Raw genomic sequence first — 516,411 nt, 5'->3', positions numbered from 1 at the left:
GTGTGGAGGGTCTGAGGGTGCGGGGGCTAAGGAAGGGAGGAAACAGATGCCCCAAGCACGGCCGAGGGGGTGGGGGTAGCGGCCAGAGGGGCGGGGGCCAGCTGGCAGGGTGTGAGGAGGAAGGGGAGGACGATCTGGCCACGGAGGATGTGGTGCCTTGATGAAACATGGCACGGCGGGCTTTTTGCTTCTGGGCATTTGGGGCTGGGGATGGGCATGTTTGACCTGGGGCTCCCGGCCTGCCTGAGCCTCGAACTTTTAAGAGTCATTGCCATAGGGCTGGGCGCGGTGGCTCAGGCCTGTAATCCCAGCACTTTGGGAGGCCAAGGCGGGCGGATGACGAGGTCAGGAGATCGAGACCATCCTGGTTAACACGGTGAAACCCCATCTCTACTAAAAAAATACAAAACAATTAGCCGGGCATGGTGGCGGGCGCCTGTAGTCCCAGCTACTTGGGAGGTGAGATCGCACCACTGCACCCCAGCCTGGGCGAGAGAGTGAGACTCTGTCTCAAAAAAAAAAAAAAAAAAAAAAAAAGTCACTGCCAGGGGGAAGCCAGTGATCCAGAGAAAGGCCATGGGATGTCAGAGGGACCCCATACTGTCCCCTGAGCTCACCAATCATGGCCCACCTCGACACCACCCACCTCATCACCAGTCCTTGCGTTGATAACGCTCCTGGCTCCAGCGTATGTCTGGCAGCCCTAGGAGTGGCCGTGGGAAGATTCCTTGGAGCCACAGGTCTGTGGGGCCAGAGTGAGCTCATCCCCCCACAGCCCCCACGCTGCCCACGCCCTCTTGCAGGGCCCAAAGCAAGACAGCAAGGGTGGGTGGCAAGAACCTGTCGCCTGGGGACAGGTGCTGAGGATGGGGGCCAAGGTCCACCCGGTCCCCACCAGCCAGATCCCCCGTCTGTCTCTGCACCCCTTTTCATCTGCCCGTGTGTTCCTGGCCACTCTCTGGGAAGCAGGAGCCTGAGTGGTGGCAGAGGGGACTAAGGAAGGGTCCTCCCAGAGGCCGCCCATGCCTAGCCCAGCCCAGTCCAGCCCAGTGGGGGCCCAGGTTCCGGAGTGGAGTGAGGCCTTGGAGGCCCCAAAACAGAAGACGGACAGCGCCGACGTGTGTTCCATGGGTTTACTGAGGCTCTGTGGGGAGCAGGGTCGGAGGGAGCCGCGGGCTCAGTTGGCAGCCAGGATCTTCTGCACCCAAGGTATGAGCTTGGTGACACGGGCGTACACGCCAGGGCTGGAGGTGGAGCAGGTGTCGCTGCCCCAGGACACAATGCCCACCAGGGTCCAGGCTCCATCCTTTTGGCAGACCAGGGGGCCGCCAGAGTCGCCCTGTGGGAGAGGGAGAAGGGGGCTTGGATCTGGCAGCCGAGACAGACTGTTCTCAGGGGCCACTGGACATTGTTCCCAGAGTCCAGTCCAGGACCCCACACACAGCAAAGGCTCAGCATGTGCTGTTGCGTGGGTTATGAAAGACCCTAGTAGCTGCTTATGTGGTTCATGCCCCTGGAAGCCTGAGCCAGCCCCGGAATGGGACCCTTTAATGGCAGCTCAGTAAAGCTGGTTTGACCAATAGGAGGAAGAGCATGGTGGGGCTGGCCAAGGGGTCCGTGTGAGGGAGGGGGGGCTGCTGGAGCCCGCTGGCCTGCTGGGATCCACTGTCCAGATTGTGCCCTGCACAACTCCAAGAGCCATTGGCTCTGACATTGGCCATGGAATTTTGCAACAAGGCGACTCTTGACACCCAGGAAGGAGTGGGGTTAGTAAATGAGACCAGAGAGGGGTGGAAAGCCCAGACCTCCCCTGCACCCCGCTCGCCTGGCCAGGGCCTGGGCAGGGCCAGCCTCACCATGCAGGAGGAGACGCCACTGGCCCCGGCACAGATCATCACGTCGGTGATCTTTCTGCCCCAGAACTTCTTGCATTCGGCATTGGACAGGAGGGGCAGGGCTGCCTGCTGCAGCTTGTCAGGGGTCTTGTTGGCTGCAGGACAGGAGGAGGGTCAGGGCCCCTGGGCTCACTCAGCCAAGAGTGGAGGGAGAGACCCGGGGCCGACATGCCTGCCCTCCCCTGCACCATCACCACGATGTTGGGTACGGCCCCGGGAGCCTCAGAAGCGCCTGTGAGACAAGGGGGCCTCGGCACTGCGCGGGTGGGAGCCCCGCGCTGCGACTCCAGGCAGGTCAGCCAGGGCAGGGCTCACCCGGCTGGACGCTGCTCAGAAGCTCCCTGTGCAGGCTCCTCATGATCTGACCTGGATTTTATTTGCATTTGGGGGATTTTAAATTCAGAAGATTTTCAATAACGAACGGGCAGTTAGGAGCGTGTTGGAATTTAGAGCCAAACAAGAAGAGCCAAATGGTCACAGGGGGACTCCACAGCCAGGCAGCCCAGACCCCAGAGGCAGCCCCGCGGCCTCTCACCATTGTACTTGGTCTTGCCCCAGCCTGTGGTGGCACACAGTGTCCCCGCGGGGAAGTCGTCGTCCGCACTGGGCAGGCACACGGCGGACACTGTCTGGGAGAAGCGGGCAGGTGTGGCCAGCTTCAGCAGGGTGATGTCATTGTTCACGGTCAGAATGCTGAACTTGGGGTTCTTGAAGACCTGGGGGTGGGGGCCAGAGTGCCGGGGTGAGGCCCTGGGAGGAGGCAGGACCTGCAGCCTTCGAGGACAGACTCCTTCCCTGGTGCCCGTTAAGGAGCAGTCCATCCCCAGGGCCAGAATGGGAATCACGAGGCCTGCCCGGCCCCACTGGGCGCCTGTCCCTGAAGCAGCCGAGGGGTCTCCCCCCGTGCCCACGGCCCTGCCCTCTGCTTCACGGGGCCTGGGTACCTTGGCGATCTTCAGGACCTGGATGTTCTCCTCGTCAGAGCCCTGGTCAAACTCCCCAGCCACGACCACGTCGGAGGTCCTGGGCAGAGCGTTGTGGGTGAGAGAACATGCCCTGCTCCCCTCCCACCCGACCGGGGCTGGAAGCGGAGCCCGGGGCTGCCCGGTCCTCACCTGACCCCGCAGTGGGCAGCGGTGACCACCCAGTCCTCGCTGATGAGGGAGCCCCCGCAGAAGTGGAAGCCGGTTTTGTCCTGGGAGCAAGATGGGGAGGGTCAGCACCTCCCACCCGGGGGCACCCCCAGCCTGGCCCCTACCCAGGGTGCCCCCCACCTTGCAGAACCCCCTCACCTGCAGGGACACCTGCCAGGGCCAGGAGCCGGGGACGGCGTCCTCCCCATTCACGATCCTGGACAGGCCGCTGAGCACAGGGTGGATGGCGGGGACCCCGCAGCCTGGGGGCGGGAGTGGGCTGAGGGGTGGGTACCACCCACCCAGGTCCTAATGCTCCAGCCTCCTCTCACTCCCAACTCTTTTCCAGTCTCTGGGACCTAGACTGGCTCCCACATCCCCTCCTCTGAGAAGTTGGCCCTGGCTCTCCTCTCCGCAGAGCTGGAATCCCCAGGTACAACTGAGTCCAATGAACTGGGCTGTGGGCTGCTAAGGAATGGGGTGTTGGCCCCACCTCAGTTCGGAGAAGTCACACAGGTGGAGCGTGCGGTGGGCGGCAGCCCCGGCGCTCAGTCTGGGAGGCCAGACTCTGTGGGTTTGAACCTGGCTCCCTCCCTGCCCAGCTAAGCCACTCAGTGTCCCCATCAGCAAAGTGGGGATCACGCTGTTTCTGACCTCACAGGTTTGGTAGAGTGAGCAGGCAGAGCGCCAGCTCTGAGCCTGGCACCCGGGAAGTGCTCCGTGAGCAGGAGTTTAAGAGGGTGAGGCTCGAGGTTCTGAAAGGTTTGGACTGAACGGTGCCAAGCCCCAGCTGCCCACACATTCACCACCCAAACCTGTGCTGGGGCCGCTGACTGTTTGGGGGTTTCCTGAAGGCCTCAGGGCAGCCCCCGGACACCTGCCTCCTCCCCCCGCCTCCTCCCCTGAGAGCCTCAGGTCTGCTGGGGGTGAGGAAGGGGAGCGGGACTCCCCATCTCCTGAGCTCAGAGGCGGCAGCTGAGCCTGGGAGGGAGGCGTTGACCTCGCAGCGCCTACAGCAGAGATGGAGCCGGTGACACGCCCAGGCCCACACTGCGGTGCACAGCTGAACTGGGAGCTGGGACCCTGCTGCCTCTTGCTGGCCTCGGGGCTGGGAGTGAGAGGAGACAACCCTTCGGCCTCTGCAGGGCCTGGCACTCACCGAAGGTGGTACCCAGGAGGGCCCAGCAGGAGAGGAGCCAGAGGAAAGCCATGGTGCCGCTGGCAGGGGTGTAGGACGCCTGTCTGCCGGTCCCTGTTATAGCCCTGTGTGCCTGCTGTTATCTGGAGACCCTGGGGCGATAATCCCTTCCCTGGGAGTGGGCAAGATGTGTCGGTGCAGGGCTGGCCAGGAAGCCTGGGATGGCAGCAGCTGTGGCCTTAGCTGAGCCGGGCTAACCCAGGTGGCCTTCGACCATTGCCTTTCTCCTCCAGGCCCAGGCTTGGGCAGGGGCCTCCAGGGGCTGAGTCCAGCATCCCCGGGTTTGAGCCCCAGCTGAGTCTCTTGTGCTCTGCAAAGAATTCACTTGATCTTTTCATGGTTTGAAAACCCCTGGGCAGGCTGGGCACGGTGGCTCACGCCTGTAATCCCAGCACTTTGGGAGGCTGAGGCGGATGGATCACGAGGTCAAGAGATCAAGACCATCCTGGCCAACATGGTGAAACTCCGTCTCTACTAAAAATACAAAAAATTAGCCAGGCGTGGTGGCGGCCACCTATAGTCCCAGTTGCTTGGGAGGCTGAGGCAGGAGAATGGTGTGAACCCGGGAGGCGGAGGTTGCAGTGAGACGAGATTGCGCCACTGCACTCCAGCCTTGTGACAGTGAGACTCTGTCTCAAAAAAGGAAAAAAAGAAAAAAGAAAAAAACCCAATGGGCAATGTGACCAAGTAGAGGAGAGGCTGGGGGAGCAGGCCTGTGCCCCATGGTGTAGCCAGAGGCTGGGGTGCGGGTGCTCCCCGGGTCCCAGGGGATGGCTAAGAAGGCTCAGTGAAGGCCCAGTCGACATCTGTGTTGGTCACTTGGGCTGTGTACAGGGGAGGGGTAGCTACCTGCTGTCCTCACACTGGGCCACCCCTGTACACAGGCGCCAGCACACCTGGGCCCTGGAGCTGAGCAGGTGGCATCAGAGGGCAAGACTGGGCCTAGGGCCCGGCCTGGGGGCCTGGCATCCCCCTGATGAGAACTGATGGAGGCTGAACCTCAGGGCAGAGCATGGGCAGGGAAACCTGGTTCCGGGTGTGGGTGGCAGCATGGGTGGTGGAGCCCTTTCTCAGCAACTGGGAAATGGGGGAGGGAGAAATTTTGGATTGAGGCTGCCAGATGGAGGGCAAGTTCCCCAAAATGCACAGGAAAAGGTGCCTCATGGCTGTTTTCAATTCCACCGCACTGATGCCTGCAGCATGTGTGTTTACAGCACGGGTTTTGGGGTCAGGCAGCTGTGGAGCCGTGGGCAAATGACTTGCCCTCTCTGATCCTCTATGTAATTGAGGATGCTTAGAGTATGGGTCCCATGACAAAAGGAAGAGCCTTCTTGAGCACCAGGACCAGGCCAAGCATGCAATCCACGCTGGCGGGGCCCCTACATTCCTCTTTCTTGAGTGAATCACCTGTTCAGGCCCTTCGCTCATTCTAGAAGATTGTCTGAGGACAGAGGGGTGGGCGGGCACCAGCAGGACGGAGCATGGCCTGGTCGGGATGAGACGCACCCACCTCTGCATGCACGTGGGCTCTTCCTGCCAGCCAGTGCCCACCAGGCCCACGGGAACAGCTGAACAAAACCAACAAATTCCTGCGTGTGGCAGCTGACAGCCGGGAGGAGGCTGGAGAGTTTAGGGAAGAGAGTCAATTTTTAAAATAAGTAAAATATACACACCAGCAGCTAAAGAGTTCTTCTTCTCATTATTATTACTGATACTGAGGCCAGGAGGGCCTCACTCTGAAGGGGACATTTAAGCAAACAGCCTAGGAGTTTGTGGGAGCAGTCCAGAGCATCCTCGGAGGAGAGGAAACGAACCTGGGGTCGCAGGACCCAAAGAGGCCTGCGTCCCTAGGGCAGCGAAGAGCTCAGAAGTCGAGGGGGCGGGCCCAGGAGGGCCCTAAGGAGATGGTACTAGAGCCTCAGGGGCAGCCCCTAGCTATAAGCTGGCTGGGGCAGATGGGGGAAAGGGCGCAAGCCCTCACCTGGCCTGAGTGACCTGTGGCCCCAGCTGTGTGGCCTTAGGAGCTAACCGCTGGCCAGGACATCACCCGCCATGTCCCCAACCCTGCAAAGGCTACAGAGGCTTGTGGGAACCGTGCAGCTGCAGCAGGGGTCGGGGACAGGCACGCACAGGTGTTCCCACTCCACTGCTCCTGGGGAAGGGACCCCGCCCCCACACTGCCCTCCAGTCCCCATGGGATCTGGACCCGAATGGCGAGGAAGGAGCCCAGGGACACTCAGGACAGATGAGTCAGGACACACGCGTGAGCCGGGGCCCTGGTGGGTCGGGGAGGCAGAACCGTGGCCTTGGCCAGAGTGGGAGCGGGAGGGATGAACTGGGGGTCCCCACGTGCTGCAGCCTCCTGGCCACCTCTTCCTTTACTTACCTTGAAATGCCCTCACTTAAAATGTATATAAAGCCAGGTGCAGTAGCTCATGCCTGTGATCCCAGCACTTTGGGAGGCCGAGGCAGGAGGCTCACTTGAGCCCAGGAGTTCAAGACCAGCCTGGGCAACATGGTGAGACCGCATCTGTACAAAAAATAAATTAGTCAGGTGTGATGGCGCAGGCATGGAGTCCCAGATCCAGGCTGGGACTTGGGAATCTGAGATGGGAGGATCACTTGAGCCTAGGAGGTGGAGGCTGCAGTGAGCGGTGATCATGCCACTGGACTCCAGCCTGGGTGACAGGGTGAGAGCCTGTCTCAAAAAAACAAAAACAAACAAACAAACAAACAAACAACGAAGTGGATATAGGTTGATGACTTGTGAGGATCCAGGCACCCCTGTAACCACCACCTGCCTCAAGGCAGAGACCATTTCCTTCACAGCCCCTTGGCAGTCAATCCCCCATCTCCAGAAGCAACCACTGTTCTGATTTCTTTACCCGGAGGTTAGGTTTTGGTTTTGGTTGAAAGAGGCTGGTTCTGATGCCCAGGCTGTAGTGCAGTGGCATGATCATGGCTCACTGCAGCCTTAGCCTCCTCAGCTCAAGCAATCCTCCCACCTCAGCCTCCTAAAGTGCTGGGATTACAGGTGTGAGTCATCGCACCAGGGGATGTTGTTGTTATTGTTAAATTTTAAAAACTGTTAGCAGCCAGGTGCAGTGGCTCATGGTTGTAATCCTTGCACTTTGGGAGGCCAAGGGGAGAGGATCCCTTTAGCTCAGGAGTTCAAGACCAGCCTGGGCAGCATAGTGAGACCCTGTCGCTAAAAAAAAAAAAAAAAAAAAAAAAAAAAAAAAAAGCCAGGCATGGTAGCTGGCACCTGTAATCCCAGGTAGTGGGGATGCTAAGGTAAGAGGATGGCTTGAGCCCGGGAGGAGGAGGTTGCAGTGAGCTGAGATCACGCCACTGCACTCCAGCCTGGGAGACAGAGCCAGACCTTGTCTCACACACACACACAAAAACAACTTTAAATTGTGGTAATACACATAACAAAATTGACCATTGCACCCGTTGTTTGTTTGCTTGTTTGTTTGCTTTTGAGATAGAGTCTCACTCTGTCGCCCAGGCTGGAGTGAAGTGGCATGATCTTGGCTCACTGCAAGCTCCGCCTCCCGGGTTCATGCCATGCTCCTGCCTCAGCCTCCTGAGTAGCTGGGACTATAGGCGCCCACCACCACACCCAGCTAATTTGTTTGTATATTTCAGTATAGATGGCGTTTCACTGTGTTAGCCAGGATGGTCTCGATCTCCTGACCTCGTGATCCGCCCACCTCGGCCTCCCAAAGTGCTGGGATTACAGGCTTGAGCCACCATGCCCGGCCCGCACCTGTTTTTAAGTGTGCCATTCAGCACTAAGCACGTCCACAGTGCCGTGCGGCCACTCATCTCACGGAACTGAAACTCTGAATCCTGCCCATCAGTTAGTTTTCGGGTTCTGGAATTTCATGTGAACAGAACCCAGGTGTTTCTGGAAATCTGGCTGCTTTCACTCAGCATCTTGTCTTTGGAGTTCACCCACGCTATTGCAGATAGCAGCAGTCTCTTCCTTTTTATTGCTGGAATGCACTACAGTTTGTCTATCTGTTCTGTAGTTTTGATCTATTATGAATAAAGCTGCTATAATAAATAAAACATATATTAAAACATCCAAAGGCAAGTCTTTATGCAGATGTGTGTTCATTTCTCTTGGGCAAACACCTAGGAGTAGGCCAGGCACGGTGTCTCACGCCTGCAATCCCAGCACTTTGGGAGGCTGAGGTAGGCAGCTCACTTGGGGTCAAGAGTTCAAGACCAGCCTGGCCAACATAGTGAAACCCTGTCTCTACTAAAAATACAAATAGTAGCCGGGCATGATGATGTGTGCCTGTATTCCCAGCTACTCGGGAAGCTGAGGTGGGAGAATTGCTTGAACCCGGGAGGCGGAGGTTGCGGTGAGTCGACCAAGCCATGGCACTCCAGCCTGGGTGACACAGCAGGACTCTGTCTCAAACAAAAAAACATGAGTAGAACAGCAGGGTCGTAGGCTAGGCCTGTGTTTATGGAAACTGTCAAAGTGTTTTCTCAGTGGCCATCCACTTTTCCTCCATAGCAAAGCAAAGCAGGATCTGAGTCTGCAGCCCCCTCTGAGCATCTGCCCTTCTGAGAGGCACCTTCATAAAATTCCCTTGCCCCCTTCCGAAAGGCAGAGGACTTGGGAGCTGGTACACAGTGGGTTAGGAGGTGAGACCCTTCTCTTTTGTTTTTTTTGAGACAGGGTCTCACTCTGTCACCCAGGCTGGAGTAAAGTGGCACGATCACGGCTCAGCACAGGCTTGACCTCCCAGGTCCAGCCTCCCAGTTAGCTGGGACTACAGGTGTGGGCCACCATGCGTGGCTAATTTTTGTATTTTTTTGTAGAGACAAGATCTCCCTATGTCGCCTAGGCTGATCTCAAACTCCTGGGTTCAAGCAATCTGCCTGCTTTGGCTGCCCAAACTGCTAGGATTACAGGTGTGAGCCACTGTGCCTGGCCAGGACCTTTCTCACCGCACCAGTGGACTTGTCTAAACTTACCAAGTGGAGCGATTTAATGGAATGGTTCTTTGCCTAAACCCTTTCCACTGGGTTTTGTCCCTGACCAAATGAGGCTGGGGGAATGTTTTTTAAGAGGAAGCACAGGGTGCTCCCTGAGCCAACGAGATCCCATGCAGCTTGCTTAGAAAACAATTGTCCCCCTGCTCCATGTTGATGCCTGGCTAGCAATAGTGGGGAGAAGGGCTGGGGGGCGTTTCCTGACCCAGGAGGACAGCGAGTGTGGGTGCCGGATGTCCAGCAGGCGCTCAGCCCTTGTGGAGATCAGTGACATCTGCCCAAATGGGAACCAGCGGGGGCTGCTTATTCAGAGCTTGCCACAGCAAGGGAGTCGGCCTCTGTCACTTGCATTGACTAAGACGCCAAGGCCGGCAGGGTAGAGGGAAAGCTTCACGGAGGGAAGGGGAAGGCTCGCTGTGTCCTGGCTGGTGGCTATTGGTGTGGGGAAGTGGGAGGCAGGCTGCTGTGTGGTCTGCGTGTTTGTCCCACTGACACTTGTATTTAAATGTTATTAGTTTTTTGTGTTTTGTGTGTGTTTTTTTTTTTAAGAGTCAGGGTCTTGCTTTGTTGGTCCAGGCCGGAGTGCAGTGGTGCGATCACAGCTTACTATATAGCCTTGACCTCCTGGGCTCAAGCGACTCTCCCATCTCAGCCTCCCGAGTAGCTGGGACCACAAGTGCACGCCACCACCCTGGCTAATTATTTATTTTTGCAGAGATGAGGTTTCAACATGTTACCCAGGCTCATCTTGAACTCCTGGGCTCAAGTGATCCGCCTGCCTTGACCTCCCAAAGCACTGGAATTACAGGTTCCAGTCACTGCACCTGGCCGCATTGTTTGTATTAACAGGTGGGACCTGTAAGTGGTGATTAGTGTGTGGGGTGGGGGATGGGGCTCTGCTTCCCAGGTGGGATTAATGCCATTATATTAATAAAAGGCAAGCAACCCCCCTCGCGTCTCTCTTTGCCCTTCCACCTTCCACCAGGTGAAGATATGGAGTTCAACACATCAGCCTGTGGCCAGGGTTGCCAACCCTGCCTGTTGACTTTGGACTTGCAGCCTTCAGAACTGTGAGAAAATACATTTCTATCCATTATAAATGACCCAGTCTGAGGTATTCTGTCCCGCAGCACACAGGGCCTCAGGTGCAGGCGCGCTCCGAACTCCGAGTGGGCGTCTTCTGTGACTGTCAGGACGTGTGTGGCTTTTTAGGGCTGGCCAGTGGGGCTGCTGCTGTTTGGAGCCCTGGGCTGGTTGCTGCGCAGTGGGCAGAGTTCTGTTTTTTTAGGCGGTCTGTCCCCTGTTCGCGTGTGTATTCAGTCTCTCCCCTTCCGTGCAGAGTTTTGTGGCACGGGCGTGGGTACCGGGAGCTGCAAAGAGCTGGGGCCATTTCTCAGTTGACGGCAGGATCTACTCTTGCAGGTGGTGGGGATTGGTGGGGTGGGTTCTACGGAGAATTGGCATTCTATTGTGAGGCCACCACCGTGGTTATCACTGAGAGCTCTGATGGAGAAACAGGTCGGCTCCCTCAGCCGCAGTAAGGGGATGCCCATGTGGGCGAGGGAGTCTGGGGGAGATTTGGGTTCAGGGTTTTTTATCCTTGTTCTGTCTGCCTAAAAGCCCTTGCCCTGTGTCTCAGGGTGCCCACGCCTGATGTGTAGTTCCTTAGCTTAGGGAGCATGGTGGGGTTGGGCATAGTGTATTTAACAATTTTTTTTTTTTGAGACAGGGTCTCACTCTGTCGTCCAGGGTGCAGTGTAGTGGCGCGATCTCGGTTCACTGCAACCTCCGCCTCCCGGGTTCAAGCGATTCTCCTGCCTCAGCCTCCTGAGTAGCTGGGATTACAGGCATGTGCACTACACCCAGCTAAGTTTTATGTTTTTCGTAGCAATGGGGTTTTGCCACGTTGGCCAGGCTAGTCTTGAACTTCTGACCTCAGGTGATCTGCCTGCCTGGCCTCCCAAAGTGCTGGGAGTATAGGTGTGAGCCACTGCGTCTGTCCTAACAGGTCTTGCACCTCTAGCTCTGACAGGCCCCTGGCTTGTCCTCAGCCACGTCTGTCCTGTGGCCCCTGGAGATGGGGGCTCCTCCAACGCCTTCTGATTGTCAGCCACGCTCTAGGCTGAATATTCCCTTCCTTCAGCTTCTCCTTTTCCCTGAATTTGCTCTCCATAGCCATTGGAAGAAGACTTCTGACTCCACAATACTTAACAGCTTTACCGAGCTGTTAAGAGCTGTTATGTGTAATTCACATACCATACAATTCGCCCATGTAAAGTGTGCAATTTGATGGATTTTGGTTTATTCCACTGATTTTATTTAATTATGGTAAAATATAGGTAACATAAAATTCGCTGTTTTAACCGTTTTTTTTTTTTAGATGGAGTTTCAGTCTTGTTGCCCAGGCTAGAGTGCAATGGTGCAATCTCGGTTACCGCAACCTCTGCCTCCCAGGTTCAAGCAATTCTCCTGCCTCAGCCTCCTGAGTAGCTGGGATTACAGGTGCGTGCCACCACACCCGGTTGATTTTTGTATTTTTAGCAGAGATGGGGTTTCTCCATGTTGGTCAGGCTGGTCTCGAACTCCTGACCTCAGGTGATCAGCCTGCCTTGGCCTCCCAAAGTGCTGGGATTACAGGTGTGAGCCACCGTGCCCAGCCCATTTTAACCATTTTTAAGTGTACAATTAGTGGCACTAATTACATTCTACAATACTAATTACATTCACAATTTGTGCAAGCATCACCACTATTTACAAAATTCTGTACCCAGTGAACAATAACTCTGCATTCCTCTCTCCCCTCAGTGCCTGTGGGCCTCTAACCTAGTTTTTGTCTTTATGAATTTGCCTGTTAAGAATGTTTCATGGCCGGGTGTGGTGGCTCATGCCTGTAATCCCAGCACTTTGGGAGGCTGAGGCGGGCAGATCACGAGGTCAGGAGATCGAGACCATCTTGGCTAACATGGTGAAACCCTGTCTCTACTAAAAATACAAAAAATTAGCCGGGCGTGGTGGTGGGCGCCTGTAGTCCCAGCTACTTGGGAGGCTGAGGCAGGAGAATGGCGTGAACCTGGGAGGCGGAGCTTGCAGTGAACCGAGATGATGCCACTGCCCTCCAGCCTAGGCGACAGAGCGAGACTCTGTCTCAAAAATAAATAAATAAAAATAAAGTTTCATATATTAGCTGGGTGTGGTGGCGCATGCCTGTAATCCCAGCTACTCAGGTGGCTGAGGCAGGAGAATAACTTGAATCTGGGAGGTGGAGGTTGCAGTTGAGCCGAGATCATGCCACTGCACTCCAGCCTGGGTGACAGAGTGAGACTCTGTTTCAAGAATAAAGTAAATAAAGATGAGACACTCCAAGTCAGCCAGGCGTGGTGGCTCACAAAAAAGTTTTTCAAAAAAAGGTTTCATATAAATGGAATCATGCAATAATTGTCTTTGTATTGCTTATTTCACGTAGCAGACATCATTTTAGATTCGGCCGGGTGTGGTGGCTCACGCCTGTAATCCCAGCATTTTGGGAGGCCGAGGCGGGTGGTTCACAAAGTCAAGAGATTTTGAGACCATCCTGGCCAACATGGTGAAACCCATCTCTACTAAAAATACAAAATGAGGTGGGCGTGGTGGCAGATCCCTGTAATCCCAGCTGCTCCGGAGGCTGACGCAGGAGAATTGTTTGAACCCGGGAGCCGGAGGTTGCAGTGAGCCAAGATTGCACCACTGCGCTCCAGCCTGGGCAACAAGAGCAAAACTCTGTCTCAAAAAAAAAAAAAAAAAAAAAAAAAAAAATCCATCTTTTGGCATATATCAGTACCTGATTCATTTTGTTTTGTTTTTGTGTTTGTGTTTGAGACGGGGTCTCACTCTGTTGCCCAGGCTGGAATGCAGTGGCACAGACACAGCTCACTTCAGCCTTGACCACCTGGGCTCAAGCGATCCTCCTGCCTCAGACTCCCATGTAGCTGGGACCATAGGCACATACCACCACACCCAGCTGATGTAAGAAAAAAATTTTTGTAGAGACAGGGTCTTTGTTGCCAAGGCTGCTCTCAAACTCCTGGCCTCCCACAGTGCAGGGATTACAGGTGTGAGCCCCCACACCAGGCCTGCTTCATTCCTTCTTACGACTGAATAATAGTGGTGTGGAGAGCTCATGTCTTACTCATTCCTCTGCTGATGAACAACAGCGGTGATTTCTGTCTTTTGGCTGTTGGGAATAGTGCTGCTGTGAACACTGGTGTGCGAGTGTCTGCTTAAGTCCTTTTATTTTGGGGGAGTGGAATTGTCGGGTCATGAGGTAATTCTGTTTATTTTGTGGAATTGCCAAACTGTTTTCTTTGCACTTCTTTTTACTCTTTTTTTTGAGACAAGGCCTTGCTCCGCTGCCTAGGCTGGATCTTGGCTCACTGCAGCCTCGATCTCCCAGGCTCAAGTTATCCTCCTACTTCATCTTCTTGAGTAGCCGGGACTATGCCACCACGCCACCATGCCCAGCTAATGTTGTTTTTTTTAAATTTTTTTGTAGAGATGGGGTCTCACTATGTTGCCCAGGCTGGTGTTGGACTCCTTGGCTTAAGTGATCCTCCCATCTTGGCCTCCCACAGTGCCAAGATTCCAGGCGTGAGCCACTGTGCCCAGCCATGCCGAACTGTTTCCACAGCAGCTTCACCATTTTACATTCCCAGCAGCAATGTATGAGGGTTCCAGTTTTTCCACATCCCACACTTGTTATTTTCTGTTTCTTTAAATTGTAGCTATCAGCCTGGTGTGCTGGCTCACGCCTGTAATCCCAGCACTTTCGGAGGCCGAGGTGGCTGGATCGCTTGAGGTCAGGAGTTTGAGATCATCCTGGCCAACATGGCAAAACCCCATCTCTACTAAAAATACAAAAATTAGCTGGGCGTGGTGGCAGACGCCTGTAATCCCAGCTACTTGGGGGGCTGAGGCAGGAGAATCGCTTCAACCTGGGAGGCAAAGGTTGCAGTGAGCTGAGGTCACACCCCTGCACTCCAGCCTAGGCGACAGAGCGAGACTCTGTCTCAAGGGAAAAAGAAAAAAAAAGGGTAACATGGTGATGTGAACTTGTGAAATTTTCTCTTTAGTATATAAGTTTAGTTTTGCTTTATAGTTGTGCGTTCTCCAGCAGCGGTGGGCATGGGGAGGGGATATTGTAAATGCCAAGGTGACCTGGCCCGCTGACCACAGAGCCCAGGGCCTTCGATGGAAACACCATCCACCCACTGCGTCTTACTTTCATACCCTCATCGTCCGGAAATGCAGTGCAGCCTGTCCTGTCCAGCCTTGCCCCAGGTGACTGTGGTCACTACATTACATGCTCATCTGTGTCGTCTGTGTCTGTCATGAGCGTCTCAGGCCCATAAGGGCAGGGATGCTGCGGGCTCTGTCCCCTGAATATCTGCCCACAGGGTGCTGAGGATCCCTTGGCCTTCACTTCCTGCCCAGTCACTGACCTGTCACCCACAGCTGTCTTTCCTCCTTGTTTTGTGACAATGAAAAAAGTTTTTCTGCTTCCTCAAAATTTATTTTCAGACAGGCGCAGTGACTCACGCCAGTAATTTCAGCACTTTGGGAGGCCAAGGCCAGAGGCTCACCTGAGGCCGGGAGCTCGAGAGGAGCCTGGCCAACGTGGTAAAACCCTGTCTCTACTAAAAATACAACAATTGGCCAGGTGCGGTGGCTAACGCCTGTAATCCCAGCACTTTGGGAGGCCGAGGAAGGTGGATCACCTGAGATCAGGAGTTTGGGACCAGCCTGGCCAACATGGTGAAACCCCGTCTCTACTAAAAATATAAAAATTAGCCAGGTTTGGTGCTATGCCTGTAATCCCAGCTACTCAAGAGGCTGAGGTGGGAGAATTGCTTGAAGCTGGGAGGTGGAGGCTGCAGTGAGCGAAGATTGTGCCACTGCACTCCAGCCTAGGCAGCAGAGCAAGACGCCATCTCAAAAAAAAAAAAAAATAGCTGGGTGTGGTGGGCACCTGTAATCCCAGCTACTTGGGAGGCTGAGGCAGGAGAATCACTTGAACTCGGGAAGCGGAGGCTGCAGTGAGCTGAAATTGCGCCACTGCACTCCGGCCTGGGTGACAGAGTGAGACTCCATCTTAAAAAGTTTGTTTTCTGTGTCATTTTATGGTGCGGAATCAAAGTTCCATTTTGTAAGAAACTGAAACTTTATGAAATGATTAGTTCCTTATATCATGAGTCATTGCAGAAAAAGTGAATTCTGTTGGGTGCTGCAGCAGAGGTGGGACACGTGTCAGTGGCTTTGTCCACCTGTTATGGCCACCAGCAGATAGGTCCTTGTCACCCAGACCCTCGCCACACTCAGAAGTGGCTTGGCTTCACTGGTGACGTGCAGTGACACTCTGGAGAATTCACGATGCCCTGAGTCACCCTTTGCTTCTAGGACAGTGTTAGGCGGAAACACCCTTCACTGAGAGCCTGCGTTCCCGGAGACCTGGTTCCATGACAGCAGCTGGGCCTCCACGAGCCCTGGGGTGGAACTGCCTCCACTTCCCCTCTGGGAACAGAAGAGCCTGGTGCCGTCTCCTGGCAGGGATACTGCAGCTCACAGCTGGCTCTGTGGGATCATGTCCCCAAGGCTGACCGGTGATGTCAGCGCAGCTGCCCCTTTCCCAGGGACTGGGGTTGTCTGGTAGAGAGCCAGGCGGGGCTCTGTCTCCACTTATTGCCCAAGGTCTCTGGGTAACAGGGAGGGTGGGCTCAGGCCTCCCTGGCTGGGGGAGAGGGGAGCTGGGCTCCCTGCCCCCCCAGGTGGTAAAAAGGGCCCCGCAGCTGGCAGGCCCCACACCTTCTGAGGCAGCGGCATGGCTTCCCTCTGGCTCCTCTCCTGCTTCTCCCTTGTGGGGGCCGCCTTTGGTGAGTGCTGGGTCCCGAGGGGTCTGTCCTGAGGGAGCCCTGAGCCTGGCTGAGAGGGGGATCTGAGTCCCCTGCTCTGCCCCCTGGGGCCTCATCCCCAGCACAGGTAACCTGAGGGCTCAGGAGAGGGTCCATTCTGGGGCTTTCTGAGCCCACACAACCTGCTCCAGGAGTGGGAAGGACGATGCTGGTCTCTGCCATGGTCTGAGGCTCCAGAAGTGGCTGGGGTGGGGGTGCCTTGTGCAGGGTAAGGTGTGGCCCCAGGAGACCTCCCAAGGCCTCCACCGGGGTTTTTATTGTGCTGGGTACTTGCCAAGCATTTTCTTCCTTTCTTTTTTTTTTTTTTTTTTTTTTCCGAGACAGAATTTCACTCCTATTGCCGAGGCTGGAGTGCAATGGTGCAATCTCCGCTCACTGCAACCTCCATCTCCTGGGTTCAAATGATCTTCCTGCCTCAGCTTCCCGAGTAGCTGGGACTACAGGCGTGGACCACCAACCCTGGCTAATTTTTAGTAGAGACGGGCTTTCACCATGTTGGCTAGGCTGGTCTTGAACTCCTGACCTCAGGTGATGCCCCCACCTCGGCCTCCCAAAGTGCTGGGATTACAGGCATAAGCTACTGTGCTCAGCCGTGTTTTCTGTTTTTTAAAAGAGAAATAGTAAAAGAAAATACAGAAAAGAATATGACATCCTAATATCTACTGTCATAATTCAGCAAATCTTTTTGCAGATTTGCTTCAGACATTTCTAAAACAGATTTTACTCAGGCTTCCCTTTTCTCCCTCCTTCCCTCTCTGGAATGTGAGCTTGATTCTGAACTTGCTATGAATAATTGCAGTGTGAGCTTATACACATGTACTACATATTTATACATCTATACATAAGGTTTCAAAAAGGTTACATCAATGGAACGGTATTCTATCCTGTTTTTGTTTTTGGTTTTGGATTTGGTTTTGAGACAGGGTCTCACTCTGTCACCCAGGCTGGAGTGCAGTGGTGTGAGTTTGCAGCCTCAAACTCCAGGGCTCGAGTGATCCTCCCACTATAGCCTCCCGAGTAGCTGGCGCCACAGGCACGCTGGCTAAGTTTAAAAACTTGTTTTGTTTTGTTTTGTTTTGTAGAGATGGAGGTTTTTTTTGTTATGTTTTTTTTTTTTTCTTTGAGACAGAGTTTCACTCTTGTCACCCAGGCTGGAGTGCAGTGGCGTGATCTTAGCTCACTGCAACCTCCGCCTCCTAACCTCCGGTGATCCGCCCACCTCAGCCTCCCAAAGTGATGGGATTACAGGCGTGAGCCACCGCGCCCGGCCTGGGGTCTTATTATGTTGTCCAGGCTGGTCTCGAAATCCTGTGCTCAAGTGATCTGCTCACCTCAACCTCCCAGGGTGCTGGATTACAGGTGTGAGCCACTGCGCCTGGCTGATGTAACTAATACTCCATTCTACCTGCATTCTACAACAGTGTGCTTTTTCCCTACTCAAATCTTCTCACTTCCTGCATGTTGACATGGAGCTTCAGCTCATTCACCTGCATTTTTATAATGCGTGCTCTGTTGTGTGAGTATGCCACCATCTATTTCTCTTACTTTATTTTTATTTTTTGAGATGGAGTTTCACCCTTGTCGCCCTGACTGGAATGCAGTGGCATGATTTCGGCTCACTGCAACCTCCACCTCCCAGGTTCAAGCATTTCTCCTGCCTCAGCCTCCTGAGTAGCTGGGACTACAGGCATGAGCCACCACCCCCGGCTAATTTTTGTATTTTTAGTAGAGACTGGGTTTCATCATATTGGCCAGGCTGGTCTTGAACTCCTGACCTCGTGATCCACCTGCTTCGGCCTTCCAACGTGCTCTTTCTCATTTTCTTGCTATTACAATACCAGTTTTTGATGCTCTGAAACGTCAGGGAGGCACCTTGCCTGCCTGTGTTCCTGTGGGCAGGAGAGGCAGGGGCTGCCCTGTAAGCAGGCGAATATGACCCCAGAAGGGGACGGCTGGTCTGAGGGACTGGGTGTGCTCAAATGTAAAACCCAGTTTGTTGGGTTGGCCCGCGCACAGGAGTCGAGAATCTGGTCCTGACATAGCAGAGGCATGGTGGGCATGTGTGGAACACCTGACTATTTTCATTGTTCTGTTTTCTGCTTCCGATGTGCCATTTTATGGTGTGGAAGTAAAGTCCAGCTGTGTTTGTTTTGATTTTTTTTTTGAGATGGAGTTTGGCTCTGTCACCCAGGCTGGAGTGCAGTGGCACGATCTCAGCTCACTGCAACCTCTGCCCCCCAGGTTCAAGCGATTCTCCTGCCTCAGCCTCCCAAGTAGCTGGGATTGTAGGCCTTTGCCACCATGCCCGGCTAATTTTTGTATTTTTAGTAGAGATGGGGTTTCACCATGTTGGCCAGGCTGGTCTTAAATTCCCAACCTCAAGTGATCCACGCCGCTTGGCCTCCCAAAGTGTTAGAATTACAGGCGTGAGCCACTGTGCTGGCCAAAGTCCAGTTTTATTAAATAAGAAACCAAGACCGGATATATGGGGGCTCATGCCTGTGATCCCAGCATGTTGGGAGATCAAGGCAATAGGATTGCTTCAGCCCAGGAATTTGAGGTTGCAAGGCCGGGCACGGTGGCTCACACCTGTAATCCCAGCACTTTGGGAGGCCGAGGCGGGCGGATCACAAGGTCAGGAGATCAAGACCATCCTGGCTAACACGGTGAAACCACGTCTCTACTAAAAATACAAAAATTAGCCAGGCGTGGTGGCGGGCACCTGTAGTCCCAGCTACTCGGGAGGCTGAGGCAGGAGAATGGCGTGAACCCAGGAGGCAGAGCTTGCAGTGAGCCGAGATCGCGCCACTGTACTCCAGCCTGGGCGACAGAGCAAGACTGTCTCAAAAAAAGAAAAAAAAAAAAAAAAGGAATTTGAGGTTGCAGTGGGCCATGATCGCACCACTGCACTCCAGCCAGGGTGACAGAGCAAGACCCTAACTGGAAGAAAAAAAAAGAGAAACCTAAACTTTACACAGTGTTTCCTGAAATTGTGGAATTCAACCTGCCCACCCAGAGTCCACGGTGCCATTTCACTCTCCCGTCTGCAAATTGTCAGAACCCCAGATTCCTGGTGGACTTGGGGTTATCAGATTTTCTTCCCACTTCCCCTCTCGCCACCAGTCTAACAAAGGCGCGTGGGCCAGTGGAGCTCACGTGGTTCTGCTGCCCTTTTTATAGCTGAGGACACCAAGGCCTGAGTGCTGCCCTGCCCGGTCTAGGGTCACACGGCAAGGAAAGGGTGGCCTCGAGGCTGAGCCCAGGCAGTCTTACAGCCCGGCCTGTTTTCTGCTTCTTCAGGCTGGACAGGCCCCAGGTAGGAGGAGACATGACGCTCTGCATCCTGGAAGGATGACTGGAGCCAGCAGGCTGAGAGTTGGGAACGTTTGAGCCTAGAGACTTGGGGACCAGGGAGGCGGAGGCGGCATGTGCCAGGGAGGTCCTGAGCTGGCCTCAGTGGACTGGGGTAGAACCGGGAGACCTGCACGCAGGCAGGTGAGGCCCAGGTGGGTTTGGGGCCTCAGCCCTTCTTCACCCCACTCCCCCCCAGGCTGCGGGGTCCCCGCCATCCACCCTGTGCTCAGCGGTCTGTCCAGGATCGTGAATTGGGAGGACGCCGTCCCCGGCTCCTGGCCCTGGCAGGTGTCCCTGCAGGTGAGGGGGTTCTGCAAGGTGGGGGGCACCCTGGGTAGGGGCCAGGCTGGGGGTGCCCCCGGGTGGGAGGTGCTGACCCTCCCCATCTTGCTCCCAGGACAAAACCGGCTTCCACTTCTGCGGGGGCTCCCTCATCAGCGAGGACTGGGTGGTCACCGCTGCCCACTGCGGGGTCAGGTGAGGACCGGGCAGCCCCGGGCTCCGCTTCCAGCCCCGGTCGGGTGGGAGGGGAGCAGGGCATGTTCTCTCACCCACAACGCTCTGCCCAGGACCTCCGACGTGGTCGTGGCTGGGGAGTTTGACCAGGGCTCTGACGAGGAGAACATCCAGGTCCTAAAGATCGCCAAGGTACCCAGGACCCGTGCAGCAGAGGGCAGGGCTGTGGGCACGGGGGGAGACCCCTCGGCTGCTTCAGGGACAGGCGCCCAGTGGGGCCGGGCTGGCCTCGTGATTCCCATTCCGGCCCTGGGGATGGACTGCTCCTTAACGGGCACCAGGGAAGGAGTCTGTCCTCGAAGCCTGCAGGTCCTGCCTCCTCCCAGGGCCTCACCCCGGCACTCTGGCCCCCACCCCCAGGTCTTCAAGAACCCCAAGTTCAGCATTCTGACTGTGCGCAATGACATCACCCTGCTGAAGCTGGCCACACCTGCCCGCTTCTCCCAGACAGTGTCCGCCGTGTGCCTGCCCAGTGCGGACGACGACTTCCCCGCGGGGACACTGTGTGCCACCACAGGCTGGGGCAAGACCAAGTACAATGGTGAGAGGCCGCGGGGCTGCCTCTGGGGTCTGGGCTGCCTGGCTGTGGAGTCCCCCTGTGACCATTTGGCTCTTCTTGTTTGGCTCTAAATTCCAACAAACTCCTAACTGCCCGTTCGTTATTGAAAATCTTCTGAATTTAAAATCCCCCAAATGCAAATAAAATCCAGGTCGGATCATGAGGAGCCTGCACAGGGAGCTTCTGAGCAGCGCCCAGCCGGGTGAGCCCTGCCCTGGCTGACCTGCCTGGAGTCGCAGCATGGGGCTCCCACCCGGGCAGGGCCGAGGCCCCCTTGTCCCACAGGCGCTTCTGAGGCTCCAGGGGCCGTACCCAACATCGTGGTGATGGTGCAGGGGAGGGCAGGCGTGTCGGCCCCGGGTCTCTCCCTCCACTCTTGGCTGAGTGAGCCCAGGGGCCCTGACCCTCCTCCTGTCCTGCAGCCAACAAGACCCCTGACAAGCTGCAGCAGGCAGCCCTGCCCCTCCTGTCCAATGCCGAATGCAAGAAGTCCTGGGGCAGGAGGATCACTGACGTGATGATCTGTGCCGGGGCCAGTGGCGTCTCCTCCTGCAAGGTGAGGCTGGCCCTGCCCAGGCCCTGGCCAGGCGAGCGGGGTGCAGGGGAGGTCTGGGCTTTCCACCCCTCTCTGCTCTCATCTACTAACCCCACACCCTCCTGGGGCCCAGTGAGGGCCAGGACTTGGGGTCACAGACGCCCATGAGGGTTCCTCCAGGCCATGCAGCTGAGGCTGCCCCTGGGGACTTCCTTGCAGCCCTGTGAGCTGGAGAGATGGATGGTGCCCCGGCTTGGAGAGGGAAGCCACCTGCCCCAGCTCCCTCCAAGAGTGCATGGCAGAGTGGGGGCTGCCATGTGAACCCAGATCTCAGGACCCCGGCACAGCCCCTATGCCCATGCTTACCATTTCTCCGCAACCCTCCCTAGACTCCACCAGGTCAGGGTCCCCTAGGCCCTGGCACCCCTTTCAGGCCTAGAGATACTTCCTCTCCTTCCTGCAGGGTGACTCTGGAGGCCCCCTGGTCTGCCAGAAGGATGGAGCCTGGACCCTGGTTGGCATTGTGTCCTGGGGCAGCCGCACCTGCTCTACCACCACGCCCGCTGTGTACGCCCGTGTCACCAAGCTCATACCCTGGGTGCAGAAGATCCTGGCCGCCAACTGAGCCCGCAGCTCCTGCCACCCCTGCCCCAAGATTTCCCATTAAATGCATCTGTTTAGAAGCCCTGACTGCACTGCCTGTGTCTGTGTGGCCCAGGGGAGGTGGGCTTGAATTTGTCCTTGTCACCCACAAAGGGGCAGCACTACCGTTCCCTTTCCAGGCTGCAGTTCATGTTGGCAACCCAGCCTTCTCAGGAAGCTGAGGTCTTCATATCTCTTCCCTGCTCACGGCTCCACCCTGGGTTTAGAATTTAGGCCCTACATGCTGAAGCTAGCTTGACCCGTGGGGCTTTCTGGAAGGCAGCAGTCCTTGGCCAGGCTCTGCAATCCATAGCCCCCTGGGGTTGTCACTGGGACCACTGCTGACCCACACACTCCAGGTGCCTTTCTCTGCCTTTAGTCCCCCATGTCCAGTGCTCAGGAATGTGCATGCAAGCATCACCCCCTCCCCCGTCAGACCCCAGCCCCTTACACCTTCTGCATCCACTGCTGGGAGCTGGCGCCACTGTCCTCTCAGCTCCCACACTCTTCCCCGCCTCCGTCTCTGCATTTTCTGTGACCCCGCAGTTAGACTTTTTTTTTTTTTTGAGACAGAGTCTTGTTCTGCCGCCTAGGCTGGAGTGCAGTGACATCTTGGCTCACGGCAACCTCTGCCTCCTGGGTTCAAGCCATTCTTCTGCCTCAGCCTCTCAAGTAACTGGGATTATAGGCACTCACTACCACGCCCGGCTAATTGTTGTATTTTCAGTAGAGATGGGGTTTCACTATGTTGTTAAGACTGGTCTCAAATTCCTGACCTCAGGTGATCTGCCTGCCTCAGCCTCCCAAAGTGCTGGGATCATAGGCATGAGCCACCGCGCCCAGCCTCTGCAGTTAGATCTTGAGGCTTCCTCATGCTCAGCTTCCATCACTTCGGCCAGGCCATGGAGGGGGCCGGTTCCTTCCCCAGGATGTGTCCGGATTGGCGGTCTCTCTTTCTGGAACCTTTCAGTCCTTCCTTTAATGCAGTGAAAATTTTGTTGGAGAAAATTCTCCTGTCGTTCCACTGTCAAAAGATATTTATTCATTTTGATCTTGTTAAAAGTTGCCTGTCACTCTGAAAAATAATTTTTGTTGCGGCGTGCATGTGTACATGGATATTTGGACTTGGAAGGTGTTTCAGTGTCTTCTGGCTTCTGTTGATTCGTGGAGAAGTCAGTGATTTACTGTTGCTTTTTAAAAAGGTTTAATGGATTTTCTTTGGATGCTTTTAAGATTTTACCTTTGGCCGGGCGCAGTGGCTCACGCCTGTAATCCTAGCACTTTGGGAGGCCGAGACGGGCGGATCACGAGGTCAGGAGATCGAGACCATCTTGGCTAACACGGTGAAACCCCGTTTCTACTAAAATTACAAAAAATTAGCCGGGCGTGTTGGCGGGCGCCTGTAGTCCCAGCTACTTGGGAGGCTGAGGCAGGAGAATGGCGTGAACCCGGGAGGCGGAGCTTGCAGTGAGCCGAGATCGCGCCACTGCACTCCAACCTGGGAGACACAGCGAGACTCCGTCTCAAAAAAAAAAAAAAAAAAAAAAAAAAAGATTTTACCTTTGATTTTCGTTGGTTTACCAAGATGCTTAGTTTCTTAGTTTCCTTTACTCAGCCTGCATGGGGTTCTTAGACAGTCTTTTTTAGGGTCTTGCTTTGTTGCCCAGGCGGGAGTGCAGAGGTGCGCTCTCAGCTCACTGCATCCTCCGTCTCTCAGGTTCAAGTGAGTCTTGTGTCTCGGCCTCCCAAGTAGCTTGGAGTACAGGCCTATGCTACCATGCCCGGCTAACTTATTTTATTATTTTTTTTTTTGAGATGGAGTTTTGCTCTTGTTGCCCAGGCTGGAGTGCAATGGCGCTTTCTCGGCTCACTGCAACCTCCACCTCCTGAGTTCAAGAGATTCTCCTGCTTTAGCCTCTTGAGTAGCTGGGATTGTAGGCATGAGCCCCCGCAACCAGCTAATTTTTGTATTTTTAGTAGAGAGGAGGTTTCACCATGTTGGTCAGGCTGGTCTCAAACTCCTGACCTCAGGTGATGCACCCGCCTCGGCCTCCTAAAGTGCTGGGATTAGGCATGAGCCACCGCGCCCAGCCTCTGAGTGCTTTTTATCATGAAAGGTGTTGGATCTTGTTAAAGGCCTTTTCTGTATCCATTGAGGTAATCGGTGATTTTTTTTTTCCTTTCATTCAATTAATGTATATTACACTGATTTTTTTTTTTTTTTTTTTTGAGACAGTCTCACTCCATCACCCAGGCTGGAGTGCAGTGGCACGATCTCGGCTCACTGCAGCCTCCACCTCCCAGGATTAAACAATTCTCCTGCCTCACCCTCCCAAGTAGCTGGGATTACAGGCGCCCACCACCATGCCCGGCTAATTTTTGTATTTTTAGTAGAGATGGGGTTTTGCCATGTTGGCCAAGCTGGTCTTGAACTCCTGACCTCAGGTGATCCACCCATCTTGGCCTACCAAAGTGCTAGGATTACAGGTGTGAGCCACCGCGCCTGGCTCGTTAATTTCTTTCAGCAGTGTTACATTCTTTTCTGTGTGTAAGTCTTTCACTTCTTTGGTTAAATATATTCCTATGTGTTTGATTGTTTTAGATGCTCTTGTAAATGGAACTGCTTTTTAAATTCCCTTTTCAGATTGCTCATTGCAGGTGCAGCTGTGAAGAAACAAGTGATTTGGGTGTATTGAGCTTGTTCCTTGCAACTTTCCTGAATTTGTTTATTAGTCTGAGTAGCTTTCTTGTGGATCCTTTGGGGTTTTCTATATATAGGATCATATGATCTACAAATAGAGGTAGTTTTACTTTTTCCTTTCCAATTTGGATGGCTTTTACTTCTTGTTTAATGGCTCTATCTAGAACTTCCAGTATGGTGTTGGACAGCAGTGGTAAAAGCAGGTATCCTTGTCTTATTCTTGATCTTAAGAAAAAAGCTTTTTGGCTCTTCACCATTGAAATACGTTATGTGTGGGTTTTTCAAAAATTCCCTTTATTGTGTTAAGGAAGTTCCTTTCTATTCCTATATTTCTCAGTGCTTTTTATCATGAAAGGTGTTGGATCTTGTCAAAGGCCTTTTCTGCATCAATTTAAGTGATCATGTGATTTTCCCCTTTCATTTGATTAATGCATATTACGCTGATGGATTTTCTTGTTATTTCCTATAGCGCTTGGCATGCTGGGATAACTCCCACTTCATCATGCTGTATAATCCTTTTAATATGCTGTTGGGTTCAGTTTGCTAGTACTTTATTGAAGGTTTTTGCATCTATATTCATGAGAGATACTGGTTGGTAATTTTCTTCTGATGTTTTTATCTGGCTTTTGTATCAGGGTAATGCTGGCTTCCCAATCTGTATGTATCCATTTGTGATTTTTTAACATCACAAATTTAGATATTCAGCTCAGTAATTTTCAGTGTCTTCTTTTCTCATAAAAGTATTTCAGGAGGCAAGCTTTCCTCCAAATACTGCTTTCATTGCAGTTTTTTTTTTTTTTTTTGAGATGGAGTCTTGCTCTTATGCTCAGACTAGAATGCAGTGGCATGATTTCTGCTCACTGCAACCTCTCCTGAGTTCAAGTGATTCTCCCTCCTCAGCCTCCCAAATAGCTGGGATTACAGGTGTCCACCACCATGCCTGGCTAATTTTTGTATTTTTATTAAGAACAGGGTTTCACCATGTTGGCCAGGCTGGTCTCGAACTCCTGACCTCAACTGATCCACCTACCTCGGCTTCCTAAAATGCTGAGATTACAGGTGTGAGCCACCACACCTGGCCTTTTTTATTGCAATTTGATACACACTTTATAGTTCTAAGTCTTTTTCATTTCCTCCCCTGCACAGTGCCTCGGCATGACCCACTTTATCCTGAGGGCACCTGCAGGCCGGGGGCAGGCACCCATTGCCCCAAAGCCCTGGAGCTGGGTCGGAAGCAGAGCAGAACCCTGGTGCTCACTTCCTGTTTTTTCCTCGCACAGCCGAGTTCACAGCCTCCTGCCTTGGGCCACAGCCCTAGCCTCCCCACGTAACCACAGGTTCCGATCTTTGCTTCTTCTCCCAGGTCTTCCTGTCTCTTGATGTTTCCCTCTAAAGATCCATCATGGGCTGGATCCTGTAATCCTAGCACTTTTGGGGGCCGAGGAGGGCAGATCATGAGGTCAGGAAATCGAGACCATCCTGGCCAACATGGTGAAACCCCATTGCTATTAAAATACAAAAATTAGCCAGGTGTAGTAGTGGGTGTCTGTAGTCCCAGCTACTTAGGAGGCTGAGGCAGGAGAATCGCTTGAACCCAGGAGGCAGAGGTTGCAGTGAGGCGAGATCTTGCCACTGCACTCCAGCCTGGCGACAGAGTGAGACTCCATCTAAAAAAAATCTATCATGGCTGGTCCTGTGGGGCAGCCAACATTCCACACCAACCCGGCATCTTGGCAGGAATGGAACGGGCTCCCTCCTGCATTTTCTCCTTCCCTGGCTTTCCTAATACCTTTCTCTGCCCGTGCACTGTCAGCTGTTCTGATGATGCGTCTAATAGGTTGGAATTAAGGTTATAGATGCAATTTAATTATGAGGACATGAAGAGAAATTAACTTGGAGAATGGATGTGTGAAGAGGGGAAAAGCAAAATGAGAGAGAGCTTGGGCACAGGAGTGGGACCCAAAGTCGACTATTAAAAATAGTATCAAGCCGGCCGGGCGCAGGGGCTCACACCTGTAATCCCAGCACTTTGGGAGGCAGAGGCAGGCGGATCATCTGAGGTCAGGAGTTCGAGTCCAGCCTGGCCAACATGGTGAAACCCCCATCTCTACCAAAAATACAAAAATTAGCCAGGTGTGGTGGCACATGCCTGTAATCCCAGCTACGCAGGAGGCAGAGGCACAAGAATTGCTTGAACCCAGGAGGCAAGAGGTTGCAATGAGCCAAGATGGTGCCACTGCACTCTAGCCTGGGCAACAGAGTGAGACTGTCTCAAAAAAAAAAAAAAAAAAAAGCAGAGGCGGGTGGATTGTTTGAGGCCAGGAGTTTGAGACTAGCCTGGGCAACATAGACTCCTTTAAAAAAAAGAAAAAGTAGCTGGGTGCAGCGGGTGGCACCTGTAATGTGCTGCTCAGAAGGCTGGGGCATGAGGATCACTTGAGCCCAGGAGTTCGAGGCTGCAGTGAGCTATGATCACACCACTGCACTGCAGCATGGGTGACAGAGCAAGACCCTGTCACCCTGTCTTTCTCTCTGTGTGTGTGTGTATTTTTTTTTCTTTTTTTGAGATGGAGTCTTACTCTGTTGCCCAGGCTGGAGTGCAGTGGTGCAATCTCAGCTCACTGCAACCTCTTCCTACCAGGTTCAAGCAATTCTCCTGCCTCAGCCTCCTGAGTTGCTGGGATTAGAGGTGCATGCCACCATGCCCAGGTAATTTTTGTATTTTTAGTGGAGACAGGGTTTCACCATGTTGGTCAAGCTGGTCTCGAACTCCTGACCTCAGGCGATCCACCCACCTCGGCCTCCCAAAGTGCTGGGATTACAGGTGTGAGCCACCGCGCTGGGTCTCTCTATATATAATTAGAGCCACCGCGCCCAGTCTCTCTCTATATAATTAAGAGCCAGGTTTCTTAAGGAAACTCCCAGCTCAGTGAGGGAGAACTGCTCTTAAACACAGAGGAAATTACATATATTTTATTATGTCAACAACCATCTACATACAAATAAATGTGAGGCGTAAGTAATATAAAAATGGAATAGCAAGCACAAACCTGGCTAAGGGACTTTTCCACTTGCTGGTGAAATCTGCGTCTGTCCCCCGCTCCACCCACCGGCCTCCCAAGAGTCTGAAAACGACCCGGTATAAGGCTGCCACCTGGTGGCCAATTTGAAAACTGCATATAGCTATGCCTTACTGTTCCTAACCCAGCGTTGTTTCAAAGAAATACAAAAGAAATACAAGGCGAGTCAAATGGATGATTTTAAATTTTCTGGTAGCCCTACTGAAAAAGTAAAAAGAGGCCGGGCACGGTGGCTCACGCCTGTAATCCCAGCACCTTTGGGAGGCTGAGGCGGGCGGATCGCTTGAGCCCAGGAGTTCGAGACCAGTCTGGGCAAAATAGTGAGACCCTCTTCTCTACAAAAAAAAAAAATGCAAAAATTAGCTGGGTGTGGTGGTGAGACCCTGTCTCTTTAAAAAAAAAAAAAGAGGGACTGGCGCGGTGGCTCACGCCTGTAATCCCAGCACTTTGGGAGGCCGAGACAGGCGGATCACGAGGTCAGGAGATGAGACCATCCTGGCTAACACGATGAAACCCCGTCTCTACTAAAAATACAAAAAAATTAGCCGGGTGTGGTGGCGGGCACCTGTAGTCCCAGCTACTCAGGAGGCGGAGGCAGGAGAATGGCATGAACCAGGGAGGCGGAGCTTGCAGTGAGCTGAGATCTCGCCACTGCACTCCAGCCTGGGCGACAGAGCAAGACTCTGTCTCAAAAAAAAAAAAAAAAAAAAAAAAAGAATTTTAATAATATATTTTATTTAACCCAATATATCTACATATTTCAACATGTAATCAGTATTTTAAAATTATTAATGATATATTTTACACTCTTTTTCTTATACTCTTTCAAACCTAGTGTGTAATTTCCACTTCCATCACATCTCCACCTGGATGCTACATTTTCATGAGAAATACTCGATCTGCATTTACATCTTGTAAAACTTACAGGTGAAAAGGTAGACTCACACCCAAATTGTCCCAAATATGCTTAAAAGCTTCCAATTGTGTGTTATATTGACAAGTACAGTTAAGTAAAAGGTTCTGAGTTTAATCAGGGGTCGCACTTGATTTAATCTCAGCTTAAAAACAGATTCCTCCTCGGGCAGGGGTTGCCCCACCCTTGGTCTGAGTTAGACCACGTTAAACAGTGCACGCGCCTCTCTCCGCCCATCGGGTGATCTGGCTTTCTACTAACAGAAACGTCTGGAGCAGTCGCAAGAGAATCCTGTCTCGGACCAGCCTGCATCTGTACCTAATCTAGTGGTTGCGTGATGAGCCACCCAGATTCCCTCCAGGACTGCAGGCCGACCTCCCCACGCGCTGCTGTGGCCAGCAGACAGTCCGCAGCTGCCGTCCTCTTTGGGAGTTTCCTCAGCTGAAGAGCATCATCTTGACCTCGGGTCCTGCCTCCTTTCTGGGCAGCTGCATCCAGTGATTGGTCAGTAGGGTTTTTTAAAGGTCCAGTCTTTTCACCCAAACTTGGGACGATGTTGAGGCTCTATCTTCCTCTGCCCAACATTGCTCTTTCCCTACTCCTACGAGTCTTCGGTTCCACAGGTATTGCTCCTGGGGTACCAGTAAACTTCTGTGTGGTCATCTTCATCTCAGAGTCTACTTCCTGTGGGGAGCTCCAGCTATGATCGTGTGTGCCGGGAGTGAGCTGCAAAATGCGGATGCTGAGGTGGGATTCTGGAGCTGGACTGCTGACTACCGGGCTGGCAGTGAGGACCTCTTCATGGTTGGTAGGGGAAGCGCAGATAGGTCGGGCACACGGTAGCAATGAGGTTGTGTAAAGCTTCCACTGCTGATGAAATGCAATGGTATTCTGGGGAACACTATCCACTAGTGGGTTCCCTGTGTCAGGAGTTTGAGGTATGAGGGGAGAGAATACCTATAGAACGTAGGGCCAGGAGCAGCGGCTCACGCCTGGAATCCCAGCACTTTGGGAGGCTGAGGTAAGAGAATTGCTGGAGCCCAAGAGTTCAAGACCAGCTTGGGCGACATAGCAAGACCCACGTCCCCGTAAAAAATCAAAATTAGCTAGGTGTTGTGGTGTAGTCCCTGCTACTTGGGAGGCTGAGGCAGAAGGATCTCTTGAGCCTGGGAGGTCGAGGTTGCAGTGAGCTGTGATTACGCCGCTGCACTTCAGCCTGGGTGACAGAGCAAGACCCTGTCTCACAAACCCAAAAACCACAGTGAAACTAGGCGGTTGCTGCTAAACACAAAGACTTTGGGAAATGAAAAAAGCTGAGAATGATTAACAGGCAATTAAAAGCTAAGGATGAAAGCCACCTTAGGAACACATAAAGAGGTTTTTATCTCTTGCAGCTGCAAGGTAGAGAAAGCTGAGGACTAGACCCAGGATTTAGTTGTAAGATCAGCCAAGCTCCCAAGAAGGTTAAATGCTCTACCTAGACAGGCTGCTGTGTCAGATGCAGGGCCCTGATGCATGAGATGCAGACATCTGGGTTGATGCACTCCCAAAACCTCAAATCCCCAGAGCCCATAAGCCCTGAGTGCAGAGAAGTGGCCCCACTCTTCCCACCGGGGCGAGAGTACCTTCCTCACAGAAGACGGAGGCTTCCCTCCTGCAGGACATTAAGCCCAGCATCTCTCTCCTTTCCAGTCCTGGCCATGATGGCACCAGGCCTGGTAAGAGAGGAAAAGGACCTTGTACCAAGGGAGCTGCAGAATGGAGCCAAAAAGCGCTTGCAGGGACGGGGCACACGTGACGAGAACTGGGTGCTGAGAGAGCTGGACCAAGGGGAAAGCCCATGAAGCTGGAGAAAGGCAGGGGTATCAGTTCGGGAGGACTCTCCCAGGATACAGGACTTAATGCCTTGCTCAGGACCCTAGGGGATGGGCCACCGTGCTGCCGGATGGCTCCTAGAAGCAGGCAGAAGGCAGAGCACACTAAGCAAAGGAGAGGTGCTGGCGCTGCTGTCAGATGGTGGAAAGAGGCGTTAAAAGGCTCAGAGGTGGGTAGTTGTGTGGACGAGCCCTGTGAGGCAGAACGCCCACGGGAAGGCCCGGAAGATTCATTCATCTACGAAAGCAGGAATGTGACCGTGCTGGTGAGAGGGCAGGCACAGCTAAGCTCATGGGGTGCTCCCCTCTAGAAGTCAGGGAGAAGGAGGGAGATGCTGCTATGGAACAGGCTGCTGGGCGGTGAGGGTGCCGGGAGCCTGAGATCATAAGACCAGGCAATGCCGGCAGCTGGGGACCTGCCCTGTGGCCCTATGGAGATGCCTAAGAGTTGGCCACACGGGCAAAACCAATGGCATTGCTCAAACTGTGCAAGCAGAGTCATGATGGGTGACGGGGGGCTGGGTAGCCTCCATGAAACCATCTGGCTTTCTGTGGCACCGGAAGTTTGTCTCGGGCTGCTTTTCCCTTGACCTGAGGCGGGTGCTGCCCCTGTGTGCTCCCACAGGGCACCTGAGCTTCCTCTGTTGGAAACTAATTACTCCCCATTGGACTCACCTGTTCACCCGACAGTCTTCAAGCTCGATGGTGGGCTTCGAGGCAGGAGCTGTTTCTCAGTGTCTCGTGAAGCAATAAGCTTAATCGCCCACAGGGCTTCTCCGAGTGTGAGCTTAATCGCCCACAGGGCTTCTCCGAGTGCGAGCACCTGGGGAACCTTGTTAGCAATGCAGATTCCCAGGCTCCACGCCCGCGTACAGATTCAGAAATGGCAGGGACAGGGCGCGGCCTTTAGTGTATTACACCTTCCAGGTGATTCTGATGCATGCTCAAGTGTAAGAATCTGTTACACAGGAGTTCAGCAGCTGCTGGGAGAATGAGTCCCCGGGGTGGAGGGATGGGAAGGATGTATTTAAAAAGAGGAGGTTAAGAGAAACGTCTCCTCATTTTTGACCAGTAGTGGGGAAGTATTAGCTCAGGGAAGGCAGCACAGCTGTGAAGCTGTGTCACATCTGAAGACTGCTCCCTGGTAGGACTCGGAGTGCTGCCATGGAACATGCCAGAAGGTGGGAAATACAGTGTCCGTTAAAGATCTTAGGTTTTAGGATCTGCAAATCTGTGTCCAAATCCTTTCTCTGCCATGGACCTGTCCCCATTCTACCCATTCCTGCTTCCCAGCCCCAACGAGGTCTGGGCTGTCTTTACCTTGGGCAAATCTTTCATTTTTTTTCCAGAGACAGCGTCTTGCTCTGTTACCCAGGCTGGAGTACAGTGGTGCTATCATAGCTCACTGCAGCCTCAAACTCCTGGGCTCAAGCAATCCTGCCCTCTCAGCCTCCTGAGTAGCTGGAACTCCGTGCACACACCACCATGCCTAGCTAGTTTTTCTGTTAAACTTTTTTTGAAGAGATGGGGTCTGGTGATGTTGCCCAGGCTGGACTAGACCTCCTGGCCCCAAGTAATCCTGCTGCCCAGCCTCCAAAATTGCTGGGATTATAGGTATGAGCCACTGTGCCCAGTCCACCTGTGTCTTTATATTTAAAATGACTCTTGTACTACATATCATTTGGCTTTGCCTTTGAATCTTTTTTTTTTTTTTTTTTTTTTGAGACGGAGTCTCGCTCTGTCGCCCAGGCTGGAGTGCAGTGGCGCGATCTCGGCTCACTGCAAGCTCCGCCTCCCGGGTTCACGCCATTTTCCTGCCTCAGCCTCCTGAGTAGCTGGGACTACAGGCGCCCGCCACCACGCCTGGCTAATTTTTTGTATTTTTAGTAGAGACGTGGTTTCACCGTGTTAGCCAGGATGGTCTCGATCTCCTGACCTCGTGATCCGCCCGACTCGGCCTCCCAAAGTGCTGGGATTACAGGCGTGAGCCAGCGCGCCCGGCCGCCTTTGAATCTTTATCCCTTTGACAATTTCTGCCTTTTATTATGGTGGTTTCAGGTCTACCATTTTACTCTTCACTTTGTTCTCCCACTCCCTCCCCTATTTTGGCTCCTCTTCTTTGTTGCCCTCTTTTGTGTTAAAAATATTTTTTTTGAGAGAAGTCTTGCTCTGTCACCCAGGTTGGAGTGTAGTGGCATGATCTTGGCTCACTGCAACCTCCGCCTCCTAGGTTCAAGCAATTCTCCTGCCTCAGCCTTCTGAGTAGCTGAAATGACAGGCACCCGCCACCACTCCCAGCTAATTTTTGTATTTTTAGTAGAGATGGGGTTTCATGTTGGCCAGGCTGGTCTTGAACTTCTGACCTCAAGTGATCTGCCTGCCTGTCTCGGCCTCCCGAAGTGTTGGGATTACAGGTGTGAGCCACCGCACTGGGCCTAAAAATGCTTGATTTCAGTTTTAATTTACCTACTAGTGTTTTGGATATACTGTTCCTTTTTTTTTTTTTTTTTTCAGTGGTTGCTCTAATACAGCCTTGACTTCTCATATTCTTAGTATTGTAGCACGTCACGCACCTTGAAAATTCCTTAACCTCTCTGAACTTCAGTTACTTCATTTATAAGACGAGAATGGTGACTTTCTCTCATGGGTTATCTGACTTCTGAATGAGAGAACTCAAGCCGCGTACACGGCCAAGGGCAGAACAGCAATGCCTGTTGACTGTCATGGCTGATCCTAGTCCCGTCACTACTGTCAGAATGTGGTTCCAGTCATCAGCACTGGGCCTCCTGAGAACACACGCAGCCACCACTGAGCATCCCCAGCGGCTGACCCACTGCAGGGGCTCATGTGTCTACCTGCTGTGATCACCCATTCTGCTAAATGGCTGCCCCTCAGAGACGCTGGTGTCTCACCAGGGCACCCCTCAGCTGCCCTTTCCTTGCCCAGGCCTGGCCATCCTGTGCCCCTTCTTCAGGCTGCTCCTGGGCCGGTAGACCCAAGCCACCTGACGCAGCCAGGCCCCACACGCCACGGCCTGCTCCCAGTCACAGAAAAACCCTGGCTTGATTTTCACCACTGCAGTCCTCCCTGTGCCCTTCAGATGCCTGGACTCTGCCTGTCCAAACCTCCATCTGCTGCCCATTCTTCTCACTCGCAGTGATGGCTTTAGCAATCTGCAGGGACACAGGCCTCCAGGGACACTGTCTTCTCACACTCAGCATCAGCCCCACAGAGTGGAATTGCCAGCCCTGCCGGGGGCGGCCTGTGCAACCACTCCAAGTGGGTTTTGGGGAATGTGGTTCTGGGCCTTTCTTTTCTTTGTGTGTGTGTGTGTGTGGTGTTGGTTTTTTTTTTTTTAAAGATAGAGTCTCATGTTGTCTCCCAGGCTGGTGTGGAGTGGTAGGAACATGGTTCTCGACCTCCTGGGCTCAAGCAATCCTCCCACCCCAGATTCCTAAATAGCTGGAGGCCAAGTAGGTGAGTCCCAACTTCAGACTTACAAATAAAGACATAACCCAATACGCAGTTCGGTTATGAAAAATATCTATGGAAGTGGAAAAAGAGCTCTAAAATATCAGGATAAAAATGGGCCGTATGGCCAAATACAGTGAGCACGGACTCGGAGTTGAACAGGAAGAAGTCTCAACTGGAAATACACCTCATGAGCTGGGTTTTGTTGTTCTTGGCAATGCTGCTTTTGGCTGGCTGCCTCACCAGTAGGATAAAAACCACTGCCTCCTAGGCTTGTGTGAGGATTAAATGAAGTACAGTTACATCTTGAGATACGCCCAGACTGCAAGAATTTGTCTTTAAGAGGAGCTTCATTTAAAAGCACTGTGGTTTATGAGGATTACAAGGCACTTCAAAAGAGCTCTGATCTTCCGTCGCAGGGTTTCACCATGGCCTGGGGCCCTAAGAAGCACTTGAAGCGTGTTGCAGTGCCGAAGCATTGGATGCTCGACAAACTAAAGGGTATATTTGCACCTCGTCCATCGACAGGTCCCCACAAGCTGAGGGAATGTCTTCCCCTGATCGTCTTCCTCAGGAATAGACTCAAGTATGCATTGACTGGAGATGACATAAAGGAGATACGTATGCAATACTTCATTAAGATTGATGGCAAGTTTCGAGTGGCTATCACATACCCTGCTGGATTCACGGATGTCATCGGCATCAAGACAGGTGAGCATTTCTGCCTGGTCTGTGACCCAACGGCTGTTCTGCTGTTGATCGCGTTACAGTCGAAGAGGCAAAGTACAACCTGTGCAAAGTGAGGAAGGTGACTATGGGGATGAAGGGAATCCAACGCCTGGTGACTCATGATACTGGAACTATCCACTACCCAGATCCTGTCATCAAGGGGAACAATACTGTGCAGATTGATTTAGGGACTGGCAAGATAATCAACTTTATCAAATTCCACACAGGCAATGCGTGTATGGTGATTGGCGGAGCCAGCCTCCGTCATGTTGGTGTGACCAACAGGGAAGGACATCCTGGTTCTTTAAATGTGGGGCATGTGAGGGATGCCAATGGCAACAGCTTTGCCCTGAGGCTTTCCAACATGTTTGTCACTGGCAATGGCAGTAAACCTTGGATTTCCCTGCCCAGGGAAAAGGGCACCCGACTTACTATTGCTGAAAAGAGAGAGAAGAGGCTGGCCACCAAACAGCAGTGGCTAAATTGCAGTAGCAGCGTATCTCTTTTTTTTTTTTTTTTTCTCAAATAGTGAATTCTTGTTTCTAAAAAAAAAAATTCTGATTTGAGGCTAGGCGTGGCGGCTCACTCCGGTAAACCCAGCACTTTGGGACACAGAAGTGGGTGGATCACTTGAGGGTCAGGAGTTACAGACCAGTCTGGCCAACATGGTGAAACCTCGTCTCTACTAAAAACAGCCAGGTGTGGTGGTGCGCTCTTGTAATCCCAGCTACTTTGGGGGCTGAGGCAGGAGAATCTTTTGAACCTGGGAGGTGGAGGTTGCAGTGAGCTGAGATCACGCCACTGCACTCCAGCCTGGGCGACAGAGCGAGACTCCATCTCCAAAAAAAAAAAAAAAGATGTGATCTAGATTTTTAGAGCCTTGGGAACATGCAGCTAATGAGAGTAACCCCTGTGGTCACCTTCCTAGTTGTAGAGTGGGGTGTGTGAAGTTCTCAGCATTTGTAACTTGCTAGCTTGTAGGGACAACCTTGGCACTCCTTCCATTGTTTCCATTGACTTTTCTGCCTCTACTACTTTACCTTTTTGTATAAAGCGTTCTCTTATGTGAACGATGGATGTCAAATATGCTTTCTTTGATAGTATAGTCTCAAGGGTACAATGCAGCTCTGAAAGAGCTGGAGAAGTATAGTGATATAGTTCGATGTTCTTCTCTGTCCAAGTCTCATGCTGAGATGCCATCCCCAATGTTGGAGGTGGGGGCTGGTGGGAGGTGTTTGGGTCTTGAGGGAGGACATCTCATGGCATGGTGCTGTCCTCGATACTTCTTGTGAGAGCTGGTTATTTGAAAGCGTGTGGCACCCCCTCCCCCTGCTCCTAATTTTGTCATGTGATGTGCCTGCTCCCCCTTCACCTTCCGCCATAATTGCTAGTTTCCCGAGGCCTCCCCAGAAGCTGAGCAGGTGTCTGCAGAACCATGAGCTGATTAAATCTCTTTTCTTGGCCAGGTGTGGTGGCTCTCGCCTGTAATCCCAGCAGTTTGGGAGGTCGAGGCAGGTGGACCACCTGACGTCAGGAATTCGAGACCAGCCTGGCCAACATGGTGAAGCCCCTTCTCTACTAAAAATACAAAAATTAGCTGGGCATGGTGGTGGGTGCCTGTAATCCCAGCTACTGTGGAGGCTGAGGCAGGAGAATCACTGGAACCCAGGAGGTGGAGTTTGCAGTGAGCCAAAATCATGCCACTGCACTCCAGCCTGGGTGACAGAGCAAGACTCCATCTTAAAAAAAAAAACAACCAAAAAAAAAAAAAAAACTCTTTTCTTTATAAATTACCCAACCTCAGGTATTTATAACAATGCACAAACAGCTTAATGTATGTAGACAGCCATTTTATAGGGTAATTAAGAGACCTTGCTTGTGTTGTGCTGTGTTAGCTGAGGTCAATTATCTGTGTCCATTTTAATGGGTTTATGGTGTTTTAGGATAAATGAGTGTATTTAGGGACTAAGGTGTGCACACAAATTTTTCCACCGGAAATAATGGCAATTATATTCTCCACTTAGGAGAATTCATCCTAGGAGGGGTTTTTATGTACAAATTACCCCTTTAAAGCAGGAGAATGTAGGTGAGAAATACATCAGACTGCACAACACAAAGTTTTCTTAAATGTTTTTATGTTTTGCTTGTTTTTGAGATGGGGTTCTCACTCTGTTACCCAGGCTGGAGTGCAGTGGCGCAGTCTCTGCCTCCTGGGCTCAAGTGATCGTCCCACCTCAGCCTCTTGAGTAGCTGTGACTACAGGCATGTGCCACCACATCTGGCTAATTTTTATATTTTTTGTAAAGACGGGGGAGTCTCACTATGTTGCCCAGGCTGGTCTTGAGCTCCTGGGCTCCAGCAATCCACCTGCCTTGGTCTCCCAAAGAGCCAGGATTACAGGTGTCAGCCACCATGCCATCATTAAATGTTTAATAACTGGAGATATATCTAGAAATAATGTAAATACATACAAATATACATACTGTCTTGGGTGTGACTGGCTGGGGCCGGTATCACAAACAATAAAGGAATTCAAGACAGTTGCAGGAATAGAAAGGCAGATTTATTAGAGGGAGAGTATGGGCTGGGCACGGTGGCTCATAACTGTAATCCCAGCACTTCAGAAGGCTGAGGCAGGCAGATCACTTGAGCTCAGGAGTTCGAGACTAGCCTGGGCAACATGGCAAAAATCCTCCTCTTCCAAAAATTAAAAAATTAGCCAGGAGTGGTGCCTCGTGCCTGCAGTCCCAGCTACTTGGGAAGCTAAGGTGGGGATCACTTGAACCTGGGAGGCAGAGGTTGCAGTGAGGCGAGGTCGTGCCACTGCACTCCACCCTGGATGACAGAACGAGACCCTTTCTCAAAAGTAGGAAGATATGCTGCAAGAGTACAATGGGCAGCACAGCAGAGATGGGGCTGCTTGCAAAGAGGCAGGGGCTTGAGGGACGTCTTACAGGGTCATGCCGGAGGGGGCTGTGTGCGGAGCAAATGGGATGTTGTGTCCACAGGTTGTCTGATTAGCCTTCTCTTGGAACAGTTGCTCTCCCTCACCTGGGACCCCTTCCCTGTTGCTCCTGGCACAGCTTATCAGGACTCCACATTCCCCCTCTAACTGAACAATGCCCAAGCTCTGGCACTGGGGTGGCAGTTTCATTTTGCAGCTACTTCCTGCTGGCCTGGGGCGTAGAGTTGACCCTACCTATGCCTGTTGGTCTGTCAGGAGACCCTGTGGGTCACTGTCCCGGGTTGTGAGGCCTGGGATGTTGGCTCTTGGTGGACGAGGGACTTGTTGGAGGCGGGGAGCCTATCAAGGTGAAACTGATGTCCAGCTGCATCCAGGGGAGACTCGTAAAGGTAGCCAGCATCCTCGGGGATACCGACATTCCATCCGCAGCATCATTTGAAGGTGAAACTGTTGAATTCGTCCCAGTGCTGTTGGGGATCACCTGGCTTAAGATGTCCGGAGCAGGGTGGCTGGCTGTCTTCACAGGAGAATTTAGCGTGAGAAAGAGGGGGTCCGGGTTCCCCAAAGTGTGTGTAGGTTTGCCCTGGTTGAGCTTCTGCTGCCAATGGCACTACACGTAGGGATTGGAACTTTTTACCAGAAAGGATAGGAGGGGCCTTCCTCCCTTCCCAGCAAGGTAGCCAAACCTGTTTACTCCTTGGCCTCCAGGCTACACAAAGGAGTGGCCCTAGCCAGTGGCATGAATTGTCAGAGGGATACTAGAGTGTTTCCCCGGGAAGACAGAAAAGGAAAGCTGTAAACTGAAAAGGTGCTGTAAACTTTTACTGAATCAGGCAGCGGTGGTCGGTGGTCGGGTGGTCAGGCATCTCTCCACCGGGACCTTCTGGTCCACTAGGGAGTAGACCTGGCTGGGGACCTTCAGTTGTCTCCAGGCTTGGGCGCTGTCCACTGAGAGGCTGGAGTTGGAGAAGAAAGGGAGAGAATAGGGGAGGACTCCCTAAGCAGTCCGCGAGCACTTCCCATACGGGCCATCAAAATGTCACGGGTACAACTGGCTACGGCTGGTGTGGCAGGCGGTAAAGGAATTTACTAAGACAGTCATGGGGGAAAAAAGGCAGATTTATTAGAGGGAAAGCACGAAGATATGTTGCAAAGGTACAATGTGCAGCACAGCAGAGAGGCTGTCTGCAAACAGACAGGGGCTAGAGGGAAGTCTTGGGTTGTGCAGGAACGACATGCTGCTGGGCTACATGGGGAGTGAGGTATTTGGGAACATGCCAGCAGGTTATCTGTGATGAGCCATGTCTTGGAATAATTGTTCTCCCCCAAAGGAGACCCCTTCCTCATTGCTTACTTTCCATATACATGTGTGGAGTCTTTATCTGAAAACTGGGCTAATACGGTACAATATTTTGTACTGATTTATCTTCTAAATATTTATTAGAAAATATATCAATGTAGAAGCCACCATTATAGCTCTACTCTATTTAAAACCATACCAGCTTGGTAGTAAAGATCCTTATCCCAGAGGTAAACGCTGTTACAGCTTGCTCTAAGTCCTTCTAAAGCTACCTTGCAAAAATTAAGAGTGAGAAAATCGTGACAATGAAAGGGATCTAACCTAACGAACTTCATCTTGCTCCTAACCTCCAAGCTGCCCTTGGTCATTCCTGGACATGGGCTGAACTAGCTTTGGGAGGAATTTATTTATTTTTTATTTTTATTTATTTATTTTGAGATGGAGTCTTGCTCTGTCGCCCAGGCTGGAGTGCAGTGACGTGATCTCTGCTCACTGCAAGCTCCGCCTCCTGGGTTCACGCCATTCTCCTGCCTCAGCCTCCCAAGTAGCTGGGACTACAGGTGCCCACCACCACACCCGGCTAATTTTTTTGTATTTTTAGTAGAGATGGGGTTTCACCGTGTTAGCCAGGATGGTCTCAATCTCCTGACCTCATGATCTGCCCCCTTTGGCCTCCCAAAGTACTGGGATTACAGGTGTGAGCCACCGTACCCGGCCTGGAATTTATAGTCTAATTTTGGAACAAAGACAACAGCCCTTTTGCAAAACAAACCCCCTTCTTGCCTGGGGACTAGACAGCCTTTGTGAGATTAACAAATTAGCCATGAGATTAGAAATTACGGTTTAGGATTAGGTTTTGCAATTAGGATTGCAAATCTCCCCATAATATCACTATTGTAAAATATAAAATTGGTGCTCATGTATCTTTCAGACCCTGCATTCTGATGTACCAGCTAGTACCACCCAGAATGGTAATGTGGTCATGTCATTCAATAAGTTCTGTGATCCCACCCAGGAACAGAAGATGGCAAGAACCCACTTTGACCTCTTCTTTATTTATTTTTTGAGATGGAGTTTCACTTTTATTGCCCAGGCTGGAGTTCCACTCTTACTGCCCAGGCTGGAGTTCAGTGGCATGATCCTGGCTCACTGCTCCCTCCACCTCCTGGGTTCAGGCGATTCTCCTGCCTCAGCCTCCTGAGCAGCTGGGATTAAGGTGCAAGCCACCACACCTGGGTAATTTTTGTGTTTTTATAGAGACAGGGTTTTACCATGTTGGCCAGGCTGGTGTCAAACTCCTGACCTCAGGTGATCCACCTGCCTTGGCCTCCCAAAGTGCTGGGATTACAGGCGTGAGCCACCGCCCCCGGCTGACCCCTTATTTCATCTCTAGACCCAACCAATCAGCACACCCCACTCCCTGACCCCCTACCCACCAAATTATCCTTAAAAAACCCAAGTCTCCAAATTTTCAGGGAGACTGATGTGAGTAATAAAACTCCGGTCTTGGTCAGCCAGTTCTGCATGAATTAAACTCTTTCTCTATTACAATTGCCCTGTCTTGATAAATTGGCTGTATCTGGGCAGTGGGCAAGGAGAACATGTCAGGCAGTTATACGTCCTGGTTTTTGTCTAAGTTTATAACATACTTCCATATGTATATACATATTCTATAAAAAATTCTATACATAATATCTTGTAACATTCTTTCAAAATTAGAAAATTAGAATTTTCTATAGAACAGACTGTATAATGAACACCCATACACTCTTCATCTAGATTTGCCAATTGTATGTTGTCAGATTTTCCTTCCTCCATCTCATTTCTCCCCCTCCGTGTGTATGTGTATTTATGTGTACGTGTCCCTTGATAATCCATGAAGAACTGGTTTCAGGACCTCATGCAGATAACCAAGATCCAAAAGCTAAAGTCCCTGATATAAAATGGTATAGTATTTGTGACCTATGCACACCCTCTAGTATACCTTAAATCATCCCTACTGCTTTATAATACCTAATACGATGTAAATGCTCTATAGTCATTATATTTAGGGAATAATGACAAAAGGTCTGTGCGTGTTCAATACACATGCAACCATCCATTTTTTTTCTTCGTTCCCAGAATATTCAACCCAAGGTTGGCTGAATCCTGAGATGCAGAATCCATGGATACAGAAAGCCAACTGTCTGTGTGTGTATACATACATTTTTGGCAACTTGCTTTTAAAACTCTATCAAACATTTTTCCAGGTCAACACAATTAGTCTGACTACATTCACTCTTAGGAGCTCTATGGTATCCACCATATGTAAGGAACCATATGGTATTCAAATATTCCTCATATGACCTCGTGGCAAGGATCAAGAAGGAGCCTCAAGTGCTCCAAGTCAGACCCACCTCCCCAGGCTTCCTCATTTCTATTAGCAGGAGTGAAGAAGGGCCCAGAACTCTGGGTGCTCTTGGCAAGATGCCTACCCTTCCCTCCTCCCAAGACTCCAGCCTCTCCACCATTTTCTGAGACTATCAGGTCTGATCTCATTAAAGCTTTTGTCCTTATTTGCTCAGTTATAAGAGGCTCAGGATTCCTGGGTCACCCCCTGCCTGATCCCACTCTAAACTTCCTCCACTTATATCCCTTTCTGAGTCCATCTCTTGCTTTTCCCCAACTTCTAGAGATCTTCCTCTGTGCCCTCTGGAACTCACCACAGAGGTTAGGGCAGAATTCCCTATGTCTTTTTTTCTTTGAGATGGAGTCTTGGGCTGGGCGTGGTGGCTCACGCCTGTAATCCCAGCACTTTGGGAGGCTGAGGCGGGTGGATCACGAGGTCAGGAGTTCAAGAACAGACTGAACAACATGGTGAAACCCCGTCTCTACTAAAAATACAAAAATTAGCCGGACGTGGTGGTGCATGCCTGTAGTTCCAGCTACTTGGGAGGCTGAGGCAGAAGAATCGCTTGAACCCGGGAGGCGGAGGCTGCAATGAGCCGAAATTGTACCACTGCACTCCAGCCTAGGGGACAGAGCAAGACTCTGTCTAAAAAAAAAAAAGAGAGAGAGATGGAGTCTTGCTCTGTCCCCTAGGCTGGAGTGCAGTGGTGCAATCTCGGCTCATTGCAGCCTCCCCCTCCCAGGTTCTAGTGATTCTCCTGCCTCAGCCTCCCCAGTAGCTGAGGCTATAAGCATGCACCACCACTCCTGACTAATTTTTGTATTTTTTTTTAGTAGAGACAGGGTTTCACTATGTTGGCCAGGCTGGTATCGAACTCCTGACCTCAACTGATCCACCAGCCTCGGCCTTCCAAAGTGTTAGGATTATAGGCGTGGGCCACCGTGCCCGGCCAGAATTTCCTATGTATTAATGAACATTCCCTATACTTTTCTACATCACCCTTACCACTGGTCCTGGGGGTGGGAAGATGTCCTTCTCGCTGCTTCCAGACCATTCTCCTTTCATCTTCTCTGACACCCCACGGCATGGACACTCAGGCCATTAGACCGTACCACCTGATACTTAAAGCAGTCATCTTCTGATCCCTGGATCTCTTAAATTTTAGTTCCCACTCTAACACTACCATCTGAATTGATAATTTTAATGCTTATGTAGATTTAATACTTGGCTTTTCAGTTTCTTCATCTCCACTTTTCCAATGAGCCCGTACTCCTCCCTCCTTCAGCCAGTTATTCTCGGACACATTAATCTTGCTACTAGTAATAGCAACCTGTTTGTAATGTTTCATGCATTCCTCGCTCAACCAGATTTTCTCTAGTACCCTAACAATCCTACCCCATGGAAACTTACAGTCGTTTCAGCCTACCACTTTTCACACTCCTTTATCCCCTCAAGTTCTTTAGATTTGTTTTTCATTAACTTTTAAAAACTGACTTCTAAAATTGTGTTTACTGGGGCCAGCTGTGGTGGCTCATGCCTGTAATCCCAGCACTTTGGAAGGCCAATGTGGGTGGATCACCTGATTGGCCAACAAGGCAAAATTCCATCTCTACTAAAAATACAAAAATTAGCCAAGCATGGTGGAGCACGCTTGTAGTTCCAGCTACTTGGGAGGCCGAGGCAGGAGAATTGCTTGAACCTGGGAGATGGAGGTTGCTGTGAGCCGAGATTGCACCACTGCACACCAGCCAGGGTGACGGGGCAAGACTGTCTTAAAAAAAAAAAAAAAAAAAAAAAGTATGTTTATTGTATCTAACATGATGTTTACAAATGTATACATTGCAGAACGACTAAATGAGACTAATTTACATATGTATTACATGTATTTTTGTGGTGTGAATATTTAAAATCTACTCTCACTGATTTTTCCAGAATATATTACAGTCAGGCACAGTGATACAGCCTGTAGTCCCAGCTACTTAGGAGGCTGAGGTGGGAGAATTGCTTGAGCCCAGGAGTTTGAGACCAGCCTGGGCAACGTAGTGAGACCTCCTCTCTTAATAGATCTCTCTTTTTTTTTTTTTTTTTGAGACAAAGTCTTGCTCTCTCGCCCAGGCTGGAGTGCAGTGGCACAAACATGGCTCACTGCAAGCTCTGCCTCCCGGGTTCACGCCATTCTCCTGCCTCAGCCTCCTGAGTAGCTGGGACTACAGGCGCCCGCCACCACACCTGGCTAATTTTTGTTTTTGTATTTTTAGTAGAGACAGGGTTTCACCGTGTTAGCCAGGATGGTCACAATCTCCTGACCTCGTGATCCGCCCGCCTCGGCCTCCCAAAGTGCTGGGATTACAGGCTTGAGCCACAGCGCCTGGCCAATAGATCTCTTAAATTTGTTCCTCCTATTAAACTGAAATTATGTATCTTTTCACCAACATTTCTCTTATCCCCTCCCACACCCCTAGCCCCTGGTAATCACTATTCTGTTCTCTGCTTCTATGAGTTCAACTTTTTTAGATTCCACACATAAGTGAGATCATGTGGTATTTGTCTTTCCATGCCAGGCTTATTTCACTTAGCATAAAGTCCTCTAGGTTCACCCATGTTGTTGCAAATAAGTTCCTTTATTTTTTGAGACAGGGTCTTGCTCTGTCACTCAGGCTGGAGTATAATGGTGCAATATTGGCTTGCTGCAACCTTTGTATCCAAAGCTCTAATGATCTTGCTGCCTCAGCCTCCCAAGTAGCTAGGACTACAGGCATGTGCCACCATGCCTGGCTAATTTTTGTTTTGTATTTTTAGAGAAAGGGTTTTGTCATGTTGGCCAGGCTGGTCTTGAACTCCTGGACTCCAGCAATCTACCCGACTCAGCCTCCCAAAGTGCTGGGGTTACTGGCATGAGCCACTGCACCTGGCCAGAGCTTCCTTCTTTAAAGCTCAGTAGTATTCCATTGTGTATGTAGACCACATCTTCTTTATCCATTCATCCATTGATAGTTAGGTTGATTTCATATCTTGGCTGTTGTGAATAATGCTGCAATGAACATGAAAGTGCAGATATCTCTTTGACAGACTAATTTCGTTTCCTTTGGATATATACCCAGTAGTGGAATTGCTGGGTCACATGGTAGTTCTATTTAAGTTATTGAGGAGCTTCCATACTATTTTCCATAATGGCTGTACTAATTTACATTCTCATCAACTTTGTGAGACTTCCTTTTTCTCCACATCCTCACACACACTTTTTTTTTTGGAGACGGAGTTTCGCTCTTGTTGTCCAAGCTGGAGTGCGATCCTGTGATCTTGGCTCATTGTAACCTCTGCCTCCCGGGTTCAAGCAATTCTCCTGCCTCAGCCTCCCAAGAGCTGGGATTATAGGAGGTGCCGGGCACCACGCCCGGCTAATGTTTTCTATTTTTAGTGGAAACGGGGTTTCACGATGTTAGCCAGGCTGGTCTCGAATTCCTGACCTCAGGTGATCCACCCGCCTCGGCCTCCCAAAGTACTGGGATTATAGGCGTGAGCCACCGCACTTGGTCCATATTTATTCACCGTTTTGCTAATAGCCATTCTAACAAGGTGTGAGGTGATATCTCATTGTAGTTTTAATCTGCGTTTCCCTGATAATTAATGACACTGAGCATTTTTTCATATACCTGTCAGGCATATGTAAGTCTTTTTGAGAAGTGTCTATTTAGGTCCTTTGCTCTTTACTTGGGTTATTTGTTTTCTTGCTATTGAGTTGTCTGAGTTCCTTATATTTTAGATACCCCTTATCAGACTATGATTTGCAAATAATTCTCCCAATTCCAAAGGTTGTCTTTTTCACTCTGTTGATTGTTTCCTTTTCTGTGCAGGAGCTTTTTAGTTGGATGTAATCTCATTTGTCTGTTGTTGGTTTTGTTGCCTGTGCTTTTGAAGTCAGATAAAAAAAAAAAAAAATTGACCAGATCGATGTCATGGATCCCTGCTTTCTTCTAGTCGTTTTACAGTTTCAGGTCTTACATTTAAGTCTTTAGTTTATTTTTCTGTATTTCGTTATTTTATATGTGAACGTCCAGCATTTACTGAAGAGACTGTCCTTTGCCCATTATGTGTTCTTGGCACCTTTGTCAAAAATCAGTTGACTGTAAATGCGTAGATTTATTTCTGGGAGCTCTATTCTATTTCGTGGGTCTATGTGTCTGTTTTGATACTAATATGCTGTTTGGTTACTATACCTTTGTAGTGTATTTTGAATTCAAGTAGTGATATGGTTTGGATTTGTGTCCCCACCCAAATGTCATGTCGAATTGGAGGAGGGGCCTGGTGGGAGGTGATTGGATCATGGGGGTGGATTTCTCCCTTGCTGCTTTCCTGATAGTGAGTTCTCATGAGATCTAACGGTTTACAAGTGTGTGGCACTTCCCCCTTTGCTAGCATGCTCTCCGGTTACCATGTGAAGAAGCTGCTTGCTTCCCCTTTGCCTTCCACCATGAATATAAGTTTCCTGAGGCCTCCCAGTCATGCTTCTTGTTAAGCTTGTGGAACTGTGAGTCAATTAAACTTTTTTTCATAAATTGCCCAGTGTCAGGTAGTTGGTTATAGCAGTGTGAGAACGCACTAATACAGGTAGTATGAAGCCTCAAGCTTTGTTCTTTTTGTTCAAGACTGCTTTGGGTATTTGGGGTCTTTTGTGGTTACATACAAGTTTTAGGATTGTTTTTTCTATCTCTGTGGAAAATATAATTGGAATTTTGATAGGCATTGCATTGAACCTGTAGATTGCTTTGGATAGTGTGAACATTTTCACGATATTCCTCCAATCCACGAACACAGGATAGTTTTACATTTAATTGTATCTTCAGTTTCTTTTATCAGCGTCTTATAGTTTTTGGTGTACCAGTCTTTCATCTCCTTGGTTAAATTTATTCCTAAGTGTGTAACTTTTTGTAGCCATTGTAAATGGGATTGTCTTACTGATTTCTTGTATAGATAGCTCATTGTTTATATAAAACACTACTGATTTTTGTACGTTGATTTTTGTATCCTGCAACTTCATTCATTCGTTAGTCCTGAAAGTTTTCTGGTGGACTCTTTAAGGTTTTCTATATGAGATCATAGCATCTGCAAACATGGACAATTTACCTTCTTTCTTTCCCGTCTGGAAGCCTCATTTTTTTCTCTTGCCTAACTGTTCTGGCTAGGACTTCCAATACTGTGTTGAATAGAAGTAGCGAGAGTGGACATTCTTGTCTTGTTCCTGATAGTAGATGAAAAGCTTTCTCTTTTTCTTTTTTTTTTTTTTACACAGACTCACTCTGTTGCCCAGGCTGGAGTGCAGTGGCGCAATCTTGGCTCACTGCAACCTCTGCCTCCCAGGTTCAAGCAATTCTCCTGCCTCAGTCTCCCAAGTAGCTGGAATTACAGGGCTGCACCAACACGCCTGGCTAATTTTTGTATTTTTAGTAGAGACAGGGTTCTGCCATGTTGGCCAGGCTGGTCTCGAACTCCTAACCTCAAGTGATCCGCCTGCCTTGGCCTCCCAAGGGACTGGGATTACAGGTGTTAGCCACTGTGCCCAGCCAGATAAAAAGCTTCCAACTGTTCACTATTAAGTATGTTAGCTGTGGGCTTGTCATATATGGCCTGCCTTGTGCTGAGGTACATTCTTTCTATACCTATTTTGAGAGTTTTTATTATGAAAAGATGTTGAGTTTTGTCAAATGTTTTTTCTGCATCTATTAAGCTGATCAGAATAGATTTTGTCCTTCGTACTGTTAATGTGGTAGATCACATTTATAGACTTGTGTATGTTGAAACATCCTTACATCCCTGGGATAGATCCCACTTGATCATAGTGAATTGTCTTTCAATGTGCTGTTGAATTTGGTTTGCTGGTATTCTGTTGAGGGTTTTTGCATCTATGTTCATCAGGGATACTGGCCTGTAATTTTTTTTTTTTCTTGCAGTGCCCTTGTTTGGCTTTGGTATCAGGGTAATGCTGGCTTCATAAAATAAGTTGGAAGGTGTTCGCCCTTGTTCAATTTTTTTGGATGAGTTTGAAAAGAATTGGTATTAGTTCTTTAAATGTTAAGTAGAACTCAGTAGTGACACCATTAAGTCCTGCGCTTTTCTTTGATGGATTTGTAATTCAGCCTCTTATTGAGTTTGTTGTTGATGTTGTTTTTGAAATGGAGTCTCATTCTGTCACCCAGGCTAGAGTGCAATGGCACAGTCTTGGCTCACTGCAACCTCTGCCTCCCGGGTTCAAATGATTCTCCCTGCCTCAGTCTCCCAAGTAGCTGGGATTACAGATGCCCGCCACCATGCCCGGCTAGTTCTTGTATTTTTGGTAGAGACAGGGTTTCGTCATGTTGGCCAGGCTGGTCTTGAACTCCTGACCTCAGGTAATCCGCCTACCTCAGCCTCCCAAAGTGCTGGGATTACAGGCATGAGCCACTGTGCCTGGCCTTTTCCCCACCCACCCCCCTACCCGAGTCTCACTCTATTGCTCAGACTGGAGTGCAGTGTGCGATCTTGGTTCACTGCAACCTCTGCCTCCTGGGTTCAAGCAATTCTCCTGCCTCAGCCTCCAAAGTAGCGGGGATTACAGGTGCCCGCCACCACGCCTGGCTAATTTTTGTATTTTTAGTAGCGATGGGGTTTCACCATCTTGCCCAGGCTGGTCTCAAACTCCTGACCTCAAGTAATCCACCCGCCTCGGCCTCCCAAAGTGCTGGGATTGCAGGCGTGAGTCACCATGCCCAGCCTATTGGTTTTTCTGTTTCTTCATGATTCAGTGTTGGTAGTTTGTATGTGTTTAGGAATTCATCCGTTTCTTCTAGGTTCTCTAATTTGTTGATGTGTAATTGTTCATGGTATTCTAATCCTTCGTATTTCTGTGGTATCAGTTGTAACACTTCCCCTTTCATTTCTGATTTTGAGTTGTCTTTTTTCTTACTCTACCTAAAAGTTTCCCAATTTTATCTTAAAAAATTCTTAAGGTTTTTTTTCCTGTTGTCTTTCTCTAAGAAATGAATGAATAAATCCATGAATAATTTATTTCTGTTCTGATATTTTCTTCTAACTTTGGGCTTTGTTCTTTTTCTAGTTCTTTGAGGTATAGCATTATTTGTTCTCTTTTGATATAGGCATTTATTGCTATAAACATCTCTTAGAACTGCTTTTAGTGAATCCTATAAATTTTTTTTTTTTTTTTTTTTTTTTTTTTTTTGAGATGCAGTCTCCTTCTGTTACCCAGGCTGGAGTGTAGTGGTGCGATCTCAGCTCACTGCATGAATCCCATAAATTTTGGTATGTTGTGTTTCTGTTTTCATTAGTCTCAAGATTTTTTTTTTTTTTTTTTTTTGAGACTGAGTCTCACTCTGTCACCCAGGCTGGAGTGCAGTGGCGCGATGTTGGCTCACTACAACCTCTGCCTCCCATGTTCAAGCAATTCTCCTGTCTCAGCCTCCCAACTAGCTGGGATTACAGGCGTGTGTCAGGCACGCCGGGCAATTTTTTGTACTTTTTTATTTTTTAGTAGAGATGAAGTTTCACCGTGTTAGCCAGGATGTCTCTATCTCCTGACCTCGTGATCCACCCGCCTCAGCCTCCCAAAGTGCTGGGATAACAAGCGTGAGCCACCACGCCCAGCCTGTCTCAAGATGTTTTTAAATTTCTTATCTGACCCACTGATTAGGAGCATGTTGTTTAATTTCCACATATTCGTGCATTTTTCAAAATTCTTCCTATTATTGATTTCTATTTTTATACCATTGTGGTAGGAAAAAAAACTTGATATAATCTTAAATTTAAGATTTGTTTTGTGGCCTAATGTACATCCTATCCTAGAGGAGTTCCTTGTGTGCTTGAGAAGAATGTGTATGCTGCTGCTATTGGATGGAAATTCTGTGTATGTCTCTTAGGTCCATTTGGTCTAAGCTGTAGTTTACATCTCCTTACTGATTCTGTCTGGATGATCTGTCTGTTGCTGAAAGTAGGGTATTGAAGTCTTCTACTGATATTATATTACAGTCTCTCTGTCTCCCTTCAGGTCTATTAATATTTGCTTTATATATTTAGGTGCTCAGATGTTGAATGTATATAAATTTAGAGGTATATCTTCTTGATAAATTGACACGTTTGTCATATAATGACCTTTGTGTCACAATTTTTGACTTAAAATCTAGTTTATCGGATTTAAGTATAGCTATCCCTACTCTTTCGGTTTCCATTTCCATGGAATATTTTTTCCATCCTTTCACTTTCAGTATATATATGACCTTAAAGGTGAAGTGAGTTTCTTATAGGCAGCATATAAATGGGTCTTTAAAAAATTTTACTCAGCCACTCTTTTAACCAAGGAATTTAATCCATTTGTATTTAAGGTAATTACTGATAGCCAAGGGCCCACTACTGCCATTTTGTTAATTGCTTCTTTCCTAGATCCTTTGTTCCTTTCTTTCCCTTTTGCTTTCTTACTTGTAATGACGTGATTTTCTTTTGTGGTATGCTTTGATTTCTTTTTAAAAATCTTTTGTGTATCTACTATAGATTTTTTGCTTTGTGGTTAGCATAAGGCTTACAGAAAATATAGTTATCATAGGCTATTTTAAGTAGATAACAACTTTGATTGTAAACCAAACTACATGTTTACTCTACCCCTTCCACATTTTATGTTTTTAATGTCACAATTTACATCTTTTTATAGTGTGTATCCCTCAACATTTTATAGCTATTATTTGTTGATTAGTTTTTTTGAGACAAAGTTTCTTTCTGTCACCCAGGCTGAAGTGCAGTAGCACAATCTTGGCTCACTGCAACCTCCACCTCCTGGGTTCAAGCAATTCTCCTGTCTCAGCCTCCCAAGTAACTGGGATTACAGGCATGCACCACCATGCACAGCTAATTTTTGTATTTTTAGTAGAGACAGGGTTTCACCATGTTGCCAAGCTGGTCTTGAACTCCTGACCTCAAGTTATCTGCCCGCCTTGGCCTCCTACAAGTGCTGGGATAACAGGCGTGAGCCACTGTGCCCAGTTCCCTTTAGTATTTCTTGAAAGATAGGTCTGGTGGTAATGAACTTCCTCAGCTTTGGTTTGTCTAGCAAAGTTCTTATTGCTCCTTTATTTCAGGACAGATTTGCTGGATACAGTATTCTTGGTCAGCATTTTTTTTTCCTTCAGCAGTTTGAATATGTCATCCCACTCTCTTCATAGCCTGTAAGATTTGTTTGGAAATCCACTGCTAGCCTTATTGAAGCTCCCATAAGTCATTTGCTTTATTTCTCTTGCTGTTTTCAGGATCTTCTCTTTGACAGTTTAACATGTACTCCTGTAGTCTTGTTAGGTCTCCAGTCAGATTCAATCCTTTCACCTTCCTATACCTGGATATTCACATATTTTCCCAGATTTGTACAGTTTATATCTTCCTTTCTCCCTGCCTTCCTCCCCTGCTTCCACCCCCTATTCCCCTTCCTATTCCTCTTTTCCCTTCCCTCCCCACTTCCTCCCTCCTGCGTTGTGTTTTTGAGACAGGGTCTCACTCTGTCACCCAGGCTGGCATACAGTGGCATGATCATGGCTCACTGCATCCTCAACCTCCTGGTTCAAGGGATTCTCCCACTTCAGGCTCCCAAGTAGCTGAGACTACAGGCTCATAACACCACATCAGGCTAATTTTTTGTATTTTTCTACAGATGGGGGTTTCACTATATTTCTCAGACTGGTCTTGAACTCTTAGGATCAAATGATTCTGCCTTGGCCTCCCAAAGTGTTGGGATTACAAGCATGAACCACCCCCACCCTGGCCCTATTATTTAACCTTTCTGCCCTTTTGTCTCTCTTTCCTTCTTGAACTTCTGAGTGTCAAACATTTGTTCTTTTGATGGCATTCCATAAATGCTACAGTCTTTTCATTCATTCTTCTTTCTCCTCTGACTGGATATTTTGAAATAAAATGTCTTTGAGCTCACATTCTTTCTTCTGCTTGATCACTTCTGTTGTTGCTGCTCTCTATTGCATTTTTCGTGTCATTAATTATATTCTTTAACTTCAGAATTTTTTATTTTTATAATTTATGTTAAGTTTCTAATGTTGGTCATTTTCTTTTCTTTTTTTTTTTTTTTGAGACAAGAGTCTTGCTCTGTTGCCCAGGCTGGAATGCAGTGGCATGATCTTGGCTCACTGCAAGCTCCGCCTCTAGGGTTCACACCATTCTCCTGCCTCAGCCTCCCGAGTAGCTGAGACTACAGGCACCTGCCACCAAGCCCAGCTAATTTTTTGTATTTTTAGTAGAGACGCAGTTTCACCGTGTTAGCCAGGATGGTCTCGATCTCCTGACCTTGTGATCCGCCTGCCTCGGCCTCCCAAAGTGCTGGGATTACAGGCGTGAGCCACTGCGCCCGGCGGTCATTTTCTTGATTTAATCAAATTCTCTATTTTCTTAAGAAAATTTAATATGCTGAGCTTCCTTAAAATAATTATTTTGAAATGTCAGGCAGCTCATACATTATCCAAATCTTCTAAATTTCTTTAGGGTCAATTACTGGTGCTTTTTTTGTTGTTCCTTTTTCGGAGGGTCATATTTCCCTGATTGTTCTTGATCCTTCTAGTGTGTTAATATCTGGGCATTTGAAGAAATAGTGAATAAGTATTCCAGTCTGCAGACTGGCATTGTCTGGGAAAGCTCTTCACCAGTCAACCTGTCCAGAGATTCTGGGGAGGCCATCTGGTGTGATCTGCAAGTGAGTTTGCTGCTGGAGTCCTCAGCCAGGATGGCCTGGTACCTGTATCAGCAGATGGGCAGACCTGGTGCTTGAGTCTATAGAACTGGGCCTGAAGCTTGGATCTCCTGGAGTGGACCTGTTGATTGGGTGCATAGGGGTAACCCTGGAACTTGGGTCCTTGAAGGTAAGCCTGGAAACTGTATCCTCTTGGGTTGGCCTGAACTCTTGTTCCATGGGGGCTTACATGGTGCTGGGGTAGGCCCCGGGCTGTGTACAGTGTGCTAGGGTAGACCTGGGCAGGCCTTGGCACCATGTCAGTGCCTGTAGACTGAGGTGAGGCAAGGGCCAGCCTGCAGCCTGAGGCCAGGGGTGCTGACCTGGCTCGGGGCTGGTCTAGAACCCAGGACAGACCTGAAGCCTTGCATCTGCAGGCCTGGAACCCGACTGTGGGACCAGACCTGAAGCTGGGGTGAGCCTGGACCACTGAGGTTGGTCTGGAGGTGAGGTGAGCAGACCAAGTCTGCTGTGCTGGCCTGGGGCTATGGGATTCAACCTCATGGTGGGGTCGGCCTGGAAGTTCTCTGTGGGTAGTGGCCTGGGGTCTAGGGCAGTGGGGGCCTGCCCAGCTCTGAGTTTTACCCAGGTGAGAAGGTGTTTGGGATGGAGGCAAAGTCCAGTGTTCAGTTTCTTCTCTTTCCCCTGTATGGAGGGTGTCTCTGTTGACACTATGGTGCCTGGGGTTGGGGAAGAGGTAATGAAAATAATGTAACACTGTCCTTCCTGCCCTCTTCAATGCATCCTTTTTTTTTTTTTTTTTTTTTTTTGAGATGGAGTCTCGCTCTGTTGCCCAGGCTGGAGTGCAGTGGCACAATCTAAGCTCACTGCAACCTCAGCCTCCCAGGTTCAAGCGATCCTCCTACCTCAGCCCCCCTAGTAGGTGGGATTACAGGCACGCACCACCATGCCCGGCTAATTTTTGTATTTTTAGTAGAGACGGGGTTTTGCCATGTTGGCCAGGCTGGTCTCGAATTCCTGACCTCAGGTGACCCACCCACCTTGGCCTGCCAAAGTGCTGGGATTATAGGCGTGAGCCACTGCGCCCGGCCGCATCCTTTATTTCTATACTATACCCAGGTGCTGTGATCTCTTACTTGGTTTCTTTAGCTCTTGTGAAGGTAATTTTGTGCATGGAAAGCTATTCAAACTGATGTTTCTGCAGGGAGTCAAGTGCTAGAAAGTTCTATTCTGCCATCTTGCTGAAACCACTCCCGCTGATTTCCCTCTCTGAAGTTGTGACTCTTCACCTAATCAGGTTAAGTCCCATGGTTCATGTATTTCATACCAGTCAATCCAGGCTAAATCCAACTCTGCTGAATGTGGCTGGAACAAAACATACAACCCTGACAATTGATGTTATGTTAAACTCATGACCACTAACCTCAAGTGGGCCTTTAGTGTATCGTACATTTCCTTAATTTTTTCACTCTTCCCCATCCCCCAAACGTCTCACACCACCTCTACCATCCTCACTCTCAGCTAATAACCATGTTTTCAGTTTAACAGTGCAAATAAAAGCAATCAGACAAGAACACTCACAAGCTCTAGCATCTTCTCTGCCCACGCTCTGCCTTCCTCCTGGTTGGTGCTCCAGCGTCTGACCTCTTCACTAGTACCCTGGATCCCAGTGTCTTCACCTGCTCAGGCTCTGCTCTAGTCCATTCTCCTCCTCCTCTTCTCCTACAGCGTCAATTTTTCTACTTATCGTTCCCGTGAGTATATAAATTTATCCTAGAATTTCTAATATTTTAAAACACCAAAATCCTCAAAAGCCCCCATCTCTTCAGTTACCCATCCATTTCTCTGTGTTGGGAGACAATTCTCCATGGGTTTCTCACGTTTCTCCCTATCTTACAAGTACATATGGTGATGGCTTTTGTTACAGGCTGTTTTCAGGATGAATAGCCTTAGATAGGTAATCCGTTCTCCAGAGCAACAGTTTGTTTAGCATCCAGTATAATATGTCTTCCTTCTAGACAAAGGTTTGATAGATTTAATTCTAGACCACTGTTTAAGATTCAGGCTCCCTAAACTTGGACCTCCCCTCCTGTAACTACACCCAGCAAATGTGTATTCGAGGTCAGTACAGTATGTCTTCTGCCAGTATCCATGAAACTGGTAGCTTAACTTGTTACCTTGCAAGTAGGACAAAATCTCAGACTTTTCAGTCCTTAACCCTTGGCCCCTTATTCACAGCTCCTGTTTCCAAGTTTATCTTGAATCCTCCTAGATTTACCCTGACCACTCCTTTGTAACTGTTCTTATCAAAATGACCTCACTGATGGTTAATCTCAGCATATATCCAACTTCATACAAATTATTAGTATTTGATAGAGTGGCCACTCTTCTACTTCAAAATAAGTTTTTCAACTGGCTTCAGATACCACCCTCTACTGGTTTTCACCCTAACTCTGGTGGTTCTTAGTTTCATTTGCCAGTTCCTGCCCAGCAAACACTGGGGTGAGTGCTCCGGGCTCAGTCCTTGACATTCTTTATACTTTTTTTTCCTAGGTAATCTCACCTAGCTTTATGGCTTAAAATATTATCCCTGTGACAACTCCCAAATTTTTATTTCCTCTGAAATTGGCCTTCAGAGTCATCTTACCTCTAAACGCATAAGAGGCATGAGACAAACAGCTGCCACTTGGAATGACCATAGGGGAGGAAGGGTCCTTCTGGGAAAGCCTCATTACAGTCGGACTAGCAAGGCTGAAACTGAGATGGGAGATTTGCTGATTGTGCTGTTTCCCCTCCTGGTCCATCCTCCATCTTGCTACCCTGCTTTATCCCAGGAGGACGGCATCACCCGGGCTTCTGATCAGGTTCAGTTGATGGAGGCATCTTCAGGAGACAGCAATAAAGAGCTGAGGCTTTTCCCCCTCTGCTCCCTTTCCTGACAGTTCTGTGTTTCTCACAGTAGCTGCATCTTTGTAGAGCTTCAACATCCACTTAAGAGACACTCTTCCTTTTTATTTTTCTATCTCCTACAGGAAAGAGACCTTCCAACATTTTGGCTCTCACTGGGCTCTGAAACACCATTTCTTCCTTTTGTCCCTAGGGAGACAACAGCTTCTTGGCACCACTGGTCTCTGGATTCCTTACCATCCGTTGTTTGTTCCCTTAATCCTTCTCTCATTCTCCAAGTCATCCTTTCATATGGCGCTAATTCAGTTTACTGCTAAAGCCCTCACTGATAAAGCTGGTGAGGTCCACAGGTTAAAAATGGAAGGAATTCTATTCACCAGGCCCATAAAATCATATACAAAGACACACATATATAAGGGTTTATCTTTATTTTGTAAAAACTGCTACACACACACATACACTCTCTCTCTCCTCTCTTGCTTTCCTCATTTGACCTAGAGAAGTTTGGAGTTTGTTCCCACACATTCTTTTCAAGGAAATACCATTCAGCCATGGTATGTTTTTACCACAATTTATTCATCCATTCCCTTACTGATGGTCTTTTTTCTTTTTTTGTGTTTTTTTTTTTTTTTTTGGTCCTTACCAAAAAATACAATATACATTAGTAAACATATAATCTTAAGTACTGGCACTTTTTATTCCTTAGGGATAGATTCCCAGGAGATTCCTAGGTTGTAAGAGTATATTAATGTTAAAACAGACTCACAATGTTTTCCAAGGAGGCTGTTACAATTTACATTTCTAAAAGCAGCTATGAAAATAACGTTTTCCCCTCCTTTGTGAGTAAGTAAGATGACAACTTAGACAAAAGCTTATTGGGCTATGGATGTTCTGGATAAATTTGTTCAGAAAGTCACTCAAATTAATATATAGTGTGACAGCACATCAATGATATCCAAAAATATTTTTTAAAAGCCAGTTTTTGGTTGCCGTTTATAATTTCCAATACATGATTTGTGATTGATAGGGAAAGGCTGAACTTAAGAATTTGAAATCAAGTCTATAAAAGCAAATCTTTGAGTTACACAACAATTCTTGTTAATATATGGAGAGACCACTGAAAAATCTGACATAAAAGTGTAAACATTTAAAGGAAAAGTAATAACTTATAACTCATGTTCTAAAGGGAAATGTTTTAGGTTGGCAACAGCAAAACTCAAAGAAGTAGAAATGCCTCCTTTAAACAACAAAATAGTGTAAAAATTCACTTCTAAAGGGGGTTATGCACATGAAAAATTTAAAAAGCAATGAAACAGTTGACAGTTATTTAAAATAATTTTTCCTCTAAAGTCTCTGAAATGTAACATTTGTGAACTACAGAAGCATCCTACCATTTTTGCTAGACAATTCATGAAATATTAAGGGAAACAAGGAAAGACAAAAACAGGTGGTTTGTCTGTGTTACACAATATTTTGGTAACAGACATGCATTTGTATGCAAATATCCCATGGGAAAATAAGAGCATGATGAATGGGGATGTTGTCTTTACACGGCAAACTCCTATTCTGTGGTGCATACTGAGTAGTACAGCTCATGTCTGCCTCCTTCATGTTATTGATCAGTTATTTCACATTTGCATATTTGTGTAAATAGTGCTTCTAGAAAATCTTCAGCAAACCAGAAGCAGGGAAAACTTCAACACTGTCTTCTGTTTCCTAAGAGGCAGCTCAAGAACAATGTTCATACCAACTGATATATGCCAGCAAGCAGTAGGGAAAGACGTAGGTTCCATGCTACTTTAAATGTGTTACACATTTCATTTGGAATGCATACTGGATTGCAGAGATACTGAAAAACACATGTGATGTTTAGTATGGAAAATCTTGTTATGTCCTAATTATCACAGAGGACAAGAATTTCAAATTCCCAGTGATTATGCTAAATTCACATGTGCAGATCTAAAGCATACCACTTGTGTTTTGTGGCATATCCACATAAAACCACTAAATTCATAGGATACTGTTTGTATATTTCTTATGCTGCTGTCTAGAATACTCAATTCATTCAAGATTTTAAAAAGCTCATTGTAGTACAACTGGGTATGGCTATTTACAACTGGATATATTCTGATATGTATTCTTTAGCTGGGTATCACATGTAACTTCCAGTATAATGTTCTCATGGGATCCTATTTTTAATACATTTTTGAGTTGAGAGATTGCATCTCAGTATGAATTCCCATGTTCCCTCAATACTGTCATGAGGTTTCTCACCCGCTTGAAGAGTTCTGGCAGGAGTTTTCCACAGTACAACCTGGCTGGAGTTTCAGGGTTTCTCCCCGATGTGAACTCTCTGATGGACACTGAGTCGGGACTTCCTGCTAAAGGCCTTCCCACATTCGGAACACTCATACGGTTTCTCTCCTGTGTGGATTCGCAAGTGTAATCTAAGAGTTGACCTCTGGCTGAAAGTTTTGCCGCACTCAGTACATTCATAGGGTTTCTCGCCTGTATGAGTTCTCATGTGTATGATGAGCTGTGAGTTCTGGATAAAGGATTTTCCACATTCACTGCACTCATAGCGTTTCTCCCCCGTGTGAATCTTCTGATGTATGATAAGGTTTGACTTCTTAAAGAAGGTTTTTGCACATTCGTTACACTCATAGGGTCGCTCTCCTGTATGAATTCTCTGGTGTGTGGTGAGTTCAAACTTTTGGGCAAATGTCTTTCCACATTCACTGCACTCATAGGGCTTCTTCTCCATATGTGCTCTCTGGTGTACAATGAGGTTTGACTGGTGGGTGAAAGCTTTTCCACATTCTGGACACTCGAAAGGTTTCTCCCCAGTGTGAATTCTCTGATGTTTGATGAGGTTGGCCTTATGGGAGAAGGTTTTCTTACATACATTGCATTCATATGGTTTTTCTCCAGTATGTATTCTCTTATGACTAATGAGGAGTGACTTAAAGGAGAAAGCCTTGTCACAGTAAGTACAAATGAAAGGTTGAACCAAGTTTTTTATTTTCTGATGTTTAAAAATGGCTGCTTTATGGCTGAGGGCTTTTCCACTTTTATTGTATTCAGAATATTCTACTCCACTGTGGGTTTTCTCTTGCTTCAGGTAGAGAAGTGCTTTTCCAAATTCATTACACTCATCAGTCTGCTTTCCTGCATAGCTTCTATTACTATTAAGCAAGTCTGAATTATATTTCAAAGTTTTTTCATATAAGTCATATTTATAAGGTACTTGTCTTAAAGAAACAAAGTCTGTGTTCAGATTAAGTGCTTTTCCAAAGAGATCGCCTCTTTCCTCAATTGGGGTTTGGTTCTTAAGAATTAAAAATTGCCTCGCCTGCTCGTCTGGGTTTCTGTGGTCTCTCTCCATCTGGTCATCAGCCTTCCACACTTCTAGGATAGAGAGCACAATGAAAAGAACCTTGTCAATGCCTCTGCTGTAATGTTACCGAATGGGAAGTCTTCACACGTATTCTATCACAGGGCTGACTCTTTAGTTTGGGACCCAGTCTCCCAATATTAAAAAATTCCCAGCGCAAATGTTTCCTTTCAAACTTTGAAAGAGAAAGGTAATAGCTTGCGGTTAAAAAAACAAAACCAAACCAAAATCAATACAAGTAGCATTGCCAGATGACAAAATGACCTTAAAGTGGGCAGAGAGGGTGAAATGAGACAGAAAACAGAACACAATATGAGAAGGCTGGCAATGCCAGGGATGGAGATTCATAGTGTTCTTAAGGACACTGCAGTTAGCACAGAGACCGAGAAATTAAGCAGATGAGGGAATTAAAGGGAAACACCTAAGCAGATCTCGACTAATGGTCTTATTTGCTAAACTCGGACTACTGTGGTAGAACCAGCACCAGTCTGCATAGTTCTAAGCTTTTTCTCCTTTTTTTCTACTGTTCATCTTTACCAAAATGATTTCCAGAGAACAGCACTTCTCACAGGTTTGCAGTGACAACCAGATAGCAGAGCTCCAAATCTCTTAAGTGAGAATCTTGCAAATGGTAAGGTAAAATCCGGAACCTCATTCGCTAAGAGATACACAACCCTTACCACAGGATCACTGACTGCTGCTGGTTTTATTGCTTTTTTTTTTCTACTGAAGTTGCTGGGAGAGTGAACATGTTTTCACTATCATATCCTACTTTTCTTCCATTCCTATTTAGAGATAGGGTCTCCCTCAGTTGCCCAGGCTGGAGTGCAGTGGCACAATCATAGCTCACTGCAGCCTTGACCTACTGGGCTCAAGGGATCCTCTCAACATTCCAGGCATGAGCCACCATGCCCAGCCTACTTCTTTCAATGTGTTCAGCATCTTAAGGATGAAGTTACCCAGGTTCATGAAGTCAAACAACAGATACTGGCAAGGCTAAGATACACTGTTGGTGGGAATTTAAATTAGTTCAGCCACTGTGGAGAACAGTCTGAAGATTTCTCAAATAATTCAGAACTACCCTTTCACCTAGCAATCCCATTAAAAATCATCTGGCCAGGCACAGTGGCTCATGCCTGTAATCCCAGCACTTTGGGAGGCCAAGGCAGGAGGATCACTTGAAGTCAGGAGGTCTTATTTTTGTTTTTTTGAGATGGGGTCGGTCTCTGTTGCCCAGGCTGGAGTATAATGGCGTGATCTCAGCTCACTGCAACCTCCGCCTCCCGAGTAGCTGGGATTACAGGCACATGCCACCATGCCCAGCTTATTTTGTATTTTTAGTAGAGAGGGGTTTTCACCATGTTGTTGGTGCTGGTATTGAACTGACCTCAGGTGATCTGCCCGCCTCAGCCTCCCAAAATGCTAGGATTACAAGCATGAGCCACGGCGCCTGGCCTGAGGTCAGGAGTTCTACAGAGAACTTGTCTCTACAAAAGTAAAAAATAATTAGCAGGACATGGTGGTGTGTATCTGTGGTCCCAGCTACTCCAGGCTGAGGTGGGAAGACTACTTGAGCCCAGGAGGTGGACGCTACAGTGCACCGTGATGTCACCACTGGATTCTAGCCTGGGTGACAGAATGAGACCCTGTCTCAAAGATTCTACCAAAAAGACACATGCCCACTCGTAGGTTCATCACAGCACTATGCATGATAGCAAAGACATGGAATCAACCTAGGTGCCCATTAATGGTGGACTGGAAAAGAATGGTACATGTACAAGACACAATACTACTCAGCCATAAAAAATGAAATCGTGTCCTTTTCAGTAACGTCGAGGCTCACAAATGGGAGCTAAACACTGGGTACTCACGGACATAAGGATGGCAACAGTAGACACACTGGTTGGTGGGAAAGGGAGGCAAGGGTTGAAAAGCTACTGGGTACCATGCTCACGACCTAGGTGTCAGGATCAATCAAACCCAAACCGCAGCATCACAGAATACACCTATGTACCCCTAAATCTAAAAAGCTGAAAACAATTTAAAATTACCCAGCCACAATCTAGACCTTCATCTTACGTTATTGCTGGTTATCTTATTGTGATCCTGCTGCCATTTTGTCCAGGACAACACTGTCACTCTCATACTGAAAAATCTATCATCTTAAGGCCACTACACCGATTCTTATGAGCGAAAATACAAACGTTACCATTCTGGCAAAGTGAGAATGCTAATGAAAGAGCAACTAGTTACAACAGAAGTTTAAGATATGTTAGGAAAGTTTCAGGGCTCAAGTGTGACAGGCAAATATCTATAAGATTAAACAGGAAAAAAGAAAAAGGTAAGCAGGGAGAGACAGATATTTGGAGGTATGCTTCAGAGATTGAGGTACAGGTCATCTGTCCTCAGCTATACTTAAGGGTTAGGGATTTGAAAAACAGATTCCTGAAAAGTATTTCAAAGGTACTGAGCTGCTCATAATCCTCTGGATACTAATTCCACTGGCTTCTGCTTCTCCCTCTCTCCCGTCCTATCTCCCTTAGAACGTTCTGAATTGACAACTCTATGCTACCCAAAACTCTTCTCGTTGCTCCAACTTGAAAATTGCATATGGCTTGACAGCCATTTACTAATGGGACATAGCTCCTAATTGCTTGGACTTCAGAAGCCTTAAAGGAAAGGAGGTAGAGCTTTAAAGGCTGCAAGATCTCTCAGGTTTAACACCTGAAGACTTAGGCCAAAAACATTTAGTAATTCAGAAGCTCATTTCTGGTCACTGAGACAGGACATAAATACCTCTAGGCACATGGTGAGCTGTACCTGAAAACCGTCCTTACCCACTGAAAGTAAGTTGCTATAATTCTCCAGCATCACATCCATGTATAGGATCCTCTGAGAGGGGTCCAGTTGTTCCCATTCCTCCTGGGTAAAGTCCACAGTCACATCCGTGAATGAAACTGATCCCTGAAATGGCATATTGTTATTCATCCTAAGATGATCATTTGGTGATAGAGAAAGGATAGATGAAAACTTTGTCATTCATCATGAAAATCTATATATTACACCAACGATACATCTTGTTCACTGTTTTTGTTCATGTCTTCCAAAATACATTTTTATAAATAGTTGAGATTTATTCAGATTCCCCTATATCTCTGGCACTGTCATATTTGATAGGTGTCTCAGATTAATAAAACACTATTGGCCAGGCACGGTGGCTCACACCTGTAATCCCAGCACTTTGGGAGGGTGGGTGGGCGGGGGAATCACTTGAGGTCAGGAGTTCGAGACCAGCCTGGACAACATGGTGAAATCCCCTCTCTACTAAAAAAAATTTAGTCGGGCATAGTAGCACATGCCTGTACTCCCAGCTACGTGGTGGAGCTGAGGCAGGAGAACTGCTTAAACCCGGGAGGCAGAGGCTGCAGTGAGCCAAGACTGCACCACTATACTCCAGCCTGGGCAACAGAGTAAGACTGTCTCAAAAAATAAACACTGTTTCTGCTCTCAAGATGTGTACTGTGAGACAAGCACATTAGATATTCAGTGTTACCAGTGTGCTAATAAAGCTCACATAGGCATTATTTCTGTGACATCGATATTTAAATAGTCAAAGTTTTAACTCTTTAAGGCAGAAAATGAACTTCCAACTGTAAAATACCAGGTACAAGTAAGGATCTCTGTCCCTCCATCCCCTCATTCAAGCCATAAAAATGGTAGAAATTTTTTTTAAAAAATACATGGTTGAATTTAACAGGCCAGAACAGCTGAAGAAATGATTAGTCAAAAAATGTCAGTAAATATCTAAACTGAAATGCAAAAGGTACATTAAGGAGCCTAAAAGATATGTGGGACAAGCTAAAAAGGTCTAATATACTTGCAGCAGGAGTCCCAGGAGGGGCAAAATGCAGTGGAAACAATATTTGAAGAGATAACAGCTGAGAATTTTCCAACACACCCCACACCAGGCTATAGTTTTAAAACCAGCAACCCCAAGTACAATAAGTACATTAAAAAAAAAAAAAACACTCAGCATATAACAAAACTGATTTAAAACCCCAGAGGTGGCCAGGCTCAGGCCTGTAATCCCAGCACTTTAGGAAGCCGAGGTGGGCAGATCACAGTCAGGCATTCGGGACCAACCTGGCAAAGATGGTGAAGCCCCATCTCTACTAAAAATACAAAAATTAGCCGGGTGTGGTAGAGGGCGCCTGTAATCCCAGCTACTCGGGAAGCTGGGACAGGAGAATTGCTTGAACCTGGGAGGTGGAGGCTGCAGAGAGCCCATACTGCCCCACTGCACTTGAGCCTGGGTGACAGAGCAAGACTCTGTCTCAGAAAAAACCCCAGAGGAAAAAACAGGTATTGCCTTCAGAGGTACAAAAAACCTGACAGCTAATTTCTCAACATAAACAATGGAAGTCAGAAGACAAATCTTCAAAAGGCTGAAAGTATTTAGAATGAGTTGGTTGACAAACTTTTTCTATAAAGGGTCAAGTAACTAGATTTTTCTTTTTCAGGCTACATGTAGTATCTGCTAAAACAAACCGACTTGGCCATCATACCACAAAAACAGGCATAGGCAACACGTCAACAAATAGGCATGGCTGTGTTCCAATAAAACTCGATTCATGGAGGCTGGGCACGATGGTTCATGCCTGTAATCCCAGCACTTTGGGAGGCTGAAGTGGGTGGATCACCTGAGGTCATGAGTTCGAAACCAGCCTGACCAAAATGGAGAAACCCCGTCTCTACTAAAAATACAAAATTAGCCGGGCATAGTAGTGCATGCCTGTAATCCCAGCTACTCAGGAGGCTGCGGCAGGGGAATCGCTTGAACCCAGGAAGTGGAGGTTGCGGTAAGCCGAGATCGTGCCATTGCACTCCATCCTGGGCAACGAGTGAAACTCCGCCTCAAAAAAAAAAAAAATAAACTTATGGAAACTAAAATCTGAGTTTCATATTTTTATTTCAAATCATTTTCACAGCACAAAATATTCTTTTGATATTCCCCCCCACCCAACCATTAAAATTAAAAACCATTCTTAGCTTGTGGGTCACATAAAAACAAGGCAGCAGCCCATCTGGACAACGGGCCAGAGTTTGAGACCCCCGATCTAGAATGATGACTAGTACATAATAGATGTCAAGTATCAGACATTATTACCACTGTTAAAAGATGTACCAAAACCAAAATTAAGCCCAGCAAGAATCAGTTGGATGTGCAAAAAAAGCAATAGCAAACCAGCAAAACATATTAAAAGTATGCAAATATGGAATGGGGAAGCAAGTTTTAAACTAATTTCTGGATGTCATCAACTTAGAAGTTGTGGCAGGAAGAAAGTACCATGTTTGGAAGAAAAATTCTGATTAACTTTTGTTTAAAATAGGAAAGTACTGAAAAAATATAAACCTTTAAAGGGTGGAAATAAGCAGAGAAAGAAAAGCAGATAAAATCAGTAATCAAAATAAAAATGGGATAAATGTCTGTTAAAAGACTAAGACCTTCAGGGTTTAAAAACCTACATACAATTTTTACAAGAGGCAAATTTTAAAAACAACACAAACTTCAATAATCCAGCTAAAATATAAACAAAGTAACAAAGACTGAAAACAAAAGGCACAGGAAGCTGTCCACAGGAACATCAATAAACAGAATTCCAAAAAATGCACATAACATGACCCAAAATTCTATCTAATCCTGTTCATGATATAAAAGTGATTAAACAAAGAGCATGGGTACACCCACACAAAACATACTGGTTAGCTCTATGATTGAGTGAGGTGACATAAACAGTGCTGGTGCTGTGGCTCATGCCTGTAATCCCAGCATTTGGGAGGATGACGCAGGAGGACTGCTTCAGCTCAGGAGTTTGAGACCACCCTGGGCAACATGGCAAGACCCTGTCTCTACAACAACAGAACGCCTAGCTGGACGTGGTGGTGCACACCTGTAGTCCCAGCTACGTGGGAGGTTCAGGTAGGAGGACAGCTTGGGCCTGGGAGGTCAAGGCTGCAGTGAACCGTGATCATGCCACTGCACTTCAGCCCTGGAGACACAGCAAGACCCTGTCTCAAACAAACAAACAAAAAAAGGCTGGGTGCAGTGGCCACACCTGTAATCCTAGCACTTGGGGAGGCCGAGGCAGGTGGATCACCTGACGTCAGGAGTTTGATACCAGCCTGGACAACATGGTGAAACCCCGTCTCTACTAAAAATATAAAAATTAGCCGGGCATGGTGGTGGGCACCTGTAGTCTCAGCTACTCAGGAGGCTGAGGCAGGAGAATTCCTTGAACCCGGGAGGCAAAAGTTGCAGTGAGCGAGATCACGCCACTACACTACTACACTCTAGCCTGGGCAACAGAGCAAGAATGTACTCAAAAAAAAAAAAACCAACAACAATGCATGCTGGGGAGGGCAGATCCTCATATGATAGAGACAGTAAGAGACAAAATTAATGTATGATTTTTGTAATATAAAAAACATTGGCCAGGCACAATGGCTCATGCCTGTAATCCCAACACTTTGGGAGGCCGAGGCAGGCGGATCACGAGGTCAGGAGTTCGAGATCAGCCTGGCCAACACGGTGAACCCCGTCTCTACTAAAAATACAAAAATTAGCCGGGCGTGGTGGCGGGCGCCTGTAATCCCAGCTACTCGGGAGGCTGAGGCAGAAGAATCGCTTGAACCCAGGAGGTGGAGCTTGCAGCGAGCCAAGACTGTGCCACTGCACTCCAGCCTGGGCGACAGAGCGAGACTGTTTCCAAAAAAAACAGAAAAATTACATTTTAATACACTTATAATACAAGTAATATAAATTTTAAAACCACAGCCATATAAAAGAATGAAATCATATCCTTTGCAGCAACATGGATGCAGGTGGAGGGTATTATCCTAACTGAATTACCACAAACAGAAATCCAAATAGCACATATCCTCACTTATAAGTGGGAGCTAAACTCTGGGTACTCACGAACATAAAGATGGGATCTACTGGTAGGGAAGGGAGGGGGCAAAGGCGAAAACTATTGGGTACTATTCTCACTACTTGGTGACAGGATCAATCATACCCCAAACGTCAGCATCATGAAAAATATCTATGTAACAAATCTGCACACGTACCCCCAAATCTCAAATAAGTTGAAATTATATTTTAAAAAATCTTCAACATACACAATACATGCAAACGTCAAAATGTTAAGCACTGACTAGACAGCAAAATAGGTGGATAATTAAGTTGACCTATACTTGGGCTGGACGCAGTGGCTCATGCCTGTAATCCTAGCACTTTGGAGCCAAGGCAGGTGGATCACTTAAGGTCAGGAGTTCAAGACCAGTCTGGGCAACAGGGCGAGACCCCATCTCTAAAAAAAAAATACAAAAAGCCCAGCGTGATGGTGCCTGCCTGTAGTCCCAGCTACATGGGGGGCTGAGGTGGGAGGACTGCTTGAGCCAAGGAGGTCCAGGCTGCAGTGAGCTGAGATTGCACCACCGCACTCCAGCCTGGGTGACAAAGTGAGACCCTGTCTCAAAAGCTGCACCATACTGATGTTACTTTCAACTGTTTTAATACATAAAAATATTTCGGCTGGGCGCGGTGGTTCACGCCTGTGATCCCAGCACTTTGGGAGGCCGAGGTAGGCGGATCACATGATGTCAGGAGTTCGAGACCAGCCTGGCCAACATGGGGAAATCCTGTCTCTACCAAAAATACAAAAATTAGCCGGGCGCGGTAGCGGGCGCCTGTAGTCCCAGCTACCTGGGAGGCTGAGGCAGGGGAATCGCTTGAACCTGGGAGGCGGAGGGTGCAGTGAGCCGAGATCGTGCTACTGCATTCCGGCCTGGATGACAAGTGAGACTCCGTCTCAGAAAAAAAAAAAAAAATATATATATATATATATATATATAAATATGTATATTTCATAAAACTACTATGCTTTATTTGTATTTCTGTGAAATAAAGAAATCTTATAATCTACCATGTATAATGGAAGAAAAAAATTCGAAGGAAATTTCAGAACACTGGCTGCAAAGAGAAAAGCCTGTGAGTTTCAGGAGAGAATAGGTTACAAGTAAGTAGACTGAAAGCCTTCAGACCTCTTGACTACACCAGAAAGCAGTATCTTCAAAATTATCAGACAGGCAAACCATAAAAACTGGACAAAATAAATAATTACTTGCAAGCACAGGAGAGCAATCACTGTAGGGCTACAATTACCAAAAGGCATCTATGAGGAGAGCCACACATTTACAATCATGCTGAACCACGGCACAGAACAACAAAGCCCAAGCAGAAGTGAGTGTTGTTGGCCAGGCGCGGTGGCTCACGCCTGTAATCCCAGCACTTTGAGAGGCCGAGGCGGGGAGATCACTTGCAGCCAGGAGTTCGAGACCAGCCTGGCCAACGTGGAGAAACCCCGTCTCTACTAAAAATACAAAAATTAGCCAGGCGTGGTGGCACACACCTGTAATCCCAGCTACTCGGGAGGCTGAGGCAGGAGAATTGCTTGAACCCGGAAGGCGGAGGTGGCAATGAGCCAAGATGGTGCCACTGCACTACAGCCTGGGCAACAAGAGCAAGACTCCATCTTGAAAATTAATTAAATAAATTAAAAAAAAAACAAACTGGTGTTTGGGTCTGTAAAGCAACTAGGATCTAGGGGCAATGCTATGGTTTGAGTATTTTTGTACTCTCTAAAATTTCATGTTGAAACTTAATCCCCAATTAAGTATTGGGAGGTGTGGCCTTTGAGAGGTGATTGGATCATAGAGGCTCCTCCCCTTGTGAATGGGGTTAGGTGCCCTTCTAACGGGGCTTGATGAAAGGAGTTCATCTCCTTTTTTGCCCTTTTGCTTTCTGCCATGCCAGGACACAGCACTCCTCCCCTCTGAAGGATGCAGCATTTCAAGTGCCATCCTGGAAGAAGAGACCAGGCCTTCACCAGCACCTTGATCTTGGACTCTCAGCTTCTAGAATTGTGAGAAAATAAATTTCTTCCTTTTTTTTTTTTTTTTGAGGCAGTCTCGCTTTGTCACCCGGATTGGAATGCAGTGGCGTGATCTCAGCTCACTGCAGCCTCCACCTTCTGGGTTCAAGTGATTCTTGTGCCTCAGCCACCTAAGTAGCTGGGGTTACAGGCAAGTGCCACCACACTTGGCTAATTTTTGTATTTTTAGTACAGATGGGGTTTAGTACAGATGGGGTTAGCCACCACACTTGGCTAAATTTTGTATTTTTAGTATAGATGGGGTTTAGTACAGATGGGGTTTAGTACAGATGGGTTTAGTACAGATGGGGTTTAGTACAGATGGGTTTAGTACATGTTGGCCAGACTGGTCTCAAACTCCTGCCCTCAAGGGATCCACCCACCTTGGCCTTTCAAAGTGCTGAGATTACAGGCATGGCTACCTTGCCCAGCCAAGAAAATAAACTTCTGTTCTTTATAAATTACCTAGTCTCAAGTATTCTGCCATGGCAGCACAAAATGGAGTAAGACATAGGGTGATGGAGCTAAGGAAGCCATAGAGAAGCCTTAACATTCTGCATAAAGATTCACCTCAGATCTTTGGCTAGTTCCTAATATGTGTAGGTGGAGGGCAAGCCTCCGAGACAACTAGTGGCATCGACTGTGAGACTGAGAGCTGAGTAGAGATTTCAGAGGTTGCACAGTGCTGAGGAGCTGGGACAGTCTGAATCCAGCAAGATAGAGATACTGGCAAACAGTTGAGATGCCACAAAAGCCATGCCCTAGAAGGACGGAGCACACCCTAGGAGAAAGGAGTATGACCAAACCGATAGACCCACACCTGCAAATCTTAAAACATGCCCCAACGGGATCAGAATCATCTGCCAATAATTTAGCTATCTGGCAGACAAAACTTAACATTTTTTAGAAGGAGCTATGTATCATACAACATATCCAGCATACAAACAAAACTGCTAGACATGTGAAAAAGCAAAACCAGGGCCAGGTGTAGTGGCTCATGACTGTAATCCCAGCACTTTGGGAGGCTGAGGCAGGTGGACAAATTGAGCCCAGGAGTTTGAGACCAGCTTGGGCAATATACCAAAACCCTGTCTAAAAAAAGTACAAAAATTAGCTGGGCATAGTGGCACATGTCTGTGGACCCAGCTTCACAAGAGGCTGGTGTGGGAGGGGTGCCTGAGCCCAGGAGGTCACAGCTACAGTGAACTGTGAGCGTTGTCACTGTACCCCAGTCTGGGGGTAACCAAGACTCTGTCAAAAAAAAAAAAAAAAAAGAAAAGTAAGAGAGAGAGAGAAAGGAAGGAAGGAAGGAAGGAAGGAAGGGAGGGAGGGAGGGAGGGAGGGAAGGGAGGGAAGGAAGGGAAGGGAGGGAAGGGAAGGGAAGGGAAGGGAAGGAAGGAAGGAAGGAAGGAGAAATCAAGCAAGCCAAAACAATGAGGCCAGGCATGTGGTGCATACCTGAAATCCCAGCACATTGGGCGGCTAAGGTGGGTGGAATGCTTGAGCCCAGGAGTTCGAGACCAGCCTGGACAACACAACGAAATTCCATGTCTACAAAAATTACAAAAATTAGCTGGGCATAATGGCATGTGCCTGTAGTCCCAGCTATTAAGGAGGCTGAGGTGGGAGGAACACTTGAGCCTGGGAGGCAGAGGTTGCAATGAATGGAGATCAAGCCACTGCACTCTAGCCTGGGCAAGACTCTGTCTCAAAAAAAAAAAAAAAAAAAGACAAGACAAAAACAATCAAGAGATAAACAACCCAAAAGAAGCAGATGTAGACAATACCTATATATTAGTTTTAACCCATAAACACTTCAGACGAACTGTAAAGTAATATGCAAAATATTATAGAGGTGGTCAGTTAAGATTATAAGCTGTAATCTCTACAGCAACCACTTAAAAAAAAGATAAAAGGGAAAATAGGAACACACAGGACAACTAAAAATAAATAGCAAAATGACACACTGAAATTCACCTAAGCCTGTAAAAAAAAAAAAATCACAAATAAAATAATAAACCAATTAAAAGACAGAAATAGGCCAGGCATGGTGGCTCACGCCTATAATCCCAGCCCTTTGGGAGGCAAGATCTCATCACGACAAAAAAATAAAAAAAATTAAAATTAACTGTCACAGGCCTGTAGTCCCAGCTACTCAGGAGGCTGACGTGGGAGAACTGCTTGAGGCTGCAATGAGCCAAGATCACACCACTTCACTCCAGCACTGCAGCCTGGGTGAGAAAGAGAGATCCTGTCTCAAAAAAAAAAAAAAAAAAAAAAAAAAAAGAAATAGACAGAAATAGGCTGGATCAAGAAACTGGAGGCTGCAGTGAGCTGTGTTCATGCCACTAAATTCCACCCTGGGCAACAGAGGAAGACCCTGTCTCAAAAAAAGAAGAAACAGGCTGGATCAAAACCACGACCAAACTACAAGCTATTTAGGGGAAATATACTATAAACATATGAACATAAATAGGTTGAAGCAAAAATAAAATATATACCATAACACTAATCATAAAACAAAGGAGGTATGGGCCAGGCATGGTGGTTCACATTTGTAATCCCAGAACTCTGGGAGGCTGAGGTAGGCAGATCCCGTAAGCCTAGGGGTTTGAGACCAGCCTGGGCAACCTGGCGAGATCCCATCTCTACCAAAAACAAAACTACAAAAATTCCCTGAGCATGGTGGTACGCGCCTGTAGTTCCAAATACTGGGAGGATCACTTGAGCTCAGGAGGCAAAGGCTGCAGTGAGTGAAGATCAAGCCACTGTACTCCAGCCTGGGTAACAGCCAGATCCGGTCTCAAAACAAACCAACCAACCAACCCAGAAGAGATAGGTATGGCTTTATTTTTATCAGAAAAGCAGTATTATCAGGGATAAAGAGGGGCATTTCAAAATGATAAAAGGATAAGTCCATCAGGAAGACAGAATCATATGTGTGCACACATACATAACCATATATTCAATGACTAACATAGCTTCAAATCATATCAAGCCTGACAGAACTAAAGTGAGGAATGGACAAATCCACATTCATACCTAGCTATCAATCAAATACCAGAACAGAATGAAGGCCAGGTGCAGTGGCTCTCACCTGTAATCCTAGCATTTTGGGAGGCTGAGGAGGGCGTATCACTTGAGGCCAGGAGTTCAAGACCAGCCTGGCCAACAGGGTGAAATCCCGTCTCTACTAAAAATACAAAAATTCACCGCGTGTAGTGGCACACACCTGTAATCACAGCTACTTAGGAGGCTGAGGCGGGAGAACTGCTTGAACCCGGTGGTAGAGATTGCAGTGAGCCAAGATCACACCACTGCACCCCAGCCTGGGAGACAGAGTGAGACTGTCTCAAAAAAAAAAAAAAAAAAAAAAGACATTTTCAGAAATTCAGCCTAAAAAACATACCTCTCACAAACCCTTTCTCAAGAAGCTGCTGAAGCATGTACTTCAATAAAACAACAGTAATCCAAAAAAGAGAGGCTGCAAACAAAAGATCAACATGAGAGAGAGGAAGGAAATCCCTAGGAGTGGGAAGGAGACAGCGGTGGGAGATGGCGAAATAGCACTGATTCTCTACTGACACCACGTTACTTGTAGTTACGGACTGGAACACAGTGATTCAAAAGCTGGCATTTTGAGGGTTGTCATCAACAAGATACCTGCGGCCACTGTACCAACTTTTTATTAACCTGAGGGCAGAATGCTTGGGTGAACCTGGCCCAGATTCTTAACTGTACTTAGTTTGGCTTATCTTGAACATGTTCTGATGACATCTGTCTTTCCCCTCCATACCAGACTGCCTTGGATCAGATGAGAACCGTCATTTCATGTCACAGAAGTGTTCTGCTTTAATCTACTCCTGCGTGGTGGCTATTCACCAGTGAACCAAGATGCAGAAAATGCATAGCATCCCACTCCCTCTAATTATATTCGTACCAAAAATTCAATACCTAGTCTACACTCTGACCCTGTCACACGGCCCAACTATGTTGAGCCCTATGCTTCTCATGACCTTGCCAATGACCTCCCCAAACGGGACTTCTGTAAACTCTCAGGAAAGTCAAAGCCAGGCTATACCTGGAAATTCAATTCAGCTCATCTTTTCCTGGGAGGCTTTGTCCAACAGTAGCAAAATTTCTTTTCTTTTCTTTTTTTTTCTGAGATAGAGTCTTACTCTGTTGCCCAGGCTGGAGTGCAGTAGCATGATCTCGGCTCACTGCAGCCTCTACCTCCTGGGTTCAAGCGATTCTCCTGCCTTAGCCTCCGGAGTAGCTGGGATTACAGGCGCATGCTACCACGCCCGGCTAATTTTTTTTGTATTTTTAGTAAAGACAGGGTTTCGCCATGTTGGCCAGGCTGGTCTCGATCTCCTGACCTCAAGTGATCCACCAACCTCGGCCTCCCAAAGTGCTAGGATTACTGGCGTGACCCACCACACCTGGCCCTAACAGTAGCCAAATTTCTAGACACAGCTGCTTTACACTGCTAAATTTGCTTGGTGTTGCCACATTGCTCCCAGTAAGGCTGTATCATTCTATACTATCTCCAGCAATACATGAGTGGTTTCATTTCTTCTTAGCTAACACTAGCTAGTGTAATTTAAAAAATAAATGATAACCTAAGTCTTGGCAAAGGGCCCACGGATGCATCTTTTAGATCTTACATGTCTGAAAGGAAAAAAAAACCTCCACCAATCAGACAAAAGATTATGCAAACCAAGGCAATATTAATTCCAGTTATAGTTTGTTAACTAAATTTTATATTAAGACTATAAGTGATATTAATCCCAGTTATAGTTTATCAACTGAATATTAGATTAAGAATATATCTAAGTGGTAAAGTCTTTAAGGAAAGCAAGGGAACTATTAAGAAAAATGTCAAGATAGTGGCTATCTACTAGGCGGATTCAATCAGAAAATTTGTCATAAAGAACAGATAATGTTCTATTTCTTAACTGTGGTGCCTACATGGGCACCCATTTTATTATTGTTCTTTAATGCATATATATTTGTTATATATGTTGTTATAACACATTTAAAGAGTGTTATGTCTTAATATACTATTCTGTACATGTGTCACACAATTAAAGATTAGGAAAAAAAAGAATGAGCAACCTCTATGCTCTGATATGGAAATACTTCAAAGATATGTTACTGAATGATTTAAAAAACACATAATTGGGCTGAGCACGGTGGCTCACACCTGTAATGCCAGCACTTTAGGAGACTGAGGTGGACATGGATTGCTTGAGCTCAGGAGTTCGAGATGAGCCTGAGCGACAGGGCAAAACTCCATCTCTACAAAAAAATACAAAAAATTAGCTAAGCATGGCGGCATGTGCCTGTAGTCCCAGCTACTTGCGGGGATTTAGGCAGGAGGATTGCTTGAGTCCAGCAAGTCGAGGCTGCAGTAAGCCGTGTTCACATCACTGCACTCCCACTTAGGTGACAGAGCGAGACCCTGTCTCAAAAACAAAACAAAATCAAATCACATAATTAAGAGATTGAAACACAAACCATAACCAGGCACAGTGACTTACGCTTGTAATCCCAGCATTTTGGGAGGCCAAGGTGGGTGGATCACTTGAGCCCAGGAGTTCGAGACCAGCCTGATCAACACGGTGAAACCCCATCTCTACTAAAAATACAAAAATTAGCCAGGCTATGGTGGTGCGCACCTGTAATCCCAGCTACTCGGGAGGCTGAGGCAGGAGAATCACTTGAACCTGGGAAGTGGAGGTTGCACTGAGCCAAGATCGCGCCACTACATTCCAGCCTGTGTGACAGAGCAAGACTCCATCTCAAAAAAAATAAAAATTGAAAACATAAATAAATAAAATGGCTAAAATCCAGAACACTGACAACACAAAATGCTGGTGAGGATGCAGGGCCGTAGAAAGTCTCATTCAGGGGGTTCCCTCTCTCGGCTTTGGAGCCCCCCTCCCTCTGTCTCTGTACAGGGGAGCCTCTTCCTTCGGCCTTCTCTTTTCTTTCTTGCCTATTAAACTTTCCGCTCCTTAAAACCAAAAAAAAAAAAAAAAAAAACTCTCATTCATTGCTGGTGAGAATGTGGGAATGTAAAATGGTACAGCCACATGGAAGGGAGTTTGGCAGTTTCTTACAAAATTAATTATATTCTTAGTGTATGATCCAGGGGCCTTGGTATTTATCCAACTGAGTTGAAAACATGCCCCCAAAAAACCTGCACACAGATGTTTATAACAGCTTTATTTATAATTGCCAAAACTTGGAAGCCACTAAGTTTATCTGTTCCTTCAATATGTGAATGGATAAATAAACCGTGGTACATCACATCATGACATATTCAGTACTAAGAAGAAATGAGTTATCAAGCCAAGAAAAGACTTGGAGGAACCTTCTCTTTTTTTTTTTTTGAGACAGAGTCTCGCTCTGTTGCCCAGGCTGGAGTTCAGTGGCGCGATCTCGGCTCACTGCAAGCTCCGCCTCCTGGGTTCACGCCATTCTCCTGCCTCAGCCTCCCGAGTAGCTGGGACTACAGGCGCCCGCCACCACGCCTGGCTAATTTTTTGTACTTTTTTTTACTAGAGACGGGGTTTCACCGTGTTGGCCAGGATGGTCTTGAACTTGGAGGAACCTTAAATGCATATTTCTAAGTGAAGGAAACCAATCTAAAAAGGCTACCTACTGCATGACTCCAACTATATGACATTCTAGAAAAGACACAACTAGGGAGATGAGACAGTAGAAAGATCAGTGGGTGTTAGGGACTTAGGGAGACAGAGGGAGAGGTGCATAGGCGGAGCACGGGATTTTCAGGGCAGTGAACCTATTCTGTATGATGCCATAGTGACGGATACATGTCATTATATATTGGTCAAAATACACAGAATGTACACAGAGAGTGATCCCTACTGTAAACTATGGTCTTTAAAGTATTAATATTGGCTCATCAACTGTAACAATATACACATTAATGCATATATTAATAATAAAGGAAACTGGGGGTAGGGGTTGGGAATGAGGGGGTATATGGGAACACACTGCATTCCCCATTCAATTTTTCTGTAAACCCAAAACTGCTCTAAAAAAAAATGAAATCTATTAAAACAGAATGCATATAAACAGAACAGTATGATTAACATGCTATCTTACGTTTGTGCTTTTATTTGTACTCGTGTAATTATGTACAAATAAGCTCTGGAAAGCTACACAAGAAAGTAATGACAGTGGTACCTGCTTGGGTGGGGGAATTTAAATACAAACCCACATATCTACTGCATTCTCTGACATTAGGCTAATCTGACTGGAAAAACCAAATACATACAATAATCTTCTGCACTTGCACTGAGGAATGTTATATGAAACAACCACAGATAAAGTGATAACCCTTTCAAAGTTGGTTGTTTCTGGGGGTGCTGTCCAAAACACCATCTATATGAAGGTCCATAAAATTTATTCAGACCTAATGTACAGAACCAAATAATTGGTATTCATAACCAATGCAAGACATTTAATTAACTCAATTTGCTTTTTGGCTGCTGGTATTGATTAGTTATTCTTGCTATGTTTCCTTTGTGTCTTATTCATACTTTTCTATTTCATTTTCTGGATCCTTATAAACTTCCTTAAATGCACTGAAAAGCAAAATGGGGAATAAACAAACAACTCACCTGGGATTTGTTCATTTTCTGCAGTTTTTGGCAAAGGCAGAGAACTATGAAGGCAGAACTGGAATAGAGGAAAAAGGAAGGCATTGTTATTAAAGGTCTGACCTGCCTTACAACTCCTAGAATGACTTGTTTAGAAATCCCTAGAGACCACCTGGGAAAATACCACCTCCTGGGATAGTCCCTTTGCCTCTTCAGAAGGGGCAGAAAAGATCATACTAACAGCACCTATCTTCAATCTAACATTATCAGACACCCATAAAGGCAAGACTAAGATAATCCACTATCAAAAGAGGCAAAACAATCAATAGAACCCTCAACTGCTGAAATTATCAGACAGGGCATTTAACACAACTATGATTCATATACTAAAGGCTTTACTAGAAAAGGTGGACAACATGAATAAACAAATAGGGAATTTCAGCAGAGACGGAAACTGCAAGAAAAAATCAAATGGAAATGCTAAGAAAAGTACAGTAACAGAGTTGATCTTTCAGCAGGTTCATTAGTAGACAAAGGAGCTAAGAAAAGTTTCAGTAAACTTGAAGATAGGTCAAACTGAAACTCAAAGAGAAATGGAAGAAAAACATAAAAGGATAGAGCATCCAAGGGCTGTGAGACAATATCAAATGGTCTAATAAACATGTAATTGAAATTCCAAAAGGAGAAAAGAAGTATTTGAAGGCATAATGGACAAGAATTTTCCAAAAATAATAATATCAAACCACAGGTCCAAGAAACTCAATTTATCCAAACAGGGAAAATATCAAAAACTAAACGCAAACAAAAACACACATGGACACATCGTATCCAAACAACTGAAAACCAAAGTTAAAATCTTCAAAGCAGCCAGAGGAAAAAAGACATATTATATATAGAAAAATCAAGATAATGAATCATAGCCACCTTCTCATCAGAAACTAAGCCAGAAAACAAAGTAGTGACATCCTTAAAGTGCTTTAACAACAACAAAAAAGCAACTAAAGCAAAAAACTATTAACTAAGAATTCTATACTCAGCAAAAATATCTTTCAAAAATGATAATGAAGTAAAACACCTTTTTCAAACAACAAAAACATAGCGAATTCATTATCAGTAGAGCTGCACTAGAAGAAATGTTTAATGAAGTTATTTAAATAGAAGAAATATGACATCAGACAAAAACCTGAATCTACACAAATAAATGAAAATCTCTTGAGAATGGTTAAAATGAGGATCAACACAATAGATACTTTTTCTTGCTTTTAATCACTGTGAAAGATTATCTAAAGCAAAAATAGTAGCAAGGTTTTGTGGGTTTACAGCATATGTCAATATTCTGCAACATGTATGACAACAATAATGCAAAAGATGGGAGGATGAAATTGGGAGTATAATGTTCCAAGTATATTGACATAAAACAGTATGATATCTTTAAAGTTCCACTAAACTTTAGGGTAACAACCAAAAACTCTGTTAAATTTTTACAAATATACAATAAGACAACAGTGGAGATAAAATGTAATTATAAAAAAGACCCACTTAAGCCAAAAGTAGACAGAAAAAAAGGTAAACAGAAACAAAGACCAAATAAGAAAAACAGAAAAAAACCAGCAAGATGGTAGATTTTAACAGAAACAAAACCAAATAAGAAAAACAGAAAAAAACCAGCAAGATGGTAGATTTTAACACAACTATATAAATAATTGGCATAAACACACCAATTAAATAACAGAGGTCAAATTATATAAAAAAAGTAAGACCAAACCATGTGCTGTCTATAAGCAGTTTGTTTTAAATATAAAAACATAGCTACATTCAAAGTAAAAGGATGATCAGTTGTAGGAGTCAGGAAATTTAAAAAAAAAAAGATAAAAGAATGGAAAAAGAGGGTCAGGCACAGTAGCTCATGCCTGTAAACCCAGCACTCTGGGAGGCAAAGGTGGGTGGAATGCTTGAGCCCAGGGGTTTGAGACCAGCCTGGGCAACATGGCAAAACCTCGTCTCTACAAAAAATACAGAAAATTAGCCGAGTGTGGTGGCTCATACCTTGAGTCCTAGCTACTCGGGAGGCTGAGGCAAAAGGATTAGGGCGCACACCTGCAGTCCTAGCTACTCGGGAGGCTGAGGCAAAAGGTTTGAGGTTGCAGACAGCTGTGACAGAACCACTGCACTCCAGCTTGGGCAACAGAGACAGACCCTGTCTCAATCAATCAATCAATCAATCAAGGAAGATTCTACGATCAACAGCACAATATTTATTCAAATACACACGAAACAGTTACCCAGAGAGATCATCATATCCTCGACCTTAAAACAAACTACAACAGGCCTGGCGCAGTGGCTCACGCCTGTAAAGCACTTTGGGAGGCCAAGGTCAGCGGATCACTTGAGACCAGGAGTCTACTAAAACAAAATGAAACAAAAATACAATACAAAAACAAACCACAACAAATTTAAAATAATTGAAATTTGTAACACAGTATTCTGACCAAATCAGAATTAAACTATACATCAATAATATAAAAAGATCTGGGCCGGGTGCGGTGGCTCACGTGTGTGATCCCAGCACTTTGGAAGGCCGAGGCAGGTGGATCACCAGGTCAGGAGATAGAGACCATCCTGGCTAACACGGTGAAACCCCGTCTCTAGTAAAAATACAAAAAAAAAAAAAAAAAAAATTAGCCAGGTGTGGTGGCGGGTGCCTGTAGTCCCAGCTACTCGGGAGGCTGAGGCAGGAGAATGGTGTAAACCTGGGAGGCGGAGCTTGCAGTGAGCCGAGATCTTGCCACTGCACTCCAGACTGTGCGAGACTCTGTCTCAAAAAAAAAAAAAAAAAAAAAAAAATCTGGAAAATCTCCAAAAACTTGGAAATTATGCAATACAATCTAAATAAATAAGGGTAAAAAATGAAGTCACAAGGGAAGTTAAAAAAATTTGAATTGAATGGTAATGAAAACACAATATAAAGGCTGGGTGCAGTGGTTCATGCCTGTAATCCCAGCACTTTGGGAAGCCAAGGCGGGAGAATCACTTGAGGTCAAGAGTTCTAGACCAGCCGGGCCAACATGGTGAAACCCAGTCTCTACTAAAAATAAAAAATCAGCCAGGTGTAGTGGCGGGCGCCTGTAATCCCAGCCAGGAGGACTGCTTGAACCCGGGAGGCAGAGGTTTCAGTGAGCTGAGTGCCACTGCACTCCAGCCTGGGTGACAGAGTGAGACACTGTCTCAAAAACAACAACAAAAAAGAAAATACAAGATATAAAAATTTGAGTGATGTAGTTAAAGTAGTATTTAGAGGAACAGTTACATCAATAAATTGTGTCTGGCCCGGCGCGGTGGCTCACGCCTGTGATCCCAGCTACTCGGGAGGCTGAGGCAGAGCACTACTTGAACCCAGGAGGCGGAGGCTGCAGTGAGCCGAGATCGCGCCACTGCACTCCAGCCTGGACGACAGAGCGAGACTCCGTCTCAAAAAAAAAAAAAAGAAAAAAAAAAAAGAAAAGAAACGGTACAATACAAAAATATAGTATTACAATCACATAGGACCACCATTTAACATGAGGTCCCTCGTTGACAGAAACACTGTTATGCAGAGCGTGACTGTACCAGAATCATGGGAAAACTTTCGTATTTCAAAGTAGTGAAGAATTTTGGGTGCCCCAAACGGAAAAAACAGTAAATTCCACCCGAGAGAAATTTAAAACGTCAAAACGTATACATGGCAAAATCTACCAGCGAGTAAAATCAAAAGATAAATGAAAAAATATCTGCTGCTCACATAAAGTACCACCGGGTTGTGAGACCTTAGGGAAATCACTTTCCCCTTCTGAACCTCCCGTGTTCCTGGGATAGCGACGGAGATGATAACGCTGGAAGTCACGGGGTGGATGCCAGGATCAGGGGGACACCTCACTGAAGACCCTCTGACAAAGGGGTCACGGTTCTCCTTCACCACCGGCAACTGACCAGGCTCCAGTCCTTCCTCCACCCACGAGGCACCGGGCATCGGGGCGTGGCCAGGTGTGTCAGGCCACACCCCCACCACGCCCCGGCGGGGCCTCGTCCCGCGCGCGCGCGCCCGCCGGGGCTCCAGGACTCGCTCCCGCGCGGCCCGAGCCCTTCGCCGCCCGTCGGAGGCGCATCTCCTGACAAAGAGAAGAAGGCGAAGCCTCATAGCCGCCCTTCCCTCCGCCGTCCCCGCCCCCGCACGTTCGGCCAGGCGTGCCCCGCCGGCCCCGTTCAGAGGCGAGCGCCGGGCAACCCCGGACGCCGCCCTGAGGGTCACTGCCGCCTACGAGTAGCCGAAGTTTGGGCTCCCACCCTGCGCGGGCACGAGCCCATCCCTCATCTCCTTCCCCTCGGCCCCAGGCCGCACGGAGCTACCTAGAAGCCTCTCTCGTACCTGGAGGGGCGCAGCCTCCACGCGTGGCCCAGTGCCACAGCGGGTCACGGCGCAGGGAGGCGAAGACGCGCGGAGACGGGGGCTCTGTCACCCACTCGCCGCTGGTGGTGGGGGAAGGGCGGCCACCGGCGCGCTCGCAGCACTGCACATGCGCAGAAACAGGGGCGCGCGCCGTTCCCAGGGTCCTCGGAGGGGTGGTCCATCCACGTTCGGGACTACATTTCCCACAAGCCTCCGGGGCCGCGGCTTTAGGGACTCTCAGGAAAGTCTTCGCCTTGTTAGGCGGTCTGATGAACCCACCAAAATAATCTCCTTAGCCCGCACTGTTTTCTTTTTTCCCCGCACTGTTTTCTTTTTTCCCAGAGTGGGTCGTGAATTACAATTCACCACCTCCCGCTTAAATACAACAACTTGGCTTTTAAACATTACACAAATAATCTATAACTGTATTTAATTAGAATGTATGTACAAAATGAAAGTATCCATAATCTCCCTTTCTAAAGATTAACTGCGTGTAACATTAAGTTCGCACTTTGATTTTTTTGTTGTTGTTACAAAACTGGCCATAAGGTATCATGTGCTGCAACTAGCTTTTTTCCCTTTTTTCCAAGGCCACTTTGTTGAGGTATATATATTTGTTGAGATCTATATATTTAAGATGTACAACTTGACGATATCTACATTTGTGAAATATTCACCATAATCAAGCTAATTAACATGTGCATCACCTCACATAGTTATTTGTCTGATGAGAACACTTAAGATCTATCTTCTTAGCAAATTTGAAGTGTACAATATTGTCAACTATCGTCACATAGCTGTGCATCTCCCCAGAACTACTCATCTTGCATAACTGAGACTTTGTACCCCTTGACCACCATCTTCCCATTTCCCTTCACCCTCAGTTCCTTTCATCCTTTAGAACAGTTTTAGGTTCTCAGCAAAATTTGAGCAGAAAATACATTGAATTCCCATATAACCCATGTCCCCCCAGCACACACAACCTCCCCAAAGTCGATATCCCACCCCAGAACAGTGTATTTGTTAAAATTGGTGAACCTACAGTTAAATATCAGCACCTGGCCAGGCTCAGTGGCTCACACCTGTAATCCTAGCACTTTGGGAGCCTGAGGCAAGCAGATTGCTTGAGCCCAGGAATTTGAAATCAGCCTGGCCAAAATAGTGAAACCTCATCTCTTAAAAAAAAACAAAAAAACAAAAATTAGCCGGGCATGGTGGCACGCACCTGTAGTCCCAGCTACTCGGGAGGCTGAGGTGGGAGGATCACTTGAGCCTGGGAGGCTGAGGTTTCAGTGAGCCAAGATTGTGCCACTGCACTCCAGCTTGGGTGACCCTGTCTCAAAAAGTATAAATTAAAAAACAAAATCATTGGCACCCAAAGTCCGTAGCTTACATTAGTGTTCACTTGATGTTGTACATTCTATGGGTTTTGACAAATGCATGTAACCATTACAGTATCGTACAGAATAGTTTCACTGCCCCCCAAAAAATAATCATCTGTGCTCCATTTATTCATCCATCCCACAACCCCTGGAAATCTCTGATATTTTTACTGTCTCCATAGTTTTGCCTTTTGCAGGTTGTCATATAGTTGGAATCATACATATGTTGCTTTTTCAGATTGGCTTCTTTCATTTAGTAATATGCATTTAAGTTTCCCTCATGTCTTTCCCTGGCTTTTTTTTTTTTTTTTTTTTTTTTTTTTTTTGACACAGGGTCTCACTCTGTCACCCAGGTTGGAGTGCAGTGGTGCGATCATGGCTCACTGCAGCCTCCACTTCCTGGGCTCAAGTGACCCTCCCAGTTCAGCCTCCCAAGTAGCTAAAACTACAGGCGTGCACAGCCATGCCTGGGTTTTTTGTAGAGACGGCATTTTGCCATGTTGCCCAGGCTCGTCTCAAACTCCTGGGATCAAGAAATCCTCCTGCCTTGGCCTCCCGAAGTGCAGGGATTATAGGCATGAGCCACTGTGCCCAGCCTCAATTTGTTTTAGTGCTGCATAATATTCTACTGTCTGCATGTACCAGTGTTTTAAATCCATTCACCTACTGAAGATACATTGGTTGCTTCTAAGTTTTGGCAACTATGAATAAAGGTGCTCTAAACATCTGTGTTCAGGTTTTGTGTGGATATAAGTTTCCAGTTCATTTGGGTAAATAGTATGGTTGCGGCCGGGTGCAGTGGCTCACGCCTGTAATCCCAGCACTTTGGGAGGCCGAGGCGGGCGGATCACGAGGTCAGGAGATCGAGACCATCCTGGCTAACACAGTGAAACCCTGTCTCTAATAAAAATACAAAAAAAAAATTAGCCGGGCGTGGTGGCGGGCACCTGTAGTCTCGGCTACTCGGGAGGCTGAGCCAGGAGAATGGCGTGAACCCGGGAGGCGGAGCTTGCAGTGAGCCGAGATCGCACCATTGAACTCCAGCCTGGGCGACAGAGCGAGATTCCGTCTCCAAAAAAAAAAAAAAAAAAAAAAAAAAAATTAGCATGGTTGCTGGATTGTGTGGTAACAGTATATTAATGAGACAGGAGAGTTCCCTGGACCCCTTCGCGGGACTTGTGGCTAGCTTACTCAGCCACTGTGCTAAAACCCCTTATGGGAGGGGGAGCACACAGGCAAGTGGGTGCCAGGGCCAGGATGAGCACCTTTGGGCTCTGGCCCCATGGTAGCATCTAGGCGTGTGTTACAATTAATGCTCTTCTAGCAGTTGCCATCCATGGATAGCTAAGCGTTAACCAGCTCAGTGGAGAGTGAGGGTGACAGCCTTTTACACCCTGCCCTCTTAATACCCAGGTCCTTGTCTAGCATCCAGAAAGGATCAGGTCACATGGACTTGAAGAATGGTAAATGCAGAGGTTTTATTGAGTGAGGGAGGTGGCTCTCAGCAGGATGGGAAGCTGGAAAGGGGATGGCGTGGGAAGATAATCGTCCCCTGGAGTTCTGCTGTCCCTGGCCAAATTCCTCTCTGACCATCCAGCTACCTCTTCAATGCTCAATTGCTTCTTCTCTTTTCTCCTTCTCCACCACCTTGCTCTGCTGCTCTGCCACTCTGCCCCTCTGCCGCTCTGCCACTCTGCCCCTCTGCCGCTCTTCTGTTTGTGGAGCCTGGGATTTGGGGTTCTTATGGGCACAGGATAGAGAGCAGGGTGGGCCACAATGGTCTTGGAAAAGGCAACGTACAGGCGTGAAAACAGGAATGCCTGTTCTCATTTAGGGCCATGGGTCCAAGCTTGAGGGTAAGAACCCTCACCAGGAATCCCGCCCTCCTGCCTCCTGTCCATATCATTAGTTTTGTAAGAGACTGCCAACACTGTCTTCCAAAGTGGCTGCATCCTTTTGCACCCACCAACGATGAATAAGAATTCCTGTTGCTCCAATTTCTCACCAGCATTTGTTGTCAGTGTCTTGAATTTTGGCCATTCTAATAGGTATGTAGTGGTAGCAGCTTGCTTTTAATTAAAACAATATCCTCAAACAGGTTCATAGAAAGGTGTTTACACCAATGTTCATAGCAGCATTATTCACAATATCCAAAGGTGGAGACAATCCAAGTGTCCATTAGCTGATGAATGGATACAGTGGAATATTATTCAGCCATAACAAAGAATGACGTTCTGGTACATGCTACAACATGATTAAAACTTGAAAATACACTAAGTGAAATAAGCCAAGCTGGAGGTAGTGGCATGTGCCTGTGGCCCCAGCTACTCAGGAGGCTGAGGCAGGAGGATCACTTGAGCCCAGGAGTTCGAGGCTGCAGTGAGCTATGATTGCACGACTGCACTCCAGCCTGGGTAGTAGAATGAGACTCTGTTTCTTAAAAGAAAAGAAAAAAAGAAAGAAGCCAGACACAAAAGGACAAATACTGTATGATTCCATTTATATGACGTACCTAGGATAGGCAAATTTATAAAGACAGAAAGTAAAACAGAGTTACCAGGGACTGGAATAAAAAGGGATGGGGAGTTAGTGCTTAAACGGTATAGCGTTTCTGTTTGGGATAATGAGAAAGTTCTGGAAGGAGAAAGTGGTGATGGATATACAACATTGTGATGTGAGTGTATACATCAAATTTTTCTGAAGATCTTATTATACCAACATTTAAAAATTATAAATTACCATAACCTATAATCTTATGGAAAGATGTATATACAAGAATGTTCCTCACATTGCCATTTATATTTGCAAAACCTTGGGAAGGATCTAAAAATCTTTTAGTAGGTAAACGTAAAATAAATTGTGGTGATATGTAAGGAGAATTTGGGGAAACACTAAAAAGGATAATGTGTACTACCCACGTGGGGGTTATTTCATTGAGAAATTGAAATAATACTGATCACACAAGAATATGTGCAGAGTAATCCTATTTTTGTAAAAAACTATGCATATTTTAAAAAGACTAAACACTGAACTATACGAAGAGAATGGAGAACTCCCCCCACACACGCACATACACACAAGATAAATTCCCCTTACCGCCTTATGTGTAACAGCACTGAGTAAGCACCACGTGTGTGGGCTGTACTTTTCAAGACCTTCTAAAATTCACAACCACATTGTCCTCTATTAATTTTCCCTGAAAAATAAAGAGAAAGTGTAGCGGGTGTTTTTGAGAAACACATTGCTGACCTGGCCAGCTCATGCAGAGGTTCTAAATGTTGACACCTTTTATTATACAGTATCAAACAACTACATTAATATCACCACTGGTGGCCAGTGCGGTGGCTCATGCCTGTAATCCTAGCACTTTGGGAGGCCAAGGCAGGCAGATCCCTTGAGCCCAGGAGTTTGAGACAAGCCTGGGGAACATGGCAAAACCATCTCTACCAAAAAAATAAACAAAAATTAGGTGGGTGCAGTGGCATGCACCTGTAGTCCCAGCTACTCTGGAAGCTGAGGTGGGAGGTTCACTTGAGCCCAGGAGGTTGAGGCTGCAGTGAGCTGTGATCATGCCACTGCATTCGAGCCTGGGCAATAGAGTGAGACTATGTCTCAAAAAAAAAAAAAAAAAAAAAAAGATTCACCTCCTGGATCCCCAGAAAAGGGCTTGGAGACCCCAGGGTCTGTAGATCATACTTTAAATGTAATAACAATATTACACACATAAAAAACTAACAGGGCTGGGCGCAGTGGCTCACGCCTGTAATTCCAGCACTTTGTGGGGCCAAGGCGGGCAGATCATCTGAGGTCAAGAGTTCGAGACCAGCCTGGCCAACATGGTGAAACCCCATCTCTACTAAAAACACACAAAAAAATTAGCTGGGCCTGGTGGCATGCACCTGTAGTCTCAGCAACTTGGGAGGCTGAGGCAGGAGGATTGCTTGAACTCGAGGGGCGGAAGTGGCAGTGAGCCGAGATCACACCATTGCACTCCAGCCTGGGCAACAAGAGTGAGACTCCATCTCAAAAACAAAAACAAAACAAAAAATTCAGGCCCAGTGAATCCACGTACTCAGATGGTTTGATGTCTTCTCATATATACATTTCCCCTCTATATCTTTTTTTTTATTTGCCATTTAGTTGTTGAAAACACTGGGTTATTTATTCTAAGGAATTTCTATATGGTCTGGATTTTCCTAACCATGTTAAATTTTGTATATCAATTGTCAAAGTCAAATAAAATATAGAAATGAATCTCTAAATGTAAAATGTTTTATTTGGGGACTGGGTGCAGTGGCTCAGGCCTGTAATCCCAGCACTTTGGGAGGCCAAGCTAGGCAGATCACTTGAGGTCAAGAGTTCAAGATCAGCCTGGCCAACATGGTGAAACCTCATCTCTACTAAAAATATAAAAATTAGCTGGGTGTGGTGATGGACACCTGTAGTCCCAGATACTTGGGAGGCTGAGGCAGGAGAATCACTTGACCCTGGAGGCCAAGGTTGCAGTGAGCTGAGATCGCACCACTGCACTCCAACATGGGTGACAAAGTGAGACTCTGTCTCAAAAAATAAAAATATAAATAAAATAACAGGTTTTATTTGGGAAGCAAGAATTGCAATATGAGGCATCCACATAGACTGGGTAGTCTTCAGTATGTCAGAAGAATTAAGTGAAGTTTAGGAATTTTATGAGCAAGAGAAATATTATGAATTGTTTTGAAAGAAGCTCACTGGTGCTAGAGACGCTTTTGGGAGCTAGCAAGCTCAGATTGGTGAGTGACAACAGTAGATTAAACTAGTCTTAGAGTCATGGCGGGTCACTTCAGCAGCTACTAGGTCCAACTGGTCTTAGGGTTACAGCAGGAAGTTTCAGCAGCTGGCCTCACAGAAAATTTATTTTTCTTTTCTTTTTTTTTTTTTTTTTTTTTTTTTTACGAAGTCTTGCTCTGTCACCAGGCTGGAGTGCAGTGCTGTGATCTCAGCTCACTGCAACTTCCACCTTCCAGGTTAAAATGATTCTCCTGCCTCAGCCTCCTGAGTAGCTGGGACTACAGGTGTGCACCACCACGCCCAGCTAATTTTTTTTTTTTTTTTTTTTTTTTTGTATTTTTAGTGGAGACGGGGTTTCACCATGTTGGCCAGGATGGTGTCAATCTCTTGACCTTGTGATCCGCCTGCCTCGGCCTCCCAAAGTGCTGGGATTACAGGTATGAGCCACCGCGCCTAGCCTCCTTTTTTTTTTTCTTTGAGATGGAGTCTTGCTCTGTTGTTCAGGCTGGAGTGCAGTGGCGCGATCTCGGCTCCCGGCAATGTCTGCCTCCTGGGTTCAAGCAATTCTCCTGCCTCAGCCTCTCAAGTAGCTGGGATTACAGGCACCCACCATCATCATGCCCAGCTCATTTTTGCATTTTTAATGGAGATGGGATTTCACCATTTTGGCCAGGCTGGTCTTGAACTCCTGACCTCAAATGATCCACTCGCCTCAGTCTCCCAAAGTGCTGGGATTACAGACTTGAGCCACCATGGTGCAGCCTCTTTTTCTCTCTTTTTTTTTTTTTTTAATTAATTTGTTTATTTTGCAGAGACAGGGTCTCCCTATCCTACCCAGGCTGGTCTCAAATTCCTGGTCTCAAGCAATCCTCCCAAACCTTGGCCTCTCAAAGCACTGGGATTATAGGCGTGAGCCACTACACACAGATAATTTATTTCTTGGAGTAAGTGCTATGTGCCCTAAGTGCATTTTTTTCTGACCTCTCAACTCTGATTTAGTTGGATATGACAAGAATGACCCAATTTGGGCTGGGCGCGGTGGTTCATGCCTGTAATCCCAGCACTTTGGGAGGCCGAGGCAGGCGGATCACAAGTTCAGGAGATCGAGACCATCCTGGCTAACATGGTGAAATCCCGTCTCTGCTAAAAAAAATACAAAAAATTAGCCGGGTGTGGTGGTGGGCACCTGTAGTCCCAGCTACTCGGGAGGCTGAGGCAGGAGAATGGCATGAACCCGGGAGGCGGAGCTTGCAGTGAGCCGAGATTGCGCCACTGCACTCCAGCCTGGGCGACAGAGCGAGACTCCGTCTCAAAAAAAAAAAAAAAAAAAAAAAAGAATGATCCAATTTGTATAATCAACTTTTTCACTCGGTTTTCTGTTCCTTCTTCTGCACTGTGAACCAGAGAAAGTCAATGTTTAAGAACAATTTTTGGAGAAAGTCAATGTTTAAGAACAATTTTTGGCCAAATATTAGCAATGATTCTCTTCTCCTTGCCAGGTTTCAAAATGATTATTTTTGTGAGGTTCTGAATGACAAGTTTAGACTTTTCTCCTAAGTGTTGTTTTTTTTTGAGATGGAGTCTTGCTCTGTCGCCCAGGCTAGAGTGCAGTGGTGCGATCTCGGCTCACTGCAAGCTCCGCCTCCCGGATGCATGACATTCTCCTGCCTCAGCCTCCCAAGTAGCTGGGACAACAGGCGCCCAACACCATGCCCGGCTAATTTTTTGTATTTTTAGTAGAGACAGGGTTTCACCGTGTTAGCCAGGATGGTCTCGATCTCCTGACCTCATGATCCGCCCGCCTTGGCCTCCCAAAGTGCTGGGATTACAGGCGTGAGCCACCGTGCCCGGCCTCCCCCAAGTGTTTTTATTTTCTACTCCTTTATTCAGCATTGCTGCAATGCTTGGGTAAGTTTGTCAGCTGCTGGTGGCAGGCGCCATGCCAGATCACGGCTGTGACTAAGACACAAGCTCTCTGTCCTGGTGGAGCTTACACTGTAGTTGGGGGGACAAAAAGAATAAACAATGAGTAAAATATATAGCATGTCAGATGGTGTTCATTGCTAAGGAGGTCATAGCAGGAGTTGAGGGGACAGTGCATTGTTTTTCAATTTTTTTTCTTTTTGTAGAGACAAGATCTCGCTCTGTTGCCCAGGCTGGTCTCGAACTCCTGAGCTCAAGTGGTCCTCCTGTCTCAGTCTCCCAAGGTGCTGGGATTAGAAGCATGAGCCACCACATCTGGCCTCAACTTTTTTTTTTTTTTTTTTTTTTTTTTTTGAGATGGAGTTTCACTCTTGTTGCCCAGGCTGGAGTGCAATGGCGTGATCTCAGCTCACCGCAACGTCTACCTCCCAGGTTCAAGAGATTCTCCTGCCTCAGCCTCCTGAGTAGCTGGGATTGCAGGAGTGCACCACCATGCCCGGCTAGTTTTGTGTTTTTAGTAGAGATGGGGTTTCTCCACGTTGGTCAGGCTGGTCTTGAACTCCCAACTTCAGGTGATCCTCCCACCTTGGCCTCCCAAAATGGGAGGATTACAGGCATGAGCCACTATGCCTGGCCAGCCTCAACTTTTTTTATTGTGGTAAAATACATATGTAATAAAATTTACTATCTTAACCATTTTCAAGTATACAGTTCAGAGGTATTAAATACATCCACAAAAATATCGTGCAACTATCCCCACTATCCATCGCTGGAACTCTTTTCATCTTGTAAAACTGAAACTCTACCCATGAAACACTAACTCCCATTTCTTCCTTCCCCAGCCCTTGGCAACCACCATTCTTCTTCCTGGTTCTATGATTTTTGCTGACTCTAAGTATAAACCACCTGGCTTGTCCAAGGCCTCCATGTAAACAAAGCCACTCTTATCAAGAGGGATCTCCTGGCCAGGTGTAGTAGCTCATGCCTGTAATCCCAGCCTCCACCTCCTGGCCTCAAGCAATCCTCCCACCTCAGTCTCCTGAGTAGCTCGGACCACACGTGTGCACCACCATGCCCAACTTATTTGTTTATTTTTGGTAGAGATGGGGTCTCTCTCTCTGTTGCCCAGGCTGGTCTCAAACTCCTGGGCTCAAGCAATCCTCCTGGTTCAACCTCCTTAAGTGCTGAGATTATAGGCGTGAGCCCCCAGGCCCGACTGGCTCTGACGGGTTTTTTTTTTTTTTTTTGAGAAGCAGTCTCGCTCTGTCGCCCAGGCTGGAGTGCAGTGGCGCAACCTCGGCTCACTGCAAGCTCCGCCTCCCGGGTTCAAGCCATTCTCCTGCCTCAGCCTTCCGAGTAGCTGGGACTACAGGCGCCCGCCACCACACCTGGCTAATTTTTTGTATTTTTAGTAGAGACGGGGTTTCGCCGTGTTAGCGAGGATGGTCTCGATCCCCTGACCTCGTGATCCGCCCACCTCAGCCTCCCAAAGTGCTGGGATTACAGGCCTGAGCCGCCGCGCCGGGCCCAGCTCTGACAGTTTTGAGGGATTACTAGATAGGTATTTTGCAGGATGCTTTTCTATTGAAATGTATCCGATGTTTTTCTCGTGATTAGAATGGAGTTGTGGGTTTTGGGGAGGAAGATCCTAGAGGTAAAGTGCCACTTCCATTACGTCATCATAGCAAGGATCTGGCATTAATTTCCTAGAGCTGTCATCACAAAGGACCACATACTGGGCAGCTGAAAACATCATGCATTTATTTTTTCACAGTTCTGGAGAACGGAAGTCTAAAGGCAAGGTGTCGGCAAGGTCCTGCTGCTGCTGAAAGCCGCAGGGGGTAGCCTGCCATGCTTCTTCCTGCCTTCCAGGGATTTCCCTCGCTGCTGCGGCTGGCTCTGCATCACTTCCCTCATGTAGCGTTCTCCCCTCCGGGGTCCATTTCTCTTCACCTCTTCTTATCAGGACACTAGCCATATTGGATTAAGGGCCCACTCTACTCCAGTGTGACCTCATCTTAGCTAATTACATCTGCAATCACTATTTGCAAATAAGGTCACAGTCCGAGGTTGCAGGGAGGATGTGAGCTTTGGGAGGACATGATTCGACCCAGTAAAGGTACATGCTATCCACATGGCTTATGAGTGTTGATATGGACCTTGATCATCCTGCTGAAGGTGTGTCTCCACTATCAAGTTACTCCTTTTGTTTGTCCTTTTTATTCTGTACTCTTTGGAAGGAAGTCACTCTGCACAGTCCACGTTTAAGAAGTGGGAAGTTGGCTGGGCGCGGTGGCTCACGCCTGTAATCTCAGCACTTTGGGAGGCCAAGGTGGGTGGATCATAAGCTCAAGAGACAGAGACCATCCTGGACAACATGGTGAAACCCCGTCTCTACTAAGAATACAAAAATTAGCCGGGTGTGGTGGCGCACGCCTGTAGTCCCAGCTACTTGAGAGGCTGAGGCAGGAGAATCACTTGAACCCGGGAGGTGGAGGTTGCAGTGAGCCAAGATCACACCACTGCACTCCAGCCTGAAAACAGAGTGAGACTCCGTCTCAAAAAAAAAAAAAAAAGGAAGTGGGAGGTTATGTCACCCTGCCTTTAGGGTGAGGTATCTAAATAATTTATTTGGAATTCTGCAGGTGAGGCTTGTCTCTTTTCCCCATTTACTAATGTATTCAATCATTTATTTATTTATTTGGACACAGAGTCTCACTCTGCCACCTAAGCTTGGAGTACAGTGATGGAATCCTAGCTCCCTGCAACTCCTGGGCTCAAGTGATGCTCCTGCCTAAGCCTCACTGCATGCAGCTCATTAAAGGAATATTTTGGGGCCGGGCGTGTTGGCTCATGCCTGTAATCCCAGCACTTTGGGAAGCCGAGGTGGGCGGATCACGAGGTCAGGAGATCGAGACCATCCTGGCTAACACGGTGAAACCCCGTCTCTACTAAAAATACAAAAAAAAATTAGCCGGACGTGCTGGCGGGCGCCTGTAGTCCCAGCTACTCAGGAGACTGAGGCAAGAGAATGGCGTGAACCCAGGAGGCGGAGCTTGCAGTGAGCCGAGATCGCGCCACTGCACTCCAGCCTGGGACAGAGCGAGACTTGGTCTCAAAAAAAAAAAAAAAGAATTTTTTTTGTAGAGACTGAGTCTCTCTCCCTGTTGACCATACTGGTCTTGAACTTCTGCTCTCAAGTGATCTTCCCACCTAAGCCTCCCAAAGTGCTGAAATTGTAGGTGTGAGCCACTGCACCCAGCCTCAGTTACTTATTAATATATCACTATGGACTCATGAATACTTAACTTTGGGGAATAACCCAATATTATTCTACTTAGTTTGTCAATCAAAGTGTTCTAGCTTTGGCCCTTAGGAGTTCTCTCAGGTGACTCCTGGGCCCCTTTGACATGCCCCATCAGTGTGTGTGTGAACACTCTCTTACTTTCTGACATTACAAGATAATCCAGGGCCATCTCATATATTTCCTTCCCCTTGTCCTAAAATCAGCCCTTTCTCCAAGGACCCCTGGTTCCTTTACTGGAGATTGGCATTAGAAACACAAATGCTGGCCCCGGGTGGGCTCCTTGCTTCTTAGGGTATTATTATTATTTTTAGAACCCCTTGGCTGACAGAGCAAAGAAATATATGTATGCATACTAAGGTGTGCATATACATATATCTACAAACAGGGTCCTTTTTTTTTCCTTTTCTTTTCTTTTTTGAGACAGGGTCTTGCTCTGTTGCCCAGGCTGGAGCACAGTGTCATGACCATAGCTCACTGCAGCCTTGAACTCCTGGACTCAAGAAGTCTTCCTGCCTCAGCCTCCCAAAGTAGCTAGGACTACAAGTGAACACCATCACGGCTGGCTAATTTTTGCATTTTTTTGTGAAGATGGGGTTTCACCATGCTGTCCAGGCTGGTCTTAAACTCCTGGGTTCAAGTGATCCTCCTGCCTCAGCCTCCCAAAGTTCTAAGAATACAAGCTTGAGCCACGATGCCCAGTCTATATCTATAAATAGTTCTATATGTAATTATCTGTATCTGTATTAAGTTAAACATGAGTTGTTACTGATTCTTCAATTGTAATTCATTATCATATGGATCATTCTGGCCTCCTTTCTCACTGAACTGTAAATTTTCAGTCAACCAGTGAGAAGCCTGGCTCCTACCATTCACCACCTATTGACTATTGTTCCAGTATACATGTATAGCCATAGTAGGACTGTCGACGAGTACCCCTGCAAAAAACAACTTCATTGACTTGAGTACAGTACTGACATGTAGTTCCTTTTGCCTTTACTTTTACAAATTCCATTCAGTTCCAAAGTTACTTATGTCAGCACCTTTTTCCCCGACCCTCTTCACTGGGGCTGTTTTATACATTTAGAAAGAAAAAGTTACATTCTCTTGCCACCATCTGCATTTTTTCCTGGGACTCCCCCGACTTCCTAAATGATCTTTTAAAAATTTGCCTTAGCTGGGCGTGGTGGCTCATGCCTATAATCCCAGCACTTTGGGAGACAGAGGTGGGTGGATAACTTGAGGTCAGAAGTTCGAGACCAGCCTGGCCAAAATGGTGAAAACACATCTCTACTAAAAATACAAAAAGTAGCCAGGCATGGTGGCGGGTGCCTGTAATCCCAGTTACTCGGGAGGCTGAGGCAGGAGAATCGCCTGAAACCCAGGAGGTGGAGGTTGCAGTGAGCCAAGATTGGGCCACTGTACTCCAGCCTGGGTGACAAAGTGAGTCTCCATCTCAAAAAATAAATAACCAAATTAATTAATGAATAATAAAGATAAAAACTTGTCTGTATTGTTTCACTCAGTGTGGTAAAGTTCTATAGGTTTTGACAAATGCATAATGTCATGTATGTACCATTATAGTATCATACAGAAGAGTTTCACCACCCTCAACATCCTTTGTTCTTCATTATTTATCCCTCCCACCTTGAACTCCTGGCAATCACTAAATTTCCTCCCCCCCAGACAAGGTCTCACTCTGTTGCCCAGACTCGAGGACAGCTTTGAACTCCTGGGCTTACCAATCCTCTCACCTTGTCCTCCCAAAGTGTTAGAATTGATTACAGGCTGGAGCCACCGTTACCAGCTAATCACTAATCTTTTTACTGTCCCTATGGTTTTGTCTTTTCCAGAATGTCATGTGGATGGAACAATAGAGTATATAGTCTTTTGAGACTGACTTCTATCACTTAGCAATATGCATTTAAGGTTCCTCTATGTTATTTTGTGTTAAGGTTCTTCTTTGTCTTTTTGTGACTTGATAGCTCATTTTTAGAATTGCTGATTAACGTTCCACTGTATAAATGAGTTACAGTTGGTTTATCCATTCACTTTTTGAAGGATCTCTTGGCTGTTTCCAGTGGGTTTTTTTTGTTTGTTTGTTTTTTTTTTTGAGATAAGGTCTCACTCTGTCACCCAGGCTGCAGTGCAGTGTTGTGATCATGGCTCATTGCACGCTCTAACTCCTGGGTTCAAGCAATCCTTCTACGTCAACCTTCTAAGCAGCTGGGATTACAGGCACCAGCTAGTTTATTTTATTTTATTTTTTTTTGAGATGGAGTTTCACTGTTGTTGCCCAGGCTGAAGTGCAATGGCACGATCTCAGCTTATCGCAAACACCGCCTCCTGGGTTCAAGCGACTCTCCTGCCTCAGCCTCCCGAGTAGCTGGGATTACAGGCATGCGCCACCACATCTGGCTTTTGTATTTTTAGTAGAGATGGGGTTTCTCCATGTTGGTCAGGCTGGTCTCGAACTCCAGACCTCAGGTGATCCGCCCGCCTCGGCCTCCCCAAGTGCTGGGATTACAGGCATGAATCACCACGCCCAGCCAGGCCTGGCTAATTTTTTTTTTTTTTGAGGCAGAGTCTTGCTGTGTTGCCCAGGCTGGAGTGCAGTGGCGCGATCTTGGCTCACTGCAAGCTCTGCCTCCCGGTTCACGCCATTCTCCTGCCTCAGCCTCCTGAGTAGCTAGGACTACAGGTGCCCGCCACCACACCAGGCTAATTTTTTGTATTTTTAGTAGAGACGGGGTTTCACCGTGTTAGCCAGGTCTCGATCTCCTGACCTTGTGATCCGCCCACCTCAGCCTCCCAAAGTGCTGGGATTACAGGTGTGAGCCACCGTGCCCAGCCCAGGCCTGGCTAATTTTTTAAAATGTTTTTTGGGGATGGGATCTGGCTATTGATGCCCAGGCTGGTCACAAACTCCTGGGCTCAAGTTCATTATCTTTAATGACCAACTTAATATTACAAAGAAGCCAAATTCCACAAAATTAATAAACTATTGAATTCAATCTCAATCAAAATTTCAATTAGAATTAAAAAAATTTTTTTGAGATAAAATTCATCTAACATAACATTCAGAATTTTTACCATTTTAAAGTGTGTAAGTCAGTAGTTCTTAGTATATTCATAATGTTGCACAACCATCACCGCTATCTAATTCCAGAATATTCTCATCATCTTGAAAGAAATCCTATACCTTTCAATTCCCTCTCCCCCAATCCAGGTGGAATTTTTAAGGCCTAAAACTTATTATTATTATTATTATTTTTGAGACATGGTCTTGCTCTGTCACCCAGGCTGGAGTGCAGTGGCACGATCTTGGCTTACTGCAACCTCCACCTCCTGGGTTCAAGAGATTCTCCTGCCTCAGCCTCCCAAGTAGCTGGGGCTACAGGCATGCACCAGCACGCCTGGCTAATTTTTGTATTTTTATTACAGATGGGGTTTCACCATGTTGGCCAGGCTGGTCTCGAATGCCTGGCCTCAAGTGATCCACCCGCCTCAGCCTCCCAAAGTGCTGGGATTACAGGCGTGAGTTACCATGCCTGGCAGAAGATCTAAAACTTATTCTAAAATGTACATGGACACACAACATCATCTGTGAAGTAGTCTGGCCAAAGAAAGCAGAATCTGAATTCAATCAAGCCTCTGAATATGTGCTGTCCAATATAATAGCCACTCAAAATTAAAATGAATTAAAATAAAACTATGCAGCCATAAAAAAGATCATGTCTTCTGCGGGAACATGGATGGAGATGGAGGCCATCATCCTTAGGAAACTAACACAGGAAGAGAAAACACAGGTTCTCACTTATAAGTGGGAGCTAAATGATGAGAATTTATAAACACAGAGCAGGAAACAACAGATGCTGGGGTCTATCTGAGGGTGAAGGGTGGGAGGAGGGAGAGGAGCAGAAAAGGTAACTATTGAATACTGGGTGTAATTCCTGGGTGATGAAATAATCTATACAGCAAACCCCCATGACATGAGTTTACCTATGTAACAAATCTGTGCATGTACCCCCGAATCTAAAATAAAAGTTAAAGGCCAGGCACGGTGGCTCACACTGTAATCCCAGCACTTTGGGAGGCCAAAGCGGGCAGATCACCGGAGGTCAGGAGTTCGAGACCAGCCTGGCCAACATGGCGAAACCCTGTCTCTACTAAAAATACAAAATTAGCTGGGCGTGGTGGCATGCACCTGTAATCCCAGCTACTTGGGAGGCTGAAGCAGGAGACTCGCTTGAACCCAGCAGGTAGAGGTTGTGGTGAGCCAAGATCGCACCACTGCACTCCAGCCTGGGCAACAGGGCAAGACTCCGTCTTGAAAAAAAAAAAAGTAAAAAAATCTTAAAATGAAATGAGGCTCGGCATGGTGGCTCATGCCTGTAATCAAGCACTTTGGGAGGTTGAGGTGGATGGATCACCTGAGGTCAGGAGTTTGAGACCAGCCTGGCCAACATGGTGAAACCTCATCTCTACTAAAAAAAAAAAAAAAAAACTAGCCATGTGTGGTGGTGAATGCCTGTAATCCCAGCTACACAGGAGGCTGAGGCAAGAGAACCACTTGAACTCAGGAGGCAGAGGTTGCAGCGAGCCGAGATTGGGCCACTGCACTCCAGCCTGGGCAACAGAGTGAGACTCTGTCTCGGGAAAAAAAAAAAAAAAAAAAAAAAAGAAATGAAATGAAATAGACAATTGAGTTACCTTAGCCACATTTTGAATGCTCCATAGCAATGCATGACCACTGGCTACAAAGTGGGAAGCGCAGATCTAGCATGGTTCCATCAGAGCAGAAAGTTGTACTGGCCAGCATCTCACCTAGATATAATAGTTCATAAGACATACAGAGATTAGAGAAATATATTCAATACCACAAGGATGCAATCACCCAAATACAGAATATGGAAATTTCTACAGAACAAATGACCCTGCTTCATTTTTTTTTTTTTGAGACAGGGTCTCACTCTGTTGCTCAGTGGCATGATCTTGTCTCACTGCAAACTCTGCTTCCCAGACTCAAGCGATCCTCCCACTTCAGCCTCCCAAGTAGCTGTGACTACAGGCATATGCCGCCATGCCTGGCTAATTTTTTATATTTTTGGTAGAGATGGGGTTTCGCTATGTTGCCCAGGCTGGTCTCAAACTTCTGACCTCAAGTGATCCCCCCGCCTTGGCTTCCCAAAGCGCTGGGATGACAAGTGTGAGCCACCATGCCTGGCTTACCCAGTTTCTTTAACAAATACATGCCATGAGAAAAGGAAGGGGGAAACTTGCAGATAAAAAGATTTATGAGACGCATCAACCGAATGCATTGTTTGGACCTTCACTGAACTTGATTTGAACTAACCAACTGTAAAACAGACATTTTCTTTTTTTTTTTGAGATGGAATCTCTGTCACTCTGTCGTCCCGGCTGGAGTACAGTGGTGTGATCTTGGCTCACTGTAACCTCCACCTCCTGGGTTCAAGTGATCCTCCTACCTCAGCCTCCCAAGTAGCTGAGATTACAGGTGTCTGCCCCTGCACACGGCTAGTTTTTTGTATTTTTAGTAGAGACAGGGTTGTATCATGTTGGCCAGGCTGGTCTCGAACTCCTGACCTCAGGTGACCCACCCACTTCGGCCTCCCAAAGTGCTGGGATTACAGGCGTGAGCCGCTGTGCCTGGACAAGATAGACATTTTTTGAGACAATCCAGGTAAGCAACGAACCGAGGTGGACGTATAAACTCATTCAAATATGGCAGGGGTGAAGGACCCAGCTAGGATGAGAGGGGAGTGTGTACCCAGCTAGGATGAGAGGGGAGTGTGCACTCCCGATTTGATGGGAAGAAAAACGAGGGTAGGTAGAGCGTTGTTTTGGTGATGTTAGCAACATGATGCTTCTCATTTGCTGTGGGAGGAAAAGGAGCTAGGAATTAGCTTCAAGAACAGCAGCCGCATCACTCCAGCATGGTCCTGAGCTCTGCCCCGGGGAGGGTGAATATGAAAGAGGTGTGAAGTCTTTTCTTTCACCTACCTGGAAAACTGCTGCTCATCCTCAAATTTCCTCTTCCAGGAAGCCTCCCTGGCTTGCCCCACTGCCCAACCCCATTCCATCCTGAAAGCCCTCCCTGAGCTTCCCTCCTCATGCTCCTGAGGGTGGCCCACTCTAAGTGGGACACTGATACCTAGACTTGCAGGGTGACGAAGAACTGGCCAGGTGGAAAGCCTGGAGAATATGCCAGACCGAGGGCACAGCGTGTGTCAAGAGCAAGCCTGGCTAGAGCTTGAGGTCTACAGGGACAGAAAGGAAAGCTGGATCTTAAGAGGTCAATGAGGAGGTTGGGAGGAAGTGGGATATAGAAAAGATGATAAATGGATATCAGGCCCTAAAAGGTGCCAGATCTGTGGGGAGGTCAGCAGGGCACAGCAGGATTTTTAAGGCCACTGCAAGGGCTTTGCATTTGTTTGAGGGGCCACAGGAAGCCACTGAAGCGTTTTAGGCCGTGGAATGGTCTTTATCCCTCAGTTTTGTCAACCAAAAAAAAAAAAAAGAATCAAACTGTAAAATACTTGAAGGGATTTACTCATGTGAGTATTACGGTAGGTAGCTAGGCAGGCATGAACAGGGCAAGAGAAGGCTCCCCCTCCACCCAACAGGAAAGTCAGGCCACCCTCAGGTGATGGTCAGGCAGTTACACTGTTTCTCTAAAATAACAGTTGGTGGCAGCCTGCTCCAGGGAAAGGCAGTTTCCCAATAGATACAAAAACCTGAAACGGATGATCAGCCTCCCAATAAGATCTCAGGAGTTGGGGGACTGAGCTTGAGCATGCGTACTAAGAAGCAAAATGATGGAGTTTAACAGATATATGACCTTCTAGGAACATTCAGCTGGTAAGGGAAGAAAGCCTCAAGTCAGCATGCGTACAAGGCCAGTCAACAAATTGCACGTTTCCCTCCCAAGCGCTAGCAGGCCACTGACCATGTGGACAACCCACCTCAAGAAAAGAATCAGGGGAGAAGGGCTGCAAGACCCCCAGAAGCGTGCCACCATATAAAACTCCAAGTCAGGCTGGACATGGTGGCTCATGTCTGTAATCTCAGCATTTTGGGAGGCTGAGGCAGGCGGCTCACTGGAAGTCAGGAGTTTGAGACCAGTCGGGCCAACATGGTGAAACCCCATCTCTACTAAAAATACAAAACTTAGCCAGGTGTGGTAGTGCATACCTGCAATCCCAGCTAGCTACTGGAGAGGCTGAGGCAGGAGAATTACTTGAACCCAGGAGGTGGAGGTTGCAGTGAGCCGAGCTTGCGCCACTGCACTCCAGCCTGGGCGACAGAGTGGACTCTGTTGGAAAAAAAACAAAAAACAAAAAAACCACAAGTCAAAAGGTCAAACCACACACTTGTCTTTCAAGTTGCCCTCTTGGCCCTCTTCCAAGTGTACTTTCCTTCCTTTTGTTCCCACTCTAAAGCTTTTTAAATAAAATTTCACTCATGCTCTAAAACTTGCCTTGGTCTCTCCTTCTGCCTTATGCCTCTGTGAACCCCAAAAATCTGAGGCAGATCTCAGTTAATTTAGAAAGTTTATTTTGCCAAGGTTGAGGACACACGCCCATGACACAGCCTCAGGAGGTCTTGGCGACATGTGTCCAAGGTGATCACAGCACAGTTTGTTTTTTTACATTTTAGGGAAACATAAGACATCAATCAACATATGTCAGATGAACATTGGTTCTGTCTGGAGAGGCGGGACAACTAGAAGTGGGGAAGGTTTTCCAGGTCATAGGTAGATAAGAGACCAATGGTTGCATTCTTTTGAGGTTCTTATTAGCCTCTCGAAGACAGGCAAAAGGATATGCATTTATCTCAGTGAGCAGAGGGGTGACTTTGAATAGAATGGGAGGCAGGTTTGCCCTAAGCAGTTCCCAGCTTGACTTTTCCCTTTAGCTTAGTGATTTTGAAGACTCAAGATATTTTCCTTCACATTCCCCCTTTTTCTTTTTAAAAATCTTTTAGAGAAAGCATTTTAGAAGAAAATCAGTCTCTGATCTCAGGTTTCATCTGATCTCTCATGTCTAGGATGGTTTATTCCTAGACAGGTAAGTCCCTAGTTGCTAGGAAAGCTCATTTTTAGAAGGTTGTGAAGTCTCATGTCCTCTGAAGAGAAAATAGGGGGAGGAAAGGAGAACAACAACAAACAAAAGAACAATCCTGAAAAATTGATATAGGCCACATTACTCCGAAGTCCATACATCAGTAGACAGATACGAAAGTGGCTGGCCAGGCGCGGTGACTCACATCTGTAATCCCAGCACTTTGGGAGGCTGAGGCAGGCGGATCACCTGAGGTCGGGAGTTTGAGACCAGCCTGACCAACATGGAGAAACCCCGTCTCTACTAAAAATACAAAATTAGCCAGGCATGGTGGTGCACTCCTGTAATCCCAGCTACTTGGGAGGCTGAGGCAGGAGAATTGCTTGAACCCCGGAAGCGGAGGTTGCAATGAGCCAAGATTGTGCCATTGCACTCCAGCCTGGGCAACACAAAGAGCAAAACTCCATCTCAAAAATAAACAAACTACAAAAAAAGTGGCTTATGTATATAAATATAAATAGGTTGCTGTTATTTTCTTCTGAAGTTTAAGTTGTCCAGCTTCAGTTCACAGGGCTTTATGAAAACACAGCTTAGTTTTCAGTGACTCCAGATTAGGCAAAATGGGGAAAAAAAAGAAGGAAAAATTTGAAAACATTATTTTGAAGACACGTTGCCAAGAAAAATTAGAATTTGGTTCAAAATGTAGATAATAATAAAAACTGAAAAATATTAGACAAGACTAGAATCTAACTATGAGTGTTACTATAGTTTTGGAAACATAATTTTCCTCTCTCCAGTTTCCTATTTTTACTAAAGACAAATCATGGTAGGACTGGTTTGCTTTATTGTACTTGGCCTAATTATTTGTATACACTGCAGCAAAAATAATTAATGTTTACACAGGCTTTTAAACTGGTTTTGATGGAACGTTGTCCCAGAGAAGGAATCTCAGATAAGACTTTTTTTTAAAGCCGAGCCCAGCCATGAATTTGTACCATCAAATATTGATGACTTGGGTGAATTCTTCTCCTCTTGAGGTTCCAAGATAAACGTGGGGCTCCTGGGCCCCACAGTGACATTCTTTACTTACCACAGGTCAGGAAACCTTTACAGGGACTGTGTAGACAAAGGTATGAGGCCAGTTTTTCAAGGGGCTTTTATTGGCTCCATAAGTGAAGTTTGATTCCTTAAAGGAAAGCACACCGTTCTGGTCAAAGTCTTGGTAAAAATAACTAGTTTCTCCAATTGTGTCCTGTTACAAATGAAAACAGATTCTTTTTGCACTTATGGAAATAACTGTATTGTCATAAGTTAAGAATACTCACAAATAGTTTCCAAATTCTGTAGAAATCAGGTAGAGAGAAACAAATATGCTCTGAATTTTGTTCTTGAGTATACTTAATTGTTAAAATTTGTAAATAGCTTAAAAGTTTTCTTGACTCTGAAAAGCAAAACAAAGATCAGCAATGTTTTAAGCAAAAAGTTAAAAAGATTACTTCAGACTTCTATTAGTTTAGTCCATGCAGTTAATTCCTGTTCTGCTTGATATTCATGAACATTTCAGCCCTCCCTGAATCCTGAAAGTTTTTCCTTTATGCTGATGTCACAATCTCCAAAGTTATCAGAAACCTGCATTCAAGAGCACCTGTTAGACCAGGCATGGTGACTCATGCCTATAATTCCAGCACTTTGGGAGGCTGAGACCAGCGGATCTCTTGAGGCCAGGAGTTCAAGACCAGCCTGGCCAACACGGCAAAACCCCATCTCTACTAAACATACAAAAATTAGCCAGGCATGGTGGTACATGCCTGCAGTCCCAGCTACTTGGGAGACTGATCTCCTCATGCTTCCCTCTTCATGCTCATGCTTTTTTTCTGAGACAGGGTCTTGCTCTGTCGCCCAGGCCGGAGTTAAGAATCACTTGAGCCAAGAAGCAGAGGTTGCAGTGAGCTGAGATCATGCCACTGCACTCCAGCCTGAGCAACAGAGCGAGACTCTGTCCCTGCCCAAAAAAAGAGTACCTGTTAGAGTTTTAGAGTTTTACAGCTGATGGTAAAACTACCTTCTATAAAATCAGTTTTATAGCTGATTGTAAAACCAAAGAGGACCAAAACAAGACGATTATCCGTGAATGACAAAAAGTTTTAGAGCAGCCATAGTCAAAGATACAATTGACAAGGAAATTTGTTACTTCTGCAGCACACAATAATTTAACATAACAATTATGGTTATTACTGATAATGTACATTAAGTAAGATCAGAATTATAGGAGTTTCTCATAATTTTGGAACACATACCAATAACATATTTATAGGAATACAGCCCAAAGAAAACCAAACACCATTTTATATTTGACAATGCTTCCTGTATAATTTTTAGACGAAATAAGCCAAATATGTCATTTTTGGATTTTAGGGAACCTATTAATAACATTTTAAAGGACTAGTTAGGTCAGAAAAAAACATAATTTATAATTTTATCTTGGAAAATTTGTCAAATATCAAAGGTATAAAACACTTGATATTACAAAATAGGATTACAAGTCATTGTAAAAGAATTCATTTAACCAGCTGGGCGTGCTGGCTCATGCCTGTAACCCCAGCATTTAAGGAGGCCAAGGTGGGTGGATCACCTGAGGTCAGGATTTTGAGACCAGCAGGCCAACATGGTGAAACCCCATCTCTACTAAAAATACAAAAATTAGCCTGGTGTAGTGGCACATGCCTGTAATCCTAGCCACCTGGGAGGCTGAGGCAGGAGAATCACTTGAACCTGGGAGGCAGAGGTTGTAGTAAGCCAAGATCACACAATTGCACTCCAGCCTGGGTGACAGAAGAAGACTCTGTCGAGGCGGGTGGACTTTGCGAAGCTGAGGTGGGCAGATCACGAGGTCAACAGATTGAGGTCATCCTGGCCAACATGGTGAAAACCTGTCTCTACTAAAAATAAAAAAATTACCTGGGCATGGTGATGCATGCCTGTAGTCCCAGCTACTTGGGAGGCTGAGGCAGGAGAATCGCTTGAACCTGGGAGGCGGGGGTTGCAGTGAGCTGAGATCGTGCAAGTGCACTCCAGCCTGGCGACACAGCGAGACTCTGTCTCAAAAAAGTAAATAAATAAATAAATTAATTAATTAAAAGAAGAATTCATTTAACCAAAGTGATAACTCAAGGATTTAAAAAATACAATGAAAACCTTCATTCTTTTTTTTTTTTTTTTTTTTTTGAGATGGAGTTTTGCTCTGTTGCCCAGGCTGGAGTTCAGGGGGTTGATCTCAGCTCACTGCTCACTGCAACCTCTGCCTCCCAGATTCAAGTGATTCTCCTTGCCTCAGCCTCCTGAGTAACTGGGATTACAGGCACCTGCCATCATGCCTGGCTAATTTTTGTATTTTGGTAGAGACGGGGTTTCACCATGTTAGCCAGGCTGGTCCTGAACTCCTAACTTCAGGTGATCTGCCCTCCTCGGCCTGCCAAAGTGCTGGGCTTACAGTCATGAGCCACCGCACCCGGCCTGAAAACCTTCATTCTTTAAGAGAAGAGATTTAATTTTCCAAATGATAAGCCCTAGTAAAAACAACATGAAGCCAATTAAATTTGTTTTCCAAAATTTTATAAACAATTTATAAAATTTTCATCTTGATCATAAAGTACAACTTCCAGCTGGGCACGGTGGCTCAGGCCTGTAATCCCAGCACTTTGGAAGGCCCAGGTGGGTGATCACTTGAGGTCAGGTGTTCAAGACCAGTCTGACAAACATGGTGAAACCCTGTCTCTACTAAAAAAATACAAAATTAGCCAGGTGTGGTGGTGTATGCCTGTAATCCTAGTTACCTGGGTGGGTGAGGCAGGAGAATCTCTTGAACCTAGGAGGTGGAGTTTGCAGTGAGCTGAGATTGTGCCATTGCACACCAGCCTGGGCGACAAGAGCCAAACTCCGTCTCAAAACAACAGACAAACAAACAAAAGTACATACAGGCAGATAGAAGGATGTGATAATTTTAATTAAAAAAAAATTTTTTTTTGAGTTAGAGTCTTGCTCTGTTGTCCCAGCTGGAGTGCAGTGGCATGACCTCAGCTCACTGTAACCACTGCTTCCTGGGTGCAAGCAATTCTCCTGCCTCAGCCTCCCAAATAGCTGGGATTACAGGTGCGTGCCACCATGCCTGGCTAATTTTTGTATTTTTAGTACAGATGGGGTTTCACCATGTTGGCCAGGCTGGTCTCAAACTCCTGACCTTTGATCCACCCACCTTGGCCTCCCAAAGTGTTGGGATTCCAGACCTTAGCCAGTGAGCCTGGCCTATTCCTCTTTCTTAAACTACCAGTCATTTTACTTTAGTACTAAATTTATCATACAAAAGTCTTTCTCATATGAAATTATTTCTCTTTAAGCTTTCTTACCAAAAAAAAAAAAAAAAAAAAAAAAACCTCTTTATTTTTATAACTTTTTTTTACATCTCTTTTATTCCCTGGTTCCTTTTACCTTGCTTTTTTTTTTTTTTTTGAGATGGAGTCTTGCTCTGTTGCCCAGGCTGGAGTGCAGTGGCACCATCTCAGCTCGCCGCAAGCTCCACCTCCCAGGTTCATGCCATTCTCCTGCCTCAGCCTCCCAAGTAGATGGGACTACAGGTGCCTGCCACCACGTCCAGCTAATTTTGTTTTTGTATTTTTAGTAGAGATGCGGTTTCACCGTGTTAGCCAGGATGGTCTCGATCTCCTGACCTCATGATCCACCCGCCTCAGCCTCCTAAAGTGCTGGGACTACAGGCGTGAGCCACCATGCCAGGCCCCTTTTACCTTGTTTTATACATGACCTTTAAATTAGCTTTGAGGCCGGGCGTGGTGGCTCACGCCTGTAATCCCAGCACTTTAAGAGGCTGAGGAGGGCAGATCACCTGAGGTCAGGAGTCCAAGACCAGCCTGGCTAACATGGCAAAACCCTGTCTCTACTAAAAAATATCAGAATTAGCCAGGAGTGGTGGTGGATGCCTGTAATCCCAGCTACTTGGGAGGCTGAGGCAGGAGAATCGCTTGAACCTGGAAGGCAGAGGTTGCAGTGAGCTTTGTACCACTGCACTCCAGCCTGGGCAACAGAGCAAGACTCTTTTCTCAAAAAAAAAAACTTTCAATTAGACAAAAATTGTTCACCTTTTTCAAAAGGACACACTTATTTTTTATTTGTATTTTACTTTTTTTGAGATGGAGTCTCACTTTGTCACCCAGGCTGGAGTGCAGTGGCGCAATCTTGGCTCACTGCAACCTCTGCTTCCTGGGTTCAAATGATTCTCCTGCCTCTGCCTCCTGAGTAGTTGGGACTACAGGTGCGTGCTATCAGGCCCAGCTAATTTTTTTTGTATTTTTAGTAGAGACAGGGTTTCACCGTGTCGGCCAGAATGGTCTTGATTTCCTGACCTTGTGATGCATCCTCCTTGGCCTCCTAAAGTGCTGGGATTACAGGTGTGAGCCACCGCACCTGGCTGGGACACAACTTTTTTTAAGAAAGAATGTTTTTGGCCTGTGTGGTGGCTCACACCTGTAATCCCAGCACTTTGGGAGGCTGAGGTGGACAGATTGCCTGAGCTCAGGAGTTCGAGACCAGCCTGGGCAACATAGTGAAACTCTGTCTCTACTAAAATACAAAAAATTAGCCAGACATGGCGCCATGCATCTGTAGTCCCAGCTACTCGGGAGGCTGAGGCAGGAGAATTGCTTGAACCCTGCACCACTGCACTCCAGCCTGGGTGACAGAGGAAGACTCTTTCTCCAAAAAAAAAGAATGTTTTCCTACATATACATATATATATATATATATATATACACACACACACATACACACGCACACATTCTTATATATATATTTGTAGGAAAACATTCTACAAATATATATACATATATATATATACACATATATATATTTTAGACAGAGTCTCTGTGTCGCCCAGGCTGGAGTGCAGTGGCATGATCTTGGTTCACTGCAACCTCCACCTCCTGGGTTCAAGTGATTCTCCTGCCTCAGCCTCCTGAGTAGCTGGGACTATAGGCATGCACCACTGTGCCCAGCTAATTTTTGCATTTTTAATAGAGATGAGGTTTCACCATGTTGGCCAGGCTGGTCTCAAACTTCTGACCTCATGTGATCCACTCGCCTTGTCCTCCCCAAGTGCTGGGATTACAGGTGTGAGCCACTGCACTTGGCCCAAATATATTTTTATTGGAAAATACCCAAATAATAAAATCTCTATTATTTAACTTTAGATTCAAAATTATGAGTTTGTCTATATTTATCCTATAATATTTACTTATTTTATTTTAATTACTTACCTAGATTATTTATAAAAACTGTGCTTGTCATTATTTAAAATTATGGAACTGCCATTGCAAAATTATCACTGAGACAGTGAAAAAGATTGCACCTAAGTGACTCCATCTTGCTTCTAACCACCAAGCTGTTCTTGTTCATTCCTGGGCATAGGCCAAACTAACTTTGGGAGGAACTTATAGTTTAGCTTTGAAACAAAGATGATAACAGTGCTTCTCCAAAACAAACACTATTGCCTATAGACTGGACTGCCTAAAGCCACAAGATGAGAAGTTATGGTAATCTTACTAAATTTAAGATGTAGCTATCTTTATTAAACCAATATTAATGTCTTATTTATTAAAGATTTGTTAAATATAGTGAACTCCAAGTTTCTCTTCAAAGAATCAGTATGTCAGTATGTTCAGCTCTCTTATTCTTTGATTCTCCATTTTAAAGTTTAGCTTCCTGGTTCTCTTTGCCCCCTAGCTTCTAGTTTCAGTAAACAACTTTCCCGCCAGTCCTAATCAGTACTTCACATCTGTTCCCCTGGTCACCTGCTTTGACCTGAGTCACTCTTGGTCACCTACTCTGTCCTGATTCATCCTGAGCCAACTGTTCTGTAACCGCCCTTCCTGCTAAACTACTCACGCTGCCACTCCGGCTGGTACTCCTGCTCTTTTTTAAATAGTCAATCGTAATTAGCTTAGACTGTGCGGTCCAACCCTATCCAATAGGGGAACGACACAGCAGTAGGGGCTACCTGCATCAGGAATAAGAACTCCTGCCCCTCCCCTGTCCAAGTGTGCTCTCACCATTGTTTCATCTGCGAGGGGCACCTTTTCTGCAGAAAGTGAAAATTGCCTTGCTGAGAAAATTAAATTTATGTTTGAGTGCTATTTCTTTATGGCACTGGGGAATAAGCATTTTGCATTTCTAACAAGGTTACACAAGCAAAGATCATTCTGTTTTGGGCTGGGTATATAGTTTTGTAACCCCTATGACAAATTTTGACACCTTATATTATTTGGCAGGGATAAGTATGAAACTGCTGGATTAATATGCAAACAAAAATGTATGCTGGCAATTCTTAAGACATTTCTAATATTACTTCACCAGTAATTTTAAGGCTAGCTTATTTATTAATAATTTTACTGAGTTACATAAACTTGAAAAAATATTTGACTAGTCTTTTTTCCTGATAAAGCATTTCATTCAAGAACTTTTATTTTCTTAAGCCAGTTAATTAGAACCCTTTTAAGCATTTTCAGTAGTGAAGCATTGTGTACACAACACATAAATACATAGACGTATTAGGCATGCTGATAGAAGTACATCTTATGGATACACTCAGATTATTGATAACCTGTTTCACAACCCTAGGCAGTTGTCAGCTAAATAGCCTTATGTTTGCATATTAAAGGAAACAACTCAGGTGAAAATCAAATAGCAAAATTTACATCATAAGGTACAGAGAGAAAAAGTCTGGTGGTGCCAGAGGGAGATGAAAGATGAATGCCAAATCAAACATAAAATTAAAGAAATTTGCCGGGTGTGGTGGTTCATTCCTGTAATCCCAACACTTTGGGAGGCCGAGGTGGGCGGATCACAAGGTCAGGAGATCGAAACCATCCTGGCTAACACGGTGAAACCCCGTCTCTACTAAAAATACAAAAAATTAGCTGGGCGTGGTGGCGGGCACCTGTAGTCCCAGTTATCTCCGTACTCTCTGGAGTACAGAGATCGCCCCACAGTACTCCAACCTGGGTGACAGAGCGAGACTCTGTCTCAAAAAAAAAAAAAAAAGAAATTTATCATAGGATTGTATAAGGAGACTAGTTTTATTTAGATAAAGGGACTACCTATCTTTTAAGTGGATCTCTGAGCTCTGGGCAGAGCCCACACTGAATCCTGGGTCTCCAAGAAGGGACACTTATTATGAGGTTAGAACACGTGATGCTTTTACAGTGCACTTTTTAAAAAACTTCTTTTAAACAAAGACATTTCTAAGTGTCTAAACCATAGTCTTCCTTAAAAACCCAAGGGTAGGCTGGGTACAGGGGCTTATGCCTGTAATCCCAGCACTTTGGGAGGCTGAGGCGGGCGGATCATGAGGTCAGGAGATCGAGACCATCCTGGCTAACACGGTGAAACCCGTCTCTACTAAAAATACAAAACAAACAAACAAACAAACAAACAAAAAACAAGCTGGGCATGGTGGCGCCTGTAGTCCCAGCTACTTGGGAGGCTGAGGCAGGAGAATGGCGTGAACCCGGGAGGCAGAGCTTGCAGTGAGCCGAGATTGCGCCACTGCACTCCAGCCTGGGCGACAGAGTGAAACTCAGACTCAAAACAAACAAACAAACAATACAAAAAACAAAAAACCCCAAGGGTAACCTCTGTTGCAATAACTATTTTAGTCAAAAAAAACAACAACAAAAAAACACACAAAAAAACCACAAACAGGTAACAACAATACAAAAGTAAGCAGTTTAAGAGACGAGACGAACTTGCCTGTTTACACTCGGGATTGCATAAGAAAAAACAGGTTTCTCCCCTAAAGGGAGCCTGGTGCCTTCTCTGTTCTCTTTAAGGAACCCCAGCTATTATAAACTATTTTAGGTCCCTCATGCAGCAGAGGGTGCAAGAGAAAGGAGATACAGCCGAAGTAAATGAAGAAAACAGAATTCAGTCAACTGAGAAGAAAAAAACTTTCGCTCAAAAGAAGACAAGATTCTTGGAGAAAAACAAAAACAAAAACATGAAGGCCTTTTAAATACAAACACACACACGCACATGCGCACACACACACACACCACACACATGCACATCTTTGATGTTAGCTTTTAATTAAGCTGACTTTTAATCATTGAGCTCCTTTAAAAAAATCTTTTAAAATCTCATTACCATATTTCAGCTAGGACAAATTGCTGCTATTTCAGAAGCACAGCCATTGCTCTTTCAGTTTGGCCTGGCTAGCAAAAAGGTGGCCTCGTTGTGTAACTAAAGCCACTTAGTAGTCAAAATAAAAAATCTTTCCTTTTTTTTTTTTCCTTTTGCTGGCTGTTTTTCACCCCCTATCACATCATCCTTTGTGTATGTGTGTGTGTGTGAATTTAGCCACTTCAGAGGCCTTGTTCCCCATAATTTGGAACTTCCTTTGGATTTGATCAAGTCAGATAGGGTTGATCAAACCCAATGGGAAAAAGACTGAAAGAACAACAAAAAGAGAAATGAACAACAACAAAATAGTTAAGCAAAACAAATGATCACACAATTTATATGATTACTGAGCTTTCTAGTGGTAAGGAGAAATTAAGACCAGCTGGTTGTAATCTTAACTTTAGCCAAAATAAACCCGAATTCAGTTACTTACCTAGGGGTGGGTTTCAGGCTGAAGACTGCTCTCTACCATCCTAGAAGCAGGGAAAAACCCTCATCTTCCCTGTTGGTTGCAAGCTCAAACACCATAAAGGAGTTACCTGCCTTCCATCAACATGGAAGCAGGAAAAATTTGCCTTCCTTGTGTTAGAAGCAAGTAAAACTCCAAAAAAACAAAGGAGTTGTACAACAAAATGAACTTTAGATCTTGACCAGATTTTGAAAGATAAGGTATTCTCTGGAGGGTGTGCTTCCGGGCCTCAGCAAATTGTCCTATTGGTTTGAGCCATAAAGATAGCTCAAGCTCCAAGCACTGATAGCTTTGTCAAAGGTCAGGGGTGCCTCCAGTCAGAATTCTTCTGTGGTTACCAAAATATGAACCCCCCAAATTAACTGAGAAAGGTCTCAGTTAATTTAGAAAGTTTATTTTGCCAATGTTGATGGTGTGACACCGCCTCAGGAGATCCCAATGACATGTCCCCAAGGTGGTCAGAGCACAGTTTAGTTTTATACATTTTGGGGAGACTTGAGACGTCACTCAACATACGTAAGATGAACATTGTTTGGGTCTGGAAAGACAGGGAGGGGGCTTCCCGGTCATAGGTAGGTAAGAGACAAATGTTTGCAATCTTTTGAGTTTCTAATTAGCCTCTCAAAAGGAGGCAGGCAGATATGCATTTAGCTCAGTGATCAGAGGGGTGACTTTGAAAGAATGGGAGGCAGGTTTGCCTTAAGCAGTTCCCAGCTTGACTTTTCCCTTTAGCTTAGTAATTTTGGGGGCTCAAGATATTTCCCTTTCAGACCTCTTCAGTAGAATTCTTTCTTCTGATGAGGCAAGCATTGAGGTTTCTGTAGACCTGTATGGATTTCCCACCACTAACATGAAGACCATGACCTGTGACACATTCCCTGGAGGTCCTGAGAACATGCACCCAAGGCAGTTGAGTTACAACTGGTTTTATACAGTTTAGGGAGGCATCAGACACTAATCAATATAAGCAGGGTATGCGTTGGTTCCTTCTGATTGAGGGAGGAGCTTACAGGTCATAGGTGAATTCAAAGACTTTTCTGATTGGCGCTGGGCACGGTGGCTCACACTTGTAATCCCAGCACTTTGGGGAGCCAAGGCGGGTGGATCACTTGAGGTCAGGAGTTCGAGACCAGCCTGGACCAACATGGTGAAACCCTGTCTCTACTAAAAATAAAAAAATTAGCTGGGCGTGGTGGCACTCCTGTAATCCCAGCTACTTGGGAGGCTGAGGCATGAGAACAGCTTGAACCCAGTAGATGGAGGTTGTAGTGAGCTGAGATCACACCACTGCCTGAGCAACAGAGCGAGACTCCGTCTCAAAAAAAAAAAATTCTGATTTTCAATTGGTTGAAAGAAGTTATTATCCAAAGACTTGGAATCTTGGTATACAACAACAAAAGTTTTTTTAAATAAAAAATTAAAAAAAAGACAACCTGGAATCAATAGAAATAAGCATCTGGGTTAAGATAAGGAGTTGTGGAAACCAAGGTTCTTTTTTTTTTGAGACAGAGTCTCGCTCTGTCGCCAGGCTGGAGTGCCGTGGTGCGATCTCAGCTCACTGCAACCTCCACCTCCTGGGTTCAAGTGATTCTCCTGCCTCAGCCTCCCAAGTAGCTGAGACTACAGGCGTGTACCACCACGCCCAGCTAATTTTTGTATTTTTAGTAGAAACGGGGTTTCACCATGTTGGCCAAGATGGTCTCTATCTCTTGACCTCGTGATCCTCCCACTTTGGCCTCCCAAAGTGCTGGCATTACAGATGTGAGCCGCTGCGCCCGGCCCAAGGTTCTTATTATGTAACATAGATGGTAAATGTCTAAGGCGTTAAAAGGTGCCAGACTCTTAGTTAAATCTCCCTTAGATCAGGATAAAACCTGGAAAGAGGCTGGACGCGGTGGCTCATGCCTGTAATCCCAGCACTTTGGGAGGCCAAGGCAGGTGGATCACGAGGTCAGGAGTTCAAGACCAGCCTGGCCAAGATGGCGAAACCCTGTCTCTACTAAAAATAGAAAAATTATCTGGGCACAGTGGCAGGCACCTGTAATCCCAGCTACATGGGAGGCTGAGGCAGGAGAATCGCTTGAACCCAGGGGGTGGAGGTTGCAGCACGGTACTGCACTCCAGCCTGGGCCACAGAGTGACTCTGTCTCAAAACAAAACAAAACAAAAAACCTGGAAAGGGGAGGGGATTCTCTACAGATTCTAGGTTTTCCCCACAAAAGACAGCTTTCTGGAGCTATTTTAAAAAAAATCAGAGGAATATATTTTGGGGATAAAATACATTGATTTCTTTCAGGGCCTGCTATCTGTCAGGTGATGCTAGAGTCAGGTATCTTATTGCTACAAAGAGTCTGTTTTGTGTCTTAAGATCAGAATGCCTTAAGGTCTCTGTTTTAATGTTAATGCTGGTCAGTTGTGTCTGAATTCTAAAGGAAGGAGGGGGATAATGAGGCTTGTCCTAAACCTCTTCCCATCACAGCCTGAATTAATTTTTCAGGTTTACTTTGGAATGCCCTTGGCTGAGAGGGAGGTCCATTCAGTCGGTTGGGAGGCTTAGAATTTTATTTTTGCCTTACAGTTTCCCAAAACGTCCAGTGAACCTCGCCTCTCCTTTAGAAGTGTCGTCCCTGGAGCCCATGAAAATGTCTGCAAGATCTGCAAGGGCCACCTTAAAGCCCGTGCCACCTTAAGCAGGCCCCACCCCTGGCCTAGCCAATGGGCTGACAGCAGCAGCTGCTGCTGCCACAGTAGCTGACTGGTCACCCTGCCACCCAGTGCTCACACCCTCTGGCCAGTGCCTGGCTATGGCCCGACTGCTCAGGTCTGCAACCTGGGAGCTGTTCCCCTGGAGGGGCTACTGCTCCCAGAAGGCAAAGGTACCGGGAGAGAAGAGAAGTCCCCTGGAGGGATGAGGTGGGGAGCGGGGAGCAGGGGGTTCTGATCCCAAGTTTCCTGGGCTCTGTGATGCCCCAGCACCAAGTGACCTGACCTTGGGCAAAAGGGCACTGGGCTTACCTTGTGGCAAGTGTGGGTGTAGAGTGAGATCAGCTGAGTCCCCACTGCTACCATGAGTGGGGCTGGGGGAGTCAAATGGATGCCCCCGGAATAAAACACACCTGTGGAAGAAGGCCCTGGAGGAAAGGACCTGGGTTCCAGGCCAGGCTCTGTCCTTAACTTGGCCTCCATTTCTCATCTGTAAAATGGGAAGAAACACATCCCCCGCCCCGCCGCGCCCCGCCCCCCACGAAGGGCCCAGAAGCCCCAGGCAACGTAGAGTGGGGAGGGGGCAGTGGAAGCTTTTCCTCCCCGTAATTCCCTTATCAAGCTCTGAGTTCCCTGTAGCTGGGGTGGTGCTTGGTTGGCCCTGGAGAAAGGAGGAAGTGAGGGATCTTTTCGGTTGCTCAGGCTGGGCTGGCTATTGAAGGAACCCTGCTGATAGCCTTTTTGGAGAGTGAATTCTGGTTTTTTATTTGGATGGCTGGGCGCCGTGGCTCACGCCTGTAACCCAGCACTTTGGGAGGCCGAGGCAGGTGGATCGCTTGAGCCCAGGAGTTTGAAACCATCCTGGGCAACATAGTAAGACCCTGTTTTTATTAAAAAAGAAAACATTAAAAAAATTCTGGTGGTGTTTTTTTCTGAGGGGAAACTTTGACCCCCAATGGCTCTGTTTGGAAGAGAGGCATTTCTGGATAGTGGGTTTGTTTAAAGTGGGCCCACCTGGCAAGGATGTTGTCAGCGGGGCGGGCGCAGGGGAGGCTCACTCCAGCCCCCAGCCCTTCCCCCTGACGCTGGGGCAGGGCTGTGGCCCCATGTGTCTTTCGGGGGACCCTGGCAGTGTGTTTCTTCCCTGCAGGGAGAGCTCTGCAGGGACTTCGTAGAGGCTCTGAAGGCCGTGGTGGGCGGCTCCCACGTGTCCACTGCCGCGGTGGTCCGAGAGCAGCACGGGCGCGATGAGTCGGTGCACAGGTATGGGAGGGTTCGCGGGCCCCTCCCCTGTCTTCTGGATTCAACCCCAGCTGAGAGAGAGGGTGCTGGGTTGCCTTCCTCCTCACTCATCTGTTTTGGGGTGCTCTGGCATGTTCTCTGCCCCTCGCTCGCTGTAGCCTCAGGCCCTGCAACACCTCGGGACCAGAGGGTGCCACGCCCCGCTAAATCGCTGAGGGTCTGGTTCTAGGTGCGAACCTCCTGATGCTGTGGTGTGGCCCCAGAACGTGGAGCAGGTCAGCCGGCTGGCAGCCCTGTGCTACCGCCAAGGTGTGCCCATCATCCCATTCGGCACCGGCACCGGGCTTGAGGGTGGCGTCTGTGCTGTGCAGGTACAGTGGGGCTCCCTCGCCCGCCCCGAGGATGGTCCCAGCACACCTTGGCACACCTGTGGCTGCCTCTCCCGCCACACACGGCACCTTGGGTCTGCTCCCGCCCGTGGGCTGCCTGCCTCTGGGGGTCTGGTCTGGCTGCTGGGGGGACACCCGCGGGGTGTGGTCCGGGGACGTGGCCAGGTCAGAGACCCAGGTCTGCAGTGGTCTTAGCACCTGCCCCAACCAGGGCGGCGTCTGCGTTAACCTGACGCATATGGACCGAATCCTGGAGCTGAACCAGGAGGACTTCTCTGTGGTGGTGGAGCCAGGCGTCACCCGCAAAGCCCTCAACGCCCACCTGCGGGACAGCGGCCTCTGGTTTCCCGTGGGTAGGACTCGCGAACCTTTCCTGGGACCCTGAGGGCACCGTGGGAGCAGGGCTGTGTCTGGGGTTCAGGGGACCTTCCTCCCCCGGACCTCCGGTCCCTGAGGCTGCCTTCTGTACGCCGCCCTCCAGACCCAGGCGCGGACGCCTCTCTCTGTGGCATGGCGGCCACCGGGGCGTCGGGGACCAACGCGGTCCGCTATGGCACCATGCGGGACAACGTGCTCAACCTGGAGGTGGTGCTGCCCGACGGGCGGCTGCTGCACACGGCGGGCCGAGGCCGGCATTTCCGGTGAGCGCCCTCTGCGGGGGGCCCGGGCTCTCGCCCTGGGCACTGCTGGCGGGCTGCCCTGCAGAGACCGGCTGTGAAAGGCACCTCCTGGCGGCCCCCTGGTTTGGCAGGCTAGGCTTCCTCAGGCTCTGAAGCCCTGTCAGCTGGGCCAAAGTGGATGGGACCAGGGTTTGCTCTCCCTGCCTGAGGCCGATTGGCTTTGTGGAGCAGAAAGCACTGGGCCAGGGAAACTGGGCCCGAGGGAGGCCGGGCCAGGGAAACTGGGCCCGAGGGAGGCCAGCCCAGACCTCAGTGCCTGGGGTCGGTGTCCTGGGTTCCAGCTTCGGCTTCTGGCCAGAAATCCCTCATCACACAGCCTGGTACTCACCTTGTGTGTCTCTGGGACGTAGGAAGAGTGCAGCCGGCTACAACCTCACGGGGCTCTTCGTGGGCTCCGAGGGGACGCTGGGCCTCATCACAGCCACCACCCTGCGCCTGCACCCTGCCCCTGAGGCCACAGTGGCCGCCACGTGTGCGTTCCCCAGTGTCCAGGCTGCTGTGGACAGTACCGTACACATCCTCCAGGCTGCAGTGCCCGTAGCCCGCATTGGTGAGCTGAGGATGGGGGCAGTCAGGGTGGGCTCCCTGGAAGAGGCCCCCTGGGAAGGCCAGGCCTCACCTGGCCTCCCGTCTCCCTGGATCCAGAGTTCTTGGATGAAGTCATGATGGATGCCTGCAACAGGTACAGCAAGCTGAATTGCTTAGTGGCGCCCACACTCTTCCTGGAGTTCCATGGCTCCCAGCAGGCACTGGAGGAGCAGCTGCAGCGCACAGGTATGCTGGGGTGGAGTGGGGCAGCAGGGTGGGCTGCCTCAGTGGCGGCCCGGTGTCAGCCCCCCTTCCCCAACTGCAGAGGAGATAGTCCAGCAGAACGGAGCCTCTGACTTCTCCTGGGCCAAGGAGGCCGAGGAGCGCAGCCGGCTTTGGACAGCACGGCACAATGCCTGGTACGCAGCCCTGGCCACGCGGCCAGGCTGCAAGGTGAGCTGGGGCTGGGGTACAGATGGGGCCCACAGCTCGGCCCACAAACCCTTTCCTCAACCCACCACTCTACTGCACAGAGCAGCAGGCTGAGCCTCAACAACGGGGCTGGGCCTGGCTGAGCAGGTGCTAGAAACAGGGGCTGCAGACCGCCCCACCCAGCTGTTCAGATACCGTCTACAGGGAAAGCACAGTTGTCTGCTAAGCCCTCAAAAGCCCTTCCTGTGAGCCAGGTCATGGGAACGGTGCGGTGCTCTTGGGAGCTGTACATGGAAGGAAGGCTTCCTGGAGGAAGAGATGATAGAGAGGGGGATGTTAGCCTAACCTGGGGAAGGGAAGTCTGGGCTCCAGGCAGCTGTGCAAAGGCTCAGCAGCCTGGGGCTTGGGGGTGGGAGCCACAGGGGAGTGGGAAGAGCCTCTGCCGGGAGGTGTGGCAAGCACACTTGGGCCATTGGTCTCCTGTGTTGTGTCGGGGGGAGGTGAGGGCTGAGGCCTAGAGAAGAGCAGGATTATTTCCTTGTGTGAGGCCAAGAGCTGAAGCCCAGTGCCCTCCGACCCATCCTCGGCCTTGACCACAGTGACGCCGTACACCCAGGCAGGCAGGGGTAACTCATAGGCTTCCCTCTGACCAGGGCTACTCCACGGATGTGTGTGTGCCCATCTCCCGGCTGCCGGAGATCGTGGTGCAGACCAAGGAGGATCTGAATGCCTCAGGACTCACAGGTTCTGCCCACCCTGCTGCTGGGGAGAGGTGGGGAGGTGTCAGGGCTGATCAGATCCTGGGGCAGCAGGAGGCAAGAGGAGGACTGGGCTGGAGAATAGTTCTGTCCTCTGGGCCCCCAGGAAGCATTGTCGGGCATGTGGGTGATGGTAACTTCCACTGCATCCTGCTGGTCAACCCTGATGACGCCGAGGAACTGGGCAGGGTCAAGGCTTTTGCAGAACAGCTGGGCAGGTAGGAGCAAAGCCAGGGAGGGGAAGAGCTGAGGGCAGAGGAAAGGGAGCCCCCTGAGGATGTCTCCTTCCTGCCCCTAGGCGGGCACTGGCCCTCCACGGAACGTGCACGGGGGAGCATGGCATCGGAATGGGCAAGCGGCAGCTGCTGCGAGAGGAGGTGGGCGCCGTGGGCGTGGAGACCATGCGGCAGCTCAAGGCCGTGCTAGACCCCCAAGGCCTCATGAACCCAGGCAAAGTGCTGTGAAGGGGGTCTGAGCACTTAGCCCACAAGTTCCCTGACTACGGAGCCGGTTCTGGAACTGTTCTTCATGCCACGGCCCCTGCAAGGGAATAGACGCTGAGGCAGTCTTCCTGCCAGCGAGCCCACTGTATCTGGGCCCAAGGCCAGAGGGCCCAGAGAGAAGCCTGAGCACCGTGTTACCTCCCTGGCCCTCTGGCTGGCCCCAGGAGCCTTTGGTTCAGTAAACGACCCAGGGTGGTTCCCAGCAAAGCTGCTTCCTCTCTGCTCCTACGCATCCTGTCCTGGCTGGAAGAGACCGTCTGGGTCCATTCAAGACTCTGATGACACCCCTCCCCGAGGCCTCCCACTGCCGGGGTCCCAGGACCCTTCCCCCTTCACCTGGTGACAGGAACACTCCTTTCCTGGTATGGAACGTGAGCTCCCGTGACATGATGATAGGTCTTCTCCTTGGGGCCTCCCCCAATAAATCTGTAATAAACCTGAAACCCACCTATAGCTACCTGGAAGTCAGCAGGCAGCACTTCCTCCCCTCCCCCTCCAGGGTCTCTGTCCTTTGGTCAGTGACCCCTTCGTTTTGGGGCTGTCCTCTGACTTCTTATAGCCTGGGGAGGAGGTTGGTGCTCAGGGTTCGGAAAGGAACCCAGGTCCCTGTCCCAGCTACTCCGCCTCAGAGCTGAGGAGCTGCCCACGGCACATGTCACTCAGGATGGGCTCCCCAACTGGGCCTGAACCGGGCCTCTGAACACACTGAATGTGTTCCTCAGCAGCTGCCACATCTTTGGAAACAGAGATGAAACTATTTTTGCACCCACCTCTTCATGGGGTGATGTATCGTACCACCAGCTGTTTTGCCCTCAAGGTCTGTCCACCCGAGGGCCTGCCCCTGTCTTGGGCCGGAGCCCCTGTCTTGAGACCTTGGCAGTTGTTCCCCCCTAAGCCCACAGGAGGGCGCCCGAAATCATGAAGCTCAGATACCATGCGGCATCTGCAGCTCAGGACTCTTCTGCCCAGGGCCTGCAGTGCTCAGCCCTGGGCAAACCTCCTCCTAGGGTCAGGTAAGTCCTGGCAGCCTGGAAGCCAAGCTAGTCCTCCATCCCCTGCAGGTCCCAGGAACCTGCAGTGCTGTCTCATCTTCCTTGCCCCTCTAGCCTTCGGTCCCTTTTGGAAAGAGGCATGTCACACCCCACGCCCTCCCTGGCCTCTGCCCCTCTCCTCCTTCCATCAGCTGTCAGTGCTTAGGCAGGCTGCTAGGCCTTAGGCAGAGGCAGCTGCGCTTAGACGCCTCAGTCCAACTTCAGTTCTTGGAACCCCTCCTCCGTGCTAACACTGGGCTCCAGCTGACAGCAGTTACACCAACCTGAGCCTGGAGGCTACTCCTCCGTGACGTTTCTGTCCCGTGCTGCCCTGGTGGGGAGCAGAGACCGTGCCAAGGGCTGACTGGTGACAAATCTCAGCCCTCTCCCCAAACCACCCCAGCACACGTGTGCTCATCACCGAGACAGCCCTCTCGCCCCTCCCCTTCCAGCCAGCCAGCCACCCACTCTTCCAGGCGAGAATCCTGCAGCAGCTGCGCTCTCCCTCCTGGGTAGGACTCTTCTTTGATGCGCCCTCCAGTGCCTGGCAACTAGGAGGCGCTGAGCAAATGACCATTTCCCACAATCTTTTATTAAGAAAAATTCCAAACATACAGAAAAGTTGAAAGAACAAGTACACTGTTCACTGAAATACCAGCCACTGCAGATTCAACAATGAACATTTTGGCCTTATATGCTTTGTGTATTTTGGGGGGAACCATTTGGAATTAAATTACACATTTCTTGAAGGCATTCACCTATATAATCCAGCATCTATCTCCTAAGAATGAGGACATTTTCCCATGAACTTCAGTACCATTAAATGGCTATTAGAGGAATGGTTGGTCTTTGTGAGGGTCTCATGTCCAGGAACCTCATCAAAGTGTGCTAGGCCCTTAGCAGAGAGGGTAGAACCTGCTCGCCGGCTCCCTCACGTTCTCTCCCATCCCAGAAAGGCAGAACAGGGGCAACACAGGATTCTGGAGAGCTGTCCGGATAGAGGATCACAAACATGAGCTCCACCTGGGAAGCACAGACAGCCCCAATCCCACCCCCACAACAAGAGCAGGCAACCTGGGTCCAAATTCAGAGGACACCACAGCCGGCAGAGGGCTGCAGCATGCCAGGTAGGACTGAAGTCGCTGGGGGTGGGGATGAGCACCAGCCCCTAGAGCCTGGAATAGCACCCGGCGTGGGCTACAGCCCTGCCCCACCCAACTCACAGCTGCTCAGCTCACCCATGGCACTGCCAAAGCAGCAGGCTTAAGCCGCCAAGGTGGGCACATGAAGCCTCCATTTCCAGGTCCAGGGGTCAGGCAAGGAGATCTCCTTCAGGGCTGGGCCCTGCCTCGCCAGCTTTGCTGGTGGAATTAAATATAGCACAGGGAGACACAGTTGCCAGGCAGAAGCAGGAGGTGCTGTGAATAGAACAGTGCCCTTTGTGGTGACAAAGCTATGGGGAGCCTGCTGTGCATGTGCCAAGACCTGCAGGGCAGCTCCCCCGGCCCCCACAGGGACCTCTGAGCTGCATGGTTTTGTCCCCGCTTCACATGTGAAATATCTGAAGTTCAGATGAAGTCGTTTCCCCAAGATCATTCTGCCAAGTAGGAGAGCCTGAATGCACAGTCTAGAGCCCACGTTCCTGCCACCGACTCACAACAGCCCCAAGGTCTTCACCCCAGACGGGTCCCACGCTGAGGCCCAGGCTCTGAACCACCGAGTCTTCTTTAGTGTTTCTCCGCTGGCCCTGGCTCACGTTTGCCCACTGGCCTGTTGTGAATGCCCTTGCACAGAGTAGGTGCTTCTGGAAGCATCTGATGGAGGGTGACTGCGGAGCCAGGGGCCGTGGCAGCAGGGGGATGGTCTAGCACATCAGGCGGGCCTGAGAAGGGTCAGAGCAGAGAGGCGGTGGAGTCGTCTCCCTCTAGAGCTTTCCTTCGCTGGCTCTGCAGGAGGCTCTGGAATGCTGCTCCGGGAGCCCGCTGGGCACGGGGACACAGGCCAGGCCTGCACTGCTGCTCCCTGCCCTGAGCTGCCCGCCCAGCCCGCATTTTGCCAACTTTTGTGAGCCTAAGCAGTTGGTTCTGGTTCAAGGGCTCTGAGCTGGCACAGCCCCAAACCAGGGCCTCTTCCTGGGCCTCAATGAAGCATGCCCGTGAGTCAGCACTGAGACGCAAACTGAACAACAGGCAGGGCGAGTGGAACGTGGGATGGGGAGCAAAGGCAGGAGGGGGGCTGGGCCCACACCTGGAAGAACCCACATCCTTGCAGCCTCCGGTGGCTGCAACATCTTGGCCCCTGCAGATCTTTTCAGAGGTCCGGCACAATGACTCCACAGAGGGCTGACTGGTTCCATGATGCTTAAGAGGTTAGGAAGCTTGTAGGAGGCACGCCTGACTTGCCACTCCCTCCACCCAGGCCTGACTATCTGAGGACCAATTCACACACCTGGAGCCCCGAGTAGCAGCCTGAAGGAATGCTAAGGAGGTAGGTGAGGGAGTGGGGGGCAGGCCCTTGCCCCCATTTCTTGATTGTATAACACTTCATTAAAATAAAATCACGCAGTGCCATCTTTTATTAGACATTTTAATACCATATCAAAACACCTTGACTAATGAAGAAAGCTTTTCTCCCAAGCTTTGAACATTTTTTTAAACATTTTATAAGTTTTTTTTTTTTGTATTTTAATATATAAATACAGAAACCTATCTTGCATGGGCTGATGCCACGTGTGAACATCAATGCCTAAAATGTTCTCAAACATAGTGCCTGAAAACAGGGGTAGCTGTACATATTTCTTAGTAAGTCTTTTTTTGTTTAAGTTTTCTGAAAAAAAAAATCCACGAGGGCCTAAGAATAATGTTCAGGCATTTTTGCAGGACACTTGTGATTGTTAAATCCTCTGAACTGACCGGAACCAGGAGGAAAGAAGGGAAAAGAGATGGGATCAGTAGGAAGAAAGTTCTCAATGGATTGTTTTTTGGCAATGAAGTCAAGATATTAGGGTCTCAAGGGGAGAAAAGAGCAAAAAACCAGCCAGAAAAATAGAGGGAAAAAACCAAACAAACCCAAAGTAGAGAAGTTGGTGGTAGAGAGGGCCAGTTGGGGCAGGGGAAGAGACCGTGTGCTCGCCCGCCGTCAGAAGGCTGGCAGCGAGGCCTTAGCTGTGTTCGTCTGTCACTGAGTGGGTTATGGCTGGGCAGCAAACAGCAAGCTGTAAACATCACGAGGGAAAACACCAGTCGACACTAGACTTTTTTTTTATATAATTTTTTTTTTGTAAACACTTTAAAGACAGACCCACAATGCCTTTCAAAGATGAAAAAGAAAATGCCCTTTCCCTCCTGGGCTGAGGGGTGAGGGGAAGGATAGCAGTTGATTCATTCTTCTCTCAAACTTGCTCTCATCCAATTTGGTGTCCTCAGGGAGGAAGGGAGAACCATGATCTGGAAGTCAGTGCAGAAGGGGTGCCCTGTTCCCGCTGGTGTCCCAAGCTCAGCTCTGCCCCAGGGTCCGGTGAGCCTCCTCCCTGGAGCAGGGGCTCTCTGTCCCTGTGTGGACCGTAATAAATAAGTCGTGCTCCATCGGGCCGAGGGCTGGCTGCTCATCCCAGGGCAGCTGCATCCCAAGAGGGCAGGCGGGGCTGGGGCGTCTACACAGGACCCCAGAAGCCAAACAGCACACGGGGAATTTGCAGCCATGTGCCTGGGCAGGTTCTACTCCCCTGCCTCACTCTCCCCCCTGGCTCTTTCTTCTCCCCTTGTCATCAGTTTTTGAGGTGGAGGTAAAAAGAGCAAATGTCCCTGATTTGTCTGACATCATCAGCTGTTCTGGGAGTTTACTTGGAATAAATAAAATAAACCTAACAAAAGAAAACAAAAGCAAGAGAGAGAGAAAGGGAGGGGGGAAGAAAAGAGATCCCAAAACCTTTGGCTGTGAGATGGAGTTGGGCTTTTGGTTTTTATGGGGGTTTTGTCTACTTGTTTGCCAGAAAAAGGAAAATGCCAGCCCAGAACTTGGAGGGGACAGGTGAGATGGGGGTCAGGGGTGGATGGTTGGCAGCAAGTGGGGTACCTCTGGGGGAGAAATGGGGAGGCCAGACCCAGCGGTTAGCCAGGGGGATGTGTGGAGTCAGCACCCAGTGCTGTGGGATAGAGGGATCGAGTCTGGCCTGGAGGCCTCAGATTCATCTGGAAGCGGCATGGGAAGAAGCAGTGGTCAAATGATCGCTGACCAGCACTTTGCAGGGAACAATGCACCGCCCATGGCTGTTTAGTAAGTGCAATGTCCTTATGGCAACAGGGAGTGAGATTATCCCCGTTACCATAGAAGAGGCGGAGACTCAGAGGTGAGCGAGGATGAGGCCAAGCCAGGCATAAACCCACCGCTCAGGCTCCTTTTCCTGCCCGTGCACATTCCCAGGGGATATTCCTTAACTTTCTTTAGGAATGTAGATTGTACTGGTCTCTTCCCCAACTGATCCTAACTCTTCTGAGCCTGTTCTTCATAACTGTCCACGTTGGTTTGTATCTCTTGTCCTTCCCAGGGAAAATCATTTCCGGATGACTAACTGCTCACTGATAAGGTGCTCCTTCCCTCTGCTCCTGCTTTCTTCTCAGTGGCATAAGGGCAGCCCGGCTCCCTAAACTGCAGGCCCCTAAAGTGACCTGACCCCAAGCCTTGAGCCCGGAGCACCCCCAAACGCGGGCTCACCTTTGAGAGGAGTCAGCAAGCAAGCCCGCAGGTCAGTCCGCAGGGTGTTCCGGACAAGATCTGTTCACTTCAAACCACGAGTCTATGCAGCTGGGAGGAGGGGGCCGCAAGGGAAACCACGTTACCTGCTGCCCAGGCTGCTTTGAAGGGGCTCTTTCAAAGGGCCAGATTCCTGAGCAGGAGCTTCCTAAGTCTCTTCTGAAAGGACCCCAGGGAAACACAGTCCTGTCCCCAGATATCCCTACTTTCTGAAGCAGGAAGAAGAGCGAACACCAAGACTAGTCTTGGCCCAGCTGGAGGCAGCAGTACTGGCTCAGGGGGATCTGGTGCTGCAGGAAGGGGCAGAGTGGCTTTCAGAAGGACCAAAGCTTTCTGTGCAGAGCCCAGGAGGATGGCAGCAGCCACCAGTGAGAAGGTGAGAGTGGTGGACCCCTCAGGGCAGCTAGTCAGCTGTCTCCAAGACTCCAAGGGCAGGGAAGTGGGAACAATGGCATGGCAGGAGGGCCACGGCTCTGGGTGCCACAGTCCTGAAAGAGCTCCTTCCTGGGTCAAAAGAACAGCTGTGAAGCTCCCTCCCAGTGGGTGACCTCTTACGAGAGCCCCAAGCTCTACCCTGCTCAGCCACGATCAGCTGATCAGCAGCATCTAGTCCTTCCTGCAAGAGGCGGGGGGGGGGAGCCAGACAGTGAAGCCCTGCTCTCCAGTGTTTACAGAGAAAGGCTCTCTACATCAAAGAGGGAACAGAGATTGCCCCAAGACAGCTTCCTGATTTGTAAACCAACATCTGGGCATTTTCAAAGACAGGAACCAGACAGATAATTTGCATAATTCTCCCCGAGGGCCAAAGATTTCCTTTTCTGGTTCTGGTTAGTGCCGCCCTGGGACACAAGCAAGGCTCCGTGCTGGGAGCTAGACCAAGAATCTCTCGCAGGCCAGCCTTGAGCCTCCTCTGCACCAGCCACGCTGCATGCCATGCCCGGTTGTCACCCTGTGCAGCAGTGGCCCTGAGAGTCAGGCTTTGAAAGGCCTGACTGTCAGGAAGAAGCTCTGGGCTCGAGGATTCAGCAGGTGCTGGCCCCAGGCAGCACAGTGTCCTGTCTTGGGCAAGAGGGTGCCTTCCTTCCAGCTGGAAACAAGGACGAGGCTCACACTGGAGTCCCAAGGCATATCTGGGCCCTGCTACTTTTAACTGTGCCCAGTGCTGTGGCCCCACAGGAAATGGCTCTTCCTGCCTCCCGGCCCTCTAGGGAGAAGGCCAGTGCGAGGCAGTGGGTACACCCTCCGCCTGGCCTTCCTGGCACAGATTGATGTTCTCCCCCTGTGGAGCAGAGGGGCCCATAGAGGAAGAAGAGGCAGGGAGACAGACGGAGAACCAACCTTCCCAGTGGGATCCTAAGCTCCTCCAACCTGTGAGGCTCTACGGGTCTCCCCATCAGCTCCCACCACCTGAGCCCTCAAACCAGAGCACACCTCTGGCAACTCCACTCTGCCGTGCACTTGGGATGCTTGCACCTTCCCGCCGGCACAGTGGACTCCTGTCTGATGGCCTCTGCCCTTACCCACTCGGAGCCAGAGGTCGGGGGAGAGGTCATCCCATAACCAAAGGAGACAGAACGGCTGGAGATGGGGGTCCGCCCCTCTGGGAGGTGGGGTGCACTAAGCTACCTTGCCAACCCCTCCTACCTTTTGTGATAGATGCACAGGCAGGGCAGCCTGGCTATCGTGTCCCCCTGCAGCAGCTCCTCCAGGCAGATCACACACTCACCCGCGTCTTTAGTCAGCACATCATCTGCAAGGGGGACAGGGGAGAGTGCAGGAGGGTTAGTCACCAGTGGACAGGTGGCATGGGGCAAGCAAGGGCCTAGGAACTAGGGGACTGCTTAGCTGCCCCAAGCTGTGCCCGGCTCTGCAGGGGACACAGAACCCCAAGAGGGACGTTGACCTTAAGACTTTCACCGTGGAGATAATGCGTGGACATCACATGTTAATTACCCAAAGACAAAATGGGATTAATCTCAACATGTGATTAACCAAAAGCCTAGGTGACAGCGGACGAAAAAGGCTTGGAGAAGGGTAGACAGGAAGCAGGGGCAGCATGAGGCAAGCTGTTTCCCTCCACAGATGCTTTCCTAAACACACACGTAGCCGGTGCGCTGATGTCTGGTTTGGAAAAATATGGTAATGGGGAGAGTGGTAGGAGGCAAGAATGAGAGGAAGAAACAGGTCCCCAAGAAAATCCTTGTGCACGGAGGTTCACAGCAGCATTGTTCACAACAGCCCAAAGGTGGAAACAACCCAGTGACTACAAACTGCGCAACGGATAAACAAAAGATGATGTATCCACACAATGGAATATTACTCAGCCAAGAAAAGGAAGAACCACCACATGCTAAAACACGGATAAACGTCAAAAATACTACACAAAGTAAAAGAAGCCACCTATGGTATGAACCCATTTATATGAAATGTCCAGAATAGATACATCCATAGAGAGGGAAAGGAGATCAGGATTGGGGACAGAGGGATATGGGGAGTGACTGCTTAATGGGTAGGGGGTTTTCTCCCCCCCACCACCCCGCTTTTATTTGAGATGGAGTCTCACTCCGTCACACAGACTGGAGTGCAGTGGCACTATCTCGGCTCACTGCAACCCCCGCCTCCTGGGTTCAAGTGATTTTCCTGTCTCAGCCTCCCGAGTAGCTAGGATTACAGGCGCCCACCACCACACCTGGCTAGTTTTTGTATTTTTAGTAGAGACGGGGTTTCACCATGTTGGCCGGGCTGGTCTCGAACTCCTGACCTCGTGATCCACCCACCTTGGCCTCCCAAAGTGCTGGGATTACAGGTGTGAGCCACCACGCCCGACCCGTTTTTCCCCTTTTAAAAACTTTATTTTATTGTGGTAAGACTAACATATGCTCTATCCTCTTAACAAATCTTCAAGTGTACAATATAGTATTGTCAACCGTAGGCACTATGTTGTACGGCAGATGTCTAGAACTTACTCATCGTGCATAACTAAAATGTTATACCCATTAATCCACCACTCCCCTTCCCCCCGCCCAGCCCCTGGCCACCACTAGTCTACTCTCTGCTTCTATGAGTTTGAGTATTTTAGCTACCTCATGTAAGTGGAATCACACCAGAGGTTTTCTTTTGGGGCGATGAAGTGTTTAGAACCAGATAAAGATGGGGGTTGTGAATGTCTTAAATGCTATTAAATTGCACATATAAAAATGGTTAATTTTATGGTGAGTTTCATCTCAATGTTTAAAAAGAAAGAAACAAAAATGACCCCGCTCACCATCCCAAAAAGAAGGAATGGAAGGAAGCTACTTGCACCCGTGGGAACCCACTGGTTTTTATTAAGTCCTATGGCATTCTGCGTGCCAGCGACAGTGAATAGCCATGATCTCGGGATTCAGGCAGCTCACAGACTAGCAGGGATGCCGAACAAGGAAACCAAAAGGCACAGCATGAGGACTTCCAGGACATCTTCTCACGCGCAGGCCCAGGGCTGAGGGTATGGGGAAAGAGACCTCATCAGGGTGGCGGCTGATCTGGGAAGGTTTTGGAGAAGGTTGAGGATGGATGAAGCTGGGGTGGGGACGGGAGATTCTGGGCACAGGGAACAGCCTTGTGTTCTGCTGTGGTGTCTGGGGCCGACAACAAGGAGTGCGCAGCAGCCCTGCGTGTGCGGATGAGGGCAGCGGGACACACAGCAGGTGCTTGCACTAAGGGAGGGTGCCCAGGAGGAAAGCATGAGAAGGAAGGGACGGATTCTGAGTTGGGTGGGAGGAGGCCCGGCCAGCTGATGGAGACCTCCAGGAGGCTGCTGAAGCCTAGAGCTGAGGTTTGGAACAGAGACATGGGTGCCAGGCATGGATGTGGGATAAAGAGGCAGTCCAGGGAGAAAGTTCAGACCAAAATCCAAAGAAGGCAGAAGACAAACCCAGGCTGACATGAATATTTGAAGGGCAGGTGAAAAGAGGCGACGTGAACAAAAGGCGACCCAGAAGTTCTCCAAGCCACAGGAGAAATATCAGGAGAGCAGTGTCTCAGCTGTGAAGAAGGCAGAGCTTGTGGCAGGATCCCTTCTCCGTCACTAAAGGAACTTAACTGTCCCTAACACTGCCAATGACAAACACATGTGCGTGTCTTCCTTTGAGCATCACCATCTTCCAAGCTGGGCAGGGCACCCGGTATTATTCTCATTTTGCGAATGAGGATCCGGAAGCCCAAGGAAGTCACACACCTCATGAGTGGGCTTGTGGGTTGTGGGGCTGGGACTGGGACCCTCTGCTTAAGAGGCCTTCCCATTGCTGTTTCTTTGTGTTCTCTTATTATTTTGGTGGAAAGGCAAACACCTGGGGCCCATAAAATGAAGATTCTTCAGGGCCCAGAAGGCTATGGCTTCCACTCCTCAAAGCCCCCCACCAGGAACTCCAAGGAAAAAGCATAAAATGGAACCGATTCGATCCTTAAGTCACCAGGCACATGAGTTGCGAGAGAAGTCACTCTCAGCTTCCTGGCCACCAGGACAACTTGTGGTCATTTTCTGTCTAGAACATCTGGCTAGCCCGAGGACCCACCTGAAAGGGTGACACAAACTGAGAAGGGAGATGGCACAGTCTGCTGCTGAAGTGTCTGTCCCCTCAGACTCCAAACATGGCAAGTAGTGGATGAACACATGGGTGTGATCCCCCTGCTTGAAAGCACTAGCTACCATACATATTCAAATGCATGTGTAGGCACAGATCAAAGTCTGGAAGGATGCACACACTTTCACAGTGGTAGAGGAAAGGAGGACTTGGAGAAAAATCCTTTTATGTATTTCTGTAGCGTTCGAATGTGCACTACTTTAGTTAAAAACCCTGATAGGGAAGCATACTGGTGTTTGCATTTTACTATGAAATGCATCAGAAGGATAAGATGGGTTGGTGGATGGATAAACGGGTCTAGTACACTGCAGCCTCCAGGTGGTGCATGTGCTATGTAATAGGGGCGTTCTCTCTCTTTTTTTTTTGACATGGAGTCTCGCTCTATCGCCAGGATGGAGTGCAGTGGCATGATCTCAGCTCACTGCAACCTCCGCCTCAAGAGTTTCTCCTGCCTCAGCCTACTAAGTAGCTGGGACTACAGGTGCACGCCACCACACCCGGCTAATTTTTGTGTTTTTAGTAGAGACGGGGTCTCATCATGTTAGCCAGGATGGTCTTGATCTCTTGACCTCGTGATCCACCTACCTCGGCCTCCCAAAGTGCTGAGATTACAGGCGTGAGCCACCGCGCCCAGCAATAGGGGTGTTCTCTATACAATGCTTTCAGCTTTGCTGTACACTGGGTGCAGTGGCTCATGCCTGTAATTCCAGCATTCTGGGAGGCTGAGGCAGATGGATCACCTGAACTTAGGAGTTTGAGACCAGCCTGGCCAACATGGTGAAAGTCTGTCTCTACTAAAAAACCAAAAGTTAGCCTGGCATGGTGGCATGCACCTGTAGTCCCAGCTACTTGGGAGGCTGAGGCAGGAGAATCATTTGAATCTGGGAGGCAGAGATTACAGTGAGCCAAGATTGTGCCACTGTACTCCAGCCTGGGTGACAGAACGAGACTCTGTCTCAAAAAAACATAAAAACTTTGCTGTGTGTTTGACATTTTTCATAATAAAACAGAGGGAAAAACCTCAACAGAGATGGGAGGAAAAACAGCATAGCTTAGTGAGGGCAGAGTCGTCATGCAGACATTCTTGGACCTGTATTCCCCACTCTCTTTGTCTTGGACACCTCATTTATGACATGAGCGTATGGGCTATAGCCCTTAGTTTCCTCTAAAGCATTCCTTCCCCTCCATACTTAAGGAGGATTTCCTGGGAACATGGCAATTACTGATTCCTAAGTAGTTTATCTTTGCATTTTCTCCTACTGATTGGTAACTCAACTGTGAGCCCAAGGGACTAGTTAGAATTCTCTGGGTCCCATACAGCTTCCCACACCAGGTGTGTTCTCTCCCCATCTGTGTCAGCTCCAGGAGGGCACATGTGGTCTCCCTCATCGCCCCCCAGGAGGTGACAGATTCAGGGAAGGGAGAGGCAGGTATGAGGATAAGGCTTAGGCGCTTTATGACAAGACTGGACTTGACTCTCTTTTTGCACCGAACCTCACACTAGGGGAAAGGGAAGGGGAAGGGGAAGGGGGCACGAGGGCGATTCTTCTTGTCCTGGGGCGGAAGGCCTGTGCACTAAAGGACTCAGACTTGAGCAGAGGAAGGTTAGAGGCAGCCTTTCCTCACCACTCCACAAGGCGGTTTTATGCACAGTGCAGTGTTGTGCCTTTACCAGCTGGCCTGAGTCTGCTGCACTGGTGGGAAGAACTAAAATGTGCAGGCACCCCATCCAGGCTGGCACATGGCAGGGAGCACATTTCCCTGGGACCAAGAGCCACTGGCTGCAAAAGGCCACCTGGAGGTTCCCGGCAATAGGAAGGAGTCAGAGTCTTTGACTCAGACAGCAAGGGGAAGCCAGCAGTGCCCACACAGAGCCCAGTGCCCAGGGAGCAGCATTCTTCCACAGCAGGAGGCAGGAGGCACACAAACCCAGCAAGAGGTTGTAGTGGGCTGAGTACAACTTCCTGTCCCCACCCCTGGGGCTGTGGGAGTTAGTGGCCTCCGGATGTCCCTGAGAGCCTAGCAGGGAAGTGGAAATGGCTGAAGCTGATGCTTGCCTATCAACTGGTTCCTACAAGACTTCCAGAAGCATCTGACACGAACCTGCTGCCTGCCGACAGAGAAAAGCCATGGCGGGGGCCTCGCAGCACAAAACCCAGGCGCCTGGCCCACACAAACTGAGACTCTGCTGCAGATGGAGTCAAATGTCCCCTGGTATCTCCAGGCCCCTAGAGAAGAGGTTCAACAAATGCTGCCGGATAAGAACAAAGCCAAACTTTCTGCCATCTGGGTTCTGCCCTTTTCTTACTACCTCTGAAGCACCTCCCAAGTTTCCTGAAACCACTGTACAAAGCCAGCCAATGTCACTGCCCAAGGGAGAGCTTGGAAGTGTGTTTGGCCTGGCTGGGGACGGTGTCAGTGCCTGTCCCTCTAACCAGACCAGGGAACCAAACCAGAATGGCGGGCACGGCCCTGGAGCCGAAACAGGAGGGAGGGATGATGCCTGTGATGGGCTGGGGGTGGGAGGCGGTGGCATCTTCTGCTCCCTCCCTGGGATCCAGGCACGGTGCTTCTGACAGCTGCTATTTGTCAAAGCAAAGATATCTGGGAGGAGGAGCAAAAGAGCCTTATTTCTCTGAGCCAGCTATATGCAGGTAACTCCTCAGACACACACACCATGACTCCTAAAGCCCCTGTGGGGATCTTCGGATAAGCTCATGCAGCTGCTAAGTGGTGATGACTCCCAAGCCCAAGTTTTGCCACCCAGCGACCTGGCCCCTTTTCCTTAAAAGACCAGGCCATAAGGGTGTCTTCCCTCGGGGCTGGAAACCACCACCCGTCTCACAGGCACTTTGCATCTCCCCCTTTCTGTGAAGTGTGTGCAGAGGACCCAAGGTGGATGGAGGAACCTGGTCACTGAGTGAACAGACCAGACAGGAGACACACACACCTGCCCTCCATCATGCCAGGCTCGAGTATTCTGCAGAGAGTTCTGGCAACACATCCTCAAGAGACCCTGGAACTGCTAGAAGTATGGAGGGGTGGGGAGGCTCACACAGCTGCAGACACAGATCTGCACCTGGCTGGGAGGGAAAGCCCGTGCAGCTCCGAGGCAGCAGCTGAGCACAGGAACATGCCTCTCCATCTCCACTTGTGCCTGGTGGCCATGAAGGGCCCAGAGAGAAGGAAGGTGGGAGTCAGAGGGGAAACCCCTAGCAAATGACGCAGAGGCTCAGGTTCCACCCCCTGACCTCATTTCCAGCCTAGGTGCGGTGGAGTGCCTGGTCCTGCTGCCTATTCAGCATGCAGAGCTGCTGGCCCAGTCTGCCAGGGACAGGACAGGGCAGTGCCACCCATGCCAGGCCTTGTCAGCTCCCCTTTTGGGAAATCTGGGGGGCTGTGCTCTTCAGGCAACAGGGTGACCTTGAGCAGAGAGTGTAGCCTACCAGCAGCGGCCCATCCAACTGCCCAGGCCTTTGAAGTGCAATGCAATTGTTTTGGTGAGCTGGGCCACCCGCAATGAGGATAGTGGGGGCAGCCAACTAAAGCTCAGGCCTGGAGCGCTTCATACTTTCCTACTGAGGCCACTACAGCTCCCTCCCACAGTCCTCTTTCCTGTAGCCACCTGTTTCTGGTTTCCCCACTTGTGTTAGGGCCCTGCAGGCCTCCCCTAGTCGCTTTTGCTCCTCATACACCCAGCAGCGGCCAGTCTGGCAGTCAGTGCAGCCGGTCCGCAACAGCTGGACACCCTGGGTGAGCAGTCACCTGCCCCTCCTCGCCCTCCTGTAGGAGGAGTAACAGGACAGACACCTCCGCAGTCTGACTCCAGCCTGTCCAGCCTGACTCCAGCCCGTCCAGCATCTAACAATGGCTCTGGGCAATGCCCCAAGCAAGGCTGGGCAAACTCCTCGGCCAGCACCCGGTTTCCCCAGGCAGGGAAAGGGTAGGGTGCTTTCATTCTGACCACAGGGTCTCTGAGAGGAGGAGACATGGGACAAAGAATTGCCTGCAGGCACAGGGCAGGCTATAGCAGGAGCCATTTCTGCTTTTCCAGGAAGCCAGGTCCTCTCACATTTTTATTTTATATTTTATTTTTTGAGACAGGGTCAAGCTCTGTTGCCTAGGCTGGAGTGCAGTGCCGTGATCAAGCTCACTGCTGCCTCAATCTCCTGGGCTCAAGTGATCCTCTCACCTCAGCCTCCTGAGAAGTTGGGACTACAGGCGCTTGCCACCATGTCAGACAAATTTTTTGTTTTTAGTAAATGGGGTCTCACTATGTTGCCCAGGCTGGTTTCAAATTCCTGAGCTCAAGCAATCTCGGTTCCCCAAAGTGTTGGGATTACAGACGTGAGCCACTTCATCCGGCCTCCCTTGCCTTTAAAAGACAGCTTGTGTGACATTTAGCATCTCAAGAGCCTTAAAGATGGGGGCAATGGCCTTTGGCAGAGGGGAGGAAGAGGGCATCATGACATAAGAAGCTGAGCATGGGCTTCTGCTCCCCCAGAACACAGCTGAGGGGAGCTCTCCTTGGTGCTGCTGGCAAATGAACCTGCCGCCCCCCAGATTCTCGCTGGGCTGAGGACCCCTAAGCTTCCAGTCAAAAGCGGGTCATCTCCACGACTCCACAGGATTACAATGCTCTTCCGTTCAGAGCAGCACCAATCAGACCCCCACCTCCACGCTTGTTCTGCTAGCCCAGAGACTCGAGGGTCAAAATTTGAATGCGTATTCTTTAGGGCAAGGTCCCTCAGTCTCAGAGTCACAAACAGAGATGTTAGAAAGGGAGAGAAATGAAAAGGCCCATTCGGGTTGATCCATCTTACCCACAAAAACGAACCAACGAACCCCCTCCCTCTTATACAGTATCCTCACCTTCCAGGAAGGCGCTTAGGAGGACAGGGGGTGCTCTGGAGTCCACCGCCCTTCCCTGCCCCTCCAGCAGGGGCTCAGCACATTCCCAAACCTCCCCAGCCAGGTGCCTGTCCTCGGAGCACCAGGCACTAGCTGAACCAGTTAAACTAGTCTCGCCTTTCCTAAGTTGTGTTTTTTCTAAGCTAGCAGGCAGCTACTGGAGGCCTTCCAACCCACCACTCAGGCCAACCCTCATAATAAGAAAAATACTACTTTCTATCTGCCTCATTTAGGAGGTTTCTACTTTTTTCCTTTGGTGGTTAACTAAATTTCATCTTATATAACCATCATAAATTTTCTAAAAATTTCCGCAATTGGTGCCAACAACCACAGAAAGTGTGTGTGTAAATGGGAAGTCTTCAGGGGAGTGACCAGGAGTTCTAGTGAATCTTCATAAGAAAACTCTTCACTCTCTAAGAAAGCCCCACCTCACCCCCTTTCCAGAAAGATTCCAAGAACTCACACCTCTGACTCTTAAGTCTTTTTTTAAATTAGAAAAGGTAACATGCAGCAGGTGAGGTTGGGATGATGACAAATCATGGGGAATACATTGGAGCTCCTGAGCTTTGGCCCACGGTCTGTGCTCTCTCTGAGCTGGAGCAGGCCCTGGGCGTGCCTGGGGATGCCCACTCCACATACACCCCCGGAAGCAAATGCTCTCCCCTTACCTGGAAGGTTTAGGGTCTTCAGAAAAGACAAAGACTGAACATGAGGAGTCCATACCACATGAACAGGGTCCACAGAGGGCCGGACCATTGTTTCTGAACAAAGCACTTCACCACGTTGAGACAAAGTCCACTGGAAGGACTGGAGACAACTGGCCTCTCTTTGCCTCCAGTGGTAAAGGACTGGCTTTTGCAAAAGAGAGCCTTAGGTGTAAAGCCTCTAGTTTACACACACACACACACACACACACACACACACACACACACACACACACGTGCACACATACAGAAACACATGCACCCTTGAGGAGGTGGCCTGCCCCTCAATTCCAGGACAAGGGAAAAACTAGAACCAGAACCAGAGGAGCAGTGGTCATGCCTCAGGCTGGCTGGCCAATCTCCCCTTCCTCTAAGGGGGCCCCGGCTCCCAGTGTGGTTTCTGTAGTCTTGGGTGAGGCTGCCGGTGGTGGGGTGTAGGGGGGTAAACCAACAGCACCAGGCACTCAAGTGCTGATACAGAGGGGGACAGGGGGACACATGGTGGCGTCCCAGGCAGTTCTCTGGCAGAGGAGCTGGACAGCCTCACCTTCCCAGTTCTCCACAGGGCAGTGGGGGTAACTCTGCATTTGGGGCATGGGGGCCCAAGAGCACTCTGTCCTCCACGGCTGCTCTTGCCAAGTTCTTCCTGAGAGCCAGGTTTTCTCAGGCCGAGCCCCCTCTGAGGCCTCTTTGTATTCTTCCTACAACAAACGCAGTGTCTACAGAGAACGCCCTAGCAATCCACAGGACAAACGGAGGACTTCATGAGGTCTCCACACATGTGGGAAAGAAGTGAATAGGGTTTTTGAGGCCATGGCTGGGGAGGGCTGTGAGACGCAGGGAAGGCTCCTCTCCCTCCCTGGTCCCAAGCGGAGACGGCAAACAGGGACAAAGCTGAGCCTGAGCGTCCTGACAGCATGCACGCGACGGGACTGACGCGAAGCCTGCAGCACATGTGACAACAGACTTAGAGAATTGGCAGCAGTCAGCCCAGGAGAAAGGAGGCGCTGTCCCCTGGGGAGGAAAGGGGCTTCCCAGACCACAGCTATGATGCCCAGGGGAGGGCCGTGCGGGTCCTCCCACCTGAGCATGGCCTAACAAATGGATGGAGCTGAGCCACGTGGGTAATATGCCCACCTGCATCCAGAGTCTTTTGGCTGAACAAGTAATTAAGAGAGAAGTTTTCAGGAGACCTGAGTGGACGCCATTAGTCAGTTACTTCCCAGGAAATGCTCTGAGACCATGATCCCTCCTAGGCTCATGCTTTGTAGGGGAAAGAGCCTTCTGGGAATGAGGAGGCTGCAGGGCAGAGAAGAGTCTCCCTAGGAAACATTCTCGCTGGGCTGGTTGCGTGATCCAGTCCTCAGATGCTCTCAGAAATCCCAGAACTCTTTTTCCAACCACCACTATGACTTGAATCTGGGAAGGTGGGCCAGTACCAGGGTTGGAGTGCACTCAGATCCACTGCCTGGTCTAGTGGAAGATGCCGTTTTCTGATGAACATGGTTTGGAGACCAGACTAAACACTAAGCATGGAAAATCGAGGGTCAGCAGTGGCGTGGGCTAAGCAGCACTGAGGAGAAGTCTGTGGGCTCTGGAAAACTGCAAAAAGAAACCTATGGAGGTCTCACATCTTTCATGGCAGCTGTAACTTCCCAAGCACTGACCATGTGCCAGGCTCTGTACCAAAGGCCTTTATGTGCCATCTCTTACCCAGTTCTGACAATCCTATGAACCAAGTATTGCTATCCACATTTTACAGAGCAGAAAACTGAGGCTCCGCTAAGCTGAGCAACTTGTATAAGACTGTAGACACAGAGTGGTAGAGGGAGATTTGAACTCCCATCACCTGGACTCCAAAGCCTTATGCACAGCATGCTAGGCAGATGTTGACAGTCATTTTGTTTCCCAGAGGCGTCCTGTTAGGTTAGCTTGGGTGTTTTGAAATCCCCTGCCCTCAGGGTCCTACCCTCTGCGGTATTCACTGTTCAGCTCTGAGGCGGCCTCCAAGGTAGGAGGCAACATGGCCAGGGTGGAGCAGCAAGGTGTCCTATCCTCATTTTCAATCCCCAGAGCGTCTCTATGTCACACATAGTCCCCCGTCAAGCTCTCTGGTGTGGACTCATAGGACTAAATCAGGTGTTCGTCCGAGTTCAAACGTGACAAGAAGACGACCAGCTTCCCAGCACTCTATGCATGCCACCAGCACACAGCCCCCACCTCCCCAAGGAGGGCGGGTGCTTGCTCTGGGCCCCTCTGCTAAGCCGTGGAGGACACCTGGCTGTCTTGGGGCCTTCCACAGTCAAGGGTGAAGGAATGGCTGCATCTCCCAGCCAAAGTCCTCAGAACTGAGTTGCAGAGAGGCAGGGGACTAACTGAGCAACCTGAGAGCCTTCCCAGGCCTCGGACCTGACCCCTGGGCCTTCCTTCCTTGTCCCACTCCTCTTCCTCTCTGACCTGAGCAGCAAGGCTCCCAGAACAGTCCACTTCCTCACCACCACTCAGGCACACCTGCCAGAGGGCAGGGTGAAAATACTGCCCAGAACCACCCTCGACTGGAGGCTCCCCCAAGGACTGGCCGGCTCCCCCGACGGATGCTCTGGAGGCTGGTGAGGCAGGCCAAGCCCTTACCGTTGTAGGAGAGGCGAGGTTTGCTCAAACACATTATAAAGTGCATTTCCATCTCGTCAGAAGCCACAGACTTGGAGCAAATGGGGCACTTGAAACCTGAAAGAGAGGAGAATGGGATGAAATGTTTTCTCCAGATCCAGTACATCCACAGTACATGCGGACACTCTTGAATGACAGCCATGTGGGGTCAGGGCCAATGTGGAGGATGACCATCAGAACAGACCCTGGACCTGTCCTCCTTCAAGGACTCATTTGAGCATCTGCCTTTTTTTTGAGACGAAGTCTCACTCTGTCGCCCAGGCTGGAGTGCAGTGGCATGATCTCAGTTCACTGCAACCTCTGCATCCCGGGTTCAAGCGATTCTCCTGCCTCAGCCTTCCAAGTAGCTGGGATTACAGGTGTCCGCCATGATGCCTGGCTAATTTTTGTATTTTTAGTAGAGAGGGGGTTGCACTATGTTGGCCAGGCTAGTCTTGAACTCCTGACATCAGGTGATTTACCTGCCTCGGCCTCCCAAAGTTCTGAGATTACAGGCATGAGCCACCGTGCCCGGTGGCATTTGACCTTTTTATTGCAGCCTTTGACTGACTGCCAGCTTTCACTAGGGCTCTCCCTGCCTTATGTGCCTCGTTAAGGTTTAACCAAGGTCACTGACACCTGACTTGAGTTTTATCTTCTTTAGACCCTTTCTCAGACAGGTCTGGTGGACAATGGGGTAGGGAGGCATCAAACCAAGGCACCTGGAAACAGCCTTTGCATAACAGTTTAACATTCTTCTGCCTCACAGCCTTTCAGCCACTTGGTTGGATCACCCTGGGAGGAATCTCATCCCTCACCCAGCTCCCAGCCTCAGCCGCCCATGCCAGGTAGCAAGTCTCTCCCTCACCCACAGCCCCCTCTGCCTCCTTTGTGGCTTAAGGCCACTGTCCTTTGAGATGTGTGTGAACTGCTTACACATCCAGAGTTTCAACTGATACAGAATTGTACGCATACTGGAGAATTTTGGTTGAGAATCTTTCGAATTGAACTCCATTAAGCAAACCTAATCCCCGATCCATTTTTCCATACAACACAGATGAATTATTTCTAATTTTTTCCATTCTACTTTCATTGAAATGATTTTCAAATGGATCAATTCTTTTCCATATAAATTCTATCAAAAAGATCTGTTGCCACTGAAATCTTATTTCTCTGCATTAAATTGTGCACATCACAGCTTCTTCCTTTTGTGACTGTGATTCCTGCCCGCCCAGCCTGGACTTCCTAATGTGGCACATCTAACAACAGCTGACCCTCAAACAACATGGGCTCGAATGGCGGGGCTCCACTTCCATGTGGATTTTCTATCGCCTCTGCCACCCTAAGACAGCAAGACCAACCCCTCCTCCTCCTCCTCTTCAGCCTACTCAATGTGAACACGATGAAGACCTTTATGACGATCCACTTCCACTTAACGAACAGTAAATATATTTTCTCTTCCTTATATATATTTTTAAATGTTATTAAAATTTTTTTTCTTAATATTAGAGATGGGGTCTTGCTATGCTGCCTAGGCTGGTCTTGAACCCCTGGGCTCAAACAGTCTCCTGGCCTCAGCCTCCCAAAGTGCTAGGATTACAGGTGTGAGCCACCGCACCTGGCCACATCCTTATCATTTTCTTAATAACATTTTATTTTCTTTCTCCTTATTGTAATACAGTATATAATACATTTATAACATACAAAATCCATCTTAATCGACTGTTTATGTTATTGGTAAGGCTTCTGGTTAACAGTAGGCTATTAGTAGTCAAGTTGTGGGGGAGTCAAAAGTTATCCACAGGGCTGGGTGTGGTGGTGCATGCCTGTAATTCCAGTACTCTGGGAGGCTGAAGCGGGCAGACTGCTTGAGCTCAGGAGTTTGAGACCAGCCTAGGCAACATGGCAAAAGCCTGTCTCTACAAAAATTACAAAAAAAAATTAGCTGGGAGTGGTGGTGTGTGGCTGTAGTCCTAGCTACTTGAGAGGCTGAGGTGGGAGGATGGCTTGAGCCCAGGAGGTCAAAGCTGCAGTGAGCCATGTTTGTGCCACTGCACTCCAGCCTAGGGGACAGAGCAAGACCCTGTCTCAAAAAAAAAAAAAAAAAAAAAAAAAAAAGTTATGTGCAGATTTTTGACTATGTGGGGGTCAGAGTCTCCCACGTAGTTCAAGAGTTCACTATACTATTGTAAAGACTGGACTCTTGTGTTAGTCAAATTTTCCATATGCAGTTTTAATTGATACTAGTGATAACCATCTGCAATATTTCTTTTCTTTTCTTTTCTTTTTTTTTTTGAGATGGAGTCTCACTCTGTTGCCCAGGCTGGAGTGCAGTGGCACGATCTCCGCTCACTGCAACCTCTGCCTCCCGGGTTCAACAGATTCTCCCACCTCAGCCTCCCGAGTAGCTGGGATTACAGGTGAGCGCCACCATGCCTGGCTAATTTTTGTATTTTTAGGAGAGACTAGGTTTCGCCACATTGGCTAGACTGGTCTCAAATGCCTGACCTCAGGTGATCTACCTGCCTGAGCTTCCCAAAGTGCTGGGATTACAGGCATGAGTCACCCAACATTTCTTATGAAACAGATAAAAGGCTGAATGTGGCTGGGTACGGTGTCTCACGCCTGTAATCCCAGCACTTTAGGAGGCCAAGGTGGGGAAATCTCTTGAGCTCAGGAGTTCAAGACTAGCCTGAGCAACATAGTTAAACTCTGCCTCTACAAAAAATACAAATTAAAATTAAATTTTTATTTAATTGGGTGCCTAACTCTGCATGAAAAGCCGTGACTCTGGTGGCCCGGGGTGCTGAGAGACAGGAGGCTAACTGACGCAACCACTTTGCTTAAAGTCCTCTCCAAATCCTCTTTTTTTCCCTTCATTGGCAGTGCTTTGAACTATGGGACCAGGCAGAAAATTCAGGGCCTGGCTAACTACAGACAAAGTGGACACTTGACTCCATGGCACAGTCGCCATTTCCCCAACCTCTTTCCTCAGAGATTCTTAGCATCTGAGCATCTCACTTAAAAAGTCCTGGAAACGCTACCAATCCAAGGACTTTGGCGGAGCTTTGGGAAAGGGCTGTATTTCTAACCTCTGGGTGGTTATAAATCCATCATTAACAAAGCTAGAAGACCAGGCCTGGTGTGGTGGCTCACGCCTGTAATCCCAGCATTTTGAGAGGCCACGGTGGGAGGATCACTTGGACTCAGGAGTTTGAGACCTGCCCGGGCAACACAGTGAGACCCCGTTCTCCACAAAAAGGACACAACAACAAGAACAACAACAACAAACCCCAGAAGACTATAAAGAAAGGAGGGGAATTCCATTCGGTTTTCTTGCACAGCTGGATCTAAACACACCAGGCTGATTATTTTCTAACTCAGTTTAGAAATGTGCAGATCCAGCGTCACAGCTCGATGGGGAGGTGAGGTGTGAACCTGCGTCTCACAGATGGAAGATGCTTTTCCGATCCAGCCTAAGTCCCTCTGCACTCACATGGGGTTTTTTTCAACCCCAAAGACCAAGGTTTTGCAACCCTTTAAATAACTAAAGGACACCTGCACTTTAACTTGGCACCTGCCTGCAGGCTGAGGCTGTGGAAGGAGAGGAGGGATGTGGTCTAGGACAGGCCTTCTGCCTCCAGGCCCTGACACTCTCACTGCCTAGCGTTAAAGTGACCTGTGACTAAGAACAAAACTACACCTTGCAGGTACTTATGTTTCTGCTAACTCAGAACAGATTCAAGGTTATCCCTATAATAGCATCATTTACTCCCCTGTATTCCAGCGTCATTCCTTGAGTGCAGGAGGGGGGTTGAGTTACAGCTAAGGTACTAGGAAGTAGGCCACCCAACAAGAAGGTCTACAAGGGAATGTCACCAGACATTCACGTCCTAGAAAAAAAAGGCTGAGACTCAAGTTTAGAGCAATCCCCTCACTGTCCAGATGAGGGAATGGGCCCTGGTGAAGGCCTCTGAGTAGCACACTGTCACACAACTGAGGAGGTGGAGCTGAGACTAGCCTCAGGGTTCTCTGCTTCAAATCTAAAGTCCTTTCCATCAGGGTAGGGAGAGTTGGCCACAGGGTTTTAAGAACTAGGCAGGTTGGGAATTATTACCTCTGGAGAGGAAGCACCACTGGTGTAGGAAGAGGCCTACACTTTAACTAAAGCAGGGTTAGTAACACCAGCATCTACTACCTCTGGTGTTTCTGTTTTATTTTGGCATAGCTCAAGAAATAACTCTGGGCTGGGCACGGTGGCTCACACCTGTAATACCAGCATTGTGGGAGGCCATGGTGGCAGGATCACTTTAGCCCAGGAGTTTGAGATCAGCCTGGACAACATAGGGAGACCCCGTCTCTATTAAAAACTTTTTTTTTTTAATTAGCTGGGCGTGGTGGTGCATGCCTCTAGTCCCAGCTACTTGGGAGGCTGAGGCAGGAGGATCGCTTGAGCCCAGGAGGTTGAGGCTGCAGTGAGCCATGATCATGCCACTACACTCCAGCCTGGCCAACAGAGTGAGACCCTGTCTAAACAAAAAACAAAAATGAGTAAGTTGGTGTCTATTATGTGAGTGGGAAATCACATGATGACCTGGCTTTTCCATCCTCGAGACCATGGCAAGGGCACACTGGCCACAGGCTATGCAGAGTCCACTAGGGGGTGGCCAGCAGCCCCCATCTCTGCCGGGTGCCATCACCGTTTCCTTTGAACCTCTCGAGCACTGTGCACTACGACTGGCACTTTCCATACTGCCAACTGGAAACCAACAGTCTCTCTTTAACCTCTGCAGCACCTACTCTTGCATATGATAATAAATAATAGTTTGCATTTATTGAGTCATTACTATGGACAGCCATGGTGCTTTACATGTCTTCTCATATAAGGTAGGTAGGTACTATCTATCATTAACGCCATTTTACAGATGAGGACATCAAGGCTCAGAAGATTACATAACCTGATCAAGATTCGCATGGCCAGAAAGAGGCAGAGCTGGCCCACGACACCGAGGAAGTCTGCGCTCTTGCTCGTGTGCTGTGCTACTGACTGACTAGCACAGAAGAGTTACATGGCAGAAAGAACAGAAATACTACCAGCTATTACCAAATACTCATTTATGAACCTTCTACACTGTCCCAGCAATTTCTCCTTAAGTGCCCCATAGTCCTGGCTAACTTGTAGCCTGAAACAATGGACACTTTTTTTTCCTAGGAACTCTGTTATAACAATCTGGAGTTCTGCTTTCCATTTGGCACTGGGCCTACAGCACTGGTTGTAAGATGCTGAATCTGCAGATTACCTTTTAAATGGAAAATAAAGGGTAAAAGGTAAGAAGGACAGAAAAACACAGACAGCTAGAAAAGACTAATATCCCCAGCTTCTTTCCTGAAATGTCATCCGATGATCAAGATGGATTCTCCCAGTCTATTGCCCAAATCTTTTCCCATAAGCGTCCACTACAGCCCTACAGAATGATAAATCCTGTGATATTTATGAACTACCTGAAGGTTAAAATATCCAGAAAATTTTGATTCCATTTTGGAAAAAAGCTCGCACCAAATTAAAATCAGCCCTCCAAAACAAAAGTAAACCAAAGGTCTGCAAACTCATTCAGCCCACATGATTTTGTCAAATTTCCTCGGAGACCTTCATCAGCACTCAGAGCAGGTAAGAGATGCTTTTTTTATTTTCCTTCAGGAGAAATCTACAGGACACTCCCTAAGCCTCTGAGACCAGGCTCTAAGCGTCACACCCTGGAGGCCAGGGGAGTAGCCAGCCAGCGCTCCAGCGGCTCCCTGCACATGGGCTGTGTCTGCCAAAAGTTTGCAACTGTCAGTGAAGGGAGATGTCAGTTTGCTCGGGCTTGCTGGCCAAGCCTGATACTGGTTCACCGTAGGCAATCATCTCCTCCCACCAGACAGAGGCAGAGGCAGGGAACGTACCCCTGGTTCCTTGTCCTTTTCTGCCAGTATGTTCAGATGAGCAAGGAACGAATGACAGAGCATTGTGGGGAATGTGTCCTTAATCACCCAGTTCTGCTCTGGGTGGGTTCTGCCAAGCAAATGCGCCTACAGGATCCCTCCACTTCCAATCAAGAGAAGCCAAGAGAGTCCTTCTAATGGAGACCTGGTTTCCTTTCTTTCTCTTGTCATCAGATCAGCTCACTGTTTACACAGCCAGAAGAGCTGAGCAGAGAGTTGGATCAGCCAGAGTCCAGCTGCTTCCTTTCTTTCAACAAGTGCCTTAAGTGGGAAATCCTTTGCCATTTGGTTGGCTGTACCAGAGAGCAGAGCTCTTGAGAGAAGGCAAGTCTGCACTTGCCATCTGTGACCTCTTACTGTCAGGTCAAAGGGACACTCACAACGTCAGGGTAAGCCCACTGTTAGGGGAACCAACAGTGATCCCAGGAATGCTGATGTGGTCATGTGCATCAAGCATGTTCCTGGACCAGGGTAACTGGGCATCCCTTCACCCAGGCCCTACCATTTGACAGAGCAGCCGAGGAAGGATGGGGGCAATTGGTTCAAGCTACAAGAACTCTCCCAATCCACTACAACATTTATCATGCAATATCAACTCGAGTTTTTATGCTCTGGAGACCAATGCACTTCTCATTTTCCAAAGCTGCAACCTTTTCCTTTAAGACCTGATTTCTCAGGACAGGACCATGTGCTGGCGGCGTGTTGCTCCAGTTTCCCTCCCCAGCCCTCCCTTCTGCCCCCTCCCCATGCTGATGCGCTATTTTAAAGGCTGCCCCAGTTCTGCCTGTCTCTGGGATCACCTAAAGGTAGAAGAATCAAAGGAAGCAACCAGGGTAAAGAAAGCCACGCCACACAGATGGGAGGTCCTGGGGCAGAGGGGTAGATGAGGGTAACTCTTGGCTGAGGAGCTCAGAGAGCGCCTGCCCCTTGACTTTGCCCTTAGCATTCAGTTCTTAGTTTCCAGCCTCAATCTTTCCGTCACATCCTCATCGTGCTTAGTGTCAAGGGACTTGAATAAACTAATTTTCATAAATGGGATTTATTATGAATAAAAGATCAAGGGGTAACACTGATGATTTTCTTTCACATTTCTAAGCTGTAGGTATCACATTCTTCACCCTCAAAGACACAGACTCCCTCTCTGTCAACACAGAAATAAGTGAAAACATTGGCACAATTTATCAGTTGCTAAGGTGTGAGTCAGTCTCTCCTAGAGAACATTCTCGACTGGGAAAGGCCCAGGAATTCTGGCTTTTGCCTCTTCGAAAACCTCTCTTCTGGACTCAACCTCTGCAGTTCTGTTCTGGGGCCTGGAGGCTCACCTGTTTCCCCAGAAATTTCTCATAAGCAGACATCAGAAGACAGCCATACTGACAAAGTTTAATGTATCTGTGTGTGTGTTAACATATCTGTTGTGGTGGGTCAATTTGACTGGGCCATGGGGTGCCCAGATTATTTGGCTCAACATTATTTTTGGTGTGTCTGTGAGGGTGGTTCCAGATGAGATCAGCATTTGAAACCATAGACTGAGTGAAGCAGACCGCCCTCCCCAAGGTGAGCAGGCCTCATCCAATCCACTGAGGACCTGAACAGAATCAAAAGGCAAAGAGGAGAAATTTCACTCTCTGTCTGCCTAACTGCTTGAGCTGGGACACTGGTCTTCTCTTGCCCTTGAACTAGGACTTACACCATAAGCTCTCCTGGTTCTCAGGCCTTCAAACTCGAACTGGAACTACATACTCCACGAGTTTTCCCAGGTCTCCAGCTTGCAGATGGCAGATCATGGGATTTCTCAGCTTCCATAATCATGTGAGCCAGTTTCTTATAATAAATCTCTACACACACACACACACACACACACACACACACACACACTCTCTCTCTCTCTCTCTGTCTCTCTCTCTCTCTCACTCGCTCACTCTGTCGGATCTGTTTCTCTAGAAAACACTGACCAATAAATCTGTCTATTAAAATACCAAACAAAAACTTTAAAGGACTAGCAACACCAGATGTTGGTAATGTTGGTGAAGATGTGTAGCAACCGGAACTCTCACATGTGTTTGAGGGAATATAAAATGACACAACCACTTTAGGGAAAGGTCTGGTAGTTTCTTATAAAACAAACATACACCTAGCCTGTGACCCAAGCAATTTCTCATTTATGTATTTACCCAAAAGAAATGTCAACATATACCTACAAATAGTCATTTACAAGAATGTTCATCACAGCTTTATTCCTAACAAGCAATAACTGGAAACAATCCAAATGTTGGTCAACAGAATGGATATAGAAACTGTGGTACATCCGTGGAATAAAATGAAACACTATTCAGCTATAAAAAGCAATGAATTACTGATACATGCAACAACATGGATGAATTAAAACACGCCAAGTGAAGGACACAAAAGTGCACACATGATTCTAATTATATGAAATTCTAGAAAAGGCAAAATTAATCTACTGTGGAAGAAATCAGAACAGTGGTTGTCTCCAGGGGTTAGGGTGGGGGCAGAGATTCACTGAGAAGGTAATGAGAGAACCTTCTGGGATGACAAAAATGTTCTATATCATGAAGAGGGTTTGGGTTACACACGCGTATGTGTTTGTCAAAATCCACCAAATATACACTTAAGATTTGAGGTTTCGTTGTTTGCAAATTTTACCTCAACCAGAAAAAAAACCTGTAAACAAATATGGAACTGTAGTTAACTAACTGTAGTTAATGATCTGTGTCAAGGAAGTACACTGATGTCTGCATTAAAATGAAATGAACAAAAACAAAGATGCATAAGTTAAACTTCTTCCAACTTTTCCAAACGTTTGAAATTTTAATAAACATTGAACAAAGTGTCAAGCAGTGAGCTGTGTTGTGAAGAAAAAGCCAAGTAGAGTGGGTGGGTGTGCTAATTTGGATACAGCGGTCAGGGACAGCCTCTGAGGAGGTGACAGGTGAGCAGAGCCCTTGATGTATTAGAAGAACAGTGAGGGCAGAGCATCTAGGCACCGTGAGGACAAGGGCAGCGGGTGACAGCTGGGGGCACACTCTCAATCCTTGTATATGCTCAAATACCTTTCTTTCATTCTGACAGCTGAATGGATAGCTTGCCTGGGTACAGGATGCTTGAGTTGCATTCCTTTTATCCCCGTGGTCTGTAGATGAAATTCCACCATCTTCTAGCTTCTTGGTGTTGCAAATAGGAAATCTGGTGCCAGTGTGACTCTTTTTCCTTAATAATTTGTTCCTTTGGCTTCTGAAAGCTTGAAGATTTTTCTCTTCATCCTAAGAGTTCAGAAACGTTACCAGGACATGCTTAGTGTCTTCTCTTATCAGTTTTACCTTTCAATATGCAGTCTCAAGTCTTCCTTCTTTAGAGAAATTTTCTTCTATATGTTTCATTACTTCCCCTGGTGGTAAGTCATAAATGCTGTTCACCAAATATTTCTAGCCTTCCTCCTTCCATCCATATATAATGACTGCATGTGCCTGCTCTCTTCGAAGTTAAGGGTGGGTTTGTGATTTGCTTTGGCCAATGAAATGTGAGCGGAAGAACGTGCACACACCCAAGCGGACTTTAAGGGCCAGGGCATGACCTGCCATTCTACCTGACTGCTGCAGTGACCAGGGAGCAGGTGTTGCGACAAAACCTCTGCTGGCTTAGGTCCCTGAGTAACAATGGTGAGCAGAGTCCCACCTCTTGACCTGCATTGTATGCAGCAGCATGGGGAAGAAATCAATGTGCCGAGCTGAGCCAGCAAGCTTCTGGAACCGTGTATTATGACAGTATAAGCTAGTCCTGGCCAGTCCTGCCTCAGGCACTCTTCCTCTACCCTTTCTCTTTCTAGTACTCCTGCTGCTTGTATGTCAAATCTCTTGGTTCTATCTTCCAGGTCCTTATCTCTTTCTCCATAACTTCTCTGTGCATTTTCTCTGGAGTGCAGCCTTTCTAACTCTGCCTAGGCCTCAACTACCTCCCCCATGCTTGGCTCAAGGAGGTAAATGGTTGGCATTGGGAGTCAAGGAGTTAGGATATTTATATTCTGCTCTTTACAAATATAGGCTTCCTTGTATCAACTGCAATCTAGGTACTTGTCATTTTCAATGTTCGTATTCCATATGATAATCTAATAATACTGTGCCTAGCCACTTTCTTCTGTTGGGTATTAGGATTCTCAATTTTTACCAACTATAAAGATCCTCTTAGTAGTGATCTTCATTTTCTACTCTAAGCATGGTAGATTCCACTCCAACATATCTCTGAGGTTTCTGAATTCCACACTGACTGGTATGGAAGAAAGAGAATCTGACTAGGCATCAGAGGAAAACACGCTTTCCCAATCACTAGCCAGATGGCCTTGTAACTACTTAGTAATATTCAAGTAGTGCCCTTCCTATTCCAGAATTGTTTTAAAGTCCAACCAAGGATGGATGTGTGACTGCTCTGTGCAGAGTAAACCATTTTATCGGCTGCATCCAGTACTGCTCAAATATACTGAAGCTTGCTGGTAAATCTGTCCATTCGAGGAAATTCACAAATTCTTCAGGCAAAAAAAGTGAAAAATGAGCTGAACTTACATCATGTATTTTGTGACTCCAAGATGCCATCAATTGTAAGAGGCACCATTATAAACCTCAAGAAAGGGAAGAAAAGCTGCCAACAATTTTTTTCAATATGGTATCCCACAGATATTTATAATTTTAAGATGTGATTATATAGCACATCTCGATTTTAAGGTTGTTACATTGTGAAGTGTCTGTGCCTTAGAATCAATGAACATATGAAAAATACATATATGAATATCTGAAAAATCATACAGACTGAATTCCAATAATAGACCCAATAAATTTATTCCTGGCCGGGTGCAGTGGCTCATGCCTCTAATCCCAGCACTTTAGGAGGCCAAGGCGGGTAGATCACTTGAGCTCAGGTATTCAAGACCAGCGTGGGCAACATGGTGAAACCCTGTCTCTACCAAAAATATAAAAATTAGCCAGGCATGGTTGCACATGCCTGTGGTCCCAGCTACTTGGGAGGCTGAGGCAGGAGGATGGCTGGAGCCCAGTAAGTTGAGGCAGCAGTCAGGCTTGATTGGGCCATTGTACTCCAACCTGGGTGACAGAGCAAGACCCCGTCTCAAACATATTCCTGTCTACTTACTGCAAACCAGAAGAGCCTAAGTGAAGACATCTATCTACAGCTAGGAACAAAAGGAAGGACTGCACACTGTGTGCATGGAGGTGAGCGTGAAGACATCAAACCCACCCTGCTGTACAGTAAGTCCAGCCTGCAGCCTGCCAGGTGGAGCCTCAGCAACAGTATTCCAGCCACATGAAGAATGGGGAAAGCATCTACCAGGAACAGGAGCTATGGCCATTCATTGGTCCTCTTCCCTTTGACCCTCTAGACCATTTCTTCCAAAGAGAGGCCCTCAAAGGGCTGCTTAGGAAGGAAATGACGGGGAAGCAGGGACCGGGACATGATGGTCCAATGACCTGAGTCCGAGCAGATACAAGAAGCTGAAAACTGACCAGGTACAGTGGCTCACACTTGTAATTCCAACACTTTGGGAGGCTGAGGCAGGAGGATTGCTTTAAGTCAGGAGTTCAAGACTGCCAGCCTGGGCAACATAGTGAGACCCCCATCTCTACCAAAAAAAAAGCAGCAGCAGCTGAAAACATCAGCATGAGTGTGAAGTGTGAATCAAGTCCCCAACTACTGTCTAAGAAAGATGAATATTGATTTATAACTCCTTGTCACCTGGCTACCACGCCTGGGTAAGTTTAGGGGCATTTAATTATGACTCAGAAAGTGTGGATGTAAAGTCTCCAGGGAAACACTTGGCTTGTATTTTGGAGATGTCTTATTTAAAGGATGGACCATCTGTTGAAAAAGGAGATCCTCTTCCTCTTGGTGCAGTAGCCCAAGAATTTCTTCTAGTTCTTAGACACTAGGGATTACCTACAAGCTAGGCAGTAGGATAGACAGGTCTGCCCAGGAAATGCCCAGTCATTCGACTGAACATCACGCTCTCCTTGCACATACATGGCTGCTCCACCTCTGTTTCCACCGCCGACACACTGCACACCTACATCCCTTGGACCCAAAACCCACTGCTGCTGCTGGTGTGGACTTCTAGCGTTTGGGCAATGCCAGAGAACACTCCTAAGAGTGGCTTGAATTGCCCTGCCTGTTCCTCATAAAATCAGCAACAACTGGAGCCAAGGACCACCTTACCTCAAGAAACAAAAACAAAGGCAACAATAAAAACTGCTCTCTAGGTAAAACAGGCAGTTACCACTCCCAAGGGATTTGTGGGCTGTCTATACAGCAGAAGAAAGTGTCACTTCCTCCACCTTCAGGAGGAACACTGTCCAAGTAGGACCAGCCATGCAGGTCAGGCTTCGCTCTTGGCAGTTGCCCTCAGAAGACCTTCCTAGAAAAACAGGACTGGCCTTGGAACTGCCTGTTTGCAGCTTCTTCCCTGGATATAGGCTGTTTTCCAAGTCCTGGAGTCCTTATTTTTATTTATTTATTTGAGACAGAGTCTTGCTCTGTCCCCCAGGCTGGAGTGCAGTGGCGTGATCTCGGCTCACTGCAAGCTCCGCCTCCCGGGTTCACGCCATTCTCCTGTCTCAGCCTCCGGAGTAGCTGGAACTACAGGCGCGCACCACCGCGCCTGGCTAATTTTTGTATTTTTAATAGAGACGGGAGTTTCACCATATTGGCCAGGCTAGTCTCGAACTCCTGACCTGGTGATCCGCCCACCTCGGCCTCCCAAAGTGCTGGGATTACAGGTGTGAGCCACTGCACCCGGCCCTCATTTTTATTTTTTAAGAGACAGGGTCTCTCTCTGTTGCCCAGGCTGGAGTGCAGTAGTGGGATCTTGGCTCATTGCAACCTCCACCTCCCAGGCTCAAGCAATCCTCCTACCTCAGCCCCTCGAGTAGCTGGGACTTACAGGCCAGTGCGCCACCATGCCCAGCTGGAGTCTTTATTGATGTAATTAGAAATTCCAACCTCCAACTAACTTCCCTTTTTTATGGAGTGTGTGTGGGGTTGGGGGAGGTGTTTGGAGGGGAAAAGGGGAAAAACAGTTAGGGAAGGGAAAAGGACAATGAAGGAAACTTTCACAGAGAATCTATACAGGACCAATAGTTGATTTCTGGGCTCCTAAAGGCACTGTCTACCCTACTGTCCACCCTACTGGCTGATAGGAATCTTTTGCCAACAAGAAAGAAAATGCCTGAACACACTATTAGATCATGTTCAGCATAGCATCTGACTCACCAGCGAACAGACACTCACATGTAAGTGACTGCTCATATGGAATAAAACCATTTGCCTTGCACTGTATAACTTACATCAGTTGATGCCAACAGCCCAGCCTTTCTGTCACTGGAGGTCTGTGAGAAGGCTCCTTCCACGGCTCCCAGCATAATCCTGGGATGCAGAATGTGTGCTGCTGTATTCATTTCATCAAAACCATAAGCTCAGCCAGGCACGGTGGCTCATGCCTATAATCCCAGCACTTTGGGAGGCCAAGGTGGGCAGATCACCTGAGGTCAGGAGTTCGAGACCAGCTTTGCCAACATAGTGAAACCCCATCTCTACTAAGTATACAAAAATTAGCCAGGGATGGTGGCGGGCGCCTATAATCCCAGCTACTTGGGAGGCTGAAGCAGGAGAATCGCTTGAACCCGGGAGGTGGAGGTTGCAGCGAGCCAAGATTGCGCCACTGCACTCCAGCCTGAGCGGCAGAGTGAGACTCCGTCTCAAAAAACAGAAAAAACAAAAAACAAAAAACAAAAACACCATCAACTCAGGCTTGGGCCCTGGCACGCAGCAACACTACAGGCTACCTTCCTGCCTTGGACCCAGTCCTGGCACCCTGTCATCAGGGCATCCTCTGTTCAGCTGCACCTCCAACACAGGTAGATGGAGGTTGGAACCCAGAGGGCACAGTCCAGTAGGCCACAACTGTGTTTTGAAATGGCATCTAAGAGGAAGAAGCCAAAAGAGTAGAATGGAGTTGTTCCGAAAGGTCAACAGCAGTGCAGTGATCAATCCTATCCAAGGGAAGGATAAGGGTGAGAGAAGGCCTTCATACTTCAGTCCTTGCTTTTCTCTCACCCAGGGCTATGGTGACCACAGAGAAAGACATGCAAAGACTCTAGACAGCTGTGAGGGCCTGACCGATGGGTCAAAAGGAGGTTTCTTGTTTTTGTTTTTGAGACGGACTCTTGCTCTGTCGCCAGGCTGGAGTGCAGTGACATGATCTCGGCTCCCCGCAACCTCTGCTTCCCTGGTTCAAGTGATTCTCTTGCCTCAGCCTCCCGAGTAGCTGGGACTATAGGTGTGTGCCACCATGCCCAGCGAATTTTTATATTTTTATTAGAGACGGGGTTTCACCATGTTGGCCAGGATGGTCTTGATCTTTTGACCTTGTGATCCGCCCGCCTCAGCCTACCAAAGAGTTGGGATTACAGGCGTGAGCCACCGCGCCCGGCCCCCAAAAGGAGTTTTCTAGAGACTCTCCAGACAGAAAGCACGAACGAGAAGGACCATGAATTCTAAGCTCCCTAAAATAGTGAATGACTCCTACTCAAGGCATGTAAAAGTATGCTACCATATTGCTTTTCTTTGCCTCTGGTTCAGGTTACTTGAACCTGGTAGATAAGAATGGGAGAAGGAGAAGGTTGGGAGTAAGGTGTGGAGGAGGCTCCAACATGGTAGCAGGAACACGGACATACCTTGTAAATCTTGATTCATAGTAACAGTTCCAAGGTTAAGAAAGTTAAGGATCTCCTAAGGATAACAAGAAATCTGGCTAGCAAGCAAAAGATGTGTGATATGAGGTAACATTAAAACCAAGTATATGTCAGTGGACAGAAATGTTAAGCCAGGAAGCAATATCTGTATTGGTCCTCACAAACAAATGTTTATGAAAGAAGAGGACCACATAAATGGGCAATTCCTTCTTCATTTTGACTTTTTACCTTGAAGATTAACTTTACATTGATTGTAACATTCTCTCATTTCAAGTCAGCACTTCAACTTCCCAGAATATTGGCATCAGAAACATAAATATTGACAAATACCACTTATTGAAATGTGTGGCCAGGCGTGGTGGCTCACGCCTATAATCCCAGCACTTTGGGAGGCAGAGGCCGGTGGATCACATGAGGTTGGGAGTTCGAGACCAGCCTGACCAACGTGGTGAAACCCCATCTCTACTAAAAATACAGAAGTTAGCCGGGCATGGTGATGTGTGCTTGTAATCCCAGCTATTCGGGAGGCTGAGGCAGGAGAATCACTTGAACCTGGGGGGCGGAGGTTGCAGTAAGCAGAGATTGTGCCATTGCACTCCAGCCTGGGCAACAGAGCCAGACTCTGTCAAAAAAAAAAAAAAAAAGGAAAGAAAGAAATGTATGGAAGAGAATTAAAAAAACAAGCAGCCAGATATAATGGAAAAACAGAGATCTGGGCTCAGAGCTACAGCATTCAAGTACTGACTTCTCCATGCACAAGTTATGTGACCAAGGGCAAGTCCCTGAACCTCCGTGAACTTCCATTTTCTCATCTGTAAAACAGAAATCATGTTACCACCCTAGCCATTACACGGGAACATGTGTGCAACCAGTTGTATAAAGGTGTGGTAGGCAGAATAATGGCTCCCCAAACATGTCCACCTCCGAATCCCCAGAACCTGTGAATGTTTACCTTACATGGCGAAAAGCACTTGGCGGATGTGATGAATACAGAACCTTATTCAGGTGGGTCTGATGTAATCACAGCATCTTTATTATGGAAAGAGAGAGGCAGAGAAGAAGACATGACTATGGAAGCAGACAGACAGAGATTTGAAGATGCTTCGCCATTAGCTTTGAAGTTAGAGGAAGGGACCATGAGCCAAGGAAAGCGTGGCCTCCAGGAGCTGGGAAAGACAAGGAAATGGATTCTCCCCTAGAGCCTCCAGAAGCAGCACAGCACTGCAGACACCTTGATTTCAGCCCAGCGAGACCAATGCAGATTTCTCATCTCCAAAAATGCAAGAAAATACATTTGTGTTGTCAAATTTGTGGATATTTGCTACAGCAACAACAGGAAATGAATGTAAAACCTTCTAAGAGAAATGGCTGTTCTTCTAAAAGATCAACTCTTTTTTTGTTTGTTTTTTTGAGACGGAATCTCGCTCTGTCGCCAGGCTAGAGTGCAGTGGTGCGGTCTTGGCTCACTGCAACCTCCGTCTCCCAGGTTCGAGCAATTCTCCTGCCTCGGCCTCCCGAATAGCTGGGACTACAGGCATACACCACCACGCCTGGCTAATTTTCTATTTTTAGTAGAGACGGGGTTTGTACATGTTGGTCAGGCTGGTCTCAAACTCCCGACCTCAGGTGATCCGCCTGCCTCAGCCTCCCAAAGTGATGGGATTACAGGCGTGAGCCACCGCGCCCAGCCCCAGCTAATTTTTTGTATTTTTAGTACAGAGGGGGTTTCACCATGTTGGCCAGGACGGTCTCGATCTCCTGACCTCGTGGTCCGCCCACCTTGGCCTCCCAAAGTGCTGAGATTACAGGCACGAGCCACCACGCCCAGCCTGGATCAACTCTTAAAGGAGAGTAGCTGGGGTTCCCTGGCTCTGCTGAAAATTATGAAGCAGGATATCTTAGTCAGTTTGAGCTGCTGTAACAAAATACTGCAGACTGGACGGCTTAAACAATAAACATTTATCTCTCATGGCTCTGGAGGTTGAGAAGCCCAAGATCAAGGTGCTGCCAGGTCTGATGTCTGGTGAGGGCCTCTCCCTGATTTGCAAATGTCCACCATCTTGCTGTGTCTCACATGCTGGAGAGAAAGCGCTGGTGTCTCTTCTTCTTCTGGGGGCACTAATAATTCCATCACAAAGGCACCACACTCACGACCTCTTCTAAACTCACTTATCTCCCAAAAGTCCTCCTTCAAATACCATCACATTAGGGATTAGGCTTCAATACATGAATTTTGGGGGAGGAGGGGGATAAAACACATTCAGTCCGTAGCACATGGCATCCTCTCTTGGGAAACCATTGAAAACTGTGCCCCAAGAGAGGATGCCACGTGCTATGGACTGAATGTGCCACACTTAAATAGGATAAGCAATCAAGTCAGTCAGTCTGTCTATCCATTCATATGTATTCTAGTTATTAAGTTGTAAGGAAAATGGCAAAACAAATATAATTTCTCCCCTCAGTGAAGGGATGACCCATTAGGGAAGAGGAGAAAAGAGGAGGCCACAGAGCTCTCATTTCTTTCACATCCCGAAGTGGCTGTCTAGCGAATGTGTCCCACACACAGGCTCTTGACCTGAAACCTATGGGGATGGACATCAGTGGATCCATCAGCCTCCTGAAATAAGATGCCACATTCTAAGGGAGATTCATAGAGTTAGATGTCAAAAGTGTTTGGGCTTAGAACCCAAAAGTTCAGAACCATTTATATAACAAGAGAAAGATTATAGATAGAAGATTAAAACATATAATAGATATGTCAATAACAATCCAAATATTTGTGATTTACTTTTAGTATGGAGAAGATGGGACTCTGAAGGAAGAAGAAAACTGAATCAGGCCCTCCAGGGCTCTATACCGCATGATCAGGGTTGTTTGATATTTGCTATGGCATACAAAAGGGCCATTCAGAACAAGTTCTGTTAAGCGTATTTTTCCTCTCTCCTGAGTCCACATATGTAAGCTATTCTCTACCTCACACAACGCTCTCTCAATCCCACCTACACCTGCAGCAACTGCCCCAGTTCCAATGAAGCATCTCCAATGGCCATCTTCACTTCCTCTCCCAGTTCCTCTTGAACCTGCTCCAATCTCTAAAACCATCCTTTCCACGGTTGCCAATGACCTCCACATGACAGCATCCTAACATCGATTCCTGAGCACTCAGCAGCCATGTGAGAAAGGTGACCCTCCTCTTCCACCTTTGCTGCACCTGCTGTCTGTGGCCCCCTTACAGTATAAGCCCCTTGAAGGCAGAGTCTGTTTATTTTACTGCTGTAGCCCTAGAGCCTGGCATATGATGGGCTCTTGAAAATATCTGTTGGATGAATGAACATCACACTTCATGGAAATGTGTGAAAAAGGCCCAGCTGTACAACCGGAAAGAGATAACAAATTAAGGGCAGTCAGCCTGCTGTCTGAGTCCATTCCCAGCAGAGGCTACCTTCTACCAGTCAAGGTTCCAGTAACTGCCATACCACAGCGAGGGTTAAGTAGGACAGTGAAGCGTGTGTGAGACAGAATGTCGGTTAGGAACCCACTGCGGTCATGCTGCTTCCTGCCCAACCCGCAGTTCCGATAAGGGGTGCAGAGAACGATCATGTGTGCATGTGCACAGACTGCAGGCGCCCCTGCCACCATGCTGTGGTGTGCAGTGGGCATGAAGGGAGCTACTTCGGCTGCCACCTGGGCAGGCCTTGACAGTACTGGTGGCAGGAGAAAGGTCAGCCCTTTCCCCCTATGCTAAATCAAGTCACAGCTAGGACAGCCTCCAGGTTCTCATTCCTCCCACCAACAATGAGGAGTAGGAGGAGCCTCTCCATTTACTCCCTCCCACCCACCCCCACCTGGAAGTGGCCAGAGATAGGGGGGGAAAGCAGACAGCATGGTGACCTGGGCTTATGACCCCAGGCAGGGGTTGGCAAAGTACTCAATAGCCATTTCCTGGACTGTGCAAACTTTTGGGTGCTTCTGCACTCTGATACAAACATTTCCTTAATACATTTATTCAATATTTTATTATTATTACTTTTTATAGAGACAGGGCCTTGCTATGTTGCCCAGGCTGGCCTCCAACTCCTGGCTTCAAGTGATCCTCCTGCCCAGGCCTCCTAAAGTGCTGGGATTATAGGCATGAGCCACTGCACTGGGCCTAAAAAAAAACTTTATTATGGAAATTTTCAGACAAACAAAAAAATTGAATAGAGTGAGCTCCCAGGTACTCATCACCCAGCTTCAACAATGATCAAATCAGGGTCAGTCCTATCTGATTTTCCCCTGAGGTGTTCATGTCTTGGTTTGCTGGAACAACCCCAGTTCAAGTGTGTCGTCTTGGTGTAATTAATAGCTCCCTCTTTCAGTTTCAAACTTGCCTGGGATTGAATGATAAATTATATGGTCATCTGATCTTTATCCCAACTCACTCTCCCTGCACCAGATTATTTTGAAGAAAATGCCAGACACGAAATAAATCCACCCATAAATATTCACAATGTGATAGTAAAGGCTTAAATACAACTTCACACCCTTTAGACACCAACTTATGCAGCACTGTGCCCTCTCCTCTCAAGGGGCTGTTGGAAGGGTCACCCAGTAGGCTCTGTGCTACATGCTGGCATATGGAGCCTCACCGGGTGGCATGACCCCAGCTTAGGGATGGGGCTGACACACATGCAGAGAAGCCACTTATGCCGGCCTGACTCCACTGCATCGCCTCCTTCCATGGCACCACACTGCCTCCATACAGGAGGTCTAGCAACGGTCACGGACAGCAGGAGAGCAGAACAGACCAGCAGTCTGTGGCTCGTTTTACACATGCACGCGGAAGGAGCAGCACGAGTTTCAATCATTCCAAGTGAAAAAATGCAAACCTCAAACTGACCCACAGAGAATAAAATCCCAATCTTTATCTCTGCTCTCCGGGTGGTAGCACTGCAAGATTCCAGAGCCAGGCTTAAAGTTAGGGTATTTTAAGCAACCTACCTTCCTGACATTTACGAGAAAATAGCAAGAGAAAAGGGACATAATCATGTTTTCTGAGTCCTCAGAAGTGAACCGGAAAGTTCCCTAGTCTATGATCCGGCAACCCTATTTCTGGGTATATTTCCTAGCGAAATCCTCACACAGGTCAATCAGAATACAGCACGAGGATGTTGGCCACAGAACCATGTCGGGTAGCAGATGATCCCCAGGGGAACGGGCAAGGTCCCCGCAGAGCATGTACATGATGAATACTATGCAGCAGCCACAAGCAATGGATTAAATGTGCACGTCGGACAGATCCAAAAACAGTGCTGAGAGAAAAAAAGAAACAAAAGAATCCGTAGCACCAGGCCATTTGTGCCATTTTACCTAAGTTAAAAACACATGCACACAACTAAAACCTTAGATTAACAAAACCCATGTATGCACAGAAATCAGCAATTAAACCAATACACCAAACATATTGACATGGTTGGCTACGGCGGGGTGGGGAATGGACAACAGGAATTAAAGAACAGATCAATGTATGAATGAATAAAACCAAGACAGCAGCCTGGCCAAGACCAGTGAGACCAGCAATAGTGTGTCAAACATGTAATAGCATTAACTCAACACCATGCATTGGAGGGAGGTCTAAAAAGAAAGGAAAAACAACAGCTATTAATAAAAACTAGCAAGCAATCAACAATTGTGAAAAAAAAATCTTGCCTCAATTTTATATTTATGTATATAAATCTGTATATAGATATGTATACATATCTATGTGTGTATATATATATACATATATAGAGAGAGAGAGAGACAGAGAGAGAGAGAGACAGAGAGACAGAGAGAGAGAGAGAGAGAGATGGGGTCTCACTATGTTACCCAGGTTGGTCTCCAACTCTTGGGCTCAAGGATTCCTCCCACTTTGGCCTCCCAAAGTATGGGATTACAGGCGTGAGCTACTGTACCTGCCTGGCCCCTCAATTTTTTAAATGCTTTCTTTCACTAACTAGATAACCAGTTGAGTGTGATGAACAGTAGCACTGGGGCCCATCACTACACCAACACAGTACCTGCACCTCAGAGGGGAAGCTGGAGGGGCTCAAATGGAGGCCTTCATTGTAATGCCTCCCTCACAGTGAGGGCCTGGGATTGCTGGTCACAGGGCCACCTGCTTCCAATTGGGTGAGCCATGTCACAGCTCTGTTTACATTTCTTACTTGCAAAAGGAGGGGTTCAATGGGACAATCTACACCTAAAATTGCTTCCTGCTCTAACACTTGACACTTGCACAAGTGTGTGTTTGTGTATACTACAACATAGCTAATCCTATGTTCTAAACTGTGTTAATGCTTAATTTTGTGCATATGTTACTGTCTCTAGCGGGTGGACACTGAAGGCTGAATCTACTTTCTCCAATTAACTGCAGGTTACTCTGTGTCAGGCACTGGACTGGACACTGAACAGTACGAGGGGCAGTTTAAGCTCCTTCCTGAAGCTTAAACTCTGATGAGGGATCCAGACAAGTAAACAAGCCAGAGCACTACCTTGTGATCAGCATTACGACAGGGTCAAGGCAAGGTCCCAAAAGTAACTAGGAGTGGGGCCTGCACTGCCATTTTGGGGCCAGTGGGTTGGGGTGACAGTGATGTGAGGAAAGCTTTCTTTTAAGAAGGAAAGTTTAGGCTGAGACTAAAAGATAAGCAGGCCAGGCATGGTGGCTTATACCTGTAATCCCAGCACTTTGGGAGGCTGAGGCAGGAGGACTGCTTGAGTCCAGGGGTTCGAGACCAGCCAGGGCAACACAGTGAAACCCATTTCTACAAAAAATACAAAAAATCTGACTGCATACCATGTATCTGATAATTAAAAAAAAAAAAATTAACTGGGCGTGGTGGCATGCACTTTGTAGTCCCAGCTACTCGGGAGGCTGAGGTGGGAGGACTGATTGAGCTCAGGAGGTTGAGGCTGAAGTAAGCCATGATCATGCCACTGCACTCCAGCTGGAAAGACCTTATCTCAAAAATAATAAAAAATAAAAGATAAGCAAAAGCTACCCAGGCAGACAAGGGGTACCCTAGGTGCAGGAGTCAGGGGTGAAAAGGAAAGAGTTGCAGGTCGAGGAGGCATCATGTGCAAAGGCCCCGGGGTGACAGGGAGATTATTCTTTCAAAGAACTGGAAGAATAATGATGTGGTTGGATCAGAAAGGTAGACACCTATCAGCAGCTCATGGGTATAGTAGATTGTATTTTCCCCGAACAGCCCCAGGATTATTTCCGTCCCACATGCACTTCCACAATCTTGCCACCCTTCATCAAGCGCTGGAGTCTGTTTTCCCTGCCCTTGAACCTGTGTGGGCCTGGGACTGTTCTGACCCAGAGTACGGCCAAAATGCTATGACTTGTAAGGCTAAGTCACACAAAAGATGCAGCCACTGCCTAGCTTTCAAGACCCTCACCCTTGGAAGCTTGCCACCATGCTGTGAGGAAGCCCAGGCCACATAGAGAGGCCACCATCAGCATTTGGATTGACGGCCCTTGCTGAGGTCTCTGTGGAGAACCAGACACGTGAGGGAATGAGCCATCAAAAGGTACCTGTGGCCAGGTACGGTGGTTCACACCCGTAATTGGGAGGCCAAGGTGGGCAGATCACTTGAGGTCAGGAGTTCGAGACCAGCCAGGCCAACATGGCGAAACCCTGTCTCTACTGAAAATACAAAAATTAGCCAGGTGTGGTGGTGGGTGCCTGTAATCCCAGCTACTTCAGAGGCTGAGGCAGGAGAATCACTTGAACCCGGGAGGTGGAGGTTGCAGTGAGCCAAGATTGCACCACTGCACTCCAGCCTGCGTGACAGAGCAAGACTCAGTCTCAAAAGAAAAAAAAAAAAAAAGACACCTGTGCCTGGCCTTCTAGTTTTCAGCTGAGGTCCCAGACATCACAGACTAGCTGCTTCTGCTGTGCCCTATGCAAATACAATACCTGACCCACAGAGTCCATGGGCATAATAAATAGTTGTTGTAGGTGATCGAGTTTGGGGGTATTTTGTTATGCAGCACCAGTATGAGAACAAATGGATAAAGCATAGTTTATTCACATAATGGAAAACTATTACAGCAAGGTGACGAAAACTCTACAACCCTACAGAACAAGATGGGCGGCTCTCACACATGATGTGAATGAAGGAAGCAGACACATGAGTGCACGAGGATCACTATCTGATCCGATCTACTTAAGATACAAAACAGGCAACGCAAGTCCACGCTGTTACAAGTCAGAAAAGCAGTACCTCCATGGGAGCTGCAACTGGGAAGGGGTATGGTGGGCGGGGTTGGGGGAGGGTTCCTAGGATGTCAGTACACAGAGGTGCTTAGTTTGTGAATGCATCAGGATGTATGCTTATGATGTAATATAAGCACTCCTTTGTATGGAGAGTAAACTGCAATAAATAGGTTTCCTTTTAAAAAATGCTGACAGAGTCGCAAAAAAATGTGGATGTGGATGCTAAAGAGGAAAGCAGGATCGGGGGCAAGGTCCATTGAGGGTTTAGGTGCATCATTCCAGAAACACTGCAGAACTGTTGAACAGTTCAGAGGTGGCTTATATTTCAGAAATATTACTTTGGCCATGGTGCAGTAAATCGATTGGGAGGAGTTGAAAAGCTTGCAGAGCAGTGGGGAGTTACTGCAGTCATTCAGGCTATCGGTGGTGTGAATGGAGAGGCCGGCCTAGGCTAGGCGGCCCTGTTGCCCTGCCAAACATGAAGGTCCCTATGCTCCTGGGGCCACTGGGCTGGCTGCCCAATGGGCCATCTGCTGGACTTAGAATCCAGAAGGGACATCTGGTCAACCCGACTCTGAACAATTATTTGTCTTGATTACTGAGTTTTTTGGCATCCCCTTATATTTTCTGCCTGGCTCTGGCAGAAAGTGTATGGATTAAAAGGATTTTTAAAGGGTTTACTCTCTTGGACATGTTATTAGCTTAGAAGTCAGAGATTTAGGGGTGTAGAAGTTAATGATACTCAAGCGGCTCGCTTGGGCAACTGGGTAAATGGTGGTTTTTGTGGAGACATGAACTCTACAAGGGGAATGGGCTGCTACAAAGGGGGCAGGGGTGAAGATGATGATACAGTTTGGGGCATACCAAGTTCTAGGAATGTGAGAAACATGTAAGTGGAGATAGCTGGTTTATCTGGTGTGAGGGGCCGAGGCCCAGGGGGAAGATCTGGACTGGAGATATGGATTAGGGTACAAACAGTTTTTAAAAGTCCAGATGAGGCCATGCACAATGGCTCACGCCTGTAATCCCAGCACTTTGGGAGGCCGAGGCGGGTGGATCACGAGGTCAGGAGTTTGAGACCAGCCTGGCCAATATGGCAAAACCCCATCTCTACTAAAAATACAAAAATTAGCTGGGCATGGGGGCACCCACCTGTAGTTCCAGCTACTCGAGAGGCTAAGGCAGAAGAATTGCTTGAACCCAGGAGGTGGAGGTTGCAGTGAGCCGAGATCGCACCACTGTACTCCAGCCTGGGCAACAGAGCAAGACTCTGTCTCAAAAAAAACAAAAGCCCAGATAAGCCCACTCCAGGAGAATGTACAAAGATCCAAGACTAAGCCTGAGGGGAAACCATTTAAGGGAACAGAGTTAAACACCTGGGCAAAGATGGTGGATACAGGAAATATAAGAGAGCAGTGAAGAATATTTACAGCAGGGTAAGAGGAAAAAATAACCCCCCTGCCAAACAAATGATGTTCCCATACTGGAGATGTCTATGTGCAAAGCAACTCTTCTTGCCTTCCTTTTTTTTTTCTTTTCTGAAAAGGCAATAGTGCTACTGAAAGATTACCTCCTAACTTTGGTTGAACAACTCAGATCTTTAAAATGATGAGCCAATTAACCCTGTTCACCCCTTTGCCTAAAGAGCAGCAGAAAGTACCATTTTTCTGACTTTCTTGGGTCCCTTTGGTGTTCCTCGGGCATCAGCTTGATTCCATCCATTTTCTGAATGAAGAGAGGGAGGAGGGAGTGGGACCCTCACATTTTTTAATGCGCCCAAAATAACTGAGTGAGGAACTTCTGGCCCATTTCACAGAAGAGGGAGAAAAAAAAAAGACTCAGACAAGTAAGGGAATGGATGTTGGGTGAAAAGGGAAGTGTGTTCTCTGGCCTTGGCTACCAGGGCCAAATTTTAAGCATGGATCAGGGCGATTTCACTTTGTGCCTTAGAGGTAGTGGGCCTGCGTGGCTGCAGAAGTGGTGAGGAGCTTGTTGCACAGATGCTAGACCCCAGGGCCAGCCCCAGCCCTGCTCATCCACTGCAGCAGCTGGTCTCGGAGGCCCTCACACACACCTGGGGTAGTCTTCCTCCAAAGGTCCTGCTATATAGCAGGATCACTGGGTCTGTAGCTTTTTGGACAAATATTTGAATTTGGCTTTAATAGGCAAAACCAATCAAGTAGACAATCCGTGAAAAAGGAGCAGTAGGTATGGATCAGAGTGCCACTCCCGACTCTGCTGCGGGAGAAAGGGATTGGCCACAGCAGCACAGCTGCTCCACTGCGTGTGCCCCCCGCAAACTGAGACCCTGGCCACGCCAGGGTTAACTGGTTCATGATTTTTTTGAGACAGGGTCTTGCTCTGTCAACCAGGATGGAGTACAGTGGTGTGATCACAGCTCACTGCAGCTTCGACCTCCAGGGCTTAAGCAATCCTCCCACCTCAGTCTCTGGAGTAGCTGAGACTACAGGTGCATGCAATCATGCCCAGCTAATTTTTTTTTTTTTTTTTTAAGACAAGGTCTCGCTCTTTTTCACCAGGTTGGTCTTGAATTCCTGGCCTCAAGTGATACTCCCACCTAAGCCTCCCCAAATGCTTGGATTACAGGCATGAGCCACCATGCCTGGCCCTCTAATACTGTTTTTAAATTTTTCTGAATGTTTGAAAGTTTTTATCATAATAGTTTTTTAAAACTGCAGTGAATTATAGGATATTCACATTAAGCAGGATAAATAAATGATTATAAATAGCTTCACCTCAGCTCAAGTTTTGCTGCCATGTGGGTTAAGAAAAAGCATTTAATTTTCAGAGCGTTCTGGATTTCAGATTTGTAGATAAGAGACGTATTAATTTTGTGGTGTTACCATTCTCATTTAGGTCTTTAGCCCTTCTAGAGTCTCCCATCGTGTATGATAGTCTGTGCAGATCCAGTTAATGTTTCTCCATTTTAATTAGTCAATTCTCCTAACATTATCTATTAAGCAATCCATCCTTCTCTCATTGATTCATGGTGCCCCTTTATCGTATATTAAATTCCCGTATGTATATGGGTCTTTCTCTGAGATCATTATTCTATTTCATTTGTCTATTACCTGTTTTTGCGCAGACATCATTTGCTTTTAGTACTATGGCTTAGAAGCTTAAAAGTTCCCTTTTCTCTTCTTTCTGAAGTTTAACTTAGGTAATCCAAATGCATTTAAAAATAAGATTTCTTCAAAAAATCCAATTAGAATTCTGAACGGGTTTTACTTGTAGCAGACTGTATTTTCCAAAGATAGCACCAATATATATCTCATCCCACATGACCTTCTTACAAAGTGATATTAACACTCCTCTATCGAGACATGGGGTCTATGTTCTCTTGTACCTAGAGTGACCTTCCCACCTGCTTCAACCAATGGAATGTGGCAGATGCTGTGTGACTTACAAGGGGCAGTCAGAAAGGCAAAATGGCTTCTACTTGGTTCTCTTTTGGGACAAGCGCTGTGGGAGCCCTGAGTCAACCTATACTTAGTGCAGTAACCCAGAAGGCACCACATTGGAGAGATCACATGGAAAACGTACACATAAACAGATGACAGAGAACTGCAGCTGTCCCAGCCCCAAACTGCTTGAGTCTTCCCATACCAGTCAACAGGTATGTGAGTGAAAAGCCTTTGAGATGGTCGCAGCCACAGCCACCATCTGACTGCAACCTCAAGAGAGGCTTCAAAAGCCAAAAACGCCTGGCAGAGCTGCTCTCAAGTGCTTGGTTCACAAAAACTGTGAGAGATAATGATTATTACTGTTTTAAGCTATTAAGTTTTGGGGTAATTTGTTACCCCACAGTTACTGAAATAGCCCTGAATTTCTAAGTCAACGAGAAAGGAAGATCATCATTTTATAATACTAGATCTAGGCTAGGCGTGGTGGCTCACATCTGTAATCCTAGCACTTTGGGAGGCCAAGGTGGGCGGATCACCTGAGGTTGGGAGTTCGAGACCAGCCTGGCCAACATGGTGAAACCCCATCTCTACTAAAAATACAAAAAATTAGCCGGGCATGGTGGCGCATGCCTGTAATCCCAACTACTCAGGAGGCTGAGACAGGAGAATTGCTTGAACCCGGAAAGTGGAGGTTGCGGTAACCTGAGATCGCGCCACTGCACTGCAGTCTAGGTGACAGAGCAAAACTGTCTCAAAAAATCTTCCATTGAATATAATGTTTGCTGTAGATTTTTGGTACAGGATTTAAAAATCAAACTAAATATCCCTTCATCAATATTTTATTGAGAATGTTAAACATAAAATGGTACTGAACTCATCGAATTTGTTTTCCGTATCAAATGAGATAATCATGTCTTCCCCTCCTTTGGTCTACTGATGTAACAGGGTCTCTGATGTTGAACCAGTCTTGTATTTTGGGGGAAAACAGTATTTGTGATATATGTCCTCAATACACTATCAGACCAGTTATCTGATACTTTATTTGGAGTTTTTGTAACAGAGGTGCCAGGGGGCTTTTTCATTTGTGATTAAACATTAGTATCTGTTTAGTCTTTTTTATGTAGTATTCAGTTTCTTCAAAGAGCGAGGCTCCAAACTCTTGTCTCTACCCTTGAACTTCTGGAATTGAATGGGAAACGAGTTTGGAGCCTAGCTGCAGAGATGCCTTCTGACCCTGTGGTTTGGCATCTCACTCCTATCTTCCCTTCCTAGGTGCTTGGCCAAGTCCATACACTCCTGCTCTCCAGAGGAGCCCTCCCAACAGGTGCAGGACTTGGAAAAAGTCACCTGAGAGAGGAGCAGCAGCGGCTTCCACATACAGGACTTTCTAACAGTCCTCTTGTCTCTAAGGTTAATCGTGATCTGGCTAATAATTGGTGGAGTGTCCACAGGAGGGGCTACCACTAGCCCTGAAAAGGGTAAAACTTCGATATACTGACTTGTCCACAAATTGAAGGGGAAAAAAAAGCAAGTTATAGACATGAAGAATGTGACACCCTTAGCAAACAAAACCCATTCATGCTTGCATAAGCATAAGGAAGGATATACTTCTGAGTGTACACACCCATGCTTTACAAGGGCTGCCTGGTCACCCAAGAGCAGGGAGACCAGGGCAGAAGAAGGGATAAGACCTTTAACTTTAAGCTTTCTATATTGTTTCATTTTGTGATGACGAACTCAAATTACTTTTATAATTAATTAAAAACAAGTCGCCCCACACCTTAATCCCTACCCTAATTATCCCTGGATCTCAGCTAAACGTCACAATAGTTGGCACTGCTACTACAAAGGTGTAAGTAACAAATGGCCAGAGCCACGCTCTGGCCAGAACAAAACAACAAAACCCTGGAGGAGTTGAGTTGCCGTGCGGCAGTAGTCTAAGGGAGGTGCTAACACATCCAGCCCTGCAAAACGCAGGGCTGACTTGCCAACCCCAGTGCAGGAGCCTCAGCCGCAGGCGCCTCGGGGTTGGGTGATTGTACTAGAGTAAGAAGTGAACAGCCTCCCCCAGGCTTTCTTATCATTTTTGCTTTTCCTCGTCTTCAGCTCTGGCTGCCTGCTATCACTTGTAATACTATAACTACCAAGGCAATGGGATTGGTATAATTTCTCGTTGCATGAAAACACATTCCCCTTTTTCCTTATTTGAAAGCACACGAGTTGCTATGCAAGGGTCAGAGGAACACGGCCTATCTCTCACGTGAAGTGGGGTGAGATACACCCATTCTACATTCCTGCAGGACCAGGTTTGCAACCCCATGCACCTGCCAGTTTGCTGGGCCCTGTGAGAGGCAAAGGACGGCACATGCACTGCTGAGGGAGCAGGAGGGTGAGCTGTGGCAAGGCCCAGCAGTCGGTTCTTCCGAAAAGCTCTCTCTGGCTTTCCTTGATACAAGACACACAGGGTGCCAGGTATTAGAAGAAGGGCCAGGAACAGCCTGAAAAGGTCTCCATTCTCCAAAGCAGCTCTGAGTCCGTTGCTCATTTAGCTCTTCCATGGAGTGGGGCAAGTGAGTAGGAGGAAGAAAAAACCAGAGCGGCAGCCGACATTTCTAGAGCCACTCCTACGTGCCAGGCAGGTTCTGGGAGATTTATTTACATTGTTGCATTTCATCCCATGAACCTCTGCTCTAAGCACGCTTTTTTTTTTTTTTTTTTTTTTTCCCTCGGAGACTGAGTCTCACTCTGTCACCCAGGCTGGAGTGCAATGGCACGATCTTGGCTCACTGCAACCTCTGCCTCCCGGGCTCAAGCAATTCTCCTGCCTCAGCCTCCTGAGTAGCTGGGATTACAGGCATCTGCTACCACGCCTGGCTAATTTTTGTATTTTTAGTACAGATAGTGTTTCACCATGTTGGCCAGGCTGGTCTTGAATGCCTGACCTCAGGAGTTTTCTTGTTTATTTCATTATTATTATTATTTTGAGATGGGGTCTCACTCTGTCACCCAGGCTGGAATGCAGTGGCACAAATCTTGGCTCACCGCAACCTCCACCTCCCGGGCTCAAGCGATCCTCCCAACTCAGCCTCTCAAGTAGCTAGGACTACAGGTGCACAGCACCACCCCTGGCTGTTTTTTTGTATTTTTGGTAGAGATGGGGTTTCACCATGTTCCCCAGGCTGGTCTCGAACTCCTGAGCTCAAGTGATCCGCCTGCCTCAGCCTCCCAAAGTGCTGGGATTTACAGGCGTGAGCCACTGCACCCGGCCAAAACCCTGTCTCTTTAAAAAGAAAAGAAATATCAAGAATGGAGCCCCGTATTTTAACAAAAATCCTAAGCCAGGAGACTTGCTCCATATTCTCCAATACTTCTCTAGTGCCACCTAGCATGAGGGGGACAGATAACACACAGGGAGGTCGCAGCCAACCCAAAAGGCCACTTTTCCCCTCCTCATTGCTGAACAAAGGCAGCGACTGCACTGTGCCTGGAGTTTTCCCTCCTCTCATTCCTTCTCTGATTGAGTCTTCCACTCACAGAGCTTGGTGGCGGGGGCAGGTCTGCAAGGTGCTCGCAAGCATTCACCTCTCTTGACAGCCACTGAATTTCAGAGTTCACACAGTAACTTCACAAATTCATCATTCACTCTAGAAACTACCCGCAGTGTCTTCCTTGATTTATTAATTCAAATACTTTTAAGAGTAGATCAAGGTCTTTGGGCTAAAATTAAAAACATGCCAACGAAATACCACCATATATTTTTCCAAAGCTAAATGCCATGCACACCTATCCACGGCAAACACTGAATGCAGCACCCTGGATGCCAAGCAGGATGGAGGTGGGAGACATCAGAGATGAAGGGAGATAAAGTAAAGCAGGTGGGGCCTGGCTGGTGATGCCCACCCCAAATCTAGGCTGGAATTAAACCCTCACCTCCAGGAATGTGCACACCCCACAGGGAGGCTACAGGGTCTGCTCGGGCCTCCCTGAAGGCACTCCCTGCAGATCAGGGTAGGAGGAATGACCTGGGGCTTTCCAGAGTCCGGCTGTGAGCGCCCAGCTTGCTGCTGGCGTGGCGCTGGGGAAGCGGGGCTATGTGGGGAGCTGACAACAGGTACGTTCTCATCCAGGCCTGTGCCTAACCACTCGCATGACTCTGCAAAAATTTTAGCTTTGTCTCCTGTTTTTCACTTGTAAAGTGAGGCTTATGCCTCTAAGTTTCCCTCCCATTATAAAGCCTCTGAAAAGTTAGAGATTATTGTCATGTTTCTTTCCTACCACAGGTCCCCTCAAGGGGAAGTTCTGGAAGAACCCTGTGTTCTTCCACCCTGAAGAAAGGGGGCACTATCTCCAGGTGAGCAAAAGGAGCTGGGAAGCCCCAGGCCTCCCACGTGGTAAATGTTCTACAATATTGTCAGAACTGACACCTCAGTTTAAAAAAGTCTGCATTAGAAAAGGCAAGGGGGTACTTGCTATTCACACACAGCCTGTAACTTAGAACATTCCTCCTCGTTCCTCCTGTGTGTGTCATACGGCCAGGCCCTCCGGACGCCTCTCCTAGCAAGCACCAGCCCCACCCCATATGAGCCTCCATTACCCACCGTGGCTTGACGTACAGAGGCTCTCACAAAGACATGAAAGACTGAGGACCCATCTTGCCGCAGGCGGCCAAGAGGAGCCTGATAAGGGGGCGTCCCTGCTCCTCCCGGGTGATCCTGCTACACACATAGATGACAAAGGGAGCTCGGGGGCATGCGGCCAAAGCTGCTGTGGAAAGGTAAAGACACAGTCCATATTTGCACTCTCTTTGACTTAGCTCTTTTAATTGACTCTTTCCGATAAAGAATTCATTTCACTTCAGCAACTGCCAACTTTAGCAAAAGGTCAGTGCACTGGCCATGAGCCACTGTCGATAGAAACTTCTCAGCTGCCTTCAGAGATGCCTTGAGAGGCTGGTGCTTGATGGTCACGGGCCTCTGCTACCTTCGTCTCCCGGGGCTGTGCTCCATGCTGCTTCCCAGGGAGACAACGACCAGGCATTCCCTTCTGACATGCTCTTGAACGCAGAAGGTTCTAAGCATGTTATTACAAATGAGCTGGAACAGCTCTGTCAAAGCAAGTTCTGTAAGTTGTCTCGATTCTTCTGAAGTGACTGAACAACCATTTGCTTAGATTTCTCACTTGGCTTAGATCTCGTAGCATAACAACGAGAACATGAATATTTTTTCATTGACACTTTGTCAACTCAAAAGTGTAACCTAATTTTAAGCTTCTCTCACAGATTACCTTAAGGGAAATACAATATAAACCACCATCTTCTACTGTCTCGGCAGCAGGCTCTTGGGAAAGGGAACCTCTCCCAGTTCTACTACACTTGGGCCAATTGTCAGTAAAAGGTCTCAGCCAGGTCAGAAGCTGACGCAAAGCACCTGGTTCCTCAAATTAGCACTTTAAACCAAGCTGGTGACAAGACGACTCGTTGTGTTAAGAAACCTGAAGGAGTGAAAGTCATACTGTGGTGTAGGGATCAATTGAGAAGTCCCATACTTTTTATGTCTTCTTCCCTAGGTAACTTTGCCATCACACACACATGCAAAATCAAATCACAAAACTGCTGGCAAAAATATCAGAGCTGTCCATCAACAGATGAATGTTTAAAGAAAACGTGGTACATACACACTATGAAGTACGATTCACCCATAAAAAAGAGTGAGATCCAGCAATCTGCAACAACATGAATGGAACCGGAGATCATTATGTTAAGTGAAATAAGCCAGGAAAAGAAAGATAAACATCATATGTTCTCACTTATTGGTGGGATCTAAAAACCAAAACAATTGAATTCATGGACACAGAGGGTAGAAGGATGGTTACCAGAGGTTGGGAAGGGTACTGGGGGTGTGGTGGGAGGTGGGGGATGGTTAATGGGTGCAAAATAATAGAAAAAATGAATAAGACCTACTATTTGATAGCACAATAGGGTGACTATAGCCAGTTAATAACAATTGCATATTTTAAAATAAAGAGTGTAATTGTTTCGTGTGTAACTCAAAGGATAAATGCTTGAGGGGATGGATACCCCATTCTTCATGACCTGCTTATTATTTCACACTGAACGCCTGTATCAAAACATCTCATGTACCCCATAAAAATGCATACCTACTATGTACCCACAAAAAAATTATTACTATTTTTTTAAATCAGAGCTTCATATTAGGATCTGAATTCGTTAGTGTCCCCTGAAGGGGAGTCACCACTGCACAGCCTTCTTGAGAACTTCCTTCACTATTTTCTTAGCCTCCTCCTCCTCATGAAGTTATAAAACTCTAGTACCCTCATAGTACAGGGGAGAAATAGAGATGACCTCGGAAGTCTACCATCAAAATCAAAGGTGCAGCCAAGATTAAAATCCAAGTTTCTGGCCGGGCGCGGTGGCTCACGCCTGTAATCTCAGCACTTTGGGAGGCCGAGGCAAGTGGATCACTTGAGGTCAAGGAGCTCAAGACCAGCCTGGCCAACACGGCGAAACCCCATCTCTACTAAAAATACAAAAATTAGCGAGGAATGGTGGTGTGTGCCTGTAATACCAGCTACTTGGGAGGGAGGCAGGAGAATCGCTTGAACCCAGGAGGCAGAGGTTGCAGTGAGCCGAGATCACTCCACTGCACTCCAAGCCTGGGCGACAGAATGAAAATGCCTCAAAAAAAAAAAAAAAAGATTTTCTGAGTCTGGTATGCTAGGGTGGATTTCATGGTCATTGTGCTCAAATGCAGAGATAGGATATATTTCCCTGCTCCTGCCACAGGCAAGGCGGGACTACCCTAACTTAGGAAACTGTTGGCCGGGCGCAATGGCTCATGCCTGTAATCCCAGCACTTTGGGAGGCAAGACGGGCGGATCACAACGTCAGGAGTTTGAGACCAGCCTGGTCAATATGGTGAAACCCCGTCTCTACAAAAAACACAAAAATTAGCCAGGTGTGGTGATGCGCGCCTGTAGTTCCAGCTACTCGGGAGGCTGAGGCAGGAGAATCACTTGAACCTGTGAGGCGGAGGTTGCAGTGAGCCGAGATCGTGTCACTGCACTCCAGCCTGGGTGACAGAGCGAGACTTGCCTCAAAAAAAAAAGAAAAGAAAACTGTCACTTCACCTTGGTTTATAACGGCAAGTCCAAGTGCTCCTGGGTTTCTACAACTGAGAGAAGCTCCTAATATCCTGGGCTGTACCAAATAATCAAACGAGGTCTAGTCATAAAATCCTAGTCAAATTGTCTGTCTGATCCCCTAGACTTTGTAAAGGAGTGAAGAGAGAAATGAGATGAAGGAACATAAAGAATGTGACTTCAAGGGTCAAATGAAACAAAGCCAGCCTGAAGGAGAGAAAGAAGCGGTCAAATCCATCAGCCTAAGACCTTTAGTCCATGTTTAAATTGATTTATACAATTTCCAAACATTACAGGTAGAGTAAAAACTTCGAACTTTTGGCTCTGAACACTTCTCTGCTCACATTCAGAAATGGAAGGATCAGATAAGACCTGAGAACAAACTTCAAGAGATAGATGGGAGTCTTTTTGATGGCTGAAAAACCGGTTCCTACGAGATCTGAGCCATTTTGCCACAAACAAAAGTAAGAAGATGGGTAGTTTTCTCTGATACCCCCACTGCATCTGAGATTTCTCATGCTTTATCTGAATTCATTATGCTGTTCTTTTTGAAAATCCAAGATATCCAGCCTGGCCAACATGGTGAAACCCTGTCTGTACAAAAAATACAAAACTTAGCCAGGCGTGGTGGTGCATGCCTGTAGTCCCAGCTACTTGGGAGGCTGAGGCAGGAGAATCGCTTGAACGGAGGAGGTGGAGGTTGCAGTGAGCCAAAATTGCGCCATTGCACTCCAGCCTGGGGGACAGAGTGAGACTCTTTCTCCAAAAAAAAAAAAAAAAAGAAAAGAAAAGAAAGAAAGAAAGAAAGAAGGAAAGAAGGAAGGAAAGGAAAAGAAAAGAAAAGAAAAGAAAAGAAAAAAGAAAATCCAAGATATCTGGGGCCAAGCCTACAAGGGCAAAGGGTAGCTGCAAAGTCCTGACACCTACTCTCAAAACAGTCCGGATGGTGGGCAGTTCCTCTGGCTCTTCCTAGAGCAGGCAGGCCTGACACATTCTGAGGCTTCCTTCACTGCTCCCAGATGCTCACACAGCTGGGGATCAAGGCCAGTATCTAGTTGTTTATATTCAAGTATGAAAAGCCTGGCGGGTAGCAGCCCCTTGGAAGAGTAACATTTGGCAGCAGCTCATCAACAGTCCAAGGAAAACACAAGGTGGTCAAACACTCTCAACTAAGGCACACAGAAAGCCCAGCGCATCTCCTGGGGGATGAGACCGATTTATTTAAAGGAGAAATGGAAAGGAACCACGAGGATGTGGAACAACTCTCCTGAGTCCAACCAGCAGAGCAAGACGAGTACCAACACCCACTGCCATCTACCCTCCACCTAGTCCGTCATCAGGTTACCAAACTCAACCCAAATCCCTTTTCCAAAGCAGCGTGATGAGGTTTGCTACTTACTTTCTGCCCAAGTCCTGGGAGCCCTATTGACCAGTAGGGCTATGATTCCTCTTTAACTGATCCCCACTATGGCAGTCATTTCTGGTCTAGAGTAGTTGTCCCATCTTTAACAATTTATCTCATTCTTTTGAGAGGCCTTGGCTACTCTGTTATTCTCCTTAGTTCCTGCTGACTGCAACAGTGTTGGGCCAGCAGGTTTGGGGAAATAATCCTTGGGTCTAACATTTATTGTGTTATTCTTAGAGGGCTCCTTGCAAGCAAAGCTACTGAAAGCCAAAGCAGAAAAAGCTGCATATAATGGATGAGAACAGCTCACCTCAAGGGACCAGCCACAGCGCTCCTCAGATCTAAACGCTCCCGCACAGAAAGCAAAGGAGCGTCCATTGTGGCACATGCTTGTAGTCCCAGGGAGGCTGAGGTGGGAGGACTGCATGGGACCAGGAGTTCGAGATCAGCCTGGACAACATAGTGAGACCACCCCCCCATCTCTAAAATAATAAAATAAAATAAAATATTTAAAAAAAGAAAAGAAAAGAAAAGGAAAAAGGGCAGGTCAAGTATCAGTGTATTTAGAGGACCAGAAAGGATGGAATGCGGTTCTCTCTCAGGCCTCATATTTGTTGAGAAGGTTTACAACAGCAGTGGTCCCTACTTTTCTCCACACACAGCCCACCACGTATAAACAGCAATTTCTGGGTGGGCGTGGTGGCTCACGCCTGTAATCCCAGCACTTTGGGAGGCTGAGGCAGGTGGATCACCTAAGGTCAAGAGTTCACGACCAGCCTGGCCAAGATGGTAAAATCCCATCTCTACTAAAAATACAAAAATTAGCTGGGTGTGGTAGTGCGCACCTGTAATCCCAGCTACTCTACTCAGGAGGCTGAGGCAAGAGAATCGCTTGAACCCGGGAGACGGAAGTTGCAGTAAGCTGAGATTGTGCCACTGCGCTCCAGCTGGGGTGACAGAGTGAGACTCTCAAAAAAATAAAAATGAAAAATACATAGCAGTTTCCAAGGCAGAAGGAAAGAACCAATTCCATCGAATTCCTTGCAAAGCAGCTGTTACGACGATCCTGAGGCCAGGGAAGATGAATCCCTTATTTATAAAAATGAAAGAGGTCAAGATAGCACCTGAAAGACCAGAATGAATCTGGTCACTCTGCTATACCAAACAGGCCAAGCCCCTGGCTAAGGAATAAATTGCTTCTTAAGGAGCTTTTCTTAATCTGGCACCTCTTTATCCAGGACCAAATCAATATATTAAAAAAAACTCCAAGTGTTGATCAAACGTGGTGACTCTAGCAGAGCAAAGAAGAAAACAAAACTGTCACCATCTGTATTTGTATTAGAATAACCTTACTAAATTCCATTTAGATTAGAAATCTGGCATGAATAAGCAACAAACAAGCACGTGAACTACAATGGAGTCAAAGGAACAGGGACATGCAGCAGGACGGCAGGGTGGGGGTATTCCAAGATGCCCCAGTAGTACCTGATTCTGAATGAGAGAAACCCCCAGGAGATTCTGAACAAATCTGAAAGAAAATGCAACAGCATCACGGTACTCTGCATAGAGAAATGTCCATCAAAATAAGACTCTAAATCTGTAATACCAACTACCCAAGAAACTGAACTAGAGGATGCCACAGGCCTGAATGCATCAGGAGAGGAATCTAGTGGCATTAAAAAGTCTTTTCCTGGCTGGGCGCAGTGGCTCAGGCCTGTAATCCCAGCACTTTGGGAGGCCAAGGCGGGTGGATCACATGAGGTCAGGAGTTCAAAACCAGCCTGGCCAACATGGTAACTTCTTAAGTTACCCCATCTCTACTAAAAATACAAAAATTAGCCAAGCATGGTGGCACACACCTGTAATCCCAGCTACTAGGGAGGCTGAGGCAAGAGAATCACTTGAACCCAGGAGGCAGAGGTTGCAGTGAGCTGAGATCATGACATTGCACTCCAGCCTGGGTGACAAGAGGAAAACTGTCTCAAAGGAATAAAAAAAAAAAAAAAAGTTTTTCCATGAACCAAGTCCTTGAAATGAAAATGATCTATCCTCTCACATCATGATATTTGTGAACTTCAGTATCTGTATCTTCAGTATTTTTGTCCAAACATACAGTTTCCATTCTTGTCAGAGGATCAATACCAGATTTGTCAACCAAGAAAGGTAAACATCAACCTCACACACAACATCAACATCATACATAATCCTATACCTCACTTTTAAACCTATTCTTTTCAGAACCACTAGAACTTATGAGCAGTACTGTCATTGAAAACGACGGAATCTTCCACCATACTCAACCCTTTCAGGGCCTCTGGCCAGAGCTGCCTGATGAAAATGTGAATGAACACACAGTCACTAGGCTTACACGCTGGGCTGAATAGAATGAAACTGATCCTTTTACAGTTCAAATTCCTTAAGCCCATACCTCTTAAGAAGAAGATTCCAATTCTTCCTTATGGATCCTTAAACTTCAAACTATATATAAAAAGGAGTCTTAATGTGATATGGGGAGAGGCACCTGCAGAACTGACCATCAGCTATTAATGGCTAAAATGATTACAGTCCTCAGAATTTTCTCCAATGGCAAATATGCCCCATTACATAGAAGTACAACATGCCTGCTCAGCAAAGGAATTGAGGTAAATTCTGAGCAGCTGAGGAACATCTTGGATCACTGGTTGGCAAATGTCTTTATCGAGGAAATACTGGAACAGAAACATTGACGGTTTTCTTAGAAGACCCTCTTGGTCCTTCAAGGATGTGCCCAGTTGGAGGCAAGGCCACCTTTCCCAGGTAATGCTACTTTTAGTAGGAAAGGCAATAACTACCCCCACAAGACTGAGTGTTTATGCTGTTTTTCTTCTGTAAAATCAAAGACCTTTAATCTCTAAGGTCACTTGGAAAGCGTGGTAGGGTCCCGAGGTCAAGTCTGCAGCATTCTTATGCCTTTCCAGCAGAAATGAGACTCCACAGGCTGGTAGGAAGGAGCTCCTTCTTCCAGGCAGGCAGCTGGTGTGTCCACAATGCTCTGTGGGCAAAGGAAGGAAAAGGCCTCTCATAGGGAGACGAGCAATGCCTGTCATCAGGCCTGCAGTCTACCCAAGACTCCAATGTTTGAGGACAGAACACGACCTACTCCTGGGCTGGTAGCATGGAAAGTGCTGGAACCAAGTTCTTCACAACAAAGACATCCAATAACTTAGGGCACTGGTTCTGCTGCAAGAAGGTGAGATTCTACATCATACATTGGGGACTGGAAAGACAGAATGGATACACACAAATGAAGGAGTGGTTCTAAATTCTAGTAAGCCTGGGTGATACAGTGAGACTCCGCCTCAAAAATAAATAAATAAAAATAAATAAGTTCTAGTAAGCCAGTGTTGCCACTTTATTTAAACCTGAGAAACAGTTCCTTTAGAAAGCATTAAAATGGGAGCAATGGAAAGAGTCCAAATGACGTTCCCACACTTCTCAATTCACTCCTTGCATCAATGCAGCATGGGGTGATGCCTGGCCCTGCTTGTTGGGAGAGGAAAGCCATCTCTTTACAAACGAACGCCTGCCCACCCACTCTGCCTGTTACAAAGGGCCTTCTTTCTGAATTTGTTCTAGAGAGCTGATATGATCACAGTAACAGTTTCATTAGGACACCCTGCTCCTTTAATTTCTGCTCTAAAACAAGACAGCTAGACAGGAGAAAAGACCAAGAAGAGAGTCAGATCCTCCTGTTTGGACTTGACCTGTAAAAAAGGCTAGAGACAAGAAGGGCTGGGATGGTCCCAGTGATGTGGGCAGTGAAGGCCAAAGCACCATTGCCATGGAGCAATTCCCACATTCCTAGAGAAACCACGCTCCACGTGAATAGGTAAGGCCAATCTCCCAGGAGGATTAGTATCAGGGGAGAAATCAAGAAATGCTAACACAGAACTTAGCTTGAGAAAACAGCCAGGGGAGAACAAAGTGCCAGTATTACCTGATTGCTAAATTATTAAATTGCTGCTTAGGCTAAAAAGCAATGGTTCCTTAGGCCCTGAATTAAAGGCACCTGACACAGACCAGCATGAGGACTGAGAAGGCCACATAGTGATCTCCACTCTGACCATACCCAGCTTTCCCTCACTTCCCTGCAGACCCTATGGAGAAATCTGCCCAGAGAATCAGGCAGGAAAAGATGAGCCACTGCCTGGCTTGTCCCTTGAGCCACCAAAGTCAACAAAGCAGACAGAACTGGCAGGGTGCCAGGGAGGCAAAGTGGCATCAGCTTCTCCCAGCAGGGCCACCCCTCACCACAAATGGACTTTTAGAACAAGAGTACCCTACCCTCACAACAAAGGTCACTGCATTTATTTTCCTTCTCCAAAGCAAAATGGCTGAAGCCAGGAACTGCACTTCTGGTCAACACAGTTAAGGTCCTTCCCACTCTGGAAGACAAAATGCACTTTGCTTGTTGAAACACAGCAGGATGAGGATTTTCCACATGGGCTTCTGCCTTTTTCACAGGAACCACGAAACCAGAGGAAACTAAGGGTCCTTGCTTAGGGCCTTGGGGGAGTACAAAGGGAATTGTCAACAAGGAAGGAAGAAATAATCTCAAATGGCATCAGTCCTATTCCCTGAAGGGGAAGACACATAGTTCACACGAAAAGTAAAGTTTTGACCAGGGCTTGGGAAGACTCCGATCACCAAAGGGAATATGTAACAAAGAACTTGTGTGGCCACAATGAGCCAAAGCCAGCAGAGGTGACCTGAACGGGGAGTACAGGAGCCCAGCAACAACCTGGGAATACCCTAAAGGCTCTTTTCTAAAGTCTAGACTTTCTCCAAAATGTGATGTGTACACACCAAAGTACAAACTGAAAAGACATTTTCTGAGCTTGTGAGGAAATTACTACTTATGTGAGTCCACTCTGCTTATTTAATAGGTGGATGTGTTTTACAGCATGGGGCACATCTATCATGGGCATTAGGGAAGCTCACAAATAGCCCCTGATAGTGACAGCCACTGGACATTGGCGATTTTTTTTTTTTTTTTTTTTTTTTTTTGAGATGGAGTCTCGCTCTGTCACAGAAGGCTGGAGTGCAATGGTGTGATCTCGGCTCACCGCAACCTCCGCCTCCCAGGTTCAAGTGATTCTCTTGCCTCAGTCTCTTGAGTAGCTGGGACTATAGGCGTGCGCCACCAGGCCCGGCTAATTTTTGTATTTTTAGTAGAGACAGGGTTTCACCATGTTGGCCAGGCTAGTCTTGAACTCCTGACCTCAGGTGATCCACCTGCCTTGGCCTCCCAAAGTGCTGGGATTACAGGCATGAGCCACTGCACCCAGCCATTGGCGATTTTTATGTTTTTAGCTGGAGTCCTCAAGTTAGAGAACAAAAATGCTTTTCTGACCCTCTATTCCCACCTTATATGTATATTTAGATAATTGATGTTTAACTTTAAGGTTCTAGCCACCCACCTGAACCAGTTTTATTATGTGGGGTGGGAAGTGAGATAAAGCTCCCTAGATTTCCTCTGCGATCTATAAATAGAGCTTCCCGAAGGCAATCAGACTACCTAGGGCAGGAATTTCAGTCCATTTGCTCAGGAGGCTCCTCCCTCACTTCCAATCCAGAGGCCCCATGGAGCTAAGTCAGAGGGCACCGATTCACATCATGTCCCCAATGGCAGCAAATGAAAAGGCTCAGATTCTCCTCATTTTCACATGGGTTGCCAGCCTTGCTTTAACTCTGTAAGTTTGTGTTCCACAGAGCAAAATCACAAAAGAGATCATGCAGTGATTAAGAGTGCATTTTGTGAAATGCATCACAACAGTAAGCTGGACGGACAGACAGATCGATGGAGGGAAGGCTGTATAGACAGTTTGTGATAAAGCAATACAGACAATGTTGGCTGCACGGTCGAGGTGGTGGTTATATGGGTGTTCACTGAACAGTTCTCTCAATTTTACTTTCTGACACACCTGCCTGCTGGAAATGGAGGGGCCTTGAAGAAGTGAGAACGGCAGTCATAGCCCTGAGGTCAGAGGACATGGTCTCACCTCAAACAAGCCTGCTGACCTGGAGGAGGACTTTCACATCCCCAAGCTTCTTTATTTAAAAGGGTAGTGGTCAAAATCAGGGACCTTTTTACAAACATCTTATGTTTGGACCCAACTACGAGTCTACTGACTCACAATGTGAGGCAGGTGGGGTAACATAACATTATCTTTATCTTTTTTTTTTTTTTTTTTTTTTTTTGAGACAGGGTCTGGCTCTGTCACTCAGGCTGGAATGCAGTGGTGCCATGCTGGCTCACTGCAACCTCTGCCTCCTGGGCTCAAGCAATTTTCCCACCTCAGCCTCCCAAGCAGCTGAGACTACAGGTGCACGCTACCACACCCAGGTAATTTTTTTGTATTTTTGGTAGAGATGGGGTTTCACAGTGTTGCCCAGGTTGGTCTCGAACTTCTGGGTTCAAGCAATCCTCCAGCCTTGGCCTCCCAAAGTGCTGGAAAAACAGGCGTGAGCCACCACGCCCGGGCACATTCTCTATCTTGATAGGGTTTTGGGTTTTGCCGATGCATGCACTTGTCAAAACCCAGTGAACATGTACTTAAAATGTGTACATTTCTTTGTATGTAAACTCTCCACCAAGAGGAAAAGCTATAAAGAAATACTTAACACCAGTTAATGATGTACATATCAAAATATTTAAAGATAAGTATACAGATGTCTGTAGTTTACTTTGAAATGTGTACAAAATAAGAGGTGGATAGATAAATAAAGGAGTGGATAGATGAATAGATATGTGATGATTAAACGAACATAGTTTAAATAAAGATGGGCTGTGTGCTGTGGCTCACGCCTGTAATCACAGCACTTCGGAAAGCTGAGGTGGGTGGATTATGAGGTCAGGAGCTCGAGACCAGCCTGACCAACACGGTGAAACCCCATATCTACTAAAAATACAAAAATTAGCTGGGCGTGGTGGCACACGCCTGTAATTCCAGCTACTCAGAAGGCTGAGGCAGGAGAATCGCTTGAACCCGGGAGGTGGAGATTGCAGTGAGCTGAGATCATGCCACTGCACTCTAGCCTGGGAGACAGAGCAAGACTCCGTCCCAAAAAAAAAAAAAAAGGGAAAGATGCAGGCTGGACGCGGTGGCTCATGCCTGTAATCCCAACACTTTGGGAAGCCAAGGCGGGCAGATCACTTGAGGTCAGGAGTTTGAGACCACCCTGGCCAACATGAGGAAACCCTTTCTCTACCAAAAATGTAAAAAATTAGCTGGGTGTGGTGGCACACACCTGTAATCCCAGCTACTCGAGATGCTCAGGCAGGAGAATTGCTTGAACCCAGGAGGCAGAGGCTGCAGTTAGCTGAGATTGTGCCACTGCACTCCAAACTAGGCGACAGAGTGAGACTCCGTCTCAGAAAAAAAAAAAAAAAAGATGTATTTGGAGATGGGTAGTAGTGGAGGGGGTGGTCTGTCACCCATACAGTGCAATCATAGCTCACTGCAGCCTTGAACTCCCAGGCTCAAGTGGGCCTACTGCCTCAGCCTCCTGAGTAACTGGGACTACATGCATGTGCCACGACACCCAGGTTTCTTTTTTTTTTCTTTTTGTAGCGACAAGGTCTCACCATGTTGCCCACACTGGTGTTAAACTCCTGAGCTCAAGCCATCCTCCTGCTTCAGACTCCCAAAGTGCTAGGATTACAGGTGTGAGCCACTGTACCTGGCTTACAAGTTTGTTTGTTTTTTTTTTTTTTTTTTGAGACTGAGTCTTGCTCTGTCGCCCAGGCTGGAGTGCAGTGGCGCAATCTTGGCTCACTGCAAGCTCTGCCTCCCGGGTTCATGTCATTCTCCTGCCTCAGCCTCCTGAGTAGCTGGGACTACAGGCGCCTGCCACCATACCCAGCTAATTTTTCTGTATTTTTTTAGTAGAGACGGTGTTTCACCGTGTTAGCCAGGATGGTCTCGATCTCCTGACCTCGTGATCCGCCCGCCTTGGCCTCCCAAAGTGCTGGGATTACAGGTGTGAGCCACCGTGCCTGGCGGCTACAAGTATTTTTATTTTTTTTTTAATATCAGGAATACATGATTGATTGATTGATTGTTGAGACAAGGCCTGGCTCTGTTGCCCAGGCTGGAGTGCAGTGGCGCAATCTCAGCTCACTACAACCTCTGCCTCCCAGGCTCAAACCATCCTCTGATCTCAGTCTCCCAAGTAGCTGGGACTACAGGTGTGCACAACCACGCCCAGCTAATTTTTGTATTTTGGGTAGAGACAGGGTTTTGCCATGTTGCCCAGTCTGGTCTCGAATTCCTGGAGTCAAGCAATCCTCCCGCCTCGACCTCACCAAGTGCTGGGATTACAGGAGTGAGCCACTGCATCTGGCCACAAGTATTTTAAAAAGGTCCTCGGATGGATTAAACAAACCGTGGTCCATCCATAACATGGACTACTACGTAGCAATAAAAAGGAATGGACTATTGAAATACACAAGAGTTTGGAGAATTATGCTAAGTGAAGAAAGCCAATCCCAAGGATTACATGCCCTATGATTCCATTTGTATAGCATTACTGAAATGATGAAATTCTAGAGCTGGAGAAGAGACTAGTGGCTGACTGGTATTAGGGATGGGGAGGAGGGAAGAGAGATGGGTATGACTATAATGGGCAGCATTTAGGGATCTGTGAGGTAGTGGAACAGTTATCTTGATTGTGATGTTGGATACATAAACCCATATGTATGATGAAACTGCACTAAACCACACACACACACACACACACACACACATACATACACACACAAATGGGTGCATGTGAAAGTGATGAGATCTGAATATGGTCTATGGATGGTACTAACAGCACCCATGCCAATTGCCTCATTTTGCTATTGCACCGTAATTATGTAGGATGTACCACTGAAGAAAACTGGGTGAAGGTACAAAGGACCACTCAGTGGGCTAGTCTTACTGTACAGAAGTAAGTAGAAGCAGCGAGATTTGTTTTTTGCATTTTTTGTAGAGACGGAGTTTCGCCATATTGCCCAGGCTGGTCTCTCTCCGGAGCTCAAGTGATCTGCCCATCTCAGCCTCCCAAAGTGTTAGGATTACAGGTGTGAGCCACTACACCCAGCCTCTACAAGCAATTTTTAAAAATTATCCAGGTGTGGTGGTGCACACCTGTGGTCCCAGCTGCTCGGGAGGCTGAGGCAGGAGAATTGCCTGAGCTTGGAAGGCTGAGGCTGCAGTGAGCTATGATCGTGCTACTGCACCCAGCCTGGGCAACAGAGCGAGACCTGGTCTAAAAAATTTTTTAAAAATTAAAGACATTAGAAAAAGGATTCCAGGCTGAGTGTGGTGCTCACATCTGTAATCCCAGCACTTTGGGGGGCCAAAGCGGGCAGATCACCTAAGGTCAGGAGTTTGAGACCAGCCAGGCCAAGATGGTGAAACCCTGTCTCTACTAAAAATACAAAAAGAAGCTGGGTGTGGTGCTGCACACCTGTAGTCCCAGCTATTCAGGAGGCTGAGGCAGGAGAATTGCTTGAACTCTGGAGGCGGAGTTTGCAGTGAGCTGAGATTGCACCATTGCATTCCAGCCTGGGCGACAAAGTGAGAGACTCCATCTCAAAAAAAATAAATAAATAAAAGGGATTCCAAATTCCAGCAAATAAAAAACTAATAAAGAATGGAAGGAAGGACAAAGTAGACAAGAAAAATAACTAAACAATTTCTTGAAATGAAAAGGATAGTCATTAAAATTTTTTTAATTCAATGAATGTAAGGATTATCCACAGGTTTTAAAAACCACTGGTCAAAGGTTACTGGGAAACGAGATCTGCGCACCATTTCAGAGTTGGCAGCTACAGATCACCTTTGCCTAGTAGAGATCACCCGAACCAAGCCACGGACAGACTGACATCATGAGCTTCCTGATAGGATGCAGTGGGAAGGACACATCATCATCTGTGCAGTCCTTCTGCCAAAAATGCTTAACTGGCAAAGGCAGGCCCTAATGGTTCTATTCTCGAGAGCCGACAAGTTACAAAAGGGAATTTCTTCAACTCAGTGAAAGTTATCTAGAAACCCACATCAACTGCCACTTGTAAAGGCGAAATTTTAAGAGCATTCTCTTTTAAATCTCTCTATGGTCAGGAACAAAACAAGGATGTCCACTTTCACTGCTTTAATTCAGTGGTGAATTAGAGAGCCAAGCCAGCATTATTCAATGTTAGGGGCTGAATAGTGTCCCTTCCCAAATTTATATGCTGAAGTCCTAACCTCCAGTACTTCAGAATGTGACTATATTTGAAAAGAAGGCCTGTAAAGAAGTAATTAAGTAAAAATGAGGTCATCGGGGTGGGCCCTAATTCAACATAACTGGTGTTCATATGAGAATAGGAGATTAGGGGCTAGGGCTGACTCATGTCTGTAATCCCAGCACTTTGGGAAGCCAAGGCAGGTGAATCACTTGAGTCCAGGAGTTTGAGGTGAGCCTGGGCAACAGGGCAAAACCCCATCTTTACAGAAAATACAAAAATCAGCCAGACGTGGCGGCATGCCTGTAGTTCCAGCTACTTGGGAAGCTGAGGCAGGAGGATCCCCTGAGCCTGGGGAGGTCGAGGCTATAGTGAGCCATGATCACACCACTGCATGCTAACCTAGGCAACAAAGCCAGACCTTGTCTCAAAAAAAAAAAAAAAAAAAGAATGATTAGGACACAGACACATACAAAGGGAAGACCATGTGAGGACACGGAGAAGCAGAGAAGACCACCATCTGCAAGCCAAGGAAAGAGGCCTCAGAAGAAACAACCCTGCTGATACCTTGATCTCGGCCGCCATGCCTCTAGAACTGTGAGAAAATACATTTCTGTTGTTTAAGCTACCCAGTTGGTAGTACAGCAGCCCTAGCAAAGTAACATGGTAGGCAAAAGATTTAAGGGCTTAAAAGGAGGAAACAGCTGTGATATGATTATCTATATTAGGAAAGACAAGAAAATCTACAAATGGTAATAACTAACACAAGTTCAGCAAAGTTGCTAGACGCAAGATCTACACACACAAAGTCAACAGCACTCCTCCACATGCCAATAACAATGAGAAAACAGACACAAAAGTGTTCATTGTGACTCTATTTCTAACCACGGAAACATGGAATCAAGTTAACTGCCCCTTGCTATGAATACAAATAAATAAATTGAGCCAGGCACAAGCTCATGCTTGTAATCCCGACTCTCTGGGAGGCCTGCTTGTAGCCAGGAGTTCAAGACCAGCCTGGGCAACATAGCCAGAATCCATCACTACAAAAAATTTAAGAATTAGCTGGGCATGGTGGCATGCACCTGTAGTCCTAACTACTTGAGAGGCTGAAGCAGGAAGACTGCTTGAGCCCAGGAGTTCAAGATTACAGTGAACTGTGATCATGCTGCTGCACACCAGCCTGAGTAACAGGGTGGGACCCCATCTCTTAAAATAAATAAATAAATCTGTTGAGGTATATTTATCCACATATTAAGGGAACACTATAAAGCAGTTCAAATGAATGGGGTAGATCTGTAATGAATACATCTCAAAAACATAATGCTTAATTTTTTTTAATGGCAAGAGACAGATTATATCCACTTTTAACATACACACAAAATTGTGGGGATTCTTGTAAGTGGTACAAGTACAGAGAAATCCACAGAAATAAAAAATAATATAAACATTTCATTTTGGTGATAACACATAGATGTTCACTATATTATTTTTCTGTACTGTCCCGTATACCTGAAATACTTCATTCTGGGCGTGGTGGCTCACACCTGTAATCCCAGCACTTCGGGAGGCCGAGGTGGGCTGATCATGAGGTCAGGAGATCAAGACCATCCTGGCTAACACGGTGAAACCCCGTCTCTATTAAAAATACAAAAAAATTAGCCGGGCATGGTGGCAGATGCCTGTAGTCCCAGCTACTTGGGAGGCTGAGGCAGGAGAATGGTGTGAATCCAGGAGGCGGAGCTTGCAGTGAGCAGAGATCGCGCCACTGCGCTCCAGCCTGGGCGACAGAGCGAGACTCAGTCTCAAAAAAATAAATAAATAAATAAATAATAATAATAGAAGAAAACAGCTGGGTGTGGTGGCTCACGCCTGTAATGTCAGCATTTTGGGAGGCCAAGGCAGCAGATCACCTGAGGTCAGGAGTTCGTGATCAACCTGGGCAACATGGTGAAACCCCATCTCCACTAAAAATACAAAACTTAGCTGGGCGTGGTGGCACATGCCTGTAATCCCAGCTACTTGGGAGGCTGAGGTACAAGAATCACTTGAACCCAGGAGGCAGAGGTTACAGTGAGCTGAGATCGTGCCACTGCACTCCACAGAGCAAAACTCTGTCTCAAACAAAACAAAACACAAAACGAAACACCCAACTCATTGAGGCCTATATAAATGCAAACATTTGGCTGGGCGTGGTGGCTCACACATGTAATCCCAGCACTTTGGGAGGCCAAGGCAGGCAGATCACCTGAGGTCAGGAGTTCGAGACCAGCCTGGTTAACATGTTGAAACCCCGTTTCTACTAAAAATAAAAAAAATTAGCCAGGCATAGTGGTGCGTGCCTGTAATCCCAGCTACTTGGGAGGCTGAGGCAGGAGAAATGCTCGAACCCAGGAGGTGGAGATTGCAATGAGCTGAGATCGTGCCATTGTACTCTAGCTTGGGCAACAAGAGTGAAACTCCATCTCAAAAAAAAAAAAAAGAAAAAGAAAACATTAAATTCTAAATGACAGCCGGACACAGTGGCCTGTAGTGCCAGCTATTTGGGAGGCTGAGGTGGGAGGATCACTTGAGCCCAGGAATTCGAGACTGCAGTGAGCCATGATCATGCCACTGCACTCCAGCCTGGGTGAACTAGCCCTGTCTCTGGAAAAAAAAAAAAAAAAAAAAGACGAAGAAGAAGATTCAGCTGAGCAAGTCAGGTTTACTGGCACCAGATGCAGGTTCACACTCAAAGTCAAGACCATGCTATGGCCATGGCAGGAGGCCAGGCTGGGCAACACAGCAAGACCCTGTCTCTTAAAAAACAAACAAACAAACAAGTCTATTACTATGGATGGCTCAGATAAAGCCAGCGATTGATACTGTCATAGCATCTTTATTGCTAAGTTAAAAAAAAAATATTGCACCCAGCACAATTTGCACTGGTCCCACCTCTACTTATTAGTAGTAATCTTCACAGCTCATCCATCCCCTCTCTGTGCCTAAGGTAATGACTCAAGCTTCTCCTTCTCAGCCTTTTCCTAATAGAAAAAAAATGGTCAAGAGCACTTAACAAAAAACCATAATGCAAATGCAAAAGGGTAGGCAGAGTTCATGCATTTAATTTTAGGTCTGTTACTAGGTTTTTCTTGAGCCCTGGCCAGGGTTATTCTGGTCCTGGCATGGGGAACATAGTTTGCATGGGTGTGGGTTAAATTAAAAACAAACAAACAAATAAAACTCTCACATCAAGTTTTCAAAGAACATGTCCCTAGGCTGGATCCTTGAGGCAGCCGGACAAGCACCACCCATGATCCAACCAGGACACCTGCCAGAAGATCCTAAGATGAAGTTTGTTTCCCACATTACAGAAAAAGGACAGGGGCAGCAGCTAACACAATAATTATTTCAAACACTCTACCACCTCCTTCTTCTGGTGGAAGTATTATGCAACATTAGAGAAAGGAATTCCACTTTGAATAGGCCCATGGGTGACAGAGCACCATACTAAGCTCTCCTTAGGGAATTATATTAAATAACAGATAAGCTGCTTAACATATTATGTTACTTCACTTTTAAGTATGTCATTCATGGTTCATTTGTTATAAATGCAGTCCCTTTTCCAAGGGAAAGGGGTATGTCCATCAAATAACTTAATTAAAAATATGGCCATACTGCCTTGTGAAATTAGTGGCAGAGAAGTCAACAGGATGAGGAAGCCTGAAAGTCAAGAGCTTGGGCTGGGTATGGTGGCTCACATCTGTAATCCCAGCACTTTAGGAGGCAGGAGGATTGCTTGAGGCCAGGAGTTCAAGACCAGCCTGGGCAATATAGCAAGACCCCCATCTCTATTTAAAAAAAAAAAATGGCTGGGTGCAGTGGCTCATCATGCCTATAATCCCAGCACTTTTGGAGGCCGAGGCGGGCGGATCACTTGAGATCAGGAGTTTGAGACCAGTCTGGCCAACATGGCAAAAGCCAGTCTCTACTAAAAATACAAAAATTAGCTGGGCATGGTGGCGCATGCCTGTATGCCTATAGTCCTAGCTATTTGGGAGGCTGAAGTGGGAGGATCACTTGAACCCAGGAGGCAGAGGTTACAGTAAGCTGTGCAATTCTAGCCTGGGCAACAGAGAGAGACTCCGTCTCAAAAAATAAAATAAATTTTAAAGAAAGTCAGAGCTCTATCTGTCCTACACCTAGGGAAGGTGACATCTAAACCACTCTAAGAAATTCCAAAGTTTAAATTCTGAAAGTCAAGATCACATTTTAAAAGTACAAAGCAGCTGGGCATGGTGGCTCACACCTGTATTCCAGCACTTTGGGAGGCTGAGGCGGGTGGATCACCTGAGGTCAGCAGTTCAAGACCAGCCTGGCCAACATGGTGAAACCACGTCTCTACTACAAACACAAAATTAGCCAGTACTACAAATACAAAATTAGCCGGGTATGGTGGTGCATGCCTGTAATCCCAGCTACCTAGGAGGCCAAGGCAGGAGAATGGCTTGAACCAGGGAAGTGGAGGTTGCAGTGAGCAGAGATCGCATCATTACCCTCCAGCCTGGGCAACAAGAACAAAACTCTGTCTCAAAAAAAAAAAAAGTACAAAGCAAGAATAGCTGGCTCCTGATATGCAACAGGTTTCATGGAAAACCAGTACTCTACCCAACCCAGGGATCCCCCATGTCTCCTACATGCTATATATATCTGTGTATATATGCCATATACTGTCTCTTTTATCAGATTTTATCAGATTGTGAGCTCTATGAGGGCAAGAACCATGTCTTATCCATTTCTGTGTATCTATCAGGACTGAAAATGATTCCTTGCATATATTATAGTTAAATGTTCAGTAAGTATTAGCTGGGTTTGAGTGAATCCAGCACAAAAAGGCCTGGTGAGGTAGAAGGAAGATAAGAACTGTACAGTTTTGGAAGGCAGCCTGTTCAAAACAAACACATGTCTAAAATGTAAAAGAAGAACAGCCAAATTTTACAAGAAAGAGATAAAATGTTCCTCAAAGTAAAACTGAGGAAGGGAAGCACCAGTTTCCTCTCACAAGCTTCTGAAAAGATAAAACCATGTCTGGTTTCAGTGATAATGTGTTACAGGCTTAGGCAAGAACAGGTGAAAAAAATCTGATAAATGCAATCAACCATGAAGCTGGCCACAGCTCAGGGCTGAGGGAACCAGACTTGGCCAGGCTGCTTAGAAACTCACTGGTATAAATATGGCTTTAAAACAAAGGAGGCTCAAAAAGAGGAGAGATGATAAATGCATCAGTCTCAACTTGTTCTTTATTGTAGACAGTCTCCCACTTCTATTCAAGTATTTTTGGAGTGCCAACTACCAGTGAGACAAGGAGGTGGGATGACACCAAGTGTAACACCAAGGGAAGCACTCAAGGGTCATCTTTACCGTCCCGGAGCTGGCCTTGGCCTGCGTTCCCACTAGCTGTTAAACCCAACATGCCAAACCTGGAAGACTGCTAATACATCAAGCATTGGTGTACAGCAGGCCTTCGCTTATTATAACCTCTAAAGAGCAGTGAGCCCATTTCAGGCCCTCTGTGAGAGGTCACAAGGACCTCTGAATGAAAAAATACCAGGATTCAAAAACCATTCTGCAGAAATCAACAGGCTGATCCTAAAACGTACGTGGACATGCAAAGGACCTAGGATAGTCAAAACCCAACATTATTTTGAAAAACAGGAACAAAAATGGAGACTGTACACTACCCAATTTCAAAACTTATCATAAAGTTACAAGTAACCACAATAGCAACAGACACATAAATCAATGGAACAGAATTGAAAGCCGAGAAATAAACCACTACATTTATGACCAGTTGATTCTGCCAAGGGAATTCAGGAAGAAAGGATGGTCTTTTCAACAAATGATGTTGCTACAACTAGAAATACGTGTGTTTACAAAAAAAAAAAAAAAAAAAAGAAAGAAACAGACACTCCCTCCTTCATACCATATCCAAAAATTAACTCGAAATGGAACACAGACATATGTAAGAGCTAAAACTATAAAACTTCTAGATGAAAATAGGAGAAATTTTTGTAACCTTGGTCTAGACACTTTTTTTTTACATATACCAAAAGCATCATTCATAAAAGCAAAAAATTGATAAATTAGACAACCAAAATTAAAAATGTTTGCTCTTCCAAAGATACCATATAAGCAAATAAAAGCACAGGCCACACATTGGGAGAAAATAGTTGCAAATCATATCTGACAAAAGACATATTCATAATACATAAGCTCTTACAACTCACTAAGATGACAAATAACTCAATTTTTAAAAATGAGGATATACAGAAAATCATTGGACCTTCCTCTTAATTTTGCTGTGAACCTAAAACTGCTCTATTAAAATAATTAAGTCTTTGTTTTTTGAGACGGAGTTTTGCTCTTGTTGCCCAGGCTGGAGTGCAGTGGCATGATCTCAGCTCACTGCGACCTCCGTCTCCCAGGTTCAAGTGATTCTCCTGCCTCAGGCTCCCGAGTAGCTGGGATTATAGGCGTCTGCCACCATGCCCAGCTAATTTTATATATATATATATATTTTTTTTTTTTTTTTTTAAGTAGAGATGGGGTTTCACCATGTTGGCCAGGCTGGTCTCGAACTCCTGAGAGAATTAAGTCTTAAAAACAGAAAACAACAAGCAAGCAAAGATTTGAATTGACATTTCACCAAAAAAGATAAGAGAATTGTTAATAAATACATGAAAAGGGATCATCACTAGCTAAGGAAATACAAATCAAAATCACAGTGAGGACTGGGCACGGTGGCTCACACCTGTAATCCCAGAACTTTGAGAGGCTGAGGCGGGCGTATCACTTGGGTCAAGAGTTGGAGACCAGCCTGGCCAACATGGTGAAACCCCATCTGTAACAAAAAATACAAAAATTAGCCGGATATGGCGGCATGCACACGTAGTCCCAGCTACTCTGGAGGCTGAAGTGGGAGAATCACTTGAACCCAGGAGGCAGAGGCTGCAGTGAGCCGAGATCATGCCGTTGCACTCTAGCCTGGGCGACAGGGTGAGACCCTGTCTCAAAAATAAATAAATAAATAAAATAAATTAAAATCACAATGTGGTACCACTACATACCTACTAGAATGACTATAATCCGTAAGTCAACAATACACGGTGTTGGCAAGGATGTGGCAAAACTGGAACTCTCAACCATTGCCCATGAAAATGTAAAATGTACAGCCACTTTGGAAAAGGCTGCCAGTTTCTCAAACGTTTAAACACAAACTTCTCACATGGAATCTTATGTCCACATAAAATCACGAACATGAATGTTCACAGCAGCATCATTCATGATTGTCTTAAGCTAAAAACAATCCAAAAGTCTATCAGCTGGCGAATGGATAGACTGAGTGTGGTAAATTCATATAATGGAATACTATTTAGCAATAAAAACTACCGACGTCAGCACAAACTACTGATACATACTCAACACATATGAACTTAAAAACATGGTAAGTGGGCTGGGCATGGTGGCTCATGCCTGTAATCCCTGCACTTTGGAAGGCCAAGGTGGGTGGATCACCTGAGGTCAGGAGTTCGAGACCAGCCTGGCCAACATGATGAAACCCCATCTCTACTAAAAATACAAAAAATTAGCTGGGCATGGTGGCGCGCACCCGTAATCCCAGCTACTCAGGAGGCTGAGCCAGGAGAATCACTTGGACCCAGGAGGCAGAGGTTGCAGTGAGCCGAGATTGCGCCACTGCACTCCAGCCTGGGCAACAAGAGCAAAACTCTGTCTCAAAAAAAAAAAAAAAAAAAAAAAAAAAAAACCCACAAAAAACAAAAACAAAAACAAAAACATGGTGAGTGAAGGACACCAAACAGAAAATAATACATACTGTATGATTTCATTTATATGAAATTCCCAGAAAAGGCAAATCTAGAGAGATAGCAGTTGCCCGGCGGGGAGCAGAGGTTGACTAAAAACAGGCATAGGAACTTTCTGAAGTGGCCCTTTCAGATGTGGTGGTTCACATCCGTAATCCCAGCACTTTGGGAGGACAAAGTGAGAGGATTGCTTGAGCCCAAGAGTTTGAGGCTGCAGTGAGCTACAGTCTCACTAGTGTACTCCAGCCTAGGTGGCAGAGTGACACCCTCGTTTTAAAACAATAAAAATAAAAAAAGGACTTTTTGAGAGATGGAAGTGTTATAAAATTGGATTTTAAGCCATGCATGGTGGTGCTCGCCTGCAGTGCCAGCTACGTGGAAGGCTGAGGAAGGAGGATCCCTTGAGCCTAGAAGGTCAAGGCTGCGGTGAGCTATGACCATACCACTGTACTGTAGCCTGAGTGACAGAGTAAGACTCAAAAAAAAAAAAAAAGAAACAAAAGAAAGAAACAAAAGATTTTAGTGATGGTTTCATAACTCTATATATTTACTAAATATCACTGTACATTTATAATGTATGAATATTATGGTATGTCAACTATACCTCAGTTTCAAAACAGTAACAACCAATATCCCACAACATCTGGAGGATCCCTAACTGCAGGTTCCTATATACAGTGAAAATCTTTTGGGATACTTTCTGGTAGAACTGTGGTTTTCTGGCAAAGAACTATGAAAGGGATTTCTCTATTAACAGTGCTTCTTCAACAACAGCACATGTAAGAATCACCTGGAAAACCTGTTGACAGACCAACCCCTCTCCTCCCACTGGATTCAGTAGGTCTGGGGTGGGGCCCATAAATCTGCATTCCTAAAAGCTCCAGGACCAGTCATTAAAAACAGAGATTTCAAAGTCTCACCAGAGATGTATTATATCCAAATCTCTAACAAAGGGGAACCTGGGAATCTGTACCTCTTACAGGTATCAGGGAGAATCTTATGATTGATATGGTTTAGTACTCCATGAGCTACAACACTCTCGTATACCATTAACTCCAAGGATTTTTATAAGTAGTTTCAAGAGTAAAATCTGTGTGTTCCTGGGTTGAAAATGACCAAGTAAATTATCTGTATTTTAAGTGGTTCTAAGTCTTTAGGGTTTTGCCTTAGGCCTCCCTAAATAAAGCAATTTGCAGGAAAGCAACTTATATTTATTCACAGTATTCTAAATATGCTTCCACATTAAAAAAAAAAAGTTTTCCAAACAAATTAAAAATAATAAATAAAACAGAAAGTTTTTGCCATTAAAAACATTTAGGCCACTTTTCAAGTTTAGTCTAATTTTAAATCTGTTCATTTCAAAACCACATTTTTCTATATTTTTAACAGGGGTATGTAATTGTTAGATCTATAGGAACTATTAATTCTGCACAATTCTGATAGGCACTGATAACAGCAGCAACAGTGCCATTTTCAATGGTTCAATTCAAGGATTTATCACACACCTACTGGAATGTAATGCTGTGCTTAACACAGAGATTAAACACAGAAGAAGATATGGTTCTTACCAGGAATTCACCAGTGATTATAAAACAATAGTACTCAACATCACTGTATACTGGAGCAGATGGGGAAATTTTACAGAAGTAGGACTGTGTCCTAGAAAAAAAAAATAACAGCACTTAAATTATTTTCAATTTCTCTTATCAGTATGGCTCAAAGGAGTGGGAGGACTCATCATCTTGCACACTGGAATGCCATGTTGTATGAAACAGAAAGAGCCAGACTGCAGATCGTGCTTAGAAGAACACACACACAGGACTTCCTGGAGAGCATCTTACTGTTTCTTCAGAGATTCTTATTTAACTGGCTTACAGTGGGGCTCAAGCTCCCCAAGGAAAGTGTTCTGTGGTAAATTATGTTTCTAAAGATAGTTGCAACAATAGTGTCCATCTTACCAGCTCTTCGGCAATGTCCCCTCTCCTGCCCTTCCCCTTGTCACAATGCCAAACCAAATTCTTGTTTTGACCATCGGAAGGTGGAGAAAGCCACATCATGTAACTTCCAAGGCTAGTAGGCCCTAGGAGAATTTCAGCTTCTGCCTTTGCTGCCTGGTATGCTCACTTTTGGAATTCAGCTGCCAAATAACAAAAGCCAAGCTAGTCACAACTAGGGAGACAGTCACAGCGAGAGAGAGAAGGCTTTGCCTCCTCATCATGCCCACCAACTTGCCAGATGTGTGAATGAAGCCATCTTAGCCATTACAGTCACTGACTACAATGTCATGAGACACCCCAGCTGTTAGTCACATAGAGAAGAACCATCCAGCTGAGCCCTGCCTGAATTCCCAAGTCATAGAATTATGATCAAATATAAAATAGATTTTGTTTTAAGCCATTTAGTTTTGAGGTAGGTTTTGTTGCCTAACAACAGACAACAAAAATAGGCTTCAAGTCTGCCCTAGAATATTCTTCTAGGTAAATGATATGCAGTCATAGTCAACATATATGAACTTGGTCACTACATCTCAAGAATAAGAGAAGCTTGAAATCTAGCTACCAGGAGGAAGAAAATAAGTGTTCACAAGCAAGATCCAATCCACTTCCTCATCACAGACTTTTCCACATTTGTCAGCAAAAGGTTTTGTTGCTTCCCAAATTTTGTATTAGGAAAACAGGTTACATGAGTGCTTTAACTCCTTTCTAAAGGCCATGCTAACTAAAATCAGTGGTTAGTGAGATGTTTTCAGCTCAGTACTCTCCTGCCTCTAAGCACATTCTATTCATAGATTTGGGGTCCAGAAACCATTTTTTACAATGTTAAAGGAGATGGAAGAAAAGGTGAATTGGAGAGAAGGTCTGGGGTGGGGGAGATCTACCCACAAACATGAAGAGTGGGCCAGGAATGCTGGCTCATGCCTGTAATCGCAGCACTTTGGGAGGCCTAGGTGGCAGATCACCTGAGGTCAGGAGTTCCAGACCAGCCTGGTCAACATGGTGAAACCCCGTCTATACTAAAAATACAAAAAATTAACCAGGCATGGTGGTGCACACTTGTAATCCCAGCTACTTGGGAGGCTGAGGCATGATAATCGCTTGAACCCAGGAGGCAGAGACTAGATTGCGCCACTGTCCTCCATCCTGGGTGACAGAGGGAGACTGTGTCTCCAAAAACAAAACAAAACAAAACAAAAAAAGAGTGAAGACCAAGTGACATTAAAACTGAGTACTTCTCGGCTGCCTTGTTTAACTAAATAAATGAGGCAAAAGACTGGCATTGCACACCTATCTACTGATGTAGTTCCAATCTTAAGAGTTTGCTGAAACAGGAGGAACAAAAGATCCTGGATGAATACAGATCTCAACAGTATCATCCATTCTGCTCATCATGAAAGCTTCAAAAGATGATGCTGGAATCGACAGACTGAAATTCTAGCTCTGTCAATTCCCATCTGTAAGATGGAAATAGTTTATTTCCACCTATTGGGACTGTTGTGAGGAAAAAAATAAGAGCATGTGTAAAGTACTAACCAAGTGCCTGGCACAGAACAGGCACACAAGAACTGTCAAGTTCATGCTCACCTTCTCTCTTCTCTCCCAAATCAACACAACTGGACCTATAAAAGTGCTGCATAGTCCAAGCATCTTCTCGAATATACTCTAAGCAAACATAATAAAGAAATGAAATCACATATGGCTCAGTTCAGAGTGGCTGAGGGAATTAAACATATGTGTGTATAATACATACATACAAACATATACCATCCAGGTGTAATCTGGACAAATCTTTACCCAGTTATCACAAAGGTATTAGTATCCCTTTTAAACATATAAAGTTTGAACAGCTGAGAAAGAAAATGAATGAAGTTGTTTCTACATTTAGACAGGTTGTCCACCCGGCCAAAAAAATAAGAACTTTTCTTAATCCAAATGAAGGAAAGAAGGAGAGGGGGAAAAAAAAAAGAAACAGATGAAAGTATTGGATAGGAAACAAATAAGCAAGATAATTAATTTAAATTCAATTATATTGATGACTGCATTAAATATAAACATTTCAGTTTAGGGGCAAAGACTGTCAGTCTGGATTAAAAAGCAACATCAAGCCCAGTGTAGTGGCTCACGGCTGTAATCTCAGCACTTTGGGAGGCTGAGACAGGAAATCACTTGAGGTTCAGGAGTTCAAGACCAGCCTGGCTAACATGGTAAAACCCCATCTCTATTAAAAAATACAAAAATTAGCCTGGCATGATAGGCAACCTAAGGAGAGCTCATCTCTACAAAAAATAAACAAAAATTAGCTAGGTGTGATGGCACATGCCTGTGATCCCAGCTACCCAGGAGGCTGAGGTAGGAGGATCACATGAGCCCAGGAGGTCAAGGCTGCTGTGAGCTGAGATTGTTATAGGAGGTAGTTAGTAAGACATGAGCAGAGCAGGAGAGGTCCCCTCACACCCCCAACCAGGAATGTCAGGTGACCATCAGGTGATGGTCAGGCAGTTGTTAAGCTGTCCCCCTAAAATAATAATTGTCGCAACTGGTGCCAGAGAACGGCAGTCTCCCAGTAGATAGAAAAAGCTGAAACTGGTGATCCCAATAAGATCTCAGGAGTTGGGTGAGTGGGCTCAAGCATGAGCACTAAGGGGCAAAATGGCAGAGTTTAACTAGTTTATGACCTTTCTCTAGGAAGACTTAGCTGGTAAAGGAATGCCTCAAGTGGGCATGTGCACAATTTCAGGAAGCACACTGTGCATGGGGCCCCTCCCAAGTGTTGGCGGCCACTGCGCATGCGGACAGCCAACCCCAAGAGAAGAATCGAGGGAGAAGTAACACAAGACCCCGAAGCATGCCAACATATAAAACCCCAAGTCAAAGGGTCAAACCGTGCATTTGATCTCTCAAGTCGCCCACTTGGCCCTCTTCCAAGTGTACTTTACTTCCCTTCTTTCCTGCTTTAAAGCTTTTTAATAAACTTTCACTCCTGCTCTAAAATTTGCTTCAGTCTCTCCTTCTGCCTATGCTCCTCAGTCGAATTCTTTCTTCTGAGGAGCCAAGAATTGAGGTTGCTGCAGAGCCATTCGGATTTGCGGGTGGCAACAAGATCGCACCACTGCATGATCACTGCAGTTGGGTGACAGAGTAAGATGTCTCAAAAAAGAGAAAAATCAAATTGTATACTTTCTATAAGAAAAACATTTTAAGGCCCAGTGCAGCAGCTCACGCCTGTAATTCTAGCACTTTGGGAGGCTGAGACAGGAGGATCACTTGAGCCCAGGAGCTGGAGACCAGCCCAGGCAACACAGCAAAACCCTGTCACTACAAAAATTACAAAATATAGTTGTGCACACACCTGTAGTCCCAGCTACTTGGGAGGCTGACGCAGGAGAATAGCTTGAACCTGGGGAGGGGGGGTGGAGGGTGGGGATTGCAGCAAGCATATGAAGCAATTGGAACGCTTATGCACTGCACTGTTAGTAAGAATGTAAACTGGTAAAATGGTGCAGTTGCTATGAAAAAGTTATGGCAGTTCCTCAAAAATTTTAAAATAAAATTACCATATGATCCAGCAATTTCACTTCTGGGTATATGTATCCAGAAGAACGGAAAGCCAAGGACTGAAAGCCAACTGGACGCAGTGGCTCACACCTGTAATCCAAGCACTCTGGGAGGCTGAGGCTGGTGGATCACTTGAGGCCAGGAGTTTGAGACCAGCCTGGGCAACGTGGCAAAACCCTGTCTCTATTAAAATTACAAAAATTAGCCAGGTATAGTGGTGCACACCTGTAATCCCAGCTACTTGGGAGGCTGAGGCATAAGAATCACTTGAACCCAGGGGGCAGTGAGCCAAGATCATGCCACTGTACTCCAGTCTGGGTAACGGAGCGAGGCTCTGCCTCAAAAAAATTAATCAACTTAAAATCAAAAGAACTGAAAGCAGGGTCTTAAAGGATGTTTGTATATTCGTGTTCACAGCATTGTTCACAATATCCAAAGGCAGAAGGAACTCAAGTGTCCATAAATGCAATGCATGAATGGGGACAAACAAAATGTGTTATGTACATACAAAGGAAGTAAATTCTGACATTTGCTCCAACATGGATAAATCTTGAGAATGTTACGCTAAGTGAAATAAGCCAGTCACAAAAAGACAAATACCATACAATTTTGCTTATATGAGTTATTAAGAGTGGTCAAGCTCATAGAAAGTAAAATGGTGGTTGCTGAGGGGAGAGGGAAATGGAAAGCAGTTGTTTAATGGGTACAGAGTTATAGTTTGGCAAGATGAAAAAGTTCTGGGGATTGGTTGCATAACAATGTAAATATATTTAACACTACTGAACTGTACATTTTTAAATAATTGAGGGTAATTTTTGTTTGTTTGTTTTTGAGACGGAGCCTCGCTCTGTCGCGAGGCTGGAGTGCAGTGGCACAATCTCCGCTCACTGCAACCTCCGCCTCCCGGGTTCAAGCAATTCTCCTGGCTCAGCCTCCCAAGTAGCTGGGACTACAGGCGCGCACCAACACACCTGGCTAATTTTTTTTTTTTTTTGTATTTTAGTAGAGACAGGGTTTCACCATGTTGCCCAGGCTGGTCTCAAACTCCTGAGCTCAGGCAATCTGCCCACCTTAGCCTCCCAAAGTGCTAGGATTACAGGCATGAGCCACTGCACCCGGCCAAGGGTAATTTTTATGCTAAGTGTATTTTGTCACAATTAATTTTAACAATCTTTAAACAACATCAAACAAGAATCATTTAGAGGTAAATATTTTAAAATGTGCACAAGACTTTTATTCTAAAACTATAGGCCAAGCACAATAGCTGACGCCTGTAATCCCAACACTTTGGGAGGCCGAGGGAAACAGATCACTTGAGGTCAGGAGTTCAAGATGAGCCTGGCCAACATGGGGAAACCCCGCTTCTACCAAAAATACAAAAATTAGCCAGGCATGGTGGTGTGCCTGTAATCTCAGCTACTTGGAGGCTGAGGTGGGAGAATCACTTGAACTTGGGAGGCAGAGGTTGCAGTGAGCCAAGATTGCGCCATTGCACTCCAGCCTGGGTGACAGAGCGAGACGCTGTCTCAAAAAAAAAAAAAAAAACTATAAAACACTGATGAGAAAAATTAAATAGCACTTAAATGAAGCTAGAGAAATACCGTGTTCATGAATTGGAAGTTGCAATATTGTTAAGATGTTAACTTTCCTCAATTTTATCCTTAAATTCAACAAAATCCCAATCAAAATTCCTGCAAGCATTCCTTTTTTTTTTTTTTTTTAAGAAATAGACAAGGTGATTCTAAATTTTATATGGAAATTTGAAAGCCTGAGAATACCCTAAATAAGAATTTAAAAAAAGAATAAAGAAATCAAATAATAATATTTGATTTCAAGACTTATTATAACACCACAGTAATCAAAGGAACATGGTATTGGCTTAAGGACGGACGTATAAAGAAAAACAGAATAAAGTCCAGAAATAGACTCTACATGTATTGCCAATAGTACCCTTAAACCTTCCATGGTAATCCAGTGGAGTCTTGCTCTGTCACCCAGATGGAGTGCAGCAGCATGCTTACAGCTCACTACAGCCTTGAACACCTTGGCTCAAGTGATCCTCCTGCCTCAGCCTCCTCAGTAGCTGGGACTACAGGCATATACCACCATGCCCAACTAATTTTTAATTTTTGTAGAGACAGGGTCTTGCTGTGTTGCCCAGGCTGGTCTGGGTCTCAAGTGATCCTCCTGACTTGGCCTCCCAAAGTGCTGGTATTATAGGCATGAGCTACTGCATCTGGTCCTTTGTAAATTTTTTAATTGAATTGTTTGTCTTTTGGTTGTTGAGTTGTAAGACATTTGTATACATTTTAGATATACTAATTCCTTATCAGAACATGATTTGCAAAATTTTTCTCCCATTCTGTAAGTTGTCTTATTATTTTCTAGATAGTATCCTTTGCAGCACAAAAGTCTTTAATTTTCTTTGTGTTGTTGTTTGTTTGTTTTTTGAGATGGAGTTTCGCTCTTGTTGCCCAGGCTGGAGTGCAATGATAATTGACAAAGTCAATTGACAAAGGACTTGCATAGACATTTCTCCAAGGACTATATATGAAGACCCAATAAACACAAGAAAAGGCCGGGTTCAGTGGCTCATGCCTGTAATCCCAGCACTTTGGGAGGCTGAGGTGGGCAGATCACCTGAGGTCAGGAGTTCAAGACCAGCCTGGCCAACACGGTGAAACCCCATCTCTACAAAAATACAAAACTTAGCCAGGCAGGATGGCAGGTGCCTATAATCCCAGCTACTTGGGAGGCTAAGGCGAGACAATTGTTTGAACCCAGGAGACGGAGGGTGTAGTAAGCTGAGACCGTACCACTGCACTCCAGCCTGGGCGACAGAGCAAGACTCCGTCTCAAAAAAAAAAAAAAAACCTCACAAGAAAAGATGCCCAATATCCTTTGCAAATCAAAACTATAATGAGATACCACATCAGAACCACTATGACTGCTATTATCAAATAGACAGGTAATAATAAGTGTTGGAAAAGATGTGGAGAATCAGAACCCTTATATACTGTTGGTGGGAGTGTAAAATTGTGCAATTCCTTTGGAAAACAGTCTGGCAATTCCTCAAAAAGATTCAATTAAAGTTACCCAGCATTTCTACCAGGTAGATCCGGCAGAATTGACTCGACACAGTAGAACTGACCAAGCAATTCTACTCGTAGGTATATATAGCCGGGTGTGGTGGCTCACGCCTGTAATTCCAACACTTTGAGAAGCCGAGATGGGCAGAATGCTTGAGTTCAGGAGTTTGAGAACAGCCTGGGCAACATGGAAAAACCCTGTCTCTATGGAAAATACAAAAAATTAGCCAGGCATGGTGGCAAGCGCCTGTAGTCCCAGTTACTTGGGAAGCTGAGGTGGGAGGATCACTTGACCTTTGGAGGTCAGGCTGCAGTGAGCTGAGATCACACCACTGCTCTCCAGCCTGGGGGACAAAGTGAGACCCTTTCTCAAAACAAACAAAACAAACAAACAAACAAAAAACCTTAGAAAAAAAAATTTTTTAAGTAAAACAAGAAAATGTCTGCACAAAAACTTGGACATGGCCGGGCACGGTGGCTCCCCTGTAATCCCAGCACTTTGGGAGGCTGAGGCAGGCAGATCACGAGGTCGGGAGATAGAGACCATCCTGACCAACATGGTGAAACCCTGTCTCTACTAAAAATACAAAAATTAGTTGGGTGTGGTGGCGCACGCCTGTAATCCTAGCTACCTGGGAGGCTGAGGCAGGAGAATGGCTTGAACCCAGGAGGCGGAGATTGCAGAGAGCCAAGATCGTGCCAGTTCACTCCAGCCTGGGCAACAGAGCAAGACTCTTGTCTAAAAAAAAAAAAAACAGGTGGGGCGCAGTGTCTAACGCCTGTAATCCTAGCACTTTGGGAGGCTGAGGCGGGCGGATCATGAGGTCAGGAGTTCAAGACGAGCCTGGTTAATGTGGTGAAACCCCATCTCTACTAAAAATACACACATTAGCTAGGCGTGGTGGTGCATGCCTCTAGTCCCAGCTATTTAGGAGGCTGAGGAAGAACTGCTTGAACCCGGGAGGCGGAGGTTGCAGTGAACCGAAATCACGCCACCGCACTCCAGCCTGGGTGACAGAGTGAGGCTCTGTCTTAAAAAAAAAAAAAAAAGGAATAAAGTGCTGCATGCTACAATGTGAGTGAACCTTGAAAACTTTATGGTAACTTAAAGAAACCAGATGCTAAAAGCTATGCGTTATATATTATCCCATTTATATAAAATGTCCAGAATAGGCAAGTTTACATAGGCAGAAAGTGGATTAGTGGTTGTCTTGGGTAGGGGAAAATGGAGGAAAATAGAGTTACTGCTAATGGTTATGGGGTTTCTTTTTGGACTAATTAAAAAAGGTTCTAAAATTTATTATTTTTCTCTTGTGTTGCTTGTGCTGTTGGTGTCATATTTAAGAAACTACTGCCCAATGCAAGGTCAGTAAGATTTCCAACTACATTTCCTTCTAAGAGTTTTATAGTTTTTTTCTCTTTTTCTTTAAATATTTCTCTCTTTTTTTTTCCCTCCAGCTACTGCAGATCAAAGTTTTAGTTCTTATATTTAGGTCTTTGATCCATTTGGAATTAATTTTTGTATGTGGTATGAGGTAGGGGTCCAAACCACATTCTTTTCCATATGGATATTCAGTTGTCCCAGTAGCATTTATTGAAAACACTATTCTTTCTCTATTGAATGGCCTTGACACCCTTGTTGAAAATCAGTTGACCATAGATGCATGTGTTTATTTCTGTACTGTCATGAGTATGGTAAGTGTGGTGATGGTTGTACAATTCTCAGAATATATTAAAAACCATTAAACTGTTTACTTTGAATGAGTGAACTGTATGATATGTGAATTGTTTCAATAACAGGTTTTTTTTTTTTTTTTTTTTTTTTTTGAGATAGCATCTTGCTCTGTCACCAAGGCTGGAATGCAGTGGTGCTCTCTCAGGTCACTGCAACCTCTGCCTCCTGGGTTCAAGCAATCCTCCCTCCTTGGCCTCTTGAGTAGCTGGGATTACAAGCATTCACCACAACACAACACCTGGCTAATTTTTTTTTTCTTCACCTGGCTAATTTTTGTAGTTTTAGTAGAAATGGGTTTTCACAATGTTGGCCAGGCTGGCCTCGAACTCCTGACCTCAAGTGATCAGCCCACACCCAGCCTCAATACATTTTTTGTTTGTTTGTTCTGGGATGGAGTCTCGCTCTGTTACCCAGGCTAGAGGGCAGTGGCATGATCTTGGCTCACTGCAACCTCCGCCTCCTAGGTTCAAGCGATTCTCCAAGCTCAGCCTCAGCCTCAGCTGGGGCTACAGGCACATGCTACCATGCACAACTAATTTTTGTATTTTTTTGTAGAGATGGGTTTTCACCATGTTGGCCAGGCTGGTCTTGAACTCCTGACTTCAAGTGATCTGCCCGCCTCAGCCTCCCAAAGTGCTGGGATTGTAAGTGTGAGCCACTGAGTCCACCCAATAATAGTTTTTTGTTTTGTTTTTTAAGAAAAGGTCAGCCAGGCATGGTGGCTCATGCCTGTAATCCCAGCACTTTGGGAAGCTGAGGCAGGCGAATCACAAGGTCAGGAGATCGAGACTATCCTGGCTAAGATGGTAGAACCCCGTCTCTACTAAAAATACAAAAAAAATTAGCCGGGCATGGTGGTGGGCACCTGTAATCCCAGCTACTTGGGAGGCTGAGGCAGGAGAATGGCGTGAACCCGGAAGGTGGAGCTTGCAGTGAGCTGAGATGGCGCCACTGCACTCCAGCCTGGGCGACAGCGCAAGACTCCGTCTCAAAAATAAAAATAAAAATAAAAATAAAATACAATAATAAAAAAGTCAAGACTGCAGTCAAGCTGGAGATGTAGCAAAAAAAAAAAAAAAAGGTCAAGATTGCAGTCAAGCTGGACATGTAGCATACACACTGTATTTACAACCACTAATATTAATGACTTCACCAAGTTTGTGATATATAAAAAGAGAGTTGGTTCAAGGACTAAGCCTTCATGCCTTTCAACATTTGAGGTAGAGAGATAAAGAGGAATCTGCAAAGGAGATAAAACCAATGAGAGAGATAGGAAGAAAACTAAGTGAGCATCGTATTCTAGAAGCAGTGAAGACAGTGTTTCAAGGGGAAGGAAATGACCAGCTGGGTAAAATGCAGCCACTTTTCCCAAACTGAGAACTGACAATAGGCTACTGGATTTAGCAATACAAAGGTCCTCAGTGACCTTGATAAGAGCTGTTTCAATTGAGTGATGAGGGCAAACACCTGAGTGGAGTGGATTCAAGGAGGATGGAAGAAGAAAAATCAGAAAACCAAGAAAAGAGAATTCTTGAGAACTTTTCATCTTAAAAGAAGTAGCAGGGGCCGGGCACAGAGGCTCACGCCTATAATCCCAGCACTTTGGGAGCCCAAGGTGGGTGGATCACTTGAGGTCAGAAGTTCGAGACTAGCCTGGCCAACATGGTGAAACCCCATCTCTACTAAAAACACAAAAAATTAGCCAGGTGTGATGGCACATGGTTGTAATCCCAGCTACGTGGGAGGCTGAGGCAGGAGAATCACTTGAACCCAGGAGACAGAGGTTGCAGTGAGCCGACATCACGCCATTGCACTCTAGCCTGGGCGTTGAGTGAAACTCCGTCTCAAAAACAAAAAACAAAAAGTACCAGAATGGACTAGTATCTGTAGGGGAAGTAGAATCACGATAAGTTAATTTGTTATTCCTGTTTTCAAGATGGAAGAAATAGCAGCAGTTAGTATGCCAATAGGAATGTACCACTAGAGCGGTAATATTTAGCAGAGAGCAGAGGAAGGTTGGAGCAGCACTCTGGATGGACTCAGGAAGTGGGAATGAAATTTTGTTTGCAAATGGAGGTATCGGCCCTTGCAAGGATCATGTACAACTCATACCTAGTTACAGGAAAGGGGGAAAAGGCAGATATACAAGCACGTGGGTGGATACGGTGGCGAGTGCCATTGTTTTCTCAATGAAATAGGAAGGTCATCAACAAAGGCTAAGAAAGGTGTTTTTAAAAGAGAGGAGAAAGTATGGAAGAGTCCTCTAGGAGGTTGGAGAATGAAGGAACTGTGGAAATACAGCAGGATTCCCAGACAGCATTAGGGGCCTGTTTAAGGTTAGTAATCATGAATTAAGAGTGAGGACCACGAATGTGCTCAGTGTTTCTTCTAACCCAGGAGCACACCCACAAAGTAGGCAGAGAGTTGGATTTAACCAGAGTTGTGATTTAGCCAAGTAAGTGTGACAAGGCAAAAGAGGGGAAGAGGATTGAGAGTGTAGTACATGAGGCAGTCATTATAATGACTGACCATGGAATTTAAGTTATTTAAGGAGAAAAGTACAGGCATGAGGGCGTGAGGGAAAGGGAGAAGAAAATAGGTTCAATGGGCTGTAGTTCCTGCTGGAGTCAAAGATGGTTGAAAGGACTGATATTATAAACAGCAGATAAATGGAGTCACAGGGGGCAACTCTTATGGCTGACAAGGTAAGAAAATCTACTCCACCATTTTACAAAACTACAAAGAATGTCATAGGCCCAGCTATAGGGCTAAAAAGGATTCCCACAATTCAACTGTTGATGGCCAAACTGATTGCAATTTAATAACAACATGAGATACCATTTATTAGAGCCACAGCACTTTTTTTTTTTTTTTAAGAGACAGGGTCTTGCTATGTTGCCCAGGCTGGAGTGCAGTGGTGTGATCACAGCTCATTGCAGCCTTGACCTCTTGGGCTCATGCAATCCTCCTGCCTCAGCCTCCCAAAGTGCTGGGATTACAGGAACGAGCCACTATACATGGCTAGAGCCACACCACTTTCTAGCTATGTAACACTGGCTAAGTTCCCTAACCACTGGGTCTTAGTTTCCTTATCTGTGAAATAGGAATGTTAACAATAATCACCTCAAGGGGTGACGATTCAATAATTGAATGTTAAGCATTTAGAACTGTGCCGGGCACTTAATAAGATGAAATAAATGTCTGTTATTAGTGATATTCTTTTTCTTTCTTTTTTTTTTTTTGAGACAGTCTCACTCTGTTGCCCAGGCTGGAGTGCCACCTCTGGGTTCAAGTGATTCTTGTGCCTCAGCCTCCTGAGTAGCTGGGATTAAAGGCACGCGCCACCACGCCTGGCTAATTTTTGTATTTTTAGTAGAGACGGGGTTTCACCATGTTGGCCAGGCTGGTCTCGAACTCCTGGCCTCAAGTAATCTGCCTGCCTCTGCCTCCCAAAGTGCTGGGATTACAGGGGTGAGCCACTGCGCCTGGCCAGAAATGTTCTTATTACATACTACTGTTACGATCTACTTTGTTGTATATATTTTTTTAAGGCAATAACCAACAAAAACTGCTATGAAAGCAAAAGTCTCAGTAGGGAAGAGTTCAAACACTGAAGTATTAAGCCTGGCTAAGGCTCAAATCATTACAGAATTTTTCCAAGTACTTTTTCTAATCTGCTCCTGTTTCTCCACTTTCTAGAGGCATGAGGGAAATGACACATGTCATCCAAAAGGGCTCTGAATTCAGGGGAACGCTATAAACATTGACCTTGCTGTTGGGTAATGGGTTCAACTTCGTTCTAAACTCGTTTCCAGGTTCTATGCCAGTACTTTTACTCTTGCCCACACAGTTGCTCAGTCACATGTAACAGCAACAGCTTAAAAAAAATAAATAACCTTAGAATGTTTTTCTTATTTAGGAATATTTTAAATGTTCGTTTAAACACAGATGAGAGTTCTTTTACAACTCAAATAAGATGCTTAGTTATTGGTCATTTGATTATTCTGCAGATCACTAGAAGAGGGAGGAAAATTCAGGCCCTTGCTGACCTGTCACCTGACTCAAACTATGGGGTTATTGGATCAATCCCACACAAGACCCCTCTGTGGGATCCTATCCCAGACAGATGTATAGGCCTCACCAGCATGCTGCCTATTTGACAGTTTCTGTTGGCAGCACCCCAAGGAAGCAAAAGCACCAGGCTGAGTGCAGACCCATGACTAGCTGCCTCTTGCAGGCCTGACTTAAAATCCCACCCACCCCGTCCCCCCACTGCCTGGTGTTTTCTTTTAGAGCTCTCAGATGTGGATCCAAGATAAAAATTTCTTATGCTCTAGTCTAGCCATTGGCAGAAGCAATCATCCCATCAGAAAGAAAAATGGAAAGAAACAGTGAACTCTGGAACAAGTTAGACACATTCAGATTCTTCAGAACAGAGGGCTGGGAAAGAGAAAGTGGGGCTCCTATGAATCCCCTCTTACGAAATGTCCTCTGCAGTGGGGGTCGAGCTCTTTGCTGGCTTATTATTTAATTGGTCCCTAAGAACAAACTAAGTTTATAGGAGGGGCTATACGATCTTTCCTGTGGTAGTCTTATAACAACTCATAAAGAAATTGTGGCCAAATGGTAGATATGGTCCCTAACAAAGAGCTAAACAGGTATAAGCATTTTGGGGCACAATTTTGGGGGGATAGTCAGGGAGAAGTGTGCTGTGAATAGATTTCACTTCCAGGTACAAGTTTCCAGAAATTACAACAGAAACAAAAACAAAATAAAATAGGCCAGGCGTGGTGGCTCAGGCCTGTAATCCCAGCACTTTGGGAGGCCAAGATGGGCGGATCACGAGGTCAGGAGATCGAGATTATCCTGGCTAACACTGTGAAACCCTATATCTACTAAAAATACAAAAAAATTAGCCGGGTGTGGTGGCGGGCGCCTATAGTCCCAGCTACTCAGGAGGCTGAGGCAGGAGAATGGCGTGAACCCGGGAGGCAGAGCTTGCAGAGAGCCGAGATGGCGCCACTGCACTCCAGCCTGGGTGACAGAGTGCGACTCTGTCTCAAAAAAATTAATTAATTAATTAAATAAAATAATAAAATCCACACATGTACATGGAACATGAAACAATGAAGAGGACATTAAATAAGAAAGAGAAGTTGTGAAACAAGCATAATGTGCTTTCTACGGCTTTACACACACCCGTTCATCCAGAGGCAAAAATTTGGAGACATATACACCAGAGGGATCATGGGGGAAACTTCCACTTTCTACATTAATGTTTAAAATCTTCACAGTGAATATTCTGATTATTTTTGTGACCAGGAAAGAAGCAGGAAGAACTTTTGTTTCTTAAAAGATTTGCTTAAAAGACAGAAAATACTGATTTGGAAACCACAAAGGTCTGTTGTCTTCTGTTTCTGCGCAGCACATGCGAGTTCAGCCTTTCCAACTCCCTCACCTGCTCCAGGGCTTTCCTTCTTTTGTAACTTCCTCCTCTTCTTTCTGCAAATGCTGCCTCTTTCTAAACCCCTTCCTGTCATCTTACAAACCATCTTTTTTGTTTGAGATTAATTTCCTGCAGAAAGTCAATCCCAAGCCACTGCTGACAACTCTACAAAAATCACCAGAAAGAAGTAACCCAACTCTTTCCCAACACAAACTACCTTTATCTTTATTCCTATGATTACTGTACTTCTTCATGTGTATATTTACTGAACTTTTACTAGGCACCTAACTCCGTATCATAGGTAATAAACACTCACAATAGACTTTTTAAAAAAACGTTCTCAACTAACACATTTGGCTCATAGTAAGTACTCTGCAATCAGTAACAATATGCCTTCTCTTAATAGTAAACTCCGAGCCTCAATTCCCTAAGCCAAGGACAGTAAACAGGCTTAGTCTCACACATCAACTCCAGCAGTTAGTATGGACTGTGGGCACTTGGAGTACTGTGTTAAGAAGGATTCTGGGCTGGGTGTGGTGGCTCATGCCTGTAATCTCAGCACTTTGGGAGGCCAAGGCAGGTGGATCACCTGAGGTCAGGAGTTCGAGACCAGCCTGGCCAACATGGTGAAACCCCGTTTCTACTAAAAATAAAAAATTAGCCAGGTGTGGTGGCACTCACCTGTAGTCCTAGCTACTGGGGAGGCTGAGTCAGGAGAATCACTTGAACCCAGGAGGTGGAGATTGCAGTGGGCCAAGATCACGCCACTGCACACTCCAGCACGGGTGAGAGAGTAAAACTCTGTCTCAAAAAAAAAAAAAGAAAAAGAAAAGAAAAGGATTCTGAGCCCCTGTCGCAAAAAAAAAAAAAAAAAAAAAAAGAAAGAAAGAAAAGGATTCTGAGCCCCTGTAGGGCTCCATAATAAACAGTGAGGTAAATTATAACAGTGTCAGCCATGGCCAAAGAAAAAGGTTGGGGGTCAGTGGCTCTTCCCTCCTACATAGCTTGTTGGGCCCCGGGCTGGTGTGACCTTTTTTTTTTGTTTTTTTGTTTGCTTGTTTGTTTGACGGAGTTTCGCTCTTTCACCCAGGCTGGAGTGAAGTGGCGTGAACTCAGGTCACTGCAACCTCCACCTCCTGGGTTCAAGAGATTCTCCTGCCTCAGCCTCCCGAGTAGCTGGGATTACAGGTGCCTGCCACCACGCCCAACTAATTTTTGTATTTTTAGTAGAGACGGGGTTTGGCCATGTTGGCCAGGCTGGTCTCGAACTCCTGACGTCAGGTGATCCATCCACCTTGGCCTCCCAAAGTGCCAGGTTTACAGGCGTGAGCCACTGCGTCCGGCCGGGTGTGACTTTCTTAACCTTGGTGTATCTGGAGTCCAGTCACTGTGAAATGATGCTTTATTTAAAGAAGGTGTGGGTATGTGAATGTGGGGGGTGGGGTAGGGGAAGGTATCTTTTCTTGAGAATCTTTAACTGTTCTATAGCAACTCAAAGGAGAATGAGATGGCAATTTAAGGGGATGGAGAGAAAAGATGACTTAATTACAAGGAATTTCCAACTTGAGTCAAATTTCAAGTCATAAGAACTTAAGCTGTTTTTCTCCAGTCACCTCACAAACCCATCCTCTCTAGTCTCAGATTAAACAGAGCTGCATAAAATCAATGTAGAAATTTTTCTCCATTTTCCCCAAAGTGTATTCAACATTGGGGGTTCCTGCTTACCTGGTTTCTCCTCTTCCAATTACCAAATTACAGGAAAGAAAAGTAAGCTTGGGATCACCAATGATCCCATAAATCATCCTAAGAATGCAACACCGTCTCTGAATTCTTCCTAAACATAGTTGATGCAGAATGGTATGATGCTAAAGAGAACCTCCTAGACTCTCAGCACAAGGGCAAGTTAACTTGATCCATTTTCTGAAATTACACATTTACCGATTCTCTCTGTACTATAAGAGCACTACGGAAGAGTTTTGAGCAGCACTGTCCAACAGGACTTTCTGCAATGATGGAAATGTTCTTTATGTATGCTGTCCAATTACAGCAGTCACTAACCATTTGTGGTTACCGAGCACTGAAAATGTGGCTAGAGTAACTCAGAAATGGAATTTAAATTTTGTTCATTAATTTTCACTAATTTAAATTTATTTATTTATTTTAATTAATTTGTGTGTTTTGTGTTTTTTTTTTTTTTTTTTTGAGACGGAGTCTCGCTTTGTCGCCCAGGCTGGAGTGCAGTGGCACAATCTCGGCTCACTGCAAGCTCCGCCTCCCGGGTACACACCATTCTCCTGCCTCAGCCTCCTGAGTAGCTGGGACTTCAGGCGCCCACCACCACGCCTGGCTAATTTTTTTTGTATTTTTAGTAGAGACGGGGTTTCACCATGTTAGCCAGGATGGTCTCGATCTCCTGACCTCGTGATCCACCCACCACAGCCTCCCAAAGTGCTGGGATTACAGGCGTGAGCCACTGCGCCCAGCCAATTAATTATTTTTAAAAAAATTTTTTGAGACAGAGTCTCGCTCTGTCACCCAGGCTGGAGTGCAGTGGCATGATCTCATCTCACTGCAACCTCCGCCTCCTGGGTCCAAGTGATTCTCCTGCCTCAGCCTCCCGAGTAGCTGGGATTACAGGTGCCCACGACCATGCCAGCCCACTCCAGCGTGAGCAACAGAGCGAGACGGATGGATGGACGGACGGAAGGATTAGTGTACTGAAAACAGAGATAAGGAATTACCCATAGTAAAGCATATAAAGAATTGGAAAACACAAAAGAGTTTAAGAAACAGGAAGGCAGACAGAAGGCCCAATATAAAATTTCTAGGATTTTCAAAAGGAAGGATGGGAAAGAATAAAAGAAAGGTAAAATTTGAAGAGATAACTAGATGATAATTTCTTAGGTGCTGTGAAACACATGATATTTGATATTCAAGGACAAATAGCAAACAGATGTATAAAAATAAATTAAATCCGGAACATATGACAGTAAATTTGGAGAGCACCATGAGTAAAGACAAGATAAAGCAGCCAAGAGAAAAAAACATTAACTCTAAGAGTTGAGAAGACTTTTCAAATGCAGTAATATCAAAAGCTAGAAGATAATGAAACACAATAACATCATCTAATTGCTGAGAAACAGTAACTGCCAACCCAGACTTTTATAACTAGCTTAATTATCCAATGGTTATGACAAATAAAAACACTTTTAGGTAAGCAAATAGAGTTTAGCACCAATAGACTCTCACTAAAAAACAGTGTTAAAGCCTATCTGTGGAAGAAGGAAATTTAACTCAAAAGGATGAAGTATGATAAAAGAAGGAAGGGAAGGCAAAAAAGTTGGCAAGCAGGCGAGTGAATTCAAATAAGCAGACTTCATCAAATAAGAATAGCAACAACTAATTCCAGGGTATAAAAGCAAAGGGGAAGGCCACGCGCCTGGCTCACGCCTGTAATCCCAGCATCGTGGGAGGCCGAGGCGGATGGATCACTTGAGGTCAGGAGTTTGAGACCAGCCTGGCCAACGTGGTGAAAGAGTCTCTACTGAAAACACAGAAATTAGCCGGGCATGGTGGCGCACACTTGTGATCCCAGCTACTTGCGAGGCTGAGGCAGGAGAATCACTTGAACCCGGGAGGTGGACGTTGCACTGAGCTGAGACCGCCCCATTGCACTCCAGCCTGGGCAACAAAAGCAAAACTCCATCTCAAAAACAAACAAACAAACAAAACAAGGTAGAATTGTAATACCGATCCACAGCAAAGTGTAAGACAAACTGTGGGTTTCTATTTGGGAATAGAGTAGAGATACTGATTTAAGATTTTAATGAAGTATGCAAGCCAAAAATTTAAGAGTAGCCTGTAACAGAACTGAAAGTTTCCAAATGGTAGAATGAAACCCTTTCTAAGAAAAGGCTGAAGGGGCCGGGCGCGGTGGCTCACGCCTGTTAATCCCAGCACTTTGGGAGGCAGAGGGCAGCGGATCATGAGGTCAGGAGATCGAGACCTTCCTGGCTAACACGGTGAAACCTTGTCTCCACTAAAAATACAAAAAAATTAGCTGGGTGTGGTGGCGAGCGCCTGTAGTCCCCGCTACTTGGGAGGCTGAAGCAAGAGAATGGCGTGAACCTGGGAGGCGGGGCCTGCAGTGAGCCAAGATCGCGCCACTGAACTCCAGCCTGGGTGACACAGCGAGACTCCATCTCAAAAAGAAAGAAAAGAAAAGAAAAGACTGAAAAGGAGAAAAATGCAAACAAAACATGGTCAATAGCACAAAGTAAGATATGAAATAATAATGTATTTAATGATATTAAATAAATTACATAAGGTATTAAATGAGATATTAAGATAATACACAATTGCTATCATAATACTTTTAAATGGGTTAAACATGCCAATCGAAAGACAGTCTCAAAATAGGCTGGAAAAAAATCCAACTATATGTCATTCACAGGAGATACACCTAAGACATTAGGACATAGAGAAAAAGAAAAGGGATAAGAAAAGATGTAGCAGGCAAATATTTACAAAAAGAAAGCTGACATTAATACCAGACAAAAAAAGACCAAGAGAAAAAGTACTGTTAGGGATAAAGATGCTCTCTACAATTCTCTAGGAAACAATTCTAAAGAGAACTTCAAATTATATCCAGACACGTTTGACAAAATTATGAAGAGAAGTTCACAAATTCAGTCATTAAAAAAAAAACTTTAACATAGTTCTCTCTCTGGAATTGTTAGATCAAGAACACCTGGCTGGGTGCGGTGGCTCACACCTGTAATCCCAGCACTTTGGGAGGCCAAGGTGGGAGGATCGCCTGAGCCCAGCCTGGGCAACATGGTGAACCCCCATCTCTATAAAAAATACAAAAATTAGCAGGGTGTGGTGGTGTGTGCCTGTGGTTCTAGCTACTCGGGAGGCTGAGGCAGGAGGATCGCTTGAGTCCAAGAGTTTGAGGCTGCAGTGAGCCGCGACTGCACCACTGCACTCCAGCCTGGGCAACAAAGCAAGACCCTGTCTCAACAAACAAACAAACAAAACAAAACAAAAATCAAACGTTGGTAAAATATGGAAGATTTGGACAACATAACTGATAAGCTTGATGTAAGGACATACAGAATAAAACTTCACCCAACATTTTTATTTTTCTGCATTCCCCAACCCCCTCACCCAACAGTTGTTATACAAACTTCTAAAGCACAAATGAAATATTTATGAAAACTGACTGTGTAGTATGCCACAAATTAAGTATCAATAAAAACGAAACAATCAGTATCATACAGACTGTTCTGTGATTATAATGCAATTAAGTTAGAGGCCAACTTAAAAAAATTTTGAAAATACTACAGTTATGTCTTTGCACTCCAGCATGGGCAACAGAGGAAGACCCTGTCTCAAGAAAATAAATAAAAAGCTGTATTTTGTCCAGGCATGGTGACTCATGCCTGTACTCTCAGCACTTTGGGAGGCCAAGGTGAGAAGATCGCTTGAGACTGGGAGTTCACGACCAGCCTGAGCAACACAGTAGTCTCTACAAAAAAAACCCATAGTAGTCTCTACCAAAAAAAAAGCTATATTAATCTTTTTGTTTGTTTTTTGAGACGTCTCACTCTGTCTCCCAGGCTGGAATGCAGTGACACCATCTCAACTCACTGCAACCTCTGCCTCCTGGGTTCAAGCAGTTATCCTGCCTCAACCTCCTGAGTAGCTGGGATTACAGTCACGCGCCACAACGCCCGGCTAATTTTTATATTTTCAGTAGAGACAGGGTTTCATCATGTTGGCCAGGCTGGTCTTGAACTCCTGACCTCAAATGATCCGCCCGCCTCAGCCTCCCAAAGTGCTGGGATTACAGGCATGAGCTACCAAGCCTTGCCTTATTAATCTTAGTAAGAGAAGAAAAAGACAGTATAACAAAATTATGAGTGAAATTTTATGACATATGTGCAAAAATCCAAAGGAGAATATTAACGTATTAAATCTGGAAATGTATAAAAAAAATACATCACAACCAAGCAGGATTAATTTCAAGAATATAAGGATAATTTAACATTAGAAAATCTATTAACATAATTCAAATCATTCACAACTGAAAGGAGAAAGACCAGATGATCATCTGAATAAATACAAGGAAAACTGTTGATAAAATTGCTGTTTGTGATAATTTAGCAAAGTAGGAATAAAAGAGAATAAAGGCAATATACCAAAAACATATGTGATGCTTCCAAAAGCAGGAAACATTCCCTTTAAAAAAAAGCAGGAGAAAAATAAGGATTCCCATGATCATAGATTCTAATACGGTTTTTACTGGAGGAACTAGCCAGCAATCTTAAAATAAGAAAGAAAAGTAACACAAAAGAGGATTACAAAAGAGGAAACACAACAGTCATTATTTGCAAAGGGTGTGATTCTCTGAATTTTCTGTCGATATTTCTCATTAAAACTATGAAACCTACAAGAGCATAACAAGAAACCCGAAACAATTATAAAAAATTTTAAAAGCTACTATTAACAGTAAGGACCAAAACTATGGGGTATCCTAACAAAAGGAATTCAAGATCTTCAAAAAAATCATAAAGCTTTATCCAGTGACACTTACATTACTGATCACTTACTACCTGCTGGGCACTGTTTTGAGTGATGTGGATATGCTACAAACTCATTTGATTCATATGAGTCCTATATGACAGACACTGTTATTATTGTTAGCTTCACTTTAGAGGTAAAGAAATTAAGGCACAGGTTGTTAGGTCACTTGCCCAAGCTTCCAAAACCAAAAATTAGCAACACTGGGATTCACACCAAAGACAGTCTGGTGTCAAGCCTGTGACCTTAACTACTACCCTATACTGTCTCTCCCAAGAGAGGGTGTCCCATTCCTCCAATAAAGGCATCTCTGGCTCAGCTGAGCCAAACTTCCAGAAGCCATTCTTGTGTCATCCTGATGCCGACTTGATTTGAATTATCTACCCTACAGCTGTCTAAGAAGCCCTTCTTTCAACAGATTGGATCCAAGCACCTTGGGAGCAGAGAGTGGCAGTGGATTTATTTCTGTTCACATAAGGATACAGACCAACAATGATTAAAGGAGATCTCAGTTTTAGGCCTAGTCTAAGTCACACCATGTCACTTTTAAGATCACATGGCTCTCCAATTCCCAGGAGCAGATCAATACAGATTTCTTAAACTTGAAAAGTTGTGTTTATTAAGATCTTAAGCTGCTTTCCAGATTCAAGAACATAATGGATGTCAATGATTTATCTTTCTGATAACCTTTGAGAATTCTGGGAGATGGATATGTAATATTTATTTGTATAAGTTCTGCAACTTTTCTGTAAGTCTGAAATTATTTCCAAAAATTTTAAATGTAAATAAAATGTTTAAAATTTTTATTTTTATATCTGTAAATCAATTCTATCAGATTCATGGATAAGCCCAAATTTACAAAAATGGCTTATTGATAAACTCAATTTAATTCTAATAAATATCCTAACAATTTTTTCTCCTCACAGAAAGTTAACAAAGCTGATTCTAAAATTTATCTGGAAGCACAAAGTGCCAAAAATAGCTAACCAGTTTTTGTTGTTTTTACTGTTGTTGTCTGTAACATACAGAACTGTTTACTCTGCTGTTTGCAATACAAAGACATCAGGAAATGTTATTGTTTGTGCAATATAGTAGGGAAAAAAATGAAACTGCCCATTAGGGTGGGTTTGCCAGATGTCCTGTCATTAAAAAAGAATACCAGCTTTAAACAGAACAGTTCCTGGTACTCTGTACTTCATTGTGTTGATTCTATCTGGATTCCCTTATTTGTCCCTTAGAAAGATTCAGTTAGCCAACACAGTTTTGCCCTTCCATGTAGCAAGACCTATTACAAAACCATAGTAAATAAAACAGTAGGCCGGCCGCGGTGGCTCACGCCTGTAATCCCAGCACTCTGGGAGTCCGAGGCAGGTGAATCACCTGAGGTCAGGAGTTCGAGACCAGCCTGACCAATATGGTGAAACCCCATCTCTACTCATACAAAAAAAAAAAAAAAAGCCAGGCATGGTGACAGACGCCTGTAGTCCCAGCTACTCTGGAGGCTATGGCATGAGAATTGCTTGAACCCGGGAGGCAGACGTTGCAGTCAGTCGAGATCACGCCACTGCACTCCGGCCTGGGTGACAGAGCGAGACTCTGTCTCAAAAAATAAAAACAGGCTGGGTGCAGTGGCTCAAGCCTGTAATCCCAGCACTTTGGAAGGCCAAGGCAGGCAGATCACTTGAGGTCAGGAGTACAAGACCAGCCTGGCCAACATGGTGAGACCATGTCTCTACAAAAACTACAAAAAATTAGTAGGGTGTGGTGGCGTGTGCCTGTAATCCCAGCTACTCGGGAGGCTGAGGTGGGAGAATTGCTTGAACCCGGGAGGCGGAGGTTGCAGTGAGCTGAGATAACGCCACTGCACTCCAGCCTGGGCGATAGAGCGAGACTCCGTCTCAAAAATAAAAAAATAAAAATAAAAATAAAAGAGTATTAGCGGCCGGGCGCGGTGGCTCACGCCTGTAATCCCAGCACTTTGGGAGACCGAGGCGGTGGACGGGTCACGAGGTCAGGAGATCAAGACCATCCTGGCTAACATGGTGAAACCCCGTCTCTACTAAAAATACAAAAAATTAGCTGGGTGTAGTGGCAGGCGCCTGTAGTCCCAGCTACTCGGGAGGCTGAGGCAGGAGAATGGTATGAACCCGGGAGGCGGAGCTTGCAGTGAGAGGAGATCGCGCCATTGCATTCCAGCCTGGGGGGACAGAGCGAGACTCCGTCTCAAAAAAAAAAAAAAAGAAAAGAAAAGAGTATTAGCACAAGGATAGATGACTTTACTACTCCTCAAATGCTGCTGAGAGAGCTGGTTATTCATATATGGAAAAATATATATATCCCTATCTTGCCCCATTCTAATTTAATTATAGGCTGGGAGCTGTGGCTCACGTCTTATTATCCCAGTACTTTGAATCAGTCGGATATGGCGGTGCACACCTGTAGTCCCAGCTACCCAGGAGACTGAGGTGGGAGGACCATCTGACTCCAGGAGTTTCAGGCTGCAGTAAGCGGTGATGGCGCCACTACAGTCCAGCCTGGGCAACAGAGTGAGATCCTGTCTTGAAACTAAATACACGATTTTTTTTTAAAGACAGAATTTCACTCTTGTTGCCCAGGCTGGAGTGCAATGGTGCAATCTCGGCTCACCACGACCTCCACCTCCCAGGTTCAAACGATTCTCCTGCCTCAGCCTCCTGAGTAGCTGGGATTACAAGCATGTGCCACCACGCCCAGCTAATTTTGTATTTTTAGTAGAGACGAGGTTTGTCCATGTTGGTCAAGCTGGTCTCGAACCACCTCGGCCTCCCAAAGTGCTGGGATTACAGGCGTGAGCTACCTTGCCCGGCCAATAAACCTTTTTTTTAATTACCCATGGATTAAGGATTTAAATACAAAGTGCAAATTTTTAAAACTTTTAGAAGAAAACATAACATCTTTATGACCTCAGGTAAATAAAATATTTCTTAACACATAAAATGCATAAGCCATAAGAGAAAATACTTGAATATTCAGTTATTTCAAAATTAAGTAACCATAAGAAATCACAAAGAGAATAAAGAGATAAGCCACAAACTGAGAGAAGACACATCTACATTACATATGACAACAAAGAATTATTATCCACAGACAAAACAAAAACAAATTCGTACAAACCAGTAAGAAACAGTTAAACCACCCAATATAAACATGAGTCAAAGACATGAACAAGTATTTCACAGAAGAAACACAATGATTAAACATACAATATTAATACATTAATTATAGATAAATATATTATCAAATATATAAATAACAAATAAAACCACAATATTATACTATTTATACCCACTAGAGCTTGGCAAAAATTAAGATATGACAATATCAAATTTTGGCAAGGACACAGAACAAGCAAAAATATGTTATTTCAGAAGTGTAAACTGGTATAAGCACATTGGGGATTTACTGGGCAATATTTAATTATGAGTTGAAGATACATACACACACACACGCACGCGTGCACACATACACATACCCTGTAACCCCACTATTTCATGACTAAGGATGTACCCTAGAAAAACTCATTCACGTATGTAATGAAACAAAATTTTCAAAAACTAAAAATAACTTTAATAACCACTGATAACAGAATAGACCAATAGATCAATAAATAGATCAATAGAGTATAGCTGTGAAAATAATTGTGCTATAGCAATAAGTAGTAAAATGAATTTATATACTACCTCCATTTTGAGGTAGTATATATACACACACACACCTCATAATATCTTTCTCCTTCCATGTCTATACAGTTTACATGAAGTTTACAGAAAACAAATGCTGTTTTGGATAGCTACAGGGAGCAAAAGCATGAACATATATGGCGGGAAAAACACGAGTGAGGGCAGTCGTTCCCTTTGGAGAGGGAAGGAGAAAATGGGAATAAGCCAGGGTACATAGAATTATATCTGTAATGTTTTAGTTATTATAATCTGCTTGGTAGGTGAGCATATTATCTTTCTTGAATGCCTAAAATATTTCATTTTAAAAAAAATAATTCCAGGCTAGGCGCGGCAGCTCACACCTCTAATCCCAGCACTTTGGGAAGCTAAGGCGGGTGGATCATCTGAGGTCAGGAGTTCAAGACTGGCCTGGCCAACACGGTGAAACACGGCCTCTACTAAAAATACAAAAAATTAGTCGGGTGTGGTGGCGTGTGCCTGTAATCCCAACTACTCAGGAGGCTGAGGCAGGAGAATTACTTGAACCTGGGAGGCAGAGGTTGCAGTGAGCCAAAACCACACCCCTGCCCCCTAGCCTGGGCGATACAGTGAGACTCCGTCTCGAAAAAAAAAATTAAATTAAATTAAAAATAAATAAATAAATAATTCCAAGACACCAAAGAGTTCCCATTTTCAGAGTCACACAGCTATTTGAGTTCCTGAAATGTACAAGTGAACCAAAATTGAAATAGCACAAATCTCTGTGACTTTTCCATTTAGTAATCGCAGGACTAAAACTTCAGAGTTCATTACTAAAAGTGAATGGACAGGCCTGGCGCGGTGGCTCACGCCTGTAATCCCAGCACTCTGGGAGGCCAAGGTGGGCGGATCACGAGGTCAACAGATTGAGACCATCCTGGCTAACATGGTAAAACCCCATCTCTACTAAAAATACAAAAATTAGCTAGGCATGGTGGCATGCACCTGTAGTCCCAGCTACTCGGGAGGCTAAGGCAGAAGAATCGCTTGAATCCGGGAGGCAGAGGTTGCAGTGAGCTGAGATCACGCCACTGCACTCCAGCCTGGCGACAGAGTGAGACTCCGTCTCGGAAAAAAAAAAAAAAAAAAAAAAGTGAATGGACAGAAAAAGTAAGAGTCAGGGCTCCAGGCTGGAACTCATGATAAGACTTACCCTGTGGGCCCTCAAGTAAAGAGACAGAGAAGTAATTCTTACTCCTTTATAAAGGTGATCATCACTTTTCTCTGTGTTCTGAACTCCTTAGGTAAAAGATACTTTATAATTACTTGTACGCCATCATATGAAAGTGTTGAACCTCTACTATATAACCTAAGAAAAATTGGTCCTTTCTGAACAGAGGTTCCTAATTGCTTTTTCCTTGTTTGAAGGAGTTAAAAAAGTCACTGTTGAAGGATATATCTCTAATCCTACAGAACTGATGCCTTCAAGAAAACTCTCTCCCACAATTCTCTCTCCTGGTTCCATGCCTGTGCCCTTTATTATGTTTTGCTGGCTCTTATGCATCAAATGCTCACTTCCTGTTTCCCCTTTATTGAGCTCTGGAGACCTGGAACCGGTAACAGGCTTTGAAGAAAAGTACAAAGCCAGGAAAACACAGAAGACAGGCCATGACTTTCCAAAGGAAAGCAAATCTTAACACATTTCTAATAACCGTTCAGCCCTTCCCCTGTCTGTAGCTTATGTAAGATAGTGGTTCAGACATGAGTCCCGAGAAACTGTAAATAATGAAGTTGAAAACAGTTAAAACTCAGGCTAGGTTGGCAGAAAAGTTTAAGACAGGCAACTGAGATTTGATATCATAATTCTGGCTTGTTCTAAGCTCTCAGTATCCCTAAATGTTTCATTTTCACTATGCCACAAGGAGGCTGACTGGGTGGCGTCTCCTCTGGGCGCCACTATAAATGCTTTAGACCTAAAATCTTAGAAGAGCACAGATGACCTTATATGAATCCACTCTTTGTAAAGTGTGCCATGATCAGTGCCAAGCACCAAGCTGACCATATGGAAAAGGGGGGCACAGACAGTAAGGAAATTCCCCATGACCTCTAGATTCTCATCATTAGGTCCACAGCCATCCTTTAATCCAGAAAGCTGATGTTCTGCCTATAAATGGCTTCTGGCTCTCTAACCCAAGGCCTCCTTCCATCTCATGATCCTTTTACACTACAACGGTGTTTTAATTGAAACTCCAGTCTCACTGGTCATGCTACTGCAGCAATTCACTGAGCACAGGCTTCTCTGTTCTATTCTGCTGTCCTGCACTTTGAATTCAGGGCTTGGTGTCAGCATGGAAAGCACCAGCGTTCTGATATGGCAGCCTTTGGTTATGTTCCCCTCAAGGGATTTATCATCCACAACCTACTCAAATCCCTCCCCCAACAGCTACCAAAAATTCCCCTGGTGAGAAATGCTATTATGAGAAGGGGTGGCTGCTTTGTGACTCACACTGTTTCATTAAAAAGATTTTTTTTTCAAACAAATTTTCAGTAGAGGAATCCAAAGGTTTTCCAAAGCCACAGCAAAACAGAACAGCTCATAATACTATTTCTCAAAGGTCTGCCACTTCATAGGAGATTCCTATACCTCAAAAAACTGGAGACATTTAGATTCACTATCCTTTTGTGCTGCCCTTGGCCTCTGGGTTGAGAAAGCAGGTAGGAAATGGATCAATTAAACACAGCCATCATGACTGGGCTCGTCAGATATTAAGATGGACGGCAGCTAGCTTGCAAGTCAGCCCTTATCACAGGTCTTAAGACTTGCTTATAGCTTTCCAGGGCACTGGCTGCAATGGCATGAATGTTTCAGTCATAGCTAACCAGAGTTGAGGAAATGTAATAATATAGGATGTACATGGGTATTTAGGGACACTTGTTATAGCAGCAGGCAGAGCTATAAAAAAGTGTCTTTGGCCAGGCATGGTGGCATGTGCCCACAGTCCCAGCTACTCAGGAGGCTAGGGTAGGAGGATGTCTTAAGCCCAGGAGTTCATGTCCAGCCTGGGCAACATAGTGAGACCTTGTCTCTGAAAAAAAGTTTGTTTTTAATTAAAAAATAAAAGTTTCTTCGAAAAGCTGACTTAAATGCTGTTATACTTTTGATATTAAACGGTTACACCATTTAGATCATTTACACAATCTAAATGGACTAGAACAATATTACACAAAACTAATTTGTTAGGTTGGAATCCCAAGGGCTCCCTCAAATCCTTGTAGGATTCCCAGAATACTCAGGCAGGCAGCAGGATAAAAGAATCTTAATGGCTCTCTCCAAAAAAGGCACCTTCTCCACAGGGAAAAGGTTATTTAAGATGGAAACAAAATGAAAAGATCTCCAAAAAGCTAAGAAGTATATGCAAAATGACCACGTCAGATGAGGCCTGTGATCTTAGGTTCTCCTACCTCTGTTCCTGAATCCAGGTTAAAGCTTCTCCCAGCTGGGCATGGTGGCTCACGCCTGCAATCCCAGCACTTTGGGAGGCCAAGGTGGGCGGATCACTTGAGGTCAGGAGTTCAAGACCAGCCTAGCCAACTGGCGAAACCCCATCTCTACTAAAAGTACAAAATTAGCCGGCTGTGGTGGCACATGCCTGTAATTCCAGCTACTTGGGAGGCTGAAGCAAGAGAATTCCTTGAGCCCGGGAGGCAGAGGTTGCAGTGAGTGGAGATCATGCCACTGCACTCCAGCCTGGTGACAGAGCGAGACTCCTCAAAAAAAAAACAAACAAACAAAAAAAAACACAACAACAACAGTACAGTACAGAGGTGACTAATTTCAGAACAACTCTTTATGAAGTATGGATTAACTACTTTTCAGAGGGCTCAAGCTACTACCAACAAGAAAGTTGGAGCACTCCTATGACAAGTCTGATTCACCAAGACCAAGATGAGAGACCATACGTACCTAAATACGAGGTGAAATTTCTCCAAAAATTATCCTTCTGAAAGTAAGGCACTACCAACAGCCAAAGTACTCATAAAATCTCTTGGCATGAGACAATTCGTTAAATTCTTTATTTTGAGCAAAATGTACTCAAATATAACACAGATTTATTACTTATTCCCGAGGGGAATACATTACAGTCACTAGTGTTGGCTATCATAAACAAGGCTTTAAAAAGTTTCTTAAAACTGCACTAAAATCAACAACGAAAGAAAAAAGCAACCCAGGCCGGGTGTGGTGGCTCACACCTGTAATCCCCGCACTTTGGGAGGCTGAGGCGGGTGGATCACCTGAGGCCAGGAGTTCGAAACCAGCCTGGCCAATATGGTGAAACCCTGTCTCTACTAAAAATACAAAAATTAGCAGGGCATGATGGCAGGCGCCTATAATCCCAGCTACTCTGGAGGCTGAGGCAGGAGAATCGCTTGAACCCGGGGGGCAGAGGTTGTAGTGAGCTGAGACTGAACCACTGCACTTCAGCCTAGGCAACAGGGCAAAACTCCGTATCAAAAGAAAAGAAAAGAGGCAACCTGATTCAAACGTGGACATATAAATAGATATTTCTCCAAAAAAGATATACAAATGGCCAATAAACACATGAAAAGATGCTCAACATCACTAATTCATTAGAGAAATGCAAATGAAAACTATGGGATACTACCTCACATCCATTAAGATGGCTACTATTAAAAAAAAAAACAGAAAATAACAAGTATTGGCAAGGATGTGGAGAAACTGGAAGCCTGTGCACTGTTGGTAGGAATATAAAATGGTGCAGCTGCTGTGGAAAACAGTATGGTGGTTCCTCAAAAAATTAAAAATAGAATCACCAAATGATGGAGCAATTCCACTTCTGGGTATAGCCTCAAAAGGAGTGAAAGCAGGGTCTTGAAGAGATATTAAGAAATTCACATTTCTAACAATGAATTACAGCTATTTACAATAGCTAAAATATGGAAGCAACCCAAGCGTCCAGCAACAGATGAATGGAAAAGTAAAACGTGGTAGACAGACAATGGAATACGATTCAACCTTTAAAAGAAAGGAAATTCTGAAATATGCTACAATGCAGATGAACCTTGAGGACACTACGCTAAGTGAAATAGGACAGCCACAAAAAGACAAATACTGTACGAGTCCACTTACATGCAGTACTTAGAGTACCACTGAACTGTACACTTAAAAATGGTTAAGATAGTAAATTTTGTTACATATATTGTATGACAGTTAAAAAAACAAAACAAAACTGGGGAGGTGGGGGAGAGGGGAGCCAGCACAGAAGTGTAGATGTTGTGAAGCTCAGAGACATAGACTTATAATACCAAGGATGAAATTTCCTTATGGGTATTTGTGGCTTGGGATAAATTTTACAGAGACAGATTTAAAAAGTGGTGAATCATGCTTCTAGAAAATAGTGTTCAATGACCAGAAAGAAAAGTGGCTCTAGGGATGACAAAGATACTGAAATCAAAGATGCACATGAAGAGTTTGAAAATCAGTTTTTCTTTTGATATTCTCACTGAGAGGACAGAGGACCCCTCATACTGAGACATACGAGGAATTTCTTGGTATGTACTTAGCTGGAATCACAAAGAAAAGATCACCTGCCCCAACCCAGAAATAGGGCTTTGGAAAAAAATGAGTGAAGAGAAGTATATCCTTGCAGCAGCCTTATGGACAAACACCTACATTTATTTGTTTATTCAACAGAGGAGCTGATGAAAAGGTAAAATCTCCCAGAAGCTAAAATATTCAGACTCTTAAGGAGTGAGGAAGCAAAGATTCTTGGAAAGAATAAGTTAATCGCTCTATAATAAATATATATATTCTCAGCACCTACCATAGGTCCTGGTATACCAGAGGCTATCAATGGAATAAATGAATGTTTTCGTTCAACAGATCATCACACACAAAGAAAAAAAAGTCTTATACTTTTGGGTCAGTCAGAGAAAAGGAAAAACAGGTCTTCCAACCTCTTTAAAGCCTAGATTCATCCTAAGCTCTTGACTTGTCTAGCTGCCTGGCTGAAGATGTAGGAAAGAGGGTAACTCAGGAAGCCCTTCTTAGCACCAAAGCCAAAGAAGAAAGGAGGAAGACAAGCGCAGAAGGAAAGGCGACACTGACACCATTACCTTCTGTTCAGAGCAACTTCAATTCTCAGACCAAGGCAGATTGGCTTGGCCCTGTATGTAGGCAATAATGCTTAGTCCCATGTAAAAGAAAACCATCAAATAGCCAACAATGTTGTTCCTGGTTGAACCTACCCTCTGGGAGCTGTAGAGATTGCTTAGCAAATATCTGACTAGAAATACTGAAAATAAAGGCCAGGCACAGTGGCTTCACACTTATAATCCCAGTACTTTGGGAAGCTGAGGTGGAAGGCTCACTTGAGGCCAGGAGTTCAAGACCAGCCTGGGCAACATGGTGAGACCCCCTTCTCTACCGAAAAAAGAAAAAAAAAGTAAAAAAATTATCTGTTCATGGTAGCATAGCATCTGTAGTCCCAGATACTCCAGAGGCTAAGGCTTGAGAATTGCTTGAGACCAGGAGTTCCAGGCTGCAGTGAGCGTGATCTTGCTATTGCACTCCAGCCCGGGCAACAGAAGAAAAACCTTTCTCTAAAGAAAAATAAGAAGAAAAAACAAATAAAAAGAAAGCTAATGAATACACCAAAAAAGGATTCAAAGTTTATTTCTCTGTTTGGGGAGAGAAAAACTAAATGCTTGGTGGAGTTTAGTTTCAGATGTAGAAGGTCTTCTTACTTGCTTTCAGGTTCATTTGTTACCGACTTAGATTCTTGGGTCTCCAGCTCTACTGAATTCTGTGAGTGGGGTCCAGTCATCTGCATTAACTGCCTCCCTAGACAATACTGAGCACCTTTAAGAACCCTTCTGAACCATTCACAGAAATCAGGAGAGCTCTTGTTTGTATCTGCCTCTTTCTTGTTACAGATCCAAGAGGTCACTATAAATTCTTACCATGCCTCCCCTAAGTTGGAATTCACAGGGATCCAGTGAATTATTCCTTCCTCCTTTCTCCCAACAGAGGAAAGCTGTGTGTTCAAGACTAACGACTCTAGGGAGGTCTCAAGGTAAACAGTCTCATCAGTCTAGAAACTATTTCAGCTGCTGCTTTAGGATTAAATTTGGGGTCTGGCATCGTCGCTGACACCTGTAATCCCAGCACTTTAGGAGGCTGGGGCAGGAGGATCGCTTGAGCCCAGGAGTTTAAGACCAGCCTGGGCAACAAATGGAGACCCCATCTACACAAAATTAAAAATTAGCCAGGCGTAGCGGCATCCGCCTGTAGTCCCAGCTACTCAGGAGGCTGAGAAAGGAGGATCGCTTGAGCCCTACAGGCTGAGGCTGCAGTGAGCCATGATCGTGCCACTGCACTCCAGCCTGAACAAAGCCAGACCCTGTCTTAAAAAAAAAAAAAAAAAAAAAAAAAAAGATTAAACTTGGTTATTTGCTTCACACTTCACACTTGAGGGCTGGTCTTCAGGTTGTTCACTCATACCCACAACTCATCCTTCATCCATACAGCACATAAAGGACAGAAACCCAACTGCTGGATTCAAGGATAAACCTGTGTTCTAGTGAGAACCTAAGATTCAGAAGTGAAAACTGCTGGGTCTCTAAGAATCCCCTTCTCACACTCAAGACTGAACCCATGGTAATTACTATGAACCATCTGATTCAGACTAGGCCATGAGAAAGCTTGGAAAAGAAACAGACTGAAATTTATATTCACCCATCATCCTAAAAGACTGAGGTGGCCAGGCACGGTAGCTCATGCCTGTAATGCCAGCACTCTGGGAGGCCAAGGCAGGTGGATCACCCGAGGTCAGGAGTTCGAGACCAGCCTGGCCAACATGGTGAAACCCTGTCTCTACTAAAAATACAAAAACTAGTCAGGCGTGGTGGTGCATGCCTGTAATCCCAGCTACTTGGGAGGCTGGGGCAGGCCAATCACTTGAACCCGGGAAGTGGACGTTGCAGTGAGCTCAGATTATGCCACTGCACTCCAGCCTGGGTGACAGAGTGAGACTCTGTCTCAATAAACAAACAAACAAACAAACTGACTGAGGTTAAGATTTAGGTTTTGGGCTAACTTCAAGATTCTAGAACCACAACCTTAGTGATCCACTGTCATTAAAAACACCCCTACCTAAGGATGAGTAGGAGCAGAATCAATATCCCATTTAAGTTACCACCACTTCCCTATGAAGTTTTTCTAATTTTGAAGCTGTCAAAATTAAAGCTTAGTTTTATAATTGGGTATACAGCAGTACCCCTTGTCCAAGGCTTCACTTTCCATAGTTTCAGTTACCCGTGGTCAATGGAGGTCTAAAATATTAAGATACCATGATGCACCACCCAACATGCATGGGTCAACAAGCAACTGCATACATGATGGTGGTCCCGTAAGACTATATACTGTACCTTTTCTATGTTTAGACACACAAATACTTATAACTGTATTACAATTGCCAACAGTGTTCAATACAGTCACATGCTGCACAGGTTTGTAGCCTAGGAGCACTAGGAGCAACATATAATCTAGGTATGTAGCAGGCTATACCACCTAGGTCCGTGTATGTACACCCTATGATGTTTGCCCAGTGACAAAATCCCTTAATGACCCATTTCTCAGAAAGTATCCCTGTCATTAAGCAATGCATGACTGTACTTTCGAGACAGGGAGAGAGAGACAGAGAACACATTCACATAACTTTTATCACAGTATATTGTTATAATTGTTCTATTATTAGTTACTGCTGTCGAGCTTTTATTGTGCCTAATTTATAAATAAAACTTTATCAAAGGTATGTATATACAGGAAAAGACACAGTAGATATAGGGTTCAGGTGAGGTACTATCCACAGTTTCAGGCATCCACTGGGGGTATTGGAACGAATCCCCTTTGGATAGGGAGTAACTACTATACTCAAATTTCTGTGCCCAATAAGCTTGGGGTGAATACCACATATGTAAAATACAAAGCATGTTCCTTTTCCCAAAAGGAACTAGAGCTTGCTTCATTTCTTTGGCTAAGAATGGCCTAAGTATTCCTTGTGACATGATATATTGAGGTGGGTCTTTGTTTAATATCAAAATGTACGTATCCCATAAAGCAAACGCTTTAAGAGCTAAGCCACCGTTTCTTACAACACCATTCAAACCTCAATAAGCAAGAGTTAACTATGACCTTCAAGAAATTATCTCTGCCTCGGGGTAACTTTTGTATTTTAAGAAAATAAGCCCTCATGGTAATAAAGAGCTAAAAATTCTGCTTTTTAATAAAAGTTTTCATTAACAATAGAACTTTTGCAGGGCAGGAGACCCACCATGCTCTTTGGAGACCACAGAATGCTTTTCCTTCTCCAGAAACCATGTGAAGGCCCATTACTTCTAGCACACCTATGGCGGGGCACAAAGGCTTTCTGATCCACTCCAAGGGAGTTGGCAATTCTCCCCCATTAGCTAACAATAAAAGAAAATTAAATCAATTGAGAACCCTACAGTGGCAGCAAAATAGAGCCCAAGAGATACCCTGCTAGCATGTTCAAAGACTTATTAAAAGCCACGTTGGGCCAGGCGTGGTGGCTTATGCCTATAATCCCAATACCTTGGGAGGTTGAGGTGGGAGGATTGCTTAAAGCCCGGAGTTTGAGACCAGCCTAGGCAACATAGTGAGACCTCATCTCTACAAAAGATTGTATAAAATTTAGCCAGGTGTAGTGGTGCGCACCTGAGTCCCAGCTACTCTGGAAGCTGAGATGGGAAGACGGCTTGAGCCCAAGAGTTTGAGGCTACAGTGAGCCATGATTGCACCATGGCACTCCAGCCTGGGCAACAGAGCAAGACCCTGTCTCAAAAATAAATAACAAAAACAAAACACAATCACCTTGTATCAGTCTCAGTTGATGGCTTGATGACAATAAAGAACAGTTTAGACTTTCTGAAAGTGCATACATATATATACACATATGACTAAGAAGGTGAAGTGAAGCCCTCAATGGCCAGCCCTTTTATAGTAGAACCTAGAAAACAGCAACTTCTTTCAACATGGTGGATGGTGCATGTTTTGTACCCCACATTTAGAAATCCATACTCTGAGACAAACAGAACTACCGAAAGAGAATGACCAGGCCTCCAGAATAGCACCGAGGCAGCCATCAGGAGTTATAGCAAAACTTTTTAACGTGGAAAGGGAGACACTCTGCTTCTATAAAGCAGCCCTTTTCAGCGGCATTATGAGTAAAAGCAGCCCACTAATGCAGGCCAGACTTTAGGACACAGAACCAGATTCCATTTGGGGGCTACAGCTAGCACAGCTGTAAACCTCTCTCCACCCATCAAATTCTGAGACCATTAGGCCTGGCACGGTGGCTCATGCCTATGGTCCCAGCACTTTGGGAAGCCAAGCTGGGAGGATCAACTGAGCCCAGGAGTCTGAGACTGCAATGAGCTATGATCTCGCCACTGCACTCCAGCCTGGGTGACAGAATAAGACCCTGTCTCAAAAGAAAAAAAAAAAAAAAATCTGAGGCGATTGAAGGCAGACAACTATAAGAGAGTGCCCCCATAGGAACTCCACCACTCTCCATTTAGAATGTCCTTTGACTTTTGTGCACATTATCTCATGAGACCCTCACTATGACTCTGAGAGGTAAGCAGGACAGGTGTCTTCTACATTTTACAGATGAATAAATTGTGACTGAGGTTAAATGACTCGCTTGCCCAAGGTCACAAATCATGCAGCTAATCAGCTGCCTAACCAGGAGATGAGCCTAGCACTCTGACTCGTAGGCCAGCGCAAACTCCAGGACACCATGCGGCTTCGTGATGTTTTCAGATAAGAGGCGGAAGAGGGTACTGGTTAAGAGCCCAGGTTCTGGCACCAGCCAACCTGCATTCCGATCCCATCTCCACCACCTACTAACCACCTGATCTTGTGTGAGTTCCTTAACCTCCCCAAACCTGTTTCCTTACCTGCACAATGGGGGTGGGAGAGAACAGTCTTACTCCATGGAGTTAGAGTGATGATTAAGTGAGATGATGAACATAAAGTACTCAAATTCATGTACTCAAAAAATGTGAGTGGCAGGCACAGTGCAGGACCCATAACAGAGATCAAGGAACACAGTCCTGCTCTCACAGAGCTTAGACTTTTGGCAAACCATACACAGAAAAAAGTAAACAGATAAAATACTTACAAAGTGTGTTAAGAAAGATTAAGGTGCAGCGCACAGTGGCTCACGCCTGTAATCCTACCACTTTGGGAGGCCGGGTCAGGCAGATCACCTGAGGTCGGGAGTTTGAGACCAGCCTGATAAACATGGAGAAATCCCTTCTCTACAAAAAACAAAATGAGCCCCAAGCTTATTGGGCATGGTGGCGCATGCCAGTAATCCCAGCTACTCGGGAGGCTGAGGCAGGAGAATTGCTTGAACCCGGGAGGCGGAGACTGCAGTGAGCAGAGGTCGCACCACTGCACTCCAGCCTGGGCAACAAGAGCGAAACTCTGTCTCAAAAAAAAGAATGATTAAGGTAACAGGTGAGTGACTGGAGAGAATAACCGGAGGGGCCAATTTTTAAGAGTGGTCTCTAAGCCCTAAGGGATCAGAAAGAAATTCGTGTGAAGAACGGAGAGAAAAGCACTCCAGGAATAGGGAATGGCATACGTGGGGGTCACAGCACAGGGAAGTCAGGAACCTAGAGAAGACAAATGTGACTACAGCGCTTCCTCTCCCGGGATCTGGGGAGCAAGGCTGGAGCTCGTGAGGGTGACCACAACTATTTTAAAAACGACAAAGATAAGGCTCAAGAGAGGGGATATGTCTTGCGCAAGGTCACAGCTGCTCAGAGGAGTAGCTGGGACCAGGGCCCTTCAGTATTCTACCTCCAGACCCAGCCTAAGCCCACGCTCTCTGAGAAGGCCTTGTATACACTGAACTCCCTCATGTATTTCACTGACAACTGTTTTCTGTGCCCATGAAGAGTTGCAAGAGCACCTTGAAAACACAAGCAAACATATCATATCAACTTCCAGGCATCTAATCAATTGTGCACCAAAATCGTTACCGTTCCAATCTTGCAACAGAAGAGCAAAAGCTGCTTAGACCTTACTCAAAGGCTCCAAAGCAGAAACAAGTTTTGCTTCTTGCAGCAATGAGTAACAGAGGAAACAGATGTCCTGGAAGATCCCATGGTCTGTTTCAGGTGAGATGGAACCAATGCTGCACAGGAAGGTTCATCTCAAATGAAATGCACAGGAAACGCCAATTACTTTATGTGAATAAAAGAATAAATCCCTAAAGCAGTGGTTCTCAACCAAAGTGTTATCACCCACACCCCAGAGGGCATTTGGGAATTCTTGGGGACATTTTGGGGTGACACACTGAACTGCTGGATGCTATCAGCATTTAGTAGGTATGCTCGATGTCTTGCAGAAGGACATGATGGTCCTACACAGTAAGGAATGGATTACCTACAATATTAATAGCAGCCTCCCATACACACTTTTGACACCCTTCCCTAAAGGATTAATATGCTCCAACTTTCCTGTCCCCACAGTTCAGTGGCTCTCCCTACCCTCACCATGATCGGATGAAAAAAAAATAAGGTTTCACAGCTTAAGAGTGAAATTCTGGAATCCAACTACAAGCTCATAACTGTAGCATGGAACCTGGTAGTAGCATAATAAATACATTTTTAGTAAGAGGCTTAAGAAATTTTAGCAAAAAGAGCACTCCCTTTCTTCCTCCCTACATATCTCATATGTTTTTCAACACAAAAAATTCTGTGATTTTAGAGAAACTTCTTACAGTACTTTTAAGTTCAAAACCAGATGCTCATTACAGTTCTTTTAAACACCAAACCAGTCATCTCAAAAATATGGCTAACTCTCTGGACTAAATTCCATAGGAAAAACTATTAATTTCAAAATGCCTAATTTTGATCAAATGCCTGAAAGAGCCAAAGGCAATCATGTCTTGCATCTCACTCAGGGCAGAGTTCGATGAGGTCAGAAAAGCTCCAATGATATCCGGAGGTCTGTCAGAGATTAAAATATCATCCTAACAATTCACAAGCTACTTCTAAGTGTTACCCTAAATTAGTCACTAATCAACGTTTCTCCCCCAACACTATTTCACAAATTAAAGTTTACAGAATTGACAAAAAACCAAACCAAATGAAAACAAACCCCAGGCTATTTGCAGGGGGGGAAAAAGAGATACCCCAAAAGTCAACCCTATTTCACAGTAGTTAAAAGAGTGATCCAACAGATATTACCCTCCATAAAGTACCCTAAAGGCAGGAGCAATCTTTCCCCTACACTATCTAAATTTTCCCAACTCACCCAAAAGAATCTTAAGATGTAACTTCTTCACTCAACTTGCCAATTAGCAAATAGCGGCCCCCACATCCCTTTTGGCCAATTTTCTAGATGCCTGACCTAGCAGACAGACCTGTTTTCCTCCTGCCAGGCCTTTTTTGCCCTCCCGCTAGGAGCCTGGAAAATCCCCCTCCAACCTTTTGCTGGCCTGTCACCAGAAGTTCATAAAATGAATTCATCCAGATTCTCTGAATCCTCCTTTTCCCCAGTCATGTGCCAACAGTCAGGCAATAATGCCCCACCTTGACAGGCTCCCTGTTACAAAAAGATGCAGATTCACGGGAAGACCAAGCACTTAGCATGGAGCAGAAGAAAAAAAGATGGAGGGAGGCGAGAGTCGTAGAGCCAAGCCTGCTGCATGCAGTACGGGTGACCACAGCCCTGGTCCTGCAAAGCCCCCGCGAGACTCGCCGGCTGGGCCCTCCGTACAGCAGCCACACCTGTCTTTGCCAGCCGCCTGCCGGCTGCTCCATTTTAAACATTTCAAACAGATCTCCAGCAGGGTGGCAAAACTGGGCACCTCTCTCTCCCAGCAAGAGTGAGAGCCCTAATCCAGGCATCACTTGCCCCTGATTTTATTTCATTTTCACACACTCTGTTTAGGAGACACTGCTTGCTCCAACTGGCTCCATCTCTCCGTTACCGGTGAGGCAGGCACAGTGCTGCAGTGGCGGAATGGAAGCACCCAGGCTGACTTGCTCTCAGCCAGACACGACCTCTTCTCTGAGGAGGGTGATGCCAATAAATGTAACTCCAATAGGTAGGCTTCGCTCTGCCCTTCCACAAGTGAACACACGCCGTGAGTCCCTAAATCGCCAGGCTCCGCAGCCTCGCAGAAAGCCTAGTTTCCAGACGGTAGGTATCCCATTCATCCCTTGGCATCGGGAACCAAAGGGAATGCAGACAGATCCCGGTCGTGCACTACATTCCCAAACCTTGGCACGCACGCGAAGGCTTGGGGCGCCCCGGCGCGCCCTCCCTCCGAGGCCTCCACCACCCGCGGACTCACCACTGTGCGAGCTGAACCACCTGGGTGCGATGTGCAGAGGTAGAGCATCCGCCAGCGAGGCTCGGGAGCCCAGGTACAGCATCCCGTCTCTATGGTGACCGCCGCCCGTCTCCTGGTAACCATTGCCATGGGCATAGGTGGAGTCGGACGCAGACCCTCCGCCGCCGGGCGCCCTCTCGGAGTCGCCGGTGCCCCGGGAGGCGGGGGTGTAGAGGCCAAAGGGCACCCCCCCGGCCGTGCTGGGGTCCATGCCCATGCCTGCCACCGAGCTGACCGAGCGGCTGCGCAGCCCCATGGCCCCGCCGCCCGTCCGGTAGTGCCCGAAATGGGGCGCCCCTCCCGGCGGCGGCACGGCGCTGTCATCGGTGGAGACCCCCGGGAAGGGGCCCCGGGAGCGGGCCGCCGTGCTCTGCTTGCCCCCCATGCTCGCCCGGGCCCCGGTGGGGCGGGAACCTGGAGGCCGAGACCCTCCCCCACTTCTCAGCAGCGGGGGGAGGGCTGGGCGAGCATAAAGGGGGAGGGAGTCAAAAAGGAGACCCGGAGAGAGAAAAGGAAAAAAAAGCAAAAGGAAAAAAGGAAAAAACCCGCGGGGCGGAAGAGGCAGGCGGGCGGGCGGGGATCCCAAACTCAGAATTTCAAACGATCCAAGGCAAACGCATGTTTCCCCTCAAGGTCCAAAGAGGCGCAGTCCGGCGCGGGCTCCGCGCGCCACAGGCCGCCCCCGGGCTCCGAAAGCCGGGGGAGCCGCAAGGAAGGAGGGAGGGAGGCGGCGGCGAGCGGCGGGCGGGCGCGGGGAGGCGCCGGAGGAGGCCTCCCGCCCCGCGGGAGGAGGCGGAGGAGGGCCGGGGGCGCCGGGCGCGTCCCCCGCCTCAGGACGCCGCGACCATGGACGGCGGCCCGGACCCCTCCAGGCCTCGGGCGGGCCGCGGCGCTGGGCGGCCAGGCGCAGCTCGGGAAGCCGCGGTCGCGTCGCGTCGCGCTCTCGCTTCAGCCGCCGCCGGCCCCGCCAGCCGCGCCGCCCCGCTCGGTCCCGGGCTGCGCTCGCCGGCGCTCCTCGCCGCCGTGGAGACAATGGAGGGCGGCAGAGCGCAGGCGCGGCCCGCGCCCCCTCCCCCTCCCCCCGCCGGGTTAACCCTTTCGCGGTCCCTGCGGCGCCCGGGCCGCTGACGCCCCAGCAGTCCCCACCCACCGCCCGCCCCCGGCCGGCCTCTGACCTGGGCGGCCTGACCACTGGGCGTTAGCCACAGAAACCAGATGTCTTTGAAAAGCAAACACTTCTTAAGTCCCCGAAAGTGGCAAATTATTCAGGGGGAACCAAGTATGGGGGAGGGGCAGCAATGGTTCGAGGGGGTGGGAAGGAAACACCAGGAAGAAGGAGATTTACTCCTTACGCCTACCTGGCTCTGAGGGTCACCGGTCGAGCTCCCCTCCTGGCACAAATTTGCCCCCACAGCACCCTCTGGTGGACGTGATGTCCATTCTTTCGGGGGTTCCCCATCCAAGCACCCCTCACGTCCGGAATCTCAACATTTGGCGGGGTTTAGTTATTTGGGGGTAAACAGCGCCATGGGGACACTTGTGAATCCGGCGTTTTGCTGACACTAGATCATAACTTCCTATTTTGGGCTTAAGCAAATGAGTAGATTCCTTAGCTAAAATGTAATTTTCAGAATCAATAGATGTACCATAAAAAGTGAATAGATATGGGTATGGAAATAGAACAACGCAGCTAGAAGTGATTATAGAAACCTTCTGTCCAAGGCTGGAGCCCTGTTTTGTTTACCATACGCTGTGTTTCGGCCCTCACCACGGGCCGAGGACACGGTGGGTACTCAATAGGTGTATTGTTGACCAAGCCTGAATCATTTGCAAGGGAGTGTTCCTTTGCTACCTCAAGCCGTCTTTCTCCTATATTCACATTCATTTATTGAACAACTGTTTTTTTGTTTTGTTTTGTTTTTGTTTTTGAGACGTAATCTCGCTCTGTCACCCAGGCTGGAGTGGTGTGGCGTAACTTCGGCTCACCGCAACCTCCGCCTCCCGGATTCAAGCGATTCTCCTGCCTCAGCCTCCCGAGTAGCTGGGATTACAGGCACATGCCACACTGCACCTGGCTAATTTTTTGTATTTTTAGTAGAGGCGGGGTTTCACCGTATTGGCCAGGCTGGTCTTGAACTTCTGACCTCAGGTAATCCACCTGCCTTGGCCTCCCAAAGTGTTAGGATTACAGGCATGAGCCACCACGCCCGCCCTGTTTTTCTTTTTCTTTTTTTTCTTTTCTTTTTTTTTTTTTTTGAGACGGAGCCTTGCTCTGTTTCCCAGGCTGGACAACCTCCGCCTTCCAGGTTCAAGTGATTCTTCTGCCTCAGCCTCCCGAGTAAAAGTCTGTTAAAAATTTGAAACTCAGGCTGGGCACGGTGGCTCATGCTTGTAATTCCAGCACTGTGGGAGGCTGGGGGTGGGGGGGTGGGGGGAGATGGGGCAGGGGATCACCTGAGGTTAGGAGTTTGCGACCAGCCTGACCAACATGGTGAAACCTCATTTCTACTAAAAAAAAAAATGAAAATAAAAAATAAATAAATTAGCCAGGTGTGGTAGCTCATGCCTGTGATCCCAGCTACTTGGGTAGCTGAGGCAGGAGAATGGCTTGAACCTGCGAGACAGAGGTTGCAATGGGCTGAGATGGCGTCACTGCACTCCAGACTGGGCAACAGAACGAGACTGTCTCAAAATATACATATGATATATATATATATGTGTGTACATACATACATATATAGTAGAGATGGGAGTTTCCCCATGTTGCCCAGGCCGGTACTCCTGGCCTCAAGCAGTCCTCCCACTTCGGCCTCACCAAGTGCTGGGATTACATCATGAGCCACTGTGACTGCTGAACAACTATTTATCAATGCGAGGTGCTGGCTGTGAGTATCACACAGTCCCTGGCTTAGCTGACTTCCACCTATTAAATGACCCCAGATACTTCTAAACTGGGGGACCAAAACAGGATGTAGAGAAATATTAAAAGAAAACCAAAAAGAGCAAGGCTAGCCCGTCACAGATATTGATTGTTCCAGTGTGGCCAGCCTGGAAACAGGAGGAAAGCTATTTGCAAGCATGAAATACCTGGAGGTGAGCAAACAGCCCTATAGAAGTAAGAATTTTTGCAAGAGAAATAAAAATAGGAAGAAACAAACTGTGCCAACACCTAATAAATTATCTGTAGGTGCCTATATGAGTATGTGTATACCTAAAGAGGAAAAACAAGAAAGCTTAAATTTAATCCCATTTCCTCCTAGAAGAAAGACTATGGTATCAGAAGAGTGGTTCAGTACTATACTAAAAAAAAAAAGGTATTAGACCCCGTGGAAGATCCCTATTAGAGAGATAAATACATGATACCCATTGTAACTATCCAAACAGCTTTTGATTTATCCATTCACTGAACAGTTTTTTAGTGTATTTAACACAATATTTAGTATGTAATAAATTCCAGGCACTGTAGTAGGTTCTGGGATACAGTACTGAACCAGAACCAGACAGATGGAGTCCCTGTTCTCATAGAACATCAGAAGAAACACTTCCCACCGACTTGAATGGCTATGATCAAAGAGAAGGGCAATAGTAAGTATTGATGAGAGGTGGAGAAATTGGAACCCTTGGACCTTGCTGGTGGAAATGTAAAATGGTGCAGCTTCTTTGGAAAACAGCCTGACAGTTCCTCAAAAAGATTAAATGTGGAGTTACATGACCCAGCAATTCCGCTCCTACCTAGGTATAGTTCCAAGAGAAAGCAAAACATATGTCTGCAGAAAAATGTGTACGTAAATGTTCATAGCAGCATTATTCAAAAGAGCTAAAAAGTGGAAACAACCCAAATGCTCATCAACTGATGAAGAGGTAAACCAAATGTGGTGTATCTATACAATGAAATATTATTCAGCCATGAAAAGGAATAAAGTACTGATTCATATTACAACATGGATGAATCTTGTAAAAGCATATTAACTAAAAGAAGCCAGCCATAAAAGACTATGTATTGTATGATTTCACTTATATGAAATGTCCAGAATAGGCAAATCCATTGAGACAGAAAGATTAGTGGTTGCCATGGCCTGGGGGGAGGGGAGAATGGAAAATGACTAATAATAGGTCTCTTTCTATTTTTTCTTTTTTTCCTTTTTTTTTTTTTTGAGACGGAGTCTTGCTCTGTTACCCAAGCTGGGGCACAGTGGCATGATCTTGGCTCACTGCAACCTCTACCTCCACCTCCCAGGTTCAAGTGATTCTTCTGCCTCAGCCTCCCAGGTAGCTGGGATTACAGGCATGCGCCACCATGCCACGCTAAATTTTTTTTTTTTTTTTTGAGACGGTGTCTTGATCTGTTCTCGCCCAGGCTGGAGTGCAGTGGTGCAATCTCAGTTCACTGCAACCTCCGCCTCCCGGGTTCAAGCGATTCTCCAGCCTCAGCCTCCTGAGTAGTTGGGATTACAGGCGCGCGCCACCACACCCGGCTAATTTTTGTATTTTTAGTAGAGATGGGGTTTCACCATGTTTGGTCAGGCTGGTATCAAATTCCTGACCTCATGATCCATCCGCCTTGGCCTCCCAAAGTGCTGGGATTACAGGCATGAGCCACTGTGCCTGGCCGCTAATTATTTTTTGAGACAAGTCTTGCTCTGTCACCCAGGCTGGAGTGCATTGGCATGAACTTGGCTCACTGCAACCTCTACCTCATGGGTTCAAGTGATTCTCCTGCCTCAGCCTCCCTAGTAGCTCGGATAACAGGCACGTGGCATCATGCCCAGCTAATTTTTGTATTTTTAGTAGAGATGAGGTTTCACCATGTTGGCCAGGGTGGTCTTGAACTCCTGACCTCACATGATCCACCTGCCTCGGCCTCCCAGAGTGGCTGGGATTACAGGCTTGAGCCACTGCACCTAGCCTCTTTCTGTTATGTATTTATTTGTTATTTATTATTTTTTAATTGTGTGGTTACAAAGTGGTGTCTTTCTGTTTTATGCATTTATTTATTGACAGAGTCTCACTCTGTCACCCAGGCTGGAGTGCAATGGTATGATCTCAGCTCACTGCAACCTCTGCCTCCGGGTTCAAACAATTCTCACGCCTCAGCCTCCTGAGTAGCTGGGATTACAGGTATGTGCCACCATGCCTAGCTAATTTTTTTTTTCTTTTTTGTAGAGATGAGGGTTCACCATGTTGGCCAGGCTGGTCTTGAACTCCTGGCCTCAAGCGATCCACCCGCCTTGGCCTCTCAAAGTGCTGGGATTACAGCCATGAGCCACCACACCTGGCCTTGTTTTTTTAAATCACATTTTTTGGTAATTGAATGGATTTCTTTTTGAAGTGATGAAAATGTTTGGGAATTGGGTAATGGTGATGGTTGCACAGACTTGTGGATATACTAAGAACTGCTGAATTATACACTTAGAAGGGTGAATTTTATGGCATCTGAATTACACTACCATACCATATAGATCAATAAGTATTGGTGGGGCATGGTGGCTTAAGCCTGTAATCCCAGCACTTAGGTAGGCTGGGCGGGTGGATCACTTGAGGTCAGGAGTTCGAGACCAGCCTGGCCAACAAGGTGAAACCCCCTCTCTACTAAAAATACAAAAATTAGCCAGGTTTGGTTGTGCAGGCATGTAATCTCAGCTACTCAGGAGGCGGAGGCAGGAGAATCGCTTGAACCAGAGAGGCAGAGGTTGCAGTGAGCCAAGAGCACACCACTGCACTCCTGCCTGGGCAACAGAGTGAAACTCTGTCTTTAAAAAAAAAAAAAAAAAAGTACTGAAGCAGGCAGTGACAATGCAGTATGACAGGTAAGCCTAGAATGGTGCCTGACATGTACTAGGCACTCAATAAATATTGTTGAATGAATGAATGAATGAATGAATGAATGACTAAGTGGTATGAGGGAGAAAGAGTATGGTGCTGAAAGAAAGGCAAGAGACAGGAATAGACCATTCCAAGCTGATGCCTGAAAGCTGAGTTGGAGATCAGCCAGGCAAGGAGGCAGGGCAGGGAAAAAAACTGTGTTTCAGGAAGAGAATACTGTTCCAGGCAAAGGGAACAGCCCAGATGTGAGAGAACATGGCATATTCAAGGAACTGAAAGAGGCTATAGTGCTGCAACGCAAGGGGGTGAGAGCCAAAGATGAATCTGTTCCTCAGGGGCAGGCAAGAGGGTCCTGTGAGCCATGGCAAGGAGCGTGGTCCCCATCCCAAGGGCATGGGGAGCTGGAAAGCCTTTATCAGCATCATTAGATGCTGTCTATCTAGCACCAGCATCATTGGTGCTATCATTAGCACCAATAGGAATGGCCTCCCAGCACTTTGGGAGGTCGAGGCAGACAGATTACTTGAGCCCAATACTTGAGCCCAAGAGTTCAAGACCAGCTTGGGCAACAGCAAGACCCTGTTCTATAAACAATACAAAAATTAGCCAGGCGTGTTGGCACGTGCCTGTGGTCCCAGCTACTTGGGAGGCTGAGGTGGGAGGATCGCCCAAACCTAGGGAGATTGAGGCTGCAGAAAGTCGTTATCTCAAAAATAAAAAAAAGGAAAAAATAAATTTTGATAGATGATAGACAAAACATACTACATGCACATTAATGGTCATGTAGCTAGTAAGAGCAGAGCTGGGCTTTTTATTTTTATTTTTTGAGATGGAGTTTCGCTCTGTCGCCCAGGCTGGAGTGCAGGGGCACCATCTCGGCTCACTGCAAACTCCCCCTGCCGGGTTCACACCATTCTCCTGCCTCAGCCTCCAGAGTAGCTAGGACTACAGGCACCCGCCACCACGCCCAGCTAATTTTTTGTATTTTTAGTAGAGATGGGGTTTCACCGTGTTAGCCAGGATGGTCTCGATCTCCTGACCTCGTGATCCGCCCGCCTCGGCCTCCCAAAGTGCTGGGATTACAGGCGTGAGCCACCACGCTGGGCCAGAGCTGGGCTCTTAAGTTTTACGGTGAACATGGTCATCAAAGAATTTTTTTTTTTTTCTTGAGAACAGGGTCTTAACTCTGTCACCCAGCTCGAAGTGCAGTGGTGCAATCTGGGCTTACTGCAACCTCTGCCTCCCAGGCTAAAGGGATCCTACCACCTCACCCTCCTGAGTAGCTGGGACCACACGTGCGTGCCACCGTGCCTGCCTAAGTTTTGTATTTTTTTTAGAGACAGGGTTTCACCATGTTGCCCAGACTGGTCTTGAACTCCTGGGCTCAAGCAATCCTTCCGTCTCAGCCTCTCAAAGTGTTGGGATTACAGGTGTGAGCCACTGCACCCAGCCGAGGAATTCTTCCAATGACAATTTTGTTTTCTCTGTATACTTTCCAAAGGGGTGAAAAAGACTAGATCTACTTAACAGCTGTATTTCTTTTTGTGAATTAATTATTTGGCCTTAAGGTTTACATTCCAGTGTGCTGATTATTATAAGTCACCTCTCTCATAGCTGGCACCACTGAACAGCTGAGATCTTGTACTGCAAAGGTGAAGCCCCTGCTCTGTGGAATGTGATTGCACTCAGCTTAGGTGCCCTGTGGGACCCCGAATGGTGGCCTATCTCAGAAAATGTCCTGTTATGGCTGGGCACAGCGGCTCATGCCTGACCAACATGGTGAAACCCTGTCTCTAGTAAAAAAACAAAAATTAGCCAGGCATGGTGTCAGTTGCCTGTAATCCCAGCTACTCGGGAGGCTGAGGCGGGAGAATCGCTTGAACCCGGGAGGCAGAGGTTGCCGTGAGCGGAGATCGCGCTACTGCACCCCAGCCTGGGCAACAAAGGGCGACTCTCTCAAAAAAAAAAAAAGAAAAGAAAATGTCCCGTTATCTTGTTTTGTACTAACAATAAACCACTGATCCACTTACCACAACAGTCAGGAGGAAGAGCTGATAAAATTTTTGCTGCCAAAGCCCTTTGGAAATGCGAGTGCATATCTATTCTATTATAGAAAGCCTGGGACTTGCACTATTCAGAAAATAGGGGAAATGGCTTGTGAGGGCCTACTCCTGAGAAGCAGTGGGGAACTCCCGTCCACCTCCCTGTTTCTGTGAGCCAGAGGAAGGCGAGGGTTTCCCATGGCTTTAGAGGGCATCCCCAGCACCCCTATCACCCCACTGGGGGTGGACAAATGCCTTTCAGTGAGAAACTTCCTCCCAGGCCCTCTCGGAGCTCTTTAAATTTTATTGTGTTGCTTGAAAGGAGACAGCTTAGAAAAATCAGGATAATGAGTAACCAAATACACATGGCGGGGAGGCCGAGCACAGGACCATGTTCATAAATATTTGTTGATTGATGAAGAGAGGGAAATTATTACTGGGACTCAGGGCCAGGGTCCAAGGTTCCCAGATGTAAACGAACTGAGTAGTCAGCTAGCTCCAAATTCTGCAGAAGATCAAACAGAAGACTAGAAAGATAAAGGATCATGTTCAAATTGCATGGCTAGTTGCTGATAAGAGCCCAGCCCAGGCCCTGGATTTCTGGGTTTGCTGTGTACCCTGCTTTCCTGCCGCTTGGCTAGCAAGTGTCCTGAAAAAACACAGTTTCATGATAAATCCTCTGTGGCAAAGTGGGATCTACTTGACAAAGGACCCTCAGTGGTCCCCAGCCTCTGATTCAGATGCAAAATCCTAAGTCCCCCAAGTTACAGAATGGACCACCCTCCCCCAGGCCAAGGGGACCCCAGAGAAACCTGAAAAACTGAATTTCTGGCCATCGTGGGAAAGAAGGTCATTATACCCCCCACCTTTTCGAGTTTAGGCACAACTGACCAGCGTTAAGGTTGAAATAGAGATCATAAGACTGACAGAACAGACGCTTTGTGGCAATAAGATACCGAATTCCAACCTGACTCTGGTATAGCATCATATAACAGACAGCAGACCCTGAAGGAACTAAAAGTATTTTACCCCAAAATATATTTCTTTGGCGTATTTTGAAATGGCTCTTCAAAGCACTCTGTTGTGGGGGAAATTTTGCATCGTAGAGAACGCAGCTGAGACTTTCCTGCATTTAAGAGAGATTAAGAGGCCAAGCGTGGTGGCTCACACCTGCAATCCCAGTACTTTGGGAGGCCAGGGGGGCGGGAGGATCGCTTGAGTCCAACAGTTAGAGATCAGCCTAGGCAACATAGTGAAACCCCATCCTAATTTTTTTTTTGAGACAAGGTCTTGCTCTGTCACCCAAGCTGGAATGCAGCAGCGCCATCTTGGCTCACTGCAACCTCTGCCTCCCGGGTTCAAGCAATTCTCCTGCCTCAGCCTCTGGAGTAGCTGGGACTGCAGGCATGTGCCACCATGCCCGGCTAAATTTTTTTTGTATTTTTATTAGAGATGTGGCTTCACCACGTGGTCTGGAACTCCTGACCTCAAATGATCCACCTGCCTTGGCCTCCCAAAGTGCTGAGATTACAGGCGTGAGCCACCTTGCCTGGCCTTAATTTTTTTTTTTTTTAAAGAGATAAACTGAGTTTGACACCTTTTAAGGCCCTGAGAAATTTACTGCCTATTCTCTCTGAAGGCTGATGCCTGTGAAACTTTGTCTTCATAACAAGAACCTTGGTCTCTATAGCGTCCCTCATCTTAACTGAAACATTTCTTTCTATTGACTTCAAGTCTTTAGACACAGCTGAACTCTTTTAACCAATTGCCAATCAGAAAATCTTAGACTCCACCCTGTAACCACCCCCTCCAAGGTATCTTGCTTCTTTAGGCTGAATCAATGTATACCTTCCATGTATTGACTTATGATTTTACCTAAAATTCCTGTCTCCCTAAAATGTACAAAACCAATGTATACCCTGACCGCCTTGGGCACACTTTCTCAGGACCTCTTGAGACTGTCCCCCAGGCCATGGTCACTCATATGGCACGCATATGGGCTCAGAATAAACCTCTTTAAATATTTTACAGAGCAGTAATTTGGGAGGCCAAGGTGAGTGGATCACTTGAGCTCAGTAATTTGAGACCAGCCTGGGCAACATGGCCAAACCCAATCTCTATAAAAAATACAAAAATTAGCCAGGTGTGGTGGTATGCACCTGTGGTCCCAGCTACTTGAGAGGCTGAGGTGGGAGGATTGCTTAAGCCTGGGAAGTTGAGGCTGCAGTAAACCGAGATGGCACCATTGCCACTGCACTCCAGCCTGAGTCTGGAAATATAGTCTCCAAATACATACAAAAAGTCTCCAAAATACATACAAAAAGTTTGATTTTGATTTTGTTTGATTTTTTTGGTCAACATGGAAAGAACACTTACATGGGGATCTCAGGGGTGAATAGCAATGAAGAAGCAGCCAGAGAGCTCTGAATGTTGCTCCAGAGTCCCCACTCTTTCTCTCTCTCCTTCCTTCCTTCCTTTCTTTCTTCCTTCCTTTCTTTCCTTTCTTTTTTTTTTTTTTTTTTTTTTTTTTTTTTCTGAGACGGAGTCTTGCTCCGTCACCTGGGCTGGAGTGCAGTGGCTCGATCTTGGCTCACTGCAACCTCTGCCTCCCGGGTTCAAGCGATTCTCCTGCCTCAGCCTCCTGAGTAGTTGGGATTACAGGGCACCTGCCCCCACACCTGGCTATTTTTGTATTTTTAGTAGAGATGGGGTTTCTCCATGTTGGCCAGGCTGGTCTCAAACTCCTGACCTCAGGTAATCTGCCCGCCTTGGCCTCCTAAAGTGTTGGGATTGCAGGCGTGAGCCACTGCACCTGGCAGAGTCCCCACTACTTCATGACAGTGTCATGACATATGGGTGGGAGACTCCAAAGCAGGATCCGAGGAGGCAATTGGAAAGGTTCTCCTGCTCCCTCTCCCCAAAGTTCTGCTGAACCTTTTTTCTACTTAAGGAAAAAAAAACATTGGGAGAACAGAGTGCACCAAGGACTTGAAAGCCAAAGTACTATCTTTGCCTATGAACCGTGACAGGCAGATTTTGAGAACTAGATAAATATGAACTAAAGAGGTGGGAGTGGGGGAGGGTTGCAGAAATGCTCAGGCACGATGATCTTAGATCCCACTCATTTTGGTGGGAAGCAAATTACCAAGCTATGTATACAAAGACAGAGAGCTTTAGAAGAGCTATGTCTCTATTTGTATGTATGTCCAAAGTAAAACTCAAACGCCTAAGCAGGGCTTTCTTTTTTTTTTTTTTTTTGAGACAGATTCTCATCCTGTTGCCCAGGCTGGAGAGCAGTGACCCTATCTCCGCTCACTGCAAACTCCGTCTCCCGGGTTCAAGCGATTCTCCCGGCCTCAGCTTCCTGAGTAGCTGGGATTACAGGTGCCTGCCACCATGCCTGGCAAATTTTTTAATTTTTTTATTTTATGTGTGTATGTATTTATTTTTTTTGAGACGGAGTTTCTCTGTGTCGCCCAGGCTGGAGTGCAGTGGTGCCATCTCGGCTCTCTGCAAGCTCCGCCTCCTGGGTTCACGCCATTCTCCTGCCTCAGCCTCCCTAGTAGCTGGGACTACAGGCGCCCGCCACCACACCCGGCTAATTTTTTGTATTTTTAGTAGAGACGGGGTTTCACCATGTTAGCCAGGATGGTCTTGATCTCCTGACCTCGTGATCCGCCCTCCTTGGCCTCCCAAAGTGCTGGATTATGGGCGTGAGCCACCGCACCTGGCCTACGGTGGGTTTCTAAAGAAAAAGAAGGGGCAGTTCCTAAGGTCTTTACTAAGAATTTACATCAAAATAACATAAGCTACTGATTGGCTATACGTTGTTCTTTGTATCACAAATTCGAGAAACATGAAGATAATGGATGAGGTAGCCAGTCAGGAATGAAATGACTTTATTTTAATTTTAATTTTTTTTTAGAGACAGGGTTTTGTTCTCTCACCCAGGCTGGAGCACAGTGGCGCGATCATAGCTTTTTGCAGCCTCAACCTCCCAGACTCAAGCAGTCCTCTCACCTCACCTTCCCATGTAGTTGGGACTACAGATGCATGCCATCACACCTGGCTAATTTTAATTTTTTTTTTTTTAGAGATGGGGTCTTGCCATGTTGTCCAGGCTGGTCTCGAACTCCTGGACTTAAATGATTCTGTCAAATAACAGGTGTGAGCAAACATGTCCAGCCTTTGCTCACACTCTTAATGGTGAAGTGTTTTTTTTTTTTTTCATAGTGTACTGTATCAATATCTTAACATTATACTGAAAAGCTCAGATGTCGGGCCGGATGCAGTGGCTCATGCCTGTAATCCCAGCACTTTGGGAGGCCGAGGTGGGCAGATCACGAGGTCAGGAGATCAAGACCATCCTGGCTAACATGGTAAAACCCCATCTCTACTAAAAATACAAAAAATTAGCCGGATGTGGCGGCGTGCGCCTGTAGTCCCAGCTACTTGGGAGCTGAGGCAGGAGAATGGCGTGAACCTGGGAGGCGGATCTTGCAGTGATCCACCCACCACTGCACTCCAGCCTGGGTGACAGAAGGAGACTCCGTCTCAAAACAAAACAAAACAAAACAAGAAAAAGCTCAGATGTCATATTCTTCAAGATTTCAAGATGCCATTTCGGGTCGCCTATTTAGGCTTTTCTCTCCTGCCATATTGCCTGCAAATCTATTATAATATACAAGTCATTCTGCCAAGCACATTCCTGTTGTAGAGTAACCAGTTGTCCCAGTTTGCCTGGAACTTATGGGTTTCTTGGGATGCAAGACTTTTTGGTGATGCAGTGCTAGAATATGAAAAGGGATCAGGCATGGTGGCTCACACCTATAGTCCCAGCTAATCCAGAGGCTGAGGCCGGAGGATCACTTGCTTGAAGCCACTACTTTGAAACCACCCTGGGCAACACAATGAGACCATCTCTACAAAAAGTAAAAAAAAAAAAAAAAAATAGCTGGGCATAGTAGCACATGCCTGTAGTCCCAGTTACTTGGGAGGCTGAGGCAGGAGGATTGCTTGGGCCCAGGAGTTGGAGGCTGTGGTGAGCTATGCTCACACCACTGCACTCCAGCCTCAGTGACAGAATGAGACCCTTTCTCCAAAAAAATAAAAATAAAACATGAAAAGGTCCAGGCAACAAGTTAGTCACCGTAATCTGTCAACAAGTCTGTCTTCCCCCTTATAGCCAATACTCCAGGAGGGAAGAGACCACACTTTCTTACCTCTATTCATAAAATGACTTGCACATACAAATAGTGATAATATTAACAACAACAATAACAGTTTATTTTATTTTATTTTTATTGATTTCCTGGCTTCTAGAACTGAATTAATAGTTTATAGTTGAGCATTTTCTACATCCCAGGCCCTGTGCTTAGTTCTTTACAACAATCCAATGAGGTAAGCCATTTTTCCCTTTTATAAGGAAACTGAAGCTAAACCAGTTAAATCAACATTTAAGAGCATGGGACTGAAGAGGAAACTTAATCACCACCCACCATGTTAGTACAGTGGCTCTCAAACTTTTTGATCTTGGAATCCCTTTACACTGCTGTTAAAAATTACTGAAAATCCCAAAAAAACTTTTTTTTTTTTTTTGACAAGGTCTTGCTCTGTCGCCCAGGCTGGAGTACAGTAATGTGATCCTAGCTTACTGCAGCCTCCGTCTGGGCTCAAGCCATCCGTCCACGTCAGCCTCCCAAAGTGCTGGGATTACAGGCATGAGCCACTGCGTCCGGCCCCCAAAAACTTTTATATGTAGTATACAGAATTTAAAAAATATATTTATTCATTATTTCATTTAAACATTAATTCACATGAATACATTTAAAAATGAAAAAGAACCATATTTTCCAAAAAAAAAAACCAAAAAATTCTGGCAAATCTGTTTTAATGTTTGGTTTATCAGAAAACAGCGGCCGGGCGCGGTGGCTCACGCCTGCAATCCAGCACTTTGGGAGGCCGAGACGGGCAGATCACGAGGTCAGAAGATCGAGACCATCCTGGATAAAACGGTGAAACCCCGTCTCTACTAAAAATACAAAAAAATTAGCCGGGCGTAGTGGCGGGCGCCTGTAGTCCCAGCTACTCGGGAGGCTGAGTCAAGAGAATGGCGTGAAGCCGGGAGGCGGATCTTGCAGTGAGCCGAGATCGCGCCACTGCACTCCAGCCTGGGCGACTGAGCAAGACTCTGTCTCAAAAAAAAAAAAAAGAAAAGAAAAGGAAAGAAAGCAGCTGGATTGCAGGAGGGGGTATAGCTCACAGGTAGAGCATTGGACTACAGATCAAGAAAACAGCTGGATTCTCACATTTAAGTCTACCTTCATTGTTACGGGAGGCGCTGCTGTATTGTATGAAACAATAAATTGCACATTCAGACTTTTAAATATCTCGATGGGATAGGCATCAGGAGAAGAGGTATCTTCGGTTTGCACAAACGTTGATTTTTCTTTTTTCTTTTTTTTTTCCGAGACGGAGTCTCGCTCTTGTCACCCAGGCTGGAGTATAATGGCGTGATCTCGGCTCACTGCAATCTCCGCCTCCCGGGTTCAAGCGATTCTCCTGCCCCAGCCTCCCAAGTAGCTGGGATTACAGGCGCCCGCCACCACACCCGGCTAATTTTTGTATTTTTAGTAGAGACGGGGTTTCACTATGTTGTTTAGGCTGGTCTCGAACTCCTGACTTCGGCCTCCCAAAGTGCTAGGATTACAGGCGTGAGTCACTGCACCCGCCCCGAACGTTGATTTTGATTTGAGACTGGGTCTGGACGAATGCTGGGGACTCCAGCGAGGAGCTAGTGAGGACAACAGGCACCTCACCTCACCCAAACCAAACCTGCGAGCCCTTCCCGGGTCACCCACGCTTGCTCGAGCTTGGACTACAACTCCCGGCAGAGCTCGCGGCAGGGGGTGTGCCCGCAATCGCGAGGAGCGTGGGTGACTCAAACCAAGTGACGGAAGTGAGCGAGGGCGTGCCTGTTTGTGGTAGGCGCGGTGTAGCAATTGGAGGACCCAGGAAGAAGGGGCGGAGCCTATGCTTGGGTCAACCAATGGCTTGAGCTCAGGAGCAACCAGGGCACGGGGCGTGTCGGGGCTGATTTTCTGGCTGTGTGGGGCGCACGGTCCCGGGATACTGGGGACGGCGGGGTGGGAGGGCGCCGTCCTGGGGCCGCGGCGGCCGGGCGGGGGAGATGGCGGCGCGATGGAGCAGCGAAAACGTGGTTGTAGAGTTTCGTGACTCCCAGGTGAGCTAGAGGCCGAGTGGAGCCCTCTGGGCATGCGTCCTCCCCGCTTCCCCTCCCCCACGCGGCTGCTTCCGTCCCGGGGGGCTACGGGGAGACCCTAGGCCCCGTAATGAGGAGGTGGGCGGGGCTTAGCCGACCTCTTAGACCCCGTCGGGGGAGGGAAGACGACCATCGGGGGCAATCGGGGCGAGCATGGACGGAGTTTCGGGGCTCCCTACGCGGGTAGGGGAGTGGGGTCCGCCTTGTGACACTGAGGCAGAGACTGCGCACCGTGAGTGCTGAGGGGAGGCTTCCCACAATCAGGGTACGGAGCGAGGGGGTGACGGCTTCCCGAGGCCCTAGCCGCGTGTGGCGACTTAAGGCAAGTCGCGGGACTTTTCTAAGTCTCAGCTGCGTGGACTTAACCCTGTTGGGGTGAATTCGATGAAACACTGTTTGCAAAGTGCCTGTTGCAGCGTCTACGCGGTTAAGTGGTTCTTAATGCCATCATACTGGAAAATACCGTGTAGTGGATAGGAGTGACACTGCACGTGTTGCCCGAGTTCGAATCCCGCAGCCCCTACCCTGTCATCACTCCGTACACGTCAGTTTTCTCACCTGTAGAAGGGAGATCGTCGTACTTACAAGATTGGCTTAAAGATTTTATTTTTTAATTTTCTATTTAATTTAATTTAATTTTTTTGAGATGGAGAATCACTCTGTTGCCCAGGCTGGAGTGCAGTGGTGCCATCTTGGCTCACTGCAACCTCCGCCCCCCGGGTTCAAGCTATTCTCCTGCCTCAGCCTCCCAAGTAGCTGGGATTACAGATGCGCACCACCACGCCCGGCTAATTTTTGTATTTTTAGTAGAGACGGGGTTTCACCTTGTTGGTCAGGCTGGTCTTGAACTCCTGACCTCAGGTGATCCACCCACCTCAGCCTCCCAAAGTGCTGGGATTACAGGCATGGGCCACCGTGCCTGTCCTATTTTACTTCATTTGAGACAGGGTCTGGCTCTGTCACCCAGGCTTGAATGCAGAGGTGTGAATCACCGCTCAGTTCAGCCTCGACCTCCCAGGCTCAAGCTATCCTCCCACCTCAGCCTCCCCAGTAGCTGGGACTACAGGCGCATGCCAACACGCCCGACTAAATTTTTCGGTTTTTTTTGTAGAGACGGGGTCTCCCTATGTTGTCCAGGCTGGTATGGAACTCCTGGGCTCAAGCGACCCCCCTGCCTCAGCGTCCCAAAGTGTTGGGATTACAGGTGTGATTCACTGAGCACAGCCTCGAGTGAAGATTTTATGTGGTCGTATGTTGAGGATGTGTGGCACAGTAACCCTCAAGTCACCAAGTGTGCATGGTAACCCTCAAGAAATGTTAGCGCTTACTAGAGAGTTTTATCATTTTTCTTTGCCATGTCTTCCATATGCCAGGCCTCCTTCAAGGCGCTTTATCTACGTCTTTTTCTAATTCATAAAATAACCATGCAAGATAAGTAGGTGTTATTCTTTTTTTCCAAAAGTGGAAACCGATCCCCTTTTGACTGATCCCAGTGACTTGGCTAATGCTTCCCATAATGTGGTCAATGGCATTGGGATTTGGATGCTGGATCCTACCCCAGAGCCCTTGTTTAGCTCATTGGACTACTTTACTCATAGTGGGTAGCTCTGAACCAGTCATATACATCCCCTCTTCCCCAGCACCTAGGACAGTGTCTTGGTGATTCTCTTCAATTTTAAATTTATTTACCTTTTTTTTTGAGACAGTCTCGCTCTATGACCCAGACTGTAGTGTAGTGGCATGATCTCGGTTCACTGCAACCTCTGCCTCCCAGGTTCAAACGATTCTTGTGCCTCAGCCTCCCGAGTAGCTGGGATTACAGGCACGTGCCACCATGCCCGGCTAAGTTTTGTATTTTTTGTAGAGACGGGGTTTAGCTCTGTTGGCCAGGCTGGTCTTGAACTCCTAGCCTCAAGTGATCCATCTGCCTTGGCCTCCCAAAGTGCTGGGATTACAGGTGTGAGCCACTACACCTGGCCTATTATTTTTTGTAGAGACAGAGTCTCTTTGTGTTGCCCAGGCTGGTCTTGAACTGGCCTCAGGCGATTCTCCCACTTTGGCCTCCCAAAATATTGAGATTACAGGTGTGAGCGACTGTGCCCGGCCATTCTCTTCATTTATTCCACGAATATTTATCGAATACCTTCTGTGTGCCACACTTTTATTCACTCATTTATTCAACAAGGATTTACTGAGCTCCCTTCAGGTATACACTGTGCCATGCACAGGTGATTCATACTGAGGGAGATCTGGATAAGTATAAATGGGTGATGTGGTTTCTTCTTTCCAAAACCCCATCCTATCTTTTGCCGGAGAATGAGTGAGTGGAAGAGCTACCCACCATTTTGCTCTGTGGTGCCCTCTGATCAGTAGCCTCTACTGAGAATTTGAGCAGTAGCATTTGGATTAAGGATCCCCAAGTACTGTCAGCACAGAGTCTCCGTGAGACCTGTTCTCCCTAGGGAGGCGCCAGACTCCTTGGAAAAGGAACCATATTCCTGTTTTCTTTCTTGTTAATTGCTTTTACTGGGAACTAGGACAGAATAGAACTGTGTATCATGCCTCTAAGCCTGCTAATTTGGAAGCTACTAATCTGCAAACCCTTTAATTTTCACAGAAACCCAGGTAGTCTAACCCCTGCCTGTTTATAGAGATGTAATTGAAGAGACCTGCAGAGAGGGTGCTGACACATATATTAGGATGCTATGAAGTCGTAGCAAATAATTAAACCTCAACAGCAGTTGTCATAGTAAGAGAACAAAGTAAATTGGGTAATTTTACTGCCTTGTGGGAGTTTCTGTTTTTTTGTTCTGATCTTTCTATTTACAAGGCTTCCTCTTTATGTGAATTAGCATGGTTTTGTGGGTGATTCTGGTGATGATTGGAAGGGGCAGGAACCCATTTTATTAACTATTTTGTTAATGTAGAAAGAAAAAGTTAAAACTCTTCATAATGCCTTTATGAATAGGAGCAATAAACTTTTCAAAACACTCCACATCTTTTAAATAATAATTTTATTAAAAAATTTTTTATTAAAATATTCAAATTTCTTTCATTTTGCATTTTTTTAAAAAATAGGGATAGGAGTCTCTGTATCTTGCCCAGGTGGTCTTGAACTCCGAGGTTCAAGTGATTTTCCTGCTGCAGCTTCCCAAAGTGCTGGGATTACAGGCGTAAGCCACCGTGCCTGGCCTAAAAAATATACATATATGGCCAGGCGTGGTGGCTCAAGCCTGTAATCCCACCACTTTGGGAGGCCGAGGTAGGCGGATCACCTGAGGTCAGGAGTTTGAGACCAGCCTGGCCAACATGGTGAAACCCCATCTCTACTAAAGATACAAAAATTAGCCGGCCATAGTGGCACACACCTGTAATTCCAGCTACTTGGGAGGCTAAGGCAGGAGAATCGCTTGAACCTGGGAGGCAGAGGTTGCAGTGAGCCAAGATCTCACCACTGTACTCCAGCCTGGGCGACAGAGTGAGACTCCATCTAAAAAAAAAAAATACATATATGTTTATGTAAATGTATATGTATTTTCTAAAAAAATACAAAAAATATATATGTATATATGTGTAAGACAGGTCTTGCTCTGTCACCCAAGCTGGAATGCAGTGGTGCAATCTTGGCTCACCTCAGCCTCAACCTTATGGTATCAAGTGATCTTCCCACCTCAGTCTCCTGAGTAGCTGTGAATACAGGTGCACACCACCAAGCCCCACAATTTTTTGTGTGTGTGTTTTTTTTTTTTTTTTTTTTTTGAGACAGAGTCTCTCTCTGTCGCCCAGGCTGGAGTCCAGTGGCATGATCTCGGCTCACTGCAAGCTCTGCCTCCCAGGTTCACGGCATTCTCCTGCCTCAACCTCCCGAGTAGCTGGGACTACAGGCGCCCGCCACCACACCTGGCTAATTTTTTGTATTTTTTCTTTTTTAGTAGAGACAGGGTTTCACCGTGTTAGCCAGGATGGTCTCGATCTCCTGACCTTGTGATCCACCCACCTCAGCCTCCCAAAGTGCTGGGATTACAGGCGTGAGCCACCGCACCCGGCCTTTTTGTGTGTTTTTTTTTTGCAGAGATGGGGCTTTACCGTCTTGTTCAGGCTGGTCTCAAACTCCTGAGCTCAAGTGATCCTCCCACCTTGGCCTAAAAATATATATATTTTTATTTTTGAGATGGAGTCTCACTCTGTTGCCCAGGCTGGAGTGCAGTGGCGCAATCTCAGCTTGCTGCCACCTCCACCTCCTGGGTTCAAGTGCTTCTCCTGCCTCCTGAGTAGCTGGGATTACAGGCGTGCCCCACCACACCTGGCTAATTTTTGTATTTTCGTAGAGATGGGGTTTCGTCATGTTGGCCAGGCTGGTCTTGAACTCCTTACCTGAAGTGATATGCCTGCCTCAGCCTCCCAAAGTGCTGGATTACAGATGTGAGCCATTGCACCTGGTCTGAAAATAATTTTTTAAAATTAAAACTTTTAGATTTTTTGGCTGGGCGTAGGCTAACGCCTGTAATCCTAGCACTTAAGGAGGCCAAGGCAGGTGGATCACCTGAGGTCAGGAGTTTGAGACCAGCCTGGCCAACATGGTGAAACCCCATCTCTACTAAAAATACAAAAATTAGCCAGGCATGGTGGCGTGTGCCTGTAATTCCACCTACTCGGGAGGCTGAGGCAGGAGAGTCGCTTGAACCTGGGAGGCGGAGGTTGCAGCGAGCCGAGATCACACGGTTGCACTACAGCCTGGGCAAGAGCGAAACTCTGTCTCAAAAAAAAAAAAAAAAAAAAGACTTAGATTTTTCAGAGGAAAACCCCAGTCTGAAGTGTGAAAGTCTTTTTTATAGTTTATAAAAGTGCCATTTATTTTATGAAACATGCTTTGGGATATTACTGTCACTAATTAATAATCAAGAGCCTGTGCTGCTTGGCAACTACTGTGAAGTGCTTCCTGGCATCAATGAGTGTTAACACTATAAGAAAACTTAGGCCAGGCATGGTGGCTCACGCGTATAACTCCAGCACTTTGGGAGGCCGAGGCAGGTGGATCACCTGAGTCAGGAGTCGAGACCAGCCTGGCTAACATGGTGAAAGCCCGTTTCTACTAAAAATACTAAAAATACAAAAAAAATTAGCTGGGCGTGGTGGTGCATGCCTGTCATCCCAGCTACTCGGGAGGCTGAGGGAGGAGAATTGCTTGAGCCCGGGAGTTGGAGATTGTAGTGAGCTGAGATCACGCCATTGCACTCCAGCTTGGGTGACAAGGTGAAGCTCTGTCTCAAAGAAAAAAAAAAAGAAAAGAAAGACAAGCCGGGTGTGGTGGCTCACACCTGTAATCCCAGCACTTTGGGAGGCTGAGGCAGGCGGATCTCGAGGTTGGGAGTTCGAGACCAGCCTGGCCAATATGGTGAAACCCCATCTGTACTAAAAATACAAAAATTAGCCGGGTGTGGTGGTGGGTGCCTGTAATCCCAGCTACTCGGGTGGCTGAGGGAGAAGAATCGCTTGAACCCAGGAGGTGGAGGTTGTAGTGAGCCTAGATCGTGCCACTGCACTCCAGCCTGGGTGACAAGAGCGAGACTCCATCTGAAAAAAAAAAAAAAAAAACCACACAACTTGCAGGTAATCTTCCAGAGCAACACTGTTTTTTTGTTTGTTTGTTTTGTTTTGTTTTGTTTTGAGACAGAGTCTCACTCTGTCACCCAGGCTGGAGTGAAGTGGCTCGATCTTGGCTCACTGCAAGCTCCGCCTCCCGGGTTCATGCCATTCTCCTGCCTCAGCCTCCCGAGTAGCTGGGACTACAGGCGCCCGCCACCATGCCTGGCTAATTTTTTTGTATTTTTTAGTAGAGATGGGGTTTCACTGTGTTAGCCAGGATTGTCTCGATCTCCTGATCTCGTGATCTGCCTGCCTTGGCCTCCCAAAGTGCTGGTATTACAGGCATGAGCCACCGCGCCCGGTCCAGAGCATCACTGTTTTGTAGAACTTCCAGTGATGATGGAAATGGGGCTAGTGCGACAGATGTATTTTCAATTTTATGACATTTTAATTGCCATTTAAATAGCCACTGTGGCTAATGGCTATGATATTGGAAAGTACAGTTCAGAGTACTGAGAAGTGTGGAGATTAGTTTTCACTCTCAAGAAAAGGTAAGATGCTGGAATGTGCAGTTACAAGGCTAACCTAAGATATTTGCAAAAGTGCTGCAGTGGCTGACTCCTGTGTTGAAGAGAAGAACTGCAGACCCACGGCGGCTGCCTACTTCGTGTCTCCACTTCAGGATCTGCGAGAAAATCAAGCTCTGTATGTCCAAAGCAGCTGAACATACTTGGAGACAACTCTTCCCGCACACTAGCATTTCCCTCTTCCATTTTATCTTCCATATAGCCAGAGTGATTAAAAAAAAAAATCCAGGTTTATGCAGGTATAATTGTAGAGTTTGTTGGGTTTTGACAAATGGATGTAGTCATGTAACCACTGCCGTAATCATGATGTAGAACGTTTCCATCACTCCAAACAGTTCCTTGGTCCCCCTGTGTACTCAATCTCCATCCCTTATCTCTGGCAGCTGCTGATGGGATTTCTATAACAAATGGAATCATGTGATATGATGTGTAGCCTTTTGAGTCTGGCTTTCATTTTTGTTTTGTTTTGTTTTGTTTTTTGAAGGGACAGAATCTTTCTCAGTTGCCCAGGCTGGAGTGCGATTGCACAGTCCTTGCTGAGTGCAGCCTCCAGCTCCTGGGCTCAAGTGTCCTCCCATCTCAGCCTCCTGAATAACTGAGTCGACAGGCATATGCCACCAGGCCTGGCTCTTTTTTTTTTTTTTTTTTTTTTTTTGAGACAGAGTCTCACTCTGTCGCCAGGCTGGAGTGCAGTCGCACGATCTCGGCTCGCCGTAACCTCTGCCTCCTGGGTTCAAGCGATTCTCTGCCTCAGCCTCCTGAGTAGCTGGGATTACAGAAGCCCATCACCATGCCTGGCTAACCATCTTTGCCAGGCTGGTCTTGAACTCCTGACCTCATGATCCACCCACCTTGGCCTCCCAAAGTGCTGGGATTACAGGCGTGAGCTACTGCGCCTGGCCAGTCCTGGCTAATTTTTAAAAATTTTTTCTGGGGGTGGAATCTGGCTATTGATGCCCAGGCTGGTCTTGAACTCCTGACCTCACACAGCCCTCCCACCTTGGCCTCCCAAAGTTTTGGGATTACAGGCATGAGCCACCACCCTACCTGGCGTCTTTTGCTTAGCCTAGTGCTTTTGAGATTCATTCTTGTTGTTGAGCCTATCTGTTAGTCCATTCCTCCTCCTTGCTGAGTAGTGTTCCAGTATATAGACTGCAATTTGTGTATTCATTCACCTGTTTATGGACATTTAGTTTTTTTCCAGTTTTTAGTGACTGAAGAAAGCTGCTATAAGTAGATAAGTATCAAGGCCAATTTTTATTTATTTATTTATTTTTCTTTTTTGAGACAGAGTCTCGCTCTGTTATCTATGCTGGAGTGCAGTGGCACGATCTCGGCTCACTGCAAGCTCCGCCTCCCGGGTTCACGCCATTCTCCTGCCTTAGCTTCCCGAGTAGCTGGGACTACATGCGCCCGCCACCACACCCCACTATTTTTTTGTAGTTTTGGTAGAGATGGGGTTTCATCGTGTTAGTCAGGATGGTCTCGATCTCCTGACATCGTGATCTGCCCGCCTCGGCCTCCCAAAGTGCTGGGATTACAGACGTGAGCCACTGCGCCCGGCTGCATTGTCTCTTTCTTATAGATTAAAAAGAGTGTAAAAATTTTTCTGGATTCCAGTTCTGTATGGTTATATATATTGTAAATCCATTCTCCCAAGTCGTAGCTTGCCTTTTCATTCTTTTTATGGTATTAAAATTTTTTTTAAAATTTAAATTAAAAATTTTTTTTTTGAGATGCGGTCTCGCTGTTACTGTGGCTGGAGTGCCTATTCACAGTCACGATCATGGTGCACTGCCTCCTTGAACTCCTGGTCTCAAATGATCCTCCTGGTTCTGCCTCCCAAGTAACTAGGTCTGTATTTGTGAGTTACCACTCCCAGCTATGTGCTCTTTTGATGAACAGAACTTTAATTTTAATGCAGTTAAATTTATGGATTATGCTTTTTCAGTCTTGTTGTTTTTGTTTTGAGACAGGGTCTCGCAATGTCGCCCAGGCTGGAGTGCCGTGATCTTGAATCAGTGCAACCTCTGCCTCCTGGGCTCAAATGATCCTCCTGCCGTAGCCTCTTAAGTAGTTGGAACTGCAGGCACACACCACCAGGCCGGGCTAATGTTTGTATTTTTTATAGAGCCATGTTGGCCAGGCTGGTCTCGAACTCCTGGGCTCAAATGATCCACCCACCATGGCCTCCCAAATTCTTTTTAAGTCTTCTTAAGAAAAATGTTTAGGCCGGGCTTGGTCGCTCACACCTGTAATCCCAGCACTTTGGGAGGCCAAGGTGGGCGGATCACGAGGTCAGAAGATCGAGAGCATCCTGGCTAACACAGTGAAACCCTGTCTCTTCTAAAAATACAAAAAATTAGCCAGGTGTGGTGGTGGGCACCTGTAGTCCCAGCTACTCAGGAGGCTGAGGCAGGAGAATCGCTTGAACCCAAAAGGCGGAGGTTCAGGGAGCCAAGATTGCACCTTTGCACTCCAGCCTGGGCGACAGGGTAAGGCTGCGTCTCAAAAGAAAAAAAATAAAAGAAGAAAAGAAAAAGAAAAACGTTCGTATCCTAGATTCATAAAGAAATTCCTCAATATTTTCTTTTATCTTGAAATTGAAAATGAATCATCTCAGCAGAAAGTATACTCTCTTCTGACCTAATAATGGTTGGTGATTTATTAGTCTCAGTATTGCAACAGCTTTGCCACAAAGATAAAGATTGAGGACTGTTTTACTCTAATAAAAACTAAAATAAAAAAACACAACTCAAATTATTTGGCTAGGAGCAAAATTATAAATAATAAAGTGTGTGTTTTTCTGGAGCAATCCAGCTTCGGTTCCTACTTTTTTAGTTTCATACAATGTTCATTTCAAAAAACTATAGAAATGGAGGGGCAGAATAGGACTTTTTGGTGTAAGTGACTATTAATATGTCTACTGTGAAATATTTTTTCTTTTTTAAATAAATTTATATATGTGTATTTTAACATCGAGATATGGGGGTCTCACTGCGTTGCCCAGGCTGGTGTCAAACTCCTCAGTTTAAGTGATCCTCCCACCTTAGCCTCCCAAAGTGCTGTGATCACAGGCATGAGCCACTGCACCTGGCCTACTTTTTTTTTTCCTAGAAAATTTAATATAAAGATGTGGTGATCAATGGGAGAAGAACAAAGACGTTAAGGAGTTCATGCCAGACTGTGTTAAGATTTAGGTTATGCCACCTGTCTTCCATGTGATCTTGGGCAAGTTACTTCCTTTCTAAGCTTCAGTTTTCTTTTTTAAATTTTTTTTCTTTTTTTTACTTTTTTTTTTTTTTTGAGACGGAGTTTCACTCTTGTTGCCCAGACTGGAGTGCAGTGGCATGATCTCGGCTCAGTGCATCCTCCATCTCCCAGGTTCAAGCAATTCTCCTGCCTCAGCCTCCCAAGTAGCTGGGATTACAGGCGCCTGCCATCACGTCCTGCTAATTTTTTGTATTTTTAGTAGAGACGGCGTTTTACCATGTTGGCCAGGCTAGTCTCGAACTCCTGACCTTAGGTGATCCACCCGTCTTGGCCTCCCAAAGTGCTGGAATTACAGGCATAAGCCACTGCGCCCAGCCTTGTTTTATTCTGTTGTTTTTTGAGACAGAGTATTGCTGTCTCCCAGGCTGGAGTGCAGTGGCGTGATATAGGCTCACTGCATTCTCCACCTCCTGGGTTCAAGCGATTCTCCTGTCTCAGCCTCCCGAGTAGCTGGAATTACAGGTGTGTGCTGCCACGCCTGGCTAATTTTTGTATTTTTAGTAGAGACGAGGTATCGCCATGTTGGCCAGGCTGGTCTTGAACTCCTGACCTCAGGTGATCCACCGACCTTGGCATCCCAAAGTGCTGGGATTACAGGTGTGAGCCTCTGCGCCCGACTGACTTCCGTCATTCATAAAACAAGGATAGTAGTGCCTACTTGTGTTGGGGGTTCCCCAGGCCACGCCAGGCTCAGTGACTTACAAGGAGGCTTCACAGTCGTATTTGCAGTTATTACATATTACAGCAAAAGGACACAATGCAGAATCAAAGGGAAAAGGCAAATGGCATGAGGTCAGAAGGAAACCAGGCCGAAGCTTCCCAGAGTCCCCTCACTGTAGACGCACACAGGATATGCTTAATTCCTCCCGTGTGTAACTGGAACAATGTGTGAGAAACATTGTGTACCAAGGAAGTTCCTTAGGGACTCAGTACCCACAATTTCTATTTGGGGCTGGTCATGTAGGCACACTCTGCCTTAACAGGTACCAAAATTCCAGACCTTCAGAAGGAAAGTAGGCACTCAGTGTACACCACATGGTTTGTACGTACAGTTGAGGCACAGGGAGGCTCTCTTACTAGTTAAGGAGCAGTGGAACGCTCCTAAAATCCACGTTCTAGATAGCAGCCAAGAGCCACCCTTGCAAGCAGGCCTTGCAAGGATAGTAGTAGCCTCATGCCTGCTGTGCCAACTCTTTTCTGCACACTACCTTGTAGACTGGCTGTGAGGATTAAATGACAATATCAGTGCGGAACACCTAGCGTAGTGGTCAGTATATGTTAAGCAGTTGATAAATGTTGATTACCATTACTATTAAATTAGAAAACTGGCCTAAGGAAGCAACACACTTGGCCTGACAAAATAGCCCTCTCCTCTGCCCTGTCGTTTTGCAGGTGAGGAGTGTGAGCCCCAGAAAGATTAGGTGACGTACCTAGTAGTACCTAGTGCGGGCCATTTTAGTGTGTGGGAAAGTGAGACTGTTTCCATTTAATTAAATTTAATTAATCAATTAATTTTTTTCTTTGTTTTTGAGATGGAGTCTTGCTTTTCGCCCATGTTGGAGTGCAGTGGCATAATCTCAGCTCACTGCAAACTCTGCCTCCTGGGTTGAAGCAATTCTCCTGCCTCAGCCTCCTGAGTAGCTGGGATTACAGGTGCCTGCCACCATGCCCAGCTAATTTTTGTATTTTTAGTAGAGACAAGGTTTCACCATGTTGGCCAGGCTGGTCTCGAACTTGTGACCTCAGGTGATCCACCTGCTTCAGCCTCCCAAAGTGCTAGGATTACAGGCATGGGCCACTGTGCCTGGCCAATTTTTGTGTTTTAGTAGAGACAGGGTATCACCATGTTGGCCAGGCTGGTCTTGAACTCTTGACCTCAGGCGATCTGCCTGCCTTGGCCTCCCAAAGTACTGGGATTACAGGTATGAGCCACTGCGCCTGGCCGAATTAATTTTTAATTTTACAATCCACCATGACATTCAAAGAATGTTCTCATTTAAAAGAGAAGACTTCCTGAGCAACACTCCTATTGCTGAGCGTGTGAACAAGAGTCTCCGATAGGTAACGTGTAGTGAGTATTAGACAAGGATGGCTCAGAAACTGTTGGGCCAAGCATGGTGGCTCACGCCTGGAGTCTCAGCACTTTGAGAGGCCAGGGCTGGTGCATCACTTGAGCCCAGGGGTTCGAGACCAGCCGGCGCAACAGAGTGAGACCTCATCCCTACAGAAAATGAAAAACTTAGCTGAGCATGGTGGCTTGTGCCTGTGGTACCATTTACTCAGGAGGCTGAGGCAGGAGGATTGCTTGAGCCCAGGAGTTTGAGGCTGCAACGCCACTGTGCTCCAGCTGGGGTGATGGAGAGAGACCCGCCCCACCCCCCCCAACCCCAATCTAAAAAGCAAAACAAAATAAACCAGCTTTGGCAGCAGTGTTCATATATAATTTTATGTTTTTTGAGACAGTTTTGCTCTTGTTGCTCAGGCTGGAGTGCAATGGCACAATCTTGGCTCACTGCAACCTCTACCTCCCGGGTTCAAGCGATTCTCCTGCCTTAGTCTTCTGAGTAGCTGGGATTACAGGCATGCGCCACAACACCTGGCTAATTTTTTGTGTTTTTAGTAGAGATGGGGTTTCTCCTTGTTGGTCAGGCTGGTCTCAAACTCCCGACCTCAGACCTCAGGTGATCTGCCTGCCTCACCTCCCAAAGTGCTGAGATTACAGGCGTGAGCCACCGTGCCTGGCCAATATCTAATTTAAATAGAAATTGGATCTTGTCCTTTGAAATGGTCAGACCCTTTTAATAATCAGTGGTTTTCAGTTTGTGGCTTTAGTCTGTAAAACCTCTTTTTTTTTTTTTTTTTAAGACAGAGTCTTGCTCTGTCACCCAGGCTGGAATGCAGTGGCTCCATCTCGGCTCACTGCAATCTCCATCTCCCAGGTTCAAGTGAATCTTGTGCCTCAGCCTCCTGAGTAGCTGGGATTACAGGTGTGCGCCACCACGCCTGGCTAATTTTTGTATTTTTAGTAGCCATGTTGGCCAGGCTGGTCTCAAACTCCTGACCTCAAGTGATCCACCCACCTTGGCCTCCCAGCGTGCTGAGATTACAGATGTGAGCCACCGTGCCTGGCCTAGACATGAGTTTTAATCGAATTCTGACTGCAAAGCCGATGCATACCGTTTCTGCTGCACCAGGCTACCTCCATTTTATGCCTGGAGAAAGGGCAGAGTTTTTCCTCCCTTTGATAAATTGTGGTCTGTTGCTTTGGATTGCTGAAACCAAGTGCTTCAGAACACTGTTGCCTTTGGAAGTTGACTCACCAAGAAATTTTTTAAACGAGGACAGCAGCAATTTGTAGTCTAATAGAGTCTCATGGAATTGATTTCCTTCATTAGCCATTAGTTAGCTTGACGTTTCCAAATTATTAATTATATTTACTCCAAGAGAATCAGAATCAAATATCACCATCAATTCTCATTTCATAAAGGGCATGTAAATCCTAAAGTGTTAAGTGTGCCAAAAGTCACCATCCTTCTTTGCAGTTGAAGGAACAAAGACTTCTAAGAACTTCATTGTCTTCTGTTTAAAGATACCTGTTTTGATAGAGAGCAGTCCTGGACAATAAGTTTGTTTTCCTACAATTGAGGAGGACTTTTCAGTATGGAAAAGCAAGAGTTTGGCTGGGCATGGTGGCACATGCCCATAACCCTAGCCCCTTGGGAGGCTGAGGCAGGAAGATTGCTTGAGCCCAGGAGTTCAACACCAGCCTGGGGAACAGGCTGGTTGTCTCTACACAAAATTTTAAAAGTAGCCGGGTGTGATGGTGTGCACCTGTAGTCCCAGTTACTTGGGAGCCTGAGGCAGGATAATCACTTGAGCCCAGAAGTTTGGGGTTACAGTGAGTACCACTGCACTCCAGCCTTGGCAACAGAGTGAGACACTTTCTTAGAGGCTGGGTGCGGTGGCTCACACCTGTAATCCCTGCACTTTGGGAGGCCCAGGCAGGTGGATCACTTAAGGTCAGTAGTTCGAGACCAGCCTGGCCGACATGGTGAAACCCCATCTCTATTAAAAATACAAAAAACAGCCAGGCACGGTGACAGGCACTTGTAATCCCAGCTACTCAGGAGGCTGAGGCGGGAGAATTGCTTGAACTCAGGAGGCAGAGGTTGCAGTGAGCCGAGATTGCGCCACTGCACTCTAGCCTGGGTGACAGAGCAAGACTCCATCTCAAAAAAAAAAAAAAAAAAAGAAAAGAAGGAAGGAAAGAAGGATGGAAAACGGATGAAAATTTTACAGTATAAAGTGTATGGGTGAGGTACACAAATCTTTTTTTTCTCTTTTTTTTGGGACCACTGTCAGAAACAAAATTTTGATCATCACATTGTTCTAATAGAACGTCTCACACCGCAGGCGGTGAGCTATTGAAGTTTATTGTCCTAGGAGGTATTAACGAAACGAATGAACTTTAAAAGTTTAGATAAACTCGTGGGTGATAAATTATTAAGGAGAATTATCAAGAGAAACTACCAAAAATATTCTCAGAGATGTCGAGGAACACCTTGGCTCATTGTGAGCTGGAAGGACCCTGATTTTGACTTGGTTCTGACCTACCATCTTTTTTTTGGCCTTTTTTTAGACAGGGTCTTGCTTTGTCATTTAGCCAGGAGTATAGTGGTGTGAACATTGCTCATTGCAGCCTCAACCGCTCGGGCTCAAGTTATCCTCCCCTCAGCCCCCCAAGTAGCTGGGAGTACAAGTGCATACACCATTCCTGGCTAATTTTTTTTTTTTTTTTTTTTTTAAGAGGTGTGGTTTCATCATGTTGTCCAGGCTGGTCTCGAACTCCTGGGCTCCAAGCGATCCTCTTGCCTTGGCTTCCCAAAGTCCTGGGATTATAGGTGTGCACCACCATGCCCAGCTGCAACCATCTTTCATGCTACAGAGTTTTACAGAGCACCTCTGTGTACAAAGCAACTTGCTGGGTGCTCTGGGAGAAATGAAATAGACCATGCTCAGCAGGGGCTCATCAGCTAGTGGGAGAAGAAAGACGTGTATAGCAATAATTAAACACAGCAAGTTGTGGCAAGTTCTGTGAGGGAGGGGCAGAGAAAGTGCTTTCGGAAAAGGTGGAACCTGCTTAGAGAGGTCCTTGGGAGAGCTGCTTTTTTTTTTTTTTTTGAGACAGAGTCTCTCTCTGTCGCCCAGGCTGGAGTGCAGTGGCGCATCTTGGCTCTCTGCAAGCTCCGCCTCCTGGGTTTATGCCATTCTGGGAGAGCTTCTTAGGGGAGGTATGTCTTGGGACTTAGAAGATAAGTAGAATTAAGTGAAATGACAAATGACAAGGTATCACATTGCCTGCCTTTAAATTATACTGCAAGGCTGTGGTAACTCAAACAGGATGGTACTGCTAGAAAACTAGACATATAGACCAATGGAACAGAATAGAGAACACAAAAATAAAGCTACATACCTACAACCAACTGATCTTTGACAAAGTTGACAAAAATTAACAATAGGGAAAGGAGTTCTAGACCAGCCTAGGCAGCATGGTGAAACACTATCTCTACCAAAAATACAAAAAATTAGCTGGGTGTGGTGGCATGCGCCTGTGGTCCCAGGTATTTGGGAGGCTGAGGTGACAGGATCACTTGAACCCAGGAGACGGAGGTTGCATTGAGCTGAGATTGAGCCACTGCACTCCAGTCTGGGCAAAAAATTGAGACCCTGTCTCAAGAAAACCCCCCAAAACCCCACAAAAATTAGCAGGCTGAGGTGGGAGGATCATTTGAATCTAGGAGTTTGAGGCTGCAGTGAGCTGAGATCATGCCACTGTACTCCAACCTGTGTGACAATTTGGGAGGCTGAGGTGGCGATCACCTTAGGTCAGGAGTTCAAGACCAGCCTGGGAAACATGGTGAAACCCTAAAAATACAAAAATGAGCCGGGCGTGGTGGCACATGCCTGTAATCTCAGTACTTGGGAGGCTGAGGCAGGAGAATCGCTTGAACGGGGGAGGCAGAGGTTGCAGTGAGCTAACGCCATTGCACTCCAGCCTGGGCAACAAGAGTGAAACTCCATCTCAAAAACACAAACAAAAAGCAGGCTGGGTGCAGTGGCTCACACCTGTAGTCCCAGTACTTTGGGAGGCTGAGGTGGGTGGATCACAGGGTCAGGAGATTGAGACCATCCTGGCTAACACGGTGAAACCCCGTCTCTACTAAAAATACAAAAAATTAGCCGGGCGTAGTGGCATGCACCTGTAATCCCACCTACTCAGGAGGCTGAGGCCTGAGAATCACTTGAACCTGGGAGGTGGAGATTGCAGTGAGCCAAGATCGTGCCATTGCACTCCAGCCTGGGTGACAGAGCGAGACTCCGTCTCAAAAGACAAAACAAATATGTATTATATATATATATATTTATAAGTAGCCAATTTAAATTTTAGTCTGTAAGTGGATATAAAATGCCACTTTACACCTCTAACCTGTCTTTAATCCCCAGCAGGCACCTTTCTTCAGACTGCTGGGAAATCCTATCTCAGTCATTGCAGGGCTTTCCCTCCTCACTTGCAGTGTGGTCATACAAAAATCCCACAGTCCCGTGGTTCTTAACCCACATCTAGAATTCCCCACCTGCTGTGCTGAGGGTGGAGAGGGCTTGGATTGCAGACTCCTTTCCCCCACAAAGCACTCACTTTCTCTGGTTAGGTCATTTTCACTTCCTCTGCTCAGTGTTCCCTTTCTCCATTCCTTCTTTGGGACAGCTTAGTGTAAGCTTCCTCAATGTGCTCCTGCAAACATGGTGGTAACCTGTTTTTTCTAGGGTAGTGGTGGGAAAAATCACGTAGATGGTGTTGTGGTGGTACTTTTTCTTTTTTTAAATAACTTCCTCTGATATGGGTGAGTTATGATAGTCTATTTGCCGTTTTTGTTTTGTTTTGTTTTGTTTTGAGACAGAGTCTTGCTCTGTCGCCCAGGCTGGAGTGCAGTGGCAAGATCTCAGCTTACTGCATGCAGCCTCCACCTCCTGGGTTCAAGCGATCCTCCTACCTCAGCCTCCCGAGCAGCTGGGACTGCAGATGCATGCCACCACGCCTGGCTGATTTTTGTATATTTAGTAGAAATGGGGTTTCGCCATGTTGGCCAGGCTGGTCTTGAACTCCTTACCTCCGGTGATCTGCCTGCCTCGGCCTCCCAAAGTGCTGGGATTACAGGTGTGAGCTACTGCACCCGGTCCATATTTAGCATCTTACAACAACATCCATTTATTAGCTCACAGTTCTGTAGGTCAGAAGTCCAGGCACTCTCAGCTCCTACATGCTGTCTCAGGTCCTTGCCATGTCCTTCTGTCTTTGCAGCCAGCAATGCGAATCTTGATGTTGAATCTCTCACCTTTTTAATCTCTGACTTCCTGTCTCTGACATCTAGACATAGATTTAAAGGACTGATGAGACTAAGTCTCTCAGTCTCCCCGTCCTCTAAATTTTCGTCATCCCAAATAGGAGCTCTGTACCCATTAAACAGTAACTCCGCATTCTCTACTTCCCCTAGACCCTGGCAACTTCCATTTTACTTTTTGTTTCTATGAGTTCATCTGCTTTAGGTGGAGTCATATAATATTTGTCCTTTTGCATCTGGGATACTCTACTTAGCATGTTTCCAAGCTTCATCCATGTTGTAGCATGTATCAGAATTTCCTTCCCTTTTAAGGCTGGATAATATTCCATTATATGTCTGTACCACATTTTGTTTATCTGTTCCTCCATTGGTGGACATTTGGGTTGTTTAAGGTCTTCTATCTTTTTTTTTTTTTTTTTGAGACCGAGTCTCGCTTTATTGCCCAAGCTGGAGTGCAGTGGCATGTCTCGGCTCACTGCAACCTCTGCTTCCCGGGGTCAAGTGATTCTCCTGCCTCAGCCTCCTGAGTAGCTGGGTCCACAGGTGCCTGCCACCATGCCCGGCTAATTTTTGTATTTTTAGTAGAGATGAGGTTTCACCATGTTGGCCAGGCTGGTCTCGAACTTCTGACCTCAGGTGATCCATCCGCCTTGGCCTCCCAAATTGCCAGGATTACGGGCATGAGCCACCGTGCCCAGCCGAGTTCTATCGTAAGGTCCACTGATTGGGACCTTAATTACGTCCATAAAATCCGTTCCCAATAGTAGCTAGATTTGTGTTCAGTGAATGTTGAATAGCAGGGAAGAGGTGTGTATATACCAAGGGCCTGGAATCTTGGGGGCTATCTGTTAGGATTCTGCCTACCACAGACTCCCCAGAAAGATTACACAGATCTTGTTAGAGGAAACATCTTGCCCTCCTCCTTATCATCTCCTTACTGTCTGTAAATTGCACAGAGGAATCCTGGAAATGGCATCTCATTTCACTGCCTGTCTTTCCTTCTGGGCTTCTCTCTGCTCCTGACTCTGGTGCACTGAAGGATGCATGTTAATCACTCTGCAGCCTCCGGTGAGAGTACTCTGGCTTCTTGTCCCCAATGTTACTTGTGATGTTTCTTGAGGGTAGATGACTTGAGAAATCCACTAAATAAGGCCAGCGAGGGTGAGGGAAAGAAGGTGCTTACCATTTGTGATTTGTGATTGTCACAGAATGTATAAAATGGATTCTTCATTGATACTCTCTTGGAGAGAACTTAGAGCATTTAATAACCAAACAGTGGCCCAAACTGTTTCATGATACTGGCATGAGAGTGCAGCAGGATTTGAACTTGTCCAAAGAAACTCAAGGCAATAACTGCCCGGATTAAAATAAGCCTTCTGCTCAGCCTGAATGCACATTCTTTGGACTCATTGCAGTCTCTTGGGAGTTAGACTTTGGCTCCTGAAACGATGTGATAGTGCTCCCTGGGAATTGGGAGACCCGGGAAATAGAAACCAGTTAAATGCACTAGAAATTTCAGAGCGAACGTGACCTGGGGATGTCAGTATCCAGAATATGACCTTGGATTCAGCAGGGGTGGTGTCTATTGCCAACTGCCATATGGCTTGAGGAGAAGTCCATGCCCTTTGGAAAGTCACGGGTGTCTTGGGTGTGTGTGGGGTGGGGGTGTCCAGGTTAGGTTTCACTTGGAAGAAGGTTCTTTGTTCATAGTAGCTGCTGTTTTCTCTGAGCTAGTCAGCCTCCCTGTGGGCTCCAGGACTTCTGTCTCTTCAATTTATTTATTTTTATTTATTTTTTGAGATGGAGTGTCATTCTGTTGCCCAGGCTGGAGTGCAGTGGCTCAATCTCGAGTCACTGCACCCTCCACCTCCCACGTTCAAGCGATTCTCCTGCCTCAGCCTCCCGAATAGCTGGGATTACAGGTGTCCACCACAACACCGGGCTAATTTTTGTATTTTTAGTAGAGTTGGGGTTTCACCATGTTGGCCAAGCTGGTCTTGAACTCCTGACCTCAGGTGATCTGCCTGCCTTGGCCTCCCAAAGTGCTGGGATTGCAGGTGTGAGCCACCCCGCCCAGCCTGTCTTTTCAATTTAGAATGTACCAGCTTGGTTGCGTGTAGTCTTGGTGTGGGGGTAACAGGTAGCAACTGCCCTATTGTCAAAAATCAATGTGTACTTGGGAGGCTGAAATGGGAGGATCACTTGAGACCAGGAGTTGGAGTCCGGCCTGGGCAACATAGCAAGACCCTGTCTCTACAAAAAATAAAAAAAGTGAATGTGGAATTGGGTTGCAAATTAGAAGTGGGTGGGTAGAAGCATCCACTGTAGAGAACTAATGATACCTGCGAGCTGGGGACTTCTTGGGAGACAGGAAGAGGAAGAGCCACAGAGACCTCTGCCTTCTATCCCCGGCTGGGTTTGCTGGCAGCACTGACTCTGTGTTCTCTCTCTCAGGCAACTGCGATGTCTGTGGACTGTCTTGGGCAGCATGCAGTGCTTTCTGGGTAAGTAAGCTTGCCGAGTTTGTCTGCCATGATTTCTGGAAACGAATTGCAAATCGGGGTTTCTGGGAACTTGGAAGCTGTTCTTATATTTACGGATTATGATCATAGGGTTTAGTTCTGATATCCTGTTTGCCTCAGGGCTACTCGGAGGGATTATTTGCAGTTTATTTTAATCTCTGCCCTAATAGGTAAGCAATAAAACACCTTTGAAGTTTTAGTGACTGGTAGCTTGAACTTGAAATTGCAATTTTCTGTTTACTGCAAGACTCAAGGATGTTTGCTACTACATACCTGAAGGATGAAATCTATTTTGGTGAAGCAGGTGGTTACTAGGATTGAAGGAATCTGAGTTCCAGTTTGACAGTGCCACTAACTGTGAGCCCCTGGACATTTATTCAGTTTGGCTTAACTGGACTTTGGTTTTCTCATGAAGGAATTTGATTTCATCATGAAGGAACTGAATGACATAGTTTCTGTAGCATCTTCTGGCTCAAAATTTTTAAGACTCTGGCAATTAAGGGCCATCTCTGCTTTTCTAATAACCCTAACATCGTACTATTGGGATAAAATGTAATAATCAAGCCAGGCATGGCCTGTAGTCCCAGCTACTTGCGAAGCTGAGGCAGGAGGACCACGTGAGCCAAGGAGTTCAAGACCAGCCTGGGCAACATAGCAAGACCCCATCTCAAAAAAAAATTTTTTTTTTTTTGAGACGGAGTTTTGCTCTTGTCGCCCAGGCTGGAGTGCAATGGCGCGATCTCGGCTCACTGCAACCTCTGCCTCCTGTGTTCAAGTGATTCTCCTGCCTCAGCCTCCCAGGTAGCTGGGATTATAGGCATGTGCCACCACGCCCGGCTCATTTTTTGTGTTTTTAGCAGTGACAGGGTTTCACCATGTTGGCCAGGCTGACCTCGAACTCCTGACCTCAGGTAATCTACCTGCCTTGGCCTCCCAAAGTGCCTCCTGAAGTGCTGGGATTACAGGTGTGAGCCGCCGTACCCAGCCAAAAATTTTTTTTGATGGTCATGGTCCCCTTTTCCTTTCATGTTGCTCTCGAGTACAGTCCTTACCTCTAGGATCCACTGTGTTTTAATTAATGTAGTTGTTTATGAACCCATTTACAAATCAGTGAAAATATTTTCTTTTCTATCAGCTTCATTACTTTATTTTGAAATTGTGTTTTAATTTACCTTTTTTAAAAAAGTATACAACACGGTAAACATGTAAAAATTTCAGAAGGATATACAATGAAAAGTAGATTTCCTTCCTACCTCTGACCACCTCCCTGGAGAAAATTATTGATGTCATTTTTTTGTGTGTCATACTGGGTGCCTAGATAAGGGAAAGTTGGTATCTCTTTTCTGCCTCCAGCTCCCTACTCTTTTTTTTTTTTTTTTTTTTTGAGATGATGTTTCGCTCTTGTTGCCGAGGCTGTAGTGCAGTGGCACGATCTCGGCTCACTGCAACCTCCGCCTTCCGGTTTCAAGTGATTCTCCTGCCTCAGCCTCCCAAGTACCTGGGATTATAGGCGCCCGCCACCATGCCCAGCTAATTTTTGTATTTTTAGTAGAGATGGGGTTTCACCATATTGGCCAGGCTGATCTTGAACTCCTGACCTAGTGATCTGCCCAGCTCATTCTCCCAAAGTCCTGGGATTACAGGTGTGAGCCACCGTGCCTGGCACACATTTTTACTATTTTTCAACATGATCTCGAATCTTTATATTTCATTTTCTTTCTTTTTTTCTTTTTTTTAGAGATGAGAGTCTTGCTTTGTTGCCCAGGCTGGTCTTGAACAGCTGGGCTCAAGTAATCCTCTCACCTTGGCCTCATTTCATATTCTCTCTCTCTCTTTCTCCCTTTTTCTCTTTCTTTCTTTTGAGACAGGGTCTCACTCTATCACCCAGGCTGGAGTGTAGTTGCTGATGTGATCTCGGCTCACTGCAGCCTTGACATCCCAGACTCAAGCAATCCATCTGCCTCTGCCTTGGCCTCTTGAAGTATTTTCTCTTCTTTTTAAAAAAATTTTAATTTAATTTTAAGTTCCAGGATACATGTGCAGGATGTGCCGGTTTGTTACGTAGGTAAACGTGTGCTATGGTGGTTTGCTGCACCTATCAACCCATCACCTAGGTATTAAGCCCCATATGCGTTAGCTATTTATCCCGATGCTCTCCCTCCCCCTGGCCCCCCAACAAGTCCCAGTGTGCATTGTTCCTCTCCCTGTGTCCATGTGTTCTCACTGTTCAGCTCACACTTATAAGCGAGAACATGTGGTATTTGGTTTTCTGTTCTTGTGTTAGTTTGCTGAGGATAATGGCTTCCAGCTCCATCCATGTCCCTGCAAAGGACATGATCTCATTCCTTTTTATGGCTCCATAGTACTCCATGATGTATATGTACCACATTTTCTTTATTCAGTCTATCATTGGTGGGCGTTTGGGTTGATTCCATGTCTTTGCTATTGTGAATAGTGCTTCACTGAACATATGCGTGCATGTATCTTTATTTTTATTTGTATTTTTTTTTGAAGACGGAGTCTCTCTGTCACCCAGGCTGGAGTGCAGTGGCATGATCTCTGCTCACTACAACCTCTGCCTCCCGGGTTCAAGCAATTCTGCCTCAACCTCCCGAGTAGCTGGGACTACAGGTGCACGCTGCCATGCTTGGCTAATTTTTTGTATTTTAGTAGAAACGGAGTTTCACCATGTTGCCCAGGCTGGTCTCGAACTCTTGAACTCAGACAATCCACCCACCTTGGCCTCCCAAAGTGCTAGGATTACAGGCGTGAGCCACCATGCCTGGCCATATCTTTATAATAGAGTAATTTAGATTCCTCTGGGTACATACCCTATAATGGGATTGCTGGGTCAAATGGTATTTCTGCCTCTAGGTCTTTCAGGAATCTCTCACGTCTCCTATTCAACATAGTATTGAAAGTTCTGGGCAGGGCAATCAGGCAAGAGAAATAATGAATATTCAAATAGGAAGAGAGAAAAAAAGAAAAAAGAAAAAATAAATAGAGAGGAAGTCAAACTGTCCCTGTTTGCGGACGACATGATCCTATAACTAGGAAACCCCATTGTCTCAGCCCAAAAGCTTCTTAAGCTGATAAGCAACTTTAGCAAAATTTCAGGATACAAAATCAATGTGCAAAAATCACAAGCATTCCTATACACCAACAATAGGCAAGCAGAGAGCCAAATCATGAATGAACTCCCATTCACAATTGTTACAAAGAGAATAAAATACCTAGGAATACAGCTAACAAGAGAAGTGAAGGACCTCTTCAAGGAGAACTACAAACCACTGTACAAGGAAATCAGAGAGGACAGAAACAAATAGCAAAACATTCCATGCTCATGGATAGGAAGAATCAATATCATGAAAATGGCCATACCTCCCAAAGTGATTTATAGATTCAATGCTGTTCACATTAAACTACCATTGACATTCTTCACAGAATTAGAAAAACTATAAAATTCATACGGAACCCAAAAACAGCCTGTATAGCCAAGACAATCCTAAACAAAAATAACAAAGCTGGAGGTATTTCGCTACCCGACTTCAAACTATCCTACAAGGCTACAGTAACCAAAACAGCATGGTATTGGTACAAAACAGACATATAGACCAATGGAATAGAATAGAGATATCAGAAATAAGACTGCACATCTACAACCATCTGATCTTTGACAAACTTGACAAAAACGATGGGGAAAGGATTCCCTGTTTAACAAGTGGTGCTGGAAGAACTGGCTAGCCATATGCAGAAAATGGAAACTGGACCCCTTCCTTAAACCTTATAAAAAAAAAAAAACTCAAGATGGATTAAAGACTTAAATGTAAAATCCAAAACTATATATAAACCCTAGAAGAAAATCTAGGCAGTACCATTCAGGACATAGGCATGGGCAAAGATTTTATGACAAAAACACCAAAAGCAATTGCAACAGGAGCAAAAATTGACAAATGGGATCTAATTAAACTAAAGAGCTTCTGCACAGCAAAAGAAACTATCATCAGAGTGAACAGACAGCCTACAGAATGGGAGAAAATTCTTGCAACCTATTCATCTGACAAAGGTCTAATATCCAGAATCTACAAGGAATTTAAACAAATTTACAAGAAAAAAACAACCCCGTTAAAAGGTGGGCAAAGGACGTGAACAGACACCTTTCAAAAGAAGACATTTATGCAGCCAACATATGAAAAAAAGCTCATCATTACTGATCATTAGAGAAATGCAAATCAAAACCACAATGAGAGACCATCTCTCACCAGTCAGAGTGGCAATTATTAAAAAGTCAAGAAACAACAGACGCTGGCGAGGCTGTGGAGAAATAGGAATGTTTTTACACTGTTGATGGGAATGTAAATTAGTTCAACCATTGTGGAAAACAGTGTGGTAATTCTTGAAAGACCTAGAACTTTCATTTTCTTATATTGGGTTTTTTTTGGTTGTTGTTGTTTTCAGACAAGGTTTCACTCTGTTGCCTAGGCTGGAATGCAGATCATGGCTCACTGCAGTCTCCGACTTCCAGGGCTCAAGTGATCCTTCCACCTCAACCTCCAAACTGCTGGGACTGCCGGCATGTACCACCACACCTGTCTGGCTAAGTTTTTTTTTTTTTTGTAGAGACAGGGTCTCCCTATGTTGCCCAGGCTGATCTTGAACTCCTGGGCTCAAGTTGATCCTCCTGCCTTGGCCCCCCAAAATGCTGGAATTATAGACATGAGCCACTGCACCTGGCATTTTCTTATACTGAATTTTACAATATGTGTAGTAAATTGTATAAAGTGTGGTAAACTTAAGTAAATAGCTAAAATTTACAAATATATATACTCATGTAATCACCATTCTGATTAAGGTACAGAAATTTTTTTTAGGACCTTGGAAGGTCCTTCAAATCTGGAAATCTGTATCTTTTAGTTTAGAGAAATTTTTCTGTATTATGTCTTTGATCATTTTCTCCCTTTTATTTTCCCATTTTCTTTCTCTCTTTTTTTTTTTTTTTTTAATTTTTGAGACGGAGTCTTGCTCTGTCACCAAGGCTGGAGTGCAGTGATGAAAACTTGGCTCACTGCAACCACCTCTGCTTTCTGGGTTCAAGCGATTCTCATGCCTCAGCCTCCCAGGTAGCTGGGATTACAGGTGAGTGCCACCACGCCCAGCTAATTTTTGTAGTTTTATTAGAGATGGGGTTTTGCTGTGTTGGTCGGGCTGATCTCAAACTCCTGACCTTGGGTGATCCACCCGCCTCAGCCTCCCAAAGTGCTGGGATTACAGATGTGAACCACGTACCTGACCTCATTTTCTCTTCTCATTCTTTCTTGTTGGAATTCCTAAGTAGTCAGTGTTGGATATCTTGTATGACTTTGCTTCTGGCCTTGTCAGTTTTGGCTTCTGGGAGTTTTAAACTTTAGCTTCTTTCTTTTCTTTAGATGGAGTTTCGCTCCGTTGCCCAAGCTGGAGTGCAGTGGCGCGATGTCGGCTCACTGCAACCTCCGCCTCCTGGGTTCAAGCAATTCTGCTGCCTCAGCCTCCCAAGTAACTGGGATTACAGGCTCATGCTGCCATGCCCAGCTAACTTTTTCGTATTTTAGTAGAGATGGGGTTTCACTGTTTTGCCCAGGCTGGTCTCAAGCCCCTGAGCTCAGGCAGTCTACCCGCCTCGGCCTCCCAAAGTGCTAGGATTACAGGTGTGAGCCACTGCGCCCAGCCTAAACTTTAGCTTCTAACACTACTTTCAGATTAAAAAAAAAAATTTCAACTATTTTAATTTTCAAAAAATTTCAACTATTGTTTTAATGTTTATTATTATTTATATTGTCTCTTAACTCTTGGAAAATATTGGTTCCAAGATTTTTTCTCTTCTGCATTTATCACCGTTTCCTTTGAATTCCTTCTTTTCTTCTTCCTCTGTTTTTTTTTTTCTTATTGTTATTATTTTGGAGGGCAGTGGGGAGGCAAGGGAGGAGTTTTTTCTTTCCTTTTCTTTTTCTGTTTTGTCACCTAGGCTGGAGTGCAGTGGTGCAATCATGGCTCGCTGCAGCCTTGAATTGCTGGGCAAGCAATCCTCCCATCTCAGCCTTCTCAGTAGCTGGGAGTACAGGCACATGTCACCACACCTGGCTAATTTTATTTTATTTTATTATAATTTTTTTTTCTTTATGCAGATAGGGTCTTGCCAGGTTGCCCAGGCTGGTCTTAACTCCGGGCCTCAAGCGATGCTTCTGCCTCGGCCTGCAGCACTAACAGTTCCAGTGTGAGCTGCTGCTTCCAACCATGAAGGCTTTTTTCCTTTCTGTTGCATTAGTCCCTATCCTTCAGGTTTCCTCCAGTGACTGAGATCGTTGGCTGCTAATGCTAAAGAGCGACTGGCATCTCTCTTTAAGTGGGTAGATGGTGGAGGAGATCAGGTGGGAACCAGGCCCTGTTAGTGGATGTTCAAATGTCATTATCTCCAGGGCTTTGTTGTTGTTTGCTTGCTTTTGTTTTTTCCTGGGCTGGTTATTTTCTCCTGAGAAGTCTATCTGAAGAGTAAAAGGCAGAGTCGTGAGTGCTGCATAGAGAGAGGAATGACTTAGTGCAGCACTTCCCACTTCCCAGGTCTGGGGCTGCTCTAGGGGAGAATAGCACCCGCTCTCCACTGAGGCAGCCACCTGGGTGGATGGGTTGCACATAACCCTCTCCTTAGTGTTTTTTTTTTTGAGATGGAGTTTTGCTTTTGTTGCCCAGGCTGGAGTGCAATGGTGTGATCTCGGCTCACTGCATCCTCTGCCTCCCAGGTTCAAGTGATCCTCCTGCCTTGGTCTCCCGAGTAGCTGGGACTACAGGCATGCACCACCATGCCTGGCTAATTTTTTTTTATTAGTCAGGGATTTCTCCATGTTGGTCGGGCTAGTCTCGAACTCTCAACCTCAGGTGATCCATCCGCCTCGGCCTCCCACAGTGCTGGGATTATAGGCATGGGCCACTGTGCTCGGCCTCCTTAGTGTTCTTTCAAACAGTTCTCCTAGTTTTGTTCTGCTTGTTGTCTTCTAGCCCTACCCCTTGCCCTTGTCTTGAGACTAAAGCCTCCAGTTGGGGGGAAGCAACTTGCTTCACACTCATTTCTCTCTCCATGTACTTTGGCTTTATTTAGCTTGTTTTTTTTTTTTTTTTGAGATGGAGTCTCAGCCTGTCGCCCAGGCTGGAGTGCAATGGTGTGATCTCAGCTCACTGCAACCTCTGCCTCCCAGGTTCAAGCAATTCTCCTGCCTCAGCCTCCTGAGTAGCTGCGATTACAGGTGCCTGCCACCATGTTTAGCTACTTTTTTAGTATTTTTAGTAGAGACAGGGTTTCACCATGTTGGCCAGGCTGGTCTCCCACTTCTGACCTGAGGCTATCCACCCACCTTGGCCTCACAAAGTGCTGGGAATAGAGTTGTGAGCCACCATGCCTGGCCTATTTAGCTTTCTTTAGATCAATTACCATTTGTCCACCTGTTTTTCATTTCCTGTCTCATTTTCTTTGTCTTTGGAGGTTTTTTGTCTTCTTTACTCTTATTGCAGTGGAGCATTGGGGAAAATGAAGATAAACACCTATGTTCCATCAGGCGTGTTCACCCTGAAGTGCCCACTTTCTGCCTTTGTACATTTGCCCTGTAAAGTCTCTGCACCCCCCTATTGATACTCACCTCACATGTATAGCTACTAGCCTTGTCCTGTTGTTCTTCTGATGGGACGATGCCAGCTGGCCATCGCAGGATCAGGTGATTCCTTTGGAGCAGGCCAGAGATTCTATGTGATATTTGTTCTGCACTTTCTTAGAAGTCCTGGAAATTCTGTGAAATTGTGTATTCCCCTGGCTTTTCTTCTTCTCCCTCCATCATCTCTCCTCAGAGTTCTGCTACCACCTAGAGTTTTGTATGCCATTTCCTGGCTCTTCTGAGCAGGGATGATTAATCTTTTTCTTCATTTTTGAGCCTGCCTATTCTCATTGATCTCCAGGGGCTTGGAGTGGTCTCTAGCAAAGAATCAATAGCTGATGGCTGCAGAGATGTTGATTCACGCAGCAAGGGTATTTTACTTAAAAAGAAAATAGGTGAATGCAGAACCTCCCTGTTTTCAGATCCTTCATGTTGATTGGAACCTTAAACATTACTGGCACTTCATATGTTATTTTAACTATTATTCCTTTTTGTTGTTATTGTTAACCCTCCTGATAGATTTAGTTGAGTTTTCTTGACCAGGAAGTAGTTAGGGGAATTTTGAGATTTTCTGATTCTACAGGATTTTGGCTTAGTAATAAGTGATATGTTTAATTTAACTCACATTTGTTGAGTGCAGAGCACTGTGCCTGGCGATGTGAAGCATACAGAGATATTCAAGACGGCCGGGCATGGTTCCTTGTGCTTGTAATCCCAGTACTTTGGGAGGCTGAGGCAGGTGGATCACCTGAGGTCAGGAGTTCGAGATCAGGCTGGCCAACATGGTGAAACTCCGTCTCTACAGAAAATGCAAAAATTAGTTAGGCGTGATGGCGGGTGCCTGTATTCCCAGCTACCCGGAAGGCTGAGGTAGGAGAATCGTTTGAACTTGGGAAGCTGAGGTTGCAGTGAGCTGAGATCGTACCACTGTACTCCAGCCTGGGTGACAGAGCGAGACCCTGTCTCAAAAAAAAAAAAAAGAAAAAAGAAAAAAAAAGATATTCAAGACATGGTTCATTCTCTGAACACTTAGTTGACTCAGGACAAGAGCCTTAAATTATTAGTCCTGCTACAAGATAAATGCTGCAGTCAAAATGCAAACCATGCAATGGGAGTAATGTGGAATTAATTAATTTAGCAATTAACCCTAGCTGGGGGATTGGGAAAGGCTGGGAGAAGGGCAGGTTGGAGGTGAATCCAGACTCTCATGGATGGATGTGGTAGGGAAGGCCATTTCTGGAGGTGGGACTCTCACAGGGACACTTCTTCCCTTTGTGTGACAGCCACCTTGAATTATACTTGTCACTTCTTTGCCTTTCAGAGTAAATAAATGCCATGTGTGTTTGGGTTTTTTGGAGCACTGCTTGCAAATTGTATGCAATTCCAATTGTGCTTTTCTATCTTAATGCTAATGATGTTGTGTTTTTATACTATTATAATGTTGATGTTGGTCTCTAGCCGCAGATTCTTATACATCGTCAATCTAGATGCCCCTTTCGAAGGTCACCGAAAGATCTCTCGCCAGAGCAAATGGGACATTGGAGCTGTGCAGTGGAATCCTCATGACAGCTTTGCACACTATTTTGCGGCTTCGGTGAGCTTATTTAAGGAATACAGGAGAATGCTGTTAAATGTGTCATCTGGGGCTGGCAGATCTATGCCCTGTGTAGAGAAGAGAATGCAGTCCTCATTGCTCATTTGGAAAAGAGGTTTGGATGGTTCTGAGAAAAAGACAGAGGCAAGTTACGGATTAAATATATGTGGGAATGCTCGCTGGTCCCATCGGTGTCAGGCCTTGTATTTCTAGGGACTGAATTCAGATTTTGAAAGGGAAACAGGCAGATGCATCCATTTCTGTGAGTGGTGAGAACCTGTTTCATCAGCAGCAATGTAACTAGCCAGCGGCCAAATGGCAGATGACTTTGAAAGACATTCTAAGGAGGGTAACTGGTGAGCTGGTGTGGAGTTGACCTTCGTTGCTTTCAGAGGGATCAGAAGACTCCCCCTACCCTTCCATTCAAAGGAAAGGATTCTTCCTTGATTGGGAATCATTAGATTTCGTTAACCCCGTCAAATTCTATGTGCCTGTTTATGTGTGATTTTTTTTTTCCCTAGGGAAAACATGTATAAGTTTTGTTAGGTTTTCTAATACAAAAATCTTTATACAAAAAGATTCTGGACTACAACCTCTCTGGCATCTTTCTCCAGATTCTGTGTCACATTGTATTCTAGAATAATGAGAGATCTAAACTTTTTGCTCTTTTTGCATTGGGCTGGCAGGAGAGTATTTAAAGGAATTCTTCCGATTCACCAGGGGCAGGACCACTGTGCAGTCTGTCTCAGTCTGTTCTTGTCAGGAAAGGCAGTCTGCAGAAGGAAAGCAACTGAGCAAAGAAAGAAGAGCAACTTTGTCAGCTTGAGAAGGAACAGAAAGCCGCCCTTCCCAGCTATTTCCAAAATAGGGTCTGCCTTTAACTGTGTATGTCTGAGGTTGCGCTGATTTTCAGGGCTATTCTGAAAGAGAAAGGGAGAGTCAGTCTTCCTGCCTTTCTACTCTCAGGCCTCTTTCCTGAGTGATAGAAGGAGCTCTTTTAGTTGGTTTATACCTCGGGACCCTTATTCCCCTCTCACCCTCGGCCCCTGATCATCTAGTCCAGGGTTTTTTAACCTTGGCACTACTGGCTCGTTAGGTCATTCTCTGTGGTGGGGCTGTCCTGTGCGTTGTAGGAAGTTCAGCAGCATCCCTGGCCCTACCTGCTAGATCTCAGTAGTATGCTCCCCTCCCCTTGTTATGACAATCAAAAATGTCTCCAGACACTGTCGTATGTCCCCTGGGAAGCAAAATCACCTCTGATTGGGTTTAGGCTGACGCCTCAGTTGTTGTACTCAGTGGATTAACACTGCATTTGTTTGGGAGTGCTAACAAAGACAGCCTTTTTAAAATTTGTTCCTTCACAATTAATCATTTTAAAGTGAACAATTCAGTATCCTTCACTGCATTCACATGTTGTATAACCACCACCTCTATCCAATTCCCAAACATTTCTATCCCTCCCGGGTAAAACCCTTTATTCATTAAGCAGTTTCTCCCCATTCCTCCCTCCGTTGCAACCCCTGGCAACCACCAGTCTGCGCTCTGTCTCAATGGATTGATCTATTCTGGATCTTCCATAGACATGAAATCATAAAATAAGTGGCCTTTTGTGTCTGACTTCTTTTACTTAGCATAATGTTTTGAAGTTAATCCATGTTATAGCAGGTATCAGAACTTCATTCCTTTTTATCAGTGGATAATATTCCATTGTGTAATTGTTTATCTATCCGTCCATCCGTCAGAGGACATTTGGCTGGCTATTGAATAGAGCTGGTATGAACGTATGTGTGGAGGTACTTGTTTTCGCTTCTTTTGGGTAAACATTTAAGAGTGGAATTGCAGGGTCATATGGTAATTCATTGTTTAACTTTTGGAGGGAACCACCAAACTATTTCCACAGTGGCTAAACCTTTTATACTCCCATCAGCAATGCACAGAGTTCCAGTTTTTCCACATCCTCTCCAAAATTTATTTATTTATTTATTTTAAATTATAGCCATCCTAGTGGGTGTGAAGGTGTGAGGTGGTACTTTATTATGTTTTTTTGTTTGTTTGTTTTGAGACAGAGTTTCACTCTTGTTGCCCAGGCTGGAGTGCAGTGGCATGATCTCGGCTCACCACAACCTCCACCTCCTGGGTTCAAGCGATTCTCCTGCCTCAGCCTCCCAAGTAGCTGGGATTACAAGCACACATCATCACGCCTGGCTAATTTTGTATTTTTAGTAGAGACAGGGTTTCTCCGTGTTGGTCCGGCTGGTCTCAAACTCTCAACCTCAGGTGATCCACCCACCTCAGCCTCCCAAAGTGCTTGGATTACAGGCATGAGCCACCGCACCCAGCCTTATTGTGGTTTTAGTTTATATTCCCCCAGTGACTAAGGATGTTGAGTATCTTATTGGCCATGTATATGTCATTTTTTTGGAGAAATGTCTATTCAAGGCCTCTGCCCTTTTTCTTTTTTTTTTTGAGACGGAGTCTTGCTCTGTCACCCAGGCTGGAGTGCAGTGCGGCTATCTCAGCTCACTGCAAGCTCCACCTCCTGGGTTCACGCCATTCTCCTGCCTCAGCCTCCCAAGTAGCTGGGACTACAGGCGTCCACCACCATGCCCGGCTAATTTTTTTGTATTTTTAGTAGAGACAGGCTTTCACCCTGTTAGCCAGGATGGTCTCGATCTCCTCACCCCATGATCCGCCTGCCTTGGCCTCCCAAAGTGCTGGGATTATAGGCATGAGCCACCGTGCCCGGCCTTGCCTCTGCCCTTTTTCGAATTGGGTTGTTTGCATTTTACTGTTGAGTTGTAGGAGTTCTTTATATATTCTGGATATTAGACCTTTATCAGATGTATGATTTGCAAATGTTTTCTTCCCTTTTGTTGATTGTCTTTTTACATTCTTGACAATGTTCTTTGATGCACAAAAGCTTTAATTTTAATGAAGTTTATCTGTTTTTTTCTTTTGTTCTTGGTTGGAAGGCAACTTTTTTTTTTTTTTTGAGACGGAGTCTCTTTCTGTTGCCCAGGCTGGAGTGCAGTGGCGCCATCTCAGTTCATTGCAGCCTCTGCTTCCCAGGTTCAAGGAATTCTCGTGCCTCAGCTTCTCAAGTAGCTGGGACTACAGGCACGTGCCACCACGCCCAGCTAATTTTTGTATTTTTAAGTAGAGATGGGCTTTCACCATGTTGGCCAGGCTGGTCTCTAACTCCTGACCTCAAGTGATCCGTCTGCCTCAGCTTCCCAAAGTGCTGGGATTACAGGCGTGAGCCACTGCCCCTGGCTGGAAGGCAACCTTTTGAGAAAGCTTTAGTTAGGGAAATCTGAGGTCAAGTCCTAGTTTTAACATTCTGTCTTTTATCTTGAGAGGCCCCACAATTTTCTGAGCCTTGCTTGCCTCATCTATAATGTGGGTGATGATACCCGCTGTGTCGTGTGCTGGGAGAGGTCAGAGGCCAGATTCGTTAAGGTGGACTGGCACTAGCAGACCCTCCAGAAATGGCAGGGAATATTATTAGAAGAGGGAACTTTTCTTTTCATTCCTATTCTCTTTGGAAGCTATTTTGAATCCTAACCTTTTCACAAGAATCTTACCTTTTTCAATTTGGAAACTGGTATTTCAGGACAAAAATCTCAGAATTTTATACGTCTGTCTGTCTCTGAGCTAAAATGACAATCAGTCTAATGTGTATGTGTGTATATATATATATATATATATATAATTTCAAAAACTATTAAGTAGCCTGCCATTGTTTTCAGCCTACTAGTAATCTTTATCACTTTCAGTGTGTTTCATAAACTCATGATATGTCAGGAGCCTTTGCTGTTTTGTTGTGTATTTAAGTGAAATGTACTTTGATGGAAGTTATTTTTCTATTGTAGCTGTGGTTTCTTCTGGTCCATTTTCCTTGTCACTTTCTGCTTAACCCTTTAAGAAATTAAATACAGGCATTATTTCAAGGAGTGTTAAATAATTTTGCCTTCTAGGACACCCTTTTGAGGATCTTTCTTCTTTTCTTTTCTTTTTTTTTTTGTTTGAGATGGGGTCTTGCTGTGTCACCCAGGCTGGAGTACAGTGGCACAATCACAGCTTACTATAGCCTTGACCTCCCAGGCTCAAGTGATCCTCCCACCTCAGCCTCTCAAGTAGCTGAGACCACAGGCATGCACCACCATGACTGGCTAATATTTAATTTTTTTTGTAGAGATGCGATCTGGCTATGTTGCCCAGACTGGTCTTGAACTCCTGGGCTCAAGCAGCCTCTTAAAGTGCTGGGATTACAGGCATGAGCCACCAAGCCCAGCCTCTTTTTTCTCTCTTAGGCACCTATGTTTTTAAAGTGACACGGGACCCAGTTGTGATGGCGCAGTCCTCACACCTCACACCTTATCCCAGCTATCCTGGACTCTGAGGCAAGGGGATTGTTTGAGCCTAGGAGTTCTAGAAAAGCGTGGGCAATATAGATCCCATCTCAAAAAAAAACAAAAAAAACCAAAAACCTGTGGTAGGTGGACTCTGGGCATTTGGTCATGGAAGGGTGAGCTGGAGACATCCAATGTACCAGCAGCTGGGGAGACGAGTGTGTGACCTTCAGAGGGAGGAGGTTCCTCTAGTGGCCGGGACATTTTCCTGGCCCATGAAGCTCGTCTGCAGAAGTGATTCTGCACCTTCAGTTCAGCTGTGACTGTTCAAGATGCATCTCTTAAGATAGTCCTGCCTTTCCATTTTGAGATTCACAGACCTACATACTGAGCTGAAGTTAGCTCAAGCTAATGTTAATTGTACTTATTCCTGATGGCTTTTTAAAGAAAAGTTCAGCCTGAAGGATCTTTGCCATGCATGAGATCCCTGGCTTCCTCTTCTCTGCCTTAAGCTGATTGGGGCAAGACCATATATCCCAACATACTTGCCTGTGGCCTTCTTTCCCTTCTTTTCAGAGTAACCAACGAGTAGACCTTTACAAGTGGAAAGACGGCAGTGGGGAAGTTGGCACAACCTTACAAGGCCACACTCGTGTCATCAGGTAGGCACCAGCCCTCCACAGCTCCTTGGCTGTCTTGCTTTGTCACAGTCCCCTGGGAACGAAATGATGATGCCATCCTCCTTGCATGGCTTGACCGTCTGTGTCGCACAGGTCCCGGGTGGTCAGCGGGTTATTAGCATTCACTGAGATGGTGGTGAAGAGCACAGTGAGGAACAGCCGGCATTTAGGAAGCACCATCGCGTAGCTGTTGACCCCCATCCCAGACCATATCCCGGATGGATATAGTCCAGTCCAGGGTAAAGGATTAGAGCTGACTTTTTTTTTTTTTTTTTTTGAGACGAAGTCTCACTCTGTCGCCCAGGCTGGAGTGCAATGGTGCAATCTTGGCTCACTGCCACCACCGCTTCCTGGGTTCAAGTGATTCCCCTGCCTCAGCCTCCCGAATAGCTGGGATTATAGGTGTGCACCACCACGCCCGGCTAATTTTTTTTTTTTTTTTTTTTTTTTTTGTGGAGACAGGGTTTTATCACGTTGGCCAGGCTGGTCTTGAACTCCTAACCTGAAGTGACCCGCCTGCCTTGGCCTCCCAAAGTGTTGGGATTACAGGCGTGAGCCACTGTGCCTGGCCTAGAGCTGATTTTCGACATAGGAGAGGAGTGGTTATGCAGCAGAATCCCCCAGTTCATGATCAGTGGTGCCTGGGAGGACATGCGGATGTCAGGGAGTGGCCCTTGGCTTTCTCTCTGGCAGCAGCGGTTACAGAGCTCCTGCATCACAGTTCATTACCCAAGGGCACAGCCGCCTCCCAGTCGAGGCTTCCAGTTGGTTTCGAGTTTTCCTTGATCCACTCTTTCCCTGGGTCACTGTTTCTGGGCTAAGCTGACCTGGAAGTGCTGGGAAAGGTGAGACACCTGGGTCGGGTGGAATGTTCTGTGCAGTTGCTGCCTGTCTAGGAAGGAGAACATGGGTAGGGGACACCACAGGCCTCTGGCCCTCTCTGGGTGCTGCATGGCAGTGTGGCAGTTTGCCGCTGCTTAAGGATGTTGGGTTTACCCAAGGTGCCTCTGGTGGAATTTGATTTAGAAAATGATAAAGATTACTTTATGTGTTTTTCCTTTGTTTGTTTATTTAGAGAGAGAAATTTTGTTTGTTTGTTTGTTTGTTTTGAGATGGAGTTTCACTCTTGTTGCCCAGGCTGGAGTGCAGTGGCACGATCTCAGCTCACTGCAACGTCTGCCTCCCAGGTTCAAATGATTCTCAAGTAGCTGGGATTACAGGTGTGTGCCACCACGCCTGGCTAATTTTTGTGTTATTAGTAGAGACGGGGTTTCACCATACTGGCCAGGCTGGTCTCGAACTCGTGACCTCAAGTGATCTGCCCGCCTCAGCCTCCCAAAGTGCCGGGATTACAGTCGTGAGCCACTGCGCTCACCCCAGAGAGAGAATGTTTTAAGTTGAAGCACTCCATTTTTTTTCTGGGAGCAGATGATGGTATAGCTGGCGAAGGACCTGACAGTTTCCTTCCAAACTCATGTTCGTTCCCAAGGAACTTTGGACATTCTCAGCCTAAACCACATTAAGAAGCCCGTTAACGATGACATTCTGAAGCCACTGGAGACTCGATGTGCTAGTGCTTTGGACCTGGACTCTGAATTTTTTTCCTTTTCTTTGTTCTGTTTATTCTTTGTGTCCCAGCGACTTGGACTGGGCGGTGTTTGAGCCTGACCTCCTGGTTACCAGCTCTGTGGACACCTACATCTACATTTGGGATATCAAGTAAGAACAATTAGGAGGCATAACCAGTTGGTTGGGGGTGATTTGGGACCTTTGTTTTAGAGATCAAGTGTCTTAGTTTGGTTTCCCCTCGATACAGACCTCGAGACAAGTTTGAGTGAGAGATTTGAGTGCAAATATATTATTTGAGAGTGAAAGACACAGTTGTAGGGGGATAGAGAAGAGAGCCAGGACCTCTCCAGGCAAGACCTTAAGGAGAACTCTTCCCTAGTTAGAGTCTGTCCTCCCTCCCTCCCTCTCTCCTTCCCTCCCTCCTTCTTTCCCTCCCTCCCTCCTTTCCTCCCTCATTTTCACCCTTCCCCCTTCCCTCCTGTCTTTCCTTCCTTCCTCTCTTTCTTTCCTTTCTTCTTTTTTTTTTTTTTGAGACAGGGTATTACTCTGTCACCCATTCTGGAGTGAAGTGATGTCATCTCAGCTCAGTACAGCCTTGAACCCCTGGGCTCAAGTGATCCTCTCACTTCAGCCTCTTGAGTAGCTGGGACCACAGGCACTTGCCACCATGCCCAGCTAATTTTTATTTTTTTATTTTTTATTTTTGTGGGGACAGAGTCTTGCTGTGTTGTCAGGCTGATCTCAAACTTCTGGCCTCAAGCAGTCCTTCCACCCTGGTGTCCCAAAGTGTTGGGATTATAGGTGTGAGCCATTGTACATGGCCTGTAATTTGTTTTCTTTCTTTCTTTTTTTTTTTTTTTGTTGAGACAGAGTTTTGCTCTTGTCGTCCTGGCTGGAGTGCAATGGCACGATCTTGGCTCACTGCAACCTCCGCTTCCTGAGTTCAAACAATTCTCCTGCCTCAGTCTCCCGAGTAGCTGGGATTTTAGGTGCCTGGCACACGTGGCTAATTTTTGTATTTTTAGTAGAGATGGGGTTTCACCATGTTGGTCAGGCTGGTCTCGAACTCTGACCTCAGGTGATCCGCCCACCTTAGCCTCCCAAAGTGCTGGAATTACAGGCATGAGCCACCGCACCTGGCCAGCAGGTCTCTCTTTAGACTTCTTTTTAAGGCCCTCACAGCGGATCTACCTACTGCAAGTTCCCGCTGAAAGGAAAGCGAAGAATTGTGTGCAAAGGGTGAAAAATACCAGGTGGGTGGTGGCATATAAATTGGGGATTTGATTTTTTATTTTTATATTTCAGAGACACAAGGAAACCTACTGTTGCACTGTCTGCTGTTGGTGAGTGTATGCTTCTCCCACCTCACCCTGGCGCCTCGGTTTGTCTTCATTTTCTTCCTTCCAGTTCTTTCCCGTTCCTTCCTATTCCTTTCCATCTCCCTCTCTAACTGCCTCTGTCTGGGCTGCGCCATGGCTGAGTGGAATTGTAAGTCTCATGTTGTTGCAAGGGGCTCACTTTAGGCTGCTCCCAGAAGCCACAGTTAGGACTGTTGGGTGTGGAGCAGGACCTCATATCAGAGTCCAAGGACAAGAGCCAAGTTGATTTGTTTGTAACCTTTTTATAGTGGAAAATTTCAAACATTCTGTAAAAATAGGGAGAAGAAAATGAACTGCCTGTGTTCATCGTCAGCTTCAACACTTGTCATCATACATCCAATTTTATTTCATCTTTTCCTCCACCCAGCATTTCACCTCCACCTTCATCCCCCTTGTGATTTTTTTCTTTTCTGAGACAGAGTCTTGCTCTTGTTGCCCAGGCTGAAGTGCAGTAGTGCAGCCTCGGCTCACTGCAGCCTCTGCTTCCCGGGTTCAAGCAATTCTCCTCCCTCAGTCTCCCAAGTAGCTGGGATTACAGGCGCCTGCCACCACACCTGGGAGATTTTTGTATTTTTAGTAGACACCGGTTTCACTGTATTGGCCAGGCTGGTCTTGAACTCCTAACCTCAAGTGATCTTCCTGCCTTGGCCTCCCGAAGTGCTGGGATTACAGGTGTGAGCCACCATGCCCGGCCCTCTTGTGATTATTTTGAAGCTACATATCATATCATTTCTTCAACAAGTATTTCAGTGTATATTTTGCAAAAGAAGAATCCCAATATCATACTTAAAAATACCTAAAAATATTAACAGTAACTCTTTAATATCATCAAGTATCTAAGCAGCATTCAGATTTCCCCAGTAGTCTCTCTCTCTTTTTTTAGTTACAAATTGTTTGAAAAATGGTTTCAGTGAGAATCTAAATAAAGTCCATACCTGTAAGTGGTTGATATATTTCTCATCTTTTTAAGTCTGTCTCCTTCTCCTTTTTGGGTTTGTGTTTTTCTTTTCCTGTAGTTTATTAAAGCAATAGTTCATCCTGTGGTTTCTCCACAATTAGATTACACTGATTGTATCTGCATGTTTTTTTTGTTTTGTTTTGTTTTTGAGACAGAGTTTTGCTCTTGTTGCCCAGGCTGGAGTGCAATGGCGGGACTACAGGCATGTGCCACCATGCCCGGCTAATTTTGTATTTTTAGTAAAGATGGGGTTTATCCACGTTGGTCAAGCTGGTCTTGAACTCCCGACCTCAGGTGATCCACCCGACTTGGCCTCCCAAAGTGCTGGGATTATAGGCTTGAGCCATCGCAACTGGCCCATGGTGTTGTTTAACATGGATGAACTAAGTCTTTGTAGTTACATTCTGATCTACCTGTTTTCATTGCTTAGTTGGAACTGACCTTTTCTGGAATTCTCAACTGGGGCTACTAGGGAATATTCCCAGCACTTCCTGAGAGTAGAATGTGGAATAGAACTGGTATAACTTATTTACACAGATAAAGCTAAATTGTCAATATTTTGACATCCTTTGTAAAAGCATGTGTTATCTGTCTCTTAAATTCTGTCCGTTTGTATCTCCTTGGTGCATTGGAACACACATTTGGTGTTTGCTCTGAAATGGTTACTGTACATGATACTTTTTCCCTCTCTACCCCCACGCCTTTTTATGTAAAGGCCTTTAGCATCATGACTGTATTAGCAGCTGGATGATATGATTTGTGAAGTTAGAAACCACTTCTTTCTTTCTTTTTTCTTTTTTTTGAGACAGATCCTCACTCTGTCTCCCAGGCTGGAGTGCAGTGGTGGAATCTCAGCTCACTGCAACCTCCACCTCCTGTTGTTCAAGCGTTTCTCCCACCTCAGCCTCCCGAGTAGCTGGGATTACAGGTGCGCACCACCACACCCAGCTAATTTTTGTATTTTTAGTAGAGACAGGGTTTTACCTTGTTGGCCAGGCTGGTCTCGAACTCCTGACCTCAAGTGATCTGCCTGCCTCGGCCTCCTAAAGTGTTGGGATTATAGGCGGGAGCCACCACACCCGGGCAGAAACCATTTCTTTCTTATTCAGTTCTGTAGACGAGTGTATGTATTTGTGCGCTACAGGCATTTGTGCCTGATCCAAGGAGATACTTAATATAGTAATACAGTAATCCCCCCTCATTCTCAGGGGACACAGTCCAAGACCCCCATTGGATGCCTGAAACCACAGATAATACTGAACCAAATATACTATGTTTCTTTTCTGTACATAGATAACTAGGATAAGGTTTAATTTATAAATTAGGCACAGTAAGTGATTAACAGCAACAACTAATAATAATAAAATAGAACAGTTGTAACACCGTACCGCAATAAAGGTTATGTGAATGTGGCCGGGTGCGGTGGCTCACGCCTGTAATCCCAGCACTTTGGGAGGCTGAGGCGGGCGGCTCACCTGAGGTCAGGAGTTCGAGACCAGCCTCAACATGGAGAAACCCCGTCTCTACTAAAAATACAAAATTAGCCGGGCGTGGTGGTGCATGCCTGTAATCTCAGCTTCTTGGGAGGCTGAGGCAGGAGAATTGCTTGAACCTGGGAGGTGGAGGTTGCGGTGAGCGAGATCACACCATTGCACTCTAGCCTGGGCAACAAGAGCAAAACTCTGTCTCAAAAAAAAAAAAAAAAGTTATGTGAATGTGGTGTGTCTCTCTCTCTCTCAGAACGTCTCCTTGTACTGTACCGGGAGTGACTAACACTGTAGAAGGTGGACCCGCGGATAAGGGGGACTAAGCATTTGTTGCATGGATAGATGAATCAAACCCCTGTGCTTCTGTGCTAAGTGCTTAACAGTTCTGCCCCCCGCCCCCACCTGCTTTAGGTACTTATGATCTGAGACATAGACTGGCTGCAGAGGGCGTGTAACTGAATAGAAATACAGGTGGTCTACAGATGCCTCAATCACATTCTCCTGACTTTGTTACTTACATTTATAGGTTTCTTTTTTTTTTTTTTTTTTTTTTGAGACAGAGTCTCGCTCTGTTGCCCAGGCTGGAGTGCAGTGGCACGATCTCAGCTCACCGCAAGCTCTGCCTCCCGGGTTCTCGCCATTCTCCTGCCTCAGCCTCCCGAGTAGCTGGGACTACAGGCGCCCGCCACCACGCCCGCCTAATTTTTTTGTATTTTTAGTAGAGACAGGGTTTCACTGGGTTAGCCAGGATGGTCTCGATCTCCTGACCTCATGATCCACCCGCCTCGGCCTCCCAAAGTGCTGGCATTACAGGCGTGAGCCTCTTCGGCTGGCCACATTTATAGGTTTCTAAGTTAGATTAGTTTTAGGGAAACCCTAAAAAGGACAGTGGTTCTTTTTTTTTTTGAGACGGAGTCTTGCTCTGTCGGCCAGGCTGTAGTGCGGTGACACGATCTTGGCTCACCGCAACCTCCGCCTCCTGGGTTCAAGCGATTCTCCTGCCTCAGCCTCCTGAGCAGCTGGGACTACAGGCATGGGCCACCACACCCAGCTAATTTTTGTAATTTTAATAGAGATGGGGTTTCACCATATTGGCCAGGCTGGTCTCTAACTCCTGACTTTGTGGCCTACCTGCCTCAGCCTCCCAAAGTGCTGGGATTACAGGTGTGAGCCTCTGCGCCCAGCTGAAAGTGGTTCTTTTTTTAGCCTGCTTGTTCTCATTGCTTTTTTTTCTGTTATAGATCTTTCTTAAAAAATGGAAGTAGAAGACTTCTTTCCTTTGTACTCAGTGAGGTTTCTCAGTGGTGCAGAGCTACCCTGGGGGAAAAGAGGCAAGTGAGAGGCTTGTGGACCTTGATAAGCTGCTGGATCTAGCATACCCCGAGTGGTACAGCCTCGGGTACTGCCTGCTTCCCAGAGCCTGTGGTCCCCATCTCTCAGGGGGCACATTATTCATGCCCTTTGGGATAGGGAGTCACGTTGTGAGTATTCCAGAGTGTTCTCTGTGTCTGAGAGTTCTCATAGCCCGGGACCTCCATTCGACCCTGGTGTAATGATTTTTTTTTTTTTTTTTTTTTTGAGACAGTCTTGCTCTGTTGCCCAGACCTGAGTGCAGTGGTGCAGTCTTAGCTCACTGCAACCTCCCCCTCCTAGGTTCAAGCAATTCTCCTGCCTCAGTCTCCCAAGTAGCTGGGATTACAGGTGCACGCCACCACACCTGGCTAATTTTTGTATTTTTAGTAGAAACAGGGTTTTGCCATGTTTGTCAGGCTGGTCTTGAACTGCTGACCTCAGGTAATCCGCCTGCCTCAGCCTTCCAAAGTGCTGGGATTATAGGTGCAAGCCACCGCGCCTGGCCTCTGGTATAATGATCTTGATAAAGCAGGTTGCATTGAGGGGGCTTCCCAGAGTCCCTTGGGAGCCCTCGAGTTCTGATGCCTCCCCACTGGGAAAGGTGTGTTCTCTTGGACTCTTAAGTAACTCTGTCAAGGAGGTAGAGCAAGCTCCTCTCACTCACTTTCTCCTCCAGCTGATATCCTTCCTTGCAAAGAAGCCACCTCCTAATACTCTTCCTTGCTTCATCTTCACTGGTCTCCACCATTTGTTCTAGACGACATAAGATACCCTATGTCTCAAGAAAGAACAAGACAGACAAATAGTGTCATCAAAACCAACACAGCATATCCTTGGACAGGACCAAGTTCTGGGCTTAATGCTGTATGTCCTGTTAGGTTCTGAGTCATTGCTCTGTCCTACTCGGGACTTCTTGGATCAAGTAGCTCCCCAAAGATGTGGATCTACTATGGGCTTCCTCAGTAATAAACACCAGGCAGAGGGACAGGTGTCACAGCAGTAATGTCATGTGTGCTGTGAGCAAGGGCAGGAGGAGACAGGAAGGAGTGCTGTCACTTCAGTTCTGGTTTGGTTCTTGATTAATGATTTATTTTTTAGAAGTCAGCTAGAAGTGCCACTATGTCCCAGTTTTCCATGTCTCAGCTCTTTCTGGCATCTCACATTATGCCTCCTGTCTTAAGTAGCCCTTTTGTCACTAATGTATCAATGACACTCTGTATTGGCAGAGAGGGAAAAGGACTGAGGTCACATACCGCCAAGGGTGTTCCCTTTCCCTTATCAGTGTGGTGCCAGTGGCCACGGCTGACATAGCTGATGGGGAGTGGGGTGTGGGGAGCATATAACCCTTAGGACAGAATTGGTCAACATCGGGGCTTATTCTGTAGCTGGTCTTCAGCTAAGGCTGTGTTTTTCTAAGACTATTGCTCAACAACTAAAAAAAAAAAAGGGGGGCAGGCATAAGAGCTGAGGCTGTTCTAATTAGGAGTGCAAGCAGGTGTCATTTGGGGATGAGAAAGGGTCAGGTTGTGTGACAAGTCAATTACTAGCCAGCAGTGCCATGCTCAACTACTGCTCTGTAAGAAACTATGTTTTCCTGCTGATTCTGCTCAGAGTGACCTGTAGATTTTTTCCCCTGAGATTATTTCCTCAATTAGGTGACTATGATCCTGTTCCCATGTGTTAATTCATTTATTTTTTGGCTTCGTTTTATCTGGAATAGTGGAGTTGGTGCAGTCACAGAAACTTGAAGGGTTCTGGGCTTATTCAGCCAGAACTCATTATCCAGCTCCCCTGGCTGTGCTCCGCTCTGCTTCCGAAAGCACCAAGGGCAGCAGCTTTCTTCCCTGATTTTTCTTTGCAGCGGGTGCCTCCCAGGTCAAATGGAATAAAAAAAATGCTAACTGCCTTGCCACCAGCCATGACGGCGATGTGCGGATATGGGATAAGAGGGTGAGTAATCTCTTTTTTCCCCCTTGTTGGTCTTTGATCCCTCCCAGAGGGTGTGAAGATGATTTTATGAGTGTCAGGACTTGGCTTGAGAGTCCGGGGAACCCTGTGCAGCATGGTAAATGGCCATTTTAAGCTCATAGTACCAGACGATATTTGCGTCTCAATCCAGTGTTGAAGGAAACTAGGGAAGCGAGACATTAGGAACAGTGGTTGAAAAAATCAGCTCCATTTTGCCACCTCCTAATTATGACACCAGATAAGCCACCGTCACTTCTCTTAACCTCAGTTTCCTTCAAAATAAAGACACTAATAGTGTGTGTGTCAGTGGGGTTAAGCCGTGGAGCCCAGGCACTATTCTAGAATTGTCAGCAGGCTTCTTATCCCTGCCCCCGCTTGCAAAGTGAAATGTATTTGTTCTCGGATGCCTGCCATCCTGAATACTTCCAATAACGATGAGCAAGGTAGGGCGCTCATGATGCTTACATTTACTCTTACAAGCCTAGACATCCCATCAGCCTCAAAGTATTCTGCATATCACTCATCCGTTCTTACTGCAGCAGCCCATGGACACCTAGGGATGGAAACAGTGCTGGGTCCTTGGCTGTGGCTGTAATGGAAAGTCTACTGAAGTTGATTGTGTTGGCCTCAGTGAGGGTCGTGGCACAGGGAAAAGGCCTCCCCTGCATTGACTGCCAGACTGTTAGGTAATAATGAACAGAGCCATCACTGCCATAAGACCTGGGTGTAAATCCTGCTTCCTGCCTGTGAGACCTGGGGCTACAGATGCTCAGGCATTGTGGGGATGGCTTGTTCAGGGATGTCCCCACTGTCTTATCTTCCGGCTGCTCCCTTCCCTTCATACGTTTGGAAGAGAAGCGAGAAGTGGAGCAGAGATCAGGTGTGGCAGATCCTGTCTGCTGCATTAGGCTCCAGGACATGCTGGGGAAGCCTTATGTGGCAGAAGCCCTCTGCCTTAGATAGCTCTTACGTGAGAAGGTGATTTCATAGAGGTTGGGCAGGTGCATCTTCTTTTTTTTTTTTTTCTTGAGACAGAGTCTCATTCTGTCGTCCAGGCTGGAGTGCAGTGGGGGCCTTGGCTCACTGCAACCTATGCCTCCCAGGTTCAAGCAATTCTCCTGCCTCAGCCTCCCCAGTAGCTGGGACTATAGGTGCACACCACCATGCCCAGCTAATTTTTGTATTTTTTAGTAGAGATTGGGTTTCACATGTTGGGCAGGATGGTCTTGAACTCCCGACCTCAAGTGATTTGCCCACCTCGGCCTCCCAAAGTGCTGGGATTACAAGCGTGAGCCACCACGCCTGGCCACATCTTCTATATGTTAGTTTTTGTCTTCTGTTCCTTTATGGCCATTTTCCCCTTCTTTTTTTTTTTTTTTTTTTTTTTTTGAGATGGAGCCTCATTCTGTCACCCAGACTGGAGTGTAGTAGTGTAACTATGGCTCACTGCAGCCTCAACCTCTTGGGCTCAAGCTATTCTCCTGCTTCAGCCTCCTGAGTAACTGGGACTACAGGTACCTGCCACCACACCCAGCCAATTAAAAAAAATTTTTTTTTTGTAGAGACAAGGTTGCTGAAGCTGACCTCGAACTCCTGGGGTCAAGCGATCCTCCCACCTCAGCCTCCCAAAGTGCTGGGATTACAGACATGAGCCACTGCTCCTGGCCTTCTTTATTTCCTAACTAGTGATTGGTTTTATTCAGTTTGTCACTAGAACAGCATTTTCGGCTGGGCGTGGTGGCTCACGCCTGTAATCCCAGCACTTTGGGAGGCTGAGGCGGGTGGATCACGAGGTCAGGAGATCGAGACCATCCTGGCTAACACGGTGAAACCCCGTCTGTACTGAAAATACAAAAAATTAGCTGGGCGTGATGGCGGGCGCCTGTAGTCCCAGCTACTCAGGAGGCTGAGGCAGGAGAATCGCCTGAACCCGGGAGGTGGAGCTTGCAGTGAGCCGAGATCGCGCCACTGCACTCCAGCCTGGATGACAGAGCAAGACTCCGTCTCAAAAAAAAAATAAATAAATAAAATAAAAATAATGATACTTAGGACTTCTGCTCAGGTGAGTTGTAGAACTTGTTGATTATATTTTCACTTCTCTGGCACTTTGTAGTGTCAAAGCAGCACTGATGGCAGCAAGCATTACAGACTTCACAAAGTTCAGTGTCAGTGCTAACAGTGGATTTTAATCCAGACTCATGTATGACTATCATATTAACATTTACTGAGCATTTATTGTACATAGGCATTCTTTTAAGAGTTTTACATTTATTGATTAATATCTCTTTATAATTAGCCTTTAAAGTACATGTTTTTGTTTGTTGTTGTTGTTGTTGTTGTTGTTGTTTTGGGAGACAGAGTCTCACTCTGTTGCCTAGGCTGGAGTGCAATGGCGCATTCTTGGCTCACTGCAACCTCCACCTCCCAGGTTCAAGCGATTCTCCTGCCTCAGCCTCCTGAGTAGCTGGGATTACAGGTGCCCACCACCACGCCTGGCTAATTTTTGTATTTTTAGTAGAGACAGGGTTTCACCGTGTTGGTCAGGCTGGTCTTGAACTCCTGACCTCAGGTGATCCACCCGCCTTCGCCTCCCAAGGTGCTGGGATTACAGGCGTGAGCCACTGCGCCCGGCCAGTGCGTGCTATTATTATCCCTGTTCTACAGATGAGTAAACTGAAGCAAATTTGCTGCCAAAATTTGGACCCAGGCAGGCTGGTTCTAGAGACTGCACTCTGTTTTTTGTTTTTGAGACAGAGTCTCCCTCTGTCTCCCGGGTTGGAGTGCAGTTGCACAATCATAGCTCTCTGCAGCCTCAAACTCCTGGACTCAAGTGATCCTCCCAGCTGAGTAGCTGGGACTGCAGGTATGCACCACTATGATGAGGTAATTTAAAAAAAAATTTTTTTTGTAGAGATGGGAATCTTACTGTGTTGCCCAGGCTGGTCTTGACTTTTGGTCTCAAGTCATCCTCCTGCCTTGGCCTCCCAGAACACTGGGATTATAGGTGTGAGCCACTCCACCCAGCCTGGAGACTGCACTCTTATCCTCATAGACTAATGCTAATTATGGAAGTAATACATGCTCTCTGTAGAAAATATAAATGAAAAAATAAAAATCATTCATAATCCTACTACCCAGAGACAAATGCTAACATTTTGGTGTTTTCTGTTCTTATGCTTTTTTTTTTTAAACTTAGTTTGTCGTACTGTGTACGTAGTTGTGTACACTTTTTTTTCATTTAACATTAGAACAGATGCATTATCCTCGTACTATAAGCTCTAAGTATAATTTTCAGTGGCTACATCATATTGTATCATCATTTGGTGTCGCATAGCTGTAGTATATTGATTCAGCTTCATTATTTCCCATTTGTTGATCATTTAGGTTTTTTTTTTTGGTTTTCTAGTGTTTCAGATAACACCAAGATGAACTTCTTTTATATCTAAAGCTTTTTGTGAGTTTGGATCATTCCCTTAAGACAGGAAAAATTTTAGGCTGGGAAAAGTGGCTCAAACCTATAATCCCAGCACTTTGGGAGGCCATGGCAAGAGGATTGCTTGAGGCCAGGAGTTCGAGACCAGCTTCACCATGTTGGCCAGACTGGTCACAAACTCCTGACCTCAGGTGATCCACCCACCTTGGCCTCCCAAAGTGCTGGAATTACAGGCATGAGCCACTGTGCCTGGCCTGTTTATTTTCTATGCTTATTAATCATGTATTGTTTTTTCTTGTGATGTACATTCATTCTCCTTTGGAATCTTAGTGCTCCATCACTTTAAGATGCATGGTTTTACCCTCTTGTTGAAGCTGGGTCCATTTGGATGTCTCAGTCTCTCTTCTTGGGTGATCATGGGGGAGACGAGTGGGAATTGTCAGACTGCACTGTTAAAGTGTGAGGCTGGGCACAGTGGATCGTGCCTGTAATCCAAACACTTTGGGAGGCCAAAGCAGGGGGTTCGCTTGAGCCCAGGAGTTCAAGACCAGCCTGGACAACATGCAAAACCCCATCTGTAGAAAAAATACAAAAAAATTAGCCAGGCTTAGTGGTGTGCACCTGTAGTCCCAGCTACTTGGAGGGCTGAGGCGGGAGGACTGCTTGAGCCCAGGTAGTTGAGGCTGCAGTGAGCTGTGATTGTGCCACTGCACTCCAACCTGGGTGACAGAGCAAGACTTCGTCTCAAAAAACAAAAAAGGGGGTGAAAAGCACCTACTACCTTGTATCCTTCATTGAAGTGGGAAGAAACGAGGCTCACAGGCGCATTTTCAGAGCATGTGAAGGAGCGTTGGATAAGTCTTTTGGTCATGGTGTTTTGTTTGGCTTAACCAAAACAAACAAAGTCTGTGTAGGGTAGAGACAGTATCTGGTAGTATTTTTGCATCCTCACTCATTACCTAGCAGACTTTTACGTGATAGACACTCAAAGAGTTCTTTCTAAATCGATAATATTAGGTGCTGATCTGTTGCAGAAACCCAGTACAGCAGTGGAATATCTAGCCGCCCACCTCTCCAAAATCCATGGCCTGGACTGGCACCCAGACAGCGAGCACATTCTTGCTACCTCCAGTCAAGACAATTCTGTGAAGGTCAGTGGCACCCATGGGGAAGTTGGAGGAGCAGTGTTTGGGTGGCATCAGGGATGTATGATTCCACCTTGGTTGGAAAGCTGCAGTGTGTTAGCACAGTATGTATTTCACGGTGCATGTGCTTCTTGGGCAACTGAACACATAAATTTGGTTATGTTGACCAGCGAAATGCGACAGAGCGAGACCCAGCATGGTGCTGTTCAGCATAACCACATTGTGTTATGATGGCAGAGTGACATGCCATAGCATCTCCTCTGATATGTCTCTTAGAATTTGTTCAGAAGGTTTTCGTCTTTCCCTTTGTGAAAGGAAGTCAGAGACAAAAGTACTTAGAAAGGGAAAGAAGTTGGCCGGGCATGGTGGCTCACACCTGTAATCCCAGCACTTTGGGAGGCTGAGGCAGGCAGATCACTTAAGGTCAGGAGTTCAAGACCAGCCTGGCCAACATGGTGAAACCTAGTCTCTACTAAAATACAAAAATTAGCTGGGTGTGGTGGCGCACACCTGTAATTCCATCTACCTGGGAGGCTGAGACACAAGAATCGCTTGAACCTGGGAGGCAAAGGTTGCATTGAGCTGAGATTGATCCACTGCACTCCAACCTGGGTGACCGAGCGAGACTCTGCCTCAAGAAAGGGAAAGAGGTTCCCTTGCAAAGAAGCTGCAAGGAAGTCAGATATGTATGACAGATATAAGTAAAGGAGAAAAGTCTACAGTTGTTAAGGTTTCAAAGTTTACAATTAGTCTATTCCTGGTGGAAAAACAGCTGCTCCCTCACATGCTTATCGTATGTAGAAAGTTCTGACGTTTTCAGGCATCAGCATTGCACAATTCAGGGACAGAGTCATTTTATTAGTGATTCTCTAACTTACAGGAAATGCTCAAGATTTTATGTGTTTCAGTAACCCGATTATTTCTGGTTTATCACAAGGTACAGTGTTGTTTGTTTGTCTTTCCTCTCTGTGGTATGGGATGTTCACCCTTGGTCAGAATGATGGCAGGGCAGAGTCATCTTTGTTCCAGTAGTTCCTCCTTGTGGTCAGGTCTCTGAGGACAGGGGTTTGACCACAGAAATTGGTTTAGCAATTTTATGATTCAGTGTCATTTATTTAATGCTTTGTTGTATTTATATAGTCATATATGACATCTTTGTGGTATGATTAGCAAAACTACAGTCATATACTAAGTTAAAAGTTAACTCCTGTCTTGAAGTTTGTAAATCTCTTAGGGTTGTAAGTTATTTTTAATGTGTCAGATGTGACTTTTTTGTTTGTTCGTTCATATTACGTTTGATTTTTTGTTTTTATTTATTTATTTATTTTTTGAGACTGGGTCTCACTTTGTCACCCAGGCTGGAGTGCAGTGGTGTGATCTCGGCTCACTGCAACCTCCGCTCCTGGGTTCAAGCGATTCTCCTGCCTCAGCCTCCCGAGTAGCTGGGATTACAGATGCACGCCATCATGCCTGGCTAATTTTTGTATTTTTAGTTAAGACAGGGTTTAACCATGTTGGCCAGGATGGTCTCGAACTCCTAACCTCAAGTGATCCACCCATCTCGGCCTCCCAAAGTGCTGGGATTACAGGCATGAGCTACCATGCCCGGCTGCATTTGGGTTTCTGTCCCTGTACCCCAATCAGCTTGTCTCCCAAGTTCAGGAACCAGAAGCCATCCAGTTCAACTCTACCTCTTTCTATGAGATGCCCAAGTTTGTTGATACTCAGTGGCATCTTTCCTACCTGTGAGTCTGGGGTTTCCTAGGTAATAAAGCAGGTAACAGCCAGTTTCCTGGGAGGACTTTATAGGCATTATTTCCCCATACAAAGTCTTCTCTGTTCTTTACCAGCAGGCTTAGCTTATTAATGAAATGAGATTTTTGGCATGGTATTTGATTTATTCCACTATATCCTAGAAGCAAGACAATTTTTTTTTTTTTTTTTTTGAGATGGAGTCTTGCTCTGTCACCCGGGTTGGAGTGCAGTGGCGCGATCTCAGCTCACTGCAACCTCCGTCTCCCAGGTTCAAGCGATTCTCCTGCCTCAGCCTCCTGAGCAGCTGGGATTATAGGTGCATGCCACCATGTCCAGCTAACTTTTGCGTTTTTAGTAGAGATGGGGTTTCACCATGTTGGCCAGGATGGTCTCAATCTCTTGACCTTGTGCTCTACCTGCCTTGGCCTTCCACAGTGCTAGCAAGACAATATTTATTGAATGTATGTAAGTAGCATGATCATAAAAAGTGAAGAAACTTAGAAAAGGGACTTTGCATAACATTCAACCATTTTTTTAGTAGATAAGGACCAATATATGTAATTTTTCTACATAATCATTTTTAAGTTTATATGACAATTTATTAGCTCATAATTTATATTAATTATTTTTATTATATTTTTATTTTCTAAATTCTAAGGGGTCAGCTGGAGCAAGATATCACTAAATGTGTATTTCACTTCAGTTTATAAATTATTTAACTACAAAACAATTGAGTTGAAGGTTAGGGATAGATCAAGAAGAAAGAAAAGAATTTTTCTTATGTGGCCCTTAGAAATAGAACATTAACTACAATTAAATGAGTTCATATCATTTTACATAATCTTTTTTTTTCCCTGATCTTGGGTTAACAGCAGCCTATTTCACAAAATTGCTGCCTTCTAGACAAAGAGAGTCCTGGAAATCCAGACATAGTCGCTTGGTACATTCTTTTTCTTTTGAGACAGAGTCTTGCTCTGTTGCCCAGGCTGGATTGCAGTGGTGTGATCTTGGCTTGCTGCAACCTCTGCCTCCCAGGTTCAAGCAATTCTTATGTCTCAGCCTCCCTCAGTAGCTGGGATTACAAGGGTGCACCAACATGCCAGGCTAATTTTTGTATTTTTAGTAGAGATGGAGTTTCACCATGTTTGCCAGGCTGGTTTCAAACTCCTGACCTCAAGCAATCTCCCTGTCTTGGCCTCCCAAAGTGCTGGGATTATCGGCATGAGCCACCATGCCCGACCACCCTTGGTACATTCTGGTGAGAAACATGTAGCTTTGAGTCTGTTTCCTAGGACATCATCCCCCAAGGAAACCTGGTTCTTTTTTGACCAAGGCTCTTCTGATATTTCTTTATATTTCTCTTTCTCTATAAAGATATGTATATATCTATATATAAAGAAAAAATATATATTTTGTTTCACTCTGTTGCCCAGGCTGGTTTTGAACTCCTGGGCTCAAGCAGTCTTCCTGCTTCAGCCTCCCAAAGTGTTGGGATTACAGGTGTGAGCCACACCTGGCCCCTGATATTTCTTCAGAGGACTTTTTTCTGATATGTAGCTTGTAGCAGGAACCCTTTGGCAAGGGTAAATGAAAAGGAGAAATTATCTGTGAATGGGGGGATGGAATGGCTCCGGTTAATTTATAATAACTACCTGTATCAGATTGAAATAGAATGACGTCTTGTTTGCAAATGACATGTAATCGTTTTATAAGACTGCATCAGTGATTGCCTTGAGAGCAAGAGCATGTTATGAACAGTGAGGATATTATCAAATCTCCAGGGTCCTCTAATTAATCCCATAAATTGTATAATTGTCACCAGTTGGTGAACATATTTAAATCTAGAAACAAAATCTTTCTTTTTTTCTTAAAAAAAAAAAGGATTAATCTTGCTAACAGTTATATGCCAGTCTTTATGCATGAACGTGAATATGTTTCTATCCAAATTGAAAAGTAAACAGTTGCTGAAATGTATTCATATTAAGAACATTTTACTTGTATATAATTAATCTGGGGAGGCTGAACTTTTCTTTGCTAGCTTTCCACATACTGTGGATTTGATAATAGGGAGGCATGCACAGTGTAGAGCTCATTAAAAATCTGCAGAATGACAAGCATACCTAATTATTTTGAGTATCATTCCTTTTATAAGTTGAGGGGCAAATTTTTTTTGCTTTGCATTCTTTTATTTATTTATTTATTTATTATTTTTTGTTGTTGTTTTGTTTTTTTGTTTTTTTTATTGATCATTCTTGGGTGTTTCTGGCAGAGGGGGAATTGGCAGGGTCACAGGACAATAGTGGAGGGAAGGTCAGCAGATAAACAAGTGAACAAAGGTCTCTGGTTTTCCTAGGCAGAGGACCCTGCGGCCTTCCGCAGTGTTTGTGTCCCTGGGTACTTGAGATTAGGGAGTGGTGATGACTCTTAAGGAGCATGCTGCCTTCAAGCATCTGTTTAACAAAAACATCTTGTACCGCCCTTAATCCATTTAACCCTGAGTGGACACAGCACATGTTTCAGAGAGCACAGGGTTGGGGGTAAGGTCATAGATCAACAGGATCCCAAGGCAGAAGAATTTTTCTTAGTACAGAACAAAATGAAAAGTCTCCCATGTCTACTTCTTTCTACACAGACACAGCAACCATCCGATTTCTCAATCTTTTCCCCACCTTTCCCCCTTTTCTATTCCACAAAACCGCCATTGTCATCATGGCCCGTTCTCAATGAGCTGTTGGGTACACCTCCCAGACGGGGTGGTGGCCAGGCAGAGGGGCTCCTCACTTCCCAGTAGGGGCGGCCGGGCAGAGGCACCCCCCACCTCCCGGACGGGGCGGCCGGCCGGGCGGGGGCTGACCCCTCACCTCCCTCCCGGACGGGGCGGCTGGCCGGGCGGGGGGACGGGGCGGCTTGCCGGGCGGGGGGCTGACCCCCCACCTCCCTCTCGGACGGGGGAGGGGTGAATTATAGTTTACCCTGTGGCCATGTGGGAAACCCAAAAGTAGTTTAAGCTGAAAAGACATCTTGACCATTTTATTATTTTGAACATAGGACCTGACTTTGGCAAAAAAGAGTTGTTATATAAGGGTCTAAAGATAAGAAATGGCTGGTGCGGCGGCTCACGCCTGTAATCCCAACACTTTGGGAGGCCGAGGCGGGTGGATCGCCTGAGGTCAGAAGTTCGTGACTAGCCCAGCCAACATGGTGTAACTCCATCTCTACTGAAAATACAAAATTAGCTTGGTGTGGTGGTGCAGCCTGTAATCCCAGCTAGTCGGGTGGCTGAGACAGGAGAATCGCTTGAACCTGGGAGGTGGAGGTTGCAGTGAGCTGAGATCATGCCACATGCACTCCAGCCTGGGCGACAAGAGCTAAACTCCATCTCAATAAATAAATAAATAAATAAATAAATAAATAAATAAATAAAATAAAGATAAGAAATGATTGCAGTCTTGATATATAGTGAAACTAAAGTTAAATACAGCAGTAAGTGATAAAAATTATTAAGAATGGTAGCATTTTTAAAAAACAAGGGATTTAGGCATATCATTCAGGAGCTTTATGAAAAACACAAAAAGTAACAGTATTTTGGTGAACCTCTGCTCTCTAGGTGTAGACTAAGTTTTTACTGTTTTAAACAAATGATGTGCTCAGAGATCAGTTGCTGTTTAAATGGAAATAAAACCTACATTTTAGGTGTGATTTTTCTTTTTTAGAGACAGGATCTCACTGTGTCACCCAGGCTGCACTCCAAGTGGCATGATCACAGCTCACTGCAGCCTTGAACTCCTGGGCTCAAGTGATCCTCCCACCTCAGCCTCTCAAGTTGCTAGGACTACAGGTGTATGCCACCATGTCAAATTATTTTGTTTTTTTGTAGAGGTAGGGTCTTGCTATGTTGCCCAGGCTGGCATTTTAGTTTTATTCCGTTTGTGTACTATCCATATAATGTTTTGCACAAAAATCTTTCCCACAAGACATTTTTGTTTTACAAGAAAATCCATAACATTTGGCCAGCTTTGTCAACACGTAATATATAAGGCGAAATTATTCCACTTTTCTCCTTGATAAATCAAGAAACACAGGTATTATCTTGCAAACACATCCTCTTACAATCATAGATAACATTTGACATTTTTAAAGCAGCAGAAGTAAGCATGTATACTAATGTGATCAAAAGGTATTTGTAAATCCTTTCACCCTATTAAGTGGACAATCAATAAACAATCAAGACTGGGCATGGTGGCTCACCCCTGTAATCCCAGCACTTTGGGAGTCTGAGGAGGGAGGATCACTTGAGCCCAGGAGTTGGAGACCAGCCTGGCCAACATAGTGAAACCCCATCTCTACAAAAAATAAACAAATTACCTTGGTGTGATGGTGCATACCAGTAGTCTCAGCCACCCATAAGGCTGAGGTAGGAGGATTGTTGGAGCCGAGGAGGTTGAGGCTGCAGTGAGCTGTGATCACACCACTGCACTCCAACCTGGGTGACAGAGTGAGACCCTGTCTCAGATAAATAAATAGTATCAAAATAAGGAGCAAGGATAGTTGTGTGTGTGTGTGTGTGTAAAAATTATGTTTCATGACTCAATTTTCAAAAGATACTCTTGGCTGGGTGTGGTGGCTCATGCCTGTAATCCTAGCACTTTGAGAGGCCGAGGTGGGAGGATCCCTTGAGGCCTGGAGTTTGAAATGAGCCTGGACAACATAGTGAGACCCTGTTTCTAAAAAATAAAAAAATAGCTGGGCTGGTAGCATGCACCTGTCATCCCAGCTACTCAGGAAGCTAAGGCAGGAGGATTGCTTGAGCCCAGGAGTTTGAGGCTGCAATGAGCTGTGATCAGACCACTGCACTCCAGTTTAGGTGACAGAGTGAGACCCTATCTCTTAAAAAAAAAAAAACACATAAATATATATATGTATATATATAAAATTATGCTTAAACATTATATATTCAAAGGTTATTAATATCAGTTCAAGGTCTTAAAATTAAAGATTTTGAAATTATAATTTAAGTTGATATAACACAGAAGCAAAAGTTTATATTAAGAGTTTGTTAGAGAAATATTAAACATATTTACCTTGATACTGTAATGGAATAGCTAAGTTGTTCTTTTTTTTTTTGAGACAAGATCTTGCTCTGTTACCCAGGCTGGAATGCAATGGCACAGTCACAGCTCACTTCAGGCTTGACCTCCTGGGCTCAAACGATCTTCCCATGTCAGCCTCCAGAGTAGCTGGGACTACAGGTGCAAGCCACAATGCCTGGCTAATTTTTGAGGTTTTTTTTAGAGATGGGTCTCCCCATGTTCACCAGGCTGTAGACTCAGCTCTTGTGATCCTTATTATTATAGAAAGTTCAGCCGGGTGCAGTGACTCATACCTGTAGTCCCAGCACTTTGGGAGGCTGAAGCGGGCAGATTGCTTGAACTTAGGAGTTTGAGACCAGCCTGGGCAACATGGCAAAACCCCATCTCTGCAAAAAATGCAGGAAATTAGCCAGGCATGGTAGCAACCACCTGTAGTCCCAGCTACTTGGGAGACAGAGGTGGGAGAGTAGCTCAAGCCCAAGAGGTCGAGGTTGTATTGAGCCAAGATCATGCCACTGCACTCCAACCTGCCTGAAAAAGGGAGACCATCTCTCAAAAAAGAAAAAAGAAAGTTCATAAGAGCAAACATTTTTTTAAAAGCATCAGTTGTTTTCATTCATTCGATTTAATGTAATTTTTATATTTTAATAATTTTAAATATTTTGTGGAAATGATAACTCCTGTAATTCATATAAATAGTTACATAATTTAGGAAGTTTAAATTAATTAAGCTTTCCATGAGAAAATAAACCCATGGCTTATTTAAGTTAGAATAGTATGTTAAAAATCAATATTTATACTGTGATAAAGTCAGGAAAACACACATAGATATTTATAAATCCAAATTATCAAACTACATAGTCTGATTTCTCCAGGGATTCATCTTCATTAGAACATTACCTGAACTTTTTTCTTCCCTTTTTCTTTTTTTTTTGGAGATGGAGTCTCGCTCTGAGACATTACCTGAACTTTTTTCTTTTCTTTTCTTTTCTTTTTTTTTTTTTTTTTTGAGATGGAGTCTCTCTCTGTCATCCAGGCTAGAGTGTTGTGGCACAATCTCAGCTCACTGCAACCTCCTCTTCCTGGATTCAAATGATTCTCCTGCCTCAGCCGCCCTAGTAGCTGGGATAACAGGTATGTGCCACCACACTTGGCTAGCTTTTGTATTTTTGGTAGAGACAGAGTTTCACCATGTTGGCCAGGCTGGTCTCGAACTCCTGACCTCAGGTGATCTACCCACCTTGACCTCCCAAAGTAGTGGGGTTACAGGAGTGAGCCAGCGTTCCTGGCAGAACTTTTTTCTGTGTTTATATATTAATTAAAAAAAAACTTTCTTAAAGTTTGTTTCAAGGTACTGGAATTTTTTTCCATTTTTCTTTATTTGATTTTTGTGTTTTGTTTTTACCATGTTGTCAAGCTTCTTATTTTATATTCTACCATTCACAGCCATTAATTTAACTCACTGCTGCTTTTTCCCTGAGGTACACCTTCAGCAAGGATTTGAGACTTTTTTGTTTTGTTTTGTTTTTTGTTTTACTGTTTCCATTTTTTAAAAAGAAATTTATGGGTAACTAGTAGGTGTATATATGTATGGGGTACATGAGATATTTTGATACAGGCATATAATGAGTAATAATCACATTAGGGCAAATTGGGTATCCATCACCTCAAGCATTTATCATTTTTTTCTGTTATAAACATTCTAATCATACCCTTTCAGTTGTTCTTAAATGTACAATAAATTATTGTTGACTATAATCACCCTGTTGTGTTGTCAAATACTGGCTCTTTTGCATTCTGCCTAACTACATTTTTCTACCCATTAACCATCCCCACTTCTGGCTCCCCCCGCTCTACCCCACTACGCTTCCCAGCCTCTGGTAACCATCATTCTTCTCTCTATCTTCATGAGTTCAATTGTTTTAATTTTTAGCTCCCACAAATGAGTGAGAACATGCAAAGTTAATTTTTCTGTGCCTGGCTTGTTTCACTGAACATAATGTCCTCTAGTTCCTTCCATGTTGTTGTAAATGATAGGATTGCATTCTTTTTCATGGATGAATAGTACTCCATTGTGTATATGCACTACATTTTCTTTTCCGTTTGTCTGTTGATGAACATTTAGGTTGCTTCTAGACCTTGGCTATTGTGAGTAATACTGCAATAAATACGGGCATGCAGATGTCTCTTCGCTATACTGGTTTTTTTTCTTTGGGGTGTATACCTAGCAGTGGGGTTGCTGGATCATATGATAGTTCTATTCTTTGTTTTTTGAGGAATCACTATACTGTTCTCCATAGTGGCTGTACTAATTTACATTCCTACCAACAGTGTATGAGAATTCCCTTTTCTCCACATCCTTGCCAGCGTTCATTATTGCCTGTCTTTTGGATAACAGCCATTTTAATCGGTGTGAGATGATATCTCATTGTAGTTTTGATTTGCATTTCTCTGATGATCAGTGATGTTGAGCATCTTTTCATATACTGTTTGCCATTTGTATGTCTTCTTTTGAGAGATGTCTGTTCAGCCGGGCGCAGTGGCTCACGCCTATAATCCCAGCACTTTGGGAGGCCGAGGCAGGTGGATCACGAGGTCAGGAGATCGAGACCATCCTGGCTAACACAGTGAAACCCTGTCTCTACTAAAAATACAAAAAAATTAGCTGGGCGTGGTGGCAGGCGCCTGTAGTCCCAGCTATTCAGAAGGCTGAGGCAGGAGAATGGCATGAACCCGGGAGGCCGAGCTTGCCGTGAGCGGAGATTGTGCCACTGCACTCCAGCCTGGGCGACAGAGCGAGACTCCGTCTCAAGAAAAGAAAAGAAAAGAAAAGAGAGATGTCTGTTCAGATCTTTTGCCCATGTTTTAATTGGATTATTAGATTTTTTTCCTATTGAGTTGTTTGAGATCCTTATATATTCTGGTTATTAATCCCTTGTCACATAGATAGTTTGCAGATCATTTCTCCCATTCTGTGTATTGTCTCTTTTATTTTTTTTGAGACAGTCTCGCCCTGTCATCCAGGCTGGAGTGCAGTGGTGTGATCTCAGCTCACTGCAGCCTCCACCTCCTGGGTTCAAGGGATTCTTGTGCCTCATCTTCCTGAGTAGCTGGGATTACAGATGCACACCACCACACCCGGCTTATTTTTGTATTTTCTTTTTTCAGTTGAGACAGGGTTTCGCCATGGTGACCAGGCTGGTCTCGAACTCCTGACCTCAAGTGATCTGCCTGCCTTGGCCTCCCAAAGTGCTGGGATTACAGGCATGAGCCAGTGCACCCATTTCATTGGAGTATTTTAACATAAAACTAAGGATAATTGCATAACTTCTTTCAATGTAGCTATCCCACATAAGGTAAATCTGGCCTTACAAGAACAGGGAAAAAAGCTGGGCGCAGTGGCTCATACCTGTAATCTCAGCACTTTGGGAGGTTTAGGCAAGCAGATCACTTGAGCCCAGGAGTTCAAGACCAGCCTGCGCAACATAGGTAGACCTCGTCTCTATAGAAAAATAAAAAAAATTAGCCGGGTGTGGTGGTGTGCCCTTGTAGTCCCATCTACTCACAAGGCTGCTGAGGCAGGAAGATCACTTGAACTGGGGAGGTCAAGGCTACAGTGAGCCATAATCCTTTCACTATACTTCAGCCTGGGCCACAAAGTGAGATTCTGTCTTTTGTCTCAAAAAAAAAAAAAAAAAACCTGGATGCAGTGGCTCACACCTGTAATCCCAGCATTTTGGGAGGCTGGGGTGAGTGGATCACGACGTCAAGAGATCGAGATAATCCTGGCCAACATGGTGAAACCCTGTCTCTACTAAAAATACAAAAATTAGCTGGGCGTGGTGGTGCATGCCTGTAGTTCCAGCCACTCGGGAGGCTGAGGCAGGAGATTCGCTTGAACTTGGGAGGCGGAGGTTGCAGTGAGCCGAGATCGCGCCACTGCACTCCAGCCTGGCAACAGAGCAAGACTCCGTCTCAAAAAAAAAAAAAAAGAAAGAAAGAATAAAGAAAAGGGGAAAAAAAGGAATCCTTGATACTTTCCTCTTCAAGTCCAGCATCTGGTTCTTTAAATACACATCTCATGTGACATGGAAACGATCTTTTAAAAAAAACAGCCATGGAGTAGTTTCTCTTGCTGCCACCAAGTGTGTCCCTTGGACAGAAAATGAGAAAGCTGAGTTTGTGTGTGTGTGTGTGTGTGTGTGTGTGTGTTTTAAAGAGCAGCAAATCTAAAACATCAGAAGTTTATTAGAAGTTTTATTTTTTTATTTTCTTCCTGGAAATTCTTTTTTTTTTTTTTTTTTTTTTTTTTGAGATGGAGTCTCACTCTATTGCCCAGGCTGGAGTGCAGTGGCGCGGTCTCAGCTCACTGCAACCTCCACCTCCGGGGTTCAAGCAATTCTCCTGCCTCAGCCTCGCAAGTAGCTGGGACTCCAGGCGTGTGCCACCATGCCTGGCTAATTTGTGTATTTTTAGTAGAGTCGGGGTTTTACCATGTTGGCCAGGGTGGTCTTTAACTCCTGACCTTAGGTGATCTGCCTACCTCAGCTTCCCAAGTGCTGGGATTATAGGTGTGAGCCACCGTGCCTGGCTTCTTCCTAGAAATTCTTGAGTTTTCTCATTTTATGTTTAGCTACTTGATTATTAGTCTTCATAGTGAATCAAAACAGAGATGCCATTAAATTTAACAGTTATGCCATCTAAACTTTTCAATCTAAATCATTAATTTTTTTTTGGAAATAGGCAAAATTATGCTAACACTTCTGCTCAGAAATGATTGCATTCACCTCTTCCCACGTACTCAATGGAACAACCTCATCCAGCCCTCAGGCAGGCTGGGGAACTAAGCAGGATTTTACAGCTGGGTGTTTGCCCGTTCATATGTGCTGTGCTCTATAATGCTTGTTCATTCATACTGTGCATTAAGTAGAGGAACAGCTTCTAAGATTTATTAACACCTCATTGTTGGCACATAGAACGCTCCCTTGCATTCCAGCTTGGCTCCTTTATATATTTCTTTGGGATATCCTCATTTTCTTTTGAGAGGAGAAAAAGTCACCCACTTCGAACTCTAGATTTTTCAGAAGGTTATGAAACTCCAGACAAGTCATTTCCATTTCCATTCAGGCTTATTCACAAAATTATTAACCAAACCAAGCAAAACCTTTGGAAAGTGTCTTCTTTTGCTCTAAAACAATGTAAAACCAGTTTTAAAACATTTTGATATTTTAAAGTTTAGTAAGAGATTTTTGGGCCTGAATATATATCCCTATACTTTATTAAGTCTCTAAAAGTTTTGAAACAGAGAAGGCCAGTGTGAGAGTACACGTGTGGATCATCCCCTTCTACAGAAAAGGTTATGATTATTAAAGGCCATTATCAAAACTGGTTTCTTTTGTAAGAAGGAGGAAAGTACTTCTTACATCTGTGGCTTGTTGGCCATCCTCACTTTGGGGAAATTTTCAACCATTATTCTGTCTTCAAATATTACTTCTGTTCCATCCCTTCTGTTTCCTTTCCTCTGGAACAATAATTATACATCAGCTGGGCGCGGTGGCTCACGCCTATAATCCCAGCACTCTGGGAGGCCGAGGTGGGCAGATCACCTGAGGTCAGGAGTTCAAGACCAGCCTGGCCATGGTGAAACCCCGTCTCTACTAAAAATACAAAAAATTAGCCAGGCGTGGTGGTGCGTGCCTGTAATCCCAGCTACTTGGGAGGCTGAGGCAGGAGAATCGCTTGAACCTGGGAGGCAGAGGTTGCAGTGAGCTGAGATCACACCATTATACTCCAGCCTGGGCAACAAGAGCAAAACTCCCTCTCAAAAAAAAAAAAAAAAATATTATTAGACTTTTTCACTGTTTTCCATATAGTCTGATATACTTTTTTTTTATATTAAAAACATTTTTTTTTGAGACAGGATCGTGCTCTGTTGCCCACACTGGAGTGCAGTGGTATGATCATAGCTCACTGTAACCTTGAACCCCTTGACTCAATCAGTCCTCCCACTTCAGCCTCCCAATCAGCTAGGTGAGGAGACGGGGTCTTGCTTTGTTGCCCAGGCTGATCTTGAACTCCTGGCCTCAAGTGATCCACCTACCTTAACCTCCCAAAGCACTGAGATTATAGGCATGAGCCACTGTACCAGCACTGAAAACCTATGAAATATAACATATGCAGAGTTGCATATAACTGCCCACACAGGGTATCAAACAGTTCCATGACACTGAAGAGCTACCTCGTGTTATTCCTTTGCACTCATACCCTTTCCTACCCCTAACCTCTGGCAACCACTTGTCTGTTCCCTGTCACTATAATTTGGTCTTTCTGAGAATGCTTTTTTTTTTTTTTTTTTTTTTTTGAGATGGAGTCTTGTTCTGTTGCCCAGGCTAGAGTGCAGTGGTGCCATCTTGGCTCACTACAACCTCTGCCTCCCAGGTTCAAGCAATTCTTGTGCCTCAGCCTCCTGGGTAGCTGGGACTACAAGTGTGTGCCACCATGCCCAGCTAATTTTTGTATTTTTGGTAGAGATGGGGTTTCGCCATGTTGGCCAGGCTGGTCTTGAACTCCTGACTTCAAGTGATCTGCCTGCCTTGGCCTCCCAAAGTGCTGGGATTACAGGCATGAGCCACCACACCCGGACTAGTATATAACCTTTCAAGGTTGTCTTTTTTTCATTCAACGTAATGCCTTTAAGAGTCATCTAAGTTGTTTTAAAAATTAATAATGCATAGACTTTTTAGTACTGAGTAGTATTCCACTTATGTATATGCCACCAATAATTTTCTGTTGACTCATTTAAGGACATTTGGACCATTTTTGGTTTTTGGTGATTGTGAATAGAGCCACTATAAACATTCATGTATGGGTTTTTGTGTGAACAGATATTTTCAATTTTCTAGGGCAGTTATGTAGGAGTGGTATTGCTGGGTCATATGGTATGTGTACTTTTAACTTTATAGGAAATTGCCAAAGTAGCCGGGAGTGGTAGTTCATACCTGTAATCCCAGCACTTTGGGAGGCCGAGGTGGGAGGATTGCCTGAGCTCAGGAGTTCGAGACCAGCCCGGGCAACATGGCAAGATCCCATCTCTATTAAAAAAAGAAATTGCCATAGCGATTTCCAGAGTGATTGCTGTCATCTATTTTTGAAAAAATTTCCTAAACTTAAACAGTTCCGAGTTTCACTCTTGGCTTTCCTGCCTTTGTGGCAAATGCTGGAGTTCTAAGCGTATGTGCCTCTCACGTTAGAAGCATAGGTGTCTCTAAGGTAGTTTGTGTGGCTCACTTTGTGTGCTCTACAATTTCAAGAACTGCACCTCAGATGTTGGAGAATGACAGCAGGTGTGGACTTGAATGGATTGGCTCCTAGGTTTTCACACAGCTGCCTTTTTTCTTTGTGACCTTGCACATTATGTCGTTTCTTTATATAGCCTCTACATTTGAAAAAGAGATTAATAACATATATGGTTGTTACAAAGATTAAATGGGAAAAAAAAAGTTCTCAATATATGTCTGAAATGTAATGAGTAGTCAGGACACTTCAGCTATTGTTCTTAAATTACCTGCAAGATGTAAACGTGATACAAAATCAAACACGTCACTTTTAATTTTCAGCTCTAAAGGTCATTTCGTAATCAAGCCTGTTGACAGTCACCTGCCGCGTTTAGTGGTCCCCATAAAGTCCAGAAATTCTCCTGTAATGTTTTAGAAATAGAAAGGGAGGTTTCTTTGTGTCTCTGTCACAGTGCATGGTTATAGGAGCTGAACTAAAAATATGTTGTTGAAGTGTATCTTTAGAGGACCAGAAGCAATGAGTTCAAAGGCTGTGCTTATTTCAGTAGAATTTTTTAATGGCATTTATTTCACAAATGATCTTGCTTGCTCTCTTCTAGTTCTGGGATTACCGCCAGCCTCGGAAATACCTCAATATTCTTCCTTGCCAGGTGCCTGTCTGGAAGGCCAGATACACAGTGAGTGAGCCACTCTGCCTCTTGATAAGAAACTTCTTTTTGGGTGTTCCAAAAACAAGGAGCCCGGGGACATTTTCTCTTATTTTCTTTGTGAGGTGATTTTCTCTTTCTCTGTTGGTTTAGTGGTGGGACAAACGTGATAATGATGGCTTAAATGCTGTTAACTATTTAAAATTTTATTCTTGGCCGGGCGCAGTGGCTCACACCTGGATCCCCTGAGGTCAGGAGTTCGAGACCATCCTGGCCATAGTGAAACCCCGTCTCTACTAAAAATACAAAAATTAGCCAGGTGTGGTGGCATATGCCTGTAGTCCCAGCTATTTGGGAGGCTGAGGCAGGAGAATCGCTTGAACCCGGGAGGCAGAGCTTGCAGTAAACTGAGATCGCCCCACTGCACTCCAGCCTGGGTGACAGAGCGAGACTCCATCTCCAAAAAAAATAAATAAATAAAATAAAATAAATTTATTCCTGGAGTGTTGGGTAAGTATCTACATCAGAATTGCTGATCAAAGCTCCACAGAGAAGCTAGGCCATGTAAAGATACTCACTAATGGTAGGGCCGGCAACAGGGTAGATGGAGGGTCAGGAGGCTTGAGGTCTGTGAATTGTGGTGGAAGGAACTCTGGCTTTAAATTCAGAAGACCTGGGCTGCGGGCCATGCTCTATCATTTAATACTGGTGTGGCCTTGGGCAAGCCATTTGATGTTTTTGAGCAGAAATTTCCTTTACTGTAGAATATGAATAGTAATTTTTACTATGCCCTCCTTTTTTTAAAATTGTGATAAAATCCACCATTTTAAAGTATACAATTCTGTAGTTCACAAGCTGACTTTCTTTTGAAATAACTTATATGAATGTGCTTTTTAAACCATTAAATGCTACAAATAGAGTGGGTAGGCTGTTATCAACCTTCTAGTAATTTTCCATTGCCACACGGGTGAGAGATAATGTATTTCCTTTAATGTCAATCTGAAAGCTAGCACAGGGATGGATAAAGCTACCTTTATACATTGGGCTGTCACCATGGAGCATTGTGGAGCAAAAAAGGTAATTTGGGTATTAAGTTGGTTTTCTACCTGGAATCGCTTGCCAAGAAATCAGACACTCTTCTTAGGAATTGAAATACTTTTCTGGATTAATATGTTTGCTTTAAAAAATAAACAGAAAAGTCCAAGAGTGCTACCAGGAGGGGCGGTGAAGATAAATGTGCTCTTCGGTGACTGTGGTTTATTCCTTAAATAACAGAGTCTAATTATCAACTGAATGGAACCCTTAGCTACCTAGTAGATTGGGTTTTGCCAAGTAAAACATGTCAGTCCTGAAGCGAGCAAGTTTTCCTTTGAGCAGTTGCAGTGCTGGCGGGGCGGGAAGGTGATGCTTCATGTGGATGGCGTGTTTCTGGTGCATTTCCCCGTGGCAAGAATTAGGTCTGCTGCTCCAGGGATTTTCCCTGTCAGCCCTGCATGCTCATTCTGGGAAAGCACTCAGTAACTCTTGAGTGGTAACTCATGGAGAGTAGCTAGGATGTGAAACAGTGTGTTTCAGTGCATAGCAATCAGTACCATTTGCTTATTTTAGAATTTTCAAAGTTCTTCAAGCGCTTGCCTCAGCCTGAGTTTTTACTTGCTGTGGTCCCTTCCATAAGCAAAGAGAAAAGTAGACGCGACGTGCAGCCTATGGTGTTTGGGAAAAATTTCTCTAGATGAGTTGGGGCCTTCCATTATCTAATTTATTTTACTTAGGAAGAATTCCAGGTTTGGAAACTCAAGACTCAGCTGATTCTCCCTGAAATAATCTAATCACCTGCTTTTCCCTTCCCTGCCTTAGCCTTTCAGTAATGGATTGGTGACCGTGATGGTTCCCCAGCTGCGGAGGGAAAACAGCCTTCTCCTGTGGAATGTCTTTGACTTGAACACCCCAGTCCACACCTTCGTGGGGCATGATGATGTGGTGCTGGAGTTCCAGTGGAGGAAGCAGAAGGAAGGTGAGTGGGAGAGGCCTGCTGCCCACTTTCCTTCTGAGCTCTGGTGACAGCGGTGCCAATCAGTGTTGCCATGGAGTCTAGTAAAGAAGACATAGAGAGAGCTGGGCTTTAGGAACCAGAGAGCCAGGGCTGTTGCCACCTTTCGTCATAGGTGAGTAAAGGGACTATATAAGGCTGCTGTTCCTCTTCCAAATTCTGTCCTCTTCCACAACTGTCAGCGTAGTCTCTCTTGCTTGGAAGAGATCTGCTCCAGTAAGAGACGGAAGATAGAGATTTGCTTTTGGATTGTTTCTGGGACTGAAAGACTCTGGGCTCAGAAGTCCAGGGCATTTGCCCCTTGCCACTCTGTTGATGAGGGAGACCCAAGGTGGTCTTTAGTACTGCCTACTACATACCCTCAGTTGTCTTCACAAGCATGTAGTGCTCCGTCTCAAAAAAGAAAAAAAAAAAAAGAAAACAGATGATGTGATTGCCTCAGTCCAGTGGGGAGGGGTTGACCGGTAGTTTTGGATGGAAATAAAGTTTTTAGGAACCCATTGTTAGTTACCCATGTTGTCTTTAAGCTGGTGGGTGAGTTGTGTAAATTGGAACTGCCTGGCCAGTAGCAAAATTTTGAGTGCGAGTTACTATTTAACTTTTTTTTTGTTTTAACTGTGAGAGAGGGGAATAATAAAGACTCGGGCCTACTTGAGGACGGAGGGTGGGAGGGGGAGAGGATCAGAAAAAAATAACCATTGGGTACTAGGCTTAGTACCTGGGTGATGAAATAATCTGTACAACAAACCCCCATGACAGGAGTTTGCCTTTGTAACAAACCTGCACATGAACCCCTGAAGCTAAAGTGAAAGTTTAAATTTAAAAAAAATTTTTTTTTACTGTGAAATATATCATGTATTTGAAAATTATATGGAACATGTATAGTGTAACAAATAATTATAAAGTGAAAATCTATGTAATTGCCATGCAGGTCAAGAAAGAAAACGATGCCAAGAGCCCCGAAACTACCTGGTCACCATCCCCTCCCTTCCCTGAGAGTAGTGACTCCTCTAATGCTTATGATAGCCATTGCTGGATTTTTCCTTTGTGGTTTCACTGCCTATTTTTGAATCCCTAAAAGTAGTTTAGGTTTGCCTGTTTCTGAACCTTTTGCAAATTTAATTATTATGCGTGTGTTTTTATGCAGGTGTTCCTTATGATGGGGTTATGTCCCGATAAACCCATTGTAAGTTGAAAATATCATAAGTAGAAAATGTATTTTAGGCCAGGCACAGTGGCTTACACCTGTAATCTCAGTACTTTGGGAGGCTAAGGTGGGCGGATCACTTGAGGCCAGGAGTTCTGGCCAACATGGCAAAACCCCATCTCTGCTGAAAATACAAAAATGAGCCAGGTGTGGCAGTGCATGCCTGTAGTCCCAGCTACTTCAGAGGCTGAGGCAGGAGAATCTCTTGAACCCAGGAGGCAGAGGTTTCAGTGAGCTGAGATTGTGCCACTGCACTCCAGCCTGGAGACAGATCGAGACTGTCTCAAAAGAAAAAAAATATATATATATTTTACCCACCTAACCCACTGAACATCATAGCTTAAGTAGCCTACCTTAAACATGCTCAGAACACTTCCATCGGCCTACATTTGGGCTAAATCCTCTAATACAAAGCCTATTTTATAAAAAAAAAGTGTTGAATATCTCATATACTTTATTGAATACTGTGCATTATGTTAAAATTGTGACAGTTTCACGCCATCATAAAGTCAAAAAATTGTAAGTTGAACCATTGTAAATTGGGAACCATCTGTATTTTACCTCTTTCTCAACTGAAGGTTGTTCCAGTTTACTTTTACTGCCATGTCTTCGACATCAATTTTTTTTTTTTTTTTTTTTTTTTTTGAGATAGGGTCTCGCTCTGTCACCCAGGCTAGCGTGCAGGCACGAGCATGGCTCACTGCAGCCTCGACCTCCTGGACTCGAGCAGTGCTTCCACCTCAGCCACCTGAGTAGCTGGCACTACAGGAGTGTGCCACCATGCCAGCTAATTTTTTGTATTTTTGTAGAGATGAGTTTCACCATGTTGCCCAGGCTGGTAGTCATCAATTTTTATTGGACTACTTCATGCTTTGATTTTCACTGTGGGGAAGGATTTCTCAAAGAGGTAGGAAGTGAGTCAGGATATTGTGGCCAGGGAACAAGGATGCCTCCTGAGGGAAGCAGTAGTCCTTGGTTTCAGGTGTTGCTGATAGATCAAAATGTAGAGTAAGAGAAAAGCATTTAACTGACCAAATAGGAAGCCATATAATCATTAAGAAAGGAGTTCCAGGCCAGGTGCGGTGGCTCACGCCTGTAATCCCAGCACTTTGGGAGGCCAAGGCACGTTGATCACTTGAGGCCAGGAGTTTGAGACCAGCCTGGCCAACTTGATGAAACCCCATCTCTACCAAAATATATTAAAAAAAAAAAATTAGCCGGGTGTGGTGGCACGTGCCTGTAATCTCAGCCACCCGGGAGGCTGAGGCAGGAGAATTGCCTGAACCAGGAGGCGCAGGTTGTTGCAGTGAGCTCAGATTGCATCACTGCACTCCAGCTTGAGTGACAAAGTGAGACCCTATCTCAAAATACAAAAAATTAAAAAAAAAAAAGGCGTTCCAAGAGCAAATTGAGGAGAGAAGCCAGATCATAGGGTGGCATGAACAGGGGCAGCAGGAACCGGTTTTAGTGAATGAAGTAACCCTCAAAGGCAAGGCGTAGAATTAGCCAGTTGGGAGAGGCTGCTGCCCTCTCTGTTGGAAGGCAGGGAGAAGATACAAGGGAGTCGGGGAAGCAAAGGGCCCCTTGGGACCAGCGGGGGAGGCACAGGTCGAGGGGTTGAGTTAATTTATAACATTTAGAAAGGAATTAGGCATACCTTTTCGTCAAAATCAGGGGCATGAAGAGAAGCCAGATGTAGGGTCAGAAGATTGTTGATGTGGACATGAGGCAAGATGGTGGCACTTGTAACAAGTCGTGGTTCAGAATAGTTGCTGTCTGGCTGGCTGTGCCTAGTGATGTATGAAATATTGAGGAGTGAATTTTTGGTTGAAGGTGGTGATGCAGAGAAGGAACCAATAAGAACTGGCCCTTGTTTTCCTGCCCACTCACCCTGTGACCTTGGACAGATCATATTCTCTTGCCTCAGTTTCCCCATCCATAAAATTAAGAAATTGGATGAAATTATTTCTAAATTCTTTGCTCTCTGAAGGTGGCCATGAAGGAGATTCTAGATACTGCATAATTATCCGCAAATGTCCTGATCTTTCATGAAGTTATTTCATAAAGCACCCTGAAGCTTTTCAGGATAATTTCCCTTTGACCAGAGTTAAGATGAAAATATGATTCAGTCAATTAAGTACATTAAGGATTGATTATTCATTTTACAAAGAGATACATCACTTTACCAAAAAATTCTTTTGAATGGTAAGATGCCGTGATGCATTTGAAATAAGCCGTTTTGCAAAAATATGTTCATCTCCAGCTCTTCGAGAGCATGTAAAAGGACGAACATTTGCAGAGGTGAAAGTTTAGTGTGACATTAAATCCCAGCATCGCTCTTTACCTGCTAATTTGCCAGTTAGTATTTCACATCATTTAAGTTTCTGCTCAAATGTGATTTCCTTGGGGAGTTCTATCTAAAAATAGTTCCACCGTCAGTCTCTGTCCTCTTATCCTGTGTTATTTTTTATACCAGATGTTTTATCAGATATTTGTCTCTTTCTACCACTGGAATGCGAGATCTATAAAGATAGAAATTATTTTATTCATGCTGTAGTCCCGGTACCTAGAATAGTGCCTGGCATATGAGAGATGTTCAGTAGACGTTTGTTGAATGGATGGATGAATCTCACTCCATTTCAACCTCTAGCAAATAGACGTTGAATCCAGAAGAATTTCCAGGATTCTTATTTGGTGATTTCTAGGGTCCAAGGACTATCAACTGGTGACGTGGTCCCGGGATCAGACCTTGAGAATGTGGCGGGTGGATTCCCAGATGCAGAGGGTATGTATGCAGTGCTATTGTGGAGAAATGTACCTGAATCCACCAAAAAGTGTAAGATTCAGGATTTGCAGAAATTAGAGGTTACGGGATGAACAATTTTTTTTTTTTTTTTTTTTTTTTTTGAGAGTGCGTCTCACTCAATCGCCCAGGCTGGAGTGCAGTGGCACGATCTTGGCTCACTGCAACCTCTGCCTCCCGGGTTCAAGCGATTCTCCTGCCTCAGCCTCCTGAGTAGCTGGGATTACAGGTGCCCACCAACACACTCGGCTAATTTTTGTATTTTTAGTAGAGACGGGGTTTCACCAAGTTGGCCAGGCTAGTCTTCAACTCCTGACCTCAAGTGATCCACCTGCCTCAGCCTCCCAAAGTGCTGGGATCACTGGTGTGAGCCACCTTCCCCAGCAGGATAGACATTTAATACATACTTACTAGTTGGCTGAGTGGCTGGTGTGTACCACACCAAGGCTTTGAGGTCTTTAAGAACCAACTTCAGTATTCAGCACTTTAAGGCCAGAGAGCCTCTAAATGTCTTTCCCCTCCTTATTCTAGCATAAGATAGTACGGGTAGCTCCCTGAGTATGTGCCCTGTGGGTTCATTTCTTTCTATTCTATATGGGCTAAGAAGCCTACCCTTGTACGCTGCAAATGCTTGGAGGCTTCTACATCCATCAGCAACAGTGCTTTTATGAAGCTGTTTGTAATTTTTTCCCGATAAATGATATCTGTTTCTTATATGAACCACACACAGTAGTACCTGGCATGAGGTGCTTTGGTGGCCTTTGCTCTGCTCTGCCTTATCACAGGGTTCTGTCCTCTCCTCATTTGATGGCTAAATTTCTTGACAGTGGGAAGGTGTCTCACTTGTATTGGATCTCCCACAGCGCTTGGTACATTGCTTTGCACAGAATGAATAGAAAATACTGGATAAAAATTTCAACACTGCTTAGTATGAAGTCACTCTTGAGCAGTTTGATCAAATCTCATTACCTTATTGCATTTTCAATCTGTTTTTTCCGAAAGGTACAGTTTGCACCAAATGCCTTGAGGTTATGGTTTTTTTTTTTTTTTTTTTTGAGATGGAGTCTCTCTCTGTTGCCCAGGCTGGAGTGCAGCCACGTGATCTTTGCTCACTGCAACCTCCGCCTCCTGGGTTCAAGTGATTCTCCTGCCTCAGCCTCCCGAGTAGCTGGGACCGTAGGCGTCCGCCACCATGCCTGGCTAGTTTTTGTATTTTTAGTAGAGATGGCATTTCACCCTCTTGGCCAGGCTGGTCTCAAACTCCTAACCTCAGGTGATCCACCTGCCTCGGCCTCCCAAAGTGCTGGGATTACAGGCATGAGCCACTACGCCTGGCCGGTTATGATATTTTTGCTCCTGGATTAGCTGAATAACTCCATCAAAGCTTGGAGTTTAAATTAATTTTTTTTCTGAGGCTTGCATAAACTCTGAACATGATGAAAAAATTTCCAGTGTTGAATAATAGAGTCTATTATCCCCGGTGTTTAACCAGGGAGAGTTGGCAATGGGTAAAATCTATTTTGATTATGTCAGCTCTTGGCTGACACATCCCCATCCTTTGCCATTCCCATTTTTAAGTCAGAACTCTTTAATCAGACATGACGATCATTTCCACGGACTTCTCTAGAACTACATCTTCTACCCTTTGTTGCAGCTTTGTGCAAATGACATATTAGATGGTGTCGATGAGTTCATTGAGAGTATTTCCCTTCTGCCGGAACCTGAGAAGACCCTGCACGCTGAAGATACAGATCACCAGCACAATGCAAGCCATGGGGAGGAAGAAGGTAATTTGTCAAACTGATGTCTCAGGTAAGGTGCCACTCTACGCATTGCAGAGTTGTGGCAGATACCCCAGACCTGTTCTCTGTTCCATTTTCAAAAATGCTTTCCAACATTGAGCTTCTCTCTCCTGCTAGCCCTAAAAGAAGATCCCCCTAGAAATCTCCTGGAAGAGAGGAAATCAGATCAACTGGGGCTGCCTCAGACCTTGCAGCAGGAATTCTCCCTGATCAATGTGCAAATCCGGAATGTCAATGTGGAGGTACTTAGTTTAATCAACTGTATCTCATGTTTGCTGATGGCAGTTTGTGGGAGAGGGAACCATTTCAGCAATGATTTCAGTTAGCAAATAGCTTTGCAGCTTTAACAGAACTCTCTCTGCTTGCTTTTTTATTTCCTGGGTTTTCTGGCTAGGCGTGGTGGCTCACGCCTGTAATCCCAGCACTTTGGGAGTCTGAGGTGGACAGATCACTTGAAACCAGGAAGCCAGGAGTTCGAGACCAGCCTGGCCAACATGGTGAAACCCTGTCTCCACTTAAAAAAAAAAAAAAAAATTAGCCTGTAGTTCCAACTACTCGAGAGGCTGAGGCACAGGAATCACTTGAACTTGAGAAGCAGAGGTTGCAGTGAGCCAAGATCGCACCACTGTCCTCCAGCCTGGGTGACAGAGCAAGACTCTGTCTCAAAAAAAATTAAATAAATAAATAAATAAATAAATAAAGAGATGCAGACTTTCTTTCTACCCCTATTCTTTTCTCCTAAGATGAGCCAAAGGAGAACCTGATGCTCGTGTGCCTTAGCTCCTCCTTAGATGCTCCAGCATCTCATTTTACTGTAGAGGAAGATACTTAGACCCTGGAGGCTTAGTGATTTGGCAGAGGTTGCTGCTGAAGTTAGGGGCAGAGTTGACTTGGGAAGCCAAACCTCCAGCCCGTCCAGGGCACTCTGTGCTGTGCTGTGCTGTGCTGTGCTGTGCTGTGCTGTGCTGTGCCGTGCTATGCTGTGCTGTGCTGGGCTGTGCCATCTTCTCTCACAGGCTGGCCATTTCCTGGTAATTTAGATTCACAGTAAGAAGGCAACCAAAACTTCTTTGTTCGCTTAGCCTGTGGAACAGTTACTTTTTTGGGGGCAAGTATTGAAAGTCTTTGCTTCAGAAAATTGAGTATCTCTCCAGAAAGGAGTTTTAAAGCTTGATTAGTTTTTCCTTTACCCAAATATGTGCTGTTACATAACTATCTCATGTGGCTTTTAAAACAAGTCTGCTGGCCAGGTGCGGTAGCTCACGCCTGTAATTCCAGCACTTTGGGAGGCCAAGGTAGACGGATCACAAGGTGAAGAGATCGACACCTTCTTGGCCAACATGGTAAAACCCCGCCTATACTAAAAATACAAAAATTAGCTGGTCATGGTGGCGTGCGCCTGTAGTCCCGGCTATTCACGAGGCTGAGGCAGGAGAATCGCTTGAACCCAGGAGGCAGAGCTTGCAGTGACGCCGAGATCACACCACTACACTCCAGCCTGGCGACAGAGCAAGACTCCGTCTTGAAAAAAAAAAAAAAAAAGTCTGCTGTAAGTGGTTTTAGCCTCACTTTACAGCTGAGGAAACGGAGACATCAAGAGAAGAAATGTCCAAGGTCAGCAGCTATTTGGTGGAAGAAACAACACGTGAATCCCGGTCTCCAGATTTGCCACATGTGGTTCTTTTCTCTTTACTCCAGCTGCTGTCTCTAGTTGGCAACACAAGAAATGAAAAGATATAAAGGATTCTTTGCTTAATTAGTGATCTATATCAAGTCAGTTTATACTCCCTTTGTCCCATTTGAGGACAGTGTGGATACCTAGTGATCTAGTTTAAGATCTTGATTCCTTTCTTCGAGAGTACTTTAAAAAAATTATTGAGATATAATTCCCACAGTATAAAGTTCATCTTTTTTTTTTTTTTTTTTGAGATGGAGCCTTGCTCTGTCCGCTCAGACTGGAGTGCAGTGGTGCTACCGTGACTCACTGCAGGCTCTGCCTCTCGGGTTCACGCGATTCTCCTGCCTCAGCCTCCCAGATAGCTGGGATTATGGGCGCACGCCACCACGCTCAGCTAATTTTTTTTCGTATTTTTAGTAGAGATGGGGTTTTTGCCATGTTGGCCAGGTTGGCCTCGAACTCCTGACCTCAGTTGATCTGCCCACCTTGGCCTCCCAAAGTGCTGGGATTACAGGCGTGAGCCACTGTGCCCAGCCAAAATTCCCCTTTTTAAAGTATATAATCTGGCTGTTGTGGGTATATTAACAAAGTTGTACAGCCATTACCATTGTCTGATTCCAGAACATATTCATCATTCCCAGAAGAAACCCCATACCCATGAGCAGTCACTCCCTATTTCCCCTTCCCTCAGCCCCTGGCAATCCCGAATCTACTTTCTTCCCCTACGGATTTTCCCAGGAGCACTTTTTAAGTTGAGTCTGGTATTTAACTTCTTCCTGCTTTATTTTCCCATCTCAAAGTAAATATAACAAGTTTCAGTCTACCCCACAGCTTTGGGAGGGAGGAAGCTTTGTTAAAGTCAGAATACTTTGAACTTCGTTGTGGCTCATGCCTGTAATCCCAGCACTTTAGGAGGCCAAGGTGGGTAGATCACTGGAGGTCAGGAGTTTGAGACCAGCCTGGCCAACATGGCGAAACCCCATCTCTACCAAAACACAAAAAGCAAAACAACAACAACAACAACAACAACAAAACAAAGATTTGCTGGGCATGGTGGCCTGTAGTCCCAGTATTTGGGAGGTTGAGGTGGGAGAATCACTTGAACCCAGAAGGTGGAGGTTGCAGTGAGCTGAGATTGTGCCACACTGCACTCTAGCCTGGGTGACAAAGTGAGACCCTGTCTCAAAAAAAAAAAAAAAGAATACTTTGTGTTGGGAACAGGCCCCCTGAAATCTGGCCATAAACTGACCCTCTGTGTTGTTTGTCTTTGTATAGTCTGCAGATGTGGATCTTGACTCCTGCAAGAAGTAGCTCACCGTGACAAAGCTGCCTTTGCTTTTATCACTTTGCAAATCAAAGAAGGGGGACATGTTGGGAACAGGCCCCCCGTCCCCCAAATCTGGCCATAAACTGGCCATAAAGTCTCTGCAGCACTGTGACATGTTCATGATGGCGGTGATGCCCACGCTGGAAGGCTGTGGGTTTACCAGAATGAGGGCAAGGAACACCTGGCCCACCCAGGGCAGAAAACCGCTTAAACACGTTCTTAAACCACAAACAATAGCATGAGCAATCTGTGCCTTAAAGACATACTCCTGCTGCAGATAGCTAGCCACAGCCCATCCCTTTATTTCGGCCCATCCCTTTGTTTCCCATAAGGAGTACTTTTAGTTAATCTATAATCTATAGAAACAATGCTTATCACTGGCTTGCTATGGATAAATACATGGGTAAATCTTTGTTCAAGGCTGTCAGCTCTGAAGGCTGTGAGACCCCTGATTTCCCACTCCATACCTCTATATTTCTGTGTATGTGTCTTTAATTCCTCTAGCACTGCTGGTTTAGGGTCACCCCGACCGAGCTGGTCTTGGCAACTTTGAGCTATTCCATTGGTATGAAAATTTTAAGAATCTGGTATGAAAATTTAAGAATCTTTTTGAAAATGAATTGTCTTCCACACACATTTGTCTTTGTAGACTCTTTCCCTTCACTCAATTACCAGGAACATGGAGCGTTCAGTTAAATGCGCTTGCATCGAAAGACGCTTTATGGTTTGCTTCTACAGCAATTGTGGATTTGTCTCTTGCAGATGGATGCGGCAGACAGGAGCTGCACAGTGTCTGTGCACTGCAGCAACCATCGTGTCAAGATGCTGGTGAAGTTCCCTGCGCAGTACCCAAACAACGCCGCCCCTTCCTTCCAGTTTATTAACCCCACAACCATCACATCCACCATGAAAGCTAAGCTGCTGAAGGTGGGGGTCTGGGTTCCCAAATTCTCCTTGCTGTTCTGCATCATTGTCTAGATGGATTAGTAAAGAAGAATGAAAACTCCAGTAGATGAGATTTGGAAGTCATCTGTTTCATACACACACTAGTATTAGCAACGTAACCTCTGAACTTGCCATTTACTTTGTGCAGAAAACATCAGAGCAGTGGTTCTTAACCTTTTTTGGGTCATAGACTTCCTTTGAAGTCTAATGAAAATTATGGGCCCTTCCTCAGAAAAATCTGCACAATGATTGCATATGATTTGAGAAATATTGCCTATAAATATGTGAAGTGCATAGAATCTGCCCACAGATCTCATTAATGCTATGCATTCATCTCAGGTTAGGAGCCCTGCAGTCCAATTTCATTTAGCAGCCCAGGTTAGGAGCCCTGCAGTCCAATTTCATTTACCTGAAAACGACAAGCAAGATGTATTCTGAAGCTAAAAGATACTTTATAATTAGAAAAAAAATATGTAAGGTCATAAAAAAAATTTTATCCCATAGAAGGAGCTGGTGTTATCCTAGAGATAGGCTGGCTAGCTGCACAGTAGGTGTCCAGATGGAGGCACCACAGCCTGGCATCTGTGTTTAATTCCGCAGATTCAGAGATTTAATGCATCAGTTCATCCAGAGCAAATCAGGTGGAATCTCCATGACAAAGCCCCATGAGCCTCTTCGTACCCGTTCAGTCTGAGCAGTGTCACAAGTGAAGGGACTGAAGTGTTCTGACAAACCCAGGCCAACCTGAATGTTGCTCATTTTTTGTCCAGTTTGGGTCGTGAACACTTGATTGTTCCACCTTGTTGGGGGTATCACATGGAACCAGGAAATTTTCAAGTGGCTTAAGGACCTCTGAAATGCCAGTAACTCAGATCTTGTGGTATTTGACATGTTAAACTTGGAATCTGAATATGCCGTTGCCTAGTTTGGACATACAAAAAAGATAGATTTTTCTGTTAGTATAAAATGATACGATTAGGTTGCAAACTTTTTTTTGTGTGAAAAATCAGACCTTTTCCGGGTGCGGTGGCTCACTCCTGTAATCCCAGCACTTTGGGAGGCTGAGGCAGGTAGATCACCTGAGGTCAGGAGTTCAAGACCAGCCTGGGCAACATGGTGAAACCCCATGTCTACTAAAAATACAAAAAGTAGCCAGGCGTGGTGGCGCATGCCTGTATTCCCAGCTACTCGGTAGGCTGAGGCAGGAGAATCACTTGAACCCAGGAGGTGGGGGTTGTAGTGAGCCAAGATCACGTGGCTGCACTCCAGTCTGGGCAACAGAGACTGCTGAGGCAGGAGAATGGCTTGAACCCGGGAGGCGGAGGCTGCAATGAGCGGAGATCATGCCATTGCACTCCAGCCTGGGCAGTAAGAGCGACACTCCTTCTCAAAAAAGCAAAAGAAAAATCAGACCTTGGCGATGACTCAGCAGTAGAATATAAATAACTCCCACAAGCTTAGTGTTCCAATAATGGAACATTAGGCATAAATGGGTTTAAAGTGTTAGGATTTATACTTTTGAAGGACAAAAAATATACATTATAGTTTTCACTGAAGTGAAATCCATTCCTCTTGTCTTATATCACTGAGAGCAATTTCAATCCAGGCCAGTGAGTATTACTTCTAAGGTACTGACGTTTTAACCTGTTTTAACCTCGGCAGAGGTAGAAATTAGATTATTACACTGTGTTGGAAGCCTTAACTTAACCATGCACCTGGCTCCCAGCATCACCCTTGTGTCTGACCACTTTGCAGAAGAAAAGCCAATCAGGGCCGGGCGCAGTGGCTCATGTCTGTAATCCCAGCACTTTGGGAGGCCGAGATGGGCAGATCACTTGAGGTCAGGAGTTCAAGACCAGCCTGGCCAACATGGTGAAAACCCTTCTCTACTAAAAATACAAAAATTAGCCAGGCATGGTGGTGGGTGCCTATAGTCCCAGCTACTCGGGAGGCTGAGGCACAAGAATCACTTGAACACGGGAGGCAGAGGTTGCAATGAGCCGAGATCGTACCACTACACTCCAGCCTGGGCAACAAAGACAGACTCTGTCTCAAAAAAAAAAAAAAAACAAAAAAAAAAAAAACCAGAGAAATGTGTTCCTCTTCTTGACTGTGTTTTGGGCCTTTTCTAGATCCTGAAGGACACAGCCCTGCAGAAAGTGAAGCGTGGCCAGAGCTGCCTGGAGCCCTGCCTGCGCCAGCTCGTCTCCTGCCTCGAGTCCTTTGTGGTGGGAAGCATGAAACTGTCATACCAACTTAGGCTTTGGTGTTTTGTTTCATTTCTTTCTCCCTAAAATCATGGGTTTTCTGGTTTTGTCATACTTGGTCTTTATTTTGTAATTCAGCTTTAAGACAGGTTGTGGTTTTTAGCTTGTGGATTTTTAAATTTCAGAACCAGGAAGACAGCGCTTCCAGCAACCCGTTTGCACTCCCCAACTCTGTCACACCCCCCTTACCGACGTTTGCGCGGGTGACCACGGCTTACGGGTCATACCAGGACGCCAACATTCCCTTTCCTAGGACTTCTGGGGCCAGGTTCTGCGGAGCAGGTGGGTCTCTTTGGTTCTTTGATTCTAGATTTTGAGAGGGAGCAGCTAAGAATGTCATAGATTCTGTATAAACATCTTCATCAGAAAATGTTTGCTTTTACTCCCGAGAACTCAAACGAGACTTTCATGATAACGTGGCAGGGTCTGAGGCCCAGTCGGTATCTGTGGACTTATCCTAAGAGTGTGCACCAGAATGGTGGTCTTAACTTTCTTCATTCTGATGAGCTTGGATTTGAGTCTTTACTCAGAGCCCTGATTCTTAGCAGGGGGCAGTCGCCTGGTAGGGAGGCTTAGAGTCCCGCTGATGACTCTGCCCAGTCCACATACATCCTCTCTCCTGGACCCTGGAGTGCTGACCTTTGTTCCTGGTAAGGATCACTGCAGTCATGAGTCTTGCAGCTTATGAAAATGTGTCTTACCCTCAGGTGTACAGAGATAGAAGAAAGACTGGCCAGTCCTGCCTCAGGATTTCCCACGTCCAGCTTGTTGACACTGATGGCTCATGTGATGTCTCCTCCTTTAGGTTACCTGGTGTATTTCACAAGGCCCATGACGATGCATCGGGCGGTGTCTCCCACAGAGCCTACTCCGAGGTGAGTCCGGGAGATGCAGAAGCCGCTCTACGTTCCCGGGGCCAGAAGTGGCCAGAGACCTGGGAAGGACCACTGAGTTTGCTTTTGGACAGTGCATTTCAGTTCTTCAGTAAACTCCCATTATAAGATTTATTTGAGAAAGATTGAAGTCAATTAAATTGCAAAAAAGCTGTGATTTCTGCTATATGGTTATTACCAAACCATTAGAAGAGGTAGCTTGATAAAAGCTATTGTCAAAACAAGGCAAATTCTTTTTAAATGTGCCTTTCCCCTATTGCTAGCATATTATTATTTGTTTTTAATTATTTTATTATTCAATTTAACTAACATTAAATAAAACTGGAAAAATAACAAAAGACCATCTGTAGTTTCACAACACTAATATGCCACTTCTAATATTACCAAACAATATGTAATTTTAAAACATTCCATAAGTAGTACATTGTGAAAACACAAACGTGGAAGTTTTTTTCTTTTTTCTTTTTTTTGAGACAGGATCTGGCTGTCACCCAGGCTGGAGTGCAGTGGCATGATCATAGCTTACAGCAGCCTCTGCCTTCTGGCTGAAGTGATCCTCCTGCCTCAGCCTCCCAAGTAGCTGGGACTACAGGTGTGCACCACCATGTCTGGCTAATTTTTATAATTTTTTGTAGAGATAGAGTTTTGCAGTGTTGCCAGGCTGGTCTCAAACTCCTGAGCTCAAGCGATCCACCTGCCTCAGCCTCTCAAAGTGCTGGGGTTACAGGTGTGAGCCACCATGCCCAGCCTGGAAGTTTTAAATTACAATGCAACAGCCCTTCTTTTCATTTTCCCTGTTTTAGGGAGAATCATGTTTAACAACACAACATGTTTCTGTCTAGTCATTATTTTTCTGTGCGTTAAAAAAAGTTTTTCTTTATAGGCAATCTATTGTAGCAGATAGGAATATAGACTTCAGAGCCAACGTGCCCAGATCCAAATTTTGGCCCTGTCATTTTATGACCTTGGGCAAGTTATCTAAACTTCAGCTTCAGTTCCTTCAACAGTAACATGGGGATCATCATAGCACTTACCACCTGCAGTTGCTGGGAAGATTAAGTCCCTCTAAAAATGTTTAAAACACCACCTGGTACATTGGAAGTGCTCCGTGTTTCCTGTTTCGATTACTGGTTTTTAAAGCTTTAGGATTATACAGTAGACTTCTGGTTCTGCAGTCTGGTGACCAAGATATAATAAGTTGCAAACCTCCCTGCTGCAAACCCCTGAAGGCGCTGGATACAGTGTAATCAGCATAGACATTGTATTAGTCCATTCTCACACTGTAAGAATTGCCCAAGACTGGGTAATTTATAAAGAAAAGAGGTTTAATTGACTCACAGTTCCACATAGCTGGAGAGGCCTCAGGAAACTTAAAATCGTGTCGGAAGGGGAAGAGGCACTTCTTACATGGCGGCAGGAGAAAGAGAGTGTGTATGTGAAGGAGAAACTGTCAGATCTTATAAAACCATCAAATCTCATGAGAACTCACTCACTATCATGAGAACAGCATGGGGGATGCTGCCCCCATAATCCAATCACCTCCCACTGTGTCCCTCCCTTGACATGTGGGGATTGTGGGGATTACAATTCAAGATGAGATTTGGGTGGTGACACAAAGCCTAACCATATCAGTTATGAATGAATAGCTGAGCTAACAAGGAAGAGAGAGAACTGGATGAGAGAACTGTGTGAGCAGACACTGCTGTTTTGCCAAGAGATGGCCAATCTCTGCAGTAACCTGGGCAGATGTGACCTGGGCCCCATGGGAACTGGGGTTCAGTACTAGGGAACACCTACATTACACCCGATTCCTTATTGGAGTAGAAAACAGTCCTGTATTCTCAAAGGGAAAGAAGGAATAACTGTATCTGGACTTTGGATTGGAGGGGAAAATGTTCCTATTAGAATGTTTTCCCACTGACAGTCCTTTACTGAGATAGTTTACAATACACAAATATGAAGTGTACAGCTTGGTGACCAACACTCATATCAAGATATAGAACATTGTCCTCACCCACAAAGGTTCCCAGTCCCTTTTCCCCGCCCTTCAGCACCCAGAGGACACCACTCTCTTGACTTCTGTCATCGTAGTTTTGCCTGTTCTTGAACTTCATTGAAGTGGAATAGTGTGGCATGACCTGTTTTATGTCTGGCTTACTTTGCTCAACTTAATGTTATTGACATTGATCCACATTGCTGCATGTGTCAGTAGGTCCATTGTATGAATGCAACACAGTTTGTTTATTCGTTGTCCTGTGGATAGATATTTGCATCCTTTCCAGTTTTCAGCAATTATGAGCAAACCTGGACACATATGTTCATAAAAAGACTTGTATATTAATTTCTGCACCTGAGGAGCAGAATTCCTCAGTCATCAGATAGATGTATTTTTAACTTGAGAAATTGTCCAAAAGTTTATGCACAGTGGTTGTGCCATTTACCCTGTCACTAGCAATGTTTCAGAGCACTGGTTGCTCTGTATCCACTCCAAAACTTGGTATTGCTAGTCCTTTCAACTTTAGCCATTGTGTTGTGAGTGTCCTAGTATCTCACTGTGGGTTTTTTTTTTTTTTTTTTTTTTTTGAGACTGAGTCTTGCTCTGTCACTCAGGCTGGAGTGTATTGACTGGATCTCAGCTCACTGCAAGCTCCGCCTCCCGGGTTCACGCCATTCTCCTGCCTCAGCCTCCCGAGTAGCTGGGACTATAGGCGCCCGCCACCACGCCCGGCTAATTTTTTGTATTTTTAGTAGAGACCGTGTTTCACCGTGTTAGCCAGGATGGTCTCGATCTGCTGACCTCGTGATCTGCCTGCCTCGGCCTCCCAAAGTGCTGGAATTACAGGCGTGAGCCACCGCGCCCGGCCGTCTCACTGTGGTTTTAATTTGCATTTCCATGTTGATGATGAATGATGTCGAGCAGCTTCTGTGTGCATATTGACCATTTGGGTATCTTTTTTTGTGATGTGCTTGTTAAGTATTTTGCCCATTTTGGGGGAACTGTATCTTATTTGTTTCTGGTTGTTATCTATTTTGGTTGCAAATTCTTTGCTAGATGTATGTATTGATTTTCTCTTAATCTGTGGCTTGTCTTTCTCCCTCTTTAATGTTTTTCAATGAGCAAATTTTCCTAATTTTGATGATGTCCAGTTTATCACTTTTTAATTTTATTTATTTTATTTTTTTATTTTTTATTTATTATTATTATTTTTTGAGTCAGAATCTCGCTCTGTTGCCCAGGCTGGAGTGCAGTGGCGCAACCTCGGCTCACTGCAAGCTCCACCTCTCAGGTTGATGCCATTCTTCTGCTTCAGCCTCCCGAGTAGCTGGGACTACAGGCGCCCGCCACCACGCCTGGCTAATTTTTTGTATTTTTTAATAGAGACGGGGTTTCACCATGTTAGCCAGGATGGTCTCGATTTCCTGACCTCGTGATCTGCCTGCCTCAGCCTCCCAAAGTGCTGGGATTACAAGCATGAGCCACCGTGCCTGGCCTATTTATTTTATTTTTTATTTTTTGAGACAGAGTTTCGCTCTTGTTGCCCAGGCTGGAGTGCAATGGCGCAATCTCAGCTCACCACAACCTCCGCCTCCCGGGTTCAAGTGATTCTCCTGCCTCAACCTCCCGAGTAGCTGGGATTACAGGCATGCGCCACCACGCCTGGCTAATTTTGCATTTTTAGTAGTGACGGGGTTTCTCCACGTTGGTCAGGCTGGTCTCGAACTCCCGACCTCAGGTGATCTGCCCGCCTTGGCCTCCCAAAGTGCTGGGATTATAGGCGTGAGCCACCGCACCTGGCCTTGTGTTTTCTTTTAAAAGCTTTATAGAAAAATAAATAAAAATGAAAGCTTTATAGATTTAAATTCCTTATTTGAGGTCTGTGATCCATTTCAAATTAATTTTTGCATGTAATGTGAGTTAAGGGGTCAAAGTTTGTTTTATTTTGTAGAGAAAAATAGTTGTTCTAGCACCATTTATGAAAAGATTTCCTTTCTTTGTTGAATTTGTATTGATGCCTTGGTGAACATCAATAGACCATATATTTGTGGTCTTTCTGGACTCTCCTTTTTCCTTTGATCTATTTATCCTTTATGCCAACACTACATTCATAATGTACTTTTCTATAGTTAAGTGTTTAAATCTGATAGGTCAAGTCCTCCAATTATATTATTCTTGTTTAGTTCAGGTTGGCTGTTCTAGGTCTTTAAATAAAATTATAAAATCAACTTATTAGTTCCTACTAAAAAGCCTGCTTGTATTTTGATTGGAATTGTGTTGACTCTGTAGATCAATTTAGAGAAAATTGATGTCTTAAGAATATGGACTCTTCCAATCCACTAGCGTGGTATATTTCTCCATCGTTGTATGTCTCCTTTAATTTCTCTCATCAACATTTTGTATTTTCACGCACATTTTCAAAAATTAAATTTATTCCTAGGTATTTGACGTGTTTTAGTGCTACTATAAATGAGCTTTTAAAATATTTATTTTCCAAATATTTGTTTCTAATTGATAGAACTATAGTAGATATTTGTAGGTTGACCTTGTATTCAAATTCACTTATTCTAGTAGTTTGTAGATTCCTTTGAATTTTTTATGTCTGTAATCATAGAAGCATTCTATGCTTCTGCAGATAAAGCATTTTTCAGTGTTAAAAGTTTTTTTGACTTCTTTTTCTGGAGTTTCCATCTTCTCATTTTGTCTTCTCCTGTTGGTATCAAGTGCTAAGAATAGCACCACTTGGAAATATGACAGGACTGCAGCCAGTGTGGATAATTATCATTTTCAACTACAGATCTCTCTCAGCCTTGTCTGCTTATCACACTGGCTTGATCGCGCCCATGAAGATCCGCACAGAGGCCCCTGGGAACCTTCGTTTATACAGTGGGAGCCCCACTCGCAGCGAGAAAGAGCAGGTCTCCATCAGCTCCTTCTACTACAAGGAGCGGGTAAGTGCCAGAGCCGCAGCCTTTGATTCTTACCCCTTCTCCTGGATTCTTGTTCCTCATCTCCTGCCTGGCGCAGCAGCTAGATTAGTAATCACCCTGTAGCCTTTCACTTTCATAATCAGTTTGTTCAAGAAAGTCATTACTTTGTTCCTTTCAGTTGGTTTTACCTGCTATAAATTGTGTGTGTATAGGTCGGGGGGCAGTTCTTATGGTCCATAATCTTTACTCCCCATTTAGCCTTGTCCTTGTAATCTCCACTCCCTGAGTTGATTCCCATTATTTCAGGGTAGAATACCTTAGCTTCAAGTCTTCCATGGTATTCTGATGTTTGTCAGCAAATTAAGGGATGCCTCTGAAGTCTTGGGATCTCAATATATTTGGAACTTGATGGTTGTGAGAAGTCTTAAAGTTAATGTCTGAAAGGTTTTTTGTTTTTTTTTTTATACTAAGTCTACATGGAAATACCTATCTGAGTGGACCAGATGATACAAAAATCACCTGAGCTTGTCCTTATGTGCCTAGTTTCTTAAATAACTCATTGTCCCTAAAGTAGTTATCATTAAGCTGTCAGAAACCTTTGGTGCCAACCATGTAGAGAATGTTGGCAGAGAAAGCTTTCTGTGTTGACAGATTGCAGGTCTGGCTTAAACAGACTTTTAGCTGACATGATGTTTTAAACAGAGTTACCACTGAGCACTGCACAAACTCAGTCCTTAGGAATTCTTTGTTGTTATCTCTCGCTCAGTGGGAAATAATGGATTGTAATTAATATTTGTTTTTTAAAAATTGAATTATTTTGGACAAAACACCCATTTCTAGGAAGTATTAGAAGTTCCTTCAGTTCGATTGCAGTAGAATGTCCAACCTTCTTGGTTTTCACTGAGAGTTGACCATCTCTGACTTTATTTTAGGGTTGTATGTGACTAAAATGAGTGGCAGCAACTGGTGTTTGAGACCAGACCAGTCTTGAGCAAAACCATTTAGTTGAATAGGGAAAATGATTTTTTTTTTTCTGGACACTTTCCTATAGTCCCCTTCCTCACATCTCTGATGGAATTCTGCCCACTTGGCTAGTACAGACCTCCTTGGAACACCCACTAATCTATATCATCTCCAAGTCCTTTCCATTCAAAATTGTTAGTTCTTTTTTCCCACATGTTTGCAGGTAACTGGAGAGATGATTTGATAAACAGGTTGGAACTAAGACATTTTGTTGAGATGAAAGCCAGGCTCATGGTTGGGTACATGTGGGGTTTTCTTTAGTGTCAGGTCCAGGTCAAGGAGATCTTTCAGTCCAAGAGGCAGTTCTGAATTCCTCTCCAGTTTGTGTCGCGTGCCACCCATGCTTGGGTTCAGATTGGGCAGAATAGATTGACTAGTAATTTTCACTTTGTGGGGGTATGTAAAGCCCACTCTAATCAAAATAACTCCAGTTCCAAGATGAGGCCTCTTTTAAGCCTGTGTCCATGTTTTTGATGGTATGGCCTTTTTTACTGCAAACACCGTAATTATAAAGAGGAACCAAGAGCACGTGGATAATTCTCTCATCAGAGAATATCTGATCGTATCTGCAGGGGAGTGGAGAAGAGTTGTGAAATTTCAGTTTGGGGTGGTTCCCAGTGTTCTGTTCTGCACAGAAAGTGGGCGGTTCGAGCCCCGTAATAGACATAGTAAGTGGCCTTTTATGTTTTATTTCAAATAGTGACCAAATAAACTGGGGTGATGCTTTGATTATAATTTCATATGAAACTCTTATATTGATATATACCAAATACAGAAAAGTTCACAAATCAAAGTCATGTATAGTTCAGTGAATTAATAATCACACAGGTCAAGAAATAGAACATTTCAGGAACCTCAGAAACCTTGGATTATTGGCTTAAATCATATGAAATTGCTGATATTTGACCATTTTTGACCTAAACAAAGATTCATGTGGTTCAACTTAATAGGTTAACAAGATAAAAATGAATAAGTCAGTCATTTTGTGATGAATTTGACATAAATTTCTCTCTCCTTGAAGTTTGTTCACATCCATCCCGTTTATGTAGGGGCCAAGGGGGGAATTACATAAGCGTGATATGGCCATGATATCTTACGTGGGCTGCTTTACCTCCCTTACAAAGGTTGATAATCCTTGAGGAGCATTTTCTAATCCTCAGCTGCCTAGTTTCACATGTCAAATGATGTCGCTTTTGTTGCTTTTGTTCTGGAAATGATTCCAGTCTACTAAATTTCTGTTTGTGTTTTGTGGTTTGGGAATTTTTTTTTTTTTTTTTTAAGAGACGGGGCCTCACTCTGTTGCCCATTGCCCAGGCTAGAGTGCAGTGGTGTGAACATGGCTCACTGCAACCTCAGACTCCTGGGCTCGAGTGATCCTTCCACCTCAGCCTCCTGAGTAGCTAGAACTACAAGAGTACACCACATCACCCAGTTAATTAAAAACAAATATTTTTATAGAGCTGGGGTCCCGCTATGTTGCCAAGGCTGGATTTCTCTGTGTTTAGGTCTTCATTTTTAGCCCAAATTTTTCTCCTACATATTTTTATTCCGTGGTAGATCTCTGCCCCTGAGAGCTTTAAATGAGTGAGAGTAACAGAATGGAATGTGACTGCCTTAAGGCATAGCAATGAGGGAAGTATAGTGGGTTTTTGGTTTGGGGGCTTTTTTTGGTCTGTGTTTTGTAGAGATGAGGTCTTGCTATGTTGCCCAGGCTGGTCTCAAACTCCTGGGCTCTTGCAGTCCTCCCACCTCAGCCTCCCAGAGTGCTGGGATTATAGCCATGAGCCATCTCACCCAGCCAGTATAGAGTTTTTTTGTTTTTTGTTTGGAGACAGCATTTTGCTCTTGTTGCCCAGGCTGGAGTGCAAAGGCGCGGTCTCTGCTCACTGCATCCTCTGCCTTCGGGTTCAAGCGATTCTCCTGCCTTAGCCTCCCAAGTAGCTGGGATTACAGGTGCCCAACACCATGCCCGGCTAATCATGGTTTCACCATGTTGGCCACGCTGGTCTCGAACTCCTGACCTCAGGTGATCCACCTGCCTTGACCACCCAAAGTGTTGGGATTACAGGTGTGAGCCACTGCGCCCGGCCCAGTGTAGTGTATTTTTGAGATAACAAAACATCTTTTAGAGCCATTTATAGATTATTGTTTGTTTCTCTTGTGGCTTTGTGTGTTTTTAACCTGCCCTACTTAGGTTATATTGTTATGTTCACCCAAATATTCTGTAGATGGAATGCCAAGGTTGGCTCCTAAAAATTTTAAAACGTGTGACGCCTCAAAAGCCATCAAATTGCTAACATTCATTTGACAAGTGAACCAACTCTTAATAGCTGATGAAATGTTGTTCATTCCTAGGGTAGATCAGAAGGCCCAGAACTTAGGCTAAGCTTTAGGTATTGCCTTGCATACATTTAAACATTGTTGCAACCTCCCACTCTTGCTTTAGTTTATGTTACTTAAATAGCTCTCATGTAAATAACTAGAGAGATCTTTAAGTTAATAGAATAATTTCTGATCTCCATAAACAGATACTCATATTGTTAGCGAAGGTGCTTTCAAGAAGGTCTCTCCTCAGCATTAGCCCCTTTCTTCCCCCCGTTTCTCCAGGGTTCCCATTTCCCCATGGTGTCACTCTGAAGATAGTCCTGCCGGCCCAATGTCAAGACACCCAATTCCCTCATCACCCCCCAAACACTTACCAGAAAAAATTTGGTATTGAGCCTATTCAAGAATGTCTTCTTTTTAGGAATGAGTATGTGCTCTCAATATATGTTCTCCTTGTTACCTACTACAGGGGAAAACAGGCTTCTGCCTATTTCTCCACTTGCACAATGATCTCAGTGTGTGTTAGTGTTCCTCAAACCTATTTGTAGTTCCTTTGTCAGAACTGTGTTGATGTCAGCCTCCATATACCTTGAAATGTGACTAAAAGAACAATGAAATTGAAGCTGTGTTTGGAGTGTGATGGGGTGGGAGGGAGGTGAGGGAAGCCGAATTCCGCTGTGCTTAGGTTCAGATTTTTTAGTCGTTCCAATCCCAACTGTACAGTGTATTATGGTACATTTGAATCCATCGGATGTGTGGGAAGCTTTCATTTTATTCTATATTTTTCCCTTTTAATTTTCTTGGTGTTTTTCTTCCCTCCTCCTGGGTGTAACGTTTTCATGCACAGATGTCTCCTCGCTCTGCCCGGCGGCGTTGGTCCATACAAGCAATTAACGACTTCCCGGTACTGTGCGCTGTGCAAATGCTCTCCTTAACTAATCCTGTCTCTACCCGAGGCCCAAGAATAAAATGCCACCTGCCTGGCTTTGAGGAACCTGAAATGACAGGCGAGCTGTTTTCAGGACCAGCAACAGTCAATTTTTTGCTTGGGGGAGTTCAGGCACCAAGGGCTGCCTCCTTGTCCAATCACAGAGTTTCAAATGGCTAATATTGTCAGGGATCCTGAATGGACTCTTTTGGCAGAGGAAACTTAATACTGGGTTTCTTGGAAAGAACCCTGATTGTAAGCCGTTAGCTCACCCAATTTCACTTGGAGCATTTGTGTAATTTTTTGGAGCTTTCAAAAGCCTACCTTTGGCATGGGGGGAGCAGAGGAAGATATAAGAGGCTTCCACTATTTTGTCTCTGCTTTTACAGTCCTGGTCTAGTTCACAGAGGGAGGTGCCCACCTGCTTCATTGGCATAACACGGAAGCTAGCTTTTATCCTTTGGGAAGTTTCTGAAACAAATTTTTTTCCTTACCATCAATATTTTGTGTAGACAGTAAAACCTCCGCTGTGGACATCCTCTCTTCCTTTTCTTTCTTTCTTACTCCTATTGGCCATTTCACCTCTTCTGTCTTCCTCTCCCATCCCTTCATGTTTCAGTAGTGCCAAGGTGACCTCACGCTGTGCAAGGCAGCCGTGAGGCTTTGTATAAATTTCATTTGGTATAAAGAATATTCAGGGGAATCATCCTATAGCCTTGTCGTAGAAAACCAGTTGGAATCAGAAGCCCCGATTAGCAAGTACCACTGCTGCCAACAACTTGTAGGTGGAGCCACCAACGGGGCCACCTTCCAAAAGCCTGTCCCAGCCAACCCGACTGCTGAATTTCCACTGATTGTCCAAAAGTCCCTGCTCCCACTGCTATTTAAATAGAGACTCATTTAGACTCCCTGCCCGCTCTGCGGATTATGCATTGCTAATGGGGTTTCTGCGAAGCAGTTGGTGGCTTATTCTTGGGCTGTTTTTACATTCAACCCATTTAGTGGCATCAATGTTGCCTCTGATCGTAGCAGTAACACTGGTGGTACAGTCGCAAGCTGGCTATTGGTTGTCATTCAGTGCTATTTGCACCAATGCCTCCCTCCTGCCCCCCAACCCCCCCCCCCACTCCGTTCTTCCTTGTCCTCTTTGCCTTAACTCCATGAACACCTTCTTGGTTTGTTCAGAGGGGCAGCCTGGTGCTCATCATGTAATAATTTGTCTGTCTTGCTTTGTCTCTTTTCCCTCAATTTCTTCTCATGAAATCTGTGGGGACAGGACATTTTCTATTGATGGAGCATTGAAAGGATCAAATCCTTTTCCTCCCAGAGGTACTAACTTTACTGCATAGAGAGGTATCCATATTTAAGCCCGTCAGAGTGGGACTGGAGCAATGCAGGAGGTTCAGGGGCTTTTAGACCATGGCGCCCTTCCCCAGTGCAGAAAGATTAACCACACCTTAGCCTCATGTGTCAGTATGCTCTGGAACCAGAGGATCATAAAAGAAATCCGTATGTTATTACCTGGCAGTTGCAGAGACCAGAGAGACTCCAAACATTGCCAGCAAGATATTAAGGGGAAAATTTCTTAGGAGAGATGTGGATGGAACATGAGTGGTTCTTATTGCCAGAGCACTGGGGAAAATACCCTGAAAAGATGTCCATCTACTCATTAGCTAGCAGCAAGGGCCTAAGACCCCAACTAGTATCTGATCTGATTTGAGATTTCACCTCTCCAGCTAGACAGCCTCGTTAAATTAGAATCCCTAGAGTAATTGGCCAGTAGGCAGGATTACCAAGTGACCCCTGAAGCCTGAAGGGGAGATATTTATGTTTAAAAACCACTAACCAACACATTATAAAAAACCGACAGTGACAGTATTTTGCAGCCCCTTAAAGATTTTTGACAATGTTTTGCAGTTATTTCTTGCTGGATTAAAAAAATTTACAGCACTGTCCCGTAATTGCTTTTACAGTTTGGTTCCGGTAGCAACTCTAATTAGGGTGATCCTTTGTTGGGGAACCTCCTTTATGGCAGGCTTAAAGGCAGCTGAGTGAGGTTTCATAAAGCACCTCTTATCCATCCAATACGGATCAAACAGAAGTACCTAGAAGCCTGGTGTCTCAAGAAGTCCCAGGAAATACAGACTGTGATTTTCATAATTCATTGAAGAATCATTGCAAAAAGTTGCAAAGACCACTGTCTATATTTGCATCAAGTATGGATGGGTCACGTAGGTTTGTTTCTACTGATCTTTGTAACCCAAAGCTGCAAATGGGGGAAGAGTCCCTAAGACATCTCTTTAGACTCTTAGTTTTCTTCTGTCTGAATGTGCCTAATCCTAACAAACCCCAAAGCCTAAACACTGTGAGGTGCCCGGCCTGAAATGCAGCATCTTGGTCTGAATCTGGCCTGCCCCGCTGTGAAGCCATGTAGCTGCAGGAACTGCAGATCTTCAGTAGACACTTGGGCTGAGCAGAACAGAGTCACGATGCTGACAGAAAGTGACTAAAGAAGTGAGTCATCGTAGAAGGGTGGAGCTGGACAGGCATCGCTGGAATCCAGTGCCAATCTCCTTCATGCAGAAATGGATCCATTAAAAAATGGACCAAGCAATTTCCATATTAACAGGGAGCTTAGAATTTATTTATTAGTTTTTAATATAAAATTATATACTGAAAATCAAGTTAACAAGAATGAGCTTAGCAGCCTGACAGGCCTGTGTTCAAATCTCAGCACTGATGGCTGTGACCTAGAGTAAGCCTCATGTCCTCATCTGTAAAGTGGAAGTAGTATCCCTCGTCACAGAGCTGTCATAAGTGAGGCTTATACTAGCACAGAATGAGCAATCCAGGAGCAGGAGCTGATACTGTAAGTCCTCAAACATTTGTATACTTGGACTTGTGTCATTTGTCAATTTCAAATGGGCTAGTCTGTTTTGCAAATGAACTGCTTTGGGCATATGAATCTTAATTAATAATATGCTTTTATTAGGTTTGTTTTAAAGGTCAGGAAATTGTGAATTTTTTTTTTTTTTTTTTTTTTTTAGGCAGGGTCTTGCTCTGTCGCCCAGGCTGGAGTGCAGGGGCGCGATCTCAGCTCACTGCAACTTCTGCCTCCCGGGTTCAAGCAATTCTCCTGCCTCAGCCTCCCGAATAGCTGGGACCACAGGTCCACGCCAGCATGCCCTGCTAATTTTTGTATATTTTGTATAGATAGGGTTTCACCATGTGGGCCAGGGCTGGGCTGGTCTCGAACTCCTGGCCTCAAGTGGTCTGCCTGCCTTGGCCTCCCAAAGAGTGGGATTACAGGTGTGAGCCACTGCACTCGGCCCATGGTTATTTTCAGTGTGTTCTGTAAGCTGGTAGACCTCATCCTTCATTGAGGCCTTCAATTCAGCTGTGTAGTTAAACTGAACGATAGTGAATTGCTCAGTTGTTTAAGTGCTTCTCATTCTCTTTTTGGAATAAAGAACCAGAGTGACTGCCTGGATCGGTGTTTTAGAAGCCTTCCACCCTATCCAGAAGACCAAATTAGATGGATCATATTCCATTCTAGGTGGAATCTTTCTGGCATAGATTTTATTTTTTTTTAATCCAGTGCCCTGAGTCTCACTTGAGATGACCAATTATGTGGGGCCTGTGGGTGTGTTGTTTCCTGGGCTTTTTAAAGTCCTGGAAACCTGAATGAAAATCACAGTGAATGAGCTTGTGTACCTTGTAATTTCCCTGTTCTCGTTAAGCCCCTTGTGCTGTTCACTGTCACTGCAGGGTAGACATAGGCTAAATGACCCTCCCTAAAACAGGCCCTGCCATAGTATTTAGTGCACATGTGACTACGTCTGTCTTAGGTCAGTAACACTGCCTGGCTCCAGCCCATTCTGACAGGTTATTTGCTCTTTAACGTATCCTCCCCTTACTTACACCCATGTCAGGATGATTGTGTCTAAAAGGATAGCACTTTTGTGTGTATGCACATAATTTTTTAGAAAACCAGGGCAAGTAGGAATGGAAGGGCTACCCCATAATAATTGATAAAGCTTCCCCTTGTATTGCAGAATAATGACTTGGGTATGGATAAATGGTAAATAATCACTGAACTGCTTCTTAAGATCAAATGGGGCCGGGCGTGGTGGCTCACGCCTGTAATCTTAGCATTTTGGGAGGCCAAGGTGGGTGAATCACTTGAGGTCAGGAGTTCAAGACCAGCCTGGCCAATATGGTGAAACCCTGTCTCTACTAAAAATACAAAAATTAGCTGAGCATGATGGTGCATGCCTGTAATCCCAGCTACTCGGGAGGCTGAGGCAGGAGAATCACCTGAACCCCGGAGGTGGAGATTTCAGTGAGCCAAGATCACACCACTGCACTCCAGCCTCAGCAACAGAGCGAGACTCTGTCTCAAAAGAAAAAAAAATAAAAAGATCAAACGGGTTAAAGTTCCAAATTGATAGTGTAACATGCATTTACAAATGATGATAAACAGTTCACAGATACTTCAGCTAAACTTCTTCATTTACCTGCCCTGAACTAACTCCACATGTCCTGAATTTAGTAGGTTCCAAGACACATGATAACCCTATAGGAAGTTACATGCATTGGACAACTTTAGGTATTAAATGGGATATCAGTGGTCAGAAACCCTTTATGGAAGAATGATTGTATAAAAATCACTTACAGAAAATGAATTTATTTGTGAGTAATCTAAATAATGATCCAATTTAAATTCCTGAGAGTTTATATACATTCATAATAATTACATGTTTCTAGAGTACACTTTTCCATTTAATTTGCACCCCTACCTCTTCATTGTACTCTCATTAATCTTGTGAGATTGGAACAACAGAGGTCATGATTGGCCATAAGTTGTCAGTGAGCCAACAAAGTCACATGCCTTAGAGTAAATTCATAACAAATAAAAACTTGCCGAGGGTCCTGCTGAGCCAGTACATGTAGTAGTAAGACCTGGAAATCTGGGTTTTCTGATTCCAAATTGGAGGCCTTTTTACTAGCTCCTTTTGCCTTTTTTTGTTAATAAATATGTCACTCCTTCCTTAGTTGAATCACTTTGGTGACCCCCTTTTTAACTTCCTGCAATAAAATGGAATCCTGCTCCTTGGTTTGTCATTTTAAAGATTCCAGATGGGGCTGTGCTCTGATAATTCAAGTTTTTCAGGACATCTCTCAATTCACACATACAGGCTCCTCACACATGTAGCCACCCATAGGTAAGCGTGGGGAAATGGAATACTTGCCCACAATCTTCCATGTCTACTACCCAAGCCCCTCGAATCAGGTATTTTTGACATTGAGAACGATCACTTTTAGAAATAATTCAAGTCTGCCAGAAAAACGGGGTAATTCTCCTCAAGCTGCAAAGTTTCTCTGTTTTCCTACCATATAGATTAAGGTTTGCAGAGCCCACACTGCTATGTCTGCAATAAATTTTCAACAAACCCTGTTCAAACTGCCTAAGGAAAAAAATTTTGATGAGTTTCAGGCAGGAATTTTGAACCTAGGACTGAATTCAATCTAAAAATTGTTCTCCCACATTTTTGTGGCCTTTACTAACTTATTTACTTGCTGTTTTCAAATTCATTAATTAATGTATTAATCCTGGCTTCCTGATATGTGTTTTTGAGCACCTGCAGAATGTATCTAGCCTGGCAGTAGGTGCTTATTTTCCTGTTAGGATTTTTGGATCAAGAGCTCATCCTTTTATTTCCTACAGATGCTGATTCCCATAATTGTGGGCATGATGTAATTTTTAAAAAGTGCAAATTACCAATGACCCCAATATGATGAGCTCTGCAATTGTTGGTTTCCACTTGTCAAAGTCCCCATTAGTTACATCCTGTCATCTACCCCTAGAAATCAAGACGATGGAAAAGTAAGCGTGAGGGATCAGACTCTGGCAATCGACAGATCAAGGCTGCTGGGAAAGTCATCATCCAGGATATTGCTTGCCTCCTGCCTGTTCACAAATCGCTGGGAGAGCTGTACATGTAAGTACAAAATTTCAAGTCTGCTGCACTCGTCATTTAGCCAGGATTAGCAAAACTTTTTTTTTTGAGTGTGGGAGTCCTTTCTTTAAAAGCAGTTTTAGGAGAAGCCCAATGTATTAGCTTTCTGTTGCTGTGGACAAATTCCCACAAACTTAGCAGCTTCCAACAACATTCATTTCTTATCTTCCAGTTTTTGTGGGTCGCGAGTCTGGACACAGCTTTTCTGTGTCCTTGCTTAGGGTCTCAGCAGGCTGAAATGGTGTTGGCCAGGCAGTGGTCTCATCCGATGCAAAGCTCCTCTTCCAAGCTTGTTCAGGTTGTCAGCAGAATTCAGACCCTTGCAGCTGTAGAACTCATCTGTAAATTTCGTCTTGAGGCCAGCAGGAATGGCTCACACATGCTTTACCTTCCCTCTAAGGCCTCACCTGATGAGGTCAGCCCCACCCAGCATAGTCTCTCTGTAGGTGACTTCAAAGTCAATTGCTTAATAACATAATCACAGAAGTGATATCCCATCAATATTCACTGGTGTCACCCACATTCAAAGGGGGTGGAGTATTGTACAAGGCATGCTACTTTACAAAGCAGAAGAGCTGTTATACAAAGCAGGGCTACTTTTGTTTGGACGGAAGTGAGAGGTGAGTAATTGGCATGCAGAGGCCACCTGTAGTTCCCCTGCCTCTTCCTAAACTCGAACTCATAACAGAAAGTGTTTCCTTTGTAGTCTACACACAGCACACTACTCTTTCTGTTAGGAACCATAGTCAGTGTCACATGTATTTCAATTCATTTTTATTCAACCCTCAAGGCTTGGGAACTCCATAGAAAAGCTGGTTGGTAAATTGGTATTTGAGTATGGCCTCCCCTCCTGACTTTAAAGAGGTGTGCAATTTCAAGTTCCCCAGGCTGGAACCCACAGATGTATTAGCTTCAGCTCTAGTTAAGCTTTTCCTCTGAGTCAGATAGAAAGGGGGCCCAAGGCCAACACGGAATAAAACATTTTGAGTGACAACCAAAGAGTCAGGTTCTCATCTGTTTGTTAAACTGGGAGTCATTGATTTGGGAAGTTACACTAGAAAGAAATGTTTAATTCTTTTAAAAAAATTTCAGATTGAATGTGAATGATATTCAGGAAACATGTCAGAAGAATGCCGCCTCTGCCTTGCTCGTTGGAAGAAAGGATCTCGTCCAGGTATTGCCCATCCCTTTTGGTGGAGATTTGGATTTTTCTTCAGGAGCAAATTGTTTTTACTTTGTCATTGGCATTTAATGACATTTTCAAAGTGTGTGTCTTAATTTGGAATTCATTTTCCATTTTCTTTGCCAGTCTGTAGGGTTAGAGTGGCTTTCCAAATGCTGGAAATTTTTTCTTCCTGGTGCTTAGTTGGGAAGGTCCTAAAGCATCGATGAATTTTTTTTATTATACATCTCTTTTCTGTTCCAGTATCAGTGATTGCTGTGTAGCTAAACTTGGGTGTCTATTTCTTTGTCATTTGTACCTTCTTTCTAAAATGCTTCATTTTATGAAATATTTACCAAAGTGCTCCTTTAGATAGAGATGTTCAGTTTTAAAATATGATTTAACCTGACAAATATTTAAATTTTCTTGATCTTTGCAGCAACATATCAGTGTATTATAACAAACTATCTCTGTATTTTTTTAAACGGCTTAACTGAGATATAGCCCATCTACCATGCAATTTGCCCATTTAAAATACACCATTCAGTGGTTTGTTTTTGTTTTTGTTTTTTTTGACGGAGTTTCACTCTGTCGCCCAGGCTAGAGTGCAGTGGCACGATCTCAGCTCACTGCAACCTCCGCCTCCCGGGTTCAAGCGATTCTCCTGCCTCAGCCTCCCGAGTAGCTGGGATTATAGATGCATGCTACCAAGACCGGCTAATTTTTGTACTTTTTAGTAGAGATGGGGTTTCACCATGTTGGCCAGGCTAGTCTTGAACTCCTGGCCTCAAGTGATCCTTCTGCCTTGGCCTCCCAAAGTGTTGGGATTACAGGCGTGAGGCACCACACCCAGTCTTTTTGCTCTTTATGCTCATGTTGAAGATATGTTTACTGTTTTGCAAAGAGTTGCAGAAGTAAATGCAAGAGTCACTATTTCTGTTGAAGGCATTCAGGAAATGTGTATTATCAGTGAGGAGATAACATGGCTAAATTGTCAGCCAGGGTAGTAAACATCTTATCTCATCCCAGAAAGTCATTAACTTCCTCTAGTGCTGGTTCACTAGGTTATTGATTATAGAGATGAATGTGAACTTCAAGTTTCTCCTTTTCGACAATACCTTCTGTATATTTTTCAAGTATGTTGGTGCCACACGATTTCATTGTTTTTGCATGCCTAATGCTTCTCGACCTGTTTCTCAGTATCTTTGTTGGCTTATTCTTTCTCCTTAGATTGTAAACTCCTTGATTCAAAGTCCATATCTTCTTTCTTTTGAGCATCTCAGAGTCTAGTATAATGTTTTCAAGTTAATGGGCATACAATGATGTGCTGCTACTGAGAAAGGTTTTCCAGAAAATAGTATTTGATTTTTTTTTTTTTTTTTGAGACAGAGTCTCGCTCTGTCGCCCAGGCTGGAGTGCAGGGCGTGATCTCGGCTCACTGCAACCTCAGCCTCCCAGGTTCAAGAGATTCTTCTGCCTCAGCCTCCCAAGTAGCTGGGACTACAGGCGTGTGCCACCACGCCCAGCTAATTTTTGTATTTTTAGTAGAGACAGGGTTTCACCATATTGGCCAGGCTGGTCTCGAACTCCTGACCTGGTGATTCGCCCACCTCAGCCTCCCAAAGTGCTGAGATTACAGGCGTGAGCCACAGGGCCCGCCGTATTTGATTTTTAAAGGTATTGAGGGGGTGGGAACTTTGCTTATGACATGATGGGTTTAGCCTGTGCCTTGGACTTAATAGACACTTAGAGGCTATTGGTTTCTGCTCAATAGCTCCAGGCCCCATGGGATTTCAAGTCGGGGAGGTATTCCTCAGATGTGGTGTCAACAAAAAGAAAGCCAAATCCATTTTGTCTTGGCCTATTGTTATTATTGTTACTTTTTAGCTTCAGAGAGGATACTGAAACTTTTATAATGAAGGCAACAAAGTCTTTCATTATTTAGGTAAAGAGGGACAGATCTTAAATGTGTTATAGACTGCCTTTTTTTCCTCTCTGCCAACCCAACTTACTGATGAAACAGCATTTTAAAAAGTCATGTGAGGCCGGGCGCAGTGGCTCACACCTGTAATCCCAGCACTTTTTGGGGCTGAGGCAGGTGGATCACTTGAGTCCAGGAGTTCCAGACCAGCCTGGCCAACATGGCAAAACCCCGTCTCTACTGAAAATACAAAAATTAGCCAGGTGTGGTGGCACATGCCTGTGATCCTAGATACTCGGGCGGCTGAGGCAGGAGGATGGCTTGAACCCAGGAGGCAGAGGTGGCAGTGAGCCGTGATTGTGCCACGGCACTCCAGCCTGGGCGACAGAGCGAGACTCTGTCTCAAAAGAGTAAAATAAAATAAAAAGTCATATGAGTTAGTGGTTAAGTAGATGACCCACTGAAATTATTACACTGTGTCATTTCTCTGAAGTTTGCTTAATGAAAAATTTTTAAGCCTAGTGTTTCTCAAACTTTAGAGTGCACATAACTCCCCTAAAGAGTTGGTTAAAATGTAAACACTGATTCAGTAGGTCTAAGTGGGGCCTAAACTTATGCATTTCAATAAGGATCCAGCTTTTGCTGCCCCCAATGTAGCAAGGCATCAGGTTTTATATGGAAGACAGGTGGGATTGCTTCATGGTTTCGGTTCTTGTCCTTGCCGGTTTGAGTTTGTATTTCTCTTTGATCTGTCCAGGTTTGGTCGCTGGCTACGGTAGCTACAGATCTTTGCCTTGGTCCGAAATCTGACCCAGATTTGGAAACACCCTGGGCTCGACATCCATTTGGGCGGCAGCTGCTGGAGTCCCTGTAGGTTTTGAGAGCTAAAAATGAGAAAAATGAGTGATGTCCGTTTTTGGTCTGTAAACACTTGAAATGTCACCACCTAAGAGAAAGGTGCAGAGGCCCGAGGAATGAAAGGAAGGAGTAGGATCTTTCCTTTCAGTGCTGAAATAATTTCTGTGCAGAACAAACTTCTTAGAGCAGACAGAACTATACAATACTTGTCATTTATAACAAGGATTTGAGACCCCTGAGACTCATGTATCCTTTAGAGATTCATGCTTTAGTCCATAAATCACATCAGTCTGAATACAGGAGTTTGAGCTCATGAGATGGTAAGTTTCTTCTTGAAAGCTCTAGGGTCTCACCCTTGAGAATGGATTAGAGAACTGCATGTTGGTGTTCATGTTTGCCAAAGACCACGACGCTTTCACCCTGTTAGGCAATTCGAGAAAACATTGCCTTTGCGTTCAGTTTATTGCACTGACATATGGAAAACTGGGCTATACTATACACAATAATTTAACACCAAGTAAAACCGCTGGAATCTCCATAACTTGGAGGCCCAGGGCCTGGGGAGAGAAACGCTCCTGACTTCAAGTTGAGGTTTGCTTAATTTATGCATTAAGGCCACCCCTGGGACACGTGTTCATGCTTCCGTTTCCTTGTCACTAACACAGGGATGATAAGGTTTACTCTACTTATTTCGTGTAAGACTCAAATAAGATAGTGAGTGTGAAAACACAAATATTAGACACTGAGTGATAGGAAGACATTAATATTATTCATTCTTAAAGGCAAAGCCCCTCTGATTCCTTACTCATATTCTAGCATAATCTTCCTGAAAGGACAAAGGGGATATGAGTACCTAAAGGACAGAAACACTCCTTGTTGTTCTTACCTAATAGCTCATCTTCATAACTGCACCTCCAGAGTTGATTGCCTGCTAGCATGCTGTGGCGGTCCAGTGTCCTCTGAGCTCCTTCATGTAGCTTTAGGTTATATAAATGACATGTGTGGGAATCCCCCAAAAGCAGTGTGATTCTTCCTTGGAGCTGGGAAGACAGAGCATGTATTGGCTCGCTCAGATGTCAGGTTAGTCCACTTAGTTCTTGGAGAAGCCACATTCATGTTTAAGCCCATGCCTGAAAGTTAGCCAGAGGCTTTGAGATGCATTCTCTAGATCATTTGTAGTACGTCGATGCCTTATATTCCAAAAGAAGTTTAGGCAAACTCAAAGTAGGTCAAACCGCTGGATCTGTAGAAAGCCCCATTTCCTGATGGGTTTTTGAGGCAGAATCAAGACTCCTCCCTTCCCACCCCTGTGGCAGTAACACACCATGACTGTGACCGCTTTCCTCCTCAATCCCTCCTCCTGACTTGTTTTCTTTCCTCTCATCTTTTCCTCAGGTTGGCTCACTATTGCCGGCTCCGGGATGTTCAGACACTGGCGATGCTCTGTAGCGTGTTTGAAGCCCAGTCTCGGCCTCAGGGGCTACCAAACCCCTTTGGGCCTTTTCCCAACCGTTCTTCTAATCTTGTGGTGTCCCATAGTCGATATGTAAGTTTGTCCTTTCCTGGTTTTGTCTGATTTTTTTTTTTTTTTTTTTTTTTGAGACGGAGTTTTACTTTGTTGCCCAGGCTGGAGTGCAGTGGCATGATCTCAGCTCACTGCAACCTCCGCCTCCTGGGTTCAAGCAATTCTCGTGCCTCAGCCTCCTGAATAGCTGGGATTACAGGCATGCACCACCACTCTTGGTATATTTTTGTGTTTTTAGTAGAGATGAGGTTTCACCATGTTGGCCAGGCTGGTCTCGAACCCCTGACCTCAGGTGTTCCACCTTCCTTGGCCTCCCAAAGTGCTAGGATTACAGGCATGAGCCACCGTGCTTGGCCTGCTGTTTTCTTAATGTGAACTGTCATGGGGAATGGTATTCTCATGCTAGTCCTGTTGGTTCTTCTCTTCCCATCTGTAGCCTAGCTTTACCTCTTCTGGTTCCTGCTCCAGTATGTCAGACCCAGGGCTCAACACTGGTGGCTGGAACATAGGTTTGTATGGAAATGACTTAGCCCACACTGGATTTTTAGTTCTCCCAGAGCTGTGCATATGTAACCTTTAGTTGATGCTTAGTCTCCATATTTTTTCTTATTTCTTATTTCTCTTTACATTTACTGTGATAGGGATACTCTTGCTGGAGGCCTGACTTTGCATGTTGAACAGGCCACGTTCTGGGGGTCTTTGTGCCTTGCGGTGTTGCTTTTCATCTCTTAACCTTGAGAAACTGACAATGGGACTTCCCACTGTTCACCCCCAAAACCTAACCCTTTTCCTTTCTCCTTCACATGCTCTTTCCATGTTCATCTGCCACCTACCGCTTCCCATGAATGCTTTCAGTGTAGACAAATACAGCTGGGCCTGACTCCAGTTGATCATAAAGCTGTTTGCTGAGTAAGGTGTATTTGTGTTTCCTGGATTTAAAAAAAAAAAAGTTTTTAAAAATGATCTTAATTTTCCTGATATCAAAAGTAGCTCATGCCCAGTGAAGAAAAGCAAGCAAAAAGTATTAGAGAAGAAAATTGTAATCATTGATCTCCCACCTAGGAATAGCGTCCATTAACATTCTAGAACATTTTCATCCATTCTTTGTGTGCAGGAGTGTGGTCATTTGATATAGGTGACTTTGTGTTCTATTTTTCGTTATATCATGAGCAAATATTGTTCAAAAAGTCCTCGTAAATAATGACTATGTAATGTTCTACTGTATCTCTGTGCCATCATTTGCTTTATTTATTTATTTTTTTTTAGTTTTTTGAGATGGACTCTTGGTCTGTCGCCAGGCTGGAGTGCAATGGCATGATCTCAGCTCACTGCCCCCTCTGCCTCCCAGGTTCGAGCGATTCTCCTGCCTCAGCCTCCTGAGTAGCTGGGATTGCAGGCACGCACCAGTACGCCTAGCTAATTTTTGTATTTTTTTAAGTAAAGACATAGTTTCACTATGTTGGTCAGGCTGGTCTCAAACCTCTGACCTCAGGTGATCTGCCTGTCTGGGCCTCCAAAAGTGCCGGGATTCCAGGCATGAGCCACAACACCCAGCCCATCATTTGCGTTAGCATCATGTGTGTGTACTTAGTGATCAAGTTCTCTTAGTAATAAATACCTGCGCAAAAAGGCAAGGGTAGGAAAGAGTTCTGTTTAGTTATATTTCTCAGAATATTCAGCCTCTCTTAACTTTTCTTCTGGGAAATCCATTGGCCACATGCTGTCTTATGAGACTCTTCAGATATTTTCCATGCCTTCTCTGATTGCCATCTTCCCTTCCCATTTGATTTTCTTCAGCGGGAAGAGAGGCAGAGCACTTGTCCTCCCCTTGGGGAGAATCCTCACCAGAAGAGCTCCGCTTTGGGAGTCTGACCTACAGTGATCCCCGTGAGCGAGAACGCGACCAGCATGATAAAAATAAAAGGTAACCACCCTCCCAGGTGAGAGCTGCAATGCCAGGACTCCAGGCAGGACTCCAATTTCTCCACAATCACAACTCTTGCTTTTTTTTTTTTTTTTGACACAGAATCTTACCCGGTCACTAGGTTGGAGTGGAGTGGCGGGATCTCGGCTCTCTGCAACCTCTGCTTCCCAGGCTCAAGTGATTCTCCTGCCTCAGCCTCCTGAGTAGCTGGGATTACAGGCACACGCCACCATGACTGGCTAATTTTTTGTATTTTTAGTACAGACAGGGTTTCACCATGTTGGCCAGGCTGGTCTCAAACTCCTGACCTCAAGTGATCCACCCGCCTCAGCCTCCCAAAGTGCTGGGAGTGACAGGTGTGAGCCACCGTGCCTGGCCAGGACTGTTGCTTCAAGAAGGGTATATTAAGTGCCATTTAGGATGAAGCTTGTTTTTTCTTAAAGGAACTGACAGGAAATCTTTTTAACTTTATCCAGGCTCCTGGACCCCGCCAATACCCAGCAATTTGATGACTTTAAGAAATGCTATGGGGAAATCCTCTACCGTTGGGGTCTGAGAGAGAAGCGAGCTGAAGTGTTGAAGTTTGTCTCCTGTCCTCCTGACCCTCACAAAGGGATCGGTGAGTATGAATTTCTCTCTCTTCCTTTCACTGTCTGAAAGATCCTGTAATTTAATATGTCCACAGCCTCAGACTTGGAATGAAGTTTCAGCTTCTCATTCCTAAGCAGAAATTTCTGAGGCATTTTGAGTCTATTCCAAGCTTCTGAAAAGCCCTTGCATTTCGTAACAGGATGAAATTTTTTTTTTTTTTTTTTTTCTTTTTGAGATGGAATCTCACTCTTGTTGCCCAGGCTGGAGTGCAGTGGCGTGATCTCAGCTCACTGAACCTCTGCCTTCTGGGTTCAAACTTCTCCTCCCTAAGCCTCCCGAGTAGCTGAGACTACAGGCACCTGCCACCATGCCTGGCTAATTTTTGTACTTTTAGTAGACGGGGTTTTACCACGTTGGCCAGGCTGGTCTCGAACTCCTGACCTCAGGTGATCTGCCTGCCTCGGCCTCCCAAAGTGCTGGGATTACAGGTGTGAGCCATGGCGCATGCCCAGGATGCAATTTCTATTGCAACAGAAGTAGTTTATATACAGTACTCCAGCACGGATGAGAGGGATGGATATTTCTTCATTTATTCCACTGTGTGTCCAACTCCTCTTAGGCACAGTGCCCACACATTCTTTCCCCCCATGGAGCTTACAGCTGAGTAGGGGGGAAAATTAAATAATTTCAAATTGTGATAAATATTCGCAAGCAAACAAAAACGATGTGGGGGCAGGGAGAACAGAGAGGGAGAATCTTAGAGGAATTGAGGTGTGTTGAGAAGGCCTCCAAGGAGCTGAGGTCTGAAGGTTTAAAGGAACCATGGAGCCATCGGTGCAGAGTGGTGAAAAGAGCATCCCACACTGAGGGACAGGCCCCAGGGAAATGACTGTCGTTGTGAACAAGCGAAGGAAGGTGGTGGGTGTGGCTGGAGTACAGTGGGGAGAAGAGTGATATCAAATTAGAGTGTAGAGAACTTAGGGTTATATCAGGCAGGGGCTTGTAAGTTGCGGTAAAGAATTTGGATTTGGCCGGACGTGGTGACTTACGCCTGTAATCCCAGCACTTTGGGAGGCCAAGTCAGGCAGATCACTTGAGGCCAGGGGTTTGAGACCAGCATGGCCAACATGGTGAAACCCCGTCTCTACTAAAAATACGAAATTAGCCAGGTGTGGTGGTGCACACCGATAATCCCAGCTACTCAGGAGGCTGAGGCAGGAGAATCGCTTGAACCCAGGAGGCAGAGGTTGCAGTGAGCCAAGATCACGCCACTGCACTCCAGCCTGGGTGACAGAGCGAGACTCTGTCTCAAAAAACAAAAAGAATTTCAATTGTATCCAAGTCCAGTGGTAAGCTTCCAAGGGCATAAGAAGTAAGCAGTGTGCTTTGGGTTGTGTTTTAAGAGGGTGTGGCCTTCCTATGAGGAAAGGATGGGAGGAGGGCAGATCAGAAGCAGGAAGCCCGTTCAGAGACGTTGTAGCGGTCAGAGGCAGACAGCCCGGTCTGAGGGTGGCATCGCTAGAGTTGGAGAGAGATGATGGATGGGTTAAAATATATTTTAGATCTAGACTCAGTGTGACTTGTTTATAACTTGGATGTGGGATCAGGAAGAAAGATGAAACTTGGACGATTCCTAGATTTCCAGCATGAGCAACTGGGTCATTGGCAGTACCAGCTTCCCAGATGGAAACGACTGGAAGAACACTGTGGGCTTAGGTTGGGATAGTCAGTGATGTGTGTGAGATATCGGACTGGAGAAGTTGCATAGGCGGTTGGATGTGAGTTGGGCTCTCAGAGAAGAGACTGGGGCTAGAACTGGGAATTTGGGGATCCCCAGCATGTGGATGGCATTCCAGCTGTGGGAATGGGTGTGTTGACCCTGGAGCTGGGGCTGGGAAGGAAGAGTGCAGGGAGAGGCCATCTGCGCTGGGCCTTGAGAGAAACCAACACCTGGAGCTAGGGTCGTAGAGGAAGAGCAACGCAGAGAGAGTTAGAATGAGGCCCTAGTGAGTGTTGAGGAAAAGCAAGACTGAGCAGAGAGAGGTGTTTTACAGAATGAAATGGAAGGCTGCCAAATGTAGTGGACTAAACATACACTGATTTCCTCTTCTCCAGGACCTCACCGAAATGTCTGTACAGAGCTCTTCTGAAAAGCCTAATTGTACAAGAAGTAATGTTGGCAATAACATTTGGAATCTGGGAAGTGGATAGCTTAGTGGCAGCTGATTTTGCAGGGCCTGATAAAGCTGAACCCTGAACTGTTGTCAGAAGTACAAAACACTGCAGAACCCTCACGTGGCTCAGGGACCTCTGGACGTGGCTTTGACAGTGAGATTAAAAACAGGGGTGTGGCCCGGTGCGGTGACTCACACCTGTAATCCCAGCACTTTGGGAGGCTGAGGTGGACGGATCACGAGGTCAGGAGATTGAGACCATCCTGGCCGACATGGTGAAACCCCATCTCTACTAAAAATACAAAAATTAGCCGGGCGTGGTGGCGCGTGCTTGTAGTCCTAGCTACTCGGGAGGCTGAGGCAGGAGGATCACTTGAGCTCGGGAGGCGGAGGTTGCAGTGAGCCGAGATTGTGCCACTGCACTCCAGCCTCGGCGACAGTGAGACTCTGTCTCAAAAAAAAAAAAAAAAAAAAAGCAAAAAACAAAAAAACGAAAGAAACAGTTAAATAAATGGAAAGGATTTCATCTAGGGAGTGATGGGGTGGGCAGTGGCAGGGAATGCTGGGTTTTGTAATAAGATGCATAGAATGATTTGACTCTTTTAAGTTGTGTAGGTATAGTTTCTTTTCCCTTCTTTTTCTTTTCTTTTCTTTCTTTCTTTTTTTTTTTTTTTTTTTTTTTTTTTTGAGACAGTGTTGCTCTGTCGCCCAGGCTGGACTGCAGTCATGCGATCTCGGCTCACTGCAACCTCTGCCTCCCAAGTTCAAGTGATTCTCACGCCTCAACCTCCCCAAGTGGCTGAGACTACAGGCGCCCGCCACCACGCCACTTGTATGTTTAGTAGAGATACTACAATACAATACAATTAATAGGAATTTTTAGTAGCGATACTAAAATACAATACAAATACCACTTGTATTTTTAGTAGAGACGAGGTTTCGCTATGTTGGCCAGGCTGGTCTCGAACTACTGGCCTCAAGCGATGTGCCCGCCTCGGCCTCCCAGAGTGCTGGGATTACAGGTGTGAGACACCATACCTGGTAATTGCTATTTGAAGAAACAAACTAGAATAATACGTAGGTTTAGGTAGTGAATTTCAAGGATTATTTTAATAGGGATTATGTTGGTATACGTACTTGAAGAAATGTAAAGGCACAAAATGCTATTTGGGCAACATATTTTTTCAGAGCATCTAAATGTATGAAAGTATCTCAGGAAAAGATTAATGATGGCCTGGAGCAATTTGTCTTTTAAAAATTAGTTTTCAGGAAAACACATGAATCATGGAGATACAGAGCTGATGTATCAAACCATCAGTCAGCTAAACCCTTATTGACATCTGCTATTATAAAGTGTCATGCTGGATTCTGTGGGATGTACAAAGAAATACAAAGTGTGGTTTGGTGGGTCAAGATGTCTGTAGTGCAGTCAGAGAGAATGAAATATAAACTCAGGAAGACTTAATGATAGTTAAGGATGAATAATGTATCCTAATTCCAATAAAACCAATGTCACAAGATTTATAAAGCAGGGCAGGATTGTGAAAGATGGACTCACAGACAAAAGCAGTAAAAGAAGTATTTTCTTTTTTTCTTTTTTCTTTTTTTTTGAGACGGAGTCTTACTCTGTCGCCCAGGCTGGAGTGCAATGGAACAATCTCAGGTCACTGCAACCTCCACCTCCTTGGTTCAAGCGATTCTCCCACCTCAGCCTCCTGAGTAGCTGGGATTACAGGCATGTGCCACCACGCCCAGCTAATTTTTTTATTATTAGTAGAGACAGGGTTTCACCATGTTGGCCAGGCTGGTCTCAAGCTCCTGACCTCGTGATCCACCCACCTGGGCCTCCCAAAGTGCTGGGATTACAGGCATGATCCCCCGCACCCGGCCAAGAAGTATTTTCATTTGCAAAGTTTTACAATGTAGTCCTGACTTTGGAGGAACTGGGCTGCTTCAATACAGGACACAGCAGGTATTGAAAGAAAAGTATAGGCTAGGTGCAGCTGCACACACCTGTAATCCCAACACTTTGGGAGACTGAAGCAGGCAGATTGCTGGAGTCTGGGAATTCGAGACAAGCCTGGGCAACATGGAGAAACTGTGTCTAAAAAAAAAAATTTAAAGAAAAAAGAAAAATACCCCAAGGCTGTCAAGGCCACAGGTCTTCTCTTTGCACTGGAAAGGCAGCTAGTTTCCTCTGTGCTAATCTTGTCTGCAAGGGTCATCCCATATCCACAGACTTCAGCATAGAAAATTTGAGTTAGTTTCATTGGGATTCAATATTTACAGACGGGGCTCATGGTTTCATTCATTTTGTTGGGATACTGCTAGATAGAGTATTCCCTTAAAGAAAGTCTCAGGATATAAGATGACTTTTTTGTTTTTGTTTCTGACTGTGGTATGTGATGCGCTTGGTCTTAATGGTGGCAGAGCAAAGCGATCACTTTCCCAGCCTCCCCATGGGGAGAATTCCCTCCATAGAGGTACAGATCTGCTCACCTAAATTTCGTTCAACAGTTTACTGGTTCAGTATATTAATTTAACGTCTTATTTATTTGGCCAGTTTTATTTACTTTTGTGTAATAGGTGATGTTGATTAATACACAAAACTTTTTGTTGTATGGTTAACAAACTGGAGCCGTATGACCCTGCACCTTTGGAGTTTGCTTCCTCCTGGAAGTTTTGAAAAGCCTTGGAATCATACTTTGATTGTTCTATGTGCTGGGAGTATTTTTATGGTCTTCATTAGTTTGTCCGTTAGGACCCAAGAATGATTCATTTCACCTCTATCAAGTTTCACCTGCAAAACCTATCCTGTCGTCCTGTGCCTCTTACCTGTGATCCTCAGGATAGTCAGTGTTTCTGGCCTGTCAGGAAATGACATCTGTACTTTGTGCAAGGCTGGGATTCCATAGGCCAAAGAAGTTTCCTGGGAGGACTTGTGGGCTTCATGTCCACATATGAGGCCATCTCCTCCCCTTCATAATGGCTTATCATACCTAACTTATTTTTTTAATTAATTAATTAATTTATTTTTTGAGACAGAGTCTCACTCTGTCCCCCAGGCTGGAGTGCAGTGGCGCGATCTCGGCTCACTGCAAGCTCCGCCTCCCGGGTTCGCGCCATTCTCCTGTCTCAGCCTCCCGAGTAACTGGGACTACAGGCGCCTGCCACCACTCCTGGCTAATTTTTTATATTTTTAGTAGAGATGGGGTTTCACCGTGTTAGCCAGGATGGTCTCGATCTCCTGACCTCATGGTCCGCCTGCCTCGGCCTCCCAAAGTGCTGGGATTACAGGCGTGAGCCACCGCACCCGGCCGTATCATACCTAATTTAAATGAGATTTGAATCTAAATGTGACATTTTGGGCATGACCTTGGCTGTAAATCTGATCTATCCATGTATATCATGATAAGGAGGAAGGCAGCTTCTTTTATTTTTTATTTTTTAAATTTTTATAAAATAGAAACAGAGTCTCACTTTGTTGTCCATTGTGGTCTCAAATTCTTGGCTTCAAGTGATCCTTCCACCTCAGCCTCCCAAAGTGCTGGGATTAGAAGCATGAGCTGCCACACCCAGCCCCAGCAGACTCTCACTGAACCTGTATATTTCGTCATGAAAAGAAAAGGCCTTTGTGTGGTACTTACCCATTGTTCTGAGCATTTTTGCAGATGAGGTTAATCAACATATGATATTTCCTATGGGGTTATTGTTCTAAGGTTTTCCTGGTGATTTGATATCTAATAGTCTATATTAAGATCTTTTTTGGATTTTTTTTCCTCCTGAAGGTAATTAGAACAAGATACCATTTCCAGAGTGTTTCATTTCAATGTATATAACGTGTTAAACTGAGGGTAGAGATGGAGCAAGAAAGAAGAAAGAATGTTTTCTCCTTTCTAGTAGAAAATAGATCATTAGCCAGAATTAAATTTTTCCATCAGTTGTATTCAGTCCCTGCTAAGTAATTCTTGTTCTAATTATCTTGGATTCTCTACCCATCTACTTTGACTGAAGTCATCTGCTTCTGAACCAAAAAGTCCTAGAAATCCTGATCCATTCCACAGTCTGACAAGTGTCTCCTGGTGGTAATGGTGTCAGCTTATTTGTTTGGCTTGTTTGTTTGTTTTTTGAGACAGGGTCTCACTCTGTCACCCAGGCTGCAGTGCACAGGCATGATCACAGCCCACTGCAGCCTCGACCTGCTGGGCTCAACAATCCTCCCACCACAGTCTCCTAAGTAGCTGGGACCACAGGCATACACCATCATGCCCGGCTAATTTTAAAAAAAATGTTTTTGTAGAGATGGAGTCTTGCCATGTTGCCCAGGCTGGTCTCCAACTCCTGGGCTCAAGCGATACCCCCACCTCGGCCTCACAAAGTGCTGGGATTACAGGCATGAGAAGCTGCTCCTGGTCAGTGTCAGCTTATTTGGAAAGTTGGTATTCAGGAATCTCTTCAGTAATATCAGTAGTGAAGAGTACCTTTAATAGTGCCTAAAGAGGCTTTATTTTGACATGTTTTCTCTAAGTTTCTATTTCTGACCTATAGTTTATAGGAAGCAACTTTAGGCAAGTGTGAGGCAAAAGCAGAGACAGGCAATTGGCAATAAAGCGAAATGGCTCTGGCTAGTTTATGATAACAATATCCTATGGAGCAGAATCATTTCCTAAGGATTCAGTCAGTGATTCCCCAACACTAAAATATTTTGGACACTGAGGACGTTGACAAATCTCCAGGCTCTTTTAATTCATCCCGTAAAATGTTTGTAAGATTATTGCCAAATGAAAGGAGTACGTATTTTCTTTTTACTTTTGTTTTCTTTTTTTTGGCGAGGGGGTGGGAACAAGGTCTCTCTCTGTCACCCAGGCTGGAGTGCAGAGGTACAGTCTTGGCTCACTGTAACCCCCACCTCCCAGGTTCAAGCAGTTCTACCTCAGCCTTCCAGGTATTACAGGTGTGCGCCGTCACGCCCAGCTAATTTTTGTGTTTTTAGTAGAGATGGGTTTTGCCATGTTGGCCAGGCTGGTCTCGAACCCCTGGCCTCAGGTGATCCACCCACCTTGGCCTCCCAAAGTGCTGAGATTACAGGCGAGAGCCACGGCACCCGACCAAGTACTGTATTTTTATTTTAAACATAAAACAAATTTAAAAAATAAATTTGTTAAAAGATATGCCAGTCTTTGTAATAGATATGAGTATCCTTCAATTGATCTTGAAAGAAGTTGCTGAAAAATTCCCATTAATAATCTTGTACTTGAATACAGTTCCCCAGGGAGGTTGAACTTCCCTATTTGATTTCTTACATTGTGGGTTTAATAGATACGAGAGCTCTTACAATAATGCTAAACCAATTAAAAGTATAGAGAATACGAGACATTCCCAATCATGTCTGGCTTCCTCCTTCCTATAGTGAGGGAACAAATCTGTAGTGTTGGCCACTTGTCATTTGGGGAGTTATACAGGTAGCTGACGTTTATAGTAGACAGTGAGAGCTTTATTCTTCCAAATTTGGGAAAAGGCAGTTTGAGAAACAGTTGTCAGAGGTGATTGGATATAAGCATAAGTTATTACATGCCTAAAGACAAGACATTGCAACATACTTGGTTCAGAATGATGTTATTTAAAATAAACACAGCAGGCGGGGCGCGGTGGCTCACGCCTGTAATCCTAGCACTTTGGGAAGCCGAGGCAGGTGGATCACCTGAGGTCAGGAGTTCGAGACCAGACTGGCCAACATGGTGAAACCCCCTCTCTACTAAAAATACAGAAATTAGCCGGGCATGTTGGCAGGCGCCTGTAGTCCCAGCCACTCAGGAGGCTGAGGCAGAAGAATCGCTTGAATCAGGGAGGCGGAGGTTGCAGTGAGCTGAGATCGCACCATTGCACTCCAGCCTGGGTGACAAGAGCGAGACTTCGTTTCAAAATAAATAAATAAAAATCAATCAATCAATAAATAAACACAGCAGTAAATAATTAAGAACCCTAGACTTTTCAGAAGTAGACTTTTGTTTAATGTGATTCAAAAGCATGACAAAAAACACCAAAAATTAACCAGCTGTCAAGTGAGATAATTTTGGTGCTGTAAGGAACCTCTCTTATCCAGGCACAGAATCACATTTGACATTTTCTTCGTCACTGAACAGTTTTCTTTGGAATTATTGTTTTTTTCCTCTTAAAGTGTATATCGTTTAATTTTGTTTAAAAATGTTAAGATACCTTTGTGTGTTTGTGTATGTGTGTGTGTGTTTTGAGATATACACAAAACCAGCAAATTTATTAACTTTAAAATATACTGACTTATCGCACATTCAGTAAGACAATACCCTCACCGCGTTGATTGATCGTTTTAATAAAACTGGAACATTTCCCTTGATGAACTAATAGAACACATCAATTATCTTGAATACAGATTCATATCTCATACTTGCAAGTGGTATCTGCTTTGCAATTTGTATCTAGTGTAGCCCCAGCCTCCCAGAGTCATTCTTCCCTCAGAGACCCAGAGAAAACCTGGAACCGTTAGCGACCGGCACGATTAGTGGATTGTCAGGGAAATTCCACAGGCAGCCAGGTGTGAGACACCTTGCCAGCTCTGTTTTTGGGAACACATTCCACATCCCTTTGTATGCCCTGAAGTGGTGAGAGGAAGCACGCACCAGCAAGGCCCACGGGCATCTGCCTATCCTTCTCAATCGGTTCATACGCTGAGCCATTCCATTGTGTATATACAGGGCAGAGGCAAGGGAGAGCGTCCTGGGGCTTTTATGTTTTCTGTCTTTGTGAATTTAGATCGCCTTAGAAATTGTCCAGATCCCCCCAAAGATCATTCGCTAATTAACGAAATGAAATATTAGTTCAGGGTCTTAAAGTTAATAAGGATCTTGAAAACTATATTTAATCCAATTCACTGTAGAGAAACACAATTATTAATGATACTGTGAGATGACATTTTGATAATTTTACCCAGATAGATATGGAGAATAATTAAGTTTACAGTTATCTCAAGTACCAGGGAACAAACCCTTTTAAACATTAGAATTAAATTTACCTGAACACACAATATTTACATTCTCATAATGTTGGCCAATAAAACCAGTAATGAAAATTTGAGAGTTTTCAACTAATTAGGCTTTTCATGAGAACATAACCAAGGTTTGTACATAATATAAAAAATTATGCTTAGAGGGAGAAGACATAGCTATTTTTAAACCAAAATTTTCAAACCAGTCTGATTTGTCTCAAGATTTGCCTTAATTGGAACTATCATAAAATATGCCCTTAGGTACCACATATCAGAGGAGTTTTTACTGGTGTATTTTTCTGACCACCAGTTGTCATTCAACAGAGCAGCCAGTTCTGCTAGAAGAAAGGACCCTCCCTCTGTTGTAAGAGGGAAGGAGAGGTGGGAGATTGGAAGATGCCTGGTGTAACGACGAAGGGAAGTGAGAGACGAGGCTGGCAGGTGCAGGAGCCGGGAGAAAAGGCATGAGGGAAGAGTTTGCAGAACGTGGTGGAGGCCCGAAGTCACCATCTCGGGGACAGAAGGGAAACACAGGCTCCGCGCAGGGCTAGGTGTTGTGTCCGTTGGTGATCGCGTGTATGAAGTGAGATGCATTTCTTGAACATGGGCCTTTCTTCAGGATTGCTCAGCCTCTTGTGGGCAGGCATGGAGTGGGCAGGTGATATGGGTCATCCAGGGTAGAGGTTTTGCCAGGTGGTGCAGGAGATGGGCAAAGGAATTGAAGGCATTTGCAAAATAAGTGATTATAAAGTGAGTCCATGTAATTCAGGTTGGCCAAAGGGCAAATTGCAGCTAGAAAGGGGCAGGTGGACTGAAGGGTTAGTGGTGATGGGTTAGGGATGAGGGCAAAGACCTGAATGGCCAGGTGGGCACTGGGTTAGTGGTGTAGGTTTGGGAGACCTCCAGGATCATCTAAGAACTGGGGTAGAGAGAAAATTGAGAGCCAAGAACAAGTCTTCAGTGAATGGGGGTGTGTCTCCAGAATGTCCTCAGATGACACAGAGAAAAGGGGGAAAGGCTGGTGAAGCTGGATGACATTGGCCTCCAGCAGAAAGGTCATGGTCTGGAGGCAGCGATGGGACCCAGTCCCCACCCACTGCCCCTGCAGTCAGAGGACTTAAGCAAGAAATGGCCTTTCATCCAAAAGCCGGCAGAGGCAGGAGGGTCAGGTGATGAGGGGACTATTGCCAGCAGAGTAGATAGAGCAGGTTTTACTCAGGGTAGCCCAGTGGAACCAGTCCTCGCCCGGCGGTGGAGCGGCATCCCGGTGTCCTGACTTGGGCCAGTGGCGAGTGGGCAGTATCAGGCGTTGGTAAAGCCAGTCTGCCCTCTGCTGAAGTGTTACTGCCGAGTCATTCAGTTCTTTCAACTGATACCTGTTCAACACCTCCTGCGTGCCAGGCCCTGCCAGCCGTCGGGGTGGGAAGAGGCATCAGACGCAGCTGCCCCCTGCTGTGGGGCACTGGGTTTCCATGCGGAGCCCCTGAGAAAATATAGTACTCAGCAGCCGGGTGCAGTGGCTCAGAAGAAGGAGTTCTGGTGTAAAAAACAAACAAACAAACAAACAGGCTGGGCACAGTGGCTCACGCCTATAATCCCAGCACTTTGGGAGGCCAAGGCAGGTGGATCACCTGAGGTCAGGAGTTCGAGACCAGCCTGGCCAACATGGCGAAACCCCGTCTCTACTAAAAATACAAACTTAGCTGGGCGTGGTGGCAGGTGCCTGTAATTCCAGCTACTCGGGAGGCTGAGGCAGGACACTTGAATCCGGGCTGTGAAGGTTGCCGTGAGCCAAGATTGCACCACTGGACTCGAGCCTGGGTGACAAGAGTGAAAAACTCTGTCTCAAAAAGAAAAAAAAAATAAAATAAACAGAAAATGAAAACCACTGGTCTAAGAGAATCTGCTAGAGTCTTAAGAGGAAGACTTCCTTCTTCCTGCAAGCCCCAGTTTCCTTTTTCAGAACTTAACTCATGCTGCCTCTTGTTTTGCCCGTCCCTGCCCATTTCCAGAGTTCGGCGTGTACTGCAGCCACTGCCGGAGTGAGGTCCGTGGCACGCAGTGTGCCATCTGCAAAGGCTTCACGTTCCAGTGTGCCATCTGTCACGTGGCTGTGCGGGGATCGTCCAATTTCTGCCTGACCTGTGGGCACGGTGGCCACACCAGCCACATGATGGAGTGGTTTCGGACCCAGGAGGTGTGTCCCACTGGGTGTGGGTGCCACTGCCTGCTTGAAAGCACTTTCTGAACCTACAGACCTTGGGTATTGTCTGAAATCCCAGAGGACCCATAAGTGCCGGTGACAAGCTGTCTGTCAGGGGAGAGGCTCCAGAACCTGGGTTCGTCCCCAGTGAGACCGGAGGATGATCCCCCAAGGACTGCGCAGCATCAGCTCTTGGCGGGCCTCTGCCTTCTCTTCTGTTTGGCCACCTGGTGTGGATGTCACTGTGTGAAGATAAGGACAGAAGTGCAGAGCTGCGCTTTGTGTGTTGTCTATGTCGGCTGAGCTACCAAGGTGGAAGTTTTCATGGAGAAAAGCACCTGGCTCCAGGGCCAGTGTTACAGTGTTACCCTGTAAGGTGTTAGCCTTAAACCACCGAGCAGCGTTCTCTTGATGCCAGTGCAGAGACCAGAGTCAGATGCCTGAGGACAGTGGGTAGGAATTTCATCAACAAATGGACCTATGGCATCATGGCTTTAGAAGCTGGTACATTTACTGAGCTGATGGACAGTGGCCTTCTAAAATATGACACTTAAATTGTAAATATGCACTGTACTTAAGGATTCTTAAGATGTATTTTTTTGTTATTTCTCCTCCAGCTGCTATCCCTTGGCTAATACAATTCTAGTAATTATTTGAAAAAAAAAAGAGAGAAAGTTAAACAACATTTTGGTGAATCATTTTTTACCCTACTTCTAATTGAAGGTAGCTATTTTGAATAGGACCAAAGTCAGTGCTCCGATTTTTAAAGGAAATGCTGATTTACTTTTGTCATCTGACAAGAGAAAATAGAATTTGACATTTAAGGTTCTTCCTAGCCCCAAGAGTCTTATTTCTTCTAGCAAAAGGAGGACAAGATTGCCGTGCAGCATGGATAGAAAAGTCTCCCTGGCCAGGCACCGTGGCTCACGCCTGTAATCCCACACTTTAGAAGGCAAAAGTGAGGGGATCACCTGAGCTCAGGAGTTCAAGACCAGCCTGGGCAACATAAGGAGATCCCATCTCTGCAAAAAATTTAAAAAATAGGCCGGGCACGGTGGCTCATGCCTGTAATCCCAGCACTTTGGGAGGCCGAGGTGGGAGGATTACCTGAGGTCAGGAGTTCGAGACTAGCCTGGCCAACATGGTGAAACCCCATCTCTATTAAAAATACAAAAATTAGCCGGGCATGGTGGCGGGCGCCTGTAATCCCAGGTACTGGGGAGGCTGAGACAGGAGAATCGCTTGAACTTGGGAAGCAGAGGTTGCAGCGAGCTGAGATTATGCCATTGCACTCCAGCCTGGGTGACAAGAGTGAGACTCTGTCTCAAAAAAACGAAAAAAAAGTTAAAAAAAAAGCCGGGTGTCATGGCACATGCCTGTGGTCCCAGCTACTTGAGGGGCCGAGGTGGGAGGATCACTTGAGTCCAGGAGGTTGAGGCTGCAGTGAGCCTTGATTGCACCACTGCACTCCAGCCTGGGCAACAGAGTGAGACCCTGTCAATAAACCAAAGTCTTCCTTGCCTCTGTTCAGATGGGCTGGGTTCCAGTGAGTGCCCTCACTCTTCCTTTAGGCTCCCTCGCAAACTGCCTGTGTTTGCCTGTGTTCTGAGTAGTTATAACACCTGTGTCCACCAATGCTTCAGAATGATTTTCTTTTTTAAAGTTAAATTTTTTTTTTTTTTAGAGAGAGAGACAGGGTCTCACTCTGTCACCCAGACTGGAGAGTGGTGATGCAATCATAGCTCACTGTAGCCTCTATCACCTGAGCTCAAGTGATCCTCCCACCTCAGCCTCCCCAGTAGCTGGGACTACAGGTGTGCACCACCATGCCTGGCTAATTTCAGAATGATTTTCAACTTCACATTTTGTATATGCCAGTGAAAAGAAACCTTTTTTTATTATTTCTACTGAAATATCTATTTCTGTTTCTTAGAATTTTACAGTTCCAAGTAGATTAACTTAGGGACTAGGACATGTCTCATAATGGGAGATTATTGCGTATTCATGTGTTTCAAACTCCAGGTCAGGACCCATTAGTGGATTGTGACATTGATCTAGTGCGGAAAACCAGCATTTAAAAAAATGAAATGGTGTAAGAGAAAAATGATCACAATGTACCATACATAGCTAAGGAAAATGTTTTGTGTAACTTGTTTACGTGTGTGCAGCACACGTGTGCACAGGTGTATACCGGATCATAGTGTAAACTCATATCTTACTGAAAGTTGTAGTCTAAAACATTTTCACAACACTGTTTTGGATGAAGCTTATACCTTGTCCCCTGTGTTACTGGGCGCGAAACTTCATGATGTAAGAAAGAACTTAGATCCTGTGCAGTGGAACCAGAGGTTTAGTGCTGGGCTCTGGTCTGAGGTAAGGTGCCAGTGTCTCAGTAGCGTGAGCAGGGCAGGGGAGCCACTGGGAGGATGACAGGAGAAGGCCCAGCCGGGAATTTGCACACCCAAATTCTGTTGTAATGGTGATCACAGAATAAGTTGGCTGATTTACACAGAGAGAAAGGATCTGTTGTATTCCTCAGTGAAATCACACCATTTGCAGAGAGCAATCTTTTCCTGTTCCCCACTGCTCAAGTTAATGTAAAAACCTGTCCCTATCTGTCCCCATCAAGAATGAGATGTTTTTCTTGTTTTATTGTTGGAGGAACATTGAGTTTCAAAATTGAAAAACCTTAATGGTGTGAAGAAATTTCGAGTTTAAAATATTACATAATGTCATCCTTCAATATGGAAATTCCTTTTGAATTTCCAAGTTACCAGAACAAAAGTCTAATATTTTAAAATATTCATGTTTCGAAACAAGTTGGTTGTCTGGTTGCGGGCCATGGCCGATATTCTCTCAGCCGCAGAATAGATGATTACAAGCACCTGAGTCTTTTGTTTGTTTGTTTGTTTTTAAGAGCAATACAAGGCCAAGTGGGGTGGCTCACGCCTGTAATCCCAGCACTTTGGGAGGCCGAGGTGGGTGGATCACCTGAGGTCAGGAGTTCAAGACCAGCCTGGCCAACATGACGAAACCCTGTCTTTATGAAAAATGCAAAAATTTTCCGGGTGTGGTGGCGGTTGCCTGTAATCCCAGCTACTCAGGAGGCTGAGGCAGGAGAATCGCTTGAATCCGGGCGGCGGAGGTTGCAGTGAGCCGAGATTGCGCCACTGCACTGCAGCCTGGGTGACAAAGCAAAACTCCGTCTCAAAAAAAAAAAAAAAATGAATAAAGGCAATACAAGCTATGTTTGAAAGTACCTTTGCAAGAAAACAGGCCCAGCAGTCGTATTTGTGCACCAGAAATAAAAGGTTGCTCAGGCAGGCTACTGAAAAGGATGGGGGAAGGGGCGAGCCTCAGGGCAACCACCAGGTTGACTATTTGTCCCTGTCCCTAACCCCCCCAAGACACAAATGGTATAATGCTTTCCTTGGTAATGTCACATAGATAGAATTGATGTTGCTTTAACAATTTTGTTTTTTTTTTTTGAGACAAAGTCTTGCTCTGTCACCCAGGCTGGAGTGCAGTGGTGCGATCTCAGCTCACTGCAGTCTCTGTCTCCGAGGTTCAAGTGATTCTTCTGCCTCAGCCTCTTGAGTAGCTGGGATTACAGGCGTGTGCCACCATGCCCAGCTGTTTTTTGTATTTTCAATAGAGACGGGGTTTCACCATGTTGGCCAGGCCAGTCTCGAACTGCTGACCTCAAGTGATCTGCCCGCCTTGGCCTCCCAAAGTGCTAGGATTACAGACGTGAGCCACCGTGCCCAGCCAACAATGTTTTCTTTAATTTAATACAAAAATGCATTCAGTCTGAAGACGCCAAGTTCACCTACTGGGAGCTCCTTCCCTTACTCAGTGGTTCCCTGGGTGGCTGGTAGGACTGGGGAGAAAGCCAGCTCCTTTTTAGTGGTTTAGTGCAGCAGGAACTCAGGAGAGGACCTAGGCTATAGCCACCCTAGGGTCGGGGTCTTTGAGATGGAGTCTCTCTCTGTTGCCCAGGCTGGAGTGTAGTGGCACACGTGATGTCTGCTCACTGCAACCTCCATCTCCCAGGTTCAAGTGATTCTTGTGCCTCAGCCTCCTGAGTAGTTGTGATTACAGGCGTGCGCCACCACACCCGGCTAATTTTTTTTGTATTTTTAGTAGAGACGGGGTTTCACCATGTTGCCCAGGCTGGTCACCAACTCCTGACCTCAAGTGGTCTGCCCGCCTCGGCCTCCCAAAGTGCTGGGATTACAGGCATAAGCCACCATGCCTGGCCCCTGAACAATTTCTTAAAGGGTTGGTTTTGCTAATTGTGGCAAAATAGTTCAGCAAACAGGGTGACAAATCACACCCTCTTTTTTATGGCTCATCTTTGCGTGCCCAGCCTCAAGGTGGCGCCAGCCATGGGGTATGATTCACGCATCCAGTGGTGGGTCCTGGGCGTGGGGGAAACACACTTGGCTTTCTGCATCCTTCTTAGAATCTAATGGCTTTGTCAGAATCAGAACTAAATCTCCCATGTTGGCATTCTGTCACATTGGCAAGTTTATGTTGCCACAATATCACTATTTTAGTATTTCTTCTTCAAATCTGAGAAGGTCTGATACAATTCATCAAGTACTGGACATGACAAATAGACACTTGGGCAAAGATGAACCATACAGAATGTGGTCTCTGGCCTGCTGGAGGTGGAGTCTAGCAGGAAACTTAAATATGTAAGTGCTTACACCAAAATGTGCTGTTGGCCTCCGAGGAAAGAAGGAACTCCACCAAGGGCCGAGATTGCACAGAGGAGAGGGGTTTGGCTGAGTTCATATGAAGGGTGTTTTCAATGAGGAAGAGCGGGAGGGCACAGGGAAGGACCGTGCCAAGGACAAGACAGCATGGCATTGGGGGTGCTGTGTAGAGTTTTTTAGTGGAGCCTGTGCTGCCCCCTACTTCACATGCCAGTCTCAAGTCCCAGGTTGTAACGCCATCTACCTGGAGATGGTGTCAGATCCCACAGGCTGAGGGCTCACCCCCACAACGCTGCCCCCCACTTCAGATGCCAGTCTCAAGTCCTAGGTTGTGTGACCTGTGCCTTCTGACCTACAGGCTCTAAATTGGGGGTTCCAATGACATCCTACTCAGGTTTCACTAGGAGACGTGCCGAATTTCTTTCCTTTCTTTCTTTTTTTTTTTTTTAATTGACATGGAGTCTATGTTGCCCAGGCTGGTCTTGAACTCGTGGGCTCAAGCAGTCCTCCTGCCTCAGCTTCCCAAAGTGCTGGGATTACAGGCATGAGCCACTGCACGCCACTGCACCTCGCTACTTACGTATTATAAAGGGCCTTACAAAGGATACAGGTGGGCAGCCAGATGAAGAGAGACATTGGACAGTCACACAGGGTTGGTTCCCCTGGCAACCAGCCCCCATCCTGAGGCTGTCCGGGAGCCCACGAAGAGTCCACTCATTAGAACAAAAGCTGTTCCTCTCACAAAATTCCAAGGGATTTAGTAGCTTTGTGTCAGACACTCATCACTCAGGAAATTACAAAGGTCGTAGGAGCTGTGTTAGGAACCCAGATCAAAGACTAAATAGCAGCCCTATTGCTCAGGAAATGACAGGGTTGAGGAGTTCTATGTCAGGAACCAGGGCAGAGACCGGATATACGTTTCTTTTTCAATCACAGTATCACACCCAGAAAAGGAAAGCAGTGTCTCAACTCACACTCAGGTCTATCTGACCCACACATTTTTAAGAAAAGATTTTTATATCTTGATTGTTTTTTCTAATTATAGAAGCACTTTAAATATTGTTACTATTTTGTTCTGTCTGCCTTGATTCCATATGATTTCCATAAGTAGGGCTTATTTTTATTTTCACAAATCAGAAAAACACAGACACAAGCCAAAACGAGGTGAAAGCCATCTCCTTATGAAGAAGGTATAGGGAGCCTCAGCGCTGCTTCCCAGGGAGAGAAAGCAGCTAGAGTTAAGAAAAAGCACAGGAGGCTGGGCACAGTGGCTCACGCCTGTAATCCCGGCACTTGGGTGGCCGAGGTGGGCAGATCACTTTAGCCCAGGAGTTCCAGACCAGTCTGGGCAACATAGTGAGATCCTATCTCTGTATTTTAAAAATATGTATTCAAAAAGAAAAAAAAAGCATAGGAGCTTATATGTGAGGGCAAGTCTTTCTACCCACAGGAAGGCAAGACAAAAGAAACAGAAGAACAAGAAACACAGGAAATAAACAGAAAACAAAGACTAAAACGGCAGATTTTAATAGCCCCAAACTGAAATTCTCTTACGTGTCCTTCAGTAGGCGAATGGTTAAACAGACTCTAGCCTCTGTCCTGCGGAATGCTACTCAGCAATAAAAGGGAATGAACCCCAGAAATGAAGCGGTGTTGTGGTCCCGGGCGTGTCTTGGCATGTCATTGCCTCATGCCAAGGAAATCAAGGACACGGACACACAAGGAGTGAGGTTAAGAGCGGAGGTTCAATAGGTGAAAGAAGGAGAAGAGAGAATAGCTCTCTCTCCTGCGAGAGAGAGGGGCACCTGAGTGGGAACTCTGGCCCGAGGCTGAGTGCAGCAGATTTTATAGACAGGATTGAGGAGGCAGTGTCTGATTTACATAGCGCCCACGGATGGGGTGGACCAGGTGTGACGTTTAGCACAAGAGGAAGCTGGGCACCCCACCGTAATCTTATTATGGAGATGGGGTCTTTGCCTGGCTGGCGCCATGCTGTCTCTTCCTTACTGTACGCGTGGTTTGGCAAAGAGAAGGGAAGATGGAGCCGCCATGTTGAATATGCCTAGTCCCAGGTAGCTTTTTTTTTATTGGCACAGCTGCCGGCATTCACCTGTGCAAGCTTCTAGTTTGCTTATCTATTTCTGCAGCTCGATTTTACAGGCTGCTCTTTATTAGAAAACAAAATGATTCGGGAGCTGCTTTTCATTAAAAAGGAAACCTTACTGAGGACTCCCATACCCTCACTATCTGCCTTAATAATTTCTTCTTCACTCCTATATCATCAGATACACATAGCAATCTAGATGACTCTCAAGCGAATTACGCTGAGTGAAAAAAAGCCAACCCCAGAAGGTTACCTTCCACATGACTCTTTCTTTCTTTTTTTTTTGAGATGGTTCACTCTGTCGCCCAGGCTGGAGTGCAGTGGCGAGATGATGGCTCACTGCAACCTCCGTCTCCCAGATTCAAGCGATTCTCCTGCCTCAGCCTCCCAAGTAGCTGGGATTACAGGCACTCGCCACCTGACTCCTGGCTAATTTTTGTATTTTGGTAGAGACGGGGTTTCACCGTGTTGGCCAGGCTGGTCTTGAACTCCTGACCTCAGGTGATTCACCCGCCTCGGCCTCCCAAAGTGCTGGGATTACAGGCGCGAGCCACTGTGCCTGGCTATTAACTGTTATTATATAACATTCTTGAAGTGGCAAAACTGTAGAGCTGTGAAACTGCCTTTGCAAAAATTAGAGCAATGAGAAAATGATGACAGTGAAAGAGACCTGATCTAACAAACCCCCATCTTGCCTTTAACCTCCAAACTGCCCTTAATGATTCCTGGGCTTGGGCCAAGCTCACTTTGGGACACAGGTAGTTTATAGGTTAAATAATAATAGCCCTTCTCCAAAACTAAACTGCCTTTGTAAAGCTAACAGAAGACTACCAGGTTAGGAGGATAAGAGCCTGAATTCTGCTACGATGTAGACATAAACGATTACCAGCCATTATTCTGGAGGTCACAAGATTTGTAACTTCCCAGTTACTCCTGCAGATAACATCACTATTGTAGAAACTAAGATTGGGGCTGGGCACAGTGTCTCAAGCCTATAATACCAGTGAGGCAAGAGAATAGGGCCTGGAAGTAGGGAACCTAAGGGCTTCCTAGAACAAAATGAAATGGAAACACTTCAGCAATAACAGGAAATATCCTCTTTATTTACACAGGGCGTACACCAGGTAACCAATGGGAAACCTCAGAGCGTATTGAAACCCCAGAAAATTCTGTAACCAGAGCCCTTAAGCCTCTTTCCTGGGTTGCTCCCACCCCGTGGAGTGTGCTTTCAATATATCTCTTTTGTTGCTTCATTGTTCTCTTGCTTTGTGTGTTTCATCCAATTCTTTGTTCAAAACGCCAAGAACCTGGAAAACTTGCAGTCCAGACCCTCCACCAGTAACACCAGCACTGTGGGAGGCCAACATGGGCAGATCGCACGAGCTCAGGAGTTCAAGACCAGCCTGGACAACATGGCGAAACACCATCTCTATAAAAAATACAAAAATTAGCTGGGCATGGTGGCGTGCACCTGTAGTCCCAGCTACTCAGGAAGCTGAGGAGGGAGGATAAATTGAGCTCAAGAGGTGGACAGAGGTTGCAGTGAGCCGAGCGAGATTGCGCCACTGCACTCCAGCCTGGGTGACAGAGACACCCTGTCTCAAAAACACCTCAAAAAACTAAGGTTGGTCTTTTGAGATGTTTTTTCAGGTTTTTTTTTTTTTTTTTTTTTGAGATGGAGTCTCACTCTGTTGCCCAGGCAGTGGTGCGATCTCGGCTCACTGCAACCTCCGGTTCAAGCAATGCTCCTGCCTCAGCTTCCTGAATAGCTGGGATTACTGCCACCTGCCATCATGCCCAGCTAATTTTTTTTTTTGAGGGTACAGGTTTTGCTCTTGTTGCCCAGTCTGGAGTGCAGTGGCATGATCTTGGCCCACTGCAACCTCTGCCTACCGGGTTCAAGCAATTCTCCTGCCTCAGCCTCCCCAGTAGGTGGGATTACAGGCACGTGCTGCCACACCCAGCTAATTTTGTATTTTTAGTAGAGACGGGGTTTCACCATGTTGTTCAGGTTGGTCTCGAACTCCTGAACTCGTGATCCACCCGCCTTGGCCTCCCAAAGTGCTGGGATTACAGTCATGAGCCACTGCACCCAGCCTAATTTTTGTATTTTTAATAGAGACTAAAAATACAAAAATTGGCCAGGTTGGTTTCCAACTCCTGACCAAGTGATCCGCCTGACTCAGCCTCCCAAAGTGCTGGGATTACAGGCGTGAGCCACCACGCCTGGCCATCTTTTCAGGTTTTTGCATTTCTGACTATTGATGGGTCCATTCCTACCAGCCAACCAGTCCTGTGACCCCACCCAGAAGCAGACTCAGCATGCACAAGGACCATGTTCCACACCCCTAGGATTGCACCCCCAACTAATCAGCAGCACCTTGGCCTGCCAAACTATCCTTGAAAAACCCTAGGCTCTGAGATTTTGGAGAGACTGATTTGAGTAATAAAACCTCAGTCTCCTGTTCAACCAGCTCTGTGCCAATTAAATTCTTTCTCTATTACAGTTCCCCCGTCTTGATAAATGGGCTCTGTCTGGGCAGTAGGCAAATGAACCCGTTGGGTGGTTACGGCTGGAGAAGAGTTGGGCGGTCAGCGGTCGGCAGGGGCAGGAGGTCGGGAGGTGTGGCTATAAAAGGGCAGCACAAAGGACCCTTGTGGGGATGGGACCTTTTCATATGTTGATCGTGGTAGTGAGTGAATACCTACACGTGATAAATTGCACAGAACTAAGTACCCACAATGGAGTGCAAGTAAAACTGGGGAAACCTGAGGAAGATGGGTGGATTGTCTGAATGTCAATATCCTGAATGTGACACTGTACTGTAGTCTTGCAAGATGTTACCATTGGGGGAAACTGGGCAAAGCGTACACAGAGTGTCTGCCTGCCTGCCCACCCACCCCCCTCCCTCCCTCCCTGCTTGCTTTCTTCCTTTCTTCCTTTCTCCCTCCCCTCCCCTCCCCTCCCCTTCCCTTCCCTTCTTTTTTTTTAGACAGTTTCGTTTTTGCTGCCCAGGCTGGAGTGCAATGGTGAGATCTTGGCTCACCGCAACCTCCGCCTCCTGGGTTCAAGTGATTCTTCTGCCTCAGCCTCCCGAGTAGCTAGGATTACAGGCATGTGCCGCCATGCCTGGCTAATTTTGTATTTTTAGTAGAGATGGGGTTTCTCCATGTTGTTCCGGCTAGTCTCAAACTCCCAACCTCAGGTGATCCGCCTGCCTCGGCCTCCCAAAGTGCTGGGATTACAGGTGTGAGCCACTGCGCCTGGCTGTCTGTATTATTTCTTAAAACTGTATGTGAATCTACAATTCTCCCAAAATAAAAAATGTAATTATTTTTTAATAGCTGGATACTGTGGGCCGGGCGTGGTGGCTTACGCCTGTAATACCAGCACTTTGGGAGGCCGAGGTGGGTGGATCACGAGGTCAGGAGTTCCAGACCAGCCTGGCCAAGATGGTGAAACCCCATCTCTACTAAAAATACAAAAATTAGCCAGGCGCAGTGGCAGGCGCCTGTAATCCCAGCTACTCGGGAGGCTTAGGCAGGAGAATCGCTTGAAACTGGGAGGTGGAGGTTGCAGTTAGCCGAGATCGCGCCGCTTCACTCTAGCCTGGGCAACAGAGCAAGACTCCGTCTCAAAAAAAAAAAAGAAAAAAAAGACTGGATACTGTGATTCACCACAGTTGGGTCTGATAAACAACTATGAACAACTCTGAATTTTGAACATCAGCTTAGCTGTGCTAGACCCTCTGTGGATGTAACTGAAGACCGTTTCTTTTTTTTTTTTTTTTTTTGAGACAGAGTCTCACTCTGTCGCCCAGGCTGGAGTGCAGTGGCGCAATCAGAGCTTACTGCAGCTTCTGCCTCCCGGGTTCAAGTGATTCTCCTGCCTCAGCTCCTGAGTAGCTGGGATTACAGGTGCCTGCCACCATGCCCAGCTAATTTTTGTATTTTTAGTAGAGATGGGGTTTTACCATTTTGTGTTTTTTAGTAGAGATGGGGTTTCACCGTGTTAGCCAGGCTGGTCTCGAGCTCCTGACCTCAAGTGTCCAGCTCGGCCTCCCAAAGGGCTGGCATTACAGGTGTGAGCCACACACCTGGCCAGTGGGACTTGTTTTAACGAATTGCACAGGGGCTTATAGACTCATTCTGTCCTACCTAGGGAGCAGGAATTGATCCTTAATTAGCACACTCACCCCCTGACACACACACCAACACCCCAGCTGCTCTGTCTTCTGGCAGAGCCATGCATGGTGTGCGCTCCCTTGCCTGACAAGCAAAGAAACTAGGAGCTCGTTGTGTGGGTCATGGTAAAAATTTTTGTTTTTCCTTTGAGTAAAGGGAGTAACAGTCGTGAGTGAAACTCTTTTTGATAAGGAGTAGCAATGGAGAGAAGGGGAAAGAATCAGATACTTAGGTGGTAGACTCAGTGGGACTGAGTTCAGGCCTGGTTTGCCACTACTAGAAGGGACGTCTGATGTTAAATAATGAGCATAAAGTGTATTAGTCTGTTTTCACCCTGCTGCAAGGAACTGCGTGAGATTGGGTAATTTATGAAGGAAAGAGGTTCAATTGACTCACAGTTCTGCATGGCTGGGGAGGCCTCAGGAAACTTACAATCATGGTGGAAGGAGAAGCAGGCACGTCTTACGTGGTGGCAGGTGAGAGAGTGTGTGCGTAGGAGGAACTGTCAAACATTTACAAAACCATGAAATCTCATAAGAACTCACTATCACGAGAACAGCGTGGGGAAAACTACCTCCACGATCCATTCACCTCCCACCAAATCCCACTCTCCACACGTGGAGATTATAATTCAAGATGAGATTTGGGTGGGGACACAAAGCCAAGCCGTATCATCTAGTTTGTGTTCTGAGTTCTTTTTCTACTTTTCCCTTATGGTAGTGGTGATTATTTTCCAGTTACACTTGTGGTTGAAAAGCAATAGAACTTTCAGGAATAGCGGACAACCATGGTGTTCGCCGTCACTTTGGAAATACACAACTCATCTCAGGGGACTGGTTATTTCTTCCCAAACCAGATATCAGAAAATCCCACTGCTGCCGTCAGGGAGAATGCCATCAGGGAGAATGCCTATTAGCATATGGGAAGGCCCATGGATAAGCTGTCTTCACAGTGGGCTAACTGGAAAACGTAAGAAAACCACAGCCACAGCCGGGCGCGGTGGCTCACGCCTGTAATCCCAGCACTTTGGGAGGCCGAGGTGGGTGGATCGCCTGAGGTCAGGAGTTTGAGACTGCCTGGCTAACTTGGCGAAACCCCATCTCTACTAAAAATACAAAAAAATTAGCCAAGCATGGTGGTGCGTGCCTGAAATCCCAGGTACTCAGGAGGCTGAGGCAGGAGAATCACTTGAACCTGGGAGGCAGAAGTTGCACTGAGCAGAGATTGAGCCACTGCACTGCAGCCTGGGTGACAGAGTGGGACTCTGTCTCAAAAAAAAAAAAAAAAACAAAGGCAGACATGAGGACCAAGCTCCTCTTCTATCATAAATATTTTGTCTCTGACAGCAACATAAATTACAACACAATCTCTAACTACTGACTTTATTTTGCTACGTGAATCCAAGATATAATATAAAAGATGAAAAAAACAATGAAATAGAAATAGCAGCTCTTTTCTCACTGAACTCAGCTCTTTGCTGTCATAGGCCTGAATTGCCATTCGGGAGAGCATTTTCTTTCCCCCTTGGGTGCTTCCGGATTGAAAGTTCTTTCAGCATTAACTGGCCCAAGCTTCTGGTTGCTTGTGCAGTATAAATAGAGGATACGCTCTTTCTTGCTTTTCCCACAAAAGGCTTTGAAAGAGTTGGAAATCCCATAAGAGACGGCTGCAAGAGCTCGGAGTGTAATTTTTAGAGCTGAAGGTGTAATTTTTAGAACATTGGTCTCTTCCTGAACATTGACATCTTTAAAGCTGAGAAATTATTAACACTAGGTGGCAGCAGAGACCTAGTGCAGGTGAGCGCGTCATCCATCTGAAATGTAGATAAGGTTAAGGGTTAATTCAGTCTAGTCTACACTCGCTTCTCTAGTTGTGAAATGAAAGATCAGCTCACTTATAATTCATTCTGGATTTGTTGATGCAATGATTGAACAAACATAACATCAGAAAAGCCGTTTGAAATCCTGCCTCTCACCTTGTTGGTCATGAATGTGTCTTACATATTATTGCTAAAATCAGAACTCTGACATTAACATGAAATTACCTTTTTGTTTTTTTTTTTGACACAGAGTTTCACTCTTGTTGCCCAGGCTGGAGTGCAATGGCGCAATCTCGGCTCACTGCAATCTCCACCTCCCGGGTTCAAGCAATTCTCCTGCCTCAGCCTCCAGAGTAGCTGGGATTACAGACACACACCACCATGCTCAGCTAATTTTTTTGTATTTTTACTAGAGACGGGGTTTCTCCATGTTGGTCAGGCTGGTCTCGAACTCCCGACCTCAGGTGATCTGCCCACCTCGGCCTCCCAAAGTGCTGGGATTACAGGAGTGAGCCACTGTGCCCGGCCTGAAATTACATTTTAAAATGAGAAACATAGTTACAGTGCACATATAAATAAGGAAGATGGATGTGGTCACATCAAATCCAGGAGCTTGGTCAGTAAGGTGGTAGGGGGACTCCAACAACATAGAGTCCAGCATTGCAGTTCAAAGGTGGAACTGAAGTAAGGAATAAAAGATAAAAAAAATAAAAACAATGAGCTGAAACCAGGTTCATGTTTTTCTGTGTATTTCACTGTTGACCTTCAAACCAGCCCCATCAGAGACACAGCTCATTTGACAGTTCTGTGAGAATAAAGCTCAGAGACTTTTGCCGCAGTTCGCAGGAAGAACAACAAAGCTAGGATTGGAACCCAGCTCTCCTATAGGTGAGCCTGACTTCTTTTGCTCTATCACGTTGCTTTAACAGCAAGAATGTGTAGCTACCATGGTGGGGACAGTTCACAGACTATGTTTATCCTTCTATTTAAGATGGGTCAAAGCCAGAGAGCTGAGATAAGATAGGTAATTCATGTGCTGGATAATTGCATTGAATCCAGATGAAAAAAATCTCAACAAATGATGGTTGTAGATCCAGGCTGAAAAGACAAGTTTTACAAAGGGGCTGGGTGCGGTGGCTCACGCATGTAATCCTAGCACTTTGGGAGGCCGAGGTGGGCAGATCACCTGAGGTCAGAAGTTCGAGACCAGCCTGGCCAACATGGTGAAACCCAGTCTCTACTAAAAATACAAAAATTGGCTGGGCATGGTGATGCATGCCTGTAATTTCAGCTACTTGGGAGTCTCAGGCGGGAGAATCGTTTGAACCCAGGAGGCAGAGTTTGCAGTGAGCCAAGATTGCACCACTGCACTCCAGCCTGGGCGACAGAGCGAGACTCTGTCTCAAAAAAAAAAAAAAGGTTTTATGAAGGATGGATGCAAAGTCTCCAGTTGGTTGGAAGTAACTGTAGAAGTGCAGGATGAGGGCGTTCCCATGAAAAAGACCCAGAGGTTTTAGCGAACTGCTTGGTATGAAGCAACAATGTGCATTTATGATCAAAAAGGTCAATGAAATCTCATAGTTTGCTGAATGGAGAGAGAAAAATAGCCCCATTTATTCTACTTTATTAACCCACTTGTGAATCATTGCGTTCAATTCTAGGACATTGTTAGAGGGACAGTTCAAAGGATGGGCAAGGTGGTGACAAATTTGAAAACTATATACAATGAAGAATTACTGGCCGGGTGTGGTGGCTCACGCCTGTAATCCCAGCACTTTTGGAGGCCGAGGTGGGTGGATCACCTGAGGTCAGGAGTTCGAGACCAGCCTGGCTAACGTGGAGAAACTCCATCTCTACTAAAACATACAAAAATTAGCTGGGCTTGGTGGCAGGTGCCTGTAATCCCAGCTACTCTGGAGGCTAAGGCAGGAGAATCACTTGAACCTGTGAGGCGGAAGGTGCAGTGAGCCAAGATGGCGCCATTGCACTCCAACCTGGGTGACAGAGCAAGACTCCATCTCAAAAAAAAAAAAAAAAAAAAAAAAAGAATTACTGCAAAATTGGAAAATTTTAACCTGGTAAAGGGAAGATATAGAGAAGATATGAAAAACTGACTTTTTTTTTTTTTTTAAGAGACAGGATCTCACTTTGTTGCCCAGGCTGGAGTGCAGTGGTGCAATCACAGCTCACTGTAGCCTTAAACTGGGCTCAAGTGATCCTCCCAAGTGGCTAGGTCTACAGGCACGTGCCACCATGCCTGGCTAATTTTTAAATTTTTTTGTAGAGACAGGGTCTCGCTTTGTTGCCCAGGCTGCTCTCAAACTCCTGGCCTCAAGCAATCCTCCCACCTTGGCCTCCCAAACTGCCGTAATTGCAGGCATGAACCACCAACTCTGGCCTGAAAAGCTGACTTTTAATGGCTAAAAGTAAATTAGATTTATTCTGTAGTTCCAGAAATCAAAAGTAGGATGAATGGAATCAAGTTACAAGGATATAGATTTCAGCTCAGTTTAAGTGTAGCAGAAAAAAATAACTTGAATCAATCGATAGTACTGACTTTCACATATAATGGCTATAACATAACTCACCTGAGAGTATTTCTGTTTAGGGAAATAACCTTAATGAGCCTCTTTGGCTGTGCAAGGTGAGCTGCCTCTGGCTACAGTCAGAGGAGGAAGATACAAAAAATAAAGTCCAATTCTACTGCCTTGTAAGGTAGGAAGAATTTTTGCTTTCCCCAGGGAGCTGTGGAAGGGAGGAAGAAACGTGAGGAGGGCTGGGGAAAGTCCAGGACTCATGGAGTGAAAAATTTGCCAAGGTGGGGAATGGCTATTTTCTCATTAAGTTTGAAATTATTTCCTGTTTGGTGCCATAATTACCCTCGACGACCACTAGCTCTTCAGAAAAATCTGCCAGACACAGTGACCTTGTATCAGTGGTGTTTGGCGGGAGAAGTGACAGAAGAGGACTGGAGTTCATGGTGGATGGAGGGTCCCCGGAGAGAAGACGATGAACATGGACACTGAACTGTACGCAGTGGTGGCAGGCAAGTGGCTGCCTGGACGGACTGCTCAATACGGAAAAAACTGGAGGAGGCCACCCACAATCTGCCTTCCTTAGTTCTGAAAGATAAAGATGACTTCAGCAGGACGGGGGAGTTGAGGGTATCTAGATTACACTAGAGGAGACTTAAAATTGTCCAGTAATGAGGTAGTGAGCTCCCGCTCACTGGAAGAGTTCTCTTGCGAACATCTGTCAAAGCTGTCGTAGAGGGAATTCTTGCATTGGTTAAGAGGGTGCACCAATGAGCTATAAAGATCCTTATGAAACCCGGGCACAGTTGCTCATGCCTGTGATACCAGCGCTTTGGAAGGCTGAGGTGAGAGGATTGCTTGACCCTGGAGCTTGAGATCAGCCTGGGTAACATAGGGAGACCCTGTCTCTAAGAAAAAAAAAATACAGCTGGGCATGGTGGTGTACACCTGTGGTCCCAGCTACTCAGGAGGCTAAGGTGGGAAGGATCACTTGAGCCCAGGAGGTCAAGGTTGCAGTGAGCCATGATCACACCACTGAACTGCCTGGGCAATAGAGTGAGACCCTATCTCCAAAAAATAAAATAAAAATTTTAAGATCCTTATGAAAGAAGCTGACCACCTTTCCTTTTACCTGCCTGATTATGTTCTATCATTCAAAGGTCAACTTCGGGTTGGCAAAAATTTCACGGTACTCAATAAATTAATATTTAAATCACTGACTATTTTTCAAAAGGCCTGATTCTACTTTTCCATCCAACCATTTAAGGAGTATCTATTCAGTTTCAGGCAATTATGCTACCCTTTGTGGGGGCACACTTGTTAATTAGACATGATTCCTGCTCTTTTGTGATACATTTTTGTACGCACAAAACTTACTGGAATGAATTTTCTGGATCAGGAATTTGGAGCAGTGGGAATAGCATCTGTGAATCTGGAGACCTTTGTTCTCACTCCAGCTTTGCTGTATGACTGAGAGAAGACACAGAACCTCTGTGAATGTCCAGTTACTCATCTGTAAGATAAAAATGCAGAACTATTCCAGGTGTCGCAAACTCCACAGCCTACGGGGTTCAGGCACGTAATGTAAGTACATGAAGCCAGCAGGTGTTATGATTTGTTTCATAACCACATTAAGTAGAATTCTTCAGGCAGGCACTTTGCATGTTAAGCATATTGCACTATTTTCTCTTCCATAGAGAATTGTGTTCTCCATGGACAGAGAGAGGGGAACCACAGACATGGGCTTGTTTGAGGGTGGAGGGTGGGAGGAGGGAGAAGTTCAGGAAAATAAAACCCAGCTATTGGGTACCACGCTTAGTACCTGGGTGACAAAATAATATGTACACTAAACCCACAAGTCACTAGTTTACCTAAATAGCAAACCTGTACATGTAGCCCTGAATCTAAAATAAAATATACCACTAATATATATATAAGAAAACTAATATATAATAAAATATATATATATATAAAATTGTGTTCCGTCCCATTTTTCTTAAAACACTCAGCCTTCTAGATCTTTCATTTATTTTTCCACACTGATAGAGACACAGTATAAGGGGCTTTAGTGGCACACAACAATCTCCACTACAGCTATGTTAAGCAGGAAAGAGATTTATGAAAGAGATACTGAACCGGGCACAGTGGCTGGTGCCTGTAATCCCAGCACTTTGGGAAGCTGAGGTTGGTGGATTACTTGAGGTCAGGAGTTCAAGACCTGTCTGGCCAACGCAGAGAAACCCCGACTCTACTAAAAATAAATAAAAATAAATTAGCCAGGTGTGGTGGTGCGTGCCTGTAATCCCAGCTACTTGGGAGGCTGAGGCAGGAGAATCGCTTGAGCCTGGGAGGTGGAGGTTGCAGTGAGTCAAGATCATGCCACTGTACTCCAGCCTGGGCGACAGAGCAAGACTCCATCTCAAAAAAAAAAAAAAAAAAAAAAAAAAAGTTACTTAGTAATTCACAGAAATTCCAGGGAGGCTGGAAAACCAGGCTTGAAGGCTAAGGCAGCCAGTGTGGGTACTGTCAGATAAAATACAGGATCCTCAGGCAAATCTGGATGTCATTTGGAACATACTTATTTGTTCTTAACCTGAAGTTCAAACTTAAATGGACATCTGGTATTTTTATTTGCAAAATCTGGCCACCCTAGCCAAGGTGGCTGATTGCCTAAATTATATTCTGAGATGATTCTAGGTGCTGATACCAGCGATGCTACCCAGCCCTGACTCTGAGCAGGCGATGGCCCCCGACCAGGTCTCTGCCAGCTCTGACTCTGAAAACTTGCTGTCCCACCCTGAACCTGTTCCTCATGGGTCCCCTTTATACACCTCTCCAAATCGAGGTGTCGAACAGAAGTCCAATAGCCAATCAATCAAAAAAGATGCCCATTCTCACCAGTAATCAGGGAAATGCAAGTTAAGACAAAGGATCGCATTGGTGAGTCAGTGGGTAGTAATTAAGAGCCTGGACCCTGTGGCCAGACAATGTGGATTTGCATCTTGTCTTGGTGGTGTGTTTGGCACTGTGCCTCAGTTTCCTCCTCTGTAAAGTGCGGGTAATAGTCTTATCTCAATACATTCGAAGAATGTATTTCTAAATTTCTAATATGCTTTGAAGTTTTGTTTTGTTTTTTGTTTTGTTTTTGTTTTTGTTTTTTTTTGACACAGAGTTTCCCTCTTGTTGCTCAGGCTGGAGTGCATGGCACGATCTCAGCTCACCGCAACCTCCGCCTGCCGCGTTCAAGCGATTCTCCTGCCTCAGCCTCTCAAGTAGCTGGGATTACAGGCATGCGCCACCAAGCCCGGCTAATTTTGTATTTTTGGTAGAGACGGGGTTTCTCCGTGTTGGTCAGTCTGGTCTTGAACTCCCAACCTCAGGTGACCTGCCCGCCTTGGCCTCCTAAAGTGTTGGGATTACATGCATTAGCCACCGTGCCGGCGCCTTGAGGTTTTTTATGCTCTGGCGTAGAGTTCTTCCTGCTCTCTTGATGGGGCCTCCTGGAAAGAATGTGCCTTTCCTGCCCCTTAATACTCAGCCTCGCCACCATGATTTACTTTGGAAACCATCAGGACTCAACTCATCACGCCCTGTATCCTTGTTTATGCCAACAGGGAAAGTTGAGAAACGTATTTCACTCGGGCAGGCCATCAAGGTCAACGCCAACAGTGATAAAAGTCATGTCGGTAGTATGATAATATATGATAGTAGGTATGATGCAGTGAAGAAGGCATTTTGCCGCTACGGCCATCCTCTAAACCCAGAACCTCAGGCTGGGTTCGTTGAGAAAGAAATCCCATCTGAGGGACAGTCCAAAAAATGCTTGACTGGCACTCCTCAAAACTGTCAAGATCATCAAAACCAAGGAAAATCTGAGAAACTTACAGCCAGGAGGAACCTACGGAGGGAGAGAAGAAAACTAAATATCATGTGGGATCCTGGATAGGACCCTGGAACAGAAAAGGGACATTAGGTGAAGACTAAAGAAATCTGAGTAAAGTGTGGGTCTTAGTTAGTAATCATGTTCCAATATTGATTCATTCATGATGACAAATGTACCATGCTAATGTCTGATATTAACAAATAGGGTAAACTGGGTGTGGGATATAGGAACTCTGTACATCTTTGCTATTTTGCTGTATATCTAAAAATCTTCTAAAATAAAAAGTTTATTGGTAGGTGTTTTTTTTTTTTTTTTTTTTTGACAGAGTCTCGCTCTGTCGCCTGCTCTGTCACCCATGCTGGAGTGCAATGGCACGATCTCGGCTCACTGCAACCTCCACCTCCTGGGTTCAAGCAATTCTCAGCCTCCCGAGTAGCTGGGATTACGGGCGCCCACCACCACGCCTGGCTAATTTTTGTATTTTTAGTAAAGATGGCATTTCACCATGTTGGCCGGGCTGTTCTTGAACTCCTGACCTCAGGTGATCCACCTACCTTGGCCTCCCAAAGTGCTGGGATCACAGGCGTGAGCCGCCACGCCTGGCCACTAAGGTTTTAAGACTTCCCATGACGACAGTAATTACTTTCTTCCAAAGCTGTTCATTAGAGGTAAAGAAAAGGTGTAAGATTTATCATACTTATACTTGATATCTATTTAGCATATTCTTGAGAATATTTGTATAAACATACAATATGGTGACCCCTATGAATTGTTACCATTACCATAATTTCAAATGACTTGTGCTGACTTTTTTCTTTTTTTGTTTTGAGACAGAGTCTTGCTCTGTCGCCCAGGCTGGAGTGCAGTGGTGCAATTTCGGCTCACTGCAACCTCCTCCTCCCGGGTACAAGTGTTTCTCCTGCCTCAGCCTCCCAAGTAGCTGGGACTACAGGCGCGTGCCACCACGCCTGGCTAATTTTTGTATTTTTAGTAGATATGGGGTTTTACCGTGTTAGCCAGGATGGTCTCGATCTCCTGACCTTGTGATCCACCTGCCTCAGCCTCCCAAAGTGCTGGGATTACAGGTGTGAGCCACCACGCCCGGCTTGTCTTTTTTTCTTAATGGAGTCAGCATCTCACTAAGTTGCCAAGGCTGGTCTTGAACTCTTGGGCTCAAGTGATCCTCCTGCCTCAGCCTCCCAAAGTGCTAGGATTACAAGTGTGAGCCACCGTGCCTGTACATGAGGTGGCCTTTCTAAATAATTGAATCAAAATTGTAATTACTCTTTATGTTATCTTGAGGTTCTCTTGATTCTTAGCTTGACATTTTGAGATCAAGGAGTAATTAGAAAATGGCACAAAAGTGCTACTTAGTACATGAAAATCTTTCCAATTTAGGCTGCAAAGCCAATTAGTCATGCTTAGAAATAAGGATAGGCCGGGCATGGTAGCTAACGCCAGTAATCCCAACATTTTGGGAAGACAAAGTAGGAGGATCGCTTGAGGCCAGGAGTTCAAGACCAGCCCGGGCAACACAGTGAGACTCGGTCTCTACAAAAGAAATTTAAAAATTAGCCAGGTGTGGTGGTGCGCGCCTCAGGGCTACTCAGGGAGGCCGAGGCGGGAGGTTTGCTTGAGCCTAAGAGATCAATGCTACAGTGAGCTATGATTGTGCCACTGCACTCTCCAACCTGGGTGACAGAGCAAGACTCTCTAAAAAAAAAAAAAAAAAAAGACAAACTTTTGAAATAGCATTTATACCTGTTAGTACTCTGCATTTATTTAATTGGGCCCCTGTATTCAGAAATGGCAGCAACCTTGAACTCACTGCGTACTGGCTAAAAGCACACGCAGGTACATAGGCAATAGCACTTCCTACCTCCCTGGCTGGCAAGATTAAAAGCTGAGAAAACACAGTGTTTGCAAGTGTGTGGGGAAGCATGCAGAGTTGTACGCTGCTGATGGATGTGTGAATTGGGGAAGCCTTCTTGGAAAACACTTTGGCAACAGTGCTCTGAATGTTCAATACTCAATCCTTTCATTCAACTTCATTAGAGGGAATTGACCCCATCGATGTGCTTACGCAAATGCACAAAAATGTTTGTATCAGAATGTTTTTCTTTCTCACCCTGTTGCCCAGGCTGGAGTGCAGTGGCGAGATCATGGCTCATTGCAGCCTTGAACTCCTGGGCTCAAGCGATCCTCCTACTTCAGCCTCCCAAGTAGCTGAGACCACAGACATGAGCTGCTGTGCCCAGCTACTTTTTTTTAATTTATTTTTTGTAAAGATGGGGGAGTGTCATTTACGTTGCCCTGGCTGGTCTTGAACTCCTGGGCTCAAGTAATCCTCCCACCTCGGCCTCCGAAAGTGCTAGGATTATAGAATCACTGGACCTGGCCAGAATGTTTACTTTCGCTTTGTTTATTACAGTGAGAAAAAGGGGAAGCAACCTAAATAAATGTTCATCAACAGGGAAATGATAAAAGAAATTGTGGATATGTTCGTGCAATGGAATACTACAAAACACTGGGAAAACATGGATCCGGATTATATGTGCTGCCGTAAATATTGTTCAAAGAACACACAGACAAAGTACATATAAAACTGGTTCTATCATGCACTGGGGCCTGTCATGGGGTGGGGGGAGGGGGGAGGGATAGCATTAGGAGATATACCTAATGTAAATGACCAGTTAATGGGTGCAGCACACCAACATGGCACATGTATGCATATGTAACAAACCTGCGCGTTGTGCACATGTACCCTAAAACTTAAAGTATAATAATAATTAAAAAAATTAAAAAGTGTTTCTGTTTCTTTCTTTCTTTTTTTTTTTTTGAGATGGAGTCTTGCTCTGTCACCCAGACTGGAGTGCAATGGCGTGGTCTCGGCTCACTGCAACCTCTGCTTCCCGGGTTCAAGTGATTCTCCTGCCTCAGCTTCCTGAGGAGCTGGGACTACAGGCGCCTGCCACCACGCCTGGGTAATTTTTGTATTTTTAAAGTAGAGACGGGGTTTCACCATGTTGGCCAGGCTGGTCTCGAACTGCTGACCTTGTGACCTGCCTGCCTCGGCCTCCCAAAGTGCTGGGATTACAGGCATGAGCCACCGTGCCAAGCCAGTGTGGTTCTATTTCTTAAAAATGATATATGATATATAAACTATATCAATGTTTAAATATATATAAATGATATATAAATATGTAACTTATCAGTTACATATAAATGTACATTTCTAAGTACATTTATAAATAACATTTATAAATAAACATTTATAAATAAATGTTTGTAAATAAACATTTATAAATAAATGTTTGTAAATAAACATTTATAAATAAATGTTTGTAAATAAACATTTATAAATACATAGATAATTTCTGGAAGGCCACATTGTTAATGGGAATTTTCTCTGGCGAATCAGCCTGAGGGAGTTGGGGTGGGAACAGAATTTTACTTTTATATTTTTAATGTTTTGTACGGTTTGATTTTATTTATTTATTTATTTGAGACGGGGTCTCACTTTGTCACCTAGGCTGGAGTGCAGTGGCACAATCTCGGCTCACTACAGCCTCGACCTCCCGGGTTCAAGCAATCCTTCTGCCTCAGCCCCCCAAGTAGCTGGGACTACGGGCACAGACCACCACACCCAGCTAATTGTTTTGTATTTTTTGTAGAGACGTGGTTTCACCGTGTTACCCACACTGGTCTTGAACTCCTGAGTTCAAGCCATCCACCTGCCTTGGCCTCCCAAGTGCTGAGATTACAGGCATGAGCCACCACACCTGGTTCTGTTTGATTTTTTAGTGATTCTTTGAGTTTTTACATGCAAACAAAACCTAGTTGACACTTTGGGAGGCTGAGGCGGGAGGATCCCTTGAGCCCAGGAGGTTGAGACTGCAATGAGCTACGATTGCACCACTGCACTCCAGCCTGGGTGACAGAGTGAAAGAGTGAGACCTTGTCTTAAAACAAAAACGAAACAAAACAAAAGCTAGTTAAATATTGTGAGGTTTTCTTGCCACAAAAACCCAAAACAAAACTTTTTTAAACATAAAAAGGGAAGTTTTTGCAGGCTGCTCAGTGCGTGGCTAAGAAGAATGACATGTATTTTATTATTAATCTTTTCTTTTTTTTTTTTTTTTTTTGAGATGGAGTCTCACTCTGTCGCCCAGGCTGGAGTGCAGTGGCGTGATCTCGGCTCACTGCAAGCTCCGCCTCCTAGGTTCACGCCATTCTCCTGCCTCAGCCTTCTGAGTAGCTGGGACTACAGGCACCTGCCACCGCGCCCAGCTAATTTTTTTGTGTTTTTAGTAGAGACGGGGTTTCACTGTGTTAGCCAGGATGGTCTTGTTCTCCTGACCTCGTGATCCACCCACCTCGGCCTCCCAAAGTGCTAGGATTACAGGCTTGAGCCACCGCACCTGGCCAGTCTTTTCTTTTTTTTCTTGAGAATGACACATATTGGAGGCAGCACTCAGCACCCATTGTTGGGTGCAAACCACTGTCATTCCTCCACTTTGTTTTAATAGGGGTGGCTACACCTGGAGCCAAATGTTTATATGGGTCAAATAAAGCACACACCCAAAGAATGTGTGCTTATCAACAGATTTATTACGAGGCAGCTTTTATGGGTGTGTTTGACATTTCAAATGTTATGCCAATATGGCCAGAAGTCATCAACCTGACATTAAGGTTAGTAGCTTACTTAATAGATAGTGACAATTAAAATTATATTTGAAAAGTCCCTCCCTAAAGAGTTTTGGCATTCTGAATATTACATAGTCCATGGGAATAATAGTGTCACCCAAGAAAACTTGACTTTTCTTCTAAATAGTCTCAAAAGCTGATTGCAGAGAGTAAAAGGGAAGAGAGGTTTTGTTAATAACTCAAACAGGCCAGCTGAAGTCAGTTCTGAGAGATTTGAGTGCAAGGGATTTGGAATAATTTGGAGCAAATAATGATAATATATTAAATAAAAAAAAGACATGACAAAGAACATACATCTATGTTCGTAGTTTTTCTTTAAAAAACCAAAGTTCTGCACATGTACACATTTTAAATCATGGAAAAATAATCCCATTCACAATTCCAGTCCATCCATCTGCTTTTCCTATACCAATCGGCTGCTGAGGTCTAAGGGTTGACAGGTGTAGTGAGGCCTTGGGCCGCCCACCAGCAAGGTTTAAGTGCTTGCCAGTCAGCTCAGGGCCCTGCAGGTGGGCCTGGAAGTTTCCTGGGCCCTGTGAAAGGAGATCTACTCTGGCTTCGTCTCTAAGTGCCTGGGTCTTGGGGGCTCCTGGAAGTCAGCTTGTTGGACAGGTAGGCTGATTGGGAGGGGTTACTTGAAAAGTGGGGTTAGTGGTGGTTACCAAGAGAAATGGGAAATGGGTATCGGGAAGGAGGTCGTTAAATCCACTGTGGGAAGCAGTTATTAATGAGGGTTGGCCTATGAGTATTTAGGGCAGGATACATTGTTTTTCTTTCGTTTCTTTCTTTTTTTTTTTGAGATGGAGTCTTGCTCTGTCATCCAGGCTGGAGTGCAGTGGCACAATCTCAGCTCACTGCAATCTCCGCCTCCTGGGTTCAAGCGATTCTCCTGCCTCAACCTCCCGATTAGCTGGGATTACGAGCATGTACCACCATGTCTAGCTAATTTTTGTATTTGTAGTAGAGATAGGGTTTCACCATGTTGGCCAGGCTGGTCTTGAACCCCCGACCTCGGGTGACCCGCCTGTCTCGGCCTCCCAAAGTGCTGGGATTACAGGTGTGAGCCATTGGATCCATTGTTTTTCAAGTTTTAAAGAAAATCCCTGTAAATACCTCCAGCCGAAGACCAGCAGGAACACACCTGCGGTTAAGCAAGTTGGGTTTATTGCTCATTTCAGAGAAGGAAAACCTTGCACCATGGAAACCTGGGGTATTTCAGAAAGAAAGTGCTCTAAGGGCCTTGTTACAGGATTTGCACTTCTGGCTGGTGATTTGGGGGTGGGTTTATGGAAGTGGAGATTTGCTCAGGGTTAGATGTTGCTGTTGGAAGCAAGGATAATTCTATGATTGGATATCTTACTAAAGCTTAATTATAGGAAGGGTAGATGAGAATGAGGCTACAGCTGCAATTGGTAAAGAAGTAGCCATCCCTATTACTGGCTGGGAGAAGTCAGGGCAATGGTTGGTATTTGTGGCTTCGAAAATGTTCAGGTTTTGTCTGTGTTCAAACACCATACCCAGGTGGTCTTGATTTTTGTCTTGATCTGTCACCATCGTGGAGATCCTTGTCTGATGTAGACGCTGTGTGAAATTGTGTGTGCTCACCAGCAGAACAGCAACACACAGCCGAGGGTGTCAGGGCTGCCTTCCTCTGTCTCACGCGCAATTATGACAAATTTTGTCAGGCGAACTCCACTTTCAAAGTAACAAACCCAGTTTTTATCTACTCAGCCAAATCCTTAGCATCTTGGTAGCTTTGTTTATTCTCTGGTCTTTTCGTCTCTTCCTCTCTTGCTTCTTTTCTTTCTTCCTTCCAACAAACGATGTAGAAGTCAGTATCTTAATGATCACATACTTTTAATCAAGATTCATAGAACAGTCAGATGACAGCAAGAAAGGAGATTGAGATGAGTGTATTAGTCTGTTCTCACCCTGCTGTAAAGACATGACTGAGACTGGGTAATTTGTAAAGAGTTTTAATTGGCTCACAGTTCCGCATGGCTGGAGAGGCCTCAGGAAACTTACAATCATGGTGAGAGGCAAAGGGGAAGCAAGGCATGTCTTCACGTGGTGTCAGGAGAGACAGAGCAAAGATCTGGTTGTTTAAAAGTGTGTAACACCCTCCCCCACTCCACTTCGCTCTCTCTCTCCGCACTCACTTGTCACGAGAACAGCAAGGGGGAAATCTGCCTCCATGATCCAATCACCTCCCACCAGGTCCCTCCCCCAACACTGGGGATTACAATTCAACATGAGATTTGGATGGGGACACAGAGCCAAACCGTATCAACAAGCACACACAAATACGCCAAATGGGCCAGGCGTGGTGGCTCACGCCTGTAATCTCAGCAATTTGGGAGACTGAGGTGGGCTGATCACTTGAGGTCAGGAGTTTGAGACCAGCCTGACCAACATGGCAAACCCCATCTCTACTAAAAATACAAAAAATTAGCCAGGCATGGTGGCACATGCCTGTAGTCCCAGCTACTCGGGAGGCTGAGGCAGGAGAATTGCTCAAACCCGGGAGGCAGAGGTTGCAGTGAGCAGAGATTGTGCTACTGCACTCCAGCCTGGGCAACAGAGAGAGACTCCATCTCAAAAAACAAAACAAAACTCGAAATGATGCCTTATGTCTGCTATGGTACATGTATATATCTGTAAATACATAGAGAATGTTCTGGAAGGACACACCAAACCGATAACTGGTTACCTCAGAGCAACAGGAAGACCAAGGTTGGCAGTGATGCTCAAAGGGAACCTTGCTTTTTTAAACAATAGACTGTGTTTTAGAACAGTTTTAGGTTCACTGCAAGTTGAGCAGAAAGGACAGAGTTCCCATAGAGCATATCATTAAAACTATTTTAAATAACAAAGTCAGGCAGACTTCAGCATGGTGGCCCCCATTCATCTGAGCACCCCAAACAACAGGCACTTTATAAATAGTTCATTACCTTTCATCCTTACAGCAACCCTGAACGGGAGGTATTTTCTTCCCACATTTACAAATGAGGAAACTGAGACCTAGTTAAGAGCGTTGCCCAGGGCCATTAGGCTAGTATTTGGCAGAGCTGGAGTCAGAGGCACATGGTCAGATTCCTGAACGAACCCATTCTTCTTTCATTCTGAAAACCTACGTTGGCCTAGGCATGGACCCCTCCTTCCCGGCTCCAGCCCGTTGGCCGGGGACCCACCTGTGAATGGACCCTGTGGTGTGCTGGTGACCCACTGGCCACATGGCAGTCTGACACAGCAGATGACCACTGCCTCTTGTGCTTAGAGGAGCTTTGTTGGGGCTTCCTGTGTGTGGCTTCCAGGCCCCACAAATTTGAGCAGCTCCTGGAAGCCCACCCTTCACCGCTTGTATCACTCACCACCTCTAAACTGCCTACTGTAATGTAAGGCCTCTCCATCTGGATTAGACAATCACAATGTTTGATTTCAGTTATTATTATTTTTTGAAATGGAGTCTTGCTCTGTTGCCCAGGCTGGAGTGCAGTGGGGCAGTCTCAGCTCACTGCAATCTCTGCCTCTGGGGTTTAAGCGATCCTCCTGCCTCAGCCTCCCAAGTAGCTGGGACTACGGGCATGCACCACCACATCCGGCTAATTTTTGTATTTTTAGTAGAGATGAGGTATCTCCATGTTGGCCAGGCTGGTCTCGAGCTCCTGACCTCAAGTGATCTACCTGCCTCGGCCTCCCAAAGTGTTGGGATTATAGACATGGGCCACTGCGCCCAGCCTGGTTTCAGTTTTAACATTTCCTTCACGATAAAAGCCGTACACACTTTTTTCTCCCTTGCGTAGGATACTCATTTCTTGTTTCCCTGGTAGTGTAACTGACATGCACACACAGTGGACCTGTGGCTGAGGGCTCAAGCCTCCCGCCTGCTCCTCCCTTTATGCCTTGAATGACCAGTAGCTAAGTTACAGCAAAAACCTGGGGGTAGACTTTGGCAAATGTATCGTGATTTTTATCTCCTGGTTCTAAGATTTCAGAAATGATTGTTTTGAGCTTATGGGAATTTCTTAGGCAATAACAAGAAAGCCTTGGTAATAATTTTGAAAAATCACTTAGCTTTTCCAAGTTGACGTTCAAGACACCAGATATAAGCATTTGTTGTTACTGTTCACAGGCAAAGAGAGTACAGGCGTTCTGGAAAAAGGAGCCGGCATTTGCTCCCCAGCATTTGAGGAAGCCAATCCAAAAAAAAAAAAAAAAAAGCATTTCTTAGTCATTATTGTGGTAAAAACAAAATAAATACAAAGAAAAAAGAATTTAAAAATTAATTATAAAAAGAGCATTTCTATCAAGTGGACCTTAATTAGTGCACAGCACAGACCCACTTTGTGAATAGCTGCTTTTTTTTATTGTGGTAAAATATATATAACATAAACATTTATCATTTTAAACATTTTCCCCCATTTTTACCATTTTAAAATGTACAGTTCAGTGGCATTAAGTACATTGATGATGTTGTGCAATCATCACCACTATCCAAATCCAGGACTGTATCTTCCCAAACAGAAACCCCATACCCATTCAATAAGAATGCCCCACCCTCGGCACTGCCCAGCCCTTGGTAACCTCTACTTTCTGTGTTTATGAATTGCCTGTTCTGAGTTCTTTCCTATACCTGGTGAAATCATAATATTTGTCCTTTTGTGTGTAGCTTATTTCACTCAGCATGAGGCTTTGCAGGTGCGTCCATGTGGTAGTGTGTATCAGAACCTCATTCCTTTATGTGGAGGAATCATATTCCATTGCATGGATACACCACATTCTGTTTGTCCATTCATCGGTTGATGGACACTTGAGCTGTTCCCACCTTTTGGCTATTGGGAATAAAGCTGCTGTGAGCATTGGTGGACAAGTATCTGTTTGAATTGAGTGTCTGTATTCTTTTGTTTTGATCCCTGTCACTAATACAATATGGGGGAAGTGATACCATCTCACTTCTGAGATTGGGTTATAAACACACTGCTGCTTCCTGTTTGCGTGCTCTTTCTCTCATCACCACAGTGGCTAAAAGTTGAAAAGATGAGCACTCTCTTCTCGGCCATTTGGCCAAGATCAAGTGTAAAAAGATTGGCAGTACCACGTTTTGCAGAGAGCGTGTAGCAACCAGTGCTCTGAAACATTGCTGCTGACAGGGTAAATGGCACAACTGCTGGGCACAAACTTTTTGGTAATTTCTCAAATTAAACATACACCTATCCAATGACTGAGGAATTCTTGTCAGGTGTAGGAATTAATATACAAGTCTTTTTATGAACATATGTGTCCAGGTTTGCCCATGACAGCCAAAAACTGGAAATGATGCAAATATCTATCAATAAGACAATGAATAAACTGTGTTCTATTTGTACGATGGACATACTGACACTTGCAGCAATGTGGATCAATGTCAATAACATTAAGTTGAGCAAAGTAAGCCAGACATAAAACAGATCATGCTGCACGATTCCAGTTCAGTGAAGTTCAAGAACAGGCAAAACTAAACTATGATGACAAGTCAAGATAGTGGTGTCCTCTGGGTGCTGAAGGGCTGGGGAAAAGGGACTGGGAACCTTTAGGGGTGAGGACAATGTTCTATATCTTAATATGAGTGTTGGTCACCGAGCTATAATCTTCAGATTTGTGTATTGTCAACTATACCTCAGTAAAGGACTGTCAGTTGAAAAACATTCTAATAGGAACAATTTTCCCTCTAATCCAAAGTCCAGATATAGATATTCTTTATTTTCCTTTGAGAAAAGGGGACTGTTTTCTACTCCAATAAGGAATTGGGAGTGATGCAGGTGTTCCCTAGTACTGAACCCCAGTTCTCATGGGGCCCAGGTGTCATCTGCCCAGGTTACTGCAGAGACTGGCTGCCTCTCGGCAAAGCAGCAGTGTCTGCTCACACACCTCACTCAGTCCCCTTTCTTTCTTGTTAGCTCATAGTTCACAACTATGCTGATTATACTGTATCCAGCACCTTCAGGGGTTTGCAGCAGGGAGGTCTGCAAGTTATTATATCTTGGTCACCAGACTGCAGAACCAGAAGTCTACTGTATTACCCTAAAGTTTTAAAAGCCAGTAATCGAAACAGGAAACGTAGAGCATTTCCAATGTGCCAGGTGGTGTTTTAAATGCTTTTCTTATTTTTATTTTATTATTTATTTATTTATTTTTGAGACAGAGTCTCGCTTCGTCACTCAGGCTGGACTGCAGTGGCACGATCTCAGCTCACTGCAACCTCTGCCTTCTGGGTTCAGGTGATTCTCCTGCCTCAGCCTCCTGGATTACAGGCATGTGCCACCACACCCGGCTACTTTTTTTTGTTATGTTTAATAGCGACGGGTTTCACCACGTTGGCCGGGCTGATCTTGAACTCCTGACCTCAAGTGATCCTCACACCTTGGCCTCCCAAAATGCTGGGATTACAGGTGTAAGCCACTGCACCCAGCCTTTAAAATGTTTTTATAGGAACTTAATCTTCCCAGCAACTGCAGGTGGTAGGTGCTACAATCATCCCCATGTTACTGTTGAAGAAACTGAAGCTGAAGTTGAGATAACTTGCTCAAGGTCATAAAATGACAGGGCCAAAATTTGGACCCAGCAGTCTGGCTCTGAAATCCACACTCCTATCTGCTGCACTAGATTATCTGTAAAAAAACAAAGAAAGAAAGAAAGCACAGAAAAATAATGACAACTGGACAGATATATGTTCCGTTATTAAACATGGCTCTCTCAGAGACATGGAAAAGGAAAATAAGGGCTTTCACATTGTAATTTAAAATTTCCTCATTGTTTGTTTTCCCAACATACTTACGTAATTTTTTTTTGTTTTTCTGTTTTTGTTTTTTTTTTAGACGGAGTCTTACTCTATTGCCCAGGCTGGAGTGCAATGGCGCGATCTCGGCTCACTGCAACCTCCACCTCCCAGGTTCAAGCAATTCCCCTGCCTCAGCCTCCCGAGTAGCTGGGATTACAGGTGCCCGCCACTACGTCTGGCTAATTTTTTTGTATTGTTAGTAGTATTTCACAATGTTGGCTAGAACTGGTCTCAAACTCCTGACCTCAGGCTATCCGCCCGCCTCAGCCTCCCACAGTGCTGGGATTAAAGGCATGAGCCACTGGGCCTCACCTACTTATGTAATTTTTAAAAATTACATGTCTTGGTAAGGTTAGAAGTGGCATATTAGTGTTATGGAACTACAGATGATTCTGTTTTTTTTTTTTTTTTGGTCGTATTTAATATTAATTAAATAATAACATTAAAATAATTTTAAAAAATAAATAATACTTTAACAATAGGACAGCCTGGGTAACATGGTGAAACCCTGTCTCTACAAAAAAGAAAGAAAGAAAAGCAAAGAAATTAGCTGGGCATGGTGGTGCACACCTGTAGTCCCAGCCACTCAAGAGGATGAGGTGGGAGGATCACCTGAGCCCACGAAGTTGGAGGCTGCAGTGAGCCGTGACTGTGCCACCGCACTCCAGCCTGGGCAACAGAGTGAGACCCTATCACAAACAAACAAAAAAAAGGAGAAAAGCACATTAAAAAAAAAAAAAAAAGGCACACTTAAAACTCACCCGAGCCCAGGGAATTCAAGGCTATGGTGAGTCGTGATTGTGACATTTAAAACTCACCCGAGCCCAGGGAATTCAAGGCTACGGTGAGTCATGATTGTGCCACTGCACTCCAGCCTGGGCAACAGAGTGAGACCCTATCTCAAAAAACAAAAAATAGGAGAAAACACATTTAAAAAGAATTTGCCTTGTTTTGACAATAGCTTTTGTCAAGCTACTTCAAATGGTTCGATAGAAACCTTAGAGCAGAAATCTCAGCTTTTTTATAATAAACTTCCATCTTTCTCAAATCTTATAATGGGAGTTTACTGAAGAACTAAAACGCATTGTCCAAAGACAGACTGTGTGGTCCTTCCCAGGTCTCTGGCCACTTCTGGCCCTGGGAACGTAGAGCAGCTTCTGCATCTCCCTGACTCACCTCGGAGTAGGCTCTGTGGGAGGCACCGCCCGATGCATCGTCATGGGCCTTGTGAAATACACCAGGTAACCTAAAGAAGGAGACATCACGTGAGCCATCAGTGTCAACAAGCTGGCCGTGGGAAATCCTGAGGCAGGACTGGCCAGTCTTTCTTCTATTTCTGTACACCTGAGGGTAAGACACATTTTCATAAGCTGCAAGACTCATGACTGCAGTGACCCTTACCAGGAACAAAGGTCAGCACTCCAGGGTCCAGGAGAGAGGATGTATGTGGACTGGGCAGAGTCATCAGCGGGACTCTAAGCCTCCCTACCAGGGGACTGCCCCTGCTAAGAATCAGGGCTCTGAGTAAAGACTCAAATCCAAGCTCATCAGAATGAAGAAAGTTAAGACCGCCATTCTGGTGCACACTCTTAGGATAAGTCCACAGACACCGACTGGGCCTCAGACCCTGCCACACTACTATGAAAGTCTCCTTTGAGTTCTCTGGAGTAAAAGCAAATGTTTTCTGATGAAGATGTTTATACAGAATCTATGACATTCTTAGCTGCTCCCTCTCAAAATCTAGAATCAGAGAACCAAAGAGACCCACCTGATCTACAGAACCTGGCCCCAGAAGTCCTAGGAAAGGGAATGTTGGCATCCTGGTATGACCCGTAGGCCGTGGTCACCCGTGCAAATGTCAGTAAGGGGGTGTGACAGAGTTGGGGAGCGCAAACCGGTTGCTGGAAGCGCTGTCTTCCTGGTTCTGAAATTTAAAAATCCACAAACTAGGCTGGGTGCAGTGGCTCACGCCTGTAATCCCAGCACTTTGGGAGGCCAAGGCGGGTGGATCACCTGAGGTCAGGAGTTCAAGAACAGCCTGGCCACCATGGCGAAACGCCGTCTCTGCTAAAAATACAAAAATTAGCCGAGCGTGGTGGCAGGTGCCTATAATCCCAGCTACTCGGGAGGCTGAGGCAGGAGAATCGCTTGAACCTGGGAGACGGAGCTTGCAGTGAGCCGAGATCACACCACTGTACTCCAGCCTGGGTGACAGAGCAAGACTCCGTCTCAAAAAAAAAAAAAAAAAAAAAAAAATCCACAATCTGTCTTAAAGCTGAGTTACAAAATAAAGACCCGACATTACAAAACCAGAAAATCCATGATTTTAGGAGAAAGAAATAAAACAAAACACCAAAGCATAAGTTGGTATGACAGTTTCCTGCTTCCCACCGCAAAGGACTCAAGGCAGGAGACGAGCTGGCGCAGGCAGGGCTCCAGGCAGCTCTGGCCGTGCTTCACTTTCTATAGGGCAGTGTCCTCACATGCCCCCAGGTTTCCAGAGGAATCACTGGGTAGATTCAAACGGTCTGTAAACAGATTGGAAAAATAGCATTTTTTTCAGTGAATTCTAATTTAAATTTTCATTTATTTCAATTATGAAGGCATGCAAACTTACAGATGATGGTGTCTTAATATTCAATTTATTAAGTTATACAGTTAAATCTTAGTTTTTCTTAACCCCCCTTTTAAAAACTTAAAAAATTTTTAACATATGTGCAAAGATAGGCTAATATAGTGAACTCACATACTTCTCCCCCAGCTTCAGAAATTATCAACACCTGCTAATCTTTTTTTTGAGACAAAGTCTGACTCTGTTGTCCAGGCTGGGTTGCAGTGGCATGATTAACCTCGCAGCTGAGACTACAGGCACGTGCCAGCATGCCAGGTTTATTTTTAAATTTTTTTGTAGGGATGGGGTCTTACTATGTTGCCCAGGTTGGCCTTGAAATCCTGGGCTCCAGCAATCCTCCCAAAGAGCTGGAATTAGAGGTGTGAGCCACTGTGCCCACCAGCACCGGCTAACCTTGTTTCATCTGTGTTCTCTTCCCCTCCCACCTTGCCACAGGATTGGTTTGAAGCAAATCTCAGGCACTGTATCATTTCATTCATAGTACTTCAGCGTGTATCTTTAAGAGACAGAAATTCTTTTGTAAAACACAACCATGATACTTAAAATTTTTAACAAGAACTCCTAAATATTCTATTGGTCTTCAAATTTTCTAATTGTATCATAAATGTTTATTAAGTCCAAATAAAGTCCACACATTAAATTTATTGCTATACCTCTCAAGTCTTCTTTCTTTCTTTTTCTTTCTTTTCTTCCTTTTCTTTTTTTCCCTTCCTTCCTTCCTTTCTTTTCTTTCCTTTCCTTCCTTTCTTTCCTTTCTTTCTTCCTTTTCTTCCTTTCTTTCCTCCTTCTCCTACCCTCCCCTCCCCTCTCTTTTCCTCTCCTCTCCTCTCATGGTGTTGCCCAGGCTGGAGTGCAGTAGAGTGACCTTGGCTCACTGCAACTTCTGCCTCCCGGGTTCAAGCAGTTCTCATGCCTTAGCCTCCTGAGTAGCTGACACTACAGGTGCATGCCACCACACCAGGCTAATTTTTGTAAGTAGAGACAGGGTTTCGCCATGTTGGCCAGGCTGGTCTGGAATTCCTGACCTCAAGTGATCTGCCCACCTCACCTTGGCCTCCCAACATGCTGGGATTATAGGGGTGAGCCTCTGTGCCTGGCCCAAGTCTCTTTTAATCTAAAGAATCTATAGATTTTTCTCCCTCTTTCATTCCTGCAATTTATTTGTCAAAGAACAAATAGGGTTTTTTTTTCTTTCAGTGAGCAAATAAACTATTGTTTCCTTGCAATTTATTTTTTGAAGAACATTTGTCCTGCGGAGTTTTCTACATTTTAGACTTTTCTGGCTGTGTCTCTATGTATTTCCTGTGAACTGGTGTTTAGATTTAGAGTACGTTTTCTAGATAAAATTCAGGCTGCCCAGCTAAATTTGAATTTCAGCTAAACAATGAATAATTTTATTAGTGTAAGTGTGCCCCCTGTAATATTTGGGCATCCTGTATTTTTTTCTTTTGAGACAGGATCTCACTTTGTCACCCAGGCTGCAGTGCAGTGATGCAATCTCGGCTCACTGCAGCCTCAACCTCCTGAGCTCAAGTGATCCTCCCACTTCAGCCTCCCAGGTAGCTGGGATTACAGGTGCATGCCACTATGCTTGGCTAATTTTTGTATTTTTTGTAGAGACAGGGGTTTCGCCTGTTGCCCAGGCTGGTCTTGAACTCCTAAGCTCAAGCAATATGCCCGCCTTATCCTCCCAAAGTGCTGGGATTATAGGCGTGAGCCCCTGCGCTTAGCCCCTGTATTTTTTTTTTAATCATTCTGCATTTTTATTTGCTAAATTTGACAACTTTAAGCTAGAGAAGTGATCACACTCAGGAGTGGTTTTTTGGCAGGACTGTGTTCTAGGTGGTATTGTGTACTTCCAGCAGGAGACGAATGTCTGGCTGTTCCTCTTTTTGTGATGTGATGTGATGTGAAGATGAATGGATTCAGGTTTTATTAATATCAGCCAGATAGGCCGGGTGCACTGGCTTATGCCTGTAATCCCCGTACTTTGGGAGGCCGAGGCGGGTGGATCCCTTGAGGTCAGGAGTTCGACACCAGCCTGACCAACATGGTGAAACCCTGTCTCTACTAAAAATACAAAAATTAGCCAGGTGTGGTGGTGCATGTCTGTAATTCCAGCTACTTGGGAGGCTGAGGCAGGAGAATTGCTTGAACCCAGGAGGCAGAGGCCACAGTGAGCCAAGATTTTGCCACTGCACTCCAGCCTGGGTGACAGAGTGAGACTCTGTCTCAAAAAATTATATATATATATATATATATATATATAATTTTTTTTTTTCAGCCAGATGCATCTGTTGTGAGTGTGTCCCCTTGGCTTTCCACCTGATGGTTTTGGCAGCTGATGGTCTAGAATCATTACTTTCTTAGCGTTTGTGGAATGATGATACTTCAAGGCTTTTACTCCTGCACTCATTAGTCTATATTCTTCTAAAAGAAGAACTTACGCTGCAGTTCACATAGGAAACTTCATCTCTTTCTTTAAATCTGAATTTTGCAGGCACCTAAGAGAGAGCCTTACATATTGAAGAATAAAATCTTGATAGGGATTTAGATAAGTCTTATAAGTCAAATATACATTAATCAAAATGTACCTTTAGTAAGATCAAAACCTTAAAGTGTTTCTAGATGTTGAAAATCAAACTTATCTATTTAGAAAGTCAGAACTCTTTAGCATTTAAACGTTGATTGCACGCTTAAATAGCTAGAGCTTCCTGAGAATTACAATTAATATTGTATGTTAAATTCTCTAGTATGTCAGATTGCCTGAAATGTTTCAAACCACTGAAAACTGAAGAAAGCATATAAAAAGAAACACAATGATTACACAACTTTTCACATCAGGATTGATACAGTTTGTGTTAAAACTTATTTTCTTTGTCACCTATATGCTTATTTGTTTTTTTGTTTTTTATTTTTAAAATTTTAAAATTTTTATTTTTGGGGGCCTTGCTATGTTGCCCAGGCTGGTCTCGAACTCCAGAGCTCAAGTGATCTTCCTGCCTCGGCCTCCCAAAGTGTTAGGATTATAGGCGTGAGCCACCATGCCCAGCCTATGCTTATTTCTTATGCCTTTCTAGGATTGCTAATTCATGAATCCACTTAAGCAGAGCTGAGTGAGTGTCTCGAGCTTGTACTGTAAACACCAGTTCACAGGAAGTGTGTAGGGATGCAACCAGAAAGGTCTAGAATATAGAAAACTCTACAGGACAAATGTTCTTCACAATTCAAGAAATAAATTGCCGGCCGCGGTGGCTTACGCCTGTAATCCCAGCACTTTGGGAGGTCGAGGCGGGTGGATCACGAGGTCAGGAGATCGAGACCATCCTGGCTAACACGGTGAAACCCCGTCTCTACTAAAAAAATACAAAAAAATTAGCCGGGCATGGTGGCGGGCGCCTGTAGTCCCAGATACTCCGGAGGCTGAGGCAGGAGAATGGCGTGAACCAGGGAGAAGGAGCTTGCAGTGAGCCGAGATCGCGCCACTGTACTCCAGCCTGGGCAACAGCGCGAGACTCCATCTCAAAAAAAAAAAAAAAAAAAAAAAAGAAAAAAAAAGAAATTGCAAGGAAACAATAGTTTATTTGCTCATTGAATGAAGAAAACCTGTTCTTTGACAGATAAAGGGTGACTCAGGGCTACTGGCCAAAGGCAGCGGGAACACAGGAACCTGGGTTCAACAAACTGGAGGCGGACCAGCGTGATCCATTCTCAGTGTGTGTTTCTTGAGGCCACATCTTCAAACTGGAGTTTATTGTAAATTTCTCGACCCAGTGCATCATACATTCCAATGATCTTTCAAATGTCATTCTTACCAATTTTGCTTTTCAGATTTCAGTTGATGGAATTCAGCAGTTCTCCCCCTGCCCCCAACTTGGGTTTCTTCCTGCTGCCTGTTAAGAGTGAGCTGAATCCTGCACTCTCCTTATGTTGAGGGCATCCATCCATCAGCCGCCATCCTGCAGTGTTGACAAACTGAACTCAGAACTTCTAACAAAACGTGAAGAGTGTCCCCTTGCTCAGTTTCTGATCCCTATTGGTATTTTTTTCAGGTAAAGAAATAGCCACTGAGAAATGAAGCAAGTGTCTCTCATTACAAGTTTTCAGTTGAAAGGCCAGGGCTATAATCAGCACTGCTTTTCCACCATCTGACTAGGTCAAGAGTAGACAATGTGTGACTTGGCTGCTGTTGGGCATCTGCAGGTGACTGTCTCGTTCATCCTTCAACTGCCTGCCTCTACTCTTCTATTTCTTCATATCTCTATAGGTGAAAGATCATGGAAAAAAGTTTACAAAAAAACTATAATGAAACAAATTGATTGTGACATCTGTGTACCACAAACGCTATATATATATATATACACACATATATATTGCTTAATTTGTAAAGTTTGGACTTAATTAAAAAATATATATATGGCCCAATTCTGTACAGTAGTTAATTTTTTAAAAAATTTTTATTAATTTTATGTTATTATTTTATGTTGTTATTTTTGAGACAGGGTCTCACTCTGTTACCCAGGCTGGAGTACAATGGTACAATCTCGGCTCACTGCAACCTCCACCTCCTGGGCTCAAGTGATCTTCCCACTTCAGCCTCCCAAGTAGCTCGGAATATAGACTCATGCTACCATGCTTGGCTAAAAACATTCTAGATGCTTGTTTAAAATGAAAATGCCAGATAGAATTTATATGATGACATTCAAGTTTGGCACATTAATTATATGTATAGGGGTGACTATAAAAAGGACTGTTATTTCTCTTCCTGATTGTAATAGCTTTCTTTTTTCTCACAGACTCTGATTTTTTAAAAAAATATTTCATTTGGAAGGCTGTGTGATCTTGGGAGTGGAAAAGTACTTTGTAGTTGGAAACATCCCAAAGGAGTAAAACCTGGCGTGCCTTGGCAAGCTCAGAGAGAAGAGAGGCCATAAGCACCCATTGTCTCTAACCTTTTCAAATGATATTTATGCAGCTTAGTTTTAAAGGGGTTTTGCAAACTCTCTGAAGTTCCCATGCCGGCTTGCTCTGGCCACAAGATGCCAAGTTGGTAAACAAGAGCTGAGCGAAAAAAATCAGGACCAGAATTAAAATTCTATTTTCTCTTCATTTGTAAAAGCCTTGTTGTACGCAGCTTACAGCAGAAAATCTTCCTCTGGTACGCTTAACGATGCCCCCTGCAAGGCTGATTCCCTATGCACTGGCACCACGTTAGCCCACTGCATTTCAGCTGCAATTTCTACTACTTGGGTGAGTCCAATGAGACAGAACAGTCACACAACTTACAAGACAACTTTTTTTTTTTTTTTTTTTTGAGATGGAGTCTCAATCTGTCACTTAGGCTGGAGTGCAGTGGCATGATCTTAGCTCACTGCAACCTCTGCCTCCCGGGTTCAAGCGATTCTCTTGCCTCAGCCTCCTGAGTAGCTGAGATTACAGCCACCTGCCACCACCCTGCCACCTGGCTAATTTTTATATTTTTAGTAGAGACTGGGTTTTGCCATGTTGGCCAGGCTGGTCTCAAACTCCTGACCTCAAGTGATCCGCCTGCCTCAGCCTCCCAAAGTGCTGGGATTATAGGCATGAGCCACTGTACCCAGCCACAAAGCAACTTTATTATTCACAGATAGGCAGCAAAGGATGGCAGAAGCATAGGATTCATAGAGAGCCAGTCCCCCGAGGCTCAGGAGAGCTTCCTGGGGTGGATGGAACCCACTTGAGCCACAGCTGAGGGACCCTGGAAACGAGGCTGTCCTGGGTTTTATACCTCGGGAGTCATGAGACTTGCTGGGCTAAGGAGTGCATCCTTTTCTAGGAGGGACAGAAAAAGAGCCTGGGCTGTTCTACTGGTTCCTTTTTATCTGAAGGTATTGCATTCTCAGCACATTCTGCAATCGTTCTTGAGAACTGGAAGTGAGAAAGAGGGAGGAACTGAATTGGTCCAAGGCCACCTGGACAACAGTCATGCACCCCTCTTCCCCCAAAGATACTCACAGCCTCATCCCAGCAACCTGTGAATTCATGTCACCTTACATGGTAGGAAAGGCTTTGCAGATGCAATTAAATTAAGGACCTTAAAATGGAGGTTATCCTGGATTGAGTGGGACCAGTGTAATCATAAGAGTCCTTCTAAGAAGGAGACAGGAGGCCAGGTGCCGTGGCTCATGCCTGTAATCCCAGCACTTTGGGAGTCCAAGGTGGGCAGATCACCTGAGGTCAGGAGTTCCAGACCAGCCTGGTCAACATTTGAGACCCTGTCTCTACTAAAAAATTATTAGTTTTTGAGACAGGATCTCACTTTGTCGCCAGATTAGCCAGGCGTGGTGGCATGCACCTGTAGTCCCAGCTACTCGGGAGGCTGAGGCAGGAGAATCACTTGAACCCGGGAGGCGGAGGTTGCAGTGAGCCAAGATCATGCCACTGCACTCCAGCCTGGGTGACAGAGCGAGACTCTGTCTCAAAAGGAGGCAGGAGGATCAGAGCAGAGAGGAGATAGGAAGGTGGAATCGATGTTGGAGTGATGTGCTTGGAAGGTGGAGGAAGGGGCCATAGGTCAAGAAACGTGGGTGGCCTCTAGACGTTGGAACAGGCAAAAAAACAAATTCTCCCCGAGAGCCTCTGGAAGAAAAGCAGCTCTGCTGAGTTTAGCCCCAGAGACCCACTTTGGACTTCTGAGATAAACAAATTTGTGTTGTGTTAAGCCAAAAAAACAAAACAAAAGGCATTGTAGCTTTTTCCTCTGGCCCAGAAAATACAGCATAAAGTCAATGAGGCAAAGAACAAGACAGCAAGAAAGTCTGGACTCCACAGAGGGTGAATGGCCTGTTTTGCCAGGCGCAGTGGCCCATGCCTGTAATCCCAGCACTTTGGGAGGCCAAGGTGGGAGGATCAGTTGAGCCTGAGAGTTCAAGACCAGCCCAGGCAACAAAGTGAGACAAAAATGAAAAAAGTCAAATGGGTATGATGGCACATGCCTGTAGTCCCAGCTACTGGGAAGGTTGAGGTGGGAGGATCACTTGAGCCTAGGAGTTTGAGGCTACAGTGAGCTATGACTGTGCCACTGCATTCCAGCCTGGGTGACAGAGAGAGGCCCTGTCTCTAAAAATAAAAACAAAAAAATTACATTAAGTTAAATTTAATTTAATTTAAAATTCAGTTTCTCAGTCACAGAAGGCACATTTCAAGTGCTTAATTATCAGTGTCAGCTGGGCACGGTGCTGCATGCCGATAATCACAGCACTTTGGGAGGCTGAGGCAGGAGGATCACTTGAGCTCAGGAGTTTGAGCAAGATCAGCCGAGGCATCGTGGCAAAACCTCATTTCTACAAAAAAAAAAAAAAACACAAAAAAATTTGTCAGATATGGTGGCGTGTACCTGTAGTCCCAGCTACTTGGGAGGCTGAGGTGGGAGGATCACTTGAGCCCTGGAGGTCGAGGTTGCAGTGAGCCGTGATTGCACCACTGCACTCTAGCCTGGGCGACAAAGTGAGATCCTGTCTCAAAAACTAATAATAATAACTAGTGGCTACCATATCTGGAGAGTACACATATAAAATATTTCCAAATAGTCTACTGGAAAGTTCTGCTGGACGGTGCTGCTTTGGAGAACCAAACCAAGATGTGAAGTGATTCTGACTTAGTAGAGATCATAAAATAAGCCAGTGGAAATGAAGAAAAACATTTTCCCTAAACAATCCCAGAATATTAGATAATGGCTGGGTGGTGGAGGGCCATTGGGGAGGGGGGCAATATTCTTCAACTTCAGCTCATTTCTTTGGACGTCCATATTTGGGTATGTGCCTGCCATTCCAGGTCCTCCCCTGACATCCTGATTCTTGACGGCTCCTTCTGCACAGCTTCCTTCTACTGCAGAATGTAGAGGCTCCCAGCTTTTTTTTTTTTTGTGAGACAGAGTCTTGCTCTGTCACCCAGGCTGGAATGCAGTGGTGTGATCACAGCTCACTGGAGCCTCGAACTCCTGGACTCAAGTGATCCTCCTCCCTCAGGCTCCCCAATAGCTGGAACTACAAACATGTGTTACCATACCCAAATAACTCTTTTTTTTTTTTTTTTTTTTGAGACAGAGTTTCACTCTGTCTCCCAGGCTGGAGTGCAGTGGTGCGATCTTGGCTCACTGCAAGCTCCGCCTCCCGGGTTCACGCCATTCTCCTGCCTCAGCCTCCCGAGTAGCTGGGACTACAGGCGCCCGCCACCACGCCCGGCTAATTTTTTTTTTTTTTTTTTTGTATTTTTAGTAGAGATGGGGTTTCACTGTGTTCAACAGGATGGTCTCGATCTCCTGACCTTGTGATCCTCCCTCCTTGGCCTCCCAAAGTGCTGGGATTACAGGCGTGAGCCACCGTGTCTGGCCCCAAATAACTTTTTAAACATTTTTTGTAGAGATGAGGACTCAGGATATTGCCCAGGCTCCGACTTTGTTTTGGAAGTTGCCCAACCTTCTGAGAATCTGATGCAAGTATCATGACCAGCTACTGCTGCACCCACTCCACTTTCTGAATTAAACAAGGAACTGGGAAGAAATCTGGAAGAGATGACTGCAGTTATGCCTCGCTTTCAGGCAGAGTCACTTACCCACTTCCAAAGGCAAATCAAGTTCAAATGAATCTGTTTTCTAGGAAAATGTGAGTAGATAGAGCCCCAGGGCCTCAGTTTTGTGTGAGTGAACAAAAGACCTTTCAGCAAGGCTGGGTGCAGTGGCTCACGCCTATAATCCCAGCACTTTGGGAGGCTGAGACAGGCTGATGGCTTGAAGTCAGAAGTTCGAGACCAGCCTGGCCAACATGGTGAAACCTCATCTCTACTAAAAATACAAAAATTAGGGAGGCTGAGGTGGGTGGACCACAAGGTCAGGAGATCGAGACCATCCTGGCTAACACAGTGAAACCCCATCTCTACTAAAAATGCAAAAAATTAGCCGGGTATGGTGGCACGTGCCTGTAGTCCCAGCTACTCGGAAGGAAGACTGAGGCAGGAAAATCGCTTGAACGCGGTAGGTGGAGGTTGCAGTGAGCCGAGATCATGCCACTGCAGTCCAGCCTGGGCAACAGAGCAAGACTCTGTCTCAAAAAACAAAAACAAAAAAAACAAAAAGACCTTTCAGCGAAAATCTATAGCGTGCCCATAGCTCTCTGAGGTACCCATCATTGCTAACATTGATTGGGGTGATCCAGTGTATCAGGCATGATGCTGTCTGCTTGCCATACTTCATTTCATTATAGCCTCTGAAGGCATTACTATTATTAACTTCTCTTTACAAGTGAGAAGGTAACTAGAGGTTAAACGCCTTTTCAAGCTCACACAGCTTACACCTCACAGAACCAAGATTTATCTCCTGCTCATCTGACTCCGGGGAGCTTTGTCTTGATCATGTCTCTAGCACAGCGTTTATTATTCTGTGTTGGGTTTGGTTTATTTACTGTCTTTCTCTCCTTCAAGATGGGGCACTTTTCAAGGACAAGGTCAGTGCCATGCTTATTGAAATGTGTCATTGTTGTTTTTGGTTGCCAAGCCTCCAAACTTCCCTTCCTATCTATCTATCTATCTATCTATCTATCTATCTATCTATCTATCTAATCTATCTATCTATATTTTTTTGAGACAGGATCTCACTCTGTCACCCAGGCTGGAACGCAGTGGCACAATCATGGCTCATTGTAGCCTCCATCTTCCTGGGCCCAAGTGATCCTCCTACCTTAGCCTCTGGAGTAGCTGGGGCTGCAGGTGCATGCCACCACGCTCAGCTAATTTTTGTATTTTTTTGTAGAGATTTTTTTTGTAGAGATTCTCGTTCTGTTGCTAAGGCTGGTCTGGTCTTGAACTCCTGGGCTCAAGCGATCTGCTTGCCTCCCAAAGTGCTGGGATTACAGGCACGAGTCACCGCGCCCAGCCTCCCTTCCTAAATTTGAGCTCCCCCACCACTGTATGTTTTCCCTCCCACCTTGGAAGTATGAAAGGATAAGAAACACCCTTTCCCTGTCTCAAGTGACCAGGGCGTGGACATGGGTCCTGGCTTGGCCAATCACTTTCTCCTTCCTGGGGCACAGAATCTTGAACAAGTGGCACAAAGACAAACAGTTGGGCATCATTCACAGGGATGGTGGTGTCCAGCAGTGGTACCCTGTGGTGGCATTGGTAGTAGCATCCTGACCAAATGGCTTCTGCTGAAAAATAGTGGTTATCTTCCTGTTCCCTAGTCCTCTGCCGCAGTCCTGTTTCCTGATCATTTTCCAAGCCCTTGACGCCCATCTGCTTCTTCCAGAATATTCCCTTTCTGTGTAGAGTTGTTTTCTGCGGCTTGAAGCCAAGAGTTATGACTAACATAGTCATCTTTGCATACCCAAAGGGTGGGGTGGTGCATTGGTAAATGCTTGTTGAAGGAATAAATAAATAAAAACGTTTAAGCGGTCAACATACCTTTTATAGAAGGAAAGACTAAAAGTGGGAAATAGGAGGAAAATCAATATGTTAGAATTGTAGAAAGTGGGGTGGAGAGGAAGTTTCCCATTAAATTTTTCTCCTTTTCACTTGCTAGGTGTGCTTGTAAGAAGCTCTGATAGACAAGGCAGTGGTGGCTCACAGCTGTAATCCCAGCACTTTGGGAGGCCGAGGCAGACAGATCTCTTGAGCCCAGGAGTTTGAGACCAGCCTGGGCAACGTGGCGAAACTCCTTCTGTACAAAAACAAACAAACAAACAAACAAAACATTAATTAGCCGGGCGTGGTAGTGTGTGCCTGTGGTCCCAGCTACTCAGGAGGCTGAGGTGGGAGGATCACTTGAGCCCAGGGATTTAAGGCTACAGTGAGCCATGATTGCACCACTGCACTCCAGCCTGGGCAACAGAGTGACACCCTGTCTCAAAAAAAAAAAAAAAAAAAAAAAAATTCAGGGCATGGGAAATGAAATTTCATTCTTAGAAGTGCGATTAAAGAAAGGGATATCCCTCTGTGAAGTGTGAGGTGTAAGCCTTCAACTCTCTTGGGAGCTTCCTATGAATTCCACTGTGAGTCCTTCCACAACTGCTTTTCAAGCATGGTAACCCTCTCCCTGTCCAGGTCGTTAGTTATTCAGCACTCAGGGTGACATGCCTGCAGGAACCTGCCCCATGTCCCTGCTTCTGGCAACAGGGATGAAGAGCAAGGATTAGTGGGGCTCCATCTTTGATGAGTCACACCAAGAGATTAAGAAAGGATAAATCCTGGGTCAGGCCATCAGCAAGATGTATTTTATGAAGTTAAGCTTCATTAATTCAGCACTGTGATAATCCAGAAGAAATCCAAGTAGACATTTGACTTCACACAAAATGCAAATCAATAAACGAACAGTGTGAGCAAGAATGCAGGAAAATCATTGAAACTTACACAGAAACAAAAGGTTCACCTCTCTAAAAACATACCACAGTAGCTCATTATAAATTATTCTTATGCATTCAAAGAAGTTGTTCTTCCTTGAATAATTATTTGATGGTCTAAACCAAGCTGGACTTTCTTAGTTTGGTTCTACACACTGTTTGTTTATATTTGCATCAGACCCGAGCTCAGTGGCTCACGCCTGTAATTCCAACATTTTGGGAGGCCAAGGTGGGAGGATTGTTTGAGCCCAGGAGTTCAAGACCAACATGGGCAACATGGTGAAACCCCATCTCTATGAAAATTAGCCAGGTGTGGTGGCTCACACCTGTAATCCCAGCACTTTGGGAGGCCGAGGCGGGGAGATTGCTTGAGCCCAAGAGTTGGAGACCAGCCTGGGCAACATGAGAAAACTCCATCTCTACAAAAAATTAGCAAGCCATGGTGGTGTGTCCCTGTAGTCCCAGCTACTTGGGAAGCTGAAGTGGGAGGATCACCCGAGATCAGGAAGTTGAGGCTGCAGTGAGCTGTGATTGTGCCATTGTACTCCAGCCTGGGCAACAGAGCAAGACCCTGTCTCAAAAAATGAAATAAAATAATTTTTAAAATAACATTAAGAAATATGCTTGCATCAGTTGGAGGTCTCTAGAAGACAGGAGATACACTCAAGACTCTGCCTGCTGTTCATTCTCTTGATTAGAGAGAGACACAGAGATAGAGACAACAGAGTCCACCGCACTTTTGCCCTTTGAACAGACTCCAAACTCCCTGCCTTAGCTAACAAGGCTGGGTCTGACTTATTAGAATGTTGCGCAAATCTCCTACTTATCTTCTCACACTACACGTTCTCTTCCCCAAGATCCTTGGTCTGCTTACTCAAACACATCTCCATTACTGCCTTTGTTTGTGTTAAATAGATATGTTCTAATGTGCCATTTCAATTCTTTTGTCACTTCTATATGTTTTGAGTTGGTTGCCCCAGTAATTATAATGAACATCTTATAGGAATCTAGATCTGATTAATACATCTTTATGTCAGTATTACACAAAATCTTTATTCTCCCCTTCCTCCTTTGTGTCATTATTGTCTTACAGATTATATCTTTATAGATTATGTGCACATTAACACTGATTTATAATTTTGCTTTACACAATTGTCTTTTCAGATAAGAGATAAAGAGTTACAACAAAAATACATTAATACTGCCTTTTATGTTTAAGCAGTTTTCTTTACAAATGCTCTTATTTCTTCAAATGAATTCAAGTTACTACTGTCTAGAGTCTTCATTTCAGGCTAAAGGACTCTCTTAATATTTGTTATAGGGCAGGATTGCTAGTAATGAATCCTTTGAGGTTTTGTTTATCTGAGAACATCTTAATTTCTCCTTCATTTTTAAAAGATAGTTTTGTCAGATATAGAATTCTTAGTTGACAGTGTTTTTTCTTTTGTCTGGCCTCTGTGGTTCCTAATCAGAAATCAGCTATTGATATTACAAGGCTCTTGTGAATGTAAAGAGTCAATTTTCTCTTGCTACTTTTGAGATTCTCGCTTTGTCTTTCAACAATCTCATTATGATATGTCTTGGTGTGGTTCTTTTTCTGTTTATTCTACTTGGAGTTTGTTGGGCTTGGATGTGTAAATTTTAAAAAACTGGGGCATTTTCGGCTATTATTTCTTGAAAAATTATTTTTAAGACAAGGTCTTACTGTCACCAAGGCCGGTGCCATCTTGGCTCACTGCAACCTTTGCTTCCTGAGCTCAAGCAATCCTCGCACCTCAGCCTTCCAAGTAGCTGGGACCCCAAGTGTGCACTACCACCTCCAGCTAATTTTTGTATTTTTTTTTTTAGAGATGGGGTTTTGCCAGGTTGCCCAGGCTGCAAATATTCTTTTTGTTCCTTTCTATCCTTTTTTCTGGGTCTTATTATGTGTTTGTTGGGATACTTACGGTGTTCTACAGGTCTCCAAGGCTCTGCTCATTTTTCTTTCCATTCATTTTTCTTGCTTGTCCTCAGGCTGGATAGTCTCAATTGATCTATCTTCAGGTTGTCTGATTCTTTCTTCTGGCTACTCAAATCTGCTGTTGAGCTCCTCTAGTAAATTTTTCATTTCAGTTATTGTGCTTTTCCACTTCAGAAATTATATTTGGTTATTTTTATAATTTTATCTTTTGATAGTATCTATTTTATGAGACATTATTCTCAAACTTTTCTTTAGTTCATTGTAAATGCCTTCATTTATTTGAACATGTTGAAGGTAACTAATTGGAAATCTTTAGTAAGTCCAACATCTGGACTTCCTCAGGGACAATTTCTATTGATTATTTTTCCCTTTGTATGCATTATACTTTTTTGTTTATTTGTGTGTCTCATCTTTAAGTGAAAACTGGATATTTTAAGTAACATAATATGGCAACTCTGGAAATAAGATCTTTCTTCACTCTCCCACCAGATTTTGTTGTTGCTGCTATTCTTGTTAATTTGTTTGACATTTCTGAAGTAATTTTATAAAGTCTGTATTCCTTGGTTGTGTTAGCCACTGAAGCTTCTGTGTGGTTTGTTTAGTGGTTAACTAGTGATTGGACAGAGACTTCCTTAAATAACTGGAACCAATAAGTCTTTGTTAAGGGGTTTTGTGTGCATGTTGGAGTGTGCTTTCAATAAGCAATGGAGTGTACAATTGGCAACTCCACCTTAGCCTTCACTTCCCATTTGTGCAGAGCCTCAAAGTCAGCCAGAGGTGACAACCTAGGGATTTCTCATGTCATTCTTGAGCATGGACACAACTCTACACTTGCCTGGCCTTCTAGATTCCTGGGAATATATCAGATCTTATCAAAGCTCTATGAAAATCTCATTCCCAGGCTTTTCCTCTTAAGCCTTTTTGTTAAGCCTGTTGTTTGACCTGGCTGTTATCCATGATCTCAGGCAGCCATGAAATCAAACAATTGCTTCTAAATGTTATTGACAAATGCACTTGGGGAAAAGGCCCCCCTCTACCCTACCACATGGGGCGAGCTCCAAGTCAGGTGAAATAAAGAAAGCTTTGCAAGTAGTTTTCTAGGGAACAACTAGATAGGTCAAATCATGAGAATTCTCTGGGAAATAGACTTCAAAGGTGCTCCAACCTCAGCCCCTTCTGGTGGCTGCCAGACCACTGGATTTCCTCATGAGTGCAAGCTGTTGGTTTTCAAGGTTACCATGGAGTTGGAGAGAAGGGGTTAAGACCGGAGCAAGTAAAAACACCACAATGCTAGCTATCCTTACCAAGAGCCATTTTTCTTGAATAAATGCTTCCTGGATTGCTGCAACCATTTGGTTAATTTCTAGAATTCCAAAAAAAGTTGATCCTGATGATTTTTGCCAGTTTTCTCACTGCCCTATGGAGAACAGAATTTTTGGAAGTTCTGTAGATTCTTAGGCCCCACCTCAAATATACTGAATCAATATTCCAGAGGGTTAGAGTGAAAAATCTGTATTTTTATAAGCATCTAAGTGATTTGTACCAAACCCTAAAGTTTGAGAAACTGCTACTTAAAGTCATTGTTTGGTCGCCACATTTAAAAAATCAACCTTACTGAGCCAGCAAAACAACAGAATTTACATGATACCAGAAATTTTAAGGCCTTTAGAATCTGCAGACAAGGATCATATCACTTTTTTCCTTGCTTTCTCTACCCCTTCCCAAAGCAAACAAAACATACTAATCTTAGGAATCCCATGGCCAGATAGCATAGAAATTGCCACAAGAACTTGGGGTCCTTGCTTTCCCTAAACTGCTTCTGAACGACGCTGCTTGTGGCTAGTTCTATAGCACCCTGCAAGCTACTGGAGAAGGTTGAAGGTAATGCAGTTTGGCACATCTAAGCCAAAAATTCAGAACAATTTAAATCACATTGCAAAACATGGATAGAAGTCGAAACAGCCATTTCCTGTTCTGATCTCTGCTTGAAAAACAACAGCCTGCATAACTGGAAATCATAAATCAAATCAATAGGAAAGTAAATTACAACCTTTTAACTTCTGAACTAAAAGTGGATAGATGGATGCAATCAAGCCCACGCCTGATTTCTTAATAACATTTTAAGCAGCCAGTGATGTGGTGGTGGTGAGAATTCACTTGGCCAAATGTATGCATATTTAGAGCTAAATCTTTATTAACTCACCCTGAAAGAAGGTACAGATAGGCTTCTATTTCAAAATGCCCTGTAATAGGAACCTGCTTTAGAAGGTGCATGTGGGGCTTTGGGGAAACCATGTGGAGGCGGTTTGTGGGAAAAGTTTCTGCCTAAGGCTTTCTGTCTTGGCTACCTCACTCAGTGGCTATGCAGCTTTGTGCTAGTTTCCTAATATCTCTAATCCTCAGTGTCTTCATGGGGAAAGTGAGTATCATAATGGTGTTTATTTACAGGACTGCTGGGAAGATTAAACACAGTACTCCAGTGAATCCTTTAGCGGATCACCTAGGGTGGCAGAAGCACGAGGCAGGCAGAGCAGGCTGATTCTAATCGTTTGTGTCACAAGGATGTGGGTATAAAGGGCTCAGCATGATAACGACTGTATTTTGCAGATGCCCTAAATCTGTGCTGCTCAATATGGTAGCCACTGAGCACTACATATGTGGCTTATCTGGATTGAGATGTGCTGTAAGCGTAAAAGGAAACGTGCACTGGGTTCTAAAGACTTAACTACATTTAGGGCCGGGCGCGGTGGCTCATGCCTGTAATCCCAGCACTTTGGGAGGCCGAGGCAGGTGGATCACCTGAGGTCAGGAGTTCGAGACCAGCCTGACCAACATGGCAAAACCCCGTTTCTGCTAAAAAATACAAAAATTAGCCTGGCATGATGGATTTGGCCTGTGATCCCAGCTACTTGGGAGGCTGAGGCAGGAGAATCGCTTGAACTCGGGAGGTGGAGGTTGCAGTGAGCTGAGATCATGCCACTGCACTCCAGCCTGGGCAACAGTGAGACTCCATCTCAAAAAAAAAAAAAAGTCTTCATTAAAAAATAAAATCAAATCTCTCACCATGATCTCAGGCAGCTGTGAAATCAAGCAATTGCTTCTAAATGTTATCGACAAATGCACTTGGGGAAAAGGCTCCCCCTACCTTACCCTATAGGGCGAGCTCCAAGTCAGGTGAAATAAGGTTTCTATAGTTTAGTGAAATGTAGTTTCTATATTGATTACATATTGCCTTGATCATATTTGGAGTATGTTGGGTTAAATGAAATATAGTATTAAAATTAATTTCACCTGTTTCTTCTTACCTTTTTAAATGTGGTTACAAGAAAATTTAAGTTTCTATGAGTCGCTTATGTTTTGTGGCTCCCACCTAATTTCTGGTACAATATACTTTATCAGCAGCATAAGAGGTGCCCATTTCCCCACATCCTTGCCAACACTTGTTATTATCTCTCTTTTTATTAGAACTGTGTCCAGGCCGGGTGTTGTGGCTCATGCCTGTAATATCAGCACTCTGGGAGGCTGAGGGTGGGAGGATGGCTTGAGCCTGGGAGGTCAAGGCTGCAGTGAGCCATGTTTGTGGCACTGCACTCCAGCCTGGGTGACAGAGTGAGGCCCTGTTTCAAAAAAAAAAAAGAAAAAATCCCAAAGAGCTGTGTCCATACCACAAGTTCCCTCATGCTTTTAACTTCCTCACTTCATGTCCCTGTGGCACACACAGCGTTTGGGTTCACACCACCAGTCCCTTGAGTTAACACAGCTTCCTGTGTCCACAGCACAAACCCTCCCAGGTATACAGAATCTTGCGCACCAACCCCACCGGGCACCTCAGGTACACAGGAGCTCTACCTCCCACTACAAGTTGCGTCCAATATACACAGCCTTCTCGTCTAACACAGATGGGGCCTCAGATGCATAGAGCCTCCCTACCCAACCCACACACACCACAATTCCCCTGGACATGAAAAGTCCCCTCAGATGCACACAGTCTTTTCTTTTTTTTTTGTTTGGTCTACACCACAAGTTCCTCAGTGTCACAAAACTGCTATGTCCACACCACAAGCCTCTAAGGCATACACAGCCTTTTATCTACACAAGAAGTCTCCTCAGGTGTACACAGCCTTTGTGCCACATCACACATGTCGTCGTGTATAACCTCCTCCTGTGTCTACACTACAAGTCTTGCTGGGAACAAACAGCTTTCTAATCCACTCCACAAGTTGTCTTGAGTCTACATACCTTGGTGTGCACGTCACAACCCCTCGCAGGTATATACCGCCTTCTTGGTCCACATCCAGGGTCCACACCAGAAGTCCCTTCAAGTTCACACAGCCTTGTTTTTTTAAACTCCCAAGTCCCTGGTACTCTCAAGTTATGTAGCCTTCTATGTTCTCTGTCCACATCACAAGTCCCCTCAGGAACACACGATTTTCGGTGTCTGCACCACAGGTCACATCACATATGGATAGCTTTCTTTTTTTTTTTTTTGACGGAGTCTCTCTCTGTCGCCAGGCTGGAGTGCAGTGGCGCAACCTCGGCTCACTGCACCCTCCGCCTCCTGAGTTCAAGCAATTCTCCTGCCTCAGCCTCCCAAGTAGCTGGGATTACAGGTGCGCGCCACCATGCCTGGCTTATTTTTATATTTTTAGTAGAGACGGGATTTCATGGTGTTGGCCAGGATGGTCTTGATCTCCTGACCTCGTGATCCACCTGCCTCGGCCTCCCAAAGTGCTGGGATTACAGGCATGAGACACTGTGCCCAGGCGAGTCACTTCACATATGGACAGCTTTCTACTTTCACAACCACAAGTCCTTTTAGGGACACACAGCCTCCTACCTCCACTCCAGAAGTTCCCTCAGGGATACAAGGGCACCTCTGCCCGCACCACAAGTCCTCTTGAAACACATACTGTCTTCTGTGGCCACAGCACAAGTGTCTCCCCTCCACACACTAACCATCAGTGTCCACACCACCAGTCCCCTAGGTGCTCACAGCCTTCTGTGTCCACACTGTCAGGTCTCTGGGTCACAGGCAAACATCGTATCCACATCACAAGTCTCCTTGTGTCTAACAGCCTTCTGGAAACAAACCACATGTTCCCTCAGAAGCACACAGCCTTCCCTGTCCATACCACTAGTCCCCAAGGTTCACACATCCATACCACACGTCTTCTCAAGTACACAAAGCTTTTCACGTCCACGCAATAAGTCTTCTCCAGTACATACAGGCCTCCATGTCCACACCACAGGTTTCCTCTTGTACTCCCATCTTCTTGGTCTCAGGCCTCTGAAAGCACTGCCCTAGGCAATCGGTCATCTCATACTTACAAAAATCAGGATGATTCAAGTTCACTGTGCTAGTGCATCAGTCAACGCGGGCTGGTATTCTCATCAAGTATATTTTTATTTTTTTCTTTATTTTATTTATTTATTTTTTTTGAGACAGAGTCTCACTATGTCACCCAGGCTGGAGTAAGGAGTACCCTGGTGCAATCTTGGATCACTGTGACCTATGCCTCCTGGGTTCAAGCAATTCTCGTGCCTCAGCCTCCATAGTAGCTGGGCCTACAGGCGCATGCTAATTTTTTGTATTTTTGGTAGAGACAGGGTTTCACCATGTTGGCCAGGCTGGTCTCGAACTCCTGACCTCAAGTAATCCACCCGCCTTGGCCTCCTAAAATGCTGGGATTACAGGTGTAAGCCACGGTGCCTGGCCTTTATTTTTTTCTTTCTGGACATTTTTTTCCTACATCCAAGCCACTGATTCTCATGGCTTTTTTTTTTTTTAATATCTGGGGATAATTCAACTATTTGTGAAGTATAAGCTGGCTTATTCAAGCAAGCTTCATATGTGATTTATAATCTTAAGTGGAATTGTGAAATTCTTTCCCCAGCTTGCTTGCTTCTTTTTCTTTTCTTTTCCTTTTTTTTTTTTTTTTTTTAGACAGGTTCTCACTCTGTCACCCAGGCTGGAGTGCAGTGCTGCGATCTAAGCTCACTGCAACTTCTGCCTATGGCCCCCCCGGGCTTAAGCAATCCTCCCACCTCAGCCTCCCAAGTAGCTGGGATCACAGGCACCTGCTACCATGCCCGGCTAATATTTGTAATATTTTTTGTAGAGATAGAGTTTTGCCATGTTGGCCAGGCTGGTCTCGGACATCCGGGCTTGAGTGATCCACCCACCTCAGCCTCCCAGAGTGCTGGGATTACAGGCGTGAGCCACCACGCCCAGCCACCTCAGCTTTCTTGAGGTATAACTGACAAATAAAAATTGTATATATTTATTTAAAGTGTACAACATGATGTTTTGATATTTGTATACATTGTGACCTGATTACCACGATGAACAGATCCGCCATGTTTGTGTTGGTATCACTTTTCCCCATCGCCGCGGACCTGTCAACCCTCTTCATTAATAGACCCTAAGTCCCATACACCCTCATGGAGAAGAGAAAAGAGAAGCTGGATTAGGATAAACTGGTCTCCTAGACTGAATTTGGATCTGGGACTTTGTCAGTTAACAAAAAGTTACCAATTTTCTCTAGTCAGACAATATTCTTCCAGCTTGGCAGTGAAAGGAGGAGAGATGGTCATGCTGTGTAGTCTTTGGGCAGAGTAAGGTCTGAGGGAGTCATAACAATGGTTAACAGTAAAGCCAGCAGGCCAGGACACATGAGGCTTCCACACCCATATGCTGGGGATCGGGCTGGCTCTAACCTCATCATTTGTGTTCAGGGTTGGACTTGAGAGACCACTGGTCTGGAAGCTTCCCCAGGGTTACAGGCCAGCCACAGAACAAACCCTCTCTCTAATCCTCAACCAAACCCAATCCAAACCTTAAAGCCAGTCTTAGAATAGACTGTTTTCTTAGAATACTCTAGAATAGTGATTCTGCCCAATACCCCTTTCCTATCCCCTCTCCTACTCCTTCTGAGCTTGAATGGCTCCTTGAGGCACATTGCCTGGATGGGTCTCCCTAAAGTGTCTGATGTTGGTAGGACGGAACAAGGGTAAGCAGGTTTCTTCATTGCAGGATTTTTCAGGACCTTTAATAGGTATTTTGACTCTCTAGGAGAAGAATAAAATTGCAGAGTTGCTCAAATTTACTTGGCCACTAAATTTATTTCTCATCAATATCTCAGAGGACTGGTGTTGGACGGGACACTGTTATAGTTTGGGTTTTCCAGAAACAAGACCTGAAATGGTGATTCTTGTGTACATGATTTTTGAGGGAGGGATCTCTGGAGAATCTTGTATAGGGCAGGGAATAAGCCAAGCAAAGATGCAAGTTCAGGCTAAGTTTAGCCTTAGCCCAACCCCACAGGGACCACTGGAGTATAATAAACTCTACTACAGAGGTTGCCCCTGTACCCCTGCCAAGATAAGGGGGCTGGGCTGTTACATACCCACCTCCATTAGTCATTGGCCACAGGCTGCGCCCTGAAGATGGTGCATAACCTTCAAGGCATCTCCAGGCAAGGCGCTCTATCCACCAAGAGCAAGAGAAAGAGGTAGGTGTAAGCAGTGGCAACACCCAGGAGCTAGAGGGCAAGGTGTACCAGCCCAGGAAAGAAAATACGGGCAGGGCACCAGGTCTGCTACCGTCACACTTTGGGAAAGACAGCATGGCACCTCAGTCCTGTCTATGGTTTCTCCCCAAGGCTACATGAGAATCAGACTACTCTTTGGACAAATATTCATCTGGCTGTTCTCATGTCACATTTTCCTTATCTCTAAGGTAGAGAGAAATTATCTTGGAGATACCTTATCAAGATGAAGAGGATTCAGAGCAATTAGGCAAGAGAATGAAATAAAGGGCATCCAGATTGGAAAGGATAAAGTCAAATTGTCCCTGTTTGCAGACAACGTAATCTTATATATAGAAAAACTTAAAGACTCTACCAAAAGACGCTTAGAACTAATAAATAAATTCTCTAAAGCTGCAGGATACAAAAATCAACACACAAAAACCAGTAGTGTTTCTATACACAAACAACAAACTACCTGAAAAATAAATCAAGAAGTCAATCCCATTTACAGTAGCTACAAAAATTAAAATATTTAGGAATAAATTTAACCAAGGGGGTGAAAGACATCTACAAGGGAAACTACAAAACACTGATGAAAGAAATTGAAGAGGATAAAAACAGGCAGAAAGACCTCCCATGCTCATAGATGGAAGAATCAATATTGTTAGAATGACCATACCACTCAAAGCAATCTACAGATTCAGTGCCATTCTTATTAAAAGACCAAAGACATTCTTCAATGAAATAGAAAAAAAATCCTAAAATTTGTATGGAATCACAAAAGACCCCAAATAGCCAAAGCAATCCTGAGCAAAAGGAACAAAGCTGGAGGTATCACACTACTAGACTTCAAAACATACTACAAAGCTATAGTAACCAAAACAGCACAATAGACACAAACTAGTGGAACAGGGAATGCAAAAATTAATCCATGTATCTATAGCCAACTGATTTTTGACAAAGGTGTCAAGATCACTCACTGGGGAAAGGACAATCTCTTCAATAAATAGTGCCAGGAAAACTGGGTATCCATATGCAGAAGAACAAAACTAGACACTCATCTCTCATGCTATACAAAAATCAACTCAGAGTGGATCAAAGAACTAAAGGTAAGACCCAAAATATAAAACTACTAGAAGAAAACATAGGGGAAATGCTTTAGGACATTAGTCTGCGGAAATATTTTATGAATAAGACCTCAAAAACACAGGCAACAAAAGCAAAAATAAACAAATGGGATTACATCAAACTAAAAAGCTTCTGCATAGCAAAGGAAACAATAGAGTGAAAAGACAACCTACAGAATGGGAGAAGATATTTGCAAACTATTCATCTGACAGGAGATTCATATTCAGAATATACAAGGAATTTAAACGTCTCAACAGCAAAAAAAGCAAAAAACAAATCTGATTTTAAAATGGTGATTTGAACAGATATTTCTCAAAAGAAGACATACAAATGGGCCAACAAATAGATGGAAAAAATGCTCCATGTAACTAATCATCCGGGAAATGCAAATCAAAGCCACAGTGGAGTATCATCTCACCCCAGCTAGAATGGCTGTTATCAAAAAGACAAAAAACAAATGCTGGCAAGGATGTGGGGAAAAGGGAACTCTTATACACTGCTGGTGAAAATGTAAACCAGTAAGCCCGGGCACAGTGGCTCATGCCTGTAATCCCAGCACTTTGGGAGGCCGAAGCGGGCAGATCTCCTGAGGTCAGGCGTTCAAGACCAGCCTGGCCAACATGGTGAAACCCCATGTCTACTAAAAATATAAAAAATTAGCCAGGCCTGGTGGCAAGCGCCTGTAATCCCAGCTACTCGGGAGGCTGAGGCCGGAGAATCGCTTGAACCTGGGAGGTGGAGGTTGCAGTGAGCTGAGATCATACCACTGCACTCCAGCCTGGGTGACAGAATGAGACTCCATCTCCAAAAAAAAAAAAAAATGTAAACCAGTAAAGCCACTATGGAGACCAGTATGGAGGCTCCTCAAAAAACCACAAGTAGAGCTACCATAAGATCCAGCAATCCCACTACTGGACATTTATCCAAAGGAAAGGAAATTGGTCTATCAAGGAGATCTGCATCCCCATGGTTACTGCAATACTATTCACAATAGCCAAGATATGGAATCAACCTAGGTGTCCATCAACAGATTAATGGATAAAGAAAATGTGGTATGTACACAATGAAATGTTATTCAGCCATAAAAAGAATGAAATCCTGTCATTTGTGGCAACATGGATGGAACTGGAGGACATTACGTTAAGTGAAACAAGCCAGGGATAGAAAGATAAACACTGCATTTTCTCACTCATGTGGAAGCTAAAAAAAAGTTGATCTCATGGAAGTTGAAAGTAAAACTTTCTACTAGAGGCTGGGAAGGGTGGGGAAAGGGTGGCAAAAGGAGACCTTTTTTAAAGGATACAAAATTACAGCTAGATAGGAGGGAAAGTTCATCAGTTCTCTGAATATACCACTGTAAGATGACTATAGTTAACAAGAATATGTAGTTTCAAATAGCCAGGAGGATATTGAATATTCACAACACTAATAAAAGATAAATGCTTGAGATGATGGATATGTGGAATATGGAATTATCCTAATCTGATCACCACGTATTATATGTTTGAAACATCACTATGTACCTCATAAATATGATTATTATGTATTAATTTAAAATAAGATGAAGGGGAAACTTCATCTTGAGGTTACTAGACTATGAAGTCAGGACCAATGTGTGTATATAGAGTAGAGGAGGTTTCTTAGGGAAATGGGCTTTTCAACAAGACCATGAACTTTTTTGGTTTAGAAGGAACAGGGAGGGGGAGGAATAGAAAAACTCTCAGTGCTCCAAAATAGGGACAGAGCAGGGTCTGTTAGAGATAGGGGCTCTCGCTTGAATTTCTTGGGTGTGCTACTTCTGGAAGCAGGGCAGGCAGTAATGCTTGGAGTTCTTGGGGTGGGGGATAGGGAGCTAGCGGCTGTGTGGCCCTGGCTATCAGAGAGGACAAGAAGATGTGCACTCAGCTAGGGGCATGGGGCACATTCAGATCAAGATCAAGGGACTCTGGAATCCACGTTTCTGCCCTCAGCGGCTCCAGCTTGGGTCCTCGGCAGAACCCAAGCACCACTAAGTGGCACTAGAGGGAGACTGAAATGCTGGAAGACGGGAGAAGGCAGCAGCTTCATCCTGTTCTGCTCTCCATTCCCGCCAACGTCACCACAGCGTCTGTTCTTTACCCTGAGAGTGACACTTTTTTTTTTTTTTTTTTGAGTCAGGGTCTGGCTCTGTCACCCAGGCTGGAGTGCAGTGGCACTGTGTCGGTTATAGCCACCTCCCAGACTCAAGCGATCCTCCCACCTCAGCCTCCCAAGTAGCTGGGATCACAGGCCCAATCTACCACGCCTGGCTAATTTTTGTTTTTGTTTTTTTGTAGAGACAGGGTTTTGCCATGTTGCCCAGGCTGGTCTTGAACTCCTGGACTCAAGCAACCCACCCGCCTTGGCCTCCAACAGTGCTGGGATTAGAGGCATGAGCCATTGTGCCTGGCCCTCTGAGAGTGACACTTTTTATGCTCCCCAAGCCAGCTTCATCACCCCCATCAGAGAAAGCAGCATCAGCCAGGCAGTGCCCACTCCATAGGGATCTGGGTCCTGGCTCTCAGGACCATCCATCCACCTTCTAAGGCACCAGCACCCGCCTGGCAGTGCCCTCTCCTTGGAAGCCTGAGCTGAGGTTTCCCCCTAGACTCCCCTATCTATTCCTAGGTTCTAATAAACCCACCTCTCCCCCTTGTTCTCCCAGTCCTTGGGGTGGGAGTTACTTCCTGAAGTTACAATGTCTGTTTTTTGTCCTTTCCTCCAGTATTTGTTAATTCTCTCTATTAAATTCTTTCTGGCAAGATAACTATTGTGGTTGCTGTTTTCCTGAATGGACTATGATTGATATGCTTACTAAACATTTCAAAGCTTCCTGGGGCTCAGTGGGGCCATGGATGGCTTCTGGAGGACCTCAGATCAAATGGGAGAGACTAGGGCAAAGATCATAAGGAAAAAATGGAGAGGGTCAGGCCAGACTTGACTGGCTGGGAGAGAGAATCCCATGTGGACTGTGGGAAGCATCTGAAAGGATTACTATCTCTAAAGAGTTATTTTCAGCATCAAATCCTCTACAAGACCCCCAAACTCATCTTGTCCCTCCAGTCCCTTCCTAGGCAGCATCCCTAAAACCCCACCCCTTCGCCTGTGGCAGGACCCTGTCTTGTCCTCATTTCTGCACACTTATGTCACTGTTCATCTCCTCCCACCCTCAGGCCTCACAGGACTTATTTATGGTCACCATATCAGACTGGGTTAGCTCAGTGTGGGGGCTGCTGGCACTTTGTTCATTGCTGCAACACTACTACCTGGCACATCACCCGGTTACTTCTCTTGGTTTGTCCCTGGGTTGCCACAAAGAACTTTCTCCTTCCAGCAGTTTCCTCATGCATTGCCCCAGGGTTTCTGTAGGCATCCTATCCGGGAATACTGCTTGACCCAGATTTCAAGATCACCTGGAAGGCTCTGGCAGTCTTTTCTTATAATATCCACTTTCATCGGGGTGTCCACCAGACAAGTAAGTATTTCCAATTCAGGTGGTAGAAGTGGAAATTGTCATTTAAGGTTCTGTTAATCTGGGATTATGTCCTCTTCTTTCTCACAGACAACAGGAGCTTCTCTCCTAAGCTCCAGAAGTGATTATGAAACATCTTTCAGTTATAGGCAGGGCTGAGCTTGTGGATGTGTGACCTGTGTAAATCACACAGGTCCCTGTGGTTGGTTTAATGCTCTGTTGTCCCCATCTTGAAATTCTTAATCATTTTTGAAGAAAGAGCCCTGCAATTTGATTTTGCACTGGGCCCTGCAAATTATGTATCTGATCCTGGATATATGGTGTGTGAAATCCTAGCAAAAGGCTATAGAGAACATTTGCATATTGAACTATGAACACAACTTGCCCCACATACTGTTTGCTCTAAACCCTGGGCTTCTGCTTGGGACAGGAAAATGATGGGAGAGTGCAGCTCCCTGGAGCTGGGTCACTATTAGACATGAGAGTCTCTGGTCCAGGCTCTGGGTAGGACAGCCAGGTCTGTCCCCATCATCTCCAGATTGTAGCATCATTTCTCCCCTACATCAAACTGCATCCTCAACAAGTGTGTGGCAGCCAGGTAGTAACAGGCAGAAGGGACAGAGCACAGGAACCAGGGGCTCATCACGGACAGTCAGCATCTGCCTCTTGGCCAATGGCTACTACTTCGAAGTCTAATCGATGTCTTGAATTCACATCACAAAAGCTAAATTCTGGCACTCTCTCCATTTCTCACCACTTCCACTGCGGCCACCCTGGTCAAAGCTGCTGTTGTCTCTTGTGTGGATCATTTGCCATGGCATCCCGACTAGTCTCCCTCTTCCCATCTTTGCCCCCTCCAGTCCATTCTCAGTACAGTAGCCAGGCCATGCTGTTAAAGCAACCATAATTGACTCCTTCTTTGAGGCAAAAAGAAATGTTATTGATAATTACAATGGATAATAGGAGTAAGCCGGTACTGGCCCTGGCAATCCAGAACATGTGATCACCTTGATTAAAACTAAGTCAGATTTCGTTCCTCCTCTGCTCAAAACCCTCTTTTAGTCCGTTTTCTGTTGCTGTAACAGAATACCACAGACTGGGTAATCTATAAACAAAAGAAGTTTATTTAGCTCACAATTCTGGAGGCTGGGAATTCCAAGGATGTGGTGCCAGCATCTGGTGAGGGCCTTTTACCTTCATCCTAACATGGCAGAGGGCACCACATGGCAAGAGGGCAAAACGAAGCATGTGCAAGAGAGAGCTCACTTTGATAACAAAGGCATTCCCATGAGTACTCACTCCCCTGATGGTGACAACATGAATCCATTCATGAGAGCAGAATCCTCATTAATCCATTAACCCATTCATGAGGGCACAGTTTCTAACACATGGACTTTTGGGAGACACATTCAAACACCAGCAACTCTATGCCAGGTCCACGTTTCACACGGCATAATAGCTGAAGTCCTTATAAGAGGATGATTTTCTAGATCGGGTCTCCAGCTACCTCTCCGACCTCATTTACGCTTCACTCCGCCTCAGCTACACGGCTTCCTTCTGGAAGCATGCCAGGCCTATCCACCAGGGCTGCTGCACCAGCTGTTTCCTCTTCTTAAAGTTATTGCATATTTAAATAATAATGGGGCTGGGCGTGGTGGCTCATGCCTGTAATCCCAGCACTTTGGGAGGCTGAGGCGGATGGATCACCTGGGGTCAGGAGTTCAAGACTAGCCTGGCCAAGATGGTGAAACCCCACCTCTACTAAAAATACAAAAATTAGCCGGGCGTGGTGGTGCACGCCTGTAATCCCAGCTACGCGGGAGGCTGAGGCATGAGAATCGCTTGAACCTGGGAGGCAGAGGTTGCAGTGAGCTGAGATCGCACCACTGCACTCCAGCCTGGGCGACAGAGTGAAATTCGGTCTCAAAAAAAAAAAAAAATGATGATAAATAAAAATAATGGGGTGGCAAAATTCATGAGGGTGGTGTTGACTGTGCTCAGAAATCAAAAGCAATGTCCAGCTGGGCATGGTGGCTCACACCCGCAATCCCAGAACTTTCAGAGGCTAATGTGGGAGGATCACTTGAGGCTGAGAGTTTGAGACCAGGCTGGGCAACTTAGTGGGACTCCATCTCTGTATAAAAGAAAAAAAAGCAAGGCCTCTATATATGACCTGAGGGAATGGCTCCCACCACGCCTCCTCTTCTCAGGGGAAGAGGAAAATGCTCTTCCCCTGAGATCCACATGCCTCCTCCAAGTCTTAGTTTGTGTCACTTTCTTGGGGAGGCTTACCAGTCCCCTCCCAATTGTCCCCCAGGCTGAAATGGGGAAATGGGTATGGAGCGTGGATCTTTAGCTCTGACCTGAATGAGTAGGAGATGCTAGGTGCCGACTCCCTTCTCTGTCTCAGTGTCTGGAAACTGAACAATTGAGCCTGGATGATATCTTAGCCCCCTCCCAGTCCCCACTTACCCTACGATCATGCATGCCCCGTGCTGCTCATAGCTCCTGACGGTCAAGGCAGAGAGTGGATACTGAGGAGACCCTGAGCGCTAAAGCTGGGGCAAAACAGGAAATGGACAGGGAAGTCTGTTGTGCTGTTTAAATGTCTTCCATCTTGCCTCGATTTTCACTAAGGTTTGTTTTTTTTTTCTATTTTTTTTCGCCCAATCTGGAAACTGCCAGACACTAAAGGTTTCTTAACCGTGGGCATAGAATTTATGGGGTCCCTGAACTTGCAAAGGAAAATAATTAAATCTTATTCTCACTCACCTTTAAGTGATATTTGGGATTTTCTTCAATTATAAATGCAGGCAGCAAATAAACCATAGTGGTATTAGCAGTGCCAATAGAAATGGAAGGTATGTTCATGTCATATTACAGTCATTACAGTGACCTGGAAAAGTCACTTGTGCTCATTTTTTCCAAATTCCTAGATCTTGTTATTTATTCCCATCTAGTTCACGCATTTAAAAAGGTTATTCTGAGAGGAGCGCCACAGGGTAACCAGTCTGTGTACAAAGTAAGGTTAAGAGTCTCCATTAGGGGTTATTTCATTTCCTTGTGGCTCAAGCAGCTCTGAGATTTGGTTTTGAGGGGGTCTGAGACTGACTTCGCCAAGCCCGGCTCCGGGTGTGCAGGGCCCCTCGGGCAGGGGGCCGCGAGAGGGCAGGCGTGTCCCAGCCTGTTCCAGCAGCTCCGGCTGCAAAGGGCCACGCTGCTCCCGGGGTCAGCGCCGCTCGTACTGGGAGCGTGCGTCCACCACCTAGTGGTGAAGCGCGGCGCTGCGCTCCGCAGACTTGGCGAGGCCCAGGCCCAGCCCAGGTGTCACAGCCAGCCCAGGTGTCACAGACAGCGGGCTGCTGTTCCTGTGCCCTCACTCCGATACCTGCTCCCAGGCCCCCCTAAACGGAGGAACATTGGCAGAGCCCCAAATTTAAATGTCCTCCTTTGCAACCCTCTTCGGGTTCAGGCATACATGGCCAGGATCACTTGGTGGGAACTATTCACCCATGTCATATTTAGGGGCGTTCCTTTTTTTTTTCTTTTATTATAAATGTAGTGATGGAGTCCCGCTGTGTTACCCAGGCTGCTCTCAAACTCCCGGCCTCAAGCGATCCTCCCACCTCAGCCTCTCAAAGTGCTGGGATTGCAGGCGTGAGCCACCACACCCAGCTTTGATTTCTGAGCACAGTCAACACAACCCTCGTGAATTTTGCCACCCCATTATTATTTAAATATGCAATAACTTTCTTTAAGGAACTCACTTTTTACCTGAAATTAATTCATATAAAATGGAAAGTTTACATCCCTATCGCAAATGGAAAACCCAGTATACTTTGCCACAAATGTAAGGTAACTATAAAGACAAATACAACAAAGACAAAACAATTCTGTTACTGCTAATCAATTCCAGCTAGGCGTAAAGACTTAGTAGCCTCAAACAAAGGCTTTCTGTTTGACATGATTGGAATGACTTGGGGAAAAAACTGAAAAGGGGATGGCTTTTCTAAACTTTGGCATTCAATGTTATTACAGGAAGATCATCCCACCATTTGGAGAACACTGAGGGAGATGAGGCTGAGTCCTTGGCAGCTTCTCAGTATTCAATAACCGCACCTTGGGAGGCTGGCAATGCAGGCCAGGCCCTGGGGTAGGTGTTCTGGATGCTGGGAGGGACGGGTTATTCATAGGCTCTACTTTCAATGGGCATTTTGGAGGACTTCTCCTTTCCTCCAAGTGGATCTGGAGATTCTCCTTCCTCAGCTTCAGTGGGGAAGCCACTTGGTGTACCCCCTGCATAAGTGGCAGGTTATTTTTGTAGTTGGGCTCAAGGAAGCTACAGAGCTGGGTGTGGTAGCAGATAGAAGGAGCAAGGCCATGATCTTGTCTGGGTACTGGGCATCCTGCCCACAAGTTCATTGTGTGGACGACATATTTCCTCAGCAGGCACTTGTCTTGAGGTCTGTGCCAGGATTTGGCCCTCAGGGTTATATGTTGCTCTGTTTAAGACTTACCTATAGGATTTCCAAAGGACAGAAAGAATTTGAATACAGATCTGGTAGCTTAGAGGGCAAGCTAAGATAATAAGTGAGAATGCAAGCATGTGTGTGTGTGTGTGTTAAGAACTACAGAACACTTCACACATAAGAACTTTGTACAAACCTCTGCACTAAATAATGCAGAGCACCTAAATGAAATACCAGTATGGCTTCTAACAGCATAATGCTGTGTCCCTAGGATGTTACTAGAGATAAAGAAGGACATTTTGTAATATGAGATGGGTCAATCCACAGTCTACACACATGTCAAAACATATTGTACACTATGAATCCCAAATATCTGAGATAGGTCTCAGTTAATTTGGGAAGTTTATTTTGCCAAGGTTGAGGACATGTTCCCATGACACAGCCTCAGGAGATCCTGACATGTGCCCAAGGTGATCAGGGCACAGCTTGGTTTTATACATTTTAGGGAGACATGAGACATCAATCAGTATATGTAAGATAAACATTAGTTCTTCCCCAAAAGGCAGGACAACTCAAAGCAGGGAGGGGGCTTCCAGGTCACAGGTAGGTGAGAGACAAATGGTTGCATTCTTTTGAGTTTCTGATTAGCCTCTCCAAAGGAGGCAATCAGGTATGCATTTATCTCAGTGAGCAGAGGGGTGACTTTGAATAGAGCGGGAGGCAGGTTTGCCCTAAGTAGTTCCCAGCTTGACTTTTCCCTTTAGCTTAGTGATTTTGGGGTCATAAGATTTATTTTCCTTTCACATTTCCCCCCTTTTGTTTCTAAAATCTTTTGGAGAAAGCATTATCGGAAGAAAATGAGTCTCTGGTCTCAGGTTTCATCTGCTGTCTCACAGCTAAGACAGTTTATTCCTAGACAGATAAGTTCCAAGTTATTAGGAAAGCTCATTTTTAGCAGGTTCTGAAGTCTTATGTCCTATGAAGAGAAAATAGGAGAAAGAAGGGAGAAAAACAACAACAAACAAAAGAACAATCCTGCAAAACTGATATAGACCACCTTACCCTGAAGTCCATACATCAGTAGGCAGGTATAAAAGTGGCTTATGTATGTAAAAGGTTGCTGTTATTTTCTTTTGAAGTTTAAGTTGTCTAGTTTCAGTTTGCCGGACTTTAAGAAAGCACAGCTTAGTTTTCAGTGGTTTCAAATTAGGAAAAATGTAGGGAAAAGGAAAAGAAAGAAAAAAATGAAAACATTATTTTGGAGACTTGTAGCCAGGAAAAGTTAGAATTCAGTCCAGACTGTAGAAAATAATAAAAACAGAAAAACATTAGGCAAGACTAGAATCTAACAACAGGTGTACTTTAGTTTTTGAAATAATTTTTCTCTCTCCAGTTTCCCATTTTTACTAAAGACAAATCATGGTAGGACCAATTTGCTTTATTATACTTGGCCAAATTCTTTGTATAAAGTGCAGCTAGAATAATTATTCTTCACATAGGCTTTTTAAATTGGCTTTGATGGAACTTTGTTCCATAGAAGGAATCTCAGATACGACTTTTTTAAAGCCAAGCCCAGCCATGGATTTGTACCATCAAATACCTATGAGTTGGGTGAATTCCTCTCCCCTTGAGGTCTCAAGATAACTTGGGGTTCCCAGGCCAGTCAGAAAGTGACATTCATTTCTTATCACAGGTCAAGAACCGTGTACAGGGACTGTGTAGATAAGGTATGAGGCCAGTTTTCCCCAGGGGCTTTTATTGGCTCTAAAAGACAACTTTGATTCCTTAAAGGAAAGTACACCACTCCAGTCAAAACTTGGTAAAATAACCAGTTGCTCCAATCATGTCCTGTTACAAATGAAAACAGATTCTTATTGCACTTATGCAAATAACTATATAGCCGTAAGTTAAGAATACTTAAAATAGTTTCCAAATTCTGGAGAAATCAGGTGGAGAGAAACAAATATACTCCAAATTTTGTTTGCAGGAGTATACTTAGTTGTTAAAAGCTGTCAATAGCACAAAAGAAAAGTTTCCTTGACTCTGAAAAATGAAAGATCAGTAACATTTTAAGCAAAAAGTCAAAAAGATTACTTCAGTCATCTATTATTTCAGTCTTTGTAGTTAATTCCTGTTCTGCTTGATATTCATGAACATTTCAGCTCTCCTTGAGTCCTGAAAGTTTTTCCTCTGTTCTGATGTCACAATCTCGAAAATTATCAGAAACCTCCATTCAGGAGCCCCTATTAGAGTTTTATAGTAGATTATAAAACCACCTTCTAAAGAGAACCAAAACAAGACAACAATTGTCCATGGATGACAAAATGTTTTAGGGCAGCTATAGTCAAAGACACAATTGACAAGGAAATCTGTTACCTCTGTGGCACACAAAAATTTAACATAACAATTATTATTATTACTACTAACTATGTACACTAAGTCATATCAGAATTATAGGAGTTCCCATAATTTTGGAACACATACCAATAACATATTTATACAAATATAGCCCAAAGAAAACCAAACCATTTCATGTTTGACAATGCTTCCTGTATAATTTTTATACCAAATAGGCCAAATATGTCATTTTTGGGCTTTAGGGAACCTAATATCTAAAAAGATTAATTAGATCATAAAAAGACATGTGTAATTTGATTTTGAAAAGTTTGTCAAATATCAAAGGTTTAAAACACTTGATATCACAAAATAGGATCACAGGTCATCGTAAAATAAGTGATTCATTTAACCAAAGTGATAACTCAAGGGTTTTCTAAAAAGGTGACAACCTTCATTCTTTGAGAGAGGAGACTTAATTTTCCAAACAATAAGCCCTAATAAAAATAACATGAAGCCAATTAAATTTGTTTTTCAAATTTTTAAACAATCTCTAAAATGTTAATTTTGACCATAACATATAACTTCCATAAGTCTTTTTATAGCCTTTATAACCTTTAATAAGGAGTTGGTTAATACTTCAAGAAAACCTTGTTAATCTGACATAGGGCCTCATGTGCTGGTCTTGCATCAGTATGCCTTTGACATTAATGGTTAATTTATAGAGAAACTGAACTTCATTTATCTCTCAAAATTGGCCCTTACAATCTCATGCACCTGCCTCATCTGTTATAGTCCCTGGACCTTGAGGAGTTGAATAGCTTTAATTTCTGGCCCTGTGTCTTAGGATGCAGTTTATTTTGATTGGCATCTTCTACCAGACCTGAATACGATGCTTTAATTGCTGTCAGTGTTTAAGAGTTAGCATGATTTGGTGTCCTTTTTAGACCCAGGAGTCAAAGCCCAGCAACTCAATGTTACAAGGACTTTAAAAGCACATACAGAAAAATACACGGATGTAATAACCTTAATTGAAAAAATTTTTTGATCTGTTTTTTCTAAGCAAAGCAAAACTTAATAATAATGGGATAAGAATTATTTGATAAGACATGAAATCTGTTAGGCCAGTTACCAAAAGGCCAAAGAAAAGACCTTCTGCAGTGCACAGAATATTATGTTGGAAGAAAACATTTCCTTTAGGCCTTGTTATGTAAATAAAGAAAGCCTTAAGTAGTCAAAATTAAAAAATCTTTCCCTTTTTTCCCCTTTTGCTGGCCATTTTTCTCCCCCCACCACACCACCTTTTATTGTGGGTGGGGGAATTTAGCCACTTCAAAGGCCTTGTTCCCCATAATTTGGAACTTTCCTTCAGATATGATCAAGTTGGATAGAGTTGGTCAAACCCAATAGGAAAAAGACTGAAACAACAACAAAAGAAACAAACAAACAAACAACAGAAAAAGTTAAGCGAAACAAATGATTGCACAACTTATATGATTGCGGAGCACTCTAATGGCAAGGAGAAATTAAGACCAGCTGGTTGTTAATTTTAACTTTAGCCAAGACAAACCCCAATTCAGTTATTTACGTAGGGATGGGTCTCAGGCCAAAGCCTGCTCTCTACCATCCTAGAAGCAGGAAAAACTCAAACTCATCTTCCCTGTTGGGCGCGAGTTCATACTCCATAAAGGAGTTACCTGCCGTCCATTGTCATGAAAACAGGAAAAACTTGGCTTCTTTGTGTTGAAAGCAAGTAAAACTCCAAAAAAAAAAAAAAAAAAAAAAAGGAATTGTACAGAAAAATAAACTTTAGATCTTGACCAAATTTTGGGAGATCAGGGATTCTCTGGAGGAGGTGCTTCTGAGTGGCTGCAGGAGGGAGGCTGGCTGGGGCTGCACACTCCATGGAGCCCATGGGAAGCCCACTCCTTCTGAGTTGGGGTGGGAGCTCCTTGGGTGCCGCTGCAGCCACCCAAACTGCAGACCTAGGCCTTCCTGTTCTATGGATCAGGAAGGAGGCCTACCCTCCTGTGCTCCCTGCTGTCTTGGGGGGTGTTTACTCCCATTGCCTGGCCTCTCTCCTCTCCTGGGGAGGGCACTGGTCTTGGAGCAGGGTTGGGGCAGAGCCCTGGAGCCTTGAATGGCAGCGGGAGGCAGAGTCCTGGGCAGAAGCAGGCGGATCCCCAGTAAGGTCCCACCTTCAGACCAGGGAGGGCCTGACAGCTGGGCGCGGGCTGCCAGTCACACAGACCAGAGTAGGGACTTGAAGCGCCTCCTCTGGGCCTGCCCATGGCTGCGCATCCACCAATTGGCATGCATTTCCTCCCCGCTCAGGTCCATAAAAGCCCTGGGCTCGGCCACAGCAGGGCAAAGACCAGAGGACAGAGAGAGGAAGGGGATAACTAGCTGCAGAGAGGAGCTATCCTCTTTGCTGAGAGCTTCAGAGACCTGCAGAGACATCTGAACAACCTGCCTACAAAGAGGAGCCACCCTCTTCAGGGCCTCCTCTCTGCTGAGAACAGCAGACAGCAGGATGACCAGTAGGCAGAGAAGAGCTGCCCCCTCCAGGGCCTCCTCTTTGCTGAGAGCTGAACACTCCATGGGATGACCTGCCTACAGAGAGGAGCTACTCACTTCCGGTCTCTTCTGAGCCATTCTAACACTAAATAAAGTTCTTCTTCATCTTCATCACCATTCACTTCTCTGCATACCTCATTCTTCCTGGATGCAGGACAAAAACTCGGGCAAAAGCGTCACCAACCACAGAGGTTTCTGGAAAGAAAAATCAACACCCCAAAGATCTCATAACACTTCCAGGCCTCAGCAAATTGTCCTATTGGTTTGAGCCATAAAGATAGCTCAAGCTGATACCAAGCACCAATAGGAGATTTGTCAAAGGTCAGGGGCATCTCCACTCAGAATTCCTTTGTGGTTACCATAAATGTTAACCCCAAATATCTGAGACAGGTCTTAGTTAATTTAAAAAGTTTATTTTGCCAAGGTTGAGAACATGTGCCCATGGCACAGCCTCAGGAGGTCCTGACATGTGGCTAAGGTGGTTGGGGCATAGCTTGGTTTTATACATTTTAGGGAGACATGAGACCTCAATCAATATATATAAAATGCACATTGGTTCCATCCAGAAAGGCAGGGCAACTCGAAGCAGGGAGGGGACTTCCAGGTCACAGGTAGGTAAGAGACAAACAGTTGCATTCTTTTGAGTTTCTGATTAGCCTCTCGAAAGGAGGCAATCAGATATGCATTTATCTCAGTGAGCAGAGGGATGATTTGAATACAATGGGAGGCAAGTTTGCCCTAAGCAGTTCCCAGCTTGACTTTTCCCTTTAGTTTAGTGATTTGGGGGCCCCAAGATTTATTTTCCTTTCACAGCACCATACATATATACAATTTTTATTTGTCAATTAAAACTCAGTCAATCCATCAGGAAGGTCTAACATTTATATATTCCATGTTCATTGCAGCATTATTCACAATAGCAAAGTTATGGAATCAACCTAATTGTCCATCAACAGATAAATGGATAATGAAAATGTGGTACTTATACATATTGGAATACTATTCAGCCTTAAAAAGAAGGAAATATTGTCATTTGTGACAACATGGATGAATTTGGAGGACACTATGAAAAGTCCAATGAAATAGGACTTATTTCATTGAAATAAGCCAGGCACAGAAAGACAAACACTAAATGATCTCACTTATATGTGGAATCTAAAAAAGTTGAGCTCATAGAATTAAGAGTAGAATGACTGTTACCAGGTGCTAGGGTAGGGGAACAGTTGGGGAAATGTTAGTCAAAGGGTATACAATTTCAGTTCAATAGAAGAAATAAATTCAAGAGCTCTGTTGTACAACATGGTGATTATAGTTAACAACAATGTATTGCATCCTTTAAAATTGCTGAGAGAGTAGATTTTAATGTTCTCACCACAAAAGTATGTGAGTAATACATATGTTAATTAGCTTGACTCAGTGATTCAATAATGTATACATATTTCAAAACATGTTGTACATGATAAATATATACAATTTTATTAGTCAGTCAAATAAATATGCACCTAATAAGAGAGGCCCAAAACATATAAAGCAAAAACTTTAAAAAATTAAAGAGATAAGTAGATAATTCGACAATAATAGTTGGAACCTTCAATGCCTCACTTTCAACAAAAGATATAACAACTAGGTAGATCAACAAGAAAACAGAAGACTTGAATAATACTATAAACCAACTAGACCTGACACATACCTGGAACACTCCACTTAACAACAGCAGAATATACATTCTTCTCAAGTACACATGGGACATTCTCCAGTACAGATCATATGTTAGGTCATAAAAAGAATTTCAGTAATTTCACAAAGGATTGAAATTATACAAAGTATGTTCTCTAATCACAATGGAGTAAAATTAGAAATTAACAGCCAGGTGCAGTGGATCACATCTGTAATCCCAGCACTTTGGGAGGCTGAGGTGGGAGGACCACTTGAGCCCAGGAGTTCAAGATTAGCCAGGGCAACATAGTGAGACCCCATCTCTACAAAAATTTTAAAAATTAGCCTGGGGTGGTGGCATGTGCCTGTAGTCCCAGCAACTCAGGAGGCTGAGGTGGGAGGATCATTTGAGCCCAGGAGGTTGAAGCTGCAGTAAGCCATGGTCATGCCATTGCACTCCAGCCTGGGTAGCAGAGCAAGACCCTATCTCAAAAGGAAAGGGCAGGAGAGGAGAGTGGAGGGGAGGGGAGAAGGAGGGGAGGGACAGGGGAGGGGGAAGGGAGGGACAGGAAGGGAAGGGAAAAGAAAGAAAGAAAGAAATTAACAACAAAAAGTACATTGAGAACTTCATAAATATGTGGATATTGAACAGCACACTTTTTTTGTGTGTGTGAGTCAGAGTTTCTCTGCCCAGGCTGGAGTGCAGTGGTGCAATCTTGGCTCACTGCAACCTCTGCCTCCCAGGTTCAAGCGATTCTCCTCCCTCAGCCTCCCAAGTAGCTGGGATTACAGGCACCCGCCACCACACCAGGCTAATTTTTGTAGTTTTTAGTAGAGACGGTGTTTCACCATGTTGGCCAGGCTGGTCTCAAACTCCTGACCTCAGGTGATCCTCCTGCCTCGGCCTCCCAAAGTGCTGTGATTACAGGTGTGAGTCACTGCACCAGCTGAACAGCACACTTTTAAATAACAAGTGGGCCAATTAAGAAATGACAAGGGAAATTAGTATCTTTTTCTTTTCTTTTTAATTGACATACAACAATTGTACATATTATGGGGTACATAGTGTTTTGAAAATATTTTGAAATGAATGAAAATGAAGACACAACATCCCAAAACTTATGGGATATAGTGAAGACAATGCTTAGAGGGAAATTCATAGCTATAAATACCTATATTTAAAAAGAAGAAAGATCTCAAACCAATAACCTAAATTTACACCTTAAGAAACTACAAAAAGAAGAGTAAGCTAAACCCAAAGCAAGCAGAGGAAGAAAATAATAAAGATTAAGGTAGAAAGTAATGAAATAGAGAATAAAAAACCATAGAGAAAATCAACAAAACCAAGAGTCGGTTCTTAGAAAAGATCAACAAAATGGACAAATCTTTAGCTAGGCTGAAGAGAGAGGGAAGGAGACAGAGAACTCAAATTACAAAAATCTTTAGCTAGACTGAAGAGGGAGGGAGGGAGACAGATAGAGAACTCAAATTACAAAAATCAGTAATAAAGAGAGAGCATTACTACAACCTTACAGAAATAAAATAAAAGGACTATTAGGAAATGCTAAGAATAACTGTATGCCAACAAATTAGATAACATATATAAAATGGATACATTCCCAGAAAAACACAAAGTATCAAAACTGACTCAAGAAGGAATAGAAGATCTGAATAGACCTACAATAGATAAAGGTACTGAATTAGTAATTTTGAAAACTATCCACAAAGAAATGCCTAGGCTCAGATTCACTGGTGAACTCTGCCAAACAATTAGAGAATTTATACCAATTATTTGCAATTCATCAAAAAAATAGGGGAGGAGGTAACACTTTCTAATTCATTATGATGCCAGTACCACTCTGATACCAAAGGCATCACAAGAAAAGAAAATTATAGACCAATATCTCTTATGAACTTATAAACAAAAACCTCAATGAAATACTAGCAAACCAAATCCAGCAGCATTTAAAAAGGGTTATACAACACAACGAAATGGGATTAATCCTAGGAATGCAAAGTTCATTTAACATTTGAAAATGAATACTATATCATATCAATAGGATAAAGAAAAAAACACATACTCAGTAGATGCAAAATGAGCATTTAACAAAATTCAATACCATTCATGATAAAACCATTTGACAAACTAGGATTAAAAGAGCATTTCTTCAACCTAATAAAGGACCTCTACAGATATCCCACAGCTAACATCATACTTAATCATGAAAGACTGAGTCATGTCATCTCTCCAATCTGAGTGTCTTTTACTTCTTTTTGTTGCCCATTGCATTGAATATAATGTTTAGTATAATGTTGAATAAAAGTGGTAAGAGTGAAATCCTTGCATTCTTCCTGAAATTAGGGGGAATATATTCAATCATTTACCATTACATTTGATATTAGCTATTGGATTTTTGTAGATATCTTTTATTGGGTTGAAGATGTTCCCTTCCATTCCTCCTTTGATAACTAGATATGATTGGATGATGGAAATGGATTTGACTGGATTTTGTCAAATGCTTTTTCTGTACTTATTGAGAGGATTGCATGGTTTTACATTTTTTAGTTTGTTAATATGGTGAATATTATTAAATTTCTAATGTTAAACCAAGCTTCAATTCCTGAAATTCATGATGTATTATCTCTTGAAAATATTGTTGTATTTTACTTGCATAAGTTTTGTTAAGAATTTCTGCAGTAATGTTGATGAGTTGGTCCATAGTTTTACTTCCTTGTAATGTTTTTTGTTTTGCTTTGTTTTAGAGACAAAGTCTTGCTCTGTCACCCAGGCTAGAGTGCAGTGGCATGATCATAGTTCATTGTAATATCAAATTCCTGGGTTCAATTGATCCTCCTCCCTCAGCCTCCTAAGTAGCTGGGACACCAGGTATGTGCCACCACAGCTATCTAATGTTTTTACTTGTTATAGAGTCAGGGTCTCACTATATTGCCCAGGCTGGTCTCAAACCCCTGGCCTCAAGAGACCCTCCCACCTTGGCTTCCCAAAACACTGGAATTACAGGCATGAGCCACCATGCCTAGCCTTTTAAAATGTTTTTTTTTTTTTTCTGGTTTTGTATAAGAGTAATGTTGACTTCAAAGTATGAGTTGGAATGTATTGCTACTTCTTCGAATCTTGGAAGAGTTTGTGTAGAATTGGTATTATTTCTTCCTTACATATTTGGTATTTCTCCTTATGAGAGATATTGAAAAAAATTTGGTAAAACTACCAGTGAAGCCAATATTCCATAGAATTAACCAGTGAAGCCATCTAAAATTTCTTTTGTGTGTACATGTTAAACTATAAATTCAATTTTGTTAACAGTTATAGGGCTATTTAGGTGATCTATATCTTCTTGAATAAGCTTTGGTAGTTTGTGTCTTCCAAACAATTAGTCTACTTTATCTCATTGTCAAATTTATTGGAGAAAAATCTGTTTGTGATATACCCTTACTAATGTTTTAACAATGACGGATTCTATTGATCTCTCCTCTCCCTTTTTTTTTTTTGAGATGGAGTCTCATTCTGTCACCCAGGCTGGAGTGCAGTAGTGTGATCTTGGCTCACTGCAACCTCCACGTCCTGGGTTCAAGCGATTCTCCTTCCTGAGCCTCCCGAGTAGCTGGGACTACAGCCATGTGCCACCACGCCCGGCTAATTTCTGTATTTTTTGGTAGAGACGAGGTTTCACCATGTTGGCCAGGCTGGTCTTGAACTCCTGACCTCAAGTGATCTGCCCACTTCAGCCTCCCAAAGTGCTGGGATTACAGATGTGAGCCACAGCACCCAGCCACCTCTCTCATTCTTGATATTGGTAATTTATGTCTTTTCTCTTTTCTTCCTTATTGGTCTGGCTAGAGATTTCCCAATTTTATTGATCTTCCCAAAGTACTAACTTTGGTTTCATTGTCTCTGTTTTAAATTTTGTTTGCTACTTCATTGATTTCTGCCTTAATCTTTAATATTTCTTTTCTTCTATTTTCTTTGAGTTTAATTTGCTCTTCTGTTTCTACTTTCCTAAACCTGAGGTCATTGATTTGAGAACTTTCATGTTTTCCAGTGCAGGTGTTTGGTGTTTGATGTTTGGTGTTTGGTGCTGTAAACTTGAAAGTTCTGCTTTAGTTGCATCTAGCACATTTTTATGAGTTATACCTTCTTTTTCATTCAATGCAAAATTCTTTCTAGTTTCCCTTTTGAGTTTTTTTTCCCATCAGTTATTTAGAAGCATATTTAGTTTCTAAATATTAGGGTATTTTCAGATATTTTTCTGATAGTGAGTTCTCATTTAATTCCATTGTGGTCAGAGAACATACTTTGCATGACTTAAGTCCTTATACATTGACTGAACTTGCTTTATGGACCAGAATATGGTCTATCTTGATAAAAGTTTCACGCAAACTTTAAAAAAACGTATTTTGCTGCTGTGTGATAGAGTGTTCCATAAATGTCAATTAGTTCAAGTTGTTTTTATAACATTGTTCAAGTCTTCTATACCTTTACTGATTTTGTTTACATAATGTATCAATCATTGAGAGAGAGAGGTGCTGAGGTCTCTTGCTACAATTATGAATTTGTTTTTGAATTATGAACAAATTATGAATTTGTTCTCCTTGCAGTTCTGTCAATTTTTCCTTCCTGTATTTTGAATTTCTGCTATTATGGATATAAAAATTTAGGATTGTTTACACTGAAATTCATAGTAACATTGTTCACAATAGCCAAAAGGAGAGAACAACCCAAATGTTCATCAAAAATAAAATGTGGTATATCCATACAATGGAATATTATGCAGCCATAAAATGGAATGAAATTTTCATGTACACTGTAACATGAATGTACCATGAAAACATTATGCTTACTGAAATAATCCAGATAAATAAAGACAAATACTGTATGATTCCACATATATAAGGCATCTAAAGTAGCCAAATTTATAGAAACGGAAAATAGAATGGCAGTTGCCAGGGGCTGAGGGAAGAAGAAAAACATAAGTGTTTATTGTGTATAAAGTTTTAATTTTATAAGATGAAAAGGTTCTGGAGATGGATGGCAGTGATGGTTGCACAAGGTGAGTATACTTAACACTACTGAATTGTACATTTAAAAATATTTAAGATGGTTAATTTTATGTTATGCATATCTTACTACTCTTTTAAATTTAAGATTATGGTCTCTTGATTATTAGCTACTTTATTGTTTTAATCATATATATTAATAATTATTATGATTACTTTTTATTCTTGGTAATATTCTTTGCTGTGGAATCTATTTTGTTTTATAGCAATAGTGCCACTTCAGCTTACTTGTCATTAGTGTTTGTGTGGTAGATCTTCCATCATTCTACTTTGAATTTATTTTTGTCTTCATATTTAAGGTGAGATTTCTTGTAGGCAGCATATAGTTGGATTTTAACTACCCAATCTCGTAAATTTTTTCTTTTTTAGAGACAAGGCCTTGCTCTGTTGCCTAGGCTGGAGTGCAGTGGCATGATTATAGCTCACTGCGGCCTCAATCTCCTAGGCTCAAGTGATCCTCCTGCCTCAGCCTCCTGAGTAGCTAGGATTACATGTGCATGCTACCATGTCTGCCTAATTTTTATTTTTATTTTTTGTGGAGATGGGGGTCTCACCATGTTGCCCAGGCTGGTCTCAAACTCCTGGCTTCCAGTAATCCTCCCACCTCAGACTCCCAAAGTGCTAGGATTACAAGTATGTCACTGTACCCAGATGAAATTTACACTTAATGTGGTTATTGATATGGTTAGGTTTAGGGTTACCATCTTGCTCCTTGTTTTCTATTTGTCCTATTTGCTTGTTGTTCCTCTTTTGTTATCTTACTGACTTTTTTTGGATTGAGTGTTTTGTTTTTTGTTTTCTGTTTTTTTTTTTTGAGACAGTCTCACTCTTACCCAGGCTGGAGTGCAGTGGTGCAATCTTGGCTCACTGCAACCTCTGCCTCCCAGGTTCAAGTGATCCTCCCACCTCAGCCTCCCAAAGAGCTGGGATTACAGGCATGCACTACCATGCCTGGCTAATTTTTGTATTTTTAGTAGAGACAAGTTCCCACCATGTTGGCCAGGCTGGTCTTGAACTCCTGACCTCAAATAATCCACCCGCCTCAGCCTCTCAAACTGCTGGAATTATAAGTATGAGCCATCACATCCAGCTAATTGAGTGTTTTTTATGTTTCCACTTATCCCATTTTTTTAGCTTATTATCTATAACTCTTCATATTGTTATTTTAGTGGTTATTTTACAATTTATGGAATACATATTTAACTGTCTACTTTCAAGTGATGTTATGAACCTTCACATATACTATGAGAACCTTACAACAGTATCTTTCTATTTCTCCTCTTCCTGCCTTCATAAAATTCATTTTGTCATATATTTTACTTATACATATGTTATAATCCCCAACATACATTGCTATTTTTCTTGTTTAAACAATATTTTTAAAAGATATTTAAATAATAATAATTTGTTTTTAATTTCCAACATAGTTATCATGTCTGGTGTTCATTTCTTTAAATAGATCAGTATTACCGTATGGTATCATTTGTCTTCTGTCTGAAAGACTTTATTTCTTATAGTATAGGTCTGCTATAAGTGTATTCCTTCAGTTTTTTTATGTCTGAAAAGGTCTTTGTTTACTCTTTTTTATTCTCTAAATATATCTTCACTGAGTATAGAATTCTAGGTTGACAAGATTTATTCTTTCAGTGCTTTAAAGATGTTGCTCCATTGTCTTCTGGCTTGCATTGTTTTCAGTGAGCAATCTCTTGTCATCCTTATCTTTGTTTTTTAAACAAGGGTCCCCAGCCCCTGGGCTGCAGACCGGTACTGGTCTGTGGCCTGTTAGGAACCAGGCTGCACAGCAGGAGGTGAGTGGGTGAGCAAGCATTACTTCCTGAGCTCCTCTTCCTGTCAGATCAGTGGCAGCATTAGATTCTCGTAGGAGCTTGAACCCTATTGTGAAATGTGCATGTGAGGGATCTAAGTTGCACACCCCTTGTGAGAATCTAACTGATGCCTCTTGATCTGAGGTGGAACGGTTTCTTTCCAAAACCATCCTTCTAACTCCTGTCCATGGAAAAATTGTCTTCCACAAAACCAATCCCTGGTGCCAAAAAGACTGGGGACTGCTGCTTTAGTATGTAATGGGTCCCCCTGCCCATTCCCCTCCCCAGCTACTTTTAGGATATTTCTCATTATTGCCAGTTTAAAGCAATTTGCTTATAATGTTCTTTAATATAATTTTCTTAATGCCCCTTGTTCTTGGGGTTTTATGAAATTCTTGGGTCTGGGAATATATAGTTTTCATCGTATTTGGAAAACTATCAGCCTTTATATCCTCAAATATTTTTGTTTCCCTCCCTCCCTCTGGGAATTCAATTACACATATATTAGCCTGCTAGAAATTGTCTCACAGCTCACCAACTCTCTACTGATTTTGTTTCTGTCTTCTTTCTCTTTGTATTTCATTTTAGATAATTTCTATAGCTTCATAGTGAAGCATGTATCTTCGGTGAACGCTGCTTTTTTCTTCTGCAATTTCTAAACAGTCCTTCATCCTCTCCAGTGTATTTGTCATCTCAGACATTGTAGATTTCAACTCAGAAGTTTGATTTGGATATTTTCTTTTCTGTCTTCAGTGCGTCTACTTAAGATGTTGTCTTTCCTGTAGCTTCTTGAGCATGTGAGAACACTTACAATAATTGTCTTAATGCTCCTTTCTACTGATTCTGTCGGCTTTGTCATTTGTCATTTGTGGGACAGTTTCTAATTTTTCTCATAATTGTTTACCAATATCCTGTTAAAATACTGCCAAAGAGGCAGTATTTTTCTGCTTCTTTGTCCTTTGGGGGTCTTGCCTTTAAGGTTTTTTAGTAGAGACAAGAGAAGCTAATTATTTTCCACAACTAAGGTAAAAGCACTTTGAGTATTCAACCCAATGTCCTGAGAATTATGAGATTTTTCCAGTCTGGTCAGTGGAATGTTGCATTGTGTGAGCTTCAAGGATTGTTCCCTCTAACACTTTCAGTTGGTTTTTACTGATTCTCAGTAGTTTCTTCACACACATGTGTTCATCAATATCAGCTAAATACTTGAGGGAAACACTCTGTAGATCTCTGGAGTTCTCTGTGCATCTCTCTCCACTCTGGTATTTTCCCCTGAGAACTCCAGCCACCTGAGTGTCCCCCAACTCCCAGCTCCATCTCTTCAACTGAGGATGACCACTGAGCTCTGCCTATATTCCCCATCCCAAACCTCACTTCCCCACCCATGCACTATGACCTGGAAACTCTTTCCAGGTAGTAAACTGGGTCAATCAAGAAGCTCACCTCATTTATTACCCCACTTCTCAGGGATCACTGCCTTTGGTTGCCTGATGTCCAAAGTCTTGAGGCCATTGTTTCATGCATTTTGCCCAGTATTTTGGCTGTTTCATGCAGAAAGATAAATTTGTTCTCTTCCATCTTGAATGGAAAAGAAAGTCACCATCTCACCCTGCTTAAATTCTCTGGTGACTTTCACTCCCTAAGTTCCTGTTTTTTAATAATTTATTTAACAATTGCCTCACCAAGAATTTAAGCTCCTTAGAAGAGAATTTATCTTTTTTCCTCACCACATCCCCTAGAACATGCCAAATTGCTCCAGAAACATTTATACACCTGGGGTTGAGAGATGAGCCAAACTGATGAGCATGTATGTTAAAAGAAAAGTCCTCTTCGAGTGATTTGATATGTCCCCTTTCCCCTAGAGAAAGTCATTGGTATAGCATCTAAAGTCTGATAGGGAGTACAGCTTATACACAGATAAAACAAATATCAATGGGAAAATCAGGGTGGATGTTTGAGCTGGACCCTGAAATATAGACAAAATATCAACCCATGAAAATAGAATATTTGCCATCCCAGAAAGATGGCATTACCACAAATGGGCAAAACCTCAGAGGCCAGAAAAGGTGGAGTGTATTTAGGGGTAATGAATTGAATCGGTCTGCTCTTCTGATACATGGACAAGAGTTGGAGATATAGTTGAAATATGGATTGTGACAGATGGTAGAGGAAATTGATGCTAGAAGGAGGGACACAGAAAGCTTTAGGAAAATGCTAAAATATGTTTAACTTGGCAACAGTCAGAATGAAGGATGTATTTAAGTAGAAAGAGACTCACAGCAGAAAGGCTTTTAAAAGATTAAAATCTGATTCATAATAAAAGAAGGGCAAATTAAGGCAACACGATTTCTTCCCTATCAGACGGACAAGCATTCTAAAGCTTAACCACATACTCTGTGGACTCTCATATATTACTGGCAGGAATACAAAAGGGTACTACCTCTAAGGAAGGGTATGTGGCCCTGTCTAACAAAACTATACATGCATTTACCCCTTAATCCAGCAATTTCATTTTTAGGAATGTTCCCTGAAGATACTCATCAAAGTCATATGAAAATCATATGCATATGACATTTATTCTGGAATAAGTTATAATTGCAAAATACCAGTACTAATCTAAATGTACATACACAGGGAGGAGATTGGTTTAATAAACTATGTTGTATCCACACAGTGAAATACCATGAAGCTATGAGAGAAAATAAATTAACATGGAGTGACTTACAATCTAACTCATTCGGAGGACAAAGAAAAGTACAAAAGAATATTTATAGTAGCCACTCTTTTGTGTAAGAAAGGAAGGGAAATAAGAATATGTGTGTGTATATATATATATATGCTTATTATTAGCATATAATTACATAACAAATACATAACAAGATGAAACACAGGGAACATAAGCCAGAAACTAAGGAATTCAGTTTAACTACAATGGGAAATGGAACAGGGTGGAAGGTATAGGGAAGTGAAGTGAATGGACTTCGCTGAGGGGATTTTTAAGTATAGTCTTGAACCAGATTAATTCTTTACATACTTAAAAAATAATATTGCACTTTGGGAGGCCAAGGCGAGCAGATGACTTGAGGTCAGGAGTTCGGGAACAGCCTGGCCAACATGGTGAAATCTTGTCTCTACTGGAAATCTTGTCTCTACTAAAAATACAAAAATTAGTCAGGCGTGATGCTGCACACCTGTAATCCCAGCTACTCAGGAGGCTGAGGCACGAGAATCGCTTAAACCCGGGAGGCAGAGGTTACAGTGAGCTGATATCACGCCATTGCGGTACAGCCTGGGCAACAGAGAGAGACTCTGTCTCAAAAAAAAAAACAAAACAAAACCAATAATAATAATATTGAATTCACAAGCATAGGAGGGAAATCCCTAAAACTGAATACAACAGAAACAATGGAAACTAAGTATAGTCTTGTACTACATATGGAAGTTGACGTATCTTGGTCAACCACAGGCTGCATGTATGACAGTGGTCCCATAAGATTTTACCATATTTTTACTGTATCTTTTCTATGTTTAGATACACAAATAATTACCACTGTATTCCAATTGTGTATAGCATTCAGTACAGTAACATGTTGTACAAGTTCACAGCCTCCTACCACATAGCCTAGGTGTGTAGTGGGCTACACCACCTAGGTTTGTGTAAGTACATACTGTGATGTTCACACAGTGATGAAATTACCTAACAATGCATTTCTCAGAATGTATTCGGATTGTTAAGCAACACAGGACTGTATGTATACCAAACTGATGACAACCACACTGAAGAAACAGTGAGTCAGTATTTGTTTTGAGCACTGTACTTTATCAGGTACTGTCAGTGAGATGTAGGACTAACTTCATCAGGCAGGTCCCATGATGTTTTTTTTTTGGTCGGGGAATTGGATGTCTTGCTATGTTGCCCAAGCTGGACTCAAACTCCTGGCCTCAAGAGTTCCTGTCACCTGTGCCTCCCCAGTAGCTGGGACTACAGGCATGCACCACCAAGTCCAATTCAAAACACCTTTTTTTTTTTTTTTGAGACAGAGTCTCACTCTGTCACCCAGGCTGGAGTGCAGTGGCACAATCTTGGCTCACTGAAAGCTTCACCTCCTGGGTTCGCGCCATTCTCCTGCCTCAGCCTCCCGAGTAGCTGGGACTACAGGCGCCCGCCACCATGCCCGGCTAATTTTTTTGTATTTTTTTAGTAGAGACGGGGTTTCACCGTGTTAGCCAGGATGGTCTCGATCTCCTGACCTCGTGATCTGCCCGCCTTGGCCTCCCAAAGTGCTGGGATTACAGGCATGAGCCACTGCACCCGGCCCCAGTTCACAATACTTTTAAGAGCCACGAACAGGTGTTAATTTTACTTTCTTTCCTTCTGTCGTTGTTGTTGTATTTTTTGCGACAGAGTTTCACTCTTGTTGCCCAGGCTGGGCTGCAGGGGAGTGATCTCGGCTCTCAGCATCCTCTGCCTCCTGGGTTCGAGTGATTCTCCTGCCTCAGCCTCCCAAGTAGCTGGGATTACAGGCATGCACCACCATGCCCAGCTAATTTTTCTATTTTTAGTAGAGACAGAGTTTCACCATGTTGGTGAGGCTGGTCTCGAGCTCCTGACCTCAGGTGATCCACCTGCCTTGGCCTCCCAAAGTGCTGGGATTACAGACATAAGCCACCGTGCCCAGCCAATTTTACTTTCTTTAACATCATAAGAGACACTGGGATGGCTACGATTTTTAAAACAGAAATAGCAGTTATTGGTGAAGATGTGCAGAAATTGGAACCCTTGTGCACTGCTGGTGGGAATGTAAAATGGTGCAGCCACTGTAGAAAACAGGCAGTTTCTCAAAAGGTTAAACATAGGACTACTGACCCAGCAATTTCAGTCTTAGACACACGTCTAAAAGATTTGAAAGCAAGGACTTCAACAAACTCTTGTACACCAATGATCATAGCAGCATTAGTCACAATAGCCAAAAGGTGGAAACAATGCAAGTGTCCATTAACAGATGAATGGATCAACAAAATGTGGCACAGCCATACATGGAATATTATTCAGCCATGAAAAGAAATAAAGTTTTGATGTATGTTACAACATGAATGAACCTCAAAATCATTATGCTTAGTGAAATAAGCCAGACACAGAAGGACAAATATTGTATGACTCCACTTATATTATGTACCTAGAATATGCAAATTCATAGAGGCAGAAAGGAGAATAGGGTTGCAAGAGGCTGGGGAGAGGGAGAAGGGGGAGTTGTTACTTAATGGGTGCAGAGTTTTTGTTGAAAACAAAAAGGTGTTAGGTATAGTGGTTGTATTAGTCAGTTCTCGCATTGCTATGAAGAACTACCTGAGACTGGGTAATTTATAAAGAAAAGAGTTTTAATTGGCACATAGTTCCACAGGCTGTACAGGAAGCATGGCTGGAAAAGCCTCAGGAAACTTACAATCATGGTGGAAGGCAAAAGGAGAAGCAGGCAGTCTTTACATGGCAGGCAAGAGACAGATAGCGAAGGGGGAGGTGCTACACACTTTCAAACAACCAGATCTCATGAGAGCTCACTCGCTACCGCCAGAACAGCAAGGGGGAAATCCACCCCCATGATCCAGTCTCCTCTCAGCAGGCCCCTCCTCCAACACTGGGGATTACAATTCAACATGAGATTTGGGCAAGAACACAACTCCAAGCCATATCAGTGGTGACGGTTACACAATATTGTGAATGTATATAGTGCCACTGAATTGTACACTTATACATGGTTAAAATTATAAATGTTATGCTATGTATATTTTGCCACAATAAAAAATACAGGCCAAAATAACAGGCTACATGCATCCAAAAACTCAGAAGAAAACAAGAAACATGATAATAATTACTATATCATGATGAATCCAGTCTAGATTATATTCTTTACAACAGTATAGTCATAAAATATAATATTTAATGTCTTCTTATAGAGAAAGGGCCCCAAAAGTCATTATACAATTCTGGATGGATATATCTGATGACAAGAACTTCCCAAAACTTCTGAAATTGATGTAGTATGTTTGTCGTAGTACTTGTGTAACAACTCTGGACATATCTTGTGTCCATTGCAGGCTTATGCAAATAAGTACGTATGCTGATGTTGGTTGGAAACCATTGTAGAATAAGGTAGATAATAATATGGAATGGAAGAAGGAGAAGAAGAATCCAGTAGTATTGGATTTGAACCACAGGGATCAGTATGAACTCATGATCTTTTAAGAAATACATTTTCTTGCTTGGAGCATTGAAAGCTCCAGGAAGCAATGACACTCCACTAGCAATGAGCACACATAATGGTCTGATCTTATTTTTGAAATCCCACTCCCTACTAAAAGAAACTAAGGCTCTTTGAAGAAGTGGAAGAGTCCAGAGCTGGGACAGAGAAAGTACAAGGAGAGTCTATAATATCTTGTTATGCCAGAAAGTAAGGAAGTGCTTAAAAACTGGTAGAGATGGCCAGGTGCGGTGGCTCATGCCTATAATCCCAGCACTTTGGGAGTCCAAGTGGGAGGACTGCTTGAGCTCAGGCGTTTGAGACCAGCCTGGGCAACACAGCTAGACCCTAGCTCTAAAAAAAAAAAAAAAGAAAAGAAAAGTTAAAAAAAACCAGTAGAGACTTGTCAAAAGAATACAGCCAGGTTGACGGGGCTCCCACTGGCCAAATTTGAGTTAACTTGAGTGGCAAAATGAATAATGGCAGAAATGGATTATAACATATTCAAGAGAAAGTTTTAGGGTTTTTTTTTTTCAATAAAATAACTTCAGCAAATAAATGCAGAAGACATGATAGAAAATCACCATGTTACAATCAGAAATAACTGATTCAGGCAAGAACATTATTATAGGATATTTACTAAGTCTCCTAGTAAGATAAAAAAATCTGTGATCTGATAAGTAATATCTTTATGTGAGATGATATTTACTTATCATCTCACATATTTTTTATTAATTACCAAAGAGAAAATATACCTTTACAGTGAGGAAATCTGGTAGACATGATCCTAACCAAATGATTAAGGTGAAAAACACCAATAATGGAACAAACTGACCTCATATGCCTCTTGATATGAGGCACCAGGAAGGACACAACATCTCCTATGTAGTATTCCTGCCAAAAATGTTGTACTTGAATTTAGTAATAAGGAAACTATCAGGCAGATCCAAATTGAGCTACCTCCTACAAAACAACCTTGACTCTTCAGAAATGCCCTGGACTCTTCAGAAATGTCCATGTCACAAGAGACAAAAGAAGGATATGAAAAACTCTTCTAACTTAAATAAAACTAAAGAGAAATGACAACTAAATGCAATGTGGATCTTTTATTATAAGGCCCTGGACTTTAAAGCAAAATCAGCTTTTTTTTTTTTTTTTTTTTGAGACAGAATCTCACTCTGTTGCCCAGGCTGGAGTGCTGTGGAGCTATCTCAGCTCACTGCAACCTCTGCCTCCCAGGTTCCAGCGATTCTTCTGCCTCAGCCTCCCGAGTAGCTGGGACTACAGGCATGCACCACCACACCTAGCTAATTTTTGTATTTTTTAGTAGAGACGGGTTTTCACCACATTGGCCAGCCTGGTCTTGAACTCCCAACCCCATGATCTGCCTGCCTTGGCCTCCCAAAGTGCTGGGATTACAGGCGTGAGCCACCATGCCTGGCCCAGCTTTTTTTTTTTTAAGGCATTATTTGGATAATGGATGAAATTTCAATATGGATTATATATGAGATGTCACACTAATGTTAAAATTTTTCTGAGAATGACAATTGTATTGTGGTTATGGAAAAAAGCATCCTGGTTCTTAAGAGACACCTGCTAAAGTATTTAGAGGTGAAGTGTACAATGACTGTAATTTACTCAAAATGGTTCGAAAAAAAGTATGTACATAGATGTGTGTCTATCTCTGTGTGTGTGTGTGTCAGAGAGACAGAGAGAGAGAGGCAAACAGAGAAAAAGGTTAACAATCATGCAAATCCAGGTGCAGAGTTTAAGGGTATTCATTGTGTTATGCTTGTACTTTCCCTTTAAGTTTGAAATTTTTGTAGTTAAAAAATTTATGTGGGGCTGGGATGGGTGGGCGAGACCAGAAGGAAATATGCTAAACTGTGAGTTGTGGTTGCCTCTTGTCAGAGAAATGGAACTGGGGAGACTGAGGTGGGCAGGGAGGGCTGTGAGAGGATATGCCTCACTCACTCTGTAAACTTCTCTATAGTATAACTCTTTTCTTTTAAGTCAAGTTTATTGAGATATACCTTACATACTGTAAAATTCACCCCTTGAGGTATATAGTCCTATGACTTTTGACAAATATGTACCATCATGTTATAACCAAAATCAAGATATAGAATATTTCCATTACCCCAAGAAAGGTCCTTCATGACCCCTTGTGGTCATCCCCTGCCCCTGATCTGCAGATCTTTTATACAGTGACAATATATCTATGTGTTGCTTGTATAAATAAATATATTTAAAAGGGTTATTTTTTTCTCACCCCACTGTCCGCACATGCTCATTATGGGGGAAAAAAGCAGGAAATATAGGTATGGAAAAGGAAGGTGACTTCCAATAACATCTTGGTGCAAATTCTTCCAGCTTTCTCAAATAGATACTCAAAAGAACCAGGCAGCTCTGCCATGTTTCTCTAGTACGTTTGCTTCCTACTTCTCCAACTGAAGACAGGTTAAAAAGGGAGAAGAATGTCCAGGACAACTAGAACATTCTCTGTTCTCAGAGAATAGTGTGGGAAATTTTTGTTGTTGTTGTTGTTTTGAGATGGAGTCTCCCTCTGTCACCCAGACTGGAGTGCAGTGGAGCCATCTTGGCTCACTGCAACCTCCACCTCCTGGCTTCAAGCGATTCTCCAGTCTCAGCCTCCTGAGTAGCTGGGATTACAGGCATGCGCCATCAGGCCTGGCTAAGTTTTGTGTTTTTAGTAGAGATGGGGTTTCACCATGTTGGGCAGGCTGGTCATGAACTCCTGACCTCAAGTGATCCGCCCACCTCACCATCCCAAAGTGCTGGGATTATAGGCGTGAACCACCATGCCCGGCCCCAAAAAAAATTTTTTTTGATACAGGATCTCACTGTCGCTCAGGCTGGAGTGCAATGGCACAATCACTGCTCACTGTAGCCTCAAGCTCCTGGGCTCAAGCAGTCCTCCCAATATGGGAATTCATGGTGAGTCAGAGCCAGACTGACTGTATTACATACTTTAATTTGTCCTGGTAATCAACTAGTTAACTAAACACTCTTTACTGAATGAAATCACGTGAGGTCTATGGTCCTCACAGGTCTATGGTAACGTTAAGGATCTACATCTGATGGCTGGGGTGAACATGAGCGTCATCTCAGAGGTAGAATTGACACACATGGGTAGTGGATTGGTTTGGGAAGGGTGGGAGAGGAGAAATAAAAGAGGATTCTGAGGTTTCTTGCTGAGTATCTAAAGTTTTATGATGCAGAAATAGAAAAGCTCGTTTTAGGAACAAGATAATGGGTTTGGATGTGCCAGGTTGAGTTTGGGATATGGTTGTCATACGGTGATCAGAAATGCCTTTCTGGAGCTTGAAAGAGGGTCAGAGAGGGAGCTACGGGTGTATAGTTCAACAGCTAGAGATGGTTGTTGAGGTAGAGGAAGTGTATACTGTCACCAAGGGGAAGAGTACAGGCAGAAGAGTGGAGTGTCGCGGGCGACCTTGGGAAATATCTCCTCCTTAGAGGCAGGAAAAAGAAAATATGCTAGTGATGGAAGAAGGTGCCATCAAAGGCTGGCAAAGGTTTAGGGGAGTGAGAGTCAGGATCCACAAGGAAGTTGTATGTTATGTTCAACAACCTAAGAGCAATGACAGAATGACAGCCCGGATAATTAAGATGCCATTGAATATACTCCCATTAACACATTGGGGCCAGAGCTGGTCAAAGCAGGAAGTGAAAATACAGCAGCCCCCAACTCTCTGCAAGGACCTGAGTCTCTGTAGCTCTGGCCTCGATTGCTCTCTTCCATGTGATCTGGGGGTGGGAGTGGGAACAGGGGGAAGAAGGCTCTAGGGTTGTATAGTAGTGTTTGGCTGTGCAGATGGGACTGCCATTTGGCAGACAGGGAGCAACACTCCAACCCCACACACCATAGTATGTCCCAGCAAGTGGGTAGATGTCACAAAAGATGGGATGTGGGCCCTGACCCCCCAAGCAGAGACTCTGGGATTGCTGGAGTAATATATACCCATCTGTAGTCCTCCCTTTTCTTTTTCTTTTTCTTTTCTTTCTTTTTTTCTTTTTTTAGATGGAGTCTCACTTTGTTGTGCAGTCTGGAGTGCAGTGGCATGATCTTGGCTCATTGCAACCTTGGCCTCCCGGGTTGAAGCAATTCTCCTGCCTCAGCCTCCCAGGTAGCCAGGATTACAAGTGTGCACCACCACACCTGGCTAATTTTTGTACTTTTAGTAAAGATGGGGTTTTGCCATGTTGGCCAGGCTGGTCTCAAACTCCTGACCTCAAGTGATCCACCCACCTCGGCCTCCCAAAGTGCTAGAATTACAGGCTTGAGCCACCTCACCCGGCCCAGCCTTCCCTTTTCTAATAGTCACCTGAGTACTCACTTCCCAGGAGACTTTTCTATTAATTTCACTAAACCCTCTCTTTTTAAATATGTGTATCTTCCCTCTGCCTCTCTGCACCATGGCAGTTTAGGTAATTTTTTGGAGGGAGTTGCTTTACAAATGCCCTCCAGCTTCACATGCTCTTTTCCTCAATCTGGGGCATATAAATGATGTCTTCCCTTTCCTTTATGTTCCCAGCTCAAGACAGAGAGCAGGAATTTGAAAAAGATGGAGGGAGTAAATAAGTGAAACTACTCTGCACTGTGGTAATAGCTAGCCTAGAGCACTAGGGAGTTTCTCAGTAACTCCAATCACTGCCTGTCTTACCTGTCTAAATGCACCCAGCAGATTTGTTCAAAAGTTATTCCGTCCAACTCAAGTCCACAGGCAACAAGACCAAATAATGATGCAGAACTCCAAGGCAAGTTATTGTTAACTGGCCCTTTTCCCTGACTGCTATCTCCGAATGGCCAAGCACTGATATCTAGATATACTTGTGGTATGGTTTGGCTGTGTCCCCACCCAAATCTCATCTTGAATAGTGTCTCATAATTCCCATGTGTTGTGGGAGGAACCCTGTGGGAGATAATTGAATTATGGGGGTGGTTTCCCCCATACTGTTCTCATGGTAATGAATCAGTCTCACAAGATCTGATGGCTTTACAATAGGAAACCCCTTTTGCGTGGCTCTCATTTCTCTCTTGCTGCCGCCATGTAAGAAGCACCTTTTACCTTCTGATTGTGAGGCCTCTCCAAGCACATGGAATTGTGAGTCAATTAAATCTCTTTTTCTTTATAAATTACCCTGTCTTGGGTATGTCTTTTTTTCTTTTTTCTTTTTTCTGAAACAGAGTCTCCTCTGTTGCCCATGCTGGAGTGCAGTGGTGTGATCTCGGCTCACTGCAACCTCTGCCTACTAGGTTCAAGCGATTCTCCAGCCTCAGCCTCCCAAGTAGCTGGGATTACAGGCACCTGCCACCACATCTGGCTAGTTTTTGTATTTTTAGTAGAGATTGGGTTTCACCATGTTGGCCAGGCTGGTCTCGAACTCCTGATCTCAAGTGATCCACCCGCCTCGGCCTCCCAAAGTGCTAGGATTACAGGCATGAGCCACTGCACCCAGCCGTATGTCTTTATCACCAGTGTGAAAAGGGACTAATATAACTTGTGAGCAGCTGGCCTCTGCCAGACAGACCAACACTGGGCACTGGGTGACAAGCTGGCATTGAGGGAGAGCTCAGGCCTGGGACCTTTCCTCTCCTCCCTGATGCCAGGATAGCTGAACATGTCCATAACCATGATCATGATCTTAACCATAACAATAACAACAGCAGCTTCCACTCCACACTTGCACGACGCCAAGCAGCTCACAGAAAACTTTCTTCTGTGCTATCTCATTTGAGTTTCCTGACAGCCTTTGACTCAGCCAGGACAGCAATTTTTGATCCCTATTTTATACAGAAAGAAACTGAATATTCACAGCAGCACTGTTCGTAATAGCCAAAGGTAAAAACAACCCAAAAGTCAATCACCCGATGAATGGATAAACAAAATGGGATATATCCATAGAATGGAACACTATTGGGCCATGAAAAGGAATGAAATACTGACACCTGCTGCCACGTGAATGAACTTCGAAAATGCTGTGCTAAGTAAAAGAAGTCAGCACAAAGGTCACATGTTGTATGATTCCTTTTCTATGAAATATCCAGAATAGGACAATCCATGAAGACAGAGAACAGATTAGTAGTTGCCAGGAGCTAGGAGAAGAACAGGATGGAGAAGGACTGCCAGTGGATCTGGGGTTTCCTTTTGGGGTGGTGAAAATATTTGGAGAAGATGATTGCACAGCACTGTGACTGTACTAATGCCCTTGAGTTGTATGTATTAAAATGGTTAAAATGATGAATTTTATGTTATGTGAACTTTAATGCAAGTTTTTTGTTGTTGTTTTTGAGACAAGGTCTGGCTCTGTTGCTCAGGCTGGAGTGCAGTGGTATGATCTCGACTCACTGCAACCTCCACCTCCCAGACTCCAGCAATCCTCCCACCTCAGCCTCCTGAGTAGCTGGAACTACAAGCGTGTACCTCCAGGCTCAGCTAATTTTTGTAGAGACAGGCCTTCGCTATGTTGCCCAGGCTGGTCTCGAATTACTGGACTCAAGCAATCTACCCGCCTCGGCCTCCCAAAGTGCTGGGATTCCAGGCGTGAGCCACCACACCCAGCTCATGTACACACATTCTGTGATGTTCATATAATGATGAAATAGCCTAATGATGCATTGCTTAGACTGTATACCTGCCATTAAGTGACACATGACTGTATACACTTGATTTATGTGAAAGTGATACCTCAGAGCCATGTAGAAAAGAGTGGTCTTTTCAACAAGTGTTGCTGAATAGACTGGATATATACATGGAAAAAAATACTAATCTCGACCCATATCTTACACCATACTAAAAAAATCAATCCCAAGTTGATTTTAGATCTAAATATGAAAAGTAAAAAAATAAAGCTTCCAGAAGAAAAGAATATATAGAAGAATATATTTATAATTTGGGGGTAGTCAAATATTTCTTAAGATACAAAAGCCATAATCATAAAATAAAAGACTGATAAGCTACTTTAAATTTTAAAGGACAGGTGCAGTGGCTTACGCCTGTAATCCTAGCACTTTGGGAGGCTGAGGCAGGCAGATCACCTGAGGTCAGGAGTTCAAGACCAGCCTGACCAACATGGTGAAACTCTGTCTCTACTAAAAATACAAAAAATTAGCTGGGCGTAGTGGCGCATGCCTGTAATCCCAGCTACTTGGGAGGCTGAGGCAGCAGAATTGGTTGAACCCGGGAGGCAGAGGTTGTGGTGAGCCAAGATCACACCATTGCACTCCAGCCTGGGCAACAAGAGCAAAAACTCCGTCTAAAAAAAAAAAAAAGTTCCTCAGCTGGGCACAGTGGCTCACGCCTATAATCCCAGCACTTTGGGAGGCCGAGGTGGGCGGATCACCTGAGGTCAGGAGTTCAAGACCAGCCTGGCCAACATGGCAAAACCCTGTCTCTGCAAAAATACAAAAATTAGCTGGGTGTGGTGACCGGTGCCTGTAATCCCAGCTACTAAGGAGGCTGAGGCGGGAAAATCACTTCAACCCAGGATGCAGAGGTTGCAGTGAGCCGAGATCATGCCATTGCACTCCAGCCTGGGTGACAGAGCAAGACTCCATCTCAAAAAAAAAAAAAAAAAAAAAGGTCCGGGTGCAGTGGCTCACGCCTGTAATCCCAGCACTTTGGGAGGCTGAGGCGAGTGGGTCACGAGGTCAGGAGTTCGAGACCAGCCTGGCCACCTACTAAAAATACAAAAAATTAGCTGGGCGTGGTGGCATGCACCTGTAATCCCAGCTACTCAGAAGGCTGAGGCAGGAGAATCACTTGAACTCAGGAGGCGGAGGTTGCAGTGAGCAGAGATCACATCATTGCACTCCAGCCTGGGCGACAGAGCAAGACTCGGTCTCAAAAAAAAAAAAAATTGACAGAAGAATGGACAACAGGGATAACCAATTAAATACAAGTATTCAGTCCCAGTCACTGAGGATACGCGCATTTAAATCACAATGAGATACCAATATTTACCCACCAGGATGGCTAAAAAATTGTTTTAACGCTAATAAAACTGAGTGTGGCAAGGATGTGGGAAAATTGGAACTCTCATATACTGCTGATGGGAGTATAATTTGGTACATTACCTACTCAAGTTGAACACAGACAAGTCTGCTCCTGGGTATCTACCTGACGGAAATGCATTCAAATTAAAAAAAAAAAACAACCATGTACAAGCATATTTATAGCAGCACTTAATAGCCACAAGCTGTAAACAACCCAAAAGTCCATTAATAATAGAATGGATAAATTAAGTGTGGCATGTTCATATACTGGAATACTATACAGATATAAGAATGTGCAAATTACTACTATACCAAACAACATAAACAGATCTCAGAAACCTAAGAATAAGTGAAAGAAGGCAGTTAAACAGAATATACACTGCATGATCCTATTTGTATAAAATTCTAAAGCAGACAAAACTCACGTATGGGGTTGGAAATCAACATGGTGGTTTTCTCTGGGAAAGAGGCAGTAACTGTGAAAAGGCTTGAGGGAGACTTCTGTGGGGCTGTTAGTGTTCTATTTCCTGAGAAGTGTATGCTCACTTGGTGAAAATTCATTGAGCTGTACACTTATGATTTGTGTACTTTTCTATGGATGTCATACATCAACACAAAGCTTATTTAAAAAGAAATTATTGGCCAGGCACGGTGGCTCACACCTGTAATCCCAACACTTTGGGAGACCGAGGCAGGTGGATCACGAAGTCAGGAGTTCAAGACCAGCCTGGCCAACATGGTGAAACCCCGTAAAAATACAAAAATTAGCCGGGTGTGGTGGCACCTGCCTGTAATCCCAGCTACTCACAGGCTGAGGCAGAGAAGTGCTTAAGCCCAGGAGGCGGATGTTGCAGTGAGCTGAGATCGCACCACTGCACTCCAGCCTGGGTGACAGAGCAAGACTCCACCTCAGAAAAAAAAAAAAAAAGAAAGAAAGAAAAAGAAAAAAGAAATTATTTATAATAGAAAAACAATATAGGATACTTAGGAATTCATTTAACACATGTGTGAAAGTCCTATATGCAGAAACCTTAACCTTTATGGAATTATATTACATATGGCCTGGATGAATAAGTGGAGATATAGCTCAGGTACATAAATAGGAAGTCTCTGTATTGCAAACTTTTATTTTGAAACAGAATCTTACTCTGTCACCCAGGCTGGAGTGCAGTGGCATGATCATAGCTCACTGCAGCCTCAACTTCTCAGGCTCAAGTGATCTGCCTGCCTCAGCCTCCTGAGTAGCTGGGACCACAGGTGCATCACCATCACACCCAACTAATTTTTTGTATTTTTTTTTTTTTGTAGAGATGGGGTCTTGCATGTTGCCCAGGCTGGTCTTGAACTCCTGGGCTCAAGCGATCCTCCTGCCTCGGCCTCCCAAATTGCTGAGATTACAGGTGTGAGCCACCGAGCCTGGCCTCAAATATACTAATCCTCTCCAAATTAATCTATGGATTCAATAAAATTGTTTTCACAATCCCAATAGGCTTCTTCATGGACATTGACAGAATGATTCTAAAGTTTATATGAAAAAAAGAAAAATCTGAGCATCAACAAAGACACTCTTAAAGAACAGGGTGTAGGTATCAGCCTTATCAGATATCAAGACTTATTACTAAAGCTACAATAATGACAATGTATTAGCAAAGGGAGAGACAAATCTGACCTTTAGAAGGATATAGAAGGAAAAAAAAAAAAGATATAGAAGGTGCCCCAACTGTACACTAAAAAGGCCACATTTTATTGTATGTAAATAATCTCAATAAAAGAACAAAATGACCTTATATGTTTGAGTCTCTTTCTGTTCTGTTTTGTTCCATTGATCTATTTGTTGCTTCTTATGCAAGTACTACACTGTTTTGAATATGTAGCTTTATACCAAGGCTTGAAGTCAGGAAGTGTAAGTCCCATAAGTTTGTTCTTTCTCAAGATTGCTTTCAATATTCTAGGTCCTTTGCATTTCCATATACATTTTAAAAGCAAGTTAAAAGCAAGTTCTAAAAAACAACAACAACAACAACAACTGGTGGGCTAGCACAATGGCTCATGCCTGTAATCCCAGCACTTTGGGAGGCCAAGGCGAGCAAATTACCTGAGGTCAGGAGTTCGAGACCAGCCTGGCCAACATAGTGAAACCCCGCCTCTACTAAACATATGAAAATTAGCCGGGTGTGGTGACGCGTGCCTGTCATCCCAGCTACTTGGGAGGCTGAGGCAGAAGAATCACTTGAACCCCAGGAGACAGAGGTTGCAATGAGCTCAGATTGCACCACTGCACTCCAGCCTGGGTGACAGAGTAAGACTCTGTCTCAAAAAACAAACAAACAAACAAAAAACAACCACAAAACTAGTGGCTAGTGGGATTATGATTGGAATTGTGTTGAATCATTAGATCAGTTGGAAGATAATTGAGATCTTAATATTGAGTTATGCAATATATGAACTTGGAATTTTGTATATCTATGAATTCCATTTGTTAAGATATTCTTTCATTTATCTCAGCAGCATTTTTGTAGTTTTCAGTTAGAGGTTTTAGATAATTTTTGTCAAATTTATCCTTGCATACTTTATGGGTTTTGACACTATTATAAATGAAATTCTAAAACATTATTTTCCAATTGTTTGTTGCTAGTAATTAAAATATGACTGATTTTTGTATTTTGACCTTGGATCCTATGGACTTGCTAAATTTACTTATTAGTTCTGGTTGTTTTGCAAATTGGTTGAGATTTTCTATGTAAACGATCATGGTCTCTGCAAGTAGAAAGTTTTCCTCCTTCATTTCTTCTTTTTATGGCTTTCTTTTTTTTGTTTGCCTTACATCACTGGCTAGCATTGCTAATGTTGAATATAAGTGATAAGACTGGCCATCCTTGCCTTGTTTCTAATATTAGGGCTAGAGATTTTCATGCATCTTTCATGGAGATGTAAAATAGTATATCCACCTAGAAGTCAATTTACATTCTCTTGCAAATTTGAACACTTGCGTACTCTAGGATGTACTCCTAGGTACATAGGCTACAGAAAGTCTCACCCATAGGTATAAGAAATTTCACAATAGAAAAAAAAAGAAACAATTAAAATTCCTTTGAAGAGGAAAAGGGAAATGAATAAATTCATATAGTGGAATATGACATAGCAGTGAAAACTGGTGTGGTAGCACGTGCCTGTCATCCCAGCTACTCAGCAGGCTGAGGCAGAATAATTGGTTGAACCCAGGAGACGGAGGTTGAAATGGGCTCAGATTGCACCTCTGCACTCCAGCCTGGGCGACAGAGTAAGACTCTGTTTCAAAAAAAAAAAAAAAAAAGTGACCCTCAACACTGGGTGGAGTGTCGGATGAATCTTCAAATAATATTGAGTAAAGCATGCACGGCCACATAAAGCTAAGTAGAGTATCACATGATTTTCATAAAATCAAAACCAAGCTGATCTAAATAATACATTCTATAGGCACACACTTAGGTGTGCTAAAAATATTAAAACTAAAAGCAGACTGGGCGCGGTGGCTCACACCTGTAATCCTAGCACTTTGGGACACCGAGGTGGGCAGATCACCTGAGGTCAGGAGTTCAAGACCAGCCTGGCCAACATGGTGAAACCTCATCTCTACAAAAATAAAAAAATTAGCTGGGTGTGATGGCAGAAGCCTGTAATCCAGTTACTTGGGAGGCTGAGGTATGAGAATTGCTTCAACCTAGAAGGCAGAGGTTGCACTGAGCCAAGATCACAGCACTGCACTCCAGCCTGGGGACAGAACTCAATTCTGTTTCAAAGGAAGGATGAGCATAAACATCGGGGCAAAGTTTATGTCTTTGTAACCAATAGGCAGAGAGGTGAAAGGTTTGGGGTACAGTAGTAGGTGCAAGTTTTTGGTAATGTCCTAGCTCTTGAGTTAGGAGGAAGATTCAAGGAGTTAATGAAACTTTTTGCTTTAAAAATTACATATATGTTTTTGTTTTCATAAAAATATCTTAAAGATTAAATAATTAAAAATAGCAAACTAGTTTTTAGCATGCCATACACACCATTCCTGTTGTTTTCCCCTACAATACTCTGGAGATTATTCTAAATTAGTACACATAGATCTACCTCATTTTTTCTAATGGCTACATAGTATTTCACTGTCTGAATATACCATAGTTTATTTAATCAGTCCTCCCTCATGATGAACATTTGATCATTTCTAGTCTATAAATGAGGTTGCAATTAATGTTATTGTTCATGCATCTTGATATAGTATATCTGTAAGATTAAATTTCTAGAAGTGGAATAACTAGGGCAAGAACTGTGAGTGTTACAATTCTGAACAGATGGCCAAATCATTTGTTCAACTGTAAACACTGGGAGTTTACGGCCCTGGTGAGAAATCCAAATGGGAGTGCCCACAGATATTGTCAGCAAGAAGTACCTGAGTACACCTGCGACTGTGCGCTTGGCTGCTTTGGCACATGAATGGGATTTCGAGCAGAGTAGGTGTGGAAGTTGGGTAAAGGTGACTACTTATGCGTTCACCGCTTGAGAAAAGCAACAACTCTGTTGATGTAAGGCCTCTGGGCCTGACGGGCAGGTGCTCCATAGACCCACAGACAGCAAAACTCTCGCCTACTCCCTGAGGGTCAGTCCGAAGAGAAGGGAGAGGGAAGAGGGGCGGCTCTTCTGACCTGGGGACCCCTGAGGCATCTGGGCCAGGCTTCCCATACTTGAACTGGCCCAGCACAGATGCCTGGCCCCAGAAGGGCACAAATGGGGATGATCCTTAAAATATCTTTCCTGAAAGAGACAAAAGCCAGCTGGATGGGTTAGCCTCTGTACCAGGAGCATTTGATTACAAATCATGAGTTCAAGTGGGATCCCCTGTGGCTGAGCAAGTAAAGCTGGGTGTGGCTTTTCTGCTTTTTGTTTTCTGTTTAAGAGATGGAGCTCACTCTGTTGCCCAGGCTGGAGTGCAGTGGTGCAGTCATAGGATACTGCAGCCTCAAACTCCTGGACTCAAGAGATCCTTTGGCCTCGGCCTCCCCAGTAGCTGGGACGATAGGCCTGCATCACTACAACTGGCTAATTTTTTAAATTATTTATTTATCCAATTGTTTTTGAGATGGAGCCTCGCTCTGTCACGCAGGCTGGAGTGCAGTGGTGCAATCTCCACTCACTGCAACATCTGACGCCTGGGTTCAAGCGATTCTCCAGCCTCAGTCTTCTAAGTAGCTGGGACTACAGGGGCATGCCACTGCGCCCGACTAATTTTCTTGTATTTTTAGTAGAGATGGGGTTTCACCATGTTCGCCAGGCTGGTCTCAAACTCCTGACCTCAGGGGATCTGCCTGCCTTGGCCTCCCAAAGTGCTAGGATTACAGGTGTGAGCCACCGCACCTGGCCTCAATTTTTTTTTTTTTTTTTTTTTTTTTTTTGAGACAGAGTTTCGCTCTTGTTGCCCAGGCTGGAGTGCAATGGCACAATCTCACTGCAACCTCTGCCTCCTGGGTTCAAATGATTCTCCTGCCTCAGCCTTCCTGAGTAGCTAAGATTACAGGCAGGCACCACCATGCCTGGCTAATTTTTTATTTTTAGTAGAGACAGAGTTTCTCCATGTTGGTCAGGCTGGTCTCAAACTCCCGACCTCAGGTGATATGCCCACTTCGGCCTCCCAAAGTGCTGGGACTACAGGCATGAGCCACCGCGCCCGGCCTGGCCTCAATTAAAAAAATTTTTTTTTTTGTAGAGACGAGGTATTGCTTTGTTGCCCAGGCTGGTCTTGAACTCCTGGGCTCAAGCGATCCTCCTGCCTTGGCCTCCCAAAGGTTTGGGATTACAGGCATGAGCCACCATGTCCAACCAAGTTTTTCCTGTTCTAAACAAAACTGTGATGAACAAATTCAGTCCTCCTTTCCACACAGCATCACCCCCAGCCTTTACTCCTGTAGGCCCCTACTTCCCCTTCTGTAATGGAGACAGTGTTCTCTGTTCTCCCCTCAGGTCCTTCCCCAGGGCCCAGGATTAGAGTGAGGGAGTGAGGCACTAACCCTGAGTGCAAAATTTACAGGCATGCCAAAAAACAAACAAAAAAAAGTAACCAAGATAAATAATATTTTAATGCAGTATTGTAAAACTTCAAAATTAATGCAAAAAAATCCATGATGGACAAAATATCAAAATTTTAAATAAAAACAGGAGCTAACCCTGCACTTTCACATCCCTGTCTCATGAATCCCTGGCCCCGGTTCCCATAAAACTTTATTTACAAAAACAGGTGGCCAATGCCCCCTAACCCCACCCCTCACCCCTGTCTTTTGACAATGTGATTTTTTAAAACATTCTTAAATATTTTGTATTGTGGTAAAATATACATAATATAAATTTACCATTCCAACCATTTTCAGTGTACAGTTCAGTGGCATTAAGAACATTCACATTGTGCAACAAAATAATTTTTTTTTTGAGACAGAGTCTCTCTTTCTTGCCAGGCTGGAGTGTGGTGGGGCGTTCTCGGCTCACTGCAACCTCCAACTCCCAGATTCAAGCGATTCCCCTGCCTCAGCCTCCCAAGTAGCTAGGACTACAGATGCGTGCCTCCACAGCCAGCTAATTTTTGTATGTTTAGTAGAGATGGGGTTTCACCATGTTGGCCAAGATGGTCTCGATCTCTTGACCTCGTGATTCGCCCACCTCGGCCTCCCAAAGTGCTGGGATTACAGGCATGAGTCACCGCACCCAGCCAACAATATAATTTTTTTAAATATTACGTTCAGGTATTAGATATAGTGATGACTGAGTTTTGGGGTGCCCCATTAAATTTTGCCCTCGAACATTATTAAAAAGTCAAGAAACAGTAGATGTCTGCGTGGATGTAGTGAAAGGGGGATGCTTATGCTATGCACTGCTGGTGGGAATATAAATTAGTACAACTTGTTTGGAAAACAGTACAGAGATTCTTTAACAAACTAAAAGTACACTTTGGGGCTGGGCGCGGTGGCTCACGCCTGTAATCCCAGCATTTTGGGAGGCTGCGGCGGGCGGATCACTTGAGGCCAGGAGTTCGAGACCAACCTGGCCAACATGGTGAAACCCCGTCTCTACTAAAAATACAAAAAAATTAGCCGGGCGTGGTGGCACGCGCCTATAGTCATAGCTACTCTGGAGGTTGAGGCAGGAGAATCGCTTGAACCCGGGAGGCGGAGGTAGCAGTGAGCTGAGATCGTGCCACTGCACTTCAGCCTGGGCAACAGAGTGAGACTCTGTCTCAAAAAAAAAAAAAAAAAAAGTGCACTATGGGAGGCCATGGCAGGCAAATCGCTTGAGCCCAGGAGTTTGAGACCATCCTGGGCAGCATGGTGAAACCTCGTCTCTACAAAAAATACAAAAATTAGCCAGGCGTAGTGGTGCATGCCTGTAGTGCCAGCTACTTGGGAGGCTGAGGTAAGAGGATTGCTTGAGCCCGGGAGGTCGAGGCTGCAGTGAACCAAGATCGCACCACTACTCTCCAGCCTGGGTGACAGAGTGAGACCTTGTCACGGGAAGGGAAGGGAAAGGAAGGGAAGGGGAGGGGAGGGGAGGGGAGAAAAAGTAGATTCACCATTCGGTCCAGCAATCCCACCACTGGGTATCTACCCAAAGGAAGAGTCATTATATGAAAAAGACACTTGCAAACGAATGTTTGTTTTCTGCAGCCCAATTCACAATCGAAAAGATATGGAACCAACTTAAATAACCATCAACCAATGAGTGGATAAAGAAAATGTAGTTGATATACACCATAGAATACTACTCAGCCATAAAAAGGAACGAAATGAAGTCTTTTGCAGCAACTTGCGTGGAGCTGGAGGCCATTATTCTAAGTGAAAGTGATTCAGGAATGGAAAACCAAACACTGTATGTTCTCACTCATAAGTAGGAACTAAGCTATGAGGACGCAAAGGCATACAAAGTGATATAATGGACAATAGGGAGAATGGGAGGGGGTGTAACACACACACACACAAAACCCTACACATTGGGTATAATGTACACTACTCGGGGGACAGGTGGACTAAAATCTCAGGACTTACCACTATACAATTCCTCCATGTAACCAAAAACCACTGGTACCCCAAAAGCTACTGAAATTTTAAAAACAAACAAATATTTGCACCCGAGGCGAGCACCTCATTCGCCTCTCGCTCTCTCGGGCACCTCCTGGAGCCAGAGGGTCCCATGCGGCCAGCTCCTCCCTGGAAGCAGTTGAAGTTATTCCAGCAGCGATCAGGCCACCGAGGATGTCCGCCCAGACAACCACCCGCGACGGGGAGACTCGCTCCGCCTGTGTCCGCCCACCCTCCTCCCGCGCGGGACACACCTGGCGGGCGCGGCACTCCCTGTCCGGGGCCACCTGGCGCGCAGCTCCCGGCGCCGGGCCCGCCCCTCGCGGCTCTGCCGGGGCTCCCGGCCGACCAATGGGAGCGCGGTATGCAAATGAGCAGGTGCGGTGGCGGCCCGCCCGGAACGGCCCCGGGGCTCCCGGGATGTTAGAGGCGCTCAGGGTGGCAGCAGAGCAGACGCCGGGCTGCGCGCTGGGAGCTGCGGTCTCCGGCCATGGCCCCCGCTCCGCCCCCCGCCGCCTCCTTCTCGCCCTCCGAGGTCCAGCGGCGCCTGGCGGCCGGCGCGTGCTGGGTCCGCCGCGGGGCCCGCCTCTACGACCTCTCCAGCTTCGTGCGGCACCACCCGGGGGGCGAGCAGCTGCTGCGGGCCAGGGCGGGCCAGGACATCAGCGCCGACCTGGACGGGCCGCCGCACAGGCACTCGGCCAACGCGCGCCGCTGGTTGGAGCAGTACTACGTGGGAGAGCTCCGCGGGGAGCAGCAGGTACAGCCGGGCCGGGGCCCCCTACCCCAACCCAGGCCTCCCTCAGCCTTCCACTCCCGGGCGAGCCCCGTTCACCTGCCCTCTAGCAGGACCCAAGGTGACAGCCTCTGCCCTCCCTTCCCTCGCTTTCCCTCTCTTCTCTCCAGGCAACAGGTCACTGTCGTCCCCTCCAACCCCTCCTTCCTCTCTCCAGGAACTTGCTCTTCCTTTCCACCCTTACCGCCTGGCCCGCCTCCGTGCCAGCTCTCCCATTTCCCCAGCACCCCTCCTTCCAGCGTGTTCCTTCTGCAGCCCCTGCCCTCCGACAACCTGGATTCCCGTTTCTGTCCCCAGCCCCCCATACGCCTCGGCTTTCCTTCCTCTTCACTTATCGGCCTCTCCCTCTTTGCAACCACTCTCCGTTTCTGTTTGGATAATGGGCTCAACCTGTTCCCACCTCCCCATCCCACCTAACTTCTGCTTCAAAGAGGCACAGATCCGTAACTCTTCTCACTAGCTTGGGTTTCCTGGTGCCGCCCTGGCCTTGCCTGGGCCATGTCTGGGGTGGACTGTGTCCTCCAACCTCTCAGACCTTCCCTTATATTCTTGTCCTACACGCTGGCTTGGGACTCCAAAAGAGTGAAATGAAAGGCATGAGCCAGTTTTGCCAAGGAAAAGGGACCGGCACTTTGGACCAGACTGTGTGCTGAGCTGCACGCTGCTGTGCAGTACCAGCTCCCGATGGTATTTAAGTCCTTAACTCAACCTGGGGCAGGTTTTGTTATTCCCATTTCAGGATATGGAATCTGAGGCTCAGGGAGGCTCTGATTAATGCGCCTAAGGTCAAATAGCTAAATAGTGGGAAAGCCACATGTATCTGATTCCAAAATCAATGCTGGCTCCATCCCAACAATCTTCGGGTGGAGGAGACAGACCTAGGCCACAGGATTCCAGGTAGGCTCAAGCCAGGGGCAAGGCGACCCTCTGGATGTTCCCCAGGCCTGGCTCTGGGACTGGTATGGGGCCATCATGCTTAGATATACAGTAGTTCCCCCTTGTCCAAGGGGATACATTTCAAGACCCTCGGTGGATCCTTAAAACCACAGATAGTACCGAATCCTATATATGCTATGTTTTTTCCCATATATGCATATCTATGATAAAGTTAAATTTATAAATTAAGAGCAATAGGAAGAGATTAACAACAACAATAATAAAATAGAATAGTTATAACAATATACTGTAATAAGAGCTATTTGTATGTGGTCCCTTTCTCTCAAAACATCTTATAGTACTGTACTCACTCTTCTTGTGATGATGTAAGATGATAACATGAGGCCAGGCACGGTGGCTGACATCTGTAATCCTAGCACTTTGGGAGGCCGAGGTAAGAGGATCGCTCGAGCCCAGGAGTTCAAGACCAGCCTGGGCAACATAGGGAGACCTTGTGTCTACAAAAAATACCAAAATTAGCCGGGTGTGTTGGTATGTGGCTATAATTCTAGCTACTTGGGAGGCTAAGGTGGGAGGATCACCTGAGAGGTGGAGGCTGCAGTGAGCCATGATCATGCCACTGCACTCCAGCCTGAGCAACAGAGTGAGAGCTCACCTCAAAAAAAAAAAAGGTAATAAGATGCCTACATGATGGGTTGGAGTGAGATGAATGACAGGTGTGGTGATGTGGCATTGGCTACTATTGAAAACTAATTTAAAACTTATAAATTATTTCTGGAATTTTCCATTTAATTATATTTTTGGACCCAGGTTGACCGTGGGTTACTGAAACCATGGAAAGTGAAACCGTGGATAAGGGGGACTCCTGAAAACCAACAATTGTCCCCTGCTTCTAACTCTTGCTTTCAAGATGAGCCCAGCAACTACTCTTAGATCTTTGGTTGAAAGGACTTAGCACCCACTGTTTCAGGTGGCTTTTCATTGGGTCATCCTGCCTAATTTCTCCATCATTTATTCAGTCATGGAACTGGTTCCTTAATGGGTTGACAGCACTGTGCTGGGTGTGGGGAGATATCAATGAACAAAACCAATTCGGTTCCTGTCTTCATGGAGCTAATGGGATAATGGGGAAGGAGAGGGAACACACAGATCACATGATAGTTGCTTAATTAATGGGTATCAGAGTACGGATCTAGAGGGGAGGAGCATAGAGAGCCTTCTTGAGAAAGCGACATTGACACTGAGAGCTGATTGATAGGCTGGGCTTAGCCAGGTGACATGTAGCAGGAAGAATATTTCGGGCAAAGGGGACAGCATGTGTGAAGGCTCTGGCAGGAAGAGCTTGACATAGTAAAAGACTGCAAATAAAACCAACGTGGCCAGAGGCTGATGGGCAAGGACAGGGATGTGAGGGGAGGCCAAAAGTCGGCCGGGGCCACATCACACGGGGCTTCATAGGCTGTGGTCAGGATTTGGGACTTGACTCTAACAAAAATGGGAAGCCAGGTGAGCCCGGGAGGTGGACGTTGCAGTGAGCCAAGATCGCGCCACTGCACTTCAGCCTGGGCAATAGAGCAAGACTCCATCTTAAAAAAAAAAAAAAAGGAAGCCAGGGAAGAGGTTCAGGCAGGGTTCATGGTCAGATTTGCATCTTTAGAAGAGGACGCTGGCTGCAGTTTCAAGGAGGAACAGAGACAGCCTAAGTGGGTGTGAGGAGATCAGGCAGGATGCTGCTGCATGGCTGCCACTGCAGTGGCTGTGACCATGGGGAGAAGGGGGATGAATTTGGGAGTCTCTAGACCATATGCTGGGACTCAGCATTCTGTGGTGAGGGCCCAGTTTAATCTGAGAGGTTGGTGTTTGGTGTCGGGTCATGCTGAAGGGTTTAGAAGAAGATATAAGAAAAACTGAGTGCAGGAGGCCGGGCATGGTGGCTCATACCTGTAATCCCAGGAATTTGGGAGGGTAAGGCGGGTGGATCACTTGAGGTCAGGGGTTTGAGACCAGCCTGGCCAACATGGTGAAACGCTGTCTCTACTAAAAATACAAAAAGTTAGCCGGGTGTGGTTGTGCACTGGGTGTGGTGGTGCCCTCCCAGCTGCTTGGGAGGCTGAGGCAGGCGGATCACTTGAGGTCAGGAGTTGGAGATCAGCCTGGGCAACACGGTAAAATCTTATCTCTGCTAAAAATACAATAATTAGCTGGGTGTGGTGGTGCATGCCTGTAATCCCAGCTGCTCGGGAGGCTGAGGTAGGAGAATCATTTGAACCCAGGAGGCAGAAGTTGCAGTGAGCTGAGATCGCACCACTGCATTCCAGTCTGGGCGACAGGTGAGATTTTGTCACAAAAAAAATAGAAAAGAAAAAAGAAAAGAAAAGAAAAACTAAGTGCAGGAAATAAGAGAGGTTGAGACTGACAGGTTTGCGGTGGCTCATGGGCCGGCCCTGTGTTGTCACCGTATCCTCTAGAAAGGAGCGTTAGGGTGTGGCTCATCCTCCCAACACCATCCTGAGTATGCTTACAGCCACCCCTGGCCAGCTGCCCTGGATGGCCCCACCTCCCAGCTCTGCTAACCACCTAGCACCGTGGTTTGCCTTGTCTGATGCTTAGAGAGGGACCCAGGGACCCAGTCTCACATGTGCTTCTGATCTGTATGCTCATCTGTTGCCTAAGAGCCCGAGGGCGGGCCATGCTGCAGACATCCTTACTTCTGGGCCCCAACCTGAGCATGTGGAACAAAACTCAAAACAATGCATCTGCAGACGCATAGCCCAAACTTGACAATGATCACACTAGCCCAGCCCTCCACTGGGCTGCCAGCTTCTGCCTTCAGAGTTCTAACCTAAGAACTAGTACAGGGTTGTCTTTAAATTGAGAGAGAGGAAGGCTGGGCACAGTGGCTCATGCTTATAATTCCAGCACTTTGGGAGGCCAAGGTGGGTGGATCACTTGAGCCCAGGAGTTCGAGACCAGCCTGGGCAACATGGTGAAACTCTGTCTCTACAAAAAATTAGCTGGGTGTGGTGGCTCGTGCCTGCAGTCCCAGCTACTCAGGAGGCTGAGGTGAGAGGATCAATGGAGCCCAGGAGGTGGAAGTTGCAGTGAGCCAGATCACACCACTGTACTCTCCAGCCTGGGTGACAGAGCAAGACCCTGTCTCAAAAACAAACAAACAAACAAACAAACAAAAAACTTGTGGGAGAGGTTGTCAAAGGAGAAATCTGGGGGTGGGATATCCTTTCAAAGAGATGCCTGGATGGAGACAATTTCTGTTCTTCTCCCTAGCTAAGCCCTTCTAGCAAGCCCCAAGCTGCCTTTTGCACTTCCCTCCTCTCCTGCTGGACCAGGGATGCTGACACCCTTGTGGTTAGAGCCCCCTGTCTCTGGAGGAGCAGGAGGCTTTTGCTGGGGAAGGGGAGTGCCATGAACCAGCTCTGTTGTTTGGGGCTCGTTTCTGAATGGTACCCCTCCTAGGGCCCTGTCCTGCTGGTTTAGCCCTTGGATGGGAGCATCCTGGCCCTTCCCCCAGGGAGAAGGCCTGGACCCATTTGTTCCCCCTGCACCCCACTTTGCTGCACCCTCTGTATGTACACACATTCACACTCACACGAAGGCACATTCACAAAACAAGTCCAACTTGTTTGAGCCAACATGCTGTCTGCCACGGCCTTGGACATGGTGAAGCCAAGCTGCCCACCTTGAGCAAGTGACAGAGCCGTGGCTGAGCAGGGAAGGAGCTCAGGGCAGTGGGGTCAAGAGCCTCACCCCAAGCTCAGGCGAGAGCAGTGCTCTCCCAGCTGCAGCCACGTGTTAGCAGAGTATGAAGTCCACTTATTGAGCTGCGACCGGCATTTTTCACAAAAGAAATAGACAAGGAAAGGACTTCAGGTCTAAACCTCCTTCCCAGGCTATATTACTGTGTTTCCCAGACTCTGGGCATCCATGAATCACCACTCCAGGTTTTTTTCCCCCCAGTTTGGTGTACTATGCTCTGGTTACTCTTCAGATTGTGTAAGTCTTTCGCCTTTTACCAATTTGGTGTACCACTTGAACTGTCATAATGTAATATTTATCTTTAAATTGAGCCACTTTATTTTTCCATGTACTCATGCTTGGCGATAATAACAGTAAAATCAAAGCTTTTACGTGCATTTTAAAGGGAATGGGGGCCAGGCACGGTGGCTCATGCCTGTAATCCCAGCACTTTGGGAGGCTGAGGTGGGCAGGTCACTAGAGCCCAGGAGTTTGAGACCAGCCTGGGCAACATGGTGAAAAACTATCTCTACAAGAAAAAATTACAAAAATTAGCCAGGCATGGTGGCATGCACCTGTGGTCCCAGCTACTTGGGAGGCTGAGGTGGGAGGATCACCTGAGCCTGGGAAGTTGAGCCTGCAATAAGCTGTGATCATGCCACTGCACTGCAGCCTGAGTGATAGAGGAGACCCCGTCTCAATAAATAAATAAAGTGAATATGGAACTGGGGTTTTTCCTGAGCCCCAAGCCTGCCACCCAGAGGGATGATAACTGCTAGAGGGTGGCTCATACTCCCCCATGCCCCACCAATCCTGGAGAGGTCCTACCGTGGGCAGATATCTGACTATGCCAGCTGACCATGCCCTCTGCTTGAGAAGACTTTAGGGAGAAGGCAAGCCTGACTCCTCAGCCACTAGTGTTGGGGTAACCTTGATGTGTGAAGGTCTCGATGCCATGTTTTAATCCCACAGGGTTTGTCTGTCTCAGCATGGCTGAGAAGTCCACAGATTCAGCCACACATGGGTCTGTAAGACTTTGGGCTCTGGCCATTCAGAGCTTCAGGGCTTGAATAATTAAATGGGGAGGGACAATAAGGAGGAGATTTAAGTGCGGAAAGACTTGGAGTTTCCACCCTACCCAGGACCGGGAACATCTTGAGCTCAGCCTATCTTGGAAAGCCGGTCTGATAAAAACTGATGCTTGGGGAATTTGCTGAACTGCCACCACCTTCTGAGCAGAGTAGAGCCAAGAAGTCGACTTACTGAAGGGGTTGAGATCGCTTGGCCTCTAAGGGGGCATCCCAGGGGAGCCTGCCTGAGCAATCAGCAGTCACTGCCCTCTACCACCTGCAGGGGCTTCTACACTCTGGCCTGCTGTGGTGCCAGGCGAGTCTCACCTGGAGGACGAAGCTAGGGCCAGCTGGTGGGGCATCCAGGGCCCAGGTCACTACAGTTCCATGGCCACCCCAGGGTCAGCACAAGCTCCAGGAGTGCTCTCTGGTGTCACCCCACAATTCAGTGAATAAAGAGGCTTTGAGACCCCGAATTGGGAAGAGGGTCAAAAATTAGGATTCTCTGGAGGAAATAAAAAGAAACAAACAGGACTCCTAGAAATACATGAGAGTAATTGTCTTTGGAAGTATTCCCGGGAAATAACCCAGACTGATGCTTCGGCAACAGCATTCATCATCTTCGCTTATTTTTTTTCTTATGACACATGCTCCTCATTGGTCTGTATGTAGTCTTCATTTATTTAGACAGGTGATAAGCATCCCATGCGCTCTGAAACCCACCACACCACGGAAACAGCCCTTGCTGGCGTTACCAGGACCTTCGCCTTCCTCCACCTGGTGGTCAGTGCTCACCTTACCTTGCATGGCCTGGCAGCAACTGGTGACACCATTGATCACCCTTCCTCCCCTCCAGTACACTTTCTTCACCTGGCTGCCAGATGCCATACCCTTTTAGTTTTCCACCTGAATTCATTTTTGATTGCTTCTCTAGCAAATTATCACAAACTCGGTGGCTTAAAGCAACACACATTTACTTTCTTACAGTTCCAAAGTAAAAAATGAATCTGCAGGGAAGCATTCCTTCTGGATGCTCTAGGGGAGATTCTTTTTTCCTGCCTTTTCCAGCTACTGGAGGCTGCCTGCATTCCTTGGCTCTTGGCCCAGCCAGCAATCTCATCATGCCAGCCTCTGCCTCTGTTGCTGCGTCTCCTCCTACGACTGATGCTCCTACATCCATCTTCCACTTAGAAGTACACTCGGGGTCACACTGGACCCACCTAGATGATCCAGGATAATCTCCTCATCTCAAGATCTTTCACTTAATGACATCTGCAGAGTCCCTTTTGAAAAGTCAGGTAGCATATTCACAGATTGTGCCTCACACACCACCCAGACCCCGGTCGTGACTTCTCAGTCTCCATTGTTAGTTCCTCTCACTTCTCATTTCCCAGAAAAGTGCACAAAGCTTAAACATACAGCTCAGTGATTTTTTTTTAATGAGTCTCCCTCTGTCACCAGGCTAGAGTGCAATGGCACAATCTCGGCTCACTGCAACCTCCGCCTCCCAGGTTCAAGCAATTCTCCTGCCTCGGCCTCCCAAGTAGCTGGGATTACAGGCACACACCACCACGCCCAGCTAATTTTTGTATTTTTAGTAGAGACGGGGTTTCACTATGTTGGCCAGGATGATCTTGATCTCTTAACCTCGCGATTTGCCTGCCTCGGCCTCCCAAAGTGTTGGGATTACAGGCGTGAGACACCATGCCCGGCCATTTTTTTTTTTTTTTAACCTAGGTAAACATCTCTGTTGCCACCACCCAGATCAAGACCTAGAACTCTTCCAGCACCTAGCACAGGCTCCTGCCTCCTCCCAGGCAACAGCGCCTCCCAGAGGCAGCCACTGTTCTAATCTCTATCACCATAGGATAGTTTTGTGAATCCCTCATGTTTATATGGGCATCATGCACTCTGTTGATGGCTGCTTTCACTCAGTATTATGTCTGGGGTATTATTGATGTTTTTCTTACTCTTCACAGTAACCGTTTCCATTGGCTACTCTGTCCTAGAGAATCCATAGGCAGAGGGAGAAAATGGGGAGTAACTGGAGCAAGAAGAGCCAATGGCTTGGACCACCTGTTGATCTTCAGGAGCCCCCCCACTTAGTCTTCCTTCTGGAACATTCCCCCCACTTCTGCCCTAGTTTGGCTAGAGCCTCGCTACACTCACTATTGTCGCAGTCTCTTGGGCAGGTCTTCCTCTGTTCCCCATTGTCTCTGAACCTTTCTGAAGAGAACTTGATCATGTTATGGCAGGGCTCCTAAGTATTCAATGGCTCCCTATTGCCATATCCCTTAAGTCCAGCTTGAATCCTCTTTCTTCCACAGAGATTCTCCTTACCTCCTCACCTATATCTGCTTTTTTCCCCTTCGCTCAGACTCTCATAGCTCTTTACCTGAACCTATCTTACAGCATTCATAACTTTTTTTTTTTTATTGAGACAGAGTCTTGCTGTGTTCCCCAGGCCACAGGCTGGAGTGCAGTGGCACGATCTCAGCTCACTGTAACCTCTGCCTCCCAGGTTCAAGCGATTCTCCTGCCTCAGCAACCCGAGTAGCTGGGATTACAGGTGCCCACCACTATGCCCGGCTAATTTTTGTATTTTTAGTAGAGACAGGGTTTCACCATGTTTGCCAGGCTGATCTTGAACTCCTGACCTCACCTGCCTCGGCCTCCCAAAGTGCTGGGATCACAGGTGTGAGCCACCACACCCAGCAGATAACATTCTTTCTTATTTAACATATTTCCACTGTGGCTCTTGTCTTCCCTATTATTTTGTCTACTAATCTGTAAACTCCCCAAGGACTGGACTTGTCTAGTTCATCTGGATTTCTCTAGCACACACAGGCACACTGGTACATACCAATAGGTACTAATAAATATTTGAATGCTCTGGGTATGGGCTCATACCTGTAATCCCAGCACTTTGGGAGGCCAAGGCAGAAAGAGAGCTTGAGACCAGGAGTTCAAGGCCAGCCTGGGCAGCATAGTGAGACCCTAGGTCTACAAAAAAATTTTCCAACATAGCCAGGCATGGTCATGTGTCTGTAGTCCCAGCTATTTGGGAGATTGCTTGAGCCCAGGAGGTCAAGGCTGCAGTGAGCCGTGATTGCACCATTTGTACTCCAGTCTGGGCAGCAGAGTGAGACCCTGTCTCAAAAAAATGAATGAATGAATAAATAAATGTTTGAATAAGTGGATGAATGAGTTGCTTGGAAAACTGAGGTATGTGCATAATTGAAAAGGAAATATTAGCATATGCAAGATACTTTAAGAATGAAACATAGCCGGGCATGGTGGCTCATGCCTGTAATCCCAGCACTTTGGGAGGCCAAGGCAGGCGGATTACCTGAGGTCAGGAGTCTGAGACCAGCCTGGTCAACATGGTGAAACCTCGTCTCTACTTAAAAATACAAAAATTAGCCAGGTGTGGTGGTGCATGCCTATAATCCCAGCTACTTGGGAGGCTGAGGCAGGAGAGTCGCTTGAACCCAGGAGGCGGAGGTTGCAGTGAGCCAAGATCGCGCCATTGCACTCCAGCCTGGGGGACAAGAGCGAGACTTTGTATCAAAAAAAAAAAAAAAGATTAAGAAAAATCTCTTTTCTGTGTCTTGTTAGTTAAAGGGTTGGGAGTTGATGGAAAGGATGGAGAACCATCAAGCAAGTCACTCATTTCTGCCTTTGTCCTCGGTTCTTTGCAGCCGGAGAGAGTTAGCAAAACCTCTCCCTTAGCAGGCTCTTACAGTCTACCCGTCCCATGAGTCTCCTTCAGGGGTTAGAAGTGAAGTTAACCATAGAAAATCTCAATCGAGACCCACATTGCTCTCAGGGTTAAGACCCCCCCAGTCCTCATGTAGCTATAAGTACCTGGGTGACACTCATAGGTATGTCCCAGGTTGCCTGGGTTTCTAGTCCTGTTTACTCTTTCTGGTGTCTTTTCATGCAAAATTCTCTAAAGCACATAGACTCAGAACAGTGGTTCTCAGTCTTCTCTAATTGCTCCTATTCTTTTTTTTTTTTTTTTAAACTTCTAAGTTCAGCAATACATGTGCAGGTTTGTTAAATAGGTAAACTCATGTCATGGGGGTTTGTAGTACAGATTATTTTGTCACCCAGGTGTTAAGCCTAGTACCCATTAGTTATGTTTCCTGCTCCTCTCCCTCCTCCTATCCTGCACCCTCGGGTGGAGGCCTCAGGTATCTGTTGTTTCCATCTTTGTGTCCATAAGTTCTCATCATTTAGCTCCCACTTATAAGTGAGAACATGTGGTATTTGGTTTCTGTTCCTGCCTTAGTTTGCTAAGGATAATGGCTTCCAGCTCCATCCATATTCCCTCAAGGGACATGATCTCATTCTTTTTTATGGCTGCATAGTATTCCATGGTGTATATGTACCATATTTTCTTTATCCAGTCTACCATTGATGGGTGTTTGGGTTGATTTCATGTCTTTGCTGTTGTGAACAGTGCTGCAATGAACATACATGTACATGTGTCTTTGTGATGGAATGATTTATATTCCTCTGGGTATATACCCAGTAACTGGATTGCTGTGTCACATGGTATTGTAAGGTGGGCAGAAGACTCTAATGACCACTTTCCCCACCTGCTCTTTCTCTCTGATGGAAAAAGAGCTCAGCCACAACAACAAAATTCGAGAACAACAAACTCGATGCTAGCAACACTCATAAAGCTTATAACTGAGACATATGAACTTCCAACTCAGTACTTTATATTGTGAAACACTGCCCCCAAAACACTATTATCCAAATAACTTCAGTTTCTTACCTTGATGGTATATTGCAAAGTATTTAAATAGCAATACCAGGCAAGCAAATTTGAAGGTGGTGGGATTTGCTTTAACATATTTGAAGTCTGATGCATAGAAAGTATTTTTAAAATCCTGTTACAGTAAAACTAGTAGCCACCAATTTCCTTCATGAAAATATGTCATTATATACTTAGAGTGAACCATGCAACCTGCAACAAACTTGCTTGAAAATTACCTAAGTAAATCAGTTGTAATTTCTCCTTTAAGAGGGGGAGTAGAATTCTAGTTCTCTATGTTCTCTTGTGCCCAGTAGGACCTTTCCAGTGTTGCTTAGCTTTGAATGATGTTCAGATTACCTAATGAGAAATGGAATCAGAGTTTTTAGGGATCTCTAGAAATGGCTGGTTTTAGTTTATAAATTCCAGGCCGGGCACGGTGGCGCACGCCTGTAATCCCAGCACTTTGGGAAGCTGAGGAAGGCGGATCGCTTGAGGCCAGGAGTTCAAGAACAGCCTGGCCAACGTGGTGAGACCTCGTCTCTACTAAAAATACAAAAACTAGCCGGGTGTGGTGGTGCATGCCTGTAATCCCAGCTACTCAGAAGGCTGAGATACGAGAATCGCTTGAACCTGGGAGGCTGAGGTTGCAGTGAGTGGAAATCACGCCACTGCACTCCAGCCTGGGTTACAGAATGAGACTCTGTCTCAAAAAAAACAAAAAAAATTCCAAACGTTAATAACTCATAATAACCCACTTAGGTACTTGTACATAGCCCCTAGTCTTAGGTAATAACAGAAATCTATGAAATGGCATCATTTACTCACAAAGATCAAAGAAAGACCTCAAATTTTAAAGTCAGTTTGATCAAGGCCTACACTTTGAGACTCTGCTGTGGAGGAATAAGGAGCACCTCGCTGGACTGAATAAATCCAGCTTCCATGATCCTGTGTTGCCCCCAAACAGGGAAAAGGACAGATCAGCTTGGTTTCATGGTTGCTTTCTCTTGTGCCAGGCAAGGTCTTCTGGAAACAACCATAATGACTTCTGCTGGTTGGAGACAAAGTGCAATAAAAAATTCAGTTGTTCCTTAGACCCAAGTAGAAGAGTCCTTGAATCCTAATAAAAGGCCACTTTTTAAAGTTATTCTACTCTAGGCCAGGCGCAGTGGCTCATGCCTGTAATCCCAGAACTTTGGGAGGCTGAGGTGGGTGGATCACAAGGTCAGGAGTTCAAGACCAGCCTGACCAACATGGTGAAACCCCATCTCTACTAAAAATGCAAAAATTAGCTGGGTGTGATGGCATGCACCTGTAGTCCCAGTTAATCGGGAGGCTGAAGCAGGAAAATTGCTTGAACCAGGGAGGCGGAGGTTGCAGTGAGCCAAGATCGTGCCACTGCACTCCAGCCTAGGTGACAGAGTGAGACTCCATCTTGAAAAAAAGTTACTCTATTCTAAATGAAGACCAAAATTTCATAGCCATAGGACAAGGGGTTGGGAGAGGAAAATTGATTATCTTTAAAAAAGAAACTGAAAAGGACTTAAAGATCGCAGTGTTGCACTGATTTTTAATTGAGCAAATAATGAGTCAAGTCGTGTTGGTTTTGTGCACATGTGTGGTTTTTCCAACAAAATTGTATGGGCCGGGCACGGTGGCTCACGCCTGTAATCCCAACACTTTGGGAGGCCGAGGCGGGTGGATCACGAGGTCAGGAGATCGAGACCACCCTGGCTAATACGGTGAAACCCCGTCTCTACTAAAAATCCAAAAAAATTAGCCAGACTTGATGGTGGGCACCTGCAGTCCCAGCTACTCAGGAGGCTGAGGCAGGAGAATCACTTGAACCTGGGAGGTGGAGGTTGCAGTGAGCCGAGATCATGCCACTGCACTCCAGCCTGGGTGACAGAGTGAGACCCTGTCTCAAAAAAAAAAAATTGTGTGGAAGCACAATGTGACATGCCATAGACTCCAATTTGAACATTCACAGCTTACTCCTAAATAAGTCATCTTATTAACAAGTGTATTTAAGGGCTAAGGGTCTCTCTTCATCCTTTAACAGGTCTGTCTCTTTTGAAAGGCTTCTTCCTGCATTCATTGCCCCTTTTTCAATACTGGCCTCCTTATTTGGCAATGGAGTTGTGAGTCAAACAGTTCTCCACTGCTTTCAGTGACTTCATGAAGTTTTCTATTTTTTTTCTGCATGGATGTTTATCTTACTTTGCATTTTGATACATTGCATATTGTTGGATGATAGCACCCTCTAACCATCAAAGAGAGAACACTTTGCCTAGATGGGCAGGGCAAAGTTGGGGTAGGAGGTGGTCAGTATTTGAGCAAGGGCCAAATTTATTAAACAACTGACTCATAAATATCTACATGATTTTTGCTGTCTTTTGCAACTTGAATCTTCAGGAACGCAGATAAAGAACAGTTGGATAACGGTGATCCCTGTAGAGCTAATAGTAACACACCTTAAGTGTATACAGTGATCTACGTTTTTCTTTCTTTCTTTCTTTCTTTTTTTTTTTTTTTTTTTGAGACAGAGTCTTGCTCTGTTGCCTAGGCTGGAGTGCAGTGGCATGATCTCAGGTCACTACAACCTCTGCCTCCCTGATCCAAGCGATTCTCCAGTCTCAGCCTCCCGAGTAGCTGGGATTACAGGTGTATGCCGCCACGGCCGGCTAATTTTTGTATTTTTAGTAGAGACAGGGTTTCACCACGTTGGCCAGGCTGGTCTCGAACTCCTGACCTCAGGTGATCCGCTCGCCTTGGCCTCCCAAAGTGCCGGGATTACAGGCATGAACCACCGCGCCCGACCCTATCTACATTTTTCAAAGTATTTTTCCGTAGACTTTTTTTCCCTTCCAACTTTTATTTTAACTTTAGGGGTACACGTGCAGGATGTGCAGGTTTGTTACATAGGTAAACATGTGCCATGGTGGTTTGCTGCCCAGGTCATCCCATCACCTAGATGTTAAGCCCGGCATCCATTCTCTGTCTTTCCTGACGCTCTCCCTCCTCCCACCCCGTCCCATAGATTTCTACTTGAACTCTTAAAGTGGGTGGAGTAGATGTAGGAACCTGTAGTTCAGAGAGATCCTGCAATATGGGTCTCCAAGTGCCCAGTATTTTCAATGCATACTCATTAGGGACAAATCTTAGATATGAGATTATGCCGAGGGGTACCAAATACATTTCTTTCAGATCTAGGAGGGATGAGGTACCATCCAAGGTCCCCTCTGATCCTTCTGACTGGGCTGAAGTCAGGCCTCTGAAGACAGAAGGAGAAGGATCCTTAGGCTGAAGCTGTTTGCTTTCTAGACTTCATAAACTTGTCTTCTAGGATGACGTGAGGCAATGAGTATACTCATGTGATGGGGATTTCCTGGGGGCAGCAGGCGTGCCTTCCTCTGAAGTGTCATTGACTCCCTGCACACTCAGTTACTGATTAATCAGCGGATCACTCCAGCTTCCTGGCAGCTGCCCTTTCATGGGGTGAGGGAGTGTGGGTCAGAGTGTAAGCTGGGATGATGTGTTGGCTTGAAAAGCTTTACCTGGCATCACACGCGGTTAGGAAATGCCTGGTTGCTGCAGTTGTATCCCAAAGTCTTTAATTTAGACAATTTTAGTTTAGCCAGGCTAGAGAATACTTCCTTTATGAGCATTAGGGCCTGCAAAACACCCCAAATACATGGGAAACCTGAAATAATAATGATTTGTGGCTCCCAGCATGCTCCCTCGGGGGCCTGGTGTCCTGGAGGCTGGTCTGACTTGCCCGGAGGTCACTGGTGTGTGGCTCAGCTGCAGCAGCAGCGTAGGGGGTGTCCAGGGGAGTGGACAAGCAATTCTCCCGTCATTTGCAACTTTCTTCAGGAACTCAGATAAAGAACACTTGGATAACGATGATCCCTGTAGAGGGATTTCATCTGTACCATCACACATGGAAGAGGAGTTGCTAGGTCAGGAAAGGCAGCTGCTAAGCTAAGGTTCTTGTCCCTTTGTCCTTGCATGCATAAGGAGGGGCTGTCCAGGACGAGGTAACTTTGTAGAACCTCACCTCCTTCCTAAAAAAACTTGCCATGGGGTTGCAATGTGCCATGTCCATCAGTGCTCCAGCAGACACCAGGAGAGGAAGAGGGGACCCCTAGGAGGTGGCTGCTGCTTCTCCTTTCCAAGATGCAAGTCCTGTCCAGGTGAAATAGGGCAGGCGAGGCCCTGGCTGCACTGCCAGACAGTATCCCATAGGCAGACAGAGCCTCAGGCCAGCACCTCGCCTTCCAGCCAGCATGGCTGTGACTCCCTAAGCAGCCTGATCCAGGACTGCGGTTACCTCTGGAGTGTCTTGCTAGCAGAGGTGACCTTCCCAGGGAAAGTAAGGGAATTTTAAATGCTCTTTCTATCTAGGTTTCTCTTGTTTAGAAAACAAGGAAGTACATGTGGGTGACACAGGTGTGCTCAACAAACAGGTTTAAGAAGGGTCTTTAGTGGGAAGAATGGAAAAAGGAGTGGGAAACTCTTACTTCCTCCACCACTCTTGATCTCACCCACAAAGGTGAGTTCACCTTGCACCCTGAGTGGTTTGGAGCTGATCCCAGCCAATCAGCCGATGGCATGTTGCTCCCTCATAGCCAGGAAAAGCCCATCTCAGCAGTAAGACCTAGGGCCCTCCACATCAGACCTTCTCTACAGCAGTGGCTGGTCTGACTTGGGAAAAGGGAGGAAGATAGATGTGTCATGAATGAAACGTGTGTAGTATGTTGGTGCACATTTAAAGACATTGAAGACTGACATCGAAGTTCCCTTATAGAAATAAATGAATCCTGGAGTTCTAATTGCTGGTCCCACCTAAGTATCTTCTCCTTCAGGATAAGAGTATAAAGAATGTCCCAGACTAGATGTCATGAGTCTAGACCCGTGTTAAGGGAGAACCTGCCAGGTGCAACAGAGTGGGACGTGACCTGATAAGGCAGGGGACCAAGGTGACTCATGAACTTTAGTGCAGAGCCAGGCAGCCATGATGAGAGCAGAGTTTGTAGGCAGCTACCTGGCTTTGAGCCTTGCATGCAGCCAAGATCCCAAGGCCTTCAGGAGGGTTCCCCTGGAATGTTCTAGATACAGGAAGCGGTACCTGCTGAAAGGGCTGGGAAGGAGATTTTTCCTGGACTGTTTCAAATCCACTGTGTCCTAGACACTTGCATTTTTTAAAATTATTTTTTAATATTTTGTAGAGATGGGGTTCTTGCTCTGTGGCCCAGGCTAGTCTCGAGCTCCTGGCCTCAAGTGATCTGCAACCTCAGCCTCCCAAAGTGCTGGGATTACAGGTGTGAGCCACCATCCTGGCCTAGAAACTCTCATTCTAATCGACATTAATTAATACTCTCTAATGGCATTTCATTAGGATTGATGTCAAAGTTTTATCACATTCTGCAGTATTCTGTTTGTTCAGGGAATGGATAGCATAGTTGATTAAAATTAGAGTAGATTTTTTCTATCATAATAATTACATATTAATATAGTTCATAAAAATTTAAATAGTTAAGAGGAATGTGCAAAAAAGAATTGTTTCCAGCCGGGCATGGTGGCTCATGACTGTAATCCCAGCATTTTAGGAGGCCGAGGCAGGCAGATCACGAGGTCAGGAATTCGAGACCAGTCTGGCCAACATAGTGAAACCCTGTCTCTACTAAAAATACAAAAAATTAGCCGGGTGTGGTGGTGTGCGCCTATAATCCCAGCTACTCAGGAGGCTGAGGCAGGAGAATTGCTTGAACCCAGGAGGCGGAGGTTGCAAGGAGCCAAGATCACACCATTGCACTCCAGCCCGGGCGACAGTCCGAGACTCCGTCTCAAAAAAAAAAAAAGAATTGTTTCCCTCTCACTCTAGTCCCTCTATAAATACCATCATTTTTTGTGTAATCTCACAGAGATTCTACCCATATACATGCATATATATATATTTAAGGACAGGCTCTCACTCTATCACCCAGACTGGAGTACAGTGGTGCTATCTCAGCTCACTGCAGCCTTGACCTCCCCGGCTCAGGTGATCCTCCCACCTTAGCCTCCCAAATAGCTGGGACTACAGGCACAAGCCACCACTCCCAGCTAGTCTTTGTATTTTTTTTGTAGAGACAGGGTTTTGCCATGTTGCCCAGGCTGGTCTCAAACTCCTGGGCTGAAACAATCCACCCACCTCAGCCTCCCAAAGTGCCAGGATTACAGGCATGTGCCACAACGCCCAGCCACACATATAGTATTATCTTTTTATTTCTCACATAAAGGAATCATATGAGGCAGACTGCTTGACAACTTGCTGTCTTTTTCACCCAATGACATATTTTGTACCTCTTTCCATATCAGCAATATAATTTTACTCCTTTCTTTTTAACAGCTGTTCCTATTGATGCTTTTATCTATTACGTCAGTGTCACAAGAAGCATTCTTACACAATCACTTTGCATATATATGCAAATCAACCATAATACAGAGTCCTGGATTTGGAATTTCTGGATCCAAATAATACACATCTTATATTTTAATAGATAGTGCCAAATTGCCCCCAAAACAGTTGTACCAATTTTAACTCCCTCCAAAAATGTGTGAGAATGCCTGTTTCTCCACACTTTCACCAATTCTGTGTGTTAACAGTATTTTTAATCATTGTCAATGGATGAAAAAATTGCTCCCTGTTTAAATTCTTATTTATATGAAGGATAAGGGAGGTTCTGAGTCTTTCCATGTTTCTAAACTTTTTGCACGTTTTTAGTAAACTGCCTTTTCATGTCCTTTATCCATCTTTCTATTGATAGTTGTCTTTTTCTTACTGATTTATAATCTCTCCTTAGAGGTAAAGGGTATTAACCTGTTTTTTGGCATCTGTGTTACTATTTTTCTTCCACTTTTCATTTGCCTTTTGCCTTGCTTAATGTTTTTTTTTTTCAACGCAAAACCTTTAAATTTCCTTGTAGTAAAAGACACCGGTTTTATTCTTAGAAAGTTCTGCCCCTACTTTAAGATTTTATACATAAAAACAAAATATTTCAGTTTCCTACTAATAATGGTATGTTTAGTGTTTTTCTTGTGTGTTTGTTTTTGCTTAAATATTTTGCTTCCCTGGAATTTTTTTTGGAGGGATGGGGTGTAAGGAAAAAAATAGGTATTATTTTAGGTTTATATTTTTCCAAATTACTAACCAGTTTTCCCAGTAGATTTATTGAACAATCTATCTTTTTCCACTGATTTTTTTTTTTAAAACCTACTCTTTTCACATATCAGTCATTTACATATATAGTTATTTAGGTCTGTTTTTGGACTATATTCTATACCAATGAAATCACTACTGTTTTATTAGGTTTTAGCCATTTGCGTTTTTCCTCCTTGCATTCCCTTGCAGCCAAGACTCTGCTCCGCTAGAGAAAGAAAAGGAACAGGAGGTGGCAGTGATTCTGGAGCCTGTCACCAGCCTTGGCGAACACAGTCAAGTTTGACTTTCAAAGGCTAGGGCTGCCGGGCTTGCCCTGGGCCCTGAGGTCATGTGGCTGGAGCAGATAAGAAGCCACTTTGGAGAAACCCTTGCAAGCAGCAGCCCCCGGCAGCATGTGTGTGGCCCACAGTGGTTGTCTGTCCAAGCAGTGATGGAATAGTAGTGATTTCAGCCAGGGGATGCGGGCATGGGGAGGGGTGTGGAAGGAGCAGGTAGCTGCAGCTTGTCCTGGAACTCAGCATTCAGGTGGGTCCTGCTTATTCTTCCTGCTTTGTGTTCACAGCCTGTGGTTAGAGGGGAGGCCTGCAGGCCAGATTCCACGTGTGCGTGGATGACCAAGGCTAGGACGGCAGAGGGGCAGCCATGTTTGCTAGGGGGAACATGGCACCTCTACTGGAAAGCCACGTGAATCTCAAACTTTACTCTCCCTCTGGCCGAGGGAACTGGACATGTATTCCGCATCTCCTCCTCATTCCTTTCATCAGAATTGCATGAGGAGCATATTAAAATAGATTCCTGGGACTTTCTGGGGAGATGGAACTGGTCTGTATCTTGATTTGGGCATTGGCTGTAAGGAGGCATATCGTTGTCAGACTATACCCTTACGGTTGATTTTTTTTTTTAACTATATGAAAATTACGCTTAGTAGGGGGAAAAGAGAGCCAAATAAATTTAACACCAGCTTTATAGTCACTCCTAAGCAGGTGACCTCACATTTGCAAGAGTTAGTGCTGGTATACACAAGCCTTATAAAGACTGCTTTGGAAAGAAAAAGTAGAATGCGAATGGTGAAATCCAGGTTAGAGGGGATGCAGGTGCTCCTGGTGAGATTCTCCCAGTTTGCTGTATGTTTGAAATTTTCCTAACAAAATGTTGGACAAAATACTAAGTAGTTACCCTGTGGAAATCATTCACAGACGTGTTCTTAAAGAATGAGTAGAAAAATAAAATAACAGCACATGAATGGTTATATGCAGCAAAGGATCACATTTCCAGTGATATTATGTTGGCCATCACAAAGCACCGTACACAGGATGGCTTAAAACAACAGAAATGCACTTTGGGAGGCCGAGGCGGGTGGATCACCTGAGGTCGGGAGTTTGAGACCAACCTGACCAACATGGCGAAACCCCGTCTCTACTAAAAATACAAAAATTAGCTGGGTGTGGTAGCACATGCGTGTAGTCCCACCTACTCTGGAGGCTGAAGTGGGAGAATCACTTAAATCTGTGAGGCGGAGGTTGCAGTGAGCCGAGATGGCATCACTGCATTCCAGCCTGGGTGACAGAGCAAGACTCCATCCCCACCCACCAACACCCCCCCGCCCTGCCAAAAAAAAAAACACAAATGTATTCTCTCACACTTCTAGAGGCTGGACAGCGGACATCAAGATTTCAACAGGGTTGGTTCCCTCTAGAGGCTGCGAGGAAGAATCCACTTCAAGCCCCTCTCCGGGCTTCTAGGGGGGCTGCTGTCCTTTGGTGTTTCTTGGCTTGTAGTTGTATCGCTTCCATCTCTGCCTCCATCTTTATGGGTGTTCTTCCCATACGGGTGGCTCTATGTCATTGTCTCCTCAGTCCCCTCTTAGGAGGATGCTAGTCATACTGAAGTTAGAACCCACCCTAATCTAGCATGACCTCATCTTACATTGATTACATCAAAGATCCTATTTCTGACCAGGTGTGGTGGCTCAGGCATGTAATCCCAGCACTTTGGGAGGCCGAGGCAGGAGGGTCACTTGAGCCCAGAAGTTTGAGACCAACCTGGGCAACATAGGGAGAGGCTGTCTCTATAAAAAATACAAAAATTACCCGGATGTGGTGGCGTGCACCTGTAGTCTCAGCTACTCAGGAGGCTAAGGTGGGAGGATCACTTGGGCCCAGGAGTCAGAGGTCTCAGTGAGCTGAGATCACGTCAATGCATTCCAGCCTGTGTGACAGAGCCAGACCCTGTCTCAAAAATAAATAAATAAATAAAAATCCTGTTTCCAAATAAAGCCACATTCACAAGCTCTGGGCGGACATGAGTTGGCAGGGGGAATTGGAGGAGGAACACTATTCCTCCCAGTACATTTTTTTTGTTTTTTGTTTTTTGTTCTTGAGATGGAGTCTTGCTCTGTCACCTAGGCTGGAGTGCAGTGGCGCAATCTTGGCTCACTGCAACCTCCACCTCCCAGGCTCAAGTAGTTCTCCTGCCTCAGCCTCCCACATAGCTGGGACTAGAGGCACGTGCCACCACACCTGGCTAATTTTTGTATTTTTAGTAGAGACAGGGTTTTGCCATATTGGCCAGTCTGGTCTTGAACTCCCGACCTCAAGTGATCCACTCACCTTGGCCTCCCAAAGTGCTGCAATTACAGGCGTGAGCCACCGTGCCTGGCCCCAATACAGTTATTGTTAAACAACTTCTGCCACTCAAACAACCTAGATGAAAGTGAATATGAATGCTCATTGGAGAACTATGGTCTATTGAAGAAAAATGACTCCAAGACAGAGAGTTCAATGTCGAAGACTCATGTGAAAAGTTTGATGCTTCACTTGAGTGAAAAAAATCCGTGTGTAACTAAAGAATTAATGTGCGTAGATTATATTTGTAAAAGATTCTAAGGCCACCCTCCAAACCTAGAAAATTTAAATCTCTGGAGTCAAGACCTCAGAAATCTGTATTTTTTGTAAATACCCTTTGTGACTCCGGAGCACCGTGAAGTTTATTGTAACTCATTGTCCTAGAAGGATAAGGACAGAAGAAAAATGGAGATGGGGAAATTGGAGGTGCTGGGTGTGGCTTGGCAGGCAGTGCTTATGGGGTTATTTATTTATTTTGAGCTGGAGTCTCGCTCTGTCACCCAGGCTGGAGTACAGAGGTGCAATCTTAGCTCACTGCAACCTCCACCTCCTGGGTTCAAGCGATTCTCCCACCTCAGCCTCCCAAGTAGCTGGAATTATTACAGGTGCGTGCCACCACACCCAGCTATTTTTAGTAGAGACGGGGTTTCACTATGTTGGCCAGGCTGGTCTTAAACTCCTGACCTCATGATCCGTCCGCCTCGGACTCCCAAAGTGCTGGGAGGCGTGAGCCACCTCGCCCTGCTGTTCGTGGGGTTATTAAAGAAGCCACATCCTCAAGCTCTTGTCGTGGTGCGTGGCGTTTGGTGCGGAGCAGTTGAGCTGTGGACACTGACCGGGCAGCCCATGCTCTTGCCCTCTGAGACAGAGGAGGGAGTCTAGGATCTGGAGTCTAAGACTGTGCTCTAGTTCTGGCTCTGTATCTAACTGGCAGTGTGACTTTGGGCAAGTTAATCAACCTCTCTGAGCAGTGTGTTCCTCACGCCCTGCCTCCCCTGCAGGATTCTGTGTGGCTACAGTGAGATAATATGAGAGCTGTGGAACAGGACGCAGGGATCACACCCACACAGGAGGGCAAGGAGTCCCTTCAGCTCCAGCTTCTGCGAACCAGGGGTGGGTCTCTGCTAGGTGGTGAGGGATGGGTGTTTTCAGAACCTGAGCTGCTGCGTGCTTGGACCCTCCTGGGCAGGACTGTGCACCCCTGGAGGAGCCGGAGAATGTGACATTCTGGTCTCTCTGAGTCATCCCTCCAGGCCTGGCCAGGGAGATCTGCGATGGCCTCCCGCCTTCACTCCATCTTCACCTGGACAGGTGCAGCACTATACCCAGGACACTTACCCTGGTCAGGGAAGGACAGTCCCCAAAGGTGAGGCTGGCCAAGGCCCCAATTTGTCTTGGGGGCTCACGGGGCTGCCTCCTGCTCCCCACCATCCCTTCCTCCATTCAGCCGCAAATATGCTAATATTTCCTCTGTGCCAGGCACCCTGCTTGGTGCTGGGGACAAAAAGACACCTGGCTGAGACACTCATGGGGATTACCTCAGAGGAGTGAGACAGACATGATAATTACAGGTGGCAGCAAGTGATGCACTAGAATAGAAACATTCTGTATGGACCAATACCCTGGGTCAGAAACATTCCAGGCAGAGGGAACAGCAGGTGCAAAGGCCCTGAGGCATGACAGGACCGAGAGGAGACTCTGGCATTGCTGGAGCATGGGGAGGGATGGAGTCTGGTGGGGGCTGAAGTGAAAGGAGGTGGGCAAGAGCCCTACTTGGTGGGGCTCATGGGTCATGGCCGGGGATTTAGATTTTATGCTGAGAACCAAGGGCGGCCACTGGAGGATTTTAAGCAGAAGACTAACAGATTTTCTCTACATTTGATCAGATAGCTCTGGCTGCCATGTGGAGGGCAGATTGGGCTTGGGGGGAGTCAAGAGTGGAAGCAGCAAGAGAGTTAAGAGGCCATTGCTATTGTCCAGGTGGCAGATGGGGGTGGCCTGGATTGGTGACTGTGAGGATGGAGAGAATTTGAAATTGTCGTGGACATGGAACCATTAGAACTTGCTGATGCATTGGATGCCAGCAGCGAGGGAAAGGAAGAAGTTGAGGATGGCACCAAGGTTTTGGCTTGAGCAACTGGGTGATTTGATTTATGGAAATGATTAATACTGGGGTGGGTGTCCATGTTTGGGATAGGACTATCAAAGCTCACCGGGGCCAGGTTTGAGATGCCAGGGAAACATCAGTAGAGATTTTGAATAGTGGTTGAATATATGAGTCCAGAGCTGAGCTGTCCAAGGTGGGAACCACCAGCCATATTAGACAGCACACATATAGAACATTTCCATCACTGGACAAAATACTGCCAGGTGGCACTGGTCTAGAGCTGTGTCCCAGCCCAGCACCATAGGCATTTCTCTCTGGGATAATGGCACCCAATCTGATGGTGCTGTCTACGAAGCTGCTGTCCGTGTGTCATTTGCAAATGGCTCTTTCTTGCCCTCTCTGCTTGACCACACCAGAATGTGTATTCAGTGATGTCCCTTACCTGTGGCCACGTAAGGCAGGCACTGACCTCCCAGAAAGACAATTTACCCTGTGGTCATTTAAGGAAGTCACTTCCTGGGGCTGAAGCATCATTATGGTGACGAGTGTAACACATAGAATGGAGGCTATACCCACCAGGCGTCACCAGTTGTCATGAATTCTAGGACTCACTGCGTAGACTTTGCTAATTGAAGAAATGTGGATGGGGCCAGGCGCAGTGGCTCAAACTTGTAAACCCAGCACTTTGGGAGGCCAAGGCGGGTGGGTCGCCTGAGGTCAGGAGTTCAAGACCAGCCTGGGCAACATAGTGAAATCCCATCTCTACTAAAAATACAAAAAATTAGTCAGGCATGGTGGTGCATGCCTATAATCCCAGCTACTCGGGAGGCTGAGGCAGGAGGATCGCTTGAACCCTGGAGGCAGAGGTTGCAGTGAGCCGAGATTGAGCCACTACACTCCGGCCTGGGTGACAGAGCGAGACTCTGTCTCAAAAAACAAACAAAAAGAAATGTACAGTGGGACCAGGCACAGTAGCTCATGCCTGTAATCCCAGAAGTTTGGGAGGCTGAGGTAGAAGGATCCCCTGAGGCCAGGAGTTTGAGACCAGCCTGGGCAAGATAGCATGACCTCATCTCTAAAAAAAAATAAACAGATTGGCCGGCCATTGTGGCATGTGCCTATAGTCCTAACTACTCAGGAGGCTGAGGTAGAAGGATTGCTTGAGCCCAGGAACTCGAGGCTGAGGTTGCAGTGAGCCATGATTGCACCACTGCACTCCAGCCTGCTGACAGAGCGAGACCCTGTCTCTTAAACACACACACACACACACACAGTGAAAAAAAAGAGGACATAGGCCTGAATCCAATGGACTTGTCTTCTAGAACACACCATGCCACCTGAGACAAGTCAGCCAATCTTTCTAAGCATAAACATCCTTAACTGCACAGGGAGGAGATTGCCTGGCCAGGCATGGGGAGAGGGAATTGCTTGAATCAGCAAAAAGAAGTAGGAGGTATGAGGGAGGGTGTTGTTGTTGTTGCTGCTCTTGTTGTTTGGGTTTTTAAAATAAAACAGTTCAGTGACTATTATTGTTTTTCGTAGTATAATCATTTGCCATTTTGTAAACAGTGGCAAGAACAATATTTTTCTTTCTTAAATTATTAGATAATAAAAGACGCATTTCAAAATATTGTTTCTGGAATAATGGCATATGAGGTTGTTTGTAAATCAATAGTCTTGATTCTCCTTTAAAAAATAGCAAAATACAGGATAATTCTTAGATTGGAGTGTTGTGCAATAGATCTGAAATTTGTTTTATTATACTAGTTGGGTCAGTGAGGAGATAATAAATTTTAGGTGTCATACGTGTGTTTTCCTTGTGGATAGCACATCCTGTAAACCTACTTGAGGTGGCTTGAGGTCCCAGTCTTGAGAGACTACGGTCCAGAAGTGGTCTCAGCAAGTCTGCAAAAGGACACGTTTTAAGGAACTCATGTCCTGTGAGCTGTTGATGCTGCTCATTGGAGTTGAAAATCAGATCCTCCCATTTTGCCCGTGCAGCAAGAGGCAGGATTTTGTAAGGAAAGACCCAGAAGGGAAGCCTCCAAAAGCCCCTCTTGTTTACCCTGACAAGCTCTGGCCGCGTCCCTTCCAGCTGTGCTCCCAGCACGGAGACTTTCCCTGGGGGCCTCTCCAGATCCCCAAGTCCAGCATTCACTGGAAAAACCCACGTGTCTCCCTGACTCAGTGCATTCTTGGAAACTTTGCCCTAATCCGAGGTTAGAGGCTGGAGGGCTAAGGATCCCGGTGGCTGCCAACAGTCAGTGGCAACATTTGGTAAAGAATGGAGTTAGTGGCTTGAAAACCCACAGGGGGTATCCTAGCGAGTGGTAATTTCATTTTTTCAAACCACTGGCCCCTTTTCCTACGTCCTGGGTTGCCTGCCCACCTGTGCTGGCTTAGGCTTCCGGTGTCGAGGTTGCTGGCAATGGCATCAGAGGGAGCTCACTTCACGAGCAGAAGCAATGCTGGGTCCGTGGTGAACAGAGTCAACGCCCCAGGGCCCAAGACTGTCTTTTTGTTCTCCACACACCTGAGCTGGAGAGTTGGTCACAGCTCAGGCACAGGTTTCCTGCTGGTTTTCTTTCCTCCTTTCCTCTTGCTCCCGTGAATACCAGGACGGTGGCCTGCAGGGCCCATCGCCTTGCAATGACTGCGGGGAGGGCGAGGGCTGGGTGGGCTTCGGGGGTTCTGAGGCTTCTCACTTGCCAGATATGGTTTCTTAGGCCACCACAGGCATCCAGAGCTCAGCTCCTGGCCGGTCCTGACTCCTGGATTGGATCTAGAAAGGCAGAGGGCAGCTTATTAAAGATGGAAGCAAGCGGATCCGCTGCCTTCATTTCAGCCAAAAGCTTTTACCAAAAACAACCAGCTCGAAGGGGACCGCTCCCTGGGGGCCGCAGAGGTGGGCTTGTTAATGCAAAAGGCTCCTCCCCAAGAAAGGCTCTTGCTGCAGATACAGATAACGGCTTGGAACAGCCTTGGCACCATCATCTCCCTCTGGGGCCTGCCCCTTCCTAGCTGCCAGGGGCCATGTGCCACCCAGGGGCGCTGCGACACCTGGACCCCCCACCTTCCCCCTGGGCCTCCATGGGGTGGGGGCAGCTGGACCCAAGGCCCGAGGCAACCATTCCCTTTCAGAAAAAGGGTTTTCAGGCAAAATCCAGGCTATGGGATAAAAGGCCATCTGTCCGTCCCGCGGTGCCCAGCCCCAGCTTTCCCAAACAACATGCCTTTATGCCGGCGCCCCCGCCCCCAGCCCCCGCCCGCCGCACACTGCCTCCTTTCACGCTGCCTCTATGGTGGACTTGTTTGTTTGTGGTGCAGAGCGCAGACTTTCTGTTGTTCTTCTCTGTTCTCTCCCCCGTGCGCCGTCCAAGCAAACCCTCTCTAGGGAGGACAGGGTCTGGGACCCTGGAGGAAGCTGGGGGCTTGGGGACCTCCCAGAGAGTCCTCCAGGAGGGGAGAAAGGAGGCTACTGTGAGGAACCTTCCCGGGAACAGCCCTGGGAGTGGGCTGCTGTGTGCTCCCCCCGCCCGTCCAGCAATCACTTGAGAGATCTTGAATAAGTCATTCGGGCAGCCTGTGCCTCAGTTTCCCCCGTGTGTGGAATGCCTCCTGCCAGTCTCTCAGGGAGAGTTGTGTCCGCCCCAGTGAGACGCCGCCGCATGTGCGCCTTGGTGAAGGTGCTTGTGGTGGAGATGGCAGGGCTGTTCCAGCTGCCACGTGGGGGGTGGGGGAAGTGCAGAATAGAACAAGGTTTGCACTAAAGAGGGCGGCGTTTGCTTCACTGCTCCACGCGCAGCGTTTCCATGTAGGGAAAACTGCGAAGTGACCTCTCAGGCCCTAAAGAAGGGGAACAAGGCCGCCCCTGGCTGCAGATGGGCAGCAGTGGGCTAGGAACGGACCTATTTGAATGCCTGTCCTATTTGAATGCCTGTCCCCCCGGGGCCATCTGTGTGGCCTGCCCCTGCGGGCTGGGTGGCAAGGCTGTGCTGACTGAAAGAGCCTGGTTTCTGCCGCGTCCTCAGCATAGGATGAGGGGCAGACTCCTGGCTCCACGGCTCCTCGGATGCCTCCCTCGGTTGTCCCCTCTTCTGGTTGGATTCCCTCTCCTTTGGTGGCGGTCTTGATCCCAGATGAAACTGATTAGCTGATTCAGGCCTTGTTACAGGTTTTCTAGGCTGCTGTAACAAACTGTCACAAAGTCGGTGGTTGAACAACAGAAATGTATTGTCTCGCAGCTCTGGAGGCCAGAAGTCTGAGAGCAAGGTGTTGGCAGGGTTGGTTCCTTCTGAGGACATTGAGGGGCAGTCCTTCCAGCCCTCCCCTGAGCTGCTGGGGGCTGCCAGCTGCTCTTGACCATCCTTGGCTTGGAGAGGCATTGCTCCCATCTCTCCCTCCATCTTCACACGCGTGTGTCTGTGTCCAAATCACCCCTTTTATAAGGCCCACCGTAATGATCTCATCTTAACTACATCTGCAATGACCCTGTTTCCAAAGAAGGTCACATTCTGAGACACTGGGGGTTAGAACTTCAGCATAGAGTTCTTTGTAAGGACTGGCATAGCTCAACCCACAACCTCTACACTGGGAAGCGAGACCCTGGAGGTAACGCCCTTGGTGCATGGCCTGAGACTCTACTGTGATTCCTTACCCCTCACAGATTTTGTCACTTTTCTTTCTTTCTTTCTTTCTTATTTATTTATTTATTTTGAGGTGGAGTCTTGCTCTGTCACCCAGGCTGGAGTGCAGTGGCGAGATCTCGGCTCACTGCAGCCTCCATTTCCTGGGTTCAAGCAATTCTCCTGCCTCAGCCTCCCAAGTAGCTGAGATTACAGGTGCCTGCCACCATGCCTGGCTAATTTTTGTATTTTTAGTAGAGATGAGGTTTTGTCATGTTTCCCAGGCTGGTCTCAAACTCCTGACCTCAGGTGATCCACCTGCCTCTGCCTCCCAAAGTGCTGGGATAACAGGCATGAACTGCCATACCTGGCTAATTTTATCACCTTTCTAGACATAAGGGGAGGAGAACCGGGAAAAACCAGGTCCAACCCCCACTTCTGCTCCCTGACCCGCTGCTTCCTCTAGAAACCAGTCCCCACCTGAGGTTGCCGTTCATCAGACCTTGCTGGGACTCTGGTCCCTCTGGTGCCTGCCTGCCCTGACCCCACCTGGGCCTTGGTACAACTGGCCCTGAATGCCTGCCCCATGAAGCTATATAGCCCAGGCTCCCCATTGGAATTCTCTGTTCTGGGAATTGACAGAGAGAAGAAAACCGCTGCTCTCGTCTGTCTCTGCTCATCCTTCTCAGTGGACAGGGCATCCCAGGGAGCAGGAGGCCTGCAGCTTGCCTGGGAGTTTCAAACTGGCACACCAAGGGCCACATTTATATTCATATGTGTTGGTTCGGCCCACATCATTTGTTTTAAATGCAAGTCAAATTTTAAAATCTGGAGATTTTACATAAAAATATATTTTTCCAGCTTTTCATAGAAATCAGGGCCAGGCGCAGTGGCTTATGCATGTAATCCTAGCACCTTAGGAAGCCAAGGTAGGAGGATCACCTGAGGCCAGGATTTCGAGGCTAGGAGGTTGAGACTAACCTGGGCCACATAGCGAGACCCCCTTTTCTGCCAAAAATAATAATAATAATAATAATAATAATAATAATTGAGCCCAGGAGTTCAAGGCTGCAGCAAGCCATGATCACACCACTCCACTCCAGCCTGGGCAACGAAGTGAGACCCTGTGTCAAAAGAAAAGAAAAGAAAAGAAAAAGAGAAAAGAAAAGAAATCAGAAGGTCTGACGACCCTTGGTCCCCATCCTCCTATGACTTGGACCTAAGTCAGAGCTGCCCTCTTGTAACAGGGTGTGGCCCCTCTATTTCACTGTAGTCTGCTTCATTCCCTGCAGCCTCCTTGATACGAAGATGCAGTGACAGGCCAGGCACTGTGGCTCATGCCTGTAATCCCAAGGAGGCCGAGGCGGGCAGATTGCCTGAGTTCACGAGTTCAAAACCAGCCTGGGCAACACGGTGAAACCCCGTCTCTGCTAAAAATACAAAAAATTAGCCAGGCATGTTGGTGCATGCCTGTAGTCCCAGCTACTCAGGAGGCTGAGGCAGGAGAATTGCTTGAACTCAGGACGCGGAGGCTGCAGTGAGACAAGATGGTGCCACTGCATTCTAGCCAGGGCTACAGAGGAAGACTCTGTCTCAAAAAAAAAAAAAAAAAAAAAAAAAAAAAAAAAATCCATTGACAGTGACTCGATACCGTCCTTGTGGCTTGGACTGACCAGAGAGGAAATAACGCCTGGTGATGAGCCAGGAATTGGCGTTGTGCTGGGAGCAGTGAGGGTTGGTACTTCTGTCTCAAAGGCTTCTCTCTTGTGTGGCCTTGGACTGTGGCTGGAAGGCTCTAAGGAGGTTGAAGTGCCCTCCCTACCCTCCATTGCCCGGCATGTCCAGTGGCTCTCGGCTAGGAATGAGCAGTGCCTGCTGACCCCGTCTCCTTGGCAGAGCACCTTGGCCATTGCTTGTGCCCATCCTTTTCTCTCCAAGTAGACGTGGGCTGTGGAAGGCTCTTTTCCTGCCTGCCCTCCCCACGCATCGATGGCCTCTCCAGGCCTGGGGCAGGGGGTTGGGGAGGGCTCTCAGAGTCGACCCAGGCCACCCACCTGCTCGCTAATGGATCACTCAGCAAGTATTGGCAGGGCCAAGCCTGTGCTGGGGACTAGGGAGTGAGCAGTTAGCAAGATTGAGTGGGGTCTCTAGTGCATGGTGCTTATGGGCTAGCTTGGAATACAATCAACAGGTAAATGCGGTATCAGGAGAGCCAGGTGCCCCCTTGCCACTCAACAGCCCTGGAGCTGAACACAAGAGTGTCAAGCTGTCTCTTCTGCCTACCTTCCCAAGGCAGAGAGGCCTGGAGGGACTGGGATGAGGGCTTCTGTCCTCAGCACCAGACTGTTGCCCTGGGACAGTCTCGTTCGCCTCAGGGTACAAGAAAGCAATCACCTGACACAGATGGGTTGGACACCCCCTGTCAAGCCACACTCATCAACACTTGTGCTGATCACTCCTGTGAAAGCCAGTGTGGGTCTAACTACAAAATTCTCCACTTCCCTTACCAAATACTGAAACCTACCCAGTTCAAAGGCATCACCAGCCAGGCGTGGTGGTTCACACCTGTAATCCCAGAACTCTCGGAGACTAAGGTGAGCAGATTGCTTGAGCTTAGGAGTTTGAGAACAGCCTGGGCAACATAGCAAGACCCCGTCTCTATAAAAAATAAAAAATTTGCTGGACATGGTGGTGCACACCTATAGTCCCAGCTATTTGGGAGGCTGAGGTGGGAGGATCACTTGAACATGGGAGTTCAAGAGCAGCCTGAGCAATAGAGCAAGACCCCATCTCTACAAAAAAATTAAAAATTAGCTGGGCATGATGGTGAACACCCATCATCCCAGCTACTTGGGAGGCTGAGGTTTGAGGATTGCTTGAGCCCAGGAGGTTGAGGCTGCAGTGAGCCAAGATCATGCCACTGCCCTCCAGCCTGGGTAACAGAGTGAGACCTTGTTTCACAAAAAAAAAAAAAAAAAAAAAGGCATCATCTGGAATAATTTCCAAATACTGGAAAAAAGAAAGCACACATGTCTTCATTTGAGGCACTTTTTGGTTTTTAAAGTGTTTAAAAACCACCCTTTGGCTTGCTTCCAGGACTAGGAGAACCTTTTAAATAATGAATGTGAAAGTTTCCAAGAAACTTTCTAAAAGCCTTTTAAAGCTGGGGTTGTACCCTAGTTCCCAGGAATGACCTCTACACACTCCTGATTCATGGATGGTGTTCGCCTGTGGAATTCAAGAGTGAGCTGGCTCAACTATAAAATAAACACCGGGGCGGGAGTCTGGAAAACGTGGCCCGGATCAACGTGTGTGGCATGCGTGCGGCACAGCTGCTCCTGGCAGGACCCAGTTCCTGGAGTCCTGGCGTGCCCCAGGTGGGAATGGGAGACCTTCTTCAGAAAGGTCTTTGTCTTAGCTGTGTGTAGGGAGGGTTTTTAGACCTAGAATCTCACAACTAGACTTGAGAAAATTGATGAATGAACAATGCACCGGAGGACGTGTCCCTGTACCTAGGAGTATTCCTGCTACTGACACCGCGTGACGCTGGCTCTGGTTTTCCTTGGAGTCTCCTCCCATGTTGGAGGTGTGTCCCATCTTGTGATAAGAACCTGGGCTTCGGCCAAGGAGGGGTGTGGTCCCGATGAAGCCACCCAGGAAAGCACCTTGCTTAGTAAGTCTGGGGCTTATTTGCCAGAAGCATATCAGTCCTGACATTGCTCCCTGGGGTGGCCCTAGGACCCGAGAGCAGAAGCAGGAAGGAGGATAGAAAGAGGCCATACCCACCCCCTTCCCCTTTGTCCCTCTTTTCCTCAGCCTCCATAGAGAGGGTGCCCCCTCTTCCAGCCCTTGACTGGTGCTGGTCCATGATTCAGAGGAGTTCTGGAGAGAGAATCCCTGGCCCCTCTGTGCGGGGGATGGAGCCGCTCGAGGCATGACCCACTGCCCTTCCCCCTGGCTCCCAGGAGCAGGACAGAAATCCACAGAGCAGGGACTCCTCCGGTTTCCTCATGTCACTCAGGATACTTCCAGTTGAATGAAGCTTTCAACGTGCTGTTTCTATTTAGCCAGCATCTCTCTAAGAAACAGGATTTTTGTAATTTTTGAAGTAGAACCTTAGAACCAGGACATGGTGAACATTTGATTTACTTCCTGTTACAGATAGATCATCGAGCCCCACATCAACCAGCTTGAGCCAAAAGAACAATTATGTGTAGTTAATGCTCATAAAAACAGAATGTTGTTGTAATTGTTCTGCATTCATAAATACTGTAAAATAGAGGTCGGGCATGGTGCCTCACACCAGTAATCGTAGCACTTTGGGAGGCAGAGGCAGGAGGATCACTTGAGCACAGGAGTGCAAGACCAGACTGGACAACATAGTGAGACCCTATCTCTATAAAAAGAAAATAATTAAAAAATAATAAAATAGAACCTTTTTTGGTAAATGTCAGTATAAAGTTGCCAACTGCGTTCCTTGGAAAGAACTGCCTTTTATCCTGAAAACATGTACTTCCTATATATTTGGCATTGAAATTTCCTCTTGTTTATGAAATGTTGCTGATAGTAAATTAAAAAAAAAATTTTTTTTTATGACAAGTTCTTACTCTGTGGCCCAGGCTGGAGTGCTGTGGCACAATCATAGCTCACTCATAGCCTCAACCTCCTGGACTCAAATGATCCTCCTCCCTCAGCCTCCTGAGTAGCTAGGACTGCAAGCACACACTACCACCACACCGGGCTTTTTTATTTTTTCTCTGATAGAGACAGGGTCTTGCTTTGTTGCCCAGGCTGGTCTCGAACTCCTGGCCTTAAGCAATCCTCCCACCTCAGCCTCCCAAAGTGCTGGGATTGCAGGCATCGGCTACCATGCCTGCCTTTGAAATATTTTTATTTGGCAAAATAAAACGCTGGCAATCTCATACCAGTCTTATATACTTTTCATTCTGCTCGTGCCTGTCCTATGTACTCGGCCAAAGGGCACTGAGAATCTATGATCTAGGTTGTTGGAGTTTTGATCCTTTTATCTGGGCACTGCCCTATCCAGCCCAGAGTGCAAGATGCATGTTTTGTGTCCTGGCCCACCCCCTCAGGCAGACAGCCGTATTTCCCCACCACGTGGCAGGGTGGGCAGATGCACCCGCTCCATTTGTTTCACATCCCCAAGGAGTGTGAGTCCTGCAGAGCTTCAGGGCTTCGCCCCCACAGCCAGGCCCACCACATGGCAGGAGTCTTGGAAGACGTTGGCTGCTTGTAGAGACCCAGCACTGAAACACGACCCACTGGGGAAATGTGGGTGGAGCATCTGGTATTTGCAAGAGCCATGCTAGGCGTGGGTCTAGAAACAGGAAACAGAAATCCACAAGGTCCCTGCCTATTGGAACCTATCACACCACTGGAGTATTTTGAGGTTAAACAGAATTGGAACAGGATTATTGAGCTGCTGTCACGAGAAGAGGGAGGACATTTATATTGGATATTTAAGGCATTTCCATGTATGATGTGCTATAAAATCTACTCTTCTTTGTCCTCAAGACAGCATGATACACACACACACACATACACACACATACACACACACATACGCACACACACACACATACACACACACATACACACATACACACACACACACACACACACATATATATATATATATTTTTTTTAAATCAGGTGTTGGCCCAGCACAGTGGCTCACACCTGTAATCCGAGCACTCTGGGAGGCTGAGGTGGGCAGATCACCTGAGGTCAGGAGTTCAAGACCAGTCTGGGCAACATGGCCAAACCCCATCTCTACTGAAAATACAAAAATTAGCTGGGTGTGGTCATGTGCACCTGTAGTCCCAGCTACTTGGGAGGCTGAGGTGGGAGGATGGCCTAGGCCCAGAAGACAGAGGTAGCATGGGCTGTTGCACCCCAGCCTGGGTGACAGAGCAAGAGTCTGTCTCAAAATAATAAACAAAAAAATTCAGATATTAGCTTGATGATACAGACTAAATATGCTGAGACACACAGACTAAGAAAGGACCACAAAAGCCGACTTTTACTTGGGTTACGTGTGGGTTTTCCCATAAAATGCCAAAATAGTCACTGTCACCATCAGGTTCTCTTGGGTCCGTTTGGAAACAAAAATGTACAAGTCATGACAGTAGCCTCTTGGCCGCCGGCCAATGCCCAGCTTCCAGCTCCCTGCCATGGCCACCAGCACCACGGCTTCCTTCAGTCACAAGGACACAGAGAAGGCAAGCGCTCTCTCTGCCCCTCCTTCGGGGCAGCATGGGTTTCACTTACGTGCCAGCCTGCTGTCTCTGGCCTCACCCTGCGTGACGTCAGAGCTGGCTGGGGCTGTGTGCTTTTCCCAGCACATCCCGTTTCCCTCTGACTTTACCTCTTTGTGAGTTCGATTTAACCTTGAGCCCACTTGGGCACTGCTCTGCCAATCCCACCCCACGTGTGGCTGCTGACTGGCACTCGGGTGTTGCTGCAGGGACAGCCTTCCTCGCTCCCTGCTGCCTTTCTTGTGGGTATGTGGCCCTAGAAGCCACAGCCTGTGACTCATCAGTGTGGCCCTGTGAGCCCCACCAGGTGCCCTGGGCGCTACCCTGGGACTCCCTTTGCCTGGCACCTGCCAGGGACCTGAAGGAGGACCGGCAGGGACCCCTTTCCTGGAGGGCTCCCACTAAGCAAGCTTCTTTCCCTACAGTCTCTCCACTGGCTCACTTCCTCTCCCAGATCTTTCTGCCTCTTTTATTTATGCAGAAATTTTATTATTATTATTATTATTATTTTGAGATGGAGTCTCGCTCTGTCGTCCAGGCTGGAGTGCCAGCCTGGATCTCGGCTCACTGCAACCTCTACCTCCCGGGTTCAAGCGATTCTTCTGCCTCAGCCTCCTGAGTAGCTGGGATTACAGGCGCGCACCACCACGCCTGGTAAACTTTTTTGTATTTTTAGTAGAGACAGGTTTTCACCATGTTGGCCAGGCTGGTCTCAAACTCCTGACCTCAGGTGATCCACCCCTCTTGACCTCCCAAAGTGCTGGGATTACAGGTGTGAGCCACTGCGCCCGGCTGGAAATTATTTTTTTAAGGGAAATGTAAAATACAGAGAATAACAATGCTCACATCAGGGTCTCTCTGTTTTCAAAAGTACCCAGCGTCCTTGATCTCCACCACCCTGCCCCACCCACGGGGCTCTCACCACTCCTGGCTGCCTCTTCTCGGGGCAGCTCGGGGCTCTGCCCTCTTCCCTCACCCACTGTATATAATCCTCTTGTATCTTCTCCTTCCAGGGCTCCATGGAGAACGAGGCTGTAGCCCTTGAGGAAACTCAGAAGACAGATCCTGCTATGGAACCACGGTTCAAAGTGGTGGACTGGGACAAGGTACCTGGCATAGGATGGAGTGGGGTGATGACTGGGGGCTGGCGGGAATGAGGAGAGGAAGAGGGTGTGTGGAGCCAAAGCTGGGAGTGGGCATGACGTGTGCCCAGGGGAGAAGGGGAAGGAGAAGCAGGTGTCCACAGCCCAGAGGCATGACCTGGGACAGCAAACTCCGGCAGGGGTGTGGGGGTGCCTCACTGGTGGAAAGTTCAGAAAAATAGCAGACAAGTTCTGAGCATGGAACCAGATCCCAGACACCCCTGGAGAAGAAGAATTCTCCCGCCAGGACCCCTGAAGCTGAGAAGGGGCTGTGACAGGCTTGGCAGGCCCAGACATGCCCATTTTGACCAGGGCACAAGGTAGAGCTGCCCCTGGCACCTGCAGTCATCTGGAAGCGACACTGGCCAGTGCAGGGCACAGGAGCCTGCTGAGTCCAGCAGGAGACAGCGCTGAAGCCATCCTCCGTGTTTGGGAGGAGTCAGAGATGCCTGCAGTCTTAGGATAAGCCTCTTTTGGCATCAAGAGGCCAGTGCCTTGCTATGGCTGAGCAGACCCCATAGACTGGTGAGATGAGCCCTGGAGGAGCTGAGCGGTCACGGTGGAAAAGGAGTCACTCAGCGGCAGGGGAGAAGCAGCTTTGCCTGGAGGGGTCACTGGAGGGGGTCACTGGAGGGAGCTGGGCTTGGTGCCATTTCCTTCCAGCTTAGGAACAGACACAAATGTGCATGTCCATAAACCCCTACCCTGCATGCCCTCTGCCTAGTTTGGGCCTCAAAGACACAGAAACAAATGGGACAGGCCCCTCCCTGCGAGAGCTCACAGCCTGGTGCAGGGGACAGTAACCCCTCCCCACCACCGCCATAAAGAGTTATTACCCCAGGAGGTGGCATGGGATGCATGCCCAAGGAACACAGGTGAGCAGAGTGGGGTGGGGACCCCACAAAGCTGACTGTCTGCTGGGCCCCCTTGGCCCTGACACTGGGAACACAGAGATCCCACCTGTCGCATGAGATCACAGCCGCCTCTGGGAGAACCCATCTGCCCACAGCACAGACGCCTCAGGATCCAAGCAGAGAGGCCGAAAGAAGTTGTTCTGTGCCATGTCCCCTCCTGAGAGGTGCAGAACCCAGGGCAAGATGGAGGCCAGCCAGAGGAAAGGCTGCCTGGCCATGCAGCCGGCGAGCTGGAACCTGGTTTCCGAACCTCAACCCCCAGCTTGGGCCCTGGGCACTGGCAGGGTCAGGACCTCAGTCTGGAACAGGGGGAGATCGGAGGGGAATGGGGAGAGTTTGGGGACTGATGAGGGGACCAAAGGGTGAGCTACAGTGTGTCCTGGTTCAGGGTCCTGTCCTGAGTGGCCAGTGGATGGTACTGGAAGGAGCTGCAGAGAGAGGCATCTGTGAGCTTGGCTTAGGGCTTGAATTCTGAAAAGAGCTGACCGGGACTGAACAAATGTGGCAGCCATCAGGGTGGCGTGACATGAACAAAACTGTCCTAGAGGGAGGAGCTGGGGTCTGAGGCTGGCTGGGGACGGGAGATCCAGCCCACATTGCCAGCTCTGCAGTCAGCTCCTCCCAGTCTCCCCGAGCTGTGGTTCAGGGCTGACCCCGGCCCCATCACTGCAGGAGGCAAGGGGAGGATTAACCCAGGCTGTGCCACCATCACCTATGCTGTCACCACGACCACACCCAAGGGGACGAGGGGCCCCTCCTCCCCCATGGACTGCTCCCTGCCTGGCTCCGGGCCAGCTGTCCAAGCAGCCTGACTCACCTTCCCCACCTCTCTCTCATTCTCTCTCTACACACTCACTCTTCCTCCCCTTCCTCCTGTGTCTCTGGGCTGAGACGGAAGGGCGAGGGCTGGGCCCTGGGAGGATGTGGAGGCCTACTCTGGACGGAGCCCCCACCTGCCCGGGTGTGCATGGGAACCCCTTCAGCGCCCCAGAAAATCAGCACAGGGAGCAGGGCTTCCCAGGAGGGCAGAGGGTGCTTTTCTGCTTTTTTCTTTTCTTTTCACTTTTGACTTTCCAAAAAAGGGTGCTGCTGCTGCCTCGTTCACCTCACGGGCAATCCCAGCTCTGTTAGTGGGAACAGAGAGGCTGGGGGAGCCCGCAATGCTCCAACCTGAGCCCTCTCTCTGTTGCTGACCCAGGCAGCGGGGGCTGGGGTAGGTCTTTTGGATCGGGACATGGAGGAGCTGGGAGAGAGGCCATGAAGGTGGCAGCTTTGTCTCAGCCGAGGGTCCCCAGGCCTGGGGTGGGTTTGCACACCTGCCCCTGGGGCAGAAGGGCTTGCTGGTGTTAACTCTTCTGGCTTTACCTCCAAGCTCAGTACTGTGATTGCTGCCAAAGACTGGAGTCCTGGCCTCCTGGGGCCCAGTTTCCCTCGCCCTAGAAGGTGGGGACAGAGTGAGAAGGTGTGAGTGAGAAGGGGTGAGTGAGAATGCTGGGAAGAGTGAGAGGACAACAGGCCAGGGGAGCCAGGGCAGAGTTAGAAGGATCTGAAAAGACAGGAAGAAGGGCCAGGAAGCAAACCCTGGTGCCCCGCTCTGCTCAGAGGTGAGGGATGGTCTTACTTTTGGGCTCTGTGTGGAATTTTACCAGAACAGTTTCTAAATCATCCCTTCAGTCACCCAGCCAGGCAGGGTCCAGGCTTCCTTATGGGACAAGAAGCCAGGTTGTGGATTCTCACCCTCCACATCCCTCCCTGTTTCTAGAACACAGCCAGGTGAGGTGGCCAGAGCTGCCCACCACTCTCAGCTCCCGGACACACGTGTCCCCCTGGTCCAGCAGCCTCTTTTTGCCACTTCGCCATGTCCTTTTCGGAGCCCTCCCTTGGGAGCCCTCTCCACCCTTTCCACCCGGGGGACCAGCCTCCCTTTGGGGAGGGGGCAAGAACAGGTGTGATTTGAGGAGTTTGCAGAAGTTCACTGCCCAGATGCTCAGCAGCAGAGTTAGCCCTGAATTCACATCTCTTGTACTGAGCCCTCACTGTGTGCCAGCCGCTTTCAATGTATTATTGGTTATCTGCTTTAATCCTGCTGACAGCACGAGGGATAAGGATTATAATTATCCTGATTTAACTGATAAGGAAGAGCTTAAATCTCCCGCCCAAAGTCACCTCTGGGCACACTAGCAGCCCAGATAGCGGCCCCTCCCCTCCACAAGGTCCTGGAACCTTCCCACCCCAACAGCTGACCATGAATAAGACCCTGAGGCCCGTGAGTAGGAGAGGGGGTGGCAGAGGGAGGGAGGAGGCTGAGCAGATACTAGCAGTGTCTCCCTAGCCAGCCCCATCCTCTTCCCCATCCTTCCTCAGGCTAAGCCAGATGCTGGCATAACCAGCTGCTGGGGCTGGCCAATGGGTGTGATCAGCCTCTTCCCTCAAGGGACAGATAGACCCATCCAGCAGGCATCCCCAAACTCCCTGTGCCTGCCCCCTGCCTGACATAACACAGACCACCCTGACACCAGGGTCCCCAGGGCCTGGAAAGGCTATTGAAGTTGGCCATAGTGTTTTGCCCATTTAGGACCCCCAGATCAGTCACTGAGAACTCAGGAAGATAGCATCCGGATCAGAGAAAGGGCCCTTTTGGCCAACACACTCTCGGGGGGGACCAGCCTTGGCACCGTGGGCAATGGCCTGGCTCTCCTCCAGGCACCCTGCCTGCCTAGTCGACTTGGGTCTCCTTGGGCCTCCTTTCTCTCTATAATCCCTCCCAGCCAGAGTAGGGGTCTGGAGGGCCCAACATCCAAAGGGCCTCCCCAAGGCTGTCCGTACTGGGCTTAGGGTCCCTGAGTCTCCTCTCTGCCTGCCTCCTTGCTCAGAGCTCCTGGCCCCTCTTCAGAGGAGCTCAGCGGTGCTCAAAAAATACCCCAAGGCAGAAAGCAGGCAGGTGGGCTGGGCACTGCCCTCTGCTTCCGTGGGTCTTAGAGGACACCCTGGGAGGGCAGTGGACAGGGCAGGCTGCAAGGCAAGAGATGCCACAGTGTTCCAGTATGATGCAGAAAACTATTCCCTCTATCTTTTTTATTTTTTTAGAGACAGGGTCTCACTCTGTTACCCAGGCTGGAGTACAGTGGCAAGATTGCAGCTCACTGCAGCCTCAACCTCCCAGGCTTGAGCCATCCTCCCACCTCAGCTTCCTAATTAGCTGGGACTACAGGTGCATACCACCATGCCTGGCTAATTTTCTTAAATTTTTTTGTAGAGATAGGGTCTTGCTATGTTGTCCAGGCTGGTCTCAAACTCCCAGCCTCAGTGATCCTCCCACCTTGGCCTTCCAAGGTGCTGGGATTGCAACCCTGCATCTTATTATTGCAGGATTATCTGGAGGATCTAGTGGAATGTACTAAAGGATATCAGAAAGTGTGCTGCAAGGGAAAGACCACCCTACCTGGTTTTGGGGTGGGGCCCCTGGGCAGGCTCCCTTCGCTCGTCTTCAGCCCTAAGGGCAGAGGTCATGCCTGCTTTCTGCCAGCGCTCAAGCTGTCTTTCATCTCTCCCTGTGTCTCTGGCATTTTTGCTCCCTATCCACTCTCCGCTGCCTGAATCCTCGTGGGGTTAGCCTGAGGCCACCTCCCTGTCCTCACATCCCCTGGGTGACGGGAGGGTCACAGGGCTCAGGGGGAGGAGGCAGGTGGTCCGGAACCACCTCTGTGGACTTCAGCTTGTCCCAGTTAGACCGCGCAGGATGGGCCTGCAGCCACTCCGGCAACACCACCAAGAGCCCCACCTCACTGCCCCCACTGACCACTGCTGGGCTTCCTCACAGCCACTGTGCTGAGGAAGTCACGGCCATGGGATCCCGATCTGGCTGACAGGAGGCCTCCTGGCCGAGCCTGGGCTGTGAGTGGGGCACTCGAGTCCAGGCCCTGCCACAGCATGTGCAGCCGAACATCTGACCCTGTCTTCTCATCTGTCAAAGGTCATCATCGGCCCCAACTCCCAGAATTAAGGCTCATGAAGGATAGGGGATGTGAGGTCTGAGCCCCAGCTGACCAGCAACCAGGTTGCAGACAACAGGCCCCCACTCCTCTCCCGCAGCCCCAGCTGCCTGGAAGCCTGTCTCCACCTCTGCTCAGAAACCTGCCCTGGAGCAATATGCCTGAGTTTGGGTGGACATTTCTTTAAACAATTGCCTTAGCTCATCGCTGTGGGGGTGAGCAGTGCTGCTGACACTGAGCAGCTACCCTGCCCCCCCCCCGCCTGCCCCCGCTCACCACATTTGCCACCTTAGGGAGAAGCAGATTCTGGGCACACCCTTCCCCAGGAAAGCATCCTATGCCACCTGGCCCTGTGCTGCCCAGGAGGAGGGGTCCAGGGGAGGGGGGAGGAGGAAAACAGGGAAGGCCCCCTTCTACCCAGGCACCATGCCCTTCCGCCCACCCTCTGGGCAGCAGGCTGCCCTTTCCCCCTGCCGTGCTGCTGTGGGCCGCATTCCTGGCATAGCCTGGAAGAAGCCCTCCCCTTCTCTCTAAGGCAGGGACCGAGCAGGCTGGGGGAGGGGCATGGACCCCACGCAGTCGGCACAAGGTGCTTTGGCCGAATCCACTCCCCCTTGCATCTGCTTCCTGGGCCCCGGCCCGTTGGTTGGGTCTTTGAATCACCAAAAAATCCCTCCACCCCAATGAGCTGCTCATTCCAGAGCAGTTTCGGGCATAATCGTGCTGTCGCCCATGCAAGCCAGCCTCCTCTGGACAGCCCTGAGTGCTGGACATGCCTGTCTAGCATCGGGTTCCACTGCTGTAAAAGGGGACTTGTTACTGTAGGGGGAGCCGTGGGAGCCCCCAGATGCCTGGGAAGTGGAGGCATCATCAGTGTGGCCTGATCTCCCCTTCTCCCCCACCCCAGCCACGTACATAGCCCGCAGACCCATGCCTTCCCTCTGTCCCCCGAGCCTTGGGACATATGAAGTAAATGGGGCCAGGACCAGGAACGAGCTGGAAGGAAGAGACCCACTAATGTGGTGGGAGTAGGAGAGGGGTCTTCGGTCAGGTAGAAGAGGGTGGATGGAAGGGCATGGTGCCCAGGTAGAAGGGGGCCTTCCCTGCTTTCCTCCTCTGCCTCCCCAGGACCCCTCCTCCCAGGCAACACAGGGCCAGGTGGCATATGACGCTTTCCTGGGGAATGATGTGTCCAGAATCTGCTCCCCAAGGTGGCAAATGTGGTGAGCGGGGGCAGGCGGGGGACGGGGCAGCTGCTCAGTGTCAGCAGCACTGCCCACCCCCACGGCAATGAGCTAAGGCAATTGTTTGGTCAGGTAGAGCAGGAAGTGAAATGTGTCTTGCATCACTTCCCATCTCATTGGATCCCAAGCCGTCATCGTCTGCTGTCCTCCCTTCTCAAAACCAGGTCCCGCCAACTGCCATGTTGGAAACGACCAGCAAGTGAGAGGCCTGGAACCTCTCAGCACCCAGCTGAGCCTTTCTCCTTCAGTGCTCACGACTGGAAGATGATTAAGAAAGGACACCCTATCAGTGCATGTACCACCTAAATCAAGGTCAAGTGCACAGGGTGCCAGTCCCAGCTCTTGGGAAACTGTGTGGAGGCTGCTACAAGCTGGGGGAAGGGGGAGGGAGGCTTCAACTTCAGGCCCAACCAATCCTATCTCAAGAGCCGCTTGACCTCTCAGGCCTCAATATCCTCATCTATAAATTGGGTCGGGGGTCGGCGGGCCTGAATTTCTGTGCTTATCTGGAAGGCTCATGGGGCTTCCCCTGGAATAGCGAGACTGAGGCCCCAGTCATAGAACTATAGGTGTTGGCCTTTGATGACTGAGGGGGGTGTTCACAGAAGGGAGAGCGAGGCCTCCCTGGGATTCCTCCAGGGTGGTCCTTCAGCCCCAGAGTGAAGTGGGCACCTTCCCTGGGCACCCAGGTGGGCTTCCTCGTGGAGACACAGCGTAGGCTAGATACAGAGCTCGGGTGTGAGGCCCTCCACGGCCCCAGACAGGCAAGGGGCAGCTTGGGAGTGACTCTCAAGCACAAGTCCACCATGTGTACAGGTGGCAGTGCTTGCGTGTCTACCCAGGGAGTAACTGAAATCAGGTCAATCCAGTGACATCAAATGACAGACCCCTGTGCTGGGGCTCTGTTCCCACCACACCTGTAAACACGTCTTCCACGGTCTAGCTCCGGTTTCCACGACAGTTCTGTGCTTTTGTTCTGTTTCCTGTACATCCAGGTGTGAGATCTAGGCTGAAGTCCCTGCTTATAGCTTACCTAGACATTTCTTCTTGTGGTTCAACTGAATTCAACGTATGAATCCTATGCCATTTTCAGCTGGGGACAGTGGTTCACACCTGTAATCCCAGCACTTTGGGAGGCCGAGGCAAGATCACCTGAAGCCAGGAGTTCAAGACCAGTCTGGTCAACATGGTGAAACCCCATCTCTACTAATAATACAAAAAAATTAGCCAGGCATGGTGGTGCATGCCTGTAGTCCCAGCTACTCAGGAGGCTGAGGCAGGAGAATCACTTCAACCGGGGAAGCGGAGGTTGCAGTGAGCCGAGATCACGCCACTGCACTCCAGCCTGGGTGACAGAGTGAGACTCAATCTTAAAAAAAAAAGAAAAAGAAAAAGAATCCTATGCCATTTTCTACTTGCTTCACAAAATAAGGACAAAATGGATCAATAGATTAAAATTTGCCGGAACCACTGCTAGGCTGAGAGAGGGGCCCCCTGGCCACATCCCTGTGCTATAGCTGGAAAAGATCATAGTTCAAGATCGCTCAGTCTGTGTAAAGTGCACAAGTGAATCACAGGATAGCAGTATCTGTCATGTGTAACATGCAAAAGTGGGAGATAGAAAAACCAGGGGCGCTGGTCGGGCACAGTGGCTCATGCTCATAAGCCCAGCACTTTGGGAGGCTGAGGCGGGAGGATCACTTGAGCCCAGGAGTTCGAGACCAGCCTACACAACATAGTGATACTTCGTCTCTAAAAACAAACAAACAAACAAAAAACAATTAGCTGGGCATGGTGGCGTGAGCCTATAGTCCCAGCTACTGGGGAAGCTGAGGTGGGAGAATTGCTTGAGCTTAGGAGGTTGGTGCTGCAGTGAGCCACAGCCATGCCACCGCACTCTCACTTGGGCAACAGAGCAAGTCCCCGTCTCAAAAAGAAAAAGAAAGGACCAGGGGATTCATTTGAGAGAGATGGTCGTAAGCTACAGATGTGTATTATTATCTTTACAGCAACAACTGCAAGGAAAATACCAAAAGCATAGCTAAAAAGTCAATAGAGGAGATTGTATGGAATATTGTTAAATATTTCATACAAACAAGACAAAGGAAGAACAGAGGAGACAAATAGAAAATAGCAGCCAGGTGTGGTGGCGCCCATCTGTAGTCCTAGCTACTCAGAAGGCTGAGGCGGGAGGATTATTTGATCTCCAGAGGTCAAGGCTGTAGTGAGCCAAGATTGGGCCACTGCACTCCCACTTGGGTGACAGAGCAAGCCCTGTCTCAAAAAAAGAAGGAAAGAATGAGAAAAGAAAACCAGAGGAGACCTACTCCAACATTAAATGTAAATAGATTTAATGCTTCAATTAAAAGGCAGAGATGGCCGGGTGTGGTGGCTCATGCCTGTAATCCCAGCGCATTGGGAGGTGGAGGCGGGTAGAATCACCTGAGGTCAGGAGTTCAAGACCATCGTGGCCAACATGGTGAAATCCCATCTCTACTAAAAATACAAAAAAAAAAAAAAAAAAAAAAGCCAGACGTGGTGGTGGGCACCTATAATCCCAGCTACTCAGGAGGCTGAGGCAGCGAGAATCGCTTGAACCCAGGAGACGGAGGTTACGATGAGCCGAGATGGCAAAAAGAGTGAAACTCCTTCTCAAAAAAAAAAAAAAAAAAAAAAAGGCAGAGATTGTCTGACTAGATTAAAAAGGAAGACCCAACTATATTCTGTCTGCAAGAGATGCACCTTAAATGTAAAGACATACACAGGTTGAAAGTAAAAGTATGGGAAAACAGGGATCCTGCGCACAGCAAGCTTCAGGAAACCAGTGTGATTCTATTAATACCCAAGCGGACTTCGGGAGAAGGAGTATTTCCAGGGCCCAAGATGGCTCTTTCCCAGTGGTAAAGGGGCCAACTCATCAAGGAGACATAACTGGGCAACCTTGGGCAGATTACTCAGCCTCGGTTTCCCCAACTGCAAAATGACAATAGTTAGAATACCCGCCTAGTTAGGGGTATGGCGAGGATCAAGTGACTGAACCTGTGTCAGGTGTTTAGAACCATGCTTGACACATAACCAGGGCTCCATGGGGATTAGCTCTGAGTGCTACTGCAGCTGGGACAAAGCCTTGCATTCTCGCCTTGACCCTGGCCCAACTTCTTCTAAGGTGGGGCTCTGCAGACTGCCGCAAGATAAGGTGTAAACACAGGCCACCAGCTGGTTCCTCCAGTTCTTTTTCCTGATGGTGGTGGTAGCGGTTGTGGTGGTGCAGGGTGTGTGTGTGTGTGTTTACAGACCTAGGGCAGAGGACTGGAGGGAATGAGGCAGCACACTTCCAATGACTCCACTTGCTGCTAGACTCAAGGGCTGAGGTCAAGGAGACTGGGGTAAGGAAGGGAGCAGCAACTAGGTGGAGTTTGGATGATTGCTTGATTTAGTTAGTGCCAGGGCGGGATAGCTCCAGGCTGACTTGGATCATCTTCCAGCCTGAGAAGCAGGAAGTGAACCCCCCAACCCCCACCCCTGCCACAGGAAGGCAGCCAGTACCTGGGACCTGCCAAGTTCACATGGCAGAAGCCACAGCTTCCTTTGGGCCCTTCACCCTGGTCACAGGCACAGAGAGAAACCCAGTGGCCTTGCCTGCTTGCTCCCAGGACCCCCACACCCCTGCTCCCAGGCTGTGATGGGCGAGACTAGCTCCACCTCCAGGGGAGCTGGGGGCATGTAAGGGCTAGTTCCTGGAAGACCCGCTGTGGCTGCAGGCTTTGGTGGAGAGGCCTGTACAAGGATGAGATTGCAGCCAGGGCCAGGGGAAGGAGGTTTCTGGAATCACTGATGGCTGTTTCATCCAGGCTTGCAAGCTCTTCCACGTGCAGCCCTTGCTCCTCTCCCCTCCTCTCCCTGCCTGTGGTTCCCCTACTTCCCACCTGCAGTGGCTGCCTGACTCCCCGTGCTGAAGATTGGCTGAGCATCCACCGAGACACCCTCATCCTCACTCCGATTGTGTGTGGCAGATTGGGGCCCACCAGCATCACAGATGAGGGCACTGAGGGGCTCCGGGAGGAAAAGATGCACGTCCAGGATCTCACAGCTGGTCAAAGGCACAGCCAGGCTCTAATGGTGTTCCCCTGACTCCAGGTTCATTGTTCTTTCCTGGATTCGGTCCAGATTAACCCAGCACTGGCTTGTCAGAAATCCTCAAGGGCTTCTAGTTGCCTGGAGCTGAAACCTGCAAACTTTTCTGAGCTTGCATCCCTATGAGTGAAACTTTCTGCACACACTCTCCATTATGTGTCCATTTAAATTATTTCTAAAGTATTTGCATGTGTTAATGTACTCTCACAGTCTGTGCATTAGAAAACATTCAAATGCCGTGTAAAGGTGAGATAAAGCCTGCGTAGTGGCACGCTCCTGTAGTCTGAGCTACCCAAGAGGCTGAGGTAGGAGGATCGCTTGAGCCCAGGAGTTCAAGTCCAGCCTGAGCAACACAGCAAGACCCACCTCTTAATAAAACAAATAAGAGGCCGGATGTGGTGGCTCACGCCCGTAATCCCAGCACTTTGGGAGGCCGAGGCGGGCGGATCACGAGGATCAGGAGATTGAGACTATCTTAGCCAACATGGTGAAACCCCGTGTCTACTAAAATACAAAAAATTAGCTGGGCGAGGTGGCACGTGCCTGTAATCCTAGCTACTTGGGAGGCTGAGGCAGGGGAATCACTTGAACCCGGGAGGCGGAGGTTGCAGTGAGCTGAGATCGTGCCACTGCACTCCAGCCTGGTGACAGAGCAAGACTCTGTCTCAAAAAAAAAAATCGAGACCATCCTGGCCAACATGATGAAACCCCGTCTCTACTAAAAATACAAAAATCAGCTGGGCGTGGTGGTGCGTGCCTGTAGTCCCAGCTACTCAGGAGGCTGAGGCAGGAGAATCACTTGAACCCAGGAGGCGGAGGTTGCAGTGAGCTGAGATCATGCCACTGCACTCCAGCCTGGCGACAGAACGAGACTCTGTCTCAAAAAAAAAAAAAAGAAAAAGAGAGATAAATATATTACAAACACAAATAAATAGAAATAATAGCAATAGAAATAGGGTCGTTAATATTTTCTCCCTGCCTCTGGGGATTAGCCTGTGAGTACCGATGGAGTACACGTACATCCTTGCCTTGGAGACAACAGGCCTGGAGAATAAGCAACTCCTGGATGTGGTACAGGGTGTTCTATCATCTAAGCCTTCAGCAGCTTTCCTCCTGCTGCCCACAGAGCACTGTTAAGGTGCCAGAAAGGCCACAACCACATTCAACTTTACATCTGTGCCCACACTCCCTGTCATCCCTTCCTCTCTCCCCCTTGTCAAATCCCCCATGTTGATGAACTCCAAACCAAAACCCAGATCCTCTGCAAAGCCCTCCTCGCCTACCGTGACCCGGGCATTTGTACCAGCCATTCTGCCTCTGGATCTCAGCCTGCTTTGTATCTCCACTAAACTATCCTGCTTGGCATGCCACATCTCATTGAGCACTTAATGCAGGTACCGTTATTATTTTTTTATTTTTGAAGAGACGGAGTCTTGAACTATTGCCCAGGCTGGTCTCAAACTACTGGCCCCAAGCAGTTATCCTGCCTCAGCCTCCCAAAATGCAGGGTTTACAGGCATGAGCTACTGCAACCAACAATTACTTCCATTTTATAGCTGGGGAAACTGAGGCTCAGAGAGGTTAAGTAATTTTCCAGAAGTCACACAGTAAATGGCAAATGGATTTGTACCCAGGCCTGACTTCCGAGTCTAACTGTAAGCACTAAGCTACATGAAACAAGGTTGGCCTCTTTCATTCCTGTTGATTCTTCCCAGCATCTAGCATAGAAATAAATATATATATATAAAATAAATTGCTGAATAAATGATTGAATGAATTAATTACCCAGGCCAACACCAAGAAGCCTGGGGAAAAGAGCCCACTTCATTCCTGATACAAAATGTATTACCTCCTGTACCTCAAGAGTCCTGAGCAAGACTTTAAACTTCAGATGTGGCTGAATCTGGATGCTCAGATATCATCACTGAGATTCTGTCTCTCTAGCTCTTGGTTTGGCCATCTTCTGTGCTGGTGGCATCTTCAGGCAGGCTCTGCTAGTAAATCCAGGCTCATGCCCTGCCGATTTAGCACCTCCAACAGAAAGAGGGATCATCTGATGGCTCATCACACCAGCTTAGGCTGCAAACCTTTACCAGATCCTATTGCTGTGGCTGGGGGCTGGGATGAGCAGCTTGGTCAGTTCTTGATCACTGAAGCAGGAGGGTGGGTGGCCCCACACAGATCACAGGAGCTGAGGTAGGAGCGGGGGATTGGGATGCTGTAACGAGGAAATGGGAGAACGAATATGGGAAGACGTGAATATCAAATGTCCACTTGGCTTCATCTCTTGCAGGACCTGGTGGACTGGCGAAAGCCTCTCCTGTGGCAGGTGGGCCACTTGGGAGAGAAGTACGATGAGTGGGTTCACCAGCCGGTGACCAGGCCCATCCGCCTCTTCCACTCAGACCTCATTGAGGGCCTCTCTAAGACTGTCTGGTGAGCTCTTCCCTGAGCCTGTGGCAGGCTGTCCCTCTCTTCTGACGGTGCCAATCAGATATGGAAAGAGAGGGGGCAATTGAGTCCCTCCCCAGAGCCCAGGTCTATGCTGTAAAGCTGTCAGGGAGGGAGGAACATGCCATGGGAATAATTCATCCCTATGCATGGTTTTGTCCACTGGGTGGGTCACAACCGAGCATGTAGCCAGAAACTACATTGAATGCCACCTCTGGTCTATTCCAGACTCTTATGGGGAGTTTCTTGCCCACGATGCACATGGGAACAATTTTGCCTGCAATTAGCTCCTCTGCCACAAGAGGTCAGCATCTGTCCAGTTGCATAGAGTCAGTAGCCCTGGGGACACAGTTCTTTTCTGCCAATAACTCATCTCAGAGACAGGAGGCAGATGGACTCACAGCCTCTCTCCTCTTTTCTCTTCCCCACTCCCTGTACCAGTGTCCCTTTGACCCCAGGTCTCCATAGGCGTTCTGCATATGCTTTGGTGTCATCTTGTCCCCCATCCAGTTGAGTTATCTGTCTCCAAGAAAGCTGGACCCTGCTGGGCATGGTGGCTCACGCCTGTAATCCCAGCACTTTGAGAGGCCAAGGTGGGTGGATCACCTGAGGTCAGGAGTTCAAGACCAGCCTGACAACATGGTGAAACCCCATCTCTACTAAAAATACAAAATTAGCTGGGTGTGGTGGCGCATGCCTGTAATCCCAGCTACTTGGGAGGCTGAGGCAGAAGAGTCACTTGAACCCCAGAGGCAGAGGTTGCAGTGAGCCGAAATCACGCCATTGCACTCCAGCCTGGCAACAAGAGTGAAACTCCGTCTCAAAAAAAAAAGAAAGCTGTACTCTGTCAAGCTCCTGTGCATGTATCTCTCTCACCCTGATGGCCTTCCTGCAGGTACAGTGTCCCCATCATCTGGGTGCCCCTGGTGCTGTATCTCAGCTGGTCCTACTACCGAACCTTTGCCCAGGGCAACGTCCGACTCTTCACGTCATTTACAACAGGTAATGCCAGTTTCTTTCCTGACTTGCCCTGAGGATCCTAGAGGGAGGAGACCTCAGTGCTTTCCCTGGCCCAGAGTTTCTGAGAGCACAGAACCCCAAACTACATCACAGACATTTTTGGTGAAGCCTCTCTGTAGAAATAGTCTTCCAAAGAAGAATTTTGTCTGACTCCCATCTACCCCCCAAATGGATACAAAACCCAACAACACATCAGCAGAAACTAAATGGAATCATCGGGTGGCATAGCAATAAAAAAAGAGAGAGAGAGAGATTGAGTGCCTCTCATTGAGTGTCACACCAAAAGACACATGATCTGGGATTCTTTGCTAAGAAACTAAATGAAATCACTTCATCGGGTGACACAGCTGAGAGCTAGACTCGGACTGGCCTATGAACCCAGCACAGATTAGCAGAGAACTTGGGAGAGAAAGATCTGGGAGTGTCCTAGAGTGTGTCCAAGGCAAAGGCTCAGGCAGCAGACCCCCAGACTGGGAGTAATGGCCCACTAACCTCTATGGGACACTTGCCATGTGCGGGGCCACGTGTTCTCCCAGGACCGCCTCATTTACCCCTCCCAGCAGCCCCATAAGAAGGGTCCTGTCATTATCCCCTTTTAGAGCTGAGGAAATGGAGCCTCAGAGATATCAAGGGAGTAGCTGAAAGGCATGTGGCTAGGATGTGGATACCAGGTGTGCCCCAGCTTCTAGCTGGGGGGCAGAGGATGAAAAGACAGGCTGATATGGGGCAGTGTCTAAAGAGCCTATGAGACTGGGGTTTAGGATGACTGCGGGTTTAAGTATAGCCGCTGGGACAGCCAGCCCCGCAAGCATCTTGCCTACTTTGGGCCTCCAGGTACATGCCACCTGCCCTGTGGTCTGTCTGTCCTGGCTCTGAGCTTCCTGAGCTGCCCTCACTCTGCCAGGGGAAGCTCTTTTCCCTGCACTCCGCAAGTCAAGTGCCTGAATGGTTGAGATGAGAGGGGCCATGGTCACGGCATCAGGAACTTCATTTATCCACCTGACCCAGGATGAGTCGGGTGAGCGAGCTGCAGGAAGTTCCCCCAAATCCAGCCCAGAGCTCCTCCCGGTCACCGAGGGTTACTGCAGGCATCCCTCGAGCCATGGTTGCCCTGTTCTGCCCACGCTGAATAGCTCAGGCACAGCACGGGGCTTGTTGCTCAGAAGGCCTGCTCGCTGAATCACCCACTGTCCGCCCGGCGCTGCCCTAACAATCGCAAACAGTGGCAGGGCCGCCAGGGCTGGCAGCCGGAGGGGGAAGGGGATGCTGAAGCTTTGGCCCAGGTCCCTCTGCCAGATTCCTCCAGAGATGCCACTCAGTACCAGCTCCGGCCGGATGGGCAGACAGGGGTGATGCTGGGGTGAGGGGGCGGGCAGAGGCTTGACCTATAGGAGAGGACTTTCCTGCATGGCAGGGAGGATGATTTGAGGGCTCTATCAGCCACACGGCCTCGGCAGAGAGCTAAAATGTGCCTGTCTTATAAAGGTCCAGTGTAGAGGGTTAGTAAGCCTGTGACCATGATGCCAGTGATGGGGGCATGAGAGATACGTCTCCACGTGCCTCCCTCAGCCCCCAGCTTGTCATGCAAGGCACAAGCCACAGGCAGAGAAAATAAGAGCCCACAAAGCAAGGCAAGGGGAGACTCGGCGGGATCCTAGTGCAGCTGCTGGACAAAGGACGCACTGGAATCAATACAGAAGAGTCAGGGTGCCAAGAAGCAGTGGCTGAACGCAGACACCAGTTCAAGGCTGACATTCCTAGATGCGCACATGAAAATGCTTTCAAAAGCTGAGGGGATGGGGGAAAGGGGGCGGCGCTGCATACTCAGGATGGCTCCAGAGCAGCTTCTGAGAGCACGTTAGAGCGAGTGGCATCCCTGAGAGGAGGGGAGGCAGGCTTCCGGTGGGGTGGTGTGCGGGGCCCGGCAGAGGCCAGGACCTTAGTCTGCGCCGGAGAGTGCTCCCGTATGTCCAGTCCTTTCCTTACCAACAGAGAGCTAAGGCCAGGCACGGTGGCTCATGCCTGTAATCCCAGCACTTTGGGAGGCCGAGGCGGGTGGATCACCTGAGGTCAGGAGTTTGAGACCAGCCTGGCCAACATGGTGAAACCCAGTCTCTACTAAAAATATAAAAATTAGCCAGGCATGATGGTGTGTGCCTGTAATCTCAGCTACTTGGAAGGCTGAGGCAGGAGAATCGTTTGAACCCAGGAGGGCAGAGGTTGCAGTGAGCCAGGATCATGCCACTGCACTCTAGCCTGGGTGACAGAGTGAGATTCCGTCTCAAAAAAAGAAAATATAATATTAATATTATTATATAATACAACGTATATACTCATCATATAATCAGATACTCTGTTACCTCCATCCTAACTACACCCCTCCAAGATGGGTAGGGTGTTTCCCTGAGGAAACTGTAACACCTAGGCGGTGCTGAGCCAGGATTTGAATCCAGGTCTGCAAATCCAATGCCTGTGCTCTCTGCACTTCACCGGAATGACCTTACGGACCCCAGAGGTATCAGGGTTTCTCTGGAAGCAGGGTCTCTCACCAACCAGACCAGCCCAGCTAAGACTCCATGGGAGAGGGGTCACTTGAACCTGACTCCTTTGGTAATATGTGGATGTCAGTAACCACAGCCTCCCAGGAAGGAAACCCAAGAGGAGGTGGGCGGGAAGAAGGAGGAAGACGGTTGGCCTCATTTGGGAGGTGTTCACGGTGGGGACTGTGGACAACCACATGGAGCTGTCCAGTAGGGCGTGGCCACCCAGGGTGGAGTTGGTGTAGAGCTTCGATCGTCAGCATGTGGGAGAGGAAGGGATTGAGCTGAGAGGCAGAGGGTCCAGGTTTGGACCCTGGGGACAAAGGGCAGAGTTTCCAAGATGGAGCCTGAGCAGGGAGATCCAGGGAAGAGGAGAAAAGCCAAGTGTGGCGGCAGGCAGAAGGGGGAGCTATGGATTCCAACCTTATTGCTCCCGGATCCTTTGAGAATTTGAGAAACTGTGGACACAGTACAGAGAAAAAATGCCCATAGGTGTACAATTTGATATATTAGCAAGTTCACAGACACTCTGCAATCCAACGTAGTACCCTCGGATATTCATAAGCCTCAGGTTAAATGCCTAGGCAGCTGCAGATTGAAGAAGAGAGTAGAGCTAATGTCATATGCCACAGCCAGCTTAGAGGTGGACTAAAAAATATGCTTAGATTTGGCAAGAAAGACATCATGAATAGCCTTTGAAGTTCTGGTAGTTTGGGGCAGAAGACAGATTTTTTTTTTTTTTTTTTTTTTTTTTGAGATGGAGTTTCACTCTTATTGCCCGTGCTGGAGTGCAATGGCACGATCTTGGCTCACCAAAACCTCTGCCTCTCGGGTTCAAGCGATTCTCCTGCCTCAGCCTCCCAGGTAGCTGGGATTACAGGCATGCACCACCATGCCCGGCTAATTTTTGTATTTTTAGAGACGGAAGTTTCTCCATGTTGGTCAGGCTGGTCTCGAACTCCTGACCTCAGCTGATCCGCCCACCTCGGCCTCCCAAAGTGCTGCAATTACAGGCATGAGCCACTGCATCCGGCCCAGAAGACAGATTTTTAAGGACTTGACAAGCCAATGGGAAGTGGCAAAGTGGAGCCATGAGTCCAACCTACGTTTTTTTTCTTTTTTTCTTTTTGAGACAGGGTCTTGCTCTGTCATCCAGGCTGGAGTGCAATGGTGCAACCACAGCTCACTGCAGGCTTGAACTGCTGGGCTCAAGTGATCCCCCTGCCTCAGCCTCCTCAGTAGCTGGGACTATAGGCATGAGCCACCATGCCCAGCTAATTTTTTTACTTTTTGTTGAGGCGGGGTCTCACTGTGTTGCCCAGGCTGGCCTCAAACTTCTGGGCTCAAACGATCCTCCCACCTCAGCCTCTCAAAGTGCTGGGATTACAGGCATGAGCCCCCATGTTCAGCCTAGCCTGGCTTTTTAGGAGCCTTGATGATGAAGGGGCTGAGTCCATGATGGGAAAGTCTTGCCTAGCTCAGAAAGATGAGCAGAAGAGCCAGGAGAAAAGGAGAGACTGAAGGAGCCCAGAGGAGTCCCTTGGGAGGGAGGGTGGGAGGAGGCGGCTGAGGGCTTTGCACTGCCGAGCAGGGGCAGCCTGGCAAGTCATGGACTTTGGGCCTCCACGTCCTCAATCATGCAGGCAATGCAGGGCTTCCCTTGTAAGGCTGTGGTGAGATGAAATAGGAAGTAATCCATGGAAGGCCCTTGGGCGGTGCCTGGCACACAGGAATCGGTCAGGACACATCTGCTGTTACTGTTGCTCTGATCATCCAGCGCCCGCGTGCCGGTGCACCCCTCTTCCCTGAGAAGCAAGGAGGATGCACCAGGGTACTGGCAGAATGTGGTGTGCTTGGAAGTTGGGGGAAGTATGTGGAGGGGATAGTTCCTCCCCAACCCCAGGGCCTCTCTTCTCTGTGAAGTAGGAAGCTGGGTGGAAGGAGAGGCGGTAAAGGGGAGTAGAGCGTGTTCAAGGGCAGTGGGGAGGGAGCTGAACTTGAAGATGCACAGGGATCATCCATCAGGCTGTGTCTAGGGTCTTGCAGAGGTTAAAGGTGCCAGACCCACAGCTGTGTGAGTCTCCATGCTCAGCAGCTTGGGTATGGGGTACAAAGGCAGGTTCCTGCGCTGACCCCGGGGTGAGGGTTCATGGGTGCAGGTGAGGGAGATGGAGTAAGGGTTAAAAGAGAATGGCTAGGCCAAGCATGATGGCTCACACCTGCAATCCCAGCCCTTTGGGAGGCCAAGGTGGGTGGATCATTTGAGGTCAGGAGCTCAAGACCAGCCTGACCAACATGTTGAAACTCTGTCTCTACTAAAAATACAAAAATTAGTTGGGCATGGTGGCGCACGCCTATAATCCCAGCTACCCGGGAGGCTGAGGCAGGAGAATCACTTGAATCCGGGAGGTGGAGGCTGCAGTGAGCCGAGATCGTCCCATTGCACTCCAGCCTGGGTGACAAGAGCGAAACTCTGCCTCACAAAAAAAAAAGAGAGAGAGAATGGCTAGCTTTGGAAAACAGTCTGGCTATTCCTCAAAAGGTTAAACATAGAGTTATGATATGAACCAACAGTACCACTCCTGGGCTTGTACCCAAGAGAAAGGACAACATCTTTTCACACTGAAACCTCTACACGAATGTGCATAGCAGCACTATTCACAATAGCCAAGAGCTACAAACAGCCCAGGTGTCCCTCAACTGATGGATGGATGAATAAAGTTTGAATATCATTCAGCCTTAAAAAGGAATAGAGTTGTAATACATGTTACAACATGGGTGAACGTTGAACATATTTGGTAAGAGAAGCCGGTCATAAAAGACCATATGTCATGTGATCCAATTGATGTGAAATGTCCAGAATAGGCAAATCCAACAAAGAGGAAGTAGACCTGTAGCTTCCTAGGGTTGGGAGGGTCTGAGAAGAAATGGGGAGTGGCTGCTAATGGGTACAGGGGCTTGGGGGGAAGTGATAAAACTGTTGTAAAATTGACTGGGGTGATGGTTTAACAACTTTGGGAATATACTAAAAAGCACTGAATTATATATTTTATTTGGATGAATTATATGGATGTGAATTAGATTTAGATAAAGCCGTTAAGAAGAGAGAAGATATGGCCAAAGCTATGGTTTGTGGAGAAAAGAAAGATAAGAGGATGAGGATGGGCCGGGCACGGTGGCTCATATCTGTAATCCCAGCTCTTTGGGAGGCTGAGGAGGGCAGATCACTTGAGGTCAGGATTTCATGACCAGCCTGGATAATATGGTGAAACCCCATCTCTACTAAAAATATAAAAATTAGCCAGGTGTGGTGGCACACACCTGTAATCCCGGCTACTCAGGAGGCTGAGGCAGGAGAATCACTTGAACCCGGGAGGTGGAGGTTGCAGTGAGCTGAGATCACACCACTGCACTCCAGCCTAGGCAACAGAGCAAGACTCTATCTCACAAAAAAAAAAAAAAGAAAAAAAAGGATGAGGATGAATATGGAGCAAACAGGAATGAGAGCTGAAATCTCCATGAGGTCAAAGAATGAATGAGGTGGAGGAAAGAGCTGAAAGCCGCTAGGACTGCAGGCTGTCTCCGGAGGGTGGTGGGAAGCATGTGCTTGAAGATGGTGCCCCGTCTCCAGTCTTCTCCTCTCCACCTAGGCTGATCATCTTCAGTGTTTTCACATCTTCCTCCTGTGCTATGATTTCAGGTCTTGTCTGTTGAGATCTCGGTGCTTGTTTTTTCTTGTCCTTCCTGCCCCATGGTCCCTGGTGGGTCACACTTCCCATCATTAACACCCTGGAGGCCAGGCACAGTGGCTCCCTTCTGTTATCTCAGCACTTTGGGAGGCCAAGGCGAGAGAATTGCTTGAGTCCGGGAGTTTGAGACCAGCCTGGGCAACATAGCAAGATCTTGTCTCTACAAAAAAAATAAAAATAAAAAATAAATTAAAAATTAGCTGGGTGTGGTGGCATGCGCCTTTGGTCCCAGCTACTTGAGAAGCTGAGGTGGAAGGATCGCTTGAGCCCAGGAAGGGAAGGCTGCAGTAAGCTGTAATCACACCACTGCCCTCCAGCACTCCAGCACTCCAGTCTTCCAACCTGGGCGACACAGAGATACCTTGTCTCAAGATAATAATAACAACGCCCTGGCTCAGGAGTGTCGCCTTCTCGTCTCCAATGTCCTTGGGGCAAGGTCAGCCTTCCAGGTAAAGGCCCAGCCCCAGCCACAGCCACTCCTCCCACAGCCTCTGTAAGGAGGATGTCAGGCCTCCAGCCAGTGGCCCATCACTCCTGTAAAGGACTTCCCAGACCCAGACCAGAGTCCTGCAGCCTCCTTCCCATTTTGACTCAAGGACCCCAGCAGTGTGGCCTGGCCCTGTAGCTGTCCAACAGAGGGCAGCAGCTCCCGAGCTGATGGGGATGGTGAGGCAGGGACACCTGGAGCTATCAGGCTGCTATGCACCGGTCCTCACCTCGCTCTCCCTGCCACCCTGCAGAGTACACGGTGGCAGTGCCCAAGTCCATGTTCCCCGGGCTCTTCATGCTGGGGACATTCCTCTGGAGCCTCATCGAGTACCTCATCCACCGCTTCCTGTTCCACATGAAGCCCCCCAGTGACAGCTATTACCTCATCATGCTGCACTTCGTCATGCACGGCCAGCACCACAAGGTGAGCGGGGCGGGGTCCCAGCCCGGACCTAGCATGTGCAGCCCGAGAGGGCCCGGCAGCCAGTGGCAGCTTCGGGTGCTGCGGAGCCTCCTGGGAGTCTGGCTGTGGGTTGGGAGGGACAGGACGTTTGATGTGACTCACGGGGCAACTGGGTTGGGCATCCGAACCTAAGCCAGGTGGGGACAGCGTGGGTGTGCAGCGTCAAGCTGACCCCAGGCCCTCTGCACCCTTGTTTACGCATCACCTTTAATCCTCAAAACAACTCATTCATTCGTTCATTCATTCAGCAAATGCCCAGTGAGTGCCTCCTGTGTGCGAGACACTGTTCTAGACATCATTGAACAAAACAACAAAAAGCCTTGCCCTCCTGGAGCTTGTGCTGGAAACAGTCCCCTGGTTCTCCCCGTTCCACAGAGCAGGAGACTGAGGCCTAGGAGGACTAAGGAACTTGCCCCAGGTCACCCTTGGCACAGCCAGGATGTCGTACCCCATTCTGGGGATTCCAGAGTCTGTGCTCTCAATCACCCTTCCCCTGAGGCCCTTCAAGGACTCCACGACAGTCCCAGAAGCTGGCCCGAGAAGATAGGTCTGCCCAAAGGAAGCTACGTCCCCTGTACCCCCCACTGCTTCTCTGTCCCTGCATTGTGCTGTCCTTGGCCCGTCCCAGGCTGTTCCCCAGCCCGTCTCCACACTCTGTTCTCTGCTGGGCGTAAATCAGAGAAAATATGGCAGATATGATACTTTCGGGACACCAGTTTAGACCCTGATGTTGCTGATACTGAACGTGGGTTTCACCTTGGTTTCCCAGCAGCAACTTAATCCGGTTCATCTCGATGAGCCGATTCAGGGTTTGATCGGCCACCTGGGAGAGTTCTCAGGTTGGTTGGCTGTGGTCCTCCCGGCTCTCCCCAGAGTTGATCTGCATCCTAGGGGGCTTTCCTAGGGGCCAGTATCAGGGTGGGTGCCCAGTCCTGGGCCAACCTGTCTCTCAGGTATGCTCTCAGAGGTAGCGCAGCCCAGGCCTGGCCTGCGTCCTCCAGCCTCACCTGGCCTCTGCTCTCCAGAGCTCACTGCATCTGCTTCTGTGTCCCTTGCCCTGTTTGTGAAGCCTTTTCAGATCCACTGCCCTGTCCGCTATCTTTCCCATCCACAGGGGACACCAGAACCTTCTGGGGACCTGCTCAGGCCATTCTGGGGCCCCAGGGGCTGTCTCAGGCTCCCTCTTCTGAGACACTTCCACCCCAGTCTGTCCAGTCCCCTGCTGCCACACCATGAGGACCCGAGGAGACCGTATGGCCTGTAGCCACGTGGGCTCCAATCAGGAACGTGTTCTCAGATCCCCAAACCTATCCATCTAAGGATCCTGATCCAGCTGTGACCTGGATCTGGCCCATACCAGCTCACAAGAGCACCCATGCACATCCTTTCCTGTTTCTGCTCCAGTGACGCCACCTCGGCGCTTGAAAGCGCCAGGGCAGTTTTTACACTGCAGGAATTAGCAAACACTACCAATCAGGGCTCTCCCTCCCTCCCTTTATTTCCCCCTCCCTCATTCCCCAGCTCTCTCCCTTCCTCCTTTTCCTGAGAGCTGGTTTTCCAGCACACCACTGGTCCTGTTGTTCCTGGTCTGAAGGGAGGGAAGCCCACACCAGCATCTCACTGTGTCACTGTCACCTGCTTTCTCTCTCTCTCCTCCAGCCCAGAGAGGCTGCAGGATTCTCTTCTCAGAATCCTCACCAAGCCATAGCTAAGATCTCACCTCTATGCCAGGCCCTTGGCTTCTGAAGCTCGAGGGCCACAGTGAAGCGGTGTTCTCTGGTTCACTGTGGCGACACCCCCTTGGAACAAAAAAGGCCTCCTGTTTGGACATGGGGGTGGGGAGGACACCTCTAGTGACACTTCCGGGTCATCCCACCACAGAGGCTGCATTAACCTCAGCCGCCCTCAGTACCTTGCTCTCCCAGACAACATCAGGCCTCAGTCTAGGTGCCCTGTCTCCAGAATGCCCCTCTAGCCAGGGGCACGGCATTTAGGGATGGGATACCTGTCTAGCACCTGACAAATTCCAGAGTCACAGTGGCCTCTATAAGATGGGCTCTGAGCCGCCAGCACACCCCACCCATCCTGCCCATCCTGCCCATCCCGCCCATCCCATGTTCCTCTGCAATCTGCCAGGTCCCTTCCTGGCTCACAAATGGGGAGTAAGACAGTCTCTCCAGATCTTCCAGACGTGGTGGCCCGCCCTCCCCAAAGCCACCAAAGGTGCCAAGCCTACGCAGTGGAATGTCTGGGCCGCTGTGCCCCTGTCCTCTGCAGGGAGTGGCCAGGGCTTGGCCAGCTGCCGGGGCCCCTGGCTGCCTCCTGATGCCCAAGCCTCTCCATCTGCAGGCACCCTTCGACGGCTCCCGCCTGGTCTTCCCCCCTGTGCCAGCCTCCCTGGTGATCGGCGTCTTCTACTTGTGCATGCAGCTCATCCTGCCCGAGGCAGTGGGGGGCACTGTGTTTGCGGGGGGCCTCCTGGGCTACGTCCTCTACGACATGACCCATTACTACCTGCACTTTGGCTCGCCGCACAAGGGCTCCTACCTGTACAGCCTGAAGGCCCACCACGTCAAGCACCACTTTGCACATCAGAAGTCAGGTGAGGACGGGCCTGGGCTTCCCAGCCCCCTATGTGTGTTCACTGATTTATTTGCCAACTACCATCGAGCTCCTGGGAATGGCAAGGCACTGTTCCATGTACTGGGCATATACAGAGGGTTCCCTCTACTCTCTTCCCTGGTGCAGACAGCTGTGCAGAGACAGGCAAGGACATCAATAAATGGCAAAGATTTCAAACTGTGATAAATGCCATAAAGAAAATAAAGGGGCTGGGTGTGGTGGCTCACACCTGTAATCCCAGCCGAGGGGATTGGGAAGCCGAGGCAGGTAGATCACTTGAGGTCAGGAGTCTGGGACCAGCCTGGCCAACATGGTGAAACCTGTCTCCACTAGAAATACAAAAATTAGCGGGGTGTGGTTGTGCCCACCTATAATCTCAGCTACTTGGAAGGCTGAGGCATGAGAATAGCTTGAATCCAGGAGGCAGAAGCTACAGTGAGCTAAGATTGCACCACTGCATTCCAGCCTGGGCGACAGAGCAAGGCTCTGTCTATTAAAAAAAAAAAAGGAAGAAGAAGAAGAAAATAAAGCAAGGTGATGGAATATCACATAGGTGGGGGAGGGTCCAGCGATTTCCACTGACATATTATGTGGGCCACATATGTGATTTTAAATTTTCTAGTGGCCACACTAAGACATGAAAATAAACAGATGAAAAGAATTTTAATAACATTTACTTAACCTAACATAAGCAAATTATTATTTCAACATGTAATCAACATTAAAAAATCATTAATGGCTGAGCGCAGTGGCTCAGGCCTATAATCCCAGCACTATAGGAGGCGGAGGCAGGGGATTGCTTGAAGACAGGAGTTCCAGACCAGTCTGGGAAACATAGCAAGACCTTGTCTCTACATAAAAAAGTTTTAATTATCCATGTGTGGTGATATGCACCTGTAATCTCAGCTACCTAGAAGGCTGAGGCAAGAGGATCATTTGAGCCCAGGAGTTTGAGGCAGCAATGAGCTATGATCATGCCACTGCACCCCAGCCTGGGTGACAGAGTGAGACCCTTTTTGTAAAGTCTCTTTAAAAAAAAATAATTAGCAACTCTTATACTAAGTCTTTGAAATCTAAGGTGTATTTTGTACTTACAGCACATCTCAATTCAGATACTAAAGTTTCATTAGAAATACTAGATCCATATCTAGATTTTATAAAATTTGCAAACAGTAGTTCACATAGGTAAGTTGCTCCAAACATGCTTAAACATTTTCCGGTAACACACTTGAGGAGGCCGAGACGGGCAGATCACCTGAGGTCAGGAGTTCAAGACCAGCCTGGCCAACATGTTGAAACCCCCTCTCTACTAAAAACACAAAAAATTAGCTGGATATGGTGGTGCGCGCCTGTAATCCCAGCTACTCAGGAGGCTGAGGAAGGAGAATCTCTTGGACCCAGGAGGCGGAGCTTGCAGTAAGCCAAGATCACACCAGTGCACTCCAGCCTGAGCAACAAGAATGAAACTCCATCTCAAAAAAAAAAAAAAAAAAAAAAATTCCAGTAACTGAATCAAGCATCAGTTTTTACATTGACATGTTAATTCATCAGAATTAAATGAAGTTAGAAATTCAATTTCTCTGGAGCTCTAGCCACATTTCTAGTGCTCAGTAGCCATGTGTGGCTAAGGGCTAGTTGGACAGCAAAGAGATTAAATGGTCCAGGTGTCATTGCAGAGGTGCCATTAGAGCTAAGACCCTAATGAAGAGAAACCAGCATCTGGCGTCCCAAGAGCGACTGGTGCAAAGCCCTGAGGCAGGAATGAACTTGGGCCCCAAGGAAGGGGAAGGAGATGGAGGTGGGGGGTGGGAGGGGGCCACGTAGCCTAGAAACGAAGGCCAGATAAGGAATTAGGGTTTATTCCAGCTTCATGCTGGGGACAATAAAAGACACAGGTTCCCCACCCTTGACTTCTGCCAGGATGGCCTCGGGAGTTGGGAAGGCCAAGGGGACAGATATTGACATTGTCTCCACCTCTTATCCCTACCCTGGCACCCTTCCCAAGCCAGCGCACGCCTGCTCCTTCAATGCCTCATCTTCTCCCCGTTTGTCTCCCTCTCTAGGATTTGGTATCAGCACTAAATTGTGGGATTACTGTTTCCACACCCTCACTCCAGAGAAACCCCACCTGAAGACGCAGTGACAACTCCCACCCCCTCCGTCTTGCCCTCAGCCCGGCCCTGGCCCCTTCCCGACCCCCACCCGCCATCCAGACCCCATTAAGAAGGTTGGCTTGGCCAGGCAGGATGGGCTGTGTCCGGCCCTGCAGCCTAGTGGAAGGTGCTGAGGGGGCCCTGAGGCAGGACCGCCCTCCTGACCCCTGGTAGGAGGGTCACATCCACTTGGTGGCCAGGTGGCCCTTGGTGACCCACTTCTTCCTGGAGCGTCCCTGCCTAGAGCTCAGCCCACAGGACTGCTTCAGGACCTGGCCACAGGTAGCAGCCGCAAGGGGAAATGAAGAAAACTGACCCCTCGTGGCCACCTGTGTCACCCTTGTGCCTTAGCCTCGTGGGCTGCCTAGGAGCTGCCTGCACGGCACAGCTCCGCATTCACAGTCAGAAGTGGGTCTGTGGGACCTGTGGTCCCTGTCCTCCCTGCTGTCCCTTCTGGGGAGGCTTTGGTGGCTCTGAGGTGGACAAAGAGCTCTCGCAAGAAGAGACAGCGTGATGCCTCCCACAGTCCACCCCAGACCCTGGGGCAGCCCCTCTGGCCCTGCCAGCTGCCTGCGTCGTTGGGCCCAGGGTGGCTGGCAGGAGTCCCAGCTGCTTGCTTTAGGACCTGGCAGCTTTTCTCGCCATCCCTCCCCTGCCTCCAGAATCACAGCCCTTCTCCCCAAGGGAGGCTGAGGAGGCTTCTCCACCGGTGGCAGCCCCACCCCATCCCTGGCCATTCTTGGCCTCCACCCCGCTCAGCCCCCACTTGGGCCCTCCCAGAAGGAGCCACCTCTCAGTGCCTCACCTCCCCCTGCCTCCCAGCCTCCGCAGATGAGGTTCCTGCCCCTTCCTCCTTGTAACCAAAACCCTCACTGCTCCCAGGACGGTCTTATTTATAAACCAGATACATGTTCTTAGTCTGGTCCCAGACCAAGGAGCTGGTCAGACGGCCCTTTCTAATCCTACGTGTTGAGCTTATGTAAAAAATGTTGTTTCCTCCTGTTTTTGGTTCCTTTCTTACCCACAAACCATTACTACTTGAAACTTAAAAAACTCGCCGAGTGTAAAGGCTAAAGAGAAGCATTTTGACGGACCTTGTGATTTGTACTGTTTGCTGCGGAGCTATTTAAAGATTTTGGAATAAATATACAAAACTACGGTTGTGAAATAAAAACTTAAATTGTATATTTTGAAAAATAAAACACTGTAAAGAAACCAACAAAAATGAGTTGTTCATCAGACTCCCTCGTGGTTGGGAAGGGGCAGTGGTGTGGGGAGGGGTAGAGGGGCAGAGGATTGGTCCCCAGGGAGGGAGATTCTAGCCGTGACCAGGGTGGGTAGAATTGCTGGGGCATGGTGATGATTAAAAGCTGACCAACTCTCAGCTGGGCGCGATGGTGCATGCCTGTAATCCCAACATTTTGGGAGGCCAAGGTGGGAGGATCGCTTGAGGCCAGGTGTTCAAGACGAACCTGCCCAAAATAGCAAAACTCCATCTCTAAAAATAAAAGAAAACAAGACAAAAGAAAACAAAACAAAACACAAGGAGAAAGCTGACTGACTCTTATTCTCTCACTCAGCTTTATTCTGTTTCTAAATTCTCTGCAGACAGCATCTCCTCTTATTGCCTGCACCTGGGATGCACTGTGCCCACAAACCACTTTGATCCACCAATGGGGAGGGATCTCTTCTGGAGTTTATCTAACCCCAACTGAGCTTCCAGTCGACTTT

The 516,411-nt window shown here is 46.0% G+C and overlaps 7 protein-coding genes and 1 pseudogene across 27 annotated transcripts; 5 read left to right on the top strand and 3 right to left on the bottom strand.

Annotated features, from left to right (window-relative positions):
* Positions 1–1,133: 1,133 nt before the first annotated feature.
* On the bottom strand, positions 1,134–4,240 carry CTRB2 (chymotrypsinogen B2). 2 transcript variants are annotated; one of them, NM_001391964.2, is made up of 7 exons: positions 4,188–4,239; positions 3,188–3,291; positions 3,011–3,090; positions 2,840–2,918; positions 2,431–2,611; positions 1,857–1,990; positions 1,178–1,339 (listed from the first exon to the last, which is right to left on the bottom strand). In NM_001391964.2, the coding sequence occupies exons 1-7, from the start codon at positions 4,237–4,239 to the stop codon at positions 1,178–1,180; spliced, it is 792 nt and encodes a 263-aa protein (NP_001378893.1). The 2 variants fall into 2 exon arrangements, with proteins under 2 accessions (XP_054524015.1, NP_001378893.1); XM_054668040.2 differs by lacking the exon at positions 1,857–1,990 and having other exon boundaries at positions 1,134–1,339; positions 4,188–4,240.
* An 11,852-nt stretch (positions 4,241–16,092) lies between these two features.
* On the top strand, positions 16,093–22,326 carry LOC736783 (chymotrypsinogen B). 2 transcript variants are annotated; one of them, NM_001391965.2, is made up of 7 exons: positions 16,093–16,144; positions 19,734–19,837; positions 19,935–20,014; positions 20,107–20,185; positions 20,414–20,594; positions 21,035–21,168; positions 21,611–21,772. In NM_001391965.2, exons 1-7 carry the CDS (start codon positions 16,093–16,095, stop codon positions 21,770–21,772), a joined length of 792 nt encoding a protein of 263 aa, NP_001378894.1. The 2 variants fall into 2 exon arrangements, with proteins under 2 accessions (NP_001378894.1, XP_024205718.1); XM_024349950.3 differs by lacking the exon at positions 16,093–16,144 and having other exon boundaries at positions 18,928–20,594; positions 21,611–22,326.
* Positions 22,327–32,067: 9,741 nt separating this feature from the next.
* Positions 32,068–52,012, top strand: LOC129137312 (small ribosomal subunit protein eS4-like; annotated as a pseudogene).
* Positions 52,013–55,252: 3,240 nt separating this feature from the next.
* ZFP1 (ZFP1 zinc finger protein) lies at positions 55,253–79,421 on the bottom strand. 9 transcript variants are annotated; one of them, XM_063797436.1, is made up of 4 exons: positions 79,262–79,421; positions 74,881–74,938; positions 61,056–61,199; positions 55,253–58,249 (listed from the first exon to the last, which is right to left on the bottom strand). In XM_063797436.1, exons 2-4 carry the CDS (start codon positions 74,893–74,895, stop codon positions 58,178–58,180), a joined length of 231 nt encoding a protein of 76 aa, XP_063653506.1. In that variant the 5' UTR covers positions 74,896–74,938; positions 79,262–79,421; the 3' UTR covers positions 55,253–58,177. The 9 variants fall into 9 exon arrangements, with proteins under 9 accessions (XP_063653506.1, XP_523420.3, XP_063653507.1 ...); XM_523420.9 differs by having other exon boundaries at positions 61,073–61,199; XM_063797437.1 differs by lacking the exon at positions 79,262–79,421 and adding an exon at positions 78,638–78,868.
* A 31,774-nt stretch (positions 79,422–111,195) lies between these two features.
* Positions 111,196–116,145, top strand: LDHD (lactate dehydrogenase D). The gene is made up of 11 exons (XM_001139010.7): positions 111,196–111,333; positions 112,311–112,423; positions 112,632–112,773; positions 113,003–113,144; positions 113,273–113,432; positions 113,822–114,021; positions 114,117–114,245; positions 114,325–114,452; positions 115,085–115,175; positions 115,296–115,407; positions 115,488–116,145. Exons 1-11 carry the CDS (start codon positions 111,262–111,264, stop codon positions 115,651–115,653), a joined length of 1,455 nt encoding a protein of 484 aa, XP_001139010.1. The 5' UTR covers positions 111,196–111,261; the 3' UTR covers positions 115,654–116,145.
* Positions 116,146–117,204: 1,059 nt separating this feature from the next.
* On the bottom strand, positions 117,205–228,552 carry ZNRF1 (zinc and ring finger 1). 3 transcript variants are annotated; one of them, NM_001251899.1, is made up of 5 exons: positions 227,964–228,542; positions 134,344–134,439; positions 123,120–123,225; positions 121,437–121,526; positions 117,205–120,274 (listed from the first exon to the last, which is right to left on the bottom strand). In NM_001251899.1, the coding sequence occupies exons 1-4, from the start codon at positions 228,385–228,387 to the stop codon at positions 121,469–121,471; spliced, it is 684 nt and encodes a 227-aa protein (NP_001238828.1). In that variant the 5' UTR covers positions 228,388–228,542; the 3' UTR covers positions 117,205–120,274; positions 121,437–121,468. The 3 variants fall into 3 exon arrangements, with proteins under 3 accessions (NP_001238828.1, XP_016784031.1, XP_016784032.1); XM_016928542.4 differs by having other exon boundaries at positions 118,522–118,605; positions 227,964–228,552; XM_016928543.4 differs by having other exon boundaries at positions 119,968–120,585; positions 227,964–228,552.
* A 14,351-nt stretch (positions 228,553–242,903) lies between these two features.
* On the top strand, positions 242,904–355,156 carry WDR59 (WD repeat domain 59). 8 transcript variants are annotated; one of them, XM_063797434.1, is made up of 28 exons: positions 242,962–243,110; positions 262,450–262,499; positions 270,834–271,063; positions 271,652–271,787; positions 276,716–276,801; positions 278,458–278,538; positions 279,694–279,731; positions 285,427–285,515; positions 290,001–290,117; positions 304,851–304,928; positions 306,756–306,912; positions 310,861–310,940; positions 312,613–312,745; positions 312,878–313,002; positions 316,528–316,692; positions 318,843–318,938; positions 319,103–319,259; positions 319,783–319,852; positions 324,664–324,817; positions 328,992–329,048; positions 334,941–335,074; positions 336,185–336,266; positions 338,933–339,045; positions 340,429–340,579; positions 340,995–341,067; positions 342,356–342,482; positions 342,959–343,101; positions 354,281–355,156. In XM_063797434.1, exons 3-28 carry the CDS (start codon positions 271,002–271,004, stop codon positions 354,514–354,516), a joined length of 2,940 nt encoding a protein of 979 aa, XP_063653504.1. In that variant the 5' UTR covers positions 242,962–243,110; positions 262,450–262,499; positions 270,834–271,001; the 3' UTR covers positions 354,517–355,156. The 8 variants fall into 8 exon arrangements, 6 of the variants coding, with proteins under 6 accessions (XP_016785663.1, XP_016785662.1, XP_016785664.1 ...); XR_010152455.1 differs by lacking the exon at positions 270,834–271,063 and having other exon boundaries at positions 242,935–243,110; positions 342,585–343,101; XM_016930173.3 differs by lacking the exon at positions 270,834–271,063 and having other exon boundaries at positions 242,935–243,110.
* A 98,913-nt stretch (positions 355,157–454,069) lies between these two features.
* On the top strand, positions 454,070–515,896 carry FA2H (fatty acid 2-hydroxylase). Of its 2 annotated transcripts, none has more exons than XM_016930168.3 (7): positions 454,070–454,405; positions 488,781–488,873; positions 501,487–501,629; positions 502,540–502,646; positions 509,694–509,866; positions 512,255–512,507; positions 514,591–515,896. In XM_016930168.3, the coding sequence occupies exons 1-7, from the start codon at positions 454,136–454,138 to the stop codon at positions 514,668–514,670; spliced, it is 1,119 nt and encodes a 372-aa protein (XP_016785657.1). In that variant the 5' UTR covers positions 454,070–454,135; the 3' UTR covers positions 514,671–515,896. The 2 variants fall into 2 exon arrangements, with proteins under 2 accessions (XP_016785657.1, XP_016785658.1); XM_016930169.4 differs by having other exon boundaries at positions 454,076–454,405; positions 512,336–512,507.
* Positions 515,897–516,411: the final 515 nt, after the last annotated feature.

Source organism: Pan troglodytes, chromosome 18 (genome assembly GCF_028858775.2).
Source record: "Pan troglodytes isolate AG18354 chromosome 18, NHGRI_mPanTro3-v2.0_pri, whole genome shotgun sequence".
Classification (NCBI taxonomy): Eukaryota; Metazoa; Chordata; class Mammalia; order Primates; family Hominidae; genus Pan; species Pan troglodytes.
Note: the sequence above shows the minus strand (reverse complement) of the source record. Positions and strands in the feature narration are given on the sequence as shown.

Coding starts and splice junctions, on each gene's coding strand:
- ZNRF1 (XM_016928542.4), bottom strand. CDS start 228,387: ATGGGGGGCAAGCAGAGCACGGCGGCCCGCTCCCGGGGCCCCTTCCCG. Junction 134,440..227,963: donor GTGGTTCAGCTCGCACAGTG/GTGAGTCCGCGG, acceptor CCTCTCTTTCAG/GTTTCAAGTGCCCCATTTGC. Junction 123,226..134,343: donor ACCTCGCCTCTCCTACAACG/GTAAGGGCTTGG, acceptor TCCCCCTTGCAG/ATGATGTGCTGACTAAAGAC.
- ZFP1 (XM_009431253.5), bottom strand. CDS start 78,865: ATGCCCGGTGCCTCGTGGGTGGAGGAAGGACTGGAGCCTGGTCAGTTG. Junction 74,939..78,637: donor ACAACCCGGTGGTACTTTAT/GTGAGCAGCAGA, acceptor CCTCTATTCCAG/TTCTGCCTTCATAGTTCTCT. Junction 58,250..74,880: donor AGAAAATGAACAAATCCCAG/GTGAGTTGTTTG, acceptor TCTCTATCCTAG/AAGTGTGGAAGGCTGATGAC.
- WDR59 (XM_016930173.3), top strand. CDS start 243,057: ATGGCGGCGCGATGGAGCAGCGAAAACGTGGTTGTAGAGTTTCGTGAC. Junction 319,260..319,782: donor GGCCAGGTTCTGCGGAGCAG/GTGGGTCTCTTT, acceptor CTCCTCCTTTAG/GTTACCTGGTGTATTTCACA. Junction 343,102..354,280: donor TGACCCTCACAAAGGGATCG/GTGAGTATGAAT, acceptor GCCCATTTCCAG/AGTTCGGCGTGTACTGCAGC.
- CTRB2 (NM_001391964.2), bottom strand. CDS start 4,239: ATGGCTTTCCTCTGGCTCCTCTCCTGCTGGGCCCTCCTGGGTACCACC. Junction 2,919..3,010: donor GCTGCCCACTGCGGGGTCAG/GTGAGGACCGGG, acceptor CGCTCTGCCCAG/GACCTCCGACGTGGTCGTGG. Junction 1,991..2,430: donor GGGCAAGACCAAGTACAATG/GTGAGAGGCCGC, acceptor CCTGTCCTGCAG/CCAACAAGACCCCTGACAAG.
- FA2H (XM_016930168.3), top strand. CDS start 454,136: ATGGCCCCCGCTCCGCCCCCCGCCGCCTCCTTCTCGCCCTCCGAGGTC. Junction 501,630..502,539: donor GGCCTCTCTAAGACTGTCTG/GTGAGCTCTTCC, acceptor GCCTTCCTGCAG/GTACAGTGTCCCCATCATCT. Junction 502,647..509,693: donor CTTCACGTCATTTACAACAG/GTAATGCCAGTT, acceptor GCCACCCTGCAG/AGTACACGGTGGCAGTGCCC.
- LDHD (XM_001139010.7), top strand. CDS start 111,262: ATGGCCCGACTGCTCAGGTCTGCAACCTGGGAGCTGTTCCCCTGGAGG. Junction 113,145..113,272: donor CGGCCTCTGGTTTCCCGTGG/GTAGGACTCGCG, acceptor GCCGCCCTCCAG/ACCCAGGCGCGGACGCCTCT. Junction 115,176..115,295: donor GAATGCCTCAGGACTCACAG/GTTCTGCCCACC, acceptor CTGGGCCCCCAG/GAAGCATTGTCGGGCATGTG.
- LOC736783 (XM_024349950.3), top strand. CDS start 19,610: ATGTGCCAGGGAGGTCCTGAGCTGGCCTCAGTGGACTGGGGTAGAACC. Junction 20,595..21,034: donor GGGCAAGACCAAGTACAATG/GTGAGAGGCCGC, acceptor CCTGTCCTGCAG/CCAACAAGACCCCTGACAAG. Junction 21,169..21,610: donor GTGGCGTCTCCTCCTGCAAG/GTGAGGCTGGCC, acceptor TCCTTCCTGCAG/GGTGACTCTGGAGGCCCCCT.